Raw genomic sequence first — 576,716 nt, 5'->3', positions numbered from 1 at the left:
AACAACTTCCCAACCACTGATGTCAGGTTAACAGGTCTATAGTTTCCTTTCTGCTGCCTCCCACCCTTCTTAAATAGCAGAGTAACATTTGCAATTTTCCAGTCACCTGGTACAATGCCAGAATCCATCGATTCTTTAAAGATCATTGTTAATGCTTCCGCTATCTCTCCATCTACTTCCTTCAGAACCCGAAGGTGCATTCCATCAGGTCCAGGAGATTTATCCACCCTCAGACAATTAAGCTTCCTGAGCACCTTCTCAGTGGTAATTTTCACTGCACATACTCCACTTCCCTGACACTCTTGAATGTCCGGTATACTGCAGATGTCTTCCACTGTGAAGACTGATGCAAAATAGGTATTATTCAGTTTCTCTCTGCCATCTGTGTCTCTAATTACAATATCTCTAGCGTCATTTTCTATTCGTCCCATATCTACCCTCAACTCTCTTTTACCCTTTATATACTTAAAAAAGCTTTTAGTATCTTCTTTGATATTAGTCACCAGCTTCCTTTCATAATTCATTTTTTCCTTTCTAATGACCTTCTTAATTTCCTTCTGCAAGTTTTTAAAAGCTTCCCAATCCTCTATCTTCCCACTAATTTTGGCTTACTTGTATGCCCTCTCTTTTGATTTTACTTTGGCTCTGACTTCACTTGTCAGCCACGGTAGTGTCCTTCTTGCATTCGAAAATTTCGTCTTATTTGCAATATATATGTCTTGTACTTCCCTCATTTTTCACAGAAACTCCAGCTATTGCTGCTCTGCTGTCCTTCCTGCTAGTGTCCCTTTCCAGTCAACCTTGACCAATTTCCCTCTCATGCCACTGTAATTTCCTTTATTCCACTGAAATACAGACACACTGGAATTTAGTTTCTCCTTCTCAAATTTCAAAGTCAACTTGATCATATTGTGATCACTGTTCCCTAAGGGTTCCTCAACCTTAAGCTCTTTTATCACCTCTGGATCATTGCACAGCACTCAATCCAGACAGCCGATCCCCTAGTGGGCTCAACAACAAGTTGTTCTAAAAAGCTATCCCTTAGACATTCCACAAATTCTCTCTCTTGAGATCCAGTACTGGCCTGGTTTTCCCAATCCACGTTCATGTTAAAATTCCCAGCTATTATCATGACATTGCCCTTCTGACATGCCTTTTCTATCTCCTGCTGTAATTTGTAATCCATATCCTGGCTGCTGTTTGGAGGCCTGTATACAAGTGCCATTAGGGTAATTTTGTATAACCATATAACAATAACAGTACGGAAACAGGCCATCTCGGCCCTTCTAGTCCGTGCTGAACTCCTTTTACCCTTGCCATTTCTTAACTCAACCCATAGAGACTCTACACCTTCCGATTCTATGTCATCCTTTTCTAATGATTTAATATTATTTCTTATACACAGGGCTCCCCACCTCTCTGCCTACTAACCTATCTTTCACATTCACATCCTTGGACATTCAACTCCCAATGGCAGTCATCCTTTAGCCAAGTTTCAGAGATAGCCACAACGTCATACTTGCCAATCTGTAGCTGAATTTCAATATTGTCCATTTTATTCCTTATACTGCATGCATTCAGATATAATACTTTCAGTCCAGTGTCTGTTGCTTTCTGCTTTAACTGCACCACACCCTGTTACTCATCCCACTGGCTGTGATTATGCCTCATCTCCTCCCTGGCCTTTCTATCATCTCTGTTGCATGCTATCTTTGATTTATTTCTGTTTCCCCCATCCTCAGCCCTATCTCTCCGGTTCCTGTCCCCCGCCAAATTAGGTTAAACCCTCCCTAATGGCTCTATTAAACCTGCCTGCTAGGATATTGGACCCCTTTGGGTTCAGGTGTAACCCGTCCTTTTCGTACAGGTCGTACCTCCCCCAGAAGATGCCCCAATGATCCAGGGACCCCTACACCAGTCTCTCAGCCACACATTAATATGCCTGATCATGCTATTCTTGCACTTGTTAGCACGTGGCACAGGCAGCAATCCCGAGATTATTACCCTGGAGGTCCTGCTTTACAGCTTCCTACCCAACTCTCTGAATATCCATAAGACCGTAAGACTATAAGACAAAGGAGCAGAAGTCGGTCATTCGGCCCATCGAGTCTGCTCCGCCATTTTATCATGAGCTGATCCATTCTCCCATTTAGTCCCACTCCCCCGCCTTCTCACCATAACCTTTGATGCCCTGGCTACTCAGATACCTATCAATCTCTGCCTTAAATACACCCAACGACTTGGCCTCCACTGCTGCCCGTGGCAACAAATTCCATAGATTCACCACCCTCTGACTAAAAAAATTTCTTCACATTTCTGTTCTGAATGGGCGCCTTTCAATCCTTAAGTCATGCCCTCTCGTACTAGACTCCCCCATCATGGGAAACAACTTTGCCACATCCACTCTGTCCATGCCTTTCAACATTCAAAATGTTTCTATGAGGTCTCCCTTCATTCTTCTAAACTCCAAGGAATACAGTCCAAGAGTGGACAAACGTTCCTCATATGTTAACCCTCTCATTCCTGGAGTCATTCTAGTGAATCTTCTCTCTACCCTCTCCAACGTCAGCACATCCTTTCTTAAATAAGGAGACCAAAACTGCCCACAGTACTCCAAGTGAGGTCTCACCAGTGCCTTATAGAGCCTCAACATCACATCCCTGCTCCTATACTCTATTCTTCTAGAAATGAATGCCAACATTGCATTCGCCTTCTTCACCACCGACTCAACCTGGAGGTTAACCTTAAGGGTATCCTGCACAAGGACTCCCAAGTCCCGTTGCATCTCAGGACTTTGAATTCTTTCCCCATTTAAATAATAGTCTGCCTGTTTATTTCTTCTGCCAAAGTGCATAACCATACACTTTCCAACATTGTATTTCATTTGCCACTTCTTTGCCCATGCTTCCAATCTATCCAAGTCTCTCTGCAGACTCTCTGTTTCCTCAGCACTACCGGCCCCTCCACCTATCTTCATATCATCAGCAAATTTAGCCACAAAGCCATCTATTCCATAATCCAAATCATTGATGTACAATGTAAAAAGAAGCGGCCCCAACACGGACCCCTGTAGAACACTACTGGTAACCGGCAGCCAACCAGAATGGGATCCCTTTATTCCCACTCTCTGTTTCCTGCCAATCAGCCAACGCTCTATCCACGTATGTAACTTTCCCGTAATTCCATGGGCTCTTATCTTGTTATGTAGCTTCATGTGTGGCACCTTGTCAAAGACCTTCTGAAAGTGCAAATATACAACATCCACTGCATCTCCATTGTCTAGCCTACTGGTAATTTCCTCAAAAAATTGTAATAGGTTTGTCGGGCAGGATTTTCCTTCAAGGAATCCATGCTGAGTTCTGCCTATGTTGTCATATGCCCTCAGGTAATCTGTAACCTCATCCTTGACAATCGACTCCAACAACTTCCCAACCACCGATGTCAAACTAACAGGTCTATCATTTCCTTTTTGCCTCCTTGCCCCCTTCTTAAATAGCGGAGTGACATTTGCAATCTTCCAGTCCTCCGGAACCATGCCAGAAGCTATCGACTTTTGAAAGATCATCGCTAATGCCTCCGCAATCTCCACAGATACTTCCTTCAGAACACACGGATGCATTCCATCTGGTCCAGGGGATTTATCTACCTGTAGACTATTCAGCTTCCTGATTACTTTCTCTGTCGTAATTGTGACTGCGCACACTTCTCTTCCCTGCCACCCTTGAGTGTCCGGTATACTGCTGATGTCTTCCTCAATGAAGATTGATGCAAAATACTCGTTCAGTTCCTCAGCCATCTCCTTATCTCCCATTACAATTTCTCCAGCATAATTTTCTATTGGTCCTATATCTACTCTCACCTGTCTTTTACTCTTTATATACTTGAAAAAGCTGTTAGTATCCTCTTTGATATTATTTGCTAGCTTCCTTTCATAGTTTATCTTTTCCCTCTTAATGACCTTCTTAGTTTCCTTTTGTAAGCTTTTAAAAATTTCCCAATCCTCTGTCTTCCCACTAATTTTTGTTTCCTTGTATGCCCTCTCCTTTGCTTTAACTTTGGCTTTGACTTCTCTTGTCAACCACAGTTGCATCCTTTTTCCATTCTAAAATTTCTTCTTTTTTGGAATATACCTGTCTTGCACCTTCCTCACTTCTCGCATAAACTCCAGCCACTGCTGCTCTGCCATCCTTCCTGCCAGTGTCCCTTTCCAGTCAACTTTGGCCAGTTCCTCTCTCATGCCATATCATACTGCTCTGGCTTGTGAATTAACATGTAGACAACTAGGACGCATTATCCATGGTGGACCATAGAACTACTGAACGTAACTAAATGGGCCATAGAACTACTGAACGTAACTAAATGATGCAGAACCTATGGGGGGAGGTAGTGAACACAAAATGCTAGAGCGAGAAAAGTACTGTTACTGGGGGTTCTGCAGCTCTGAGACTTTTCGGAGATGGGTAGGGGTGAAGAAATCGGGGTTAGGAGGGGGAATGGGGATACTTTACATTTTGACAAACTGGATGGAGAGAATTTTTCCTGTAGTGGGGGTGTCTAGGATTAGAGGGCACATCCTCAGAATCAAAGGATGTCCTTTTAGAACAGACATAAACAGAAATTTTGTTAGCCAGAGTTGGTGCGGCTGTGGAGGCAAAGTCCTTGGGTATATTTAAAGTGGAGGTTGATAGGCTCTTGATTAGTCAGGGCGTCAAAATATTAAGGGGAGAAGGCAGGAGAATTGGGTTGAGAGATAATAAATCAGCCTTGATGTAATGGTGGAACAGACTTGATGGGCCAAATGGCCTAATTCTGCTCCTATGGCCTGTGGGCTTTTGAATTGCTGCAGGAAGACCCTCTAAACTATGAGTCCAGAGGCTTCCAAAGGTAACTTAGTTAACATTACATTTGCTCTATAATTTTATTTATTTATTAATATACAGCAGGGAACAGGCTCTTCCTGCCCTTTGAGCCACACTGCTCAGCAGCCCCCCACCATAATCCTAGTCTAATCACAGGACAATTTATAATGACTAACTAACCTACCAACCACTGTGGGAGGAAACTGGAGCACCCGGAGGAAACCCACGCAGTTAGGGGGAGAACGTACAAACTCCTTACAGATAGTGGTGGGAATTGAACCGGGGTATCTGGTACTATAAAGCATCATAACCACTATGCTATCGTTCTGCGAGCACTCTGGGATTTTGATCTGAAACACTGAAAAGTCCTTCCCCCTCCCCACACCACAGATGCTGCTTGACCTGTTGAGTGTTGTTGGATCTCCATTTAGTTTCTATCCTTAGGGCTCATCCGAGAGTCAAAAATAGGAGCAGTCTTAATTCCAAGATTTCAGTTTATTTTTGAGTACAAACAAACATGCAAATACTAAGCAAACTGAATAGAGGCTGAGAAGTGATGGTGAGGGAAAGAATGCTAAGTGGTGTAAGACCAAATAATAAAGAAATAAAAGACAGTTCTACTGAAAAATCTGTCACTTTTATAGATGAGATAAAATAAATTCCTTAGATAGGAATGAATGAATTAATAGGCTACATAGTTAGGACAGTTACATCACATGGGTAATGTGCCAATACTTAGCCAATGAAAAATGAGAAAAGTGAAATACTGTTAGTTTAGCTGCTATACCACTTTCTGCTAGGGAATGTGAAAGATACATTATCTTACAAAAAGTAAGATAGAAATCTTATAAAAAGTATTATTTTATAAAAACAGTAGTTTAGAAACATAGAAAATAGGTGCAGGAGTAGGCCATTCGGCCCCTCGAGCCTGCACCGCCATTTATTATGATCATGGCTGATCATCCAACTCAGAATCCAGCCTTCCCTCCATACCCCCTGACCCCTGTAGCCACAAGGGCCATATCTAACTCCCTCTTAAACATAGCCAATGAACTGGCCTCAACAGTTTGCTGTGGCAGAGAATTCCACAGATTCACCACTCTCTGTGTGAAGAAGTTTTTCCTAATCTCGGTCCTAAAAGGCTTCCCCTCTATCCTCAAACTGTGACCCCTCGTTCTGGACCTCCCCAACATCGGGAACAATCTTCCCGCATCTAGCCTGTCCAATCCCTTTCCAACAGTCTCCAGCAGATTGTTTCTTGCTGTAGGTTCCAGCATCTGCAATCCTTCGTGTTTCTGTCTTAATACTCACTTGGTCTGAAAACAGACCTATGAACATTGAAGGACATTACAGCTTTAACAATGGTGACAGATGCTGGAATCTGAAGGAACAGACGATCTGCCAGAGGAACACAGCAGGTCGAGCAGGGATGTTGCCTGGATTGGAGAGCATACCTTATGAGAATAGGTTGAGTGTACTTGGTCTTTTCTCCTTGGTGCGACAGAGGATGAGAGGTGACCTGATAGAGGTGTATAAAATGATGAGAGGCATTGATCGTGTAGGTAGCCAGAGGCTTTTTCCCGAGTTGAAATGGCTAATACAAGGGGGTATAGTTTTAAGGTGCTTGGAAATAGGCACGGAGGGGATGTCAGGGCAAGTTTTTCATGTAGAGAATGGGGGGGGTGGGTGAATGCACTGCTGGCGACGGTGGTGGAAGCGGATACAACAGGGTCTGTTAAGAGCCTCTTAGATAGGTACATGGATCTTAGAAAAATAGAGGGGTATGCAATAGGGAAATTCTAGGCAGTCTCTAGAGTAGGTTACATGGTCGGCACAACATTGTGGGCTGAAGGGCCTGTAATGTGCTGTAAGTTTCTATGCTCTATGTTCTATCTCTACCCCTGCTCCCTCCCCCAACATCTTAAACCCTCCTTAGTCCACCAGTCCCCTTGGACTCCTGTCTCCCCCACTTCCCATCATGCTGGCCACCTTCCATCTCCATCCTCAGTCCTAACGCAGGCCTTCAATCCGAGATGTTGACAATTCATTTCCCTCCAATCGATGCTGCTTGGCCTGCTGCGTTCCCCCACCTGATTGTTGGTTGCTACGCCTTTAACAAAGCTGCCACTTCGGCTGATCGCAAGTAAGGTGTTTAGTGGTAAAAGCCGACGTGTAGGTGGTGGAAAGAACGCACCTACTGATAGTCTATCCACCCGCACATCCCATCAGTCACCTCCTGGACCATCTCAGGAAGAGCCTGCTTTTCCCAGACTGGCTTCATCGGTCACCTCAAACTGGAAGGAGATCATAGAACATTGAACAGTCCAGCCCTTTGGTCCACAATGTCACACCAACCCTTTAACCTACCCCAAGATCAGTCTAACTCTTCCCTCCCACATAGCCCCCCGCTTTTCTTTCGTCCACATGCACATTACTGCATGGGACAAGCCCTTCTGCACATAATGTTCTGCTGACCTTTTAACCTACTCCAAGGTTAATCTAACTGTTTCCTCTCACATATTCCCCAAGTTTTCTTTCGTCCATGTGCCTACATAAGAGACTTTTAAATGTCCCTCATGTATCTGCCTTTACTACCACCCCTAGCAGCGTGTTCCATGCACCCAGCATTCTCAGTGTAAGAAAACTACCTTTGACATTCCACCTTCCACTTTCCTCCAATCACCTTGAAATTACGTCTCTTCATTTTTCCCACTTCCACCTGGAAAAATATCTCTGGGTGTCCACTCTATCAATGCCTCTTGTACCTCTCTATCAAGTCACCTCCTATTATTCCTGATCCTGAGCGTCGTCTTAACAAGAAGAAAGGGGTGCCACACCCCTCTTGTATTCCACCCCATGAACAAACCCGACACTAATGCTCTAGCTTCACCTTATCCCAAATTTTGCAGGCGTTGGAAATCTTGGAGTAACTCTGCCGCGTAGCGGTTACAGTAATACTTTACAGCACCAGCATCTTGGGTTCATTTCCCTCCACTGTCTGTAGGGAGTTTGTACATTCTCCCCATAACTGTGTGGGTTTTCTCTGGGTGCTATGGTCCCCCTCCCACCCCCCCGACACTCCAGAGATGTGTGGGTTAGTAGATTATTATTTAGCAGTACAGTGCAGAAAAGGCCCTTCCAGCCCTTTGAGTTGTGCCGCCCAGCAATCCCCCGATTTAACCCTGGCCTAGTCATGGGATAATTTACAAGGAACAATTAACCTACCTACTGGTAACACAGACAAAATGCTGGAGGAACTCAGCAGGCCAGGCAGCATCTATGGAAAAAAGTACGGTCGGTGTTTCGGGCTGAAACCCTTCGGCAACTGGTACGACTTTGGACTGTGGCAGAAAACCTGGGCACCCAGAGGGAACTTACCAACTGGTAACACACCCAAAATGCTGGAGGAACTCAGCAGGTCAGGCAGCATCTGGAGAGGAATGAATAGTTGATGTTTCAGACCAAGACCCCTTCATCGGGACTGTCAGATCTCAGATTAATAAACATAGAAACATAGAAACATAGAAAATAGGTGCAGGAGTAGGCCATTCGGCCCTTCGAGCCTGCACCGCCATTTATTATGATCATGGCTAATCATCCAACTCAGAACCCCGCCCCAGCCTTCCCTCCATACCCCCTGACCCCCGTAGCCACAAGGGCCATATCTAACTCCCTCTTAAACATAGCCAATGAACTGGCCTCAACAGTTTGCTGTGGCAGAGAATTCCACAGATTCACCACTCTCTGTGTGAAGAAGTTTTTCCTAATCTCGGTCCTAAAAGGCTTCCCCTCTATCCTCAAACTGTGACCCCTCATTCTGGACTTCCCCAACGTCGGGAACAATCTTCCTGCATCTAGCCTGTCCAATCCCTTTAGGATCTTATACGTTTCAATCAGATCCCCCCTCAATCTTCTAAATTCCAACGAGTACAAGCCCAGTTCATCCAGTCCATCCACAAGACAGTTGGCTGATGAAGGGTCTTAGTCAGAAACATCGACTGTTTACTCGTCTCCATAGATGCTGCCTGACCTGCTGAGCTCCTCTCAAATTAATATTTATTTTTACCCCTACCTGTTTTATTCTAGATACTTTTCTCCTGGTAATCCAAACTAGGATCTAATGCACAATCTTAGACAGCATTGTCAGCACATTCTCTGATAATTGAAGTGTTGTTTTTCTGTTGTTAGGTTTTGCTGCCTGTTCACACATTTCACTGTTTATATGTCATCATTTTCTCACTTGCAGAATGCAACTCACTTCATCGGAGTTAAACTTAATGAACTATGCTCAATTTTCCCTTGGGGAGCTGGTCTGTAAAAAGGGAGAAAGTTGGGCTTCACACTCGGTCGGACTCCCATCTGGAGGCATGGTTTCACATCCAGAGATTGCCACTCAGTGTGGGTGTATTGGGATTTGAGTGGGGATGGGGTGGGGGTGGAGGGGAAGCAAAGTGAGCCAGGGAGTAAAGGATCATACCCAGAGGATGAAGGGGAGATCAGATATTTAAATTTTTAGGAGCATTTGGCAGGAGTACAGTGAAACATTTTAATTGAACAATCAAAACTAGGGAATTAATCTTCAAATTAGAGCTCAGCCTTATAGGAGAAAATTAGGGAAGTATTTTTAAACAAAGTGGAATTCTGGGATTAATTTCTTCAGTGGATCCTAGAAGTTTTAAAAATTAACATTGACTTTTTTGTCACATGGACATCAAAATATTGAAACGTACAGTGAAATGTGATGTTTGTATCAATGATCGAATCAGTTTGAGGGAGTGGTGGCGGTAGCTCATGAATATCACCAGTATGACTGAGAACATACAAACACAGTACAGCACTGTACAAATAATTCAGCCCACGATGTGCTGACCTAGATGCCAGTTTATGCTAAATGCCCTCTTACCTGTGTATCATCCATATCCCTCCATATTCCTGTGTCTATCCTCTTTAAACTCCAGCAAACTGTCTGTTTCCTTTAATACCCCAGTAACTCATTCCAGCACCTACCATTTTTTATTTATTTATTGAAATACAGAGCAGAATAGGCTCTTCCAGCCCTTCAAGCCACACCACCCAGCACCGCCCCCCCGCAGTTAATCCTAGCCTAATTGTGGCACAACTGACAATGACCAATTAACCTACCAACCAGTATGTCTTTCAACTGTGGGAGGAAACTGGAGCACCCAGAGGAAACCCACACAGTCACGGGGAGAATTTACAACCCTTTACAGGCAGTAGCAAGAATCGAACCCCAGTCTGTGATTGCTGGTGCTCTGAAACGATTGCTCTAACCATTACTCTCCCATGCTACCTGCTACACTACCACCGACTCCTGGAAACTCCTGGGACATGCGTAAAAATCTTGCTCCTCGTGCCACCTTTAAGCTTCCCACCAACCCTAAAGCATGTCCTATTGTGCTTGACATTTTTACCCTGGGGAAAAGATACTCTCTATCTATATACACCAGCTCGTAATTTAAAACAACCGCTATCAGGTCTCCCCTTAGCCTCCATCACTCCAGGGAGAACAACCCAAGTCTGTCCAATCTTTCCTTGCAGCTCATATCCTCTAATCCAGGCAGCATTCTGGTAAACGTGGATTAGAAAGCATGTCTTATGAGGATAGATTGAGCAACCTAGGGCTTTTCTCTTTGGAGCAAAGAGGGATGAGAGGTGAGTTGACAGAGGGGTACAAGTTTATAAAAGGCATTTGTCCAGTGGATAGCCAGATATTTTAAGTATTCGGAGAACTTTCTGATCATGTTTCATATTTCCAGTAGCCATTTTGTTTTTCTTCTCCTTAGATGCAAACAGAGGGCTTCTGGAACATACTGTCCTTAACATTGTGACAACAGAAGAACAGCAAATAGTTAGTCAAATTGTACGATTCTTAAAGTAGCACTATCTGGCATTATACAAGCTACATCCTATGAATAGGTCACCAGCTTGATCCAATTTTCATGGAGCCTGGTCTAATCCATTTCCCAGTTTTGCCAATAGGAGGGGACATAATTTTCAGGTGATTGGAGGGAAGTTTAGGGGGTTTGTTTTTTAACACAGAGAATGGTGAATGAGTGGAACACTTGCAAGGGTAGTGGTAGATGCAGATACATTATAGATATTTGGGAGACTCTAAGGTAGCCACATGGATGATAGAATAATGGAGGGCTACGAAGGAGGGAAGGATTAGATTGATTTTAGAGTAGATTAAAAAGTTGGTACAACATCATGGGCTGAAGGCCCTGTACTGTGCTGTAATGTTTTATGTTCTAAACCTCACCTGCACCCTTTTCACAGTCACTGCAACCTTCCTATAATGGGACGACCAGAACGTCACACAATACCCCAAGTTCAAGTTCAGGTTGAACTTGAACTTGAATGCGAAGAAATTTATTTAGTCAGAGGGTGGTGAATCTATGGAATTTGTTGCCACGGGCAGCAGTGGAGGCCAAGTCATTGGGTGTATTTAAGGCAGAGATTGATAGGTATCTGAGTAGCCAGGGCATCAAAGGTTATGGTGAGAAGGCGGGGGAGTGGGACTAAATGGGAGAATGGATCAGCTCATGATAAAATGGCAGAGCAGACTCGATGGGCCGAATGGCCAACTTCTGCTCCTTTGTCTTGTGGTCTTGTGGGTTATATTGTCATTCAAACATACAGCTAAATCCATTGCTCCTCCAGGGCCAAAATGCAAAACGCAGCACATACAGCCGCACACAGCACATATAGTTACGATCCAGCACATACAGTCACTAAATAATATCAGCACAAGGTCCAGAGTGGCATGGCCTGAAGGTTGGCAGGTTGGCATAAAGTGCGAGGAGGACGAATAAAGCCAGTGTGGTCTGACTAAACATTTTGTTTTATTGGGTAACAGAATGAATTGGTACAAAACTGGGGAATAGATTAGATCAAGCTCAATGAATATTGGATCAAGCTGGTGACCCAAGCCTGTATAATGCCAAATGATCATACAAGGTGATGAACTATTTGCTCTGCTTCTATTATTACAATGTTAAGGACAGAACATTCCAAAAGCCCTCTGTCTACATCTGGGGAGAAGAGAAATAAAATGGGTACTGGAAAGCTGAAACATGATCAGAAAATGCTTGGAATACTTCAGAAGTTGGGCAGCATCTGTGGAGGGAGAAATGGGGTTAACATTTCAGATTGATAACTTTCTGATGAAGATTATTAACATGAAACATTGTCTACACATAGTGGCAGGCCTACTGAATATTTCCAGCGATTCCTGTTTTTATTTCTGAAAAGAAATAGCAGCTATACTGCCACGATGAGGCCACACTCATGTGTTAGAGGAACAACACCTCGTATTCTGTCTGGGTAGACTCCAACCAGGTAGCATCAGCATCGATTTCTCTAATTTCTCTCCCCTCCCCCTTCTGTCTTTTCCATTTCCCGTTCTGGTTACCTTCTCACTCTTTCTCTTCTTGTCAGTACCTCCAGATGAACTCTGAAGTTTTGTGTGTTTCCCCCTCGCTGTCAGGCTGTGGTCTACTCCGGTCCCTGTATTACTGAGTACTCTGTCTCTCATCTGTTTCTCATTATTACCTGTTTTGCTGCCACCTGTGTCTCATCGTGCTCCACCTATCATCTGCCTCTCCATTTATTGCTCAGTGTATTTCAGTCCTGTGTTTTCACTGGTTTGTTGCTAGATTGTGCCAGTGAACTTTCCTGAGTCTTTCTAGCATTTGTATCTGTACTCTGTCTACCTGAATATCGACTCTGCCTGTTTCTCGGTTCTGATTTTTGGATTTCCCTGGATGTTTTGATCTCTGCCTGAACGTTGACGCTGACTTTATTTGCACCTTGGGATGTGATATTCAATTAATATCACTGTGTGCACAGTACTGAGTCTGTGATTGGATGTCTGCTCCAGTGCCCTGACAGTTCTTGTCACCCACCCAAAACCTCCCTCTGAGGGCCCTCTCCCTTCCCTTTCTCCCAAGGGCCACTGTCCTCTCCAATCAGATTCTTTCTTCTTCAGCCCTTTGCCTCGTCCACCTATCATCTCCCAGATTCTTACTTCATCCTTCCTCTGCCACCTACCCACCTTCCTCCCTCATTTGCTCTCTCCTATCACCTGCCAGCTTGAAGTCCTTTCCCTCCCGTCACCCTCTTATGCTGACTTCTTCCTCTTTCCTTTCCAGTACTGATGAAGGGTCTCGGTCCGAAACATCAGCTGTCAAGTTCCTCCAGCAAGCTACAGTGCGTGATACAGAAAAGAAACACCTCTTATCTTTCTGTGTCCTTGAAGTTAACAAAGCATTTTGTTAGTTTAAATAACTGGCAAACCTCCAGCAGCCCTGTCTAGTTACTAATATTGTCATGGTATATCCTATATTTTAAGTGCTTTAATCTCTGGCAGGGGACTCGAAAACACCACTTCTTGTCTCAGAAACTATCCACTAAACCCCAACAGAGATTGGTATTAAATATCAGAAAGCCAAGTGCTTCAATCTGCTGGAGTTATAATTAATAGGAAGAAAATCTCAAGAATGGAAGACAGGGTTGTATCATTATTCTCAAAGTGGATCCACTTGGCTAAATATATGTTTGTGCTCCTCAGAATTGTATATTCCTGTGGGATGTGATTAGAACATCTGTCATCATGTGAGAGGTTCAGTGCACCACACATTTTGTCAGTGGGCTCTACGAACAGATGCTTGGAATGACTCCCACAAATCAAGGTGGCACAACCGAAACCTACATTTCTATAACGGCTCTGACCACTCTGGGCCCCTTCACCCAAACATTATTGGAAACACTGAATACTTGGGGGGGATCAAAGTATTACTTCATATCACTACTTAATGTTTATTCTGCTTTTATTATATGCCTGTGACCTTCATTTCTTGAGCCTTTGCTTTCCTCTAAGGCCAGACCTTTGCCGTTTTATCTAATTCCATCAAGTCTTCCCTCCTCTTTCTCCAAAGAAAACTCTCCCATTTTTTCTACCTTTGTAACTGTCTCAGGAATCATTGTTGGAAACCTCCTCAGGATCTTCTCTACTGCCTTCATAGCTTAACCAATAGTTTGTTAAGGACAAGTTTTATTTTTCGATAGGGAGCACGAGGTTCCTAAAACGTGCTGCCGGAAGTAGTGGTGGAGCAGATATCGTTGTGGTGTTTAAGCAGCCGTGAGGCCGAGGATGTTGTATCCTGCTGTCGGGATAAGCACGCCTGGGCAGTACAATATGGAGAGCAAGCTGTTGCCTGTGTAGCAAGCTCCTCCCCTCTATGCATCTGATGGGTCAGAATCAGGTTTATTATCACCGGCATGCGATGTGAAATTTGTTAACTTAGCACCAGCAGTTCAATGAAATACATAATTTAGCAGAGAAAAATAAATAAAAAATAATTTAAAAGCAAGTAAATCAATTATCTATATCGAATAGATTTTTAAAAAACGTGCAAAAACAGAAGTACCGTATATTTAAACAAAAAAGTGAGGTAGTGTCCAAAGACTCGATGTCCATTTAGGAATCGGATGGCAGAGGGGAAGAAGCTATTCCTGAATCACTGGGTGTGTACCTTCAGGCTTCTGTAGCCCCTACCTGATGATAACAGTGAGAAAAGGGCATGCCCTGGGTGCTGGAGGTCCTTAATAATGGACGCTACCTTTCTGAGACACTGCTCCCTAAAAATGTCCCGGGTATTTTGTAGGCAAGTACCCAAGATGGTGCTGACTAGATTTACAGCCTTCTGCAGCTTCTTTCGGTCCTGTGCAGTAGACCCTCCATACCAGACAGCGACACAGTCTGTCAGAATGCTCTCTATGGTACAACTATAGAAGTTTTTGAGTGTATTTGTTGACATGCCAAATCTCTTCAAACTCCTAATAAAGTATAGTTGCTGTCTTGCCTTCTTAATAACTCCATCGATATGTTGGGACCAGATTAGATCCTCAGAGATCCTGACACCCAGGAACTTCAAGCTGCTCACTCTCTCCACTTCTGATCCCTCTGTGAGAATTGGTATGTGTTCCTTCGTCTTACCCTTCCTGAAGTCCACAATCAGCTCTTTCGTCTTACTGATGTTGAGTGCCAGGTTGTTGCTGCAGCACCACTCCACTAGTTGGCATATCTCACTCCTGTACGCCCTCTCATCGTCACCTGAGATTCTACCAACAATGGTTGTATCATCAGCAAATTTATAGATGGTATTTGAGCTATGCCTAGCCACATAGTCATGTGTATATAGAGAGTAGAGCAGTGGGCTAAGCACATACCCCCGAGGTGCACCAGTGTTGATCGTCAGCGAGGAGGATATGTTATCACCAATCTGCACAGATTATGATCTTCCAGTTACAAAGTTGAGGATCCAATTGCATAGGGAGGTACAGAGGCCCAGGTTCTGCAACTTCTCAATCAGGATTGTGGGAATGATGGTATTAAATGCTGAGCTATAGTCGATGAACAGCATCCGGACGTAGGTGTTCCAGGTGGTCTAAAGCCATGTGGAGAGCCATTGAGATTGCATCTGCCATTGACCTATTGTGGCGACAGGCAAATTGCAATGGGTCCAGGTCCTTGCTGAGGCAGAAGTTCAGTCTAGTCATGACCAATCTCCGAAAGTTCCCAAGTTCTTCATCACTAGATGTGAGTGCTACTGGGCAACAGTCATTAAGGCAGGTCACATTATTCTTCTTAGGCACTGGTATCATTGTTGCCTTTTTGAAGCAAGTGGGAACTTCCATCCGTAGAAGTGAAAGGTTGAAAATAAGGATGGACCCAAAGGATCAGCAGAAACCAATACAGTTTGGCACCAACAGCATCACAGGAGTTGCCAGTAAGCATTGAACTCAGTGTAGCTCTGCCTTGTGGACTCCAGCTCCGAATTTTCCTTGGGGTTTTCTCCTGAAGCCTTCCACATTAGTGGGTAAAGCCACAAGGCAGAGGAGACTTGAGATCAGAGTTTTCCTTCTCCTAGATGAGCTGCCAACCATGGCTGATGAGACCCATCTGCCCAAAGTGACTGGTTTTAAAGTACCAGGACCCCACCTTTACCCCTTCTCTTGTCAGTAGAAATGGTTCTCCTAGGCTTAGTAACTAAGCCACACGTGAAGGCCAGGAGCTGGACTTGATTGTCTAGAGGCTATTTAAGGCACACGCCATTCGAACCATTTAATAGGTAGTGGGAGCTTGTCTCCATTACCAACCCCACCTATAACAACCTAAAGAGGCTGTTAGATGTATGAAAATTCAGCACTATGGATCTTGTACAGGTAGAAAAGTTTTAGTTTAACCTGCCATCACATTTGGTACAGAAATTATGGGCTGAAGGACCTATTTCTGTTCTGTAACTCCATGATTCCAGGACAGTATGTTACATCCTGGTTCTGAGGTCGAGGACATTAAGGAAAAACTGAAATCGTCCTGAACAGGGTTGCTGAAGAGTAAATGGCCATTGAATATATTGATACCAAGGCGATGTAAATAAGAAAAGCGAGAAGGTCCTGTGCAGCGAATTTAAAAAGTTAGGAGATAAACTATTACAGAGGAGCTCGAAAAAAAATCTCAAAGCTCAAATTTGAAAATAAAGTTTAAATTAAATTCATTATCGAAGTGCATATATGTTACCATATACCTCCTTGAGATTCATTTTCTTGCATGTACAGTAGAATTTTATGAAAAACTGACTACATAAAAACTGACAAACAGCCAAAGTGAAAAATAAGACAAACTGTGCAAGTAAAAAATAGTACTGAAAGCGTGGGTTGTAAAGAGTCCTTGAAAGTCCATAGGTCGGGGAATCAGTTCAGTGTTGAGGTGAGTGAAGTTATCTATGCTGGTTCAGGAGCCTAATGTTTGCAAGGTATTAACTGTTCCTGAGTTTCGTGGTGAATTACTCCAGTGTGAAGTGCTTTGGAGTAAAGGAACAGGAGAGCAGCCAGATAAATGCACGGCTGAAGACATTTCTGGCGCATTGGAACCAGCTCTGGGGAAGGTGGGACCTGTATATGCACCAGGCAAGACTGATGTCTCAGTGGGAGTGTTTGCTGGTGCTGTTTGAACTGGAATGACACAAAATGGGAACCTGATCTGAATGACAATGGAGAGAGAAACAAGTTCAGGAGTGATAGAAAGAATAACAGGATTCAAAAGCAAAGGAGCAGGAAATAAAGTGCAAAAAGCCAATACTGTAGGTCCAGAGTACAAAACTGGGCAAGTCTACCCTCTTATCTCCTCTCTTCTCCTGTTCTACTTATCTTCTCCCACTGGTGCCCCCCCCTTCCCTTTCTCCCAATGTCCACTCTCCTCTCCTATCAGATTCCTTCTTCTCCACCCTATTACATTTTCCACCTATCACCTTCCAATTTATTACTTCCTCCCTCTCACCTGGTCTCACCAATCTCCGGCCAGTTGTACTCCTTCCCCACCCCACCTTCTTATTCATGCCTCTTCCTTTCCAGTCCTGATGAAGGTTTCAGCCCATAAACATCAACTTTTTTTTTTCCTTTCCATAGATGCTGCCTAACCTGCTGAGTTCCTCCAGTTTTTCATGTGTGTTACCCTGGATTTCCAGCATCTGCTGAATCTCTTGTGCTTATAAAGTCTACAGGCTTAATGTATTAAGCCAGATGAACTAAGGACACAAATGGAGGTGAATGTATGCGATTAAGAGCCATTACAGAGATGTTTGCATAAAGATCAAGTCAGGATATTTAATATTCAGGGTTATTTGACTTTTAATAAGGACAGCAGGCAGGAAACGGTCAGGAGTGGGGGGAGTACTGTTAATGAGAGATGGGCGCAGTACAGTTGTAAAAGACTCAGAGATGCTGAATCCTTTTGCACATTGGTTGTTTGTCCATCTCTGTTTGATTCTATTGTGTTTCTTTCTATTTACTGTGAAAGCCCACAGGAAAATGAACCTCAGGGTAGTAAATGGTGACATACAGTATATGTACAGTACTTAGATAATAAATTTACTTTGAATTTTGGATGTAAAAGTAGCAAAAGAATCATTGGTAAGAGTAATGTACAGACATCCCACCTCTCCTGGAAGTTCCGGGAGTGTCCCGCATATTAATAGTGGCTCCCTGATGCCTGCAAATTATATACAATATCACGGAAATCAATTTTTTTGAGAGCGAGTGAGAGAAAGCAAGAGAGAGCGCGAGAGCGACTACGAGAGAGAGCGAGAGCAAGCGAGCGAGAGAGAAAGCAAGCGAGAGTACGCGAGCAAGAGAGAGCGCGCGAGAGAGAAAGCGAGAGTGCTTGAGAGCACGCGAGCGACCACGAGAGAGAGAGAGAGAGAGAGAGAGAGCACGAGCGAGAGCGCGCCATGGCAGAGTGTTCTAAAGAAAATATAAAGCGTATGTCACCCCAGACTGCACTAAAGTGTACCCCTGCCTAATAGGGGTCAAAAATAATGACAGTGTTGCTCGCTGCACTGTTTGCAACAGTGACTTTTCTATTGCCCATGGTGGGTTAAGACTGTAAAAGACATGTTGAGGTGAGTTTAACAGGTGTCATTTGTTCATTAGCATAGCTAACGTTATTTAAACTAGCTGGCCAGCTGCTAAGGAGCTACTCTATTGCAGACATCCCACCTCTCCCGGAAGTCTCCTGCAAATTGATGGTGCTACCTCCCTGAAATGAGTTTTTGCAGGGTGGGATGTCTGAATGTATGCACTCTCCCCTAAAGGCCGGAGGAAACATAAATAATGGGGTATAGAAATCGAGCAACACAATAAAGATGGGAAACTATTCATTACAAAGATTGGGTTAACTACATTCAAAGTTCAAAGTTCAAAGCAAATTTATTATCAAAGAACATATATGTCACTATATACAACCCTGAGATTCATTTCCTTGCGGGCAATCTCAATAAATCATATGATTGATGGAAGATCGCACCAACTTGAGGCATTCAACCTGTGCAAAAGATAACAAACTGATAAATGTGTATTTGTTTGAATTGATGAATAATTCTTCCAGCTCTGCCTTTCACTGCTTCTTCATGAATCTTCTCACAGCTGCCGTCAGGCTGGAGGTACAGAAGCCTGAAGTCCCACACCAGCAGGTTCAAGGAAAGTTACTTTAGTCCTGGAATCAATTGGCGCAACCCCAGTCATAATACTATGACAACTTTTGCACTACAATGGATTTTTTTGTTCTAATTGTGTTCTTTCCTGTAAAAGTGGTGTATCTTTGAGTTATGTATTTTTGTGATGCTACTCATATGACGTTATGTGCCTGTGACGCTGCTGTGTTTTTCAGTGTCTGTGCATTGATGTTCTTGTGCTTGTGATAATAAACGACTTTGGCTTTGTTTTTGACTCTTCCTTTGCATTTGTTCTCTCATCTTTTAATCAATCCCATTAATTTACCAACCAAATGGCTTCAATAACAAGTTTATCCCCAAGGCAATCGTGGCCTCACCCTATCAGAGATATTCCCTTTCTCTTATCCATCCCTTCTCCTTACTGCAATCTGAAACTAACTTCTTAATTTCCCATTGAAGTACCTTCAACCTGAAATTGGTATTGATTTCGTATTGTCACATGTACCAAGAATCAACGTTTATACAGAGCAAACCATTACACAAATGCACTGAGCACTGTGCTCAGGTAAAACAGTAACGATGCAGAATAAAATGTAATAGTTGCAGAAGGAGTACAGTGCAGGTAAATGACAAAGCGCAAGATCTTAACGAGGTAGATCGTGAGGCCAAAACTCCATCTTAGCTGCTTCGGGCGGGAGGAGAAGATGGCAACGTGATGCAGCGCGCACAGCTCTCCGGTGAAATGATATCGTATCTGTTAAATAGGGGCCGTGGACAACTCTGATTTGATGGAGACAGACGTGAAAGCACAGAGGAACATCTGGAGAAATTTCTGAAATGCTGGTTCGCTGCCGCTGTTACTGCGCGATCGAGAATCTTCCGGAGGGAAGGCCCTGGAAGGCCCCAAAATCCCTGGCTTTGCCTGCTGCTGGCGACCGAGGCTGAGGTCGAAGCGTTCGGATAGAGATGGTGCTCGGTGTCGGAGGGCTGATCAGAGGCTCAAAGTTTTCGGACGTCTCAGCGTCGGATTGTGGTCGGGCATGGCAGGGAGAGTTTCCTTCCTTCTCCCGTCTGCGTGAGATGTGGGACATTCGAGAGACTTTGAACTTTTTTACTGTGCCATGGCCTGTTCTTCATCAAGTTAATGTTTTGTTGCACTGTTGTAACTATATGTTATAATTATGTGGTTTTTGTTAGTTTTTCAGTCTTGGTCAGTCCTGTGTTTCTGTGATATCACACCGGAGGAATATTGTATCATTTCTTAATGCATGCATTACTAAATGACAATAAAAGAGGACTGCGTGTCCTCATAATCTAATCTAAATCTAAGAAGCTGTCTTTCAGCCTTGAGGTACTGTATGTGCTTGTAGGCTTTTCTATCTTCTGCCCAATGGGAGAAGGGAGAAGAGCAGATGTACGGGGGTGGTGGGGGAGGGTGGCTGGATTCTTTGATAATGCTGGCTGCTTTACAGAATCCATGGAGGGGAGGTTGGTTTCTGTGATGCATTCTGTGATCCGGAGGTCACGAGCAGAGAAGTCGGAATGGACGAGATGAGCTGGAGGGCCCTTCTCTGTGCTGTACTTTTCTATGGCTCTATGGCATGCCAAGCCATCATTCATCCAGACAGAATGTTTATCGATGGTTCATCCAGAAAAATTGGTAAGGGCTGGCAAGGACATGCCAAATTTCTTTAGCCTCCTGAGGAAGTAGAGGTGCTGGAGAACCTTCTTGGCTGGTTGCTCCCCTTTCCACAGATATTGTCTGACCTGTCACATGTTTCCATCATTTTCTGTCTTTAATCTAAATCTCCTCTCTTGGGTTTATGAAAGTAATAAGCTAAACTACTTCAAAGGCGTTCCTGCAGGTATCCTGTCAATAACAAAAATCAGTAATAAGCCACAAATCCTTGCTGTTATTTCATTGCTATTTGTGGAGCCTCACTGTGTGCAAATTGCTATGATTCCTAATTAAAACACTGACTAACTTCAAAGGGTATTTGGTAGCCTATAAAATGCTTGGGGCAAAAGGAGGTCATGAAATATAATTGGAATAGAAGTCTATCCTTATTCCATGCATCTGAAGTTATCTACAGTCCTTCAGCCTTCCATGATCTTGTCCATCCATTCCTGGCATCTTGTACCTCCTCTATTAAAGATTTGATTGATCTTTGAAGAGGTTATAAGTTTGGTATATTCTAAGACCTTAAAAACACAAAGTGAAATATGAGCTCGTCATCTGAACACTCAAATGAGTCTCTCTCTCTCTCTCTCTCTCTCTCTCTCTCTTTCTCTGTCTCTCACCCTCTCTCCCTCCCTCTCCCTCTCCTTCGAATCTTAATCTGACTGGGTCCCAGGATCGGATGTCAGTCTGAGCAGGCGGCATGAAGGGGAACAAGGGCCAATCAGTCAGTGAGTCCAGAGTTGAGCCTGGAGTTTGGGTCCTATCAACGGCTAGTCTGGGGCTCAATACCGAACTCCATATCCATGTCCAAGTCCCCTGGTTGCAGATTCCCTGTGAAGTCAAAGTCAAAGGTCAAAAATCAAAGTAAATTTATTATCAAAGTGGATAATTAGACAGAGAGAGATAGATGGTGAATACTTGATGCACAAAGCCCCTCAATCTCTTTGCTTCCTGCGTTTCTCCTTCATTACATAGTGCCCTGTTCTTTTATTCTTCTGTCTGAAAAACTTAGATGTGTGGTCTCCTTTAAATTTCTCCTCTCTCACCTTAAACCTCTGTCCTTTAGTTCCAAACTCTCCAACTCTGTGAAACAGCCTCTGATTATCTGTCCTATCTAAGTTGCTCATAATTTTATAAACTTACGTTCCAAAAAAAAACCCCAAAACTCTCCAGTTTCTCCTTATCACAATAGTGCTCCATTCCAGACAATACCCTGTCAAAACTCTTCTGTACCCTATTCCTTCCTGTGGTATGGTGATCAGAACTGTATGCAATACTCCAAATATGGTAAAACCAATGTTTTGTACAACTGCAACCTATCATCCCAACTCTTATATTTGGCTCATTATTCACTTCCCTGTCCACCTGTGAAAGTCCTTCCAGCAAACTCTGCACTTGACATCAATGCTGCTCTTTCTCTCTGACACACTTTGACTTTGCATTACTTTTACTCGTCCAATTACCACAACTCCATCAAACTTTCCAGCTGATTTTTCTTCCTCTGCATCCTTAGATAGCCTTCTTGGTTATCTAAAACTCCTCCAATTTTCTTGTTGTCTGCAAACTTACGAACCAGACCACCTACATTCTGATCCAAGTCATTTATCTACAACGATTCAAAACCTGGATTCCTGCAATATACCACTGGTTATAGTCTTCCAATCTTCCACGGTAGCACCTCTGCTTCCTTAGGAGTTGTGAAGATTCAGCATGACAACTAAAAATGTGAAAAACTTCTCTAGATGTGTAGAGGAAAGTACACATATTGACTGGCTGCATCATAGCCTGGTATGGTAACAGCAATGCCCTTGAAGCTCTTGTACCAAAGGGGATACATCACTCAACAATATTTGTCCCATCATTGAAATGTTCTCACAAACAATGGACTACCTTTCAAGGACACTTTGTCTCAAGTTCTCAATATTTATTCCTATTTATTTATTATTCATTTATTTTTGTATTGGAAGGAAAAATTTATCAAGCCCCCTCTCTCTGTTGTCAATGGAATCCCTCCTCTCTGCTGTCAATGGAACCTCTCTCACTCTGCTGTCAATGGAACCTCTCTCTCTCTGCTGTCAATGGAACCCTCTCTCTCTGCTGTCAATGGAACCCCTCTCTCTCTGCTGTCAATGGAACCTCTCTCTCTCTACTGTCAATGGAACCCTCTCTCTCTACTGTCAATGGAACCCTCTCTCTCTGCTGTCAATGGAACCTCTCTCACTCTGCTGTCAATGGAACCCTCTCTCTCTGCTGTCAATGGAACCCCTTCCTTATGCTGTCAATGGAACCCTCTCTCTCTCTACTGTCAATGGAACCCTCTCTCTCTGCTGTCAATGGAACCCTCTCTCTCTACTGTCAATGGAACCCCTCTCTCTCTGCTGTCAATGGAACCCCTCTATCTCTCTGCTGTCAATGGAACCCTCTCTCTCTGCTGTCAATGGAACCCTCTCTCTCTCTGCTGTCAATGGAACCCTCTCTCTCTGCTGTCAATGGAACCCTCTCTCTCTCTGCTGTCAATGGAACCCCTCTCTCTCTGCTGTCAATGGAACCCTCTCTCTCTCTGCTGTCAATGGAACCCTCTCTCTCTCTGCTGTCAATGGAACCCTCTCTCTCTACTGTCAATGGAACCCTCTCTCTCTCTGCTGTCAATGGAACCCTCTCTCTCTCTGCTGTCAATGGAACCCTCTCTCTCTCTGCTGTCAATGGAACCCTCTCTCTCTCTCTGCTGTCAATGCAACCTCTCTCTCTGCTGTCAATGGAAACCCTCTCTCTCTGCTGTCAATGGAACCCTCTCCCTCTGCTGTCAATGGAACCCTCTCTCTCTGCTGTCAATGGAACCCTCTCCCTCTGCTGTCAATGGAACCTTCTCTCTCTGCTGTCAATGGAACCCTCTCCCTCTGCTGTCAATGGAACCCTCTCTCTCTCTGCTGTCAATGCAACCTCTCTCTCTGCTGTCAATGGAACCCTCTCTCTCTGCTGTCAATGGAACCTCTCTCTCTCCCTCTGCTGTCAATGGAACCCTCTCTCTCTCTGCTGTCAATGGAACCCTCTCCCTCTGCTGTCAATGGAACCCTCTCTCTCTGCTGTCAATGGAACCCTCTCTCTCTGCTGTCAATGCAACCTCTCTCTCTGCTGTCAATGGAACCCTCTCTCTCTGCTGTCAATGGAACCTCTCTCTCTCCCTCTGCTGTCAATGGAACCCTCTCTCTCTCTGCTGTCAATTGAACCCTCTCTCTCTCTGCTGTCAATGGAACCCTCTCTCTCTCTCTGCTGTCAATGGAACCTCTCTCTCTCTCTGCTGTCAATGGAACCCTCTCTCTCTCTGCTGTCAATGGAACCCTCTCTCTCTGCTGTCAATGGAACCTCTCTCTCTGCTGTCAATGGAACCCTCTCTCTCTCTGCTGTCAATGGAACCTCTCTCTCTCTGCTGTCAATGGAACCCTCTCTCTCTCTGCTGTCAATGGAACCCTCTCTCTCTGCTGTCAATGGAACCTCTCTCTCTCTCTCTGCTGTCAATGGAACCTCTCTCTCTCTGCTTTCAATGGAACTCTCTCTCTCTCTGCAGTCAATGGAACCTCTCTCTCTCTCTCTGCTGTCAATGGAACCCCTCTCTCTCTGCTTTCAATGGAACTCTCTCTCTCTCTGCTGTCAATGGAACCCTCTCCCTCTGCTGTCAATGGAACCCTGTCTCTTTCTGCTGTCAATGGAACCCTCTATCTCTCTGCTGTCAATGGAACCCTCTCTCTCTGCTGTCAATGGAACCCTCTCTCTCTCTCTGCTGTCAATGCAACCTCTCTCTCTGCTGTCAATGGAACCCTCTCTCTCTGCTGTCAATGGAACCTCTCTCTCTCCCTGTGCTGTCAATGGAACCCTCTCTCTCTCTGCTGTCAATGGAACCCTCTCTCTCTCTGCTGTCAATGGAACCCTCTCTCTCTCTCTGCTGTCAATGGAACCTCTCTCTCTCTCTCTCTGCTGTCAATGGAACCCTCTCTCTCTCTCTGCTGTCAATGGAACCCCTCTCTCTCTGCTTTCAATGGAACTCTCTCTCTCTTGGCTGTCAATGGAACTTCCTCTTTCTCTGCTTTCAATGGAACTCTCTCTCTCTCTGCTGTCAATGGAATCCTCTCCCTCTGCTGTCAATGGAACCCTGTCTCTTTCTGCTGTCAATGGAAACCTCGCTCTCTGCTGTCAATGGAACCCTCTATCTCTCTGCTGTCAATGGAACCCTCTCTCTCTGCTGTCAATGGAACCCTCTCTCTCTCTGCTGTCAATGGAACCCTCTCTCTCTCTGCTGTCAATGGAACCTCTCTCTCTGCTGTCAATGGAACCCTCTCTCTCTCTACTGTCAATGGAACCCTCTCCCTCTGCTGTCAATGGAACCCTCTCTCTCTGGTCAATGGAACCCTCTCTCTCTCTCTGCTGTCAATGCAACCTCTCTCTCTGCTGTCAATGGAACCCTCTCTCTCTGCTGTCAATGGAACCTCTCTCTCTCCCTCTGCTGTCAATGGAACCCTCTCTCTCTCTCTCTGCTGTCAATGGAACCCTCTCTCTCTCTGCTGTCAATGGAACCCTCTCTCTCTCTCTGCTGTCAATGGAACCTCTCTCTCTCTCTCTCTGCTGTCAATGGAACCCTCTCTCTCTCTGCTGTCAATGGAACCCTCTCTCTCTCTGCTGTCAATGGAACCCTCTCTCTCTGCTGTCAATGGAACCTCTCTCTCTGCTGTCAATGGAACCCTCTCTCTCTCTGCTGTCAATGGAACCTCTCTCTCTCTGCTGTCAATGGAACCCTCTCTCTCTCTGCTGTCAATGGAACCCTCTCTCTCTCTGCTGTCAATGGAACCTCTCTCTCTGCTGTCAATGGAACCCTCTCTCTCTCTACTGTCAATGGAACCCTCTCTCTCTGCTGTCAATGGAACCCTCTCTCTCTACTGTCAATGGAACCCCTCTCTCTCTGTTGTCAATGGAACCCCTCTATCTCTGCTGTCAATGGAACCCCTCTCTCTCTGCTGTCAATGGAACCCCTCTCTCTCTGCTGTCAATGGAACCCCTCTCTCTCTGCTGTCAATGGAACCCTCTCTCTCTCTGCTGTCAATGGAACCCTCTCTCTCTCTGCTGTCAATGGAACCCTCTCTCTCTCTGCTGTCAATGGAACCCTCTATCTCTCTGCTGTCAATGGAACCTCTCTCTCTGCTGTCAATGGAACCCTCTCTCTCTCTGCTGTCAATGGAACCCCCTCTCTCTCTGCTGTCAATGGAACCTCTCTCTCTGCTGTCAATGGAACCCTCTCTCTCTCTGCTGTCAATGGAACCCTCTCTCTCTCTGCTGTCAATGGAACCCTCTATCTCTGCTGTCAATGGAACCCTCTCTCTCTGCTGTCAATGGAACCCTCTCTCTCTCTGCTGTCAATGGAACCTCTCTCTCTGCTGTCAATGGAACCCTCTCTATCTCTGCTGTCAATGGAACCCTCTCCCTCTCTGCTGTCAATGGAACCCTCTCTCTCTCTGCTGTCAATGGAACCTCTCTCTCTGCTGTCAATGGAACCCTCTCTCTCTCTGCTGTCAATGGAACCTCTATCTCTGCTGTCAATGGAACCCTCTCCCTCTCTGCTGTCAATGGAACCCTCTCTCTCTCTGCTGTCAATGGAACCCTCTCTCTCTCTGCTGTCAATGGAACCTCTCTCTCTGCTGTCAATGGAACCCTCTCTCTCTCTACTGTCAATGGAACCCTCTCTCTCTGCTGTCAATGGAACCCTCTCTCTCTACTGTCAATGGAACCCCTCTCTCTCTGCTGTCAATGGAACCCCTCGATCTCTGCTGTCAATGGAACCCCTCTCTCTCTGCTGTCAATGGAACCCCTCTCTCTCTGCTGTCAATGGAACCTCTCTCTCTGCTGTCAATGGAACCCCCTCTCTCTCTGCTGTCAATGGAACCCTCTCTCTCTCTGCTGTCAATGGAACCCTCTCTCTCTCTGCTGTCAATGGAACCCTCTCTCTCTGCTGTCAATGGAACCCTCTCTCTCTCTGCTGTCAATGCAACCTCTCTCTCTGCTGTCAATGGAAACCCTCTCTCTCTGCTGTCAATGGAACCCTCTCCCTCTGCTGTCAATGGAACCCTCTCTCTCTGCTGTCAATGGAACCCTCTCTCTCTCTGCTGTCAATGGGACCCTCTCTCTCTCTGCTGTCAATGGAACCTCTCTCTCTCTGCTGTCAATGGAACCCTCTCTCTCTGCTGTCAATGGAACCCTCTCTCTCTCTGCTGTCAATGGAACCCTCTCTCTCTCTGCTGTCAATGGAACCTCTCTCTCTGCTGTCAATGGAACCCTCTCTCTCTCTGCTGTCAATGGAACCCTCTCTCTCTCTGCTGTCAATGGAACCCTCTATCTCTGCTGTCAATGGAACCCTCTCTCTCTGCTGTCAATGGAACCCTCTCTCTCTCTGCTGTCAATGGAACCCTCTCTATCTCTGCTGTCAATGGAACCCTCTCCCTCTCTGCTGTCAATGGAACCCTCTCTCTCTCTGCTGTCAATGGAACCTCTCTCTCTGCTGTCAATGGAACCCTCTCTATCTCTGCTGTCAATGGAACCCTCTCCCTCTCTGCTGTCAATGGAACCCTCTCTCTCTCTGCTGTCAATGGAACCTCTCTCTCTGCTGTCAATGGAACCCTCTCTCTCTCTGCTGTCAATGGAACCCTCTCTCTCTGCTGTCAATGGAACCCTCTCTCTCTCTGCTGTCAATGGAACCCTCTCTCTCTCTGCTGTCAATGGAACCTCTCTCTCTGCTGTCAATGGAACCCTCTCTCTCTCTGCTGTCAATGGAACCTCTCTCTCTGCTGTCAATGGAACCCTCTCTCTCTCTGCTGTCAATGGAACCCCTCTCTCTCTGCTGTCAATGGAACCCCTCTCTCTCTGCTGTCAATGGAACCCTCTCTCTCTCTGCTGTCAATGGAACCCTCTCTCTCTCTGCTGTCAATGGAACCCTCTCTCTCTCTGCTGTCAATGGAACCCTCTATCTCTGCTGTCAATGGAACCCTCTCTCTCTCTGCTGTCAATGGAACCCTCTCTCTCTCTGCTGTCAATGGAACCTCTCTCTCTGCTGTCAATGGAACCCTCTCTCTCTCTGCTGTCAATGGAACCCTCTCTCTCTCTGCTGTCAATGGAACCTCTCTCTCTGCTGTCAATGGAACCCTCTCTCTCTCTGCTGTCAATGGAACCCTCTCTTCTCTGCTGTCAATGGAACCCTCTCTCTCTGCTGTCAATGGAACCCTCTCTCTCTGCTGTCAATGGAACCCTCTCTCTCTCTGCTGTCAATGGAACCTCTCTCTCTGCTGTCAATGGAACCCTCTCTATCTCTGCTGTCAATGGAACCCTCTCCCTCTCTGCTGTCAATGGAACCCTCTCTCTCTCTGCTGTCAATGGAACCTCTCTCTCTGCTGTCAATGGAACCCTCTCTCTCTCTGCTGTCAATGGAACCTCTCTCTCTGCTGTCAATGGAACCCTCTCTCTCTGCTGTCAATGGAACCCTCTCTCTCTCTGCTGTCAATGGAACCCTCTCTCTCTCTGCTGTCAATGGAACCTCTCTCTCTGCTGTCAATGGAACCCTCTCTCTCTCTGCTGTCAATGGAACCCTCTCTCTCTCTGTCAATGGAACCCTCTCTCTGCTGTCAATGGAACCCCTCTATCTCTGCTGTCAATGGAACCCCTCTCTCTCTGCTGTCAATGGAACCCTCTCTCTCTCTGCTGTCAATGGAACCTCTCTCTCTGCTGTCAATGGAACCCTCTCTCTCTCTGCTGTCAATGGAACCCTCTCTCTCTGCTGTCAATGGAACCCTCTCTCTCTGCTGTCAATGGAACCCTCTCTCTCTCTGCTGTCAATGGAACCCTCTCTCTCTCTGCTGTCAATGAACCTCTCTCTCTGCTGTCAATGGAACCCTCTCTCTCTGCTGTCAATGGAACCCTCTCTCTCTGCTGTCAATGGAACCCTCTCTCTCTGCTGTCAATGGAACCCTCTCTCTCTCTGCTGTCAATGGAACCCTCTCTCTCTCTGCTGTCAATGGAACCCTCTCTCTCTCTGCTGTCAATGGAACCTCTCTCTCTGCTGTCAATGGAACCCTCTCTCTCTCTGCTGTCAATGGAACCCTCTCTCTCTCTGCTGTCAATGGAACCTCTCTCTCTGCTGTCAATGGAACCCTCTCTCTCTCTGCTGTCAATGGAACCCTCTCTCTCTCTGCTGTCAATGGAACCCTCTATCTCTGCTGTCAATGGAACCCTCTCTCTCTGCTGTCAATGGAACCCTCTCTCTCTCTGCTGTCAATGGAACCCTCTCTATCTCTGCTGTCAATGGAACCCTCTCCCTCTCTGCTGTCAATGGAACCCTCTCTCTCTCTGCTGTCAATGGAACCTCTCTCTCTGCTGTCAATGGAACCCTCTCTATCTCTGCTGTCAATGGAACCCTCTCCCTCTCTGCTGTCAATGGAACCCTCTCTCTCTCTGCTGTCAATGGAACCTCTCTCTCTGCTGTCAATGGAACCCTCTCTCTCTCTGCTGTCAATGGAACCTCTCTCTCTCTCTCTCTGCTGTCAATGGAACCCTCTCTCTCTCTGCTGTCAATGGAACCCTCTCTCTCTGCTGTCAATGGAACCTCTCTCTCTGCTGTCAATGGAACCCTCTCTCTCTCTGCTGTCAATGGAACCTCTCTCTCTGCTGTCAATGGAACCCTCTCTCTCTCTGCTGTCAATGGAACCCTCTCTCTCTCTGCTGTCAATGGAACCTCTCTCTCTGCTGTCAATGGAACCCTCTCTCTCTCTACTGTCAATGGAACCCTCTCTCTCTGCTGTCAATGGAACCCTCTCTCTCTACTGTCAATGGAACCCCTCTCTCTCTGCTGTCAATGGAACCCCTCTATCTCTGCTGTCAATGGAACCCCTCTCTCTCTGCTGTCAATGGAACCCTCTCCCTCTCTGCTGTCAATGGAACCTCTCTCTCTCTGCTGTCAATGGAACCTCTATCTCTCTCTCTGCTGTCAATGGAACCCTCTCTCTCTCTGCTGTCAATGGAACCCTCTCTCTCTGCTGTCAATGGAACCCTCTCTCTCTGCTGTCAATGGAACCCTCTCTCTCTCTGCTGTCAATGGAACCCTCTCTCTCTCTGCTGTCAATGGAACCCTCTCTCTCTGCTGTCAATGGAACCCTCTCTCTCTGCTGTCAATGGAACCCTCTCTCTCTCTGCTGTCAATGGAACCCTCTCTCTCTGCTGTCAATGGAACCCTCTCTCTCTCTGCTGTCAATGGAACCCTCTCTCTCTCTGCTGTCAATGGAACCCTCTCTCTCTGCTGTCAATGGAACCCTCTCTCTCTCTGCTGTCAATGGAACCCTCTCTCTCTCTGCTGTCAATGGAACCTCTCTCTCTGCTGTCAATGGAACCCTCTCTTCTCTGCTGTCAATGGAACCCTCTCCCTCTCTGCTGTCAATGGAACCCTCTCTCTCTCTGCTGTCAATGGAACCTCTCTCTCTGCTGTCAATGGAACCCTCTCTCTCTCTGCTGTCAATGGAACCTCTCTCTCTGCTGTCAATGGAACCCTCTCTCTCTCTGCTGTCAATGGAACCCTCTCTCTCTCTGCTGTCAATGGAACCTCTCTCTCTGCTGTCAATGGAACCCTCTCTCTCTCTGCTGTCAATGGAACCCTCTCTCTGCTGTCAATGGAACCCTCTCTCTCTGCTGTCAATGGAACCCTCTCTCTCTGCTGTCAATGGAACCCTCTCTCTCTGCTGTCAATGGAACCCCTCTCTCTCTGCTGTCAATGGAACCCTCTCTCTCTCTGCTGTCAATGGAACCCTCTCTCTCTGCTGTCAATGGAACCCTCTCTCTCTCTCTGTCAATGGAACCCTCTCTCTCTCTGCTGTCAATGGAACCCTCTCTCTCTGCTGTCAATGGAACCCTCTCTCTCTGCTGTCAATGGAACCCTCTCTCTCTCTGCTGTCAATGGAACCCTCTCTCTCTGCTGTCAATGGAACCCTCTCTCTCTGCTGTCAATGGAACCCTCTCTCTCTCTGCTGTCAATGGAACCCTCTCTCTCTCTGCTGTCAATGGAACCCTCTCTCTCTCTGCTGTCAATGGAACCCTCTCTCTCTCTGCTGTCAATGGAACCCTCTCTCTGCTGTCAATGGAACCTGTCAATGGAACCCTCTCTCTCTCTGCTGTCAATGGAACCCTCTCTCTCTCTCTGCTGTCAATGGAACCTCTCTCTCTGCTGTCAATGGAACCCTCTCTCTCTCTGCTGTCAATGGAACCCTCTCTCTCTCTGCTGTCAATGGAACCCTCTCTCTCTGCTGTCAATGGAACCCTCTCTCTCAATGGAACTCTCTCCTCTGCTGTCAATGGAACCCTCTCTCTCTCTGCTGTCAATGGAACCCTCTCTCTCTGCTGTCAATGGAACCCTCTCTCTCTCTGCTGTCAATGGAACCCTCTCTCTCTCTGCTGTCAATGGAACCACTCTCTCTCTGCTGTCAATGGAACCCTCTCTCTCTCTGCTGTCAATGGAACCTCTCTCTCTGCTGTCAATGGAACCCTCTCTCTCTCTGCTGTCAATGGAACCCTCTCTCTCTCTGCTGTCAATGGAACCCTCTCTCTCTGCTGTCAATGGAACCCTCTCTCTCTGCTGTCAATGGAACCCTCTCTCTCTCTGCTGTCAATGGAACCCTCTCTCTCTGCTGTCAATGGAACCCTCTCTCTCTCTGCTGTCAATGGAACCCTCTCTCTCTCTGCTGTCAATGGAACCTCTCTCTCTGCTGTCAATGGAACCCTCTCTCTCTCTGCTGTCAATGGAACCCTCTCTCTCTGCTGTCAATGGAACCCTCTCTCTCTGCTGTCAATGGAACCCTCTCTCTCTGCTGTCAATGGAACCCTCTCTCTCTCTGCTGTCAATGGAACCTCTCTCTCTCTGCTGTCAATGGAACCCTCTCTCTCTCTGCTGTCAATGGAACCCTCTCTCTCTCTGTCAATGGAACCCTCTCTCTCTCTCTGCTGTCAATGGAACCCTCTCTCTCTGCTGTCAATGGAACCCTCTCCTCTCTGCTGTCAATGGAACCTCTCTCTCTCTGCTGTCAATGGAACCCTCTCTCTCTCGCTGTCAATGGAACCCTCTCTCTCTGCTGTCAATGGAACCCTCTCTCTCTCGCTGTCAATGGAACCCTCTCTCTCTGCTGTCAATGGAACCCTCTCTCTCTCTGCTGTCAATGGAACCCTCTCTCTGCTGTCAATGGAACCCTCTCTCTCTCTGCTGTCAATGGAACCCTCTCTCTCTGCTGTCAATGGAACCCTCTCTCTCTTGCTGTCAATGGAACCCTCTCTCTCTCTGCTGTCAATGGAACCCTCTCTCTCTGCTGTCAATGGAACCCTCTCTCTCTCTGCTGTCAATGGAACCCTCTCTCTCTGCTGTCAATGGAACCCTCTCTCTCTGCTGTCAATGGAACCCTCTCTCTCTCTGCTGTCAATGGAACCCTCTCTCTCTCTGCTGTCAATGGAACCCTCTCTCTCTGCTGTCTGGAACCCTCTCTCTCTGCTGTCAATGGAACCCTCTCTCTCTCTGCTGTCAATGGAACCCTCTCTCTCTCTGCTGTCAATGGAACCCTCTCTCTCTGCTGTCAATGGAACCCTCTCCTCTCTGCTGTCAATGGAACCCTCTCTCTCTCTGCTGTCAATGGAACCCTCTCTCTCTCTCTGCTGTCAATGGAACCCTCTCTCTCTGCTGTCAATGGAACCTCTCTCTCTGCTGTCAATGGAACCCTCTCTCTCTCTGCTGTCAATGGAACCTCTCTCTCTCTGCTGTCAATGGAACCCTCTCTCTCTCTGCTGTCAATGGAACCCTCTCTCTCTGCTGTCAATGGAACCTCTCTCTCTCTGCTGTCAATGGAACCCTCTCTCTCTCTGCTGTCAATGGAACCCTCTCTCTCTGCTGTCAATGGAACCTCTCTCTCTGCTGTCAATGGAACCCTCTCTCTCTCTGCTGTCAATGGAACCCTCTCTCTCTCTGCTGTCAATGGAACCCTCTCTCTCTGCTGTCAATGGAACCCTCTCTCTCTCTGCTGTCAATGGAACCTCTCTCTCTGCTGTCAATGGAACCCTCTCTCTCTCTGCTGTCAATGGAACCCTCTCTCTCTGCTGTCAATGGAACTGTCAATGGAACCCTCTCTCTCTCTGCTGTCAATGGAACCCTCTCTCTCTCTGCTGTCAATGGAACCTCTCTCTCTGCTGTCAATGGAACCCTCTCTCTCTCTGCTGTCAATGGAACCCTCTCTCTCTGCTGTCAATGGAACCCTCTCTCTCTGCTGTCAATGGAACCCTCTCTCTCTGCTGTCAATGGAACCCTCTCTCTCTGCTGTCAATGGAACCCTCTCTCTCTGCTGTCAATGGAACCCTCTCTCTCTCTGCTGTCAATGGAACCCTCTCTCTCTCTCTGCTGTCAATGGAACCTCTCTCTCTGCTGTCAATGGAACCCTCTCTCTCTGCTGTCAATGGAACCCTCTCTCTCTCTGCTGTCAATGGAACCCTCTCTCTCTGCTGTCAATGGAACCCTCTCTCTCTGCTGTCAATGGAACCCTCTCTCTCTCTGCTGTCAATGGAACCCTCTCTCTCTGCTGTCAATGGAACCTCTCTCTCTGCTGTCAATGGAACCCTCTCTCTCTCTGCTGTCAATGGAACCCTCTCTCTCTGCTGTCAATGGAACCCTCTCTCTCTGCTGTCAATGGAACCCTCTCTCTCTCTGCTGTCAATGGAACCCTCTCTCTCTCTGCTGTCAATGGAACCCTCTCTCTCTGCTGTCAATGGAACCCTCTCTCTCTGCTGTCAATGGAACCCTCTCTCTCTCTGCTGTCAATGGAACCCTCTCTCTCTGCTGTCAATGGAACCCTCTCTCTCTCTGCTGTCAATGGAACCCTCTCTCTCTCTGTCTGGAACCCTCTCTCTGCTGTCAATGGAACCCTCTCTCTCTCTGCTGTCAATGGAACCCTCTCTCTCTGCTGTCAATGGAACCCTCTCTCTCTCTGCTGTCAATGGAACCCTCTCTCTCTCTGCTGTCAATGGAACCCTCTCTCTCTCTGCTGTCAATGGAACCCTCTCTCTCTCTGCTGTCAATGGAACCCTCTCTCTCTCTGCTGTCAATGGAACCCTCTCTCTCTCTGCTGTCAATGGAACCCTCTCTCTCTCTGCTGTCAATGGAACCCTCTCTCTCTCTGCTGTCAATGGAACCCTCTCTCTCTCTGCTGTCAATGGAACCCTCTCTCTCTCTGCTGTCAATGGAACCCTCTCTCTCTGCTGTCAATGGAACCCTCTCTCTCTGCTGTCAATGGAACCCTCTCTCTCTGCTGTCAATGGAACCCTCTCTCTCTCTGCTGTCAATGGAACCCTCTCTCTCTGCTGTCAATGGAACCCTCTCTCTCTCTGCTGTCAATGGAACCTCTCTCTCTGCTGTCAATGGAACCCTCTCTCTCTCTGCTGTCAATGGAACCTCTCTCTCTCTGCTGTCAATGGAACCCTCTCTCTCTCTGCTGTCAATGGAACCACTCTCTCTCTGCTGTCAATGGAACCCTCTCTCTCTCTGCTGTCAATGGAACCCTCTCTCTCTCTGCTGTCAATGGAACCTCTCTCTCTCTGCTGTCAATGGAACCTCTCTCTCTGCTGTCAATGGAACCCTCTCTCTCTCTGCTGTCAATGGAACCCTCTCTCTCTCTGCTGTCAATGGAACCTCTCTCTCTGCTGTCAATGGAACCCTCTCTCTCTCTGCTGTCAATGGAACCCTCTCTCTCTCTGCTGTCAATGGAACCCTCTCTCTCTCTGCTGTCAATGGAACCCTCTATCTCTGCTGTAAATGGAACCCTCTCTCTCTGCTGTCAATGGAACCCTCTCTCTCTCTGCTGTCAATGGAACCCTCTCTCTCTCTGCTGTCAATGGAACCCTCTCTCTCTCTGCTGTCAATGGAACCCTCTCTCTCTCTCTGCTGTCAATGGAACCTCTCTCTCTGCTGTCAATGGAACCCTCTCTCTCTCTGCTGTCAATGGAACCTCTCTCTCTGCTGTCAATGGAACCCTCTCTCTCTCTGCTGTCAATGGAACCCTCTCTCTCTGCTGTCAATGGAACCCTCTCTCTCTCTGCTGTCAATGGAACCCTCTCTCTCTGCTGTCAATGGAACCTCTCTCTCTGCTGTCAATGGAACCCTCTCTCTCTCTGCTGTCAATGGAACCCTCTCTCTCTCTGCTGTCAATGGAACCCTCTCTCTCTGCTGTCAATGGAACCCTCTCTCTCTCTGCTGTCAATGGAACCCTCTCTCTCTCTGCTGTCAATGGAACCCTCTCTCTCTGCTGTCAATGGAACCCTCTCTCTCTCTGCTGTCAATGGAACCCTCTCTCTCTGCTGTCAATGGAACCCTCACTCTCTCTGCTGTCAATGGAACCTCTCTCTCTGCTGTCAATGGAACCCTCTCTCTCTGCTGTCAATGGAACCCTCTCTCTCTGCTGTCAATGGAACCCTCTCCCTCTCTGCTGTCAATGGAACCTCTCTCTCTCTGCTGTCAATGGAACCTCTCTCTCTCTCTCTGCTGTCAATGGAACCCTCTCTCTCTCTGCTGTCAATGGAACCTCTCTCTCTGCTGTCAATGGAACCCTCTCTCTCTCTGCTGTCAATGGAACCTCTCTCTCTCTGCTGTCAATGGAACCCTCTCTCTCTCTGCTGTCAATGGAACCCTCTCTCTCTGCTGTCAATGGAACCTCTCTCTCTGCTGTCAATGGAACCCTCTCTCTCTCTGCTGTCAATGGAACCCTCTCTCTCTCTGTCAATGGAACTGTCAATGGAACCCTCTCTCTCTCTGCTGTCAATGGAACCCTCTCTCTCTCTGCTGTCAATGGAACCCTCTCTGCTGTCAATGGAACCCTCTCTCTCTCTGCTGTCAATGGAACCCTCTCTCTCTGCTGTCAATGGAACCCTCTCTCTCTCTGCTGTCAATGGAACCCTCTCTCTCTCTGCTGTCAATGGAACCCTCTCTCTCTCTGCTGTCAATGGAACCCTCTCTCTCTCTGCTGTCAATGGAACCCTCTCTCTCTCTGCTGTCAATGGAACCCTCTCTCTCTGCTGTCAATGGAACCCTCTCTCTGCTGTCAATGGAACCCTCTCTCTCTGTCTGCTGTCAATGGAACCCTCTCTCTCTCTGCTGTCAATGGAACCCTCTCTCTGCTGTCAATCCCTCTGCTGTCAATGGAACCCTCTCTCTCTCTGCTGTCAATGGAACCCTCTCTCTCTCTGCTGTCAATGGAACCCTCTCTCTCTGCTGTCAATGGAACCCTCTCTCTCTCTGCTGTCAATGGAACCCTCTCTCTCTCTGCTGTCAATGGAACCCTCTCTCTCTCTGCTCTCAATGGAACCTCTCTCTCTGCTCAATGGAACCCTCTCTCTGCTGTCAATGGAACCCTCTCTCTCTCTGCTGTCAATGGAACCTCTCTCTCTCTGCTGTCAATGGAACCCTCTCTCTCTGCTGTCAATGGAACCCTCTCTCTCTCTGCTGTCAATGGAACCCTCTCTCTCTCTGCTGTCAATGGAACCCTCTCTCTCTGCTGTCAATGGAACCTCTCTCTCTGCTGTCAATGGAACCCTCTCTCTCTCTGCTGTCAATGGAACCCTCTCTCTCTCGCTGTCAATGGAACCCTCTCTCTCTCTGCTGTCAATGGAACCCTCTCTCTCTGCTGTCAATGGAACCCTCTCTCCTCTGTCAATGGAACCCTCTCTTCTCTGCTGTCAATGGAACCCTCTCTCTCTCTGCTGTCAATGGAACCCTCTCTCTCTCTCTGCTGTCAATGGAACCCTCTCTCTCTGCTGTCAATGGAACCCTCTCTCTCTCTGCTGTCAATGGAACCCTCTCTCTCTCTGCTGTCAATGGAACCCTCTCCTCTCTGCTGTCAATGGAACCCTCTCTCTCTGCTGTCAATGGAACCCTCTCTCTCTGCTGTCAATGGAACCCTCTCTCTCTCTGCTGTCAATGGAACCCTCTCTCTCTGCTGTCAATGGAACCCTCTCTCTCTGCTGTCAATGGAACCTCTCTCTCTCTGCTGTCAATGGAACCCTCTCTCTCTGCTGTCAATGGAACCTCTCTCTCTGCTGTCAATGGAACCCTCTCTCTCTCTGCTGTCAATGGAACCTCTCTCTCTCTGCTGTCAATGGAACCTCTCTCTCTCTGCTGTCAATGGAACCCTCTCTCTCTGCTGTCAATGGAACCCTCTCCTGCTGTCAATGGAACCCTCTCTCTCTCTGCTGTCAATGGAACCTCTCTCTCTCTCTGCTGTCAATGGAACCCTCTCTCTCTCTGCTGTCAATGGAACCCTCTCTCTCTCTGCTGTCAATGGAACCCTCTCTCTCTGCTGTCAATGGAACCCTCTCTCTCTCTGCTGTCAATGGAACCCTCTCTCTCTCTGCTGTCAATGGAACCCTCTCTCTCTGCTGTCAATGGAACCCTCTCTCTCTGCTGTCAATGGAACCCTCTCTCTCTGCTGTCAATGGAACCCTCTCTCTCTCTGCTGTCAATGGAACCTCTCTCTCTGCTGTCAATGGAACCCTCTCTCTCTCTGCTGTCAATGGAACCCTCTCTCTCTCTGCTGTCAATGGAACCCTCTATCTCTGCTGTCAATGGAACCCTCTCTCTCTGCTGTCAATGGAACCCTCTCTCTCTCTGCTGTCAATGGAACCCTCTCTATCTCTGCTGTCAATGGAACCCTCTCCCTCTCTGCTGTCAATGGAACCCTCTCTCTCTCTGCTGTCAATGGAACCTCTCTCTCTGCTGTCAATGGAACCCTCTCTCTCTCTGCTGTCAATGGAACCTCTCTCTCTGCTGTCAATGGAACCCTCTCTCTCTCTGCTGTCAATGGAACCCTCTCTCTCTCTGCTGTCAATGGAACCTCTCTCTCTGCTGTCAATGGAACCCTCTCTCTCTCTGCTGTCAATGGAACCCTCTCTCTCTGCTGTCAATGGAACCCTCTCTCTCTACTGTCAATGGAACCCCTCTCTCTCTGCTGTCAATGGAACCCCTCTATCTCTGCTGTCAATGGAACCCCTCTCTCTCTGCTGTCAATGGAACCCCTCTCTCTCTGCTGTCAATGGAACCCCTCTTTCTCTGCTGTCAATGGAACCTCTCTCTCTGCTGTCAATGGAACCCCCTCTCTCTCTGCTGTCAATGGAACCCTCTCTCTCTGCTGTCAATGGAACCCTCTCTCTCTACTGTCAATGGAACCCTCTCTCTCTCTGCTGTCAATGGAACCCTCTCTCTCTCTCTGCTGTCAATGCAACCTCTCTCTCTGCTGTCAATGGAAACCCTCTCTCTCTGCTGTCAATGGAACCCTCTCCCTCTGCTGTCAATGGAACCCTCTCTCTCTGCTGTCAATGGAACCCTCTCTCTCTCTGCTGTCAATGGGACCCTCTCTCTCTCTGCTGTCAATGGAACCCTCTCTCTCTCTCTGCTGTCAATGGAACCTCTCTCTCTGCTGTCAATGGAACCCTCTCTCTCTCTGCTGTCAATGGAACCCTCTCTCTCTCTGCTGTCAATGGAACCCTCTATCTCTGCTGTCAATGGAACCCTCTCTCTCTCTGCTGTCAATGGAACCTCTCTCTCTCTCTCTGCTGTCAATGGAACCCTCTCTCTCTCTGCTGTCAATGGAACCCTCTCTCTCTCTGCTGTCAATGGAACCCTCTCTCTCTCTGCTGTCAATGGAACCCTCTATCTCTGCTGTCAATGGAACCCTCTCTCTCTGCTGTCAATGGAACCCTCTCTCTCTGCTGTCAATGGAACCCTCTCTCTCTCTCTCTGCTGTCAATGGAACCCTCTCTCTCTCTGCTGTCAATGGAACCTCTCTCTCTGCTGTCAATGGAACCCTCTCCCTCTCTGCTGTCAATGGAACCCTCTCTCTCTGCTGTCAATGGAACCCTCTCTCTCTCTGTCAATGGAACCCTCAATGGAACCCTCTCTCTCTGCTGTCAATGGAACCCTCTCTCTCTGCTGTCAATGGAACCCTCTCTCTCTACTGTCAATGGAACCCTCTCTCTCTGCTGTCAATGGAACCCTCTCTCTCTGCTGTCAATGGAACCCCTCTCTCTCTGCTGTCAATGGAACCCTCTCTCTCTCTGCTGTCAATGGAACCCTCTCTCTCTCTGCTGTCAATGGAACCCTCTCTCTCTGCTGTCAATGGAACCCTCTCTCTCTCTGCTGTCAATGGAACCTCTCTCTCTGCTGTCAATGGAACCCTCTCTCTCTGCTGTCAATGGAACCCTCTCTCTCTCTGCTGTCAATGGAACCCTCTCTCTCTCTGTCAATGGAACCCTCTCTCTCTCTCTGTCAATGGAACCCTCTCTCTCTCTGCTGTCAATGGAACCTCTCTCTCTGCTGTCAATGGAACCTCTCTCTGCTGTCAATGGAACCCTCTCCCTCTGCTGTCAATGGAACCCTCTCTCTCTGCTGTCAATGGAACCCTCTCTCTCTCTGCTGTCAATGGACCCTCTCTCTCTGCTGTCAATGGAACCTCTCTCTCTCTGCTGTCAATGGAACCTCTCTCTCTGCTGTCAATGGAACCCTCTCTCTCTCTGCTGTCAATGGAACCCTCTCCCTCTGCTGTCAATGGAACCTCTCTCTCTGCTGTCAATGGAACCCTCTCTCTCTCTGCTGTCAATGGAACCCTCTCTCTCTGCTGTCAATGGAACCCTCTCTCTCTGCTGTCAATGGAACCCTCTCTCTCTCTGCTGTCAATGGAACCCTCTCTATCTCTGCTGTCAATGGAACCCTCTCCCTCTCTGCTGTCAATGGAACCCTCTCTCTCTCTCTGCTGTCAATGGAACCCTCTCTCTCTCTGCTGTCAATGGAACCTCTATCTCTGCTGTCAATGGAACCCTCTCCCTCTCTGCTGTCAATGGAACCCTCTCTCTCTGCTGTCAATGGAACCCTCTCTCTCTCTGCTGTCAATTGAACCCTCTCTCTCTCTGCTGTCAATGGAACCCTCTCCCTCTCTGCTGTCAATGGAACCCTCTCTCTCTACTGTCAATGGAACCCTCTCCCTCTCTGCTGTCAATGGAACCTCTCTCTCTCTGCTGTCAATGGAACCTCTCTCTCTCTCTGCTGTCAATGGAACCTCTCTCTCTCTGCTGTCAATGGAACCCTCTCTCTCTCTGCTGTCAATGGAACCACTCTCTCTCTGCTGTCAATGGAACCCTCTCTCTCTCTGCTGTCAATGGAACCTTCTCTCTCTCTGCTGTCAATGGAACCTCTCTCTCTCTGCTGTCAATGGAACCTCTCTCTCTGCTGTCAATGGAACCCTCTCTCTCTCTGCTGTCAATGGAACCCTCTCTCTCTCTGCTGTCAATGGAACCTCTCTCTCTGCTGTCAATGGAACCCTCTCTCTCTCTGCTGTCAATCTAACCCTCTCTCTCTCTGCTGTCAATGGAACCCTCTATCTCTGCTGTCAATGGAACCCTCTCTCTCTGCTGTCAATGGAACCCTCTCTCTCTCTGCTGTCAATGGAACCCTCTCTATCTCTGCTGTCAATGGAACCCTCTCCCTCTCTGCTGTCAATGGAACCCTCTCTCTCTCTCTGCTGTCAATGGAACCTCTCTCTCTGCTGTCAATGGAACCCTCTCTCTCTCTGCTGTCAATGGAACCTCTATCTCTGCTGTCAATGGAACCCTCTCCCTCTCTGCTGTCAATGGAACCCTCTCTCTCTGCTGTCAATGGAACCCTCTCTCTCTCTGCTGTCAATGGAACCCTCTCTCTCTGCTGTCAATGGAACCTCTCTCTCTGCTGTCAATGGAACCCTCTCTCTCTCTGCTGTCAATGGAACCCCCTCTCTCTCTGCTGTCAATGGAACCTCTCTCTCTGCTGTCAATGGAACCCTCTCTCTCTCTGCTGTCAATGGAACCCTCTCTCTCTCTGCTGTCAATGGAACCCTCTATCTCTGCTGTCAATGGAACCCTCTCTCTCTGCTGTCAATGGAACCCTCTCTCTCTCTGCTGTCAATGGAACCTCTCTCTCTGCTGTCAATGGAACCCTCTCTATCTCTGCTGTCAATGGAACCCTCTCCCTCTCTGCTGTCAATGGAACCCTCTCTCTCTCTGCTGTCAATGGAACCTCTCTCTCTGCTGTCAATGGAACCCTCTCTCTCTCTGCTGTCAATGGAACCTCCCTCTTTGCTGTCAATGGAACCCTCTCTCTCTCTGCTGTCAATGGAACCCTCTCTCTCTCTGCTGTCAATGGAACCCTCTCTCTCTCTGCTGTCAATGGAACCTCTCTCTCTGCTGTCAATGGAACCCTCTCTCTCTCTACTGTCAATGGAACCCTCTCTCTCTGCTGTCAATGGAACCCTCTCTCTCTACTGTCAATGGAACCCCTCTCTCTCTGCTGTCAATGGAACCCCTCTATCTCTGCTGTCAATGGAACCCCTCTCTCTCTGCTGTCAATGGAACCCCTCTCTCTCTGCTGTCAATGGAACCCCTCTTTCTCTGCTGTCAATGGAACCTCTCTCTCTGCTGTCAATGGAACCCCCTCTCTCTCTGCTGTCAATGGAACCCTCTCTCTCTCTGCTGTCAATGGAACCCTCTCTCTCTACTGTCAATGGAACCCTCTCTCTCTCTGCTGTCAATGGAACCCTCTCTCTCTCTGCTGTCAATGGGACCCTCTCTCTCTCTGCTGTCAATGGAACCTCTCTCTCTCTGCTGTCAATGGAACCTCTCTCTCTGCTGTCAATGGAACCCTCTCTCTCTCTGCTGTCAATGGAACCCTCTCTCTCTCTGCTGTCAATGGAACCTCTCTCTCTGCTGTCAATGGAACCCTCTCTCTCTCTGCTGTCAATGGAACCCTCTCTCTCTCTGCTGTCAATGGAACCCTCTATCTCTGCTGTCAATGGAACCCTCTCTCTCTGCTGTCAATGGAACCCTCTCTCTCTCTGCTGTCAATGGAACCCTCTCTATCTCTGCTGTCAATGGAACCCTCTCCCTCTCTGCTGTCAATGGAACCCTCTCTCTCTCTCTGCTGTCAATGGAACCCTCTCTCTCTCTGCTGTCAATGGAACCTCTATCTCTGCTGTCAATGGAACCCTCTCCCTCTCTGCTGTCAATGGAACCCTCTCTCTCTGCTGTCAATGGAACCCTCTCTCTCTCTGCTGTCAATGGAACCCTCTCTCTCTCTGCTGTCAATGGAACCCTCTCCCTCTCTGCTGTCAATGGAACCCTCTCTCTCTACTGTCAATGGAACCCTCTCCCTCTCTGCTGTCAATGGAACCTCTCTCTCTCTGCTGTCAATGGAACCTCTCTCTCTCTCTCTGCTGTCAATGGAACCCTCTCTCCCTCTGCTGTCAATGGAACCTCTCTCTCTGCTGTCAATGGAACCCTCTCTCTCTCTGCTGTCAATGGAACCTCTCTCTCTCTGCTGTCAATGGAACGCTCTCTCTCTCTGCTGTCAATGTAACCACTCTCTCTCTGCTGTCAATGGAACCCTCTCTCTCTCTGCTGTCAATGGAACCTTCTCTCTCTCTGCTGTTAATGGAACCCTCTCTCTCTGCTGTCAATGGAACCTCTCTCTGCTGTCAATGGAACCCTCTCTCTCTACTGTCAATGGAACCCTCTCCCTCTCTGCTGTCAATGGAACCTCTCTCTCTCTGCTGTCAATGGAACCTCTCTCTCTCTGCTGTCAATGGAACCTCTCTCTCTCTGCTGTCAATGGAACCTTCTCTCTCTCTGCTGTCAATGGAACCCTCTCTCTCTCTGCTGTCAATGGAACCCTCTCTCTCTCTGCTGTCAATGGAACCTTCTCTCTCTCTGCTGTCAATGGAACCCTCTCTCTCTCTGCTGTCAATGGAACCCTCTCTCTCTCTGCTGCCTCATCCTTGATTTTTACTCAAATCTCTGAAGTGGGATTTCAATCCTAACTTCCTAAATTTGAGATATGTGTACTACCCACAGAGACAAGCCAGAGATTGCAATAAATTTAATTATCACATTCTGAAGCTGTGAATTTATCATGTGAAGGCATGATTTTAATATATTTTACACGGTGGTTAATTGGTTCAGTTCTCAAATGTTGTGAGTAGTTCCTCCGTCAGTGTAATATTCATACAGTTACACAGCACAGAAACAGGCCCTTCAGCCCAGCTCATCTGTGCTCACTATTTTGCCCAGCCGAGCTCGTCTCATTCTCCTGCATTTGGCTCATATCCTGCCAAGCACTTCTTATCCCCTTACCTGTCCAAATGTCTAGAAAATGTCATAATTGTACCTTCCTCTCCCACTTCCTCTTGCAGGTTGTTCCAGAAATCCAATCTGTGTGTGGAAAAGTTGCCCCTCAGAACCCTTTTAATTATTCCCCCTCTTGCCTTAGAGATTTCCCCTTTGGTTTTAGATTGCCCCTTCTCTAGGAAAAAGACTGTGATCACCCACCTCGTCTATTCCTGTGTGTGGCTACTGGTAGGAATCAGAAAGGCTGGAGGCCTGGCCTAGGGTTAAATGACTGTGTACATGCATGGGTGGGGGCTTGTTTTTGCTGTTGCTGTGTTCTGTGTTGTTCTGGCGCCAGATGGCATGGTGACACTTGCAGGCTGTCCCTGGCACACCCCCATACTCACATTCCCATTCAGATTTATTTATCACAGGTACATTGAAACATACAGTGAAATGTGTTACAGCCAACACACCCAAAGGTGTAGGGAGCAGCCGGCAAGTGTCACCACACATTCTGGCACCCATATAGCATGCCCTCAGTGCTCAGCAGAACAACACGGAACACAAGTGACCAACCAGCAACAGCAAAGCAAGCCCCTTTCCTCCCTCCCAGCCACCCGCACACACACGGATACTCTTCCAATCCCAGGACAGGCTGAGTTCGGACTCCAGGAGACTCGAATTTGCAGACATTCTGCTTTCAACCTCCCTGGCAGAGAAGTGCAGAGATTCACAGTCTCAGGGCTCTGTCCATGGGGTCTTGACTTCTAGAATCCTGATCGAACTTCAGGCTTCGATCTTGGAACGTGAATCTCAATCTACACAAACAAATTTGAACAATTAAGAAAATCTAAAAATATGAAATGCAACAAATGATTAAAATCATTGAAGTAAAATGAGTCAAGTACTTGCCCACTCCTTTTTTAGACCATAAGACCAGAAGAGATAGGATCAGAATTAAGTCACTTGGCCCTTCGAGTCTGCGCCGCCACAGCCAGTACAGGCCCAGAGCCATCAAACGCTCCTCATGTGTAAGCCCTTTCATTTCTAGGATCATTCTCTGGACCCTCTCCAATACCAGCACATCCTCTCTTAGATATGGGGCCCAAACCTGCTCACAATACTCCAAGTGCAGTCTGACCAATGCCTTATAAAGATTCAGCATCACATCCTCGCTTTTATATTCTAGTCCTCTTGAAATGAATGCTCACATCACATTGGGCTTCCTCCCCACTGACTCAACCTGCAAGTTAACCCATAAGGGAATTCTTTTTTGACAGGATTCCTTGCAATGAGTGGTGTTGCCATTTGTACGAGTCATCCCTGGCGTGCAGTGTCTGCGACTGGCTGATGTACAGGTATGGAGGTTGTGCTCATTCAGGGGAAGCATCTTGCTGGGGTTACAGATGGAGCCTGGGGAATGCCAAACAGTTTCAGGGCAATTGCTTTCTTACAGCTTCCTGGGGAATAAGTAAACTATGATATGTGTTTACGGGGCACTTCGTGCCATAACAGAGAGCCTCAGTATGGTATGAACTGTGGGGAGAAACGGCGGTGCACAGCAAGGTCTCTGGACAGGAATCAGCAGCCAATCTGTTTCCCCGTTTCCAGTGCTGCGGTCTGAGGGACTAGTATGGGCAGCACAACCGGTAGGGCTGCTGCCTCACCTGTCTTGGCGCTGTCTGCGTGGAGTTTGCACGTTCTTCCTGTGACTGTGTGGGTTTCCTGTGGCTGTTCCCACTTTCTCCCGCATCTCAAAAAGTCAAAAGTCAAGTCAAATTTGTTTTCAAGGTGCCTATCTGTTACCATATACCACCTTCAGATTTATTTTCTTGCAGGCATTTACAGGGAAATAAAGATATACAATAAAATAGGTGGGAAGGGACTGAATCAATGGGGGGGGAGTGGGGGAGATAGAATGGTTTGCCGACAACAGTTCAGTGGGTAGGAGCAGGCAGAGACATGGGCTTACCCAGATACTCAGGTTTGTGGATCTTGGGTAGGGGGTAGAAATGAGCAGTGCCGGCTAAGAGAACTAGTAGTTTGGTGGCAGTGGGTGAGAATTCTCCAGAGTTGATAAGATGATTGATGGTGTTGGAGGCAGTTTTCTGATGGTCCAGAGTGGGGGTCCTTATGAAGAGGAGGTACTGTCTACCCTCGGCACGGTAGAGTTCAGTCCGCCAGACGGCAGCAGCACCTCCTTTGAATGCGGGTTTGATGTTAAGGTGGGAACCGGCGTGGAGAGAGAGGAGGGCAGTGCAGTCTGAGGGGGTAAGGTTTAAGGGGGAGAGAGGAATGCTGAAGTTGAGCTGGTTGATATCTGTTGCAACTAGGGATGAAAAGATCCAGAGCAAGCAGGGAAGCAGAGCAGGGTGTCCAAGAGGAAGAGGAGGGCTGGAGACGGGAGAAGGGATCATTGGTATGGGATAGGGAATTCTTGTCAAAGAAATGGGCTCAGAGACGGAGGTGACAGCAGAAGAACTCGGTGTCGCGGCGGGCACAGAAATCACTGAGGTGCAGGTGAAGGGGGCAAAGATAAGGCTCTCGCTGAGGGCAGAACATCCCAACTTAGAGAGGGGAAAGTTGGACAAGGCAGGGATTATTGATAGATTCAGAGGAGGGAGGAGGGTTGGGGTGCTCAGGGAAGGTAGGGTTGGAGGAAGATAGAGGCTCTGAGGACCCAAGAGATGACAGGGGTGTGGTTGCAGAGTGGTGATGGGGGAAGGGGAGCCCAGGGACCCAGTGGCAGTGAGGAAGGTCTTCACCAAAGTCTGGGATGGAGCCAGAGCTAGGGGCTGCGTAATTCACGGTCTAAAGGGTGAATAATGTGGGTTGAGTTAGGATTTGTGTAATACAGTTTCTTGATGGTCAGTGCAGACTCGAAAGGTCGAAAGGGTTGCTTCCATTCTATATCTCCCTTATCAGTATTGTCTGAGAGAGCAGTGCTGTCAGAGTACCTTCAAAGGAGAACTGAAACTGTTCAGGAAGGCAATTCACCATCTTGTCAAAGACAATTAGGTACAGGTTTTAAATGTCAGCTTTGACAGCGATGTCCGGAACCCAATAATGAATTATAAAAGCTGCCTGGACTAGAAGGCCTGTCTTATGAGGATAGGTTGAGCGAGTCAGGGCTTTTCTCCTACGAGTGAAGGTGAATGAGAGGTGAAGAAGAATAATGGAGGTGCACAAGATGATAAGAGGCTTTGACAGAGTCAATGCCTTTCTTCCCAGGGCTAAACTTACTAATACAAGGGGGCATAATAGGAATCATAGCAGTGTAGTGATTAGTGCAATGTTATTACAGCTAAGAGCGTTGGAGTCCAGAGATTAATTCCAATGTCAACTGTAAGGAGTTTACAGTATATGTTCCTCCCCATGAATGTGTTGGTTTCCTCTGAATGCTCTGGTTTTCTCCCACGTTCCAAAATGTACTGGTTAGTAGGTTAATTGGTCATTGTAAAATTGTCCGGTGATCAGGCTAGGGTTAAATTGGTGGGTTGCTCATCTGGAACAGCCTGTTATGAGCTGTATCTCTAAATGAAATAAAAACAAATGAAAGTAAAGTAAGGTGATGAGGAAATGGGGGTGCTTTCTCTTTTCATAGAGGATGGTTGGTGTAAGGAACCTGTGAGTCAATGGGACTAGGCACAATAATAGTTTGTCATGGACTAGTTGAGCCAAAAGGCCTGTGCCTGTGCTGTAATGATCGATGACTCTCTGACACTCCCACAGCTACCTTGATGACCTGCTTCCTCTCTACTTCCTACCAGCAGCCCACACACAAGCATAGACAAGGTGAATGGTCATGGAAGGGACCCTTAGGTAGGCACAAGGATGATAGAAAAATGGAGGCTTTGTAGGAGGGAAGAGTTAGAGAGGGTGAAAAGGTTGCCACAATATTACTGACTGAAGGGCTTGTGCTGTGCTGAAATAAGACCATTAGACCATAAGACATAGGAGGAGAATTAGGCCCTTCAGCCCTTTGTCTACTCTGCCATCCCATCATGGCTGATTTATTATCTCTCTCAACCCCGTTCTTCTGCCTTCCTGTAACCTTTCACACCCTGATTAATCAAAAACCTATCAACCTCCACCTCATATAAAGCCAATGAATTCTGCAGATTCACCACCATCTGGCTAAAGAATGTTTTCCCCATCTCTGTCCTAAATAGATGTCCCTCAGTTCTGAGGCGGTGCCCTCTGGTCCTAGGCTCCCCTACCATAGGAAACATCTTCTGCACATTCACTTTATCCAGACCTTTCAATATTCGATAGGCTGCAATGAGATTCTCTCCTCATTCTTCTAAACTCCAGTAAATGCAAGCCCAGAGCTATCAAACACTCCTCATATGTTAATTCTTTCATTCCTAGGATTATTCTTGTGAACCTCCTCTGGACCCTCTCCAATGCCTCCTGTGTCTTAAATAATGAAGAAAATGCTCTTGGGTCTCTTGCATCTGTGTGACATAGAAGGCAGGATCTAAGTTTAGTACAAGAGTCCCCAACCTTTTTTATGCCATGGACTAATGCAAGGGGTCCATGGACCTCAGTCTGGGAATTCCTGGTTTAACATAACATCTGAGACAGTACAACTCAGAACTGTACCCTCAGCTGAGGTTGTGTGTGCAATTCTTTGGGGTGGGATTTACCGTGTCTTACCGTGGCCCATGTGAGGAAAACTCTATGCAGGGTCAACCCACGGAAGGCTGCTGGACCAGACAATATTCCTGGCAGAGTGCTCAGGGGATGTGCAGACCAGCTGGCAGATGTTCTCACTGACATCTTCAACATCTCCCTGAGCAGCGCCATCTTTCCAATGTGCTTCAAGGCCGCCACCATTATCCCCGTGCCGAAGAAGTCTTCAGTGTCTTGCCTCAACGACTACTGTCCCATTGCACTCACATCCATCATCATGAAGTGTTTCGAGAGGCTTGTCATGAGGCACATCAAGACCCTGCTGCCCCCCTCACTGGACCCCCTGCAGTTCGCGTATCGTCCCAACCATTCAACAGACGACGCCATTGCCACCACCCTCCACCTGGTCCTAACCCACCTGGACAAAAATGACACGTACATTCGAATGCTGTTCATCGACTTCAGTTCAGCATTCAACACAATCATTGCTCAGCACCTGGTTGGAAAGCTGAAACTGCTGGGCCTGAACTCCTCCCTCTGCAACTGGATCCTAGACTTCCTGACTGGGAGACCTCGATCAGTCCGGATCGGAAGCAACATCTCCAACACCAGGGCTGTGTGCTCAGTCCACTGCTGTTCACTCTGCTGACCCACGACTGTGCTGCAACACACAGCTCGAACCACATCATCAAGTTCGCCGATGACACGACTGTGGTAGGTCTCATCAGCAAGAATGATGACTCAGCATACAGAGAGGAGGTGCAGCGGCTAACAGACTGGTGCAGAGCCAACAACCTGTCTCTGAATGTGAACAAAACAAAAGAGATGGTTGTTGACTTCAGGAGGACACGGAGCGACCACTCTCCGCTGAACATTGACAGCTCCTCTGTTGAGATCGTTAAGAGCACCAAATTTCTTGGTGTTCACCTGGCGGAGAATCTCACCTGGTCCCTCAACACCAGCTCCATAGCAAAGAAAGCCCAGCAGCGTCTCTAATTTCTGTGAAGGCTGAGAAAAGTACATCTCCCACCCCCCATCCTCACCACATTCTACAGAGGTTGTATTGAGAGCATCCTGAGCAGCTGATATCACTGCCTGGTTCGGGAATTGCACCGTCTTGGATTGCGACACCCTGCAGCAGATAGTGAGGTCAGCTGAGAAGATCATCGGGGTCACTCTTCCCACTATTACAGACATTTACACCACACACTGCACCTGCAAAGCTAACAATATTGTGAAGGACCCCACACATCCCTCATACAAACTCTTCTCCCTCCTGCCATCTGGCAAAAGGTACCGAAGCATTCGGGCTCTCACGACCAGACTATGTAACAGTTTCTTCTTCCAAGCCATCAGAGTCTGGACTGACATCTACATCATTTATTATTATATTGTAATTTGTCCTCTACTGTGCCTATTGTCTAGTTTATTAATTATTGTACTGCCCTGCACTGTTTTGTGCACTTTATGTAGTCCTGTGCAGGTCTGTAGTCTAGTGTAGTTTTTTTGTTGTTTTACATAGTCTAGTGTAGCCTTGTGCTGTCTCACGTAGTCTCGTGCAGTTTTGTGTTGTTTCATGTAGCACCAGGGACCTGGAGGAACGTTGTTTCATTTTTACTGTGTACTGTACCAGCAGTTTATGGTCGAAATGACAATAAACTTGACTTGACTTGAAAAACCCATGATCTACATCAGAAATGAGAGCTGATGTCATCATTGATGTCATCAGCATCTCAATAGGAATGCTATTGAGATGCTGATAACGTCAGTGATGAATGTCTAACTCACAGAAGACAATCTAAATAAAGACACAGACCAACTCCTCTCAAAGCAGTGACGTTAGTCAGTAATTAGGCTGTGTATGTGTTGTGGGATTGTATAAATCCATTCACAGTGCATGGTGAGATTAGCTTCACGGAGTTAAGATGGTGCCAAGTGGCTGCCTCTTCAAGCTCACCTGTAGAAAAAGCTTGAATCCTTTTCTGTAATGTCTCCTTTTCCCTTTTCAAGATGGCTGGGCTTCGTCCAAGGTCCCTGATCTGCAACAGCACTCAAACCGCATTCTTTTTCGGCTATGAGTTCTCGATCTTGGAGTTCACTGACCAACCGGCTATTTTCCGACATTCTCCAGGCACGTGTTGGAAGACGCTGAGGTGCGATCCTGCGTGGCCCTGTGGACAACTGACTCCAGGCCGGTGTCGCCGATGAGGTGTTGCAGGAGAAGGAACATCAGGATTTTGTGGCGACAGATGCTGTGGACTGAGCTCTCTGCAGTTGAGCGATCACTCTCTCTCTCGCTCTCCCTCTCTTGCTCTGTCATTGGTGGGGAGAATTTGCTGCTGATTCTCGAGTCAGAGAATTTCAGAATAAAACACGACATGGCAGACTAACATCACAACAACGACTGTTTGTTGGTCTTCCCTTTTGCTGTGAAATGGGAGATACCTCTCTGTCCTTTGTTAGTGTGTGAGAGAAAAAGAGAGGGAGAGAGAGAGAGAGAGAGGGAGAGAGAGAGAGAGAGAGAGAGAGGGAGGGAGGGAGAAAGACAGAGAGCACACGCCTGTGGCATGTTGAACTGTCAGTTAAACAGTAGTTTCTGTTGACTGCAAATCATGGTCTCTCTTTGGGTGTTTTGTTGTTGCTTATTGGGTTGTGGGCACCGATGCTCTCTGCTGAAATGGGGGGGGGAGGGAGGAGGTTGATGATTTGCGGCTGCTTGTTGGGGGAGGAGGGAGAGGGGGCTTGGGGGTTCTAATGTTTTTCTGTCATTCATTCTTGTGGGGTTCTTCTGTTTTTTTCATGGATGTCTGCGAAGAGTAAGAATTTCAGGCTGTATATTGTAGACAACCTCTGATCATAAATGGAATCAGTTATTGTCTGCCTTCTTTCTATTATATAAAACCACAAACACTGTACAGTCTGTGGTACACGTTTTTGAGCTGTGTTTCATCATATTCTTCTCAACTTACCTCGGCTTGTGTGTTCCCTCGTTTTGGTCCCTCTAGTCTTTCAGTTTAGTTGTTTTACCGTATGCACACACGTCTCTCTTACTGTCTCCCCCTTCCTCTTTCTTTTGTCCTCTCACAATCACTCGTGCACACGCACCACACACACATATGCAAGCACACGCTTGCATATGCACAGCACGAACACACACTTATGCATGCGTATACACACACACACACACACACACACACTGATCTAATATTCCCCCCCCTACTGGATCCACCTATCAACCACCATCTCTTGCTCCATCCCTTCTTCCACCTATTCATACTGTTTCTTTCCAGCCCTGGTAAAAGTTCTCCTCAAGAACCATTGACTCTCCATTTCCCTCCTCAGATGCTGCCTGATCCATTGGGTTCCTCCAGCTCTTTGTGTGGCGTTTCAGATTTTCAGGATCTGCATCCTCTTGTGTCCCCCAAGTGTCTTCGTATCACTCTGGTCTCCATATCAACCAGCTCAAGTGTGCATCTAAACATTTAGCTACTAGTAATGGTTTCTCCTTATTTATTTCAGCAAAGCTATTCACTATCTTCAATACCTCTGCCAAGTCTCCTTTTAACTGAACTGCGAGATGACTATTGGCCCAGGCTCTTCACAGTTTCTCTTGTCAGGTGTTATTGTAGTAAATCTCCTCTCCAACTTCTCGAAGACCTTGAAAGCTTATCCATTGTTTGGCAAAACTTCCTTGCTTTTGTACAATGCAATATACCCTCAGTGGCCACTTTATTAGGTACACCTGTACACCTGCTCGTTAATGCAAATATTTAGTCAGCCAATCATATGGCAGCAACTTAATGCATCAAAAGTATGCAGACATTATCAAGAGGTTCAGTTGTTGTTCAGAACAAACATCAGAATGGAGAAGAAACATAATTTGAATGACATTGACTGTGGAATGATTGTTTGTGCCAGACAGGGTGGTTTGAGTATCTCAGAAATTGCTGGTCTCCTGGGATTTTCATGCACAATGGTCTCTAGAGTTTACAGAGAATGGTGCGAAAAACAAAAAAACTCCAGTGAGCAGCAGTACTGTCAATGAAAATGCCGTGTAACAAGAGAGCTTAGAGGAAAATGGCCAAACTGGTTCAAGCTGACAGGAGGGCACCAGTAACTCAAATGACCACACATTACAACAGTGGTGTGCAGAAGAGCATCTCTGAATGCACAACACATCAAGCCTCTAAGTGGTTGGGCTACAGCAGCAGAAGACTCCAAACATACACTCAGAGGCCACTTTATTAGGTACATCCCTAAAGGTCAGGAACCATCTATAGTAAGAAAAGCAGGGCTAACATTTCAGGTCAATAACACAAGAGATTCTGCAGATACTGGAATCCAGAGTAACACACACAAAATGCTGAGGGTGCTGAGGGTACTGAGCAGGCCAGCAGTATCTATGGAGGGGAATAAACAGATGACGTTTCAGCCTGTGACACTGTTATAGGAATTCGACTTCGCATTCACAATTTGACATGTCTATCTATAGCCTCCTCTACTGCCATGATGAGTCCAAACTCAAGCTGGGGTCCATGTTCCATAGACCCTCAAAGTTGCCATGAAGTTGATAGGATAGTCAAGAAGGCATACCTTTGCTCAGTGTTAGTTGGGGGATTGAGTGTAAGGGTTGTGAGGTAATGAGCATCTCTGTCAATCTCTGGTTAGAGAGGGTGCAGAGGAGATTTACGAGGATGCTGCCTGGATTAGAGAGTATGTCTCATGAGCAAAGGTTGAACAAGCTTTGGAGCGAAGGAAGATGAGAAGAGACTTGACAGAAATATAAAAGATGACAAGAAACATAAAGTGGACAGCCAGCACCTGTTTCCCAAGGCAGCAATGGGCAATACCAGAGGACATCTGTTTAAGTGGAGTAGGGGAGAGATCAGGAGTGGTTTTTCTTTTACACAGAGAGTTGTGGTTGCCTGAAGTGAACCATTGGGAGTGGTGATAGGTCTTCTAGCATACTTCTGCAGACGTGCAGTGGAAAGCATTCTGACTGGTTGCATCACTACGTGTTGTGGAGTCTTGAATGCACAGGATCGAAAGAGGCTGCAGACAGCTGGAGATTCTGCCAGCTCTTTCACTGGCACCAAGCTCCCAGCCATTGAGGATGTCTTCGAAAGGCTTTGCCTTAAGAAGACAGCATCCATCAGTAAGGACTCTCACCACCTGGGACATGTCAGATTACCGCTCAACCATCAGGCTCTTGAACCAAAGGGGATAACTTCACTTAACTTCACTTGCCTCATCACTGAAATGCTCCCACAACCAATAGACTCACTTTTATCTCATATTCTCGATATTTATTGTTTATTTATTTATTATTATTTCTTCCTTTTTGCATTTGCACATTTTGTTGTCTTTTGCCCACTGGCTGAATGCTTAAGTTGGTACAGTCTTTCATTGATGCTGTCATGGTTATTATTCTATGGATTTATGAAGTACGTCCACAAGAAAAAGAATCTCAGGGTTGTATATTGTGACATATTATGTAGTTCAATAATAAATTTACTTTGAAATTTGAACTTTAAATTCTGATTCTCATTACTACTATTGGGGAGGAGGTAAAGGACCCTGAAGACCTACATTCATCTTCTTCCCCTCTGCAACCAGATTTGTGACCGGTCCATGAACCCAGGAGCATAACCTCACCATTTCTCTTTTGGCATTATTTATTTATTTTAATTGTAACTTATAGTAATTTTTTTTATGTCTCGTAGTGTACTGCTGCCACAAAATAACAAATTTCAGAAATTCAACATTTGTCAGCCTGATTCTGATTCTGTTAAAATAAGGATATTTAAAAGACTCTTAGGCACAATGATGTAAGAAAGTTGGAAGGTTGTGGGCTGTGTAGTAGGGAAAGGTTAGATTGATTGTGGAGTAGGTTTACTTTGGTCACGGCAACACAATGGGCAAAGGGGGCTGTACTGTACTGTACTGTTCTATGTTTTATGGAGCCATAGAGTCATAGAAAAATACAGCACAGAAGCAGGCCCTTCAGCCCATCTAGTTAATGCTAAGCTATTTAAGTTGCCTACTCCCATCAACCTACATTGGGACAATAGCCCTCCATGCCCCTACCATCCATGTATCTATCTAAACGTCTATTAAACGTTGAAATCAAGTTTGCATAAACCACTTACACTGGCAGCTCATTCCACATGTTCTATTTTTTGTTTTATGTTCTATGTTCTGTCCTTAATTTTACCTCAATTATATTTCACTCAACTTACACATAATGTGCAAGAAGGCACAGACGTATAGCAGTTGGTGCCAATGATTGGAAAATCAGGATACAAGTCCCATCTGTAAGGAGCTTGCATGTTCTTCCAATGACCGCAACGGTTTCCTCCAGGTGCTCTGGTTTCCTTCCACATCCCAGCAACGTGTGGGTTAGGTGTGGGCTTGCTATGTTAGTGCGAGAAGCATTGGAACACTTGCGGGCTGCCCCCAGCACAAGCTTGGACTCTGTTGTTGATGTAAACAATGCATTTCACTGTATGTTTCGATTTTTCAATGTACATGTGACAAATAAAGCTAATCTTTAATCTTAATTTTTAATCACAAGGATGATCGCAGGAATTATAGTGTTAATGTATGAGGAGAATTTGAGGTCTGGATAGATTGGATGTGGGGGTGGGGATGTTTCCTATAGCGGGGGAAGCTAGGACCAAAGGGCACAAGTTCGGAATAGAGGGACGTCCATTTAGAACAGAGATGAGGAGGGATTTCTTTTGCCAGAGGGTGGTGAATCTGTGGAATTTATTACCGCAGGCAGCTGTGGAGGCCAAGTCTTTGAGTATATTTAATTTAATGTTATTATGTTATTATTGTGCCAAGTAAGTTATGCATAATTTATGTTAATTTAAGTTCATGTATTCAATGTTTATCATGTTTATAATGTACGGTGCTGCTGCTGCAAAGAAACTAATTTTCATACTATTTATACCACGGGTATGTGTGCCCATGACAATAAATTTTATCCTTGAACTTTATTCTTCAACTTGAAGATGACAGCTATAAAGGAAAGCAAGTATTTCCTCAGCTTTAGCATCTCTTCATGGTTAGTTCATTGCCAATTCAAAACGTCACTCCATAGACTAATGTGCAACATCTAGGCTGAGGCTTCAAAGCTGGACAGATGGCTTGTGGTATTGTTGGAGAAGCTGTTCCTTTGATGGTATTTGTTAAACTGAGATTTTGCTCCTTTAGTTGGCTTTAATGAATCCCAAGACACTATTTGGGAGAATCAGGAGTTCAATACTTGCTTCTCAGTCAATGTCAATAAAATAGATTACCTTGTTAATATTGCATTGATGTTTGTGTTCAAGAGGGTGCTAGAATGACTGAGGTGTAGAACGCCTTAGAAATCGCTGGTGCATTGAGAGGTGCTGTTGGGCACCACGGTCACGTAGTGGTTAGCGCAATGTTGTTACAGATCACAGCACTGGGGTTCAGAGTTCAAAACTGGTGTCCTCTGTAAGGAGTTGACATCTTCTCTGTGGAATGAGTGGGTTTTCTCCGGGTGCTCTGGTTTCCTCCCACAGTGCAAAGATATACCAGTTAGTAGGTTAATTGGTCAGTGTGGCTTGTCACATGGTGAGGCTAGCAGTAGATCGGGGTTGCCAGGTGGTGTGTCTCGAATGGCTAGAAGGGCCTATTCCACGCGGTATCTCCAAATAAGCAAATAAATAAATACAGCCCACTCTTAGGAATGCCATTACAGATCCAGATTCAGATTTATTTATCAAAACATACTGTCAAATGCGTTGTTTGCGTAAACAAACATCACACCTAAGGGGCAACCCGCGGGTGTTACCACACTTCCCAGAACTAACATAGCATGCTCTCCATGCTTGGCAGGGCAGCTCAGGGCACAAAATAGAACATACCAAGTGACAAAACAACAGCAGCAAAACCAACCCCTCCACCCACTCAATCACATACACAGCCCTCTAACCCCAGCACAGGCCGTCTTCTTCGGCCTCCAGCGGACTTGTGACTGAGTTCCACCATCTTTCTTGCCTTCCTCAGTCTCTTCATATAGTGTTATATTACCACATCAGCACAGCGACACAGCCAGTAATACGGTTATCTCCGATGCTCTCTGTGTGGAGTTTGCATGTTATCCCTGTGACGACATGGGGCTCCCCAAGGTGTTCTGATTTCCTCCCATATCCAAAAGGTAGGCGTGTGTGTATGTGTCTGCTGCTAAATTGATTGGCTACTGTAAGTTGCCTTTAGACTGGGGGGGGGGTGGCAGATGAGAAAATAGAACATAGAATACGGAACAGGAATGGAACCTATTGCACATGAAGTTGTGCAGAACTAATTAGACTGGGAATTAAATGCCTAACAGAACTAATCCCTATTGCCTACACGATGTCCATAGCCCTCCATTGTCTGCTGTCCAACAGCCCAGTGGTTCTCAATCTTTTTTCTCTTCATGGCCCACTAGTGACTTTGATTTACCTCTGTAGCTCCCACCCTCCAAAGTCTCTGTTGGTTGCTAAAGGTTTTTCTGGTGAACTGTACTAATTATCCGAATGTAAAGTCAATATTTATCTTTTAATAGGTTGTAGGCATTACTGAATGTTAAATATAATTTAAATATATATATTTATATATAAATATATATAAAATATATATTTACAGGAGTACAGTATATGAAAAATAAAACTAGGCAGTTTAAATGGTTTAGCTCAGACTAGATGAGCCAAAAGGCCTGTTTCTGTGCTGTACTTTTCTATTATGATTCTGAGGCTCTTATTATAACACGTATGGGTCAGTGGAAGGCAAACAGAGCCAGCCTCCTGCTGCATACTTACAGATTGGCCTTGCTGCAGACAGCCCCACCCAGTCTGCAGTTTGTGATTTGGGGGTGGATGTGGAACAGAGCTCAACGGGCTGCCCTGCTGGGAGTGAATGGTAATTTGTGTACGGTCAAGCAGCAACAGAGATCGCAACTGAAATGCTGCACCCACCCGCCCCCCCCCAACACACACAGACTAAGCTATATTCTGCCTCATTTGCATCATCTAGCCTATTTTCCTATTCATTTCATTCAGTGCTCCAATTAAATTACCATATTTATTTTCCTTTTATTTCTATATTTTGGTAATTCTGGCTGCATAGACTTGAGGCTCCCAGTCTAATGCAAACACGAGGAATTCTGCAGATGCTGGAATTTCAAGCAACACACATAAAAGTTGCTGGTGAACGCAGCAGGTCAGGCAGCATCTCTAAGAAGAGGTACAGTCGACGTTTCAGGCAGAGACCCTTCGCCAGGACTAACTGAAAGAAGAGCTAGTAAGAGATTTGGAAGTGGGAGGGGGAGGGGGAGATCCAAAACGTTAGGAGAAGACAGGAGGGGGAGGGATGAGGGATGAGGCCAAGAGCTGGACAGTTGATTGGCAAAAGGGATATGAGAGGATCATGGAATGGGAGGCCTAGGGAGAAAAAAAGGGCAGGGGGGAAGCCTGGAGGATGGACAAGGAGTATAGTGAGAGGGACAGAGGGAGAAAAAGGAGAGAGAGAAAAAGAATCTTCCTAGAGATGCTGCCTGGCCCGTTGTGTTCACCAGCAACTTTTATGTGTGTTGCTCCCAGTCTAAGCCCACTTTAGTGAGTCATGGGTCAGTGATTTCTAGGAGTCAGTGGGGGTGCTGCATTTTTCCCAAGGAGGCTCAAGCCTATCCTTCCTGTTAAAGAACTCGGAACAGAGCACCCGTTTCAGAGTCCACGGTCAGAAGTGACAACATGATGTCTGCTGACTGAGGGTAGTTAGGACCACGTGCCAGGGATGGGAGAGGTCAATTTCCTCTTCTAGGAGACATGTGACAATAATAAACCAATTCCAATCATGATGGACATGAATAAAAAGTTGATGTTTTGGGTCAAGACCCTTACGTTTTTGCTACGTCTAATAACAAAACTCAGACTGGATCAATCATAAGTGCACTTATTTTGCTTGCAGCAAGGGTAGACTAGCACTGCACAAGAACTCATGATAGCTTCAAAAAAGACAGTATAGTCATTCCTTTATACACACATACAGCCACAGTGCATCAGTTCAAGAACAGGGTGCATTCCATTCACCTGCTTAATTAATGTGCTTGACATTCTTCCAGTAATCAACTCCGCTGGTCTGCAGTTTGTCAAGGACTCAGGTTTCACTGGCATAATGTTGCACAAACACTATTAGCAAATCACTCTGGTACAACACAGGTTCCATTTTGTTACAGACAAAAGTACCATTTTGTTACTCTAAGTAAAGAACTTTTCCACAAGACTTCATCAAAGTCTTGGCCCAAAATGCCGACTCTTTGTTCCACTCCAAACATGCTGCCTGATCTGCTGAATTCCTCCAGCATTTTGTGTGTGTTACTCTGGATTTCCAGCATCTGCAGAATCATCCACAAGTGGCATCTACCTCAGCTTTTGATCACTTGTTCCATTCCGACTAAAGAGTTCTGCAACACACATTTGCTCTTCACTGGCTAGAAAACTATTTGAAATGGGGGTGGGGGGGGGGGACAGAGACAACAGTTTCTTGAAGATACTCAAACCCTTTGCAACATCTCTAGGTAATAAAATATATCATTTACACCCCTCCTCTATCTCATTTTCAGCCGGTTCACAAAAACACCAAGAACTTGAGAAAGAGCTTGGCTCCCTGAGGCTGCTTTGCTCTTTGAAAAGATCAGGGTCGAACTTCCACCTCAGCTCCATTTCTCTGCCCTTATCCCATTTCCATTGTTTCCCTTAATACTTAAAATTCTTTCAAAGTCTTTCTTAAATGAGACTTGTGACTGAGCCTCCTCACTTTCTCATCAAGAACCACTCCATTCTCCCCTGACACTCATGCTATGCCCTACCCTTCCCCTACATGCAATCTACAGTGACCATTTAACCCGCCACCTTGGGATGTGGAAAGATGCCAGAACACTAGGAGGTTCACTGGAAGAACTAACTAAATTCACACAGGGAGCACTGGAGCTCAGGATTGAATTGGTGCAGCTGGGACTATGAAAAGTTGATCTAAAAATTAGCTTCATTTTTTAGATTATGTAACATGCTGTAAGGATTCACTGCTAATGTAATGGTCTCTCTGTAATGTTCCACTGCTAGGGTAATGGTTTCACTGTAGCAGCAATGTTTGGGTTGTGACTACAGATAACAGGGCATGTTAGCCAGTGAGCGGGATGTTGTTCTTTCTTGCATGTCTGGGAGCCGGGAATTCGCAGTCTTTTGCCAAGGAGAGATGAGGAGAGAAGACATGAATGGAGAGAGTTGGTAGGCCGCTAGACGGAGTGGACTTGGAGCGAGGGTCCAAAGGTCAGTGACGATCGGAGGAGGTCAATGATGGACGTATGACCTTATCAGTGAGCTCCAACTGTCTCATGAGAATGGGCCCTTTTTCTTTTTTTTTCGTTTTCTTTACTAACCGTATAGTCAAATTAAGAATTATAAGGCTCAATTGTTTAATCGCATATTGTGTACTGTTTGTTATTTCGGGGTACTGATTTTTAACAGGGGACAGATTGTGCAACATCCACCCAAACGAGATTACTTAAGTTTGGCTGGGCTGGGGGTGTTATTATTCCCTATACTAAGCCGCCAACCGAAGCGAGAGTTACAATTAGATTAGCTGTTCATTCATTATTTGCCATCTCGTATGACATGGGCGATCATATTCTTACCATGACCATAATTGTTCCTGGCAAATTTTTTGACAGAACTGGTTTGCTATTGCCTTCTTCTGGGCAGAATCTTTACAAAATGGGTGTTGCCAGCCATTATCAATATTCTTCAGATTGCTTGCTTGGTCACATAACCAGGACTTGCGGTACGCACCGGCTGCTCATATGACCATCCACCACCTGCTTCCACGGTTTCAACTGACCCTGAATTGGTGGGGAGGTGTGTTAAGCAGGTGCTCCACCTTGCCCAAGGGTGACCTGCAGACTAGCAGAGGGAAGGAGCAACTTATACCTCCTTTGGTAGAGACATATCTCCACTCCACCACCCATAGATTAGAAACATAGAACATAGAAAACCTACAGCACAATACAGGTCCTTTGGCCCACAAAGATGTGCTGAACATGTCCTTACCTTAGAAATTACCTAAGGTTACCCATAGCCCTTTATTTTTCTAAGCTCCATGTACTTATCCAGGAGTCTCTTAAAAGACCCTATCATATCTGCCTCCACCACTGTTGCCGGCAGCCCATTCCACGCACTCACCACTCTCTGCATAAAAAAACTTACCCCTGACATCTCCTCTCTACCTACTTCCAAGCACCTTAAAACCGTGCCCTCTCATGCTAGCCATTTCAGCCCTGGGAAAAAGCCTCTGACTATCCACACGATCAATGCCTCTCATCATCTTATACACCTCTATCAGGTCACCTCTTATCCTCCGTCACTCCAAGGAAAAAAGGCCGAGTTCACTCAACCTATTCTCATAATTCATGCTCCCCAATCCGGGCAACATCCTTGTAAATCTCCTCTGCATCCTTTCTATGGCTTCCACATCCTTCCTGTAGTGAGGCGACCAGAACTGAGCACAGTACTCCAAGTGGGGTCTGACCAGGTTCCTACATAGCTGCAACGTTACCCCTCAGCTCCTAAACTCAATGCCACGATTGATGAAGGCCAATGCACCGTATGTTTTCTTAAGCACGGAGTCAATCTGCACAGCAGCTTTGAATGTCCTATGGACTTGGACCCCAAGATCCCTCTGATCCTCCACACTGCCAAGAGTCTTACCATTAATACTATATTCTGCCATCATATTTGACCTACCAAAATGAACCACCTCACACTTATCTGAGTTGAACTCCATCTGCCACTTGTCAGCCCAGTTTTACATCCTATCAATACCCGCTGTAACCTCTGACAGCCCTCCACACTATCCACAACACCCTCAACCTTTGTGTCATCAGAAAATTTACCAACCCATCCCTCCACTTCCTCATCCAGATCATTTATAAAAATCACAAAGAGTAGGGGTCCCAGAACAGATCCTTATGGCACACCACTGGTCACCAACCTCCATGCAGAATATGACCCATCTACAACCACACTTTGCCTTCTGTGGGCAAGCTAGTTCTGGATCCACAAAGAAATGTCCCCTTGGATCCCATGCCTCCTTACTTTAGATGAGATTTTTTTTTATTTGTGACATGTACAGTACTATGCAAAAGTCTTCGGCACATGTATATAGCTGGGGTGTCTAAGACTTCTACAATTAAATAAAAACAAATTTCTTGACATATGTGAGTGATGATAAATCTGATTGCGATATGAGTCTCAATTGTGGACTGAGTGTGGGAAGGGGGCAGGAAGAGGGGCATCGTGGTTGGGAAAACAAGAGGGAGCGGGAAGCACCGGAGCAACATGCTGTTATATTCAATGAACCAATTGTTTAGAATCAAATGGTCTTGCCTGATGTCTCAGGGCTGGCTGTGTCTGCTCCCCTGCTGTCTCTCTCCTGCCCAAGGCACTTCTTCTCTGCCACCTGTCCCACAGCCTCCCACGATGCTCCACCCTTGCCATTCCCAACAGGACTGTGTAGAAGTCATGCTCCATATATATATATGTGTACCTAACACTTTTGCACAGTACTGCACATTGAAATAATAAAGCATACAGTAAAATACATTGTTTATGTCAATGATCGATACAGTCCGGGGATGTGCCTGTGGCAGCCCACAAGTGGCTCCAACATAGCATGCCCACAACTCACTAATTCCAACTATACATCTTTGGAATGTTGGAGGAAACTGGAGCATCTGGAGGAAACCCATGTAGTCACAGGAGGATAGCATACAATCTCACTGCAACAGGGACGGGAATTGAAGCTCGATCTTATAGCTGGTTGTGTAAAGTTTTGCACTAATTGCTCCACTACCATGTCACCTAATATCTAATAACTTGAACTAGACTAGTCCAGGATCCCTCTGCCCCTTTCTTCATAGAACATAGAACATAGAACCAAGAGCAGTACAGCACAGTACAGGCCCTTTGGCCCACAGTGTTGTGCCGACACTTAAACCCTGCCTCCCATATAAGCCCCCACCTTAAATTCCTCCATATACCTGTATAGTAGTCTCTTAAATTTCACTAGTGTATCTGCCTCCACCACTGACGCAGGCAGTGCATTCCACACACCAACCACTCTCTGAGTAAAAAACCTTCCTCTAATATCCTCCTTGAACTTCCCACCCCTTACCTTAAAGCCATGTCCTCTTGTATTGAGCAGTGGTGCCCTGGGGGCAGAGGCGCTGGCTGTCCACTCTATCTATTCCTCTTAATATGTCTCAGGCCTCCCGAGTTTGTCAGCCGGACTATCACCAGCGTAAAGAAACTCCTGCATGCTATATATACCTGCACACCAGGGATATAAAATTGAGGGGTACAGATAGAGTAAATGTAAGCAAGCTTTTTCCACTGAGGTTTGGTGAGAGTAGAACTAGAGGTCATAGGTTAAGGATGAAGGGCAAAATGTTTAAGGGGAACGCAAGGGGAAACATCTTCATTCAGAGGGTGGTGAGAGCGTGGAATGAGCTGGCAATGGAAGTGATAATAGATAATAATAGATAATAGGTGCAGGAGTAGGCCATTCAGCCCTTCGAGCCAGCACCACCATTCACTGTGATCATGGCTGATCATCCACAATCTGTAAGTGGTGGATGCAGGTTCGATTTCAACTTAGTTCACAGTAAATTTATTATCAAAGTACATATATGTCACAATATTCAACCCTGAGATTCATTTTCTTGTGGGCATACTCAGTAATAGAATCAATGAAAGACTGCATCAGCTTGGGCATTCAATCAGTGTGCAAAAGACAACACACAGTGTAAAAAAAAGAAATAATAATAAATAAATTAGGAATAACATTGAGAACATGAGATGAAGAATCTTTGAAAGTGTGTTCAACATTTTTAGAGAAATTTGTGTAGAAACATTCTGGGAGGGGTATGGTGGGATATTGCCCAGGTGCTGGTTGATGAGAGTTGGCAGATTAGTAGTTCGATACGCAACCAGAGGAGCTAAAGGGCTTGTTTTTATGCTGCAGTGTTCTACGACTTTATGACTGAAATGCCAAATCAATTCATTTCAGTACCAAAGAAGACATCAACACTTCAGCTTCAACGGGACAGGAATTGTCCTCAGTGCCCCAGTGACATAGTGGTTAATGAAATGTCTCCCTAATCTGCTCATCAAGGATAGAGATCACTCCTCACTTAGTTAATTTCACCGGTAGAATAATTCGTCATATAAATTATAATGTTGACGGATCTATTCATAGTGAGGCAGATTGAGTAATTATCTGGATTAATTTATTATTCCTGACCTTTCTACTAATCCTTATGACTTCAGTTCCTGTTATGAACCGGCAGCTCATTTATTATCAGTGATAGTTGTATTTTACTGGTGTGAAGCCTTAGTTCTGACAATCACCAGGTTCAGGAACAGTTATTACCCTTCAACCACAAGGCTCCTGGAACCTTCACTTACCTCAACACTGAACTGATTCTATAATTTATGGACTAACTTTCAAGAATTCTACAACTCATGTTTTCAGTATTATTTATTTACTATTAATTTATGATATTTATTTTTTGTATTCGCAGAGTTTGCCTCATTTTGCACATTGGTTGTGTGTTAGTCTTGCATGTAGTTGTTCATTGATTCTATTGTTTTGTTCTACTGTGAATGCCTGCAAGAAAAAGCATCTCAGGGTAGTATATAATGACATATTGTGACAAAGTACGTATGGCATACTGTGGTAAACCATATATATATGTTGTAACTCGGTTACCTGTCTGGACACACCCCTCTGCTGACTGCCCCTGTGGCTCCTCCCACAGAATCCTGTATAAAGGTGTTCGCCTTGCCCCCCTCGCCCCCCTCAGTCCGGGGGCAGACACTCACTGTGGAGGTCATATTGTACAGCGAATAAAAGCCTTTCAGTATTTTACCAAGCCTCAGTCTTTTGGAGTAATTGAAGGTGCTTCAATTTTATTCGCTGTACGTTTTAAAACATGGAACAGGCCCTGAGACCAGAAAAATTAGACCTCGATCCGCAAATGCCTGACGCTGGAAATGCTTTCGAACTCTGGCTGGCCTGCTTCGAAGCGTATCTAGAGGAGATTAAAGCGACCGATCCCGTAGCGAAGCGCAGAGTTCTACTCTCCAGGGTCAGTCCACGGGTTTATTCGCTGATCAGAGACCAGCCGAACTACGACGGCGCGATGAATGCACTCAAAAGACAATACCTGCGGCCGATAAACAGCGTCTATGCTCAGCATCGCTTAGCGACACGGCATCAACGGTCCGGGGAATCGAGTGCTGAATTTGTCCGGGCCCTACAGACACTCGTGCGGGCCTGCAGTTGCCAGGAGCTGACGGCGGTGCAGCATGCAGAACTCCTAGTGAGAGACGCCTTCGTTACGGGGACCAGGTCAGTGTACGTACGCCAGCAGCTGCTGGAAAAAGCTGATCTTACCCTAAGTTCGGCGATCGAGCTGGCTGATACGTTAGAGGCCGCTCTGCATAACTCCGAGGCTCTCCAGGCACGCGATCCCCCGATGGCCTCATGGGCACCGCAGACCCCGCAACCTGCCGGCGAATTGACCTCGGCTGCAGCCAGTCGTGAGTCCACGAAGTGCTACTTCTGCGGACTGGAGAAGCACCCCCGGAAACGCTGCGCGGCCCGACAAGCTACCTGTTCCAGCTGCGGAAAGAAGGGCCATTTCGCCAAGGTCTGTAAGTCAAAACCGCGAGCGGGATTGATCAGCGCCGCGTGTGAGACATGGGGGCCGCCATCTTCCCTGCCGCCATCTTCCCTGCACGCCGCCACCATGTGCGAGACATGGGGGCGGCCATCTTGGTCGGCACCACCTCCCACCGCCTACGACCAACGGGTGCTCACGGGCCACCCCACCGCGCCGGACCAAGATAGCGACCCCACCCTGGCTTCCGTGACCCTCGACCAAAGCGCTCCCCACCAGCTCGCAAGGTCAATGATGGACATCCTGGTGGAGGGGCACAGGACAAGCTGCCTGTTTGACACAGGCAGCACGGAGAGTTTTATCCACCCGGCTACGGTGCAGCATTGTGGACTCAGGATATGGCCGGTAAGTCAGAGGGTCACCATGGCCTCCGGGTCGCATACAACAGACATCCGGGGGGTTGTGTAGCGATGCTAGTGGTGCAGGGCACAGAATATCGGGACTTTAAGTTACTGGTCTAGCCTCAACTGTGTGCCCCTGTGCTGTTGGGGTTGGACTTCCAGAGCCACCTGTAAAGTGTGACAATGAAGTATGATGGGCCCCTCCCGCCAATCACTGTCATAAATCCCCTGTTTTGTAGAGATATGTCACATACCCCGCTACTGACCACACACACACACCGACCCGCGCATCCCACCCAACATCATGTCAACTGCCACACCACCGACACCACTTGCGGCCTCTCGACCCTCAGGATCCCTCCCCCACCGCTGTTCACCAACCTGACCCCCGACTGTAAACTCGTGGCAACTAAAAGCAGGAGGTACAGCGCGGGGGACAGAGCTTTCACTAAGTCGGAGGTGCAGCGGCTGCTCAGGGAGGGGGTCATTGAGGCAAGCACAAGTCCTTGGAGGGCGCAGGTGGTGGTTGTTCGGGACGGGGAGAAGAATAGGATGGTCGTGGACTATAGCCAGACCATCAATAGGTTCACGCAAGCTCGACGCGTACCCTCTACCCCGCATCGTGGATATGGTCAATCAGATAGCACAGTACAAGGTGTACTCGACCATAGACCTAAAATCCGCTTACCATCAGCTCCCCATCCGCCGGGAGGACCGCCCTTACACTGCCTTCGAGGCGGACGGCAGGCTTTATCAATTCCTGCGCGTCCCCTTTGGTGTCACAAATGGTGTATCTGTCTTCCAGAGGGCAATGGACCGGATTGTGGACCAGTGCCAACTGAAGGCCACGTTCCCATATCTGGATAATATCACCATCTGTGGTCACGACCAGCAGGATCACGACAACAACATCCAAAAATTTCTCCAAGCGGCCAAATCTTTCAACCTCACCTATAACAAGGACAAGTGTGTATTAGGGACCACCCGACTTGCTATCCTTGGATGTGTCGTGGAGAATGGAGTCATTGGCCCTGACCCCGACCGTATGCGCCCCTTGTTGGAACTCCCTCTTCCCAACACCCTCAGAGCCCTCAAAAGGTGCCTGGGCTTCTTTTCATATTACGCCCAATGGGTCTCTAACTATGCAGACAAGGCCCGCCCCCTGGTCAAGTCCACCACATTCCCCCTCTCTGCCGAGGCCCACGCGGCCTTCAACCGCATAAAAGGGGACATTGCCAAGGCAGCAATGCATGCGGTGGATGAGGCCATTCCCTTCCAAGTAGAGAGTGACACCTCCGACTTTGCGCTGGCTGCTACCCTCAACCAGGCAGGAAGACCAGTGGCGTTCTTCTCCCGTACCCTTCAAGGCCCTGAAATTCGGCACTCTGCGGTAGAGAAAGAGGCCCAGGCCATAGTGGAAGCTATAAGGCACTGGAGGCACTATCCTGCCGGCAAAAGGTTCACCCTGCTAACTGACCAGCGCTCAGTCGCATTCATGTTTAATAACCAACAGCGGAGCAAAATCAAAAATGATAAAATTCTGAGGTGGAGAATCGAACTCTCCACCTACAACTATGACATCATGTACAGGCCTGGGAAGCTCAACGAGCCCTCCGATGCCCTATCCCGGGGAACATGTGCCAGCGCGCAGATCGACTGGCTAAACGCCCTACATGTAGATCTTTGCCACCCGGGAGTCACCCGGCTTTTCCACTTCGTGAAAGCCCGGAACTTGCCTTACTCCGTTGAGGAGATCAGGATGATGACCAGGGACTGCCAAGTCTGCGCAGAGTGCAAACCGCACTTCTACCGACCCGAAAAGGCACCACTCATCAAGGCCACCCGCCCCTTTGAGCGACTGAGTGTTGACTTTAAGGGCCCCTTCCCTCCACCGACCGCAATGTGTACTTTCTTAACGTAATTGATGAGTACTCGCGGTTCCCCTTTGCCATCCCCTGCCCCGACACCACTACCACGTCAGTTATAAAAGCCCTGCGCAAGCTCTTCACTCTGTTCGGATACCCATGCTATATCCACAGTGACAGAGGGTCCTCGTTTATGAGTGACGAGCTGCGCCAATATCTACTGGCTAGGGGAATTGCAACCAGTAGGACCACGAGCTATAATCCCCGGGGGAATGGACAGGTAGAGAAGGAGAATGGCACGGTGTGGAAAGCCACACTCTTAGCCCTCAGGTCAAAGGGACTGCCGGTCTCCCGCTGGCAGGAGGTCCTTCCCGAGGCACTCCACTCCATCCGCTCCCTGTTATGCACAGCCACCAATGCCACCCCTCATGAGTGGCTCTTTTCTTTTCCCAGAAAATCGACCACTGGAACCACCCTACCATCTTGGCTGACGTCCCCGGGGCCAGTGCTGCTTCGGAAACATGTGAGGAGCAATAAATACTCCCCGATGGTCGAGAGGGTTTACTTACTTCATGCAAACCCCCAGTATGCCTACGTGGTTTTACCTGATGGGCGGGAGGACACAGTCTCCATCCGCGACCTGGCGCCCGCAGGAGCTCCGGGCCCCTACCCTGAACACTCCGTGGTGACTGTTGACCCCGTACCCACCAATGTATGTACCTACGAGACACCATGCACCCCAAACCCTATACAGACACCACACGACACTCCCATACTGGGCACGACGCACACGCACGAGGGATTACCGACGCCTAACGTGCTGGCACCTGAAGTCAGGCCGGAACCAGCACAACCGCCATCGCCGGTGCTACGTAGATCACAGCGACGGACTCGACCGCCTGACAGACTTGACCTGTAAATATACTTGTTTTAGATATTGTCAGTCACTTCACCCCGTGGGACTCTTTTAAAAAAAATGAGGGGTGAATGTGGTAAACCATGTATATATGTTGTAACTGGGTTACCTGTCTGGACACACCCCTCTGCTGACTGCCCCTGTGGCTCCTCCCACAGAGTCCTGTATAAAGGTGTTCGCCTTGCCCCTCCCCCTCAGTCCGGGGGCAGACACTCACTGTGGAGGTCGTATTGTACAGCGAATAAAAGCCTTTCAGTATTTTACCAAACCTCAGTCTTTTGGAGTAATTGAAGGTGCTTCACATACATAGTTTGATAATAAATTTACTTTGAGCTTTGAACTGCTGGTGTTCAAAGACAATAGGAAAGTTGACTCATTATGTGGAATGATTTTAACTTTAGTGCAGGGTTCCCTAAATTAACCAGATTCATATTCAGGTTTATTTATCATATGTACATCAAATGCATACAGTGAAATGCATCATTTGTGTTCACACAACCAAGGGACGTGCAGAGGGCAGTCCCCAAGTGTTGCCACACATTCTGGTGCCAACACAGCATGCCCACAATTCTCAGCAAAGCAACACAGAACACAACAAGCAACAGAACAGCAGCAAGACAAATTCAAGCTCCTCCCTCCCACCTGCTCACACACATAGAATATCCTCTAACCACAAGACACGTGTCTGGGCCTTCAGCCTCCAGTGGGCTCAGCCACTCGCTGACAACGGGCCTCTGACCTGCCTAGTGGATGTTGAACTCGTAGGCCGAGGGATTCATCCTGTGGGCTTCAACTTCCAACATCCGATTAACCTTCAAGCTTCAGTCTTCAGTATCGACCCTAGGACTAGCCGATGATGTAATCCCAAATGTATGGATCTATTTCTTTTACAGCAATGACTCCCCTTAGCACTATGTATGATCTGTTGTCTTATCTCCCATTGCATGCTTTTACCTAATTGACATGTTGTTTCACAGACACAACAAATTGGCGATGAGTACGGACCTGAATGTCAGAGAGTATCACCAACTGCCACACATCTTACAGGTGTATAAGATGATGAGGGGCACTGATGGTGTGGATAGCTTATGGGGTGTTAGCTTTCATAAGTCGATGGGTAGAGTTTATGAGTCGCGATATAATGATGCAGCTCTATAAAACTCTGGTTAGGCCACACTTGGAGTACTGTGTCCAGTTCTGGTCGCCTCACTATAGGAAGGATGTAGAAGCATTGGAAAGAGTACAGAGGAGATTTACAGGATGCTGCCTGGTTTAGAGAGTATGGATTATGATCAGAGAATAAGGGAGCTAGGGCTTTACTCTTCGGAGAGGAGAAGGATGAGAGGAGACATGATAGAGGTGTACAAGATAATAAGAGGAATAGATAGAGTGGATAGCCAGCGCCTCTTCCCCAGGGCACCACTGCTCAATACAACGGGACATGGCTTTAAGGTAAGGGGTGGGAAGTTCAAGGGGGATATTAGAAGAAGGTTTTTTACTCAGAGAGTGGTTGGTGCGTGGGATGCACTGCCTGAGTCAGTGGTGGAGGCAGATGCACTAGTGAAATTTAAGCGACTACTAGACAGGTATATGGAGGGATTTAAGGTGTGGGGGTCATATGGGAGGCAGGGTTTGAGGGTTGGCACAACAATGTGGGTCAAAGGGCCTGTACTGTTCTATGTTCTATAGTCAGAGGCTTTTTCCCAGGGCTGAAATGGCTACCACGAGAGGGCACAGTTTTAAGGTGCTTGGAAGTAGGTACAGAGGAGATGTCAGGGGTAAGTTTTTACGCAGAGAGTGGTGAGTGTGTGGAATGGGCTGCCAGCGATGGTGCTGGAGGCAGATACGATAGGGTCTTTTAAGAGACTCTTGGATAGGTACATGGAGCTTAGAAAAATAGAGGGTTATGGGTTGGTAATTTCTGAAGTAAGTACATGTTTGGTATGGTATTGTGGGCCGAAGAGCCTGTATTGTGCTGTAGGTTTTCTATGTTTCTATGTTAACTGTACCGTGAATTACGGGGCAAAACAGTGAGAGTTAAACAGTGTTGAGAAGGCCATCATGGACGCTAACAAAGGGACATGTGAGTACACTGCATAGAATACAGTGCAAGATGTGATTCCAGCCTGGTTAAAGTGAAAATAAAGTGGCAATGGCTCCATTCAGGAAAGTTGATGAATTTGATAGTGCTTATGAAGACTGGGAGTCATATATCGAGGGGGTGGAACTGTTATGTTATGAAGCAATGTGGAGGAACAGAAGAAAGCCCCCACACTTCTTAGCCAGGACCTATAGTCTCTTACACAACTTCGTAACCCCTGAAAACCCAGCAAGGAAGTCTTTCAACAAATTGTTACTATTTTACAGAATCACTTGAGCCCCAAACTGCTGGTAATAGCTGAGAGATTTAGATTTTACAAACAGAACCAGTCAAAGGATAAAAGCATTTCTGAATACATTGCAGAGCTGTGCAAACTTTTCCAGTACTGTGACTTTAGAGATGGACTCTGATGCATTAAGGGACAGGCTTGTACGTGGCATGCATAGTCAAAGCACTCAAAAGAGGCTACCATTCGAAAGAGACCTAACCTTAGACCAGGCACTGGCGATTGCAATACTGTTAGGGACTGCAGTAAAGGATGCAGCAGAACTACAGAAAAGGAGATTAGAGTGTGAAATGCACAATATGACCCTGGGTGGTGCAAAAAGCCAAAGATATTACTGATGTGGCAAATCCTCCCATGACGTAAACGACTGTTGCTTCAAGGAAAAGTTTGTAGAAAGTGTCACGTTGAGAGAGTGTGCGAGGCAGACAAAAAGCACAACAAAGTGAAATATTTCAAATACAACATTAAGCAAATGCATAAAGTAACAAAATATGAAACAGAGCCAGACAACATAGAGTCTGACAAATGTGAGCTGTCAAGTCCAGAACTGCATAGTATTACTGAAACAGAACACAAAATCATAATAGATGCTTCTGGTGTAAAACTGAAAATGGATCTAGATACAGGGCCAGCTTTGCCTATAATTTTAGAGATTGACTACAATAGATACCATTAGAAAAAACTTCAGTGATGCTAAAGACTTACACAGGTGAAAAAGTGTCTCCCAAAGGCAAACTGAAGTTGAATGTGACATATGGAAGCTGAACACAACAGTTCAACATGCGTGCATAGACAACAGGTCATATGTAGTGCTAAGGGGAGTCATTGCTCCAAAAGAAATAGATCCATACTTTAAGTTTTCTCTTCCTTTAGCTTAATATAATGTAAAGCTCTATATGTACAAAACATTCTATTTCCCTTTCCTGAAAGAAACAGAGTGTCACCCAAAAGACTGAACCTTTAGTATAGTAAGTTACTTAATTGTGAAAGCATGTTTATTTGGAATATGTTTGTGAAAGGGAAATTGAATGCTTTGTACTTATACAGTTTTATATTACAGTAATCTAAAGGAGGAAGGAAGTGTAATGTATGGATCTATTTCTTTTAGAGCGATGATCTGTTGTCTATGCATATGCATTGTTCCCTCTCTCTCTTGCTCTCTGCAATGTGCATGCGCCAGTTAAAGCCATCTCCTGGGTGTGTGCTTTTATTTAATTGATATGTAGTTGCACAGGCACAACACCGAAATCCAAAACCTCGAATTCCGGACTCACCAGCTCAGTTACCTAGGAGGTCACAAGAGGGTCACTTGCCTCTTCATTATCTTTGGAAGAGTGGGCAGTTAGTTCAGATCCACCTTCAGCTCTTTGTGAAGATAGAACATAGAATATTACAGCACAGTACAGGCCTAATGGCCCACAATGCTGTGCTGACCTTTTAACCTACTCTAAGATCGATATCACCCTTCCCTCTGACATAACCCTCCATTTTTCTACCATCCATGTGCCTGTCTAAAAACGTCTTAAATGTCCCTGATGTGTTGACTTCTGCCACCATCCCTTCCGCCACCATCCCTTCCACCAATCTCTGTGTGAAAAAATGATCTCTGGCATCCCCCCTATACTTCCCTCCAACCGCTTCCAAATTATACCCCCTTGCATTATCGATTTCTGCCCTTGGAAAATGCCTCTGCCTGTCCACTCAATCAATGCCTCTTTTTACCTTGTACACTTCTATCAAGTCACCTCTCATCCTCCTTGCTCAATCTATCTTCTGTGAACTATCTTTCTTAAACCATATCTTTCTACACTGTTTAGAGCTGAAGAGTCAAAGGGTCTCAGCCCAAAACGTTGACTCTTTATTCCTTTCCACAGATGCTGCCTGACCTGCTGAGTTCCTTCAGCATTTTGGGTGTTTTGCTCTGGATTTCCAGCATCTGCATCTGTTTAGAGATAACTTGTCCCTCCTTGCCTCTGGTTCCTCCTTCACCGTACTTCCTAGCTCCACTGCTAACTCTTATTCAAAACCATTTACACAAGTAAAGGTACAATACAGTGGTTGCTGTCCTATTTCCATTAGTAACACATCCATTTAAAGTTAACCATCAACATCATCATTATTATGTGCCATGTTGTATGATGTGAGTGATCATGGTCTTCATGACCATGATTATTCTTGGCAAATTTTTCTACAGAAGTGGTTTGCCATTGCCTTCTTCCAGCCAGTGCCTTTACAAGAAGGGTGGCCGCAGACATTATCAATACTCTTCAGAGATTGGCTGCCTGGCATCAGTGGATGCATAACCAGGATTTGTGATATGTACCAGCTGCTCATACGACCATCCACTACCTGCTTCCATGGCTTCATGTGACCCTGATCGGAGGACTAAGCAGGTGCTACACCTTGCCCAAGGGTGACCTGCAGGCTTGCGAGGGAAGAAGCGCCTTACACCTCCTTTGGTAGAGAGGTATCTCTGTCCTCCCACCCAAAGTTAAAGGAATTAAAATTAAAATATACATTTTACTATTGAGAGTTGCCTTGAACAAATCTTTAAAATCTCACTGTTCTGACAACCCTGACTCTGTTTATAGAGACAAGAGATCCTGCAGATGCTGGAAATCCAGAGGAACACACACAAGATGCTGGAGGTACTCAGCAGGTATGGCAGCACCAAGAGAGGAATAAACAGTTGGTATTTATTAACGTCTATTTGATAGAAAGCCTCATTGAAACATAGGGATGAACTCTAAAATATTGTGGCTTACTTGTGGACAAGATGAACAATATTGAAAAGTTCAGACTTCAAATTAAAAGTAAATTTATTATCAAATTACATATACAGTATGTCACCATTTTCTACCCTGAGATTCATTTTCTTACAGGCGTTCTCAGCAGAACAAAAAAATTGTAATAGACTCCATGAAAAACTACACACAAAGGATGACATAAAACCAATTTGCAAAAGAAGACAAATTTTGCAAATACCAATAACCCTCCAAATAAATAGATAGATAGATAGATACATACATACATACATAAATAATATTGAGAACAAGTTGTAGAAACCTTGAAAGTTAGTCCAGCGGTTATGGAATCAGCTCAGAGTTGAGGTGAGTGATATATGTTTCAATGTATATGTGGCAAACAGAAACTAATCAGATCAGCTTTATTTGTCATGTGTCTATCGAAACACAAAGAAGAATGTATTGTTTGCATCAAATCAAATCAGCGAAGATTTGCTGGGAAGCCCACAAGTGTTGTCACGATTCCAGTGTCAATATCACATGCCCGCGACTGACTAACCTTAACCTTAACATCTTTAGAATGTGGGAGGAAACCAGAGCACTCAAAGGAAACCCACATGGTCACAGGGAGAATGTACAAACTCCTTACAGACAGCATTATGCTAACTGTTACAGTACTGTGCTGCCATTCAGTAATTGGCTATCGTTTCTTTTTGTTGACCGTTACACAGCAAGGCTCAGAGTTTCAGAGTGTTATACTTTGGTTCTCAGGCAATGAAATGATCAGAAATAGATGAGTTACTTATGGCTGAGATGTCAGAATGAATTATAGGAAGAGTGTTCAAGGAGGTGGATTATGAAGAGATATGTTGCTGTATAGAGACTTCAATGTATCTGTGTTGCAACAGAGACAAGAGATTCTACAGATGCTGGAAATCTTGAACAACATACACAAAGTGTTGGAGGAACTCAGCAGCATCTATGGAGGGAAATGGACAGTCTGTGTCACGTTATTTCCCTTCATAGATGCTGTCTGACCTGCATTTGGTGTGTGTTGCAACTGGATGGCTTTGGCGAGCTGAATCCCTCCTGATTTCTGCAGTCTCTTCTGGATGCATGTCCAACAATTTGCACTATTTTAAAGGCCCCACCTAACACACTCTTTGAACTTTAAATGACTGTGAGAGTTTTATGGAAATTTGTGGACTAGTTTAAAGCCCCACCTAAGATACAGGATGAATTTTAAATGCCTATGGCTGACTTGTGAGCTTAGCGTGACACTTTACAATGGCAGCGATCACTGATTGGGGCTCAGTTCTTGCCACACATCCTCAGACTGTGTTGGCTGTTGATGCAAATGACATATCTGTATGTATTTTACTGTGCATATTTTGATGTTTCAATGTACGTGTGACAAATAAAAGCGAAACGCAAGAGATTCTGCAGATGCTGGAAATCTTGAGCAACACACACAAAGTGTTGGAGGAACTCAGCAGATCAGGCACAATCAATGGAGGGGAATGGACAGTCAATGTCTCAAGCTGAGACACTTCATTTCCCTCCATAGATGCTGCCTGATCTGCTGAGCTCCTTCAGCATATTATGTGCAACTCTCTCACTGGCCATTGACGACCTAACCACCAGTGACTCAGTGGTGAAAAGGTCACCTTCCGTTAGTAACACATCAAAGGTCGGTATAATTCAGATTTAACCAAATGGGAAAGTTAGGATGCTCCAATTAAGGAACACTGATAGAGGATGCTGTGTAAGTACTGCCCCATACACAATTATCAGTTGCCAAGAAATAACAGATTGTTCTTCATAAAATTATGAAGAAGGTGTATTTACCAAATTTTCAACTTTATCAAACAGTTAACAGGAAAAGAAAAGAAAGATTAAGAAGGGCCCATTACAGTTAATCCAGTCCATATGTGCACATTGGAGCTTGTTTCTGTAGTAGTTGGGTGTATCACTTTACTCACGGTGCTGAACTCACATCACCAAACACAAGCAGAACTTCCCTTCTTTGAATCCTTCATCTCACAAAGCACTCCTTGCAATAGGGACTCCCCTTTAGGTGGGATCTTCCTTAGTGCTCTTCTCTCCACACCACCCGCCAAAAGATCCCAAACCAGACAACTGTCTTTCAAAAATCTGATCCCACCCAGCTTTCTCGAATCTTCCCTAGCATCCCACTGGGCAGAAATTTACAAAACGTACCAAGACAACCCTGGATAGCTCACACAATGTTCCCAAGTTGGACAACATGGCTCCTTATCTTTCGCCGAAGACAAAGCACTCTTACTGGCAGGACACACTGCGTTTGCAGAAATCTGCTAAAATAAAATTACCTCGCAGCATAGCAGTAGAAATCTTAACCAGGGCATTACATTCTTCCCCCACCAAAAATAGTCATGCCCTCATGACTTTGGAACTTATTAAACCATTATTAATAACACAGTATTCAGATGAATTTTATGATTTCAGGACCCTCAATCCATATGTAAATGGAAGTAACATATCTCACTATGGGGATGGATGCATCCCTCTGTTTCCCTAGCTAGCCTATCTGGGGGTTTTCTGACTCTCTAAGACCATCTTATCTCATCTTCAGCTTCTCTTTGAGGCCATTCCTGTCTACTAAGGGACGTCTCCCTCGTCTATCACTCATATTTTCCAGCGACTCAGGTGCCCCTACCACCTGACTGAACTTAGCTTCATCCCCTATTTATATTGGAGCCCAGTTTCCCCTCACTGTCTATTATCACATCCGACTGTCCATTGGTAGCCTTTCTTGCTATATCTAATTTGGAGCTGGGAGTTTCAGAAATCTCTTCATCAATTCTTGGGGAGTTTGCATAAGGTAAAGCATACCACACTCCCATTTCCTCATCCTCTGAGGCTGTACAGTATTCAGTGGTCAGTTCCTCTTCGAGTCTGATTATAATCACATTATATTCAGCTTGTTGCCTTTCTGTTCTTCTTCTTCTACACAGAGCTCTTCTAGTAGGTGTCTTCACCATGGATTGTCACCTTGTCGTGGTGGAGAAGCTTGTGTGGTCCTGTGATCCCGAGAGCAATGCCTCCTGGAGCTATGCTCCTGGTAGGGTTACCCATGGCGGTAAGGTCGAGGGTGAAGTCCCTGACAAAGTACAGTCCAACCAAGACCTCAACGATGGAACAGGCGGACGAAGTTACTTCAAACTCAATGGCTGTGAAGGCAGATGAAGGCTGCAACAAATCCATCAGCTCCAATCGTCGTGGTTTCCATGCCATTGGAATCAGTTGGTTGATTTGTGAAGTATCGAGTGCTTCTTGGAGTGCAACATCAAGTACACGTTAAACAAATACACGCACAGGCGTCTTCACTCTGTGGGCCACTTCTTCAGAACGAAGACCATCATCCTCGACCTCCAGGGATAGCCACGACGATGACGACGACTAGGTGTAGGCTTTGGGTCAACAAGTACTTCCTGCCCTCGAGGTAAAAGATGGTTCCAATGGAGAATTTTGACAGGACTATTTCATCCCTCAGGCTTCATCCAGAAAACTAGGGTAGAAACACAGAGACTGGCCACCTTATGCTTCCTGGATGAACTCTGGATCATTCGGGAGGCTGAAGGGGTGATAGATAGGACACAGAGAAAGGTTGTTACAGCCAAGGTGCAGGACACAAGAAACTGGGTGTAGTCAGGAACGGCAAAGGGGTTAAGGAACCAGTGTAGACCAGGGGTCCCCAACCTATTTTGCACTGTGGACCAGTTTAATATTGACAATATTCTTGCGGACCGGCCGACTGGGAGGGGAGGGCGTGCTCAAGTAGGGTTAAACTCACCTCAATATGTCTTTTACAGTTAGGATTGCCAACTTTCTCACTCCCAAATAAGGGACAAAAGTAGCAGTCAAATCCCGGGACACTTACGTTTACCTGAGAAAGACTACCATGACCATGAAGCCTTGTGCAGGCACCTGCGTGCGCATGTGTGACGTGCGCATATGGACGCGCAAATCGGTTTTGCTTTAATCTTTCCGACTATACTGTACATACATTATTTCTACTTTATATAGGCTGTGTATTTACCATATCATTCCTGCTTTTACTATATGTTAATGTTACTTCAGGTTTTATGTGTTATTTGGTATGATTTGTTAGGTTATTTTTTGGGTCTGGGAACGTTCAAAAATTTTTCCCATATAAATTAATGGTAATTGCTTCTTTGCTTCATGCCATTTCAGCACGAAAGGCTTCACAGGAACGCTCTACCTTAACAGAGGAAATACAGGAGAAGGGCGGTCCCATATGGGACAAATCAATTTAGCCCAATATATGGGATGTCCCAGCAAATATGGGACAGTTGGCAACCCTATGTTCAAGTTCAACAGTGCGTGACAGGGAATGAGGAAAAGGTGCAGCTGACTCATATCGTTTCCTTGCGGCCCGGTAGCACATGCTTTGCGGCCTGGTGGTTGGGGACCACTGGTGTAGAGTACCCCTGTGTTCACTCCCCTCAACAACAGGAATATCACTTTGGATACAGTTGGGGGAATTACCTAAGAGAGGAAAGTCACAGTGGTTGGGTCTCGGGCACTGAGTCTGCCTCTGTGACTCAGAAGGGAAGGGGAGAAGAGGCACACTGTGGTGATGGGGTATTTGTTAGTTAGGGGAAAGGACAAGAGGTTCTGTGGGTGAGAACGAGATTCCTGGATGGTATGTTGCATCCCGAGTGCCAGAGTCCGGGATATCTCGGATCGAGTCCACAGCATTCTTCAGTGAGAGAGTGAACAACCAAAAGTTGTGGCCCTTGTAGGTACCAATGACATGGGCAGGACAAGTGTTGAGGTTCTACATAGAGAATTCAGGGAGTTAGGTGCTAAGTTAAAAGGCAGGAACTCCAGGGTTGTTAAAAGGCAGGAACTCCAGGGTTGTGAACTCAGGATTGTTACCCGTGCCCACATGGTAGTGAGGTCAGAACTAGGAAGATTACACAGTTTAATACATGGCAAAGGAATTAGTGTAGGAGGGAGGACATAAGATTTTTGGAACATTGTCCTTCTTCCAGGGAAGGTGGGTCCTGTACAGAAGGGACAGTTTGTACCTGAACTGGAGGGGGACTAATATCCGAGTGGGAAGATTTGTTAATGCTGCATGGTGGGGTTCGAACAAGAGTTACAGAGGGATGAGAAACAGAATGCCAGAGCAGTTAGTGGAGAGGTAGTGGAGGCAGATGCTGGTTAAGGCCTCAGACAAAGTCGGGAATCAGAAAGCTGAGCAAAGTGCAACAAAATCAAAAGGGCGAATACCGGTCTGAAAGTGTTGTATCTGAATGTGCACGGTATATGGAATAAAATAGATGAATTTGCAGCACTGTTGCAGATTGACAGGTATGATGTTGTAGGCCTCACTGAATCACAGCTGAAAGGTTATAGCTGGGAGCTTAATGTCCAGGGATACACATTGTATCGAAAGGATAGGTAGGAAGGCAGAGAGGGTGCCGTTGCTCTGTTGGTAAAAAAAATGAAATCAAATCATTAGAAAGAGGTGATGTAGGGTCGGAAGGTGTTGAATCATTGTGGATAGAGCTAAGTAAGAAAAACCCTAACGAGAGTTGTATACAAACCCCCAAACAGTACAAGGGGGATTGCAAATGCATGCCAAAAGGACAATGTTATAATAGTCATGGGGGACTTCAACATTCAGGCAGATTGGGAAAATCGTGTTGGTGCTGGATTACAGGAGGGGGAATGTGTAGGGTGCTGACGAGATGGCTTTTAGAGCAGCTCATGGTTGAACCCACCTACAGGATCACTTACTCTGGATCAGGTTCTGTGCAAGAACCAGAATTGATTAGAGAGCTTCAGGTAAAAGTACCCTGAGGGGCAAGTGATCATTCACCCTGAAATTTGAGTAGGAGAAGCTGAAGTCAGATGTATCGATATTACAGTGGAGTGAAGGGGATTACAGAGGCACAAAAGAGGGGTTGGGCAGAACTGATTGGAAAAGAATACTAGCAGGGATGATGACCGAGCAGCAATGGCTGGAATTTTTGGAAGGAATTCAGAAGGCACAGGATATATACATCCCAAAGGGGAAGAAGTACTCTAAAGGAAAGATAACACAACCGTGGCTAATAAGAGAAGACAAAGCCAACACAAAAGCCAAAGAGAGGGCATATAATAGAGCAAAAATTAGAAGGAAGTTAAAGGATTGGGAAGCTTTTAGGTACCAACAAAAGGCAACTAAAAAGTCATTAAGAAGGTAAAGATGGAATACACAAGTAAATTGGGCAATAACATTAAAGAGGATATCAAAAGTTTTTTCTGGTACATAAGTGTAAAAGAGAGGCGAGAGTGATTATCAGACTACTGAAATATGATGCTGGAGAGGTAGTAATGGGGAACAAGGAAATGGCGGATGACCTGAATAAGTATTTTGCATCAGTCTTCACAGTGGAAGACACTAGCAGTATGTTGTAAGTTTCAGGTGTCAGGGGTCATGAAGTATGTGAAGTTGCCATAACAAGAGAGAAGGTTCTTGGAAACTGAAAGGTCTGAAGGTAGATAAATCACCTGGACCAGATGGTGTACACCCCAGGGTTTTGAAAGAGGTGGCTGAAGAGATTGTGGGGGCATTAGTAATAATCTTTCAAGAATCAGTAGATGCTGGATTGCTTCTGTAAGAGTGGAAAATTGCAAATGTCACTCCACTCTTCAAGAAAGGAGAGAAGTAGAAGAAAGGAAACTATAAGCCAGTTAGTCTGACCTTAGTGGTTGGGAAGATGCTGGAGTCGTCTATTAAGGATGAGGTCTCAGGCTACTTGGAGGCATATGATAAAATAGGCCATTGTCAGCATGGTTTCCTCAAGGGAAAATCTTGCCTGACAAATCCTTTAGAATTCCTTGATGATATAATAAGCAAGATAGACAAAGGAGAGTCGGTTGATGTTGTGTACATGGATTTTCAGAAGGCCTTTGACAATGTGCCACACATGAGGCTGCTTAACAAGTTATGAGCCCCTTGGTATTACAGGGAAGATTCTAGCATGGATAAAACAATGGTTGATTGGGAAGAGGGAAAGAGTGGGAATAAAAAGAGCATTTTCTGGCTGGCTTACCGATGTGTGTTGCAACTACCACCAAGCACATCTTTACTGCGCCCCATATCTCTGCTCTGCACTGGCATCGCTTACTCCATGATTCCTTTGTCCCTTCATCCCTCCCCACTAATACCCCTCCCGGTACTTATTCCTGCAAGTGTGCAAAGTGCTACACCTGCCCATTTACCTCCCCCCTCAACCCCATTCAGGGTCCCAAACAGTCCTTCCAGGTAAGGCGACACTTCACCTGTGAATCTGCTGGGGTCATTTACTGTATCTGGTGCTCCTGATATGGCCTCCTCTACAATGCTGAGACATGTTATAAATTAGGAGAGCCACTTTGTCAAGCACTTCCGCTCCATCTGCCGAAAGGGGAACTTTCTGGTGGCCAAACATTTTAATTCCAATTCCTATTTCCATTTCGACATGTCAATCCATGGCCACCTCTTGTGCCAAGATGAGGCCACCCTCAGGGTGGAGGAGCAACACGTTATATTCTGTCTGGGTAGCCTCCAACCTGATGGCATGAATATTGATTTCTCCTTCCGGTAAAAAAAAAATTCCCTCCCCTCTTCAATTCCCCACTCTGGCCCCTTAACTCTTCTCACTTGCCTACCAACTCCCCTCGGGTCCCCTCCTCCTTCCCTTTCTCCTATGGTCCACTCTTCTCTCCTATCAGATTCCTTTCTTACCAGCCTTTTACCTTTCCTACCCACCTGGCTTTACCTGTCACCTTCCAACTGGTCCTCCTTCCACTCCCCCCATCTTTTTATTCTTCCCCCTTCTTTTCCAGTCTAGAAGAAGGATCTCAAATGTCAAAATTGTTTCCCTTTCCTTAGTTGCTGCCTGACCTGCTGAATTCCTCCAGCATTTTGTGTGTGTTGTCTGGGAATAAACAGTTAATGTTTTGGGCCAAGACCCTTCATCAGGACTGTAAAGGAAATGGGAAGAATCCACAGTGAGAAGTTGGGGCGAAGGGAATCAGTACAAACTGGCAGGTGATAGTTGAAATCAGGTGAGGGGGTAAGTGGGTGGGTGGGGGATGGAGACAGAGTAAGGAGTTAGGAGGGGATGGACATTACGGAGAAGTAACTTTCAAAAAGTTGTCATCTGCAAAATTCAGTTGGCATATTGTTTCTTGGGGGAGTGGAGAACAGTCTTTTCAGACGCATTTTGTTTTATCTGCCCATGTCTGGTGGTTCCTGTTGAGAACCAATGGTTGATCTCTCTCAGCAGTCAGCATTATCCTTCAAATCTGATCTTCCACTATCAGAAAGAATTTTTTACAGCTGGATGTCTGAAAATCAGAAGAGAAACACTTACACATTATGCAGACGCAAAAGGACTGCAGATCCTGGAATCAGGAGCAATAAATTTGATGCAGAATATCAGAGAGTTGTTGAAAACATCAACAGTTCCTTTCCTCCTACAGATGATGCACGACCCACTGAGATCCCTCAGCAGATCTCTGTCACTTTAAGTGTTAGGCAACTTCAGTAGAGAGAGCAACACACACACAAACACAAGAAATTCTGCAGATGCTGGAAATTCAGGGAGGAACTCAACAGGTCAGGCAGCATCTATGGAGGGGTCAATGTTTTGGGCCGAGGGCCTTCAAAATTCAAAGTTCAAAGTGAATTTTATTATCATTTACAACCCTGAGATTCATTTCCTTGTGGGCATACACAATAAATCTATAGAATAATTATATAGGCATCTGTTAGTCTTCTGAGACCATGGATTTGCACCTTGGAAGGTTTCCAGGGTGCAGGCCTGGGCAAGATTGTATGGAAGACCAGCAGTTGCCCATGCTGCAAGTCTCCCCTCTCCACGCCACTGATGTTGTCCAAGGGAAGGGCATTAGGACCCATACAGCTTGGCTCCGGTTCATCGCAGAGCAATGTGTGGTTAAGTGCCTTGCTCAAGGACACACAAGCTGCCTCAGCCAAGGCTCAAACTAGTGACCTTCAGATCACTAGACGAACACCTTAACCACTTGGCCACGCACCAACACGCCAACAGAATAATAACCATAACATAATCAATGAAAGACCACCCAGCTAAGGTAATTAACCGGAATGCAGAAGACAACAAACTCTGAATTTCTTTTCCACTGGTTGGAAGATGTTCGAGATGAAGAGCTTTGAAAAGATAAGAAGTCAAAGGAAACAAGGTGGTGGGAGGGGGTGGGGTTGGAGGCAGCCAAATGGTAAGGATCAAAAGCTATTAAACTCAAGCTGGCAGGTTGTCAAGAGGTTTGCTGCTTTGAACTTAATGTTCCATGCTTGGATTTGTGGAGATGCAGCAACAAATCTGCTCAGGAAATGATTTGGACAAGGCTCTGGCCATTCCCCCTACAAGTGCTTCCAGGCAATTAAATCAGAAAAAAACCAAGCCATTTTCCTTCTCAGCAGGAAGCCAGTGGACCGCTGAGCACAGCACAAAATCCGACGGCAGCTTCTTATTATGAGTCCTCAGTCAGCTGTGGTTCTGTGCACAGATTTGATAAGCAGAATTATCAATGCATCCTTAACATTGTCCTTTCTTGTAATAGTGTGGTTCCATTGGTACCGTTTTGCGAAATCACTGCTGCTATGGGAAAGAGGTACAGGAGCCTTAGGTCCCACACCACCAGGTTCAGGCACAGTTATTACTCTTCAACCATCAGGCTCCTGAACCAGTGTGGATAACTTCACTCACCTCGACACTGAACTAATTCCACAACCAATTGACTCACCTGGCAGGCTGCTGATGAAGGCTCCAAGACAATGCTTGAATGGTAGAGAAATATTCCCGGTCTTCTGATTAGAGGGTTGCCTGTGAAAATTCAGATTTGCCAGCTTTTGGAGGGATGTATGCATATTTACTGTTATAAAATGATAAAGACTACTGGTGTCTTAATCTGATACTTAGATTTAGATTAGATTATGAGGACACTCAGTCCTTGTTTATTGTCATTTAGAAATGCATGCATTAAAAAATGATACAATGTTCCTCCAGTATGATATCACAGAAACACAGGACAGACCAAGACTAGAAGTGACAAAAAACACATAATTATAACATATAGTTACAACAGTGCAAAGCAATACCATAACTTGATAAGAGCAGATCATGGGCACAGTAAAAAAAAAGTCTCAAAGTCCCGATAGCCCCAACATCTCACGCAGACAGTAGAAGGGAGAAATGCTCCCTGCCACGAGCCTCCAGCGCCGCAAACTTGCCGATGCAGCATCCTGGAAGCACCCGACCACAGCTGACTCTGAGTCCGTCTGAAAACTTCAAGCCTCCAACATCCCTCCGACACCGAGCACCGAGCACCATCTCTGCCGAGCGCTTCGACCCCACCCCAGCCGCCGAGCAACAAGCAAAGCCGAGGATTCGGGGCCTTTCCCTCCGGAGATTTTGGATTACCCAGTAGCAGCGGCAGCGAAACACGCATTTCAGAAGTTTCACCAGATCTTCCTGTGCTCTTATGTTTGCCTCCATCAAATCAGAATTGTGCACGGCACTCTACTTGACAAATAACAGATACTCATCACCAGAGTGGCCGCGCGTGCTGCGTTGCTCCACCATCTTCTCCTCTCCTTTAAAATCAAAGTTGAGTTTATTGCCTTATGCACAGGGACATGGAATTGCAGATGCAGTAAAAAACTTACAGCAGCATCACAGGCACATAAGCATCAGAGACACAACGTTGAAGAAAGCCGTTGGAAGGAGGAGGCTGGTTCTCCTTTTCAGATCCAGCCGTCTTCACACCATTGCTAATCAGGATTTCAGATTCAGCTTATTTATCATATGCACATGGAAGCATATGTGTCGTTTGAGTTAAACAACCAACACATCTAAGGATGTACTAAGGGTTCATTTATTTCTTAGCCAACATAACCAGAGGCACAAGAGACTGCTGGAATCTGAAGCTACTAACAAGAGGCTGGATGGGTGAAGGGAAATGGACAGTTAGAATCAAAATCAGAATCAGGTTTAATATCACTGACATATGTCACGATATTTAGACCATAATAAGATATAGGAGCAGAATTAGGCTATTTGGCCCATCAAGCCTGCTCGGCCATTTCATCATGGCTGATTCAATTTTCCTCTCAGCCCCAAACTCCTGCATTCTCCTTGTATCCCTTTATGCCCTGACCAATCAAGAATCTAACAACCTCTGCCTTGTATACATAAAAGCTTGGCCTCCACTTCTGCCTGTGAAAAAGAACCCCACAGATTCACCACTCCCTGTCTAAAGAAATTCTTCCTCATCACCATTCTAAAAGGATGTCCTCTATTCTGAGGCTGTATCCTCTGGTCTTAAACTCTGCCACCATAGGAAACATCCTCTCCATATCTACTCTATCGAGGCCTTTCACCATTCGATGGGTTTCAATGAGGCCACCATTCATTCTTCTAAATTCCGGTGAATACAGGCCCAGAGCCATCAAGCACTCTTCATAAGACAAGCCTTTCAATACTGGAATCATTTTTGTGACCCTCCTTTGAACTCTCTCCAGTTTCAGCATATCCTTTCTAAGAAGAGGGGTCCAAAATGGCTCACAATGCTCCAAGTGAGTCCTCACCAGTGCTTTATAAAGTCTCAACATTACGTCCTTGCTTCAATATTCTCGTCCTCTTGAAATGAATGCTAACATTGCAATTTTCCTTTCTCACCACGGACTCAACCTGCAAACTAACCTTCAGGGGATCTTGCACAAAGACTCCAAAGTCCCTTTGCACCTCAGGGTTTTTGTATTTTCTCTCCATTTAGAAAATAATCACCCTTTCTTCTACCAAAATGCATGACCATACACTTCCTGACATTGTATTCCATCTGTCATTTCTTTGCCCACTCTCCTAATCTGTCCAAGTCATTCGGCAGCCTCTCTACTTCCTCAAAGATACCTGCCCTTCCACCTTCACATCATCTTCAAACTTTGCAACAAAGCCATCGATTCCATCATCCAAATTATTGACATAATGTAAAAAGAACCAGTCCCAACTCTGACCCCTGTGGAACTCCACTAGTTTCTGGCAGCCTGTCGGAAAAGGTACCCTTTATTCCCACTCTTTGCTTCCTGCCAATCGGCCACTGCTTTATCCATGTTAGACTATTTCCTGTAGTACCATGGGGACGTAGCCTGATAAACAGCCTTAAATGTAACACCTTGTCAAACCTGCTTGTTATTTCTTCAAAGAATTCCAACAAATTTGTCACGCAAGCTTTTCCCTTGAAGAACCCATGCTGACTAATACCTATTTTTTCATGTGCCTCCAAGTATCCTGAGACCCCATTCTTAATAATTGACTCCAACATCTTCCCAACCACCTCAATCAGACTAACTGACCATTAGTTTCCTTTCTTCTGCCTATCTCCCTTCATGAAGAATGGAATGACATTTGCAATCTTCCAGTCTTCTGGAACAAATCCAGAATCCAGTGATTCTTGAAAGATCATTACAAATCCCTCCACACTCTTTTCAGCTACCCTTTTCAGAACCCTGGGGTGTACACCATCTGGTCCAGGTGATTTATCTGCCTTCAGACCTTTCAGTTTTCCAAGAACCTTCTGTCTAGTTATGGTACAGTAATTTGTGGTAGCAGTGCAATAAATAAAAATCGTTACAATTTTATATATATAATTTCCCTAGTGCATAACTCTCTATTTTTCTAAGCTCCATAAGAGACTCTTAAAAGACCCTCACAACACGGTGGTCGGGCAGCATCCGTGGAAATGATCAGTCAACGTTTCGGGCCAGAACCTTTCGTCAGGAACCCTTCGGGCAGGTTCCGGCCCGAAACATTGACTGATCGTTTCCACAGATGCTGCCCGACCTCCTGAGTTCCTCCAGCGTGTTGTGAGTGTTGCTTTGACCCCAGCATCTGCAGATTATTTTGTTCTTAAAAGACCCTGTTATATCCACTTCCACCACCACTGCTGGAAGTGCATTCCATGCACCCACCACACTGTGTGAAAAACTTACCCCCGACATCACCTCTATACCTATTTCCAAGCACCTTAAAACTATGCCCCCTCACGTTAGCCATTTCTGCCCATGTAAAACGCCTCTGACTATCCATACAATCAATGCCCCTCATCATCTTATACACCTCTATCAGGTCGCCCCTCATCCTCAGTCGCTCCAAGGAAAAAAGGCTAAGTTCACTCAACCTAATCTCATAAGGCATGCTCTCCAATCCAGGCAACATCCTTGTAAATCTCCTTTGCACTCTCTCTATAGTCTCCACATCCTTCCTGTGGTGAGGTCACCAGAACTGAACACAGTACTCCAAGTGGGGTCTGACCAGGGTCCTATATAGCTGTAACAGTACCTCATGGGTCTTGAGCTCAATCCCATGGTTGATGAAGGCCAATACACCATACGCCTTAACAACCTGTCAACCTGCACTGCAGCTTTGAGCATCCTATTGATACGGACCTCAAGGTCTCTCAGATCCTCCACACTGCCAATAGTCTTACTTAATATTATATTCTGTCTTCAAATTGGACCTATCAAAATGAACCACTTCACACTTATCTGGGTTGAAGTCCATCTGCTACCTCCCAGCCCAGTTCTGCATCCTATCGATATCCCGCTGTAACCTCTGACAACCCTCCAGACTATCCATAACACCCCCAACCTTTGTGTCATCAGCAAACTTACTAACCCACCCTTTTATTTCTTCATCCAGGACATTTATAAAAATCACGAAGAGGAGGGGTTCCAGAACAGATCCCTGTGGAACACAACTGGTCACTGACCTCCATGCAGAATATAAACCATCAACAACCACACTTTGCCTTCTGTAGGCAAACCAATTCTGGATCCACAAAGCCTTGGATCCCATGCCTTACTTTCTGAAGGAGCCTTGCATGGGGAACCTTACCAAATATGAAATCTATCCACACTACATCCACTGCTCTAACTTCATCAATGTGTTTTGTTACATCCTCAAAGAATTCAATCAGACTCGTAAGGCATGACCTGGCCTTGAGAAAGCCATGTTGACTATCCCTAATCAGATTATCTCTCCAAATGCTCATAAATCCTGCCTCTCAGGATCTTCGCCAACAATTTGCCCACCACTGAAGTCAGACTCACTGGTCTATAATCTCCTGGGTTATCTCTACTCCTTTTCTTGAACAAGGGAACAACATTTGCAACTCTCCAATCCTCCGGTACTTCTCCCGTCCCTATTGGTGATGCAAAGATCATTGTAAGAGCCTGAGCAATCTCCTCCCTCGCTTCCCACAGTAGCCTGGTGTGTATCTTATCCAATCCCAGTGACTTATCTAACTTAATACTTTTCAAAAGCTCCAGCACATTCTCTTTCTTAATGTCTATATGCTCAAGCATTTCAGTCCGCTGTAAGTCATCCCCACAATTGCCAAGGTCTTTTTCCCTGGTGAATACTGAAGCAAAGTATTCATTAAGTACCTCCGCTACCTCCTCCGACTCCATGCACATGTTTCCACTATCACACCTGATTGGTCCTATTCTCACACAGCTCATCCTCTTGCTCTTCACATACTTGTAGAATGCCTTGGGGTTTTCCTTAATCCTGCTCATCAAGGCCTTGTCATGGCCCCTTCTGGCTCTCTTAATTATTCTTAAGCTCTTTCCTAGCAGCCTTGTAGTTTTCTAGAGCTCTAACAGTACCCAGTTTCTTGAACCTTTCATAAACTTTTCTTTTCTTCTTAACTAGATTTTCTACATCCTTTCCACACCATCGTTCTTTAACCCTACCATCCTTTCTCTTCCTCAACGGAACTCTATGCAGAACTCCATGCAAAAGTTCTCGGAACATTTGTCACATTTCTGCTGAGCATTTCCCTGAGTACATCTGCTCCCAATTTATGCTCCCAAGTTCCTGACTAATCGCCCGATTAAATGTTTTCCTAAATTGTCTGCTCCTATCCCTCTCCAATGCTATGGTAAAGGAGATAGAATTGCAATCGCTATCTCCAAAATGGTCTCCCACTGAGAGACCTGACACCCGACCAGGTTCATTTCCCACTACCAGATCAAGTACTGCTTCTCCTCTAGTTGGCTTATCTACATATTGTGTCAGGAAACCTTCGTGAACACACCTAACAAACTCCACTCTATCTAAACCCCTTGCTCTAAGGAGATGTCAGTCAATATTAGGAAAGTTAAAATCTCCCATCACAACAAACCTATTGTTACTGCACCGTTCCACAATCTGCCTCCCTATCTGCTCCTCGATATCTCTGTTACTATTGGGGTATCTATAAAAAACACCCAGTAGAGTTATTGCTCCTTTCCTGTTTCTGACTTCCACCCACACAGACTCAGTGGACCATCCCTCTGTGACTTCCTCCTTTTCTGCAGCTATGACACTATCCCTAATTAACAATTCCACACCCCCAGCTCTTTTGCCTCCCACTTTGTTCTTTTTGAAACATCTAAAGCCTGGCGCACTCAGCAGCCATTGCTGCTCCTGAGACATCCAAGTCTCTGTAATGGCCACAACATCACAGTTCCACATATTGATCCACGCTCTAAGTTCACCCGTCTTGTTTAAGATACTCCTTGCATTAAAATAGACACATCTCAAAGCATCAGGCTGAGTGCATCTTTGCTCAGTATATGGTAGCGACGACCTTAATAAACCGATGGTAGTATGATGCCAGCCCCAGAAAGCTGCGAACTGGGAGCCATCACATGGGGATGGGCCTTTCTCTGACCACCGCCACCTTCTCAGGATCCATCACCACTCCTTCCACACTCACTACGTACCCCAGGAATTTAATCTGGCAGTTCGGCAGGCAGCGTTTTACAGGGTTGAGGTGCAGATTCACCTGGTGGATGGTGACCAAGACCTCTTCCAGGATCCACAAGGCATCACTGAAAACAGCGGTGCACACGGGGAGGCTGTCCAAATAGATGATACAGTGACTCTGTGGAATGTGAGCCAGCACTCTCTCTGTCGGGCTCTCAAAGGTGGTCGGGACGTTACACAGGCCAAGTGGCATTACTGGGAAGTGCCACAGCCCTTGACCAATGGTGAAGGCAGTCTTGGGCCGGGCCTCTGGGATCAGTTCGGCCTGCCAGTAGCCACTGTGCAAGTCGAGAGCTGAACCGGGTCGAACCCATGAAGTAGCCTGGGGCATCATCAGTTCAGGGCAGTGGTTAGGAGTCCTTCCGGGCCACAGAACCGCCATGATCCGTCTTTCTTCCTGACCCACACTGCTGGAGCTGCCCACAGGCTATTGGAGGGCTCGATGAGGCCAGCTGCTGCCAACTCTTCGATCCAGAGCCCTGCATTTGGGGAGGGCCAGGCAATGGGGATACAGGTGGAAGGATCAGGCGTCCCCGGTGTTCACGTGGTGTTGGACCAGCCCTGTGCATCTGCAATCCTCATCCCTGGTGGCGAAGATGTTGAGGTACTGGTCCAGGAGGTCCTTCAGCTGCTGCTACTAGTCCCGATCCAATCCGTTGCTGCTCTGCCACAGCTCCTGCACTGCCTGGACAGTGTCACTAGAGGGCGCTGCAGTAGTGCTGCCAATGCCGTTGTGCTGCGCCAATGCAATTGCATAAGACGGGCATAGCAAGCAGTGCGAGGGTGGCTGATGATGGTGCGTGTCACCCTGTCACAGGTGTTGGCATGGTGCTCTGCTGTGTGGTGTGCGGCACTGCTGCGGGACGCTGTGAGACCGGTCGCTGCGCCCACCTGAGTCCGCTTCTTGGCGCTGTCCTGCAGAGAGCCACAGCCTCAGCACCGAGGTAGGCATTGCCCCTGGCACATCCACGCAGACCACCCAGTCAGCGAGCTACACCTCGTGCTCCACAATGTTTCTCCCCAATGCGATGAGCAGCTGCCTCTTCCGTAGCATTGCTGCACGGTCACCAGTGATTGTAGCCAACTGGACCGCCGCCATTGTCCACCCAGGAAGCGACGGCTGGTCCGTGTTGGAGAGGACACTCAGACGGATGATGATGGTGATGGTCGACTCCGCGTCCACCAACGCACGGCATCTGATGCCCTCCACCGTGCAGGCCACGTATAAGCCTTGCTCTTCATCCAAACGGCCCACTCGATGGGGTGACAACGGAGGGATTCTGCAGGAGGTCTCGGAGGGCTGCACTGGGCTGTGGCACGGTGCCAGTGCGGGCAACGCTGAAAAGCCAGGGGGGACTAAAATTGCTCCTGTCCTCTCCGCCTTTGCCAGCACCTTGGCTGGCGATGATGGTGATGTCTTTACGAAGGTGTGGTGGGCAAGCTCTTCCTGGGCCATGGGAGGGAACTGGGAGGAGCCGTGCTGAGCACAGTGCTGGAGATCTGCTGCAAAAACCCCCAGGCTTTCTCCCATATGGCGCTGCCTGCTGTGCAGTTCTCCCTCATTGCTTCCTGCAATGGCCTCTGCTCGAAACACCGCTAGGAGGGCCCTGTAGTCATGGTACTTGGCTGGCATTAGGTCGGGGAGCGGGTCAAAAGGCATCCCCTCCTGCACCAGTACAAAGTTCACCACTGCCTTGGTGGGGCTCGACCCGTTGTGCCGTGTGGCAAGTTTGATGTGCTAAATAAGGCTCCAGGTGGCCGGTACCGTTGCATCTGGGGAGCTTCAGGGTGGACCTTGTGGCGTTAATTTCTGGGGACTGTTGGTCCTCCTCTTCCTCTGGTAGTGTTGGTGGCTCCTGCTGCATTGCCCATCCTCTCACGGCCGTGGTGTCTTAGGTTCCCCGGCGCGGGCTGCGAGGGAGGCGGGTGATGCACACTTCTGTGTACCCGGGTTGGGAAGCCTGGGTACGCTCAGCCGTCTGGGTCAGCGTCCCGGCTTCAGGAGCCTGGCCTGGGGGTGCAGGGGAGGCATACCACTCGGTCCCTCGACTTATTCTCCAGGTCTTAAGGTGCTCCAAAGATGTTGTAGCTCTTCAGTTTCACTGTCAACTTCTAATATCACTCCTGACACCAACGTGAAGAGCATTTGGTCCAAGATGACAGACGAGAAGAGCTCATTTATCTCAACGGCCTTTTTTATTGCGACAAGCCAATAACAGAAAGAGTGCAACAGCTTGGTGAAAACTAACTCAGTCCCATATAGACGGGGGAGGTGACTATTACACATCTTGGTTACAGTCAGGGTGACACACAATCACACAAGCGAGCAACCATACAACCCGAGCTAAAATAAATGAACTTGAACATCTTACCTTAATTCTACTGAACGCGCATTTTAAAACGAGAACAGTAAGTTCAGAAGTCTTTTGGCAGAGGTGAAGAACCTGTTCCTAAACCGTTTGAGTGTGTGTCTTCAGGCTCCTGTACCTCTTCCCTGATGGCGGCATGGAGAAGAGAGCATTGCGAAGAGAACCTTCATCTGGTCTGAAAGATAGAGGCGAGGTAATCATTATAAAGGGGTGAAAGGCAGGGGTGGTGTAACAGTTGGTGAGAAGCACTGATCATGTGGATAGCCAGAAGCTTTTTTCCCCAGGGCTGAAATGGCTAACATGAAGGGGCATAGTTTGATGGTGCTTGGAAGTAGGTACGGGGTGGGGGGGGATGTCAGGGGTAAGTTTTTCATACAGAGTAGTGGGTGCGTGGAATGCACTGCCAGCGATGGTGGTGGAGGCGGATACAATAGGGTCTTTTAAGAATCTCTTAGATAGGTACATGGAGCTTAGAAAAATAGAGGGCTATGCGGTAGGGAAATTCTAGGCTGTTCCTAGAGTAGGTTACATGGTCGGCATAACATTGTGGGCCAAAGGGCCTGTAGATTTCTAACTTTCTATGCTTCACCCAGGTGAGGTGGGATGGTAAGCAGATGGGAAGAGTGGAAATAGTGACCTAGGTTGGGATGTGAGAGGTGGAAGTGACAAACATCTGTCGAAGATGGAAGTAGATTATCCAGCTGTTATAAACGTTGTTTATTTATTTATTTAGCGATACAGCGCAGAGCAGGCTCTTCTGCCCTTTCAATCCACACCACCCCAGCAACCCCACAGCACCGATTAAACCTAACCTAATCATGGACAATTCACAACGACCAGTTACCTGATTTGGTAGGCCTTTGGTCTGTTGGAGGAAACTGGAGCACCCGGGGAAAAGCCACACAATCCACAGGGAGGACGTACAGAGACTTCTCACAGCACGGCGCCGGAATTGAACTCTGAACTCCGGAACGCCCTGAGCTGAAATGGTGCTGCTCTAACCACTACGCTACAACGGTACCCGGAGCTGTTGGGAAGACTTTTCTGTCATAAGTGAGTTACTGCATTACCTTGTCTCCTAATGAAAAAAAAAGGAGGGCATATTGGCACATCAAGCCCATGCAAGCTCCTGGATCAATCCCAATCCCAATAATTCACACCAATTTCTCCTAGATTCCATCACTCAGTTTGAGGGAAGCTCTCAACCTCGGCACCATTGCTGTAGACAGGAGCATGTGCACGGCCCCACTTTCCTGACATAGAGGGCAAGGCTGTTGTCATGACAACGTGTCACTAAGCTCTCCATCTCCTTCCTGTACCCTGACTCACCTTTACTTTGAGATGCAGCTCACTATAGAGGAGAAATGGTGAGAAAGGATTCCAAGGTGGAGTGAGGAGGAGAGCAGGATGACGGGCAGGGAGATTAACAGAAAGAAAGAAAAAGGAGTGAAAAAGAGATGGAAGAAGGTGGGGGGAGGGGTGTTACGGTAGGAGGCAGCTACGGCAGAGGCATCTGCAGTTGACGTTTCAACAGAACTGGATCGCGCCCCCCCCCCCACTACAGCACGGTAGTGTAGCGGTTAGCACAATGCTTCACAGCACCAGCAATCACCACTCACAGTTCAAATCCCACTGCTGCCTGGAAAGAGTCTACACGTTCTCCCTCTCGATGAGTACGACACACTTGTAACATCACGAAAGACCCGTCCCACCCCAGACACTGTCTGTTCGATCTCCTGCCGTCCGATAGGAGAAACAAAAACACCTTAGCCAAGGCAGTAAAACTGAAAACCAGCTGCTGTGCGGCTGAATAATGTTACACCCCAGCTAGCCAATGGCCTTTGAGGGTTATGGACTACTGAAGTCACTTACCATATGTAAATACGGGTATTTTTAAAAATATAATTAAGCCATACTGCCTGAATTGTAAATATCTGTTTTGCATGGACTGGGGTATCTCCAGAATCTCGTTGTTTTGAGCAATGACAATGAAGTTCTATTCTATTGTCCGACTGTCTGGGTTTCCTGTAGTGCTCTGATTTCCTCCCACATACAAAAGATGTGTGGGTTAGAGTTATTCAGTTGTGAGCATGAATGTTGGTGCCAGAAGCACGGTGACATCTTTGGACTGTGATGTTGAAAAGGTGCACTTCAATGTATATTGACAAATAAGGCTAATCTATATAAAACTATTCTAATCTATCCAAACTACACGGAAAAATCCACGCGGTGCAAAGTGTGATGAGAATGCTATTTCTCAACAGCATTATTTTTATCTTAACTTGAGATGAAACCACTTGTCACCCATTTCAGACAAAGATAAGGTGCTTATTATCATCTCCCAGAAGGTCATGATTGTTCATAACTTTTCCTCAAATGACAGTGGAATCAGTCCTTTGAATATTTTAAAAACAGAAACAAAGGGAATGATAGATCACTGTTTCAAAATACAAAATTTAAAAATTAATGAATGTTAAGTTGAAAAGCCTGGAAATTAATTGCTTAGAAATGCTTAGAAATCTATGAAGAAAAATGCTTATAAATTAAAATACTCGGAAATCCTTAGAAAATCCTTAGAAATGCTTGGAATGCAGAGAACAGGAAATGCTGAGAAATTAATGAATTTTGCTTCCACTGGAATTTCTCCTCATGTTATTGGGAATACTCCCAGAACAAATCCATGTTAAGTAAATTATGTTCTTGAACACAAGAGATTCTGCAGATAGAAACATAGAAACATAGAAAACCTACAGCACAATACAGGCCCTTTGGCCCACAAAGCTGTGTCGAAAACATGTCCTTTCTTTAGAACTACCTCGGCTTACCCATAGCCCTCTATTTTTCTAAGCTCCATATATCCATCCAAGAGTCTCTTAAAACACCCTATCGTATCCGCCTCCACCACCGCCGCCGGCAGCCCATTCCACGCGCTCACCACTTTCTGTGTAAAAAAACTTACCCCTGACATCTCCTCTGTACCTGCTTCCAAGTACCTTAAAACTATGCCCTCTCGTGCTAGCCATCTCAGCCCTGGGAAAAAGCCTCTGACTACCCACACGATCAATGCCTCTCATTATCTTGTACACCTCTATCAGGTCACCTCTCATCCTCCGCTGCTCTAAGGAGAAAAGGCCAAGTTCACTCAACCTATTCTCATAAGGCATACTCCCCAATCCGGGCAACAAAATCCAGAGCAACCCTCACAAAGTGCTGAAGGAACTCAACAGGTCAGGCAGCATCTGTGGAAGAGAATAAATAGTCAGCATTTCAGGCCAAGACCCTTCATTACTGATGCAGTAAAAATTATGCTAATGAGTTTTTTATTGATTCAAGGGATGTGGGTTTGCATGCTGAGCCATCATTTAATTACTCATCCTTAGTTGTCCTTGGGAAGATGGTGCTGAGCTGCCTTCTTGAGACACTACAGTCCTTGAGCTGTCAGTGTGCCCACAAAGCTGTTAGGAAAAGAGTTAGAAACCACAGAAATCATAGAAAAACTACAGCACAGAAACAGGCCTTTTGGCCCTTCTTGGCTGTGCCGAACCATTTTCTGCCTAGTCCCACTGACCTGTATACGGACCATATCCCTCCATACACCTCCCATCCATGTGTCTGTCCAATTTATTCTTAAATGTTAAAAAAGAACCCGCATTTACCACCTCCTCTGGCAGCTCATTCCACACTCCCACCACTCTGTGTGTGAAGAAGCCCCCCCCAATGTTCCCTTTAAACCTTTCCCCCCTCACCCTTAACCCATGTGCTCTGGTTTTTTTCTCCCCTTGCCTCAGTGGAAAAAGACTGCTTGCATTCACTCTATCTATACCCATCATAATTTTATATACCTCTATCAAATCTCCCCTCATTCTTCTACGCTTCAGGGAATAAAGTCCTAACTTATTCAACCTTTCTCTGTAACTGTGTTTCTCAAGTCCCGGCAAGTTCCAGAGTGTTGGCCCGGTGATGGCGGAGAAATATATTTTCAAGTCAGGATGCTGTGAGGTTTAGAGGGCAAAGTCCTGGTGGTTGATTTCCCTAAGCTTCCCTGTCACTGATTAATCTGTTCCATACCTTGCAATATTTAATTTATGCACTTTAGTTTGTTATTTATGTATGATTCATTTGTAGATTTTATCCTTACCTTAGTAAGTTATTGTGGGTAATGAGTGTTATGTGTATTACTGTGCTTTACACCCTGATCTGGAGAAACATTGCCTCTTTTCTATATACATTACATGGTTATATACATGTATGTTGTTGTTCGTCCATCGTTGACGTCGATGAGGACCTCGACACCATTATGATGGTGTCGAGACTAGCGTGTGATTTGGATTTAAGTGAGGGAGAGTTGCACAGCGTCAGCCTCACTTTCTCTTCCTAATTCCCATCTGGGTCCAGTTGCAAGACAGAGTCTAGACGGCTGGAGATGGGACTAGGCGCAGTGCATGACCAGGACGTCTTCTGTGTTTTGTCCTGCTCTACATGTTCCATGACGCTTGCAGAGACCGCCTTCTTGACCGTTGGACCTTCCATTGGTCTCGTCCGCTCAATCCACTGGAGTCTGTCTTCACATGCTGGGATAGACAACTCCCTATCTCACCGAGGGTTTGAGACCCGTCGGCTACCCTCACCTAGTTTAGCCGGCTTGTCGAAGCCGTTGCCCGGGGTGTGGCCGCTGTCACATGCAAACAGCTACGGGGAGCCACAGGTGAGAGCTGAGTGCCAGGTGGGGACCAAAGGTGGACTAACCGCCTTGAAAAGGACGCGACATGTTACCCCACCAGAAGTGCTACCCCTCCCTGACACCCCATATACCCCATATATACATGTATACTGTATAGTTAAATAACAATAAACTTGACTTGACTTTTTCTTCCAGCTGGTAGATTGGTAGGTGCTGTGTGAGGTGTCCTGGAGAGTTACTGCTAGGTATCCTGTAGATGCATTGTATTTTGAACTCTTCCACAAATAAACAGGAGAGGTTAGCACATTGGAACATCCCTTGAATGACTGAAACAAAACTCAAGAACATAATTTCACTGTCTTAGTGGTGAAGGTTTTTGGCCAGAAACATCAAATGCTTATTCCCTTCCATAGATGCTGCTGCCCTGCCTGACCTGCTGAGTTTCTCCAGTGCTTTGTGTGTGTTGCTCCGGATTTCCAGCATCTGCAGAATCTCGTGTTCAAGAATATAATTTACTTGACATGGATTTGTTCTGGGAATATTCCAAATAATCGCAAGGAGAAATCCTAGTGAAAACAAAAGTCATTAATTGCAAAACATTTTAAATTTAATTTCTAAGCATTTTCTGATATTTCAATTTATAAGCATTTTTCATTTCATTAATTTCTAAGCATTTCAAGCATTTCAAATTAGCACTCATTAATTTTTAAATATTGTATTTTGAATCAGTGACCCTGTACTATATCACTGTAATGGATCGCATCAACATGCAGACATAACACTTCAGGCTGCACATGGACGGTGGAGCAGTACAGCTCAGGAACAGACCTTCAGCCCACTATGTTGTGCCGATCCAATTAAATTAGTGATCAGAAGGGTAACCTATGCAGTGTCCATATCTTTTCATTTCCCTCACATTCGCGTGACTTATCTAAACGTCTCTCAAAAGTCTCTAGTGTAACTGCCTCCACCAGTGCATTCCAGATACCCACCACAATGTGTAAAAAACTCGTCCCTTACAGTTCCTTTGAAATTACCCCCTCTCACCTTAAATGCTTGCTCTCTGCTATTAGACATTCCAACCCTGGGAGAAAGATACCGTCTGTCTACTCTGTTTATGCCTCGCATAATCTTATAAACTTTTGTCAGCCTCTATTGCTCCAGAGAAAGCATTGTGGTGGAGTCTAAATCCTGGAAATTCATCTAACAGCTCTGTGGGATGTCTTTACCAGAAAGAATACAACTGTTCCAGAAGATGCCTTACAAGCCGTCTTTTCCCAAAGCCACAGGGCTATTGTAACAAAAACATCACGCCATCTTAAAAATTTCTTCTCCCAAGCAGTTCATCTGATCAGCCATTCTAGTTAGCCCATCCCCACCCCCTTTATTGATGACCCCCATCAGCAATGCAATGCAGATGCTTTAAATCACTTTTTATGACATTGTTTTACAGTGGAAATACTGTACATGCTGGATTTATGTACTTATGCACACTTTATTCCATATCCATATTTTCAAAGGTTCATTTATTATCAAATGTTGTATCCAACTCTGAGATTCTTCTTCTCCAGATAGCCATGAAACAAAGAAAGAACATGAAAGTCTTTCAGAGAGAAGCATCAAACCCACGCCCCTCCCCACATAAAAAAGAATGGCATCACGGCCATCAACTCCCAACCCCCCCACCCCCCGGAACAAGAAATTCGACCCCCAAGCCCCCTCACCCCGCACAAAAAACTAACAGAATGCAATAACAACTTCAAATACCTCCCCAACCCCTCCCCTCATACAACAAAACGGGCATGAATGGGTGAAAATCACATAATATAAATAAACCATGAATCTGAGGAAGTCCATGGTCCATAAACGGAATGGTCCAGTCCATAACATAGAACCACGGCAACATCCTTCTGCACCATCGAAAGAGAGGGACAACACAGGAGAGGCCCACCCACCTGCCACAGTGAGCTGCACAGTGATAGGCCACTCACAGGTTCCTTCTCCAGAAGCGATCAGAAGGAAGGCAGTTGGCGCTGAATGTTCGCTCGCCTTCCACATCTGCCTTGATGTCTCAGACTGCCTCAATGCTTTACTAGGCGGCCGATGGATGCCTTAATCAGCGAAGCCTATGGAATGGTGAAAGGCCTTGACAGAGTGAATGTGGAGAGGATGTTTCCTATGATGGGAGCATCGAAGACCAGAGGACACAGCCTCAGAACAGAGGGACATCCTTTTAGAATGAGGATAGTAAAAACATAGAAAACCTACAGCACAATACAGGCCCTTCGGCCCACAAGGTTGTGCCGAACATGTCCTTACCTTAGAAATTACTAGACTTCCCCATAGCCCTCTATTTTTCTAAGCTCCGTGTACTTATCCAAAAGTCTCTTAAAAGACCCTGTTGTATCAGCCTTTACCACCCTTGCCGGCAGCCCATTCCATGCACTCACCACTCTCTGAGTAAAAAACTTACCCCTGACATCTCCTCTGTACCTACTCCCCAGCACCTTAAATCTGTGTCCTCTTGCGGCAACCATTTCAGCCCTGGGAAAAAGCCTCTGACTATCCACACGATCAGTGCCTCTCATCATCTTATACAGGTCACCTCTCATCCTCCGTCGCTCCAAGGAGAAAAGCCCGAATTCACTCAACCTGTTTTCATAAGGCAGGCTCCCCAATCCAGGCAACATCCTTGTAAATCTCCTCTGCACCCTTTCTATGGCTTCCACATCCTTTCTGTAGTGAGGCAACCAGAACTGAGCACAGTACTCCACGTGGGGTCTGACCAGGGTCCTATATAGCTGCAACATTACCTCTCCGCTCCTAAATTCAATTCCACGATTAATGAAGGCCAATACACCATATCCCTTCTTAACCACAGAGTCAACCTGTGCAGTTGCTTTGAGCATCCTATGGACTTGGACCCCAAGATCCTTCTGATCCTCCACACTGCCAAGAATCTTACCATTAATACTATATTCTTCTATCACACTTGACCTACCAAAATGAACAATTTCACACTTATCTGGGTTGAACTCCATCTTCCAATTCTCAGCGCAGTTTTGCATCCTATCAATGTCCTGTTGTAACCTCTGACAGCCCCCCCACACTATCCACAACATTTCCAACCTTTGTGTCATCAGCAAATTTACTAACCCATCCCTCCACTTCCTCATCCAGGTCACTTATAAAAATCACGAAGAGTAGGGGTCCCAGAACAGATCCCTGCGGCACACCACTAGTCACCGACCTCCATGCAGAATATGACCCATCTACAACCATCCTTTGTCTTCTGTGGGCAAGCCAGTTCTGGGTCCACAAAGCAATGTCCCTTTGGATCTCATGCCTCCGTACTTTCTCAATAACCCTTGCAAGGGGTACCTTATCAAATGCCTTGCTGAAATCCTTATACACTACATCTACTGCTCTTCCTTCATCAATTAGTCACATCCTCAAAAAATTCAATCAGCCTCGTAAGGCACGACCTGCCCTTGACAAAGCCATGCTGACTATTCTTAATCATATTATACCTCTCCAAATGTTCATAAATCCTGCCTCTCAGGATCTTCTCCATCAACGTACCAACCACTGAAGTTAGACTCACTAGTCGATAATTTCCTGGGCTATCCCTACTCCCTTTCTTGAATAAAGGAACAACACCTGCAACCTTCCAATCCTCTGGAACCTCTCCCATCCCCATTGATGATTCAAAGATCATCGCCAGAGGCTCAACAATCTTCTCCCTTGCCTTCCACAGTAGCCTGGGGTACATCTCATCCGATCCCAGCGACTTATCCAACTTGATGCTTTCCAAAAGCACCAGCATATCCTCTTTCTTAATATCTACATGCTCAAGCTTTTCAGTCTGCATTACAATCACTAAGATCATTTTCCATAGTGAATACTGAAGCAAAATATTCATTAAATACCCCTGCTATTTCCTCTGGTTCCATACACACTTTCCCACTGTCACACTTGATAGGTCCTATTCTTTCATGTGTTATCCTCTTGCTCTTCACGTACTTGTAGAATGCCTCGGGGTTTTCCTTAATTCTGTCTGCCAAGGCCTTCTCATGGCCCCTTCTGGCTCTCCTAATTTCCTTTTTAAACTCCTTCTTTTTAGCCTTATAATCTTCTCGATCCTTAACATTACCTAACTCTCTGAACCTTTTGTAAGCTTTTCTTTTCTTCTTGACTAGATCTATTACAGCCTTTGTACACCACGACTCCTGTACCCTACCATAACTTCCCTGTCTCATTGGAATGTACCTATGCAGAACTCCACACAAGTATCCCCTGAACGTTTGCATTCACTCTATCTATATCCATCATAATTTTATATACCTCTATCAAATCTCCCCTCATTCTTCTATGCTCCAGGCAATAAAGTCCTAACCTATTCAACCTTTCTCTGTAACTGAGTTTCTCAAGTCCCGGCAACATCCTTGTAAACCTTCTCTGCACTCTTTCAACCTTATTAATATCCTTCCTGTAATTTGGTGACCAAAACTGAACACAATACTCCAGGTTCGGCCTCACCAATGCCTTAAACAACCTCATCATAACATTCCAGCTCTTATACTCAATACTTTGATTAATTAAGGCCAATGTACCAAAAGCTCTCTTTACAACCCTATCTACCTGTGACAAGGTAGAGGTAAGAGTCCTAGAATGTGGGAGCACCACTGGGAAGGGATGTAAAAGAACTGATTGGTTCAGAAGCCCTTTGGCAATGGGGAAGAAGCTCTTCTTGAGTCTCAGTGTCTAGGGTTTCAGGCTCCAGTATCTTCTTCCAGAAGGTAGAAGATAGAAAAAAGAAATGGAACAACTCCATCCTCTTCATCAATAAATTTCTGAAAAGTCCATGAATCCATGAACTTTGCACTTTGGAAGGACAAACCAAGGTAGATCATACATGGTAAATGGTAGGGCACTGAGGAGTGCAGTATAACAGAGGGATTTGGGAATACAGATACAAAATTCCCTAAAAGTGGCGTCACAGGTAGAGAGGGTCATAAAGAGAGCTTTTGGTACATTGGCCTTTATAAATCAAAGTATTGATTATAAGAGTTGGAATGTTATGGTGAGGTTGTTTAAGGCATTGGTGAGGCTGAATTTGGAGTATTGTGTGCAGTTTTGGTCACCAAATTACAGGAAGGATATTAATAAGGTTGAAAGAGTGCAGAGAAGGTTTACAAGGATGTTGCCGGGACTTGAGAAACTCAGTTACAGAGAAAGGTTGAATAGGTTAGGACTTTATTCCCTGGAGTGTAGAAGAATGAGGGGAGATTTGATAGAGGTATATAAAATTATGATGGGTGTGGATAGAGTGAATGCAAGCAGGCTTTTTCCACTGAGGCTGGGGGAGGAAAAAACCAGAGGACATGGGTTAAGGGTGAAGGGGGAAATGTTTAAGGGAACATTGGGGTGGGCTTCTTCACACAGAGGGTAGTGGGAGTGTGGAATGAGCTGCCAGATGAGGTGGTAAATAAGGGTTCACTTTTACCATTTAAGAAAAACTTGGACGTACATGGATGAGAAGTGTATGGAGGGATATGGTCCAGGTGCAGGTCAGTGGGACTAGGCAGAAAAATGGTTCGGCACAGCCAAGAAGGGCCAAAAGGCCTGTTTCTGTGCTGTAATGTTCTATGGTTCTCTGGAACACTGCTTCACTAGTTTGATCTCTTTTTTTGTACTCCTTGTTGCAACTTATAGTAGTTTTTTATGTATTGCGCTGTACTGCTGCCACAAAACAACAAATTTCATGATGTGCATCGGTGATGCTAAACCTCTTGTTCTTGGTGTGAGGCTCTGAGTTCAAAGTTTTGTAATCAGTGAGTTGATACTCTAGGTCAAAGCACAAAGGTCGAAGACCAAAGTGGATGAGGCTGGATGTTGACGTCTGATGGTCGAAGCCCCTGGCTTGCCTTGACCCGGAATCGGATGCCCAATGCCTGCAAATCTACAAGTCTAGAGCCAAGGACTCCAGAGGCAGCCTGTTGTGGGGTTGGATGCTTGTCTGTGTGTGTGATTGGGTAGGTGGTTGGGAGGGAGGAAGGGAGCTTGTTTTGCTATTGTTGTTGTTGATGCTTGTGTTGTTCTGTTAAACACTGTGAGCATGCCATGATGGTGCCAGAATGCGTGGTGACACTTGTGGGCTACCCCAGCACACCCTTAAGTGGTCATGGTTGATAATGCATGATTTGACATACTTGTGATAAACAAATGAATGTGAATCTGACAGTGCTACTCGAGAGGGGGATATGACTACCAGATCTGGTAGCATGAAGGTAGGGATTGGTGGATCCAAGATGGTGCTGAGCTACAACCTTCTTTGAGTTGTGGCTCATATTATTTTTTTTTCGGTTTGTGAAGAGGATTGTGGGGACAGAGAAGGGAGTTAGGTGTCAGGTTAGGATTTAGTGACAGGGATGTGGTAGAATTAGAGTTCAGGCCTGATTCTAAGTTTTGCATTGAAAGACCATGGATGTGGATGTGGGATATCCGTAGTCTGATGTTGGAAGTCGGACAAACAGAAAATGGAGGAGGCCCGCCCCCCCCCCACCCACCAAGGTAAGCAAATTGTCATTGGGTTCTACAGTTGGCGTTCCAAGTGGGCAGGAGGAACTAGTTGCAATGGGCCACTGGGTTCATGAATCGGCAAGACTGAAGTTTGAGGCCTCATGTTCAGTATCCCATCATTGGCAAGTCTAGAGTTTGAGGCCGAGTATTCAGCGATCGGCATGTCCTGGGACTGATGCTGAGGACTGAATTGGAAGCCCAGAATTCAAGGCCCGTTGGCTGGAGCCAAGTCTGCTAGAGGCTGGAGGCCTGCTCTCGCGTTAAGGAACTGTGTATCTGAATGAGTGGGGAGGAGGAATGGGGCTTGGTTTGTTATTGTTGTTTTGTTGCTTGTTGTGTTCTGCGTTGTTCTGTTGAGAATTGTGGGCATGCTATGTTGGCACTGGAATACGTGGTGACATTTGCAGGCTGCCCCCAGCTCACCCTCAGGTCTATGGATTGTTAAAGCAAACAATGCATTTCACTGTATGTTTTGACGTACACGTGATAAATAGACTCAAATATTGAATCTTGAATCTAAGAATCCGGAGGATTACTTACGTCTGAAGAAAATTATAGACACTGAACGTACCTGAATTTGAAGAGACCAGAGATTCTGGAGAGAGGCAGGGCTGAGGGAGTTTACTGAATTCATGTTGGTTGTTGTTTTGAGGGAATTCAATATAAGAATGAGAACTTGTGTATTTGATGCATAGTGAGCTGGGAACCAAAGAGGGTAATTGTGAATGGAACTTGAAATCACCACTACAGAGGAGCAGTTGTCTTGGACCTGAGGCCACGCTTAACACACATTGGTTCTGAATGTTAAATCAGAAACAGTTAGCACATAAAACCACTCACTACTGACCATGTTCAAAAGTTCAAAGTGCAAAGTACATTTATTATCAAAGTACATATATGTCACCATATACTACCCTGAGATTCATTTTCTTGAGGGCACACACAGTAAATCCAAGCAACACAATAGAATCAATAAAGGACTGCACCGAGCAGGACAGATAGCAATATGCAAAAAGCAACAAACTGTGTAAATACAAGTGAAAAAAAATTAAGAAATAAGCAATAAGTATTGAGAACATGAGATGAAGAGTCTTTGAAAGTAAGTCTATAGGTTGTGGGAACTGTTCAGTGAAGGGGGTGAGTGAAGCTAAGTGAAATTGTCCCCTCTGAGCCTAATGGTTGAGGGGTAATAACAGTTCCTAAACCTGGTGGTGTGGGTCCTGAGACTCCTGTACCTCCTTTATGATGGCAGCAGTGACAGCAGAGCATAGTGTGGGTGGTGGGGTGGCCTTGATGATGGATACTGCTTTCCTGTGGCAGCACTCCATATAGATGTGCTCAAGGGTGGGGAGGACTTTACCTGTGATGTGCTTATATCCCACGGCCAGGAATGCCTGCCAACGCCTCTACTTTCTCAAGAGGCTGAAGAAATGTGGCGCTTCCCTGTTGACCCTCACCAGTTTTTATCAATGCACCAAAGAATGCATTCTATCTGGATGGTATGGCAACTTCTCTACCTGTAACCTCAACAATCTACAGAGAGATGTGGACATAGCTGAGCACATCACTGAAGCCACTTTCCCTCCTGTGGACTCTGTCTATGCTTCTTACTGCCTCAGTGAGGCAGCCAGCATAATCAAAGACCCCACCCAAGCTTGACATTCTCTCTTCTCCCCTTTTCCATTGTGCAGAAGATACAAAAGCCTGAACGCATGTACCACGTAGCTCAAGGACAGGTTCTGTTCCATGTTATAAAACTCTTAAGTGATTCCTTAGTATGATAAGATCCTCCAAGAGGACCACAACCTTGTTGTAGGGTTTGGAGGCTTGTGTGCCTCATTGACTCGGAGAGCTATGTTGGCTGGAGTCAGGGCTTTATGCTTTGGCTCTTGGTAGGGTCACCCAAACCAAACAGGGAAAAGGGTAGAGGCCAGACTAAGAGGGGTCCACTGGTCCTCCAGGTTCTGGAGTTTAGGTCAGGGCTAACAACTATGACTGGCAAAAAAAATTGTTACAGAAACAGCAATGATGAATCATTCCATAACTGTGTGTGACTGTATGGACAGACAGAGATGGAAGACTTTCAGTGTAGCCCTAAATACCAGTGGCATAATGAGCAGTAAGTAAAATAAGGAAGTACAATAAGATGGACTGTTGACCTCACAGTCTTCCTTGCTATGATCTTGCACTTTATTGTTTACCTGCACTGTACTCTCTCTGTAGCTGTCACGCTTTATTCCGCATTCTGTTATTGTTTTATCTCGTTCTATCCCAAAGCACTATGTAATCATCTATATGAATATTGTGCAAGGGAAGGTTTTCACTGCATGTCAGTACATGTGACAATAATAAACCAATATCAATTCCATTGACCAGGGAAGTGTTTGCATGATCCTGACAATATAACACTTTTAATCAAGTCAAGTGCATTTTATCCAGCCTTTATGCTTAAAATATTCAGTTCTGTTACACATAATTGTATGTTTAGAATATGCATCATCATTTGACTCAGGGAAATTCTTGCAGAGTGCACTGGCTGTTATAAGTGAATTAGTCCAATGCAGAGTAAGACCTGAATGGCGATTGTGTAGATATAGATAAATATCACAGATTACATATATGTGTGGTCTATCTGCAGTCCCTTTAATATCTCTAAAACTCCCACAGCTTGGAATTGAGTACATTTCAAAAGAGGAACTAATTACCTTTCTATTATTTATAATGAAATCATTGCCAGCAATTAAATCTGTGTGGCAGAATGACAAAGCCTTGCGGAAAGAAAGGCCAAGAGTATTTCACTAAAGAGTACTTTCTGTTGGGCGGTAATGCAGATTAGAATTACACATGCAGTGCTCTGAGCTTATTGGCAATGCTACTGAGGTTCAGTCACACCAGAGCACAATGGAAGTTGGAGGCGACTCAAAATTCTGTGAATATCAGAAATCTAGAATAAAAGTGGGTTTATTTGCAGAAATATGTTCTGAATTTTGACCATCTTCTGCAAGCAGAACTATTTTCTATTTTAGATTGACTGAAAACATTAACTGTATTTCTCTTTTAGATTAAGACTCATATTTATTTATTACATGTTCTCTGTCCTAGGCTTCATTCTCATGTTTGCTAATCAGGGCTTTCTAAATACAGCAGTTGCCACATGTAAGATCAAACAGTTGTAAGTAAACTTACAATTTCTTTGGCTTCTGATCGTAAATGGAAGTTCATCTTCAGTTCTTAAAATGTAAATGGAAAGTAGTAATCAGCTTAAAGTTTAAAACACAGCTTTGCAAACATCTCTGTTTATACCATAGAATCTCCGTCTGCGAGAAGTAAGATGCTAATTCATAACATCCTCCCTTGCTGCTGGAGAGATACAGTATAAGACAACGGGTTGTTGAATTTGGATTGCTTCAAACAGACAAACTGATTAAATTGCTTAGCTCAAGGAAGCTTGCTGAACAGATAGATAATATTATTTAGCATAATTATAACCGATGTGTTTATAGTTGTGAGTTTTATGTACTCAAGGGATTTAGCTTCACAGCAATAATTGTGAACTGTGTACATTAAGTTGAGACTTAAAGGATGCTTTTAGACTGTGTTAAAAGGATATCTGAGGAAATATCAATGCTTGTGAAATAGCACAAGTGGTAAAGAAGGGCAGAAATGTAGAGACCAACTTAGAGTTATTAGAAATGGGGAGGGATCTCTTTAGCCAGAGAATGGTAAATTCATTGCCACAGGCCAAGTCATTGGGTATATTTAAAATGCAGGTTGATAGGTTTTTGATTAGTAAGGGCATTAAAGGTTTGGAGAGAAGGCAGGAAAATAGGGTTGAGAGGGATAAAAAATCAGCCATGATGACTTATTATCACGGAGAGCAGACTCAATAGGCTGAATGGCTGAATTCTGCTCCTATGTCTTATGGTCTTAGAAAGTTAAGTATTTCCACTTTCAAAGGTGCTGCCTGATCTTCTGAGTTTTACAGTGTTCTCCATTTTTTTGTTGGATTCCAGCATCTGGAATTTTTTAGAATTCAAACCTCTGTTTTATGTTGGATTATTGAGTGCTTTATGTTTAGGGTTGATCCCAGTACAGATCCAATGCATTTTATATAACCCTTTAGGGTTCCAGGCCTCAGAACACCTCCATTACAGCACATCTGGTGATGTGGTCTGATTATTAGAAATATTTCAGCATCCAGCAGTTGATAAAAGTTACTGAACTGCAACTTGAATGGAAGCATGGCTGATCGATGTGGTGAGAACTTAGCTTGCGAGCTGTAGACCTCATATTGCATCTCCCTAGGCATTGAGTTTGAAGGAATGGATAAGAAGCAAAGTCGTTACAGTGGACAGCACAGTGGTGTAGCTTGTAGGGTTTCTACCGCAGAGCACCAGAGACTCCAGTTCGGTCCTGACCTCTGCTACTGACTGTGTGGAGCTTGCATGTTCTCCCTGTGACTATGTGGATTTTCTCCGCATACCCCATTTGTTCTCCCCCATCCTGGGTTGGCTTTTATTTAGAGGAATAGCATGGGACAGGCCCTTCTAGCCCAATAAGCCGTGCGTCCCAACAACCCAATGACTTAACCTTAGCCTAATCACAGGACAATTTACAATGACTGATTAACCTACTAACCAGACCCTTCTGGGCCCGAAACATCGACCCTGCTCTTTTCCATAGATGATGTCTGGCCTGCTGAGTTCCTCCACCATTTTGTGTGCATAGCTTGGATTTCCAGCATCTGCAGATTTTCTCTTGCTTGTGAAACTACTAACCGGTATGTCTTTGGAATATGGGAGGAAACTCATGTGGTCACGAGGAGAATGTACAAACACCTTACAGATGACATGGGAATTGAACGCAGAACTCTGATGCTGAGTTGTAATAGTGTCGTGCTAACTGTTGTGTTACCGTGGTGCTCAGGTTGGTTTTGTAGCTACTAGGTTTAGTTACTATTTACTTTGGTTATTAACTCCTAAGCCCGGCAGAAATGTTTCTACTGACAGGAGAAGGGGCAAAGTTACTGGCGCCTTAAAACCAGTCACTTCGGGCAGATGGGGGTTGTCAAGCCGTGATTGGCAGCTCATCCAGGAGAAGGATAACTCTGACCTGAAACCTCTACTGCTTTATGGCTGTTAACCACTCATGGAGGAAGCATCAGAAGTAAGCCCCAAGGACAAAATCTGGTGCTGGAGTCTCTAAGGCAGTTCTATGTTGGGTTCAGCATTGACTGGCAACTCCTGCGATGCTGCTGGTGCCAAACTGTGTTAGTCTCTGCCGTGCTTTTGGGTTCATCAGATGCATGGAGGGGTTGAGGTTGCTACAATGGGCAACAGCTTGCTCTCCATATCGTACTACCTAGGTTTTGCGTTACTAGAGAGCTATGGTCAACCCCGATCAACAAAGGCCTACATCAAGCTGGTGAGTGGTGGAATCTGGAGGGAATTCATGAAAATGTGGGGAGAATTATGAAAATTGGGATTAATGTAAAGGCGGATGGTCAGTGCAGACTGGTGTTTCTGTGATGTTTCACTCTGTGGACTTTGAAGAAGGGTGAACTAGAAGCAGGGGAAGATATAAAAGATTGGACTAAGAGAAACCGCAAAGAAAAATAAAATTTATTTAAACAATTAATATTATTCAGTGGTCACTTTATTAGGTACACCTGCACACCTGCTCTTTAATGTAAATATCTAATCAACCATTCATCTGGCAGCAACTCATTGCAAAAAAATCAAGCAGACATGGTCAAGAAGTTCAGTTGTTGTTCAGATTTCAGATCAACCATCAGAAACACCCATCTGCACTGACCATGTTATTTAAGTGATTCTGGCTGTGGTTGGTGCCAGAGGGGGTGGTTTGAGTACCTCAGAAATGGCTGATCACTTGGGATTTTCACGCACAAGATAAAACCATAGGACATAGGGGCAGAATTAGGCTATTCAGCCCATCGAGTCTGCTCCACCATTCCATCATGGCTGATTCTGGATCCCACTCAACCCCATTCACCTGCCTTCTCGCCATATCCTTTGATGCCCTGACCGATCAGGAAATGATTAACTTCCACCATAAATATACGCACGGACTTGGCCTCCACCGCAGTCTGTGGCACAGCATTCCACAGATTTATTACTCACTGGCTAAAAAGAACATTTCTCCTTATCTCTGTTCTAAAAGGTCGCACCTGAATTTTGGGCTGTGTCCTTTAGTTCTGGACACCCCCACCATAGGAAGTATCATCGTCACATCCACCTGATATAGTCCTTTCAACATTCTCTGGAGATTACGGAGAATGGTGCAAGAAACAAAAGAACATCCAGCGAGTGGCAGTTTGGTGGGTGAAGACACCTTGCTAATGAGAGAGATGAGAGGAGAAGAGCCAGACAGTTTCAAGCCGACAGGAAGTTGACAGTAGCTCAGATACAGTGGTGTGCAGAAGAGCATCTCTGAATGCACAGCATGGTAAGCCTTGAAGTGGTTGGGCTACAGCAAGAGAAGATCACAATGGCACAGTCAGAGGCCAGGTACAGGAGGCGTGCCTCTGAGTGTATAAATACTTCAAGGAAAAATCGCTCACTTCTAGAATGAGATTGAGCTGCTTAAATCTCTCAACCAGTTTTGCACCGCTTTCTGGTTAGAGGAGGCACTTGCGAGGCTAATACCTGATTTAGCATACTGCAGCATGCTTTAATGGGCAATCAATATGCAAATCCAGCAAGCTGTTAAGAATGACAGGGAAGCTGAGGGAACTATACAGTCAGCGCAAAGCAAGTGTCCAGGTGGCATAAATCGACCAGCAAATGGTGGTCATGCTTCTCTTGAACAGAATCTCCTAATCCTTTCTGCTTGTTAGTTGGCTTGTTAGGCGTGTATCACTAACACCCCGTTACGTCTGCAGAAAGATTGAGCCCAATACATTTCTGCAGATTCCTTTTCATTCCTGTAAAACATCGACTTTCATAGCAAAAGTGAGGTGGTTTAATTCCTCTCTTTCAAAGACGAGTGCATTTTAAATTTATAGAATAAAAGACATCTTGTATTTCTGTGTGTTTTTAAGATAATTGATTATGAGAGTTATTAAGTATTTTAGCTTTATCTTCCACTGCTCTGCTCAGCCATAGGCTTGCCTTAGGTCATTCTTATTAATATGCAAAGCTATGCAAATTAAGTAAAACGGAAGTCAAATATTGTGGATATAGGGGAATCTGGGAAACAAGCAGAAACCACTGGGATCACTAAGTGGATTGGGCAATATCTCTGGAGATGTAAATCAAATGTAATGTTTCAGGCTACAAGGAATTTGAAGATACACTCAGTGGTGACTTTATTAGGTACTTCTGCTCTTTAACGCAAATATCACCATTCAGGATACGATTCCCTCCACTGTCTGTAAGAAGTTTGCACATGCTTCCCGTTAATATCTGGGTTTCTTCCTGGTGCTCTGGTTTCTTCTCACCTTCCAAAAATGTATAGTTACGGTCAGTGAGTTGTGGGCATGTTACATTCTTACTGGAAGCATGCCCAGCACAATCCTGGCTGATTTAATTTGATTTGACCCAAACAACACATTTCACTGTATTTTTTTGATGCACATGTGACAAATAAAGCTAATCTTTCTTTCTATCCTTCTTTCATTCCTACTTTCCTAGCTGAAAGTATCTCCTTGGTTGGGAGAGGGTCTGACTGCTTGATTACTGATACCTAATCTCTTTACAGAAAAGAGATTAAGGTAGTTAAGTAAGTTAGCCTTTGAAATATAAATTGATATAGAAACATAGAAACATAGAAAATAGGTGCAGGAGTAGGCCATTCGGCCCTTCGAGCCTGCACCGCCATTTATTATGATCATGGCTGATCATCCAACTCAGAACCCCGCCCCAGCCTTCCCTCCATACCCCCTGACCCCTGTAGCCACAAGGGCCATATCTAACTCCCTCTTAAACATAGCCAATGAACTGGCCTCAACAGTTTGCTGTGGCAGAGAATTCCACAGATTCACCACTGTCTGTGTGAAGAAGTTTTTCCTAATCTCGGTCCTAAAAGGCTTCCCCTCTATCCTCAAACTGTGACCCCTCGTTCTGGACTTCCCCAACATCGGGAACAATCTTCCTGCATCTAGCCTGTCCAATCCCTTTAGGATCTTATACGTTTCAATCAGATCCCCCCTCAATCTTCTAAATTCCAACGAGTACAAGCCCAGTTCATCCAGTCTTTCTTTATATGAAAGTCCTGCCATCCCAGGAATCAATCTGGTGAACCTTCTTTGTACTCCCTCTATGGCAAAGATGTCTTTCCTCAGATTAGGGGACCAAAACTGCACACAATACTCCAGGTGTGGTCTCACCAAGGCCTTGTACAACTGCAGTAGTACCTCCCTGCTCCTGTACTCGAATCCTCTCGCTATAAATGCCAGCATACCATTCGCCTTTTTCACCGCCTGCTGTACCTGCATGCCCACTTTCAATGACTGGTGTATAATGACACCCAGGTCTCGTTGCACCTCCCCTTTTCCTAATCGGCCACCATTCAGATAATAATCTGTTTTCCTATTTTTGCCACCAAAGTGGATAACTTCACATTTATCCACATTAAATTGCATCTGCCATGAGTTTGCCCACTCACCCAACCTATCCAAGTCACCCTGCATCCTCTTAGCATCCTCCTCACTGCTAACACTGCCGCCCAGCTTCGTGTCATCCGCAAACTTGGAGATGCTGCATTTAATTCCCTCATCCAAGTCATTAATATATATTGTAAACAACTGGGGTCCCAGCACTGAGCCTTGCGGTACCCCACTAGTCACCGCCTGCCATTCTGAAAAGGTCCCGTTTATTCCCACTCTTTGCTTCCTGTCTGCTAACCAATTCTCCACCCACACCAATACCTTACCCCCAATACCGTGTGCTTTAAGTTTGCACACTAATCTCCTGTGTGGGACCTTGTCAAAAGCCTTTTGAAAATCCAAATATACCACATCCACTGGTTCTCCCCTATCCACTCTACTAGTTACATCCTCAAAATATGGTATAATCTCTCTAAAGTGAGGGTACTAGAGACATATAATTGATAAGACTTAAGGTCTTGAGTTAAGATTAGGACTCTAGACCTGTGTTCATCAACTGGCTGGAATGTTCACTGAGATCTTTACCCTTTTGTTTCAGTAGTCTGAGGTACCCGCCTGCTTCAAGCAGGCTTCAATTATACCAGTGCCTAAAAAGAACGTGGTAACTTGACACAATGGTTGTCCAGTAGCACTTACATCCACTGTGATGAAGTGTATTGAGAGGTTGGTGATGAGATGTATCAACTCTTGCCTGAGAAGCAATTTGCTTCTGCTCCAATTTGCCCACCATTAACAGCAAATGCATTTCATTCGCTCTTCACTCAATCCTGGAACACCTAGACAGTGAAGGTGCATACATCACCTTGAAGTATGCATCTTCATTGACTACAGCTCGGCATTCAATACTATCATCCCCTCAAAACGAATCAATTAGCTTCGAGATCTTGGCCTCAGTACCTCCTTGTGCAATTGGATCCTCGATTTCCTCATTTGCAGACCCCAGTCAGCTTGGATTGGCAACAACATCTTCTCCACAATCACCATGACCATGTACACCACAAGGATGTGTGCTTAGTCCTCTGCTCTACTTGCTTTGCACTTGAGATTGTGAGGCTAAGTACAGCCTCAATGCCATATTCAAGTTTGCTGATGACACCACTGTCATTGGCATAACCAAAGATGGTGCTCTATCAGCATATAGGCTGGAGACTGAAAACCTGGCTGAGTGGTGGCTCGACAACAACCTCTTACTCAATGCCAGCAAGACCAGTGAGCTGATTATTGACTGCAGGAGGAAACTAGAGGTCCATGAGCCAGTACTCATCGAGGGATCGGAGGTGAGGCCAAATTTGGAGTATTGCATACAGTTTTGGTCACCGAATTATAGGAAGGTTGTCAACAAAATAGAGAGAGTACAGAGAAGATTTACTAGAATGTACCTGGGTTTCATCATCTAAGTTACAGAGAAAGGTTGAACAAGTTGGGTCTTTATTCTTTGGAACGTAGAAGGTTGAGGGGGGACTTGATAGAGGTATTTAAAATTATGATGGGGATAGATAGAGTTGGCGTGGATAGGCTTTTTCCATTGAGTGTGGGAGAGATTCAAACAAGAGGACATGAGTTGAGAATTAAAGGGCAAAAGCTTAGGGGTAACATGAGGGGGAACTTCTTTACTCAGAGAGTGGTAGCTGTGTGGAACGAGCTTCCAGCAGAAGTGGTTGAGGCAGGTTCGATGTTGTCATTTAAAGTTAAATTGGACAGCTATATGGACAGGAAAGGAATGGAGGGTTATGGGGTGAGTGCAGGTCGGTGGGACTAGGAGAGAGTAAGAGTTTGGCATGGACTAGAAGGGCCAAGATGGCCTGTTTCTGTTCTGTAATTGTTATATAGGTTGAGAGAGTCAGCAACTTTAAATTCCTCAACGTTATCATTTCAGAGGACCTGTCATGATCAAGCACGTAAGTGTCATTACAAAGAAAGTATGGCAGTGCCCTTACTTTCTTAGAAGTTTGTGAAGATCCAGCATGACATCTAACACTTTAATAAACTTCTATAGGTGTGCGATGGAGAGTATATTGACTGGTTGCAACACAGCCTGGTATGGAAACACCAATGCTCTTGAATGGAAAAGCCTACAAAAAGTAGTGGATACAGCCCAGTCCATCATGAGTAAAGCCCTCCCCACTGTTGAGTACATCTACAAGGAGACTGTCAGTAGAAAGCAGCATCCGTCATCAAGATCCCCCACAATCCTGATCATGTTCATATCTTGCTGCTGCCACCAGGAGGAAGGTACAGGAGCCTCAGGACTCACATCACCAGGTTCAGGAACACTTATTACCTCTCAACCATCAGGCTCTTGAACCAGAGGGGATAACTTCACTCATCCCAACACCGCACTGTCCTCCACAACCTATGCACTCACTTTCATCTCATGTTTTCAATACTTATTGCTTCTTTAACAGTATTATTATTATATTTTTGTGTTCACATTGTTCGTCATCCTTTGCACATTGGTTGTTTGTTCATCCTGTTGGGGAGAGTCTTTCTTTTTTTATGGCGTGTGCCTGCATGCGTGAGTTTGTGCGTGTGCATGCGTCCATGATGATGTCCTTTTCATGACTTTTACAAGGCGCGGAGCGAGAGAGAGACAGACTGTGTGGTGCGCCACTCCTCACTTTATTTTATGAGGTCGAGTTGCGATCTCGACACTCAACCCGGCACGGATGGAAAGCGTACTCGGGAGAGGACTCGACTGGTTTCGAACCCGGGAACCTCCGTTCTTGGGTCCGACGGCGATGCCGTTGCACCACCAGCTGGCCCCGGGGAGAGTTTTTCATTGACTCGATTGTGTTTCTTTCCATTTACTGTCAATGCCCAGAAGAAAATGAATCTCAGGGCTGCAAATGGTGACATACAGTATATGTACTTTGATAATAAATTTACTTTGAACTTTGAACATTGAATGGGTAACAGTGTGATCCCTCGAGTGGAGTATGATGCTTTCCTAAGGGGTTCTCCTCAGGTGGCTGGAGAGGACAATCATGGACAGACCTCACAATTCTGCCCCCTTCACCAGTTGATGATCGCCATGGGACTTAATCTGGGATGACAGGATGGATTCCCTTAATTGAAAATGCCCATGCATGGTTTTGTTAATGTGGGAAGCTGATGTACAGGCAGCCACCACATGGTCCTTGACAGATCAGAGTCAGGATCCAGTGGCCTGGCTTGCAAAATGACTGAGGCCCCTTCATTACCTACAGTATGCGTCATCATATTCTGCCAGCTCTAATGTTTCAGGAGCCATCACTGAATTATTTGAGATATTCATTGAATACGAAATCACTGAAAGAAGCCTTATCCATCATACGATGGACACATTGCTAGTGCTGGAAGCTGGAGCAACAAACAAGCTGCAGGAGGAACTCAGCGGGTCTGTGGGATGAAAGGAATTGTCGAAATTTTGCGTACAATCCTGATGCCATCTTTTGACCTGCAAGGTCAACAATTCCTCCCCCCACTCCACAACAAATTCTGCTTGATCCACTGAGTTCCTCTATCAGATTGTGGCTTGCAAGATGCAGCACCTCCAGAATCAAAATACATTTTCAGAATGTCTGTAACATGGAGGAGGGCAGGAGAGTGGTGATACTGATAATAAATGTAGATGGATGCGGAAGAGTTCTGAGTGGGGACAGACACTCCAATTGAGATACTGAGTGATGATTGTGATCCTAAATTGTTCTTACTGTTAAACCCAAGAGGCTGTAAAGTGCCTTCTGCAATTTCAGTTAAGTTACTAACCCAGCTGTGAGCCTCTCAGTCTACAAGTACAATAATATGTGATATCATATTACAGCTCGAAAACCACAGCGATACATGAACAAAAGGCTGGAGAATATAGAAGCAAGAAGTATGAAAGCTAAAGAATCCAAAACCAAAGATGTGATGCTGAGGCTCTATACGGCATTGGTCAGATTGCACTGTGCAATAAGGTGGTGGCTGGGAACGGACCCAAGTGCAAGACACAGACACTGAAGTACTAGGGACAGGACTAGTATACAGGGTGAGGGCTAGGACAGGGACACGAAAACCGGGAACCCGGAACAGGACTGGACCAGAGAGCTAGGAGCCAGGGCTTGGACTCCGAGCCAGAGACTGGACAAGGACCCAGAACCTGGGTCTTGCCTTTGGCTCAGACCCCAGAACTGGACAAGGACGTGACTTGGCTGGCAGGCAGGATGAGGCTGGAGTCTTCAGGCTTGGGGCTCGGCTCGGCTAGAGGCTTGGGGTCTTGAAGCTCCTCCTGGGCAGGGCGCGGTACTCCACCCGACGGTGGCAAGGGACAGGAAGGGACAGAACCCACCGCAGGGTAACGGCAATCTGGCTTGATTTACCTGACGGAGGCAAGGGACAGGAAGGGACAGGACCCACCGCAGGATAATGGCAATCTGGCCTGGCTTACCCGACGGAGGCAAAGGACAGGAAGGGATAGGAAGGGACAGGACCCACCGCAGGATAACGGCAATCTGGCCTGGCTTACCCGACGGAGGCAAAGGACAGGAAGGGAGCTAGGTACAGGGTGGCTCCAGGCCAAGAACTTCAGGTGAGGCAAGAGTTACTGGCAAGACAAGGCAAGGCTTCAGGCGAGGAAACAGAAGGCAGGGGAAGGGATACAAGGAGTAAGGACAAGAACAATCCAGCAGCCACACCCTGGTCTCTGGAGGTATTTATGCAGCCAGCCCCAACGAGAATCAGCTGCCCCAATTAGCGCTCAACAGGAACAGAAACAGGATAGACAGGAAAACCTTGAGCAAGGGTTGATGGACCGGACTGTGAACCGGAATGCGGATTTCACAGACTGGACCATGACACTTGGAGTGTTGTGAGCAGTTTTGACCCATTATCTGAGAGAGGATGTGCTGGCTTTGGAGGGTTTCCAGAGAAGGTTCACGAGAATGATTCTGGGAATTAAAGAGTGAAAGTATGAGGAGCGTTTGATGGCTCTGGGCCTGTGCTCGCTGGAGTTTAAAAGAACAAGGGTGGATCTCATTGAAACCTATTGAATAGTGAAAGGCCTAGATAGAGTGGATGTGGAGAGGATATTTCCTATAGTCAGGGAGTCTAGGACCAGAAGGCATATCCTCAGAATACAGGGATGATCTTTTCGACCAGGGATGAGGAGGAATTTCATTAGTCAGAGGAACCAGTAGAATTCGTTGCAACAGATGACTGTGGAGTCTAAGTTATTGGGTATACTTAAAGCAGAAGTTTATAGGTCTTTGATTAGTAAGGCTTCAAATGTTACAGGGAGAAGGCACAGTGGCGAAATGGTTAGTACAACACTTTACCGTATCAGGAACCCAGGTTCAATTCCCACCACTGTCTGTAAGGAGTTTGTATGTTCTTCCTGTGACCACGTGGGTTCCTTATAGATGCTCTGGCTCTGGTTTCCACCCACAGTCCAAAGACCTACCGCTTGGTAGGTTAATTGGTCATTGTAAATTGTCCTGTGATTAGGCGAGGATTGGATTGCTGGGCAGTGTGGCTGAAGGGCCTATTTCATGCTGTATCTCAACAAATAAATAAAATATTGCAGAAGAATAGGATTGAGAGGGATAATAAATCCGAGATGGAATGGCAGAGTAGGTAGATGGGCTGAATAGCCTAATACCACTCCTATGTCATGGTTTTATGGTCTTATGGTCTAAAGCTAGAAATATTCAGCAAGCCAATTGGGATCCGTGGAAGGAAAAGCAGAGGGAATCTTTTGGCAAGTGGCCTTTTGTCAGAACTGGAGACTGTTGGGGTAGGGAGGTAACAGATTGTAACAACTCTCAAGGAGTGGAAAGTGGGAGAAAAATGAACAAAAGGACATGTCCTGTGATAGGATAGAGGGCAGAATAGCGTAGGTGGACAGCAGAAATGTCACTATCGCCTGGTGTCCAGATTAACAGGAGCAGAGATCGAAGTCTAATGTTACTGAAGCACAGTTTAGCAGACACTTTAACAATTCATATGTTTTTGATTTTTTGGTTTCCCTGATTTCCCATGAGAAGTTAGTGGTAGCCACCTTCTTGAGTCTCTGTAGTCCTTTGAGTCATACAGCATAGAAACAGGCCCTTTTGCCCAACCAGTCTATGCCAAAGAAGACCCCCATTTAAACTAGTCCCAAATGACTGCATTTGGCCAATATCCCTCTAAACCAAGGGTCCCCAACCTTTTTTATGCCATGAACCAATACTATTAAGCAAGGTGTCTGTGGACCACAGGTTGGGAACCACTGCTCTAAACCTTTCCTATCCATGTACCTGTCTCAATCAAATCCTCTGGTAGCTCTTGTTCCATATACTGATGAAAAAGTTAAGCCTTAGGTTCTTTTTAAGTTAATTAAAGCATATTAATATATTAATATTATTTAACTGCTATAAAGCCACAGTAATATCATATAAGAAGCTGGAGAATATAGAAACATGAAAAATTATGCATTTACTGTTTGAGTAATCTTGTGTACATATGTTTTATATATATTATATATATATATATATATATATACACACACACACACAGGTTGATTAAGCATTCTTGTTTGTTTAAATAATTAATTATAGGTTATATGTATAAATACATCAATTGCATACGTCATCACTATACCACATGATGCATACGTGCCTCTCTTAAAGTAAAACACAAAGTCAGACCTGCATTCCCAGACTCAGGCAGTGGGGCATTCAAGTTAAAAAACAGTGTGGAATGGCGAGTAAAAATAAAACAGAGCTCAACACATGCAGAGATGGTCTTCAGAAGGGAAGACATGATCGAGTTTTTAAAAAAAAAGTCAGTAAAAGAAAGAATTCATGAGCTCATGAGGAGTGAGTATTGGGTGATAATAAAGAAAAGAGCAGAAATGACCGGCTATATCAGAGAAAATGATGAGTTTGATTGCTCAACAGTAACTGGCTCATGTATACTGGGCAACTTGAACAGTATATTGAAACAAATGAAATAGCCAATAAGAAACTAGTACAAATTTTGCTGAGTACATTGGGTTTAAAGACATACAGTTTGCTTCGAAGTTTAACTGCTCCAACCAAACCATCAGAAATGAGCTTTGCTGCTATTATTAAAGTAATGCAGGAATACTTAGAACAAAAACCATTGTTGATTGCAGAACACTTTAGGTTTCATCAATGGAATCAAAAAGAAGGAAAGACCATTTCAGCAGATACGGCTGAATTGAAGAAATTGTCTGAGCAGTTCAGTGATGATCTTAATGATGCATTGAGAGATTGTTTAGTTTGTAGAATCTTAAAACAACACATTCAAAAATGGCTCCTAACTGAAGCACAACTTACATTTAAAAGGACAGTTGAAATTACTATTTCAATGGAAACTGCAGACAGAGACAGTAATTGAGTTACAGTCTGGAAGGAAAGTCAGCATGAGCAAAATTGCACTATCTAAACAGAAAACAATCAGTCGAATAAATTGTGTTACCACTGTGGCTCACATACACCAGACCGATGCAGAATTAAGGGCAAAACCTGCAGAAAATTCAACAAAGTAGGTCACATACAAAGAGCATATCGAGCACACAAAAATAAATGGACTGCAAAGGGAAGAGAAAAAGCTAAAAAGTCAGTTGCAGCTTCATAAAAAGTACCAATCTGCATGCTTTCAATGAAAAATCTGACTATGATAAGACTGACACAGGACTGTATAGCCTTGAGATTTACAATGTGAAAACTAACAATAGACAAGCTATGTGGCTTACACCAGAAGTGTACGCAAATTAATTAAAATGGAATTAGACACTACTTCAGCTGTTTCAGTCATTCCACAAAATGAGTTTGAACAGCATTTCATAGATACTAAACTGAAGCCAGTAGGTATCCAACTAAGAACTTGTACTGGAGAAAAGATATCTCCTGTGGAAATGACATTTATAACACTGAAATACAAGCAAAGATCATCAAATGCTCTTCACATGTGGTAAAAACAGAAGGAACAGCATTGTGGAGGTCTGAATGGCTAAGACAAATACAACTTGATTGGAAATCCATTCTCTTGCTTGGTACATCCCCTGCAACAAGGTCATAAGTTCATAAGACCGTAAGATACAGGAGCAGAATGAGGTCATTGGAACTATTGAGACTGATCTGCCATTTCAGCATGGTTGATCCATTTCCCAGTCAGCCCAAATCTCATGCCTTCTCCTCGTATCCCTTCATGCCCTGACTAATCAAGAAACTATCAAACTCTGCCTTAAATATACCCAATGATTTGGGCTCCATAGTTGCCTGTGACAATGAATTCTACAGATTCACTACTCTGGCTAAAGAAATTCCTCTTCATTTCTATTCTAAATGGATGTCCCTCTATTCAGAAGCTGTGTCCTCTGGTCTTAGACTAACCACCATAGGAAATATCTTCTCCACGTCCACGCTATAGAGCCCCTTCTACATTCGATAGGTTTCAATGAGATCCCCCATCATCTTCTGAATTCTAGTGAGTATAAGCCAGAGCATTAAACGCTCCTCATATGATAAACTTTTCAAGCCTGGAATTGTGAAACACATTTGAATCCTCTCCAATGTCAACACATCCATTCTTAGATAAGGGGACTAAAACTACTCACAATACTCTAAATGAGGCCTCACTAGTGACTTATAACGCCTCAACATTACATCCTTGCCTCTCAAAATGAATGCTAACATAGCATTTGCCTTCCTCACCACCGACACAACCTACAAATGAACCTTTCGAGAATCCTGCACAAGGCCTCCTAAGCCCCCTTACACCTTATGGTGGTGGAGTTAAGATGGCTCTAAACGGCCACTCCTTTGCTTGCATCGTTGGAAACAGCTCGATTTCCGTCTTTAATATCTTTATTTTTCCCTTTCGGGGCTCTTTTGAAGACCCTGACCTGGAGTTACATGCAAACTTCGGTTCTTTGTGGGAATGGGACCCGTTCTCGGGTTTTCAGGACCGGCTGTTGTTGTTCGGCATACCAAGGGTTTGGCCTCAGAGTCAGCCTAGTGTTTACAAGCCTAAGATCACGGGGCTCTGGAGATGGGCGGATTGAGGGTCAGTGTTACGGCAGGAAACTCGTGTGTCATCGGGGAGGTCGGAACATCTTTTGCTGGGGGCCCAAAGACCCGAGATCTTTGCGATCTTTGAGCACAGAGCTCGTAAAAAGCGATGAAACAGACTTTTTAAACATCGTAAACCAGCAGGTTGATGTTATGTCTCTTGCTCGCTGGGAAAATGGGGGACACCTCCCTCTTTCTTATTAGGGAGAGAGAGAACCTGTGGATTGTCGAATGCCAAACGAAATGTGATGGTTTTTGGGGTAACTGCGTGTCTGTGTCTTTGCTACCGCCTAGCTCACGCTTGTGCTCGGTAGAGGGTGCGTTTTTTGCCGTGGGGGGGTTGGAGAGGAGGGTATCATTGCCTTGCTGCCACTTACGTGTGGGAGGGGGCAGCTGGGGGGACTTTGGGGTTCTCACGTTGAACTGTTGTTTATTCTTTGGGGCACTTCCCTGTTTTCATGGATGTTTGTGAAGAAAAAGCATTTCAGGATGTATATTGTATACATTTCTCTAACATTAAATAGAACCTTTGATTTTTAAACTTTCTCTCTATTTAGAAAATAGTCTATGGCGTTATTTATTCTTCCAAAGTGCATGACCATACACTTCCCAACACTGTATTCCATCTGCCACTTCTTTGCCCATTTTCCTAATCTGTCTCTGTGTTTTCTAGTCTTTCTGCTTCCTCATCACAACCTGCCCTTTCACCTATCTTTGTATCGTCTGCAAACAGTGAAGACTGATGCAAAATACTTTATAAATCCATCAACCATTTCTTTGAACCCATTACTATCTCCTTAGCGTCGCTTTCCAAATTCCCTTTCTTTCCCAATCTACCTGCATATTGAAATCCCCCATATTTATCACAACATTGCCCTTTTGACGTGACTTTTCTATCTCCCTTTGTAATTTGTACCCCACATCTTGGCTACTGTTTGGAAGCCTGTATATAACTCCCATCAGGGCCTTTTTACTCTTGCAGCTTCTTAACTTGATCTGTAAGGATTCTACATCTTCTAATCCTATGTCCTTCTTTCTAAGGATTTGATTTACTACTTTACCAACAGGCCATCCCCACCCCCACTGCATACCCATCTGTCCTTTCGATACAATGTGTATCCTTGGATATGAAGCTTCCAACAATGATCTTTTTTCAGCCTTGATTCAGTGATGCCCACAGTGTCGCAACCTGCCAATCTCTAACTGTGCCACAAATTCATTTACCTTATTCCGTATACTGCATGCGTTCAAATATAGCACCTTCAGTCCTGTGTTCATCACTGTTTTTGATTTTGACCCCGTTACATTCATCCCACTAACTGCAATTTTTCACTATCATCTACCTGTCCTTCCTGACAGTCTCAGTGAACACTGCCTCTAGCTGTATACCAACAGCTCCATCTTCATCCATATCATATCGTTGTCCAACCCCTTGTGAAACTAGGTTAAACTCTTCCCGACAGTTTTGGCAAACCTGCTGACAAGAATATTGGTCCCCCTTGGTTCAGATATAACCTGTCCCTTTTGTACAGGTTGTGTCTCCTCTGGAAGTGACCCCAATAAATCTGAAGCCCTGCCCTCTGAACCAGTTCCTCAAGCACCTTCAGTTATCTGCCAAATTAGATTATGAGGACACGCAGTCCTCTTTTATTGTCATTTAGTAATGCATGCATTAAGAAATAATATAATGTTCCTCTGGTGTGATATCACAGAAACAAGACAGACCAAGACTGAAAAACTGACAAATCCACATAATTATAACATATAGTTACAACAGTGCAAGCAATACTGTAACGATGAAGAACAGGCTATGGCCACAGTAAAAAAAGTTCAAAGTCTCTCAAAAGTCCCATCATCTCACACAGACGGGAGAATGGAGAAAACTCTCCCTGCCATGAGCTTCCAGCGCTGCAAACTTGCCGATGCAGCATCCTGGAAGCATCCAACCACAGTTCGACTCTGAGTTGTCCGAAAACTTTGAGCCTCCGACCAGCCCTCCAACACCGAGCACAATCTCTGCCAAGCACTTCGACCCCATCCCCGGCCGCCAGCAACAGGCAAAGCCGAGGATTTGGGGCCTTCCCTCTGGAGATTCTCGATCGCACAGTAGCAGCAGCAGTGAACCGGGCATTTCAGAAGTTTCTGCAGCTGTTCCTCCGTGCTTCTCACATCTGTCTCCATCAAATCAGAATTGGGCATGGCCCCTATTTAACAAATACGATATCATTTCACCGGAGAGGCCGCACGCGCTGTGTCATGCCACCATCTTCTCCTCCCGCCATGATCTGATTCTTACCCTCACTCACACGTGGCACAGGCAGTAATCCAGAGATAACTGCCAAAAGGTCTGTCTATCCAATCTTATCATTGACATCCCCACTTCTGGCCTTATCAATGGATTTTAGTTTTCTTATGATTTCAGACAATTCCTGCTCCCACTGTATTACAAAATGGCAATCAAGGATCAACTTTATTCACCATATACATTTACATGGATTTGGAATTTGCTGTGGTATGTTCATCTGGGCAGAACATGCAACAAAAACAATTCAACATTTATAAAGAATAAAGAACATAGAATAGTACAGCACAGTACAGGCCCTTCAGCCCACAATGTTGTGCCAACCCTCAAACCCTGCCTCCCATATAAGCCCCCACCTTAAATTCCTCCATATACCTGTCTAAAGAATTACCTAAGTTAGAATTTAAAGTACAGACATGTGCATAAATACCAGCATGTATTTACAATGTAAGTAGCATTATAAAATGTGGTTTGAAGTGTTTACTGTACATTAGTGACTGAGGTAATGGAAGAGGTGCGGGGATGGCCAGCTAGAATGATTGATCAGATTAACCTGGGGGAAGAAACTTTTAAGACAGTGTGAACTTTTTGTTTTAGTAGCTCTGTAGCACTTTCCAGAATGGAGCTTTTGGAAAAGGCAGTTTGGCAGGTTGCAGTGACCAAAATGATTTTTCCTGCCTGCTTTTTGTCCTGGACACACACAAGCTCCATAGTGACAGTGCCTGCTGAAGGGTTTTGGCCCAAAATATTGACTGTACTCTTTTCCTTGATGCTGCCTGTGTCACATGGGGGCACTGGGAGCAGACCCAAGTGCAAGACACAAACATGTCTTGTAAGGTTAACTAAATTGAGTTTATTGCTCATTACTAGGAGAGCAAATCAGAAGTGGGAATAACATAATGGACAAGGGCTCAGGCCCTGGACTAGGCTGGGACTAAAGGTCTGGGCCAGGACTCAGAACACAGACCTCCAGAACCAGGGCTTGATACTTGAAACCTTCAGAGCCAGGGACTCTTCTTATTCATTGGACAGTCTCAGACACAGGACATAAAACACTGAGCCAGGAATTCTCCTTTGACATAGGACAGAGTCGGGATTCTTCCTGACACAGGGTCAGGACCCTTCCAGGGTACAGGGCCAGGACCCCTTTTAGATGCAGGACATGGATGCGGAGACCACACAACGATGGACAGTACTATAACTGGGCACAAGTACACTCTAAGCAGCGGCGAGCTCTTGACTCACCCCGGCGGGTTAACTTTGACTGACCCGCTCTGGCAAGGGAAGGCGGCTGGCTGGCACTTGCTTCGGGAGGAGACTAGGCTTTTAGCTCGCAGTGACTTCGTTAACGCTCTCACGTCAAGCAGCTGAAAGCCGGATACTTATAAACTGCCGGTTCAGCCAGGAGTAAATTGCCTCTAATCACCAAGCCTGAGGGACACGGGAAAACAGGGAACCAAAGGGAAATAGGGAGTCAATGGTCCGGATCGTAACACAAACAAAGTAAATTTAAAGGGAACCCGATCCGGACCATGACAGCCTGTCCTGCTGAGTTCCTCTAGTGTTTTGTGTGCGTTGCTTGGATTTCTAGCATCTGCAGATTTTCTCTTGTTTGTCGGTAGACTGCAGCCATTGACGTTTTCTGCAGAGTTGACAGTTCACTTATAGTTTTTATATATTGTGAGAGGATGCTGCAACAAGCCAGACAGTAATGGCTGATGTGAGGATGCTCTCTATGATGGCAGTGTAGAATTGCACCAGTTTCATCATCACCTTGAAGCATTAATTTTCTTTCCCTTTTCATAGGTGCTCTCTGAGTATTTCCAGCGTTCACGATTATAACTTGCTGCACTGTCAGGGTCAATGTCAGTCTTTGGAGATTACTTGGATTGGATTGTGAAGGGGGGAACATGTGAAATTCGAGGCAAGGAGTGCTGTACTTACGTATCTGACAGTTCTGAAGACATAACTGACTTGGCTGATCACATTCATGAAGATGCAGCTAAGCCACATCAATCCGATGGATGGGATTTCTTTGAGTGGATTAAATAGAAGCTGGGAAGATGGAGTTATTCAATATTATGAGTTATAACATTTGCCCTGCTGTGCCTTATCACAATTTACATCGTAATTACTTGTATAAGGACCATCATTAATAGAGCTGCTCAATTGTATGTGAGGGTACCTACTCAGGGAATACCTACTCATAGTATGCTTACTCATAAGATTATTAGACATAGGATAGAATTAGGCCACTTGGCCCATCAAGTCTGCTCCGTCTTTTTATCAGGGCTGATCTATTACCTCTTTCAACCGCATTCTCCTGCCTTCTCTCTGTTACCTCTGACGCCCTGACTAACAACGAAACTATCAACCTCTGCTTTAAATATACTCAATAACCTGCTTCCACTGCCTTCTGTGGCAATGAATTTCACAGGTTCACCACCCTCTTGCTAAAGATAGTCCTCCTCATCTCTGTTCTAAATGGGCGCCCTTCTATTTTGAGACTGTGGCCTCTGGTCCTTGAATGACCCTCTATAGGAAGCATCTTTTCTAAATCCACTCTGTCTAATCCTTTCAATATGCAATAGATTTCATTGAGATCCCTCTCATTCTTCTAATCTTCAGTGAGGCATCAAGTGGTCCTCATAAGTTAACTCTTTCAGTCCTGAAATCATTCTCTTGAACCTCCTCTGGGCCCTCTCCAATACCTGCACATCTTTTCTTAGATAAGGGGCCCCAAACTGCTCACAATACTCCAAGTGCAGTCTGACTAATGGCTTAATGCAATGTTGGCATTCATTTCAAGAGGACTAGAATACAAAAGCAAGGGTGTAATGCTGAGGCTTTTTAGGGAATACCCTTTGATGTTTTCACAACTCGGGATGAATTTTACTCGACACGGGTACAGCAACTTTTCAGAAGAAATGATTCTAGATGTGTGAGTTAAAGGATGGTGCAGTTGTATTAGATTATGAGAACACTCAGTCCTCTTTTATTGTCATTTAGAAATGCATACATGCATTAAGAAATGATACAATGTTTCTCCGGAGTGATATCACAGAAAACAGGAAAAACCAAAGACTAACACTGACAGAACCACATAATTATAACATATAGTTACACTAGTGCAAAGCAATACCATAATTTGATGAAGAACAAACCATAGGCATGGTAAAAAGAAGTCTCAAAGTCCCCAAGTCGATCGACTCCTGAGTCCCCGATAGCAGGTGGCAAAAGGGAGAAACTCCCTGCCATAAACCTCCAGGCACCGTCAACTTGCCGATGCCTTGGAAGCAGCCGACCACAGCCAACATGGGTCCTAGCTATGCCTGCCTTTTTGTTGGCTTTGTGGAACAATCTATGTTCCGTGCCTATTCTGGTATCTGTCCCCCACTTTTCCTTCGCTACATCGACAACTGCATTGGCGCTGCTTCCTGCACACATGCTGAGCTCGTTGACTTTATTAACTTTGCCTCCAACTTTCACCCTGCCCTCAAGTTTACCTGGTCCATTTCCGACACCTCCCTCCCCTTTCTAGATCTTTCTGTCTCTATCTCTGGAGACAGCTTATCCACTGATGTCTACTATAAGCCTACTGACTCTCACAGCTGTCTGGACTATTCCTCTTCTCACCCTATCTCTTGCAAAAATGCTATCCCCTTCTCATAATTCCTCTATCTCCGCCGCATCTGCTCTCAGGATGAGGCTTTTCATTCCAGGACGAAGGAGATGTCCTCCTTTTTTAAAGAAAGGGGCTTCCCTTCCTCCACTATCAACTCTGCTCTCAACCGCATCTCCCCCATTTCACGCACATCTGCTCTCACTCCATCCTCCCGCTGCCCCACTAACAATAGGGTTCCCCTGGTCCTCACCTACCATCCCACCAGCCTCCGGGTCCAACATATTATTCTCCGCAACTTCCGCCATCTCCAACGGGATCCCACCACTAAGCACATCTTTCCCTCCCCCTCCCCGCTTTCCACAGGGATCACTCCCTACGCGACTCCCTTGTCCATTCGTCCCCCCCATCCCTCCCCACTGATCTCCCTCCTGGCACTTATCCTTGTAAGCGGAACAAGTGCTACACATGCCCTTACACTTCCTCCCTTACCACCATTCAGGGCCCCAGACAGTCCTTGCAGGTGAGGCGACACTTCACCTGTGAGTCGACTGGGGTGATATACTGCGTCCGGTGCTCCCGATGTGGCCTTCTATATATTGGTAAGACCCGACGCAGACTGGGAGGCCACTTTGCTGAACACCTACGCTCTGTCCGCCAGAGAAAGCAGGATCTCCCAGTGGCCACACATTTTAATTCCACGTCCCATTCCCATTCTGACATGTCCATCCACGGCCTCCTCTACTGTAAAGATGAAGCCACACTCAGGTTGGAGGAACAACATCTTATATTCCGTCTGGGTAGCCTCCAACCTCATGGCATGAACATCGACTTCTCTAACTTCCGCTAGTGCCCCACCTCCCCCAGTACCCTATCCGTTATTTATTTTTATACATACATTCTTTCTCTCACTCTCCTTTTTCTCCCTCTGTCCCTCTGACTATACCCCTTGCCCATCTTCTGTTCCCCCCACCCCCCCCCGTCTTTCTCCCCGGATCTCCTGTCCCATGATCCTCTCACATCCCCTTTGCCAATCACCTGTCCAGCTCTTGGCTCCATCCCTCCCCCTCCTGTCTTCTCCTATCATTTTGGATCTCCCCCTCCCCCTCCCACTTTCAAATCTCTTACTAGCTCTTCCTTCAGTTAGTCCTGACGAAGGATCTCGGCCTGAAACGTCGACTACACCTCTTCCTAGAGATGCTGCCTGGCCTGCTGCATTCACCAGCAACTGTGATGTGTGTTGCTTGAATTTCCAGCATCTGCAGAATTCCTGTTGTGATCACAGCCAACACTTATTCCATCTGTCTGAAAACTTCGAGCCTCCGACCAGCCCATCCGATACAGCCTCCCGAGCGCCATCCTCTGCCGAGCGCCTTCGACCTATCCCTGGTCTCTGAAACAAGCAAAGCCGAGGATTTGGGGCCTTCTGCTCCGGAGATTCTGGTTACCACACAGTAGCAGCGGCAGCAAAGTGGGCATTTCAGAAGTTTTCCAGATGTTCCTCCGTACTCTCACATCCATCTCCATCAAATCAGAATTGTGCACAGTCCCCTACTTGACAGATAACAGATATTCATCCACGGAGAGGCCGCGCGTGCTGCCGTCGCGCCGCCATCTTCTCCTCCTCTTGCACTATTAGAGTGTAAAATTGTTATTTTTCTCATAGTTTAACTTTTCCTATGCTTGCTTATATTTTTATATAATCACTTATATATGTGTAATTGTTCAGTGAATTTTCAGTAAATGTAGTATAGCTGATGCACTTGACTGGGAAGTCCTACAAAAAGTCATGGGTAGGGCCCAGTCCATCACAGGTAAAGCCCTCTCCACCACTGAGCGCATCTACACGCTGTCGCAGGAAAACAGCATCTATCATCGGCGACCCCCACCATCCAGATCATTCTCTCCTCTCATTTCTGCTATCAGGTAGAAGGTATAGGAGCCCCAGGACTCACACCACCAAGTTCAGGAACAGTTGTTACCTCTCACCCATCAGGCTCTTTCAACAAAGGGGATAACATCGCTCAACTTCACTAGCCCCCATCACTTAAATATTCCCACCACCTATGAACTCTATTTCAAGGACTCTTTATCTCATGTTTACGATATTTATTGCTTATTTATTTATTATTGTTATTCTTATTTCTTTCTCTTTGTATTTGCACAGATTGCTGTCATTTGCAGACTGGTTGAACATTCAGTTGCTGTGGTCTTTCACTGATTCTATTAAATGAAATGCAGAGGTGTATATGGTGACATATGTGTACTTTGATAATAAATTTTTCTTTGAACTTTGAACTTCGATTCTCTATTTTTCTCGAAGTTTCCTTATAGCCAGTATCAGGCTACTGAACCTGACTATTTCAAGGGCTGCCACTTATCACAGGGATGTGCTTTATTTCTCTAGACAGCAAATTTTTGGTATAGGATGACCTCAATTATTTGATTCTTTGTCTTTGTACTCCTCCTTCACTTTCTGTCTGCGCCCCCCCCCCCCCCCCCCACCGACAGTAGAGTGTGTTGATTACCATTATATTCTATTTAGGAGCAGAACAATGCCTGTGATGGGGTGAAGGACTGGAGATCAAAGACAAAGGAAATGAATACAGGCCAGGGCGAGAATGGTAATTGCAAGAGTATGCTATAATTACAAGATCTGCATCTCATTCCTGTTTTTTGAATAACCTCTGGATTGATGTCACCAGATTCGACAACAGCGCATGTATACAGTGAACATAGAGTGTGTGATGGAGGGATGGGTGAGTTGGGGGACACTTGATCTCATTCACAGTGGGAAGTGGATCAAAAGGTGGACAAGAGAAGAAGAAAATCTTCTCAATTTAAAAGAAAATGTTTTCATTTCCAACCAATTTGCTTACCATGTATGCAGGCTGGTTGCCTACTGTTTCTCATAAATGCTGGAACAAAAAAACACGATCACAATATGCATCTTCTTTGGCATGTCAATATTTTAAAAAAAGCTTGTTTTTCAATTGCAGCTTCTAACTGAGTCTATCAGCCTGCCAATGACGCCACTGTTGCCGGTACAATCTCGGGTGGCAACAAGGAGGTGTACAGGTGTGATTGTCTGGTTAAGAGGTGTCATAATTTAAAGTCAGTAAGTCAAAGGAACTTATTGTGGACTTCAGAAAGGGGAAGTTGAGAGAACGCAAGCCAGTCACCATTGAGAGGTCAGCTGTGGAAAGGGTGAGTAGCTTCAAATTTCTGGGCATCAATACCTCAGAGGATTTGTCTGAGATTAACGTAGTGATGCAATCACCAAGAAGGCACTCCAGTGGTAGATCACCAAAGACTCTTGCAAATTTCCACAGATGGATGGAGGAGAGCATTCTGACTGGTTGCATCACAGCCCGGTACGGAATCTTCAATGCACAGGATCACAAGAGGCAGCAAAGGGCTGAGAGCTCAGCCAGGTCTATCAAGGGCACTAGCCTATCCATCATAGTTATAGAAAACTACAGCACAGAAACAGGCCGTTCCACCCACCTAGTCCATGCTGAACCATTTAAACAGCCTAGTCCCATCAACATGCACCTGGACATAACCCTCCATACCATGTACCTATCTAAACTTCTCTTAAATGTTGAAGTTGAAATTGCATCCACCACTCGTGCTGGCAGCTCATTCCACACTCTCACCACCTTCTGAGTGAAGAAGTTTCCTCTCATGTTCCCCTTAAACATTTCACCTTTCACCTTTAACCCATGACCTCTAGTTGTAGCCTCAGAGGAAAAAACCTGTTTGCATTTACCTTATCTATACACCTCATAATTTTCTATACTTCTATCACCTCTCCCCTCAATCTTCCACATTGTAGGAAATAAAGTTCTAACCTTATCAATCTTTTCTTCTAACTCAAGTTCTCCAGTACCATCAACATTCTTGTGAAGTTTCTCTCCACTCTTTCAATCTTATTTACCTCTTTCCTGTAGATAGGTGACCAAGACTGTACACAATTAGCCTCACCAACATCTGATACAACTTCAACATAATATCCCAATAGTCAGTGCCTCAAGAAGTTAACATCTATCATTAAGGACCTCCACCATCTGGGACATGCCCTCTTCTCATTATTACCATCAGGGAGGAGGTACAGGAGCCTGAATATCCACACTCACGATTTTAGCAACCGCTTCCTTCCCTTCGCTGTCAGATTTCTGAATGACTCATGAACCTGTAGCCCCCCTGGCCACCCTCAGGGTCGCTTGGCTCACTGTCGTCTAGGGAAACAGCCCCGGCCCCGCCAAACTGGGTAATTAGTTTGTGTGGACGCTGTGTGAGGTACCCCACCCCGCCCAAATAACAGACAATGCACCAGATGCAATTAAATGATATACAGTTTATAGATATTACTAGAACTATATAATTAAAAGAGAATAAAATATAAAAGGAAAATAAAAGGCGCCACACTTATCAAAGTTCAATCTCTTCGTGCACAAAAAAAACCTGTTGGAATTCAAGGACCTTCTTCTTCACCCTGTGACCCCGTCGGACCACCTCGACCGGCCGCCTGGGACCAACAACGGTGGTCGACCAGACGCTCCACACGAATCCGTCTCCGTCTCCTTGCCGAAAGTCCCGCTCGGGGTCCGACCCCGTTAGCGGACTCACAGCACCTTGTCCATCCTCTGTCTCGCTCTCCCGCCTTCTGCCCCCAGAACCCCTCGCAAACAGTATCTTCAAATACACCAAAACCATAACAACTATCCCAATTGGTTAATAACGTATTTCTTATCACCCTCTAAACCACAACAAGCTGCTAGCGCAAACTTTCTCAGCGCTTAAGACAACAAAGCCGCATTCCCCAGATTAACATAACAAAGACGCCATTTTAATTAGCCTCCGCTGTAACATAAAAGTCGAAACCCCCTTACACTCTCCCCCCACCAAATAAAGTCATGTCCTCATGACTTCTAAATAACTCGCCAACCAGTCCTGCAGACACACAACACACACATACACAGATACACACAGTGACAGTGCTCCCCAAACAGTGGACCTTACTCCCATCCCACGGGCGCTGCATAGGCCAACCTATCTGGGAGCTTCTTAACCCTCCGAGACCTTCGTACCCCCTCACCTAAACCCAAAAGGCTCAGACACTACTAGGGATACCTCGGGCCTGCTTGCCAGCTCCTCTCTCACTCAGGCCGCCACTACAGCTCAGAGCCCCCTGTCCTGTGTCCGGGGCCCCGCCTCTCCTCCTTCCTGATCCTGCCGTAACTCAGACTGCCCACAGCTAGCCCTCCCCACTACACCTGACTCAGTGGGAGAAGGGCCAAAGGTCTCTTCCTCAATCACGGGGAAGTTAGCGAAAGGCAGCATGTTCCACATGTGCAGCACATCATCCTTCGAATCTGTATCCTTCCTCATTCCCTCGATCGATAGCTGCTGGTTAAGTTTCTCCAAACTGAAACATTTAGCCGGAGCTACCCCTTCAGCCTCCTGCAGTCGAGACGTCAGCTTCTTCGGGGACTCCTTCAACTCTCGCCACAGCCTCAGCAGTTCTGACTCAGGGTTCCTGGCCATCTCAATCTGGGACGCAGTTACCCCACCAGCTTCTTCCTCCCTGACCTGAAAAGCAGCAGTTAAAGGGTGTTCAGCCTCTGGTTGTTTCTTCCTGAGGGCGTCTTCCAGGTCAACTTTCAGTTTTTCCACTTCATTTAAACTCGCGATAGTCATCTTCAGATTCCTTTCAAGCATCCGCCTCCCATTTCCGAGATCTGTCCTCCATTTCTTTACCTCCTCGGGAGTGTAGTCAAACTCCCCTCCCTGGGCTCTCGGTTTTCTGTTGACCTTACTCAGAACACTTTCTTGATCTTCCCCAACTTGCAAGTCTTCCAATCTGTTCTGAATCGACATCTTGAGTTTCTGCTGATCCCTTCGAAGGTGGGTCATTGTTTCTTCTCGCTGGATTAATTCGTCAGTATATGACCGTAGTGCGGTGCAAATCCCCTCTCTTCCCTATGTCTCATTCAGATTGACGACCTGGGTTTCCATCCCCCGGTCCACCACCGTCTGTCCCAACACCAGGAAGTTCAACTGGTATGTCGGGTCATTTTCCTCACATTGCACCAAACTCCTCCGGCCAAAAACTCCTCCACATTTGACACCTCGCTTCGGTCGCCCGGGCTCAGCCACTCGCCTTGCCTCATAGTCCCCCCAGGCGAATCCAAGCTCTAGGCGGTCATCCACATACGTCAAAACTCCACACACTTTCACTTCCCCCATGGTTTTCCTCATGCCCCGCGGGAAGGATGCAGGGGCTCCGGATATGCCCTTGGGCATCTTTTCGGATCGGAAGTATCCTAGGGAACTAGTAAAGGCCATCTTCAGCTCAACAGCCGCACTCCTCAGGATCTGGCAACATCCACCCCTCAGATGCAGCACATCAAACCACATCGCATAATCCACACACACGCTGCCTTCATCTCCCACGCCGCTAGGGTCCAGTTGCCGCGACCTCTCTCTCACTGAGGTGTCTTCAGCGGTCAACTCCCCTCCCTCGTGGTAGTTCGGAGCGTCTACTAAGAGGGTCTCACCCTCAGCTACTTTCCCCAAGCCGTACCACCACTGGGTCTCATTTAAATTCGGTACCGGCTCAAGGCTGCTACACACGTCCTCAGAAGCAACTCGACACGCTGGGTGCCCAGAAGATGCCTCCATGAACTCCAGGGTCATTTACCAATCATCGTCTTCTGGATAACTACTGCCACTAGTACCCAAAGTCTCCGGTGCCCTTGTGGTTGTCAAGGGTAAATGCTTCAGACACCGGTTGTAAAACGAACTGTACAACGACTTGATCTGTGCCCCGGGGTCGAGGATAGCTTTAGCATCGCTTCCCTCTATTCATAACGACACCCTGGGGCGTGGTCCCTCTAAGCCTTCAGGAATAGGGTCTTTTCCTTGCGGAAGTTCAGTGGTACATTGCTGGGAACGTGCTTCCCCAGAGACCCCAAGCCTTTCCCCCACTGGGCCTCCACTAAGTTTCTCGATCCCTCTCTGATCAGCTGAACAACTGAGGGAGGGGCTGATCCCCTGAAATGATCCCCCTGGCACTGCAAGCAATTTAGCCGCCCTCCTAGCCAGAGAAGACACACTGAAAACTTTCCCCCCTCTTTCAAATAACTGACAGCTGTCACTACGGTGTAAGTGAACCTGACAGCTCTAACACCGTCACCAGCCCGCCTACTCAAACTTTCAACCAATCCCTGTCGCTCTCCTTCAACCGAGCACTGCCACTCATCTAACAACTGAGAGATCCGCTTTGCCCACGTCTCACACGCCTCCGCCCCTCCTGGGGTGGACACTATCCCAAGTGCCAGGCGGAGCCTGCCAGAGCTAGAACATTTATTCGCAGACTCTACCTCCAAATCAGACCACTCTTTCCTCTCTCTCCCAACCGCATGGATAGCCCCTAGTGCCACCTCCAACTCGTCAATGCTAGTCTGAACTCGAACAAAGACCGCACCCACAACGCATACAGCAATAACCAGCAAATAACCCACAGAGACACACATTACAGATTTAAACAGGGCACCCACACAGCATACCAGCAGACTCAAGCATCCCGGACGAGCCCCCACAATGTAGCCCCCCCTGGCCACCCTCAGGGTCGCTTGGCTCGCTGTCGTCTAGGGAAACAGCCTCGGCCCCGCCAAACTGGGTAATTAGTTTGTGTGGATGCTGTGTGAGGTACCCCACCCCGCCCAAATAACAGACAATACACCAGATGCAATTAAATGATATACAGTTTATAGATATTACTGGAACTATATAATTAAAAGAGAATAAAATATAAAAGGAAAATAAAAGGCGCCACACTTATCAAAGTTCAATCTTTTCGTGCTCAAAAAAAACCCGTTGGAACTCAAGGACCTTCTTCTTCACCCTGCGACCCCCTCGGACCACCTCGACCGGCCACCTGGGACCAACAACGGTGGTCGACCAGACGCTCCACACGAATCCGTCTCCGTCTCCTTGCCGAAAGTCCCGCTCGGGGTCCGACTCCGTTAGCGGACTCACAGCACCTCGTCCATCCTCTGTCTCGCTCTCCCGCCTTCTGCCCCCAAAACCCCCTCGCAAACAGTATCTTCAAATACACCAAAACCATAACAACTATCCCAATTGGTTAATAACGTATTTCTTATCACCCTCTAAACCACAACAAGCTGCTAGCGCAAACTTTCTCAGCGTTTAAGACAACAAATTGGTCCCCTAATCTGAGGAAAGACATCTTTGCCATAGAGGGAGTACAAAGAAGGTTCACCAGATTGATTCCTGGGATGGCAGGTCTTTCATATGAAGAAAGACTGGATGAACTGGGCTTGTACTCGTTGGAATTTAGAAGATTGAGGGGGGATCTGATTGAAACGTATAAGATCCTAAAGGGATTGGACAGGCTAGATGCGGGAAGATTGTTCCCGATGTTGGGGAGGTCTAGAACGAGGGGTCACAGTTTGAGGATAGAGGGGAAGCCTTTTAGGACCGAGGTTAGGAAAAACTTCTTCACACAGAGAGTGGTGAATCTGTGGAATTCTCTGCCACAGCAAACTGTTGAGGCCAGTTCATTAGCTATGTTTAAAAGGAAGTTAGATATGGCCCTTGTGGCTACAGGGGTCAGGGGGTATGGAGGGAAGGCTGGGTTCTGAGTTGGATGATCAGCCATGATCATAATAAATGGCGGTGCAGGCTCGAAGGGCCGAATGGCCTACTCCTGCACCTATTTTCTATGTTTCTATGTTTCTATGTTTCTAAAGCCGCATTCCCCAGATTAACATAATAAAGACGCTATTTTAATTAGCCTCTGCAGTAACATAAAAATCGAAACCCCCTTACAAACCTATGAACACTACCTCTTTTTTTCTTTTTTTTTGCACATTTTGTACCAGGATGCTGCCTGGTTTAGAAAGTATGCATTATGATCAGAGATTAAGGGAGCTAGGGCTTTACTCTTTGGAGAGAAGGAGGATGAGAGGAGACATGATAAAGGTGTACAAGATAATAAGAGGAATAGATAGAGTGGATAGCCAGCGCCTCTTCCCCAGGGCACAACTGCTCAATACAAGAGGACATGACTTTAAGGTAAGGGGTGGGAAGTTCAAGGGGGATATTAGAGGAAGGTTTTTTTACTCAGAGAGTGGTTGGTGCGTGGAATGCACTGCCTGAGTCAGTGGTGGAGGCAGACACACTAGTGAAGTTTAAGAGACTACTAGACAGGTATACGGAGGAATTTAAGGTGCGGGCTTATATGGGAGGCAGGGTTTGAGGTCGGCACTACATTGTGGGCTGAAAGGCCTGTACTGTGCTGTACTATTCTATGTTCTATGTTCTATGTAACTTGTAAGAGTTTTATATCTTTGTATTGTACTGCTGCCACCGAACACAAATTTCACGTCATGTAAGTCAGTGGTAATGCATCTGATTCTGGTCACCCAAGCTAATGGAATGCTTCTTGTTTAGAGTACTCCATTATTGTAATGTATAGTGGACACGTCAATCACAATAAGATCCTCAAAATGGCAGTGAGAGTGATCATTTTGTTGGTTGAGGATTAATTCTGAGCTGGGACCTCAAGCAGATCTCTATTCTTTCAGATGTAGTAAAGGAATCTCCTCAGAGAACAGATGAGACTTTGGCTTGACACTTCATCTCGAGGATGCAGTGGGATGCTTCCCAAGTACTTGATAGACTATTCTCCAGAATTTTGCCTTCAAGTCTCCAGAGTTGGGTTAATTACATTAGCTTCTAGTTTAGAGGCAAGTCTGCTCCCAATTAAACCACAGTTGACACCTAGATTGCAGGTTAATTAAATGATTACATTTACAGTTTTTTGATAGAGAACTTTTATCAGTGTTGATTGCTGGCTCATTGCATGCCTATCATTTCATTCTGTGCTCAGATTTACTATTCGCATCCTTGTTCTCAAATGCCACATTTCATCTTTATAACATCTGCCCTACAAAAATATAGCCTTTTCTCCTTTCCAGTCTTCTTTTGCCCCATCAATGAAGCTCCTATCTTCAAAAGTCTTAGTTATATAGAGTCATAGAGGACTATAGCATAGAAACAGGTTTTTTGGCCCATCTAGTCCATTCCAAACTATTATTCTGTCTGGTCCCATGAACCTATACCTGGACAATACATATGCTATGTTATGGAATTACCTTCCTGAACCTCTCGTCTCTAAATCCTTCCTTCACTCACATCTCTAGATTTCAAGTTCATGTTTAGTTATCATTCAACCACACACGTTTTAAGCCAAACAAAACTGTGTTCTTCCAGGGCCAAGTTGCAAAACGCAGTACCAGCAGGTGCACACAGCACATAGCACATAATGCACATTGTATGCATAGTTATGGTAGCAGAAAAACATACATACAAACATACATCACAGACAAAATGTTGCCCAAGTCCCCAAGTGGCATGGCCTGAAGATTGGTGGTGCATGGGATGCCGTTGTGGAGCCACGCTTCTCCAAGAGCAAGCACGCAGCAGATCCTCTTCATGCACTAGTGCAGCTGCAGACAAGCGCAATTCAGCCTGACTTCTACTGAGCGAACACTGAAGGGCAGCATCGAAGGGAGAGGCCAGTCCCCAGCCCGGCATGACTCCAGCGTGCCCACTTGTCTCTGCTCTCTCACACACAACCTCAGTGTCTTACCTCCTAGATGGCTGCAGCAGGGCCTGGTGTATGCAACAACTAGGATACACAGATAACCCGCCGGCAGACTTGCCAATGAAACAGACTTGCGGGATACCATATTACTTTTTTAACTAAGTCTTCAAATGTGCACTCTCGTCCTCCCTGTTTTTTGAGTAGGTGCCAAATATTGCCTGATTTATGGTGCAATATAAATGCAAATTCTTTTCCTTTTTCTTTCGGTTCAAGCTTGACAAAAAAATTTCTGTGTATGGTATTTGAAATCGTCTAGGATGTTCAGCAGTGATTACACAGCTTCAGTCAATCTGTCTGCATCTATCCGAGTATGATCAGTACTCAGGTCTCAGCATTGAATTATTGTTGTCCTGAATTTATGTTTTATTCTTTCAGAGTGATTTTTTACATATGCCAATGGCAGTCATGTATTTTTTGTTTGCTGCCATACAGTCCCTCAAAGTCAATGCTGTAAATACCAGCAACTAAGAGACTATTGATGAGAAGTGCTCCATCTGGGTAGCCTCCAACCTGATGGCAGGAGCATCGATATTTGTAACTTTCTAACTGGTGCATCCTCCTTCCTTTTTTCCATGATCTGCTGCTTCTCTCCTATCAGATTCCTTCTTTTTCAGCCCTTTATCTCTTCTACCTATCACCTCTCAGCTTCTTACTTCAAACCTCTCTTCCCCACTCCACCCCCCCACCATACTTTTTCTCCTTCACCTGGTTTCATCCATCATCTGCTGGCTTGTAGTCATTCCCCTCCCCTCACCTTGTCTTCTTCCCCTACCCTTTCCAGTCCTGATGAAGGTTGGCCCAAAACATTGACTGTTCATTCCCCTCCATAGATGCTGCTTGAGCTGATGAATTCCCTCAGCACTTTGTGTGTGTTCTCCCAGATACCCAGCATCTGCAAAATCTATCAGGCTTATGATTGGAGGTTTGCTGTGACTGTGTTGGTATTCAAAGGAGAAAGTCGCGAGATCAAAAGTCCAAATTATAATTCGGGAAGAACTGTATTTTTAAAATTAATGTTAGATCCAAGTGAAAGATCCTGTAATAATACACGAAGAAGAGGAAAAGAGATCTCAGTGTTAGACCATAAGACCACGCGACCCAGGAGCAGAATTGGGCCAGACATCCTATTGAGTCTACTCTGCTATTCCATCATGGCTGATTTATTATACCACTCAATCCCCTTCTCCTGCCTTCTCCCTGTAACCTCTGACACCTTGATTAATCAAGAACCTGTCAACTTCCGCCTTAAAAATACCTAATGACCTGGCCTCCATAGCTGCCTATGGCAATGATTCCACAGATTCACCACACACTGACAAAATAGAATTATCCTCATCTCTGTTCTAATTGGATGTCCCTCAATTCTGAGGCTGTGCCCTCTGGTCTTAGAATCCCCTACTATAGGAAACAACCTCCCCACATCCACTCTATCCAGACCTTTCAATATTTGATAGGTTTCAACAAGATCCTTCTCTCATTCTTCTAAACTCTAGTGAGTACAGGCCCAGACCCATCAAATGTTAACCCTTGCATTCCTGGGATAATTCCCATGAACCCTCTCTGAACTCTCTTCAATGTCAGCACATTTTTTCTTAGATAAGGGGCCCAAAGCTGCTCACAATACTACAAATGTGGTCTGACTGATGTCTTCTAAAAACTCAGCATTACATCCTTGCTTTGGTATTTTTGTCCTCTTGAAATAAATGCTAACATTGTATTTTCCTTCCTTATCACTGACTCAACCTGCAAGTTAGCCTTTACGGAAACCTGCACAAGGACGCCCAAGTCCCTTTGCATCTCTGATTTCTGAATTTTCTCCCTATTTAGAAAATACTCCATATCTTTATTCCTTCTGCCAAAGTGAATGGCCACAGACTTCCTTACATTATACTCCATCTGCCACTCCAATGCCCATTGACCCTGCCCCTCCACCTATCTTTGTATTATCTCTTGTCCTGGCCAATATTTATGCCTCAATCTTTAAAGCTAAAAAAAACAGATCTTTCATATTGTTGATTGTGAAGAGCTTGCTTTGTATCATTTTAGCTGTTGCGTTTCCTGTATCACAATAGCGACTACATTTCAAATTCTAATCAATGGATTAGAATTTTCTGAAGTAATCTATAAATACAAAGTATTGAATAAAATAATAAACACAAGAGATTCTGCAAATGTTGGAAATCCACAGCCACACATACAAAATGCAGGAGGAACTCTGCAGGTCAGGCAGCATCACAAGGGTGTCTGGGGGATATGAGGTCTTCAGTTGTATGGAAAGGTTTAATAGGTTAGGACATTTGGTCTTGGAGCACAGGAGAATGAGGGGAGATTTGATCGTGATATACAACATTATTGGGGTATAAATACTTGAAGGCATTTCCACTGAGGTTGGATAGGACTAGAACTAAAGGACATAGGTTATGGGTGAAAGGTGAAATATTTAAGAGGAGGCTGAGGGGGAATTCCTTCACTCAGAGGTAGGCCTAAGTATGGAATAAGCTGCCAGCGGAAGTGTTGGATGCAGGTTCAATTCCAATATTTAATAGAAGTTTAGATAATTACATGCATGGGAAGGGTAGGGACAAGCTAGAATTTCTGCCTTCTTCTTTTCCAGTCCTGATGAAGGGTCTTGGCCTGAAACCTGCTAGTTCCTCCAGCATTTGTGTGTGTGTGTGTTGAGTAAAATAATGGAGTTTTACACTGCTGATGTGGAGCTGAGTGATGGCTTCAAGTTTCTAGGTGTAAATCTTACTATGATTTGTTCTGGTCCAGACAAACAAGTAAGCTCACCAACGCCTCTACTTCCTCAGAAGACTAAAAAAAAACTCGGCATGTACCCGATGACTTTCACCAATTCCTACAGAGACACGATGGAAAGCATCCTACCTGGGTGCATCACGGCTTGGTATGGCAACAGCTCTGCCCAAGGCTGCAACACTCTGGAAAGTTGTGGATACAGATCAGCATATCACACTTCCTCTCTCTTGACTCTGTCTATAGTTCCAGCTGCTATGGAAAAGCAGGCAGTGTAATCAAAGATACCTTCCACCCTGGTCATTCTTTATTCTCCCCCTCCCATCGGGCAGAAGATAGAAAGCTTGAGAACATATATCACTGGGCTCATTGTCAGCCGCTGTCCTGCTGTTATCAGAATCTTGAGATGACCTCTTATCTGCCAAAGATGAACATAATCTCTCAGTCTATCTTGTGATGGCCCTTGCACTGAATTTGTCTATCTGGACTGCTCTTTCCTTGTAACCCGAACTCTATATTCTACATTATGTCTTTCCTTTTTGCACGACTTAAATGTACTAATGTACGGATGATCTGACAGGATGGTTTTTCTCCGCATCATATTACATACGACAATAATAAACCAATACTTTAAGGAAAGATAAAGATTAAAGATTTTTCAAGACAGTGGGCATCAATTTTTTCCGAAAGTGCTGCTTCCTTAGAATTTTTCTTTGTTTATGATGGATTGCTTGAAGCTGAATACAAATATAATTTCAGACTACTTGTATCACATAGGAATTTGGAGAAACAAGAAATTTACTGTTATTGAATATAATGGTTTTAATTTCATAACTATACTGATGCTTTGTAACAGCTCAACTAAGCTAAAAATGTTTTGTTAATGATTTTCATTCGTATTCAGTGTCTGAGGCTTCTTGCTTAAGCCAGCATCGATGTATCCCAGTTAGACCATACGACCATAAGACAAAGGAGCAGAAGTCAGCCATTCGGCCCATCGAGTCTGCTCCACCATTTTATCATGAGCTGATCCCATTTAGTCCCACTCCCCCGCCTTCTCACCATAACCATTGATGCCCTGGCTACTCAGATACCTATCAATCTCTACCCTAAGTACACCCAATGACTTGGCCTCCACTGCCGCCCCGGCAACAAATTCCATAGATTCACCACCCTCTGGCTAAAAAAATTTCTTCGCATTTCTGTTCTGAATGGGCGCCCTTCAATCCTTAAGTCATGCCCTCTCGTACTAGACTCCCCCATCATGGGAAACAACTTTGCCACATCCACTCTGTCCATGCCTTTCAACATTCAAAATGTTTCTGAGGTCTCCCTCCATATTGGACAGCCCACAAGTATTGCCACACTTCTTGGATAACTTGCTCACAACTTACTTTTACCGTGCCCAAGGTCTGTTCTTATCAAATTACGGTATTGCTTTACACTGTTGTAACTATATGTTATAATTATGTGGTTTTTGTCAGTTTTTAAGTTGGTTTGTCATGTATTTCTGTGATATCATTCTGGAAAAACATTGTATCATTTCTTAATGCATGCATAACTAAATGACAATAAAAGAGGACTGTGTGTCCTCATAACCTAATCTAATCTAATTAAGGACTCTTTGAGGCTTCTGCTGTTGTTTGCATGATGGGGTGGGGGGGTCGGTACTTATGGTAGCATGGGTGGGGGTTCTTTTTCTGCTGCTTGCGTTAAGGGGAGGGGAGTGGGCCGTCAGGGCTTCACTGTTTCTGTTGTTCTATGATGTTTCTTTGTTTCGTGGATGTCTGTGAAGAGGATGAATTTCGGGTTGCATACTGTATACTGTATACATACTTTGATGTTAAATATACCTTTGAACCTTTGAATGAAAATCTGCCATTTTTTTGGTTACACACAACAGGGCTAATAGTCAACCAGGCTTTTATATTTTTTATTTATTTAGTGATGCAGGGCGGAATGGATCCTTCTGGCCCAACGAGCCATGCCCTCCTGCAACCCACCCATTTAACATGCCTCATCACAGGACAATTAACCTACTAACTGGTACATCTTTGGACAGTGGGAGACAACTGGAACATCCGGAGGAAACCATGTGGTTCACAAGGAGAAGATACAAACTCCTTACAGACGGCGCCAGAAATGAACTCTGAACTCTGGAATGCTTGACCTGTAATAGAGTTGCGCTAACCGCTATGCTCTTGGCACCCATAACGGTTTATTATTGCCAGCTGTACCAAAATACAGTGAAAATATTTTGTTTCGTGTGTCATCCAGACAGATCATCATCATCATGTGCCGTGTCATATGACATGGACAATCATGGTCTATCCATGACCTAGATTGTTCTTGACAAATTTTTCTACTGAAGTGGTTTGCCATTACCTTCTTCTGGGCTGTGTCTTTATCAGTACTCTTCAGAGATTGTCTGCCTGATGTCAATGGTTGCATAACCAGGACTTGGGATATGCACCAGCTGCTCATACGACCATCCACCACCTGCTCCTGTGGCTTCACGTGACCCTGATCGAAGTGGGGTGCCTAAGGCTGACCTGCAGGCTTGCGGAGGGAAGGTGCACATTACACCTCCTTTGGTAGAGACGTATCTCCACCCTGCCACCCAAAGATCATGCCATATCTAATTACATCAAGATTCAAGATTCAAGATTCAAAAAACTTTATTGTCATTCTAACCAAACATCAGCTCTGCAGGGCACAATGAGACAGCGTTCCTCAGGGGCAGTACAATCATTACATAACAAATGCAACACTAAATAATAAACATAACAATAAATAGTAAAACACAACAGCCACATGTCAGTTAAATCAGTTATAAGTGTCCAGTGCAAGTTAAAAGTGTCCAAAGCAGAGTCAGGTAGAGCAGCTATTTAGCAGTCTGACTGCCTGTGGGAGGAAGCTGTTTAGTAGCCTTGTGGTTTTAGTTTTGATGCTCCTGTAACGTTTGCCTGATGGCAGAAGAACAAACAGTTCATGGAGAGGGTGTGAGGGGTCTTTAATGATGTACCGTGTCAAGGTAGTAGAAAGAAAACATAATGCGGTATATAATATTCCCGGTGCAGAGAAAGTGTAGTGCAGATAGACAAATAAAGTGCAAGGGCTATGGCAAAGTAGATTGGGAGATCAAGCTTTCAAGAGCTAACCTGTAGCATATGGGAAGTCTATTCAGGAACTTAATGACAGTGGGTGGGATAGAAGCTGTCCTTGAATCATGCTTTCAGGCTTTTGCATGTTTTGCTCAATGGAATTTGGGGTGTGTAGGTTGGGGAAGAGAGAATATCTGGAATTGGAGGACTCCTTGATAAAACTGGCTGCTTTTCGGAGACAGTGGGAAGTGTAGGCAGAGTCAATAGAGGGGAGGTTAGTCTGCATGATGGACTGGGCTGTGATCACAACTCTGCAACTTCTTCCAGATTTGGGGCAAAAAAAAGAAACATCCAAACCTTGATGAGATTTCAATACATAAACAGAAGAGTTTTGTGTTCCTGTGGAGACTGGAAAGTATCAGAAGTAAGGATAGAACTTATGTACCACCAATATGAGAAATTTTGCAGAACCTGGAAATCCAAAGCAACACACACAAAATGCTGGAGGAACTCAGCAGGTCAGGCAGCAAAAGAGTACATAGTTGACATTTTGGGTTACTCTTTTCTGTAGAAATTTCAGTATTTTTCAAGAGCTGCTCTATTGTATTGTAGGAGTAATAAAAGTGAGTTTGCACACAGCAGACTTCCAACAATAGCTAACAAAATTTTTGACCATATGACATAGGAGCAGATCTAGGCCATTCTGCCCATCGAGTTTGCTCCACCATTTGATCATAGCTGTTTTACTTTCTCTCTCAACACCATTCTCCTGCATTCTTCCTATAAGGTTTGACATTCTTACTAATCCAAAACATACCAATCTCTATTTTAAATATACCCAATGGTTTGGCCTTCACAGTTATCTGTGATAATGAATTCTACAGATTTACCGCCCTCTGACTAAAGAAGTTCCTCCGGATCTCTGTTCTAAAGTGAAATTATTGTACTCAGAGGCTGCACCATCTGGTCCTAGCTTCCCCCACTATAGGAAACATCCTCTCCACTTCCACTCTATCTAGGTCTTTTAATATTCAATGAGATTCCCCCCCCACCCCGCCACCCCATTCTTCTAAACTCCAGTGTATACAGGTCCAGAGCTGCCAAAGCTTCCTCATACATTAACCCTTTCATTCCCAAGATCATTCCTGTGAACCTCCTCTGGACTCTCTCCAACACCAGCACATTTTCTCTCTAAGATAAGGGGTCTAAAACTGCTTAAAATACTTGAAGTGCGACCGATACTTTATTAAGCCTCAGCATTTTTTGAAGGTTAAAACAAAATGTCTTGGACGGCAGAATCTGAATCAGGTTTATCATCACAGACAAATGTCATGAAATTTGTATTTTTGCAGCAGTACTGCAGTGTATTGGCCTTTCTCAAAGTGTACCCTGGCATCTTTTGTGAGCAGGTCTGGACTCTGTGTGGCATGTCCCAGCCAGAAGGTGGCATTTCTAACATCACTGTAATACCTGAGTATCACACTGTGTGACAATCTTCTGTCTCCGTAGGTGAGAACGGTACAAATTGACCTTAGTTTTAAATTGTTTAAAATGCATTACAGTCTAGTCACGGTATTATTGAATGCAAGAACTCCTCACAGACTGCAGCCTCTGGAATCAAAGATTAAAATGGGTTGAAATGCACAGAGATGACATTTTATACTAACACAACAAATTAACCACTGCCGGTCTTTCCAGCTTAATACAATACGTCAAAATATAGTATTTTGCATGTTGGTCACAAATACGATCAGCAATGAAGCTCATAGTATTACATAAGGGAAAGTAACAGATGAATGTGAAAAGGCTGATCACGCTCAAAGCTGTTAGAAGTTAAGGCTTGGTTAGTTCACCACGGAGTTTGTCCCCTTCACTCTCAGCAGCGCAATGCTAAGCAAATACACTGGGGCCAAGTTGGCAGCCATTCCACTTAGTCACTAATGAGGCCATTCTCATCGGAGAACCTTGTGTTCTAGCTTTAAGATGCAGGCTGTGATGGGATGTTTTCCAGCAAGTGCCAGCCTTCAGGTGTGATTCTAAACTGCTCCAGGTTCGATGAACCAGTTAAACCTCTGGCTGGCGAGATAGTTCCGTCTCTTTCCAAGAGAGGTGGAACAGATATTGGCTGGACCAGAGATCTGAACATTTGTCTCTTTAGAACTTACACATGCAGATAAGTGTGTTGGCTTGAAGTTTGGAGGACAAACCAGGGTAGGACTTACACAGTGAGTGACAGAACACTGAGGAGTGTGGTAGTCTTCGGAATACTGATCCATAATTCATTGTAAGTGGCGTTACAGGTAGAGAGGGTTGTAAAAAGAGCTTCTTGCCCTTCATAAAGTACAGGAATTAGGATGCTATGTTGAAATCGTATAAGACGTTGGTGAGGCCTAATTTGGAGTATTGTGTCCAGTTTTGGAAGATCTTGTAGAGGTATATAAAATGATGACAGGTAGAGACAGGGTGAATGCATGTACTCTCTTTCCCCTCAGGTTGAGTGAGGCTAGAACAAGAGGTCATAGGTTTAGGGGGAAAGGTGAAGTATTCAAGGGGAATCTGAGGGGGAGCTTCTTCACTCCGATGGTGGTGAGAGTATGGAACAAGCTGCCAACAGAAGTGGTGGATGTGGGTGTAATTGCAGCATTTAAGAGAAGCTTGGATAAGTACCTGGATTGGTGGAATATGGAAAACTATGGTCCAGGTGAGGGTTGATGGGACTAGAATAACAGTTTGGTATGGACAGATGGGCAAAAGATCCTTTTTCTGTGCAGTTCTGATGTAATGAAGTGATCTATATCAATGGCATGCAAAACAAAGCTTTTCAGTGTACCTCAATACGTGTGATAATAATGAACCAATTTACTAATTTAATGGTCTTCGCTTCACACTCATGGGAATCTGTTCTATCTCATCCACTCTTGAGAAATAACAATATAAGACATAGCAGTAGAATTAATCCATTCGGCCCATTGAGTCTGATCTGCCATTCCATCATGGATGATTTATTAACCCTCTCAACCCCATTCTCCTGCCTTCTCCCAGTAAACTTTGACGTCCTGACTAATCAAGAAACTATCAACTTCCACCTGAAATATATACAATAACTTAGCCTCCACAGACTGTGTGCCAATGAATTCCATAGATTCAGCATCCTCTGGCTAAAGAAATTCATCCTCATTTCTGTCCTAAATGGTTATCCCTCTATTCTGAGGCTGTGCCCTTTGGTTCTAGACTTTCTCACTACAGGAAACATGCTCTCCACATCCCCTCTCTCTAGGTCTTTCAATATTCAATAGGTTTCAATGAGATCCCCCATTATTGGAGGGAGGAGAAGATGGCGGCATGACGCAGCACGTGCGGCCGTTCCGAATGATATCGTATCTGTGAAGTAGGATGCCGTGCACAATCCTGATTTGATGGAGACAGATGTGAAGAAGCGCAGAGGAACATCTGGAGAAACTTCTGAAATGCCCGCTTCACTGCCGCTGCTACTGTGCGATCGAGAATCTCCGGAGGGGAAGGCCCCAAATCCTCGGCTTTGCCTATTGCCTGTTGCCGGGGCTGGGGTCGAAGTGCTCGGCAGAGATGGTGCTCGGTGCTCGGTGTCCAAGAGCTGGTCGGAGGCTCGGAGTTTTCGGACTGACTCGAAGTTGGACTGTGGTCGGATGCTTCCAGGATGCTGCATCGGCAAGTTTGCGGCGCTGGAGGTTTACCGTCTGGGTGAGATGATGGGACTTTCGAGAGACTTTGAGACTTTTACCGTGCCCATGGTCTGTTCTTGTCAAATTATGGTATTGCTTTGCACTGTTGTAACTATATGTTATAATTATGTGGTTTTTGTCAGTTTTTAAGTCGGTTTGTCATGTGTTTCTGTGATATCATTCTGGAAAAGCATTGTATCATTTCTTAATGCATATGAACCTCCTGTGAACCCTTCCAAATGCCAGCACATCCTTTCTTTGATAAGGGGCCCAAATCTGCTTACAATTCTCTAGGTGTAATTTGATCAATGTCTTATAAAGACTTAGAAATATATCCTTACTCTTATGCTCCAGTCCTCTCAAAATGAATGCTAACATTGCTTTTGCCTTTCCCACCACTTGACTCAACTTGCAAGTTAACCTGCAGGGAATCTAGCACAAGGTCTCCTCAGTATGTTTGCATCTCTGATTGTTGAATTTTGAATTTTCTCCCCACTTACGTCCTTATTCCTTCTACCAAATTGCATGACCATCTGTCTAAGTCCTTCTGCAGACTCCCTGGTTCCTCAACACTACCTCCCCCTCCACTTATCCTTGTATCGCCCACAAACTTGGCCACAAACATATCAATTTCGTCATCTATATCATTGACATGTGTGGCGCGTGGTCAAGTGGTTAAGGCTTTGGACTAGCGATCTGAAGGTCGTAAGTTTGAGCCCCAGCCGAGGCAGTGTGTTGTGTCCTTGAGCAAGGCACTTAAACATCACTGCTCCAGTCCGCCTGGCTGAAAAAGGGTACTGGCAAAATTCTGGGGGTTAACCTTGCGATAGACTAGCGTCCTTTCCGGGGGCGGGGCGGGGGGGGAGTCTTGTACTCTCAGTTGTTTCACGCCACGGGCACCGGCCTGATGAACCTATAAGGCTTGAGACAGACTTTAACTTTAACTATCATTGACATACAATGTGAAAAGAAGTGGTCCCAATACCAACTCCTGCAGAAAACCACTAGTCAATGGCCAACCAGAATAGGCCCCCTTTACTCCCGTTCTTTGCCTCCTGCCATTCAGCCAATCTTCTATCCACACTAGTATCTTTCCTGTATCACCATGGGGTCTTATCTTGTTAAGCAGCCTCATGTGCAGCAACTAGTCAAAGGCCTTCGGAAAATATTGGTAAACAACATCCACTGATTCACCTTTTTCTACCCTGTCTATTACTTCCTTAAAGAATTCCAACAGATTTGTCAGGCAAGGTTTCCCCTGAAAGAAGCCATGGTGATTTTGGCCTACTTTTACATGTGCCTCCAAGTACCATGATACCTCATTCTTAATAATGGACTCCAACATCTTCCCAACAATTTAGGTCAGACTAACTGGCCTATAATTTATTTTCTCCTGCTTCCCTCCCTTCTTGAAAGTGGAGTGACATTTGCAATTTTCCAGTTCTTGAGAACCATTCCAAAATCTAAAGGTTCTTGAAAGAACATTACTAATGACTTTGCAATCTCTTCAGCTACCTCTCTCAGAGCCTCGGGATGTAGTCTACCTTATCCACGTGACTATCTACATTCAGACCTCTCGGCTTTGCAAAGCACCTCTCCTTAGTAATTGCAACAACACCACTTCTATCCCATTGCTCTTGATTTTCTGGCATACTGCTAGTATCTTCCACAGTGCAGACTGACACTAAATACTTATAAAGATCAACGGCATATCTTTGTCCTCCATTACTACCTCTCCGGCATCATTTTCCAGCAGTCCGATATCAACCCTCACCTCTCTTTTACACTTTATATATCTGAAAAATCTTTTAAACATAGAAACATAGAAAATAGGTGCAGGAGTAGGCCATTCGGCCCTTCGAGCCTGCACCGCCATTTATTATGATCATGGCTGATCATCCAACTCAGAACCCTGCCCCAGCCTTCCCTCCATACCCCCTGATCCCCGTAGCCACAAGGGCCATATCTAACTCCCTCTTAAATATAGCCAATGAACTGGCCTCAATTGTTTCCTGTGGCAGAGAATTCCACAGATTCACCACTCTCTGTGTGAAGAAGTTTTTCCTAATCTCGGTCCTAAAAGGCTTCCCCTTTATCCTCAAACTGTGACCCCTCGTTCTGGACTTCCCCAACATCGGGAACAATCTTCCTGCATCTAGCCTGTCCAATCCCTTTAGGATTTTATACGTTTCAATCAGATCCCCCCTCAATCTTCTAAATTCCAACGAGTACAAGCCTAGTTCATCCAGTCTTTCAACATATGAAAGTCCTGCCATCCCAGGAATCAATCTGGTGAACCTTCTTTGTACTCCCTCTATGGCAAGGATGTCTTTCCTCAGATTAGGGGACCAAAACTGCACACAATACTCCAGGTGTGGTCTCACCAAGGCCTTGTACAACTGCAGTAGTACCTCCCTGCTCCTGTACTTGAATCCTCTCGCTATAAGTGCCAGCATACCATTCGCCTTTTTCACCGCCTGCTGTACCTGCATGCCCACTTTCAATGACTGGTGTATAATGACACCCAGGTCTAGTTGCACCTCCCCTTTTCCTAATCGGCCACCATTCAGATAATAATCTGTTTTCCTATTTTTGCCACCAAAGTGGATAACTTCACATTTATCCACATTAAATTGCATCTGCCATGAATTTGCCCACTCACCCAACCTATCCAAGTCACCCTGCATCCTCTTAGCATCCTCCACACAGCTAACACTGCCGCCCAGCTTCGTGTCATTCGCAAACTTGGAGATGCTGCATTTAATTCCCTCATCCAAGTCATTAATATATATTGTAAACAACTGGGGTCCCAGCACTGAGCCTTGCGGTACCCCACTAGTCACTGCCTGCCATTCTGAAAAGGTCCCGTTTATTCCCACTCTTTGCTTCCTGTCTGCTAACCAATTCTCTATCCACATCAATACTTTACCCCCAATACCGTGTGCTTTAAGTTTGCACACTAATCTCCTGTGTGGGACCTTGTCAAAAGCCTTTTGAAAATCCAAATATACCACAACCACTGGTTCTCCCCTATCCACTCTACTAGTTACATCCTCAAAAAATTCTATGAGATTCGTCAGACATGATTTTCCTTTCACAAATCCATGCTGACTTTGTCCGATGATTTCACCACTTTCTAAATGTGCTGTTATCACATCTTTGATAACTGACTCCAGCAGTTTCCCCACCACCGACGTTAGGCTAACCGGTCTATAATTCCCCGGATTCTCTCTCCCTCCTTTTTTAAAAAGAGGGGTAACATTAGCCACTCTCCAATCCTCAGGAACTAGTTCAGAATCTAAGGAGTTTTGAAAAATTATCACTAATGCATCCACTATTTCTTGGGCTACTTCCTTAAGCACTCTAGGATGCAGACCATCTGGCCCTGGGGATTTATCTGCCGTTAATCCCTTCAATTTACCTAACACCACTTCCCTACTAACATGTATTTCGTTCAGTTCCTCCATCTCACTGGACCCTCTGTCCCCTACTATTTCTGGAAGATTATTTATGTCCTCCTTAGTGAAGACAGAACCAAAGTAATTATTCAATTGGTCTGCCATGTCCTGCTCCCCATAATCAATTCACCTGTTTCTGTCTGTAGGGGACCTACATTTGTCTTTACCAGTCTTTTCCTTTTTACATATCTATAAAAGCTTTTACAGTCCGTTTTTATGTTCCCTGTCAGTTTTCTCTCATAATCTTTCTTCCCCTTCCTAATTAAGCCCTTTGTCCTCCTCTGCTGAACTCTGAATTTCTCCCAGTCCTCAGGTGAGCCACTTTTTCTGGCTAATTTGTATGCTTCTTCTTTGGAATTGATACTATCCCTAATTTCTCTTGTCAGCCACGGGTGCACTACCTTCCTTGATTTATTCTTTTGCCAAACTGGGATGAACAATTGTTGTAGTTCATCCATGCAATCTTTAAATGCTTGCCATTGCATATCCACCGTCAATCCTTTAAGTGTCATTTGCCAGTCTATCTTAGCTAATTCACGTCTCATACCTTCAAAGTTACCCCTCTTTAAGTTCAGAACCTTTGTATCCTCTTTTATTTTATTGGCTAGCTAACCTTCATATTTCTTCATATTGTGTCGCAGCAACAACCTGGCACTGAACATCTGTAAGATGAAAGAGCTGATTGTGGACTTCAGGAAGGGTAAGACAAGGGAACATGAACCAATTCTCATTGAGAGATCAGATATGGAGAGGGAGAGCAGTTTCAAGTTTCTGGGTATCAAGATCTCCGAGGATCTAATCTGGTCCCAACATTTTGATGCAGTTATAAAGAAGACAGAACTGCAGCTATATTTCATGAGGGGTTTGAAGAGATCTGGCTTGTCACCTAAGACACTTGAAAACTTCTATAAATGTATAGCGAGTATTCTAACAGGCTGCATCACTGTCTGATATGCGGGGAGGGGCTACTGCACAGGGCTGAAAGAAGCTACAGAAATTTGTAAAATTAGTTAGTTCCATCTTGGGTACTAGCCTCCATAGTATCCAAGATATCTTCATGGAGTGGTACCTCAGAAAAGTAGCATCCATTATTAAGGAACCCCAAAACCCAGGGCACGCCCTTTTCTCACTGTTACTGTCAGGAAGGAGGTACAGAAGTCTGAACGCACAGACTCAGTGATTCAGGAACAGCTTCTTCCCCTCTGCCATCCGATTTCTGAATGGACATTGAACCCATGAACACTATTCACTTTTTGTTAATATATGTTATTTCTGTTCTGCACTATTTTTAATCTAACTATTTAATATACGCATATATACTTACTGTAATTGATCTACTTATTAATATTTTTCTTTCTATATAATGTATTGTATTGAACTGCTGCTGCTAAGTTAACAAATTTCACGACACATGCCGGTGATAATAAACCCGATTCTGATTCTGATTTATTTATTTAGATACAGCACAGAATAGGCCCTTCTGGCCCTTCGAGCAGCGTCACCCAGCAACACCTAATTTCACCCAGTCAATCATAGAACAATTTACAATGACCAATTCCTCTCTTTGGACTGTGGTAGGAAACTGTAGCACCAGAGAAAACCCACATATTCCACCGAGAGGACATAGAGCCTCCTTATTTGTAGCCCCTGTCCTAGCTACTGTGCAGAGGCCTGTATGTTACTCCCATCAGGGTCTTTTTATCTTTGCAATTTCTTAACTCTTCCCATAGTCCCACGTCACCTCTTTTGAAAGATCTGATTTCATTTTAAACCAACGGAGCCCCGCCACTCCCTCTGCCTACCTGCCTGTCCTTTTGATACAATGTGTATCCATGGATGTTTTCTCTTATTTCTTATTTCTTGGAGATACAGTGGAGAACAGGCTCTTCCAGCCTAACAACCCACCAATTTAACACTAGCCTAATCACAGCACAATTTACAATGATCAATTAACCTACTAACCGGTATGTCTTTGGACTGTGGAGGGAACTGGATCACCTGGATGAAACTCATGTGGTCACGGTGAGAACGTACAAACAGCAGTGGGATTGAATTGCAAATGCCAGAATGCCTCGAGCTGTAATAGTGTTGCACTAACCGCTACGCTACCATAGCTCCTGACTACGATCTTCTTTCAGCCTTGACTCAGTGATGTCCACAACATCATACCTGCCCATCTCTAAATGCACTTCACGATCATCTACCTTATTCCGTATACTGTGTGCATTCATATATAACACCTTCAGTCCTGTATTTATCACCCTTTTTTGTTTTTCCCCAGATGTTACATTCTTACTGACTGCAATTTTGTCCTGTCATCTGCCTGTCCTTCCTCACAGTGTCACTACACACTGCATCTAGTTGTATATCATCGGTCCCATCCTTAGCCCTATGACTTTGGTTCCCATCTCCCTGTTAAATTCACTTAAATCCTCGCTAACAGCTCCAGAAAACCAACCTGCAAGGTTATTAGTCCCCTCTGGTTGAGGTGCGACTTATCCTTTTAGTACAGGTCATACCTTCCCCAGAAGAGATCTCAATGATCCAGAAATCTGAAACCCTGCCCTCTGCAGCAGATCCTCAGTCACTCATTCGTCTGTACTATCATCCTATTCCTGCCCTAACTAGCATGTGGCACTGGGAGTAATCTGGAGATTACTTCCTTGGAGGTCTTGCTCTACATTTTCTTCCCTAAATCCCTATCCTCACTGTACAGGACCGCTTCCCCTTTTCCAGTGGGTACATTGGAACCATATTTCAGTACTCCAAGCCTGAAGTTCTGAAATCTCCCTACCACAATACCTCTCCTTCCACTAAAATTTTCTTTAAAAGTTATTGCTTTGGATAAATTGTTGACCATCTGCATTACTATCTCCATATGCAGCTTGGAAATAATATTTTTTTTCACACGGCTCCTGGACTTATTTGGACCAATCCTTTTCTGCTCATCTTCAGAAGAATGTTGAAGAATGTCAGATAATGTAGGAAACCATAATGTTGGCGAGTGCCATTTAAATAATTCCACATACCCCCTTCATGATCCTACTCCACCAATTCTTTCTTCTGGTTCTGCAATATTTTAGTTCTCTTTATGAATTAAAATCCCTTTCAATTGATATATTTCTACCATCCTTGCAAGAAATGTATTCCAGATCACGAAAGATTGGAAAAAAGCCATAATTGCAGTGAGAAGCTCCATTAAACAAATCAGATTGTGATTATTTGTCTTATTTCACTTTAGCACCTGAGACCTGCCTCCATAAATTACTGCACTTGAAGGTAGCTCAATGAACAGGACACACTTTGAGGTATATGGGAGGTATGACAGATTATTTATCTGCTTGATGGGAGTGGGGAGAAGACAGAATGTCTGGAGTGAGTGGGATCTTTGATCATGCTGGCTGCTTTACTGAGGTCGTGAGAAGTGCGCACAGAGTGCACAGAAGAGAGGAATCACTCCTGATCCGACAAGCGAGGCTTTGGGTCTCCTCCGGGCCGTTCTGGGGTTCAGGTCTGAAAACTCAACTTTGGTTCCAAATGGCTCAACTTTGAACTCAACTTTAGCTTGCTTTAATTGTTTGCATGATTTTTTTCTTCTTTCTCTTGAACATCCAGTGTTGGTCTTTTATTTTTAATTATATTCTTTTTTTTCTTTAATTGGGTTCGTTTGGGTTTATTGCTTTGTGGCTACCTATGAGCAAGCAAATCTCAAGATTGTGTAATCTATACATTCTTTGATAATAAATGTACTTAAGTACTTGATTATGCAACAATAGGTCCTCATTGACACCGCACGTGGAGTACTATGTACAAACCTATTGGCATGGTCGTACTGCACAGTGGCTAGCAGAATGCTTTACAGCACAGTGACCTGGGTTCAATTGAGAAGTTTGCATGTTCTCACCGTGACTGCATGGGTTTCCCCCTGCATTCCTAAGACCTACAGGTTAGTAGCAGTAAGTTGTGGAGCTGGAAGCATGGCGGCACTTGCAGACTGCCCCAGGACATCCTCAGATTATGTAAATCATTGACACAAACAATTAATTTCATTGTATGCTTTGATGTATGTGTGACAAATAAAGCTGATCTTTGATCTTTGATCTCTAACCCTTAAAATGCAAAGTAAATGTAACTTAAAAATCCATTGCTGTTTCTATCTATACTTGAAGGTGCTCTATCCACTTTTAAATGGAGAGGAGTAAGGAGTCGATGTTTAGGGCCAAGACACCTCATCGGGACTTGGCCAGAACATCGACTTCTCCGTTGATACTGTCTGACCTGCTGAGTTTCCCCAGCACTTTTTGCGTGTTACTGCGGATTTCCAGCATCTGCAGAATCTCTTGTGTTTATTGTATACTATTCACTAGGCATTCTCCAAACCTTCTCTTTCAATATAACTCTCACTTGCCCTTTTGACAGTGCAGTCAGAACTGTCTTCTGCCTTCTCCAACATTCAATGAACCCTTCGTAGCTTCTCAGAGAGGTCACTGGCTGACAGTTTGAGGATGAGGATAAGGAGGTTAAAGTTAATTATTCATTGGACATGAAACTATTCAGCCCTTCAAGTCCCTTCTGACCCTTCAAGACACATTGTAGGAGAAGGCAAGAAGTAATGGAGTAAGGATGGGTTAAGGTAAGGAGGGCTTTAAGAGAAGTTTAATTTTAACTCTAATATGTTTAATAACTTTCTCTTACCATCATTGAGCATACTGTACCTGCGAAGAGCACAGCCACAAGAGCGCAACACCCATCATCACGGACTCCCTCCATTCGGGCCATGCTCTCATCTTGCTGCTGCCATCAAGAAGGAGGTACAGGAGTCTTAGGTCCCACACCACCAGTTTCAGTCACGGTTATTATCTTAAAACATCAGGCTTCTGAACCAGTGCTGATAACTTCACTCACCTCAACTCCAAAGTGATTCCACGAACTATGGGCTCACTTTCAAGGACTCTACAACTCATGTTCTCAATATTTTTTGTATATATTTACACAGTTTGTCTTCTTAAGCAAATTGGTTGTTGCCAGTCTTTGTGTGTAGTTTTTCATTGATTCTATTGTATTTCTTTGTTCTATTGTGAATGCCTGCAAGAAAATGAACCTCTCAGTAGTATGTTGGGGAGCATGCCTTATAAGAATAGGTTGAGTGAACTTGGCCTTTTCTCCTTGGAGTTGCGGAGGATGAGAGGTGACCTGATAGAGGTGTATAAGATGATGAGAGGAATTGATCGTGTGGATAGTGAGAGGCGTTTTCTCAGGGCTGAAGTAGCTGACATGAGAGGGCACAGTTTTAAGGTGCTTGGAATTAGGTACAGAGGAGATGTCAGGGGTAAGCTTTTTACGCAGAGAGTGGTGAGTGCGTGGAATGGGCTGCCGGCGGCGGTGGTGGAGGCGGAAACGATGGGGTCTTTTAAGAGACTCCTGGATAGGTACATGGACCTTAGAAAAATAGAGGGCTATGGGTAATCCTGGGTAATTTCTAAAGTCAGGACATGTTCAGCACAGCATTGTGGGCCGAAGGGCCTGTATTGTGTTGTAGGTTTTCTATGGTGACATATACGTACTTTGATAATAAATTTACTTTGAAACTTTGATGCATTGACAATGTGTTCAAGATTTAAGACTCCAGTTTATTTATCCCACGTACATTGAAACATACAGTGAACAACAACACACCTGAGGATGGGCTGGGGTCAGTCCGCAAGTGTTGCCACACATTCCAGTGCCAACATATGACGCGTAAAATGTTTGGCAGAACAGCACATAACACAACAAACCAGAACACAACAAGCAACAAACCAACAACAGCAAAATAAGCCCATTTCTTCTCTCCCAGCCACCCTACACACACACACACACACACACACACACACACACACACACAGCCCTCTAACCCCAGGACAGGCCGCTTTCTGCAGTCTCCAGCCTCCAGCGGACTTACGTTCACACACAATTTTGACAGAACTATCACAGAAAGCATCCTTTTGAAATGCATCACAGCTTGGTACATCAGTGGCTCTGCCCAAGACTGCAAGAAATTACAGGAGAGTTTAAAATGCAGCTCAGTCCATCATGCAAGCCGGCCTCTCCTCCAGTGACTCCGTCTACACTTCCCACTGACTCAGGAAAGCAGCCAACGTAATCAAGTGCCCCCTCCCACTCTGCTCATCCTCTCATCTACCCTCTCCTATTGGGCAGATGATATAAAAGTTTAATACCACAAAACAACCAGATTCAAGAACAGCTTCAATTCTGCTATTATCATACTCCTGAATGGACATCTCCTACGATAAAGATGAACTCTTGTTCTCCCAATCTACCACATGCCTGAAACGTTGACGGTTCCTTTCCCACCACTGATGCTAACTGACCCACTGAGAGTTGCTGCAGCAGTTTGCTTTTCACTTATTTCAGCACCTGTCTGAATGCCTCTTGATCATAATATCTGCATCTGGTTCCACCACCTTCTCTGGCAACATGTTCCATGTTTGGGAAAAGCAGCAGAGTGTAGATTGCTGTTGTGTCAGACTTAATCCAATTGCTAACATGCTCATCACTAAATTCATGAAAGCACACACAAGCTCCTTCACACCAACAACCACTGCCTATCCCTTTTCCTACACCACCCTTTCTGATACTTGAATGCATTGTCCTAGAGCAGGAATTCCCAACCTGGGGTCCACAGACTCCTTGCTTCTTGGTATTGGTCCATGGCATAAAAAAATTTGGGAACCTAGATGCTTGAAGGTTGCAATGTTATTTGTCAGTAGTTCGACTTCCCTCGACTGAAATTCTCATTATCGTTTTCTATGGTTCCTGATGAGGCGTGTTACATCTGAGTTATTCAGAATCCTTTGAGGTACTTGACGTCCCTCTTGGGAACACCCTTTGACCTGGAAGTGCTTGATGCTCATAACTGCTGCATTACCAGCCCAGCCTATCACAAGCAAAGCCCTCCCCCCCATGCAGTACATCTACAAGGAGTGCTGCCACGAGAAGGCAGCGTCCATCATCAAGGAGTCCCACCATCCAGGCTGATACCATCCAGAAGGCAGTACAGGAGCCTAAAGTCCCACACCACTAGCTTCAGGAACAGTTACTACCCTTCAACCATCAGGCTCCTGAATCAGTATGGATAACTTCACTCACCGCAACTCTGAATCGATTCCACAACCTATGCGCTCAAGGACTCTACAGCTCATGTTCTCAGTATTATTTATTTGTTTGTTTGTTTATTATTATTTTTTTTTTGTATTTGCTCAGTTTGTTAACTGTTGTATATTGGTTGTTTGTCTGACTTTGTGCGTTTAGATTCTACTGTATTTTCTTATTTCTACTCTGAATGCCTGCAAGAAAATGAATCTCAGATAGGAGAAATATGTGTACTTTGATAATAAATTTACTTTGAACTTTGAACTTTTACAGGATTCCAGTGAATGCCCATTTTCTGCCTAAATGTTTTTTTCACTTTCTCTATTTTTTTGATTGATCTGATATTCTTCGTTCTATATTGAACTAGAGGAAAAGCACCTCATATTCCACCTGGGCAGTCTACACTATGGCAGTGTGAACACTGAATTCTCCACCTTTTGGCAGCTGCTCCCCCTCTATCCCTTTCCTCTCTCCTGATCTGCCCAGTTCCTCCTACACCCAGCCACATCACACCATCTCTTTCCGCTCCCCTATTCTCTCCACTTGCCTATCATCCATAAACTGCACCCCCCACTGTGTCCCTACCACCCCCACTATTCCCACCTATCCCACCTCTCTCGCTTTATTCCATGCTCCATATTCCTATCAGATTCCATCATCTTCCACCCTTTGCCTCTTCCGCCAATCACTTCCCGGCCTCTGGCACTATTCCCACTCTCTCCTCTTCCATCTGCATACGACTCCTTCCTCACTTCCACCTATCGCTTGATAGCTCATGCTCCAACCCTTCCCTCTACCATTTTATACTGGCTCTCTTCCCTCCATCTATCACTCCACACCTAGGGTCTGTTATGTAAGCCGCAACAATGAATATATCATTGAGTCAGGTTTTATAAACAAACAAACATTTATTAAACTCTGCTCAACAATAGCAGAAAAATATTCAAACGACTAACTTAACCGGAAGTTAACTGCTATACAGCAACTCTGGAACAGTTCTTAAAGTGGTAAATTCAAACACAGTTCTTAAAGTGGTAAATTTGAAAGTCCAAGTGGTTCACACAGTTAATGAGGAGAGACTTTTCTGGAAATGGATTTCTTCGAAGACATGACGTTACTGCTGATTCTCCAAAGGATTCACGACAAAGGAAATAAAACGGCTTAAAGGAACTGACCTTTTCCTGGCGAGTGAACACTGCACAAACTTCCCTGCTCTTGCAGGAGTTATCTCAAATGCATGTCACTATTTCTGAACGAAGACTCAGTAAGGTCGATCCTTTATAAAGCCGCCGAACGACTCCAACTTTATTCACTTTTTCTTCACTCTCCAATCCTGGACTGTAAAGGAAAAATTATAGATGCAACACACAAAACTGGCAGCGATTGGCGAAACTGCCAGCACCAATCTTTGCACCTTAAAATAGAAAATAAAACTCCGTTTTAAAATGTAACTGCGTCATTAGACAAATACGCAGCATAACGGAGTAACTGTCGAATTAACTGACGAACTAAACTGAAACTAACTGTGTCACAACAGGGTTTCCCTTTATATACTTGTTGAGAACATGTCATCATGTGACCTCACACTGGTGGGAAAATTACATCATGTGACCTCCACAAGACCATTACATCATGCTCATAAGACGGTCACAAGATACCCACGGGGTATGTAACAGGTCTCAAAAAGTCAACTGTCCATTTCCCTCATCAGATGCTGCCTGACCCGTTGATTTCCTCCAGCACCTTGTGTGTTGCTCCAGATTCCAACATCTGCAGCCTCATATCTCCATTCTACCATCCTTATCTTGTACTTTCATGTGCTTTTTGTAATAGTTCATCCCAAACCTTTGTATTACGGTTACAAAATACAACTTGGATCCATAATGATTTTTCAATACAACTTTAGCTACTGTACAACTGTGACCTCGTTTCATAACAACAAGCTGTCTCCAATCTTCTGCTAATGAAGTTGACCTCTCAGTAATCCTTCCCTGCCCTGACATGCGGTGTGGTTAGGATTATATTTCTGCTGATGCTCGGCACTCAATTTCTGAACAAGATTTACATCATCATTTGCCCCCACGGCCGTCAAGGAATAATTCGTTTCCTGAGCCAAACAATTAAAATGTAATTTGTTCAAAATATGTCGTCCAAGTGCGGCTGCTTTTGAGGACAACTTGAAAAAAATGGGATCAGTATTTGAAATGGCTTTGTGGAGTTTTTTTCCAAGATAATGTTCTCTTGCATAAGTGTAACATTATGCAGTATTTTATTAGAGCTTTTCCGACCTAATACCATTTTCTCCTCTTCTGCCTCTTCCTATTAGTGGATCAAAAGCAATTGCAAGCAATCAGCTAAACCAAGATGATTGCATATCCAGTCTGGCTTGACCCCAGGCTGACCCTTCATCCCTGTATTCGCTGCATGAGCTGGCGATAAATCTCTCTCTGCAGCAGTAGACACACTCTTGTGTAGCTCATTTCTCTAGCTATAACATGTTGTATAAGAAAAGCAATACTTAAAACATCAGTCTTCCTTTCAGTTATAGATATTTGGATAAAGTAAAAGGTGAAAGGAATTCTGATAGGCAACCTTGTGTGTTTTCCAGACTGAGTCTTTAGGCTGCGATGGGATACAATGCACAGTTTGTGAAAACCAGATTCAAAGTTCAAAGAAAATTTATTATCAAAGCACACATATGTTCACATTTGCAACTGTGAGATTCATTTTCCTGTGGGCATACTCAGCAAACCTATAAGATAGTGACTATAACAGCATCAATGAAAGATCAGCCAGAGCGCAGAAGACAACAAACTGTGCCATTGGAAGTATAAATAAATAGCAATAAATAACAGGAACATGAGATAATGAGATTCCGTAACATGAGATTATTGGTTGTGGGAACATTTCAATGACGGGGCTAGTGAGTGAAGTTATCCCCCTGTGTTCAAGAGCCTGATTGTTGAGGGGTAGTAACTGGTCTTGAACCTGGTGGTGTGCGAGTCCTGAGGTTCTTGTACCTTCTACCTGATGGCAGCAGCGAGAGGAGACCATGACCAGGGTGGTGGGGAATCTCTGATGATGGATGTTGCTTTCCTATGACAGCTTTTTGTGTTGCTCAGCGATTGGGAGGGCCTTACTCATGATGTGCTGGGCTGAATCCATTACCTTTTGCAGGATTTTCCATTCAAAGGCATTGGTGTTTCCAGACCAGGCTGTGATGCAGCCAGTCAAAATACTCTCCACTACAGATCTATAGAAGTTTATCAAAGTATTAGATGTCATGCCAAATCTCTGCAGTAGCAAGTAGTGGCAAAGCCATGCTTTCTTCACAACTTTGGTCCCCTTTAAATTTTTCCCTTCTGACTTTAGACTCTCCTGGGGAAAAGACTGACCAGTCACATTATCTATTACCCTTATGATTTTATAAACAGGTATAAGATATGGGTTGGCAGGTTAGAGATATGTCTCTACCAAAGGAGGTGTAAGGCGCTCCTTCTCTCTGCTCACCTGCAGGTCACCCTTGGGCAAGGTGTAGCACCTGCTTAGCCTCCCGATCAGGGTCATGTGAAGCCATGGGAGCAGGTGGTGGATGGTTGTATGAGCAGCTGGTGCATATCACAAGTCCTGGTTATGTGACCATTGACGCCAGGCAGACAATCTCTGAAGAGACCACCCATCTTGTAAAGACATGCCCCTAAGAAGGCAATGGCAAACCACCTCTGTAAAAAAAAATTGCCAAGAGGTTTGTCATGAGACCATGAATGCCTACGTCATATGACACGGCACACGATGATGATGATAAGATCTCCCCTAGATTTCAAGACGTCTATCCAGTGACTCCTTATATCTCAAGCTTTCCAGCTCCCGTAACATTCCACAGGCCCACATTGCTGACGAGCACAGGGCATTATAGCACAGTACAGGCCCTTCAGCCCACGATGTTGTGCCGACCTTTTAACCCACTCCAAGATCAATTTAACCCTTTCCTTTTACATCATCTTCCATTTCTCTATCATCCATCTGTCTATCTAAGAATTTCTTAAATGTCCCTAATATATATGCCTCTACCACCACCCCATGCAATTACCACTCTGTGTTAAGAACTTACCTCTGACATTCGCCCTGCACTTTCCTCCAATCACTTTCAAATTATGCCCCCTGGTATAAGCCATTTCCGCCCTAGGAAACATTATTTGGCTATCCACTCAATCAATGCCTCTTATCATCTTATACACTTCTATCAAATCACACCTCATCCTCGCTCAACTTATCCTCATATGATAACTTGGTTGCCCTTAGAATTACACTGCCCACGACTGTCTTGAGCCCTGCAGGCCTCTGCATTTGCCATAGAGCGATGGGCGGCCAGGTTCCTTGAGCACCTGTATTCACTAATTGTTGTCTTAACTAGAGTTGTTTAGCTCTTGAACTTTCTGTTTAATCTTCTCAAGTTAATTGTTTACTGGTATGGATTTACCACTTTCTATGATTATTTAACTCAGACTCCCAATTAGCACTGTTGCAGAATCCTTGGGTGTTTAGAATGATTTGTCTCATGGTGTTATTTGGTCGTGTCCCTGATGCTCTGTTGGAATTCCAAAGAATAACCTTTTATTCCCTTCTCTGCATGGGGAGCCTGCAGTTCCTCCGCGCCTGGTTTGAGTTCTTGTCAGTACTCACCGTGACGGAGCCTGCCATTCCTCCACAATTCTACAGGGTTGAGTAATTGATGGCCCTCACTGCGACCGAGTCTGCTGTTCCTCTGCATTCGGGCTCAGCTGTTGCCAGTGCTCACCATGGCAGAGTCCGCCATTCCTGTGCATATGGGTTCAGTTGTTGCCAGCAAGTACTGTGACAACAACGTCCATCATTTCCTTTGTGTTCCTGTTTGCTGCAGCAAATAACAAGCGGATTCAGCCTACCTTTGATGACTCTTACTAATTTTCATGGATGCACCATAACAGGCATCCTACCCACATGGGTCACAGATCTCAAGAAAGGAGAGTTGTAAATGCAGCCCAGTTACGTCACACAAACCAGTGACTCCATCTATACTTCACGCTGCCTCAGGAAAGCAGCCAACACAATCAAGGACCTCCTCCAACCCCAGTCATTCCCTCTTCTCCCCACTTGCCCTGAGCAGAAGATACAAAAGCTTGAGACTCATAGAACCTAGAATATTACAGCACAGTACAGGCCCTTTGGCCCACAATATTATGCCAGTCTTGTACTCTACTCTAAGATCAATCTAACCTTTCTCTCCAACATAACCTTCCATTTTCCTATCATCCATGTATCTATCTAAGAGTTCCTTCAATGTCCTTAACATGTCTGCCTCTATCACCATCCCTGGCAGGGCGTTCCATGCACCCACCACTTTCTGCGTGAAAAACCTACTTCTGACATCCCCCCCTATACTTTCTTCCAACCACTTTCAAATTATGCCCCTCATATTAGCCATTTCTGCACTGGGAAAAGCCTCTGTCTGTCCACTCGATCTATGTCTCTTATCATCCTGTACACCTTTATCGTCCCCTCTCATCCTCCTTCTCTCCAAGGAGAAAAACCCAGCTTGCTCAACCTATCCTCATAAAACATGCCCTCTAAGCCAGGCAGCATCCTGGTAAATCTCCTCTGTGCCCTCCCTAAAGCTTCCACATCTTTCCTCTAAATAAGGGTCCCTATATCCCACTGTTATTAAATGTTTGAAGGGGCCTCTCATATATGAAAAAATGAATTCTTTGATTTTTTTGATCTTTCAGTTTACATCAACGTAGCCCTTGTACCTTAGTTGTCCACAAGCTCTGCACCTCCTCTGGAACAACAGTGTTATATTCTGCATTCTATTTCCTTTTACTACTGAAATATACTTGCATTCTTATTTATTTTATTTAGAGATACAGCTCAGTAACAGGCCCTTCTGGCCCATGAGTCTGTGCTGCCCAGTTAGACTCATGTGACCAGTTACCTACTAACCTGTACGTCTTTAGAATGTGGGAGGAAACCGGAGCAAAGATCGCTGAAATTCATACGCAGCCGATGTTACTGAGAAGGGTTTATTTGATGCAATAGCTATGTAAAGGTCAGAATCGGCAGGATGGTTTCTGTATATGCACAACATGTACTCACTGTGCCCTGGGGACAAGGCCTCTGCGTTCGAGCGGTGTCTCTCTTTTGATGGTGTTGGAGGATGTTACCAAGGTTCTGCGTTTATAGATTTGGACTACGGACTATGGACTTTTTCAGTCTTACGGTTTTGATATTCTGTGTTTTTTCCCATTCTTTCTCAATTTTTTTTGTGCAGGTGGGACGGGCATTTTGGGGACGATGTTCTTGTCATATTTTTTATGGGGGGAGGAAGGAGGAGGTTTGGGGATTGTGTTGCTGTGTTTTTTTGTGTGGGGTGGTGCTGGGTTTGCTGTTTCTCTTTGAACTGACTTCCATGCTTGAATTTTTGAACTATATATACATATAATTTTATGTTATTTAGAGATACAGCATAATAACAGGCTCTTCTGGCCCAATGAGCTCATGTAGCCCAATTACACCCATGTAACCAATTACCTACTAACTTTTACGTCTTTGGAATGTGGGAGGAAACTGGAGCACCCGGAGGAAACCCTTGTGGTCACGGGGAGAACGCACAAACTTTTTCACAGACAGTGACAGGAAGTGAACCCAGGTCCCTAGTGTTGTAATAGCATTACACTAACTGCTATGCTATCATGTTATGTATGGCATGATCATGTAAAACAAAACCTTTTCACTCTATCTTGGTACATGTGACAATAATAAACAATTAGGCAAAACATCTGGGAAGAGGTTAAAACAACAGTGACAGAAGTTGTGGAAAGACTTTGGGTTATCAGAAAAAGTGCAAAAGACATAACCCTTGGTTCACCGATGAGCTGAGAAAGTTGACTGAAGAAAGAAGAAAGGTAAAACATCGGGATAATGAATGATACAAAGCCCTGCACCACTTGATTCAAAGAAAATGCAAGGAAGTGAAAGAGAATTGGATGAATGAACAGTGTGAAGAAATTGAGCAGTATGAACGAAGTTATGATTATAGAGGCCTTCACCAAAAGGTAAAGGGTTTAACAAAATTAAAGAGGACCATGCCATCAACTGGGTGTATCAAAGACGGTAGTGATAATCCATGCTATGAAAAAGAAGAGATCATGGACAGATGGGTTGAGTACATCTCGGAATTATTTGAAGATAGCAGGATTGAGGATTTACCAGAATTAAATCAAATGACTAATCAACCTAAAATACTGATGTCAGAGATGGAAAGTGCAATATGGAGTCTAAAAGTCAGAAAGGCGGCCCATGAAGATAAGATTTCCACTGAAGTTCTGAAATCACTTGGTCTGAAGGGAAAAATGAACCTTTTAGCGATATTAAACAACAGTTATATGACAAGAAATCTTCCGGAGGACCTTCTCAAATGGGTATTTAACGCCTTACCAAAAAAGCCAAGGACAATAATAAGTAACAAACACAGGATGATAAGCATAATGTCTCACTGCGTCAAGCTACTGTTGAAAATAGTGTTCGGCAGAATGTAAGGTACAATCAGCGATGAAATTGGAGAAATGCGGTTTGGTTTTTGTAAAAGCTCAGGAACAAGGGAAGGAATATTTGCGATGAGAAACATCATGGAGAGATGCATTGAGGCACAAAAGACCATCTACTTATGCTTTATTGACTATGAAAAGGCTTTTGATAAAGTAAGACATGAGAAAGTAATAGAGATGCTGAACAAGTATGATATGGGATGGGAGAATGTGCAGATAATAAGGAACTTGTATTGGAAGCAGAAAGCGGCAGTCAGGGTAGAAAATGAGCTATCACCATGGGCATGTATTAAACGAGGCGTAAGGCAAGGCTGTGTTGGATTGCAGAATTTGTTCAACCTCTATGGAGAATGGATTTTTCGGGAATGCGACCATCAGGAGACAGGTATTCCAATCGGAGGCCGGAAGGTGGATAACTTCAGGTATGCGGACAACACCGAGTTGTTAGCTGACAGCGAATGTGAACTGCAAATTATGCTGAATAAAGTGAATGAGAAAAGCCTTGACTATGGACTTAAAATCAACCCTAAGAAAACAAAATTGATGGTGGTAAGCAAAACAAACACTAAAGACTCATTCATAATGGTATCGTTACAAGTGAATGGACAAGACATTGAACAGGTGTGATAGTTTGAATATCTTGGCAGTTGTCTGACAGATGACAGGAGATGTGAAGATGAGATCAGAAGGAAAATAGGTAGGGCTAAGACCCAGTTCATGAAGCTAAAAGATCTACTATGCAACTGGAAGGTAGGCATCCAAAGTAGAATCCGCTTCCTCGACTGTTACGTATGGTCAGTACTGAGGTATGGATCAGAAACAGGGACCCTGAAGAAGGATGACATGAAACGAATTAATGCTTTTGAAATCTGGTGCTATCAACGAATGTTGAAGATCAGCTGGGTAGAGAAAGTTTCAAATGAGAGGGTTTTGTCCAAAGTTGATAGACCACGGATATTGCTGGAGAAGATTATGAAGCCAGAAGTTGCTTATTGTGGACACATTACATGGAGAGATAACATCTTGTCGGACTTGCTATATGGAAAGGTGGAGGGAAAGAAAGGAAGAGGAAGGCAAAGAACAACGTGGCTGGATAACATCAAGGATTGGACCAAGCTGGACAAGACTAGGGATGTTGTGGACAAGTGTCAGGACAGAGCGGCATGGAGGGAAATCATCCGCCAACTGGAGATTCCAGATGCGATCTAACGACGACGAAACCTGCTTCAGGACTCCACTCGTACTCCAGTATCACAGTCCAGATGACGTTGCCTCACATTCCTCAATATTATTTCCACAGCAAATTTCCAATTCTGAAGTCATTGGAACACTAGTCAAAATGGTCTTATAATTGTACTTCTTTGCTAATGCTTTTAAGCTGACCACATGGCACAATAGCATTGCACAATGCTTTAGAGCACCAGAAATTCAGGTTCAAGTCTGCTACTGTCTGTAAGGAGTTTGTATATTTTCCCTGTGAATGCATGTGTTTCTTCTGGATGCTCCAGTTTCCTTCCACATTCCAAAGATGTACAGGTTAGGGTTAGTGAGTTTTGGGTGTGCTTTGTTGGCACTGTAATATATTAGCATTGCTCTGTAGTTAGGTCTTGATTTCACTCCAGTCTACACAAATTCGCTCCACTTCCCTGAATGAATTCAGTTCCAACAGCAAGGACAACACAACCTATTAAATGGCATCTCATCAATCAGATTTTATTTACTTCATCCTCCACTGATGTATGATGGTTGCAGTATATATCATTAGCAAAGTGCACTGTAGAACTCATTACATAGTATATTCCGACAGCATCTCCCAAACCCTTCCCAGAGGAAGGTGTCTGCGTGTGACTGTCTTGCCCTCCCCCTCACTTGCTGCTGCTGAAGGAAGGTTCCTGCGTTTGAATGGTCTCTCCCTCTCCCTTGAAGCTGTCGGAGGAAGGTGCTGGAGTCCTTGTGCAACGTTTAATTGCCACGGTTTGTGGATTGGACTCTGTAGTTCACGGTATGATGTGTTTCTGGTTTCAGGTCGCAACTTTTTTTTGTTCCTGTTTTGGGCAACTTTGAATCAGGGATGCCTGCAGATAATGAGCACTGAGCTGAACAGAATATGCCTGGACTCTCTCGATATTGTGCTTAATATTCTGTGTTTTTCGGTCATTTTCTTTTGGTTGCTGGTTGCGTGATTTGTTTTTTTTTTGCGCTTCTGGAGTTGTTGTTTCTCTTCTATCAGGTTCCATGGTTTTCTTTCATGCATGTCTAGGGGACGACGAATTTCAGGGTTGTATACTTCATACATACTATGGTAATAAATATTCTTGAATCTTTGAACCCTCAACCTCTATCAACTACAATAGCCAGGGCAGTAGGTGCATGGAAAACCATCATTTTCGAATTTTCATCCAAGTCAAAAGTTCCTCAAGGGACTCAACAGATTTGGATTCAGGTTCAGGTTTATTTATTACACATACATCAGAAGATACAGTGAAATGTGTTATTTGCGTTAACAGCCAACACACCCAATGATGTGCTGGGGGCAGCCCTCAAGGGTCGCCACACATTCCTGCGCTAACATAACATGCCACCGTGCAACACACAGCACACCAAAACAGAACTCAACACACAAAAGGACAACAACAGCAAAACAAACCCCGTTCCTCCCTCGCACCCACACATCCATGCACATGCACGTCCTCTAAACCTACAACAGGCAACCTTCTTCAGCCTTCAGCCTCCTGCAGACTCAGGGATTTGCAGACATTGGGCCTTCAACTTCCCCAGACTTAGAGCCATCAGGTCTTGATTTCTGGACTTCTGATTGACCTTCGGGCTTTGGTTCGATCTTCATTATTGACTCAGGTCCTTTTGTACCTGGGGATCCTTGACTTTTGACCAATCATTAAGGATAGGCAGCAACAAATCTGCAACAAATATCCTCATCACTGTTGCCCCACATGATATTCACATTATCTACACATCTCAGCTTCGAGAAATGTTGTCATTGACAAGAACCTTTCCCTTGATGTCAACAAAACAAAGGCGCTGGTCATTGACTTCAGGAAGGGGTCAGTGCACATGCTCCTGTCTTCATCAACAGTGCTTAGGTCGAGAGGGTGGAGCTTCAAACTCAGAGGAGTAAACATCACGAGTAGCCCATCCTGGTCCAATGATGTTGACACCCCGGCCAAGAAAGATCACCTCCACGTCTACTTCCTCAGGAGGATAAATAAGTTCAGCAAGTCCCCTTCGGGCTTCACCAGCTTTGATCGATGCACCATAGAAATCATTGTGACTTGGTATGACAACTGCTCTGCCTGTGATTGCAAGAAACTCTGTGGACACAGCTCAGTACACACGGAAACCGATCTTCCCTCCATGGACTATGTTGTGTATGTGGCCTGGTTACACAACAATGCTATTAATGAAAACGCTGGAGATGGGAGCTAAGTTTCATGGTTCTTTACTGGCAGAATCCGAACGTGGCACACACGTACAGATCAATACGCGCCTACTAGCGCATACTCAATACGCGCCTAATAGAGCATGCAATGACGTGTTACTAAAACATAAAGTAGTCCATTATTATAATATAGGCTATATGGCACACTCCTCCCCTTTTATTTTAATAGTGTATCAACTGTTTTTTTTTATTTTTGGTCTAAGACCCATTTATAACTCAAGTCTCTGTTGGGGGGGCGGGGGGTCTTCTCTGCCTCTCCAGGTAACGTCTGTCCTGAAACGTTTGCTTTGGCGAATTAGTTTCCACAGGTACATCAGGTGGGTTCTCAGCACTGATGACAGGCTTATCTGTGGGCAAGGCTGATGTGGTCACATCAGGAGTGTTTGCTTCTATGTCTGGGGAGTCCGGGCAAGGTATTGTTGTGTTTTTCACCTGAGCATCCAGGATTTGGTCCACATAACGTCTCTATATGTTCTCTCCCACCTGTACTCTATACATCAGTGGCCTGTCTATGGCGGAAATTGTAGCCGGCTGCCACTTTTCAGTACGATAATCACGTGCAAGAACTGACTGTCCCACACTGAAGCTCCGTGTTGACTTAGCATTCAAGTGTTTGAACTGTCTGTTCTCCACATCACGCTGTACATCTGGTTTGAGAAGATCCATGTGGGACCTCAGGTTCCTGTTCAGAAACATCATTGCTGGAGTCTGATTAATGGCTGCATGTACTGCATTACGATAGGCAAGGAGGAAGTTGTCTATGTTGCGTTGCAGTGGTCGATTTTCACCATCCATTGCCTTGATGGCTTTCTTGAATGTCTGCACAGATCTTTCTGCCAAGCCATTTGTGGATCGATGGTAAGGGGCAGATGTAAAATGCTTGATTCCATTGTTCTTCATAAAACTTTGGAATTCTTCAGAGACAAATTGTCGTCCATTGTGTGTGCAGATTCGTTCTGGGAAGCCATTCCTGGCGAACATGGTCCTCAGAACTGTAATGGTCTTTTCTGATGTGGTTGTCTCCATTTTGATGACCTCTGGCCATTTGGAATGTGCATCGACGGTGATTAAAAAGATAGAGTCCATGAATGGTCCAGCAAAGTCGATGTGCACTCGCTGCCATGGTGATGAGGGCCACTCCCATGGATGGAGGGGGTGTGGTGGTGTGTTCTGGATCTTTTGACATCCAGAGCAGTTCTTGGTTAAGTCCTCAATCTGCTTATCGATTCCTGGCCACCACACATAGGCACGGGCAAGACTTTTCATTTTCATGGTACCCAGGTGCCCCTTGTGCAGTTCCTCCAGCATTCTGGTATGTAGCTTGGGAGGAATCACAAATTGTGAGCCACACATTAGTGTTCCTCAACATACTGACAACTGCTCCTTCCTCGTTGAGAAGGCTGGAAACAGTGTGTTACCCCATGCTGGCCATCCCTTTACCGTGATGTCATACACTTTTGACAACATAAGGTCATTGCATGTTTCCCTTTCAATGAGGCTGTTTGTCACTGGTAATTGTTCAACTATTGTTGTGTGAAAGACCTCTCTGAATCCATTTGCGTAGTTATCTCAGAAGTCGGCAGTGGTAACTGCGACAAACCATCTGCATTGCCATGTTGCTTGGTCCCCTTGTGTTCAATGTCATACCTGTGACCTCCAAAGAAAAGAGACCATCACTGCAGCCTTTGTGCTGTCATCACTGGAACACCTTTCCTTGGGTTGAAGATCGACATGAGAGGCTGATGGTCAGTCAACAGGGTAAACTTTTGACCATACTGGTAGTAACTGAATTTCTTGACTCCCCACATGAGGCTTAGGGCCTCTCTGTCAATCTGTGCGTGGTTGTGTTCAGCTGAAGTTAGCGTTCCTGAAGCAAAGGCTATTGGTCTTTCGGAGTCATCTGGAAACTTGGGTGATAACACAGCAGCTATCCCATGGGGCGAGGCATCACAAGCTAGTCAGATTGGTAAGGAGGGGTCAAAGTGTGCGAGCACCCCTTCTGAAGTTATGAGTCTTTTAGTTTCTTGAAACGCTTTCTCACAGCTCTCAATCCACTTCCATTGTGTCTCTGTCTGTAATAATGCATTTAATGGGTGTAGGACTGTTGATAGGTTAGGCAAGAGCTTGTGGTAATAGTTCACTAGTCCAAGATATGCTCTCAGCTGAGACACATTTTCAGGTGGTTGTGCCTTAAGCACCACTTCTATCTTGTCTTGAGACATCCTTGTTGATCACATGCCCACAGTATGAGATTTCCTTTTTGAAAAACTCACATTTCTGTCGATTAGCTCTGAGCCCATATTCTCGTGATCTGGTGAGCGCTTGTTCAAGGTTAGAAAGATGTTCGTCGTCATCTTTGCTGGTGACAATGATGTCATCCAGGTAACACTGAGTCCCTGGAATCCCCTGCAGGACCTGGTCCATTGCCCTTTGCCAGATTGCAGGAGCTGATGCTATCCCAAACATCAACCTGTTGTACTGGTAAAGTCCTTTATGTGTATTTATTGTCAGGTATTTCTTGGATGCTTCATCGATTTCCATTTGGAGATAAGCCTGGGTCAAATCGATTTTTGTGAAATGTTCCCCTCCTGACAGGCAACGATGTCCTCAATGCGAGGTAGAGGATACTGTACTGTGCGGAGAACTGGGTTGACAGTCACTTTAAAGTCACCACATATGCGCACCTTGCTTGGTTTTCCTGGTTTTGTGCTGGAGGTTTTCTTCATCACTGGAACAATGGGCGTGGCCCATTCACTCCAATCCACCTTTGACAGGACCCCAGTCTGCTCTAGATTTTCCAGCTTGGCCTCTACTGTTGGACAGATTACATATGGCACTGGTCTGGCTTTGTGAAATTTTGGACATGCATTTTCCCCAATCTCAATCCTTGGCTTCATGCCCTGAAGTGTTCCTATTCCTTTCATGAACTCTTCCTCAGAGTCAGCAAGTATTTGTGACAGTCTCTTAGATGTAGCCTTACTGCCCTCCTTTGCTGACACATCTAGTGTCTTGATGGTGTGCCAATCCAACTAGATTTTCCTGAGCATTCACATCCCACCAAAGGTGGTCCTCCATTTTTCAGTACATAGAGGTTCAGCTGCTGTGTTTTGTCTCCGTAGGTCACTGTCACTTTAATTTTGCCTTTGGGACGCACTTTCTGTCCTGTGTAAGTCTTTAGCAGTAGTTTAGTTCATTTCAGAGGTATGTGAGAAAACAGTCGTTTGTAGTCATGTACAGAGATCACTGCTAAAGCTGAACCTGTGTCCAACTCCATTTTCAGTCTCATGCCTGCCACTTGTGGAGTGATCCATATTACTCTTCGATCATCTGTCTCTTTCATGCGGTGAAGTTGCAGACAAGACATTTCACTTTTGTCTGAGTCATTTTCATCAGAACTGCTTTCTTTCATTTTGTGTACGTTGTTGTATTTTCCTTTCTGGGATTTCTTGTTTCTTTGTATTTTGTCCTTTTTCTGGTGTTTACTAGTTTTGCATACTCTGCCAATGTGGCCCTGTTTGCCACAGTTTCTGCATTCTTTGTCTTTAAACCAACAGTCATTAGAGTCATGTGACCTGTTCCCACAACAGTAACATTTCCTTCCCTCATTTCTGTTCAGTGACATTTTATTTGTTGCATTTTCCAGAGATTTTTGTCGTATCTCTGAAGCACTCCGTGCTACTGTTTCTATTGATATGGTAATGTTCAGCGCCTTCTCGAATGTAAGGTCTCTTTCACACACAAGCTTCTGCTGTGTGGTTTCACAGTGCATGCCACACACTAACCTGTCCTTCAATGCATCTGATAGACCAGCTCCAAATTGACAATGTTCTGATAATTTGCTCAATTCAGCATGATATTCAGAAATGCTTTCATTTTTGCTCTGATTCCATTTGTGAAATTTAAATCTTTCAGCAATGACCAGTGGTTTGGGGTTTAAATGCTGTTGGAGCGTGTCTACTGTTTGCTTGAATGTTTTGTCAGCTGGCTTTTCAGGGGTTAACAAGCTCCACAGCAGCCCGTATGTTTTTGCTCCCATAATACTGAGTAAGACGCTGGCTTTCTTTTCATCATTAATACTGTTAGCCTGATCATGGCCATCTTTGTTATGTTAATTTAGCCCTGTTCTCCCCTTGTTTTCTTTTTGACTCACGTGTCCTTTTTGCTAGCACAGCGAGCACACTCTGTCTAGATGAGTCTAGATTCTCTCTCTTCTCCTCCGAGTGTTGTTATCAGCTAAAACATGGCGTTCCGATAAGATGTAGGTTCATAATTCTTGTCGCCAATTTGTTGTGTATGTGGCCTTGTTACACAACAATGCTATTAGTAAAAACACTGGAGATGGGAGCTAAGTTTCATGGTTCTTTACTGGCAGAATCTGAACTCAGCACACACGTACAGATCAATACGTGCCTAATAGCGCATGCAATGATGTGTTACTAAAACATAAAGTAGTCCCTTATCATAATGTAGGCTATATGGTACAGACTGTGTTATGTCTTGTAACTCCAAAATGCTAAACTAATTGAAAGCAAAAACATGGGAGCCCAGGAGAAGTTGTCTTAGTTTTGTTTTTACTTTTAGCGAAATGTGCAAATAGGACGTTGTGGTATGCCATTCATGTACTTCGTACATATAACCACAATGAATTATTTAAATAAACAAAGAATACTGAATCAAACAATTTATTTATAATATTACTCAAATATTATAGATAAATTAAATATGCAACATTCCTCCCTGCTTAGCTATAAGCTCCAAAAATATAGAGGGCATCTCAACTTATATACTGTACACATACTATATAAACAGTATATTACATAATACAACTACTATATAGACATCCACAGCATAGTAAATTTTAAATTGTCCCATTCAGGTCTAAAGATTTAATCGCTGTGGAAGATTTCTTACTCTTGTTGGATAATGTCTTTCCTGACAAGGGAGGTCACTCTGCTCAGCAGGTGAGAATTGGGGCTGTAGATACATTCTCAGGTTCCGAGGCCTCCTCCATGGTGGTTGTAGGAGTTGATTCTGAGACTGCAGGAAGTGGCTCTGACAGCTCTGGACACCTTTCTTCCCCTTTTCTCTCTCTGGATCTACTTTGATCCTTGCTTCTCTCCTGGTTCAGGCTTCTTTCTCTCTCTTAATCCCACTCTTTCTTTCTCACATTCCTTCTCTCTTTCATGCCTTTCTCACTCATGTTCTTTCTCTCTTTCTCTTCTCTCCTTTTCAAATTCTTATCTTTCTTTTTCCTGCCTTCCATTCTCTTCTTTCCAGTTTGTGCATCTTGATCTTGGGAGGGTGCATTTAGTTCACTGGAGTATTCTCTTATTAATCTTTCTATTGCTGCCTTTGTGATCTGATCTCTTCTCTTGGTTTCCACATCCACAACATCATCTGATGAATCACCTGTTTTTGTATCTCCGTTGACTCCTTTCTTTTTGGCCTTCCATTCATCCATCTGGGTTTTGGTCTTTGCATCTACTTTCACAAGCAGTTTTTTGACACCCACCTGAAGTTCATGCAATAACCTTAGTGCATGCAGAGTTATTCTGGTTCTTTATACTCGCAAAAGATGAATTCTTGCAACTTTCCCGAAGCTCCTTGAACTCTCTTCCAGCTTAAAACCAAAGCACATTTTGCAAGTAACTGCCTGCTTAACATATCAGAAGCTTTCTCAGAAATGTTGCCTACAAAAACTGTTGGAGTTAGACCTCTGTTTTGATCATTTTCACAATTCCTCTGGGCGGTATGGTCCTTCCAGCAATAGTTCATGGTCTACAGCATGGAGACAGTTGTGGCATCACTCAGTACCTTTCTTAACTCATTTTCAGTTGATTATGTTGTAGATGATGTGGCATGCATATGGAGGATGGATTTCCAATCAAGTTGTTGATGCCTCAACTAATCACGTCCTCACAATGCTGGCCCTCCTGCTTTTACCGCATACAAGCCTGATGTAGCTTGTTGGTTGATATATTTCACTGATACAAATGTCATTCTTACAAGAATTTTTTTCAGAATAAATTCTTGGCTGGTTATCTGCAGGCTTCAATTTAGTATCTTTGAAATGCCATTCAAATTAATTTTGTGGAATGATTAAAACAACCGAGCAGAGTCCAATTCTATTTTAATTAATATATTGTACAGTTCTGGTGTAAGCTATATTGCTTGTCTATTGTCAGTTTTCACAGAGTAAATCTCAAGACTCCACAATCCTGTGTCACTCTCATCATAATCAGATTTTTCATCAACAGCTTGCAGATTAGTGCTCTTTTAGAAACTGCAATTTGACTTTTTATCTTTTTCTCTTCCCTTTGCTATTGATTTACTTTTGTCTTCCTGACATGTTCTTTGTATGTATCCTACTTTGTTGCCTTTTCTGCAAGTACTGGTCGCCTCACTATAGGAAGGATGTGGAAGCATTGGAAAGGGTGCAGAGGAGATTTACCAGGATGCTGCCTGGTTTAGAGAGTATGCATTATGATCAGAGATTAAAGGAGCTAGGGCTTTACTCTTTGGAGAGAAGGAGGATGAGAGGAGACATGATAGAGGGATACAAGATATTAAGAGGAATAGATAGAGTGGTCAGCCAGTGCCTCTTCCCCAGGGCACCACTGCTCAATACAAGAGGACATGGCTTTAAGGTAAGGGGTGGGAAGTTCAAGGGGAATATTAGAGGAAGGTTTTTTACTCAGATTGCATCGCCTCTGATCTGGGCCGATAATTATGTGTCGAGCGGCACCTTATTAATTAGCATGTTCATTTCTGTTTTTTTCTTCAAAATGTGCTGTGTGCTTCCCGGCTACCGCTACATTCTCCGCGAATCGGTATCTGTCCGCGGCCTGGGGGTTGGGGTGGTGGGACACTGGGGTGTCATCTCGTCGTTGTCTGTTTCCATTAGGGCAGGAAGCTCATCTTCTCCTACAACTGCCCGCCTCGATGTCGAAGGTCGAGGTTCGTCGTCTGCTGTGGCTGATGTGGAAGGCTTGCTTGACTGTTGAGCCTCGCGCATTTTTCTATCATACAGTTCTTTGTAAGCACTCAAACCACCCTGCAAATATCCCCTAAACCAACGTACCCTTTCAAAATTAAAGTCGTACTTTATCGTTGCAGCGAAAATCTCACGCAGTTGCTTCACGTTCAGTTTGCTACTGCATTCGGTTTCGATTGTTATCCTTTCCTCTACCAATTGCATCAGCTCTTCATCTATCAGTTCTTGGTCATGGGATGCCAAAACCTCTTTAACATCAACTTCATCAGCTTCCACAAGCCAAACTCACGTTGTCCTTACTTTTTTCACCATGATCAAAACGCTTAATTATCTCTAGTTTTACGTTGTGTAACACCCTTACGAGCTCTTTCAGGCTTTTCTGACACCTTAGAACTCATCTTGCTAATGGCTGCTCACAGGCATGTGTTTAAGAAATGCCGGCGAGAATGCAGTTCCGAATCCGGGGGAGAGTGGCTGCGCAGTGCACATGCTGCCTTTTATCACGTGCTGACTTTTTCATAACAGTGAAAACACCTTCTGTTAGCGAAAACAGGGAACTAATGTAGGTCTTTCGTAACAGTGAGGTTTCGTAAAACGAACATTCGAAAAGTGGGGAACACCTGTACCTTTAAATTCAATGCACTCAGCAAAATTAGCACTCTCTTCTCATTGGCTATTTCATTTGCTTCAAAATACTGCTCAATTCTCTCAGTATACAAAATCCAGTTATCTTTTGTACAATCAAACGCAACAACCTTTTGGATGTAGCCAGCCATTTCCGCTCTTTTTTAAATTTATGGTTATTACCACACAGTACTCACTGTTTATGAACCCATGAACTTGTCCATTTTCTGCCTTTTTTTAAACTTGACCGTGTCTGTCCTTTCAGAAAAACATATGCTGCACTGTTTCTTTTACTCAACCATTTCTCGCTATACTTTTAGAGACTGAAGCATCTCTCTGTGCTTTAGCAGATAGGTAGTCATCTCAGGTTTGCTGAGAAGTTACTCGAAGCCACTGTCATGTTTTGTAACTCCAAAACATTAAATGAATTGAAACCAAAAAGATGGGAGCCCAGGAGAACTTCTTAGTTTCTTTTTAACTTTTAGCGAGACGCGCATGTATGACACAGCGGTGTAATGACATATGCCATTCACGTACTTTGTGCATATAACCATAATGAATTATTTAAACAAAGAATCCTTAATCAAACAATATATTTGCAATATTACTCAAATATTACTGATATATTAAATACACAACAGACTGCCTACTTTTCATTGCCTCGATAAAGCCACCAGCATAATCCCATCCATCCCAAACTTTTTCCCTTCTTCCCTCTCCTATTGGGCAGATGATACAAAAGTCTGAAAGCACTTACCACCAGGCTCCAGAACATCTCCTTTCCTGCTGTTCTAAGACTATTGAATATCTCTCTAATATGAAAAGACGGACTCTTGATCTCACAATCAAGAGTGACCTTGCGCCTTACTGTCAACCTTTACAGCACTTTCTCCATAGCTGTTACACTTTATTCTGCATTCTGTCATTGTTTTACCTTGTACTGCCTCGATGCACTGTGTAATGAATCAATCTATATGGATGGCAAGCAAGACAAGTTTTTCACAGTACAAATTAATTGAGTAATTAAATTGAAAAGCATCTGACATGGAAATGTAAAGCCGTTTCTCCATCTCCATACAGTCGAAATCCTGGGATGTCCTACGAGCGACAATGTAGGTTCACCAACACCTGGAGGACAGCACCTACACCATTTTTCTGAGTAGGAATACAAAGGAGGCGGGAGGGGGAGAAGTACATGTTCTGTGATCTCTGCTGCCAACTTGTACTCCTTCCTCTCCTCCCACTATCTTATTCTGGCTTCTGCCCTCTTCCTTTCCAGTCCCGTTTTCAGCCCACAACGTTGACTGTCTATTTCCCTCCACAGATGATGCCTGAGCTGCTGAGTTCCTCCAGCACTCTGTGTGTTTGCTGCTCTGGATTTCCAACGCCTGCAGAATCTCTTGTGTGCCCGATAATTAAGGACATCTGCAGAAGCAAAAACTGAATCATTGCTTCAGGTTAATGATTTTTTCACTGGAATTATGTTACATGCTAACAACGAGGGATGCAGATTGTGTTAATGTGGTAACAGAGAATTGCAGATAAAGCAACACACACAAAGTGCTGGAGGAACTCAGCAGGTCAGGCCGCATCTATGAAAATGAATAAACAAAGGGTCTCAGCCTGAAATGTCGACTGTTTATTCATTTCCATAGATGCTACCTGACTTGCTGAGTTCCTCCAATATTTTGTATGTGGAATCAGAATCAGATTTAATATCACTGGCATACGTTGCGAAATCTGTTGACTTTGTGGCAGCAGTAAAATTCAATACATAACAATAGAGAAAGAAACTGCATATTGCAGTAAATCTGAATCTGAGGCCTCTGTCAGTCAGAGTCGACCATAGATATTGCATCCCAGCTGTCCAGATACGCAAGCCTGGAGAGTACAATATGGAGATCAAGCTGTTGCCCATGTAGCAGGCTCCGGCTCCCCCTCTCCACACAACTGATGAACTCAAAGAAACAGCAGAGACTGATACAGGTTGGTACCAGCAGCATCACAGGAGTTGCCAGTCAGTGTTGAACTCAACGTAGGACAGCCTTTGGGACTCTAGCACCAGTAAGTACATATATACGAGGGGATTAATACGTGGGTGGCCTAAGGTAGAAGGAGATGAGTTATTAACTTCAAACTTTCTGCATAATCACTCAAAGAGTTGAACTGCACGTGCATGTAACAAGAGCTGTATAACCCATCTCTGTCTACCTTAGGCCACGAACTTATCAATCACCCTTGCTGTGGACACTTTCTGGAGGTCCAAGATCCGAATGCTCCACGACTGCTGGACTAAGTGTGTAAATGTAGGAGGGGACTGTGTTGGAAAATAAATTTGCTAAGTTTTCTAGAATTGACTCCTTCTACCTCAGGACACAAACTCATCAATCACCCCTCATATATGAGATAGCTAAACTAAGTAAGCAGTGCAACATTTTTTAAAAAAAAGGTAGAGATAGTGTTCACGGGTTCAATGTCCATTCAGAAATCGGATGGCAGAGGGGAAGAAGTTGATTGTGAAACACTGAGTGTGTGCCTTCAGACTCCTGTACCTCCTTCCTGATGAGAACAGGGCATGTCCTGGGAGACTGGGTCCTTAATGATGGATGATGCCTTTTTGAGACACCACTTCATGAAGATGTCCTGGATACTATGTAGGCTAGTGCCCATGATGAAGCTGTCTAAATTTACAACTCTGTAGCTTGTTTCAGTCCTGTGCAGGAGCCCCCAGACAGTGATACAGCCAGTTAGAATGCTCACCACAGTATATCTGTAGAAATTTGCATTAGTCTTTGGTGTCATATCAGATCTCCTCAGACTCCTAATGAAATAGAACTGCTGCTGTACGTTCTTTGTAGCTGTATCAATATGTTGGGCCCAGGATAGATCTTCAAAGATGTTGACATCCAGGTCTTGAAACTGCTCATTTCTGATCCCTCTGCGAGGACTCGTGTGTGTTCCCTCGTCTTACTCTTTCTGAAATCCACAGTTAGTGTTTTGGTCTTACTCATGTTGTGTGCAAGGTTGTTGCTGTGACACTACTCAACTAGCTGATAAATCTCACTCCTGTACGCCCTCTCATCACCATTTGAAATTCTGCCAACAATAGTTGTGTCATCAGCAAATTTATAGATGGTGTTTGAATTGTGCCTAGCCGCACAGTCATGGGTACAGACAGAGTAGAGCAGTAGGCTAAGCACACATCCCTGAGGTGCACCAGTGTTGATTGCCAGTGAGGTGGAGATGTTATTTCTGATCTGCACAGAATTCCAGCATTTGCAGACTCTCTCATGTTTGTGATTAACTGTAGATAAAGCCTAGAAGTAGAGACACTGACTGCGGCAGTAAGGACAGTTAAGTTTCAGAAACTTCATTAATTATGTTATAGTGTGCACCCATTGTGGGAAATAGGAAATTGGATTGACTCTTAACGAAGTTAGATTTGTGGATAATCATTTTATTCCATTATTAAAAGCTAGTTACACTGTTAATCAAGTTTCTGTGTAAACTCGTCCGGTGAGGATGTAAAAGCTGTACCAAATTCATGCACAGGTAGATCAGCAACGTCTGGTCTCCTGTTGTGCACCAGTTTTAACAATACCATAAGACCATAGTTTCAAATAACAACTCCGCTATTTCTTCTGACATATTCCAAACACAGGCCATGTTTAGTAGAAAAGTGTTCAAAGTTATGAGATATTTTGTTCTGGTAAATAGTGGAAAGCTCTTCCTTTTGGCTGGTTATGGAAATCACGACTGGAAGGATGCATTAATGGTGATTTACAAATTATTTTTATATCATTTGTGTTTCACAAGCAGTGATTGATCTTGAATACTGATGGATGGATCAGATAATCACATAAAAAACGAAAGTTTGAAATACACGGGGATAGGTCTGGTAGCATCTATGGAGAGGAATAAACATTCAATGTTTCGGGCTGAGTCCATTCATTAGAACTTGAGGGGTTCTGGCCCGAAACAATGACTGTTTATTCCTCTCTACAGATGCTGACTGACCTGCTGAGTTCCTCCAGTTGTGTGTGTTGTTCTGGATTTTGAGCATCTGCAGAATCTACTGGTTTATGATCTATAGGGACACGACAGGGAAATAGCTCTAAGAATTTAATTTGCTTGCAGAGCCAACGTCATCACGAAGAGCGGAATGGCCTCATTCCACTCTGTGTGATTATGTGAAATCTGTTTAAATCAAACATTGCTGAATCCCTCTATTTCTCATAACAACATCAAGCCTTTTATAGATTTCAATGGACAAATTTTCCTCCTGATACTTAGCAGTCTATCAGTATATTTTAATTATTGTTCGGCTAAAACTTATCTATATTTAATGGCAATAATTTTGTTAATGATATAGCTAAAATGTGCTCATATTTGGAATCAAATTGTAAATTAGAATTTAGCCGCTTGGGATATGTCTAAAGCACACTTCAGTTCCCTCATACCATCTTTGTTTAATGAACTCATGGGATCTGACTTAAATATTAAATGAACTGCTTTTGTGACCACTGGGTTCATTCAGTCTAAAGTCATTAATCTGAAATTGGAGAAGGCCATCAACAGGCAGGGAGTACTTTGAAAAAGCATCTTAGAAGAAATAAAAAAATGTAAACATAGTCTATGACTGCCTGAAATATTCATGTTTGTATTATGACTGACCTTCAATGTCAGCCACTGTGATATGGCTCCCAAAAGGCTTCATTACAGAAACTGCACATAAAACAGGAAACTGAACCATTTCAGCAGTTCCTTTGCAGAGCTACTGAAGTCCTCTTAATTCTCTAAACTGAGATTCAGATTGACCAATCGCTGATCTGCATACTATTGTGGCCTGACAATTGCATGCTTTTTTAATAACGTGGACCCTGTTTAAATAACATCACCAAAAATTAAGCAGAATGGGACTGATAGAATCATAGGAGCAGGAGTTGGCCAACTAGCCCTTGAATTCTTCTATTGTTTGATGAGATCGTGGTTGAACTTTGATCCAGCAGCCATTACTTCATTTGATTATTAAAAATCTTTTAGTCTTGGACTTAAGCTAACTAACAGATTTAGCATCAATTGTTATTAATAGAAAGGTTTCAAAAAAGTTTTATGTGAAGGATGTAATTGTATGCAAAATTATGAGTGGAGTATAGATAGGGTAAATGGGTGACAGGGTGAAGATACGTCTCTACCAAAGGAGGAGTAAGGTGCTCCTTTCCTCCACTAGCCTGCAGGTCACCCTTAGGCAAGGTGCAGCACTTGCTTAGACCCCCGATCAGGGTCACGTGAAGCCATGGGAACAGGTGGTGGATGGTCGTATGAGCAGCCGATGCGTATCACAAGTCCTGGTTATGTGATCACTGGCACCAGGCAGGCAATCTCTGAAGAGTATTGATAATAGCTGGGGTCACTCGTCTTGTAAAGTCACTGCCTTGAAGAAGGCAATGGCAAACCACTTATCTAGAAACATTTGCAAAGGACAATCATGGTCTAGAGACCATCATCGCCCATATCATACAACACAGCACATAATGATGACCTAGGGCTTTTCCCACTAAAGTTGGGTGAGACAAGAACTAGAGGTCATAGGTTAAGGGCGAAAGGTGAAATATTCAAGGAGAAACTTCACTCAATGAGGAACGAGCTGGCGGCAGACGTGGTGGATGCAGGTTCAATTGCATTGTCATATAAGACAAAGAGAAGTTTGGATAAGTGCATGATGCAAGTATGGTGGGCTATGGTAGAGGTTTGAGTTGGTATTCGGTAGAATAACAGTTTGGCATAGACTAGATGGGCTGATGGATCTATTTCTTTGTGGTCGTACTCTAAAAACTCTATGATTACATTGTAACTTCACTGTAGAAAAACCTGGCTGTACAAATCTGAAAGGCCTGTTCCTCTGTTTTGTGTTTTATTTCTAAGTACGCAAGGACAGCTCTGTCCCACTGTTATAAGGCTCTTGAATGGACATCTTGTATATAGTTATAGAGTCATACAGTGCAGAAATAGGCCCTTCTGTGATAACCACAGCATTCTCCCTAGCAGTGCCATTTGCTTGCATTCAGCCCATAGCACTCCAAGCACTTCCCTCTATGTACATACCCACATGTCTCTTTAATATTGTAAATGTACTTGCCTCAACCCACATCCTCTAGTAGCTCAGTCCAATTACTCACTATGTTCAATGTAAAGAAGTTAGCTCTTAGATCTCCCCTCCTACCTCATAACTGTGTCCTCTAGTTTTGGGCTCCTCAACACTTGGGAAAAGACTACCATATTCATGCTCCTCATAATTTTATAAACCTCTATGAAGTCATCTCTCATTCTTCTATGCTCCAAGGAATAAAGATCCAGTGTGGCCAATCTCTCCCCATAAATTAGACCTTCTACCCATACAGCATCCTTGAAAAACTGTGCTCGCTCTCCAGCTTGACAATGACTTTCCTATAAGAAGGTGTACACAATACTCCAAGTACAGTATCAAAGATGACAAAGATGAACCCTAAATCTACTTCATCATGGCTTTTGCATTTCATAGCTCTACCAGCACTGCACTTTCTCTGTAACTGCAGCACAATGTCTTGTATTATGTTTTCACGGTTCCATTTGTACTACTTTAATGTTTAAAGTTCAAAGTAAATTTATTATCTAAGTGCAGACAGTGCCTAGAAAAGGTATTCACCCCCTTGATAGTTTTCATGTTTTATTGTTTTGCAACATTGTATCACAATGGATTTAATTTGGCTTCTTTAAACATTGATCAACAGAAAACGACTCTTTCGTATCGAAGCGAAAACAGATCTCTACACAATGATCTAAATTAATTACAAATATAAACTCCAAAATAATTGATTGCTTAAGTATCCACCCCTTTCAAGTCAATATTTTGTAGATGCACCTTTGGCAGTAATTACAGCCTTGAGTCTGTGTGGATAGGTCTCTATCAGCTTTGCACATCTGGACACTGCAATTTTTCCCCATTCTTCTTTACAAAACTGCTCAAGCTCTATCAGATTGCATGGGGATCGTGAGTGAACAGCCGTTTCAAGTCCAGCCACAAATTTTCAATTGGATTGAGGTCTGGACTCTGACTTGGCCACTCCAGGACATTAACTTTGTTGTTTTTAAGCCATTCCTGTGTAGCTTTGGCTTTATGCTTGGGGTTATTGTCTTGCTGGAAAACAAATCTTCTCCCAAGTCTCCAAGTCGCAGTTCTCTTGAAGACTGCATCGGGATTTTCCTGTATTTTGCTGCATTCATTTTACCCTCTGCCTTCACAAGCTTTCCAGGGCCTGGTGCAGTGAAGCTTCCCCACAACATGATGCAGCCACCACCATGCTTCAGGGTTGGAATGGTGTGTTTTTGATGATATGCGGTGTTTGGCTTATGCCAAACATAGCATTTAGTCTGATGGCCAAAGAGCTCAATTTTGGTTTCATCAGACCATAGAACCTTCTTCTAGCTGACTTCAGTCTCCCACATGCCTTCTAGCAAACTCTAGCTGAGATTTCATGTCAGTTTTTATACAGCAGTGGCTTTGTCTTTCCACTCTCCCATAGAGCTGTGACTGCTGAAGCACCTGGACAACAGTTGTTGTATACGCAGTTTCTCCCATCTCAACCAGTGAAGCTTGTAACAAATCCAGAGTTGTCATAGGTCTCCTACTGGCCTTCCTCACTAGTCCCCTTCTTGCATGGTCACTCAGTTTTTGAGGACAACCTGCTCTAGGCAGATTTACAGTTGTGTGCCATATTCTTTCCATTTCTTGATGATTGACTTAACTGTACTCCAAGGGATATTCAGTGACTTGGAAATTTTCTGGTATCCATCTCCAGACTTGTGCTTTTCAATAACCTTTTCACAGAGATGCTTAGAGTGTTCTTTTGTCTTCATGCTGTAGTTTTTGCCAGGATACTGACTCACCAGTAGTTGGACCTTCCAGATACAGGTGCATTTTTACCATAATCAATTGAAACAACTTGACTACACACAGGTCTCCAGAAACAGATCTCCATTTAACCATTTAAATTACTTCTAAAACCAATTGGCAGCACCAGTGATAATTTGGTGTGTCATGTTAAAGGGGGTGAATACTTATGCAATCAATTATTTTGTGTTTTATATTTGTAATTAATTTAGATCACTTTGTAGGGATCTGTTTTCACTTTGACACAAAGGAGTCTTTTTCTGTTGATCAGAGTCAAAAAAAAACAAATTAAATCCACTGTGATTCAATGTTGTAAAACAATAAAACATGAAAACTTCTGGGGGGGGAGGGTGAATACTTTTTATAGGCATTTTATACAGTATGTCACTATTTATGACCCTGAGATTCATTTTCTTGCGGGTACAATGTGTTGGGCCAAGGCACTGAGCACCTCCCTGCTGTTACCATCAACAACTACGAGCTGGAGGTAGTTCACAAGTTTATATACCTTGGCTCCACCATCACAGACAGTCTCTCCCTAGACCCTGAGATCAACAGACGGATCGGACGAGCAGCCTCAACATTCGCCAGGCTGACAAAGAGAGTCTGGGAGAACAGAAAACTGACGACGCACACCAAAGTTGCAGTCTACAGGGCCTGCATCCTCAGCACACTGCTTTACGGCAGCGAGACCTGAAGCCTCTACTACAGACAAGAGCGGCGTCTTAACGCCTTCCACCTTCGCAGCCTGAGACGCATCCTGGACATCATGTGGACTGACCGAGTCACCAACAATGAGGTTCTGGCCCGAGCCCAGATACCCAGCCTCTTCACCCTGCTCCAACAACGCTGTCTCCGCCGGCTGGGCCACATACACCACATGTCAGATGGGAGGATCCCGAAAGACCTGCTGTATGGGGAACTGGCCTCCGGCAAGAGAGCACAGGGGCGGCCCCATCTTCGTTTCAAAGATGTTTGCAAGAGAGACATGAAGTGACTGAAAATGAACGTCGAGAGGTGGGAGGACATCGCAAGCGATCGCTCTCACTGAAGGCTGGAACTACGCAGAGGTCTGAAAAGAGGAGAAGAGAAGCTGAGGCTTGCTGCTGAAGAAAAGCGCACTCGTCAGAAAAACAGCACCAAGACAACACTGGAGGACAGTGCCTTCAAGTGCAGTCACTGCAGCCGAGACTGTCACTCCCGTGTGGACCTCTACAGCCACAACAGACGCTGCTCTAACACAGACTGAAGCAAGACTTTCCAGGCGCAGATCCATGGTCTCGCGAAACTAACGGATGCCACCAACAGTAGGTAAATCTATAATAGAATAATAACCATGACAGTATCAATGAAAGACCACATCAACTTGGATGTTCATCCATTGTGCAAAAGACACAAACTGTGCAAATAGAAAGAGAAAGAAGTAACAATAATAAACAAATAAGCAATAAATACTGAGAACATGAGATGAAGAGTCCTTGAAAGTGAGTCCAAAGGTGATGAGGCAAGTGAGGATGCATGAAGTTATCCCCACTAGTTCAAAAGCCTGATTGTAGAGGGTCAATAATTATTCCTGAACCTGGTGGTGTGAGTCCTGAGGCTCCTGTATCTTCTTCCTGATGGCAGTTGTGAGAAGAGAGCATGGCCTGGCTGGTGGGTGTCCCTGATAATGGATGCAGCTTTCCTGTGACAGTGTTCTGTGTAGATGTGCTCAGTGCTGGGGAGGGCTTTACCTGTGATGGACTGGGCTGTATCTACTACTTTTAGTAGGATTTTTCATTCAAGGGCAGTGGTGTTTCCATAATGCAGCCAGTCAATATATTCTCCATCACACATCTGTAGATGTTTATCAAAGTTGTAGATGACATGTAGAATCTTAGCAGACTCCTGAGGAAGCAGGTGTGTGCCGTCGTGCTTTCTTCATAATTGCACTTAAGTATTGGGCCCAGGGCAGGTCCTCCAAAATAGTAACACCAAGGAATTTAAAGTTGATGACCCTCTCCACCTCTGATCCTTTGACGAGGACTGGCTCATGGACCTCAGGCTTCCTTCTCCTGAAGTCAGTAACCTTGGCCTTGTCGACATTGAGTAAGAGGTTGTTGTTGTGGCACCACTCAACCAGATTTTCAATCTCCCTCCTATGTACTGATTCATTACCACTTTTGATTCAGCCTACGACAGTGGTGTTGTCAGCATATTTAAATATTGCATTGGAGCTGTGCTTAGCCACACAGTCATAAGTGTAAAGTGAATAGAACAGGGGGCTAAGCACACAGCTTGTGGTGCACCTGTGCTGGTGGAGGTCCTTATGTCCTTATCTTCTGAATGATTTGTCTGGATGGCATGCAAAACAAAGTTTTTCTCTATACTTTGGTACATGTGCCAATAGTAGATACCAGATGAGGCAAAATTTCTTCAGCAGAGGGTGGTGAATCTCTGGAATTCATTGTCACAGATGACCGTGGAGACCAAGTCATTGGGTATATTTAAAGTGGAGATTGATAAATTGTTGATTAATAAGGGCATCAAAGGTTACAGGGAGAAGGCAGGAGGATGGCATTAAGAGGGGAAATAAATCAGCTATGTTAAATAGCAGTGCAGACTCAATGGGCCAAATGGCCTAATTCTGCTCTTATGTTTTATGATCTTACCAATTATTCTTTTATCTACATCAACCAGATTTCCTTGGCAGGTCTCGACCTGAGGGGTTGACTGTCCATTTCCTTCCGTAAACACTGTCTGATTTGCTGAAGCCCTCCAGCATCTTGTTTTTGTTTGGGCTCCAGATTCCAGCATCAGCAGTCCCTCCTGTCAGCAGTAATAATTTAGTGATGTACTTCATTGATTCCTCTTGATATATTAAAATCTACAAAGAATAAAGAATGTCAGTTTCTACATGGCAGGGAAATGGCATTAGTTTCTGTAATCTTTTTTTCTAATTTAATCCTTGGAGCCTGTGCATTATTCCGCTAATCTGCACTTCCTTCAAGAATGGCCTTTCAGAATCTGAATCACAATCAGAGGCAGATTTATTTATTTATTAGGTGATGCAAAGGCTGTTGTTTTGCAGCTGCAGTGCACCACAAAGACCTAAAGTTACTACTTATGTACAGGAATAAGTTCATTCGTTCGTTATATGCCTGTCCGATGACGTGGGCGATCATGGTTTTTCTATGACCATGATTGTCCTTGGCAAATTTTTCTACAGAAGTGGTTTGCCATTGCCTTCTTCTGGGCAGTGTCTTTACAAGACAGGTGACCCCAGCCATTATCAATACTCTCCAGAGCTTGTCTGCCGGGCGTCAGTGGTCGCATAACCAGGACTTGTGACACGCACTGGCTGCTCATATGACCATCCACCACCTGCTCCCATGGCTTCATGTGACCCTGATCAGGGAGCCAATTAGGTGCTACACCTTGTCCAAGGCTAAGCAGAGGGAAAGAGTACATTACACCTCCTTTGGTAGAGACTTATCTCCACCATGGTGCCACACAAGAATAAGTAAAGAGTTTAAAAAAGGGAATAACAAGGTAGTGTACATGGGTTCATAGATCTGATGGCAGAGGGGAAGAAGCTGTTTCTGAATCACTGAATGTGGGTGCTCAGGCTCCTATAGCTCCTCCTGGACAGTGGTAACAAGAATAGAGTATGTCCTGGTTGGCGGGAGACCTTAATGATGGATGTCTTGTCCTTGAGCCACCACCTCTTGAAGAAGTCTTCGATGGTGGGGAGGGTCATACCTGTATTGGAGCTAGCTGAGTCCACAACATTCTGCAGACTCTAATAATCTAAAGTTCAAAGTTTCAAGTACATATATGTCACCACATACTTACCCTGAGGTTGTGTTAAGGCTGTGTTATGGCTGGGGGAGTTGCAATGGGGACAAGCACCCACTACCTGTTAAATGCTTCCAAAGGCATGTGCTTCAAATAGCCTCTGACAACCAAGTCCAGCTCCTGGCCTTCATGTGTAGCTTAGCTACTAAGTTCAGTGGAACCATTCCTACTGATAGGAGAAGGGGAAAAGGCCGATTTCTGGCACCTTAAGACTAGTTGCTTCAGGCAGATGGGGCTCGTCAGCCATGGTTGGCAGCTAATTAAGGAGTAGGAAAATTCTGATCTAACACCTCTGCTGCCTTGCAGCTATACCCACTCATGAGGAAGGCTTCAGGAGTAAATCCTGAGGGAAAATTCCTGAGCTGGAGTCCCTAAGGCAGACCTACATTGAGCTCAATGCTGACTAACAACTCCTATGATGCAGCTGGTGCCAAACTGTATCAGTGTCTGCCGTTCCTTTGGGTTCATTAGATGTGTGGCGAGGGGGAGCTTGTTAGATGGGCAGCAGCTTGCTCTCCATATTGTACTGGCCAGGCTTGTGTATCTAGATAGCCAGGACTCAATATCCATGGTTGACCCTGACCCACAGAGGCCTCACTCACTCATATGTCCCTGAGATTCATTTTCTTTCAGTATTCACAGCTGAACAAAGAAATACAATAGATCTAATTCTATTCATAGAATAGATTAGTTCCAATTCTGTGGAGGCTCCAATGATCCTGTGCAATTGGAGCCTCCATGCCAAGTCAGAATGCTCTCCACTGAATATCTATTGTTATGAACCAGCAGCAACAGAGATGATTTTGAGTCTAGTTTTTATAAAATAAACAATGACATTTATTAACCTCTACTCAAAAAAATCATGGAACAGTAAACGAACAATTAACTTCAATGGATGTTAACAGCGGTATGCTTCTATAGTTATCAAACAGTCGAACTTAAAGACAATTCTTAACAGATCTTATTTAAGCACAGTCTTAAGGTGGTAATTTAATAAGTCCAAATGATTCCTGAAATATTCGAGAGCAGCGACTTCCCAAACCAGCTTTGGACTAGTCCCCAGAGTAAAGACATCACTGCTGACGCAGCTCCCAGCCGAAATGTCTTGTCCGAAGTTATGACACAGAATACAATTTCTCAAAGTAACTGGCCTTTCGACAAAGTGCTCATCGCACAATACCCAAATGGTGTCAGGGTTAACAAAATGTGTGTGCCACGTATGGACAGTTTCAAATGTCAGTCACACCTGTAATGCGTCAAACGCCGCTGGTTAACCCCAATCCTTTTGGGGTTCGTTAGGAGCTGGGGATTCTTTACTCTCACTCTTTCTTCTTCTCTGATGGCGTAACTACCAATGGTGAACTCTCAACAAAACGAACTACACAACAACTGAGGTTTCCCCTTTTATACCAGTTGGAACATGCCATCACATAACATCACATCACCCCACTATCACAAGACAATTACATCATTGAAATGGCATGAGACCATTACATCATTCCAATAGCATAAGACAATTACATCATATTCACGAGATACTCACAGGACAGGGAACACTATAGAAATGTGGTGGTACACAGAATCTCCTGAAACTTTGAACAAAGTTGACCCTTCCTAAGGTTCTGTGACTGAACTGTGCACATCATTCCTGTTGTGATCTAATCAGGATTTCATATGCCTGCCTTTTTTTTCTATCCCTTGAGATCTCAAGATATATAAAATAATGTCTGTTCTCCTTCTTGTTTATTTTCCGCACCTGTGCATGAAATCCGACTGACGGATGTATGTGAGCTCCTGAGTCTCTTTGAACTCTTTGAAAAGTCAGCTGACAACTTTTTGTCAGGACCTATGTTGATGAGAGGCTGCAAAATCGACATCAAAGGGAGAACAATCTTGTGTCTGTATAACATAGGGACATCCTTCCAGACAGTCAATTACATGTAAAGTGTAGACGGTGTTGTAATGTGGGGGATGTAGCAGCCAATTTGTGCACTGTTAATCTCCTCAAATAAAAAGGAGGTAATTGGCAGGAGTTCAGAGTAGAGCCGCACTGTTCTTTAATGATCACTTCAGAGGACAGGACGCTGCTTTGGTTAGCAACATGTTCAGAAGATGGCACCTCCAACTGAGATCACTCCACAGAGAAGCTGGACAAACTAGAATCATACTTAAATAAGCCCTTTGAAGGTAAGTACATTGAGACAGAGAGGCACATAAAGAAGACCCAGCCAATTAGGCCAGCAAGGTATCCCAGCCCTTAGCATAATGCTATTATAATGCCAGTGACCTGGCTTCATTTCCATCGCTGCCTATAAGTAGTTTATACAATTTTGCACTACTTATTTAATTTATATATATATATTTCTTACTGTAAGTTATAGTATATTTTATGTATTGTACTGCTGCCCTACAACAGCAAATATGCTATATGCCACATTGCGTCCAGATGTAATCCTATGGTCTGACACCAGTAGAGAAGTGGTTATTGGTGAACTCACATTCCCCTGGGAAGACAACATTGATGAAGCCCATGAGCGCAAGTTAACCAAGTATGCAGAATTAAGATCAGAGTGCAGAGACGGAGGGTGGAAGGTCTCACGCTATCCATTCGAAGTAGGCTGCCGTGGGTTTATTGCGTTCACTCTCCAGAAGTGGTTGCGTGACCTTGGCTTCACTAGAAGAGAGATCAAGTCAACCAGCAGGGCTGTAGCTGAGGCAGCAGAGAAAGGATCAGCGTGGGTGTGGACCAAGTATGTCCAGAGGGGCAGATAGTCAGACAGTGTATACGTCTTTTGCAAACCCTTCAGTAGTTGCATAGACACCTGAAGAGCAGACTATCTGTTGGATGGAAGTGACCAACAACTCTGACAGAGGCAGATGCCAAGTTTTTAAGCTCACCAGTGGGAGGTGGTGCTTTAGCACTGCTGGCCCACCACCCCGAGGGAGTCTTGATCATAAGCGGGCCGAAACTCCTGAAGACAGGTGGCAGATCAACTGATGATCCCACTGGTGATAGCACAGGACAGTTAATGTCTTCGTCCACGTGTATTTTCAATACAATTCTACGTCAATGATAATAAACCGGATACTGATGCTTCCTGTGACTGTGTGGCTTTCCTCTGGGTTTTCTGGTTTCCTCCCACATTCCAAATGCACACAGGTTAGTAGCCTAATTGATCTACAGGTGTAACTGAGTGGCACAGGCTTGTTGGGCCAGAATGGCCTGTTATCATGCTGTACCTGTAAATCAAAAATAAAAATAAATCAGTTCAGTTACACCTGAGCAGACCGACCTTTGACCTGACTCCATAGAACAGATCTGCTTTTGAATGAATGAAAACCTCTTATCTTAGTAATGGACCTAGTGTTGAATGTCATTTATGACAGCAAGTTCCAAAGACCTTCATAGGAAAACCAAGCAGCTTGTCCTAATCTCAACCATGACAGGTCTCATTCTCACTTTCTCTTGGTGCTTTGGTCTCAGATTTCTCCACCACTGAAGATAGTTTGTGTGTGGCAGAGTGGAGATACATTTCTACCAAAGGATGTACAGGGCACGTCTTCACTCTACTAGAATGCAAGCCGCCCCTGGGCAAGGTAAAGTACCTGTTTAGCCCTACCCCCCGCACCGATCAGGATCACATGAAGCCATAGGAGCAAGTGATGAGGTATATTACAAGTGCATAAGGCTATAAGACATAAGTGCATGTGGCCAAGTGGTTAAGGCGTTCGTCTAGTGATTTGAAGGTCGCTAGTTCAAGCCTTAGCTGAGGCAGCGTGTGTATCCTTGAGCAAGGCACTTAACCACACTTTGCTCTGCAACAACACCAGTGCCAAGCTGTATGGGTCCTAATGCTCTTCCTTTGGACAACATCAGTAGCATGGAGAGGGGAGACTTGCAGCATGGGCAACAACTGGTTTTCCATACAACCCTGCTTAGGCCTGCGCCCTGGAAACCTTCCAAGGTGCAAATCCATGGTCTCATGAGACTAATGGATGCCTATATAAAGAAGACCTTAGGAGCAGAATTAGGCCATTCAGCCCATTAAGTCTGCTCCATCATTCCATCATGGCTGATCCTGGATCCCACTGAATTCCATACACCTGCCTTCCTGCCATATCCTTTCACGCTCTGTCCGATGTTGAAGATGTCAGTGAGAATTTCAGCTAGCTAGTCTACACATCCTCTAAGCACTCTGCCAGGAATATTGTCTGGTCCAGCAGCCTTCCATGGGTTGACCCTGCACAGGGTTCTCTTCACATCGGCCACAGTAAGATACAGCATCTGGTCGTTTGGAGGAGGGGTGGTCTTCCTCGCCGCCACGTCATTTTCCGCCTCAAAACGAACGTAGAAGTTATTCAACGCATCCGGGAGGGAGGCATCACCAGCACAGGCAAGTGGTGTTGTCTTGTAGTTGGTGATGTCCTGAATGCCCTTCCACATGCGCTGCGTGTCACTGCTGGCCTGGAAGTGGCTGTGGATTCTCTGGGCGTGTGCATGCTTTGCCTCTCTGATGGCCCGGGACAGTTTGGCCCTCGCTGTTGTTAGGGCTGCCTTGTTGCCTGCTCTGAAGGCGGAGTCACGGGTCCTCAGCAGTGCACGCACCTCCACGGTCATCCATGGCTTCTGGTTAGAGCGTGTAGCGATGGTCTTGGATACAGTGCACTTGCTGATGTAGCTAGTCACTGATGTCATGTACTCCTCTAAGTTGGTAGAGTCACCATCGGTTGCAGCCTCCCTGAACATGTGCCAGTCAGTGTGCTCAAAGCAGTCTTAAAGAGCAGAGATGGCTCCTGCTGGCCAGGTTTTCACCTGCTTCTGAACTGGTCTGGAGTGTCCTAAGTCCCTCAGCACCGCTGATGTTTGAACCTTCTCTCCATTTCAATACTAGTCCTCATTATTGTTCCTTTTACCAAAATGCATTATCATACATTTCCCAACATTGTATTCCATCTGCCACTTTTTGCCTGTTCTTCCAATTTATCTAAGTCCTGCTGCAATTGCATTGCTTCCTCAGCACTACCTACCCCTCCATCTATCTTCGTATCATCCACAAGCTTTGCCACAAAACCATTAATTCGATTATCCAAATCATTGCAAATAATGTGAAAAGTAACGGTCCCAGAAATGACCCCTGAGGAACACCACCAGTCACCGGCAACCAACCAGGCCCTTTTAGTCCCACGTGCTGCCTGTTGCCTGTCAGCCATTCTTCTACCCATGCCAGTATCTTTCCTGTAACACGATAGGATTTTATCTTGATAAGCAGCTTCATGTGTGGCACCTTATCAAATGCCTTCTGAAAATCCAAGTAAATGACATCCACTGCCTCTCCTTTGTCCACCCTGCTTGTTACTTCCTTGAAGAACTCTAACAGATTTTTCAGGCAAGATTTCCCTTTACAGAAACCATGCTGACTTTGACTTACTTTATCATTAGTCTCCAAGTATCCCAAAACCTCATCCTTAATAATGGACTCCAAAACTTTCCCAACCACTGAGGTTAGGCTAACTGGCCTATAATTCCCTTACTTTTGCCTTCCTCTCTTTTTAAAGAGTGGAGTGACATTTGTAATCTTCCAGTCCTCCAGGATCATGCCAGAATCAAGTGATTCTTGAACAATCGCATCCAATGCGTCCATTATCTCTTCACCAACCTTTCTCAGCACTCTGGGATATAGTCCATCTGGTCCAGGAGAATTATCCATCCTAAGAATTTCAAGTTTGTCTAGCACTTTTTTCCTTTGTAATAGCAATGGCACTCACTTTTGCTCTCTGACACCCACGGACCTCTGGTAGAGTCTTTCACAATGAAGACAGATGCAAAGTACCCATTAGGTTCATCTGCCATTTCTTTGTCCCCCATTACTACCTCACCAGCAGCATTTTCCAATGGTCCAATATGAGCTCTCACCTCCTTTTCACTCTTTACATAACTGAAAAAACTTCTGGTATTCTGCTTTATATAATTGGCTAGTTTGCCCTCATATTTCATCTTTTTCCTTCTTACAGTTTTTTTTTGGTTGCCAACATTGCCTGCCCCTGCCATTTGAGAACTTCTTCTTCTGTGGGACATATCTATCCTATGCCTTGTGAACTATTCCCAGAAGCTTCAGCCATCTCTGCTTTGCCCTCATCCCCACCAGTGTCCTCCTCCAATCCACCTGGTCAAGCTCCTCTCTCATGCCTCTGTAATTCCCTTTATTCCATTGCAATACTGATACATGTGAGTTATGCTTCTCCCTCTGAAAATGCAGTAGGAATTCAATCATATTATGATCACTGGCTCCTAAGGGTTCCTTTACATTAAGCTCTCTAATAAGATCTGGGTTATTATACAACACACAATCTACGGATGCTGAAGGGTCTTAGCCCAAAACTTCGACTGTACTCTTTTCCACAGGTGCTGCTTGGCCTGCTGAGTTCCTCCAGCATTTTGTGTGTGTTACCCAATCTAAGATTGCTTTTACCTGAGTAGGCTCAAGCACAAGATGCTCTACAAAGCCATCTCGTAGGCATTCAATAAATGCCCTCTCTTGCAACCCAACACCAATCTGATTTTCCCAATCCCCTTGCATATTGAAGCCCCCATTACAATTGTGTCATTACCCTTATTACATGCTTTTTCCAGGTCCCTTTGCAATCTCAACCCCACATCTTGGCTACTATTTGAAGGCCTATATATGATTCCTATAATGGATTTTTTAACCCTTGCTCTATCCACAAAGATTCAACGTTTTCTGACCCAATGCCACCTCTTTCTAAAGATGTAATTCCATCTCTTACCACTAGAGCCACACCACTGCCTATGCCTTCCTGCCTGTCCTTTGGATACAAAGTATATCCTTTGATGTTAAGCTCCCAACTTCTTTCAGCCATGACTCAGTGATGCATGGTTATGCATCCATTGATGTCAGGCAGACAGTGTCTGAAGAGTGTTGATAATGGCTGGGGTCACCCACCTTGTAATATCTGCTGAGAAGAAGGCAATAGCAAACCACTTCAATAGAAAAATTTGTTAAGTATAATCATGGTTGTAGGCCATGATCAGCTGCGTCAAATGATGCGGCACATAATCATGATGACGATGATGTCTATCCTCTCAGTTTCATTGACACAAAATGGTAGAACAGATGCTTGTGCTCAGACCTCTGGATGGATCTTCAACCCACGACATTTTGATTCAGAGGCCAGTTTGCTACACTGATAAGGAGCATTTTTTACCATAGATTTTATAGAACAGTACAGGCCCTTTGGCCTATAATGTTCAGCCGACCCTTAACCTATCCAAGACCTATCTAACTCTTCCCTCCCATATAGCCCTTCTTTCTTTTTTCATCTAGGCGTCTCTTAAATGTCTCTAACACCACGCTTACAGTGCGTTCCATGCACCTACAGTAGCACTCTGTGTAAAAAATCTACCCATGATATCATCCCTATACTTTCCTTCCAACCCCTTAAAGTTGTGCTCCTTTATTAGCCATTTCCAGCCTGGGGAGAAGCTTCTGGCTGTCCTCTTGATCCATGTCTCTTATCATGCTTCTAATCTTCCTTCTCTCCAAAGAGAAAAGCCCTAGCACATACAACCTATCATCATAGGGCATCCTTTCTAATCCATGCATCATCACGGCAAATGCCTGCACCCTCTCTAAAGATTCCACATCCTGCCTGTAATGAGGTGACCGGAACTGAACCCTCTGAGTACCATTGAGGAAGGTCTGGCAAATCTAATAACTCAATGTCATGCGACTGACTAAGATGTGAGCACACACATCTCCTCTGGCCCTAACACCGTTCCATCTGTCACAGATTGCACCTTCCTTCAGGCCAGATCTTGACATGAAATCTGTGAGTAAATCTTATTACATTTCAGAGAGAGTAATGTCTCTCTTACAACCTGTTATTAACTTTGAGCCAATGCCTCCAATATCAGGGCGCAGTAACTTAATTTCAGAAGTAACTTGTACATCATTGCTAGATTAATGTGATTTTTAGGGAAAAATATTTGAGGAGGAAAAATGAATTACAGTGGCATCAATCATTTCTGAAATCAGTATTTGAATTCATTGAAAAGCAATGCCAGAAACCACTCAGGGAAGAGAGTTGGCTGTCCAAAGCTTTCAACTCATCTGCTCAGTGAACACCATCAGCTTCTTGATGGAGCAAGAGAGTAAATGTCAAAGCAAGAAAAGAGAGGAGATGGCTTAATGTTTGATTGAAAAGTTAGGTTTCAAAATTCAAACTGCCAAGAGGACCACAACCTTGTCTTTGGGTTTGGAGGCCATGCCTGAAAGACCTGGAGAGCTATGTTGGCTGGAATCAGGGCTTTATGCTTTGGCTCTTGGTAGGGTCACCCATGTCAAACAGGGTTGAGGCCAGACTAAGAGTGGTTCTCTGGCGCTCCAGGTTTTGGGGGTTCATCTCAGAGCTAACAACCCTGACTGGTAAAACAAAATTGTTACAGAAACAGCAATGAAGAATCCTTCTACATCTATGTGTGGCAGTATGGGCAGACAGAGATGGAGGACGTTCAATGTTGCCCTAAATGCCAACAGTGTAACAGGCAATAAGTAAGCTTCCAATGTTCAAAAGTTCAAAGTAAATTTGTTATTGAACTACATATATGGCACTGTAGACTACCCTGAGATTCCTTTTCTGGCAGGCGTTCACAGGGGATTAAATAAATGTAATAGAGTTACTGAAAAACTACACACAACAAGATTGATAAACAACCAATGTGCAAAAGAAAACATAATCTGAAAATACCCCAGTGTGTGTGTGTGTGTGTGAGTGTATGTGTGTGTGAGAGAGAGAGAGAGAGAGAGAGAGAGAGAGATGTAAAGGTAAAGCTACATCTCATATTACATTAACCGTTGATGTTACAGGTTCCATGTTGTATAGGATAGAAACAGCATCAAATGTCCATTTTTATCTTTGCAGCACGTAGTTAATACACAACGGAGGAATAACAATCAGCACAGCATCGAGAATAATGAGAAATGGGAAGTTAAAGAGGGGAAGCTACTTATTTTCAATTTATTGTGATGCAATTGTCAAGTGAATCAGGACTGTTTAATGTCGTTTCCTGTATACAAGTGTAAAGGAGAACAAAATAATTGTAACTTCAGATCTCATGCAGCACAAAAAAAACACAATAAGATAAAGAACACAATAATAATTAAAAACACAAGAACTAGAGGGCACGGCATCAAAATTGAAGGGCAACCTTTTAGAAGAAAGATGAGGAGGATCTTTTTTTAGCCTGACGGTAGTGGATCTGAGGAGTGCTTTGCCACAGACTGTGGTGGAGGCCAAGTCTGTGGGTATATTTAAAGTGGGTTGCTAGTTTCCTGATTAGTCATTGCATCAAAGGATATGGCGAGATGGCAGGTATATGGGGTTGAGTGGGATCTGAGATCAACCATGATGGAGTGGCAGAGCAGACTCGATGGGCTGAATGGCTTAATTCTGCTCCTATGTCTTATGGTCTTATCTGTGAAGGCAAAAGATGTGTGTTGATATTTTGGGTGAAGGTCTTGCATCAGGACTGGGTGGAAGGTCATAGAATTATAGAGTTACAGCACAGAAACAGGCCTTTCAGCCCAGCTCATCCATGCTAACTGTTGCCCAGCGAGCTAGACCTATCTGCTCACATTTAGCCCATAGCCTTCTACACCTCTCCTATGCATGGACTTATCTAGACATCTTTAAATGTTGCTAATGTGCCCACCTGAACAACTATTCCTGGCAGCTCATTCTTAATACACACCACCCTCTGCATGAAAAAGTTGCCCAAATCATTATGCTGACTATCCCTATGACTCCAGCACCCGCAGTCTCTCTTGTGTCTGCAGTTAAGTCCTTTTGTAGTACCTGGACAACATGATAGCTTTTCCACGTAGCCAAGTCCCCCACAAAGCATGACATGAGTGAGCAGATAATCTAGCTTTAGTGGCATTGGATCTGCCACTGTTTTTCAGAAACATACCATGGATTCTTTCATGCATGACATCTTTTGGAGTCTAACCTGGAGCACCTGTTGATTTTTGTAACCCATTCAGCCTCACAGGACTTCCTGTTGTTCTCACACCTTTGTGGCCACAGTTGATAGGCCCTAGCTAGTAAACGTGATGTTTGTGTGCATGTAAATAGAAGCTCATATTTGAATTGAATTGACTTTATTTCTTACATCCTTCACATATATGAGGAGTAAAAATCTTTATGTTACATCTCCAACTAGACAGTTAATGTAATATAGAGTACACTCAAATCAGTGTGAGTTCATCAGTCTGATGACCTGGTGGAAGAGGCTGTCCTGGAGCCTGTTGGTCCTGGTTTTTATGCTACAGTACCACCTCCAAGATGGTACCAGCTGGAATAGATTGTGGTTGGGATGGTTTGGGTCCCCAATGATCCTACAGGCCCTTTTTACACACCTGTCCTTGTAAATGTCCTGAACCATGGGAAGTTCACAACTACAGATGTGCTGGGATGTCCGCACCACTGTCTGCAGAATCCTGCGATTAAGGGAGATACAGCCAGTCAGGGTGCTCTCAATTGTGCCCCTGTAGAAAGTTCTTAGGATTTGGGGGCCCATACCAAACTTCCTCAACTGTCTGAGGTGAAAGAGGCACTGTTGTGCCTTTTACACCACACAGCTGGTGTGTACAGACCATGTGAGGTCCTCGGTGATGTGTATGCTGAGGAACTTGAAGCTGTTTACCCTCTCAACCCCAGATCCATTGATGTCAATTGGGGTTAGCCCATTTCCATTCCTCCTGGAATCCACAACCAGCTCCTTTGTTTTTGCGACATTGACGGGGAGGTTTCATATCTCAAGGTATGGGCTGCGAGGGAAGGGAAGTGTTAAATCATAGAGTAAGTTTATATAGCCTGCATGTGTTGGACCAAAATGCCTGTACTGCGTCTTACTGTTTTATGTTCTATTCTATAACCCTGTCCCGTGTTTACATTCCTGTGATCTCATAAAAGTCCATTAACACCCTCACCAATTTTCCCACCAGCTGCTGACATTAGGGATAATTTATTTCCAAATAAACTGGTAACCAGCACGTCTTTGAGAGTGCGAAGAAATCAGTCCCAGAGGGTCATGGGGAGAACATGCAGTAGCCATCATCACCTTACCGTAGTAGAGAGGCTAGTGAGGTTCTGAGATCTTGGGACAGATGCTGTCTAGAGATTAAGCTATCTGACTCTTTGCTCCTGGTAAGGTCTCCCACAGCAGTAAGGTCAAGAGGGAGGTTCCGAACAAAGAGAAACCCATCTAAGACCGCAACAGTGGAGTTGGCGGAAGATGATGACACATCACAACGGCGATGAAGGTGGAGGAAGGCAGCAGGAGTGAAGGGTCCCCAGTCAGCTTGCATTCTATGTCACTGGACCCTAACTTCAGTCTGTCAAGGACCATGTGGTGGATGCCCATGTATCAGCCTCCCCACGTTAAGCAAAGACGCACGCAGGCGTTCTTCGTTGAGGGAATCCACCCTACAATCCCGGTTACGTGGGTTCCAAATTTTTCTCTTCAGCCACCAATAGACAACCCCTTCGGAGAATATCACTCTCGAGTGTTCACACTATTACTACCGGAGCGACACCGAGAATATCCGGCCATTTGGAGTGCTGCCTTGAAAAATTCCCACTGTCTTTCACATGCACCTGGCAGGGTCTCAAATCATGCATCTTATCTGCGAAAAACTTCTGGCAGTGCAGCACTCCCAACTCACAACACTAGAGCCAACACAGGTTATGTGCTTGAGTTTCTCTCACCTTTCATCCCCCTTGTGTTTTACCTTCACCTTTCTGATAATCATTCATGTCATTTAGTTGCAATCTATTAAGCAATTTGCAGGTCATACAACACATTAACTCTCTCTCTCTCTCTCTCTCTTTCTGGCAGTGCATTTTAAACCTTATCGTGGCCATTTATAATTAATTTTCTCCAATCAACAATTTGGACAGAGCCTTCTGAAATGATGTGTTCTGCATATTGCAAGGATATGTAAATTTGTTGTAGACTGAACAAATATTCATGGGATGTTGGAGCAAAGACGAAACAATGCATTAGATGACATATATTTTTTTAAATATTTAATTCATTTTATGCATATATTACCTGAGGGCAAATACATTACAAATGTTCCAGTGCCTTATCTTGAAGTGAAGTGAAGTGATAAAAAAAGGTTAATGGAATGGTCGAAAGTAGAATACAAATCATGCTGTTAGTATTTAAAGCAGAAATTTCAGACAGAAATGAGCAGGCATTTGTATCGATTGTCCCTGCAGTGAACTAGGGCTCCTCTTGATTCATATGCTCTTCTCAGACTAATCTCTCTTCCTCTCCTCACTTATGGCTTTGAGTGAATATCCAGTATCCCTTGTTATGACAGTGTTTCTATGCCTCCTGCTTCCCCTCTGTTAGTTATCTGATGGTCAACATCAGATCATAGCATTCTTTTGGATTAGTCCTCTGGTGGATGAGTTGATATTATCAATCAACCAATAGGCTGTTGGAATACAGTGCCCAACTCTTGGCATCGCATTTAAGGATATCAAAAGCTTGGAGAGGATGCAAAGGAGAGATGTTATTATTCATTTATGTGTTACTGGCAAGGCTAGACTTGGCAATTTCTATCATACTGGAATTCAGCAGAATAAATGGGGATTGCATTAAAACATATTGAATGTTGAAAGGCCTCAACAGAGTAGATTTAGAGAGGATGTTTCCTATGGTGGGGGAGTCTAACACCAGAGGGCACAGCCTCAGAGTAGAGGGATGTCCATTTCAAATGGAGGTAATACAGACATCCCACCCTGCAAAAACTCATTTCAGGGAGATAGCAGCCCTACCTCCCTGCAACCCCATATACCACCCCCCCCCCAACCTCCAAGGGCGCATGTATACGGGACATTTGATTATGAAAGAACACAACAATTTATTTGACACATATTGAAACTATTTACACACACACACACACACACATATATATTCCTTGCTGAGTATTTTGTTGGCAATCTCAATGCTAATGCTAATGCAAATAGCTTTTCTATTTCTTTTGCAAACTTTCCTTGTACTGTGATGTGGCTCTGCTGAAAAGAACTGTGAAATACTTGAGCAGCCTTCCCTGCGATTAGCCTCCCTAATATGTTGTGGTCCCTAAAAGAAATAAAAGCATAAGGTGTATCCTTATTATATTGTCTTATGTAATACTTTGTTTAGTGATTTGTCTAATCTGTAAACCAATGTGTAATCTGTAAACTGAGTATATGCAGAAAATTTGACATTAAAATACAATATGTACTTATATGTTATCATGGAGTCGTTTTTAATCCTATTACAACTTTAAGCACGTCTACAGGGAGTTTGGCCTCATCACGTAGGACATCAATAGAGTAGCTCCTTAGCAGCTGGCCAGCTAGTTTAAATAACGTTAGCTATGCTAATGAACGAATGACACCTGTTAAACTCACCTCAACTCGTCTTTTACAGTCTTAACCCACCATGGGCAATAGAAAAGTCACTGTTGCAAACAGTGCAGCCAGCAACACTGTCATTATTTTTGACCCCTATTAGGCAGGTTGTAGTCGGGAGCTGAATATCCAAGGTTACACGTTATATTGGAGGGATAGGAAGGTAGGCAGAGGGGGTGGTGTGGCTCTGCTGGTAAAGAATGGCTTCAAATCAGTAGAAGGATGTGACATAGGATTGGGAGATGTTGAATCCTTGTGGGTTGAGTTAAGAAACTGCAAGGGTAAAGGGACATTGATGGCGGTTATATACAGGCCTCCCATCAGTGGCCTCCCAAGAGGTGGACCACAGGTTACAACAGGAAATAAAAAGGGAGAGTCAAAAGGGCAATGTTATGGTAGTCATGGGAGATTTTAACATGCAGGTCAATTTGGAAAATCAGGTTGGTAATGGATCTCAAGAGAGTGAGTTTGTTGAATGCCCAAGAGATACCTTTTTAGAGCAGTTTGTCATTGAGCCTACTAGCGAATCGGCTATACTGGATTGGGTGTTATGTAATGAACTGGAGGCAATTAGGGAGCTAAAAGAACCCTTCAGAACCAGTGATCACAATATGATTGTGTTCAGCTTGAAATTTGATAGGGAGAAAGTAAAGTCTGATGTAGCAGTATTTCAGTGGAGTAAGGGAAATTACAGTGGTATGAGAGAGGAATTGGCCAAAGTAAATTAGGAGGAGCTGCTGGCAGGGATGTCAGCAGAGTAGTGATGATGTAGGCTTCTGGGAAAAATGAGGAAGGTGCAGGACGTGTGTATTCCAAAAATGTAGAAATACTCAAATGGCAAAATAGTACAACCGTAGCTGACAAGGGAAGTCAAAGCTATTGTAAAAGCAAAAGAAAAGCTTACAACAAAGCAAAAATTAGTGGGAAGATAGAGGATTGGGAAGTTTTTAAAAACCTACAAAAATATTTAGAAAGGAAAAGGTGAAATATGAAAGCAAGCTAGCAAATAATATCAAAGTGGATAGTCAAAGTTTTTTCAAGTATGTTAAAAATAAAAGAGAAATGAGAGTGGATATAGGACCGCTAGAAAATGAGGCAGGAGAAATAATAACGGGGGACAAAGAGATGGCTTATGAACTAAATGAGTATTTTGCGTCAGTCTTCGCTGTGGAAGATACTAGCAGTATGCCTGAAGTTGTAGTGTGTGAAGGAAGAGAAGTGGGAGTTAGAGTGTTCCAAGAGAGAAGGTGCTCAAAAAGCTGAAAGATCTAAAGGTACGTAAGTCACCCGGACCAGATGAACTGCACCCTAGGATTCTGAAAGAGGCAGCATTAGAGATTGTGGTGGCATTAGAAATGATCTTTCAAAAATCATTGGACTCTGGCATGTTGCTAGAGGACTGGAAAATTGCAAACGTTATCCCACTCTTTAAGCAAGGAGGAAGGCAGCAGAAAGGAAATTATAGACCAGTTAGCCTGACCTCAGTGGTTGTGAACTTGTTGGAGTCAATTGTTAAGGATGAGGTGATGGAGTACTTGGTGACACAGGACAAGATAGGACAAAGTCAGCATGGTTCCCTTCAGGGAAAATCCTGCCTGACGAATTCTTTGGAATTCTTTGAGGAGATTATAAGTAGCGTGGATAAAGAGGATGCAGTGGATGTTGTATATTTGTTCTTTCAGAAGACCTTTGACAAGGTGCCACACATGAGGCTGCTGACCAAGTTAAGAGCCCATGGTATTATAGGAAAGTTACTAACATGGTTAAAGCATTGGCTGATTGGTAGGAGGCGGGGAGTGGGAGTAAAAGGATCCTTTTCTGGTTGGCTGCCAGTGACTAGTGATGTGCCACAGGGGTCGGTGCAAAATGAATTTTGAATCTTGAATTTTACAGTGCCAGTGACCGGCATTCATTTCCTGTTGCTGTCAGTAAGAAGATTGTGTATTCTCCGCATGACCATGTTGGTTTCCTACAGGTGCTTTGGTCTCCTGCCACATTCCAAAGACATATGGGTTTGTAGGTTTTAATTATTATTAAATTAATTGCCCGTTATGCTGCTGGTGTTTAGGGCAGCAATGAAGGTCCTCCATCTTTCTCTGTCCTTGGCCACATGGAAGGAATCTTCATTGCTGTTTCCATAGCAACTTTTCTTGCCCATTCGGAATTGTTAGCCCTGATCTGAACACCCAAACCTGGAGGACCAGTGGACCATTCTTTGTCTGGGCTCTATCCTTTGACTTGTTTGGCATGTGTGACCCGACCAAAAGCCAAAGTGCAAGGCCCTAACTCCAGCCAAAATAGCTCTCCGGATCATCGAGGCATGCAAGCCTCCAAACCATGACAAGGCTGTTGTCCTCTTGGAGGTGGATAATTGGTCATATGGGAGTAATTGGGGGGTGCAAGGTCCTTTGGCTGCAAGGACCAGTTGCAAAGCTGTACTTCCAAATCTATATCTAAAATCAAACTGCTGAGTATTTTCAAGAGTGTATACATTTTTTTTGCCCTCAGTAACCCACTAAACAGCTAGCTTCATCAATAGCTTAACACCACGGAAATCCTGCCAGAGATTTCATCCTTATACTACCTGGGAAAGAAACTGCAGAGTTGTGAACAAAGATCAGCACAGCAAGAAAACCAAGCTCCCCTCTGTAGACTCTGTCTACACTTCTCTCTGCCTTGGTAAAGCAGCCAACATAATTAAATACCCACACACCCCAGACATTTTCTCTTCTCCTCCTCCCATCGGGCAGAAGATATAAAAGCCTGAAGGCACATACCACCAAGCTTAAGGACAGCTCCTATCCTGCCATTATAAGATGGTTGAATGCCTCCTAGTGTGGTAATTTGGACTCTTGACCTCACAATCTTACCTCATTGTGGCTCTTGCCCCTGTTTCCTGCACTGCATATTGTTTGTAACTGCAATGCTTTATTCTGCAGTCTGAATTTGCTTTTGCCTTCTACTACCTCATTGTACTGATCTGATGAAATGATCTGTGTGGATGGTATCCCAAGCAAAGCTTTCCACAGTACCTCAGCACATGTGGCAAATCATAAATCATTCTATTGTGACACCTCCACACTCTTTGCAAGATAAGACAAGTTTGCTTTCCTTCTTTCCCAGTTTGGATGAAAAGTCTGTGACTAAAAGCATTAAGTTTATTTCTTCTTCTGCAGACTGTACCTGGCCTGCTAATCTTTTCTTGATTTTCTATCAATCTTTCTCTGAGGTTCCAGCAAACTTCCAGTTCTACTCCAATGTTTTTCCTCATAATCTTCCTGATTATGATTCATGGCTCTGCTGTCAAGAGCCAGTTCTCTGCCTAAATCTCCCAAACTCCCTTTTTATCTTTTAAGATGTTACCCTCCACTAGCCTGCAGGTCACCTTTGGGCAAATTGTAGCACATGCTTAGCACTATTGTGCCCCTCTCCTCTGATCAGGGTCATGTGAAGCCATGGGAGCAGGCGCTGGATGATCGTATGAGCAGCTGCTGCATATCACAGTCCTGGTTATGCAACTATAGATGCCAGGCAGACCATCTTTGAACAGTGTTGATAATGGCTGGGGTCACCCGTCTTGTAAAGACACTGCCCAGAAGAAGGCAATGGCAAACTACTTCTGTAGAAAAATTTGCCAAGCACAATCATGGAAAGACCATGATCATTCACGTCATATGACGTGGCACATAATGAATGAAGCTAAAAAAAGTGCTCTTTTTTTGTTGCGGTTTGCGCAATTTTATGTGCGCATGGGGGTGGGGAGGAAGGGAGCTCGATGTTTGATGTTTTTCTTTGAACAGGTTAGTTCCATGGTTCTTCTATGTTTGGTGGTTGTCTGTGGGGAAGACAAATTTCAGGGTTGCATACTGCATACATACTTGGATAATAAATGTACTTAGAATCTTTAAACCAAGTTCTTTAACCAGTCTTCTCCCGTTTCCCCAAAGATCTCTTTATTTAGCTTAGTGTGAAATCTTGGCCGGTTGTGAACTAACTTTGAATGTTTGACTGCTTGAGAAGGAGGGTTGCTCTTGCTTGAGGATCAGACACTGATTGGCATGCTTTATGATCTCCGTACTGTAATTGCTGCTTTAGCAACAAGGCATCCGTGACAGATAATGTGGAAAAAATAGATAAATAGAGGAGGCTCATAACGTCTAGCTTAAAGAGTTACTGGATAATATCCTTCCATGATGATACAGTATTTCAATCAAAAATGAGATATAAGAGAGGAAATTTGTTCCTTGTGGCAATTACGCTTTAGCCAACCCATCTCAAAAGTGCTCCTTTGAATTATAGCCTGTCTGCTTACAGAGCATCAACTCAAAGCCAAGCCATTCTCATTACTTTATGAAGTGACTATCGTACAGATATCGCGGTTGTACAGAACAGAACCTGGCACTGAGGTTCCAGTATGTTCACTCATCAAAGATCAGCAATCGCAGGCAACACACACAAAATAATGGAACTTTTCAGCTTGTAATCTTTCCCTTGCTTCCCACCATCTTCTTATTATGGCTTCTTTTCCAATCCTGATGAAGGGTCTTATTGTTTGCTCCTCTTCATAGATGCTGTCGGACCGGATGAGTTCCTTTAGCATTTTGTGTGTGTTGCTCCGGATTTCCAGCATCCGAAGAATCTCTTGTGTCAACAGTGGGAGATGCTGCAAATCTGATGTAACATCCGAAAATGCTGGAAGCACTCAGAACCTGGCAGAGAGAAAAACAGTGTAAAAATTCAAGGATCCTTGCCGGAATTAGAAGCAAATGTGCTTTAAAGAGAGGAGAGGGATGGAGAGGACAGAGGGCATGACTGTGATTGAGCGATTGTGCTTTCCTCCCACTCCCCAAAGATATGTTCGTTAAATGCTGTAAATTACCCATGCTGTGTAGGTGGTTGACAGGAGAATTGGCGTGGGCTTTTAATGGGTATGTGAGAGTAAATGGTAAACATAGAAATAAGTGGAGGAAAGGGATTTGTATATTTATTTATTTGTTGAGATGCAGTGCAGCATAGGCTTTTTTGGCCACATTGCCCATCCACCCCTGATTTAACCCTAACCTAATCACGGGACAATTTACAATGACCAGCTAACCTCCCAGCCGGTACATCTTTGGGCTGTGAGAGGAAACGGGAGCACGTGAAGGAAACCCATGTGGTCACGGGGAGAGCATACAAACTCCTTACTGACAACGGCGGGAATTGAACCTGGGTCACTGTTACTATAAAGCATTGCGCTAACCACTACGCTATCTTATAGTGGGGGCGGAATTGATGGTTGGTTCTCTGGTATGGACTAAGTGGGCTAAATATCCTCCAGTATAGAACATGGAACAGTATAACACAGAATGGATCTTCAGCTTATGATGCTGAAACCCACACCACAGTCAATTGAACCCTTCCCTCCTATGTGACCCATAACACCTCATTTTTCTATCACTGTTTTGTGCACTTTATGTAGTCCTGTGTAGGTCTGTAGTCTAGTGTAGTTTTTGTGTTGTTTTACGTAGTCTAGTGTAGCCTTGTGTTGTCTTACTTAGTCTAGTGTAGTTTTGTGTTGTTTCATGTAGCGCCATGGTCCTGGAGGAACATTGATTCGTTTTTACTGTGTACTGTACCAGCAGTTTATGGTCAAAGTGACTTGACTTGACTTGACTTGATCTACAGTGCATGGGCCTCTCTAAGAGTGTCTTAAATGTCCACAATGTATTTGCTTCAACCTTCCACCCTTGGCAGTTTTTTTCCACACACCAACCACTCTCTATGTAAAAAAAAACTAACTCTCACATTTTCCCTAAACATTCTTGCACTCATGTTAAAGGGATGTCCTCTGGTATTGGCTATTGCCTCCCTGAGGAGAAAGGTGCTGGTTGGTCACTCTATTTATGCCTCTTATCATCTTATGCATCTCCATCAAGCTACTTCTCATCCTCTAGATGACAGAATTTGAAGAAACCCTTTTGTGGTTGCCACTCTTGGACATACACTAAGAGGCCAATTTATTAAGTGCACCTGCACATCAGTTTCTTAATGCAAATACCTAATCATCCAGCTATGTGGCAGCAACTCAATGCATAAAAGCATGCAGACATGGTCAAGAGGTTCAGTTGTTGTTCAGTCCAACCATCAGAATGGGGAATAATATATGATGCAAGTAACTGGTGCCAGTAGGGGTGATTTAAGTATCTCAGAAACTGCTGATCTCTAGAGGGAGAATTCTAGAGGTTACAGAGAATGGTGCAAAAAACCAAAAAAAAAAAAAAATCCATAGTTCTGTGGGTGAAAATGCCTTGTTAATGGGAGAGGTCAGAGGAGAATGACTGGGCTGGTTCAAGCTGACAGGAAGCAACAGCAACTCAAATAATCATGCAGTGATGTGAAGAGCATCTCTGAATGTGTAACACGTTGAACCTTGAAGTGGATGGGCTACAGCAGCAGAAGAGCACGAAGAGACACTTAGTGAACACTTTATTAGGTACAGGAGGTACCTAATAAAGTTGCCACTGAGTGTAGCAAACACAACTAACACACAGAGGGTTCCCACAAATAGCATTCTGTCATTAACCTGTGAGTCAGGTTCAGAAAAATCATCTTCACCAATGACCACCAAATTTCTACAAATGTGTGGTGAAGAACATTCTGATAGGTTGCATTGCATCTTGTAATGGAGACTTCAATGTGGAGGATTGAAAGAGGCCGCAGAGGGTTGTAGACTCAGACCAACTCCATCATGGGAACAACCCTCCCCGCCATTGAGGACATCTTCAAGAGCTAGTGCTGTAAGAAGGTGACATCCATCACTAGGGATTCTCACCATACAGGACTTGCCCTGATCACTACTATCACTGTGAGCCTGAAGACACACACTCAATGTTTTGGGAACCTGCCTTCAGATTTCTGAATGATCCATCAACCCACGAACGTGACTATCAAGTTCAAGTTTAATTATCATTCATATATTACCATACATGAATCAGAATCAGATTCCGGCTTAATATCAGGTTTAATTGCAGCAATATGTTGGCCCCGGGATAGATCCTCAGAGTTGTTGACACCCAGGGACCTGAAACTGGTCACCCTTTCCTCTGCTGATCCCTCGATGAGAACTGCTGTGTGTTCCCTCAATTTAACCCTTCCTGAAGTCCACAATCAATTACTTGGTCTTACTGACATTGAGTGTAAGGTTGTTGCTGTGACACCGCTCAACCAACTGATCTATCTCACTCCCGTAAGCCTCCTCATCACCATCTGAAATTCTGCCAACAATTGCTGTGTCGTTGGCAAATTTATGGATGGTGTTTGAGCTGGGACTAGCCACACAGTCACAGGTGTAGAGAGAGTAGAGCAGTGGGCTAAGCACGTATCCTTAAGGTGTGTCAATGTTGATTGTCAGTGAGGAGGAGATGCTATTTCTGATCTGCACAGACTGTGGCCTCCTGGTGAGGAAGTCAAGGATCCAGTTGCAGAGTGAGGTACAGAGGCCCAAGTTTTGGAAATTGTTGATTAGAACTGAGGGTATGTTTGTGTTGACTGCTGACCAACAGCCTGAAGTAGGTATTGCCATTGTCCAGGTCATCCAAGGCCGAGTGGAGAGCCAATGAGATTACATCCACTGTAGACATATTGTGGCGAAAGGCAAATTGCAATGGGGCCAGGTTCTTGCTTAAGTAGGAATCGATTTTGGCCATGACCAATCTCTCAAAACACTTCATCACAGTAAATTTGAATTCCACTGGGTGATAGTCATTGAGGCAACTCACTCTCCTCTTCTTGAGCACTGATATGATTGTTGCCCTTTTGAAGTAGGTGGGAACCTCCGATAGCAACAGTGAGAAATTCAGTATGTCTTTGAACACTCCTGCCAGTTGGTTTTTACAGCCCTACCAGGCACACCATCAGGGCCTGATGTTTGCGAGAGTTCACCCTCTTATAACCATATAACCATATAACAATTAGATTATGAAGACATGTAGTCCTCTTTTATTGTCATTTAGTAACGCATGCATTAAGAAATGATACAATATTTCCTCCGGTGTGATATCACAAAACACAGGACAGACCAAGACTGAAAAAACTTACAAAACCACATAATTATAATATATAGTTGCAACAGTGCAACAATACCATAACTTGATGAAGAAGTCCATGAGCACAGTAAAGTTCAAAGTCTCTCAAATGTCCCACATCTCATGCAGACGGGAGATGGAAGAAAAACTCACCCTGCCATGCCGACCACAATCCGACTCTGAGTCATCCGAAAACTTCGAGCTCTGATCAGCTCTCCGACACCGAGTACCGAGCGCCATCTCTGTCCGAGCAATTCAACTGCCTTCTCAGTCGCCAAAAGCAGGCAAGGCCGGGGATTTTGAGGCCTACCCTCCGAAAGATTCCCAACCACGCGGTAACAACAGCAGCGAACGAGCGTTTCAGAAATTTCTCCAGATGTTTCTCTGTGCTTTCACGTCCATTCTCCATCAGATCAGAATTGTCCACGGCCCCTACTTAACAGATACAATATCATTTTTCACCGGAGGGCTGCGCACACGCAGGCGCGCTGCCATCTTCTCCTTCTGCCAGTTACATCATGGAAACAGGCCATCTCGGCCCTTCTAGTCTATGCCGAACTCTTACTCTCACTTAGGCCCACCGACCTGCATTCAGCCCATAACCCTCCATTCCTTTCCTGTCCATATGGTTGTCCAATTTAACTTTAAATGACAACATCAAACCTGCCTCAACCACTTCTGCTGGAAGCTCGTTCCACACAGCTACCACTCTCTGAGTAAAGAAGTTCCCCCTCATGTTACCCCTAAACTTTTGTCCTTTAACTCTCAACTCATGTCCTCTTGTTTGAATCTGCCCCACTCTCCATGGAAAAAGCCTATCCAAATCAACTCTATCTATACCCCTCATAATTTTAAATACCACTATTAAGTCCCCCCTCAACCTTCTACGCTCCAAAGAATAAAGACCCAACTTGTTCAACCTTTCTCTGTAACTTAGGAGATGAAACCCAGGTAACATTATAGTAAATCTTCTCTGTACTCGCTCAATTTTGTTGACATCTTTCCTATAATTCGGTGGCAGAACTGTACACAATACTCCAAATTTGGCCTTACCAATGCCTTGTACAATTTCAACATTACATCCCAACTCCTGTACTCAATGCTCTGATTTATAAAGGCCAGCATACCAAAAGCCTTCTTCACCACCCTATCCACATGAGATTCCACCTTCAGGGAACTATGCACCATTATTCCTAGATCTCTCTGTTCTGCTGCACTCTTCAATGCCCTACCGTTTACCATGTATGTCCTATTTTGATTAGTCGTACCAAAATGTAGCACCTCACATTTATCAGCATTAAACTTCATCTGCCATCTTTCAGCCCACTCTTCTAACTGGCCTAAATCTCTCTGCAGGCTTTGAAAACCTACTTCATTATCCACAACTCCACCTATCTTAGTATCATCTGCATACTTACTCATCCAATTTACCACCCCATAATCCAGATCATTAATGTATATGACAAACAACATTGGACCCAGTACAGATCCCTGAGACACACCACTAGTCACTGGCCTCCAATCTGACAAACAGTTTTCCACCACTACTCTCTGGCGTCTCCCATCCAGCCACTAATGAATCCATTTTACTACTTGGATATTAATACCTAACGATTGAACCTTCCTAACCAACCTTCCGTGTGGAACCTTGTCAAAGGCCTTACTGAAGTCCATATGGACACCATCTACCGCTTTACCCTCGTCAACTTTCCTAGTAACCTCTTCAAAAAATTCTATGTTTTGTCAAACATGACTTTTGAAAGATGTTCTGATGAAACAACTCTCCTCCAGGACTAAGGTGCAAATCACAATACCAGCAGCACATAGCACACTGCAAATAGCACATAGGGTTCTGATTTCAGAAAAAAAACATACGGTTACAAAGAGAAAAAATAATATAGCCCAAATCCCTGAGGTGTACAAGGTGATAAGATCATAAGACATAGGAGCAGAATTAGGCCATTTGGACCATCAAGTCTGCTCTGTCATTCAATCATGGCTGATCCTTTTTACCCCTCATCAGCCCCATTCCTGGTCCTGTTTGTACCTCCACCGAGTGAACACTGGAGGGCAGCACCGATGGGAGGTGTCAGTCCCCAGCCTACTACAAAATCCAGTGGTACACAGCCAGCTCTGGCATATCCTTCACCAGCGACCACCAGCAGGCGACTCTGAAGTATGTGGGCCTTATCTGCACAACGACCTTTGAAACCTTTGAACAGAGGCAACACAACTCCCCTGCTATTGGTCTTTCCATAGAACCAGTGAACCGGGCTTGCATTATTCTATATTACTAATATCCGACAGGGTCTTACAATCACAATAAGAACATCCAAGATAATTGTTCTTCCTTTTAGTTTGCATTATTTATTTAGCTCTGTAATTTATAGTAAATTTTATGTCTATGATAACACGAAACAAATTATGCATCATATAAGTCAGTGATAATAAAAACTGACTCTGATAATTTTTGGAATAATTTACACTCTGTGATCTCTGTGTACCTACATGCCTGTGATGCTGCTGTAAACAAATTTTCCATTGTACCTGTACCTCACCGTACTCACATGACAATAAGCTCAGCATGACTTGTCATGGTGACCACCTTGTTCAGTGTGCCAGATTGAAAAATACCGAAATGTATTCGTATTTCCCCTGGAAAAATTGTTTGAGTCCCTGAACGGTGGGAGAAGATGAGGCAAAAGTGCAGGAATCCTACATTTTCATATTTACTAGGGCTCATTAAAAAGGCATATGAAAGAGCCTTTATTAGACAGTGGATTGAGTTCAAGAGCCATCACATAATGCTGCAGCTCTATAAAATACCTGTTTAGACCACATTTGGAATATTTTGTTCAGTTCTGGTTGTTTCATTATAGGAAGGATGTAAAAGCTTTAGAGAGATTTACCAGGATGCTACCTGGATTAGAGAGTATGTTTTCGGAGGAAATATTGAGCGAGCTAGAGCTTTTATCTTTGGAGTGAAAGGGATGAGAGGTGCCTTGATACAGGTGTACAAGATGCTGAGATTATAAGACACAGGAGCAGAATTAGACCATTTGGTCGGTCGAGTCTGCTCTGTCATTCATCACGGCTTATTGATCCTTTTTGCCCCTCCTCAGCTCCATTCCTTGGCCTTCTCCCCGTCACCTTTGATGCCGTGTCCAGTCAAGAACCTATCAAGCTCTGCCTTAAATACACCCAATAACTTGGCCTACACAGCTGCCTGTGGCAACAAATTCCACAAATTCACCATCCTCTGGCTGAAGAAATTTCCCCACATCTCTGTTTTAAATGGACGCCCCTCTATCCTGAGGCTGTGCCCTCTTGTCCTAGACTCTCCCACCATGGGAAACATCCTTTCCACAACTACTCCGTCCAGGCCTTTAAACATTCAAAAGGTTTTAATGAGATCCCCCTCATCCTTCTAAATTCCAGCGAATACAGACCCAGTTCCTCATATGATAACTCCTTCATTCCCAGAATCATCCTTGTGAACGTCCTCTGAACCCTCTCCAATGCCAGCACATCTTTTCTAAGATGAGGACCCAAAACTGTTCACAATACTCAAGGTGAGGCCTCACCAGTGCCTTATAAAGCACATCCCTGCTTTTGTATTCTAGACCTTTTGAAATGAATGCTAACATTATATCTGCCTTCCTCTCCACCGACTTTATCTGCAAGTTAACCTTTAGGTTGCTCTGAACAAGAACTCCAAGTCCATTGGCTTCTTAGAATTTTGGATTTTCTCCCCATTTAGAAAATAGTCTGCACATTTATTTCTACTACCAAAGTGCATGACCATGCATTTTCCAACATTGTATTTGATTTACCACTCTCTTGCCCGTTCTCCTAATCTGTCTAAGTCCTCCTGCTGCCTTCCTGTTTCCTCAACACTACCTGGCCCTCCACCAATCTTCGTATCATCTGCAAACTTGGCAGCAAAGTCAAGATAAGAGGCATAGATTGAGTGGACAGGCAGAAGCTTTCTCCCAGCGTGGAAATGGCTGATACCAGGGGGCATAATTTTAAGGTAATTGGGAGAAAGTATAGGGAGATATTATGGGTAAGTTCTCTGTGACACCAGAAATGCATGTGGCTAGAAAATGATGTTCATTGACTTCACCTCAATGTTTAGTCATAGTCATAGTCATACTTTATTGATCCCGGGGGAAACTGGTTTTTGTTACAGTTGCACCATAAATAATAGATAGTAATAGAACCATAAATAGTTAAATAATAATATGTAAATTATGCCAGTAAATTATGAAATAAGTCCAGGACCAGCCTATTTGCTCAGAGTGTCTGACCCTCCAAGGGAGGAGTTGTAAAGTTTGATGGCCACAGGCAGGAATGACTTCCTATGATGCTCTGTGCTGCATCTCGGTGGAATGAGTCTCTGGCTGAATGTACTCCTGTGCCCACCCAGTACATTATGTAGTGGATGGGAGACATTGACCAAGATGGCATGCAACTTGGACAGCATCCTCTTTTCAGACACCACTGTGAGAGAGTTCAGTTTAACGCAATCGTTCCTCAGAGTTTGGATGGTAAACCGTCTTCGTTAGGCCTCAACACCCCTCTTAGTAACTAGATCTTGGACTTCTTGGTGGAAAAACCTCAGTCAGTCTGAGTTGACAGCAACATTTTGAGCTCACATGTGCCACTCAGAGCTGTGCGCTCAGCTTGCTGTTGTTCATGCAGCTGCCTCACGACTGCACCACCAGATCCAACTGCATCAAGTTCGCTGATGATACAACAGTAGTTGGCTTCATTAGCAACAATGGTAAGTTGGCAAACAGAGAGGAAATAGAGAGGCTTGTCAAATGATGTGAGAACAACAACCTGAATCTCACATGGACAAGACAAGAGAGATGATTGTGGAACTCTGGAAGGTGCAGGTTGACCACTCTCCATTGCACATCAAGGCTCCTTGTTGTGCACATAACGAATGAGTCAATCTGGACCCACAGCACTTCCTTGTTAGTCAAGAAGGAACAGCAGTATCTTCACTTTCTGAGGAGAATGAGGCATGCAAGGCACCCCTCCCCATTCTAACAACTTTCTACAGGAGCGCCATTGAGAGTGTCCTACCTGGCTGATCATTGCATGCTATGGAAGCTGGAAGGCATTGGACCTCAAGGCCCTACAGAGGGTAGTAAAAACCACTGTCATAGATGAAGGGCCTGAAATATTGTTCAAAGTTCAAAGTAAATTTACTATCAAAGTACATTCTGTATATGTCACCATATACATGAGTATAATTTTCTTGCAGACATTCACAGTAAATACAAAGAAACACAATAGAATCAATGAAACACTGTACCGAATACAAATTTGCAAAGGACAAAAAACTGCGTAAATACAAAAAGAGAAAAAAAAGATAATAAATAAGCAATAAATGTTAAGAACTTGAGATCAAGAGTCCTTGAAAGTGAGTCCATAGGTTGTGGGAACAGTTCAGTGATGGGGTGAGTGAAGTTGAATGAGGTTATCCCCTCTGGTTCAAGAGACTGTTGAGAGGTAATAGCTGTTCCTGAACCTGTTGGTGTGGGGCTTGCAACTCCTGTACCTCCATCCCGATTGCAGCAGCGAGAAGAGAGCATGGCCTGGATGGTGAGGGTCATTGATGATGGATGCTACTTTCCTGTGAAAGCACCCCACGTAGATGCGCTCAATGGTGGGGAGGGCTTTACCTGCGATGCACTGGGCTGTATCCATTACTTTTTGTAGGCTTTTTCATTCAAAGGCAGTGGTGGAACTAGTTAATATACTCTCCACCACACATCTATAGAAGTTTGTCGAAGTTTTAGATGACATGCTGAATCTTCGCAATCTTCTAAGAAAGTAGAGGATCTGCCATGGTTCCTTTGTAATAGCAGTTATGTATTGGACCCAGGACAGGTTCTCTGAAATGATAACACCGAAGGATCTAAACTTGCTGGACCTTCTCCACCTCTGATGCCCGATGAGGACCGGGGCATGAAACTTGAGTTTCCTCCTCCTGTGGTCAACAATCAGCTCCCTGGTCTTGCTGACATTGAGTGAGAGGTTGTTGTTGTGGCAGCACTCAGCCAGATTTTCAATCTCCCTCCTATATGCTGATTCATCACCACCTTTCATTTGGCTGACAACAGGGGTGTTGTCAGAAAACCTAAGTATGGCATTGGAGCTGTGCTTATCCTCACAGTCATAAGTGTAAAGTGAGTAGAGCAGGGGGCTAAGCACACAGCCTTGTGATGCACCTGTGCTAATGGACTGTGTAATTGACTGGGATCTGCAAATGAGGCAATCAAGGATCCAGTTGCATAAGGAGCTACTGGGGCCTGGGTCTTTGAAGTTTATTGATTAGGTTTGAGGGGATGATAGTATTGAATGTCCAGCTGTAGAAGAATGAAGAGCATCCTGATGTATGCATCTGCACTGTCTAGATGTTCTAGGGTTGAGTGAAGAGCCCATGAAATGGTATCTGCTGTTGACCCGTTGTGACAGTAGGCAAATTGGAGTGGATCCACATCGCTTCTCAGGTAGGAGTTGATGTTTCATCACCAGCTTCTCAAAGAATTTCATCACAGTGGGCACTAAGGATCCCTGCCACCCGTCCCACAATCTCGTTAGCACACTACTGTCAGGAAGGAGGTACTGGAGCACCAGGACCAGGGCTGCCTGACTGGGTAATGGCTTCCTCCCTCAAGCCCTGCCACCTCTGAGGTTTCGTCACTAGGACAGCAGGCTGTTTACTGTTTACCGGTGCTGTGCACGACATGCATTTTGCATTGTATTGTATTAACTTATTTATGGTAATACTTTGTTTTATGTGCTGTGTGTGATATACATTTTGTGGATGCACGATGGCCCAGAGAAGTGTTGTTTCATTTGGTTGTATATACAGTATGTACAGTCGGATGACAATAAACTTGAACTTTACACAGAGAGTGGTGGGTACATGGGATGCCCTGCCAGGGATGGTGGCAGGGACAGATACATTAGGGAAATCTAAGAGACCCTTAGATAGGTGCTTGGATGATAGAAATATGAGGGCTATGTAGGAGGGAAGGGTTACATTGAACTTAGATTAGGTTGGCACAACTTTGTGCGCTGAAGGGCAAGTACTGCGCTGTATCCTATGTTCATCCCTGGCCTTGGCCGTACATCTACAGTACTACTGATCTATCGTTACACATCAGCACAAGACATCAAGAGTAATCCCTCTCGTGGAACGAAGGATTCTCAGACACCGCCAGAGGCAGCTCTGGAGAAGTGGAGAACTCGCCAAGTTACGCACAGCTGACCTCAGGTATTGACCGTAAGACAAAGAGCAGAATAAGGCCATTTGGTCTATGAAGTCTGCTGCGCCATTTCATCTTGGCTGATCCAGTTTTCCTCTCAGCCCCAGTATGTTTCTACAGATGGTAAGTCAGTGGACCGCAAAGCCTAGGTGCACTGAAAAGATGAAGTGTAGCTAGGTTCAGCAACCTTTGATATTTTCAACTCAAGGTGAACCTGAAGTAACTGCAAGAATGCACGTGAAGAAATTATGCCTTTATGACTCATTTTATTAATTCAATGGAAATAGTCAAGTACAGATTTTAGCACCCAGTCACAAAATAATGAACATGGATTAGAATGGAATATATGGAGTGTGAAAACAGAATTCAATTATGTACAAAATTAAAGATATATCAACATGAATGCTGTTATGTTGAAATTCAAACACTTATCTTTTGGTTACTCTGCAAAGGAAAGCTGCAGGTTTAAGGCAGCAGAGAATTGCCAAGCGGCGTAATGTAGATAATATATCTAAAGGTACGGTGTGTAAAGTTTACATTAACAAAGTGCAGCTTATAATAGAATGTGAATTCCAGAAAAAGATGTGATTTTATATGGGCCTTTCTGGAGACAATTATCGGGCTTGGTTATTGTTGTAAGGCAGAGCGAATGGACATTGATCCCAGGAACACTACCTCGCTACATAATTTCTATTTTTGCACTACTTACTTAATATAAGTATTTTATATATATATTATCATATGTTGCATTGTACTGCTGCCACAGGGTTAACAAATTGAATGACATATGTAGGTGATATTAAACCTGATTTCGATTAATGGTATATATTGTGATATCAGGTCCAGGCATAAGTGACGATTGCTACGCTTCTGCAGTGTTGAAAGCTTCAACATACACACTGCAGGCAGAATGTTGTCCTTGGCAGTAACAGCTACTGTATGTCCTAAAAATTTGGTTTTATTAAAAGTAGGCCATTCAGTCCTTGAAGGCTAGTCCGCTCTGATATTTGTAATAAGATATAGGAACAGAATAAGGTCATTGGCCCATTGAGTCTGTTCCGTCGTTCCTTTATGGGTGATTTATTATCCTCCTTAACCCCATTCTCCTATCTCCTTCTTGCGACCTTTGATGCCCTTACTAATTAAGAACTTATCAAACTTTGCTTTATTATTATTATTATTTTACTTTGTGTTTTTTTTTCATATTATGTATTGCATTGAATTATTGCTGCTAAGTTATATAACCATATAACAATTACAGCATGGAAACAGGCCATCTTGGCCCTTCTAGTCCGTACCGAACTCTTACTCTCACCTAGTCCCACCGACCTGCACTCGGCCCATAACCATCCATTCCTTTCCTGTCCATATATCTATCCAATTTAACTTTAAACGACAACATCGAATCTGCCTCAACCACTTCAGCTGGAAGCTCGTTCCACACAGCTACCACTCTCTGAGTAAAGAAGTTCCCCCTCATGTTACCCCTAAACTTTTGCTCTTTAACTCTCAGCTCATGTTCTCTTGTTTGAACCTCCCCCATTCTCAATGGAAAAAGCCTATCCACGCCAACTCTATCAATCCCCCTCATAATTTTAAACACCTCTATCAAGTCCCCCCTCAACCTTCTATGCTCCAAAGAATAAAGACCTAACTTGTTCAACCTTTCTCTGTAACTTAGGAGATGATACCCAGGCAACATTTTAGTAAATCTCCTCTGTACTCTCTCAATTTAATTGACATCTTTCCTATAATTCGGTGACCAGAACTGTACACAATACTCCAAATTTGGCCTTACCAATGCCTTATACAATTTCAACATTACATCCCAACTCCTATCCTCAATGCTCTGATTAATAAAGGCCAGCATGCCAAAAGCTTTCTTCACCACCCTATCCACATGAGATTCCACCTTCAGGGAACTATGCACCATTATTTCTAGATCCCTCTGTTCTACAGCATTCTTCATTGCCCTACCATTTACCATGTATGTCCTATTTTGATTAGTTCTACAAAAATGTAGCACCTCACATTTTTCAGCATTAAACTCCATCTGCCAACTTTCAGCCCACTCTTGTAACTGTCCTAAATCTCTCTGCAAGTTTTGAAAACCTACTTCATTATCCACAACACCACCTATCTTAGTATCATCTGCATGCTGACTAATCCAATTTACCACCCCATCATCCAGATCATTAATATATATGACAAACTACATTGGACCCAGTACAGATCCCTGAGGCACACTGCTACACACCGTCCTCCAATCTGACACACAAATTTCATGCCACATGCCGGGGATAATAAACCCGATTCCGATTCTGATTCTGACTCTGACAATGAGTTGGCCTCCACTGCTGTCTGTGCCAATGAATTCCACAGATTCACCTCCCTCTGGCTAAAGAAATTCCTCTTCATCTCTGTTGTGAAAGAATGCCCTTGTATTCTGAGGCTGTGCCCTCTGGTCTGAGATATCCCCACTTTAGGAAACATCCTCTCCATTTCCACTCTATCTCGGTCTTTCAGTGTTTGATAGGTTTCAATGAGATTTCCTCTCATTCTTCTAAACTTCAGAGAGTACAGGCCCAGAACCATCAAACAGGCCTCATATATTCCCAGGATAATTCTTGTGAACCTCCTCTGGACACTGTCCAATGCCAGCACAATCTTTCTTAGAAAAGGTGCCCAAAACTGCTAACCATCTTCCAATTGCAGTTGACCAATTATATTTCGGTATCCTTGCTCTGTGTTCTCCCCTTGCCTCCCCCAAAGCACTCACTGTTATTAGTCATTTAAATAGTTGAGCTGGTCCTGGAGCCAAGGTTGTGGTTCATTCCACAAACTTCAAACTTCAATTAAGGACACATTACCTTCATTTGCTTTTTCATTTCAACTGCACTCTCCTTACGTGGATTTCCCACAAGAAACAACATCCCCCACAGTGACTCACTTTGTATGTTAGACACTAATCACAGCCCCAGCCTCCTCCTCCCTAGAGAACAAAATGGTATTTATCGTGAGGCTGGGAAGCAGTAACTTCTTTGGCTGTCACATTGTTCAAATGTTGTACAATTGTAGCAGAGAACAAGGAAACTAACCATCACCACCCCTCACCATCCAGGACATGGCCTCTTCTTATTGTTACTGTCAGGGGGGTGGTACACGAATTTGAAGGTGCACACTCTGTTTTAGGAACATGCTGTATGACTAAATTCTTTTTATACTGAAAGGCTGTGGAAGCTAAGATGATCTGTATATTTAAAACAGAGACAGATAATTTTATCTTTTATTTTAATTTATTGCGATACAACGAGGAATAGGCCCTTCCAGCTGTGCCATCCAGCAACCCCTAATTTAACCCTAGCCTTATCACGGGATAATTTACAATGACCAGTTAACCTTTGGATGGTGGGAGGAAACCGGAGCATCCGGAGAAAACCCACGTGGTTAAACTCCTCACGGGCAGCAGTGGGATGCTGGTACTGTAAAGCACTGTGTTAACCATTACGCCATTGTGTCACCCTAACACATTTAAAAGTTAAAATACTTTTATTATCTATCTATCTTGGAATATACTGATCAACTGAGTATACTTGACTGAAGTATATTGTTAAAATCAGAATCAGGTTTATTGTCCCTGACATATACTCAGTGGCCACTTTATTAGGTACACTTGTGCAGCTCCTCGTTAATGCAAATATCTAATCAACCAATTATCTGGCAGCAACTCAATATATAAAAGCATGCAGACGTGGTCAAGAGGTTCAGTTGTTGTTTAGAACTAACGTCATAATGGTGAAAAAATATGATCTAAGTGACTTTGACTGTGGAATGATTGATGGTGCCAGACAGGATCGGTTTGAGTATCTCACAAACTGCCGATTTCCTGGGATTTTCACGTATAACAGTCTCTAGAGTTTATAGAGAATGGGACAAAAAATTAACAACAAAAAAAAGTCCAGTGAGCAGCAATTCTGTGGGCGAAAATGCCTTGTTAATGAGAGTTCAGCGGAGAATGGCCAGACTGGTTCAAGCTGACAGGAGGGCGACGATAACTCAATAACCGCTTGTTACAACAGTGGTGTGCAACAGAGCATCGCTGAAAGCACGACATGTTGAACCTCAAACTGGATGGGCTACAGCAGCAGAAGACCAGACCGGGTACTACACCTGTACCTAATAAAGTGGCCACTGAGTGTATGTTTTGAGTTATATATTGTATTATCTATTAAAATACCTTTCCGCATGCACCATCAGATTTCTGAATGGTCCATGAACCGCTGAACACTCACGCACTGTATTTCTATATTGGTGTTGGGACTGGAAGCGAGGGACGGGTTAGTGCAGGTGGCTGCTCTGTGAGGTTTCATTATCTCTGCGCTGAACCGAGGCTGTGACCTGCAACTAATTTGCTCCTAGGTCGGCTGCAGTTGTTTCCACAGATTGTTGTTTTTTCTGCACATTGGGTGTTTGACGGTCTTTTTTTAAAATGGGTATCTTTGTTCTGTGGCTGCCTGTAAGGACATGAATCTCAAGGTTATATAATGTATACATACTTTGATAATAAATGTACTTTGAACTTTCAACTCTTTTTGCACGACTTATTTATTCATTTTCATGTATCTTGTTTTAAACTGAATAATACATCTTGTGATGCGCTCAGACACATGATGTAACACGGGGTCACAGGGTATTTTGGGCCTATTAACATCAGACACCCTCACCTGGGTGACACAGCCGGAGTTGATCAGGCCCTGACTTGTGTCTGAGTAGCACTCTGCCACGGACCAGCCCTCCTGATCCACAGCCATCTCGAAGCTCGCTCTGCTGCCTCTACGGCGTTCCTAATGGCTTTCCTGTTCTGGGCTCCTGAGATGCCCATCTGGAGGGTGATACAGTGTGCCCGCCAGCACTACTGCAGCACTTTGTCTTTTTCCTTTCATAGGCTTCTCCCATCTGGTCTTCCCAGGGAATGGCCAGCTCCAACATGACCACCTGTCATCTAGCTTGTAATCTATAGTAATTATTCATGCCTTGCACAAAAAAAAATGCTGCTGCTAAAATAATTTTCATGACTATGTTGGTTATTACAGACCTGATTCTGATTCTGGTTTATATACAGCAAGATTCCACGAAGAGCCATGCCAATTTGTGTTGTATGGAGGTGTCACAACAGTAGCATAGCTGTTAGTACAATACTTTACAGTGCCTGCAAGCACCGATCAGGGTTCGATTCCCACCACTGTCATTAAAGAGTCCGTGCGTTCTCACCATGATTTCCCTGTGGGGTTTCTCTAGATGCTCCGGTTTCCTCCTACATTCCAAAGACAGTTATGTTCATATAGTTAAGAGTTAGGGTTAGTGAGTTGTGGGCATTCTATAGTGGTGCTGAAAGATTGGTGATGTTTGTGGGCTGTCCCCAGCACAATCCTCAGACTGTGACGGTTCTTGAATCAAACGATGCAGTTCACTGTATGTTTCGATATTTTGATGTACAAAGTTCAAAGTAAACGTATTACCTAAGTACATACATGTCACCATTTACAACTCTGAGTTTCATTTTCTTGTGGGCAGACTCAATAAATGCAGTAACCATAATAGAGTCACTGAGAGACCTCATCGACGTGAAAAACAGAGGTAATATCTTCATCCCCCTCTCTCTATATGACAAGTTAGAATGTTAAAAGTTTCCATTAATAATGTACAGCTTACAATAGAACATGAATTTTTAAGTAGAGTGCAACAACCCAGTCTGGATACAATTATTAGAAGCCAAGTTAATGTTCAGCTGTGAAGCTGGGTGGTTAATATTTGCAAGGTGATTAATAGAATGAATGAGCTGTTATTTTATTGATCTGAAAGAAAACTCCCCCAAGAGGTGCACATTGGGTTTGGAGGCCTGTGTGCCTCAGTGACCCAGAGAGCTATGTTAGCTGGAGTCAGGGCTTTATGTTTTGGCTCGTGGTAGGTCACCCATGTCACACAGGTCAAAGGGTAGAGACCAGACTAAGAGCAGTCCACTGGTCCACTGGTCCTCCAGATTCAGCGATTCACCTCAGGGCTGACAACCCTGACTGGTAAAACAAAATTGTTACTGAAACAGCAATGAAAAATCCTTCTCCTTCTGAGTGTGGCAGTATTCCCGAGTCTCCACCTGGGACTTGCATGACTGACAGTAGTGAAAACCAAGAGGAAGCTACTGACACGATGAAAGAATCCCTGAACACTGCCAGAGATGGTAGACCTTCATTGCTGACCTAAACACCAGCAGTGTAACTGGCAGTAAGTAAGTAAAGACAAACTGCTGGAGGTGCTCAGTGAGTCAGGCAGCATCAATGGAGGCAGAGGGATGTTTGTTTCAGGTCGAGATCATCTCCCTGCCTCCACAGATGCTGCTCAACCTGCTGAATAACACTAGCAGTTTGTCTTTGACTCCAACTTTCAGCGTCTGCTGTCTTTGAACGGAAAATCCTACAATAGGTAGTGGATTCAACCCAGGATCTCACGGGTAAAGGCCTCCCAACCATTGAGCACGTCTACAAGAGAAGCTGTCATAGAAAAGCAACATCCATCATCAAAGATCCTCAGCCCCCAGGCCATGCTATTCTCTCTGCTGCCATCAGGTAGAAGGTACAAGAGTCTCAGGACTCACATCACCAGGTTCAAGAACAGTTACTACCCCTCAACCATCAGGCTCTTGAACAAAAGGGGTTAACTATATTCACTTACCCCATCTTGAAATGTTCCCACAACCAATGATCTCACTTTAAGGACTCTTTACCTTGTTATTTCATGTCCTCTTTATTTATTGCAATTTATTTATGTTTGCATTTGCATAATTTGTTGTCTTCTGCACTATAGTTTTCGTTGATCCTGTTACAGTTACTATACTATAGATTTGCTGAGTTGCCTGCTGGAAAATGAACCTCAGAGTTGGATGTGGTGACATATATGTACTTTGTTAATAAAATTTACTTTGAACATTGAACTTTGAACTCCTGTGTCTCCAGTTTGTTTGTCGCTATTTGGTTGAATTAGGAGCACAGATGGGATGTTATTGCAATTGGCTGGAAGTTCCATCACATAGAGTTCTATTAGCAGAAGGAGGAGTGAGCAGGAGGGAATGTATGATGTGATAAGATGGAAGGCCAAAGAAATTAAATGACAAAAAGAATTGTAGGAGCCTTGTATCTGTTCTCTATCTGCTTTGTATTCTGTGTTGTGCATTCATTATATTTATCATGGTAACTAGTCACATGAGTGGGAACATGGTAAAGGTGAAGGAAATAAGTTATGTATTCTTGCTTATTTCATAGCAATTTGTTGTTTGGGACTGGTGGATGTCGTATATTTTGCTGACTGCTGAATAGTGCTTATCTTACACTTGAGTATGCTTAAGTTTCATCGCCACAAGATTAGATGTTTGCTAATTGCATAAGAGGATGGAAGAAAGGATTCGACCTTTAGAGCAATCTTTGGAGCTGGGGGCGCATCATGCAAGCTAGTGGCAATTGTTTTGTTTTAGTTATGGTTTAGATTTACCGCTGCAGAAATCCTTATACAATGTACAGCCCTTTTTGTCACCAAACTTTCTCCCTCTTTGGCCCTGTAGTCTTAACCCTTTATAAAAATAAAAGAGATTCTGCGGATGCTGAAAATCTAGAGCAAAACAAAAATGTCTGAGAAACTCATCAGGTCAGGCAACATCTATGGCAAGGGTTCCCAACCTTTTTTTATGCCACGGACCCTGACCATTAACCTAGAGATCTGTGGACCCCAGGTTGGGAACCTCTGATCTATAGAAAGGAATAAACAGTTGACGTTTTGGATCTGAGATCCTTCATCAGGACTGCCCTTTCCAGTCCTGCTGATGAGTTTCAACCTGAAATGTGGATTGTTTATTCCTCTCCATAGATGCTGCCTGACCTGCTGAGTTCCTCCAGCATTTTGTGCGTCTTATCACTTAAGTTTTTTTTTCCTGCACATTTGTTTCTCTGTGTCTTACCACTTGTCAGAATCCGAATCAGGTTTATTATCACCGGCATGTGTTGTGAAATTTGTTAACTTAGCAGCAGCAGTTCAATGCAATACATAATATAGAAGAGAGAAAAAAAAAATAATAATAATAAATAAAGAAGTAAATCAATTACAGTATACGTATATTGAATAGATTAAAAATAGTGCAAAAAACAGAAATAATATATGTTAAAAAGGTGAGGTAGTGTCCAAGAGTTCAATGTCCGTTTAGGAATCGTTTGGCAGAGGGGAAGAAGCTGTTCCTGAATCACTGAGTGTGTGCCTTCAGGCTTCTGTACCTCCTACCTGATGGTAACAGTGAGAGAAAGGCATGTCCTGGGTGCTGGAGGTCCTTAGTAATGGACGCTGCCTTTCTGCTCCCTGAAGATGTCCTGGGTACTTTGTAGGCTAGTACCCAAGATGGAGCTGACTAAGTTTACAACTCTCTGCAGCTTCTTTCGGTCTTGTGTAGTTGGGCCCCTATACCAGACAGTGATTCAGCCTGTCAGAATGTTTTCCATGGTACATCTATAGAAGTTTTTGAGTGTATTTGTTGACATACCAAATCTCTTCAAACTGCTACTGAGTACAGTCGCTGTCTTGCCTTCTTTATAATTGCATTGATATGTTGGGACCAGGTTAGGTCTTCAGAGATCCTGGCATCCAGGAAGTGAAACTGCTCACTCTCTCCACTTCTGATCCCTCTATGGGGATTGGTATGTGTTCCTTCGTCTTACCCTTCCTTAAGTCCACAGTCAGCTCTTTTGTCTTACTGACGTTGAGTGCCAGGCTGTTGCTGCAACACCACTCCACTAGTTGGCATATCTCACTCGCGTACACCCCCTCGTCCCCATCTGTGATTCTACCAGCAATGGTTGTATCATCAGCAAATTTATAGATGGAATTTGAGCTATGCCTCGCCATACAGTCATGGGTATAGAGAGAGTAGAGCAGTGGGCTAAGCACATACCCCTGAGATGCATCAGTGTTGATCGTCAGTGAGGAGGAGATGTTATCACCAATCCACACAAATTGTGGTCGAGGATCCAATTGCAGAGGGAGGTACAGAGGCCCAGGTTCTGCAACTTCTCAATCAGGATTGTGGGAATGATGGTATTAAATGCTGAGCTATAGCTGATGAACAGCATCCTAGCGTAGGTGTTGGTGTTCAGGTGGTCTAATGCTGTGTGAAGAGCTATTGACCTATTGTTATATAGTATTGGCTTATTATTGTTCCATGTACTGAGATACATTAAAAAAAAATTTGTTTTGCATTGTAGTCAGCTGTCGATCCCAGGGGATCATGGGTTTGCGCCACTGGTGTGTCCTCTCCAGAGCGCAAGCTTGAGTGGGAAGATTTGAAGAACCGGCTGTGGCCCATGTAGTGGGTTCCCCTCAGCACGTTACTGATGTAGTCCAAGCAAAAGGCAAGCGCCGATACAGCTTGGCACCAGTGTCGTCACAGAGGTTGCCAGAGTGAAGTTGTAAACAACATCAAACTGCCTTAGGGACCCCGGCTCCAGATTTCTTCCTCGGGGTTTACTCCCGAAGCCCTTCCCATGAGTGGGTATGGCCGCAAGGCAGCGGAGGTTTAAAATCAGAGTTTTCCTTCTCCTAGGTGGGCTGCTGTCCAAGGCCGATGAGCCCCACCTGCCCGAAGCAACTGGTTTTGAGGTGTCAGTGGTCTGGCTTTGCCCCTTCTCTTGTCAGTAGAAACAGTTCCGCTGGGCCTAGAAGCTAAGCCACACGTGAAGGCCAAGAGTTTGATTTGGTTGTCAGAGGCTGTTAGTGACGCACACAATTTGGAGCACTTTATAGGTGGTGGGAGATTATCGCCACTACCACCCCCCTATGACAACCTTAGAAACCTTGCTTTGCATAAACACGAGAGATTCTACAGACGCTGGAAATCCAGAGCAATACCTACAAAATGCTGGAGAAGCTCAACCGGTCAAGCAGGGGGTCTATGGAGGGGAATAAACGGTCAGCATTCTGAGCCGAGACCATTCTTCAGGATGGTTCACAGACAATACACTGATAAACTCCTGCAGTGATTCCCCTGGAGCTGGGATAACTGAATCACATCAAGTCTTGATGAATGATGCCGGCTTGAAACATTGACTATTTATTCCCCTCCATAGATGCCGCCTGATTGCTGAGTTCCTCCAGCATTTTGCATGTGTTGCTCAAGATTTCCAGCATTTGCAGAATCTTTTGTGTTAATGGTATATTGTATTGCAGTTATGGAGGAAAGATTGCAGAAGGCAGTGTTGTATTTACAGAGGATATCACTATTGCTGACCCACAAAGGCAAGCGAAGCTGCAGATGCTGGAATCTGGAATGAAAAGCATAATATTGTAAGAATTCAGAGGATCAGATAGCATCTGTGGAGACCAAATATGTAAGTCAACATTTTGGGTCAGGACCCTTCATCAGGACTGATGCAGGGTCTCGGTTTGGAGCATCAACATACACCTTCTGCTTCCACTGATGCTGTGTGACCTGCTGAGTTCTTCTGGTGTTCAGTTTTTCATTGCTACACATATGTACATCTGATAGTAACTTGCCGGACAATGCAGCAACCTTGTAACTGAACTGTCTGTTTCTTCACAATGTGGCCAGATTTGGGGTGGTGTGGGTAACTCTAACATTTGGTGAACACAGCAGGCCAGGCAGCATCTCTAGGAAGAGATACAGTCGACGTTTCGGGCTGAGACTCTCGGTCCGAAACATCGACTGTACCTCTTCCTAGAGATGTTGCCTAGCCTGCTGCGTTCACCAGCAACTTTTTTGTGTGTTGCTTGAAATTCCAGCATCTGCAGGTTTCCTCGTGTTCAAACTCTAACATTTTCTGTTTTTATTTTGGCTTTCAATTATCTGCAGGACTTTGATTTTGTCCAGGAACAGCCATGGGATCGGGGGTATCTATGCAGGCGCCTATGTGCACCAGAGCAAATGAGTGTGTAAGGGGGAGAAATGAACCTCATTAATTCCACCTACAAAGCCTTTTGTATCGCACTTACCCACATTTCGCCAGGTCTAAGATGGTTTTTATAGCCAGCCAAATGGTTCCAGTGACCTTTACCCCTTCTATTTTGGAAATGATCTGGCAGAGGAGGTGGTGGAAACAGAAACAGTAACCACATTTAAGAGGTATCTTGACAGGCACTTGAATGAGCAAGACGCGCAGGGAAATGGAATTAATGCAGGCAAATAGGATTGAAAAGGTAGGCATTACAGTCAGCATAGACACAACAGACTTAAGGGCCGATTTCAGCACTGTGCAACTTTAGGAAGAAATTCAATATTGCATGTAAAAACTAGGAGGAACATTGCACTTAGCAGATATACCTGGAAGAATTTGTTCAAGAGGGCACATGAGAACAACCTCTTCTGTGCCACAAAGAACAAATGGCAGCTGAGAAAGGAAAGATTGAACAACCAAAAGACCCAACCACTAACCATAGCCACGACTTGCTCTTGCCCACACTGCACCAGAATATGTGGATCCTGGATCATCCTCTACAGCCTCTTGAGGAACCACCAATAGACAACTCCTTAGGAGAACATCATACTCGACTCCAGTGATCACATGACTACAACTCTTATGATTTTAATCTCTATCTCTTTAAACTATTCCTGTTCTTCCACCACCAAAGTTCCCTCTAATTTTTTTTACAGCTGCATGGACCAACCATTGATCTGAGCAGGACACTTTTACATGGCCTTAAAACTGCGCAGCACTTTAAATGCTTCCTTGTAATATGCACTGTGAATATTTAGAATGAAAAGTTAAATAAAAACACATACTTTAGATTACTCACCAAAAAAGTCAGAATATAGAATTTTTTACATCAAACAAACACAAACCGTAACTCATAACACAAGTAAGCAATGTCAAGCAGTCAAACAACTGACAAGCACAATGGCAAAAGTAAACAGTTTTGAATAGATGGCATCAGCGATCAATGGCCAGGGATTTATTAGCAATGAGCTGACTTCCATTCTGTGTCTATTGTTACAATTTGTAACAGTGCTCTAACTTGAAACGCTGACAATGTAGATACATTGGAGACACAAAATACAAAGATTGGGGTAAGTTTATTATTTAGAAAGTTTATGGATTATATTCTTTAACATAATTAATTATAGGGTACTTCACAACAATATTAACATAGATTTTAAAGTTATATTAACATTATACAAAAGAAAATTCTAGCTGCATGGTAACAAAGACTATGAGTGCAAGAGCATTTCAGTTACTGCGCGGCCACAAACCTACGCAGCTGAGAGGGAACAGTGTCCACCACACACCTACTCTCCAATGGCAATGGAGATTTCCTTCCATTATGAACATGAACTCCACAGCCATTTCCCTGTGGGATTCCAATTCCAGTAAAGTTTTCCCCTCTCTGCCAATTCCTCCATCTATAGCATCACAGAAGTCGCTGAGCTTACAGCACAGAAATGGCTCCCCATGACCGTATTGACACTGCAACCATTTAACCAGTCCTACTGACATTCACTATTCAGTCACTTGTAAAATCTGGCTGAGTGAAGGAGGCATCATGGTGTAACTTGCAAAGCATCCTAGTTAATAAACATCTTTCATAATGGTTTTTACGGTTGGCATGTTAAGAAAGGAAGAAAGATCAGCTTTATTTGTCTCTTATGCTTCAACATCGTGAAACATACAGTGAAATGCATTGTTTTGCATCAATGGCCAACAGTGCAGGGATTGTACTGGAAAGCCCATGAGTGTTGCCTTGCTTCTAGCACCAACATAGCATGCCCACAACTTACTCTCCCTAACCCTAGCCATGCATCTTTGGAATGTGGGAGGAAAGACATATGGAAAGCAAAGCAAAATGCAGATACTGACACCCAAACCTCCCTTCCCCTCAGACATCAACCGTCTCAACTTCACCACTCCTTTCTCCAATTCCAACCTCACTCCTTCCGAACGTTCTGCTCGCCACTCCCTCAGTACCAATCCCAACCTCACCATCAAGCCCGTAGACATGGGGGGGTGCTGTAGTAGTCTGGTGTACTGAACTCTACCTTGCAGAGGCCCAGCGACAACTGTTAGGCACCTCCTCTTACTTACACCTTGAACAGGACCCCACTAAGGACAACCAGGCCATTGTCTCCCATCACTGACCTTATCAAATCTGAGGATCTCCCAGCCACTGCCACCAACATCATAGTTCCTGCACCTCCTGTTTCTACCTCCTACCCAAGATCCACAAGCCCATTTGTCCAGGTAGACCTAATGTTTCAGCTTTTTCCTGCCCCACTGAACTCATTTCTGCATACCCTGACTCAGTTTTTCCCCCCTAGTTCAGTCCCTTTCTACCTACACCTGTGACACATCACACGCTCTGGATCTTTTCATTGATTTCAAATTCCCTGGCCCCCATCATCTTATTTTTATTATGGATGCTCAGTCCTTATACACCTCCATCCTCCATCAGGAAGGCCTCAAAGCTTTCCATTTCTTTCTGGACACCAGACAAAACCAGTTCTCCTCCACCACCACTCTACTCTTTCTAGCAGAAGTTGTCTTCACTGTTAGAAATTTCTCCTTTGGCTCCTCTCACTTCCTTCAAACAAAAGGCGTCCTCACTTACCACCCCACCAGCCTCTGCGTCCAGTGCATAATTCTCTACAACTTCTGCCATCTCCAACAGGATCCCACTACCAAGCACATCTTTCCCTCTCCCCCCCACCCCACTTTCTGCTTTCCAAAGGATCTCTGTCTACATGACTCCCTTGTTCATTTGGCCCTCCTGGCACTTACCCTTGCAAGTGGAACAAGTCCTATACCTGTTCCTACACCTCCTCCCTCAGTACCATTCAGGGCCACAAACAGTCCTTCTAGGTGAGGTGACAATTCGGCTTTGCGTCTGTTAGGGTCATATACTGTGTAGGGTGCTTCAGCGTAGCCTCTTGTATACAGATGAGACCTGATGCAGATCGGGAGACTGCTTTGCCGAGCACCTACGCTCCATCCACTAGAAAAAGCGGGATCTCCCAGTGGCCATCCATTTTAATTCCATTTCCCATTCTCATTCCGATATGTTAATCCATGGCCTCGTCCACTGTCATGATGAGGCCACACTCAGGTTGGAGCTTATATTCCGTCTGTGCAGCCTCCAAAGGGATGGAATGAATGTCAATTTCTCAAACTTCAGGTTAGCCCCCCCCCCACCCCTCCTTCACCATTCCCCATCTCCTCTTCCCTCTCTCACTTTATCTCCTTGCCTGCCCATTACCTCCCTCTGGTGCTCCTTCCTCCGTTTCCCTCTTTCATCTTCTTTCATGGCCTTCTATCCTCACCTATCAGACTCCCCCTTCTCCAGCCCTGCATCTTTTCCACCAATCAATTTCCCAGCTCTTTACTTCACCCCTCCCACTCCCAGTTTCACCTATCACCTTGTGTTTCTCCTCCACTCCCCACCCCTACATTTTAACTCTACTCCATATTTTTTTCTCCAGTCCTGCTGAAGGGCCTTGGCTTGAAACGTCGACTGTACTCTTTTCTATAGATGTTGCCTGGCCTGTTGAGTTCCTGCAGCATTTTGTGCGTGTTGCTTGGATTTCCAGCATCTGCAGATTTTCCCTTGTTTGCAGACACTGGAAACAGCTTATAATTTGATTTCTTTCCGGACACCAGCTTTCTGGTTCTCTCCTACCCCCTCCGCAACTTAAAGCCAATTTTTCACTCTCTCCCAGTTCTGGTGAAGAGAGACATCAACACTTTTTTTCTCACTACAGATGCTGCCTGACCTACTGAGTATTTCCAGTATTTTGTTTACATATCACACCATATGTTGTACAACTTAAAATTCTCTGGTGGAAAACAAAACAGTTTTGTTTAACAGTACTTTCTATAACATTCAATTCTGGCAAGACAGCAAAGGGTTTGTGTTGTAAAAGACTGAAAATAATGGGAATATGATTTGGTCAACACAACATGAACTTCAAAAATTCATCTTGGGATATATTGGCAGGCCAGCATTTATTGCTAAACCCGAATACAGGGGTTCCCAACTTTTTTTTATGCCATTTCCTTCCTAGCGTGTCGCACCAGACAGGCAGCCATCCTTGTCTGGCACGTAGTGTCAGGATTGGTCTCCTTTCGGATTAACTGGGTCACGATATGAACGTCCCTGACTTGACCTTTGTTTTTTACGAGGCCAAGTGGCTAGCTCGACGCTCAACCCGGCACGGATGGAAAGCGTGCCCGGGGTGATGGCCCGACTTGGATTCGAACTCGGGAGCCTTCACTCCGAAGTGCGGCGCTGATGTCACTGCGCCACCAGCCGGCACAGACCCCTACCATTTTATGCCATGGACCCCTACCATTAACTGAGGGAACCTTTGCCCTAATAGCTTTTGAAGTCGTGATTTGCCTTAAGCTGATCCAATGAACACAGTGAAAGTGCCCCCACAGAGCTGCCAGAAAGACCCAGGTTCAATTCCTGCAGCTGCCCATAAGGAATGTTGTATTTTCGCCCCATGACTGCGTGGGTTTCCTTTAGGCTTTCTTCCACATTCCAAAGGTGCATGGGTTAATAGGTTAATTGGTCACATGAGTTATTGAGCTGGAAGGGTCTGTTACTGTGCTGTATCTCTAAATAAAATATATACCATGGATTCTAAGATTTTAACCTGTAGCAATGAAGGACCAGTGAGAATTGGCCAAGTTGGGACAGTGCATGATTTCCCCAGTGCCTGTGGCTTTGAGAGAGCTGGTGATTTGCTGCTGTGTACTCAGCAGAAGATGCACACTACCATTATCACGGGCTGATGGAATGAGTAGTTTTCTAAAGTGCTGGAGTGTCACTCAAGTTGGCTCGCCTTATGCTGCATGTTGCTGAGCTTGTTAAGTGTTGTCGGAACTTCATTTATCTAAAATGTGGTGTGAAGTGTATTCTGTCAGATGCTTGTGCATTTTAGATGGTGAAGAGGCTTTAGGGAGTCGGAAATTGAGACACTGCAAGATAACCTACTCTGGACCACATTTCATCCAAACTCTTCTGTAACCAAATACGCTGATGGACTCAAGAGCTTATCATGGTGCCTGTGAATATCCCCATTTAATAAATGAGTCATCATGGTTGTGAAGAGTCAAATTGCAGGACATGGTGTCTGGAAAGAGTACAAGGAGAGATTATCTGAATTCATGGATGCTTAAGATTCAGTTTGCTTTGCCAGAGGAATGTTTTGAGTTTAACTAAAAAAAAGTGAATAAACACATTAACATAATAAGCCAAATATAAAAAAAAGTCAACTTGAATATCACAAAACTTATTGCTTAAAATATTCTCCATCATTCTGTTGGAGGTGTACTGTCAACATTTGAGATCTGGTTTGGAATCCCATGTTTAATGAGACCCGTCAATCAACAGCACTTACAAGGGAAATGACCAGCATATCAAAATGTTAAGTGGGTTTAAAAAAATTCATATGCTTGTCAAATTAATCCCTAAATCGAATGTGTTCTGCAGTAAGGAGCTAACCTGAATTTCTATGATACCACCCACGAGCTTCTCACAGTATCAGAAAGAACCTTTTCACTAAACAAACCTAGTCGCTGTGGAAACGTGAGCAAATTTTTGTACTAGAATCCACGTGATAATGGTTTGACTTGTTTTGGTTGTGGATTCAGGTAATAATTTTGATCAGAACCCCTCATACTATTCAACAAAGTATTTTTAATAGAGAGCACAGAAACAAGTCCTTAAGCAATCTAATCCATTCCAGCCTGGTCTTCTATCAGTCCCCTCTACTTGTACGCAGACCATAAGACATAGGAGCAGAATTAGGCCATTCAGCCCATCAAGTCTGCTCCGCCATTCCATCATGGCTGATCCCAGATCCAACTCAACCCCTTACATCTGCTTTATTGCCATATCCTTTGATTCCAAGACTGATCAAGTAACTATCAGCTTCTGCCTCAAATATATCCACGGACCTGGCCTCCACCGCAGTCTGTGGCAGAGCATTCCACAGATTCACTACTCTCTGGCTAAAAAAATTCCTCCTTACCTCTGTTCTGAAAGGTTGCCCTTCAGTTTTGAGGCTGTGCCCTCTTGTTCCGGATACCCCCACCATAATAAACATCCCCTCCACACCCACCCAATAAACAACAGACAATAGACAATAGGTGCAGGATTAGGCCATTCGGCTCTTCGAGCCAGCACCGCCATTCACTATGATCATGGCTGATCATCCACAATCAGTATCCAGTTCCTGCCTTATCCCCATAACCTTTGATTCCGCTATCTTTAAGAGCTCTATCCATCTCTTTTTTGAAAGCATCCAGAGACTTGGCCTCCACAGCCTTCTGGGGCAGAGCATTCCATATATCCACCACTCTCTGGGTGAAAAAGTTTTTCCTCAGCTCCGTTCTAAATGGCCTACCCCTTATTCTTAAACTGTGGCCTCTGGTTCTGGACTCACCCATCAGCGGGAACATGCTTTCTGCCACCAGCGTGTCCAATCCCTTAATAATCTTATATGTTTCAATAAGATCCCCTCTCAGCCTTCTAAATTCCAGAGTATAAAAGCCCAGTCGCTCCAATCTTTCGACATATGACAGTCCCACCATCCTGGGAATTAACCTTGTGAACCTACGCTGCACTCCCTCAATAGCAAGAATGTCCTTCCTCAAATTTGGAGACCAAAACTGCACACAGTACTCCAGGTGTGGTCTCACCAGGGCCCTATACAGCTGCAGAAGGACCTCTTTGCTCTTATACTCAATTCCCCTTGTTACCCTATCTAGTCCTTTCAACATTTGGTAGGTTTCAATGAGAACCCCACCCATTCTTCTAAATTCCAGTGAGTACAGGTCCAAAGCTGCCGAACAGCCCTTATATGTTAACCCCTTCATTCCCAGAATCATCTTGTGAATCTGCTTTGGGCTCTCTCCAATGACCATAGCTTTCCATACACCTCTGATCCATGTACATATCCATCAAAACTTCTCTTAAGTGTTGCAATTCAAACTGCACCTATCTGCTAGCAGCTCGATTCACACTCACGTTGCCTTCAGACTCAGTGTCCCTACACACACACACACACGCACACGTTACCTTCCGATTCAGTGTCCACACATACACACAAGTTACCTTCTGACTTAGTGTCCTTACACCTCAATGGCCCTATATGCACGTGCACGCGCACACAAACACACACACACACAAACACACACACACACACACACACACCTATCCACTTCAATGTTCAATGTTTAACATGTTGTGTGCTCAGAGATGTCTTTCTGCACACCACTGTTGTAACGCATGGTTATTTGAATTACTGTTGCCTTCCATCAGTGTGAACCTGTCAGGCCATTCTCCTCTGACCCCCCCCCCATAACAAAGTGCTTTCACCCACAGAGCTGCTGCTCACTGGGTGTTCTTTTTGTTTATTGCACCATTCGCTGTAAACTCTAGAGGCTGTTGTGCATGAAAATTCCACGATATCAGCAGTTTCTGAGAAACTCAAACCACCACGACTGGCACCAACAATCATTCCACAGTGAAAGTCACTACGACCACATTTCTCTCCTATTCTGATGTTTGGTTGAACAATGACTGAACCTCTTGACCATACCTGTATGCTCTTATGCATTGAGTTGTTACTACTGAGTTGCTGATTACACGTAGATAGGGACCTAGGCATTGCCTACAAGGCAGGAATTGGCTATGTCTAGTTCCCCTTGAACAGGTTGCTTTGCCAGGCTATTTCAGAGGGCATTTAAAATTCAACCACCAGGGTTGGATCTGGAGTCACTTATAGACCAGAGTGGGTGAAAGTGGCAGATTTGCTTCTTTGAAAGACCTTAATGGACTAGGTTGGTGGCAAAGTGGTGCAGCAGTTTTTGTTGCTGCCACACGGCTCCAGGGACGGGCTTTAATGCTGACCTTGGGTTTTATCTCTATGGAGTTTGCATGTTCTCCCTATTATTCATGAGTTTTGCTTGTGTGCTCTTGCTTCTTACCACATGCCAAAATCATGTCGATAAGTTAAGTGACTGCTGTAAGTCAGTTCTAGTGTAAATGGGTAGCAGAGGAAACAGTGTGGAGTTCATGGACATGTGAGTGAGAATAGTTTACTGAAGGGTATTGGGACTTGTGGGAGTGCTTTGAGTGCTGGCAAAGATTTCATGGGACAAATGGACCCAAAAAATGGGGTGTGTACAAAAATCTGGTAGGTTTTGCATTCCTCGTTGCTATTGGATCTTTTACATCCGAGGCAGGAAAGGGAGATGGAGTCTCGGTTTAACTTCACATCAAAAAGATAAGCACCTGGGGTAGTGCAGCATTCCTTCCGCACTTAGTCACATTCCCATAACACACAAAATGCTGGAGGAGCTCAGCAGCTCAGGCAGCATCAATGTAGGGGAATGAAGAGCCCATGTTTTGGGTCTCAGTCAAAACATCAGCTGTTCATTTCCCTCCATAAATGCTGCCTGAGCTAATGAGTGCCTCCAGCCGTTTGTGTGTGCGTGTGTGTTGCTCAAGATTTCCAGCATCTGCAGAATCTCTTGCCTTAATCACATTCCCAACATGGATTTTATATCCAAACTTTTGCACTGCCATGGCAAACCATAACCACCTGAGGCAGAGGTGAGAAAGACACCCCAGATTTAGATTCAGATTTAGTTATCACATGTATATTGAAGCATACTGACCTGCTGAGTTCCTCCAGCATTTTGTGTGAGTTGCTCCAGTATCTGCAGAATTTCTTGTGTTTATGAAATGTGTTGTTTATTTTAATTGCTAACAAACCCAAAGATGTGGTGGGGGCATCCCACAAGTAATGCCACACATTCCGGCACCAAGATAGCACGCCCACAGTGTTCAGCAGAACATAAAGGCATCTTAGTCTTGAGAGACCATGGATCTGCACCTGGAAAGTCTTCAGGGCGCAGGCCTGGGCAAGGTTGTATGGAAGACCAGCAGTTGCCCATGCTGCAAGTCTCCCCTCTCCACACCAATGTTGTGCAAGGGAAGGGCATTAGGACCCATACAGCTTGGCACCAGTGTCATCGCAGAGCAATGTGTGATTAAGTGCCTTGCTAAAGGACACAACACGTTCCCTCAGCTGGGGCTCGAACTCACGACCTTCAGGTCGCTAGTCCAATGCCTTAACCACTTGGCCACGTGCCCACACAAGCAGAACATCACACACAACAACAGAACAACAATCGCAAATCAAGCCCCTTTATCACCCCCCTCCACACCGTGCGCACGCACACACACACACACACACACACACACAGACACATCTCCAACTCCAGGACTGGCGACCTTCGGGCCTCCAGTCCTGGTCTCCAGACTCAGACTCAGAGACAATGGGCCTTCAAATTTGGGACACACAGGTCATTTACTGGGATGACCTTATTTTGCATGCTTGGGAGTTTTTGCCGCTTTGTCAAAGGTTATGGATACTTTGCAGAAACTTGAAATTTGTCTCCTTACCGACAGCCACAAAACAAAGAAGCCCAATGGAATCCATTAAAGCAAAAGAAAGACTGTCAAACAGCCAATGTGCAGAGCAAAAAAATACAAATTGTGCAAGCAATGAAAGTGAGCAAATAGCATTCAGAGCTGAAGGTCAGGAAAGGGAGTCCACAGAAGCCCCTCAGTGGCGGGTCACAGCCTCAGTTCAGTGCAGAGACAGCATTTTCAGAGAGGTTTAAATTGCTGATACAAAACTGGCTAAATGCTGATGTGGCGGGCATGGATCCTTTGACACCCCCCCCCCCCACACACCCAAGACCTCCAATTCATGAGCAGAAGTTGATAACTGTTAAATACAGCACACCCATGAGAAGCCCCTAATCCTGAGTGTTTGGCAAGGGCAGTCCGGTATAATCCCTCTCACGGGAGGAGAGAAACATCAGGAACGAAAATACTGCCTGGCATTTAGATTCTGCTACGAAAGCAGGTTTAGGAATACAGAATGCTGGAGAGTGCTTCAAAGTTACTTTGTTAAAGTCAAATGGTTTTGTGGGATACCTGCCAGTCACATTGCGCTGATTGGTCTCAGTTCAGTCAGTCTCAAGTGCATTCATTAGCATGTTGATTTGTGCATTAAGTCAGTTTTAACTGTTCATTCATAGCTTAAGTCTTTTGGCCTTCCTTTGGAAATGTTGAAAAGGTGATCTGGTTATGTGGTTATATAGTTATATCTGCACAGCATGTAGAGTTCCTACCATCGTAGCCATACTTGCTGCACCTCCATATATGACTGTTTGGGTACATGTATGATCACTCTGTTACAGAGTGAATGCCACCAAGAGAGTATCTAAGGCAAAACCTAAATTAATGACACATTTGTAGAAGAACATGAGTGATCATAAGACAAAGGAGTGGAATTAGGCCATTCAGCCCATTGACTCTGTTGCACTATTCCATCATGGCTTGTTTATTGTCACTCTTAACCTCATTCTCCTGCCTTCTCCCCATAACCTTTGCCATCTTGAGTAATCAAGAACCTATCACCTCTACTTTAAATACACCCAATGATCTGGCCTCCTCTATGGCCGTCTGTGGCAATGAATTTCACAGATTTACCACCCTCTGGCTAAAGAAATCCCTCCTCATCTCTGTTCTAAAGGGACGTCCTTCTATCCTATTCATTAAAAGTATTCTTTTATCACTGACAGAATTAATTATCTGATTATTCATCCTCACTAGCAAGTTAATTAGACTTTTTGAAAACTTCAGTGATTACATATAATGCAACAGATTAAGGAAGTGAGAGGTTCTGCTCCACTAAAGACATTAAATGGTTTTGTTAATTGCCACTTGATATTGATTGTAAACTTGGAGAAGGATTGATTGAAGACATTACTTTCAGTATCTGTTAGTTCTGATTTTCCCCTTAAAGAATTGTGGTTTTATGCTTATCAAGTTAGAAACTGTCGATACAGGAGAATGATACACTTTCCACTGAAGACAGTCAATCCCAAAATAATGGTGCCTCTTCCCGTACCAAGGTTGAAGGAGGGGTAAAGATCCCTCCATTCTACCACCAGGTAAAGCAGTCTGGGCTTAACCTGAACACAAGAGATTCTCCAGGTGAGGCAACAATTCACCTGTGAGTGTTGGGGTCATCCTGATGTGACCTCCAGTATCTTGATGAGACCGGACATTGATTGGGACACAGCTTCCTCGAGCATCTACATTCCGTCTGCCACAAAAAGTGGGATTTCCTGGTGGTTACCCATCTCAATTCTACTTCCTATTCCCATTGCGACATGTCAGTTCATGGCCTCCTCTACTGCCATGATGAGGCCACATTCAGGTTGGCGGAGCAACACCTTATATTTCGTCTGGGCAGCCTCCAACCTGATGGCATGAACACTGCCTTCCTGAAATTACCGCCCCCCCCCCACTCCTCTCCTTCACCATTTTCCATTCCTGTTTCCCACTCACACCTTCCCTCTGGTGTTCTACCCCCTTCCCTCTCATCCATGGTCCTCTGTCCTCTCCTATCAGATTTCCACTTCTCCAGCCCTTTACCTCTTTCACCAACTAAATACCCAGCTCTTTATCTCACCCCTCCCACTCTCCCGGTTTCACCTATCACCTGCCACCTTGTACTTCTTCCTGTCTTCCCCCTGACCTTAGTCTGACTCCTTCCCCTTTCCTATCCAGTCCTGATGAAGGGTCTCAGCATGAAATGTCGACTGTTTATCCTTTGTTCATAGATGCTGCCAGGCCTGCTGAGTTCCTTTGGCATTTTGTACGCGTTGCTTTGGATTTCCAGCATCTGCTGATTTTCTCATGTTTGAGATTCTGCAGTTGCTGGAAATCTTCAGCAACACACATAAAATGTTAGAGGGACTCAGCAGGTCAGGCAGCATCTCTCAGGCCAAGACCTTTCATCATCAGGACTTAGGGCTTAACCTAAACCCTTTACACTTTGCTGGGATATTACTCCATTTCCCACAGTGGTCCCTTTTCAAGATTCATTATAGAATTAATTAGGAGGGGTATAGATAGGGGCGGGTGGTGAAGGGGAGATGCATCTCTACCAAAGGAGGTGTAAGGTGCTCCTTCCCTCCACTAGCCTGCAGATCACCCTTGGGCAAGGTGTAGCACCTGCTTATCCCTCCCCGCCCCCCAAATCAGGGTTATGTGAAGCCATGGGAACAGGTAGTGGGCTCAATTCCCTCAGCTGCTCTAAGGAGTTTGTATGTTCTCCCCTCTGACTGTGTGGTTTTCCTCCGGCTGCCCTGGTTTCCTCCTACAGCCCCAAGACATACCTGCCTGTAGGTTAATTGGTCCCATGATTTGGCTAGGGTTGCTAGGCAACATGGTTTGAAGGGCTGGAAGGGCCTATTCTGCGCTGTATCTGAATAAATAATAAATAAAATCTACGTTCCTATTTAAGAGTCTCTTCAACATCCCGAATCTATCTGCCTCCACCACTAGCCCTGGTAGCTCATTCAAATCAAAGTAGCAATGATACTGTGAAGAATGAACTCTTGTGGTGTGTATGAAAGTACATTTGTACATTAAGGAGCCAGCTGGGAATATGCTGTCCTAGAGTGGGTACTGAACACGGAGAATGGGTGAGTTAATAATCTTATTATGCAAATCCTTTAGGGAAGAGAGACTACAACATGTTGGAAGTGAAAATGAAGTAGTTTAAACCTAAACAAAGGTCCTAGATTTAGTCAAAAGAGTGTGTTGGCAACGACAGATTGGAAAAATTAATTAAAATACATGAACATTGATCAAAATAGTTCTTACCCTTCAACCATCAGGCTCCTGAACCAGCATGGATAATTTCACTCACCTCGACACTGAACTGATCATTGATCACAGCCTATGCACTGACATTCAAGGACTCCACAACTCACGTTCTCAGTATGCTTTATTTATTGCTTTGATTTGTTTGTTCATTTATTTTTGTATTTGCACAATTTGACTAGCACATTGGTTGTTTGCCAGTGTGTAGCTTTTCATCGATTCTATTGTATTTCTTTGTTCTACCGAGAATGCTTCTGAGGAAATGAAACTCATGGCAGCAAATGGTGACATATACATACTTAGGTGATAAATTTACTTTTAATTTTTAGACTGCTTGGTCAGCATTGAGTTGGACAGGTGACGAAGGACACGAAGGACGTTTGTCCCAGGAAAGGACATCTGTGTGAGAATGAGGCATTGGAGCCAGTGAGCCCAGAGTTCAGGGTCCAAACTTGCAGGCTGCCCCCAACACATCCTTGGGAGTGTTGGTTGTTAATGTAACTGGTGCATTTCACTGTGTGTTAACGTGGACATATGATAAATAAATCTGAATTTGCGTGGGGATGAGGGGCCTGTTTCCACGATGTACAATTAGAATCAGAACCTTTTGATGCCAAAGAATAAACACCAGAACTGTAACATTTAAATATACTTTTCTGATGCAAAAATACAAAAGATGAAGCAAGGCAGTCATAGTTTCTAAAACTGTTGATTATATTAGATATAAAGAGGCATCATACAAATGGGCCAGAAAACAATAGCTGGTTGGAGCATTGAGATCAGTTTAAACTTCAATAAAAAAAAAGGTCCAAGAGGTTGATTAAGTGAGGAGAAACTGAGCATGAAAGGAAACTTACAAGGCACATGAAAATGGTTTGTCAAAGCTTCTAGAGGGAAGTAAAAAGGAAAAGATTTGTGAAGACAAATGTCAGTCCCTTACAGTTAGAAAAACGAAAAGTTCCACTGGGGAACAAAGAAAAATCAGAGCAATTAAACACTAGTTCTGTCTTCAATGGAAGGGAACACAAATGCATCTCAGAAATGCGGGGAATGCAGGGATCTAATGGAAAGGGAGATTTAAAGGAAATTAGTATTAGTTTAAAAACAGTGCTAAAAAAGTTAATGGCACTGAACATTCCCAGGGCCTGATAATCCGTACCCTTGATGAATACAAGAAGTAGCCATCGAAATCATGGAATAGTGAATAGGAATAGTGAATGCATTTGTCATCATCTACTGCACAGAATATGGGATCATTCCTGCAAATTAGGTGGTGGCAAGTGTAAAAGGAGGGAAAGAGAGAACAGGGAACTACAGATCTATTTGCCTAACAACAGCTGTAGGGAAAATGCTTGGTCTATTAATAAAAGATATGATAATAGGATAGTTAGAAAATATCAGTCCTGATAAAGGGTCTTGGCCCAAAACGTCGGCAGTTTATTCCTCTTCATATATGCTGCCTGACTTGCTGTGTTCTTCCAGCACTTTGTGTGTGTTGCTCTGGAATTCCAGCATCTGTAGAATCACTTGTGTTTATGAAAGGAATACTCTGTTTAATATAACTGGTGGAGTTTTCTAAAGAGGTAACTTGTAGAATAGCTCTGGAAGGCTTTGGATAAAATCCCACAAAATGAGGTTAGTGCACAAAATTAAAACATAAGGTATTGGATGTAATACGGATTGAACATAGGTTGACCAGCAGCAAGGTGTGAACGAGGTCATTCTTTGGTAACCAGTGCGGTAACACAGGGATCAGTGTTTGGGAGCCAGCTGGAAAACAATATAAAAGACCAGAGACAAGGCATGGGATCATGAATGACTCCTTCTTGGAGCAGCAAAGGAGATTGAAGCATTGAGGTGAATGTGGATGGGGTCAGCGATAGCTCCCAACAGAGGCAGTCAGCAGCTGGATTGGTGCATGTGGCCCTGGGTCGGCAGCATTAGGAACCGGGTTGGCAATTACTCTTCACGGAAGGACTGAGTCCGTGCAGCTGCTCTCCTCGTATGCAGGTGAAAAGACGTTTCCCGTATTCTCAGATTTGTGTGATTGTTGGACTGTATATTGGTTTCACTCGCTCTTTTGGTGTTTTCTTTCTTTTGGACAATTGGCAGGTGGGTGATGTGTTAATTATTGTGTGTCAGAGGGGGTTGGGGGTTTGGTGTTACGGTTGCTGTTCTTTGCTGCAAGTGAGGGGGTTGGGGATTGTTTTGTGTGGGGGGTTGGGGATTGTTATTATGGCTCTTTTTTGCTGCGGGTGAGGGTGGGATTTTTGGGTCTGCACATTTTGTTTCTTTTCGTTTTCATGCCGGTTGCGGGGGGTGCGGGGAGTTAATGTCTTTTTTTTTCATCAGCACCCATGGTCTTTCTGGATTTAATGGTTATCTGGAGAAGACAAATATCAAGAGTTGTATTGTACATGCATATTTTGACAATAAAATGAACCTATGAAATATATCTTAATGTTCTCAGTGAGGGAACCAAATAAAACAATTCTAAAATAGCAGATGGGCATAAATCTGGATGGGATTGCATGTGAGGAGAGGTTTCAAGATGAATGAGTTGCCAATTCTATGGCAGAAGCAGTATAACACAGAGAAATGTGAAGTTCCACTTTGGTAGAAAAACACTGAAAGGCAGGTGTATTATTTAAATAGTGAGAGATTGGGAAATGTTGATGTAAACAAAAGGATTTCTGGGTCTTCGTATACCCATTACCAAAAGTAAATTTGACCAAAAGATCATAAGACACAGAGGCAGAATTGGGACATTCAGATGATCAAGTAATCTCCACCATTCAATCATGGCTGATTTATTATCCTTCTCAATCCATTCTCCTGCCTTGTCCTTGCAACCTTTGATGGTAAACGGTGTGTTGGATTTATTGCAAGCTCTGAGTACAGGAACAAGGATGTCCTTCTACATTAATAGAGGGTCATAGTGAGAATGCACCTGGAGTATTGTGTGCTGCTTTACCCAAGGAAAGGAGTGAATGGGGTGTCCAGGAAGGGGTGGCACCTCTGGTGAGGGGGCTTGTGTTCATTCTGGGGCAGCTCACTCACCTTTGGTTCCCACGGGACACTCAGCTCTCACCTGTGGCTCCAAGTAGCTGCTTACATGCAAAAGGGGCCACACCCCAGCAGAGGCAGGCTAAAGCAGCCGAGGGTAGTCAGCAGGCCTCATACCCCAGTGAGATGGGGGCTGAGCTGTCCCAGCATGTGTAGTCAGCTCTGGTGGACTGGGCAGATAAGATCAAAAGATAGATCCAATGTCCAGGAAGATGGTTCCGCACTGCCTCATGGAGGGAGAAGGGCATGATGAGGCACATGGTCATCCACTGCAGCCAAGTCAGACACAGTTACGGGGCCATTGGACCTAGACTTCCAATGTCAAGAGAGTGAAGCTGCCCCAGTGCAATGGTTTTCCCACTTTATTTCTCCTGCACAGTTTTCTTCACTGTCACCAACACGACGGACGACCAACCAACCACTTAATGAGGGTAGAAAGCTGAGTGGAGTTTCACCAGAGGGATTGCTGGAGGGATTATTGTATAAAGAGACATTGAGTTCACCAGAGTGTAGAAGAGTAAGAGGAACCCTCAGTGAAATGTTACATTGATTAGACAAGAGTGGATACAAGGAGAATGTTTCTCCGGCTGTGTGGTGCGGTGGTGAATAGTGGTTCTGAAATGAGATGGCAGTGTCTCAGAATAATTTGGATGGAGATGAGGTGAGATTCCTTCATTCAGCAGATGGTGAACCTGTGGTGTAGGAAAAGACACTGAATATATTTAAGAAGTAGATCGTAAGACCATAAAACATCAGAGAAGTATTAGGCCATTTGGCCCATCGAGTCTGCTCTGCCACTCGATCATGGCTGACTTAACGTCTGTTTCAACTCCATTCTCTTGCCTTCTCCCCATAATCACTGACACCCTTATTAATCAAGAACCTATCAACCTCTGCTTTAAATATACCCAATGACTTGACCTCTACAGCTGTCCATGGCAATGAATTTCAGAGTAGGTAGATTTCTCAACAAAAAAAGCAGCAAGGGGTATTGGGAAAGAGTGTGAGCATGTTATTGAGATAGGTGATTGGGCACTGATAGCTTCGAATAGCAGTGCAGATTCATAGGCTGATTGGCCTACTCCGCTCTTATTTTCTACATTTTAGACGGTAGATGGATTGTCAATCAAGCTTCTTCCTGAGAGCTCGAGTACTTCTTGAATGTTGATAATGATACATACATTTTCCTAACTCGTGACTTGTCAGTGCTGGAGAGGGGTTTTAGCACTTCAGGAAGTGAGCAACTTTCCATTGTCGACATTATCAATGGCCTGTTACATGAAGATGTTGCCAGATTAACTGCTGTTTCCTTTCTGATTTTGATGCTATGATTGAACTCCAACAAATCTTTCGGTATTTCTTGTCAGACCACCTGATCTTCCTGAATGAGCAGTGGATGAGGGGGTGGAGTCACAAGGCCTGGTAACACTCCACTTAAAATCCAGAGCACTGGTTAAAAATTGTTGAGTCTTCCATTGCCAAAGTGTTAAAGTGCTACTTTTCAACACACAGTGCCAGATTAATATGTGTCCATTAAATGTACACTAGTACATTTGTGAAACACTTAATGCTTTAAATACTTAACTACTTGCTCTTTCTTCCTTCTGGGATGGTGCAGAAGTTTGTGTTAAAATCCATATGCATTCACTGCACAATCAAAGAGTGGAGGAGCAATGTTTTCCACAGTAAACAGATTAGTGGCAATGTCTTCCTTCTAAACGCATCTTGGAATATTCAGTCCTCCTTCCGAGTTTGTGCGCCTGTGTCAGAGAGTTCACTAGATGGGTGTGAGAAGGTTATATTATGATGTTTGGCCCACTTGGCGAAGATGGCTTTCTCGGTAATGAATCTGTGACCTCCACGGAGGGCTTTTTCGTGCCTGACATACTCTGCGCATTCGTCTTGACTCCCAGGTTCATAGTAATGATAAGGAATTTTTTTGCGTCCACTGGCCCTGTGAAGACTGAAAGAAAAGCATCAATGACATTTTATCCTTGGCACATCCAGACTAGATACTACATCTAAAAAGTATAAAGAAACAAACTTTCTAAGGTGGGTTCTGGGTGTCCATTTTCTGGATAGTTAATTGTGATATCAATGTTCATAGGGAAATCAATAACAGGACAGCAATATCATGAAGGGTCACATCCACACGGCTCATGAACTGTTTGTTCCTCTCCCTTCAGGAGAGAGGCTATGCAGCATCCACACCAGTACCATTAGACTCTAAAACAGTTCCCTCCTACAAGCCCTCTGGCTGATCAACACCTCCACCTGTTAACCCACCCCACCACCATAAGAGGTAGGAATAGAACTAAGCCATTCAGCCTATCGACTCTTCTCCATCATGGCTGATTTACTATCCCTCTCAACCCCATTCGCCTACCTTCTTCTGAACCCTTTGATACCCTTACCAATCAAGATCCCATTAATTGCTACTTTAGATATACCTAATGATTTGGCCTCCACAGCCATCTGAGGCAACGAATTTGACAGATTCACCACCCTCTGGCTAAACAAATTCCTCCTCAGCTCCATCCTAAACGGACATTCATCTATTCAGAGGGTGTGGCCTCTAATCCTAGACTCCCCCACTATATCAGAATCAGTATCAGGTTTAATATCACTGACATATGTCATGAAATTTTTGAACTTTATTTGTTAATTATATGAAACATCCTCTCCACGTTCACTGTATGCCTTTGAATATTCAATAGGTTTCAACGAGATCCCCCCTCTTTCTTCTAAAATCCAGCAGGTACTATCAAATGCTCCTCATATGTTAACCCTTTCATTCCTGGGATCATTCTCGAAAACCTCCTCAGACTGTTCAGTGCCAGGGCATCCTTCCCGAGATAAGAGGTTCAAAACTTCTCACAATTATCCAAGTGATGTGACCAATACCTTACAAAGCTTCAGCCCTAAGAAACAACTCTATAAGGTGGATTCTGGCTGTCCATTATCCAGATGGAATGGTTACCTATTTGTGAGATCAATACTCACAGGAAAATCCACATTAATATTATATTTTTCTCAGCCTTATGATATGTCTTTTCTAATAATGATGTTGTCATGGCAGTAACATAGAAATTGCACCAGTCACTTGGTGTGTGACAAGATGGCACAACCAGCAATGGGGGACCTGATCGGATCATCTGTTTAGTTGAGGCAAAAGAGATGGCAAATGATGGAATCCGGAGCAACAAATAATCTGCTGGAGGAGCTGGCTGGCCGAGATGCATCTCTGGGGCTAAAGGAATAGTTGATGCCTTGCATCAGAACTGAAAGAATGAAATGTGAAAGTGGATAGATTTTTGCATAGTAGGGGAATTAAGGGTTATGGGGAAAAGGCAGGTAGGTGGAGATGAGTCCATGGCCAGATCAGCCATGATCTTATTGAATGGCAGATCAGGCCCGATGGCCAGGTGGCTGACTCCTGCTCTTATTTCTTATGTAGATGTCAATTAAATACCCCGAAGTGCTCTGTATTAACAGCGCAAACCTGGTTAATGATGGGATCTTCACAGCCACGGTGTACTCCAGACACTTTTTTTTAGAAAGGTGTTGGGTTCAAAGTTCAACTCCAATGATATCAGTATAAAATGTTAACCTAAAATGTTAAAGTCATTCTAATACAACAGCTGCTCTGCCAAGGTAATACCTCTTTGATAAAAATTTCACAGGGCAGCAAACTATGAAATGGTGTTAGAAAGATAAACACAAAAGATTCCGCAGATGCTGGAGATCAAGAACAACACACACAGAGGGATGGACAAGAAGAAGAGAAGGGGTAAGAGGAGAACCAGAATGAGGAATGGAGAAAGAGAGAAAGGGGAGGGGAAGAAATGACCATAAGTTAGAGAAATTGATGTTCATGCCACCAGGTTGGAGGCATCGGAACCTAATAACTTTTCAACAAAGCAGCAGGATTGCCTTTACAGAAGCCTGTCTTCTCATCTTTGGTTAATATAAAATTTTGGAAAGTTATGTTGTAACTTCACAAAATATTGATTAGGCTGCACTTTAAGTATTTTTGTGCAGTTCTGATCGCCACACGATAGGAATGACGCAATTGCACTGGAGAGAGTTCAGAGGATTAAGGTAAGAGGGAAAAAATTTAAAGATCTGAGGGATGAGTCCTTCACACAGAGGGAGGTAGTTATCTGGAATGAGACCATAGGACCGAGGAGTAGAATTAAGCTGTTTAGCCCTTTGAGTCTGTTCCACCATTCAATCATGGCTGATTTATTTTCTCCCTTAACCCCATTGTCCTGCCTTCTCCCTGTTGCCTTTGAGGCTCTTACTAATCAAGAATGTATCAAACACCGCTTTAAATACAAAAGAGCTAGCAGACGAGGTAGTGGAGGCAGATATGATCACATTGTTTGAAAGGCATTTGGACAGGAAGTACGGTAGGAAAGGCGTGGTGGGGGAAGTAAAGACATTACTTGTTTATTTATTTATGTAGCGATACAGCACGGAATAGGCCCATCTGGCTCTCAAGCCATGCTGTCTCAGTAAAACCACTGCTCCACTTAACCCCAACTTAACCATGCGACAATTTACAATGACCAATTAACCTAGCTGGTGTGTCTTTGAACTCTGGAAGGAAACCGAAGCATCCGGGGAAAACCCAAGCATTCCACGGGGAGGACGTACAGAGATTCCTCACAGAACAGCGCTGGAATTGAACTCTGAACTCTGGAGCATCCTGAGCTGTAAAGGTGTCGCACAAACCACAATGCTATTGTGGCACCCTTTGACAATTAAATATGCTGGGCATTGAAAGATTGTTTAATTACTGATAATGGATGTGGAGAGGATGACTTCATCAGAGTCATAAAGCACTACAGCACAGAAACAAGCCCCTGGTCCACCTAACCAGGTCGACCTGTTTTTCTGCCTAGTCCCATCACTAGGAATTTGAGGAGATTTCGTTTGTCACCAAAGACTCTAGCAAATTTTCAGAAAAGTTACGTAGACAGCAATCTGACTGGTTGCATCACCATTTCGCATGGAAGTACCTATACACAGATCAGCAAAAACTGCACAGGGTTGCAAACTCAGCCAGTTCTATCATGGGCCTCCCCACCATCGAGGACAACTTCCAAAGGCAATTCCTTGAAAAGGTGGCATCCATCATTAACAGCCCCCACCACCCAGAACATGCTCACTACTACCATCAGGGAGAAGATCCAGGAGCCTAAAGACACACACTCAACGTTTTAGGAACAGCTTTTCCCCCGCCACCGTCAGATTTCTGAATGGACCATGAACCCATGCACACTGTCTCACTTTTTCTTTCTTTCTTTTTAAATCTTTTTATTGAGTAAGTATACAAAAAAGGTAAGCCATATAAACATTAATACAATGTTAAAGTACAATAAAATTCCAAAAGATAACAATACCAAAAAGAAAATACTACAAACAATGTAATTTAAGCATAAGAAACCAAGATAACATAATAGTATACTAGATTTTATATATATCAATGGAAAAAAAAAGAAAAAAGAAAAAAAAACCCCCCAAAAAAAAACCCACCGTGCAACTACCTAAAAGCAAAGCAAAGCAATGGGCTATGAAAATATCAATCATTCTACGGGCTGAAGGGGAAAGATTACTAGAAATTTTAGGTAATCCAAAGATAGCAGTAATAGGGTGAGGAGAGATATCTATATTTAATACCTTAGAAATAATATTGAAAATATCTCTCCAAAAAGTTTCCAAAGTAGGGCAAGACCAAAACATATGAGTTAAAGAGGCTATCTGCCCCGAACATCTATCACAGAAAGGATTAATATGCGAGTAAAAACGCGCTAACTTATCTTTGGACATATGTGCTCTATGAACCACTTTAAATTGAATTAGGGAATGTTTAGCACAAATAGAGGAAGTATTAACTAATTGTAAAATCTGCCCCCAATCATCCACAGAAATGGTAAGCCCCAATTCCTGTTCCCAATCTACCCTAATCTTATCAAATGGAGCTTTCCTAAGTTTCATAATAATATTATAAATCATAGCCGATGTCTCACTTTTTGATCTCTTTTTGCACTGTTTATTTTTTATATTTGGGCAGAACTACGATAGCGCTCGACAGCGACCTCTTCGAGCTCCTCTGTGGAAGCAACTTAATTTCTACCTCCAATGTCTCTCTTTTCCCTTTTCAAGGTGGATGGGGTTCTGTCGAAGACCCTGACCAAGAGCTACACTCAAACTTTAGTTCTTTGCGGCAATAAGATCCACTGCCGGGGCTGATTGTCTGGCCATTTTTCAATATCCCAAGGACGCGGCCTAGAAGACAAGTGTGCCTTCAAGGTTTCGCGATTTCACGGCCCTGGGTTACGAGCTGATTCTATGCTGGTGACACCGAATGAAGCATCACAGGAGAAAGTGGAACATCCGGAACAGTGGATCCGCTGTCAGGGGCTCTGTACTCGGCAAATGGCACTCTCCCTTTCTTCCTCTTGTTGGTGGGGGAGAGTTTGTTGCTGATTCGCAAGTTGGGAGTACTCAGGAAAAAAAGTGACACAGCAGACTTTTAATCATCAAGTTGTTTGTTTTTGTTGGTCTCCCTTCTCGCTGTGAAAGGGTAACATCTCTCTGTCCCTTTATTAGGGAAGGAGAGAGAGAGCCTGTGGCATGTTGAATTGTCGGGTGAACGATTAGTTTTTGTTGTACAGCAGATCACGGTCTTTATTGGGAGCTTTGCTATTGCTTGCTTGGTGGGTGGAGGATGCTGATTTTTTTTTGCTGAAGTAAGTGGGGGAGGGGGAGCGCTGTTGCCTTGCTGCTACTTGTGTGTGGGAGAGGGGAGTAGGGGGTGCTTTGGGGTTGTAATGTTTCTACTGTCACTCATTGTTTGGGGCACCAATCTGTTTTTGTGGATGTCTGCAAAGAACAAGGATTTCAGGTTGTACGTTTATCATATACATTCTCTGATATTTTATTAAACTATTGAACTATTTCTTATTGTAACTTATAGCACTTTTTATGTATTGCACTGTACTGCTGCCACAAAACAAGACATTTTGCATAACGTATTAGTGATAATAAACTGATTCGGGTATCTTCTGCTCTTATGAATATGGTCCAAAGGTAGAAAAAGGAGATTAGCGAGGACAGGAGGAAAAGGTCAGCCTGGACATGTAGGTACAAAGGCCCTGTTTCTGTTCTGCGCAACTCTATAACTCTAATTGAAAAATGTTCATATTAATTCATATCGTCACAGGACTAAGCTCTGCCAGTGCCTTTTTGCTGATCTCAAGAACAAATAAGTGTGACAGATAGTTTCATTAAGTACTGTACATAATGTTCTTCAGAGTCAAGAGGCTCTACATTTCAAAGTAATATCCTAACTAATAATAAAATTGATTAGAATGAGCAGTTTAATTACCACAATTCAATTCAAAGCGCAAAAAATGTATTTCTGAGGTTCACAATCTGTTTCTGCAATAATGCAGCTGACAATAACAATAGTTTGCATTTATATAGAGACTTTAACTTTACAACTTTGCACAAAAGAACGATGAGACAAAATCTGGTGGTGAGCTAAATAAGAAGATATGGGACGGTAAGCTAAAGTGTGAACTTTTCATTAGAAATTAGAATTTCTAATAGAAAAGCAAAAAAAAACTTATATATATGGTTTAGCACAATGTGGAAATCAGGAATGAAAAGCTCAGCAGGTCAGGCAGCATCTGTGAAGAAATATCAGTTAAAGCTTCCGGCTGAGGACTTTTTAAAGCTTAATGTATATCTTAAAAGCGAAATGAGAGAGACAAGAATAGACTGTTATTTGAAATGAATTCCAAGCTTTGGACCCAAGAGTGCAGAAATGGAGCCCAGCAGGCATTGTGAAGAGTGCTTAAAGTGCCAGAGCTGATTATAGAATAAACAAGAGCTCTGAAATAAAACAAAATCACGCATAGAAATGCTAAGTAGATCAGGCAGTAACTTTGGAGAGGATTGCATCAGCACAAAGTATTTTGGATGAGAATAATGAGGTTTAAAAATGAGGATGACCATTTTCAGGTTCACTTTCATTTTAGGTTCAAATAATATCAGAAAATGTGTACAGTGTACAACCTGAAATTCTTACTCTTCACAGATATCCGTGAAACAAAAGACCTCATAGAATGAATGAGAGAACATCGAAGGCTCAAAACCGCCCCCAGCCTTTGCAGAAACAGCAGCAGAAGCACCAAGCCCACCCCCACCCCGTGGCAAGCAATAACAAAAGCCCCCCGAAAGAGACCTTGATCCAGAGTGCAGCAAAATTACAGTCTATAACCAGCACAAGCTCTATCCTTCCAACAAGGGAGATAGAACTTGTGAGTCAAGATGCATAACTGGGCAGTGGAACTTCAGAATCCGAATCAGAATCAGGTTTATTATCACCAGCATGTGCTGTGAAATTTGTTAACTTAGCAGCAGCAGTTCAACACAATACATAATGTAGAAGAAATAAAGTAAAAATAAATCAATTACAGTATTTGTATATTGAATAGATTAAAAATTGTGCAAAAACAGAAATACTGTATATTTAAAAAATGAGGTAGTGTTCATGGGTTCAATGTCCATTTAGGAATCGGATGGCAGAGGGGAAGAAGTTGTTCCTGAATAGCTGAGTGTGTGCCTTCAGGCTTCTGTATCTCCTACCTGATGGTAACAGTGAGAAAAGGGCACGTCCTGGGTGCTGGAGGTCCTTAATAATAGATGCTGCCTTTCTGCGACACGGCTCCTTGAAGATGTCCTGCATACTTAGTAAGTTAGTACCCAAGATGGAGCTGACTAAATTTACGACCCTCTGCAGCTTCTTTTGGTCCTGTGCAGTAGCCCCCCCCCCCTCCGCCCCATACCAGACAGTGATGCAGCCTGTCAGAATGCTCTCCACGGCACATCTATAGAATTTTTGAGTGTTTTTGTTGACATACCAAATCTCCTTAAACTCCTAATGATGTATAGTTGCTCCCTTGCCTTCTTTATAGCTGCATCAATATGTTGGGACCAGGTTAGATCCTCAGAGACCTTGACACCCAGGAACTTGAAACTTTGTGTGAGTTGAAGCTTCTGAAGGAAGGCAAGTCAGTGAAAAATCAAGTCCAGAGATAACAAAAGTTTTAATGGGGTTTTCCGAAGATAATTTCAGTCAGAATCATTTAATGCAGTAATATACTTCAGCTCGTTACACAAAAGAGTAATCAGACAATTTCTGATTGAATTGCACAAGGTAACATTAAATCAAAAGCCCAGACAAAGAACTAGATGAAAGGGAGTGCTTTAAAGAACAGATGTGGAAATGGGGAAGCTTAGATTGTTGTGTCTGTGCACAATTACCTATCAATTAAATGAAAGCATGCACACGGGAGATGGTGTATTGACTTGTAGCGAGACAGAGAAAGAGAGAGAGAGAGAGAAAGAGAGAGAGGGAGAGAGAGAGAGAGAGAGAGAGAGAACAATGCCCATGAACAGACAACAGGTCAGAACGTAATGCTAAGGTGGGGGTCATTGCTCTAAAAGAAATAGATCCATACATTACACTTTCTCCTCCTTTAGATTAATGCAATATAAAATGGTATATGTACAAAACAATCAATTTCCCTTTCATAAACCCATATTCAAAATAAACTTGGTTTCACAACAACAGTCCATATCTAACTTCACAGTTCTAAAGATTCAGTCTTTTGGGTGTCGCTCTGTTTCTTTCGGGATAGGACCTCTGGACCTGTGACGTGGCATCAGCTTTGGTAGGTGTCTTGTCTAAGACAATGTTCTTGGTTTCCGGTGTCACGTTGCTGTCAGTGACATCGTTATTGGTAGGTAAGTCTGGTGACTGTAACGTGTCCATCTTATTGGATGCAGTCAACTCAGGTGTGTTCTTCAGTTGAGCATCCAGGGTCTGGTCCACATGATGTCTACATGTCTGATCTCCAACATCCACTGTGTACATCAATGGTCCAGTTGTTGTAGCTATCCTGTAGGGTGTCCATTTGTCTTCTTGGTAATCAAGTGCTAGGACTCCCTGTTCAATCTTGAAGCTCCTTGCTGCCTCTCTTGGCAACTGGCTGAACTGTTTATTCTGCACTTTCCTGCGTAGGTCTAGTTTCAGATCTCAGATTCCTGTTCATGGACAACATTGCAGTTGTTTGATTTGTTGTTGCATGAACAGAGTTCCGATACACAAAAAGGAAGTTGTTCACATGCTGTAGAGAAATGTCCTCCTTGTCCATCACTTTAATAGACTTCTTGAATGCTTGGATAAACCTTTCAGATAGCCAATTTGTTGGCGAGGAGCTGACTTGAAATGTCTGATGCCATTTTTCTTCATGAACAGTCAGAATTCTTCTGACATGTATTGTGGTCCATTGTCACTCACTCTTGTTCTGCTAAGCCATTTCTGGCGAAGATAGTCCTCAGAGCGAAGACAGTCTTTGCTGAGGTGGTTGATGTCATTGGTCACTTCGAATGAGCATCCACAGCAATCAGAAACGTGGAGTCCATGAATAGCCCAGCTAAGTCAATATGTACTCTTTGCCACGGTGACGACGGCCACTCCCACGGGTGTAATAGTGCCTGTGGGGGTGCATTTTGTATTTTTTGGCATCCCGAACAGCTTTTGGCCAAGTCTGTTTACCTATTCTCTTCTCAAACACCTTCTCATTGGCATTAGGCAGCTGTGCCAGTCTCTGGGCAGTGCTACCATTTGGGCTGCCGTTGCCTGTTGATGCCACACTAAGAGCTTTGATTGAGTGCCAGTCTAATTGGATTTTTCTCAACCATTCATGTCTGAAAAGTGCTGGCCCTCCACTTTTCAACACGTAAAGCTCTAATCACTGTGTTTGGCCTCTATATGTCACATTCACTTTCAGTTTGCCTTTGGGAGACACTTTTCAACTGTGTAGGTCTTTAGTATCATTGAGGTCTTCTCTCATGGTATCTCAGAAAAGTCTGTTGTAGTCAACTTCCAAAATTATAGTCAAAGTTGATCCATTTTCAGTTTTACACCAGACACATCTATTGTGATCCAGATTATTTTGTGATCTGCTTCAGTTATACTATGCAGTTCCAGGCATGACAGTTCACCTTTGACAGACTCTATGTTGTCTGATTCTGTTTTACATTCAGTAACTGTATGCAATTGTTTAGTTTTGTGTTTGAGACTTCTCACTCGGTTGTGCTTTTTGTCTGATTTGCACACACTCTCTATGTGACCTTGTCTGTGACACTTCTGCAGATTTTTTTCTTTGAACCAACAGCCATTTTCATCATGGGAGGATTTGCCACATCGATAATGTTTTTGCTTTTAGCAACAATCAGGGATAGTTTGTGCATTTCACATTCTAACCTCTTTTTCCGTAGTTTTGTTGCATCCTTTGCTGCAGTCTCTAATGATATTGTAATGATCAATGCCTGTTATAAGGTTAGGTCTCTTTCTCACAGTAGTCTCTTTTGAGTGCATGTCACATACAAGCCTGTCCCTTAATGCAGCAGAAAGTCCATCTCTAAAGTCACAGTACTGGGAAAGTTTGCGCAGTTCTGCAATGTATTCAGAAAAGCTTTCATTTTTGACCGGTTCCTTTTGTAAAATCTAAATCTTCCAACTATTGTCAGCAGTTTAGGGCTCCAGTGATTTTGTAAAATTGTAACAATTTTGTCAAATGCCTTGCTTGCTGGCCTTTCAGGAGTTACTCGGTGGCATAAGAGACTGTATGTTCTTAGGCCCATTAAGCTAAGAAGTGTAAGGGCTTTCTTCTGCTATTCCACATTGTTTGACCCTCTAGATACATGTCTCGCTATCTACTTCGTCAACATTCCCAATTGAAGCCATCATCACATTATTTTCACTTTAAATTCAGCACGTCTTACACTGTTATGTATTTGTTGGTGTCTGTGACTGCTATCTCGTGCTATTTAACTATCACTGTTTCGTCTCGTAACTGTCGGTGCAGTGCGAGATATACTCTGACATTCAGATGCCATCATCATCACCAATTTGTTCTAACTGTGCACAACTACATATCAATTAAATAAAAGCACGCACGCTTTAACTGGTGCATACACATTGTGATGAGAGAGGGAGAGAGAACAGTGTGCGTATGTAGTCAACAGCACATGCACAAACAGATCAATATATAGTGCTAAGGGGCAGGGTGTAATTGCTCTAAAAGAAATGGCTCCAAATACATTAATAGAGAACCAACTACAGGGTCTGGCCAGCAGATGTGAAACAAATAAAATTGGGAGTGAACTGTTCCAGGAGGAAATTATGGAGGTAGAGAGAGGTGAGAAAATGGAGTTAAAAATAATAAGCTGAAGCTCATTTATCACTAGAGTTGCATCTCTGTTCCTGAGTTACCAAGGTAGGTTCAAAACTCCCCAGGCAAGAACAGAAACTCGACTGAATTCTTTTCCTGCATTGAAACAACACTTCAAAAGTACTGGGAATGTCTCAGAACACGCAGAAAATCCTCTCACTGAGGCAAAATTTCCCACATTTCCCAGTACAGACCACATAATCAAAAGAGGTCTTTACTTAATTGGATATTGTTACAGATTCTGCTTTACTACCCATCAAAACATTACACTTAGTTCCTCATTAAGGTTTTTATATCTTGGGGGGGGGGGTGGCATGTAGCATAGTGGTTAGTGTAACAGTATTACAGTGCCAGTGATCAGAGTTCAAATCCACTGCTGGCCGTAACGAGTTTGCATGTTCTCCCTGTGACCATGTGGGTTTCCTCCGGGTGCTCCAATTTCCTCCCACATTCTAAAGACGTACAGGTTAGTAAAGATTAGTTTTATTTGTCATGTGTACATCCAAGCACAGAGGGCGTACAAGAGCGAGATATGCCAACTAGTGGAGTGGTGGCCGCAGCAATGACCTGGCACTCAACGTCAGTAAGATGAAAGAGCTGATTGTGGACTTCAGGGAGGGTAAGATGAAGGAACACATACCAATCCTCATAGAGGGATCAGAGGTGGAGAGAATGAGCAGCTTCAAGTTCCTGGGTGTCAAGATCTCTGGGGATCTAACCTGGTCCCAAAATTTCGATGTAGTTATAAAGAAGGCAAGACAGTGGCTATACTTTATTAGGCGTTTGAAGAGATTTGGCATGTCAACAAATACACTCAAAAACTTCTATAGTTGTACTGTGGAGAGCATTCTGACAGGCTACATCACTGTCTGGTATGGAGGGGCTACTGCACAGGACCGAAAGAAGCTTCAGAATGTTGTAAATCTAGTCAGCTCCATCTTGGGTACTAGCCTACAAAGTACCCAGGACATCTTTAGGGAGCCGTGTCTCAGAAAGGCAGCGTCCATTATTAAGGACCTCCAGTACCTAGGGCATGCCCTTTTCTCACTGTTACCATCAGGTAGGAGGTACAGAAGCCTGAAGGCAAACACTCAGTGATTCAGGAACAGCTTCTTCCCCTCTGCCATCCTAAATGGACATTGAATCTTTGGACACAACCTCACTTTTTTTTAATATACAGTATTTCTGCTTTTGCACATTTTTAAAATCTATTCAATATACGTAATTGATTTACTTGTTTGTTTATTATTTTAATTTTATTTATTATTATTATTATTTTCTCTCTGCTAGATTATGTATTGCATTGAACTGCTGCTGCTAAGTTAACAAATTTCACGTCACATGCCGGTGATAATAAACCTGATTGTGATTCTGATTCTGATTTATTGGCTAGCTAACCTTCATTGTTCATCATATTGTGTCGCAGCAACAACCTGGCACTCAATGTCAGTAAGATGAAAGAGCTGATTATGGACTTCAGGAAGCGTGAGACAAGGGAACATGAACCAATCCTCATAGAGGGATCAGATATGGAGAGAGTGAGCAGTTTCAAGTTTTTGGGTATCAAGATCTCTGAGGATCTAACCTGGTCCCAACATATTGATGCAGCTATAAAGAAGACAGAACAGCAGCTACATTTCATGAGGGGTTCGAAAAGATCAGGCTTGTCACCTAAGACATTCAAAAACTTCTATAGATGTACCGTGGAGAGCATTCTGACAGTCTGGTTCAGTGTCTGGTAATGGCGGCGGGGGGGGGAGGGGGGGAGGGGCTACTGTACAGGACTGAAAGAAGCTACAGAAAGTTGTAAAATTAGTCAGTTCCATCTTGGGTACTAGCCTCCATAGTATCGAAGATATCTTCATGGAGCGGTACCTCAGAAAGGCAACATCCATTATTAATTTACAGCTGCACAGAGTCTTGACATCTTCAGAAGTTTTCGGATGACTCTGCCATAGTTGGATGCATCAGCAAGGGAGATGAGGCTGAGTACAGGGCTACGGTAGGAAACTTTGTCACATGGTGTGAGCAGAATTATCTGAAGTTTAATGTGAAAAAGACTAAGGAGCTGGTGGTAGACCTGAGGAGAGCTAGGGTACCGGTGACCCCTGTTTCCATCCAGGGGGTCAGTGTGGATATGGTGGATAATTACAAATACCTGGGGATATGAATTGACAATAAACTGGACTGGTCAAAGACCACTGAGGCTGTCTACGAGATGGGTCAGAGCCATCTCTATTTCCTGAGGAGACTGAGGTCCTTTAACATCTGCCGGACGATACTGAGGATGTTCTATGAGTCTGTGGTGGCCAGTGCGATCATGTTTGCCATTGTGTGCTGGGGCAGCAGGCTGAGGGTAGCAGACACCAACAGAATCAACAAACTCATCCGTAAAGCCAGTGATGTTGTGGGGATGGAACTGGACTCTCTGACTGTGGTGTCTGAAAAGAGGATGCTGTCCAAGTTGTACGCCATCTTGGTCAATGTCTCCCATCCACTATATAATGTACTGGTTGGGCACAGGAGTACATTCAGCCAGAAACTCATTCCACCGAGATGCAACACAGAGCGTCATAGGAAGTCATTCCTGCCTGTGGCCATCAAACTTTACAACTCCTCCCTTGGAGGGTCAGACACCCTGAGCAAATAGGCTGGTCCTAGACTTATTTCCTGGCATAATTTACATATTACTATTTAACTATTTATGGTTCTATTACTATTTATTACTTATAGTGCAACTGTAACGAAAACCGATTTCCCCCCGGATCAATAAAGTATGTCTATGACTATGACTATGACTATGAAGTAACCCCGACACCCAATGCTCTCCGATGCTGCTCACAGGCCCAAACTGCTCATTACACCTTTACATCACATAGATAGAAATCGCAACAATGGTTGGTCAGCAAGCACTAGGTTTTATTGTACCTTCTGAGCATCAAGTGATACGTTGACATCCTAGGGAAAAATCAGCACCTCAGTGAAAGGGGTAAATAGAGATTTTCTCTCTTTGCAGAAAAGTAGGAAGTTCACACCTGTGGAGGTTAAGATTGATTGCCTTGGCAGACATCCCACCCTGCAAAAACTCATTTCAGGGAGGTAGCACCATCAGTTTGCAGGAGACTCCCAGAACTTCCGGGAGAGGTGGGATGTCTGCAATAGGGTAGCTCCTTCGCAGCTGGCCAGCTAGTTTAAATAAAGTTAGCTATGCTAATGAACGAATGACACCTGTTAAACTCACCTCAACATGTCTTTTACAGTCTTAACCCACCATGGGCAATAGAAAAGTCACTGTTGCAAACAGTGCAGTGAGCAACACTGTCATTATTTTTTACCCCTGTTAGGCAGGGGTGCACTTTAGTGTAGTCTGGGGTGAAGTACGTTTTATATTTTCTTTTTTTGGAACACTCTGCCATGGCTCTCTCGCTCTCTCTCTCCCCCGCTCTCTCTCTCTCACTCTCTCACGCTCTCAAAAAAATCGATTTCCGGGATATTGTATATAATTTGTGGGCATCAGGGAGCTGTTATCAATATGCGGGAGACTCCCGGAACTTCCGGGAGAGGTGGGATGTCTGCCTTGGGCTTATGAGAAACCAGATTTTTGGCTTGATTACCAAGGCCAGTATATATTGTGTTTGATGGCTCTGGGCCTGTACTCACTGGAGTTTAGAAGAATGAAGGGTATCTTATTGAAACCTACTGAATACTGAAAGGCCTGGATAGAATTGAAATGGAGGGCATTTCCATAGACTCGAAATAAAGGGATGTCCCTTTAAAACTGAGTTGAGGAGCAATTTCTTCAGCCTGGAAGTGGTGAATCTGCAGAATCTATTGCCACAGAGGGCTGTGGAGGCCAGCTCATTGGGTATACTTAAAGCCAAAGCTTGATGGGTTCTTAATTGGTAAAGGTATTAAGGGTTATGGGGAAAAGACAGAAGAATGGTGCTGAAAAACTCAGCAATGATTGAATGGCAGAGCAGATACAAGGGGCAGAATGTCCAAATTCTTCTCTATATCTTATGGTTTTATGTTCGTCCCTGCTGCCCTTGAAAGATGCTGATAAGCTACCTTCTTAAAACACTGTAATCTTTCTTGTGAAAGCACTCCCACTGGGTTGCAGAGTATAACATTCTAGGATTTGGGCCCTGTGCTGATGAAGGACCAGTGACATATTACCAAGTCAGGATGATGTCAGGATGAGGAACTGGCCGGTGCTGGTGGTCCCATGTACCGGCTGCCTTTGTCCTACATGGTGTAAGCTCTTTGCTAAAAAAAGAATACCTCTCATTATGCTTCCCACTTGTGTCTGATACATCACATGATAGTGCCATCAGGGAAGCCTAGGTGGGTAATTGCAGTGCATTTTGCAGAGATATACACTGCGACCATCTTGCATCAGTTGCAGGGTATGGTCTATGGGTGTGATCAATTAAGTAGTCTGCTCTGTCAATAACTTATTCTGATTAAGTAGTCTGTTGTGCAGGCCACACATCACAGTGAAAGATGAGAGAGTGTCCTTGGTGAGAAAGTAGCCTTAGTTCACTGTACAACAATAGAAATATTTGAAGGGAACATGAGGAGTAAGTTCTTCACTCAGAGCGGAGTGCAAGTGTGAAAGGAACTGCCAGTGTAAGTGGTGGTTGCAGATTCAATTTCAATATTTAAGAGAAGCCCGGATAAGTACATGGATGGGAAGGGTATGGAGGCCTGAGGTCTGGTGTGGGTCAATAGGATTGGGCAGAATAACGGTACAGTACAGACTGGATGAAGCGAATGACCACTTCTGAGCTGTGGTGCTTGATGATGCTATAACACCTAATCTTTTATTGAGTTTGTGTAATAAACTTGCAGTTGGACAAAAACCTGAACCATGAGAAACAACTTTATAATGTGAAAAGACAATATCTTAAAATTACATTGACAGTGACACAAGCCTTCCAACATCTTGCAACACCTCACCCTTTCATTATAACCGTCTATACCTTTCATCCTTCAATGCAGCTTTGAAATTTGCCTCGAATACTCCCTGTGGTAGTGAATTCTACATTCAAACCATCCTCTTGAAATTTCCTGTGCATTTATTTGTCACTAACCAATCAAGACATCCTCCTAGTTTTGAGGAGGCACATAGAGACATTGTCTATCCAACTGAACCCTTTCAGATTTTCAGGGTCGCTCAGTGAAGTGTGAAAGAAAATCCCATCAGTGACCTTACCTGCAATAAGCATCATTAATCATTCCAAAGATATGGATTTTAGGGCAGACTTCCATTGCAAGCACGAGTGTGAACCAGCCAGTACTCAGGTATGTACCTGACAATAACCTGCCAGAAAGAAAACAGAAAACATTGTAAGATGATCGAGTATTAGCACTTTGTCAAAACCACATCACAAGGCAGGGAGACGAAAAATGCCACAGCTGGTGTCAGACAGTATGAATTATTTATCTCAAGCTTGCGATTCATGTCAGTTTGCAGCCTGCAGTATCTGTGGAAAGCAATTCACAAAGCAAGGTGCAAAATGCTTTTCAAACTAAATGACAAATAGGATATATTGAGCTTGGAGCCGTGCAAGTTGCTTTTCAGCTGTTCACAGATCTGGCTAGACTTCATCTGCAGTACTATCATTAGTCCTATGCACCATGTCTTGTGAAGGAGATATTGAACCAAACTTTCCACAGAGGTGGCCTGGAGCTCACAAGCCTGGGTAAAGCCAAGAGCCCACAAGCAAACACACACACGTCCAAAATTTCCTTAGTGTCCCAGCCACTCCCCTTGGAGTTTATCGGTGAAGTGCAAATTTCCCCAGTAACCCAGCTATTACTTTGGAAAATCTGTCTTCTAAACCTGCAGCAGTCTTGGCAACACTATTCATTTTGGTGGAGAACAAGAGGGGTAAGTTTCAAGTAATTTACATAAAGCATACTTGCATCATACACCAGGGTGCTCTCTTCAGTTACCTGATGAGGTAACTGTAGCCTTTGGTCAGGTGCAGATGTTGTCAGGTGGTGCCCAACCTTCACAGAGTGTTTTAACCCTTAACCACGACACTCTCCAGTTGGTGGGTCAGCAGTAGTGGCCAAGTCACTGCCCTTCTGCTCCTGACTTCCAGCTCAACTCCTGCACCATTACTGCTACACACATGGGGGCAACAGAGGACCAACAAGAGTTCTTTCCGCTTCCTCTCCCATCCCCTGAGCTTCTTGCTTCTTGCTTCTCTCATCAAGGCCCAGTGCAGACAGTAACCTCCACACAGACCTTGCCGGGAACTCTCTAAAGCCACCTCCATAGGGAATAGCTTCATCTGCCATCCTTTGTCCCTGCACTCCTGGACGAAGGACTGGTACTTCAGGGCGTTCTTCCCATGATCCTCCTCACATCCTTCCTCCAATGGTACTGTGAGCTCCACCAGGATGATTTTCTTGTCTTTGGTGGACCACTGTATGATGTCTGGTCAAAGTATGTTTTGCACCACCTTCAGGAACTGCAGCTTCCTCCCCACATCAGCCCTCATCTCCCACGATTTGGCAGTTTGCATCAGATTGGATTTGGGCCTCTTTGATATGACTGGCGTGGCCCTCTCCTTGATGAAAATGACTGTCCTGTCTGCCTCTCTGCCAGCTGGTCTCTTTTTACCCCTCTCCCACTCCAGTGTGTCAGCAAGGGACAGCAGGACCTTGTGGTGGCACCACCTATACCATCCTTCTGTTAAAGCTGTTTTGTATCCTAACAGTATGTGTCCCACTGAACTCTGCTGACCACAAAGCTTGCAGTTAGGGTCTTCTCTTGCCCCCATGTGTGTAGCAGTAATGGTGTAGGGAGAGTGTCATACTCTCAGGGCAGGAGAAACGAAATGCAGAAGGGCTTGAGTCTTCAAAGCTCTGCCCAAGTGATTTTGCGCTTGGGAAGATCCTAGTTCATACAGGAACCCTGTGACCCTCACTGCCTTCGATACCTGCCTTTCATCCTCGCAGTTCTGTACCTCTACCTGGACCATGTCAGTATAACATAGAACAATACAGCACTGCAGCCCATGTTGTTGTAACATTTTAATCTACTCTCACCATTCCCTCCGATACTATCCTCTATTTTCAATCATAAAATGTGCCGATCTAAGAGTTTCTTAAATACCCACTGTGCATCTGCCTCTACCACCACTCCTGGTAGTGCATTCCACAAACCACCACTCTCTGTGTAAAGGACTCTGACATCCCCACTATACTTTTCTCCAATCACCTTAATATTTTGCCTTCTTGTATTAGCCATTTTCGCCCTGGGAAAAAGGCTTTGACTGTCTACTTTATCTTTGTCTCCTTTCATCTTGTATACCTCTATCAGGTCACTTCTCATCCTCGTTGCTCCAAAGAGAAAAGCCCTAGCTCGTTCAATCTATCCTCATAAGACAACCTTTCCAGTCCAGGCAGCATCCAGGTAAATATCCTCTCCACCTTTTCTAAAGCTTCCATATCCTTCCTTCAGTGAGGTGACCGGAAATTATCACAAAATTCCTTGTGCTGTCTAACCAGGGTTATACAGAGCTGCATCATTACCTTGAGGTTCTTGAACTCAGTTTCCTAACTAATGAAGGTCAACATACCATAGACCTTCTTAACAACCCTATCAACTTGTTAAATATTAAACTTATTACATATTAAAATTAAATCAGAATCAGAGGCAGGATTAATAGCACTGACATTCGTCATGAAATTTGTTGTTTTGCAACAGCAGTACATTGCATACTGAAAAAATTACTGTAAGTTACAATAAGAATTATTAAATAAATGCATACATAAACTTCCAAGAGGACCACAACCTTGTTGTGGTTTGGAGGCTTGTGTGCCTCAGTGACCTGGAGAGCCATGCCGGCTGGAGTCGGGGTTTTATGCTTTGGCTCTTGGTAGGGGCACCCATACCAAACAGGTGAAAGGGTAGAGGCCAGACTTAGAGTGATCCACTGATCCTCAAGGTTTGGGGGTTCAGCTCAGGGCCAACAACCCTGACTGGTAAAGCAAAATTGTTACGGAAGCAGCAATGAAGGATCCTTCTATACCTGAGTGCGATGGCATTCCCAGGACTTGCATGACTGACATTAGTGAAAACTGAGAGGAAGCTACTGACACGATAAAGGAAGTTGTAACCACTGTCTGACATGGACAACTTTCACTGGTGCCCTAAACGCCAGCGGCATAATGGGCAAGGGAGAGATAAATAAACAAACAAGTAAATAAGTAAGACAAAATGAGAACAAAATACTGAGGTATTGCTCAAAGATTGAACAATTTAAAACATTAACCACTTTTAAAATGATTTGAATGCATCAATGTTACTTCTGTTTGAAAAATAATGAATACAATATATAAGTTTTATTCACGTCTGAATGTTGTTTTATGTGAGTGACATTTAAGATATTTGACAATTTTGTCTGTCGGTTCAGCACAGGGACAAAAGTTTCACCAGGTGGTAATGTATCTCTTCCTCAAGCCGTGCATTGGTTAGAATATGGCGATCAGCTTGGAGGAAGTTCAGATAAGCAAATCTGCATGGGAGAGGAGGGGGGGATTGCCTCTGTTGTCAGAGTCGACCATGGATATTGTGGCCTTTTGTCTAGATACACAAGCCAGGGCAGTACGATATGGAAGAGCAAGCTGTTGCCCATGTAGCAAGCTCCCCCTCTGCACACAACTGATGAACCCAAAGGAACGGCAGAGACTGACACAATCTGGCACCAGCCAAGTTGCAGGAGTTGCTAGTCAGCATTGAACTCAATGTAGGATTGCCTTAGGGACTTCAGCTCCAGATTTTTCCCTTAGGGTTTTACTACCAAAGCCTTTCCCATGAGTGGGTATAGCTGCGAGGCAGCAGAGATTTGAGATCAGAGTCATCCTTCTCTTAAATGAGCTGCCAACCGCAACTGGTGAGCTCCATCTGTCCGGAGCTCAGGGTGGGTTTTACAGTAAGGTTAAAGGCATGTGTGGTTACCCAAGTTCAGCGTAGATAATTATGCAGTGATCCAGTTGAGGCATATAAGATGTCCTTACATACTTATCCTTGTACGGTGTCTGTGGTTCAGTGTTTCTGCTGGAGGCCAAAGAAGATGACCTATCCTGGGGTTAGAGGGATGTGTATGTGGGTGGGAGGGAGTGAGCAACTGGAGTTCTTTTCCTCATGTTGCTTGGTATTTTCTGATTTGTTGTGTTCAGTTCTGTTCTGCTGAACATTGAGGCACTGGAATATGAAGTGACACTTGTGAACATCCCCCTGCACATCTTGGTTGTGTTGGTGGTTAACGCAAGTGACACATTTCACTGTTAGTTTCTATGTGCACATGACAAATAAATCCAAATTTAAATCTGAATCTGAGTAAGAGAATGAATAGGATAGATAGAGGAGAGAAAGGAAAGAAAGAGAAAGGGAAAGAGAGAGAGAAAATAGCTGACTTTCAAAATGAATGTTAACATTGCATTCACCTTCCTCACCACTGACTCAACTTGCAAATTAATCTTTAGGGAATCCTGCACGGTACCTCGGATTTTTGAATTTTCTCGCCATTTAGAAAAATGTCTTGCCTTTATATCTTTAGCTATTGGTAGTCATATGAGATTTTAACATGCAGGTCGATTGGGAAAATCAGGTTGGAAATGGACCTCAAGAGAGTGAGTTTGTTGAATGCCTAAGAGATGGCTTTTTAGAGCAGGACTGCTTCGTCGAGCACCTCCGCTCCATCCGCCAAAACAGACAGGATCTCCCAGTAGCCACCCACCAACTCTGCTTCCCACTCCCATTCAGATATGTCCATACATGGCCTCCCCTACTGCCATGATGAGGCTAAACTCAGGTTGGAGGAGCAACACTTCATATACCGTCTAGGTAGTCTCCAGTCCCTTGGTATGAACATAGCATTCTCCAACTTCCGGAAGTGCCCTCCCCCTTCCTTCCCCTATCCCTATGTCACTCTGCCCCCTCCCCCAGCTGCCTATCACCTCCCTCATGGTTCCCCCTCCTTCTACTACCCATTGTGTTTTCCCCTATTCCTTCTTCACCTTTCCTGCCTATCACCTCCCTGCTTCCCCTCCCCCACCCCTTTATCTTTCCCCTCACTGGTTTTTCACCTGGAACCTCCCAGCCTTCTCCTTCCCACCCTCCCCCCACCTTCTTTTTAGGGCCTCTGCCCCTTCCCTCTACAGTCCTGACGAAGGGTTCCAGACCGAAACGTCGATCGATCTTTTCCACGGATGCTGCCCGACCTGCTGAGTTCCTCCAGCATGTTGTGAGAGTTGTCGTTAAGCCTACTAGGGGATCAACTATACTGGATTAGGTGTTATGTAATGAACCAGAGGTGATAAGGTAAAAGAACCCTTAGGAACCAGTGATCACAATATGATTGTACTCAACTTGAAATTTGATAGGGAGAAAGTAAAGTCTGAGGTAGCAGTATTTCAGTGGAGTAAGGGAAATTACACTGGTATGAGAGAGGAGTTGGTCAAAGTAAATTGGAAGGAGCTGCTGGCAGGGATGTCAGCAGAGCAGCAATGACGTGCGTTTCTGGGAAAAACGAGGAAGGTGCAGGACATGTGTATTCCAAAAATGAAGAAATACTCAAATGGCAAAATAGTACAACCATGGATGACAAGGGAAGTCAAAGCTATTGTAAAAGCAAAAGAAAGGGCATAAAACAAAGGAAAAATTAGTGGGAAGGTAGAGGATTAGGTAGTATTTAAAAACCTACAGAGAGCAACTAAAAAAATCATTAGAAGGGAAAAGATGAAATATGAAAGCAAGCTAGCAAATAATATCAAAGTGGATGGTGAAAGTTTTTTCAGATATGTTAAAAATAATATAGAAATGAGAGTGGATATAGGACCGCTAGTAAATGAGTCAGGAGAAATAATAATGGGGGACAAGGAGATGGCTGATGAATTAAATGAGTAATTTGCATCATTCTTCACTGTGGATGACAATAGCAGTATTCTTGATGTCGTAGTGTGTGAAGGAAGAGAAGTGGGTGCAGTTACTATTACAAGAGAGAAGGTGCTCAAAATGCTGAAAGACCTAGAGGTACATTGGTCACCCAGATCAGATGAACTGCACACTACAGTTCTGAAAGAGGTAGCACTGGAGATTATGGTGGCATTAGAAATGATGTTTCAAACATCAGTGGACTCTGGCATGGTGCCAGAGGACTGGAAAACTGCAGATGTTACTCCACTCTTTAAGAAAGGAGGAAGGCAGCAGAAAGAAAATTATAGACCAGTTAGCCTGACCTCAGTGGTTGGGAGGATGTTAGAGTCAATTGTTAAGGATGAGGTGATGGTGACACAGGACAAGATAGTACAAAGTCAGCATGGTTTCCTTCAGGGAAAATCCTGCCTGATGAACCTGTTGGAATTCTTTGAGGAGATTACAAGTAGGATAGATAAAGGGGATGCAGTGGACGTTGTATATTTGGACTTTCAGAAGACCTTTGACAAGGTGCCACACATGAGGTGGCTTACCAAGGTAAGAGCCCATGGTATTACAGAAAAATTACTAACATGTTAGAGCATTGACTGATTGGTAGGAGGCAGTGAGTAGGAATAAAAGGATCCCTTGCTGGTTGGCTGCCAGTGACTTCTTTTTATACTGTATATACAAACATCTGTAAATGATTTAGATGATGGAACAGATAGCTTTGTTGCCAAGTTTGCAAATGATATGTAGATTGGTGGAGGAGCAGGTAGTGCTGAGGAAACAGGTAGAATGCAGAAGGACTTAGACAGATTAGGAGAATGAGAAAGAAAGTGGAAACTAAAATACAACGTTGGAAAATGCATGGTTATGCACTTTAGTAGTAGAAATACATGTGCGGACTATTTTATAAATCGGGAGAAAATCCAAAAATCTGAGATGCAAAGGGACTTGGAAGTCCTTGTGCAGAACACCCTAAAGTTAACTTGCAGGTTGAGGTGGTGGTGAGGAAGGCAAATGCCACGTTAGCATTCATTCATTAGCATGCCCTGGCAGGCACTCTGTGAGCCACATGGAGAGGATATTGATGGGCTCACAGAGTGCATCACTGATTACATCAACTTCTGTGTGGACTGCAATGTTCCGACAAGGACTGTCCTTCGTTATTCAAATAACAAGCCATGGGTGACAAAGGACATTAAGGACATCCTGAATGCTAAAAAGAGGGCGTTTAGAGATGAAAATAGGGAGGAGCTGAGGCCAATACAGAGGGACCTGAAAGCCAGGATCAGGGAGGCTAAAGACAGGTACAGAAGGAAGCTTGAGTGGAAACTCCAGCAGAACAACATGAGAGAGGTCTGGAGGGGGATGAGGACCATCACTGGGTTTTGGCAAACTAGCAACAGAGGAGCTAAGGCAGTGTGGACAGGGCCAATGAACTTAACCTGTTCTTTAACAGATTTGACATTGTGGCCCCTGCCCATCCCCCACATGAGCCACCTGTTGTCGGCCCCCAACCAACACATATTCCACTCTCCCCTCCTACCCCTCCTCATAGTCCCCCACACTGCTCTCATGACTATACCCCTTCCCCACATGAAACCACCACGATGGGCTTCACAGCAGAACAGGTGAGAAGACAGCTGAAACGTCAAAACCCAAGCAAGGCTGCAGGACCGGATGGTGTCAGTACCAGGGTGCTCAAAGCCTGTGCCCCTCAGCAATGTGGAGTACTTCGCCATGTATTCAACCTGAGCCTGAGGCTCCGGAGGGTTCCTGTACTGTGGAAGATGTCCTGCCTCGTCCCTGTGCCGAAGACGCCGCGCCCCAGCAGCCTCAATGACTACAGACCAGTGGCATTGACCTCCCACATCATGAAGACCCTGGAGAGACTTGTTCTGGAGCTGCTCCGGCCTATGGTCAGGGCACACTTAGATCCCCTCCAGTTCGCCTACCAGCCCCGACTAGGAGTTGAGGATGCCATCGTCTACCTGCTGAACCGTGTCTACGCCCAGCTGGACAAGCCAGCGAGCACTGTGAGGGTCATGTTTTTTGACTTCTCCAGTTGTTCAACACCATCCGCCCTGCTCTGCTGGGGGAGAAGCTGACAGCGATGCAGGTGGATGCTTCCCTGGTATCATGGATTCTTGATTACCTGACTGGCAGACCACAGTACGTGTGCTTGCAACACTGTGTGTCCGACAGAGTATCAGCAGCACTGGGGCTCCACAGGGGACTGTCTTGTCTCCCTTTCTCTTCACCATTTACACATCGGACTTCAACTACTGCACAGAGTCTTGTCATCTTCAGAAATTTTCGGATGACTCTGCCATAGTTGGATGCATCAGCAAGGGAGATGAGGCTGAGTACAGGGCTACGGTAGGAAACTTTGTCACATGGTGTGAGCAGAATTATCTGCAGCTTAATGTGAAAAAGACTAGGGAGCTGGTGGTAGACCTGAGGAGAGCTAAGGTACCGGTGACCCCTGTTTCCATCCAGGGGGTCAGTGTGGACATGGTGGAGGATTACAAATACCTGGGGATACGAATTGACAATAGACTGGACTGGTCAAAGAACACTGAGGCTGTCTACAAGAAGAGACAGAGCCGTCTCTATTTCCTGAGGAGACTGAAGTCCTTTAACATCTGCTGGACGATGCTGAGGATGTTCTACGAGTCTGTGGTGGCCAGTGCGATCATGTTTGCTGTTGTGTGCTGGGGTAGCAGGCTGAGGGTAGCAGACACCAACAGAATCAACAAACTCATTCGTAAGGCCAGTGATGTTGTGGGGATGGAACTGGACTCTCTGACGGTGGTGTCTGAAAAGAGGATGCTGTCCAAGTTGCATGCCATCTTGGACAATGTCTCCCATCCACTACATAATGTACTGGGTGGGCAGAGGAGTACATTCAGCCAGAGACTCATTCCACTGAGATGCAACACAGAGCGTCATAGGAAGTCATTCCTGCCTGTGGCCATCAAACTTTACAACTCCTTCCTTGGAGGGTCAGACACCCTGAGCCAATAGGCTGGTCCTGGACTTATTTCATAATTTACTGGGATAATTTACATAATACTATTTAACTATTTATGGTTCTATTACTATTTATTATTTATGGTGCAACTGTAACGAAAACCAATTCCCCCCCCACCCCCAGGATCAATAAAGTATGACTATGACTATTTCAATAAGTCTAGAATACAAGAGCAAGGATGTGATGCTGAGGCTTTATAAGGCACTGGTGAGGCCTCACCTTGAGTATTGTGAACAGTTTTGGGCCCCTCATCTTAGAAAAGATGTACTGGCATTGGAGAGAGTTCAGAGGAGGTTCACAAGGATGATTCCAGGAATGAAAGAATTATCATACGAGGAACATTTGATGGCTGTGGGCTTGTACTCACTGGAATTTAGAAGGATGAAGGGGGATCTCATTGAAATCTTTCAAATGTTGAAAGGCCTAGATGGGGTAGATGTGGAAAGGATGTTTCCCATGTTGGGAGAGTCTAGGACAAGAGGACACAGCCTCAGGATAGAGGGACACCCTTTCAAAATGGTCCTTTAGCCAAAGGGCGGTGAATTTGTGGAATTTGTGGAATTTGTTGCCACATGCAGCTGTGGAGGCCAGGTCTTTGGGTATATTTGAGGTAGAGATTGATAGGTTCTTGACTGGACATGGCATCAAAGGTTATGGGGAGAAGGCCAGGAACTGGGGTAGAGGAGGAGAAAAAAAGGATCAGCCATGATCGGAAGGCAGGGCAGACTCAATAGGCCAAATGGCCCAATTCTGCTCCTATGTCTAATGGTCTTATGTTTTTTATTTCTTCTACCAAAGTGCGTGACCACACACTTCGCGACACTGTATTCCATCTGCCACTTTGCCCATTCTTCTGATATCTATAAGTCCTCCTGTAGCCTCCCTGCTTCCTCAACACTACCTGCCCCTTCACCTATCTTTGTATCATCCCTGATGATAAAAACAGGAAGCTTACGTTCAGCTGAGCGTATTGCCATGTGCACAGTATAGTGAGTTACAGGTAGTGAAAAACTTATTTACAGCAGTATCTCAGATAGACCAATTCAGACAACACATAGAATATAAAATGCACATAAATTATACAATACTGTAAACCAAAATAAAAAAAAGAGTTCTGGAATTACTCAGTAGGTCAAACACAATCTATGCAGACAGAAAAGAAGCTGTTCATCAATCTGTAACATTCTCTCTCTCTCTCTCTCTCTCCTCTCTCTCTCTCTCTATACAGAAGTTGCCTGACCTGCTAAGGATTGCTGGTTCCTACACCAATTGCAGCAATCCCATTAGCCACATTCCCATAAAACCCATTCCCTCTCACATTCCACATATCCTCTTTATTCTCTATCACAAAGCTGAGGAAGCACCTCATAGAAGTTTATTAAATGAATAGAGGCACAGGTAATATTTGTTTGTTATGTGCCGTGTCATATGACATGACTTATCCACGACCATGGCAAATTTTTGTACAGAAATGGTTTGCCATTGCCTTCTTCTGGGCAGTATCTTCATAAGACGGGTGAACTCCCCCACCCCCAGCCATCATCAATACCCTTCAGAGATCATCTGCCTGACTTCAGTGGTCGCACAACCAGGACTTGTGATATGCAGCGGCAGCTCATATGACCATCCACCACCTGATCCCATGGCTTCACATGACCCTGATTGGGGTGGGTGGGGGAGATAAGCAGGTGCTACACCTTGCCTAAGGGTGATCTGCAGGATAGCAGAGGGTAAGAGCACCTTACACCTCCTTCGGTAGATATGTATCTCCACCCTGCCACCCAAACGGGTAATGTAGTTAGTAAGAATCTTTCTCCCAGGTAGATTATGAGAGGACAAAGATTTATGGTTTTGGATTTACTGAGTATGCCCAGAAGAAAATTAATCTCAGGGTTGAATGGTGACATACAGGGTATATGTACTTTGGTAATAAATTTACTTTGAACTTTGAACCTGAGGAACAACCTCTTCCCTTCCGCCAGCAGATAGCTGAATGGACAATGAACCAACTCATAAACACTACTTCACTATTTTTGCTTTCTTTTGAACTATTTATTAAATTTTTAAAATATATATTTCTTATTATAATTTATAGTATTTTTATGTATGGCATTGTCTTGCTACCGCAAAACAGCACATTTCACGACATATGTCAGTGATAATAAACATGATTCTGATATCCAACGTGGGCACGTGGCCAGGTGGTTAAGGCATTCGACTAGTGATCTGAAGGTCGTGAGTTCAAGCCCCAGCCGAGGCAGTGTGTTGTGTCCTTGAGCAAGGCACTTAATCACACAGTGCTCTGCGACGACACTGGTGCCAAGCTGTATGGGTCCTAATGCCCTTCCCTTGGACAACATTGGTGTCGTGGAGAGCGGAGACTTGCAGCATGGGCAACTGCTGGTCTTCCATACAACCTTGCCCAGGCCTGTGCCCTGGAGAGTGAAGACTTTCCAGGTGCAGATCCATGGTCTCGCAAGACTAATGGATGCCTTTTCTGATATCCAAAAAGTCAATTTGTCTTGGTATTGGGTGGCCATTTGTTCTGGTCCTATTCTGTTATCTACGTACACAACCTGGACTCACTCTCTCGTGTGTGGAGTGTTGCACAGTTGGAAAAACCATCTTTAGAACAGAGGCTCTGCTTGCCATCTCAGATTCATCCAAAACATCCTATATTGACAAAAAGCAGGAGTGTTTGCATAAAAGTTGATGCTTATCTTTCCTGATTTAAAAAAAATCCAGTTGTTATCCCATTGTTGTTTGTGGATGCTTGTCATGAACAAATTAGCTGTCATGTCTTCTAATTTACTGCAGCTTGCTGTCTGTGAAGTGTTTTAGGAAATCCTGAGGATGGACAAGGTGCTATTTAAATGCAAGTCACTTATTGCCTTTGAACTGAGCAACTTGTGCTGTCAGAGAAAATTGAGAGATTCTATGACGAGGTCGAGTTTGTTGCATCGATCAGTGCTAACTGTCACCGCCCTTCTCAGTGCAAACCATCAGGGTTATTACAAGGGTCCCATTATCACTCTTTGTGTCACTCCACAGAACATCTGTCAGCACAAATGCAGCACATACCTTACACCAGGGAAGCAGGATTGAAAACATTTTTATAAATGCTTCATACATGCTGTCTAGCATTACTTGATGTGTCACATTCACCGTGACCTAAATTGTGATTGAGTTGGAAATTCAATGTATAATTTTGATTTTATTTGAATCACTAAATGAACTGGAATTTTGCACAGTGAATTGAGCATTGAACTCACCACCTCCAACAGTGGCACATTTAACATTAACAAGGAACAGACTTTCAATGGAAGGGGATGGTCCAAGTAAACAATTAATCTGTTGAAGGCTCTTCAAACTTTTCTTTTATGAGTTGAATGCCCAACAAAGTGTGGGATAGTGTAGGCTCAATTGCCGTTTGTGCTCTAACAATTCTGTGATTCATTCTAACTGTAACCACAAGCCAATAGTGCCATGAGTGAATATGAAGACAATTCTTCAGCACTTAAGGTTAAAACCTACCCTATTCTCTCTGACATCTCCAAGACAGTTGAACTCATTGTTTCCTTCGGTCTATCTGCTCTAGTTAGAGTTATAGAACACTACAGAACTGTGTGCCAAACTATTAATCTTCCTAGTCAGAGAGTCATAGAAAAGTAGATCACAGAAACAGGCCTTTTGGTCCCTCTAATCTGTGCCTAGCCATTTAAACTGCCTATTCCCATTAACCTGCACGGGGACCAGAGCCCTCCATGTCCCTACCATCCAGGTACTGATCTAAACTTCTCGTAAATATTGAAACTGAGCTTGCATGCACCACTTGTGCTGGCAGCTTATTCTACACTCTCAGGAACCTCTGAGTGAAGAAGTTTCACCTTTCACCCTTAACCCATCTATATCCCTCACAATTTTATGTACCTCTATCAAATCTCCTCTCAGTCTTCTATGGGACTATGATCCTCACCTATTCAATCTTTCTATATAACTCAGGTCCCCCAGACTCAGCAACATTCTTGTAAGTTTTCTCTGTACTCTTTCAACCTTATTTACATCCTTCCTGTAGGTAGGTGACTAGAATTGCATATGGCCTCACCCAGACCACAGTCCTTCATACCCCTCCCACCCGCTCCCATCCATGTACTTTTCCAAATTTCTCTGATATGTTGAAATCAAACAATATCAATAACTTGCTACAACAGTGTCTTTGAACATCCAAATATGCACCATAGAAGAGTCATCTGCTGAAATGCATCAACACCAAGCGGCAGAAATACTGGACCGGACAATCAAAAGAACTCATTTGTTAAAGACAAATGATCTTTGTTTTAGCGGGTGAGTTTCGGATGGAGTGGTCGATGTTGTGTGTGTTCTTTAGGACAACGTCTGCACATAAAACCCAAAGAACAGTGACAGCATGAATACAAAGGTAGCCAGAAAGAGTGGAGTGCAGTGCAGATTGTCCCTAGCAATGAATAGGGTCCATTTTAAAGTTGGAAAATACACAAAAATCACTTTATACGCCATAGAGCTGCAGTAGATACTACCTAAGACTGGTAAGAACCATCACTAAAGGTGGAGAGCGAGCAAACTAACTGAGCTGTTTGTAGAAATTGTTATGTTTCGTAACTTCAAAACATTAAAGTAATACAAAGGAAGATGCGGGGAGTCCAAATATACAGGTGCACCTTTGAGTTTATTAAGTGAGTCATGCATGTATCCCGTGGTAGTGTGATGACATATTTAATTAACATATTTTTACTTACAACCCATAATTAACTATTTAAATGAACAAGAATGCTTAATCAACCAATATCTATACAAGATTACGCAAAGATAACTTAAATATTAAATACAGAACGGTAATGATCATATGTCTGTTGGACTTTTGAACGAGAATCTGGTTTATTATCATAGAAACATAGAAAGCCTACAGCACTATACAGGCCTTTCAGCCCACAGTGCTGTCATCATCATCAGGTGCCATGCCCAGTTTGAGCTTTGACTGCCATGGCCCACACACTCCTGTTTCGGGTCAAGTGGATCAATTCATTGGTATTCATTTCCAGTTCTCTGGCTGCTGTCTCCATCATCATTTGTCTTTGTCTTCCTGTTGCTTTCTTCCCTTCAATCTTTCCCATAATTACTGTGCACTCTAACTCCTCTTTCCTAATCACATGTCCAATGAAGTTACATTACATTTTCACGATCTCATACATTATTTCTCTTTTTGTCTTTGCTCTGTTCATGACATCCTCGTTAGATATTTGTTTCGCCCATGATATTCTTTGCATCCTCCTCAAAAACCACATCTCTGCTGCTACAATTCGTTTCCTCATGTTACTAGATATTGTCCAACATTCTGAGTCATATAACATAACATACAACACAGTGCTGTACCGAACATATACTTTCTTTAGAAATTACCTGAGGTTACCCATAGCCCTCTATTTTTCTAAGCTCCATGTACCTATCCAAGAGTCTCTTAAAGAAGAAGAAGAAGCCCTTAACTCTGAGTGGAGTCATTGGGCCGTCGTCATGATGGTGTTTTTTAAGCAGGCTTTCTTATTTTTATGAGGCTGAGTTGCTAGCTCGACGCTCAACCCAGCACGCATGGAATGCATGCAAGGGAGCCGGCTGGGTTTGAACCCTGGAGCCTTTGCTCTGAAGTTCAACGCTGATGCCACCACACCACCAGCCGGCAAGAGTCTCTTCAAAGACCCTATTAAATCCACCTCCACCACCGCCGCCGGCAGCCCATTCCACGCACCCACCACTCTCTGCGTAAAAAACTTACCCCTGACATCTACTCTGTACCTACTTCCAAGCACCTTAAAACTGTGCCCTCCTGTGTTAGCCATTTCAGCTCTGGGAAAAAGCCTCTGACTATCCACACAATCAATACCTCTCATTATCTTTTGGATAGCTGGATAGATAGATAGGTAGATAGGCAGTATATAGATAGATAGATAGATAGACAGACAGACAGACTGATGGCTGGATAGATAGGAAGCCCAAAAGAGGAATAGTGAGGTAGGTTTAATGGGTTCATGGACTATTCAGGTATCTGAGAGCCGAGGGGAAGAAACTATTCCTAAAACATTAAGTATAGGTCTTCAGGCTCCTGTACCTCCTCACTGATGGTAGTAATGAGAACAGGGCATGCCCCAGATTGTGAATGTCCTTAATGATGGATACAGCCTTCTTAAGGAACTATTAATATCATCGGAGCTCATATGTCTGTAAGTCGGATGTTCTTAACCTGTAGTAGATAGCCTATAGTGGATGTTCCTCTTAAACAGGTAAGTTCATAAATTGGTTTATTATTGGGACATGTACCAATGTACGATGAAGAACATTGTTTTGCATGCCATCCATACGGATCATTTCATCTTATCAGTTCACTGAGGTAGTACAAGGGAAAAGCAGTCACTGAATGCAGAATAAAGTGTTACAGTTACAGAGTGTGTGCAGTGCAGGCAGAAAAAAAATATCTAAGGCCAGAATGAGATAGATTGAGAGGTCCAGAGTGAATCCTATCATACTAGTGCTCTGTTCAATGGTCTTCTAACAGCTAGATAGAAGCTGTCCTTGAGCCTAGTGGTATGTGCTTTCAGGCTTTTGTACAATCGATTCGTACGAGCAAATTAGAGGACAGCAAAGGGAAGCGTAGTGGCCGTAGTCAGAGTGGGCAGAGTTAGGGTGGTGAAATTGAGGCTTTAGCTCTTCAAGGCTTCGGTCAGAGGAGGCAAAAAAGAAATTTCTAGGTTAAGATTTTTTTCCTTCCCTTCTTTATATCTGCTCAGCTGGGACAGTAGAGATACCAGACAGGATGGTTCGATGCTCCTCTTGCAGGATGCTGAAAGGCAGGGGGACCTCCAGAGTCCCTGACAACTACAAATGTGAGAAGCGCAACCAGCTGCAGCTCCTAACAATCCGCATTAAGGAGCTGGAGCTGGAACTGGATGAACTCCAAATCATTTGGGAGGCTGAGGGGGTGATAAGATAGGACATATAGAGAGGTAGTTACGCCCAAGGTTCAGGACACAGGAAACTAGGTGACAGTCAGGAAGGGAAAAGGGGTCATTAATGCTAGTGGAAAGTACCCCTGTGGCTGTCCCCCTCAACAACAGGTATATCACTTTGGATACTGTTCGTGGGGGGTGGGGGGAATAACCTAACAGAGGAAAGTCACAGCAGTTGCATCTCTGGCACAAGGTCTGTCTCTGTGACTCAGAAGGGAAGGTGGGGAGGTGGGGAAGAAGAGCCGCATTGTGGTGATAGGGGATTCATTAGTCAGGGGAACGGCGGGAGATTCTGTGGGCGAGAACGAGATTCCTGGATAGAATGTTGCCTCTTGGGTGCCAGGGTCCAGAACATCTCAGATCGAGTCCACAGAATTCTTAAGTGGGAGGGTGAACAGCCAGAGGTTGTGGTCCATGTAGGTACAAATGACTTGGGTAGGATGAGTAACGAGGTTCTGCATAGGGAGTTCAGCGAGTTAGGTGCTAAATTAAAGACCAGGACCTCCAGGATTGTGATCTCAGGATTACTACCTGTGCCATGTGCTAGTGAGGTCATAACTAGGAAGATTATGCAGCTTAATACGTGGCTAAGGAGTTGGTGATGGAGGAAGGGCATAGGATCTTTGGATCATTGGGCTCTCTTTCAGGGAAGGTGGGACCTGTACAGAAGGGACGGTTTGCAGCTGAACTGGAGGGGGGACTATTATCCTAGTGGGAAAGTTTGTTAGTGCTGCATGGTGGGGTTTAAATTAGAGTTGTAGGGGATGGGAACCAGAGTGCCAGGACAGTTAGTGGAGAGGTTGTGGAGACAGATGTTGGTAAGACTGTAGACAAAGTCAGGAATCAAAAGGGTGAACATGGTGCGACTATTGTCCTGAGCTATGTATATTTCAATGCAAGAAGTATTGTAGGTAAAGGCAGATGAGCTCAGGGTATGGATCAAGACCTGGAAATTATGATATTGTAGTCATTAGTGAGACTTGGTTGAGGGAGGAGCAGGACTGGCAGCTTGATATTCTGGGGTTCTGTTGTTTTAAACGTGACAGAGCGGGAGGGAATAAAGGAAGACGGGTGGCATTACTAATCAGGAAAAAATGTTATGGCAGTGCTCCGTCAGGCCAGACTGGTGAACTCGACTAGGAAGGCATTATGCATGGAACTGAAAAATAAGAAAGGTATAACCATGCCAATGGGGGTAGAAACTACCCAACAGTCCAAGGGATTTATAGGAACAAATTTGTAAGGAGATCAAACTGTTGTAAGAAACATAAGGTTGATATAGTCAGTAATTTTAACTTTCCACATATTGGCTGGGAATCCCATACTGTAAAAGGACTAGGTGGGAAAAAGTTTGTTGAATGTGTTCTGGAAAGTTTCCTTCATCACTATGTAGAAGTCCCAACGAGAGAGCATGCGATACTTATTCTGCTGCTGGCAGGACAGGCGACAGAAGTTTGTGTAGGGGAGCACTTTGCGTCCAGTGACCACAATGCCATTAGTTTCAAAGCAGATATGCAAAAAGATAGGTCTGCTCTGGGGGTTGAGATTCTAAATTGGAAGAAGGCCAATTTTGATGGTATCAGTAATGATGTGGCAAGTGTGGATTGAGAAAGCCTGTTTTCTGGCAAAGGTGTACTTGGTAAGTGGGAGGCCTCCAAGCATGAAATTTTGAGACTACAAAGCTTGTATGCACCTGTCAGTATAAAAGGTAAAGATAATAAGTGTAGGGAACCTTGGTTTTCAAGAGATATTGAGGTCCTGATTAAGAGAAAAAAGGAGGTGAATAGCAGATATAGACCAGCAGGAATAAATGAGACTCTTATGGAGTATGTAAAATGCAAGAGAACACTTAATAAAAAAATCAGAAAAGCTAAAAGAAAGCATGAAGTTGCATTAGCAAACAAGGTAATGCAGAATCTAAGGGATTATACAGGTATGTTTAGAGCAAAAGGATTGCATGGGACAAAATTGGTCCTCTGGAAGGCATCCGTTAGTCTTGCGAGACCATGGATCTGCGCCTGGAAAGTCTTCACTCTCCAAGGTTGTATGGAAGACTGGCAGTTGCCCATGCTGCAAGTCTCCCCTCTCCACAGCACCGATGTTGTCCAAGGGCATTAGGACCCATACAGCTTGGCACCAGTGTCGTCGCAGAGCACTGTGTGATTAAGTGCCTTGCTCAAGGTCACAACATGCTGCCTTGGCTGGGGCTCAAACTCACGATCTTCAGAAAGCTAGTTGAATGCCTTAACCACTTGGCCACATGCCCTCTGGAAGACCAGAATGGTAATCCATGTGTGAACCCAAGCCAGATGAGGGAGATCTTAAATGAATCCTTTGCTTCTGTATTTACTCGGGAGATGAACACTGAGTCTATAGAAGTGAGGCAAAGTGGCATCAACTTCATGGACCCCGTACAGATTACAGAGGAGGAGGTGTTTGCTACCCTGAGGCAAATCAGGGTGGATAAATCCCTAGGGCCTGGCAAAGTGTTCCCTTGGACACTACTGAGCAAGTGCAAAATTGTTGGGGCCCAAGCAGAGATATTTAAATCATCGTTAAAGGAGGTATCAGAAGATTTAATGTTGTTCCTCTTTTTAAAAAAGGCTCTAAACAGAAACCAGAAAATATAGGCTGGTGAGCCTAGCATCAATGTGGGAAAGTTATTAGAAGGTATTCTATGGGACTGGATATATAAGTATTTCGATAGTCATGGACTGATTAAGTATAGTCAGTATGGCTTCGTGCATGGTAGGTGCTGTCTAACCAATCTTAATAGTTTTTTGAGGAAGTTACCAGGAAAGTGGATGAAGGCAAGGCAGTGGATGTTGTCTACATGGACTTTAGCAAGGCATTTGACAAGGTCCCACATGGGAGGCTGGTCAAGAAGGTTCGGCTGCTTGCCATTCAGGATGAGGTAGTAAATTGGATTAGGCAATGGCAAGAGGGAGAAGCAAGAGAGTGGTAGTAGAGGGTTGGAAAATGGCAGATAGAATTTAATACAGACAAGTGTGATGTTTTGCACTTTGGTAGGACCAACCAGGCCAGGTCTGACACAGTGAACGGTAGGGCACTGAGGAATGTGGTAGAACAAAGGGATTTGGAAATACAGGTACATAATTCATTGAAAGTAGCATCAAAGGTAGATAGGGTTGTAAAGAAAGCTTTTGGCATATTGGCCTTCATAAATCAATGGATTGAGTACAGGAGATGGGATGTTATATAAAACGTTGTTGAGGCCTAATTTGGAGTATTGTGTGCAATTTTGGTTACCATACCTACAAGGAAGATGTAAACAAGATTGAAAGAGTACAGAGAAAAGTTACAAGGATGTTGCTGGGTCCGGAGGAACTGAGTTATAAGGAAAGATTGAATAGGTTAGAACTGAATTCTTTAAAACGTAGAAGATTGAGAGGAGATTTGACGGGAGTATATAAAATTATGAGGGGTATAGATAGAGTAAATGCAAGCAGGCTTTTTTCCACTGAGGTTGGGTGAGACTACAACCAGAGGTAAGGGTGAAAAGTGAAAAGTTTAAGGGGAACATGAGGAGAAATCTCTTCACTCAGAGGGTCATGACAGCGTGGAATGAGCTGCCAGTGCTTGATTTCAACATTTAAGGGAAGTCTGGATACGTACATGGATAATAGAGGTATGGAGGGCTATGCTTTCGCTGCAGGTCGATGGGAAGAAGCAGTTTAAATGGTTTTGGTATGGACTAGATGGACCTAAGGGCCTGTTCCTGTGCTGTGCTTCTCCATTACTCTATGACTCTAATCTGTTTGATAGGAACAGAAGAAGAAAACATCTGGCGTAGGAGGACTGCTGAATCTGGGTGCTTTGTTGAGGCAGTGGGAAGTGTAGGGAAGTCTATGGGAGGGAAGGTTGGTTTCTGCAGTATGCTAAGCTCTGTCCTCAACTCTCAACTTGAGAGAACAGAGACTGTCCAGGGTGTGTGGGATCTTTGATTATGTTACACCACCTCAATATACTGATGTGCTGAAATGATCTGGGTGGATCACATGCCAAAGATTTTTACTGATGGCATGAACATCAATTCCTCTGACTCCCAGTAGTTTTTCCCCTCCCCCTTTTCTCTTCTTCCATCCCCTACTCTGGCTCACCTCTTACCTCTCCTCCTCTCCACAAATGCCTATCACCGCCCCATGCCCCTCCTCCTTCCCTTTCTCCTGTGATCCCCTCTCCTGTTCTATCAGATTCCTTCTTTTCCAGCCCTTTGCCTCTTCCAATTATCACCTCCCTAATTCTTATCCACCCACCTAGCTTCACCTATCGCCTTCTAACTTGTACTCCTTTCCCCCTTCACCCCACCTTCTAATTCTGGTTTCTTCTCTCTTCCTGTCCAGTCCTGATGATGGATCTCGGCCTGAAACATTGACTGCTGCCTGACCTGCTGAGTTTCTCCAACATTTTGTGCATATTGCTCTGGATTTCCAGCATCTCTTGTATCTTTTGTTTTTCACTGTACCACAGCATACGTAATCATAATAAATGAATTTACTGGTACCTCTCAGCCCTGGCAATGGAGAATTGAGAATATCCTAAAGGGAGGATAAGGCAACTGTGGAAACCATAGAAAGGGTGCAGAGGAGATTTACAAGGATGTTGCCTGGATTGGGGAGTATGCCTCATGAAAACAGGTTCAGTGAACTTGGTCTTTTCTCCTTGGAGTGACGGAGGATGAGAGGTGACCTAATAGAGGTGTATCAGATGATGAGAGGCACTGATCGTGTGGATACAGTATGGTCTGCGTGCAAAGAGAGAGAAATGTGAGTTCTTCAAGAATGAAATCTCATATTGTGGACATATCATTGACAAGCATTGCTTCCATAAGTCACAAGTGAAGAATGAAGCAGTGCTACAGGCACCCAAACTGGAAAATGTGTTACAACTCAGGTCATACTTGAGCCTTGTAAACTAGTACCACCAATTTCTCCAAACCATCGCTACAGTGCTGCATCCATTGAATGCACTGCTATAGATAAGAGGAAAGTGGGAATGGTCAAAAAGATGTGAAAAAGCATTCAAGGAAACAAAGAGACTAATAACATCAGATGAACTGCTCACCTATTGTGACCCATCCCTGCCCATCAGACTGGCCATTGTCGCCATTTTGTGACACATTATGAAAGATGGATCTGAATGGCCAATTGTGTTTGCTTCAAGATCACTGACATGCACAGAAGGCAAGTATGGGGAATAAAGAAGTTCCACCTCTAGAGACAAAAATTTATGCCAGTGACAGATCACCAGCCCCTTGTGTCCATTTTTAATCCCAGGAAGGGAATTCCAGTGATGACCGCTACCTGGTTACAATGTTGGGTACTATTCCTAGGAGCCCACTCTTATGACATAACATTCAAGGGTTTCAAACAACACAGCAATACAGATGGCGTCTCATGTCTTCCACTGTTGGCAACTGAAGGAGAGAAGTCTTCATTCTGTGACACAGCAGAAGTGTTCCACACCACAATGGTGGACCAGTTGCTGGTAACAAATTCTGAAATACAAGGGAAACAAGGAATGACCCGACATTGTCAAAAGTCTATGACATCACCATGCAAAGATGGCCAGCTCATGGTAACCCTATGTTTCTAGAGTTCTCAGGAAGACAAAAGCAACTGTTGGTATATAAAAGAATGCTGATGTGTGGATCTTGTGTTGTGGTTCCCTCTAAACTGCACACCAGGGTGTTAGAAACTCTGTACGAAGGACACCTGGGTACAGTCAAGATGAAGAGTCTCACTCAAAGCTACGTGTGGTGGCCGGGAATAGATAAACAGATTGAAGACTTGGTCAAAAGCTGGTCAGGATGCCAAAAAGTTCAAAATGCTTTCCCACAGGCACTGTTACACCTATGGGAGCGGTCATCTTCACCATGGCAAAGAGTAAATATTGACTTTGCTAGGCATTTAATGGACTCCATGTTTCTGATTGCTGTGGATGCTCCTTCAAAGTGGCTGGTGGTTATACCAATGAAATCAACCACCTCAGCAAAGACTGTCTCCGCTCTGAGGACCATCTTAGCCAGAAATGGCTTACCAGAAAAATTGTGAGTGACAACGGACCACAACACATGTCAGAGGAATTCTGACTGTTTGTGAAGAAAAATAGCATCAGATATTTCAAGTCAGCACACCCCTCCTTAGCACTACGTATTGATATTTTGTCTGTGCATGTGCATTACTCTCTCTCTTTCTCTCTCGCTCTTGCTGCAATGTGAATACACCAGTTAAAGCCATCTCCTGCATGTGTGCTTTTATTTAATATATTTGTAGTTGTGCACAGACACAACAGTTTTTCATAAATTCTATTGTATTTCTTTTTCTTTGTAAATGCCTGTAGGAAAATGAATCTCGAGGTAGTATATGGTAAGATATATGTAGCTCGACAGTACATTTAATTTGAACTTTGAACTTTGACTCAACTATCGAAATGGTGATTATTGACAGTTACACGTATTCAAGAAAGAGACTAAATTAGTCTTTCAATTATAGATTGATATAGTATAAACTCTCTAAAGTGAGGGCATTTATGGACATCTATAACCATAGGACTTAAACCCTTGACTAAAGTTTGGGACTGTAGTATGGATCCAGTCAATATCAACTAAAAAAAATTGCAAATACAGAGGATTCTGGTTAATTGGGCTCTCGGTTAATTGGGGCAGCCATTTATTTGGGATAATGCTTAAAGAACAAATACTAATCGAGAAAATAGCCAGGATTTCATTTGTTTATTTGGGACACAATGCCACTTAATTGGTTCAGGAGACTGTTGCCAAACAGCTTCTAACTAGCATCAGTCAAATACACGTGTGTAGAGTTGGCGCGTGGCCAAGTGGTTAAGGTGTTCGTCTAGTGATCTGAAGGTCGCTTGTTCGAGCCTTGACTGAGGCAGCGTGTTGGGTCCTTGAGCAGGATACTTAACCACACATTGCTCTGCAACGACACCGGTGCCAAGCTGTATGGGTCCTAATGCCCTTCCCTCGGACAACATCGGTGGCATGGAGAGGGGAGACTTGCAGCATGGGCAACTACCGGTCTTCCATACAATCTTGCCCAGTCCTGCACCTTGGAAACCTTCCAAGGTGCAAATCCATGGTTTCACGAGACTAACGGATTATATCATAATCTTTAGACACGACACCATGCTTAGAGCAAAGATTTTAAATAGCGTCAGTTTCTTGTGTTAAGTTGTTCATTTGGGCCGATGAACGCTGAGTTAAAAAGCAGTGATTTTTGACTATACTTCATGCAGGAAGGCAGTGAAGGTACTCTGTTATCTGCAATAGGTGTCTGCTCTGATTTTGTTCATTTATAGTCAATCTAAAGAATATGGCAGCTTACACGGAATGGTCTTGAAAATTTCGCGATTATTACTTTTGTCAAGCTGTTGAGCTGAAGCCGGATTCAGGTGAATGTGTAAATTTAAACTGGGAGTTCAGATGGTGCCCTGGCATCATTCGTGAGAATGCAGGAAATTAGGATGAAAGGCAAAGGAAGCAACCAATGTTGGAATCTGGAGAAACATACAAAACACTGGAAGAATTCAATAGGTCAAGAAATATCTGTGGAGGTGTGAGCAGCATTTTGTTTGTCAATCTTTCTTTGTGTGTAGTTTTTCATTGATTCTATTCTATTTCTTTGTTCTACTGACAATGCCAGAAAGAAAAAGAATCTCAGGATATATGGTGACATACAAGTATATTGATAATAAATTTACTTCGAACTTTTGATCTTTGAGATATTACTATTATGTACCAGTACAAGAAGGGTGGAATAGAAGCTGATAGGTGATAGGTGCAGTAAGATGAGGAGAGCAACGTGTGTGGGAAAGAGGGATGGTAAGTGCTGGATGGAACTAAATGATAGGCAGATGGAACCAGATGGAGAGGGGATGATTGGCGGATGGAGTCAGATGGAGAGGGGATGATTGGCAGATGGAACCAAATGGAGAGGGGATGATTGGCGGATGGAGTCAGATGGAGAGGGGATGATTGGCGGATGGAGTCAGATGGAGAGGGGATGATTGGCGGATGGAGTCAGATGGAGAGGGGATGATTGGCGGATGGAGTCAGATGAGGGAGGACTGGATATATAGGATGGGGCATTGAGGTAATAGGTGGAACTAAAAAAGAGACTGAATAAATGGCAGGTGAAACCAGATGGAGGATGGAGAGGGGAGATGGAGGAAGGAGGAGGGGAGATGGAGGATGGAGGAGGAGAGATGAAGGATGGAGGATAGGAGATGGGAGACGGGAGATAAAGGATGGCAAATGGGCTGACAGGTGAATGTGTGTGGAGGAGAGCACGGAGGGCTTGATAACCTGAAATTGGAATGCTCAATTGGGTTATAAACTACCAAGATGAACATGAGATTTCCATCTTCCAACTTGTGCTTGGTTTCTCTGTAGCAACAGTGAAGGGGAGGACAGACACGTCAGTATGGAAATGGGAAGGAAAGCTGAAATGACATGTAAACGGAAGCTCAAGATTTCTTTTGGGGACAGAAACCGGATGCATTTCAAATGTATGCCAAGCTTATTAATGTAGGGGCCACATCGCAGGCACTGAATGTCTGACATCAAGTTGGAGGAGGAGCAAGTTAACCTCTGTCTCACCTGGAGTGGCTGTTTCGGTCCCTAGATGGTGGTGAGGAAGGAACTGGAGGTACAGCTGTTATACCCATTTCAGTTGGTATAAGGGGGAAGTCAATTGTAAATGCCAATAGGAGGAGGATTGATGTTAGGAGGATTGATGTGCAAGTCCTTATCTATCACCTGCCCATCTATCCACAACACGAGTGGGTGAGGTGGTAAAAAAAAGGCATATGGCTTCAATTCATTGATTTGGAATAGAAGTTGGAGAATTATGTTACAGCTGCATAAAACTTTGACTGGGCCACATTTGGAATATTGTGTGAATTTCTGGTCCATTACATTACAGGAAGGATGTGGGGCCTTTGAGAGGGTGCAGAAAAGAATCACCAGAATGGTGTCTGGATTAGAGAGTATTACCTATAAGTAGAATTTGAAAAGACATTGGTTGTTTTCTCTGGAGCATTGCGGGCTGAGAAGAGACTTGAGAGAAGTTTATAAAATTATGAAAGACACAGAAGGGTTGATAAAATCTTCTTCCCAACACGCAAAAGCCTAATACTAGAGATCAAAGATTCGAGGTGAGGCTGGAAATCTTCAAATAAGTGTGAGGTAATTTATTTTTAACACAGATAATGTTGGGGGCCTGGAAAGCAAGATCAGGGAAGGTGGTGAAAGCAGATTCAATAGTGATGTTCAAGATGCATTTAGGCAGATGTGTGAACAGGCAGAGAATGGAAGGATATGGATCACATGCAGGATGATATAAGACCATAAGATGAAAAAATAGTATATTAGTTTAATTTGGCATCATGGTTGACATTGCCTTTGTGTGGGCGGAAGGGCTTGTTCCTGTGCAATACTGATCTATGTTATACATGACAGAAATTTCACCGCCAATCCCTGTGCAGTACTATGTGACACGCACTCACAGAGTCCAGGTTGCAACTGGTCGGAGAGATTAGTGGTCACCATCCAGGGATACTAACACGTCAAGCAGCCCAGTTCAGAGGAGTTAGGGGTGGGCTGGGGAAGGATATTAATGAGTGGTCAGGGCACTGACTCAATGTGATGTGCAGCAATTAAGCTGCCTGGGGCCAGCCAATGCAGCAGTTTGGGTGGTAACCAGTGAGGTGCCCGCAGCCACTCTGAGCAAGTCAATGGTCTGTAGTGCAATAGAACGGAGCTGAGTAAAGGCCCAAGACAACCATCAGAAGCAAGATTTATGGCCGAAAGAATAATTTAGAACTCATAAGGCATGTCCTCGACACTCTATGAATATGCTGTTACTGGAAGCAGAGGCAGTGCTGTGTTAATAACAAGGAATAGTGTTTTTGCAGAATCTAAAGGTTGAACGGCGGCTCGGCCGACTGTGACAATCTAGCTATCACTTCTGCATTCATTTCATTCTCATTTCACTGTGCAGTGATTTACTCCACACTCGGCTGGCTTTATGATTCTGTTTTCCTTCATAAATGATCTAACTGGTCCATCTAACAAAAAGGACGTGATCCATTGACAAAAAGGAACTTCCCAGCTTTCGCTGTTCAGCAGAGCTGGGGAGAAACTGAGCAGGTCTTGTAAACGGATTTGCTGACTCTGCCTTGCTCGTGGCATGGGACACTGTGCTTGCTCTTTATGTAGTAGTGAGACCAGACATGGAGTAATTTATTTTACTAAATATGGTTTTGACTTTTAATTGCACCTGGGATAGCTTAAAGGAGGTTCACTACTTGATAAGGAAGGACTGAGGAGGTTGAGTTGGCTGTACCTCTACTTTCTTGGAAGCTTTACACAAGTGACCACTATATTAGGTGCTCCTGCTCATTAACGCAAACATCTAATCAGCCAATCATGTGGCAGCAACTCAATGCATAAAAGTATGCAGACATGGTCAAGAGGTTCAGTTACTGTTCAGACCAAACATCAGAATAAAGAAGGTATGTGATCAAAGTGACTTTGACTGTGGAATGATTGTTGGTGCTGGATGGAGTGATTTCAGTATTTCAGAAACTGCTGATTTCCTGCGATTTTCACACAACACTGCCTGTGGAGTTTACAAAGAATGGTGCAAAAAAACATTTAAAAAAATATCCAGTGAGCAGCAGTTTTGTGGGCAAAAACGCCTTCTTATTGAGAAGTCAGAGGAGAATGGCAGGACTGGTTCAACCTGACAGGAAGGTGACAGTAGCTCAAATAACCATGTATTTGCAACTGTAGTGTGAGTAGAGCATCTCTAAATGCAAAACATGCTGAACCTTGAAATGCTTAGGCTACGGTAGTAGAGGACCATGAACGTACACAAAGTGACTACTTTACTAGGTACAGGAGGCACCTAATAACGTGGCCACTGTGTGTAGATCTGTCATGACACAAAATACTCCAACAAGCACTGTTAAATGTATCCTGACCCATTGCATCACAGGCTGGCAGGCACATGACTGCAAGAATAGTGGAGGAAAGGCATTCCATCATTGGCACAGCCCTCCCCACAACTGACAGCATCTACAGGTGAAGGGTGACTTGGTAGACCTATTGCTCCCCATGCCTAGTTTCTTCCTTCACGGTTGAATGGCTTGCAAGGCATTTTTAGAGAACAACTGCAATTCAGTCATGCTTGGGATGTGGCTGAGAGATTACAAGTAGCTTAGTGTAACTGGTTTCCTATCTAAACAGGATTTAAACTCATTTTTTAAAATCACAGAAGGTTCATGGTGAATACAAGATCGTTGACAATTTAAAAATATTGGCCGGGTCGTGCAGCAGTTGGTGTAATGCCTTACAGTGTCGGCAATCAGGGTTCAAATCCTACTGCTGTCTGTAAGGACACAAACACGAGAAAATCTGCAGACACTGGAGATCCAAAGCAGTGCATGCAAAATGCTGGAGGAACTCGGCAGGCTAAGCAACATCAAATGGAAAAGAGTAAACAGTCAACATTTCGGACTGAGACCCTTCAGCAGAACTGATCCATTGTAGGCGGAGGAGCGAGAATCCTGGAGCTGTAACAGCGACTGGGACAGTCCTGATGAAGGATCTCGGCCCGAAATGTCGACTGTTTACTCTTTTCTGCAGATACTGCCTGGCCTGCTGAGTTCCTCCAGCATTTATTGCGGTCTGTAAGGAGTTTGTACATTCACCCTTTGGGCTTCCTTGGGCTGCTATGGTTTCTTACCACATTCCAAAGATGTACAAGTTAGGGTTAGGGTAAGTAAGTTGTGGACAAACTATGTTGGTGCTGGAAGTATGTTGACACTTGCAGGCTGCCCCCAGCACAATTCTTGGACTGTGTTGCTTGTTGATGCAAGCACTGCATTTCAATATAGATTATAATGTACATGGTGGGCACGTGGCCAAGTGGTTAAGGCATTGGACTAGCGACCTGAAGGTCGTGAGTTCGAGCCCCAGCCGAGGGAACGTGTTGTGTCCTTGAGCAAGGCACTTAATCACACATTGCTCTGCGACAACACTGGTGCCAAGCTGTATGGGTCCTAATGCCCTCCCCTTGGACAACACTGGTGTCGTGGAGAGGGGAGACTTGCAGCATGGGCAACTGCTGGTCTTCCATACAACCTTGCCCAGGCCTGCGCCCTGGAGAGTGAAGACTTTCCAGGCGCAGATCCATGGTCTCACAAGACTAACGGATGCGTTTACTATGATGTACATGTGACAAATAAAAGTAATATTTTTCCAGTTACTTTTATACTAGATTTAAGAAATTGAAATTCACAAATTGCTGCAGTGGGAGTAGAACTCATATTTTAACCAGATTACTGGCGCAATCATCTGGATTACTAGCCTGGTGTCATAACACAGCAGTCACGTGGACATGTTCTTTCTGTTTTAACTGAAGTCATTAAACAATCAAAGCTGGACTTCAGCAAAATTTATAACTCAGCTCTCACCATCAGGAGAGCTGTAGAGCGACCATTAATAATACAATCACATCTTATTAAGGAAATGTACAACCTACTAATACATCAATCCATTACAATCCATCTCACGTTCACCGCATAATTTTTGAAATGGAAATGTGACAAAACCTTCCAATACAGTTTGTGTTCAAGGAAGAAATGATTAATTGCAAGTAATGACCAGTAGTTAAAAACCTGCATTGGTGATTTCTGAGCCACATTAGCATTAACAAGACCAATGCATTCAAATAAATTAGATCATCCCAGAAAGTCAATGGACCCAATTGTATGGGTAAGAATGACTTTGGGCAAAAATCCAGGCTGATTTATTTGACTGAAGGAGATGAATGAGCCAATCTTTATTCAGCATTGGGAGGAAACTAGCTTTCATTGCTGGCAAGTAATATTGATTGTGCAGTATTTAAATTATTAGTTACTTTTCTAAATATGTCTATTTCATAATTCATTTATTTATTGAGATACAGCATGGAACAGGCCTTTCTAGCTTTTCGAGCCACGCCGCCCAGCAATCCCCTGATTTAATCCTAACCTAATCATGGGACAATTTACAAGACCAATCAACCAACCAACCAATACATCTTTAGAATGTGTGAGGAAACTGGAAACCGGATCACCTGCAGGATACCCATGCGGTCACAGGGAGAACGTACCAGACATCCCACCCCGAAAAAACTCATTTCAGGGAGGTAGCACCATCAATTTGCGGGAGACTTCCGGGAGTGGTGGGATGTCTGCAATAGAGTAGCTCCTAGCAGCTAGCCAGCTACAAACAGAGATTAAATAACGTTAGCTATGCTAATGAACGAATGACACCTGTTAAACTCACCTCAACATGTCTTTTACAGTCTTAACCCACCATGGGCAATAGAAAAGTCACTGTTGCAAACAGTGCAGCGAGCAACACTGTCATTATTTTGACCCCTATTAGGCAGGGGTACTCTTTAGTGTAGTCTGGGGTGACGTACGTTTTTTTTTGGAACACTCTGCCATGGCGCGCTCTCTCTCTTTCTCATGGTCGCTCGCGTGCTCTTGCTTTCTCTCTCGCTCACTTGCTCGCTCTCGCGTGTGCTCTCTCTTGCTTTCTCTCGCTCGCTCTCAAAAAAATTGATTTCCGTGATATTGTATATAACTTGCGGGCATCAGTGAGCCACTATTAATATGCGGGAGACTCCCTGAACTTTCGGGAGAGGGGGGATGTCTGACATACACACTCCTTACAGGTAGCGACGGGAATTGGATCCAGGTCGCCTGTAATGTAAAGTGCTACGTTAACCACTATGCTACTGTGCTGCTCCAACAAAATGTGTCAAAACATGAGTTCTAATCTCACTGCAGCAGTTTGAGAATAACGCAGCTAATCCAAGATGCAGGTATGAACAGCGACATGCTGAGCCAGGAGGTAGTGTTCAAACACCTGCTAAAAAGACTTGAGCCTAAACGTTCTAGCTTACAGTACAATGGAGACTTTCTGAGACGTTAACCTGAATCCTTATGTCTTCTATGGTGCTATGGTGGATGTGAAGGATTCCACGATATTATTGGAAAGACCAGTAGTGGAGTGATCTTAGGTTTTCTGGCTTATATCACAGCCAGCCTCCCCTCATCACTGGATCCTCTACAGTTTGCTTATCGTCCAAATCGCTCTACGGAGGACGCAATATCCACCACACTGCACACAGTTCTCTCTCACTTGGACAACAAAGACACTTATGCCAGAATCCTGTACATTGATTTCAGTTCAGCGTTCAATACTATCATCCCGCAGAGACGAGTGGAGAAACTGTCGCTGCTTGGCCTTAGCACTGCCATGTGTCGCTGGATTCTGGATTTCTTGACGGAGAGACCACAGTCAGTCCGTGTTGGCAGGAACATCTCTGACTCCATCACACTGAGCACTGGATCCCCACAAGGCTGTGTGCTTAGCCCATTGCTGTTTACACTGCTAACACATGACTGTGCAGCCAGATTCAAGGAGAACCTGATCATTAAATTTGCTGATGATACCACAGTGGTGGGGCTCTTCAGCCAAAATGATGAAACAAGGTACAGGGAGGAGGTCAAACACCTAGAGAGCTGGTGCAGGGATAACAACTTGATGTTTAATGTCACCAAAACCAAGGAGATGATCGTCGATTTCAGACGGTCTCAGCCTGAGCACACACCCCTCAGCAACAGCGGCTCCACAGTGAAGAGAGTGGAAAACATCAAGTTCCTTGGGGTGCAGATCTCGGACAATCTCACCTGGTCCAGGTACGCCACTGGGATTGTGAAACGGGCCCAGCAGAGATTGCACTTTCTGAGGAAGCTTAAACAAGCATCACTCCCCACTAACATCTTAACTACATTCTACAGAGGCATGGTTGAGAGTGTGCTGACCTTTTGCATCACAACCTGGTGCTCCAGCTGCAGTGCTGTCGACAGAAAAGTCTTGCAGAGGGTGGTTAGGGGAGCAGAGAAGGTTATTGGGGTCTCCCTACCTTCTGTCCAAGACCTCTTTCAGAGTCGATGCCTCCAGAAGACACGGTACATCATTAAAGACCCCTCACAACCTCTCCATGAACTGTTTGTTCTTCTGCTATCAGGCAAACGTTACAGGAGCATCAAAACTAAAACCACAAGGCTACTAAACAGCTTCCTCCCACAGGCAGTCAGACTGCTAAATAGCTGCTCTAGCTGACTCTGCTTTGGACACTTTTAACTTGCACTGGACACTTATAACTTGATTTTAACTGACATGTGGCTGTTGTGTTTTACTATTTATTATTATGTTTATTATTTAGTGTTGTGTTTGCTATGTTATGATTGCACTGCTCCTGAGAAACGCTGTCTCATTCTGCCCTGCAGAGCTGATGTACGGTTAGAATGACAATAAAGTTTTTTGAATCTTGAATCTTACATATAAGGCAGCACGGTAGCATAGTAGTTAACACAGTGCTTTACAGCACGAGTGATCACTAGTTGATTTCCCCCCACAGTCCAAAGACTTATGAGTTGGTAGATGAACTGGTCACTCTAAATTATCCCGTGATTAGGCTGGATGAAATTGGTGGTTGCTGGGTGGTGCAGCTCAAAGGCCCGGAAGGGACCATTCTGCAGTGTATCTCAATAAAGTAATTAAAATTCCTTTAAGGAATTTGTACGTTCTCCCTGTGACAGTCCGGGTTTCCTACCGGTGCTCTGTGCATTTCAAAGATGCACAGTTAGACTTAGCGTGAATGAATTGTGTGCAAGCTACATTGGCACCTGAAGCATGACAACATTTGCGGGCTGCCTACAACACAATCCTTGCACTGTGTTGGTATTGACACAAACGACACATTTCACTGCATGTTTCGATGTTTTAATGTACATGCAAGAAATGAAAAGATAACCTAATATAATCCAATCTAACCTTTATATTTATCCCTCTACCACCAGATAACCCTATCCTAGATAATCTTGCAACTCCATACTCATAGCGGTTCAAGAAGGCAGATCACTGCCACCTTCTTGCATCTTATTGTTTACCTGCACAGCACTTTCTCTATAGCTTCATTCTGCATTCTTATTGTTTTACCTTGTTCTGCCTCAATGCACTGTGTAATGATCTGATCTGTATGAACAGTCTGCAAGACAAGCTTTTCCCTGTATCTCAGTGCGTGTGACAATAATAAACCAATTTCAATTCCAATTAGAGATGGGCAATTAAGTTAATTTAATTTTATTTTGAGATGCAGCGTGGAATAGGCTTTACTGGCCCTTCAGTCTGTACGGCCCAACAATCCCCGATTTAACCCAACAATGAGACAGTTTACAATGACCAATTAACCTACTAACTAGTATGTCTTTGGACTATGGGGGAAACTGGAGGACCTGGAGAAAAACCATGCATTTACACAAACTCCATTAAGTTGACGTCGGACTAGTACTCCAAACTTTGACGCTGTGAGCTGCAAAAGTGTTGCACTAACCACTACATTACCATGCTGCCCAGATTAATTTGGCCAGAGGCACCTAGATCTGGAAAATAAATTAAAGAAATACTGCCTAAACTCTGGATTTCCTTCTGCAGTTATCTTTACTTTTCTTTAATCTTTTCTTAAAGCCAACCTCTAACCAATATTTTGGTTAACCTTCCTCATAGCATTTTACACAGCCAAGCATCAAACGATGTCTCATTATGTTGTGCAAGGTATCCCATAAAAAAGATTTTGTTATTATTGTGCAACACATGCAAAATGCTGGAGGAACTCAGCAAGCTAGGCAGCATCTATGGAAAAGAGTACAGTTGATGTTTCAGGCCGAGACCCTCTAGCATTTTGTGCGTGTTGCTTGGATTTTCAGCATCTTTAGATTTTCTCTCATTTGTTACTGTTGTGGGTTAGCTTGTGGAGTGGTGTCACAGCAACAACCTGGCACTCAGCGTCAGTAAGACGAAAGAGCTGATTGTGGACTTCAGGAAGGGTAAGACAAAGGAACACATACCAATCCTCATAGAGGGATCAGAAGTGGAGAGGGTGAGCAGTTTCAAGTTCCTGAGTGTCAAGATCTCTGAGGATCTAATGTGGTCCCCACATATCGATATAGTTATAAAGAAGGCAAAACAGTGGTTATACTTCATTAGGAGTTTGAAGAGATTTGGTATGTCAAAAAATACACTTGAAAACTTCTATAGATGTACCGTGGAGAGCATTCTGACAGGCTGCATCATTGGGGGGCTACTGCACAGGACTGAAAGAAGCTGCATCTTGAGTACCAGCCTACGAGGTACCCAGGCCATTTTCAAGGAGTGGTGTCTCAGAAAGGCAGCGTCCATTATTAAGGACCTCCAGCACCCAGGGCATGCCCTTTTCTCACTGTTACCATCGGGTAGGAGGTACAGAAGCCTGAAGGCACACACTCAGCGATTCAGGAACAGCTTCTTCCCCTCTGCCAAACGATTCCTATATGGACAATGAATTTGTGAACATCACCTCACATTTCAAATATATATTATTTTTGTTTTTTTGCACGATTTTAATCTATTCAACATATGTATACTGTAATTGGCTTGCTTGCTTGTTTATTTGTTTGTTTGTTTGTTTATTTATTTATTATTTTGTTTTGTTTTTTTCCCTCTATATTATGTACTGCATTGAACTGCTGCTGCTAAGTTAACAAATTTCATGACACATGATCAAGGCCTTGGTGAGACCACACCTGGAGTATTGTGTGCAGTTTTGGTCCCCTAATCTGAGGAAAGACATCCTTGCCATAGAGGGAGTACAAAGAAGGTTCACCAGATTGATTCCTGGGATGGCAGGACTTTCATATGAAGGAAGACTGGATGAACTAGGCTTGTACTCATTGGAATTTAGAAGATTGAGGGGGGATCTGATTGAAACGTATAAAATCCTAAAGGGATTGGACAGGCTAGATGCAGGAAGATTGTTCCCGATGTTGGGGAAGTCCAGAACGAGGGGTCACAGTTTGAGGATAAAGGCGAAGCCTTTTAGGACTGAGATTAGGAAAAACTTCTTCACACAGAGAGTGGTGAATCTGTGGAATTCTCTGCCACAGGAAACAGTTGAGGCCAGTTCATTGGCTATATTTAAGAGGGAGTTAGATATGGCGCTTGTGGCTAAAGGGATCAGAGGGTATGGAGGGAAGGCTGGTGCAGGGTTCTGAGTTGGATGATCAGCCATGATCATAATAAATGGCGGTGCAGGCTCGAAGGGCCGAATGGCCTACTCCTGCACCTATTTTCTATATTTTCTACGTTTTCTATGATAATAAACCTGATTCTGATCTGATTCTGACACTGAATCCCCAGCCTTGGCATAAATAGTGTAGCAAGTCAGAGTCCATTTCCCAGGGTAGAAATATCAAATATTGGGAGACATTAGCTTTAAGGTAAAATGCACTTTATGTGCCATGTTCTATGTCATGGGTGATCCTGGTCTTCGACCATGATTGTTGTTGGCAAATTTTTTTACAGAAGTGGTTTTCCATTATTTTCTTCTGGGCTGTGTCTTCAGACATTATCAATATTCTTCAGAGCTTGTCTGCCTGGTGTCAGTGGTCACATAACCAAAGAGTTCAAAGTTCAAAGTAAATTTTTATTATGAAAGTACTATTATTATAATTTAAGGTGGGGGCTTATATGGAAGGCAGGGTTTGAGGGTCGGCACAACATTGTGGGCCGAAGGGCCTGTACTGTGCTGTACTATTCTGTGTTCCATATTCTATATACTATATAAGTAATATTATTGTATTATTACATACAACCCTGAGATTAATTTTCCTGCGGGCCTATTCAGCAAAATATAGAATAGTAACCATAGCAAGATCAATGAAAGAGCAACCAGAGTGCAGAAGACAACAAATCAAATTGTGCAATAAATAATGAGTACATGACATAATGAGATAAAAGAGTCCTGAAAGTGAGTTCATTAGTTGTGGAAATATTCAGAACTTGAGATAGGCACCAGCTGCTTATACGACCATCCACCCCCTGTTTCCACGGCTTCACATCACCCTGATCGGGGGGGCGGGGGGGGTGGTTGGGGTGCTAAGCAGGTGCTCTGTCTTGCCCAAGGGTGACCTGTAGGCTAGCAGAAGGAAGTAGCGTCTTATACTTCCTTTGGCAGAGACTCCACCATCCTAAAAGGGGGTAAGAATAAAGAAGATATTTGAGGTAAGTTTTTTTACACAGTAAGTTGAATGTACCTGGAATCAGGGGAGATGGTGGAAGCTGGTACAATAGCAAAGTCTAAGAAGCATTTGGACAGACACATGAAAAGGCAGGGAATAGGGAGATGTAGACCATGTTCAGATAGATATGCAGTTTCAATTGCTGTAAAAGTCAGCAAAGATACAGTATTGTGGGCTGAATGGCCTGCTCCTGATCTGTACTGTTTTGATGTTCTCATATTCAAGAATCAGCCGCTCACAGTGAATCAATTCTGGCCATGCTGGTAACACCGACATCTCCAGAAAGAATTAAAATAAACTGAAATATGAACTTTATTAAATCCTTCAATGGTCCGTTAACTTCTTTGGATTCCCAGAGGAGTAATTTTCCACTTGATTTACCAACATTTCCGTGCCAAATTTTTATTATTGGTATTTTCATCACCTTTGACTTCACCAGATGTCCTTTAGATTCAAGATAAATCGAGGGGAATTGTGTTCAGACCTCAAATAAAATACTGAGCACTTCATTGTGAATAACTAATCTCTTGAAATAGTTTCCTGATGAGACTTTGAAAATACTTTTCAGAACCTTTTTTCATTTTTAATCAGATTGGAACAAAATTGTTCAATGTGCTTCTTTACTGATTGTGTGATTGTCCAAAGCTCAATCAAAGGATTTTTCATGAAATTCTGAAGGAACAGGAAATCTGAAATAAATTGCTGGAAGTACTTAGTTGATGAGGCAGTGATTTTAGAGGGAGAAACAAAATCAGAAGCTAGATCAGATGTCACTCAGCTTGCTGTCTGCTTCTGCTCCTCATACCAGGCTTCCTGCTGTAGACTTCTGTCACTCTCCATGGCTATCTCTCCAGCTGGATCAACATTTGAAGTTCAAGGTTTAAAGCCAATTTATGATCAGAGTTTACTTTATTTACTTAGTGATACAGCACAAAGTAGGCCCTTCTGGCCCTTCAAACCACATTGCCCAGCAAACCCTGATGACCTTGAATTAACCCCAATCCAACCATGGGACAATTAACAATGACCAATTAACCTACTGGCATGTCTTTGGACTGTGGGAGGAAACTGGAGCACCTGGGGAAAACTAACGCATTCCACGGGAAGGACGTACAAACTCCTTACAGAGGATGCCAGATTGAATTTTGAACTCTGACTCTAATGCTGTCGGAGTGTCACACTAACTACCACACTACTGGGGCGCCCGTATATTACTATATGCTACCTTGAGATTCTGTTTCTTGCAGGCACTCACAGTAGAACAAGAAAATCAATAAAAAACTACACAAAAAGACCGACAAGCAACCAATGTACAAAAGAAGCCAAATTGTGCAAATATCCCCCCCCCCGCCGAAAACACAAATAATACATAAACAAATAATGCTAAGAACGTGAGTTGTAGAATCTGTAGGTTGCAGAATCAGTAAGCCATTGAGGTGACTGAAGCTATCCGCATTGGTTCAGGAGCCTGATGTTTGACAGACCCCTGAACCTGGTGGTGTGGGACCAAAGGCTCCTGTACCTCCTTCTGCAAGGCAGCGGTGAGAAAAGAGCTTGGCCTGGATGGTGGGGGTCCCTGATGATGGATACTGCTTTCCTGCAGATGTGCTCAATGGTGGCGAGACTGAGGCAAGTGAGGCCCCCATCCTTACTTTAACTAATTTTTACATCAGCAAGATTGAGAATGTTCAAACTAGCTGCATCAACATCTGGTAGGGGAATTGTAAGGCATCTGACAGCAAGTCCCTACAAAGGATTGCGAGTACTGCTGAGAGGACTATCGAGGTCTCCCTTCCACCCATTGGAGATATTTATCAGGGCCCTTAGTACTGTCAGTGATCTCCTCCATCCTTCCAACAATCACTTTGACCCCCTACCATCAGGCAGAAGGTATTGAAGCATTGTTGTGGCATCCATTAGTCTCGCGAGACCACGGACCTGCGCCTGGAAAGTCTTGCTTCAGTCTGTGTTAGTAGAGCAGCATCTGTTGTGGCTGCAGAGGCCCACACGGGAGTGACAGTCTTGGCTGCAGCGACTGCATTGAAGGCGCTGTCCTCCAGTATTGTCTTGGTGCTGTTTTTCTGATGAGTACGCTTTTCTTCGGCAGCAAGCCTCAGTTTCTCTTCTCCGGTTTTTAGACCTCTGCGTAGTTCCAGCCTCCAGTGAGAGGAATCACTTGCGGTGTCCTCCCACCTCTCGACATTCATGTTCAGTGACTTCATGTCTCTCTTGCAGATGGGGCTGTCCTTGTACTCTTTTGCCGGAGGCCAGCTCCCCGTACAGCAGGTCTTTCGGGATCCTCCCATCTGACATGCGGTGTATGTGGCCCAGCCAGCGCAGACGGCATTGTTGGAGCAGGGTGAAGAGGCTGGGTATCTGGGCATGGGCCAGGACCCCATTGCTGGTGACTCGGTCAACCCACTTGATGTCTGGGAGAACAGAAAGCTGACGACGCACACCAAGGTTGCAATCTACAGGGCCTGCGTCCTCAGCACACTGCTTTACGGCAGCGAGACCTGGAGCCTCTACTCCAGACAACAGCGGCGTCTCAATGCCTTCTGCCTTTGCAGCCTGAGATGCATCCTGGATTGAAGCATTAGGACAAAAACCACTAGGATGGGAAACAACTTCTTCCCAGACGGAAGGCTACTGAACTCCCTGTTCAGACCGTAAGGCAACTGAACATCCACTGAAGAGCCGACGTTTTGGGCTGAGACCCTTCATTATTCCTTTCCATAGATGCTGCCTGACCTGCTGAGTTCCTCTAGCATCTTGTGTGTTACTCAATTTAACAATCCCTCCAAAGCCCAACACCTCCGGTAGTGTGGCACTCCCATAGCACTGGGCAAAGCAGCTTCAGCCTCAATCTGGCAATCAAGTGCCTGCAGTGTAACTTGGACCCAAAACTTCCCAAATCAGATCCACATACAGCCACAGGCTACACCTCTAATAAATGGACCTCCATACACAACCAGACTGAGGAATCAAGCTTGAGCAGCGTGCCTGGACAGCAGTGGAATTCCCTCTCAGTATGTTCAGCCACTAAGAGCTGTCTGGGAAGACAAATTACCTGTAATTTATGGCTGGCTAAATCAATTTCTCTTCAGATGTCTAGCAAATTAGTTCTGAATTCTCCTCCTGATTGTTATGGTTTGCCCAGGGGTACAACAGTCTAGCTGCTTAGTGTATATTTGTTCCTTATTAGTTGCAATAACGAGTCAAGAAATCCAGGCCAAAATGCATAGCTACTTGGTGTCACTTGCAATTCCGCGTCTGCGTAAAATGAAGTATAAAAATTGCCTTGTTCCTTGTTCCGAGCAAAGCAGTGGCAGGTGGAATACAGTGTTGGGAAATATGTGTTCATGCACTTTGGTAGAAGGAATAAAAACAGACTGTTTCCTAAATAGAGAGAAAATTCAAAAGAATCTGAGGTGCAAAAGGACTTGGGAGTCCTCATGTAGGATTCCCGAAGAGTTAATTTGCAGGTTGAGGCGGTGGTGAGGAATACAAATGCAATGTTAGCATTCATTTTGAGACGGCTAGAATATAAAAGTAAGGATGTAATGTTGAGGCTTTATAAGGCACTGGTGAGGCCTCACTTGGACTATTGTGAGCAGACTTTGGGCCCGTTATCTAGGAAGGGATGTGCTGACACTGGAGAGGGCTCAAAGGAGGCTCACAAAAATGATTCCAGGATTAAAAGGTTTATTGTCTGAAAAGCATTTGATGGCTCTGGGCCAGTATTTACTGAAATTTCAAAGTATGAGGTGGGACATTTTGAATGTTGAAAGGCCTTGATAGAGTGGATGTAGGGAGGTTAGTTTCTATGGCGGGGGAGCCTAAAACCAAAGGACACAGCTACAGAATGGAGGGACATCCATTTAGAACGGGGATGAGGAGGAATTTCTTTTGCCAGAAAGTGGTGAATCTGTGGAATTCGTTGCCACAGGTGGCTGCGGAGGCCAAGTCTTTGGGTATATATAAGGGAGAGTCGATGGATTCTTGATTAGTCAGGGAGCAGGCAGGAGATTGGGGATGAGAGGGAAATGGATCATCCATGATGAAATGGTACAGCAGACTCAATGGGCCAAATGGCCTAATTCTGCTCCTATAGCTTATGGTCTTATAAACTAAAATACACCTACATCGATACAAGAAAATGGAGCATACCTTTGCCTCCTTTTCTCCTCTATTTTAAACTGTTCCATAGCTTTTGATGGAAATGATTGAGGCTTCAGACAAGATACCAGAAGACAGAAGGACAGCTAATGTTGTTCCTTTATTCAAGAAGGACAGCAAGGATAAACCTGGTGACCTCAGGCCAGTGATCCCCTTCCTCACTGTTAGGAAAGCTATTAGAGAAAGATCCAAGCTACAGGATCTATGTACATTTTGAAAGGTTGTGTTTGATTAGGGACTGTCAGTATGGCTTTTTGAGGGGAAAGTCCTGTCTCACTAATTTATTGAAGGCTTGGAGGGGAAACAGAGTCTATAAGAAATTTCATATTTGACAAGTCCAAAATGGTAGGCTGGTCCAGAAGGTTAAAGCCAATAAAAAGCAACTGCATCCAAAACTGGTTTGGGGATAAGAGGCAAAGAGTAGTGGCGGAAGGCTGATTTCCTAATTAGCATCAGTTTCAGCATGCTAGTATAGCGGCGAGCATTACGCTTTACGAGGCAATTAAGGATGGCTGATGGCCTCCAGGGCCTGAAAAATGAAGAGATTAATTAAAAAACAAAACATGCTCAAGATAAATACAGGAGATTCTGCAGATGCTAGAAATCTTGAGCCACAAACATAGAATGTTAGAGAAACTCAACAAGTCAACAAGGAGGAGAATAAATAGTTGATGTTCGGGCCAAGACCCTTTTATCAGGACACAGGATGTCTGAATGCCCTTCACATTTAATGAAAAGATTTCAAAATGCAATCATTGTTGAATTCTAGGGGAGGACAGCAGGCAGATTGTTCACAGTATGCTCCCACAACCTGCAATGAGATATTAAGTTGACAAGCTATTGCTTTCCAATCCCCTTGTGGTAACTTAGTGCAGGAGCTAATTGCTTTTCATTTTGCTTCAGGTTAGTGCACATCCAGAAATCCTGAGAGGCTTTATTTAAATTCGAGCACTTTCCTTAGTGCACCTTCTGTGCCTTACGGCAAAGTCACAACAGAGTATTCCTGTTGTGGCTTGATGACAGTACTGAATGTCACACCCGGGCGGTCACACAAAGCAATGTGAAGATAACAGAGGTTAACTTGATTCTGAGAAGAAAACAAGCGTATTGATCTGGTTGTAAATCTTCATACATTCACCCCAAGCCTACTTTGATTTTTAGCTTGTAAAGTTACTGGCTTATTGAACTGTGTGGCATTTTAAAAAGAAATAAAGTTAAGGCCTTCATAAATAGCAAGCTATTACAGTATATTCCAACCTCCAAGAGGTCCACAACTTTGGTCACAGGGTTTGGAGGCTTGTGTGCCTCAAGGTCTCGGAGAGCTCTGTTGACTGGAGTCAGGGCCTTGGTAGGGTCACCCATGCCAAACAGATCAAAAGGTAGAGGCCAGACTAAGGATGGTCCACTGGTCCTACAGGTTCAGGGGTTCAGCTCTGAGCTAACAACCCTGACTGGTCTAAAAACAATTGTTATAGAAAGAGCAATGAAGAATCCTTCTATACAGACAGAGATGGAGGACCTTCATTGCTGCCCTAAACACCAGTGGCACAGTGGACAGTAAGTAAGCAATATGCCAAGATCACCCCTTCAGTTAAACCAACATAACAGAATCTCACACATCATAACTAATCATTACTCACTGTACTTCAAAAAGGGTGTGTTTTTAATCATATGCTGTGATGATGTGATTAATATAATTTTAATCAGTCAGAACAAGTGCTTGAAAATTAGATTAATTAATTAGTTATAGAGTAATTCCGCTTTCAATGCCTTTGCTGTCACTTTACATTCAAATCCATCCAGAGCTTATATTCCATTGTGGAACCTTACTGCACAAGATGAGGTCATTTGGCTGTTTGAGGGGGCTCTCTATTTATTAGAAATCAAGAAAAAAACAATGCAAATCTAAACTAAAAAATACTCAGTAGATTAGGCCACATCCATGGGAAGAGAGTTAGCATTATCAAATTAGGACTGACAAAACTGGGAATGTGGCATATTTCACACAAAATGCTGGAGGAACTCAGCAGGCCAGGCAACATCAATATGAAAGAGTAAACAGTCGACTTTTCAGGCCAAGACCCTTCATCTGTTTGGGGCCCTGAATGGTAGTCAGGGAGGAGGTGTAGGGGGCAGGTGTGGCACTTGTTCCGCTTGCAAGGATAAGTACCAGGAGGGAGATCACTGGGGGAAGGGATCAATGGACGAAAGAGTTCCAAGAGATCCCTGCGGAAAGCATAAAGTGGAGGAGGAGGGAAAGATGTGCTTGGTGGTGGGATCCCTTTGGAGATGGTGGAGGTTACAGAGAACTCCGTGCTGCAGTTGGAGGCTGGTGGGAGTGGTCCTTCTAGGTAAGGTGACACTGCAGCTGTGAGTCTGTTGGGGTTATCTACTGTATCCGGTGCTCCTGATGTGGTCTCCTGTATATCAGTGAGACAGCTTTGCTGAGCACCTAGAAAAAGCATGATAACCGGAAAGCCACCCATTTCAATTCTACTTCCCATTTCCGTTCCAACATGTCTATTTATTATTTATAGAGCAACTGTAACGAAAACCAATTTCCCCCAGGATTAATAAAGTATGACTATGACTATGACAGTCCATGACCTCTACTGCCATAATGAGGTCACACTCAGGTTGGAGGAACAACACCTTATATTCCATCTGGGTAGCCTCCAACCTGATGACATGTACATCGGTTTCTTGAACTTCTGGTAATTGCCGCTCCCCCTCCTCTCCTTCGCCATTCCCCACTCCTGTTTCCTTCTCTCACCTTATCTCCTTACTAGCCCATCACCTCCCTCTGGTGCTCCTCCTCTTTCCCTTTCTTTTGTGGTCTTCTATCCTCTCCCATCAGATTCCCCCTTTAACTCTTTCACCAATCAACTTCCCAGGTCTTCCTCACTCCCTCCCCCTCCTCCTGGTTTCACCTATCACCTACCACCTTATAATTCCTCTTCCCCTTCCATCCCCCACCTTCTTGCTCAGACTTCCCATATTTTTTCCAGTCCTGATGCAGGGTCTTGGCCCAAAACGTTGACTGTTTACTCTTTTCCATAGTTGCATTTTGTCTGTGTTGCTTTGGATTTCCAGCATCTGCAGATTTTCTTATTTGAGAACATGGAACACTTTATTCATATCTTTTCTACAGGAAATACATCAATAAGATTGGAAGAGTGCAGAGAAAATTTACGAGAAAGTTGCCGGGACTTGAAGGGAAAGGCTGAATAGGTCAGGAGTTTATTCCTAGGAGAATGAAGGGTGATTTGATTGAGCTATGCATAATTATGAGGGGTATAGATTGGGTTAATACAAACAGGCTTTTTCCACTGAGGCTGGGTGAGACTGGAACTAGAAGCCATGGGCTAAGGATGAAGTGTGACATGTTTAAGGGGAACCTGAGAAGGAACTTCTTCTTTCAGAGGGTGGTGAGAGTGTCGAGTGAGCTGCAATAGTAAGTGGTCGATGTGGGTTTGATTACAACATTTAACAGAAATATAGGTAAGTACTTAGATTGGAGGGGTAAGGAGGGCTATGGTCCAGATGGGGGTCAATGGGACTAAGTAAAATAATAGTTTAGCATGGGTTAGATGGGCCAAAGGGCCTGCTTCTGTGTGACTGAGATTCTATCACATAGAACAGTACCGTATTGGACAGGTTCTTCAGCCCATGATGCGTGATGAGCTTTTAATCTACACTAAGATCAGTTTAACCCTTCCACCCGCATTTAACCCTTAATTTTTCTTTCATCCATGTACTTGTCTAAGAGCCTCATAAATGTGGGAAGGAGTGAAAAAAAGAGCATTAGGTAATGGGGTGTGGGTGTGTGGGAAAAGGTGATGGTGTTGGCTGGGGGATTGTTTCTACTAGGGCAACACCAGGGTGAAGATGGGGATAGACTGTAAGCCTGTCTCCATGGTAACCCAGGTTTTACCCTGTCATTTATCCTATCCTCTCTGTAGCTTAACAGCCTTCTCTTCCCAGTTTGATGAAGGTCTTCCAGCTGAAAAGTTAGTTTAGTTTCTCTTCTCACAGAATCAGCCTGATCTGATGAGTATTTCCAGCACTTTCTAATAATATTACTTGTTTACTGGCACTCCCCTGTTCCTTCCTCAGAGCCCCACATGGTTTCCCCTTTCAAGGGCTTATCAAGTTTTCTTTTTGAAAGTTATGTTCAGCAATGCCCTTTCAGATAACTACAACTTCCTGGATTAAAAATAATTTCTCCACTTCTTGCCTCTGGCTCTCTCACTAATTATGTTAAACCTCTGTCCTCCAGTAGCAGACCCTTCTGTCCATAGGAACAGTTCTCTTCACTCAGATCCAACCTTTCATCACTCAGCATGCACAATGAAATCAGACTCTATTTGATACCAGTTTCTTCTGAGGTTGTTGGTTGGGGTACAACCTTGGGATTATGTTAAATTTGTATTCAAAGACAAAGATGATGAGCAGAATCTCAGAGTCTGGTTTCTGGGGTGGTATGCCTGAGGATGAGATTTATCTGATCCATTATGTTAGTCAAGCAGGCAAGCAAAGTTTGGAATTGGTATTGGTTTATTGTTGCCACATATACCAAGATACAATGAAAAGCTTGTCTTGCATCCTGTTCATACAGATCAGATCATTACACAATGCGTTGAGCAGGAGTAAGGTAAAACAATAACCATAAGACATAGGAACAGAATTAGGCCATTCAACCCATCAAGTCTGTTCCGCCATTCCATTATGGTTGATCCCGGATCCCACTCAACCCCATACACCTGCTTTCTCGCCATATCCTTTGATGCCCTGACCGATCGGGAAACAACCATCTTCTGCCTTAAATATACGCATGAACTTGGCTTCCAACACAGTCTGTGGCAGAGCATTCCACAGATTTACTACTCTCTGGCTAAAAAAAAAAACTTCCTCCTTACCTCTGTTCTAAAGGGTCTCCCCTCAATTTTGAGGCTGTGCCCTCAAATTCTGGATACTCTCACCATAGGGAACATCCTCCCCACATCCACCCTATCTAGTCCTTTCAACATTCGGTAGGTTTCAATGAGACCCCCCTTCTTCTAAATTCCAGTGAGTACAACCCCAAAGCTGCCAAATGCTCCTCATATGTTAATCCCTTCATTCCTGGAATCATCCTCGTGAACCTCCTCTGGACTTCCTCTAATGACAACACATTCTTTCCAAGATCTGGGGCCCAAAACTCCAAGTGTGGCCTGACTAGTGTCTTATAAAGGCTCAGCATTATGTCCTTGCTTTTATATTCTATTCCCCTTGAAATAAATGCCAACATTGCATTTGCCTTCTTTACCACAGACCCAACCTGTAAAATAACCTTCTAGGAGTCTTGCTTGAGGACTCCTAGGTCCCTTTGCAACTCCAGTGTTTGAACCTTGCAGAAAAACAATGCAGAATAAAGTGTAAAACCTACCACAAAGACTGCAATACAGGTAAACAATAAAATATAAAATTATATCAAGGTAGATTGTAAGGCCAAGAGATCATCTTACTGTAAAAGACATCCATTCAAGAGTCTAATAAAAGTGGAATAGAAGCTGTCCTTGAGCCTTGTGGTACAAGCTTTCAGGGTTTTATATCTTCTGCCCAATGGAAAAGGGGAGAAGAGAAAATGTCCAGGGTGGGTGACATCTTTGATTAGGCTGGCAGTGAGAAGTATAGACATAGTCAATAGAGGGAGGCTGCTTTCTGTGATGCGCTGAGATGTATCCATAACTCTCTCCGTTTCCTGCAGTCACATGCAGAGCAGTTGCCATACCAAACTGTTATGCGACCAGACAGAAGGCTTTCTATGGTGCACCGATAAAACTTGGTAAGGATTGACAGGGACATGCTGAATTTCTTAAACCACCTGAAGAAGTAGAGGAACTGGTGACATCAACATGGTTGGACCACGACGGGCTATTACTGATGTACTGTAGACACCTAGAAACTTCAAGCTCTCGACTCTCTCAAACTTAAAACCATTGATGTAGACAGGAGCATGTGCACCACCTCATTTCCTGGTCAAGAAGCCTTTTGGTTGTTTAACCATTTTTTTCAACACAATTTGGACACCACTGACAAAGCCAATCCTTCTTGTCCATTACTTAGTGCCATTGAAACATTGATGATGAACATCTGCAGTCTGTGTTGAAAGTACTCATGATTTTCCGTTGGATAGGAAGTTCTGGGACGTTAACAGTAGCAACACTGGAATGCAAACCTCAGAGTGGCGCCCGGCCTGGAGGAAAACGTACGGTACATACTGTATTGTACCTGCTGCTTTTGCCTTTACAGGTGGTACAGGTGGTGGCTTGAGAGGTGGTATCAAATTGAATATTAACATGTTGTCAGGAATTCAATCATGAAAAATGTGAGGAGATGCCTTTTGGGAGTCAAATAGGGAGAGGATATACATTATAAATAGCAGGGCACTAAAACATGTTGATGAACAGGGAGACCTTGGTATCTAAGTCCGTAATTCCTTGGAAGTAGCAACATGGGCCAAAAGCATAGTGAAGGAAGCATATGGCAGTACCCCCAGTGTGCAGGATTGAAAGGCTGCAAAGGGTTCTTGGCCCTGCAAACTCAATCATGGACCATCAAGGACATCTTTAAAAGGTTGCGCCTTAAGAGGGTGGCAGTCAGATAACACATATGGAGCTGGCTGAGTCTACAATGCTCCACAGCCTCTTTCAGTCCTACGCATTAGAGCCTCCATACCAAGTGGTGATGCAAACAGTCAGAGTGCTCACCTTCCCAGCTGTCTCTGCCTTCATCCTCCCTTCTTTTCTCCTAGTTCCAACTGATTTTTTCTTGGCTGCTTCCACCTATCATCCACTGTCTCTGTCTCCTAATTCCTAAATATCGAGGACATACCCTCTTCTCATTACTACCATCAGAGAGGAGATACAGAAGCCTGAAGACCCATACTCTAAGTTTTAGGAACAGCTTCTTCCCTCTCACCATCAGATTTGCCATAAACGGTACCCCCTTATTCCTCTTTTACACTATTTATTTTTAACTTAAGGTAATTTTTATTTCTTGCACTGTTTTGCTGCAACAAACACCAAATTTCAGTGATAATAAACCTGATTCTGATTCTGATAAAGGCTACCAGTGTTGAAATTTGTAGATAGAGGGGAAGAAGCTAAGGATAGTGGTGAATATTGGTAGCTTGGGTTGAGGCATTTGATGTTGGGGTGTTCGCCAAACTTGGCAATTAGCTTTATAAAGAAATAGATGGCATCTTTAAGCCCCTGAGAGCCAAAGAAACGCGAGCCAGTAGAATTCAAAGGTTAACTGAAGGGGTAGTCAGTCAGGGCTGAGGCAAGTGAATAGGGGGCCGATATAAACACAACTACTCCCAGAGAGAAACAGCATCAGCTGTGAACTGAAGATGTCACCTCGACTGGGGATGAAATGTCTGCAAGCTAATTGCCGAGCTCAGTGAATGCAGCAACATCAAACAGAGAAGCCCTCGATACTGTATCATTCTGTCAGTCTGGATTACATGCTCATGAGTCTGGAATGTGTGTAAGACTTGTACCTCTTTCATTCTCAAGGATATGTACTTAGCCCCCCCCCCCATTCTTCTACTCAGTCTATAGTCATGAATCAGTGCCTAGGCACAACTCAACTGGCAACTATAAATTCATCAGTGACACAGCTGTCGCTGACTGAATCCTCAGATGGCGGCGAGGAAATGTACAGGAGTCAGATGAATTGGCTGGTTGAGGGGTGTTGCAACAACAACCTTGTGCTCAACATTAACAAGACCAAAGGATTGACTGTGGACTTCAGGAAGGGGAAGCCGAGGGAACACACACCTGTGCTCATCGAGGGGTCAACAGTGGAAAGAGTGAGCAGTGTCAGGTTCCTGAGCGCCAATATCTCTGAAGATCTATCAGTGGTCCAACATATTGATGCAGTTACGAAGGAGGTACACTAGTGGCTCGTTTGAGGAGATCTGGTATGTCACCAAGCAAATTTCTACAGATAGACCATATAGAGCGTTCTGACTGCTTGCATCACCATCTGGTAGGGAAGTGCAAATGCATCCATCATTAAGGACCCTTATCATCCAGGACATGCCCTCTTCTCATTACTACCAACAGGAAGAAGGTGAAGGAGCCTGAAGACTCACACTGAACATTTCAGGAACAGCTTCTTCCTCTACACCATCATATTTCTGAACAATCCTTGAACCCATGAGCATTACCTCAATATTCACCTCTCTTTCTGCACTACTTATTTATTTTTTACATTTCTTATTGTAATTTATCGTAATTTTCATGCATTGCACGGCACTGCTGCATATGCCAGTGATAATAAGCTTTATTCTGATTGCAATTGTTGAGCGTGTCATCGGAAGCTAATGCAACACTGAGGGAGTGAGACGTTGTCAAGAGGCTCATTCAGCTGATGCACATCTCAATGTATACTAGGTGGTGATGACATTATAATGACATTAGAAAAAGATCAAGGGGAGGCTTTGTATAACACTCAGTTTAGCTTACTGTCAAAATGGGTTAACTAACTATGCATTATTAGGCAGGCATATGAATAACAGAAAAATTGAGGGCTATGTAGGAGGGAAGGGGCAGATTGATCTTAAAGTAGGTGTAAGGTCAGCACAACATTGTGAGCCAGACAGCCTGTTCTGTACCGTAATGTTCTGTGTCTTACTGACCTCTTAATGGCTGCATTCTTTCCCTGATGTGAACAATTATTTGTCCATAAGTCTCTGCTGTCTCCTTCTCAGGGTCTGAGAGGATGCTGTACTAATACAGATTATTCCTTCCTTTGGCAAGGTGCTGAGCTGATCAAAGGCTTTTCAACATAAATAAAACTGACAGCTTAAAAAATAAGGTACTTAATGAAGTTGTGCTTGTTTTGAAATAAGTATAACTAGAACAGATCGCTTTGGAGAGGCTAAGCCTTATTTGGATTAGTGAATCATTTTTGGAATGGGAACGGTGGGGGGAATGATTCTGTGAATGTCAAGGGGCGGTGTTGAGGTCCTCACATGTTAAAGATGGTCATTTCTAGGCACTGGCCTATATGTTGTCCAGGAATAGCTGTACTTCTCCAAAGGACATGACTGAACTGACTGAGTCTGGCACATCAGAACACCAGAAACGGAAAGAGGAGGAAGCCAATCAGCTAGTCTACTCAGTGTTCGCTGACTCAGCATCTGGGATCGCTGACCTTTGACCCATGGTCCACGCAGAGCGCTTCAATTTGGACTCTGAACACTGGCTCATGCAGCTGACCGTTCATTCTCCCTCACCCCTGTCCCTAAATCCTAATCTGTCCTCTAACTCCCAACACTGTCCCAAAAACTATCCCCATGAACTGAAAAATAAAACAACTAAGTCTAAACTATAACACCAACAGACATTGTAGCTCAGCACCAAACTGACCCAAACACAGTCTCCTGCCCCTGACTCTTCATTTATTACTCCTGACCTCTGACTCTTCCTCATCCATGCCCCTAAGCCTGAAACTGATTCCTAACTACCTGCGCTATCCATAAAACTATCCTTACAAACTGAAAACAATAACTAAGTCTGAGCTTTGACATCAACTGCCATTGCAGCTTGGCACCATGTTGATCTTAGTGTTTTAAAATTTTTATCCGGATTTTGTCAGCCATAAGACCATAAGATATAGGAGCAGAATTAAGCCATTTGCCCCATCAAGTCTGCTCTGCCATTTCTTCGTGGCATATTTATTATCCTTCTCAACCCAGCGATCTCCCATACCCTTTGACTTCCTTACTAATCAATAACTTATCAACCTCTGTTTTAAACACACCCAATGACTTGGCCTCCTTGGCCGTCTGTGGCAATGAATATCACAGATTCATCATTTGGACATGCATTTAACTGGAGAGGAAGTAATTTCAAAGGAGTTGTGAGAGGCAGGTTTTTAACACATCCAATTGGTGCAAGGAATACACAGCCTGGAGTGGTGGCAGAAGCAGATACATTAGTTAGGTTGCCAGTTTGTATATTAATTTAATTGGATTAGCACAACATAGTGGGCTGAAGGGCCTGTTCCTGTGCTGTACCGTACTGTTCTATGTTCAACCACCTACTGGCTAACAAAACTCCTCCTCATCTCTCTTCTAAAGGGAAGTCCTTCTATTCTAGAGCTGTGTCCTTTAGTCCTAGACTCCCCCAATATTGGAAACATGCTCTTAATGTCCACTCTACTGAGGCCTTTCAATATTCGATAGGTTTCAATAAGATTCCCCCCCCCATCCCATTCTTGTAAACTCCAGTGAGTACAGGCCCTGAGCAATTAAACTCTCCTCATACATTAATCTTTTAATTCCTGGGATCATTCTTGTCAGCGTCCTCTAGACCCTCTTTAATGCCAACACATCCTTTCTTTGATATGGTGCCCAAATCCTCTAAACAACTTATAAAGCCTCAGTATTACACCCTTGCTTTTACATTCCAGTCTTTTCAAAATGAAAGCTAATGTTGCATTTACCTTCCTTACCATTGACTCAACTTGCAAGTTAATCTTTAGGGAATCCTGCACGAGGACTCCCTTTGGACTTCTGATTTCTGAACTTTCTCCTCATTTAGAAAATGATCAACAGCTTTATACCTTCTACCAAAGTGCATGACCATACATTTCCCAACATTGTATTCTATCTGCCTTCTCTTTGCCCATTTTCCTAATCTAAGTCCTTCTACAGACTTCCTGCTTCCACCTATCTTTGTATCGTCTGCAAACCTGGTCCCAATGCCATCACTTCGATCATCAAAATCTTTGACATAGAACATTATAGCACAGTCCTGGCCCTTCAGCCCACAATGTTGTGCCACCTTTTAACCTACTCTGAGATCAATCTAACATATTAATCTTACGTATAATGTGAAAAGAAGCAATCCCGATATCAACCTTTGCAGAACACCCTGGTCACTGGCAGCCAACTAGAAAAGGCTCCCTTTATTCCCACTCTTTGCTTCCTGGCAGTCAGCCAATGTTCTATCCACGCTAGTATCTTTCCTGTAATACCATGGGATCTTATCTTGTTAAGCAGCCTCCTGTGCAGCAGCTTGTCAAGGGCCTTTTGAAAATCCAAGTAAACAACAGCTATTGACTCTCCTTTGTCTATCCTGTCTGTTTTTCCTCAAAGAATACCAACAGACTTGTCAAGTAAGATTTCCACTTAGGAAACCATGCTGACATTAGTCTACTTTATCATGTGCATCCAGTTAACCAAAAACTTATCATTTGTGATAGTACTGGGTTTGCTGACAGCGAAATTCTAAACTCAGGAGAAGACCTTAAGCCCTATCGGATGTAAATATCCACAAGTACTCTCACTAAAGGATGATTATTCTACAACTACCAAATCTTCAAAGGCTCATTCACTTCCCTATTTATTCTCCATGGCAAGTTTACCTGCCAATACCCACTATTCAAGCGATGTGACCCCTATCCCTACCAAGGAGAAGATACTTCCAGCTAACAAAGCAGTTTGAAACACATTTCATTTATTTTCAGTAAATCACATTTAAATCCTAACAACACTCCTAATACCTATATAAAACTCAGAGAATTTCTATCTTACACATTTCCAAATTACAAACCAATTCTAAAACACAAAGGATTTCTAAAAAAAGGTATAATTCCTATAAACTAAAAAGACATACCAAATATGCAGACTATTGAATCATCCATCGCTGAAATCAAAGCCAGGGGAATGGATCTAGTTCAAGTCATTTCTTTCATGCCTCTTGATGTTCTTTACCCATTCCCAATAAGCCTGAACTACATTATAAACTTTTTCTTTGACATTTGGGCGACTTCACACATATCTGATATTTCTTCAGGCACACCTTTTACACAAATGGTCTAAAAGCTTTTTGAAGATGCAGACCTCAGCTATCCAGCACTAATGCTGTGAATCTAACTTCCTTGAGTCCATAAAACTCTCAACACTAATAGATAATTTACTGATTTTGGGAGTGCTTGTGCATGAATCACAGAAGGTTGGTTTGCAAGTGCAGCAGGCTATCAAGAAGGCAAATGGAATGTTGCCCTTCGTGGCTAAAGGGATCGAATTTAAGAGCAGGGAGGTTAAGTTGCAACTGTACAGGGTACTGGTGAGGCCACACCAGGAGCATTGCGTGTAGTTCTGGTCCTCTTACTTGAGGAAGGATATACTGGCTTTGGAGGCAGTGCATTCACCAGGTTGATTCCAGAGATGAGGGGGTTAAACTATGATTAAGTCGCCTGGGACTGTACTCACTGGAATTCAGAAGAATGAGAGGAGATCTTATAGAAACATATAAAATTTTGAAAGGGACAGATAAGATAGAGGCAAGTAAGTTGTTTCCACTGATAAGTGAGACTAGAACTAGGGGGCATAGGCTCAAGATTTGAGGGAGTAGATTTAGGATGGAGATGAGGAGGAACTGCTTTTCCCAGGGAGAAGTGAATCTGTGGAATTCTCTGCCCAATGAAGCAGTGGAAGCTATCTCAGTAAATATAGTTAAGACAAGGTCGGATAGACTCTTGCACAGTAGGGGAATTAAGAGTAATGGAAAAAGGCAGGTAGAGGTGAGTCCATAGTCAGATCAGCCATGATCTTACTGAATGGCGGAGCAAGCTCAATGGGCCAGATGGCCTACTCCTGTTCCTATTTCTTATGCTCTTATGTATGATAAGTGATATTATCTATCTGGTGTGACGGCTTCCTTGAACTTAATCAATTATCCAGGATGCTATGAGACAGGAAGTCTGTGCTATGAACAGAACTTGTTTGTAAAGCTGTGCTTTTAACTTCAGATTACTGCTTGCCATTTATATTTTAAGAACTGAAGACTGGCTCCCATTTATGGCCGGAGCTAAACAATGTTATTAGTTGGAAGTTTACTTATATCTGTTTGACCTTACAAGAAGAAACTGCTGTGTTTAGAAAGAAAGCTTTGCAAAAAACCAAAACGCCCACTGGCCCAGGAAGTGTATATCTATCACACTTTAATAACAGACTCCAATATACTTCCACCACTGAATCAGGCTAACTGGCGTATAATTTCCTGTCTTTTACCTCCCTCCCTTCTTAAAGAGTGGAGTAACACTTGCAATTTTCCAGTCCTCCAGAACCATTCCAGAATCTGGTGATTCTTGAAGGATCACTACTAATGCCTCCAAAATATCTTCAGCTACCTTTTTCAGAACCTGGGGGGGGGGTAATTCCTCTGGTCTAGGTGATTTATCTACCTTCAGGTCCTTCAGCTTCCCAAGCACCTTCTCTTTAGTAATAGCAAGTACACTCACTTCGGCCCTCTGACACCCTTGAATTTCTGTCAGACTGCTGCTGTCTTCTACAGTGAAGACTGATGCAAAATAATTATTGAGTGTTTCTACCATTTCTTTGTCACCCATTACTACCTCTCCAGCGTCATTTTCCAGCATTCTGACATTCACCCTTACCTCTCTTTTACTCGGATGTTCCAAAGGCTTTACAAGCCATAATCGATTATGAGGAACCTCCCTATTGCATGGCCAGGTTACATACACAGAAAATTGGGTAAAGGACCAACTAAGCTTAGTCAATCTAAGGTTCTAAGGTCTGGCCAACTGATTGGTTAGGGGGTTAAGGGTTTCAGGGAAATGTGGTTGAGGAAAGAAAAATCAGCTATGATTGATACAGCAGACATGATGGGCCAATGCCCTGATTCTACTTCTTTATCCTGATGTCTTATGGTAACACTGTGTAGTTCCAGCCCTGACAATCAGGTAGAAGATACAAAAGACGCAAACACGAGGAATTCTGCAGATGCTGGAAATTCAAGCAACACACATCAAAGTTGCTGGTGAACGCAGCAGGCCAGGCAGCATCTCCAGGAAGAGGTACAGTCCACGTTTTGGGCCGAGATTCTTCGTCAGGACTAACTGAAGGAAGAGCTAGTAAGAGATTTGAAAGTGGGAGGGGGAGGGGGAGATCCGAAATGATAGGAGAAGACAGGAGGGGGAACGATGGAGCCAAGAGCTGGACAGTTGATTGACAAAAGGGATATGAGAGAATCATGGATCATGGTAAAAGTATGTATTACCAGGCTGAATAGTAGCTTCTACCCCACTGTCATAAGACTATTATATAGTTCTCTAGAACAATAAATTGAACTCTTGACCTCACAATCTGTCTCATTATGATATTGCACCTTATTGTTTACCTTCATTGCATCTTCTCTGTAACCGTTACACTTAATTTGCATTGTTATTGCTTTACCTTGTTCCACCTCAATGCACGATGTAAGGAATTGCATGAACAGTATGCAAGACAAGATGTTCACTGACTCTCAGTACATGTGACAATAACATACTAATTCCACTTCCACTTCCAATACCAATCCTCTGTGCAGTCGGAATAACCTGGGAATGAAAAGGTTGATGTATTAGGATAGTTGATTGCTCTGGGCCTGTACTCACTGGAGCTTAAAACAATGAGGAGGGAATCTCATTGAAACCTACTGAATATTAAAAGGACTAGACAGAGTGGATGAGGAGAGGATGTTTCCAATAGTGAGAGAGTCTTGGACTAGAGAGCACAGCCTCAGAATAGAAAGAGGTCCTGTTAGACAGAGATAGATGAGGAAGAATTTATTTAGGTAGAGGGTGGTGAATCTGTAGAACACATTATCACAGACAGCTGTGGAGGCCAAGTCATTAGACATACTTAAAGTGGAAATCAATAGGTTCTTGATTAGTAAGGGTGTCAAAAATTATTGGGAGAAGGCAAGAGAATGGGGCAGAGAGGGAAAATAAATCAGCCATGATCAAATAGTGGCACAGACTCGGTGGGCTGAATTGCCTAATTCTGCTCCTATACCTTCAGGACTTATGGTTTAAGACAAACCTCCTTTTCCCTGGGACAATGGCAAATAAGTGGTGTTTTTGTGCTGTGTTTTCTGCCTTCCTAATCATCATTATCGGACTTGGAAAAATGTAGAAACATAGAAAACATACAGCACAATACAGGCCTTTCGGCCCACAAAACTCTGCCGAACATGTCCTTACCAGAGAAATTACCTAGGGTTACCCATAGCCCTCTATTTTTCTGAGCTCCATATACCTGTCCAGGAGTCTCTTAAAAGACCCTATCGTATCCGCCTCCACCACCGTCTCTGGCAACCCATCCCGTGCACTCACCACTCTCTGCGTAAAAAACTTACCCCTGATATCTCCTCTGTACCTACTTCCAAGCACCTTAAAACTGTGCCCTCTCGTGATAGCCACTTCAGCCCTGGGAAAAAGCCTCTGACTATCCACACGATCAATGCCTCTCATCATCTTATACACCCTTAAAAGGTCACCTCTCATCCTCCCTCGCTCCAAGGAAAAAAGGCCGAGTTCACTCAACAACTCTAATCTTAAATCACTACGGTGCACTTTGAACTCATGCACCCAGATCATTCAGCAGGAAGTGAAAATTAACACATGCTGCTGATAATAAACCTGATTCTGAGGGCCAAGAATCACGTTTAGAAATACAGCTACTATATCACAGAATAGAGAGCTGGGCCTACTTGAAAATGGGCACCCATACAGCTCCTTTGTAGTGGTAGAATGTCTCAGGCGGATTCAAGTGAAATTTGACAGTGAAACTTCTATGAGAACAAACCTAGTTTTTAAAAAGCACCTAAAAAGACTGAGAAATGGAAAAAAGAAGCAGAGCTTTAAGGAGATAATTAAGGGTCTCAGGGACATGGCAGAACAACAGTGGAGCAATGGACAATGGGACAGCACAGGAGGTTGCAATCAGAAATGATGTGAGATATTGGAGAGTAGTGGGACTGCAGAAGGTACCTGAGTCAGAAAAGGGTGAACAAGGAAGAGAATTTAAACTCAAGATGGTGCCAGACCTGGAGTAAATGTGGGCTACCAATCTCAGGTACGACGGCCTTTCCACAGTATACCCGGTTCAGAATCAGAATCAGGTTTATTATCACTAACATAGGCCATAAAACATACTGTTTTGTGGCAGCAGTACAGTGCAAGACATAAAAAATTACTATGTTGCAATAAGAAATAAAATATAATTAAATAGTGCAAAAAGGAATTGTGAGGTACTGATTTGAGAGAGGTGTGCAAGATGATTAGAAGCATATATTGAAATGGATAGCCAGAAACTTTTCTCAGGGTAGAAATGGCATACATGAGGGGCCATAATTTTGTAGTGTTTGGTGGGAAGTATAGAGGGAAGGTCAGAGGTAGGTTTTTTACAGTGATAAGTGATGAATGCATAGAATGGTACTGCCAGGGATGATGGCAGAGGCAAATATATTAGGGGCATTTAAGAAACTCTTAAGTAGGCACATAGATGATAGAAAAATGGAGGGTTGTGTCGGAGGAAAGGGTCATATTGATCTTAGAGTAGTTTAAAAGGTCGGCAAATGTGGTGGGCTGAACAGCCTGTATTGTGCTGTAATGTTCTATGATCTAGTAGTTATGGGTTTATGGATTGTTCAGAATTCTGATGCTGGAGGGTAAAAAGCTTTTCCTGAAAAAGTTCGGGCTCCTGAACATTCTACCCGATGGTAATAATGAGACGAGGGCATGTTCCGGAATGTGAAGGTCTTTAATGATGCACTGTCTTTGGATAATGTCCTCTGTGGTAGGAGGGTTGTCTTCCTGATGGAGCTGGCTGAGTCGACAGCCCTCTACACACTCTTTAAATCCCGTGACTCAATTACTCAAGTCAGTATACCGCAGTATAAACCACAGTATATAGAGTGTGCCTCAGTGCATCACAATATATACTGCAGATAGCCACGGTAAGTAACAGTCTAACACATAAAGTATATCATGCCTTACTACTATATACAGCACAGTGAATTACAACACATACCATAGTATGTAGTCCAAAATGCACCTCAGTATACATCATGGTATATCATATTATTCCATTATATACACCGCAGTATACCATAATATATAACTGCAGTATACAATATACTATATTATATACACAGTATACAAGAATATATTCTGCAGTGTACCTCAGTATATACCACAAAATACTCTATGAGTGTACAATAGAATGCCTCAATATAATTCAGTAAATACTGCAGGATCTTGTAGTCTGTATGTTGTACCACAGTTTATGCAGCAGTATGGCATAGCATAACTCTCAGTATATCATAGTTTACCACAGGCAAATAGCGAGACCCTTCATCAGGCGAGACCAGGTAAGAGAGAAGGAAGGTGGTTGGGGGAGGGGGATGAAGTAAGTAGCCAATCGGAGACTGGGGGAGCACCTTTGCTCTGCCTGCCGTGAAAGGCAGAATTGCCCTGTGGCCACCCATTTCAATAAAACTTCCCATTCCCATTCTGTCATGTTTGTCCACAGCCTGATGAGGCCAAACTCAGGTTGGAAGAGCAATACTTCATTTTCTATCTGGGTAGCCTCCAATGTCATGGCATGAACATCGATTTCCCCAACTTCCAATACTTTCTTCCACCTCCCTCCTTCTATTTCCATTCCCCATTCTGCTCGCTCTCTCACTCTTTCTCTTCTCAGCTGCCTATTACCTCCCTCTGGTACTCCTCCTCCTTCATTTCTTCCATTGTCCTCTCCTAGCAGAACCTTTCTTCTCCAGCCCTTTGCCGCTTCCATCGATCCCCTCCCAGCTTCTCACTTCATCCCCCCTCTCCCACCCACCCACATTGCTTCTCACCTATCACCTGCCACCTTGCACTCCTCCCGACCCCCATCCCTCCCTTATTCTGGCTGCTGGCCCCTTTCTTTCCAGTCCTGATGAAGGGTCTCATCTGGAAACATCGACTATTTATTCTCCCCCATAGATGCTGCCTGACATACCACAGTATACCAGGGAAGATGGCAGGAATAATACATTTCCTGTGGTGTGTGACTGGCACTGAAGAGATCGCTAGTTATTTCAATGATACTTCATTGGGTGTGAAGCACTTTAGGGCATCACTGAGATTTGATCAGTATGCCTATTTCTCTTTACTTGACTGAACCAGCTGTGCATTTCCAGCAGTTTCCATATTCAACTGTGTAATTATGTTGTTTGTATGATTTCCCTCCTGCTCATGTGAAACAGGACTCGAAACACTTTAGAAAAGAACTGCAATATTGTTTACTGGGGCCACTGATCTCTCAGCAATTGCAGAACTTATAGCACAGACACAAGACGTTTGGCTCAATGGGAACCTCATTGTTATTCACTGCATCTCATCCTATGAGTGGATCTATTCATATCTCCATAGGATATTTACTCAGCCTTTCCTGAAGGACATCTACACTCATTGTCTCAAACACCAAGAAGCTCCATATGCCACAAGGAATTCTTCTTTGGACTTTTAATTTTAAGTTTTTTACTGAGATACAGCGTGGACGGAACAGGCCCTGATTTAATCCCAGCCTAATCATGAGATGACTTACAGTGACCAATTAACCTACCGACCGGTACACCTTTGGACTGTGGGAGGCAACCGGAGCACCCAGAGGAAACTACGTGGTCACGGGGAGACTGTACAATCTCCTTACAGGCAACAAGGGGAACTGAATCCGAGACAACTGCACTGTAAAGCGATGTGCTAACCACTACACTACTGTGCTTATCAGTGAATGGTTTAAATATATGCAGCCTAATCTGATCTTCTTTAGCAGTGGGGTCTAGGGAAAGGTTGTATAGGTTAAGGACTTCATTCCTTTGAGTACAGGAGAATGAGGGGATATTTGATACAGGTATACAAAATTACAAGAGGCTTAGACAGGGTAATGGCAAGAGGCTTTTTCTACTGAGATTGAGTGAGACCAGAACTGGAGGTCCTCGGTTAAGGGTGAAAGGTGAAATATTTAAGTGGAACGTGAGGGGGAGTTTCTTCACTCAATGGTCAGAGTGTGGAATGAGCTGCCAGAGGACATGAAGACCCACATATTGACATTATTGTCCAAACGACCTCTGCCCATGCTGCGTGACTCTGGGATGCTACGGTTCTCTGATTCCTCAATGTTCACCTTCAAAATGGGTCCACACAATGACCTAATAGGAATCAGAATCAGAGTCAGGTTTGTTGTCATTGACGCGTATTGTGAAAGCTGTTGTTTTGTTGCAGCAGTAGAGTGCAAGACAAATAAATAATAAATGAATAAATAGTACAAAAGAGGAATAGTGAGGCAGTGTTATGGGTTCACAGACCGTTCAGAAATCTGATGGTGGAGGGGAAGAAGCTGTTCCTAAAATGTTAAGAGCAGGTCTTCAGGCTACTGTACCTCCTCTCTGATGGTAGTAATAAGAAGAGGGCATGTTGTAGGTGATGAGAGTCCTTAATGATCGATGTCATCTTCTTAAGGCTCCACCTTACTTATTTATTGATTGATTAATTGACTCATTGAGATACAGCACAGAACAAGCCCTTCTGGTCCTTCGAGCTGTGCCACCAGCGAGCCCTCGATTTAACCCTAACCTATTCACAGGACAATTACAATGATCAATTAACCTACCAACCATTACATCTTTGGACTGTGGGAGGAAACAGGAGCACCCGGAGGAAACCCACACAGTCACGGGAAGAATGTACAAGCTTCTTACAGGCAGCGGCAGGAAATGTACCTGGGTCACCTGTACTGCAAAGCATCGTGCTAGCCACTATGCCACCATACCACACCCTCTTGAAAACGTCTTTGAGGGTGGGGAGGCTAGTGCCTATGATGGAGCTGGCTGGGTCTACAACCCCTCTGCGCTCTCTTTCAATCCTGCAAGTTTGAGCTCTCATACCAGGTGGTGATGCAGCTGGGTCAAAATGCCCTCGACAGTACCTCTGTAGAAGTTTGCTGGAGTCTTTGGTGATACACTCAGTCTCCTCCAACTCCGAATGAAAAGAAAACCCTGCGGGTCTTGGCTCAACCACACCGCAAAGCGTTTCACTTCTGCCAGCCCACTCATGCAGAGCGAGATTGAAAACCGAGGAATGTGGGAAAAATCCATTTGCAGGTTGAAGGACGGACTTTTACCAGGGAGAGGACTGAGAGTTGAATTCACAACCTTCTGACTTCAAGGTGAGAGAGCTTCCAGCTGAGATACAGAACAAATACTGGCAAGTAGCCACACACTGTATTAATGCAATGAGATCATTCACGGACATCAGAGAGGGCAGACAATCCTCAGTATAATACCTCATCTCAAAGACATTAAACTCTGTCAGTGCAGAACACTCTCCATTCTACTCTGATGTGTTGGCCTAGATTTTTGAGCTCAGGACTCAGGAGAGATGTTTGACATTAATAGCAATGATGTACTTAAGAGGCCGATGGATGCACGTTTATAGAGAAAATATGATCATGCCAGAAGGAAGTTATTGGGCTAAGAGGAAGAGCCCTTTAGAAATAACATCTGGGCCACTTGGACTGTCTCTGTGAAATATTCTACAATCATGTCAGAATGCAAAGCAAATAAATAGATGAACAGTTTGGGACCAGTTGTCTGGTATCATTCCAAGGCCACTCATTGCCTGTGTTCCTTTGTTCATCTATTTTTGAATCAAATCACCTTACATCCAATTATCATCTCATTAATGTGACCCCATCAGTGGAAATGTAGAGCATATTATAAAGCCTCTGGACCTTTGTATGATTTATAAACTGCCATAATTATTTAATGCCTTTCAAGAATTCTTGCCGTCTCTTTTTTTAAAGAAAGCATGTCTGCCAAGTATAATTGATGAGGTTGGTGCAGTTGTAATGGGGGTGGGGTGGGGTAGGGCGGGGTGGAGACAAGTTTGAGGTGGGCATCAGCTGCTCTGTCTCTCTCTCTCTCTCTCTCTCTCTCTCTCTCTCTCTCTCTTTCTAGTTCAATGTTGTTTGGAATATTGTGAATTTCTTATTCATCATGCTGCAATGCCCCATTTTCTGTTCCAGAGCACAGAAAGGCGAACAATCACAATCACCTCTGTGTTACATCCTGATTTAAAGTATCAGTAGATCAACCAACCTGTAATGCCTGTAAGCAAGGTTACATACACTCATGGCCAGTTTATTAGGAACACCTGCATACCTGCTTGTTAAAGCAAGTATCTAATCAGCCAATCATGTGGCACCAACTCAATGCATAAAAGCATGCAGACATGGTCAAGAGGTTCAATTGTTGCTCAGAGCAAACATGAGAATCGGGAAGTCTAAGTGACTTTGACCATTGGTGCCAGACTGGGTGGTTTGAATATGTTAGAAACCATTAATCTCCTAAGATTTTCAGCCACAAGTCTCTAGAGTTTATAGAGACCGATGCAAAAAATAACATCCAGTGAGCAGCAGTTCTGTGAACAAAAATGCCTTGTTAATGAGAGAGTTCAGGAAAGAATGACCAGACTGGTTCAAGCTGACAGGAAGGCAACAGTAACTCAAATAACCATGCGTTACAACAGTAGTATGCAGAAGAGCATCTCTGAATGTACAACATGTCGAACCTTGAAGTGGATGGGCTACAGCAGCAGAAGATCATGAACATACACTCAGTAACCACTTTGTAGGGCACAGGAGGTACCTACTAAAGTGGCCACTGAGTGTATATGCCAAATGTAATGCAAACCAATAGAACAAGGAAAAGGCTGGAGTCTTTACCTGTGGTTCATTTTAATAAGTCACCTGGACCTGATGGACTACCCCCAGCATTGTGAAGAGGTAACTGAAGAGATTGAAGAGGCATTAGTAATGATCCTTCACAAATCACTAGATCTGGACTGGTTCTGGAGGACTGGAAAATTGCAAATGTCACTCCACTCTTCAACTAGGGAGGGAGGCAAAAGACAAGACATTATAGGCCAGTTAGCCTGATCTCAGCGGTTGAGAAGATATTGGTCCATTAAAAAGGATGAGGTTTCAGGTTACTTAGAGTCACACGATAAAATAGGCCAAAGTCAGCCAGGTTTCCTCAAAGGGAAATCTTCCCTGACAAATCTGTTGGAATCCTTTGAGGAAATAACAAGCAGGATAGACAAAGGAGTCAGTTTGTTGTTTACTTGGATTTTCAGAAGGCTTTTGACAAGGTGCTGCACACGAGGCTGCTCAGCAAGATAACAGGCCGTGGTATTACAGAAAAGATGCTAACATGGAAGAAGATGGCTGACTGGCAGGAGGCAAGAGTGGGAATAAAGGGAGCCTTTTCTGGTTGGCTGCTGGTGACTAGTGGCATTCCACAGGAGTTAGTGTTGGGACCGTTTTTTTCCACATTATAAGCAAAGATTTGGATAGTGGAATTGATGGCTTTGCAGCTAAGCTTGTGGACAATACAAGGATAGATGAAGGGGCAGGTAGTGTTGAGGAAGCAGGGGTTTGCAGAAGGACTTGGACAGATTAGGAGAATGGTCTAGGAAGTGGCAGATGAAATACAAAGTAGGGACACCTACTTTGGTCATGCATATTGGTAGAAAGAATAAAGGCATAGACTATTTTCTAAATGGGGAGCAAATCCAGACATCTGAGGAGTCCTAGTCTAACTAAAGGTTATCTTGCAGGTTGTGTTGCAGCAAGGAAGGCAAATGCAATTTTGTATACATTTCGAAAGGACTAAAATATAGGAGAAAGGGTGTAATGCTGAGGCTTTATAAAGCGTTATGGAGGATAGTGTTGTGATGTGGGGAGGAAATCTCTGCTGATTGTCTGTGTCGTGAACGTCATGTGTTTGTGGTCTGGAATTTTTCCTGCATCAGCTCATAAACAGGATCGAGGTTGACGTGTTTGTAGACCTCGAAAGATTTCCTGCCACATCACAAAATGACAACAAATCAGCTGATTGAAAAGTATATAAAGGCCAAGTATTCGGAGGACACACCACATTCAATGGCACACTAATGATGTTTCCTTGCATGGTGACGAAACACTTGCAAGTAAATTGCCAAGATCGGAGAACAACTCAGCCCAACCATCAACCACCCGAGCTACACACCTTCCGAATTAGTTCCATTAAGACACATTTTTGTCAAATCACTATTCTCATGAAGCAGTCTGCTGACTTGAATTTAATCATTGTAATGAAAATTTCGGTTGTCAAATTATACTTTAAATGAGCTCTTGCACATTAATGGTTGCCGCCGTGACCTCCACCCTACCTTCTCTTCAGCATAAATCACACTAATTGAAGTATATGTGAAACATTAAAAATAGGCTATAGAATTAACTGCAATCTCCACTCAGTTCCACACATTATCCCTTCATTCCTTGGTCCAAACTGGATGGGAAAAGCTTATGCATGCAATGTACTCTTGGACTGACATCATAATTAAGGCACAAACTGTTAGCAAGGCATATTGCCTTATCCAGTTATGATGATGAATTACTGATGTGTCAGGGTTTTTTTTTGCAGGTCACATTAAAATACAATCAATCCTGAAATCAATACAATCTCTGTCAATCAGCAATAGTTTGTTCCATAAGTCATCCAGGCTTCAAGACAGACCAGGCCCTAACCCTTCTAAAGTTTCCAGACACATTTCGCAAACCTGGCTTATACATTTCTTGTTAACCCACAGGAGGAAGCCACCAGGCCCATTGAGTTAAGTTCTGACTTCTGAAACAATTCTGTTAATTTTACCTCAAACATGATGTCCTCTGCACCTTTTTGAAATCGTGCAATAGGATCTCTTACATTCACTTGTGCATGTTTCACCTGCAAAATGGCACCTTCAAATGTATATCCCCAGTACTGCACACCTATTAGTTCAAGTAGAGAGTCACTTTCTTCAAAGTTCAAAGTAAATTTATTGTCAAAATATGTGTACAGCATGTTACCAGATATTGCCATAAGATTCATTTTATTGCAGGCATTTACAGGGAAAAATACAATAGAATTTATGAAAAACTATACAAAAACAGACACAGCCAAATAATCACTATGCAAAAGAAGAAAATCTGTGCAAATAAAAACAAATACGGAGAAGAATTTCCCAACGAATCGTGCTCAGTGGACTGGTAACAGTTGCAAAAGGCAGCACTTCCCTTCCAAGGTCCAGAGTAAAATTATTATCAAGGTATGTACTGTACATCAAGTCAAGTCAAGTTTATTGTGAATTACTATATATATGTACACCACCAAACAAGACAATATTTCTCCAGACCAGGATGTAAAACACCGGTAATACACATAACACACAATAACTTAGGAAAGTAAGAATTAAATCTACAAATGAATATCGCACAATTAAACAAAGTAAAGTGCTTAAATTAAATATTGCAGGGTACAGAACAAATTAACCGGTGATACTTCGAAAGTGATGTGGCAGTGTGTTTAGAAGCTGACTGGCCTGAGGAAAGAAACTCTTTCCCATCCTGACAGTTCTTGTCTTTATGCATCGGAGTCTCCTTCCTGATGGTAGAAAGTTAAAGAGGATGCTGGATGGATGGGTAGGATACTTGATAATATTAAGAACCCTGCTCAGAGTAGTATATGTCACCATTTACTACCCTCAGATTCATTTTCTTGCAGGCATTCACAGTAGAACAAAGAAGTGCAATAGAATCAATGAAAACTAAAAATACAAGACTGCAAATATCTCTCTTCTAGGAAGATGGCAGCGTGCTCATACGTAGTAGCTTCCATGGGGTCAACCAATGGTATTATTGTCCTTTATAAAATATTTTTGTTATGATCCCAAGACCCCACTGGACATTAAGAACTTAAAGTACTGCAGGTCTGCCCCATCAACGAGTTGCTTGTTGCTAAAGAAACTGAAGGAGGAGGACTTGGTGTGGATCGTGCTGCTGTCTGCATTAGAGAGCAGTCAGTGTATAAAGGTGGTGTGCAGTCTAAAAACAAGTCTTATTTACTTTTTCACTTATTCGCCATGACGCTGAACTCTTCTTCTGTCGGCTCTGTCTTCAAGCCTACTTCTTTGGCAAGGACTCTCCCTCCCCCACAGATGACCCCTTCTCCCGTCATCAACACTCCTCCTCTTCATGGACACCCCGCTCTGGTCTTCTGCCTGCTCTGGATCTCTTTATTGCTAACTGCCGATGGGACATCAACCGTCTCGACTTCACCGCACCTTGTTCCCATTCCAACCTCACTCTTTCCGAACACTCTGCTCTCCACTCCCTCCGCACTAATCCTAACCTTACTATAATACCTGTTGATGAGGGGGGTGCTGTTATAATCTGGCGCACTGACCTCTACCTTGCCGAGGCACAGTAGACAACTTGCGGATACCTCCTCTTATTTACCCCTCGATCATGACCCCACTAAGGAGCACCAGGCCATTGTCTCCCACACCATCACCAACTTTATGCACTCAGGGGATCTCCCATCCACTGCTACCAACCTTATAGTTCCCACACCCCACACTTCCCATTTCTACCTCCTACCCAAGATCCACAAAACTGCCTGTCCAGGTAGACCCATTATCTCAGCTTGCTCCTGCCCCACCAAACTCATTTCTGCATACCTCAACACTGTTTTATCCCCCCTTGTTCAATCCCTTCCTACCTATGTTCGTGACACTTCTCAAGCTCTGAATTCTTTCGATGATTTTAAGTTCCCTGGCCCCCACTGCTTTATTTTCACCATGGATTTCCAGTCACTATATACTTCCATCCCCCACTAGGAAGGTCTCAAAGCTCTCCGCTTCTTTTTGGATTCCAGACCTAACCAGTTCCCCTCTACCATCACTCTGCTCCGTCTAGCGGAATTAGTCCATACTCTTAATAATTTCTCCTTTGGCTCCTCCCACTTCCTCCAAACTAAAGGTGTAGCCATGGGCACCCTTATGGGTCCCAGCTATGCCTGCCTTTTTGTTGGCTTTGTGGAACAATTCATGTTCCAAGCCTATACTGGTAACTGTCCCCCACTTTTCCTTTGCTACATCGACGACTGCATTAGCGCTGCTTCCTGCACGCATGCTGAGCTCGTTGACTTCATTAACTTTGCCTCCAACTTTCACCCTGCCCTCAAGTTTACCTGGTCCATTTCCGACACCTCCCTCCCCTTTCTTGGTCTTTCTGTCTCTGTCTCTGGAGACAGCTTATCTACTGATGTCTACTATAAGCCTATGGACTCTCACAGCTACCTGGACTATTCCTCTTCTCACCCTGTCTCTTGCAAAAATGCCATCCCCTTCTAGCAATCCTCCGTCTCCGCCGCATCTGCTCTCAGGATGAGGCTTTTCATTCCAGGACGAAGGAGATATCCTCCTTTTTTAAAGAAAGGGGCTTCCCTTCCTCCACCATCAACTCTGCTCTCAAATGCATCTCTCCCATTTCATGCACATCTGCTCTCACCCCATCCTCCTGCCACCCCAATAGGAATAGGGTTCCCCTGGTCCTCACCTACCACCCCACCAGCCTCCGGGTCCAACATATAATTCTCTGTAACTTCCCCCACCTCCAATAGGATCCCACCACTAAGCACATCTTTCCCTCCCCCCGCCCCCACTTTCCGCAGGGATCGCTCCCTACGTGACTCCCTTGTCCATTCGTCCCCCCCATCCCTTCCCACCGATCTCCCTCCCGGCACTTATCCTTGTAAGCGGAACAAGTGCTACACATGCCCTTACACTTCCTCCTTCACCACCATTCAGGGTCCCAGACAGTCCTTCCCGGTGAGGCGACACTTCACCTGTGAGTCGGCTGGGGTGATATACTGCGTCTGGTGCTCCTAATGCGGCCTTCTATATATTGGCGAGATCTGATGCAGGCTGGGAGACCGTTTCGCTGAACACCTACACTCTACCCACCAGAGAAAGCAGGATCTCCACCTCCCCCCCCACTTTCAAATCTCTTACTAGCTCTTCTTTCAGTTAGTCCTGACGAAGGTCTTGGCTCGAAACGTCGATTGTACCTCTTCCTATAGATGCTGCCTGACCTGCTGCGTTCACCAGCATTTTTTATGTGTGTTGCTTATTAATTTTTCCTATGATTGCAAAACCCTGTTGGACATTGGTAACATGGAATGCTACAAATCTAGTTCCATTTTAGATTATGAGGACACTCAGTCCTCGTTTATTGTCATTTCGAAATGCATGTATTAAAAAATGATACAACGTTTCTCCAGAATGATATCACAAGAAAACAGAGGACAATCCAAGACTAAAACTAACAAAACCACATAATTATAACATATAGTTACAACAGTGCAAAGCAATACCATAATTTGATAAAGAGCAGACCATGGGCACGGTTAAAGAAAAAGTCTCAAAGTCTCGATAAACTCATCATCCCACACCGGTGGCGGAAGGGAGGAACTCTCCCTGCCATTAACTTCCAAGTGCCGCCAACTCACCGATACAGCATCATTGGAAACACCTGACCACAGTGGACTCTGAGTCCATCTGAAAATTTCGAGTCTCCGACCAGCCCCTCCAACACAGCCTCCTTGAGCTCCATCTCAGCCGAGCGCTTTGACCCCGCCCCGACCGCCGAGCAACAAGCAAAGCCGAGGACTCGGGGCCTTCTCCTCCGGAGATTCTGGACCACACAGTAACAGCAGCAGCGAAACAGGCATTTCAGAAGTTTCACCAGATGTTCCTCCGTGCTCTCATATTCGTCTCCATCAAATCAGGATTGTGCACGGCACCCTACTTGACAAGTACAGACATCACCACCGGAGTGGCCGCTGTGAGCTGCATCGTGCCGCCATCTTCCCACCAAGGGATCCCACCATGCAATTCACTGCTTTATTGGCAAATGGCAGGGGTAGACAGCAGGAGACTTGCATGGCCTTGGCCATAGTAAGATATACACCTCAAACCACGGTGTAGTCTGTTTGCAGCCACCGAGCAGAGAGGTGTTGGAGACACTGCACTCCACCAGAGTGCCAGAGGTGTTGTGGTGCAGCATCCATGCTGGAGTTGGTGCTGCCCTCCAGTGTCAGCTCGGTAGAAGACAAGATGTATTGTGTTTGAGTGCAGCCTGCTGCAACTTCCATCTACTCAGGACTTTGACTATATTTTTGTGTGTGACTGTATTTTACTGTTGCCTTACATGTGGTATACGTGCCTTGTGCTATGAATGACTGATGATATTATGTTTTGTATCTTAGCCCTGGAGTAATGCTGTATTTGTGGGTATTCATGTATGGTTGAATGACAATTAAACTTGACCTTGAATGAAAACTGACAAACCATCAATGTGCAAAAGAAGACAAACAGTGCAAGTACAATATTAAAAAAAAACAAACAAATAAATAAATAGATAGATAGATACTGAGAACATCAGTTGTAGAGTCCTTGAGAGTGAGTCCATAGGTTGAGGAATCAGTTCAATACAGAAATTATCAATGTTGATTCAGGAGCCTGATGATCGTAGGGCAATAACTTCCTGAACCTGGTGGTATGTCTCATTTTTGCTTACTCTGACCTCATCTTTTTTTCTCCAGTACTGATGAAGGGTCTTGGTCTGAAGCATTGACTGTTTACTCGTTTCCATAGATGCTGCCTGGCCTGCTGAGTTCCTCCAGCATTTGGTGTGTGTTCCCATGTCTGATGGTCTTTTCAGTTCACGTTTCTTACCGGGGTGCTAATGGGCCATTCGGGTCATCATTCCTGACATTTGTTCCAACCTGATCAAGCGAGAGTTTTACCAACTCTTTTCCCCATTCTCTCATCCCTCAAGCTCTGTCTTAATTTACCAAGCTAAGTAAAACCTACTGACCTAACTGATAATGACAGGAGATTCTGCAGATGCTGGAAATCCAGAGTAACACACACACACACAAAATGCTTGAGGAAATCAGCAGGACAAGCAGCACCTATGGAAAGGAATATACAGTTAATGTTTCAGACCAACACCATGATTATATATTAGCCAGTCCAATGAAGGATCTCAGCCTGAAACATTGTCTGCACATTTCTTTCTACAGATGCTGCCTGATCCGCTGAGTTCCTCCAGCATTTTGTGTGTATTGTCCTGAAAGACTCTTATCTGGAAAGTATGATACCATACCGTTGAAGGATATATCACACTTTACGTTAATACAATAACCTGACTGCATCAATATACAAAGGTCCAATTCTGATCCAGTAAGCTATCAATCAAATGCAGGCATGGGCTCATGTGAGAAAACCTATTTGTTGAATTTATTTTTGATGTCCTTGAAAGCTAATGTGTCAACTTTGTTGTCCATTATTAATGGCTGTGCCTCTAGGCTTCATTACTCCATGGATCAGAACTCAGCACACTGTTGGGATGTAAAGCAAGGGCCCATGTTGCCAGGTGGGTGTAAAATTTCCCATGACCATATTTCAAAAACAGGGAAGGAGAATTCTGCCAAGAATTGTGTGCTATTTATTCCTCAAATAATGCTAAGTAGACAAACTTTCTGGTTGTTCACCACTTTCCTGTGCAGGAGACCGGCCTGAGTGCAAATGAGGATTGTATTTCCTATCTTACTGTGCCAATGTGTTTATATAGGGAAGCACAGTAGCACAGTGGTTAGTGTGATGCTTTATAGCATCACTGGTAAAATGAGCTTTCTGCAGTAACAGCACAGTACATTATAAAATATATTCAAATAACATAAATGACACGTGCACAAAAATAACCAAGAAAATAAATATGACACTAGTGTAACTGAGACCTCCAAGAGGACCAGATCCTTGTTGTGGTTTGGATGCTTGTGTGTCTCAGTGACCTGGAGAGCTATGCTGGCTGGAGTCAGGGCTTTATCCTTTGGCCCTTGGTAGGGTCACCCATGTCAAACAGTTCAAATGGTAGAGGTCAGACTAAGAGTGGTCCACTAGTTCTCCAGGTTTGGGGGTTACAGCTCAGGGCTAACAACCCTGACTGGTAAACCAAAACTGTTGAGGAAACAGCAATGAAGAATCCTTCTATATCTGAGTGTGACGGCATTTCCTGAGTCTCCACCCGACAGACAGTAGTGAAAGCCAAGCTACTGACATAATGAAGGAAGCCCTGAACACCGCCTGAGATGGAGGACCGTCATCGCTATCCTAAATGCCGATGGCGTAATGGGCAGTAGAGTATAACTGAGAGAGAAAAAAAAGAAATAGGGTCCGAGATAATGGGTGGAACAGCAATGTAGCAGTTAGTACAGTGCTTTACAACACCCGCTGTAGGATCCAGGCTCAATCCCATTGCTGTCTGTAAGGAGTTTGTACCTTCTCCCTGTGGGTTTCCTCCGGGTGGTCCAGTTTCCTCCCACAATCCAAAGACATGCAGGTTAGTGTTAGTGAGTTGTTGGCATGCTATGTTAGCGCTGGAAGCATGGTGAAACTTGTGGGCTGCCCAGCACATTTCCCGCTGATTGGATTAGAAGGAAACGATGTATTTCACTGTCTGTTTTGATGTGCATGTGACAAATAAAGCTTTTTTTAATCTTTATCTTTAACATTGATCAATAACAGATGTTAGGAAATGTGTATTGGGAAAATCCCTGTGTCTAATGTACATGAGAAAGTATGATTAAATATTTAAGCTTTATCAAGAAAGAAAACTAGTATCAATCTATAAAATATGTTAAGAGATGTGTATCTGGGAAATCCCTCTACTGGTGTGAATCACAGCCTCACTCCAAAGAGATCGATCTTGTTGGGATTCAGTTATCCCAATGCCAGGGGTATCACTGGAATCACTGGATGAGTTTATCAGAGCATTGTCTGTGATCCAAGCATCTCCATCACCGTGTTCTCACCATGAGGTGAGAGATGGAGGATGTTTGCTCTTGATGGCGTAGTGATCAGATTCACACCCAGTTCCTCAGATTAGAGCCAGTCCATGTCTGTATGCAGCAACATTTGACAAGATAAGAGCCAGCCAACATTCAGGAAAGCAGCATCCATCATCAAGGACCCCCACCATCCAGGCCACGTTCTGTCCTCACTGCTGCCATCAGGAAGAAGGTACAAGAGCCTCAGGACTCAGATCACCATCTTCAGGGACATTTATTACCCCTCAACCATCAGGCTCTCGAACCAGAGGGGATAACTTCACTCAACTTCACTTGCTCCATCACTGAATTATTTCCACACCCTATGGACTCACCTCAAGGACTTTTCATCTCATGTTCTTGATATTTATTGCTTATTTATTATTATTATTTCATTTTTTATTCTTGTTGTACTTGCAGAGTTTGGTGTCTTTTGCATATTGGTTGCTTGTCTGTCCTTGTTGGGTGCGTGTTTTTTTTTTGAATCCATTGTATTTCTTGAGTTTACTGTGAATTCCCATAAGAAAATGAATCTCAGGTTTGTATATGGTCACATATATGTACTTTGATAATAAATTTACTTTGGACTGTGAATGTAAGCAGTGTTCATGCCAACTAAGCGCTGGTAAAGAATTTTTTTGCCAAGAGGTCATCTATCAGGATCTCAGCATGCAAGGAGGACTTGCAGACCATAAAGCTGATGCCAGCTCTATGCAAACATTGTCCAGCAAGTACAACTCCCTTGCCCTTTCCCAATAGCCAAACAAATTTTTGTTTCTTTAATCTCTTTTTGGCAATCAATGAATTCTCCATTTGATATTCTGAAGGCCATTCTGCACTAGAACGAACAATGACCCAGACACATATACTCAGGGACACTTTACTTATTTCATTTAGCGATACAGTGTGGAGTAGGCCTTTCTGGCCCTTTGAGCCACGGCACCCCAGCAACCCCCCAAAAATCCCGATTAAGCCTAACCTAAAGTTGGGACAATTTACAATGACCAATTAACCTACCTGCTATGTCTTTGGACTGTGGGAGGAAACCAGAGAACCCGGAGAAAACCCACGCTTTCCACGGGAACGACTTCCAGAGACTCCTTACAAAATGGTGCCGGAATTGAACTTTGAACTCCAGAATGCTCCAGTCTGTAATAATGTCACGCTACAGGAGTGGAACCCAGTGTGGGTCTTCTGCTGCTGTAACCCATCCACTCCGTGCATTCAGAGATGCTCTTCTGCACACCATTGTCATAAGGCGTGGTTACTTGAGTTACGGTCCCCTTTCCTGTCAGTTGAATCAGTCTGGCCGTTCTCCTCTGACCTCTCACATTAACAAGAATCAGAATCAAGTATAATATATACACTGCATATATAATTAAATTAAATAAGAAGCGCAGAAAGACGGGAAAAATAGTGAGGTAGTATTTATGGGTTCGTTGTCCATTCAGAAATCTGATGGCAGGGAGAGGAAGAAGTTGCTGCTGAAATGTGTCCCTGTGGCTCCTGTACCTCCTCTTTGAGAGTTACAATGAGAAGAGGCATGTTCTGGGTGACGGGATCCTTAACGATGGACACCACCTTTTTGAGGCGTCGCTTTTGAAGGTGTTCTAAATGCTGGGGAGGTTAGTGCTCATGATGGAGCTGACTGAGTTTACTACTTTCTGCAGTTTTTTCTGATCCTGTGCAATGGCCCCTCCATACCAGATGGTGATGTGATCAGTTAGAATGTTTTCCATGGTACACTTGCACAAATTTGTGATTGCTTTGGTGACATACCAATTCTTCTTAAACTCCTAATGAAATTTAGCCACTTACTGAATGTTTTTTGTTTTTCACACCATTCTCTGTAAACATCAGAGACAGTGGCGTGTGACAATTCCAAGAGATCAACAGTTTTTGAGTACTCAAACCACCCTGTCTGGCACCAACAATTACTCCATGGTCAAAGTCACATGGATCACATTTTTTCTCCATTCTGATGTTTGGTCTGAACAGCAACTGAACCTCTTGACCATGTCTGCATGCTTTTATGCATTGAGTTGCTGTCACATAATTGGCTGATTAGATATTTGTAATAGTAAACAGTGGTATAGGTTTATCTAATAAAGTGGCCACTGTGTCGATACAGTGTGGTTACAAGAGCAGGAAAGAAGCTGAGGAAAATATTCATCTCCAAGCTCCCAATGTTCTGAAGCACCCGCAAGGCAGAGGTGAGGTGTGATGGATACTCTACCACATTAAAGAGGCTCATCAGCATCCAGTGTCATGTTTATCACCTTGATTATACACTCATTCCATTGTTGATGCATCTCATACCAACCACTAATTATTCTGCAGAAACAATAAGAGACATCAACAGCTGAACCTGTCAAACCTGCTGAACCGGCTATCTCCATTGCCTGGCAGGACAAGGTATAAAAAATGTAAAAGTATAAGAAAAAATGCAAGACTATAAGGCTAAGACCTTGGAGCAGAATTAAGCCATTCCACCCATTGAATCTACCCCACCATTTAATCATGGCTGATTCATTTTCCTTTTCAACACCATTCTCCTGCCTTCTCCCCACAATCTTTGACACCCATACTAATAACTTCTGCTTTAAATATACCCAATGACCTGGCCACCGCAGCTGTCTATGGCAATGAATTCCACAGACTCATTGTCCTCTGGCCAAAGAAATTCCTTCTCATCCCTGTTCTAAAGGGACATCTTTCTATTCCGAGGCTGTGCCATCTGGTCCTAGACTGTCCCATATTTGCAAACATCTTCTCCATGTCCAATAGGCCTTTCCATATTTAGTAGGTTTTCAGTGAGATCCTTCTTCATTCTTCCAAACTCCTATGAATAGAGGCCCAGAGTCATCAAATGGTCCTCATGCATTAACCTTTTTATTGCAGGGATCATTCTCATAAACCTCCTCTGGGCATTTCTCTAGATCAGACTTTTCCAACCCGGGGGGCCATTGTCCCCTTGTCATAAGGGCACGGCTGGGAACAGACCCAAGTGCAAGACACAGACACTGAAGTACTAGGGACAGGACTAGGATACAGGGTGAGGGCAAGGACATGGACAGGAAAACCAGAAACCTGGAACAGGACTGAACAAGAGAGCTAGGAGCCTGGGCTTGGACTCCGAGCCAGAGACTGGACAAGGACCCAGTACCTGGGTCTTGCCTCTGGCTCAGACCCCAGAACTAGGCAAGGACGAGGTTTGGCAGGCAGGCAGGACGAGGCTGGAGTCTTCAGGGTAGAAGCTAGAGGCTAGAGACTTGGCTTGGCTTGGCAAGATGCTCGAGGCTAGAGACTTGGCTTGGCTTGGCAAGAAGCTAGAGGCAAGAGACTTGGCTTGGCTTGGCAAGAGGCTAGAGGCTAGAGGCTAGAGTCTACAGGCTCGAGACGAGGCGAGAGACGAGGCGAGGCGAGGCTTGGCAGGAGGCTGGAGACTTGAGACTAGAGGCGAAGCTGGAGGCTGGAGACTAGAGGCAAGGCTGGAGGCTGGAGACTAGAGGCGAGGCTGGAGGCTGGAGACTTGAGGCGAGGCTGGAGGCTGGAGACTTGAGGCGAGGCTGGAGGCTGGAGACTTGAGGCGAGGTGAGGCTGGAGGCTGGAGGCTGGAGACTTGAGGCGAGGCTGGAGGCTTGGCTCCTCCTGGGCAGGGCGTGGTACTCCTGGGCAGGGCGCGGATCACCACCCGACAGAGGCAAGGGACAGGAAGGGACAGAATCAACCCCAGGTAACAGCAAGACGGCCTGGCTTACCTGAGCGAAGGCAAGGGACAGGAAGGGACAGAACCAACCCCAGGTAATGGCAAGATGGCCTGGCTTACCTGGGCAAAGGCAAGGGACAGAACCAACCCCAGGTAATGGCAAGACGGCCTAGCTTACCTGGGCAGAGGCAAGGGACAGGAAGGGAGCTAGGTACAGGGTGGCTCCAGGACCAGACAGCAAGGCAAGGCAAGGCTACAGGCAAAGCAAGGCAAGACAAGAACTTCAGGCGAGGTGAAAGTAACCGGCAAGACAAGGCAGGGCTTCAGGCAAAGCAAGGCGAGACAGAACTTCGGGCGAGGCGAGAGTTACCGGCAAGACAAGACAGGGCTTCAGACGAGGAAACAGAAGGCAGAGGAAGGGATCCAAGGAGTAAGGACAAGAACAATCCAGCAACCACGCCCTGGTCTCTGAAGGTATTTATGCAGCCAGCCCCAACGAGCATCAGCTACCTCAATTAACTCAACAAGGACAGAAATAGGGTAGATAGGAAAACCTGGAGCAAGGGTCGATGGACCAGACCGTGAACCGGAATACGGACTTCACGGACCGGACTATGACACCCCTTAGTTAATGGTAGGGGTCCATGGCATAAAAAAGGTTGGTAATCCCTGATCGAGACAGAGGCCGCCCTGTGATTGATTAAGATTGTGGCTTGTTTGATCTTGGTTACATTTTTGCTTCTTCCCCACATTATTTCACTTCCCTCAAGTCCAATAATTCATCTGTCGCAGTAGCGTAGTGGTTGGCGCGATCACTTTGAAGCGCCACCTATCACTGATTGGAGTTTGATTACCATCAGTGTCTGTGAGTTCATCCTGTGACCATGTGGGTTTCCTCCAAAGCACTCCGATTTTCCCTTAAATTCCAAAGATGTACCGTTAGGGTTGGGAAGTTGATGGCATGCTATGTTGGTGCTGGATCTGTGGTCACACTTGCAGGTTGTCCCCTGCACAATCCTCACTGATTTGATCTGACGCAAAACAACACATTTCACTGTATCTTTCAATGTTTCAACATACATATGGCAAATAAAACTAATCTCTCTCACAATATCTCTCTGGGGTACAGAATTCCAATAATTAATTATTCTCTGCGAGAAGAAATTCCTTCTTGTCGCCATGTTAAATGGGCAACTTCATCATGAAGGAAACCATCCCCTCAGATTCTATTGAGCTAAGTCTCTTCATCATCTTATACATTTCAATTACTTCACCTCTCATCTTCCGAATTCCAGTGAGTATGGGCCATACCTTTTTCACTAGCCAGGCACAGCATCCTATGGACCAACTTTGTGAAGCTTCTCTGACCTGCTCCACTACAGGTAAATATTCTGTAAATAAGGATACCAATCCTGAACACAGTACTCAGACATAGTTACTCCACTGAGGTAACCATCAGGGCAGGGTCCAGGCACCAGAGCTTATTGCAGTGACAGAACCTGATGCTTGGATGACAACTTAAGCACTGGGCCAGATTGAAAAGGTCAGGGTGTTAAGGGCCCGAGGCAAGGGACAGTCTGGTTCATCTTGCTGCTCTGTGCTGAACTGAGGGTCTATGGCTTCATGCCTGGGAACAGACTTTTTATCTTAGGCTCCAGTTCTGAACGCTATTTGCTTGCACTTATTGTATGCACACTCTGTTCTTTTCTCCCTTTGCACATTGGGTGTTTGAAGGTCTTTTCTTTATTGGGTTATTTTGGGTTCTGTTGTTTTGTGGCTGTCTGTAAGGAAGTGACTGTCAAGATTGTATACTGTATACGTACATGGTTAATAAACGTACTTTGAACTTTGACCTGTACAGATGTAGCAAGGCACAGATTCCATCCTCTTTGTAATAAAGGCAAACATAAGGAAAGCACCTTGTGGAGCGTATTTGTATAAGGTGCCACATATATAGTTACTGACAAGGTAACAGTGCATGGGATTGGGAGTAATATATTGGGATGAATAGTGCAAAGGGTTATAAGCAGATCCCACCTGGGATAAATGAGTCATTTTTGTGCTGGCAGACAATGTTTGTGTCTCAACTATTTATAATCTATATTAATGATTTGGATGAAGGAACCAACTACCCTACTGCCAAATTTAATGATGGTAATGCTGAACATCTGGACATGCTATGTAGGCACCAGAATGTGTGGCAATGCTTGTGAGCTGTCACCACCCACCACATAGAGTCATCGAGTTATAGTCATAGAAAAGTACTTCACAGAAACAGGCTCTTCAGCTCATCTAAATGTGCTGAACCATTTACAGAACCATTGGATGGAAAATCCTACAAAAGGTAGTGGATTCAGCCTCGTCCATCACGGGTAAAGCCCTCCCAACCATAGAGCACATCTACATGAGACGCTGTCACAGGAAAGCAGTATCCATCATCAGAGATGCCCAACACACAGGCAATGTTTTTTTTTTCTCGCTGCTGGCATCAAGTAGAAGATACAAGAGCCTCTGGACTTGCACCACCAGGTTCAAGAACAGTTACTACCCCTCAACCATAAGGCTCTTGAACAAAAGGGGATAACTACACTCACTTGCCCAAACATTGAGATGTTTCCACAACCAATGATCTCAATTTAAGGACTCTTTATCTCATTATCTCATGTCCTCATTATTTATTGCTATGTATTTATATTTACACTTGCACCATTTGTTGTCTTCTGCACTCTGGTTGATCTTTCATTGATCCTTCTATGGTTTCTATTCTACAGATTTGCTGAGTATGCCCACAGGAAAATGAATCTCAGAGTTGTATATGGTGGCATATGTGTACTCTAATAATGAAATTTACTTTGAACTCTAAACTGTCTAGTCCCATCGACCTTAGGTTGTGCTGGTTATTAATACAAATGATACATTTCACTGTACGTTTTGATGTCCAAGCAATAAATAATCTGCTACAAAGGGAAGTGAGTTGGTACTTGGAGTATAATGTGGGAAGATGTGAAGTTATCCACATGGGAAGGAAGAATTATTATTAAAATGGAGAGAGACTACAAATTGTTGCAGTGCAAAGAGATCTGGAAGCCCCAGAACATGAAACACAAAGGTTGTTAGGCAAATACAGTAAGCACTTAGGAAGCTAAGGCAATCATCGTAATTTCTGCAAGGGTATGGAGTATAAAAGGAGGGACACTTTGATGCACTGTTACAGGGTGTTGGTGAGACCACATCTGGAGAACTGAGTACAGTTTTTGCCCACTTATTTAAGAAATGATATATTTGTATTTAAAGCAGTTCAGTGAAGGTTTTCTAGGGAAAGAAAAGATGAAGAGTATTTGAGAAAGATGGGACTGTACAAACCGGAAGTTAGAAGAATGAGAAGTGATCTTATTGAAAGATAAAAAAAAACTCTGAGGGCATTACACATAAAATCTTGGAGGAACTCAGCAGGTCAGGCAGCATCTATGGAGGGAAATAAGCACTCGACGTTTTAGGCTGAGACCCTTTATCACCCGTCCTGATGAAGGGTCTTGGCCTAAAACATCAACTGTTCATGAGACCAAGTGTGTACAGGCACCAGATCAAAATAAAAATCACCAAAAAGGAACAAAGATCAGTTAAATTATTAAATTTGACAAGATCATTTTGGCTTATTTTGTCCAGAGTGTAAATGATTCATTGCTGTGCTGAAGATGAATGATAAGTGGAGCATGTGTCATATTGGTCAGTAGCACTCTAAGAACTGTACCATAGTACAAAATGATCTCTACAATTACAAGAAAATAGAAGGTAGAATGTTCCAGAATCTACTTCTGGAGAGTGGCTGGCAGCCTGTAAGAAAGTGGTTGCATCATAGAGAAATGCTGCTTGCCTCCCTGTAGGTTTTGTGGTTTAAGAAAGCATGTGCTTAATAGGTTGACAGATTGAGCAAACTAGGGCTTTTTTCTCTGGAGCAAAGGAGGAGAGGTGACTTGATAGAGGTGTATAAGGTGATAAGGGGTATAGATCGAGTGGATAGGCAGATAAGATGGAAATGAAAGGGCATAATTTTAAGGTGATTGATGGGAGGTATAGGGGGCATGTCAGAGTAAAGTTTTTTACATAGAAAGTGGCAGGTGCATGGAACATCCTGTCAGGGATGATGGTAGAGACATATACATTAGGGGCATTTAAGAGACTCTTAGATAGGGACCCGAATGATAGAAAATGGGGGGTATGTAAAAGGGAAGGGTTAGATTGATCTTACAAACACAAAAACATTTTGATTAACAGTTCAGCACAATGTTGTGGGCCAAAGGGACAATACTGTGTCGTAATGTTCTATGTTCTATGATCACTTAGTTAGTTTCATTAACCAAATACCTTCTAATATTTTAGGGTGTGAATGAGAGACCAATACAGAGATAGGCATTTGGCCTGAAGTCTAGGACCAGATGGGAGGTGATAATCTTAAGATCAGAGCCAAGTTATCTAGGGAGACATCAGGAAACATCTCATCACAGCACAAATGGTGGACATCTGGAATACTGCCTCTATCATTCACCCACCCTCCATACCTCCCATCTTCTTCCTTCCTACCCCACCTTCCCTACCAAATGTTATTAAAGCTAGGGGTCCCACTGGGTTTCAAAACTGTGGTTGATAAGAGTTTGCTAACATTCATAGTAAGGAATTGAATCATAATTGTAATAATCATGGAGGAATACAGCACAGAAACAAACCATTCAGTCCAACTCATCTATGCTAACTAAGGTGCCCGCCTAAGGAAATGATTAGTTTTATTTGTCATATATAGATGAAACCATACAGTGAAATGTGTCATTTTTGTCTATTCAAATTAGTGAGGGTTGAGCAAGTGTCCGTCACACTTCCAGTGCCAAAACAGCATGCGCAAAACTCACTAATCCTAACCATACATCTTTGGATTGTGGGAGGAAACTGGAGCACCAGGAGGAAACTCACACAGTCATGGGATGAGCATACGAACTCCATATAGACAGCAGTGGGAATCAAACCTGAATCTTACAGCTTGCGCTGTAGAGAGTTGTGCTAACCGCTACACCACTCAGCCGCCCAACTAATCCCAGCTTAATAATGCATTTGGCACTTATCCCTCGAATATGGGACAAAGGTGGGTAAAGGGGATTAATATATGGATCATGCGTGGACAGCTCCATGGATTACGTTGTCTACCACTGTGTTCCTCACTTTGTCTTTCTTTTTCCACATAATACCATTCAGTGATGATTCTGGGAATCAAGCCAAGGTTTGGAATAAGTGACTAATTGTCTTTGATGACTATATCTGTAAATTATTACCCAATGACTTATAATAGAGGACAAGAGTTTATTATTTTTGTACAAATTAAGTTATAATGGGGAAATTACTGGAGGAGGACAAGTAAAACCCAAGATTTTTTCCTGGAATGAGGAAGAGGAATAGGGTTAAGGGGCCAATGATGAAGCTAGTCAGGGAAACAAAAGTTTCTGATGAGATAATTATTTCCAAAGACCTGTCAGCCAACAACTGTCAGATATGAAGACACGCAAAGAGAAATTTCAATGGGTGAACAAAGGTTTTGTTAAAGAGCTTAGTTGCAAGGATCATCTTAATGGAAGAGAGAGATGTGGAGGAAGCATTTAGTGTCATGAGCCCTGTGGGTCTCTGCGGCTTGCCGTACAGCGTTGAGCTCTGGCTTTCTCGAGTACCTGTATTTACTAATTGTTGTTTTAACTAGAATTGTTAAACCCTTGTGCTTTCTGTTTAACCTTGTTTAAATTAATTGTGACTAGCACAGGTTTTCAGCTTACTGAAGGTTGAAAGGACTAGATAGGGTGGATGTGGAGAGGATGTTTCCTATGGGTGGGATATCCAGAACTAAAGGGCACAACCTCAAAATTGAAGGATGCCCTTTCAGAACAGAAGTAGGGAGAAATTTTTTGAGCCAGAGAGTAGTGAATCTGTGGAATGCTCTGACACAGACTACGGTGGAAGCTAAGTCTGTGGGTATATATAAGGCAGAAGTTGATTGTTTCCTGATCGGTCAGGGCATCAAAGGATATGGTGAGAAGGCAGGTGTATGGGGTTGAGTAGGATCCGGGATCAGCCATGATGGAATGGCAGAGCAGATTTGATGGGCTGAACAGCCTAATTCTGCTCCTATGCCTTATAGTCTTTCTGTGATTATTTAGAGTGAGACCACAATTAGAACTTATCTTGGTGTGTGTGTGTGTGTGTGTGTGTGTGTGTGTGTGTGCGCATGCGTGTGAGCGTGTACATGTGTGTGTGTGTTTGAGAAGATTTGAGAAGAAGTGATGCTCAGTCAAGCCACAAAAGCTCTTTTGAAACTCCAATGAATAAACTCTTGTGTCTATCTCATCATGGGAGTTTGTTGTTCCTCTGCACCCAGGTTCAGTTGCCAGTCAGCACTCACTGTGACAATTTAGCATTTTGAACTTCAAGTAGCTTCTGGAAAGTTAAAGGAGATGATTTTGATGGAGCAGAGAGAGGCCTGAAAGGGATCTGAAAACAAGCACGTGGGAGAACATGTGGGAGAAAAGGAGAATGAGTGCGTGTGTGATTCTTTCTTGGATTAGGGGATAGTATAGTTCAGCAAATATAGGAGTCACTGGAACTCGTCAAGGAGGTTCATTGGTGAACATTTCCACTACTGATATTTGTGGGGAATTCATCTGTGCATCAAGATGTTCCATGAATCCATGAACACTAACTACCTTGTTATTCACTCTTTTTACACCTTTTATTTATGTTCACAATTTATGGTAAGATTTTTGTCTTTGCACTATCATCAGAATCCAAATCAGAATCAGGTTTAACCCAGTGTTTTCATGGGTGTTGCAAGTATGACTGCTGAGACCCCGAGGTGGGCTGAACCCATAACCATTTCCCACAGACAGCAAATGCAATGAACCAGGCTGATCTGTCACTCCTTATTAGCATATGTTCTTAAGGAAGAAGAACCATAAACAAATAGAGCAAAGGAAGGCCACTCAGCCCATTGGCTTATCTTGGGCTCTCCTGGAAAGCAATTCAGTTACTCCCCCTCCTTTCTGAAATCCTTAGTGTTTCACCTCCATCCCCTCTTAAACTCCATTCTTCAGTCTGTGACCATTCCCAAGCTTAATGACTCTTTATAAAAATCTGATCCTCATGTCGTCTCCGCTTCTTTTGCCAATCACCCTCAAGTCCTCTTCCCTGGTTCAAAGATACAGGATTCAAAGTACATTTATTAGCAAAGTATGTATAATTTATACAACCTTGAAATTTGTCTGCTTACAGGCAGTTGCAAAGCAAGAAACCAGAAAGCTGAAAGAACCCAATTAAAAATAAAGACCAACGCCCAATGTGCAGAGAAAGAGAAAGGTCTCCGTTCATTATATTAGAGAGACAAATCGCTGCGGAGCTCGCAGACACAAAGCGTGAAGCACTTTCTACTTATGGAAACAGGTTTTCCTCTACTTTCTAGATTTAAAACCATCAATGTTTTCCATCACCTCTCTTGGATTTTCCAGTCTGTCATAATCCCTCACCTCTGGAATTGTTTGACTGCATCTCCTTTGTACCCTCTCCAAAGCTTCCAAGATCTCTAATGCATCTGATCAGAATTAGATTTAAACTCCTGCCAGAGCCAAACCAAGATTTTATACAGGATTAGCAAAACTCACATCCTTTTGTATTCTCTGTCCTTATTAAGAAAGCACAGCATCCCATATTTTTTATTAATTGCCTTGATACGCAGTCATACCATGTTCAAGGACTTATTACAAACAACCTGAGGTCTCTAGGTTCATGTACTCCCTCAAATTCACATGAAAACAATTTTCTGCAAGCTATTAACAATTCATATGTACTTAGCAACACACACAGAATGCCGAAGGAATTTAGCAGGTCAGGCAGCATCTATGGAAAGGAGTAAACAGTCAATATTTCTTCAGGCTGAGAAGAAAGGGGAGAAGGTGCCTGAATAAAAAGGAGGGAGGAGGGAAAGATGATAGGTGAAACCAAGTGGGTGGGAAAGGTCAAGGGCTGGAGAAGAAAGAATCTGATAGGAGAGAAGAATGGACAATAGGAGAAAGGGAAGGAGGAGGGAGCACAGGGAGAAATGATAGGCATGTGAAAAAAAGTGAAAGGTCAGAGTGGGGAATAGATGAAGTGGGGAGGAATTTTGTTCAATGTTAGCATTCATTTCAAAAGGTCTAGAATATAAGGGCAGGGATGTGGTGCTGAGGCTTTATAAGGCACTAGTGATGCCTCGCCTTGAGTATTGTGAACAGTTTTGGGTTCCTCAGCTAAGAAAAGATGTGCTGGCATTGGAGTGGGTTCAGAGGAGGTTCACAAGGATGATTCTGAGAATGAAAGGGTTACATACGAGGAACGCTTGATAACTCTGGATCTGTACTCACTTGAATTTAGAACAATAAGGGCGATATCATTGAAACCTTTTGAATGTCAAAAGGCCTAGACATGGTAGCTATGGACAGGATGTTTCCTATGCTGGGGGAGTCGAGGACAAGAGGGCATAGCCTCAGGATAGAAGGACATCCATTTAAAACAGAGATGCGGAGAAATTTCTTTAGCTAGAGGGTGGTGAATTTGTGGAATATGTTAGCACGGGCAGCTGTGGAGGCCAGGTTGTTGGGTGTATTTAAGGCAGAGCATGCTAGGTTCTTGATTGGACATGGCATCAAAGGTTACATGGAGAAGGCCGGGGAGTGGGGCTGAGGAGGGGGAAAAAAAGGATCAGCAATGATTGAATGATCAAATTCTGCTCCTATGTCTTATGGTCTAATCATGTGGCAGCAACTCAGCACATAAAGCATGCAGAAGTGGTCAAGGGTTTCAGTTGTTGTTCAGACCAAACATCAGAACGGGGAAGAAATGTGTGATAAGTGACTTTGACCGTGGAATGATTGTTGGTGCCAGACAGGGTGGTATGAGTATCTCAGAAACTGCCGATCTCCTGGGATTTTCACGTACAACAGTCTCTACACAGAATGATGCAATAAGCAAACAACATCAAGTGGACAGCCATTCTGTGGGTGAAGACACTTTGTTAGTAACAGAGGTCAGAGGAGAATGGCTAGACCGGTTCAAGCTGATGGGAAGGTGACAGTAACTCAAATAACCATGTGTTACAATAGTGGTGTGCAGAAGAGCATCTCTGAATGCACAACACATCAAATCTTGAAGCGGTTGGGCTATAGCGGCAGAAGACCACAAACTTACATGCAGTGGCCACTTTATCAGCTGCAGCAGGTACCTAATAATGCGGCTACTATGTAGATTCACATGCATTTGGAAATTGCTGTGGTGTGTTGACCGGGGAAGATATGTAACAAAATGCAACAACATTCAACAATTATAAATGACAAAGAATTAACAAAAAGCTAAGATGGAGGTTAAATGATGGATAAGGAACAAAATGTGCATAAACAATTAAATGCCAACATTTAAGATGGTGGTGAATATTGGAAGCTTTGGTTGAAGTGTTCGATGTTGCAGCGTTTGCCAAGCCTGGCAATTAGCTTGACAAAAAAAGACAAGCCAACAGAATTCAAAGGTCAACTGAAGGGGTAGTCAGTCAGGACCAAGGCAAGCGAATGGTGGGCAAGTAGTCCCAGAGAGAAACACCAGCAACTGCGCACTGAGGATGTCACCTCGACTGGTGATGACACACTTGCAAGCTAAATGCCAAGCTATGTGAACGCTGTAGCGTCAAACAGCAGCATTATATACAACGTAAACAGCTTTATAAATAGGGGTTAAAAGTGTCTACAGTGCAGTGCAGTGAGGGGGTGATAGAAGGAGATGAGTGGGTGGGGGGGTGGGGGAGAGAACTGTGCCAAGGCCACGTTGTGGTGAATCTACCACAATATTCAGCCCAGCTCCCAAAACATTGCACATTTGTGTAGTGTCTTTGAATTACCTCAAGATGCTTTAATGGGAACTGAATCAGCCTGTTGGGAAGATGTTAGAATGTGTCAGCAAAAAACATGGTCAATAAGGCATGCAGTTAGGTGCAGCTTTGAGGAGGAAAGAGAGAGATGGGGAAAGACAGAAAGAGAGAGATGGGGCAGTGACAGAAAGAGAGAGATGGGGGAGTGACAGAAAGAGAGAGATGGAGTGACAGAAAGAGATGGGGGAGTGACAGAAAGAGAGAGACGGAGGAGTGACAGAAAGAGAGAGACGGAGGAACGACAGAAAGAGAGAGATGGAGGAGTGACAGAAAGAGAGAGACGGAGGAGTGACAGAAAGAGAGAGACGATAGAGTGAAAGAGAGAGATGGGGGAGTGACAGAAAGAGAGAGATGGGGGAGTGACAGAAAGGGAAAGACGGAGGCGTGACAGAAAGAGATGGGGGAGTGACAGAAAGAGAGAGACAGAGGAGTGACAGAAAGAGAGAGACGGGGGAGTGACAGAAAGAGATGGGGGAGTGACAGAAAGGGAAAGACGGGGGAGTGACAGAAAGAGATGGGGGAGTGACAGAAAGGGAAAGATGGGGGAGAGACAGAAAGAGAGAGACGGGGGAGTGACAGAAAGGGAAAGATGGGGGAGAGACAGAAAGAGAGAGACGGAGGAGTGACAGAAAGAGAGAGACGGAGGAGTGACAGAAAGAGAGAGACCGGGAGTGACAGAAAGAGAGAGACCGGGAGTGACAGAAAGGGAGAGACGGGGGAGAGACAGAAAGAGAGAGATGAAGGAGTGACAGAAAGGGAGAGATGGGAGTGTGACAGAAAGAGAGAGACGGGGGAGTGACAGAAAGGGAAAGACGGAGGAGTGACAGAAAAGGAGAGATGGGGGGGTGACAGAAAGGGAAAGACGGAGGAGTGACAGAAAGAGAGAGACGGGGGAGTGACAGAAAGTGAGAGACGGGGGGAGTGACAGAAAGAGAGAGACGGGGGAGTGACAGAAAGTGAGAGACGGGGGGAGTGACAGAAAGAGAGAGACGGGGGAGTGACAGAAAGAGAGAGATGGGGGAGTGACAGAAAGAGAGAGACGGGGAGTGACAGAAAGGGAGAGACAGAGGAGTGACAGAATGAGAGAGATGGGTGAGTGACAGAAAGAGAGAGATGGGGGAGTGACAGAAAGAGAGAGATGGGGGAGTGACAGAAAGAGAGCGACGGGGAGACAGAAAGGGAGAGATGGGGGAGAGACAGAAAGAGAGAGATGGGGGAGTGACAGAAAGAGAGAGATGGGAGAGACAGAAAGAGATGGGGGAGTGACAGAAAGAGAGATGGGGAATGACAGAAAGAGAGAGACGGAGGAGTGACAGAAACAGAGAGACGGAGGAGTGACAGAAAGAGAGAGACGGGGGAGTGACAGAAAGGGAAAGACGGAGGAGTGACAGAAAGAGAGAGACGGGGGAGTGACAGAAAGGGAAAGACGGAGGAGTGACAGAAAAGGAGAGATGGGGGGGTGACAGAAAGGGAAAGACGGAGGAGTGACAGAAAGAGAGAGACGGGGGAGTGACAGAAAGTGAGAGATGGGGGGAGTGACAGAAAGAGAGAGACGGGGAGTGACAGAAAGGGAGAGACAGAGGAGTGACAGAATGAGAGAGATGGGTGAGTGACAGAAAGAGAGAGATGGGGGAGTGACAGAAAGAGAGAGATGGGGGAGTGACAGAAAGAGAGCGACGGGGAGACAGAAAGGGAGAGATGGGGGAGAGACAGAAAGAGAGAGATGGGGGAGTGACAGAAAGAGAGAGATGGGGGAGAGACAGAAAGAGAGCGACGGGGAGACAGAAAGGGAGAGATGGGGGAGTGACAGAAAGAGAGAGATGGGGGAGTGACAGAAAGAGAGAGATGGGGGAGAGACAGAAAGAGATGGGGGAGTGACAGAAAGAGAGAGACGGGGGAGTGACAGAAAGGGAGAGACGGGGGAGTGATAGAAAGGGAGAGACGGAGGAGTGACAGAAAGAGAGAGACGGGGGAGTGACAGAAAGAGAGAGATGGGAGAGACAGAAAGAGATGGGGGAGTGACAGAAAGAGAGATGGGGGAATGACAGAAAGAGAGAGACGGGGGAGTGACAGAAAGGGAGAGACGGGGGAGTGATAGAAAGGGAGAGACGGAGGAGTGACAGAAAGAGAGAGACGGGGGAGTGACAGAAAGGGAGAGACAGAGGAGTGACAGAAAGGGAGAGACGGAGGAGTGACAGAAAGAGAGAGACGGGGGAGTGACAGAAAGTGAGAGATGGGGGAGTGACAGAAAGAGAGAGACGGGGGAGTGACAGAAAGGGAGAGACAGAGGAGTGACAGAAAGGGAGAGACGGGGGAATGACAGAAAGTGAGAGATGGGGGAGTGACAGAAAGGGAGAGACGGAGGAGTGACAGAAAGAGAGAGACGGGGGAGTGACAGAAAGTGAGAGATGGGGGAGTGACAGAAAGGGAGAGACGGAGGAGTGACAGAAAGAGAGAGACGGGGAGTGACAGAAAGAGAGAGATGGGGGAGTGACAGAAAGAGAGAGACGGGGAGTGACAGAAAGGGAGAGACAGAGGAGTGACAGAATGAGAGAGATGGGTGAGTGACAGAAAGAGAGAGATGGGGGAGTGACAGAAAGAGAGAGATGGGGGAGTGACAGAAAGAGAGCGACGGGGAGACAGAAAGGGAGAGATGGGGGAGAGACAGAAAGAGAGAGATGGGGGAGTGACAGAAAGAGAGAGATGGGAGAGACAGAAAGAGATGGGGGAGTGACAGAAAGAGAGATGGGGAATGACAGAAAGAGAGAGACGGGGGAGTGACAGAAAGGGAGAGACAGAGGAGTGACAGAAAGGGAGAGACGGAGGAGTGACAGAAAGAGAGAGACGGGGGAGTGACAGAAAGTGAGAGATGGGGGAGTGACAGAAAGGGAGAGACGGAGGAGTGACAGAAAGAGAGAGACGGGGGAGTGACAGAAAGGGAGAGATGGGGAGTGACAGAAAGAGAGAGATGGAGGAGAGACAGAAAGAGAGAGATGTGAGAGACAGAAAGAGAGAGATGGGGAGTGACAGAAAGAGACGGGGGAGTGACAGAAAGAGAGATGGGGGAGTGACAGAAAGAGAGAGATGGGAAAGACAGAAAGAGAGATGGGAGAGACAGAAAGTGAGAGATGGGGAGTGACAGAAAGAGACGGGGGAGTGACAGAAAGAGAGATGGGGGAGTGACAGAAAGAGAGATGGAGGAGTGACAGAAAGGGAGAGACGGAGGAGTGACAGAAAGGGAGGACAATCTGGAGTTTGCAGTCGATATAATTAAAACCCGTTTGCTAGTGATGGAACAACTAAACCTGGAGATTGGCAAGATTTGGAAGAACGTGAGCTTATGGATGTCTGTGGGGTTGTCTTCACAGGGCAAGGAACGGTGTGCATGTTGCAACAAGGCAAGGTTAAAATTGTGTGATGACAGAGAAGAGTGCAAACACTCTGTCCAGCCTTTTCTGAGTGTGGAAGTTCAGTAAGGCAAGAGTCAAGATGATAAGATGCGAGAGGCAAGATGCAGTCATGGTGCAATCACCCAGGCTGAACAAGACTCTTGAGAGTTTAGCTTTCCGTTCTACAGCCTTTCTGTTCCAGCCTGGGAACCAAGACCATTTGGCGTACCAGTACAAGATAAGGATACAAACGAAGGATGCAAGGCGGGCACTATTGGACAACTAGGTTACTAACGATGGGGTACTATCTGTCTGTCTGTATCTTGTTTTATGGTGGTTGGCACCCAGCTTAATGGTGCATTACCGCCACTGATGGGGTACTATTGTCCATTAAACTGTATTTGAATTGGTTATTAACACCTGAAGTATGCATTATAATTGGCACTTAAATATGCAAATAAAGGGATTCAGAAGTGCATAAAATTTCTATAGGATCAATATTTTAAGTCAACTAATCAATTTCTATATAATAATGACACTTCTTTTTTTTATCTTCAGAGCAGTTCAGTGACGGGTTGAACTGTTCTTGTGCGCAAGTAAATAAATGAGTGTGAATTGTCAGAATCTGATTAATCAGTAATGATAATGGAACAATAGAGATTTGAGCTGGAGGATGAGCTACTGAAATTTAATGCATTGCTAAACTGGGTGGGTTATAAGACTATTGAACGGTCCTCTTGGATGATAAAATGGACTCTTGGCCTCTCAATTTACTTCACCATGGCCTTATGCCTTATTGTCTGACTGTATGCCATCTTTTTCTGCAACTGTGACACTTCACACTGCATTCTATTCTGGTATCAGGAAGAGGGTGCAGGAGCCTCAGGATTCACACCACCAGCAACAGTTATAACCCCTCAAACATTCGGCTCTTGAACCAAAGGGGATAAATTCACTGAACTGTTCCCACAACCTATGGACTCACTTTCAAGGACTCTTCATCTCATGTTCTCAATATTTGTTGCTTATTTAATATTATTATTTTCTTTATGCATTTGCACAGCTTTTTGTCTTTTGCACACTGGTTGAATGCCCAGTTGGTGTGGTCTTCCTTTGATTCTATTAAGGTTGTTATTCTTTTGAGGAATTATTAAGTCTGCCCACTGGAAAACAAATCTCAGGGTTGTACAGACATCCCACATCTCCTGGAAGTTCCGGGAGTCTCCCGTATATTGATAGTGGCTCCCTAATGCCCACAAATTATGTACAATATCCTGGAAATCGATTTTTTTTTAGAGCGAGCGAATGAGTGAGAGCGAGAGCGAGAGAGAGAGAGAGAGAGCAAGAGGGAGCACAGAGAGAGAGCGAGCGCGAGAGCGAGTGAGAGAGAGAGAGAGAGGGAGAGAGAGAGAGAGAGAGAGTGCACCATGGCAGAGTGTTCCAAAAAAATAACATATAAAACATATGTCACCCCAGACTACACTAAAGTGTACCCCTGCCTAATAGGGGTCAAAAATATTTAAACTAGCTGGCTAGCTGCTAAGGAGCTACTCTATTGCGACATCCCACCTCTCCTGGAAGTTCCGGAAGTCTCCTGCAAATTGATGGTGCTACCTCCCTGAAATGAGTTTTTGCAGGGTGGGATGTCTGGTTATATATGGTATCTTACATGTACTTTGATAATAAATTTACTTTGAACTTTGAACTGTTACTGCTTTTGCTTGTACCACCTCAATATCCATACTGCACTGCAATTTACTTTGTGTTTTATGTTCTAATCCTTGTAAAAAGTTTGTATCTTTTTATTGTGCCTGTTGTGTCTCCAGTGCCATGTGCCTGTGATGCTGCAGCAAATATGTTTTTCATTGCACTTGTGCATATGTTTATTTGTGCATATGACAATAACTTTGATGTGATGAAATAAGCTGTATGCATAGCATGCAAAATAAAGCTTTGCATGCTATATGTACAGCTCATTTCATCTCAGTACGTGTGACAATCAGTGGACAACAATCCTTTTTCAAAAGTGTTGCTTCTTCAGAATTTTGTTTTCTTGATGATAGAACGCTTGAAGCTTAACACAAATATAATTTCAGACTTCTTGTATCACATAGGAATTTGGAGAAACAGAAATTAACATTTATTAAATATAATGCATTTAATTGCATAACAATGCTGGTGCTTTGCACTAGTTCAACTAAGCTAAAAATGTTTCGTTGATAATTTTCATTTGTACTCAGTGTCTGAGGCTTCTTGCTTAATTGTTCAACACTAATCAGCCAGTGTTCATGCCATCAGGTTGGAGGCTACCCAGATGGAATATAAGGTGTTGTTCCTCCAACCTGAGTGTGGCTTCATCTTTAAAGTAGAGGAGGCCGTGGATAGACATATCAGAATGGGAATGGGATGTGGAACTAAAATGTGTGGCCACTGGGAGATCCTGCTTTCTCTGGCGGACAGAGCGTAGGTGTTCAGCGAAACGATCTCCCAGTCTGCGTCGGGATTCGCCAATATATAGAAGGCCACATCGGGAGCACCGGACGCAGTATATCACCCCAGCCAACTCACAGTGATCTTCTCATATCCCTTTTGCCAATCAACTGTCCATCTCTTGGCTCCATCCCTCCCCCTCCTGTCTTCTCCTATCATTTCGGATCTCCCCCTCCCCCTCCCACTTTCAAATCTCTTACTAACTCTTCTTTCAGTTAATCCTGACGAAGGGTATCAGCCTGAAACGTCGACTGTACCTCTTCCTAGAGATGCTGCCTGCCCTGCTGCATTCACCAGCAACTTTTATGTGTGTTGCTTGAAATTCCAGCATCTGCAGATTTCCTCATGTGAACAACGCAGTAGGCAAGTTCTCCAACCATGATCAGTACCTGTCTGTTAACCTTCCAGCACATAGTTGAGGCCAGGTGTGCCTCACTCTGTTGGAGTAAACCAGAGTACTGGAGAAAATGCACATGGTCACAGGGCAAACATCCAACCTCCACATAGAGGTCAGGAGGTCAGGATCAACCTCAGATCACTGGAGTCACGAGACAGCTATGCTATGCTACCCTTATTTATTTTATAAGGTGTGCATCACCAGGGTGTTACTGCAGAAACTTACAATCACAAAAATACATCAGTCCATCAGAAACTTAGGCCAATTTGTTGAGGAAAATCCAGTTTATCTCCTGCTGCTTCCCTAGAGTTTTGCACATTATTCTGCCTCACATATCTATCTAGTTCCTTTCATAAAGTCTTGATTGAATGCTTCTATAATCTTTACAGGCAGCCAGTATGATGTCATCATCAATCTCTGGGTAAAAACCATTAAGAGGTTTTCATTGGAGTTCTAAGGGCTAAATTATGAAGAGTGATTGCATACACTAAACTGATACTCCCTGCATAGAAAGTTTTTCCAAGCAGGCATTTTCCACTGAGGTGGGGTGAAACTAAAACTAACGGTCACGGGTTAAGAATGAAAGGTGAAATATTTAAAGGGAACTTCTTCACTCAGAAGACGGAATGAGCTGCCAGCAGAAGACGTGGAGCAGGTTCAATTGCAACATTTCAGGGAGGTTTGGACAAGTACACAGATGGGAGGAGTACGGTAGGCTATGGTCTAGGTGCAGGTCGATGGGACTAGGCAGAATAATAGTTCAGCACGGGTGAGATGGGCTGAGGGGCCTGTTACTGTGCCATAGTGTTCCATCACTGAATGACTCTAAAGTTAAATGGTAATGTAAATGACAGGTTCATTAGCGAGACCGATGGCAGGGGAAACGTGTGGCCTTGGTTGCTGTGCAAACTAGGTCGCCATGCCGCGGGGTTGCCTGTTGCAGCTGCAAGGAGAGGAGAAGCCGGAGGTGGTGTGGGAGAGAACAGAGGCACGATGGGCATTCTGGTGTCTGCACTGGGCTAGGGGCTGGATCCTCCCATTGGTGCTGCCCTCCAGTTTACACTCCATGGAAAACAAGATGGATTGTATTCATATTCAACTGTACTAACACATCATGAGGACTGCTGTGTGCTCGTTCTTGCAGAAACCTGACTCCAAGGCAATATCCCATGCACCATCAATCTATAAGCCATGACATTCAAAGACTTGGGCTACATTATTTTTGCTTGTAAGTTTATGTTTTCCTGCTGTCATAATTGCATGTGGTTTATGTGCCTTGTGCTGTGTGTGACTGTTGCTACTGTGGTTTGAACAAGACATTCTGCAGATGCTGGAAATCCAGGGCAACACATAGAAAATGCTGGAGGAACTCAGCAGCCCAGGCAGTATCGATGAAATTGAATAAACTGTCAACATTTTGGGCTGAGACTCTTCATCAGGACTGGAAAGGAAGGGCGGGGGATGGGATAGAGGACAAGCTAGAAGGCGATAGGTGAAGCCAGATGGGTGGGAAAGGCATAGGGTTGGAGAAGATGGAATCTGATAGGACAGGAGAGTGGATCATGAGAGAAAGGGAAGAAGGAGGGGCACCAGAGGGAGGTGATAAAGGACAAGAGTGAGGAACAGAAGAAAAAGGAAGGGGAGGGAAAAAGAAAAGAAAAGAAATTACGGGAAGGAGAAATCAGGAGGCCAGGCAGCAACTATGGAAAAAAGTACAGTTAACATTTTGGGCTGAAACCCTTTGGAAAGCCCGAAACATCGACTGTACTTTTTCCATAGATGTTGCCTAGCCTGCCGAGTTCCTCCAGCATTTAGTGTGTGTTGCTCTGATTTCCAGAATCTGCAGATTTTCTGTTGTTACGGGAAGGAGAAATCACTGAAAAACTTTAGCCACCAAGGAATACTGTTTCATTTGGCTCTATTCATATGTAAGGTTGAATGACAATTAAACTTGAACTTGATTTTTTATTGTATCTTGAAAATAGCATGGATAAATAAATAAGTAAGCAGATAAGTAAAAAAAATAGGGTGTATAAAGATAACAACTGATCGGAAATATAGGACATGAAACATAACAAAAAGTCAGACACAGGCCATTCAGGAAAGATACTGGGAAAAACCAAGGGTGGTAATGCTTAATGGATGAAATGAAATAGCTGTTGCATCAAGTAATAGTTTAAAACCTGAAGTCAATAGGCTTTGGCCTGAAAAGGTCAAAGGAGATTGGACATAGATTCACAAGATCCATTTGAGGGGCTAAATGGCCTTTCCTGTGCCCCATTTCCAAATGTCAAGACACCTCAAGAGCAAATCAGATAAATTGCTGGATAATCTATTTTGCTTGATGCAGGTTGAGGAATAAATGATGAACAGGGTGCTGGAAAATCTGCTCGTTGACTAGAACATAGAACAGTTCAACACAGGAACGGGCCCTTCATCTCTCCATGTCTGTATTACCATGATGCCAAACTAAATCTACAACTAGAAACTAGATCTATATCATAAAACAGTACAATTGTTCCATGTTCTATGGGGTATAGGCATCCTTTAAGCCTCGTGAGACCATGGATTTGCGCCTTGGAAGGTTTCCAGGGCGCAGGCCTGGGCAAGGTTGTATGGAAGACCAGCAGTTGCCCATGCAGCAAGTATCCCCTCTCCACGCCCCAATGTTGTTCAAGGGAAGGGCATTAGGACCCATACAGCTTGGCACTGGTGTTGTCGCACAGCAATGTGTGTTAAGTGCCCTGCTCAAGGACACACACACTGCCTCAGCCAAGGCTCGAACTAGCAACCTTCAAATCACTAGACGAACACCTTAACCGCTTGGCCATGCACCAACTCTATGGGGTATAGATAGGGTAAAAGGAAGCACACTTGTTCCTCTGAGGTTGGCTGGGACTGTAATTACAGGTAATGGGTTAAGGGTGAAAGATGAAAAGTTTAAGGGGAACATGAGTGGAAACTGCTTCACTCGGAGAGCCGTGAGTGTGTGGAATGAGCTGCCAGCGTAAGTGGTGCATACAAACTCGATTTCAACATTGAAGAGAAGTTTGGATAGGTACATGGATGGAAGGGGTATGGAAGGCTATGATCCCTGTGCAGGTCAATGGGAATAGGCAGCTTAAATGGTTTTGGCACAGGCTAGATGGGCCAAAGGGCCTGTTTCTGTGCTGCACACAAGAACAGGTCCTTCAGCCCACTATTTCTGTGCCGACCATGATGCCAGATTAAACTAAAGCAAGAACATAGACCACCAGTACAACACAGAAACAGGCCTGTCAACATACGATATCTGCACCAATCATGACACCAGGGAAAACTAAACCTATCTGCTTGCTCATCATCCATATCCTTTCGTTCCCCGCTCATGCTCATGCACCTGTCTAAATACCACTTAAACAGCACCATCATACAATGGAATTTAGATAGCAGTTTAAATTAATTGAAAATGGAACCATAAAGAGTGAAGTTAAACATAAGCCTCAAAGGACAAGATGGTTCAATGCAGTATGTATTACAAGCAGAATTATTCATTTGATTCCGGGTTCCCTCTGTTTAAGTAGCATGTTCACACCATAGTGTTACAGAAGCCACATCCCTTGATACAGGAGGTGGAAACGGGCTGAACTAAACATTATGAAATGGCAGCAAGCCACGTGTGAAAGAATCACAGGCTGTGCAACTCACCCGCACCCCCCCAACACTTAACTCTACTGAAGTCCTCAGTACGGAACACGAGGGAGGTGAGTATAATTTGCCACCGATACTCAGATTTAACATTATTGGTCAAAAGTAAAGTTCTTCCCCCTGCCACCCCCCCAGTATGGAACCTTTAATTTATTTACTAGATAAACATGACGGCAAAATGATCAGTTGGTACCAAAGAGATTGTACAGTTTAACAGTGAGTTCTAAGGATGCCTTAGTCTCCCTGCTGTAATAATATGATTTTCTGCTTTGGTTATACAGCCATTCATTCTGCATAAAAGCTTGATGACAACGTGCTTGGCAGATTGCAGCAGGATGACTAATAAAAGAAGAAAGAAGGGACACGTGTGCCCAGTCTAGCTATCAAGCTGTCTCAAATCACTTCGCCCACGATGTGTTGCGTGTTGCTGTCCCATTTAATGGTCTAGCAATATCTTACAAATCGTACTCAGATGAATTACTTTTTTTATTCAACACTGCAGGGAGATACTGCTTCACGGCAGCATAGTGGTTAGCACATCGCCTTCTAGTGGCAGCAACCCGGGTTCATTTCCTGCCGCTGCCTATGAGGGGCTTGTACGTTCTCCCGTGACGGTGTGGCTTTCCTCTGGGTGCTGCGTTTCCCTCCCACACTCTATAGACGTACAGGTGAACTAGTCACTTGAGTGAAATTGGGCAGCGTGGGGTCGCTGGGAAAGAAGGGCCTGTTACTGCGCTGTACCTCTAAAAATATGTTGGCACATGGCCAAGTGGTTAAGGAGTTCGTCTAGTGATTTGAAGGTCGCTAGTTCGAGCCTTGGCTGAGGCAGCATGTGTGTCCTTGAGCAAGGCACTTAATCACACATTGCTCCGCAATGATACTGGTGCCAAGCTGTATGGGTCCTAATGCCCTTCCCTTGGACAACATCGGTGTCGTGGAGAGGGGAGACTTGCAGCATGGGCAACTGCCGGTCTTCCATACAATCTTGCCCAGGCCTGCGCCCTGGAAACCTTCCAAGGCGCAAATACATGGTCTCATGAGACTAACGGATGCCTATATCTCTAAAAATATAATAAAAATCTACAACCCAGCATCCTGAGGGAACTCTCCCTTCCTTTCATCAGTGTTCTACAGACAGGTCCATCCAAGAAAACTTTTTGACCTGATGTGGCAGGGCTAGTTTCCAGATAATCTGAATGTCTAGCACAGTGCATGTCCTTTGGCCCATGGCGTTATGCTGATTTTTTTTACCTACTCGAAGATCAACTTAATCCTTACCTCCCTAATAACCCACCAGTTTTCTTTCATTCAAGAGCTTATCTGAGATTCTCTTAAATGTCTCTAATGTATCTGTCCCTACCACCACCCCTGACAGTGCGTTCCATGCACTCACCACTCTCTGTGTAAAAAAAACCTGCTTCTGACACCCCCCTCCCCCTCCAATAAACTATCCTCAAAACAACTTGAAGTTATGCCCCCTTGTAACAGCCATTTCTGCCCTGGCAAAAACTCTCTGACTGAGAACTCAATCTATGCCTCTTATCATCTTATACACGTCTATCAAGTCACCTCTCATCCCCCTTCGCTCCAAAGAGAAAAACTCTAGATTGCTCAATCTATCCAATTTACATAGAACATAGACCGTAACAGCACAGTACAGGCCTTTTGGCCCATGATGTTCTGCTGATCTTTTAACCTTCTCTAAAATCAATCGAATTCTTTCCTCTTACAAAATCTCAACTTTTCTATTATCCACATACCTCTCTAAGAGTTTCTTAAATGTATTTCAACTTAATATTTGTTACTTCCAAATGCAGAAGCCTATGATTGGCAACTCAACACTCTTGGCTTTAGCCCAATGTAAGCTTACTCGTTGTAGCCTACTGGGGTTGGAATGCTGACCTGAGCTCGGAGTGACTATTGAGTAGCTGGTGCCAGGGAAAGGCAGGCTTTTATCAGGTGATTCAATGCACTGCAAGGTTTTATCACAAAGTTCCCAAAACTGCATCATATCTAGGTTCCAAACAAGAGGAAGTCTGCAGATGCTGGAAATCTGAGCAGCACACACGAAATGCTGGAGGAACTCAGCAGGTCAGGCAGCATCTATGGAAAAGAGTACAGTCGACATTGCGGGCCTGCATCTGCAAAGAGTACGTTTCGTCAACTGTACTCTTTTCCATAGATGCTGCCTGACCTGCTGAGTTCCTTTAGCATTTTGTGTGTGTTGCTCATATGTAGGTTTGAATCTTTTCCAAGTGACTTGCAGGTTGAGTTGATAGTAAGTAAGGAAAATGCAATGTTAGCTTTCATTTTGAGAGGATTGGTACATAACAGCGAGGATGTACTGCTTAAGGCTTCGCAAGGTATTGGTCAGACCACACTTGGAATATTGTAAGCAATTTTTGCCCAGTAACTAAGGAAAGATGCACTGGCCCAAAAGAAGGTCCAGCAGAGTTTCACAGGAATTATCCAGGAATGAAAAGCATATGTATGAGAAGCATTTGAACACTCTGGACCTGTACTTGTTGGAATCCAGAAATTTGAATGCTGAAATGCCTGGTTAGAATGTACGTGGACAGGATATTTGCAAGAGTAGGAGAACAAAGGTTCTTAGAGCATATCCTCAGTACAGAGGGATGTCTATTTAAAACTGAAATGAGGAAGAACTTTTTCAACGGAAAGGTTGTAAATCTGTAGTATTCATAGGCCACAGAGGGTTGTGGAGGCTAAGTCATTACATGTATTTAAGGCAGAAAAATTGAATTGAATGATAAATGGGGTTAAGGATTATGGGGAAAAGATGGGAGAATAGGTTTGAAAATAAAAACAGCGATGATTGAAAGGCAAAGTGAACTCGATGGGCCAAATGGCATCATCTTGCATATATCTCTTATGGACTTATGGTTTTGAAGAAAAAATGTTCATGCTGAAGGAATGAATCACTATAGGCAAGATGTTGTAGGCAATCATGAAGGTGTTTGATGAAGGTAGAGCTGTGGATGTTGTCTACATGGATTTTAGCGAAGTGTTTGACAAAGCCCCTCATAATATGCTCATCTAGAAGATTAAGTGTGGGCATGTGGCCAAATGGTTAAGGCATTTGACTACCGATCTGAAGGTCGTGAGTTCGAGCCCCAGCCGAGGCAGCGTGTTGGCACTTAACCACACATTGCTCTGCGACGACACTGGTGCCAAGCTGTATGGGTCCTAATGCCCTTCTCCTGGACAACATCAGTGTCATGGAGAGGGGAGACTTGCAGCATGGGCAACTGCTGGTCTTCCATACAACCTTGCCCAGGCCTGCACCCCGGAGAGTGAAGACTTTCCAGGCGCAGATCCCTGGTCTCGCAAGACTAACGGAAGAAGATTAAGATGCATGAGTTGGCTGTTTGAATTCAGAAATAGCTTGCCAACAGAGGACAGAAGGGAGTGGTCGATAGGATTTATCTTGGCTGGAGTTTCCCACCTATTAGTGTTCTGTAGGGATCCACACTAGGGCCACTGCTGTTGTAATATATAGAAATGACCTGAATTAAAATGTGGATAGGTGGGTTAGGAAGTTCACAGATGCAAAGAGTGTAGAAACCTGCCAAAGAATACAGTAGAATTGGTTGCAGATATGGGCAGAGAAATGGCAGATGTAATGTAATCTGCCCACGTACAAGGTATTGCACTTTGGGGCATCGAATATAAGGGGAAATTACACTGTTAATGACAAGACCTTTAACAGTGTTGATGAGGAGAGGGATTTTGGGCTCCAGGTCCATAGCTCTTTGAAAGTGGCTGCACAAGTTGATAGGGTGGTAAAGAAGCCATATGGCATGTTGCCTTAGCTAATTGATGCATCTAGTGCAAGAATCAAGAAGTTATAAGGCAGCTTTGCAAAACTTTAATTAGACCACATCTGGAGTACAGATTTCAATCCTGATCACCCCATTATAGGAAGGATTTGGAGGTTATGGAGAAGATGCAGATGGGTTTACCAGGATGCTGCTTGTATTGGAGTTATGAGGAGAATTTGGACAGACTTGTATTGTTTTTTCTGCAGTGGCAGAAGTCCATGGGAGATCGGATAGAAGATTATAAGATTATGAAGGTCAGTATCTATTTCAGAGTTGAAATAACTAATATTGGAAGGCATACATTTAAGGTGAGAGGGGGTAAGTTCAGAGGAAATGTACAGGGCAAAGATTTTACACAGAAAGTGGTGGGTGCCTGGAATGAGCTGCCAGGGGTGGTGGAGGCCAGTAAGATAGAGGCATTTAAGAGTCTCTTAGATAGGCACATGAATATGCAGGAAATGGAAGGCTATCAACAAGGGTATAATAGAAATGATTACTTTAGTTAGGCATTTAATTAGTTCAGCACAACATTGTGGTCCGAAGGGTTCCTGTGCTGTATTGTTCTGTGTATGTTAAAGCAAAGTTCCATCTTCCATTTCAGATCGATGCAAAAGGTTCCATGGAGATTTTCCAAATAGATTACACTGCCCTGGCCAACATTACCTAACTGCAAAGTATATATTCTAGCCATTATCAAAGAAAGAATCTGCCAACATCAGAAATTGGCATAAATAGACCTGATAGAATTCTTTTGCTCAGAGCAGTGTAGAACGAGAGGGAACAAGTTTAAAAACGCAAACACTATGTTGCGGGAACAAGTTAAGGTGGGAGAGGAGAAATTTAAATGTTAACTGCTTCTTGAGAGTGGCTGCAGAAGTCAATAGGGTGGTAAAGAAGATGTATGGTATGTGTGTGTTAAATTGTAGTAGCACTCAGTTCAAGAGCCAGGAAGTTATGATGCAGCTGTATAAAACTCTGGTTAGGCTGCTTCAGGAGTATTGCATTCAATTTTGCTTGCCCAATTATAGGAAACGTGAAAGATATGGAGAGGGTGCAGAAGAGGTTTATCAAGATGAGATGCATTGACAAAGTAGATAACCAGTATCTTTTACCCAGGATCGAAATGCTAGAAGACCATGCATTTAAGGTGAGAGTGAGAACGTTTTAAGGTGAGATAAGTGGGGCAGTTTTTTACTCAAAGAGTAGTGGATGTCTGGAATACACTGGCAGGCACGGCACTGGAGAGAGATATGATAGAAACATTTAAGAGGCTCTTAGATAGCCAAATGAATATGCAGAGATGCGAGGGATATGGACCATTGCAGGCAGAAGGAATTAGGAGCAATTAGCTTAATTAGTTTGGCAGAACATCGTCAGCTGAAGAGCCTGTTTCTGTGCTGTACTGTTCTACACTAAATTGATCACTTTATTAGGTACATCTGCTCGTTAATGCAAATATCTAATCAGCCAATCATGTGACAGCAATTCAATGCATAAAAGCATGCCGACATGGTCAAGAGGTTCAGTTGTTGTTTGTACCAAATATCAGACTGGGGAAGCAATGTGATCTAAGTGACTTTGACCTTGGAGTAATTGTTGGTGCCATATGGGATAGCTTGGCTGTCTCAAAAACTGCTGATCTCCTGGGATTTTCACGTACAACAGTCTCTAGTGTTTACAGAGAGTGGTGTGAAAAACAAAATACATCCTCTGAGTTGTAGTTCTGTAGGTGAAAACACCTTATTAATGAGAGAGGTCAGAGGAGAATAGCCAGACGGGGTCAAGCTGAGAGAAAGGTGACAATAACCCAAATAACCACAAGTTACAACAGTGTATACCCAGAGTTCTGAAAGAGGTGGCTGAAGAGGTCGTGGAGGCATTAGTAATGATCTTTCAAGAATTACTGGATTCTGGAATGGTTCTGGAAGACTATAAAATTGCACATGTCACTTCACTCTTTAAGAAGGGAGGGAGGCAGAAGAAAGGGACCAATTGGCCAGTTAGTCTGACCTCAGTGGTTGGGAAGATGTTGGAGTCGATTATTAAGGATGAGGTCTCAGAGTATCTGTCATAGTCTGACAGATGCCATTAGATATTGCTTTGACTGTCACTTGCCTGGGGCAATAAAATGATGCAAAGAGAGGAGGCAAACTGTCTCTATTAAAAGCCTTGACTGTGGCTTACTCTTGTCAGCTCTGATGATGGGAATAACTAAACAGCTCCCATGTCAGTATTTTGAAGACAGATGGGTGGTATTGGATAAGTGTAGCAAGGGGTATGAAAACAAAATGGTAATTTGAAGTCAGGTGCATTGTGGCTCAGTTCTGTTTGAAAGGCAATGTAAAAACAGTTTGCTCTTGGGAATATCTGCATTTTAACCATCTTCAGCACTGTGCCAATGTTCAAATGTGTGTGCAGTACTGAACCATGTTCCAGTGATTTGGCTCAGGGCCAATACAATTAATAGATTATTCAACATTCGTTGATTAGAACAGTGAACCAATTAATCATGAAGAACTCTCCCGACTCTCTAACAGCAGGGCCATGCTAACAGCTAAGGAGTTGGAATCTATCAGCTTTCTGGATGGATTTTCCCCTCATGCAGTCGGGCGAAATAGTGAAAATAAAAGACAATGAAGTTTATTCTAAGGAAAAGAGATTCTGCAGAAGCAGGAAATCTTCAGCAACACAAAGTGCTGGAGGAATTCAGCAAGTCAAGCAGCATCTATAGAGGGGAGGAAAAGTCGACATTTTGGGCCGAGACAATTAATCAGCTACTTAGTTTCTTATGAAAGGTTCAAAGTTCAAGTAAAATTTATTATCAGAGTATATACATGTCACCACACACAACCCTGAAATTCTTTTCCTGCGGGCATACTTAGCAAATCTATAGAACAGTAACTGTAAACAGGATTAATGGACAACGAACTGTGCGAATGCAAATATAAATAAATAGCAATAAATAATGAGCATGAAATAATAAGATAAAGAATCCTTAAAGTGAGACTATTGGTTGTGGGAACACCAGAAGTAGAATGAGTGTAGTTATCCCCTGGGTGGTGAGGACTTTTGATGGTGGATGTTGCTTTTCTATGGCAATGTTTCATGTAGATGTGCCCAATGGTTGGGAGGGTTTTAACCCGAGATGTACTGGGCTAAATCCACTGTCTTTTGTACAATTTTCCACTCAAAGGCATTGGTGTTCAGGCAATGCACTTTCCACCACACATCTATAGAGATTTGCCAAGCTTTCTGATGACAGCCAAATCTCTACAGACTCCTGAGGAGGTAGAGGCGCCATCAAGCTTTCTTTGCAATTATATTTATATGATGGGTCCAGGACAGGTCCTCTGAGATAGTGACACCCTGGAATGTAAAGTTACTGACCCTCTCGACCTCTGATCCTCCAATGATCCTGATTGAGAAGTTGCAGAACCTGGGCCTCTGTACCTCCCTCTGCAACTGGATCCTCAACTTCCTAACCGGAAGACCACAATCTGTGCAGATTGGTGATAACATATCCTCCTCGCTGACGATCAACACTGGTGCACCTCAGGGGTGTGTGCTTAGCCCACTGCTCTACTCTCTGTATACACATGACTGTGTGGCTAGGCATAGCTCAAATACCATCTATAAATTTGCTGATGATACAGCCATTGTTGGTAGAATCACAGGTGGTGACGAGAGGGCGTATGGGAATGAGATATGCCAACTAGTGGAGTGGTGCCACAGCAACGACCTGGTCCTCAACATCAGTAAGATGAAAGAGCTGATTGTGGACTTCAGGAAGGGTAAGACGAAGGAACACATACCAATCCTCATAGAGGGATGAGGAGTGGAGTGAGCAGTTTCAAGTTCCTGGGTGTCAAGATCTCTGAGGATCTAACCTGTTCCCAACATATTGATGTAGTTATAAAGAAGGCAAGACAGCGGCTATACTTCATTAGGAATTTGAAGAGATTTGGCAAGTCAACAAGTACACTCAGAAACTTCTATAGATATACGATGGAGAGCATTCTGACAGGCTGCATCTCTGTCTGGTCTGGAGGGGCTACTGCACAGGACTGAAAGAAGCTGCAGAGGGTTGTAAATCAGTCAGCTCCATCTTGGGCACTAGCCTACAAAGTATCCAGGACATCTTCAGGGAGCGGTGTCTCAGAAAGGTAGCATCCATTATTAATGTCACAATGGCGGGGGCATTGGGAGCAAGGGTGGACCCAAATGCAAGACACAACTTGTGAGGTTACTTAGATTTAGTTTATTGTTTGATACCAGGAGAGCAAGGCAGGAGCAGGAATAGCCAACTGGACAAGGACTCAGGACTATGACTAGGCTGGGACCAAGGGTCTGGGCTTGGACTCGGAATCGGCTCCCAGAACTAGAGGAGACATGAAGAGGCTAGGGTATGGACTCCAAGCCAGAGACTGGGCAAGGACCCAGTACCTGGGTCTTGCCTTGGGCTCGGACCCCAGAACCAGGCAAGGACATGACATGGGCTAGGGAGAGGAGGAACATGGGAATACAAGCCTCTGTCTCGGGAGAGCAGGTACATGGAACCATGGACACACACACAGAACAGAGAGCTGGGACCCCTCTTTGGGTACAGGACATAGGTCCGGGACCCATGACCCTCCGCAGGGCAACAGCAAGACGGCCTGACTTACCCCACGGAGGCGAGGACAAGACAAGACAGAACATGACCCCCCGTGGGGCAACGGCAAGATGGCCTGACTTACCCCACGGAGGCAAGGACAAGACAAAACAAGACATGACTCCCCGCAGGGCAACAGCAAGATGGCCTGACTTACCCCATGGAGGCGAGGACAAGACAAGACAGAACATGACCCCCCGTGGGGCAACGGCAAGATGGCCTGACTTACCCCACGGAGGCAAGGACAAAACAAAACAAGACATGACTCCCCGCGGGGCAACAGCAAGACGGCCAGACTTACCCCCACGGAGGCGAGGACCAGACAAGACAAGACATGACCCCCCCCCCCCGCAGAGCAATGGCAAGACGGCCTGACTTACCCCACGGAGGCGAGGACAAGACAAGACAAAACCAACATGAATGAACACCAGACAGTACCTATCTAGCTCTGGCGACGGAACTAGACTGAAGTGCAGGTGGGGGCTGCAGATGAGGGCGAGAGGGGCAGAGAAGGGATTCAGACAAGGGGGTAGGGCAGGAATCACAGACCGCCAGGGCCAGGACTTGACTCAGAACTGGGAAGCCGCCAGGGTCGGGTCTTGACTTGGTACTTGAATGCTGGCAGGGACAGGACTTGACTTGGTGCTTGAATGCCGCCAGGGCCAGGACGTGACTTGTTGCTTGAATGCCGCCAGGACCAGGACTTGACTTGGTGCTTGAATGCCGGCAGGGCCAGGACTTGACTTGGTGCTTGAATGCCGGCAGGGCCAGGACTTGACTTGTTGCTTGAATGCCACCGGAGCCAGGACTTGACTTGGAGCTTGAATGCCGCCGGAGCCAGGACTTGACTTGGTACTAGAATGCCGCCAGGGCCAGGACTTGACTTAGAACTTGAATGCCGCCGGAGCCAGGACTTGACTTGGAGCCTCCGGGTAGTGCCGAGCTCTCGACTCGACCCGGGAACAGTAGACAGCGGTTCTTGATTCCCTCTGGCGGGTTAACTGACGGACTCACCTTGGTGAGGGAACTTTGCAGGTTCGCTTTGGCAAGGTAACTGGACAGGGTTGCTCCGGTGAGGAAAGGTGAATTACCGGCACACGGTTCGGCAGAGACTAGGCTTGCTCCAGCCAGATGACATCAGCACACCATGCCTTTGATGACTTTGCAGACGCTCCCGTGCCGAACGGCTGAAAGCCGGAGACTATAAACTACCGGTTCAGCTGAGCGTTAATTGCCTCTAATCACCAAAGCTGAGGGACACGGGAAAACAGGGAATCAATGGTCCGGATCGTAACATAAACAAGGTAAACTTAAAGGGACCCTGATCCGGACCATGACAATTAAGGACCTCCAGCATCCAGGGCATGCCCTTTTCTCACTGTTACCATCAGGTAGGAGGTACAGACGCCTGGAGGCCACACTCAGTGATTCAGGAACAGCTTCTTCCCCTCTGCTATCCGATTCCTGAATGGACATTGAACCCCTTGGACACTACCTCACTTCTTTAAATATACAGTATTTCTATTTTTTGCACATTTTTTAGTCTATTCAATATACATATACAGTAATTTATTTATTTATTTATTTATTATTTTAATTTTATTTATTATTATTTTTTTTTTCTCTTCTGTATTTTGTATTGCATTGAGCTGCTGGTGCTAAGTTAACAAATTTCACAACACGTGCCAGTGATAACAAACCTGATTCAGATTCTGATTATTCCAGCTCATTATAGGGTGCCACATGTGCCAAGAAAGGCTAGAATTTATAGACTATGCCTCCTGTCTGAAAATGGCCAGTCAGATGTTAGAGTTCAGCCATAGGATGAAAATTCAAAAGAGGAGAGCTCTTCCCCTCTGCCATCCAATTTCTGAAAGGACATTGAACCCATGAAAACTACCTCACTGATTTTTTATTTCTATTTTGGCACTACATATTTAATATATATATTGTATATACTTACCATGATTCACAGTATTTTTTCTTTATTATTATGTTTATTGCATTGTACTGCTGCCTCAAAGTCTACAAATTTCACGACATGTGCCATTAATATAAAACCTGATTGTGATTCTGATTCTGAAATTAGACCCACTGAACCACATATCATTTCCATCCTATACTTACACAATTAGATTTTATGGCAATTTGACAACCTTGTGTTTACTTCAACATGGATCACAACTTTTTATACACAGATTTCCATAAAATAAAAGCTTATGAGAACTATGCACCTACTGGAATAGTCTAGGTTTTTAGCTTATTGGTGGGGTACTACAGCAAATACTATTGTTAAAGATGGGCATTAAAATTACTATAGTGTTGCCTTTTCTGTAGACAAAGAACCATTCAAAACAGATCTCTTCTTTTACAGAAGATCTGTGTACAAAATGGCTGTTCTATTTTCCTACTAATCTCGGCAGTCACTGCAGCCAAGGTAAATAGTTGAACAGTGTATTAAGACATAAATGCAAATCTTTTGATGAATATTAATAACTGCAGTACTGATATTGGGTTTGACTGCAATTACAGGAACTGTTCCATACCATTCAAGAAAGATCACATGTAACGTCACAGTTATTTTTATTCCCTAATCAATGTGATAAATGAAATGGAAAGACTAAAGATTAGCATCACGGGAATTCATGAAGTTCGTTGGATAGGTGCTTAAACATGTCAGATTAGAAATAAAACACTAGTTTATTCTCGTGGAACATCCCATACTAATAGAGTAGGAATTCTAATGGATGAAAACATGGCAAAAAAGTGTTTTAGGATATTGGGCAATATCGGAAAGAGTGCTCCTTGTTAGATTCAGAGGACAACAATTTGATTTAGCAATTATACAGCTATATGCACCAACAACAGATGGAACAAATAAAGATATAGATAAATTCTATGAAGAGCTTGAACAAGCAAAGAATGGATGCAAATCTCAAGACATTGTTACTGTCACGGGAAATCTGAATGCTAAAGTACAACAAGGTGCTGATGGAAATACCATAGGAAAATTTGGACTATGGGAAAGAAATGAAAGAGGTGAGAAATGGGTAGAATAGTGCAAGATGAATAATCAGGTCAATACGAATACGGTGCCTACTTTAAAAACCATCCAAGACGCTTGTGGACCTGGAAAAGTCCAGGTGATAACACTAGAAATCAAATTGACTTTATTACTATAAACCAAAGATTTAGAAACTCAGTGACTCAATGCAAAACATATCCAGGTGCAGACTGTAATAGTGACCATAACCCAGTAGTATGTCATGTAAAAGTAAAACTTAAAAAACTAAAGAAGCAAAAACCTGAACAATCTCTTGACTACTTGAAATTAATTAAAGAAGAAAACTTAAGAGAAAAACTTACAATTGAAGTAAGGAATAGATTTCAAAGTCTAGAAATAGAATTTGTTGAAGTTGATAGCAATCACAAAGAAATGAAATTTAACTCTCTAAAGGATGCCTTGGTAGAATCAGCAAAGTCAGTGATTCCTAAAAAAGAAGAATAAATGGATGACAGATGAAATCAAGAATCTAATGGAAGAAAGCAGACAGAAGAAAGCAAATCCTATAGAATATAAGTCCTTAGATAAAAAAGTTAAAAGCTTTTGTCAAAAAGTCAAAGAAGAACGGTTAAACCGGGAATGTGAGCAAATATAAAGAATCCTTATTACTGATCCAAAAAGGTTACATCAACAAATCAAGAATATCATTGGTAAAAAGCTCCTCTGTTCTTCAGGTGGATGTTTGAAAGCAAAGGATGGTACCATTATTATGGAAAAAGATGAGATTATAAACAGATGGACTGAGTATAGTCAGGAATTGTTTGAAGACGATCAAGGTGACAAACCAGAAATTAAGAAAAACATTGAAGGTCCAAGTATTTTAAAATCTGAAGTTCGTAATGCAATAAATAAGATGAAGAAAGGAAAGGCAGCAGGCCCTGATGAATTAGTAATAGAACAAATTATCACCCTTGAAGATTATGGAATTGAAAAACTTACTGATTTAATCAATGAAATTTATGAGACTGGAATAATACCAGGAGAGATGAAAAAATCGGTATTTATCACTCTTCCTATGAAAGCTGGAGCAATAGAATGTGAATTACATAGGACCATAAGTTTAATGAGTCATATCACCAAGATACATCTAAGAATTTTGATGGCAAGAGGTAAAAGTAAGATACAAGCTGAAATAGGCAAAGAACAATGTGGTTTTGTGAAAGACAAAGGTACAAGAAACGCAATATTGATGTTAAGGATACTATCAGAACGAGCCATTCAAATGCAAAAAGATTTGTTTGTTTGTTTGTTTTATCGACTACACAAAAGCATTTGATAAAGTGAACCACAATAAGTTATTTGAAATATTACAGGAAACTCTAGATCTAGATTCTCCGCCTAATCAGAAATCTGTACTGGAAGCAAACTGCTGCTGTAAGAATAGATGGAGAAGTGAGTCAGTTTATGAAAATCAAGAGAGGTGTTAGACAAGGGTGCGTTTTCTCACCTGATTTATTTAATGTGTACATTGAAACAATATTACAAAAAATAAGAGACATCTTGGGAATCAAAGTTGGCAGTGAAAACATCAATAATTTCAGATATGCAGATGACACTGTGTTAATTGCAAGTACGGAGGAAGAACTACAAAACTAAATTGATATAATTGTTGAAGAAAGTGCAAAAATGGGTCTATCTGTCAATTGCAAAAAGACAGAATGTATGGTGATATCCAAAAAGAAGGAGAATCCGATATGCAGGCTGAGAGTAAATGGGTAAGATATAAAACAAGTACAGAACTTTTGCTACTTAGGAAGCTGGGTGACATCAGATGGCAGGTGCGACATGGACTTCAAAAGAAGAATAGGGATGGCAAAAGGCACCTTTGTGAGAATGAAGAGTATACTGACCAATACTAAACTAGGCATGACAACCCCCTCAGAGTACTGAAATGTTACATTTATCCAGTTATGTTATATGGCTCAGAATGTTGGACAATATCTAGTAACATGAGGAAGCAAATCGTAGCAGCAGAGATATGGTTTTTGAGGAGGATGCAAAGAATATCATGGACAAAACAAATATCTAACGAGGATGTCATGAACAGAGCAAACACAAAAAGAGAAATAATGTATGAAATCATGAAAAGGCAACATAATTTCATTGGACATGTGATTAGGAAAAAGGAGTTAGAATGCATGGTAATTATGGGAAAGATTGAAGGGAAGAAAGCAAGAGGAAGACAAAGACAAATGATGATGGAGACAGAGCCAGAGAACTGGAATTGAATACCAATGAATTGATCCACTTGACCCGAAACAGGATTGTGTGGGCCATGGCAGTCAAAGCTCAAACTGGGCACGGGACCTGATGATGATGATGAATCAACGAGGATATTTCACAGTAATTGAAGCTCTCCCATAGATAAAGGATTCTATAAAGGTTATCAGCTCCAAATTCCAAACGAAGAAATGCTGCAATGATTTCTTATAACAGTATTGTCTAAAAATTCACATTTCCTTGTAAGTTGACAAGACACTCCATCAAAGACAGTCAGTGACCTCCTGTACCCAATTGCCACAACCATGGATTCAGCTGCGCAGCAGATACAGCAATTGCACTTGTGAATATGCACATGTGAGCTAATTATTATTTCATTGTGATGGTACTTAACTCCATTCTTTTCACCGTAGGTGCTTGTTGAGACTTGGACACAGCACAGCAACGTTTCGCTGCCTGCTTGCATTTGACCTTGCCTGAGAAATTGGACTGTCGAGCCAACTGACTCTGAAATCTAGCGGTATTCGTTTTATAGTTATTCCTTCCAGCCACAGTGTTGGCTTTGTTTTCCCTTTGAGAATTTTAGTTAATGGCCCTGTTTGGTACAGCACTTATTGTTTTCTTTTCCCTCTAACCCCGTTCACAATAAGGTCTGTGAACTATCGACCCACTTTAGTGTCTCTTGCTCCGCACTTGGACCATATCTGAACGTCATGACACCAATAAAGTGACCACCGAGTGTATGTTCATGGTCTGCTGCTGTAGCCCATCTATTTCAAAGTTCAACGTGCTGTGCTTTCAGAGATGCACTACTGCACACCGCTGCTGTAATGCATGCTTACTTGAGCTAGGGCACATTCTTGTCAGGTTGAACCGGTCTGGCCATTCTCCTCTGATCTTTCTCCTTAACAGGCATTTTTACCCACAGAACTACCGCTCACTAGATGATTTTAATTTTTTTTTTACTATTCTCTATAAACTGAAGAGACTGTTATGTGTAAAAATCCCTGGAGATCAGCAGTTTTTGAAACACTCAAACCCATACACAGTGTTGGTCTGGCACCAACAATCATTCCATGGTCAATTTCACTTAGATCACTTTTTTTCTCCATTCTGATATTTGGTCTGAACAACAACTGAACCTCTTGACCATGTCTGCATGCTTTTATGCATTGAGTTGCTGCCACATGATTGGCTGATTAGATATTTGCACTAATGAGCAGGTGTACAAGTGTACCTAATAAAATGACCACTGAGTGTACAGGAAAATGTGCCCTGTAATCTGTCTGTGACCCACGATAAGAAAGAATAGGAAAGTATTGTCAGAGAATCACACAGTACTGATGAACGACCTTCAGCCTATCGTGCCTCTTCTGGACATTTGAGAGTTCTGTTCAGCTATGGTGAAAAGTTATTGCCCTGCAAGGTCGAGGCTTCGTTTTCAGGGTCCTGTCATCAATTGACCTGTTGTTTGTAGCCTGGTGTTCGGGCCTTCATCCAGGGTCCTCATTCATTACTATCTGCAAGTCCTGGTGCCATACCAAAGATCAAAGCCTGAATGTTGATTGGAAGTCTGGAAGTCCAGAAGTCAAGGTCCAATGTGTTGTGTAGTTAATATTTCGGTAATATCAGAATCAAAATTGGAATCAGGTTTACTGTCATCAGTCTATGTCATGAAATTTGTTAACTTTGCAGCAGCAGTACAATGCAATACATAATAATAGAGAAGTAAATATACAGTATATATTAAATAAATAGTGCAAAAAAAAGAAATAAAAAAGTAGTGAGGTTCATAGCATCGATTTGGAAATTGGATGTCAGAAGGGAAGAAGCCGTTCCTGAATCATTGAGTGTGTGCCTTCAGGCTTCTGTACCTCCTTCCTGATGGTAGCAATGAGAAGAGGGCATGTCCTGGGTGGTGTGGGGTCTTTAATGACGGACGCTGCCTTTTTTGAGGCTCCGCTTCTTGAAGTTGTTTAAGTGATATTGTAAATATATGGTTAGATTAAGCATTCTTTGTTGTTTACATAATGCATTGCAGGTTTAAGTAAAAATGCTTTAAGTAAAAATGAATGTACGTACACACGTTTATGATGGTTAGAGCCTGGGTCTGTGAATCCCTGTGAGTCCACTGGGGAAGCTGGGACCCAGCGTCTGTGAATTCATGCGTCTGCTGGAGGCTGGAGGCTGAAAGAGATGGCCTGTTCTAGTTTAGAGGACTGTGTATTTGATTTGGAAAGAAGGTACAACAGGGCCTGTTTCGCTGCTGTTGCAATGTTGCATGGTGTATTCTCCGCTATTCTGCTGAACATTGAGGGAATGCTGTATTGGCACTGGAATGTGTGACGATAATTGTGGGCTGCCCTTGGCACATTCTTGGGTGTGTTGGTTGTTAACGCAAATGGCGAATTTCATTATATGTTTTGATGGACATGTGATAAATAAATCAGAACCTGATCCTAAATCTAACTCCTCCTCAGGTTAACACCGCTTGTTTCTGGCCACAGACGCTGGCAGAACCACTGACTAGCTACAGCATCTTCTTTTATTTTGGATTTCTGGATCCTGTCATGTTTTGTTCTTCTTCAGTTCTGCTCTTTCACCTTAAGAGGATTTGGACAGATTAGGATAATGGGCAAAGGAGTGGCAGATGGAATACAGTGTAGAGAAGTGTATGGTTATGCAGCTTGGTAAGAGGAATAAAGGCATAGACTAGTTTCTATATAGGGAGTGAATTCAAAAATTGGAGGTGCAAAAGGACTTGGCAGTCCCAGTAGAGGATTTCCTAAAGGTTAACTTGCGGGTTGAGTCAGGAATGGATATGCAATGTTTGTATTCATTTCCAGAGGCCTAGAATATAAAAGCAAGAATGTAATGCTGAAGGCTTATAAAGCATTGATCAAACCACATTTGGAGTATTCAAATCCCTTACTCACTCTTCCTTCGGTTAGTCCTGACGAAGGGTCTCGGCCTGAAACGTCGACTGCGCCTCTTCCTATAGATGCTGCTTGGCCTGCTGCGTTCACCAGCAACTTTGATGTTTGGAGTATTCTGGGCACTTTTGGACCCTGATGTGCTTGCAGAACCATTTCTACTGACAGGAGAAGGGGCAAAGGTGGATTTCTGGCACCTTAAAACCAGTCGCCTCGGGCAGATGGGGCTTGTCAGCCGTGGTTGGCAGCTCATCTAGGAGAAGGAAAACTCTGATCTCAAATCTTCACTGCCTAGCGGCTATACTCTCTCATGGGAAGGCTTCGGGAGTAAACCCCAAGGGAAAATCTGGTGCTGGAGTCCTTAAAGTAGTTCCAGATTGAGTTCAATGTTGACTGGCAACTCCTGCGATGCTGCTGGTACCAAACTGTATCAGAATCTGCCTTTCCTTTGGGTTCATCAGATGTGCTGAGACGGGGAGCTTGCTACATGGGCAACAACTTGCTCTTCCATATTGTACTGTCCAGGCTTGTGTATCTAGACAGCTAGGATGCAAAATGCATGGTCAACTCTGACTGACGAAGGCCCTCACCGCAGATTGAGTGGACATGGTGAGGATGCTTCCAACAGTGGGAGAGTCTAGAACCAGAGAGCACAGCCTCAGAATACAATAATGTCCCTTTAGAACAGACATGAGGAGAAACTTCTATAGCTAGAGGGTGGTGAATCTGTGGAATTCATTGATATCGATGGCTGTAGAGGCCGAGTCATTGGATGTATTTAAAGTGGCAGTTGATAAATTCTTGATTAGTATAGGTGTCAAAGGTTATGGGGAGAAGGCATAAGAATGGGGTTGAGAGGGAAAATAAATCAGCTATATCGGAATGACGGAGCAGTCTCGATGGGCTGAATGACATAATTCTGCTTATGATCTTACTGCTGCTACAGCTTAAGTCAAGATTCAATTTATCATGTGTACATCGTAACATACAGTGAAATGTGTCATTGGTGTTAACAACCAAAACACTCATGTTGCATGTGTCTGAATGACCTTTGAAAGCTTCCAATTGATCAGCTTCAGTGAACCACACAGGTAATGCATTACAGATCAAAACAGTACACAGCTCACAAAATTTCTCACCTTCCCCTCCAGTTCTTTTTCAGATAATATACGATGGTGTTCTTTGGTTCCTGACCCATGTAACAGTGAAAGCGTTTCCTATTTATTCTAATAAATCCTCTCTATTGACACCTTCATTTACCTCCATCCTAAGGTGATACTTCTCCAGCCTCCTTCCATATTATTAATCCCCTAGAAAAATACTGTAGCTTTTCAACAAGCATCCTCTCCAAATCCTAGATACCGCCCCTCTCCCTACCAATGGCACAGAACTTCTATTAAAGTTGGACAGATACAAAGGTGAAGAGCCGTGCAGCTATAGAAGATTGTCAAAGTTTTAGATGGCATGTCGAATCTGTATAAAGTTCAAAGAAAGTAAAGGCACTGCTGTGTCTTCTTCATAATGGCACTTAACAGCTGGCCCCAGGACATACCTTCCAAAATGACACCACCAAGGAAGTTTTAAGGCCAATAAAAGACAGAAAATAAAGTTGTCTTGTGAGACTTTTAAAAAATTTATAACTATTATTTTATTTTATTAACTTTATTAAGGATGAATGATGAAGTATTTAAGGAGAACCTAAGGAGGAACTTCACTAAGAGAATGGTGAAAATATGGAATGAGCTGCCAGCAGAAATCTTTCAATTTCAACATTTAAAGGAAATTTGGATAAGTTGATGGATTAATGAGAGGGTTATGCTCCATGTATGGGTTCATGGTTGTAGGCAGAATAATAGTTAGCACAGACTGGATGGACCGAAGGGATTGCTTCTGTGCTTCAGAGCTCTAGCAGAGGTGAGGGAATAGTGTGTGTTTTCATAAATAAAATGGTGGAGATGTTTTAAGCTTAAGAAAAACCATAACGACTTTATTGTACTCTTAAACACAGAACATAAAGCACAGTAAAAACCTTCACATAATTACGTTATCACTCTTAAAGTGAACTCCAACCCCAGCTCCTAGAGGAGAAGATGGCGACGCGACACAACGTGCAGCGGCCACTCCGGTGAAATGATATTTGTTATCTGTCAAGTAGAGGAACATCTGGAGAAACTTCTGAAATGCCTTCTTCGCTGCTGCTGCTACTGTGTGATCCAGAATCTCCGGAGGAGAAGGCCCCGAGTCCTTGGCTTTGCTTGTTGCTCGGCGGCCGGGGCGGGGTCGAAGCGCTCGGCAGAAGGATGGTGCTCGGGAGGCTGTATCGGAGGGGCTGGTCGGAGGTTCGAAGCTTTCGGACAGACTCAGAGTCCGCTGTGGTCGGGTGCTTCCAATGCATCGGCAGTTGTCGGCGCCTGGAAGTTTATGGCAGGGAGAGTTTCTCCCTTTTGCCGCCTGCTCTCGAGACTATTGGGAGTCAATCGGAACTCTGAGACTTGCTTTTTACCATGCCCATGGTCTGCTCTTTATCAAATTATGGTATTGCTTTGCACTGCTGTAACTATATGTTATAATTATGTGGTCTTGTCAGTGTTAGTCTTTGGTTTGTCCTGTTTTTTTGTGATATCACTCTGGAGGAACATTGTATCATTTCTTAATGCATGCATTTCTAAATGACAATAAACGAGGACTCGGTGTCCTCATAATCTAATCTAATCTAATGTTGGTGGTTGTGAATTAGACATTTCCACCCATTAGAACACAAAACACGACAGGCCCTTTGGCCCACAACGTTGTGCTGATCACATAACCTACTCTAGAAACTGCCTAGAATTTCCCTACGGCCCAGCCCTCTATTTTTCTAAGCTCCATGTACTTATCTAAGAGGCTCTTAAAAGACCCTATTGTATCTGCCCCACCAACATCGCTGGCAGCGCATTCCATGCACCCACCACACTGTCTGAAAAACTTACCTCTGACATCCCCCTTGTACCTACATCCAAGCACCTTAAAACTATGCGCCCTCGTGTTAGCCATTTCAGCCCTGGAAAAAGCCTCTGACTATCGACATGATCAATGTCTCTCATTGTCTTATACACCTCTATCAGATCACCTCTCATTCTCTTGCTCCAAGGAGAAAAGGCCAAGTTCACTCAACCTATTCTCATAAGGCATGCTCTCCAATCCAGGCAACATCCTTGCAAATCTCCTCTGCACTCTCTCTATAGTATCCACATCTTTCCTGTAGTGAGCTGACCAGAACTGCCATGAAGTTCCAATTAAAGAAACCTCGATTTGAGTGAATGCTGTGTAATTACTGCCCATACACAGTGAAACCAGTCCAATGTGCACATAAAGTTACAGCTCAACCTGAAGTTGTCTTTACTCACGTGCTGGACCCATGGCTTGCGTGAAAGCACACACTACATCACAAACTTTGCTCAAAATCCATCTCCAATGAACAGGCTCTCTCTCAGGAGTATTGGCCCTTTCCCCTTGGAGCCATTCATCTGCACAAAGCACTTTGTGCAATGGGACTTGCCTTCCAACAGCATTCTGCAGCATCTTCCCTGCTTAGCCACTCCCGCCAAAGTCCCGAACCAGACTATTGTCCGTCACAAGTCTCTCTCGGCCCTGCTCTGTCTAGAACTTTCTCCTGATTCCACCATTCTGATTGGCTGACACAGCTTTCCCAAGTTGAACAGCAGGGCTTCTTACCTTTAGCTGAAACCAAAACATTCCAACAGCGGGATGCACGACTTTTGCAGAAACTGCTAAAATATAGTAGAAATCTTAACCAGGGCATTAAATAGGTTTTAAATGTAAAACGCTACACACATAACAAAAGTAAAATATATGTTATAAATGTAAAATAGCGCAGATGTCAGAAACATGCAACAAGAGAAAATGTTGGAAATACTCAATGAGTTAGGCAGCATCTGTAGACGGAGAAATAGTTTCAGTGTTTCTGGTTAACAACTGACTGGTCATGTTTATTTTACCTTAATGTTTATAGAAGAGAATGACAGCAAATTTAACAGGGAACACGAAGAATGAGTGGATAACACACATCAATAGCAAGAAGGATCTACAGCAGGTAGTTAAAAGTGCCCAATGCATCACCAGCACCAGCCAACCCACCATCAAAGACATATATATACAGAAAAGTATCAGAATCAGAATCAGGTTTATTATCTCCGGCATGTGATATGAAATTTGTTAACTTAGCACCAGCAGCTCAATGCAATACATAATATAGAAGAGAAATGAATAAATAAATAAAATAAAAAAATAATAATAATAAATAATAAGTAAATCAATTACGGTATATGTACAAATGTATATTGAATTTAAAAATATTGAATTTAAACACCAGAAATTATGAAAAGCATTGAAGGTCCAAGTATTTTAAAATCTGAAGTTCATAATGCAATAAATAAGATGAAGAAAGGAAAGGCAGCAGGCCCTGCTGAATTAGTAATAGAACAAAGGATCACCCTTGAAGATTATGGAATTGAAAAACTTACTGATTTAATCAATTACATTTATGAAACTGGAATAATACTAGAAGAGATGAAAAAATCAGTATTTATCACTCTTCCTAAGAAACCTGGAGCAATAGAATGTGAATTACATAGGACCATAAGTTTAATGAGTCATATCATCAAGATACTTCTAAGAATTTTGATGACAAGAGCTAAAGGTAAGATACAAGCTGAAATAGGTAAAGAACAATGTGGTTTTGTGAAAGACAAAGATACAAGAAACACAATATTGATGTTAAGGATACTATCAGAACAAGCTATTCAAGTGCAAAAAGATTTGTTTGTTTGTTTTATTGACTACACAAAAGCATTTGATAAAGTGAACCACAACAAGTTATTTGAAATATTACAGGAAACTCTAGATCTAGTTTCGAAAGACCTCTGCCTAATCAGAAATCTGTACTGGGAACATACTGCCGCTGTAAGAATAGATGGAGAAGTGAGTCAGTTTACGAAAATCAAGAGAGGCGTTAGACAAGGGTGTGTCTTCTCCCCTGATTTATTTAATGTGTACAGTGAAACAATATTACAAAAAATAAGAGACATCTTGGGAATCAAAGTTGGCAGTGAAAACATCAATAATTTCAGATATGCAGATGACACTGTGTTAATTGCAAGTACAGAGGAAGAACTACAAAACTTACTTGATAAAATTGTTGAAGAAAGGACAAAAATGGGTCTATCTATCAATTGCAAAAAGACAGAATGTATGGTGATATCCAAAAAGAAGGAGAATCCTATCTGTAGGCTGAGGATAAATGGGGAAGACATAACACAAGTACAGAACTTTTGTTACTTAGGAAGCTGGGTGACATCAGATGGCAGGTGCGACATGGACTTCAAAAGAAGAATAAGGATGGCAAAAGACACCTTTACGAGAATGAAGAGTATACTGACGAACACTAAACTAGTCATGACAACATGCCTTAGAGTACTGAAATGTTACGTTTATCCAGTTATGTTATATGGCTCAGAATGTTGGATAATATCTAGTAACATGAAGAAATGAATTCATGCAGCAGAGATGTGGTTTTTGAGGAGGATGCAAAGAATATCATGGACAAAATGAATATCTAACGAGGATGTCATGAACAGAGCAAACACAAAAAGAGAAATAATGTATGAGATCATGAAAAGACAATGTAACTTCATTGGACATGTGATTAGGAAAGAGAAATTAGAATGCACGGTAATTATGGGAAAGATTGAAGGGAAGAAAGCAAGAGGAAGACAAAGACAAATGATGATGGAGACAGCAGCCAGAGAACTGGAAATGAATACCAATGAATTGATCCACTTGACCCGAAACAGGAGTGTGTGGGCCATGGCAGTCAAAGCTTAATCTGGGCATGGCACCTGATGATGATGATGATGATGATATTGAATAGATTTTTTAAAACATGCAAAAAACAGAAATACTGTATATTAAAAAAGTGAGGTAGTGTCCAAGGGTTCAATGTCCATTTAGGAATCGGATGGCAGAGGGGAAGAAGCTGTTCCTGAATCGCTGAGTGTGTGCCTTCAGGATCTGTACTTCCTACCTGATGGTAACAGTGAGAAAAGAGCATGCCCTGGGTGCTGGAGGTCCTTAACAATAGACACTGCCTTCCTGAGACACTGCTCTCAGAAGATGTCCTGAGTACTTTGTAGGCTAGTACCCAAGATGGAGCTGACTGATTTACAACCCTCTGCAGCTTCTTTCCGTCCTGTGCAGTAGCCACTCCCCGCCCCCAATACCAGAGAGTGATTCAGCCTGTCAGAATGCTCTCCACGGTACTCTATAGAAGTTTTTGAATGTATTTGTTGACATGCCAAGTCTCTTCAAACTCCTAATGAAGTATAGCCACTGTCTTGCCGTCTTTATAACTAAATCGATATGTTACGACCAGGTTAGATCCTCAGAGATCTTGACACCCAGGAACTTGAAACTGCTCACTCTCTCCACTTCTGATCCCTCTATGAGGATTGGTATGTGTTCCTTCATCTTACCCTTCCTGAAGTCCATAATCAGCTCTTTTGTCTTACTGACACAGAGAACACAAAACGACCACTCTCTGCTGAACATCGACGACTCCTCTGTAGAGATCGTTAACAGCACCAAATTTTTTGCTGTTCACCTGGCGGAGAATCTCACCTAGTCCCTCAACACCAGCTCCATAGCAAAGAAAGCCCAGCAGTGTCTCTACTTTCTGCGAAGGCTGAGAAAAGTCCACCTCCCACCCCCCATCCTCACCACATTCTACAGAGGTTGTATTGAGAGCATCCTGAGCAGCTGCATCATGGCCTGGTTTGGAAATCGTACCATCTCGGATTTCAAGACCCTGCAGCAGATAGTGAGGTCAGCTGAGAAGATCACTGGGGTCTCTCTTCCCGCCATCACAGATATTTACACCACACTCTGCATCCACAAAGCAAACAGCATTATGAAGGAGCCAATGCACCCCTCATATAAACTCTTCTCCCTCCTGCCACCTGGAAAAAGGCACCGAAGCATTCGGGCTCTCACGACCAGACTATGTAATAATTTCTTCCCCCAAGCCATCAGACTCCTCAATACCCAGAGCCTGGACTGACACCAACCTACTATACCCTCTACTGTGCCTACTGTCTTGTTTATTATTTATTGTAATGCCTGCACTGTTTTGTGCACTTTATGCAGTCCTGGATAGGTCTGTAGTCTAGTGTAATTTTTTGTGTTTTTTCTTACGTAGTTCAGTGTAGTTTTTGTATTGTTTCATATAGCACCATGGTCCTGGAAAACGTCTCATTTTTACTATGTTCTGTACCAGCAATTATGGTTGAAGTGACAATAAAAAGTGACTTGAGTTGACTTGACTTGACTGACGTTGAGTACCAGGTTGTTGCTGCAGCACCACTCCACTAGTTGGCACATCTCACTCCTGTACGCCTTCTTGTCACCACCTGAGATTCTACCAACAATAGTTGTATTATCAGCAAATTTATAGATGGTATTTGAGCTATGCCTAACCATACAGTCATGTGTAGATAGAGAGTAGAGCAGTGGGCTAAGCACACACCCCTGAGGTGTGCCAGAGTTGATCGTTAGCGGGAGGATATGTTATTAGCAATCTGCAGAGATTGTCATCTTACGGTTAGGAAGTCGAGGGTCCAATTGCAGATGGAGGTACAGAGGCCCAGGTTCTGCAACTTCTCAGTCAGGATTGTGGAAATGATGGCATTAAATGCTGAGCTATAGTTGAGGAACAGCATTCTGACATAGGTGTTTGTATTGTCCAGGTGGTCTAAAGCCATGTGGAGAGCCATTGAGATTGCATCTGCCATTGACCTATTGTGGTAATAGGCAAATTGAAATGGGTCCAGGTCCTTGCTGAGGCTGGAGCTCAGTCTAGTCATGGCCATCCTCTGAAAGCATTTCATCACTGTAGATGTGAGTGCTATCGGGCAATAGTCATTAAGGCAGCCCACATTATTCTTCTTAGGCACTGGTATAATTGTCGCTTTTTTGAAGCAAGTGGGGACTTCCGCCCTTCGAGTGGAAAAGGGCCAATAACATCACAAAGAATCCCACTTACTCTATTCATGGACTGTTGGACCCACTCCCATCAGGGAGGAGGCAATGCAGCAACCACACTAGGACCACCAGACACAAGAATAGAATCAGATCAGGTTTAATATCACCGGCATATGTTGTTAAATTTGTTAACAGAGCAGCAGCAGTATATTGCAATACATGATAATATGGGGGGGGGGGGGGGAATAAGTAAATCAATAACAGTAAGTATATATGCATATTAAATAGTTAAATTAAAAATAGTTCAAAACAGAAATAATAAAAGTGATGTAGTGTTCACTGGTTCAATGTCTATTTAGGAATCAGATGGCAGAGGGAAGAAACTGTTCCTGAATTGCTGAGTATGTACCATCAGGTTTCTGTATCTCCTTTCTGACAGTAATAAAAAGAAGAGGGCATGTCCTGGGTGATGGGTGTCCTTAATGACGGATGCCACCTTTCTGAGATACCACTCCTTGGAGATGTCTTGGATACTATGGAGACTAGTACCCAAGATGGAGCTGGCTAATTCTGTAGCCTCTTTCGATTCTGTACATTAGCACCACCCCCCCCCCATACTAGACAGTGATGCAACCTGTCAGTATGTTATCCATGGCACATCCATAATAGTTTTCAACTGTCTTGGATGACAAACCAAACCTCCTCAAACTCCTGTTGAAACATAACTGCTGCCTTGCCTTCTTTATAGCTGCATTGATATGTTGGGACCAGTTTATATCCTCAGAGATCGTGGCACTCAGGAATCTGAAATTGCTCACTCTCTCCACTTCTGATCCCTCCATGAGAATTGGTTCTTAATCACTCATATGACCCTTTCTGAAGTCCACACCCAACTCTTTGGACTTACTGATGTTGAGTGCAAGGTTGTTGCTGTTACACCACTCAACTAGCTGCTATATCTCGCTCCTGTACGCCCTCTCTTCTCCATTTGAGATTCTGCCTACAATGGTTGTACCGTCAGTAAATTTATAGATAGTATTTGAGCTTTGCTTAGCCACACAGTCATGGGTATAGAGGGAGGAGAGCAGTGGGCTGAGCACACACCCCTGAGGTGTGCCAGTGTTGATCGTCAGCGAGGAGGAGGTATTATCACCAATACACACAGATTGTGGTCTTCCAGTTAGGAAGTCGAGGATCCAATTTACAGAAGCCCAGGTTCCGTAGCTTATTGATCAGGAGCAGTTACTTTCGAATAGCTACTTTCCTCAAGTAGTAAGGCTGATCAACACCTCCACCCATTAACCCATTCCTTCACCGCTCCAGCCCCTGCCACTACTTTATCATTTCCTGTCAGTCACCTTATGTACAGACACTCCTGTGCCTAGCATCTTTTTATGGACATACAATCAGTCTATGTATCAGTCTATATCTCAAGTATTTATATTTATTGTGATTTTTTTTATTGCTATGTTCTTTATTTTATTGTTGTTTTTTTTTGTGCTGCATTGGCGCCAGAGTAACAATCACTTTATTCTCCTTTACACTTTTGTACTGGAAATGATATTAAACAATCTTGAATCTTTTAATAATTTTGAAAATTAAATAAAGAAAGGAAATAGTGTAAGTCAGATGGCAGAGATGGCCTTTGATGTATGAATCTGTGTTTGGCAACTCGAACTGGATGGGCACCTGAAAGTTCATCACCCTTGGCAACCTATTGACTCCATGACACCTCCGTTCTTGTGATGATATTGGCTTTGCACGGTAGGGTTAAGTAACACTTCATCTGATTGACAGATTCTTCACCATCATTCAAGCATCCCATTGCCCCTCTGTTTCGATGGAATTATATGTTTCCGAAAACAAAACGGAAGAAACAACACAACTTTGTTATATAATTCCCGCGTGACTTCACCACCAGAGTTGCTGGCAGCAGTGTCCTGAAGATTAAGCTTTAATTCTAGCCAAGTCCTGACAATCTGAGAGGTTTCACAATATTGAAGAGATCAGGTAAAAGAAATGCTTCACTGCTTGAGCCAACCCACAAAATATTCCTAGTATTGAATGACTCAGGCTTCTTCAGTCTATACAGATAATTGATTTTTTTAAGTTCCCGCCCCCACCCCCGAGTCATTCCAATAAATCAGCCTCTCCAAGGCTGGTAAATAGCTAAATCAGCTGTACAAAAACATGAATATACTAGATGGTAAATTAAAGATAGGATAGGTGCCTTTTTATAGAAGGTGAAGGAATACTGTAGACTGCTTCATTATTTACAGGAAAAGAATAGCAGCATAGATTTAAGCAACGTCCTCAGAGAAGTCTGATAATTGAGTAGGTCCCCTGGTGTGCTATAGGAGCAGGTAATGGAAAACCTCCTTTGCCCAAAGGAGAATAATTGCAGAAGCTCCTTCTGTCCGCATTTCCCAGCCTGGTTTCCATCACAGGAAAAGCCCTCCTCACCAGTGAGCACATCTACAAGGAGTGCTGCCACAAGGAAGGAGCATCCATCATCAAGGACCTCCACCATCCAGGTGTCATGTTCTCTTCTTGCTGCTACCATTGGGAAGGAGGTACACGATCCTTCGCCCCACACCACCAAGTTCAGGAACAGTTATTACTCTTCAAGCATCAGGATCCTGAACCAGAGTGGATAACCACACTAATTTCAACACTGAACTGATTCCACAATTTTTAAACTGGACTAACTTTAAAGATTCTGCAACTCATGCACTTAGTTTAATTTATCCATCCATCTATCTATATTTATTTATTTATTTACATTTGCACAGTTTGCCTTCTTTTGCAAATTGGTTGTCTGTCAGTGCTGCTTCAAGCACCCATGCTGAGCTCATCAGTTTCATCAACTTCCAGCCTGCCTTTAAATTCACTTGGTCCATTTCTCTCTCTTTTCTTGATCTCTCTGTTTCCATCTCTGGGGACAGACTGTCTACCGCTATCTTTAGTAAAACCACTGATTCCCAGGGGTATCTTGACTATACCTGTTTACACACTGTTTCCTACAGAAATGTTATTCCCTTTTCTCAGTTCCTTTGTCTCCGATGCATCTATTCTCAACCTGAGGCTTTCCTATGTCCTCCTTCTTCAAAGAATGGGGTTTCCCTTCTTCCACTATTAATGCTGCCTTCACCTGGCATCTCTACTATTTCCAGGACACCTGTGCTCACTCCATCTTCCTGCTGCCTTAACAGGGATAGAGTTCCACTTGTCCTCACCTACCAACCCATGAACCTCCGCATCCAACAAATCATTCTCCACAACCTCCACCATCTTCAAAGAGATCCCATCACCAAACAGATCTTTACTTCACCCCCCCCATTCTCTGTTTTCCGCAGGGATTGTACCCTCCATGATTCCCTTGTCCATTCACCTCCTCCCTAACCTCCATTCAGTGCCCCAAATAGTCCTATCAGGTGAGGCACCACTTCAACTGTATGAACCTGCTGGGGTTGTCTATTGTATCTGTGGCCTCCTCTGTACTGGGGAGACCTGACGTAAATTGGGGGGGGGGGGGACATGTTGTCGAGAACCTCCTCTCCATCTTCCAAAAGTGGAATTTCCTGGTGGCCAACCATTTTAATTCCTATCCCCATTCCCAGTCTGACATGGCGGTCCATGGCCTCCTCTTTTGCCATAATGAGGCTACTCTCAGCGTCGAGGAGCAACAACTCATATTCCGTCTAGGTAGCCTCCAACATGATGGCAAGAACATCGATTTTTCCTCCTTCCCTCTTCTTTTATTCCCCACTATGGTCTCTTAACTCTTCTTCTCGCCTACCTATCACCTCCCTGGTACCCCTCCTTCTTCCCTTTTTCCCATGGTCCACCTTCCTCCCCTACAAGGTTCTTTCTTCTCTAACCCTTTACCTTTACTACCCACCTGGCTTCACCTATCATCTTTTAGCCAGTCCTCCTTCTCTTCCCCCCACTATTTTATTCGGGCTTCTTCTCCCTTCCTTCCCACTCCCAAGGAAGGGTCTTGGCCCAAAATGGCAACTGTTTATTAATTTCCATAGATCCTGCCTGACCTGTTGAGTTCTTGCAGCATTTTGTGTGTATTACTCTGGACTTCCAGCATCTGCAAAATCTCTTGTATTTTCACTTGTGTATAGTTTTTCATTGACTCTATTGTATTTCTTTGTTCTACTGTGAACGTCTGCAAGAAATTGAATCTCAGGGTTGTATACGGTGATGTATATGTATTTTGATAATGAATTTAATTTGAACTTTGAATCTTGGTACCCATTTAGGAAGATGGGACTGAACCCTCTGCAATGCTTTAACAATTAATCGAAGCTTTGTAAACCAGAGGTATGACCACAATAAAAACAAGAGGTTTTGCAGAGGCTGTAAAGACTACCATGCCGTTTCCCTGATTAAACATGTATTGGCCATTACTGGTGGCAGTGCTGGCTATTTATTTGTTTGTTTGTTTGTTTATTTATTTACTCATTGAGATACAGTACGGAATAGGCCCTTCTGGCTCATTGAGCCATGCCACCTCGGAATACTCTGATTTAATCCTAGCCTGATCACAGGACAGTTCACAATGACCAATTAACCTACCAACCGATATGCCTTTGGACTGTGGGAAGGAATCAGAGCATCCAAAAAAAACCCATGCAGTCACGGGGAGAACGTACAAACTCCTTACAGGCAGTGGTGGGAATTCAACCCGGGTTGCTGATACTGTAAAGCATTGTGCATCAAGAGGTAATGTTGCAGCTATATAGGACCCTGGTCAGACACCATTTGGAATACTGTGCTCAATTCTGCTCGCCTCACTATAGCAAGGATGTGGAAACCATAGAAAGGGTGCAGAGGAGATTTACAAGGATGTTGCCTGCATTGGGGAGCATGCCTTATGAGAATAGGTTGTGTGAACTCAGCCTTTTCTCCTTGCAGCGACAGAGGATGAGAGGTGACCTGATTGAGGAATACAAGATAATGAGAGGCATTGATCGTGTGGATAGTCAGAGGCTTTTCCCCAGGGCTGAAATGGCTAGCATGAGAGGGCATAGTTTTAAGGTGCTTGGAAGTAGTTTCAGAGGAGATATCAGGGGTAAGTTTTTTACGCAGAGAGTGGTGAGTGTGTGTAATGGGCTGCTGGTGGTGGTGGTAGAGGTGGAAATGGTAGCGTCTTAAGAGACTCCTGGATGGCTACATGGTGCTTAGAAAAATTGAGGGCTATGGGTAAAGCCTAGGTAGTTCTAAGGTAGGGACATGTTTGGCACAGCTTTGTGGGCTGAAGGGCCTGTATTGTGCTGTATGTTTTCTATGTTTCTATGTAACTACTATACTCTAGTCTGTTCTAGCTATTTTACAAAGAGACCTGGGGTTCTCTGGATGAAGCAACAAGAATGCCTACCTGTCCTTTCCTGTTTCCTGCTCGAAGATCCTGTCGCAGTACTTCATTCGTTCCTGTGTGGTCATGTAGATCTTGGCGTGGGGGAACTTTCTGGCCAGCTTCTGTAACTCGTTGTATGTGGGCCCTTGTCCATCTTGCCGCATCTTCCGATAGGGACCCCAGATAACGTAGATGGTCTCATTGGCTTCTACGAAGTAATACTGCTGCTTCTGTATTAGGAGTGGTAAGCTGGTGTGGGACACCACCCTGACAGTTGTCCTGGTGCCAACGTCGGACTCAAACCCCAGCGTGGGTGCATTGTTCATTCTCCACACGCAGGGCGACTGGTCAATCAGCTTGCCGGCCTTCTGGCCAAGAATCTGTCCGGAGCTGGACACAATGCTGCAAAGGTCACAGTGCAGGCGGAGAGGCTGTGAGAGGAAAAAATACCTAAATTAATACAAAACATTCCACAATCTCGCATTGCCCCAAAGTGCTTCACAGACAATAAAAGTAGATTTTGTTCTCTGTTATAAAGCAGCAGTCAATTTGTGCAATGCAAGGTTTTGCAAAGAGTAATGTAATTAGAAGCAGATAAGCTATTTCAGAATTTTTGATGAGATTGGATTAGTTTACTGTCATTTACACCGAGCTGCAATGAAATTCCCTATTCACATGAAGCACAATGTAATAATAAATACAGTAAAACGAGCACAAAACTACAGAATGGTGCAAAGACTAGTGCAGATTGGCTTTGAGATAAATAACGGTGTGGAGAATTCTCCTGCTCTTCATCAAGAGTGCCATGGAATCCTTTATATCCACCTTCGAGAATTCAGTTTAGTACCTCATTCGAAAGATGAACAATCTTTTCCCTTAACATCTGCCCCAAGGAGAACAATTCAAGCTTCTCTCATCTCCCTCAATGCCTATCATATCTATACAACACAATGAACAGAAACAGAAACAGAAGCCACCCACCTTGTCCCCTGTGCCTTCCCCACTATTCAGTAAGATTGACAGTTTAACACTGTGCTTCTGGATTCACATCACTCGATTCCCTTTAGAGCCATGCGGCACGGAAACATCACAGTTGCTGGCAAACACAGCAGGCCAGGCAGCATCTCTAGGAAGAGGTACAGTTGACGTTTCGGGGGTCTCGGCCCAAAAACGTCGACTGTACCTCTTCCTAGAGATGCTGCCTGGCCTGCTGCGTTCACCAGCAACTTTAATGTGTGTTGCTTGAATTTCCAGCATCTGCAGAATTCCTCGTGTTTACAGCATGGAAACAGATCTTCGGCCATACTTGTTTATGCTGATCATGAGCTAATCCCACTTGCCTTTGTTTGGCCAGTTAGGAATGATAGCAGGAATAACTTCTTTCACATAAAGTGAAATGAAAATTTGAAGCATTCTCACTTAAAAGCTGGGAGCCATTTTACCTGCATTTAGACCCTCATGCGGCAATGAAGCCAATCATACAAATCACAGGCCACAACATATGGATTAGGAGCAGGATAGGCCACTGAGTCTGTGCTGCCATACTAAAAGATAATGGGAGATCTTTAGCCTTGGATCTGATTTCTTGACCTGTGATTCTCTACTGTTGGCACGTGGCCAAGTGGTTAAGGCAGCATGTGTGTCCTTGAGCAAGGCACTTAACCACACATTGCTTTGCGATGACACCGGTGCCAAGCTGCATGGTCCTAATGCCCTTCCCTTGGATGACATCGGTGTCGTGGAGAGGGGAGACTTGCAGCATGGACAATTACTGGTCTTCCATACAACCTTGCCCAGGCCTGCGCCCTAGAAACCTTCCAAGGCGCAAATCCATGGTCTCATGAGACTAACGGATGCCTATATATAAGATTCTCTACTTATCTAAGAAACTATTGATTTAATTCTGTGGGTTTCTGAGATAGAAAGCTCAGGAAGGGGGAAGAAGCCAAAATAAGAAGTTAAAGAGAGGGGAAGCTATACAAGCTGACAGGTGATAGGTGAAACCAGATGAGGGGAAAGCTGGATGGGTCAGTGGGGGGAGAAGTAAGAAGTTGGGAATGTATAGGTGGTGAAGGGCTGAAGATATGGGAGGAGAGTGGACCAAGGGAGGAAGAGAAGGAGGAAGTGCATCAGTGGAAGGTGATAGAAAGGTGAGGAGGAGAGAAGGGGTAAGATGGGAGAAGGAATAGGGAATGGAAAATGAGACAGGAGGGATAGGGGAGAAGTTTATAATCACCATCATTATGTACCTTGCCATATGATGTGGGCGATCATGGTCTATGATTGTTCTTGGCAAATTCTACAGAACTGGTTTGCCATTGCCTTCTTCTGGAAGTGTCTTTACAAGATGTGTGACCCCAGCCATTATCAATACTCTTCAGAGATTGTCTGCGTCAGAGGTCGCATAACCGGGACTTGTGATATGCACCAGCTGCTCATATGACCATCCACCAGCTGGTCTCATGTGACCCATATCCGGAGGGGTGGGGGAGGATGGGTGTAAGCAGGTACTACATCTTGCCCAAGGGCGACCTGCAGGCTGGCGGAAGGAAAATGTATCTCCACACTGCCACCAATAATTAGATGTTAGGATCAGTGATATTCATGCAGTCAGGTTGGAAGCTACCCAGATGGGACATGAGGCATTGCTCTTCCATCCTAACCATGGCCTCACTTCAAAGTTCGTGTTACCTCCTCAACAGAAATGGTCACTTTAATCCCAATCCCTATTTTCATTTTTTAAATCCTTATGTTTCTTAGATGGTGTTACAATCTAAGGCACTATTTGACAGCACTTCCCAAACCTGCAGATTCTATCATCCAGAAGCTCAAGTGTTTGAGAATACCACCACCAACTGGTTCCTCTCCAGTGTGCATAACATTCCAATTTAGTAATATGCTGCGTGTCCTTCATCACCACTAAGTCCTGGAAAGTGCTCCCTGTTACCTAGAGGGGCTTCTATCCCACTGTGATATGGAAAAATCCTTGAGTATGATAAGAACAGACGCTTTGTCTCACTATTTACCACTCATTACCTTGCACTTTATTTTCTGCCTGCACCGCCCTTTCTCTATAACTTATAACACTTTATACTTGAACTGTGTCAATCAATTGCAAAAATATGGCAAGTGCACATGCAGTAAACTGATTGTGCAGTGGATCAATTGAGTACCTTACGCACAGAAGACTCTCTTTCCACACAGGCTTTTGATTGCACATGTTTCATCCATCATGAGGGTCCCCCACCACCCAGGATGTACTCTCTTCTCGCTGCTGCCATCAGGAAGAAGGTACAGGAACCACAGGACTCACACCACCAGGTTCAGGAACAGTTATTACCCCTCAACCATCAGGGGATAATTTCACTCATCTTCACTTGCCCCACTATTGAACTGTTCCCCCAATCTACGGACTCATGTTCAAGGACTTTTCATGTCCATGTGTTGATATTTATTGCTTATTTATTATTATTATTATTTCTTTCTTTTTGTATTTGCACAGTTTGTGTCTTTTGCCCGTTGGGTGAATGCCCAAGTTGGTGTGGTCTTTCATTGATTCTATTATGGTTGTTACTTTTGGAACTCCATTGGAATTCTTTGAAGAAATAACAAGCAGGATAGTCAAAGGATAATCAGTTGATGTTGTGCACTTGGATTTTCAGGTGGTCTTTGACAAGGTGAGACACATGAGTCAGCTTAACAAGCTACAAGCCCATGGTATTACAGAAAAGAGTCTAACATGGATAAAGTAGTGGCTGATTGGCAGAAGGCAAAGAGTGGGAATGAAGGGAGTCTTTTCTAGCTGGCTGCTGGTGTTCCACAAGGGTCTGTGTTGGGACTGATTCTTCTTACCTTATGATGGAATTGATGGTTTTGTTGCAAAGTTTGCAGATTATATGAAAATAGGTGGGGTCAGGTAGTTTTGAGGAAGTAGAGAGGCTACAGACGGACTTAGACAGATCAGGAGAATGGGCAAAGAAATGGCGTTTGGAATACAATGTTGGGAAGTGTATGGTCATACACTTTGGTGAAGAAATGAGAGGGTTGACTATTTTCTAAATGGAGAGAAAATAGAAAAAAAAACTAAAGTGCAGTTGGATTTGTGAATCCTCATGCATGATTCCTTAAAGGTTAATTTGCAGACTGAGTCTGTGATGATAAAGGCAAATGCAATGTTAGCATACACTTCAAGAGGACTAACAGCAAGGACGTACTGTTGAAACTTTATAAAGCACTGGTGAGGCCTCACGGAGTATTCTGAGCAGGATGTGGGGGCCCCCTTTCGGGTCCCACAGGATGTGCTGAAACTGAAGAGGATTCAAAGGAGGTTTCCAACAATGATTCCAGGATTGCAAGGCTTATCATATGAAGAGCATTTGATGGCTCCAGGCTTGTATTTGCTGGAATTCAGAAAGAGAGTGGTGACCTCATTGAAACTATTGAATAATAAATGGCCTTGGTAGAGTGAATGTGGAGAGTATGTTTCCTGTGGTGGGAGAGTCTAAGACCAGAGGACACAGCCTCAGAATAGAGGGGCATCCTTTTAAAATGGAGATGAGGAGGAATCTCTTTAGCCAGGGATTAGTGAATCTGTGGAATTCTATACCACAGGCAGCTGTGGAGGCCACCTTTATGTATATTTAGGGCAGAGGTTGATAAGATTCTTGATTGGTCAGGGCATGAAGGGATATGGGGAGAAGGCAGGAGATTGGGGCTGAGAGGAAAATTGGATCAACCATGATGAAATGGCGGAGCAGACTTGATGGGCCAAGTCGTCTAATTCTGCTCCTATATCTTATGGTCTTATTCTATTATGGATTTATTGAGAATGCCCACAAGAAAATGAATCTCAGGGCTGTATATGGTGACATATATGTACTTTGATAATAAGTTTACTTTGAACAGAACTTTTTTGTCTCAGTGGGCCCAGTTTGTCATCTCTCATGCATTTCATGGCTAACATGACTCAGTAAAAGCATTTCATCTGACTTCTACCCATTGTCATTCTTGCTCCCACATACGTAACAATTCCATATTCTCTTATTGTTTTGTCTAGGTACTAGCTCAATGCATTGCTGTAATGCAATGATTATGATGGACGACATGCAAAACCAAGTTTTTCACCCTACCTTGATACACGGGACAATAATAACCCAATTTACCAATTTACTATTAGCACTGTGAGAGGACTTTTCCCAGAAGAAGTATGGAATTATGGAATAAGCATGAGTGATCATCTTAGTTGCTTTTCCTGTGATCAGAAGACCCTGTTGGATATTGTTAGGGTGGTTTGCTACAAGTCTGATTCATTGATTTATTGGTGGGGGGCCAGGGGAGCTCGTGGCCACACTCTTCGTGAGGACTTGGTCTCAAGCCATGGTGTCACGTGTTTACAGTCTCTCAGGAGAGAGGCATCAAAGTCAGTGCACTCCACTGGAGCACGGGAGGTGTTGTGGTGCAGTGTCCAAGCTGGAGTCGATGCTGCTCCCCAGTGCTAGCTTGTAGAATATAAGTGTATCGTGTTCAACTGCAGACCACTGCAGCGTTCATGGATTCAGGGTCTTGGCCTATATTTTTTTGTGAGTGTGACTATATTTTACTGATATCTTATATGTGCTTGCTATCTTATGTGCATGATACACGCTGTATGCTGTGTGTGGCTGTTGGTACTGTGTTTTGAACCTTGGCCCTGGAGTAATACTATTCTGTTTAGCTTTGTTTGTGGTATTCATGTATCATTGAATGACAATTAAGCTTGAAGCTGAACCTGAATTTTAAGAAGGCAGCACACCACCACCCTCTCAATGGCAATTAAGCCTTGTAGATTTAGAAAATGAATAAAGTTTTTAAAAATTTGCTGCAGGAAATAAGTTCTTTCAACTTTTTCCTTTGAACTTTCTGAGGACATTCCTTGGTCTGCACTCTCTTGCTCATATTTTAATGTACAATTAGAAGCAATCATTCACTTCTACCCTCATGAATTTATTTTAACAATTTCAGTCAAATCTACTATTTAAATACAGAAAGCTACAGAAAAGGTTTGAAGAAAGAGTAAAGATGACAGGTAAATATTTGAGGATGACACAATATGCTGCCTTAGGCCTCCAGAAACCCAGGTTCGATTCTGACCTCGGTGCTGTCTAGGTGGAGCTTGCAGGTTCTCCCTGTGTTCCTATGGTAAATGAATGTTCTCTCTATGACCCTCTGGCTTTCCAAATGGTGTTCCAATTCCTTCCCACACCCAAAAATGTGCTGGTTACAAGTTTATTTGGAAATAAGTAATTCCCAGTGTCAGTAAACGATGGGAGAACTGGAGAGGGTCTTAATGGACATTGTGGGAACACAGGATTGTAAATGTGGGGACAAGGTTATAGAATAGAACATAGAGTAATACAACACAGTACAGGCTCTTCGACCCATCAGACTCAGATTTAATATCTCCGGCATATATTGTGAAATTTGTTAACTTTGGCAGCAGTACATAATAATCGAAAAAACCCTCTGAATTACCGTAAGCATGTATACATTAAATAGTGAAATTAAATAAGTAGTGCGAAAAATAGCAATAAAAGAAGTAGAGGCAGTGTTCATGGGTTCATCGTCCACTCAGGAATTGGATGGCAGAGGGGAAGAAGCGGCTCCTGAATCGTTCAGTGTGTGCCTTCGGGCTCCTGTACCTCTTTCCTGATGGTAGCAATGAGAACAAGGCCATGCCTTGATGATGGATGCTGCCTTTTTGAGGCATCGCTCCTTGCAGATGTCCTGGATAATATGGAAGCTAGTACTCATGATGGAGCTGACTAAATTTACAAATCTCTGGAGCCTGTGCAGTAGACCTACCCCACATACCAGATGTGATTCAGCCACAAACAAGTGGGTTTATAGGTGAATTGGCCTTTATTATCCTTTGTGGCAGAATTTGAGAGGGAGTTGATGGGAAATTAGGGGTAGAGTAAAATAGGTTAGGATAGGATTGGTGTTCCTAAATCATTGAGTGTGGATTTTAAGGGCCTTGTACAAACGTTTGTACATCTTCCCGGATGGGAGTAGCAAGAAGAGGACACGTCCTGGATAGTGAGGATCCTTAATGATGGATGCCACCTCCTTGAGGCACAGCCTCTTGAAGATGTTCTCGATGGTGGGGATGATTGTGCCTGTGATGGAACTGGCTACATCTACAACCTTTAGCAGCCTCTTGGGATCCTGTGCATTGGAGCCTCTACACCAGTATGTCAAGCAACCAGTCAGAATGATGATGAGAAGGTATATTACAGGGTGGAGATAGATGAGCTAGTTGAGTGGTGCTGCTACAGCAGCTTCACACTCAACACTAGCACGACTAGTTAAATGTGGACTTCAGGAAGGGGAAGTTTGGAGAACACACATCAGTCCACTTTGAGGGGATCAGTGGTGGATAGGATCAGCACCGTAAGGTACCTGGTTGTCAACATCTTAGAGAATTTATTCTGGGCCCGACACATTGATGCAATCATGAAGGAATGGATGGCTGTACTTGGTAACCTGCTTCAATGACTATTGTTCAGTAGTACCTACATCCACGATGATGAAGTGCTTTGAGAGGTTGGCGATGAAACATATCAACTCCTGCCTAAGGAGTGACTTGGATCCACTCCTGTTTGTCTACAGATACAATAGGTCAATAGCAGATGCCATTTTGTTAGCTCCTCACTCAACCCTGAAACATCTGCACAGCAAAGATGCATACGTTAAGATATTCTTCATTGACTACAGCTTGGCATTTGGTACTATAATTTCCTCAAAACTAATCAATGCCTCCAAGACCTAGGCCTCAATACCTCCTTGTGCACTGGATCCTTGACTTCCTCACTTGCAGACCCCAGATAGTTCGTATTGGCAACAACATCTCCTATACAATCTCCATCAGCACAGGTGCACCACAGGGCAATGTGCTTAGTCTCCTGCTCTACTCGCTTTACACTTCTGACTGTGAGGCTAAGCACAACTCCAATCGCCTATTTAAGCTTGCTGACAACACCAGTGTTGCTGGCTGAATCAAAGATGGTGATTGAAAACCTGGCTGAGTGATCAGCAAGATCAAGGATCTGATTATTGATTAAACTCCTCAGTATTGTCATTTCAGAAGATCAGCCCTAGGTCCAGGACTAAGCGTTATTATGAAGAAAGCACGGCAGAGCCTCTACTTCCTTAGAAATTTGTGAAGATTTAGCAAGACATGTAAAACTTTGACAAAATTCTATTGATTTGCATTGGATAGTATACCGACTGCTTACATCACGGCCTGGTATGTAAACACCAATGCCCTTGAACAGAAAAGCTTACAAAAAGTAGTAGATATGGCCCAGTGCATCACGGGTAAAGCCCTTCCCACCAGTGCACATATCTACACAGAGCACTCGTGCAGGAAAACAGCATTCATCATCAAGGAACTCCAGCCTCTAGGCCGTGCTCTCTGCCATCAGGAAGGAGTTACGGAAGACTCAGGACGCACACCGCCACGTTCAGGAACAATTATTTCTCCTCAACCATCAGGTTCTTGAACCAAAGGAGATAACTCAATTTCACTTGCCCCAATCACTGCGCTGTTCCCACAACTTATGGATTCACTTTGAAGGACCTTTCATCTAATTTTCTCGATATATATTGCTTATTTAATTATTATTATTATTTATTTTTTCTCTCTTTTTCTATTTGCACAGTTTGTTGTCTTTTGCAATTGGCTGTTTGTCCTGTTGTGTGTGGTCTTTCATTGATATTGTGTTTCTTGTATTTACTGTGAATGCCCGCCAGAAAATGAAGCTGTATGTATCAACGTGCACGTGATAAATCTAAACCTGAATAAATCTGAATCTTTGAATTAAAGGTGAGTGACCTACTTCTTGTTTTTCTTTTAAACATGCTTCTTCTCCTGAACTGCAATCGATTGCAATCTGTAATTTCCATTTTGATGCATCTTTGGGCCGACTAAGTGATCTGGTGCTTTTGTTGTCTCCTGGGGAATTCAGCGAGGTGGAGAGTGGAGTATGCCGCCATTCTTTCCTAATGCTGGAACATGAACCCATGGCCAGCTCCATTACTTCTTGCCAATTAAAGTGTCATGTAAGGCTGAAATTAACGAGGACGAGACTGGAAGACGAGTGGGTGCTCAGCACCTTCTGCCTTTGTTTGATTAAGTTCCCTCTCACTCCTGCTGGAGGAAGGCGCGGGTTTGATCAGTTTGGTGCCACTTGGGACTCTGCAGTTTGAAGTTTGATGTCCCCAGCGCTGAACCTGCTCCGTGGCTGTGGGCTTGTTGCTAGAGGATGTTGCGGTTCATGTTCCATATGTTTCTAGTTACTCTCCTTTTGCTATTTGCGTGATTTGATCGAGGTACCTTCGTGTGGAACTGGCTCTGTGGCTGAGGCCTGCAGCCATCGACACAGCACTGAACTGAACTGCCTCGATGGCTGTGGCTCCTGGGCTGCCTTGGTGACTCTGTAGTTTTAATGTTTAATATTCTATGTGTTATTTGCACAATTTGTACTGTTTTCACATGTTGGGTGTTCGATGTGTTCTTTAAATGCGTTCTATGGTGTTTCTTTGTTTCATGGCTGCCTGTGGGAAGATGAATCTCAGGGTTGTGTACTGTGTACATACTTCAATCATAAATGCACTTTGAAACTTTGACACTGAGCACATTGACAGCTTATGACAGGGTTGCCTCCAACCTGATGGCATGAAAAATTTCTTCAACTTTTGGTAATTACCTCCCTCCTCTCCTTCGCCATTCCCCATTCGTGTTTCCCTCTCACACCCTCTCTTCTTACCAGCCCATAATCTCCCTCTGGTGCACCACACCCTTCCCTTTTTCCATGGACTTCTGTCCACTCCTATTAGATTATCCTTTCTTCAGTCCTTTATCTCTTTCACCAATCAACTTCCCAGCTCTTTACTTCACCCCCACCCCCTCTCCCGGTTTCACCTATCACCTGCCACCTTGTACTTCTTCCTCTCCTCCCCCCACCTTCTTATTCTGACTTCCTCCCCCTCTCTTTCCAATCCTGATGAAAGGTCTCAGCTTGTAACAATGACCGTCTACTCTCTTTCATGAATGCTACCTGACCTGCTGAGTTCCTACGTTTTGTTTGTGTTGCTTTGGATTTCCAGCATCTGCAGATTTTCTTGTGTTTGAGCTTATGACAGAATTATATCATATGTTACACAAATAGGTCAAGTATTCTTCATTGTTATATCACAGTTGTGTTATGTCTGGGTAAGGTACTTCATATTCAGGGCATTGAGTACATGATTTGGGATGCTATGATGCAGGTGGACATGATGTTGACCTGGAATATTACATACATTTTTGGTAGAAAGACATTATTAGTCTGGAAAGAGTGTTGAAGATTCATGAGGATGCTGCTAGGACTCGAGAGCCTGAGTTATAGGGAGAGGTTGGGCAGGCTAGGACTGTATCCCTTGAAATGTAGGACATCAAGGAGTCTACTCTTAAAGAGTTAAAAAATCATGACAGGTTTAGATAGGAAGGATGTACACAGCCTTTTTCCCAGGGAGGGGGAATTAAAAAAAACTAGAGAGCATAAGTTTAAGGTGATAGGTGAAAGATATTAAAAAGGGCCGGGGGGGGCAACTTCTTCGCACAGAGGGTGGTGAGTATATGGATTGAACTGCCAAAGAAAGTGGCTGAGGTGGGTACAATAAAAGCATTTCAAAGACACTTGGGATGGTTATGGATAATAAGGGATTCCCAACCTGTGGTCCATTGACTTCTTGTTAATGTTAGGGGTCTGTGGCATAAAGAAGGTTGGGAACCCATGGTTTAGAGGGACATGGGCCCAATGGGCTAGCTTGGTAAGTACTACATTTGCCCTGGAAGAGTTGGGCCAAGAGGGCCTGCTTCCATGCTGTATAACTCTATAACTCAAAACTAATATGGTCTGTCCCAGGCTGCCTACTGGTCTTTGCAGTTCGGTTAGCATCCAATTACAGATTCAATACTTTGTTCTCCATCCTTTGATCTCAATTCACAGGTTTCAGTTATTTCTGAAGGTTGCACAGCCGCTCTTCCTCACCAGACATCAATGTTCATTTGTTTGGAATGAAATGGATTCATTTCAGTATAATCTTAAACTGTTCATCCTCATCTTCAACCCCTTATATTATGTTATTCTGCAGATGAAGCTATTTAGTTGCCAAGATTTTTCCAGGTTATTGCCAGAACTGGAAAGCTTTTATCTCTGAAGGAACATCAGATAGGCTAAGGTTATTTTCTTTGTATTCGAAGAGGTTCAGAATGACTTAACTGAAGTGTATAATATTATAAAAAGACCAGATACAGTCAAAGTAAACACAAGGGATTCTGCAGATACTTGATATCCAAAGCAACACATATAAAATGCTGGAGGAATTCAGCAGGTTAAGCAGCATCTATTGGGGAGTATAAATTGTTTACATTTTGGTCTGAGACCCTTCATCAAGCAGGCTTTTTCCACTGAGGTTGAGAGAGTGTTGCTTTGACCCCAGCATCTGCAGAGTATTTTGTGTGAGTGAGACTAGAACTAGAGGTCAAGGGTTAAGGGTGAAAGCTGAAATGTCTAAAGGGAACATGAGGAGGGTCTTCTTCACTCAGGGTGGAGAGAATGTGCTTGAATTGCCAGTGGAAGTGGTGGATGCAGGTTTAATTTCAACATCTAAGAGAGAAAATGGATAGGTACATGGATGGAAGGGCTATGGTCCTAGTGCAAGGGTCCTGCCCAGTGAGACTAGGCAGAATAATAGTTTGGCACAGTCTAGGTCTTATCATAAGAGCAGCCTTTAATGGTTCAGGGTCTTTACTCACTTGAGCTTAGGAGAATGAGTGGGAGATATCATTGAATCCTATTGAATGTTAAAAGGCCTCTACAGAGTTGATGTGGAGAGGATGTTTTTGATAGTGGGGGAGTCTAGGACTGGAGGAAATAGCCTCAGAATACAAGGACATCCCGGAGGAAATAGCCTCAGAATACAAGGACACCCCGGAGAAAATAGCCTCAGAATACAAGGACATCCCTTTAGAATAGAGATGATGAGGAATTTCTTCATCCAGAGAATGGTGAATCTGTGGAATTCGTTACCACAGGTGGCTGTGGAAGCCAAGTCATTGGGTATATTTAAGGCAGAGGTCGATAGATACTTGATTAGTCAGGGCATGAAGGGAGGAGATTGGGGCTGAGAGAGAAAAGGGATCAGCCATGAAGAAATGGCAGAGCAGATTCAATGGGCCAAATGGCCCAATTCTGCCTCTATGTCTTATGGTCCTAGATGAGTTGAAGTACCTGCTTCTGTGCTGTAGTGCTCTATGACTATATCAGGACAAAGAAGTGAAAAGGAAGGTCTCATTTCCTTTAGCATATGGGGAGCTAAGGTTTATTATCCCTGTTCTGCGGCAGAGTAACAGTGTAAAGCCATAATATTACTATAAATTCCAAAATAAATAAATAGTGCAAAAAAGAAATAATGAAGTAGGATTCATGGGTTCATGAACCATTCAAAAATCTGATGTTGCTCAGGTTCCTGTATCTCCTTGTTGATGGATGCCACCTTCTTGAGGTACCACCTCTTGAAAATGCACTCGGTGGTAGGGAGGGCTGTGCCCGTGATAGAGCTCACTGAGTCTACAACCGTTAGCAGCCTCTTGTGATCCTGCGCATTAGAGCCTCCACAGCAGGCTGTGATGCAAACTGTTAGAATGATCTCTGCCATACGTCTGTAGAAATGAGGATGAGGCTTTGGTGACATACCAAATCTTCCCAAATGCTGAATGGAGCAGAGCAGGGGTCCCCAACCTTTTATGCACCACGGACCGGTTTAATACTGACAATATTCTTGCGGACCGGCCGAATGGGGGAGGGGGTGTTCACGTAGGGTTAAACTCACCTGAACATGTCTTTTACAGTTAGGGTTGCCAACTTTCTCACTCCCAAATAAGGGACAAAAGTAGCAGTCAAATATCCCGGCAACACACATAAAAATTACTGGTGAACGCAGCAGGCCAGGCAGCATCTATAGGAAGAGGTACAGTCGACGTTTCGGGCCGAGACCCTTCTTCGGGACACTTTACCCCAGAAAAGACTACCATGACCATGAAGCCTTGCTCGGGCACCTGTGTGTGCATGCGCGTACATGCCGATTTTTTTCCCCACAAATCGCTTTTGCCTTCATCTTCCCAACTATACTGTACGTACATTATTTCTACTTTATATAGGCTGTGTATTTATCATTTCATTCCTGCTTTTACAATATGTTAGTGTTATTTTCAGTTTTATGTGTGATTTGGTAGGGTTTTTTTGGGTCTGGGAACGCTCAAAAATTTTTCCCATATAAATTAATGGTAATTGCTTCTTCGCTTCACGCCATTTTGGCACGAAAGGTTTCACAGGAATGCTCTACCTTAGCGGGGGAAATACGGGACAAGCCAATTTAGCCCAATATACGGGATGTCCCGGCTAACATGGGACAGTTGGCAACCCTATGTTCAAGTTCAACAGTGCATGCCAGGGAATGAGGAAAGGTGCAGCTGACTCATATCGTTTCCTCGCGGCCCGGTACCGGTCTGCGGCCTGGTGTTTGGGGACCGCTGGAGTAGAGCCACTGGCATACATTCTTCATGATTGAATCAATGTGTTGGGCTCAGGTTAGACCCTCTGAGATACTGGTGACCAGGAACTTGAAGCCGTTCACCCAGAGGACATGGCACGTATCCACGAGCACGTGAATGACTGGGAGTTATTTTAGGTTTCCAGTATTTCCCATGATGGCTTTCCAACTGTACCTGGACTTCTTGTAGAATTCTGGATTGCCAGTCTTGAATGCCACAGATCTAACGCTCAGCAGACTGTCAGTCTCCTAACTTCTGGCTTGGTAAAACTTGGTATGCTCTCAAAGGCATACTCTCATCCATGCAGGTTTAAATAAAGTCCAAAAGGTGGAGGTTTAAGGTAATTGATAGAAGAATAAGAGGTAGATATTGTCACCCAACGATGATGGGTCTGGATCTCAGTCTGGGGAGGTGAGGAACTATGATTTGACTGGCAAATGGTTCAAATGTACTGCAATTACTCCCACAGTTAGATCAGGAGTTGCAGGATTGACTTAGTGATGAAGAGAAGGTGTGGCAGAATGCAGAACACAGAACTGAACATTAAAGAATAGTACAGGCCCTTCAGCCTACTATATTGTGCTGACCTTTTAACCTACTCAATCTCTCCCTTCCCTCCTGCATATTCTTCCATTTTTCTATCATCCATGTCGTATCTAAGAAGGTAGAACATAGAACAGCACAGAACGAGAACAGGCTCTTTGGCCCATAATGTGGTGTCAAACTTGTTTTAAAAAAAATCATATGGTCAACTAAACTAATCCTCTCTGCCTACACATTGCCGATATCCCTCCATTTTCCTCACATTCATGTGTCTATTGAAACATCTCTGAAAAGTCCCTTATGCTTCTGCTTCCACCACCAGCCTACACAACATGTTCCAGTTATCCACCACCCTCTGTGTAAAAAAACCTGCCCCTCACATCTCCTTAGAAATGACCTCCTCGCACCTTAAATGCATGCCCTCTGGTCATTATCAGGATGAGAGGCTGTCGCTGGTCGGTGGCCACAGGCTTGTCCCTACTCCAGATAAATTGATATAAAAACAGCTACCCCAGCTTCAAGAGAATTCTGATTCCCAAAAATACTAACCCCATCTTCTCCAAGAGCCATTGATAACCAGCCCCATGAAACAACGATTAGCTTTATTTGTCACATGTCCACCAAAACATCGAAACATTTGATCAAGTGTGTTGTTTGCGAAAATGACCAACATCGTAAGAGGAACATGCTGTTGTTTCACATCAAATCAAATCTGCCAGGATTGTGCTGATTTTGTGTGTGTTGCTTGGATTTTCAGCATCTGCAGATTTTCCCTTGTTTAGGATTGTGCAGAGCAGCTCACAAGTGTCGTCACGCTTCCGGCGTCACATAGCATGGTTACAACTCACTAACTCTGACCCGTATGTCTTTGGAACATGGGGTAAAACCAAGGCTCTTGGAGAAAACCCACAGCGAGGACATACAAACTCCTTATGGACACCGACGGGAATCGAACCACAGTCTTACAGAGGGAACTGCTGCACCGCTGTACCACCCTATCTGATCTCAACTTGACCTGGATATCACCCATACCTGTGTCTACTTCCCCACTATGACCTCATCTAAATCTAGACCGTGAGCTAATCCAAATCTCCCTGATCTCATTGCTTTTCAATCCCTCCACACTCCCAACCACCACTACTTTATCATTTCCTGTCAGTCATCTTATATACAGACGCTCCTGTGCCTAGCATCACTTCATGGACATGCACTCAATCTATGTATATAAGCTAGCTTATGTGTTTATATTTTATTGTCTTTTTATTATTATTGTGTTCTTTATCTTATTTTGTGTTTTTTGTGCTATATAGCGGCACAGTAACAATGATTTTGTTCTCCTTTGTGCTGCGTACACTGTGGTCTCTCTCTGTCTCTCTCACTCAATGCTGCCGGAGGATGGTGCCAGAGTCTTGGGTCTTGGGCAAGGTTTAGTCGATGCAGTTTGTGGATTGGACTTTGAGGTTCATGTTATATGTGTTTCTGATTTCTGGTTCCTCCTTGTTCGCTGCTATTTTGTGTGATTTTGACCGGGGCGGACTGACTCTACAGCCTGCTGTAAACAAATGACACAACACTAAATTGAACTGAACTGAACATTGCCAGACTGTTTCAATAACTCTGTGGTTGGACATATTATATTCTGTGGTTTCTCATTTGTTTTTTGACCTTTGTACAATTTGTTCTTTCTTTTGTGAACTGGGTTTTTGGTGTTTTCTTTGAACGGATTCCACGGTGTTTCTTTGTTCTGTGGCTCTCTGTGGGAAGACAAATCTCAGAGCTGTATACTGCATGCATACTTCAAAGTACTTTGACTTTGATTTTGTGTACTGGAAATAACACTAAATAACCTTGAATCTTGCATCTTGAATTATCTTTTCTGAAATGACTTGCCCCCGCTCTCACATTGAGCCTCAAGCTTCTTTCCCCTGTCTGCAGCTTGCAACCTTGTATTTATCTGATTGATGGGTAAGAGCCAACAAATAGTCTGGCATGGATCACCAGTCTCGGTAAGAAAAGTTAAGGATGGCTGGCTGTTAATTTCTGGGACTTCAAATCCAGAACTCCCTGTTCCCTCTCTATCTGCCTAGAAACATTGCTGGCTTCCAATCAATGGGAACAACTTCTAATGTTTCTGTGAAAATTGGTTTTAATTCCAAATCAATCAAGTATGAATGCACGGTCATTAATTTTCAAAGTGTGCAAATTATTTGGTTTCCTCATTGAAGTGAAATGCCAAGGAAAAGCAGATGTTCAATGTAAGCAGTTCAATAGGGTTATGCAGTTAAAGCATTTACACATTAATGACAACTGTAAAAATACCATTTGAGAAAGTTCAGACAACTGCAAGCAGGACAAGTGCTACACATGCCCCTTCAGCAAATCCCCCACCACTTTTCAGGGCGCCAAACAGTCTTTCCTTGTGAGGCAATACATCGCCTACAAGTCTGTTGCAGTCGTTTTCTGTATCCGGTGCTCCCGGTGAGCCTCCTCTACATCACCAAGATTTGATGTAGTTAGAGTGGTTGCTTCTTCGAGTACATTCGCTCCAGCCACTACAATGGGCAGGATTCCCTGGTGGCATTCAATAAATTCACTCTCTTGAGATCCATTACCAAACTGATTTTCCCAGTCTAACATGTTAAAATCTCCCATAACATTGCCCTTTTGACACACCTTTTCTATTTCCCATTGTAATCTGTAATCCACATCCCACCTACTGTTGGGAGGCCTGTATATAACTGCTATCAGGATCCTTTAACCCTTCCAGTTTCTTTCCTCAGCTCACAAAGATTCAACATCTTCCAATATTATGTCACATCTTCCTAATGATTTGATGCCACTCTTTACCAGCAGGGCCATGCCACCCCCTCTGCCTACCTTCCTATCCCTCCGATATAACGTGTAACCTTGGACATTAAGCTCCAAACTACAAACATCCTTCAACCATGATTCAGCGATGGCCACAACATCATACCCAACAATCTGTATTAGTGCAACAAAATCATCCACCTTATTGCTTATAGTCCATGCACTGAGATATAACACTTTGACTACTGTATTTGCTACTCTTTTTGGTTCTATATCCATGTCAAGCACAACACCACTGTCATAAGCCAAATCAGAGGTGGTGACGAATCAGCACATAGGAGGGAAATTGAAAATCTGGCTGAGTGGTGCCATAACTTCTTACCCAATCAGCCAGCCCAAGCAGCTAATTATTGATTTCAGGAGGAGGAAACTAGAGGTCCATGAGCCAGTCCTCACTGGGAGATCAGAGCCGGAGAGGGTGAGCAAACTTTAATTCCTCCGTGTTATCACTTCTGAGGACCCGTCCTGGGCCCAGCAGTTAAGTGCAATTATGAGGAAAACACACCACTGCCTATACTTTCTTAAGGGTTTGTAAAGATTCGGCATGACTTCTAAAACTTTCACAAACTTCTATAGATGCGCGCTGGAAAGTATATTGATTGCCTGGCATGGAAACGCCAATGCCTTTGAATGGAAAACCCTGCAGAAAGTAGGGGATACAGCCCAGTCCATCACAGGTAAAGCTCTCCTCACAATTGAGCATATCTACACAGACCACTGTCACATGAAGGCAGCATCCATCATCCCAGACCTCTACCACCCAGGCATGCTCTCTTTTCACTGCAGCCATCAGGAAGAAGGTACAGGAGCCTCAGAACTCACAATACCAGTTTCAGGAACAGTTATTAGCCTTCATCAGGCTCTTGAACCAGAGGGGTTGACTTTATTTGCCCCATCACTGAATTATTCCCACAACCTATGGACTCACTCTCAAATACTTTTCATCTTGTGTTCTGGATATTTATTGCTTATTTATTATTATTATTATTTCTTCTTTCTTTTTGTGCTTCCACAGTTTGCTACCTTTTGCACACTGGTTGTTTATCTTGTTGGTGCGGTCTTCATTGTTTCTATTATGGCTATTGGATTTGTGAGTATGTCTACAAGAAAATGAATCTTTTTCGGGGTTGTATATGGTGACAAATGTATACTGTGATAATAAATTTACTTTGAACTTTGAACTTAATGAATTTCCCCTTGCTTTGGATTCCTACACTGGAGCAAATCTTTCTCCTGTACCTCGCCTATCAAACCCTTTCACTGTGTGGTATTTTATTTTCCCTTCTGCTAATAGTCAGCTGTGTAAAAAGTGCAGAAACACAGAAGCTTCATCAGCATGGAGTGATGTTTCACGTAGGGTTCTTTGGCAGAAAGAGAAATTTTAACCTGTCTTTCTCTGATTGACCAGAATTTTGGCAGTAATAAATATGAAATTTCCAAGGGTATGCTCTAAGCTCATTGTAAAGTACTGTTTGAAATTGTATTTTACAGTGAGATTTCTCTCCATCCCCAGACTAATACATGAAAAACTTCTCTCAGAGCACAGATCCACGCAGAATGTGACATGTCATACATCATTCCATTTACCTTCAGCTCTTCCATGGTCCCCGATGTGTGAGTGCAAATATCTCTATGCTTAATGAAAATCCTGATGGAAATAAGTATTACAGTACATCGTGTCTTCCTGCAGCTGTGGGAAAGCTTAGTTCCTGTGTTCAATTATGATGAATGACTAACCAAAATTAAAATCCAATGAGATCAACTCTCTGACCTTGTTGTTACAGATGTACTGCATTGATTAACAATCTGGCTCAACTTTGAATATTGCTATGGCTGGAAATATATACATAACTGTGTGAAATACCACTCCACAATTTCCTGCTCACCTGAACAGGGCAAATCCAATCAGTCTACTTACCACTCAGTGTCCCATTATTAGGTACCTCCTGTACCTAATAAAGTGGCCACCTAGTGTATGTTTGTGGTCTTCTGCTGTTGTAGACCATCCACTTCAAGGTCTGACGTGTTGTACATTCAGAGATGCTCTTGTGCACACCACTGTTTTAACACGTGGTTATTTGAGTTACTGTTGCCTTCCTGTCAGCTTGAACCAGTCTGGTCATTCTCCTCAGACCTCTGCCATTAGCAAGACATTTTTGCCAACAGAACTGCCACTCACACCATTCTCCGTGAATTCTAGAGACTGTTGTGTGTGAAAATATCAGGAAATCAGCAGTTTCTGAGATACTCAAACCACCCCGTCTGGCACTAATAATTATTCCATAGTTAAAATCCCATTCTGATATTTGCCCTGAACAACACCTGAGCCTCTTGACTATGTCTGCATGCTTTTATGCATTGAGTTGAACAGAAATTTACATTAATGAGCTGTTGTCCTTGTGAGGAATACCTTGGCAGTTTGCTGCTCTCATGAACAGGCCAAATTCAATCAGGCTAACAAGTCTGCTTGCAAACACTGGCAAAAGGAGTCCTTCCAGGTGAGGCAAAGCTTTACCTAAAAGTGTTGGGGTCATCTACTGTATCTCTTCTACGTCAGTGAGACCCAGCACAATTAGAGGGCTGCTTCATCAAGCAACTTTGCTCTGATGACAGGCAGGTGCCTAGCTCACTGGGGTATGAGGCCACTGGTTTAGTCCGCCTGTCGAAGCGGTGTATCTGGTGTGGCCACTGTCACGTGTATACAGCTACTTGGAGCCACAGGTGAGTGCTGAGTGTCCAGTGGGGACCAGAAGTGAGTCAGCTGCCCCAGAATAGACACAACAAGCCCCTTCACCAGAGATACTACCACTCCCTGGGCACTAATTGTAATAATGCAAAAAATTATGCTGACGTTGGGATTGGAATTGGCTATGTTGACAGCATATGTTATTATCCACAAGGATCAAGGATCAAGGAACAACTTTATTCCCTGTGTACGTTTACATGTATTAGGAATTATTAGGAAGAGTATTATAAAAAGTGGATTAAGGTATTTACAGTGCAGTGACTGAGGCAACAGATAGTGGGGATGGGTGGTAAATAGAATGGTTGATCAGATTAACTGCCTGGGGAAAGAAGCTTTTAAGATGGCATGGTATTTGCTTTAATAGCCCCATAATATGTTGCAGTTTGCACAGTGGATAGTGTCTGCAATTTTTCCTATCCGCTTCTTTGTCGTGGACCAATACAAATCCTGTAGTGATGGTAGACTGCAGCCAATAATCTTTCCTGCTGACATGACAGTTCGCTGTAGTTTTCTTCTTTGAGAAAATGATGTAAAAACTTACTAGCAGAATGAGGAGTCAACTGCAGTGGTACGTGACTGGAATCCCTGAATCAACAAGCTGATGAGGGCATGGCTGGGTTCTATTTCCAGGTGCAGAAATTCTTTGTCACTTTAGTTCAGAATGACTACCATCTTATTTTCCTCTACTTTCCTCAGTTCTGCATGTTTCTGTACACTCAAGTGCCATATCAGACAATGGTGTAACCAGTCAGGATACTTTCAACAGAAGACATATGTAGAATTTTGTTAAAGTGTTCAGTGACAACTGAAATTCCTTAAACTTCTAATAAAGATGCTGGCACGTCTTACTTGTGGTTGCATCTATTGCTGGACCCAGGGCATTTCATCCAGCTGGTAATGCCCAGGAATTTAAAACTGCTGATTCTCTGTATCATTGAATCCCTGATATAGACTGGCACACGTTTGCCCTCCTTCTTCTCCTAAAGTCAATAGTCATCTCTTTAGTTTTACTGCTGTGGTGTGGGAGGTTGTTGTTGTGGCACCACTTAACCAGGGGTCCTAACTTGCTCCTGTATGCTGCCTCACCTGTGATTTGTCCAAGAACAATGATGTCCCAAGCTCAACTGCAAAAGGAGGTGGGTTGGGCATGGGGCTAGAAATCCCATCCCATAAAAGCCCAGAGCTACAGAAATGCCAACAGAAGCTCCAAAGACCTCATCCCAGGGAGAGGAAGGATCTTCACCTAGACTGGCCCGGACAGAGCACTCTAGCAAGCCTCTACTGGCAGCCTATATCCCAATAGAGGTGATGGGCTTAAGAATAAGTGGTGTCCTCGGCAAAGTAGAATTGGATTTGTGCTTAGGTACACTGTTGTGTGTATTGAGCAATAAACAGAAAGCTAAGCATGCAGCCTGAAGGTATACATGTGTTGATGGTCAGTGAGGGGGAGATGTTGTCACCAGTCTTCACTGATTGAGGTCTGCAATGAGGAAGTCAAATATCCAGTTGCAGAACGAGGTAGAGAGGCACAGGTCTTGAAGCTTGATGTTGAGTTTGGATGGGATGATTGTGCTGAACGCTGAGCTGTAAGCAGTGAACACCAGCATGATGTATGAGTCCCTACTGAGCAGGTGGTCAAAGAAATTGCATCTGCTGTTGACCCATTGTGGTGATAGGTGAAATGAAGCAGATGCAGGTCATCTCTGAGCCAAGAGTTGAGATGTGCCATCACCAACCTTTCAAACACTTCATTATGGCTGATATAAGTGCCAACTGACGGTGGTCATGAGGCAAGTCACCATATTCTTCCGGGGCATCAGTAAAATAGATACTTTTCTGAATTATTCCTAATCTCTCCTTCACATATGTGAAGCCATTTCTCCCCTAAATGGTCATGCTCCACAATGAGGCTTTGTTCTTAATTCCCTTGTCAAAGGAAATAGTTCTGCTGTATCTAAAGTCTTAACTCCTTTTACCAGCTTAAGTACCTTGATCAGACTATTCAATCGTCCATACTCACAACTGCAGCTGCGTGAAGTTCAAAATGCATATCACATCTTTGCTTGTAGGTTTATAGAAAACTTTGTGAAGATGTGTTTGCTTTCATGCTTTTAAAATAATGCAAGCGATTGCTTTGATGGGGCACCAATATTACTGCAGGGAAAAGCCAGCGTGGTTGAAAGTTGGGAACTATAGACTGGGTGTAGTCAATGGGTGATAATCGAGAATAGCCCATTTTTGTCCACTTATCCAAACACTGAAACACTAAAGTGGTATTGAGGGTGCACTGCATTCCTTCAACTCTCTGATGGCTTCAAATACACCAGTGATCTCAGTAAATCAGTAAGATGAAAAGTAGATTGCAACTGTAGATGGGAAAGTCACCTATAAAATGAGGTTTTGAAGGATCACAGAAACTCTCTGTAGAATGAAATACGCCAATACTGCTGTCATCTCTGGCTGAGGAATACATTAAGCTGGATAGTAAAGCAAATCACAAACTTTGAAATGACAAGCTGCAGAATTTCCCTGCAGAGAAGAGGCCATTTAGCCTAACAGATTCATGCCAGCATATCTACATCGTCACTAACTCTGTGACCTGTCCCTGCCACACCCAGACAGACTCTATGAAAGACTTTCCCACTTAATCCCATTACCTGTTCTGTTAAATATTTCAAATGGTATTTTCCTTTCAAGAGCATCTAGTGGATTCTGTTTCCAATGCAGGAGTCAGGAAAGAGCAGGAGGATAGGCCCAATGGGGTTGCTCTACAAGGAGCCAGCAGGTGTTTGATGGACTGAGTAGTTCCCTTCTGGCCACAAAAGTAACTTTGTGATTCAATTACATCAAAATGTGTCACAACCACAGTACGTTTTGTGCTGCCACTGATGTTCAGTTTCATTGGCTTCAATTAAACTGAATTTCAGTGTAGAAGAAGAAAGAAAGATTAGCTTTGTCACATGTACATCAAAATATTGAAACATACAGTGAAATGTGTCACTTGTGTCAAATCAAATTAGTAGGGATTATGCTAGGCAGCTCAAAAGTATCACCACGTTTCCGGCACCAACATAGCAGGTCAATAGCTTACTAAGCCTAATTTTATGTCTTTGGACTGTAGGAAGAAACCAGAGCACCCAGTGGAGACCCAGACGGTCATGGGGAGAACGTACAAACTCCTTACAGGCAGCAGTGGGAACTGAACCTGCATCGGTGATCGCCTGCTCCAGCGTATAATGCACTGTCCTTAATACATGCAGCAAACGGTTTATCTGGTATTTATGCTTCTGGAATTCTCATGCATGAAAATAACAAAAAAAATTACACAAATCCATCAGATTTTTGTCCCAAGAAGACTCACTTGAATTTGTCATGCCTGGTTCAAGTGATTTTGTTTGGGTATCAAGTCCTATCGTCCTACAGCCAGCAGCCCAGACTCTGCCTCTCCTAGTAGCTGGTTCCATTGTATTTCATGAGACGAGTGTATTTCTTCCATCTATCCAAAACGTTGGATAAGACTATTTCTGGTAAGGGTGCAAGGGCACTGTGTTGTTATAACATTGAAACAGAAAGTGGAAAAATTTTAAAACTGGAAATGGCAAAATTTATAATATTCGCTTCTTAAATAATTCAACATAGGTTCCTTAATGATTTATCACATTAAGTTACAAAGCTTAAAGAGCTTTTAAAAGCATCATACAACAGACAGTGACGCTTGATGATCTTAATTCTGCTTTATATATCTGGTTTTCTTAAAGGAGATCAGGACATGCATGTATCTCAGGACCAATGCTGGTGGAGAAAGCTAAGGAAATTTATTTCAAGTGCTCTGCAAATTAAGTGTAAAAAGACATTTTTAGTTAATTACGTTTACATTAAAGATCAGTGCAACATGCTCGGTGAAGATCTAGAATTTCATGTGATGAATACAATTGCTCATTTGATTAATTTTGATGTATTTTGCATTAATACCATTTAGCCTTAAATATAGAATTGTAGATAAAATGTTATTTAAAATGAGATAGCATATAGTTCAGCAATTATTTAAAGGCCTATACATGGGATGCTACTGTGCAACGTACAATAATATTTTTATGAGCAATTCTCATGCAACTGGAGCCACATTCCCCAAGGATGCTGGATGACTGAGTGTGTACCGTACTGTGTTTAATGTTACTCTTTGCAGTGAATTTATAGGCACCTGTGTTTTAAGAAGTCTGCTTTAAAACAAAAACACACAACTTCCCTGGCTGTTGGTTTTAAATATGTGGCTGACATTCTGAAATATTTTGTCTTCATTAAAGCCATTCGTAATTTGGAAGAATTCAATGAGATATCCTTTTAATCCTGTCATGTGTGATGTTGCTGAAAAACCTGTAAAATCATTATTCACATTCATTCTAAAGGGATGTCCTTCTATTCTGAGGCAGTGTCCTCTGGTCCTAGGCTCCCCCACTATCGGAAACATCTTATCAACGCCCACTCGATCTAGGCCTTTCGATATTCGATAACCTTGAATGAGATCCTCCCTCATTCTTCTAAACTCCAGTGAGTACAGGCCCAAAGCCATCAAACACTCCTCATACATTAACCCTTTCATGCCTGGGATCATTCTTGTAAACCACTTCTGGACCTCTCCAACGGCAGCATATCCCTTTGTTAGATAAGGGGCCCCAAACTGCTCATAGTATTCCAAGTGTGGTCTGACCAATGCCTTATAAAATCTCAGCATTATATCCATGTTTTTATATTGTAGTCCGCTCGAAAAGAATCTTAGCGTTGCATTTGACTTCCTTACCTTGCTTCCTTACTCAACTTGCAAGTTAACCTTTAGGGATTCCTGCACAAGGACTCCTAAGTCCCTTTGCACCATTGATTTCTGAAATATGCTACCCACTTAGAAAACAGTTGTATATGATGTTGCTGAAAAATATTTATAATTATTACTCTCGTTCAGCTTTTTCTTCTCCCACCCTGCATCTTCATTGGGCTTTCTTATCATCACCATGAATTTTCTTCCCTTCCTTATTCTCTCTTCAAGCTCTTGAAAATCTGTACTTAGTGGCATCTAACCAATACTCCCTTATTAACATTGTATTAAGCTTTACTACTTACTGTGCTTGTAATTGAGAATGCATCCTGACACTCTTCCCATCATAGCTCATTTGGTTCCTACCTTTGCCTCCAGTTCAGGAGTTTCGCCTCTTTAAGTCTTCCTCTGTAAAATGGAGCATCAAACCTCCTAGACTAACACTCATTAACACATGCACCCATATTCCAATTCAAAGGAGATTAGATAAAAGTATACAAAATTATGAAGGGTTTAGATAGGTAAATTCAAGCAGGCTTTTTCCACTGAGTTTGGCTGGGACTACAAGCAGAGGTCGTGGTTTAATGGTGAAAGGTGAAAAGTTTAAGGCAAACATTAGGGGGAAACTTCTTATCTCAGAGCGTTGCAAGTTTGTGGAAGTGGTGCATCTGAGCTCAATTTCAGCAATTAAGAGAAGTTTGGACAGGTACATGGATAGTAGGGGTATGGAGGGCGATGGCCCTGGTGTAGGTTGATAGGGGTAGACAATTTAAAAGGTTTTGCACAGACTGGATGGGCTGAAGGGCTGTTTCTGTGCTGGACTTTTCTATGACTCTATAACATAAGCACACAAGTATGGAGCAAGCAGGGAGACACTGGAGGAATGGGAGCTTACATAGAACATAGAACATGGAACATCGAACACGATGACAACAAAGTGTTGTATGTTCTCTGTCTTTGGCCAGCAATGTTGTGCCAACCTTTTAACCTACTCTAAGGTCAATCTAACACTTCTCTCCTACATAGCTCTCCACCTTTCTATCATCCATGTGACTAACAAAGAGTGTGGCAGGCCATTCCATGCACTCACCATTCTGTGTACAAAACCTACCTCTGAAATCCCAACCCAGTATACTTTCCTCCAATCACCTTAAAATTATGTCCCCTCAATATTAGTCATTTCTGCCCTGGGAAAAAGTCTCTGGCTTAATCTATGCCTCTTATCATCTTATACACCACTATGAAGTCGCCTCTCATCCTCCTTTGCTCCAAACAGAAAAGCCCAAGATCACTCGACCTATCCTCATAAGTCTATTCTCTCTAGTCCAAGCAGCATCCTGGTAAATCTCCTCTGCACCCTCTCAATAGCTTCCACATCCTTCCTATAATGAGGTGACCAGAAATTAACACAATATAACAAGGGTTTTATAGAGCTGCAATATTATCTTATGGCTCTTGAACTCAATCCCCTGGCTAGTGAAGGCCAACACACCGTATGCCTTTTTAACCATCCTACCAACTTGCATAGCATGTTGATCATCATTGCTGATGGCAGATCAATGCACTGCAACATGCACGTACACAAATACATGCACAACTGTACACACGCGCACACCCAAACACAAAGGCACATACTTATAGTTTCATTGATGGAGAGAACAATGTTGGCCAGCATATTGTGAAAAAACTATTTGACGCTAGTATCTTAGGATTCTCTGATTTTTAAAAATTGCATCCAACAGCTCAGCACACTCACTACACTGTACTAAGCTATCTCTCAACAGGGCATCTAGTCAGCACATTACTGTTTGTGGGATCTTTCTGTATCTCATTTCTTACATTCAACATGACCATCTTTACAGATATTATTCTGTGCACCATGAGCTGTGTTAGGGCATATTCTGGAGTTGGGGTATATAGCAAATACCAATTTCAACAGAAGCCATTCTTCAGATTTGAATGTGAATTGCAGATGGAATTTCTAACGTAGCTCAGACCAATGGGCTTTCTGGAACAGCAGACTGGGGTAAGTTGCAAAGAAACACTCCACTCCAACCTCAGTTGCCTGCATATGCATGAATGCAGCCTATATTCGGTTAGGATTAACATTCATTTGTGGGTGCAAATATGGAGGTGTTTGAAAACTATATGTAATTCAAAGGAAGCATTGTAGATACATTGTAACTATAGAATTGTCCTGACCTTTAATATATAAAAAAGTCACGTAATATTGGGTCAAACCGGCCTCTTCTGCCAAGTGTCTCGAATGCTGAATAAAGACTTCTATATCCACTAGCTTTGTTGTCTCTCCGGTGACTTGGTCCCAGTTACAAGCTGTACAGAACTTTAGAACATCTTGCACTGTGAAAGTACATTGTATGTGTGATTTCTTTCACTGATTCTTTAATTAACATGAGCTGCTAAATTTTTCATTCAGGGTTTACGGCTGTCATTGGAGAGGCTAATGTTTCGTATTTGCAAATTGACTTTGAGCTGAATGGCTTATTCAACTGTTTCTGAGAGCAATTAGGAGTCAGCCACTGTGAGTTGGAAGTAACAAACAGTGCAGGGGTGGCAGAGTAACACACACCAAATGCTGGGAGAACTCAGCAGGTCAGGCAGCATCTATGGAGCAGAATAAACAGTCAAAGTTTTGGGCTGAGACATTTCCCCAGGACTGGAGAGAAAAAGGGAAGAAACTAGAATAAGAAGGTGGGGCAGGATGGGGATGGAGTACAAGCTGGCAGGTGATAGGTGAGACCAGGTGAGGCTGAACATGGGTGGGGAGGGTGTGATGAAGTGAGAAGCTGGGAGGTGGGTAGGTGGAAGCGGTAAAGGGTTGAAGAAGAAGGAATCTGATAGGGACAGGAGAGTGGACCATGAGAGGAAGGGAAGGAGGGGCACCAAAGGAAGGTAATGGGTAGGTGTGGGTAAGAGAAGGGACCCAGAATGCAGTCTAGAAAAAAATAGAGAAGGGGTAGGGAGATAAATTACAGAAAATTAGAGATAACGATGTTCATGCCGTCAGGTTGGAGGCTACCCAGAAAGAATCAGATATTGATAAGCTTTTTCTCATCGTACTGGTACCTAAAGGGATGGTTAAAGGCAGAGAGCAATATACTTGTATCAATTTCCAAAACTGACACTTCAGAACATCATTAACAACCGGCTGCAGCTTCAGATCCCAGTTACAAGTGAGTGGGATTTCAGTTACTGGAAAGTCAGGAGAGGAGGAAGGTGAGTGGGTGGGGGGGGGGGCAAATGAAGTGATAAGCTGCAACGTGATAGGTGGAAAAGGGCTGAAGAAAGAGGAACCTGATAGGAGAGGAGAGATGGTCGAAATTTTGGATTGCGACCTCGTATTAGAGCTGAGAGTGTAGAGGGGAGAAAGCCAGTATAAAAAGTGAAAGAGAGCAGTGAGACAGGGGCTGGCAGGCTCACCATTTCTTACCTTTTTATACTCAGTCCTGATGCAGGATCACAGCTAGAAATGTTGACCATTCCCTCTGCCTCCACAGATGCCGACTGACCTGCTGAGTTCCTTCAGTAATTAGCTTTTTAGACCATAAGACCATAAGGCAAAGGAGCAAAAGTCGGCCATTCAGCCCATGCTCCGCCATTTTATCATGAGCTGATCCATTCTCCCATTTAGTCCCACTCCCCCGCCTTCTCACTATAACCTTTGATGCCCTGACTACTCAGATACCTATCAATCTCTGCCTTAAATACACCCAATGACTTGACCTCCACTGCCGCCCATGGCAACAAATTCCACAGATTCACCACCCTCTGGCTAAAAATATTTCTTCGCATCTCTGTTCTGAATGGGTGCCCTTCAATCCTTAAGTCATGCCCTCTCATACTTGAGTCCCCCACCATGGGAAACAACTTTGCCACATCCATTCTGTCCATGCCTTTCAACATTCGAAATGTTTCTATGAGGTCCCCCCTCATTCTTCTAAACTCCAAGGAGTACAGTCCAAGAGCAGTCAAACGTTCCTCATATGTTAACCCTCTCATTCCCGGAATCATTCCAGTGAATCTTCTCTGAACCCTCTCCAATGTCAGCACATCCTTTCTTCAATAAGGAGCCCAAAACTGCCCACAGTACTCCAAGTGAGGTCTCACCAGCGCCTTATAGAGCATCAACATCACATCCCTGCTCCTATACTCTATTCCCCTAGAAATGCATGCCAACATTGCATTCGCCTTCTTCACCACTGACTCAACCTGGAGGTTAACCTTAAGGGTATCCTGTACGAGGACTCCCAAGTCCCGTTGCATCTCAGAACTTTGAATTCTTTCCCCATTTAAATAATAGTGTGCCTGTTTATTTCTTCTACCAAAGTGCAAGACCATACACTTTCCAACATTGTATTTCATTTGCCACTTCTCTGCCCATTCTCCCAATCTATCCAAGTCTCTCTGCAGACTCTGTTTCCTCAGCACTACCGGTCCCTCCACCTATCTTTGTATCATCAGCAAACTTAGCCACAAAGCCAGCTATTCCATAATCCAAATCGTTGATGTACAATGTAAAAAGAAGCGGCCCCAACGCTGATCCCTGTGGAGCACCACTGGTAACCGGCAGGTAACCAGAATGGGATCCCTTTATTCCCACTCTCTGTTTCCTGCCAATCAGCCAACGCTCTATCCACGTATGTAACTTTCTCATAATTCCATAGGCTGTTACCTTGTTTAGCAGCCTCATGTGCGGCACCCTGTCAAAGGCCTTCTGAAAATCCAAATACACAACATCCACTGCATCTCCCTTGTCTAGCCTACTTGTAATTTCCTCAAAAAATTGCAATAGGTTTGTCAGGCAGGATTTTCCTTTATGGAAACCACGCTGAGTTCTGCCTATCTTGTCATATCCCTCCACGTACTCCGTAACCTCATCGTTGAAAATCAACTCCAACAACTTCCCAATCACTGATGTCAAGCTAACAGGTCTATAATTTCCTTTTTGCTTCCTCGCCCCCTTCTTAAATAGCGGAGTGACATTTGTAATCTTCCAGTCCTCCGTAACCATGACAGAATCTATTGAATTTTGAAAGATCATTGCTATTGCTTCCGCAATCTCCACAGCTACTTCCTTCAGAACACGAGGGTGCATTCCATCCGGTCCGGGAGATTTATCTACCTTTAGCCTATTCAGCTTCCTGAATACTTTCTCTGTCGTAATTGTGACTGCGCACACTTCTCTTCCCTGACACCCTTGAGTGTCTGGTATACTGCTGATGTCTTCCTCAGTGAAGACTGATGCAAAATACTCGTTCATTTCCTCCATCATCTCCTTATCTCCCATTACAATTTCTCCAGCATCATTATGTATCAGGCCTATATCTACTCTCACCTGTCTTTTACTCTTTATATACTTGAAAAAGCTTTTAGTATCCTCTTTGATATTATTTGCTAGCTTCCTTTCATAGTTTATCTTTTCGCTCTTAATGACCTTCTTAGTTTCCTTTTGTAAGCTTTTAAAAACTTCCCAGTTCTCTGTCTTCCCACTAATTTTTGCTTCCTTGTATGCCCTCTCCTTTGCTTTAACTTTGGCTTTGACTTCTCGTCAGCCACGGTTGCATCCTTTTTCCATTCAAAAATTTCTTCTTTATTGGAATATATCTGTCTTGCACCTTCCTCACTTCTCGCATAAACTCCAGCCACTGCTGCTCTGCCGTCCTTCCCACTAGTGTCCCTTTCCAGTCAACTTTGGCCTGTTCCTCTCTCGTGCCACTGTAATTTCCTTTACTCCACTGAAATACCGACATTGGATTTCGGCTTCTCTTTCTCAAATTTCACAGTGAACTCAGTCATGTTATGATCATTGCCTCCTAACGGTTCCTTCACTTCAATCTCTCTAATCACCTCCGGTTCATTACACAATACCCAATCCAGTACAGCCGATCCCCTAGTGGGCTCAACAACAAGATGTTCTAAAAAGCCATCTTGTAGACATTCTACAAATTCTCTCTCTTGAGATCCAGTGCCGGCCTGATTTTCCCAATCCACTCACATGTTAAAATCCCCCACAATTATCATAACACTTCCCTTCTGACAAGCCTTTTCTATTTCCTGTTGTAATTTGTAGTCCACATCAGTGCAGCTGTTAGGAGGCCTGTATATAACTGCCATCAGGATCCTTTTACCCCTGCGATTTCTTAGCTCAACCCATAAAGATTCTGCGCCTTCCAATCCTATGTCACCCTTAATATAATTTCTCACCAATAAAGCCACGCCACCCCCTCTGCCTACCTGCCTATCCTTCCGATACACCGTGCATCCTTGGATGTTCAGCTCCCAGAGACATGCATCCACAGTCTCTCATGGCTCCAGAGGTTTAACTGAAAAGGTCGCAGCCAAAAACATTGACACTTTATTGCTCTCCACAGATGCTGCTTGACCTGCTGAGTTCCTCAGGCATTTTATGTGCGCTACTCTGTATTTCCAGCATCTGCAGAATCTCTTGTGTCAGGGATTTACGATTCAATGGTTCATTTTATTGTCAAAGTAAGCATCTGATATTTGTCTTTTAACTTGCTCTGCTGGGTGTGAAGTCATTTACCTCAGTCAGTGGAATGCTGTTTTCATGTTAAAGCTCATCGACCATTGTTTTCTAGATAAGAACTATAAAATTAGAACTCATGGCAATATATGGAATCTGGGCAGTGCAGTAGCGTAACTGTGATGGAGATCACTCAGTAACACACATACACACACACACACACACACACACAGAGAAACGTTGCCCTGTCATTCTGCTGTTGTTGCACTGAGTGTGCACACTTCAAACATCTTCCCCAGCGTTTTCTCATAATGGGCCCCAAACTGAGCTGGTGTGCTCGGGTTGGCTTTACGGTGCCTTTCCCGCCATACACGGTGAATATTCCATTTCTTTAGTGATGCAGATGTGTAAATGTATATTTTCTGATTCACGTGTAATCTTAAATTCAATTTGTGGGTAATTAAAGATAGTATGTTCTGTTGCCTAATAAACAGGGCTCTTCACTCTCAGTGGGAGAGAGAGAGAGAATGGGGTTGCCAGGAATTCACACTGGCCAAATGTAAATGCATTACTATTATTGTGCTTTCTGATAGATATATTTTTGTAATATTCGCTGTTTTTTTTTCTATTTTTGCTAACTTTTGTAAGTTTGATTTTTGCCCATTTTATTTTTCCTTTGGTCATAACCCACGTATCTAACACTAACAGTTCACATAATCACTTTACAGCGCCAACTGTAACATTGCAATTCAATTCCAATCCCCCACTGTCTCTAAGAAGCTTGTATGTTCTCCATGTAACCTTGAGGGTTTCCTCCAGGTTCTCCTCTTTCCTCCCAATTCCAAACATGTACAGGTTGAGGATGGTCAGTTGTGGACATAACAAGTAGTGACAAAGCTTGGCCACATTGGCGGGCTGTCCCCAGCATATTTTCAATGCAGGTGATGTATTTCAGTGTATTTTTCGATGTAAAACGTGACAAATAAGGCTAATCTTTAACTCCTTTCATCCTTAATCCAGCAACATCTGTGAATGCACCACGAGGTAAACTGGCATCTGCTTCTACCAATATTCTGCTTCTCTGATATTCAATTTCATTGAAATCAGTTGGCTTGATGACATATTTTCATTTCTGAGTCAGAAGATTGTGGGTTTCAACCCACCTCATCTTTCTGATGCAATTTTCATATCTCTCTGTTCTAAAAGAACATAGAAAAGTGCAACATGGGAACAGGCCCTTTGGTCCTCAATGTCTATCCTACCACGATGCTAAATTAAACCAAATAAAAAAGGCAAATGCAATGTTAGCATTCATTTTCAGAGGACCAGAATATATAAGCAAGGATGTAATTCTGAGGTTTTAAGAGTGGCATGGTAACGTAATGACTAGCACAGTGCTTTACAGTACAGGTGACAAGGGTACAATTCCCACTGCTGCCTATAAGGAGTTTGTATGTTCTCCCCATGACCACGTGGGTTTCATCCGGGTGCTCCAGTTTCCTCACACAGTCAAAAGATGTACCAGTTGGTAGGTTAATTGGTCATTGTAAATTGTCCGAGGATTTGGCTAGGATTAAGTCGAGGAATGGGACCAATATCCTGGCAGGGAGATTAGCGGGGGCTACTGAGGTGACTTTAAACTAGAATGGTTGGGGGGTGGGAATCAAATTAAAGCGGCTAGGTGTGAGGAGGTTAGTTCACAACAGAGGGATGGGAACCAGTGCAGAGAGACAGAGGGGTGTAAAGTGAGCGTAGAAGCAAAAAGTACAAAGGGGAAAAGTAAAAGTGGCAGGCCGACAAATCCAGGGCAAGCATTAAAAAGGGCTAAGAGAGTTGTAAAAGAGTGCCTGAAGGCTTTATGTGTCAATGCAAGGAGCATTCGTAATAAGGTGGATGAATTGAAAGTGCAGATTGTTATTAATGATTATGATATAGTTGGGATCACAGAGACATGGCTCCAGGGTGACCAGGGATGGGAGCTCAACGTTCAGGGATATTCAATATTCAGGAGGGATAGACACGAAGGAAGGGGAGGTGGGGTGGCGTTGCTGGTTAAAAAAGAGATTAACGCAATAGAAAGGAAGGACATAAGCCGGGAAGATGTGGAATCGATATGGGTAGAGCTGCGTAACACTAAGGGGCAGAAGACGCTGGTGGGAGTTGTGTACAGGCCACCTAACAGTAGTAGTGAGGTCGGAGATGGTATTAAACAGGAAATTAGAAATGTGTGCAATAAAGGAACAGCAGTTATAATGGGTGACTTCAATCTACATGTAGACTGGGTGAACCAAATTGGTAAAGGTGCTGAGGAAGAGGATTTCTTGGAATGTATGCGGGATGGTTTTTTGAACCAACATGTCGAGGAACCGACTAGAGAGCAGGCTATTCTGGACTGGGTTTTGAGCAATGAGGAAGGGTTAATTAGCGATCTTGTCGTGAGAGGCCCCTTGGGTAAGAGTGACCATAATATGGTGGAATTCTTCATTAACATGGAGAGTGACGTAGTTAATTCAGAAACAAAGGTTCTGAACTTAAAGAGGGGTAACTTTGAAGGTATGAGACATGAATTAGCTAAGATAGACTGGCAAATGACACTTCAAGGATTGACGGTGGATATGCAATGGCAGGCATTTAAAGGTTGCATGGATGAACTACAACAATTGTTCATCCCAGTTTGGCAAAAGAATAAATCAAGGAAGGTAGTGCACCCGTGGCTGACAAGAGAAATTAGGGATAGTATCAATTCCAAAGAAGTAGCATACAAATTAGCCAGAGAAAGTGGCTCACCTGAGGACTGGGAGAAATTCAGAGTTCAGCAGAGGAGGACAAAGGGCTTAATTAGGAAGGGGAAAAAAGATTATGAGAGAAAACTGGCAGAGAACATAAAAACGGACTGTAAAAGCTTTTATAGATATGTAAAAAGGAAAAGACTGATAAAGACAAATGTAGGTCCCCTGCAAACAGAAACAGGTGAATTGATTATGGGGAGCAAGGACATGGCAGACCAATTGAATAATTACTTTGGTTCTGTCTTCACTAAGGAGGACATAAATAATCTTCCAGAAATAGTAAGGGACAGAGGGTCCAGTGAGATGGAGGAACTGAGCGAAATACATGTTAGTAGGGAAGTGGTGTTAGGTAAATTGAAGGGATTGAAGGCAGATAAATCCCCAGGGCCAGATGGTCTGCATCCCAGAGTGCTTAAGGAAGTGGCCCAAGAAATAGTGGATGCATTAGTGATAATTTTTCAAAACTCGTTAGATTCTGGACTAGTTCCTGAGGATTGGAGGGTGGCTAATGTAACCCCACTTTTTAAAAAAGGAGGGAGAGAGAAACCGGGGAATTATAGGCCGGTTAGCCTAACGTCGGTGGTGGGGAAACTGCTGGAGTCAGTTATCAAGGATGTGATAACAGCACATTTGGAAAGCGGTGAAATGATCGGACAAAGTCAGCATGGATTTGTGAAAGGAAAATCATGTCTGACGAATCTCATAGAATTTTTTGAGGATGTAACTAGTAGAGTGGATAGGGGAGAACCAGTGGATGTGGTATATTTGGATTTTCAAAAGGCTTTTGACAAGGTCCCACATAGGAGATTAGTGTGCAAACTTAAAGCACACGGTATTGGGGGTAAGGTATTGGTGTGGGTGGAGAATTGGTTAGCAGACAGGAAGCAAAGAGTGGGAATAAACGGGACCTTTTCAGAATGGCAGGCGGTGACTAGTGGGGTACCGCAAGGCTCAGTGCTGGGACCCCAGTTGTTTACAATATATATTAATGACTTGGATGAGGGAATTAAATGCAGCATCTCCAAGTTTGCGGATGACACGAAGCTGGGTGGCAGTGTTAGCAGTGAGGAGGATGCTAAGAGGATGCAGGGTGACTTGGATAGGTTGGGTGAGTGGGCAAACTCATGGCAGATGCAATTTAATGTGGATAAATGTGAAGTTATCCACTTTGGTGGCAAAAATAGGAAAACAGATTATTATCTGAATGGTGGCCGATTAGGAAAAGGGGAGGTGCAACGAGACCTGGGTGTCATTATACACCAGTCATTGAAAGTGGGCATGCAGGTACAGCAGGCGGTGAAAAAGGCGAACGGTATGCTGGCATTTATAGCGAGAGGATTCGAGTACAGGAGCAGGGAGGTACTACTGCAGTTGTACAAGGCCTTGGTGAGACCACACCTGGAGTATTGTGTGCAGTTTTGGTCCCCTAATCTGAGGAAAGACATCTTTGCCATAGAGGGAGTACAAAGAAGGTTCACCAGATTGATTCCTGGGATGGCAGGTCTTTCATATGAAGAAAGACTGGATGAACTGGGCTTGTACTCGTTGGAATTTAGAAGATTGAGGGGGGATCTGATTGAAACGTATAAGATCCTAAAGGGATTGGACAGGCTAGATGCAGGAAAATTGTTCCCGATGTTGGGGAGGTCTAGAACGAGGGGTCACAGTTTGAGGATAGAGGGGAAGCCTTTTAGGACCGAGGTTAGGAAAAACTTCTTCACACAGAGAGTGGTGAATCTGTGGAATTCTCTGCCACAGCAAACTGTTGAGGCCAGTTCATTAGCTATGTTTAAAAGGAAGTTAGATATGGCCCTTGTGGCTACAGGGGTCAGGGGGTATGGAGGGAAGGCTGGGTTCTGAGTTGGATGATCAGCCATGATCATAATAAATGGCGGTGCAGGCTCGAAGGGCCGAATGGCCTACTCCTGCACCTATTTTCTATGTTTCTATGTTTCTATGAATTGCTGAGTCATGAGGCTTGAAGGAACCAAAAGGGTCTGTTCAACACTGTATCTCAATAAATAAAAAAAAAAGGCATTGGTCAGATTGCACTTCATCTAATAAAGGATGTGCTGGCATTGGAGAGAGCCAGATGAGATTCATGAGAATGATTCCAGGAGCGGAAGGGTTTACATATGAGAAGTGTTTTGATGGCTCTGGGCCTGTGTACTAGCTGGAGTTAAGAAGAATGGGGTGGAGTAGCAGTGTAGGTCATATTGAAACCTATCAAATATTGAAAGGCCTAGATGGAGCAGTTGTTTCTATTGTGGGAGAGTCTAGGACCTGAGGGCACAGACTCAGAATAGAGGGATGTCCATTTAGAACAGAGATGATGAGGATTTTCTTTAATCAGAGGATCAAAAATCTGTTGAATACATTGCCACAGATGGCTTTAGAGGTCCAGTTGTTGGGCATTTCTAAAGTGAAGGTTAATAGCTTTTTGATCTGTCAAGGCATTAAAGGTTACGGGGAGATGAAAGGCGAATGGAGTTGAGAGGAACAATAGATCAGCCATGATGGAATGGGGAAGCAGACTCAATGGGCCAATAGTCCTGATTCTGCTCCTATGCCTTATGGTCTAAGTCTTTTCTGCCTGTACATGATCTGTATCCCTCCATTCTCTGCATAGTCATGTGTCTATTTAACGGCTTCTGAGGTGCCACTTTCAGATCTGCTTTCACCAGTCTGTTCCCCACACCCACCTCTCTTAGTGTAAAGAACTGTCTCACACATCTCCTTCAATTGTGGTGTATATATTCTGTCCTCTCAGGAAGATCACCTGACACCATTTAATGGAAGAAGAGGTATAACAAACAGAATTCTGGAGGAAGACAGTGAGCCAGGCAGTATCACGGTAACGTAGTGGTTAGCACAATGCTCTACAGCACCAGCCATCAGAAATTGGGGTTCATTTTCTGCCACTTTCCATAAGGAATCTGTACATTCTGACTGTGACCACATGGGTTTCCTCCTGACGAAGGGTCTCGGCCTGAAGCGCCGACTGTACCTCTTCCTAGAGATGCTGCCTGGCCTGCTGCGTTCACCAGCAACTTTGATGTGTGTTCCTCCGGGTGCTCTGGTTTCCTCTCACTGGGTAGAAGCCTGTCTGTGTTTGTGACGGGTGGGTGGGAGGGTGAGAAAGGGACTTGTTTTGCTGTTGTTGTCTTGTTTTGTTCTGTTGTCACGGCTGCTTGTGTTGCTCTGCTGAACACTGTGGCATGCTATGTTGGTGCCGGAATGTATGGTGATACTTACAGGTTGCCCCCAGCACATCCTGGTTGTGTTGGTTATTGATGCAAACAACATATTAAATTTTGTTTTGATAAACGTGTGATGAATAAATTGGAATCTGAAGGCGACTTTTCAACCTCCATTACCTCAGACTCCAGCTTCAGTGATCGAGCTACAATATGCTTAGAGGGCTTGTCCAAACCAACTAAATCAGCAAAGCTTTGGAGAGAAAGGGCATCAGTGGCAACCTGCCCCCTGGTTCTCAACTTCACCCCTGAAGACCCACGATGAGACCCGTACGTAAGACAAGACCATAAGACAAAGGAGCAGAAGTCGGACATTTGGCCCATCAAGTCTGCTCCACCATTTTATCATGAGCTGATCCATTCTCCCATTTAGTCCCACTCCCCCGCCTTCTCACCATAACCTTTGATGCCCTGGCTACTCAGATACCTATCAATCTCTGCCTTAAATACACCCAATGACTTGGCCTCCACTGCTGCCCGTGGCAACAAATTCCATAGATTCACCACCTCTTAGGTCTAACAGTAACATTTTAGGTGAGGGCACATATCGATGCCAAGATTCAGTGCCAGCTCTGACGTGCCAACACTCCCATCAGTTCTGACGTATGGTCCTCGACTTGAAACATTAACTGTGCTGGTGCGGTATGTCCCGCTGAGCATTTCCAGTGTTTCTGTCAGCTCACAAGTTTATTCTCAACTGCCACATTGTCAATTAGATGTCCTTAATAACGCTGGCAATATTTTTTTCGAATGTTTCAAATAAATGCCGAGTTTACAGTGTTTCAATTTGCATATTAAGATGGGGTTGATTTCCATTGGGTTCAGATTTCTGACGTTACTGTTTTCCAAGCTCGCGTTATGTATATTTTATTAGAAGTCTCCGAATCGCAGAGAAACTGTAAGGTTTCCAGCTAAGCTTTTTGAAATAACTAGAACAATGTGAAAGGGAGTCACAGGATCACTGAAGTGAAGAAGGCCATTCTGCCCCTTCAGTCTATCCAGAGTTTTATACTTCAATCCAATCATTTCTTCTTGCTGATCCCCCATGGGTTCTGCAAATACTTTACTTTCAAATACTTATAAAATTTTCTTTTGAAAGCCACAAAGGAATCTACTTTCAGTGCAATTCTTTCCAGATCATTACTCCTTGTTATGTGAAAAACTGTTTTCCTTTCATTCATCGCTTGCTGATTACTTTGAATCAGAGTCTCTGGTTCTTGGCCCTGCTGCGAATGGAAATGGTTTCTCTGTTTATCCTACCTTACCTACAGCTCCAGATTGTAATTCCTCTCATCCTTCTCTGCTCGAAAGAAAGCTGGCCCAGTTTCTCCATTCCATCTTCGTAACTAAAATTCCTCTTGGAGCCATTCTAGTAATCAGGCTTTCCTCAGGCTGCATACAACAAAATTAACTTATTCATCTACAGTGCATTGCTTAATATTTCAGTAGCATGCAACATGCAAGCTTCTCATTGAATTACAGTTCTTGAGGCTGCTCTGCCCATCCCAATGCTGTACTGTGTTTTATGTATGTGTTTTCTCCCGTGTGTTTGTGGTGACCTTGCAAATGTTCCCTCCTTCATGTTCATCTGATTTTCGTTTGGAAAATTGTGATTGATTTTCATTCCACTGTTCCTTCAGACACTACATTTTACATCATGGCAATTTACTGTTAAATAAAATTCATCTTTCAATAGACAATAGGTGCAAGGGTATGCCATTTGGCCCTTCGAGCCAGCACCACCATTCAATGTGATTATGGCTGATCATCCATAATCAGTACCCAGTTCCTGCCTTCTCCCCATATCGCTTGACTCCGCTATCATTAACAGCTCTATCTAACCCTTTCTTGAAAGCATTCAGAGAATTGACCTCCAATGCCTTCTGAGACAGAGCATTCCACAGATCCACAACTCTGTGGGTGAAAAAGTTTTTCCTCAACTCAGTTCTAAATGGCCTACCCCTTATTCTGAAACTGTGGCCTCTGGTTCTGGACTCCCCCAACATCAGGAACATGTTTTCTGCTTCTAGCGTGTCCAATCCCTTAATAATCTTATATGTTTCAATTCGATCCCCTCTCATCCTTCTAAATTCCAGTGTATACAAGCCCAGTAGCTCCAATCTTTCAACATATGACAGTCCCGCCATCCTGGGAATTAACCTCATGAACCTGCGCTGTACTCCCTCAATAGCAAGAATGTCCTTCCTCAAATTTGGAGACCAAAACTGCAGGTGTGGTCTCACCAGGGCCCTGTACAACTGCAGAAGGGCCTCTTTGCTCCTATATTCAACTCCCCTTGTTATGAAGGCCAACATGCCATTAGCTTTCTTCAGCGCCTGCTGTACCTGCATGCTTACTTTCAGTGACTGATGAACAAGGACACTTAGATCTCGTTGTACTTCCCCTTTTCCTAATTTGACATCATTCAGGTTGTAATCTGCTTTCTTGTTCTCGCCACCAAAGTGGATAACCTCACATTTATCCACAATAAACTGCATCTGCCATGCATCTGCCATGCATCTGCCCACTCACCCAACCTGTCCAAGTCATCCTGCATTCCCACAACATTCTCCTCAGATTTCACACTGCCACCCAGCTTTGTGTCATCTGCAAATTTGCTAATGTTTCAGATTCATCTAAATCATTAATGTATATTGTAAATAGCTGCTGTCCCAGCACTGAGCCTTGTGGTACCCCACTAGTCACTGCCAACCATTCCGAAAGGGACCCGTTAATCCCTACTCTTTGTTTCCTGTCTGCCAACCAATTTTCTATCCATGTCAGTACCCTACTCCCAATACCATGTTCTCCAATTTTGCCCACTAATCTCCTATGTGGGACCTTATCAAAGGCTTTCTGAAAGTCCAGGTACACTACATCCACTGGCTCTCCCTTGTCCATTTTCATAGTCACATCCTCAAAATAGTCCAGAAGATTAGTCAAGCATGATTTCCCCTTCATAAACCCATGCTGACTCAGACCGATCCTGTTACTGCTATCCAAATGTGCAGCTATTTCATCTTTTATAATTGACTCCAGCATCTTCCCCACCACTGATGTCAAGCTAACTGGTCTATAATTCCCTGTTTTCTCTCTCACTCCTTTCTTAAAAAGTGGGATAACATTAGCCACACTCCAATCCACAGGAACTGATCCTGAATCTATAGAACATTGGAAAATGATTACCAATGTGTCCACGATTTCTAGAGCCACCTCCTTAAGTCCCCTGGGATGCAGACCATCAGGCCCTGGGGATTTATCAGCCTTCAGTCCCATCAGTCTATCCAACACCATTTTCTGCCTAAAGTGAATTTCCTTCAGATCCTCCGTTACCCTAGGTCCTCTGGCCACTATTACATCTGGGAGATTGTTTGTGTCTTTCCTAGTGAAGACAGATCCAAATTCACTTATAAATTCACTTTCCTCCAATTCACTCAATTATCTCAATTCTCTAGTTGCTAATGCTTTTGCCAGTGGAAACAATCTCTCTCTCTATCTGCTCATTTAAAGTGCTCTCATTATTTGGAGCAGCTCCTTCAGAATTCTCTTTAACCTCTGTCACATGGAAAACAATCCCAGTCTATCACCTCCATTCTTACTTGTACGTGAATGCCAACCCTTCGTCTTTTCAACAGGAAAACCTCCAGATCACTTTGTACCTCATTATTTTGTAATTTCACTCCATTGAAATAGTAGTTTGCTTTTTCATTCTTCCTTCCAGAGTAGATAGCCTCACATATCAGATCGTTTAGACCATAAGACGCAGGAGCAGAGTTTGACCATTTGGTGCATTAAGTCTGTTCCACTATTACATCATGGCTGATTTATTATCCCTCCCAACCCCATTCTCCCGCCTTTTCCCTGTATCCTTTGACACCCTTACTAATCAAGAACCTATCAACCACTAAGTATACTCATTGACTTGGTCTCCATAGCCAGCTGTGTGAATGAATTCTACAGATTCATTACCCTCTGCTCAGAGAAATTCCTTCCTATCTCTGTTATAAAGGAAAACACATCAAAGTTGCTGGTGAACGCAGCAGGCCAGGCAGCATCTCGACGAAGGGTCTCGGCCTGAAACGTCGACTGCACCTCTTCCTAGAGGTGCTGCCTGGCCTGCTGCGTTCACCAGCAACTTTGATGTCTGTTGCTTGAATTTCCAGCATCTGCAGAATTCCTGTTGTTTCTGTTATAAAGGGATGTCTTTGTATTCTGAGGCTGTTTTTTCTGGTCCTAGATTATTTTTTTAGATTATGAGGACACGCAGTCCTCTTTTATTGTCATTTAGTAATGCATGCATTAAGAAATGATACAATTTGTCCCTCCAGAATGATATCACAGAAACACAAGACAAACCAAGACTCAGAAAAATCGACAAAAACTACATAATTATAGCATATAGTGACAACAGCGCAAGCAATACCATAATTTGATAGAAGAACAGACCATGGGCACGGTAAAAAAAAATCTCAAAGTCTCTCGAAAGTCCCATCATCTCACGCAGATGGTTGAAGGAAGAAAACTCTTCCTGCCATGAGCTTCCAGCGCCGCAAACTTGCCGATGCAGCATCCTGGAAGCACCCGACCACAGTCCAACTCCGAGTTCGTCCCAAAACTTCGAGCCTCCGAACAGCTCTCCGACACCGGGCAATGAGCACCATCTCTGCCAAGCGCTTCAAACCCAGCCCCGGCAACAGGCAATAGACAAAGCTGAGGATTTGGGGCCTTCCACTCCGGAGATTCTCGATCGCACAGTAGCAGCGGCAGTGAAGCAGGCATTTCAGAAGTTTCTCCAGATGTTCCTCCATGCTTCTCACGGCTGTCTCCATCAAATCAGGATTGTGCATGGCCCCTACTTACAAATACAGTATCAATTCGGAGCGGCCGCGCGCACTGCGTCGCACTGCCATCTCCTCCTCCTCTCCGAGTTATCCCACTGTTGGAAACATCTGCTTCACATCCTTTCTAAATATTCAGTAAATTTCAATGAGACATTCCTCATGTGTTAACTTTTTCATTCTTGTAAACCTCCTCTGGACCGTCTCCATCCTTTCTTGGATATAGGGCCTAAACTACTCATCATACACCAAATGCTGACTTGTTAGCACTTCAGTTAGAGAAGCATGACATTAACTACAGATATACTGCACCTCAGTGGTAAATACTCAGTAACTCACCAGCTTCCCATCAGCAGATCAGCAATATTTCACAATGTCAGCTGGACTTTTTGATAGCACTCTCACATTAGATCTTGAGCATAAAGATCAGCAAGGACTAATATACAGGTATGGGGGGGGGGTGGCACTGGACAGGAACAAAATAAACTGCAGGAAGTTGTAAACTCAGTCAGCTCCATCATGGGCACTAGCCTCCCCAGCATCCAGAACATCATCAAGGAGCAATGCCTCAAAAAGGCAGCATCCATCATTAAGGATCCCCATTACCCAGGACATACCCTCTTCTCATTACTACCTACCAACAGGAAGGAGGTACAAAACTCTGAAGGCACACACTCAACAATTCAGGAACAGCTTCTTCCCCCCGCCATCAGATTTTTGAATGGACATTCAAACCCATGAACACTACCTCACCACTTTCTTTGCAGTACTTATTTAATTTTGTTTTACATATATTGCAACGTACTGCTGCCACATAACAACAAATTTCACAACATATAAAACTTGATTCAGATACAGCCCGGCATTGTGCGGAGAGAAAATCCTTTAGGTGAGACTTTGAGGATCCATTTCCCTTTCTCAAGTGAAAGTAGGAGACTCCCTGACACTATTTCGAAGCAACATCACTCTTGTGCTCCTGTCAGCATTCATCTTTCGACTAACACAACTGAAAAAAAATCATTTCATAATGATTTGTTGTTTAATTCTGTGTGTGGGAAACACATGTAGTCTCCTAAGATTAGAAAGAAAGACAAGATGGTGATTGACAACTGATCCATTACAATGTTTAACCCACATGAATTCTCATCCCAGCTCATTGTGAATGCCTTTTTCCCCAGGATGGCAATGGCTAATACTGCAGGGCATCCCTTTAAGATGCCCCATGCCACATCAATCAGATTACAGCCAAAGCAAATAAAATGCTGGGTATCCTGAGAAGAACCCTCCACTCATGTAGTAACTCTGTCAAGGATATGGCATATAAGCCACTCGTCCATCCAACGCTTGAGTATTGCGCGGCCATACAGGATCCCCATCAAGCTAACAATAAGAAGTCCATCCAAAAAATTCAACGCCGTGCTGCTCGCTTTGTGTTAAACGATTACAGCAGGAAATCCAGTGTCACCAACATGCTCTCTAACTTTCACTGGGAACCACTTGAAAACCGACGTATTAAACTACAGTTAATTTTCATTTTCAAAGAAGTTCACATCATCACTCCATCAAACATCCAAATTCGTCGCAGGGTCAGTTCAACTCGACAGCAAACTGGACCTCACATATTGGAAACTCCTTCATTCAATAAGATTTGCTACCAGTACTCCCTCTATCCAGGATCAACAAGAGAGTGGAATCTTCTGCCGCCAGACCGCGCAGTATTTCTGACATTAATATTTTTAAAGATAGACTCAATCAAATCAATTTAGGGGATCTAGTCAAAAAAGCTTACTTTACAATTTAACTCCCGCGCCATTCACCCCGACTGCGCGTTATAACAGACGTCCCGCAGTGCTTGCACAGTACCAAGCAGAAGCAGAAGATGAGTGGAGGATAACTTAGGAGAGATATCGGAGGATTTTTTTTTTAAACAGCAAATAATAAGTACCTGGAATACACTGCTGGGGTAGCAGTCAAGGCAGATACATCAAGAGATTCTTAGATAGGCATATGGATGAAAGAGAAATGGAGGGGTATGGTCTATGTAGAAGGGAGGCAAGGTGTAGATACATCTCTACTAAAGGAGGTGTAAGGTGCTCCTTCCCTCCACTAGCCTGCAGGTCACCATTGGGAAAAGGTGTAGCACCTGCTTAACTCCACCCCACAAGCAGAATCACGTGAATCCATGGGAGCAGGTGGTGGGTGGTCGTATGAGCAGCTGGTGCATATCACAAGACCTATATATGCAACCACTGACACCAGGCAGTCAATCTCTGAAGAGTATTGAGAATGGCTGGGGGGACTCATCTTGTGCCAATAGGCTGGTCCTGGACTTATTTCCATCTGGCATAGTTTGCATATTGTTGTTTGATTGTTTGTGGTTTTTGTATTTCTATATTTATGCTCTATTCTTGGTTGGCGCAGCTGTAACGAAATTCAATTTCCCTCGGAATCAATAAGGTATGTCTATGTCTATGTAAAGACACTAACCAGAAGAAGGCAATGGCAAATTACTTTGGTTGAAAAATTTGCCCAGAACAATCATGGTCGTGGAAGGACCATGATCACCCACGTCATACGATATAACACATAATAAGCGAACGAATGAGAAGGGAGGAGTCCAATTGATAATGGAATAAGTTTAAATGGATTGGCATGACAACATGGGCCAAAGGGACTGTACTACACTGTAATGTTCTATGTTCTATGATAGAGGGACTAGGCTTGCATCTACTGGTGATTAGAAGAGCGTACTTGACTGAAACACATACAGTATAATCCCAAAGGGCCTTGATAGGTTGGACATGGAGAGGATGATTCCTCTTGTTCAGGAATCTGGAAATTACTGATTAAAAGTAAGAGATTGCCCATTTAATAGCAAGGTGAGGTGAATTTTTCTTTCACTTAAGAAGGTCATGAGTATTTGGAACTCTCTTAACAAAGAACTGTACAGCACAGGACCTGGCCCTTCATCCCATGATGTTGTGTCAGACTAACTGAGCCAATGGCACCTCATTACAATAATCCCTTCTGTCTGCACAATCATGTGCCTATCTAAGAGCATTTGGAACAGCTCCATCATATATGCCAGTGCCACCATCTTTGGCAGTGCATTCTAGCCACCCACCACTCTCTACAAAAAAAAACTTGCCCTGTACATCTCCTCTGAACTTATCCCCTCACACCTTAACTGCATGCCCTCTAGTATTACACATAAAGAAACCAGCTATCTACCCTGTCTAGTAATTTTACAAGCTTCTAAAATTAAAGATTAAAGATCAGCTTTAATTGTCACATATGCAGCATATTAAAACATACAATAAAAAGCATTGTTTGTGTCAAATCATATCAGTGAGAATTGAGTTAGGCAGCCCATCAGTGTTGCACAAATTTGGTGCCGACATAGCATGCTCAAACCCTCACTAATCCTAACCCGTTTGTCTTTGGAACATGGGAGGAAAACACCCAGAAACCCATGAAGTCACAGGAAGAATGTTCAAATGCTTTGTAGACAGTGGTGGGAATTGAACCGGTGATTGCTGGCACTATAATAGTGTTATGCTAACCACGACACCACTGTGCCACCCTATCAAGTTTGCCTATGCCTTTGCTGCTCCAAAGAAAAGAACCCTAGTTTCCCTAACTTCTCCTTAGAGCAATGCCCTCCAATTCAAGCAGCATCGTAGTAAACCCCGACTGCACCCTCTCCAGTGGCCCCAAGTCCTTCCTATAATGGGGTGATCAGAATTGAATGCGATACTCCAGATGTGGCCTAACTAGCGTTTTATTAAGCAGTGACATAACTTCCTGACTCTTGAACTCAGTGCCTCAGTTAATAAGGACAAGTACGCAATACACCTTCTTTGCCACCTTGTCAACTCATGTGGCCTCTTTCATGGAGCCCAAGATCTCTCTGTATATCTTCTTCAAAAAGGACTGAACCAGAGTCTTCAGATATTTTTAATGTAAGGATCAATACTTAATCAATAAGACAGTGAAGACTTATCAGAAGCTGATGGCAAGGCACAATTAAGGTTATGATCAGATTGATCATAATCTTATAAAATGGTGGAACAAGCTTAAAAGGGCCATGTGGCGTACTCCTGCATTTTCTGTGAAGCTTTTACTTATTCCTCACTTTCCAAGAGCAACACCTTGCATAACTACTTACCTAGATATAATATGCTTTGGGACATCCACTGTACTTCATTTTTAGTATGTCAAATGTTCGATGGAGAGCGTTCTGACCGTTTGCATCACCAACCAGTGAAGACTTCAATGACAGAGCCTGTAAAGGGCTGTAGATATCTTTAAAGCCTGGTGCCTCAAGAAGGTGGCATCCATAATATATGATCCTCACCAACCAGAACATGCCTTTGTTTCATTATTACGACTGGCGAGAGGGTCAGGAAGACCTCAATATTTTAGGAACAGCTTCTTCCCCTCCACCATCAAATTTCTGAATGGTGCATGAACCCATAAAACAATACCTCACTACTCCTCTTTTGCATTATTTATTCATTTATTTCTCTAACTTACAGTAATTTATTATGTATTGAACTGTACTACTGCCACAAAACAACAAATTTCAAGATATATGAAAGTGATAAGAAACCCGATTCTGATTCTGAGGTTACGAAAGGTAGGGCAAGCAGGGTGGTTATCACAATGCTTTACAGTAGCAGCGACCCAGGTTCAATTCCCAGCACTGCCTGTAATGAGTTGTACGTTCTCCCTGTTACCATGTGTGTTTCCTCCGGGTGCTCAGGTTTCCTCCCTCAGTCCAAAGATGTACCAGCTGGTTATTTAACTGGGCATTGTAGATTGTCCTGTGATTAGACTCAGATTAAATATGGGGATTGCTGGGCGGCGTGGCTCAAAGGCTTGGAAGAGCCTATACCACACTGATCTCAATAAATAGATATAAAAATATATAAATGTAAGGCTCTCTTTCCTCTCTGCTCTGTCCTGATACAGGGTTTTGGCCCAAAACGTCAACAATTCCTTTCCCCCTGCAGCTACTGCTCAACCCTGAGTACTTCCAGCAGATTGTGAGTTGCTCCAGGTTCTAAAAATGCAGTCTTTCATGTCCCCATTTAAATGCAAGTCCTTCTTTCATGCAAAGCACTGACTATCTTGTGAAAGTTAAAGTGGAAAAGTGGAGGAATTTAAATAATAAAGCTGTCCTGCTGTGTGGGTACAGCATGAGTTATTTTAACTACATCCTGAATCTCTCATATGCAGGTCCATATATAATGATATCCAGAAAGCTTCTAACATCTTGACTTGCGCAATATGTCTGTAATTATGGTATCACAAGCTGTCCCTCCTCACCTCCACTGAACTGGGGCTGCACCTTCCCTGGTCGGTAACAGCACTCTGGATAATTGCCAGTATTTAGTGGCTGTGAATGCTTGCATCAAACTATCATTCACAGTCTTTACTGGAGTGATCAGATCAGCGTTAATTATTTCTGTGCATCAGGCGATGCAGTTTTGTGAAGGCACATTTTGATTTCATAATACGGAATTTCTCCTCAAATGAATGGAACTGCTCCAAATGGATCATTAGTGTTCTGAGCTGTATAACTGATTTCTTTCAGTGTTGCAGTTTTCATAACTATAAAATTTTAAATGATACCATCCATCAACATGGTTAATTATATTTCGCTTGCCATGCTGTCGATGAAGATACCCTGTAGGCTCTCTTCGCTAATGTCATTTAGAAATGAATGTTGAGAAGGGTGGTGTCATGTTCTCAGCAAGCAATGTGCTCTCACATTCCTCTCACTGCTGGTGGTCCATTATGAGTTGACACATGTTACGGTTTGTGCACAGGGTTCGGATCAATGGCCTGGGAGGGAAGGTAATTCAGCTCGTCAGAAGAGATGTAGCAACTCGATAACCAGACAGCAATCCCACAAGGCAAAATGAAGAATCAAGACAGCTTCTACAGCCACTGGGTATCTACAATGCAACCTATCATTTGGGCTGGTCATTGTTGTTATCACTTTGGCACCTAAAACTGTTCTGCACAAATCGTGAGCATCACGCACACAAGATGCTGAAAGAACTCAGGCAGGTCAGGAAGCATCTATAGAGGGGAATGAACAGTCAATCTTTTATCAGGACAAGCAAGGGAGGGAGAAGAAGCTATGAATATGCTGATGATACAACTATTGTTGGTCTATTCTCAGATGGTGACGAGAGGGAGTACAGGAGTGAGATATCAGCTAGTTGAGTGGTGTTGCACTGACAAACTTGCATTCAATGTTAGTAGTACTAAAGAACAGATTGTGGACTTTAGAAAGGTGAAGACGAGGGAACACGCACCAGTCTTTCAGGAAGGATATACTGGTTTTGGAGGTGGTGCAGAGGAGGTTCACAAGGTTGATTCCAGAGATGAAGGGGTTAGACTATGAGAAGAGATTGAGTTGTCTGGGCCTGTACTCGCCGGAATTCAGAAGAATGACAGGAGATCTTACAGAAACATATAAAATTATGAAAAGGATAGATAAAATAGAGAGAGGAAAGTTGTTTCCACTGGTCGGTGAAACTAGAACTAAGGGACATAGCCTCAGGATTCAGGGGAGTAGATTTAGGATGGAGGTGAGGAGGAACAGGTCTTCCCTGAGAGTGGTGAATCTGTGGAATTCTCTGCCCAGTGAAGCAGCAGAGGCTACCTCAGTAAATATATTTAAGACAACGCTGGATAGATTTTTGCATAGTACGGGAATTAAGGGTTATGGCGAAAAGACAGGTAGGTGGAGATGAGTACATGGCCTGATCAAATGATCTGATTGAATGGTGGAGCAGGCTCGATGGGCCAGATGGCCAACTCCTGCTCCTATTTCTTATATTCTTATGTAGTCTTCTTAGAGGGATCAGATGTGGAAAAAGGGAGCAATTTCAAGTTCCTGGGTGACAATATCTCTGAGAATCTAACCTGAATCCACATCGATGCAGCTACAAAGAAGGCACGGCAGTGGCTATATTTCATTAGGTCTTTTAGGAAATTTGGTATGTCACCAAACACATTCACAAATTTCTACAGATGTACTGTGGAGAGCATTCTAACTGCCTGTATCACTGTCTGGTATGGGGGGAGGGGGGTCTACTGCACAGGATCCAAATAAGCTGCAGAGACTAGTAAACTTCCATCCGTCATGAGCACTAGCCTCCATAGTATCCAGGAATCTCAGAGGAGCAATGCCCCAAAAAGTCAGCATCCATCATTAATGACCCCCGTCATGCCTTGTTCTCTTTGCTACACCAGGAAGGAGGTACAGAAGCTTGAAGGCACACACTCAATGATTCAAGAACAGTTTCCTTCCTCTCTATCATCTGATTTCTGAATAGACATTGAACCCATGAACACTACCTCATCACTTATTTTATTTCAATTTTTGCACTAATTTAGCTATTTAATTGATTCTTTTTATGTAATTCACTTTTTTCTCTTTTATTATGTATTGCATTGTACTGCTGTCACAAAGACAACAAATTTCATGACATATGCCATTAACATTAAACCTGATTCTGATTCCAAATAAGCAGGATCTCAGCCCAAAACGTCAGCTGTTTATTCCTCTTCATAAATGCTGCCTGATCTGCTAAGTTCTTCCAACATGTTGTGTGTGTTGCTCTGGATTTCCAGCATCTGCAGAATCTCTTGTATTTATGATCTACACAAATGGTGACATTCTCTGCCCAGTCCTTGCATTTCAAAACTGCTTTCTTGTGTGCAAAGTACTTTAGAATGTCCTGTGGTTGAGAGACACAAAATCAGTGCTTTTAATGCTTTCCAGAGATTCATACCCTGAAGAAGTTTAAATCTTCCTCTTCTAGGAATGCTTTCTTTTGTCTGGCGGGGGGAACCATGACTTTTTTCCCCCTTCAAAAGGCAACACAAATGGTCTTTGGGGATCTCCTCCAGTCCCCAACTTCCATCAACTCCCCAGTCATCATGGACTCACCTTCACTGCTGAGCAGGTGAGAAGGGCTCTGGGGAAACACAGACATGGCAAAGCAATGGGACTGGATGGTGTGAACCCCAAGGTCCTGACGGAGCGTGCTGAGCAGCTGTGTGGAGTTCTCCAGCGCACTTCCAATCTGAGTCTCAGCCTGGAATGAGTCTCGACTGTGTGGAAAACATCATGTGTGGTTCCAGTATCCAAGATGGGCCAACTGAAAGTCTTGAATGACTACTGTCCAGTGGTCCTGACCTCACCTCTGACCCCTGGTCAGATCAGCCCTTGATTCTCTGCAGTTTGCCTACCACGAGCACATTGGAGTCGACGATGCTGTCATCTAGCTGCTGAACAGAGCCTACTCCCATTTGGATAAGCAGGGCAGCACTGTGAGGATAATTTTTTTTGATTTCTCAATTGCCTTCAATACCATATAGCCCTCATTGCTGGGGGAAAAGCTCTGTTCAATGAAGGTTTTCACTTCCACTGTATCCTGGATAAAGGACTACCTGACTGGCAAACGACAGCTGAGTGACTTCAGAGCTGTGTTAGACATGGCTATAAGCAGCACTGGGGCCCACACTTCCTGTTTACCCTGTATACCTCAGACTTTAGATACAACACAGAGTCATGCCATCTGCAGAAATTCTCTGATGACTCAGCAATAGTTGGGTGTATAAAGGGAGAACAGGAGGATGGATACAGGGCCTTGGTGGAGGATTTTGTCGAATGCTACAAGCTGTATCATCTGCAGTTCAACATCAGGAAGACAAAGGAGATGGCAATGGACTTTAGGAAGACCAAGTCTGTAGTACCCCTTGTTACTATTGATGGTGAGGATGTGGATGTGGTGAGGACCCCCAAGTACCTGGAGGTGTACCTGGATGACAGACTTGAGTGGAGCACCAACCCAGAGGACGTGTACAAGAAGGACCAGAGTCACCTCTACTTCCTGAGGAGACTGAGGTCCTTTGGAATATGCAAGCCTCTCCTTCACATATTCTACCAATCAGTTGTTGCTAGTACAATCTTCTATATGGTGGTGTGCTGGGTCAATAGCTGGGTGATGCCAACAGGCTCAATAAACTGATTAGAAAAGTTGGTTCTGTTATAGGAGTCAAACTAGACACATTAGAGGCTGTGGTAGAATGAAGCATCTTATGGAAAATCCTGGCAATTCTGGACAATATTCCTCACCCTCTGCATTCCACCTTGGCTGAACAGAGGAGCACTTTTAGTCATAGACTAAGGCAACTGTGCTGCTCCAAAGAGCACTTAATGAGGTCATTCCTACCCTCAGCCATCAGGCTCTATAATGATCAACCTGTAGCTGGGGAAGTGATGATCCCCTCCTGCTCGACTGTTTGTGGTAATTTATTTTTTATTCTTTCTGCTTCTATTCTAATATTTATATCTGTGCACTTGTAATGCTACTGTGACACTGTAATTTCTTTTGGGATCAATAAAGAATCTATCTATCTATCTAATTGTGACCCCAACACACAATAGATATGGCTTTCATTGCTAGAGGGCTGAATTTAAGAGCGGGGAGAGGTGTTAAGCTGCAAATGTACAGGTACTAGTGAGGTTGCACCTGGAGTACTGCATGCAATTCTGGTCTCCTTACTTGAGGAAAGACACCCTAGTGTTGGAAGTGGTCCAGATGATGTTCACGAGGTTGAATGTGGAGTTGGTGTGGTTAATCTGTGAGTACAGAGAGAACGACCTGGGATTATACTCCCCGGAATTCAGAAGAATGACAGGGGGTCACATAGAAACATATAAAATTATGAAAGTGTTAGATAATTTATAGACAGGAAAGTTATTTCCACTGGTAAGGGAGACTAAAGCTAGGAGGCATAGCCTCAGGTTTGTGGGAAAAGATTTCGAATGAAGATGAGAGGAGAAACTGCTTTTCCAGAGTAGTGAATTCTCTGCCCAGGGAAGAATCTCATTAAATATTTTTAAGACAGAGTGAGATATATTTTTACATAGCAGGGAAATTAAGAGTTATGGGGAAAAGTAAGGTAAGTGGAGCGGAGTCCACGGACAGATCAGCCATGATCTTATTAAATGGCAGAGCAGGCTGAATGGGCCAGACAGCAAACTCCTGCTCCTATTTCTTATGTTCTTATTTAAGAGATTCATCCGCAATGGTGAAAAATATCTAAGCATTACATGCTTCTTTCTCCTGGCTGACATTGGAGATACACTCAGTGGCCACTTTATTAGGTACTCCTGTAAGTCTGTGGTCTGCTGCTGTAGCCCATTCACTTCAAGTTACCGACAAGAGAAAACCTGGAGATGCTGGAAATCCGAGCAACATGCCCGCCGACTGTACTTTTTTCCATGGAGCTGCCTGGGCTGCTGAGCTCCCCAGCATTCTGCGTGTGCCACTTCAAGTTTCGACGTGTTGTGCATTCAGAGAGAATCTTCTGCTCACTGCTGTTGTTATGTGTGGTTATTTGAGTAATGTTGCCTTCCTGCCAAATTGAACCAGCTTGCCATTCTCCTCTTCTCTCATTAACAAGGCATTTTTGCTCACAACTGCCGGACACTTGATGTTTTTGTTTTTTTTGCACCATGCTCTGTAAATTCTAAAAAATATTTTGCATGAAAATCCCAGTAGATCAGCAGCTTCTGAGATACTCAAACCATCTCACCTGGAATCAACTATCATTCCACAGTCAAAGTCACTTAGATCACATTTTTCCCCATTGTGATGGTTGGTGTGAACAACAACAACTGAACCTCTTGAGCTTGTCAGCATGCTTTTATGCATTGTGTTGCTACCACATGATTGGCTGATATTTGCATTAAAGAGCATGTGTACAGGTATACCTAATAAAGTGGCCACTGAGTAAATGGTGTATGGAATCAGTCGGATTTGACACAGAACAGGAATGAACTGTTTTTGATTTCTGGAGAACATTTCTGTTGAAGTGCATTTCAGATTCTATCTCCTCCTGTCCTCTCTATATCGTGTTGAGAAAGAAACAACCCTTTACTATGAATTTCTTCAACCTGACGTCATGTCACTGTTTCGTTCCCCCGGTGTTATCTCATCATTGTCCTCTCCCTCTGTTTCTTTTATTGGTGTACAATCCCAGTAGTAGGGCATTTTTTTGCATTTTTTTGACATCTTCTGTGTCTAGTCGTGCTCTACGCATTCAACGATGCTTGCAGTTACCGCCTTCTTGACCTTTGGACCTTCCATTAGTCTCGTCCGCTCAATCCGCTGGAGTCTGTCTTCATAATCCCGATTAACGTTAACCTAATCACAGGACAATTTACAATGACCAACTCACCTACCTGGTATGTCTTTGGACTGTGGGAGGAAACTGGAGCACTTGGGGAAAATCCACACATTCCAAGGGGAGGAAGGACAGAGTCTATGTACAGAATGGCACCGGAATTGAACTCTGAACTCTGGAATGCCCCGAGTCGTAATGGCGTCATGCTAACCTCTACTCTACCCTGGTGCCCATTGCTACTTCTTTTCAAATGACGCAGCTCACGCCTGCACGTGGCAAGGACTAGAATCAGGTTTATTATACCACAAGACATAGGAGCAGAATTAGGCCATCTGGCTCATCGACTCTGCTCCGTCATTCAATCATGGCTGATCCTTTCTCTATCTCCTCCTCAACCCCAGTTCCCGGCCGTCTCCCCGTAATCTTTGGCGCTGTGTGCAATCAAGAACCTATCAATCTCTGCCTTAAATACACCAAATGACCCAGACTCCACAGCTTTATGTGGCAACAAATTCCACAAATTCACCACCCTTTGGCTAAAGAAATTTCTCCGCACCTCTGTTCTGAAAGGGCGCCCCTCTATCCTGAGGCTGTGCCCTCTTGACCTAGACTCTCCCACCATGGGAAACATCCTTTCCCCATCTACTCTGTCTCGGGCTTTCAATGTTCAAAAGGTTTCAATAAGATCCCCTCTCATCCTTCTGAATTCCAGCGAGTACAGACCCAGAGCCATCAAATGTTCCTCGTATGACAACCCTTTCACTCCTGGAATTATACGTCGTGAAATTTGTTGTTTTACAGCAGCAGTACAGTGCAAAACATAATTCTTTTTAAATATAAATTTAAAATAAGAACTAAATATATAAAAATTATATTAAATAAGTAGCGCAAAGAGCAAAATAAAGAAAAAATGCTGAGGTAGTGTTCATTGTCCCTTCAGAAATCTGAAGGCAGAGGAAAAGAAGCTGTACATAAGACATTGAGTGTACGTCTTCAGGCTCTCGTACTGCCTCCTTGAAGGGAGCAATGAGAATCAGGCATGCCCTGAGCGATGGTGGTCCTAATGATGGATGCCACCTTTTTGAGGCATCACCTTGTGAAGTTATCCTCAATACTGGGGAAGCTAGTGCCTATGATGGAACTGACGGAGTTTGCAACTCTCTGCAGCTTTTTCCAATCTTGTGCAGCGGCCTCCTCATACCAGGCAGTGTTACAACCAGTTAGAATGCTCTGTCCAGTACATCTATAAAAACGTTTGCTCGAGTCTTGGATGACATACCAAATCTCCTCCAACTCCTAAAGAAACATAGCCACTGGTGTGCCTTCTCTGTAATTATATCAATATGTTGGGCCCAGGATAGATCTTTAGAAATGTTGACACCCGGGAACTTGTATCTGCTCACCCTTGCCTCCTCTGATCCCTCGATGAGTATTGGTGTGTGTTCCCTCAACCTCTCCTTCCTGAAGTCCACAATCAATTCCTTGCCCTTACCGATATTTTGTACGCGAGGTTGCTTGCGACACTACTCAACCAGCTGATCTATCTCACTCCTGCATGCCTCCTTGTCACCACCTGAGACTCTGCCAACAACAGTTGTGCGTTTGCACAAAATCAGCATCAGAACCCATGGGGCAGCATGGTAGCCTAGTGGTTAGCACAATGCTTTAAAGTACCAGCGACCCAGGTTCAATTTCCGCTGCTGCCCGTAAGGGGTTTGTACGGTGTGGGTTTCCTCCGGGTGCTTTAGTTTCCTCCCACTGTCTAAAGACGTGCTGATTAGTCGGGTAATTGGTCATTGTAAATTGTCCCGTGATTAGGCTAGGATTAAATTGGAGGATTGCTGGGTAGCATGGCTCGAAGGGCTAGATGGCCCTATTCCATGTTGAGTCTCAATAAATAAAAAAAATAATCATTTTACCACAGGTTTATTACCGGCAAGCAACATTCTTGCAAAAAAAATGTGCTATATACTGACCATCTCCAACAAGAGAGAGTCCAGCCACCTAACCATCATATAGAACATAGAACAATACAGCACAGTGCATATCCTTTAACCTAATATTGACTCTTTAACCTATCACAAGATCAATCTAATCCTTCCCTCCCATATAGCCTTCCATTTTTCTTTCATCCATGTGCTTATCTAAGAATCTCTTAAATGTCCTTAATGTATCTGCCTGTACCACCATTGTGGCAGCGTACTCCACACACTCTGTCACCTTTAGCAGATGAGTAGTGGAGAGTGTATTGACTGGCTGCATCATGGCCTTTTATGGGAACACCACTGCCTTTGAATGAAAAATCCTACAAAAAGTAGTGGATTCAGCTCAGTACATCAAAGGAAAGCCCTACCGACCATTGTGCATATCTACATGACACGCTGTTGCAGGAAAGCAGCAGAGCTCACCACCAACCAGGCCATACTCTTTTCTCACTACTCCCATCTAGTAGAAGGTACAAATGCCTCAGGACTCACACCACCAGGTTCAAGAACGGTTACTATCCCTCAACCATCGGGCTCCTGAACAGAAGGGGATAAATACACTCATTCTACTTCTGGTGTTCCAACAATAGATGGTCTCACTTTAAGGACTCTTTATTTTGCTATCTCAGGTTCTTGTTATTTATTGCTATTTACTTATATTTGCAATTGCACAGTTTGTTGTCTTCTGCACTCTGGTTGAACTTTCATTGATCGTGTTATAGTTACTATCCTATAGATTTGCTAATTATGCCTGCAGGAAAATGAATCTCAGGGTTGGATATGGTGACATATATGTACTTTGATAATAAAACTTACTTTGAACTTTGATCTTTGAAGTGCAGTAGAGATACTCGCCTAGACTATCCTGACAGGCCCTCCCACTCCTATGACCTCCATCAGCAAAGAGGACGGGGTAACAGGTGGATAGCAATTCCACCTCACACAGACTGCCTCCAAGTTGTGCATCATCATGACTAGGAAACATTTCACCAGTCTTTCATCATCACTGGGTCAAAACCTTGGAACTCTCTCCCCATCATCACTATGCAAGTATTTTCACCAGAACCTCCATTATTGTGGGAATACATTCAAGCTTGTTGCCGGGACCCGAGAACCTGAGTTACAGGGAAAGGTTGAATAGGTTCGGACTTTATTCAGTGGACTGTAGAAGGCAGAGGGGAGATTTGAGAGAGGAATACAAAATTTTGAAAGGTATGGACAGGGTAAATAAAAACACATTTTTCCACCAAGGCTGGGTGAGACCAGAACTAGAGGTCACAAGTTAAGTTTGAATGGTAAAATATTTAAAGGGAATCTGAGGGAGATCTTGTTCACTCAGGCATGATGCCAGTGTGGATTGAACTGACAGTGGAAGTGGTAGATGCCAGTTCAGTTGTAGCATTTAAGAGAAGTTTGAATAAGTTCATTGATGGGATCAATATGAATGCTATGGTCCAGGGAATGGGTCGATGGGATTAGGCAGGATAATATTTTGGCGAGGCTACTTGGACGAAAGACATTGTTTCTGTGCTGAAGTTCTCTAAGACTATGTATTTTCACAGCACTGTTCTGGCCATTCCTAAGATATGATTTGAAAGTGAAGTCAATATTGTAATGCAGCACAAGCAGCAATCAATTTACACCAGGATCCTCCCAAAAGCAGCATAAGACCAAGATGCAGAAGGAGAGTTAAGCCATTTGACCCATCAAATGTGCTCCACATTTCAATCTTGGTTAATTTTCTTTAAACCCATTCTCCTGCCTTCTCCCTATAAATGTTAATTCACTTGCTAATTAAGTACCATTCTCTGCTGTAAATTCACCCAATTACTTGGCCTCCACAACTGTCTGTGACAACAAATTCCACAGATCCACCTGCTAGCTGAAGTAATTCCTCCTCATTTCACTTTTAAAGGAATGTCCCTTTATTTTGAGGCTGCGTTCTTGGGCCCCAGACCCTGCAACTAAGGGAAACAATCACAGTAACAGTCAGTTCATTCTCCTATGCACCCGCATACTCACGAATGACAATAAACAATCTTGAATCTTGATTCTTAAATCTTTTCCATGCCCACTCCATCCAGATTTTTCAATATCCGATATTCTGTAAGGAGGTCTCTCCTCTCTTTCTGAACTTCACTGAGCACAGGCCCAGAGTCACCAAATATTCTAGCAGTGTTCAAGTTCAACTTTATCATTCAACCATACATGAATATAGCCAAATGAAACAGTGTTCCTCCAGATCTAAAGTGCAAAATGCATTAGCATGGAGCACAAAGAGCACATATTTATTTATTGGGATACAGTGCAGAATAGGCCCTTCTGACCCTTTGAGCTGCACCGCCCAGCAACCCCCAATTTAACCGCAGCCTAATCACGGGTCAATTTACGATGACTAATTAACTTATCACACAGTACACCTTTGGGAGAAAACCAGAGCACCTGGAGGAAACCCACATGGTCACATGGACAGACAAACTCCTTACAGGTAGTGGTGGCAATTGAACCTGGTAGCTGGTACTGTGTAGCATTGTGCAATCCACTGCACTATTGTGCTGCCATGGTTACAATCTCAGAAAAACAGAGTCACAAAGGGGAAATAACAGCCCGGGTCCGGGTCCAGCTTGTTCTTTCACTGAATGAACACCGGAGGGCAGCACTGATGGGAGGAGCCAGCTTCCAGGCCCAGTATGAATTCCAGCATCCCCCACAGAAGCTTTCTCACACCATGTCAACATCTACTCTCCAGGCTGACTGCAAAAGGCAAGCCTGCAGTCCATGCCACAACCAAGGCAATGAAGCTCCCCTGCCGCTGGTCTCGCCAATGAACCAGTAAACCAAACTTGTAGTATTCTGTGTTACCAATGTCCAATAAGGTCAAGCAAACTCAAGAAAAAAGTCCAAGATAATCACTTGCACAGCACACCTCAGCACAGTGGTATGCAACAAGTCCAGGCGACAACACAACAACAGTACGCAATAAGTCCAACTCCATCGTTATCGAGCAACTCGCCAATGAGATAATCCTGCGGTACTTGACGTTCTTAGTACCCAGCAGTAACTTGCAATCATAAAAGAGGCAAACAGGATGAACAAATACTCTTTTGACCGGACCCAGAGTGGCCAATGCATGCAAGCATGCTGCCATTTTACCTCCTAGCAGCCAAACTTTCTTATAGAGAACGCTGGTATTGAACACCGAACTTCAATGCCCCGAGCTGTAATAGTGTCACACTAATGCAATGCTCCCAGGGCAGTGAGATAGTGATGGGATAATTTGATTCAGATATGGACTGATATTGATCAGGACAATTGAGTTCAAAGTTCAAACTACAAGTCAAAGTGTGAAAAAGAACTCTTATACACTTTGACGTACTATAGGATCTTATATATTCATATGATAGGACAGGAAAGGTCTCAGTTTAACATTTCATCTGAGTGACAGCACATCAGCCATTCCCCCAGAGTGTCAGATTGGATTATGTACTCTCTTTCAGATGGGTCTCCTGAAGCCAAAGTCTTCTGACTCAGAAAGCACTGTGCCAGCACCCTAGTGTCTCTAAATTTCCATCTTAAACTCAGACAGAAGCACTTCCAAGTGCATCATCCAAAAAGGAAGTCCTAATATATCTTTCACCTGAAGTGGAGGTTGGGGAAGGAATAAACAGCAGGTTTGCTGCAGTAATTGAGATTGATGGGAGAAAGCTTGTATAGAGTATAAATGCCAGCAATGATTAGCTGGGCCGGAAATCTATTCCCATGCTATACTGTAGGCTCTGAATCTAGATTCAATGGGCACTTTATTATGTACCTCCCATGCCTAATAAAGTGACCACTCTGTGTACGTTTGTGGTCTTCTGCTGTTGTGGCCCATCCACGTCAAGGTTTGACGTGCTGTGTGTTCACTGATGCTCTCCTGCGCACCACTGTTGTAACACATGGTTGTTTAAGTTACTGTTGCCTTCCACTCTGGCCTTCTCCTTTGACCCCTCTCATTAACAAGGCGCTTTCACTCACAGATCTGCTGCTCACTGCATGTCTTGTGTTATCTCTAGAGACATGAAGATCCCAGGAGATCAGCAGTTTCAAAACACTCTGTTTGGCACCAACAGTCATTCCACAGTCAAAGTCACTTAGATCACACTTCTTCTCCATTCTGATGTTTGGTCTGAGCAACAACGGAACCTCTTGACCATGCCTGCATGCCTTCATGCATTGAGTTGCTGCCACGTGATTGGCTGATTAGATACTTGCATTAACGAGCAGGTACAGGTATACAGATGTACGTAATAAAGTGGCCACTGAGTGTATATGAAACTGCTCAGCAAAATACTGTGTCAGCATTGTTCCGGTTGTCTTGTGCAATATCATTGCAAACATAGCGCAAAAGAAAGAGCAAACTTGTTTACCCACACACAACTCTGACATGAACAAATATGTTTACTACCCACACACAACATGCTCAGGTCTCACATGAACAAACATGTTTACCCACACACAACATGCTCAGGTCTCACATGAACAAACATGTTTACCCACACACAACATGCACAGCTCTAACATAATCAAAAGTGTTTACTCACACACAAAATGCACAGCTCTCACATTCTCTACTTGTGCTGAGCTGGTGATCATGTGGTTCAGTAGTCCAAACTAACTCCCAATTATCTGCTTGGAGGTACCATGGTCCCCTGAACTGGGAATTGGAACATTGCCTGAGACTCTCTCCCGCTCTCGCTCTCTCTCTCTGATTTGCTTCTCATTATTTCCACACAGATTACATCAGTTCTCACACTAAAGCATTTTTGTCTTTGCAGAATAGTGACGCACAATTGACAGACACCACACAACATCAGACAAAAAGCAGCAGCTGATAAAAAAAAATGCAATATAACTTCTCTCTTTTCACATAATTGAAATTCTTTTTCTCTTCTATCAGGAACTGCGGCAGTTCTTCTTGAAGAAACAATAATGAGTGCGACAACATTACCAGCTGAATGAATACAGTGGTGCTAGAAATTTTGTGAACTCAGTAGAATTTTCTCTTATTTCTGTATAAATATGTCCTAAAATGTGATTAGATCTTCACACAAGTCCTAAAACTAAATAAAGAGAACCGAATTAAATAAATAACACAAAAAAATTATACTTGTTCATTTATTTATGGAGAAAAATGATCCAATATGACGAGTATTTGTTGGAAAAAGTATGTAAACCTTTGTTTTCAGTAACTGGCATGAACCCCTCGTACAGCAGTAACTTCAACCAAACCTTTCTGGTAACTGTTGATCAGTCCTGCACATCAGCTTTGATGAAATTTATGCTATTCCTCCTTACAAAACATTTTCAACTCTGAGATGTTGGTGTGTTTCCTTGCACAAACTACTTGCTTCAGGTCCTTCCACAACATTTCTATAGGATTAAGGTAGGACTTTGACTTGACCATTCCAAAACATGACTGTTCTTTTAAACCTTTCTGTTGTTGATTTACTCTTGCCTTCTGGATCGTTGTCCTGTTGCATTATCCAACTTCTATTAAGCTTCAGGTGACAGACTGCTACCCTGACATTCTCCTGTAAAATGCTTTGAAACAATTTTGAATTCATTGTTCCCTCAATGATTGCAAGCTGCCCAGGCCCTGAGGCAGCAAAACAGCCCCAAGCCATGATGCTCCTTCCACCGTGCTGCACAGTTAGGATGAGGTTTTGGTGTTGGTGTGCGATGCCCTTTTTCCTCCAAACATAGCAATGTACATTTCTGCCAAAAAGTTCAACTTCTGTCTCATCTATCCACAGATCATTGTTCCAGAAACATTGTAGAACATCCAGGTGGTCTTTTACAAACTTGAGACCTGCAGCAATGTTTTTTTTTTGGAGAGCAGTGGTTGCTTCCATGGTGTCCTTTCATGAATACCATTCTTGTTCAGTATTTTTCTTACGGTGGACACATAAACAGAGACTTTAGCAGTTCCAGAGATTTCTGCAGGTCTTTTGATGTTACCCTTGGGTTCTTTTTCACCTCCTTCAGCATTACACATTGTGCTCTTGGTGTAATCTTTGCGGGATTCCCACTCCTAGGAGAATAGCAACAATATTGAGTTTCCTCCATTTGTAGACAATTTCTCTTACTGTGGACTGATTAACACTTGGGTTCTTGGAAATGGTTTTGTAGCCTTTTCCTGCTTCATGAATTTTACAATCCTTCTTCTAAGGTCTTCTGAAAGTTGTTTTGATCGAGGCATGGTGCACATAAACAGATCTTTCTTGAGGAGAGCAGGCTCTGTTAGTAACCTGACTTTGTGTGTCTTTTTCATAGGGCAGGGCACCTCTACAACCCACACCTCCAATCTCTTTCTTTTCAAATCTTTTTATTGTTATATTATACAAAAGAAATAACACAAGCACATTGAAGTAACAACACTTACAAGGTCTCAAAAAAGATATTATCTTAAGATTGAAAAAAAATTTGTGATAAAAAAAACCTACTAACCCACACCTCCAATCTCATCTCATTGATTGGATCACTTGATTCCACATAGCTTTTGGAGAAGCTATTATCCCAGAGGTTCACATACTTTTTCCAGCAAATACATGCAATATTGGATCATTTTTCTCAATAACTAAATAAATGAACAAGTATAACGGTCTTGTGTAATTTATTTCACTGGGTTCTCTTTATCTAGTTTTAGAGACAACTTGAAGATCTGATCATATTTTAGGTCATATTTATGCAGAAACAGAGAAAATTCTACGGGGTTCACAAGCTTTCTAGCACCACTATAAGTAAGTTCAATGCAAATGTCAAGTTCAGAGGAACTAAAAACAAACAGGCATGGAGCTTTGAACCTTTTAAAGTGATTAGTATAGTGCATTTTAGTAGAATGCATGTCTTACAGTGTGGAATTTCTGCCTTTGAACTATAAAATAACAAACAATATCCTCTTCTCATTTTAACTTAATTCAACTTAAAATTCTTCAATTCTCGAATAGCCTTCAAGAAAGGCCCACAATAGTGAATGAGTTTAGTATGTGGTTTATTTGACCACTGAAATATAAAACTCATGCCTCAGTGTACCTTCTGACCTAGTGGCCATGGTTAATAATAAGCCCAGAGGAAATACATCTCTGTGCTGCTGCTCACCACAGTGACCGTACTTGGGATTCCTACCTTAAAGCAGCATTACAGTAATATCTCACCTCTCTATCTGACACTTAAAGGGAAAACACTGGCTCTCAGCTCAGTTGGTCTGCCAGCACATTGAGTTCTCCATGCAGGAAATGTGCATTCCAGGCTACAGGGGTAGTAGTAGTAGTGAGATCACTCGAGTTGAGTATGATGTTTTCCTCAGGGATTGTCTCAGGTGGGTGGTGAGGCCGATCCGAGAACCACTTATTCTGGTACAGTGTGAGCTCTGGTTAGTGGTTGGGTCCTTTGGTTGTTCAGTTTCTCGTTTCGCAGTTGCCATTTGGTCTCTGCTGCACTGCGGAGGTTGTTCTCATGTAGCACATATCCCTCCTCAACAGATTTCCTCCAGGCGCATGTATTGAGTGTAACGCTGAATTTCTTCAGGCTGTTCTGATGTTACATCTTTGAAACACTTCCTTTGCCCACTGACCTTCCTTCAACTGGGAGTAAAGGATCTGTTTGGGGAGACAAGAGCTAGGCATCCAGATGACATGACCTATCCATCGGAGCTGGTGTTGATTTACCGTGGTGGAGATGCTATTCACGTTGGCCTCCTCTAGTACGCTGGTGCTAGTGCGCCTGAACTTCCAGCTGACCCTCACAATCTTTCAGAAAGGATCTTTGGTGGTATTGTTCCAGAGAATACGTGCCCAGGTCTCAGTGGGGAAGGACCTCGGCATAGGGTTCTTCCACTACTGGAGACTGAGTGGGCAGCTTGAGGGAGGGAGCTCCTCAATTATTGAAGTCGTGTACGACCATAGGGTGCCACATGTGTGGCAGCAATCCTAATGGGAATGTAACAGATTAACATTGAAAGCATTGATGATGAATGTAAGAATGGAAAGGCATGGTATGGTTTATTCTTGTAAATACTTATTTATTATAAATAATATTTATTTTTATATTTTAAAAAGCCATAGTGCTTTACTCACTTTTACTGCTAAACGCATACTTTCTCTCTTGCATTCTTTGTCCTCGTGCTCTACATAAATAGGAAAGGAGGTGCACTTATACAGCAGAGAATGAAAAGAAACATCAATGTTGCCATTGGTGCAACATCCACAATCCTACGACCCTCTGAGATCAGAATCAGAATTATGTTCGTCATCACTGACATATGTCGTGAAATTGTTTGTTTAGTGGCAGCAGTACAGTGCAATACATAAAAATTATTATGAGTTACAAAATAAATAAATAGTGCAAAAGATGAATAAGGAGGAAGTTTTCATGGGTTCATACACTGTTCAGAAATCAGAAAGCAGAGGGGAGGAATCTATTCTTAAAATGCTGACTATGGTCTTCAGGCTCCCATACTTTCTTCCTGATGATAGTAATGAGAAGAGGGCATGTCCCAGATGGTAAGGGTCTTTAACGATGGATGCCGCCTTTTTGAAACTCCACACCTTGAAGATGTCCTCGATGGCAGGGAGTGTTATACCCATGATGGAGCTTGCTGAGTGTAAAACCCTCTTAGCTACTTGCAATCCTGTGCAGTGGAGGCTCCACGCCAACTAGTCAGAACGCTCTGCATGTCCGTAGCAATTTGAAAGTCTGTGGTGACATATCAAATCTCCACAAACTCCTAACGAACTGGAGCTGCTGGCGTGCCTTCATCAAGAAGATGGCATTCATCATTAAGCACACTCACCATCTGGTACATGCCTTCTTCATTACAGCCACTGAGGACGAGGTACAGGATCCTAAAGACCCACATTCAATGTTTTAGGAGCAGCTTCTAACGATCTGAAATCAGATTTCTGAGCAGTCCACAAACACTAACTCTTTTGCACTAATATTTATCTACCATCTATTTGTTATTCTAAGTTATAGTGATTTTTTATGTCTTTCACTGTACTACTGCACAAAACAACAAATTTCATGAAATATGTCAGTGAAAATAAACTCGATTCTGTTATGACAATTCAATTACCTTCGTCATGACGACCTGGTTTGACAACAAAAATATCCTTGAACAGAAGTAAAGGATCTGGCCCAACCCATCATGTGTAAAGCCCTCTCCACCATTGAGCACATCTTCATGGAAAGCTGTCGCAGGAAAGCAGTGTCCGTTACCAAGGAACCCCATCATCCAGACCATGCTCTCTTCTCACTGCTGCCATCAGGAAAGAGGTACAGAATCATCAGGATCCATGCCACCAGGTTCAGGAACTGTTATTACCACTCAACCATCAGGGTCTTGAACCAAAGCGGGTAACTTCACTCAACCTCACTCACACCATCACTGAATTGTTCCCACAACCTGTGGATTCACTTTCAAGGACTCTCCATCTCATATTCGCGATAGTTAGTGCATACTTATTTATTGTTATTATTTTTTCTTTTTCTTTTTGTATTTGCACAGTTCATTGTCTTTTGCACATTGACTATTTGATGCACAGAACAAAATGCTCGCGAGGAAGACCCCCCCCCCCCACCCCCGGGGGAGCAGACACTCCATCTAGCAGAAGCTGAGGTGAGGATTACTCTGGCCAGAATCAACACATGCAAAACTACGGGCCCAATAATATGCCAGGTCGAGTTCTGAAAGACCGCACAGCCCCGCTATCAGTGCTGCTGATGTTCTGTGTGTATTCAATATCTCACTGGATTGTGCCCTCGGTATTCAAGGGGGCAACCATCATTCCAGTGCCAAAGAAGGTGACAGTAACCTGCTTAAATGACCATCGTCCGGTGGCATTAATATCAACCATGATGAAATGCTTTGAGTGGCTGGTCATGGAGCACATTAAAGCCTTTCACCCGACTACAGTGGACACTTTCCAGTTCATTTATCGCTCGAATTGATCCACTAATGATACAATAGCCTCTCCCCTCCACTCTGACCTGTCCCACCCCGAAAATGGGGTATGATATGCCAGACTGCTGTTTATAGACTTTAGTTCAGTGTTCAACACCATCATACCTCAGAAATTGGTGGGGAAACAGTCCTCGCTGAGTCTTGATACCTCCCTCTGCAATTGGATAGTGGACTTCTTAACAGAAAGGCCACAGTCAGTCCCTGTGGGCAGAAGTGTCTCTAGTCCCATTGCGCCAAGGACTGGCACTCCCCAGGGCTGTGTGCTCAGCCCACTGCATTTCACACTGCTGACAATTGACTGCATCGCAGGATCCAGCTCAAACTGTGTCATCAGGTTTATGGATGACACAAGTGGATGGCTCTCAAAATGAATGCTAACATTGCATTTGCCTTCCTCACCACTGACTCATCCAGCAAATTAGTCTTTAGGGAATCCTGCATGAGGACTAGTCCCTTTGTACATTGTATTTTTAAATTTTCTCCCCATTTAGAAAATAGATCCACTTTTATTCCTACTACCCAAGTGCACGACCATACATTTCTGAGACTGTATTTTATTTGCCACTTCTTTGCCCATTCTCCTAATCTGTCCAAGTCCTTCTACAGCCTCTTAGCTTCCTTACTCCTATCTTCATATTGTCCACAAACTTGGCGACAAAACCATCAATTCCATCATCCGAATCATTGACAGGTAACATAAAAAGAAGCGGTTCCAACACAGAATCTGCAGAACGCCACTAGTCACTGGCAGCCAACCAGAAAAAGCTCCCTTTATTCCCACTGTTTGCCTCCTGCCAATCAGCCAATTCTGTATCCATGCTAGAATCTTACCTGTAATACCATGGGTTCTTATGTTGCTACGCCGCCTCACGTGTGGCAGCTTCTGAAAATCCAAGTACACAACATCCACCAATATTCTTCAAAGAATTCCAACAGATTTGTCAGGCAAGATTTTCCCTTAAGGAAACATGCTGACTTTGGCCTATTTTATCATGTGCCTACAAGCACCCTGAGACCTCATCCTTAATTATCAGCTCCAGCATTTTCCCAATCACTGAGGTCAGGCTAACTGGCTGATAATCTCCTTTCTTCTTTGAAGAGTGGAGTGACATTTGCAATTATCCAGTCCTCTGGAACCATGCCAGGATTTATTGATTTTATTAAGATAATTTCTAATGGCACCACAATCTTTTCAGCTACCTCTTTCAGAACCCTGGGGTTAAGTCCTTCTGATTCAGGTGACTTACCTATCTTCAGACCTTTCAACTTCCCAGACATCTTCTCCCTAGTAACAGCAACTGCACTCACTTCTGACCTCTAACATTCTCGAACAGCTGACATAATGCTGTTATCTTCCACAGTGAACATTGATGTAAATTACTTATTCAGCTTTTCCACCATTTCCTTGTCCCTCATTACTACCTCTCCAGAATCATTTTCCAGTGGTCTGATATCTCCTCTTGCCTCTCTTTTACTCTTTATAAATATTGGCCAGTACTCAGTTACATGGGATCTTTTACACACCCTCTTTAGATGACAAACGATGCATAAGTTCACATCGGCACCAGAAGAGCAACAATCCATTCAGATTATTATCTTTTGTACACAATTACTTTGTGAAGTGTTAATTGGACAAGATGATATTTCAATGAGAACAGAGGAACAGATGAGATCTACCACCAGGTGAAATACAGATGATTTACAAATGTCACATAGGTTCAGGGCAGGTAGTAACAGAAGACATTGGAACTGGTTCAATTCAGACCTGTCATTGTGTCCTTAAACCGGCCTGTCAGTGGGTCCAGTACAGTCAGTAACCGGTCTGTCACGAGGTCCAGTGCACACAATAACAGGCTTGTCATTTGGTTCAGTGCAGATGGTAATCAGGTTGTCAATGACTTCAGTAAAGGAATTAACTGGCCTAAAATGAAAAGGAGGATTGGGATTGCTAAATGAATGTTCAAGTGTTTGAGCAACATTCTAAACAAATAACATAATCTCTACAGGTGCAAAGCTCAGAGTGTTGTGGAGCTATTTTCATTGCATCCTTACACATGGAAGCAAATGTTGAACATTATCAAAGCAAAAAGGGGGAAGACTCGAAGCTGCAGAAGTGTGGTTTTTGAGAAGGATGATGAAAATATCCTAAACAGAGAAACAAATGAAGAAGTGTTGTGAAAAGCTGGAATAAGAAGGCATTACAGGAAAGATTCCAGCGTGGAAAAAGCAGTGGCTGATTGGCAGGAGGCAAAGGGTGGGAATAAAAAGAGCCTTTTCTGGCAGGCTGCCAGTGAATAGTGGTGTTCCACAGGGGTCTGTGTTAGGACCAATTCTTTTCACATTATATGTCAATGATTTGAATTATGGAATTGATGGCTTTGTTGCAAAGTTTGCAGATAATATGAAGATAGGTGGAGGGGCAGGTAGTTTTGACAAGTAGAGAGGCTATAGAAGGACTTAGACAAATTAGGGGAATAGGGAAAGAAATGGCAGATAGAGAGCAAAAAATGGAATATAAACGCAAGAATGTAACGTTGAAATTTTATAAAGCACTAGTAAGGCCTCACTTAGAGTACTGTGAGCTGGTTTGCGCCGCTTATCTTAGAAAGGATGTGCTGAAACTCGAGAGGGTCAAAGGAGGTTCACAAAAATGATTCCAGGATTGAATGGCTTGTCACATGAAGAGTGCTTGATGGCTCTGGGCCTGTATTTACTGGAATTCAGAAGAATGAGGGGTGACCTCATTGAAATCAATCGAATGGTGAAAATCCTTGATAGAGTGGATGTGGAGAGGATGTTTCCTATGGTGGGAGAGTCTAATACCAGAGGACACAGCCTCAGAATAGAGGACATCCTTTTAGAACGGAGATGTGGAGGAATTTCTTTAGCCAGAGAGTGGTGAATCTGTGGAATTCTTTGCCATAGACAACTGTGGAGGCCAAGTCTTTTTGTATATTTAAGGCAGAGGTTGATAGATTCTTGATTGGTCAGGGCACGAAGGGATACAGGGAGAAGGCAGGAGATTGGGGCTCAGAGAAAAATTGGATCAGCCATGATGAAATGGCGTAGCAGACTCACTGGGCCAAATGGCCTCACTCTGCTTCTATATATTATGGTCTTTATTCCTTCTACCAAAAAGACATGACCATACACTTCCGTACACTGCGTTCCATCTGGCACTTCTTTACCCATTCTTCAGATCTGTCCAAATCCTCCAATAGGCTGAGGATTAAGAACTAATCAAGAACAAAACACAACAGGTACAAGAAATCTAAAATAAAAGGAGATGCCGGAGATATTCAATGGTTCTGTCAGCCTCTGTGGCCAGTGATAAGCAGTTTCAACCTTTAGAGGAAATAACCTTTCAAGGTCTTGACGTTTCATCATCGCTGGACATAACTTTCAAATGGCCAGAAGAAGCACATTCGGCCAAAGGCCTTCCTTCTGTGCTGTGCGATTCCCCGGCATTCACCTTCCAAAGCACTCCCAGAAACTCCAGCCATTGCTACTCTACCATCAGCCCAGCTGGTGTCCCTTCCAATCAACTTTGGCCTGCTTTTTTCCCTCCGGTCTTCTGGTTACCTTTGGTGAGCTCTGGTGAATTATATCATGTTATGATCTCTGCTTTCTAAGGGATCAAATCTGGTTCATTACACAATACCCCGATCCAGAACTGCCTTTTCTCTAGTGAGTTCAAACAAAGGCTGGTTTAAAAAGCTATTTCATAGGCATTCTATAAATTTCTTCTCTTGGGACCGAACACCAACCTGATTTTCCTAATTTACCTGCATATTGAAATACCCCATGTGCATCATAACATCACCCTTTTCACACACCTTTTCAATCTCCCACTGTAATTTGTACCCCACATCCTGGCTACTGCTCAGAGGCCTGTCTATATCTCCAATGATGGCCTTCTTACCCTTGCAGCTTCATAACTTGGATTCTACATCTTCAGATCCTACATCTCTTCTTTCTAAGGATCATCTATCTGCAAGATGATCTACCTTATTACATATACTTTGTTTATTCAAATAAGACACCTTCAGTCCAGTATTCACTACCTTTCTGTTCAATTCTGTCTCCCTTTTGTCGAATTTAAATGTTTTATCCTATTCTTTATCTTGGAGACTTCAGTAAAATCTCCTGCACTCGCCTTCCCTTCACTTTATCCCTACTTCTCCAAGCTGTTGAACCCATCTCCCTAGTATTTAGTTTAAAGTCCTGTCCATGGTCCTAGTTATGCAATTTGCCAGGACTCTGGTCCCAGCATTGTTCAGCTGGAGCCCGTCGTGGCCCATCAGAACAGGCCCCTCCTTCCCCAACACTGGTGCCAATGTCCTACGAATTCAGACCCACTTCTCCCACACCAAACTTGAGTCACGTGGTTAGCTCCCTGATCATATTTATCCCTGTGCCAATCTATATGTGGCTGAGGCGTCAATCCAGAGATTATTACTTCCTTAGTTTTGCATTTCAATTTAGTCCCCAGCTAAACCACTTTCCTTGTTCTTCCTACAACATTGGGACCCACGTGGACCAGGTCAACTGAATCTTGCCCCCACTCCACTCCAAATTCCTCTGCATGTCAGATGAGATGTCCCAAACCCGGGCCTCGGGAAGACAACACAGCCTTCAGGACTCATAAAAGAGAATTGTGTTTATTCTGGAGATAATTCAGAAGATATATAACTTGGGTGCTTGATGATTGGGTTAAGCTGTCCTCCGATCTTGACAACTTACTTGCAAATGTTTCAACATATGGTAAGCACAGAAGCGTCTACAGGACTGCTTTGAATCGCTGGACTGGACTGTATTCAAGGATTCATCTTTGAATCTGGACGAGTAAGCTGCAGTTGTTACCAACTTCTTTAAAACCTGCGTGGATGAGTGTGTGCCTACAAAATCTTACTGTACATTCCCAAACCAAAATCCGTGGATGAACCAGGAGGTAGGTCGTCTGCTGAAGGCTAGATCTATGGCATTCAAGTCTGGTGACCCAGGCCTGTACCAGAAAACCAGGTATGATTTGTGGAGGGCTATTTCAAGGGCGAAAAGACAATTTCGAACAAGGTTGGAGGCGACATCGGATGCATGGCAACTCTGGCAGGGTCTGTAAGACACTACTTCCTACAAAGCAAAACCCAATAGCATGAATGGCAGCAATGCTTCATTACCAGACGAACTCAACGCCTTCTATGCATGCTTTGAAAGACAGAATGCAACTACAGCTGTGAAGATCCTTGCTGCACCTGATGACCCTGTGATTTCCGTCTCAGAGGCCGATGATAGGCTGTCTTTAAAAAGAGTGAACTCTCACAAGGCGGAAGATCCCAATGGAGTACCTGGTAAGGATCTGAAAACCTGTGCCAACCAAACACCAGGAGTATTCAAGGACATTTTCAACCTCTCACTGCTACAGGCGGAAGTTCCCACTTGTTTCAAAAAGGCAACAATTATATCAGTGCCTAAGAAGAATAACGTGGGTTGCCTTAATGACTATCACCCAGTAGCACTCACATCTACAGTGGTGAAATGCTTTGAGAGGTTGGTCATGACTAGACTGAACTCCTGCCTCAGCAAAGACCTCAACCCATTGCAATTTGCCTATAGCCACAATAGGTCAATGGCAGACGCAATCTCAATGGCTCTCCACATGGCTTTAGACCACCTGGAACACCTACGTCTGGATGCTGTTCATTGACTATAGCTCAGCATTTAATACCATCATTCCCACAATCCTGATTGAGAAGACGCAGAACCTGGGCCTCTGTACCTCCCTATGCAATTGAATCCTCAACTTCCTAACCGGAAGACCACAATCTGTGCAGATTGGTGATAACATATCCTCCTCGCTGACGATCAACACTGGTGCACCTCAGGGGTATGTGCTTAGCCCACTGCTCTACTCTCTATATACACATGACTGTGTGGCTAGGCATAGCTCAAATACCATCTATAAATTTGCTGACAATACAATCATTGTTGGTGGAATCTCAGGTGGTGACGAGAGGGCGCACAGGAGTGAGATATGCCAGCTAGTGGAATGGTGTCGCAGCAACAACCTGGCACTCAACATCAGTAAGACGAAAGAGCTGATTGTGGACTTCAGGGAGAGTAAGATGAAAGAACAGATGCCAATCCTTATAGAGGGATCAGAAGTGGAGAGAGTGAGCAGCTTCAAGTTCCTGGGTGTCAAGATCTCTGAGGATCTAACCTGGTCCCAACATATTAATGTAGCTATAAAGAAGGCAAGACAGCGGCTATACTTCATTAGGAGTTTGAAGAGACTTGGCATGTCAACAAGTACACTCAAAAACTTCTATAGATGTACCACGCAGAGCATTCTGACAGGCTGCATCACTGTCTGGTATGGTGGGGGGTTGGGGGGGGCGGGTGCCGCTACCGCACGGGACTGAAAGAAACTGTAGGTTGTAACTCTGGTACTAGCCTACAAACCTAGAAGGTTGTAAATCTTGGGTACTAGCCTACAAAGTACCCAGGACATCTTCAGGGAGTGGTGTCTCAGAAAGGCAGCATCCATTATTACGGATCTCTAGCACCCAGGGCATGCCCTTTTCTCACTGTTACCATCAGGTAGGAGGTACAGAAGCCTGAAGGCACACACTCAGTGATTCAGGAACAGCTTCCTCCCCTCTGCCATCCGATTCCTAAATGGACATTGAATCTTTGGACACTACCTCACTTTTTTTTAAATATACAGTATTTCTGTTTTTGTATGTTTTTTAAAAAATTCTATTCAATATATGTAATTTATTTACTTGCTTATTTATTATTTTTTTTTCTCTCTCTGCTAGATTATGTATTGCATTGGACTGCTGTTGCTAAGTTAACAAATTTCACATCACATGCCGGTGATAATAAACCTGATTCTGATTCTGAACACGATGCGAGGAGACATCGTCAATGCGCTGTTGATTGAGATGTGTCCTCTGAATGTTTGGCTTGTATATACTTTTCTATCAGCTGATTGGGCATCACTTCAGCTGTGATGTGGGGAGTAAATCTCATCGCTGCTTGGCTGTGTGGCAAACTTCATGCATTATGGTCTGGAATTATGTCTATTCTCCTGACTAAACTATTCCCCAATTACGACTACTCTTCTCTTCTCTAACCTTTCTAGAATGGCTCCCTGAACCAGGGTCCCATTCAGTTGTTTATCCTTCCTAAAACCCTCACACCTATCCTCACAGAGTCCAAGAACCTTAACCTGACGGGCAAGCTGAAGGGTGGAGGCTCCTCCAGCACAACCTCTTGGAGTTCCTGACTGTCATTAGGTCCAATACAAGCTGTCACGAGACTGTCACTGGATTCAGTTCACCAGGTAAAGGACTCGTAACTGTGTTTGGTTAGTAACAGGCCTTCATGGGAAAAGCGCAGTTGCTTACAACCCTATTATAGAATGAAGATAAAGGCTACAAGTTTACCAATTGGTTGATCTCTGATGCTTGGAAACTATTGATTAGCGAAGTACTGGCAAAGGAACAACATGAGATTATGGAGTAAAAATCAATCGTCGTTATAGTAGAAGCAACAACCTCATTGGTTGCTTTTGCATGCTCCTGACAGTACAGCACTTACATGTCAAGAACTCATACAATTAACCCAATGAAACTGAAGGGAAAATTATGCTCTGAGGAGTTAAATGACTATCACAACATAAAATTTTAATGAAAAATCAAAGCCAAATTCTTTAACTGCAGTAGGAAATCAATAACAAAAGCAGAACTTTTTTTTTGCTGAACTCTCACATGCAATTTGATGCAATCACTTAGAAGGCACACCAGTGGCTCTATTTTGTTTGGAGTTTGAGGAGATTTGGTATGTCACCAAAGACTTAAGAAAATATATATAGATGTGTGTGGAAGTGTACAGGATTGAGATAGATCAGCTGATTGACTGGTGATGCCACAACAATCTTGCATTCAACATCAGCAAGACCAAGGAATGGATTGTGGACTACAGGAAGGTGGGAGAAGATACACCAACCTTCACTGAGGGGTCAGTGGTGGAAATGGAGACCAGCTTTAAGTTCAACAGTTTCAACATCTCCAATGAGCTATACAGGGCTCAACACACTGATGCAATCAAGGATTTTGAGGAGATTTGATGTCACCAGAAACTCTAGCAAATTTCTACAGATGTACCTTGGAGAGCATTATGATTGGTTGCATTACAGTCTGGCACAGAGGCACCAATACTCAGGATTGCAAGAGGCAGCAGAGGGTTGTACACTCAGCCAGCTTCATCATGGGCACAACCTTCCTCACTATCGAGGACATCCTCAAGAGGTGGTTCCTCAAGAGGCGCCATCCATCACCAAGGACCATCACCATCCAGGACATGCCCTCTTCCCATTTCTACTATCAGGAAAGAGGTACAGGAGCCTGAAGACCCACACTCAGTGATTTAGAAACATCTTCTTCACAACAAATTTCTCAACGGTCCATGGTTTTTTTAAACAGCAAAATTAGTTCCATTCCCCTGAAGCACATCTGACATTGGGTGGCATGGTGGAGATATGTCTCTACCAAAGGGGGTGTAAGGTGCTCCTTCCCTCCACTAGCCTGCAAGTCACCCTTGGGCAATGCGTAGCACCTGCTTAGCCCCCCTCAGGGTTGCATGAAGCCATGGGAGCAGGCGGTGGATGCTCTTGTGAGCAGCTGGTGCATATCACAAGTCCTGGTTATGCCAGGCAGACACTCTCTGAAGAGGTTTGATCATGGATGGAGTCAGCCACCTTTAAAATTACAGCCTAGAAGAAAGCAATGGCAAATCACTTCTGTTGAAAAAATTTCCAAGAACAATCACGGTCATGGGACCATGATCCCCTATATCAAACAACACAGCACAAAATGATGACGATGACGATGATGTATGTCGAAACGTATGGTCAAATGCATTGTCTGCATCAAATCAAATCAGCAGGGCTTATGCTGGGGGGTAGCCCACAAGTGTCACTATGCTTCCGGCACCAACATAGCATGCTCGCAACTCACTGACTCTAACCTGAATGCCTTTGGACTGGGGGAGGAAACCAGAGCACCTGGAGGAAACCCAAGCAGTCATGGGGAGAACAAACAAACTCCTTAAAGAGAGCAGAGGGAATCAAAACCCTTGTGGTGATCGCTGGTGCAGTATAGCGATACACTAATCACTTTGTTGCTGTGTTGCCTATTTAGTTGCACTATTCACTTTTTTTTGTAATTTATAGAATTGTTATGTCTTTGAGCTGTACAGTTGCTGCAAAAGAAATCATGATATATAAGTCAGTGATAATAAAGATAATTCTGATTCAAGATCAGTTGTTAATTACATGTAAATCTGGAAGGTGCAGTCTTGAATATTAAAACTCTTTGCATGCAAAATCATTTCCAGTTTGGTCCTATAGGTCCTCGTGCACCTCCATCCACCACTGACACCGGACGTAATGAGGAGAAAGTACAAGAGGAGGTATAATCAGCTATAAAAAATCAGCAGTCATCTTTGGACAAGGCTGGCTAATAGGCCATTCTTGTCAGCTCCCAGACAACTGTCCGGAGCTCTACGTGCAGAATGAGTTCAGACAGATCCTAATGGATGTCAGCCTGCAGAAGGAAGTATCCTACAATTTAGCATCAATTAGTGCTAATTGGTCAGTCTCCCAGGGCGAGCCTGTCAAGACAAAGGAAGACAGGATTTAGATTGAAGTGGTCAGTGTCTTGCTGAGGTTAATGCATGCTGCCAGGCAGGATGGAAAAAGACTGATCCTGTGTCTGATGTGTGGTCTACCTAACAGCGTATCACTTGCAGAACTGGAAGCAGAAGAAAAACTTTCATTTCCCCAGCTTCAGAGCTTGAGGGCAGCGCTGTAGCATAGAGCTTAGTGCCAGCTGTAAGACTGGGGCTTAATTCCTGCCGTTGTCTGTAAAGAGTTTGTACTTCCTCCATGTGACCATGTGGGTTTCTTCCGGGTGCTCCAGTTTTAGAATCTGAATCAGAATCAGAACCAGGTTTAATATTACTGGCATACATCGAGAAATTCGTTGTCTTTGGGCAGTAGTACATTGAAATATGTAATAGAGAAATATGTTAATTATGGTAAGTAATTACATTAAGTTAATTACTGTAAGTAATTACATTGATCCCATGAACACTACCTCACTACTTTTTATTTTTATACTACAAATTTAATTCAACTAATAGTTAAATTAAATGTAGTGGAAAAATAAAAATATAGTGAGGTAGTGTTCATGGGTTCCATTTCTATTCAGAATAGATGGCAGAGGGGAAGATGCTGTTCCTGAATCATTGAATGTGTGTCTTCAGGCTTCTGTACCTTCTTCCTGAAGGTAGCAGTGAGAACAGGGCATGTCCTGGATGATGGGGTCCTTAATGATGGATGCCACCTTTTTTGAAGCATCACTCCTTCAACATGTGGATACTACAGAGGCTAGTGCCCATGATGGAGCTGACTAAGTTTACAAGTCTCTGCAGCTTATTTCTATCCTGTGTAGTAGCCCTCCCAAACCAGACAGTGATGTGGCCAGTTAGAATGCTCTCTACGGTACATCTGTAGAAATTAGCAAGTACCTTTAGTGACATCCCAAATGAAATATAGCTGCTATCATGTCTTCTTTGTAGCTACATTGATATATTGGGCCCAGGATAAATCAAAAGTTTCAAAGGTTCATTTTATTGTCAAGGTATACATGTACAATAGAACTCTGATATTTGTCCTCTCCAGATAGTCACGAAATACAGAAAGACCATGGGTGTTGTTGAAAGAAGATGTCAACTTCCCCCGCCCCGGCACAATAAACAAAAAAGAAACAAAACTCGCAAACCCCAAAATCCCCCACTCCCTCCCCCACCGAAAAAAGTGACAATAGCAACAAATCCAAAGCCTCCCCAGAGGAAAAAAAACCCAGCAACAATAGCAAACAAATCGTCAACTCCTCCCCCACAGAAAAAACAACAATAATAATCCCCGACCTCGTCACATGCAGAAAAAGAGTGACAATAACAATCCCCGACCCCCTCGTTCACAGAAAAGAACAGCGACAGTAACATCAAAACTCCCAACTCCACCCCCCACACACAAAAAACTAACAGATCACCCATCCGCCAATCAGCTACAAGAAAGAAAATGCCGAAAACCTGAAGGAGACCAGTATAAAGTAGAGTCCAATAATCACATAAATCTCAGAACATCAAAAACATCTTTCTGTCAGCATCTGAGGAGAGTGGCCAAATGAACTCATCCCTTCCGTGAAGAGTGACCGCCATGCTGATTCCAAGTGCCACCAACGGTCGTCACCCTGATTGCCTCTGTTGGGAGCAATCGCTGACCCCCTCCATATACACCCCGACAATTCAATCTTCCTCACTGCTTCGAAATATTGACACTCCAAGAACTTGAAATTATTCACTCTTTCCACTTCTGATCACTCCATGAAGACTGGTGTGCGTTCTCTCTGTTTCTGAAGTCCACAATCAGTTCTTTGGTCATTCTGACATTGAGTGCAAGGTTATTGCTGTGACACCTCTAAACTACCTGATATATCTCGCTCTTATATGCCCTCATGTCACCATCTGAAATTCCGCTAACGTTAGTTGTGCCTTCAGTAAATTTATAGATGGCGTTCAACCCCCATTTCAAAAGACACTTGGGATGGAGTCAGTGAGTTATGCTGGAAGTACGGCTATAATTGCGGGCTGCCCCTAGCATAATCCTTGCCGACTTGATTTGATGCAAACAATGCATTTCACTGCTTTGATGTACATGTAACAAATGAAGCTAATCTCTCTTTCTTCAACTCACCCTCTATTCTACTATTACAGGACTGCACCAAGTAGGAGGAGGACATTCAGCCCTGTCTCCTCATGCTGGCTCAGTGTCGGACTGACCCAATTGGTACCATGTCCTTGCTCTTTCTTTATACCCGGCAAATTCAATTCAATTCAATTCAATTCAACTCAAATTTAATTGACATTCAACCATACATGAATACCCACGGATACAGCGAAACGAGACACCATTACTCCAGGGCCAAGGTGCAAAATACAGCACCAACAGTCACACAGCACAAAGCACATACAAGATTGTATGGCTCGAGGCCTAGTCCTTGCTACGATGGAGGCTACGCTGCTCCCCCACTGTCCACCAAAAAAGTAATGAACTGGACTTGCAAAGAATTGGAAGAGGAAATACTTCCTCTTCATTCAGTACTACACTGAGTGTTACAATTGAAATCACTTCCACTATCCTTTCAGATAATGTATTCCAGGCCACAACCTGGTGAATAAAAAACTTCTTGCTTATTCCTCCCAAACTCTGCTGACAATAACCTTGAATTCTGTGTGTTCTTTATTCACAAGGTGTGGGCATCATTGGCAAGCCCAACATTTACACTACAGGCAAAATTCCCCGTGAACTGAGTTGACACCTCAAGGGTTAGTCAAGGGATGACCAGAGTGGTGAATGTGAAATCATAGACTAGGTAAGGGATCGACAGCAGATTCCTCTCCCTGATGTTCATCAACAGAGTCATAGTATCTTAGAGTAACATAGAATAGAAACAGGCCCTTCAGCCCAACTTGTCCATGCTTACCTAGATGCCCATCGAAGTTGGTCCCATTTCCCTGAACTTGGTCCACATCCCTCTAAATCTTTCCGATCCATCTACCTGTAAAAATATCTTTTATATTTTTTTAATGTGCCTGCCTCAACTACTTCCTTTGGCAGCTCATTCAATATACACACCCTCTCTGTATGAATAAGATCCCCCCCCACCCAAATTCCTTTTAAATCTTTCTTTCCCTTCTAAATCTTTCTTTCAAAATATTTTTCTTACTGCATTACAACTAGGGCACATGGCTTCACAAAACTAGAACTAGGAGATAGAGCCTCAAGATTTGGCGGATTTGATTTAGAACTGAAATGAGGTGAAACTGCTTATTCCAGAGAGTAGTGAATCTGTGGAATTCTCCACCCAGGGAAGCAGTGGAGGCTCCTTCATTAAATATATTTAAGACACAGTTAGGTAGATTTTTGCATAGCATGGTAATTAAGGGTTATGGGTCAAGGTAGGCAGGTGGAACTAAGTCCAGAGCCAGATCATAAGACCACAAGATATAGGAGCAGAATTGGGCCTTTTAGTGCATCAAATCTGCTCTGCCATTTCATCACGGCTGCTGCATTTTCCCTTTCAGCCTAATCTCCTGCCTTTTCCCATATCCCTTGAGGGAGAATATGAGGGAGTGACATAGGGATAGGGGAAGGGAGGGCGTATATCACTCTGCCCCCTCCCCCAGCTGCCTATCACCTCCCTCATGGTTCCGTCTCCTTCCACTACCCATTGTATTTTCCCCTATTCTTTCTTCACCTTTCCTGCCCATCACCTCCCTGCCTCCCTTCCCCCACCCCTATATCTTTCCTCTTACTGGTTTTTCACCTGGAACCTACCAGCCTTCTCCTTCCCACCCTCCCCCCACCTTCTTTATAGGGCCTCTGCCCCTTCCCTCTACAGTCCTGACGAAGGATTCCGGCCCGAAACGTCGACCTCTCTTTTCCACGGATGCTGCCCGACCTGCTGATTTCCTCCAGCGTGTTGTGAGTGCATACGCCCTATCTGTGCCCCTGATGATTTTATGCTCCTCTATAACTAGGGCTCTATGTCATGGACCCATACCATTAATCAAGAGGTAAGCAGACCCAAAGCTGGGAATCCTTGCCGTAAAAGGTCTCATGCACACTGTACTCTGTGGCAATATTAAACTAATCTAACAGTTTGCCCAACCCCTGTCTATAACTCAGCTCTCTGTGTCTAGACAACATCCCCTTAAATCTGCTTTGTGGATTTAGTGTACCAGAAAGCCCAATAGTTTCAAGGCCACCCTTACTGAGCCTAGAATTTTAATTCCAAATTTTATTACATTACTTGAATTTAATTTACTCAGCCACTGTGTTGGAATTCAAAAATATTCCCATTGATTAAGCCCAGGCCTCTGAATATTGATCTAGAAAATGAACAACTATGTCAGCACATCTCATTGTCCTCTCGGTGCAAACAGTGTTTTGCTTCATCATGGGCACCAGCCTCCCCACCATCGAGAACATCTTCAATAGGTGGTACCTCAAGAAGGCGGCATCCATCATTAAGGCCTCTCACTACCCAGGACATTCCCTCTTGTCTTTACTACCATCAAAGAAGAGGCTTGAAGACTCACAATCAATGTTTTAAGGACAGCTTCCTCCCCTCCATCAGATTTCTGAACAAACCACGATCCCATGAATACTACCTCACTTTCTGCTCTCTTTTTGCACAACTCATTTAGATTTTACCTTTCAAATTGTGACATAGTAATTTTTTATGTATTGTACTGTTTTGCTGTCGCAAAGCAACACACTTCAAGACATAGTAAACCTGATTCTGATCGCAAAATACAAGAACTCAAGGACATAGGAGCAGAAGTAGGCCACTCAGCCTCTCAAACCAACCCTACCTTTGAATGTCAAACCAGCCCTCAACTCCACCTCTGCACCAGTTCCCCGTAATCCTCATTTCCTTCATCTTTCATATATAGTACTGCCTTAGGCACATATATATAGCTAGGTGCCTAACACTTTTGCACAGTACTGCTGTGGCAAAAAAAAACAATTTTCATGACATATGTGAGTAATGAAAAGCCTCATCTTGCAGCTGTGTCCTTTAATTCCTGACTCTCCCACTAGTAAAAGCATCTGAAAATCTCCCATCAAGGCCCTTTCGGATATTAAATAAGATACCGGTCATTCTATCAAATTCCAGTGAATATAAACCCAAAAAATTCAATCTCACATTAACCTTCTCCATCTGAAGAGAACCATTCTGAGATTCAGGTGGGATGGAGAATGGAAACAGGTTTCTAGTTTCTTAGAAATTTGTGTAGACTTGGTATGTTACCAAAAACTTTGACAAACTTCCATGGATGCACACTGAACGCATAACGGTCTGATACAGAATGCACAGGAACAGAAAAACACTAGAAAACCTAGTCCCACCCACAATCAAAGACCCCACCATCCAGGCCATGATCGTCAGGAGGGAGAGAAGCCTTAGGTCCCACACTACAAGGTTCAGGAACAGTTACAACCATCAGGCTCTTGAACCTGCATGAATAACTTCATTCACCACTACTCTGATCTACAGAGTCATGTTTAAAGACTCATGTTCTCAGTATTATTTTACTTGCACAGTTTGCCTTTTTCTGCACATTGGTGTTTGTCAGACTTTGTCTATTTATGTACAGTTTTTATAAAATTCTATTTATTTTCTTTTTTTCCTTGTAAATGCCTACAAGAAAATTGAATCTCAAGGTATGAGGCCTCCGTCCATCAGTGTAGACCATGGGTGTTGTATCCTAGCTATCTAGATACGCAAGCCAGGGCAGTACAACATGGAGAGCTAGCTGTTGCCCATGTAGCAAGCTCCCCCTCTCCATGCATCTGATGGACCCAAAGGAATGGCAAAGGCTGACACAGTTTGGTACCAGCAGCATTGCAGGAGTCGCCAGTCAACATTGAACTCAATGTAGGACTGCCTTAGGGACTCCAGTTCTGGATTTTCCCCTCAGAGTTTACTCCTGAAGCCTTCCCTATGAGTGGGTATAGCTGGAAGGCAGTGGAGGTTTGAGATCAGAGTTTTCCTTCTCCTAGATGAACAGCCAATCACAGCTGATGAGCCCATTTGCCCGAAGTGACTGGTTTTAAGGTACTAGTAACCTGTCTTTTCCCCTTCTCCTATCAGTAGAAACGGTTCTGCTGGGCTTAGCAGCTAAGCCACACGTGAAGGCCAGGACCTGGACTTGGTTGTTAGAGGCTATTTGAGGCATATGCCATTGGGAGCATCTGATAGATAGTGGGAGCATGTCTCCATTACCACCCCTGGCTATAACAACCTATAAGAACTTTAAGGTCACTTTCCTCAGGTAGGCTGCTGATTCAAAGAGGTTATTGAAATTCTGAGATTTATGGATTGGACTGTAGTTCAAACTAACTATAGTTCATATTGACCTCTTTCAGTTTTTTGTGTTCTCTCACCCATTCTTTCATGTTGCAGACTGGCTGTTTAGGGGTTTGCGTGATCTTTTAGTTTGTATGCGAGGGATGGGTTAGTGGCATTTGGGATTTGCAAGTTTTTATTTCTGTTTCTGCGTATTGATGTCTTTCTTTTAACTACTTATGGTTTTCTGTATTCTGTGGCTATTTGGAGAAGTGACAAACTTCAGAGTTGTATTTTGCATACATACTTTGATGGTAAAATGAATCTTTGAACCTTTAGTATATCGTAATATAAAGGTACTTTGATAACAAATTTACTTTGAACTTTGAAACACCACAAATATTCACAAAAGCTGAATCTGTCTTGTCTGTATAGAATGGTTGCAACCCCTCTGATAAAACAAGATTCCACAAATAACAACTGAGACAAAGACAAACAAGAGCAATTCTGCAGATGCTGAAAATTCAAGCAACACACATCAAAGTTACTGGAGAACGCAGCAGGCCAGGCAGCATCTCTAGGAAGAGGTACAGTCAAATACAAAGTGTATTCTATCAATATAGTGGTGGTACAATTTTTGAATAAACTCACTACAGGTAGTAACCCAGATCAAAAACACAAGAGATTCTACAGATCTGGAATTCTACATTCTGGCTCCCCTCTTACCTCTTCTCCTCACCTACCATTCACCTCCTTGTGGTACCCCTCCTCCTTCCTTTTCTTCCATGGTCCACTCTCCCATCCAATCAGATTCCTTCTGCTTCAGTCCTTTACCTTTTCCACCTATCACCTCCCAGCTTCTTACTTCACCCATGCACCCCCCCACCCACCTAATTTCCACCTCACCTGGTTTCACCTATCACCTGCCAGATTACACTCCTCCCCCTCTCTTATTCTGACTTTTTCCTCCTTTCTTTCCAGTCCCAATGAAGGGACTTGGCCTAAAACCTCTCCATACATGCTTCCCGACCTGCTGAGTTCCACTAATTACACAGAGACTGGCTTAATGATCCAGAGATCCATATTCAAATCCCACCATGGTATTTGAAGAAATTAAATTCAGTTAATTGCCTGGAAATTAAAAATGATAAAAATATCACCTAGCTTTCAGTTGTGACAATGAAACTGCCAGATTATCATAAAAATCCATCTGGTTGACAAATGCTGTCAAGTCTGCCATCCTTACACCTAGTCTGTATCTGATTCTGTCATGCCACTTGACAAAAACATGCAGATTGGTAGGCTAATTAACCACTGTAATTTGCCATTAGTGAGTAGATGAGTGGGGCATTTATGAGAATGTGGGGAATGGGATTAATGTAATGTAATGTTCATAGTAAATTTATTATTAAAGTACGTATTGTAGGCCTCGGTTGGTCTCGTGAGACCATGGACTTGCGCCTTGGAAGGTTCCAGGGCGTAGGCCTGGGCAAGGTTGTATGGAAGACCAGCAGTTGCCCATGCTGCAAGTCTTCCCTCTCCACGACACCAATGTTGTCCAAGGGAAGGGCATTAGGACCCATACAGCTTGGCACCAGTGTCGTTGCAGAGCAATGTGTGATTAAGTGCCTTGCTCAAGGACACAACACAGCCTCAGCCAAGGTTCAAACTAGCGGCCTTCAGATCACTAGATGAACGCCTTAACCACTTGGCCACACGCCACACACAGTATGTATACGTCACCATATCCTACTCTGAGATTCATTTCCTCGCAGGTATTCACAATAGAAAAAGTAAGTACAATAGAATCACTGAAAAACATCCAAAAGAAGTTTGGATAAATACATGGATCCGAGGGCTATGGTCTGGTTGAAGGTCACTGTAACCAGGCAGTTTAAATGGTTTGGTTTGGATTAGATGGGCTGAACAGCCTGTTGCCGTGCTGTAGCTTTCTATGATTCAAGAACTATACACAAAGACTGACATGGAACCCATGTGGAAAACAAGTCAAAATGTCCAAGTACAAATAAACAAACAAACAAATAAATAAATCTGAAAACATGAGTTGCAGAGTCCTTGCAAGTGAGTTCATAGGTTGTGGAATCAGTTCAGTGTTGAGGTGAGTGAAGTTATCCTCGCTGGTTCAGGAGACTGATAGTTGAGCAGTAATAACTGTTCCTGTACCTGGTAGCGTGGGACCTCAGGCTCTTTACCTTCTTCCTGATGGCAGCAGTGAGAAGAGAGCATGGTGTGGATGGTAGGGGTCCTTGATGATGGATGTTGCTTTCTTTGATGGTTGGTATGAACTCGTTGGACCCAAGGGCCAGTTCCTATGCTGTATCTGGCTCCATGAATGGAACTAACAGAACTGTGTTTCCAACAATGAAACACACAGTCTCGGTGACCTGATTCTATCCAGTGCAGGTTGCTGGGAATTGCCATTGAATTGAATTGACTTTATTTCTTACATCCTTCACATACATGAGGAGTAAAAATCTTTATGTCATGTCTCCATCTAAATGTGCCATGTACAATCATAGTAATTTATCATAAATAGACCAGTCTATGTAATATAGAGTACACTCAAATCAGTGCGATTTCATCAGTCTGATCACCTGGTGGAAGAAGCTGTCCCATTGTAATGGTTTGGCTTGGACTATATGAGCTAAAGGGCCTTTTGCTGTGCTATACTTTTCTACGACTCTATAACTCCCTCTCAGTATTGATCCAGGCTGTGGTACCTTCATATCCTATGTCTGAATATAAAAGCTTGTTTGACTTTTTGGGGATTTCTGCAGTTAATGTCATTAATTAGTGAAGCCATTGTTCAACACAACACAAAGCAATGGAAAGTGAAAAAGATTTAATATACAGCTCATCTACTCGGGTGAGAGCCAGTTTTCTTACTGAATGAATAGTCAGTACAGCTTTGATTATCACACACAGCTTCTGACATTTCAGTCCAGTCAATCTTCTGAACAAAAGTGTCACAAGAAGAGTTAAAGCTGTATAAAAAGAAGGCTGAAAGGACCAGAATATGTTGGTTTTAATCCAGTGTGCTCTGAATTGCTCTTTTTCTGTAGCTTAATGAAACAGTGAACACCTACTCTCAGTGCATGGGTTGATATGATTTCCAGTTTTGAACCTTAATCCGCTACACTTGGGTAGTTTCAGCTACAATGCTGATCATTTCTGGCTATCAAACGAAGATAAAAGAAATTGCGTTTAAAGCACATCTTCCCTGCTTTTCCTTTCTGTGTCTAGTTCCTCTCCTCTAATTTCAGTCTTTTCCCCCCTCTTTATATATCCCTTTCTGTAGCCAGTATGACTTTAAACCCTTTGTTGAGATGGACGATTGGTCCTGTCACTCACCAAGGTCCCAGATGCCTTGTTATCAAGTTAGACTCCTGGCAATTCATGGTGTGAAAGAGTTTTGAGCTTTGAAGTGCAGGAAGGTAATAGGGTACACTGCTAGTTATTTCCCCTCCAGCAAGATCTGGCCTATTTATCTTCACACTTTGTTCAGTGAGTACAGCACTAATGATGCTGAGCTGTCTGCCAGGCTTGGCGAAGTTATAATATGAACGGGCTGGACAGCTAAAAAGGAAGTTGGAATTTGATACCTTTGTACCAAAGCTAAAACTATTAGGCCTGCTGCTTGCCTAGAGTCAATACTTCTTTCAATTCACTGTGCTGCTCACCATTGTCAAATACAGCATTGCTTTCTGCACTAGACTGATTTGGCTGCAGAAAAAAAAGCAACACAAGAGTTATTAAATTCCATTTTAGAAGCAGTTTTCTCTCTATCAAATGACTGTGTAGGGCAGGACCCTCTGCTGAGCCTTTTTGTTAATGAAGGAGATAAATTGTAATAAACTGTAAACTGGAACTAACCCAAGGGCCAAATGGCCTTCTCCCGGCAGCATAGAATTCCTCCCTCCCTGTAACATGTGGGATTGGAAGGAAAATCCGATACATCTTCAAGGAGCGGTGCCTCAGAAAGGCAGCATCTATTATTAAGAACCCACATCCTCCAGGACATGCCCTCTTCTCATTGTTGCCATCAGGTGGGAGGTACAGAAGCCTGCAGGCACACGTTCAACAATTCAGGACCGGCTTCTACCCCTCTGCTATCCGGTTCCTAAATGGACATTGAATCCTTGGACACCACCTCACTTTTTTTATTTCTGTTTATGTAAAAAGTGTGTGTATATATATTAAATAGTTAAATTAAGAATAGTAGTGTAAAACCTGATTCTGAAAGGTGAAAGTAGCCAACATTAAGGAATCAGAGGGCACTACTCTCTGTCATAGGCAGCTGGTGAAGTTGCCCAATCCAGGGTGACTGTGAGCTCTCAGCCACTTGTCCAGAACAGACTGGACCAACCCACAGAGCACACTCAGAAAGCTGACATGATGGGTTATTGCGTTACCATGGTAGGGTGGGGAAAGGAAGCCTGGAAGTGATTTCAGCTGTTTCTGTGTCAAAGGAACTGCAGTGATTTTGCAGCAGCGATAGTGATGATTTAATACATGGTGAGATCTCTCTGCGTCCAAATGGAATGCTGCGTTTCTTACATTGCAACAGTAAAATGCTGTAAAGTGCTTCAATGATTGCAAAGTGATTGTTGATGTCCCATGGCGGGCACTATATAAATGCCCGTCTTTCTTTCTTGTACAGGTTCATCACTATTTCCAATTTTCATTAGAGTAACTCATTTCTTTCTCTAATCAGTGGGCACTCAAAGCAATATCTAATTTCCTCAGACTGGTTTTCGAAAGAGAAATGCAAATTTCCCCCAGTGTTTTCTTTGTGAATATAAATATTAATATGTATAAAGGGCCATTAAATGTTTCATTCACACCATTTGGCTTTGGTGAAAATAGGAGCTTATCATTTTCTGCTCAATCAATGAACATTAATGAACACACACATCCTATGCTGGCAAAGCAGGAATATATCACTTAGGTTCAAGTCCCACCAGCAAAGACTGACTCCCATCTATCACTTCAAACATGTCAGATAATCAATTCACGCCAAGTCTATTCATGGGGAAATAAGCCAGTATTTACTACCACATGAGATAGTACAAAGAGTATAATGATGACCCTTTCGGAGACTTTATAACACATGTTCCAGAGACCCATTTTTCCTCACTTAATACCTGCCAATATACTTGATGCTGATGATCTCGGTCACCCTGGTGATGAATCCTGCAAGTTACTGGGATAGTTTATTTTAAAGAATCAAGACTTAGCTATACATCAATTCAATCCAGTTAATTGGACATGTTAGCTTCAAATTGTTTTGATAAAAACACAATCCATGGGATATAATCTATAAATCACAATGCAGCCTCAGATGAAGAAGGCTTTTGTTTATTTGTTCACATCTACACAGCACTTCAAACCATTTTGTAAAGATGTTGAATGAATTGCCCTTGTCTCTGCGTGGCCTGGCTCTTTCTATTCTTGCTTTTACCCTGTTCAACCTCTATTATTATTAACGATTTAATAACTACTTAATGACTTTTTAGTAACTATTTAATAACTATTAACTTAACTATTTAATACACATATATATGTGTATGGATTTGCACCTTGGAAGGTTTCCAGGGCACAGGCCTGGGCGAGGTTGTATGGAAGACAGGCAGTTGCCCATGCTGCAAATCTCCCCTCTCCACGCCACCGATGTTGTCCAAGGGAAGGGCACTAGGGCTGATACAGCTTGGCACCGGTGTTGTCGCAGAGCAATGTGTGGTTAAGTGCCTTGCTCAAGGACACAACACGCTGCCTCAGCCAAGGCTCGAACTAGCGACCTTCAGACGACCAGACCAACACCTTAACCACCTTAACCCTATGCGCCAACACACACACACACACACACATATATATATATTCTTACTGCAATTCAATTTTGTTCTCTCTTATTTATCATGTATTGCATTGTACTGCTGCTGTAAAGATAAAAATTTTCAAGAATTATGCTGGTGATATTAAACCTGATTCTGATTCTTTTGCCCCCATCACTCACATTTTCTGCCCTCAATAAATCCCACCACCTATCTTGCCCCTCTCACTCACCTCTCTCCAAGACACATCCACCCTTCTTTGACTCAATCGCTTTGGGATCTAATCAGAATCTGTACAGGAAAGCTTTTCAAAATCCGCTTTAATGTCACTGGCATATGTTGTGAAATTGGTTAACCTTGTAGCAGCAGTACAATGCAATATACGATAATAGAGAGAAAAAATGAATTACAGTAAATACTATATATAAAATAGTTAAATTAAATAAGTAGTGCCAAAAAATAGAAATAAAAAAGTGGTCAGGTAATGCTCATAGGTTCAATGACCATTCAGAAATCGGATGGCAGAGGGGAAGAAGCTGTTCCTGAATTGCTGACTGTTTGCCTTTTGGTTTCTGTATCTCCTTCCTGATGGTAACAATGAGAAGAGGACACGTCCTGGGTGGTGGGGGTCTTTAATGATGGACACCACTTTTACGCTCCAACACTGAGCCCCTGAGGAGAGAGCTGCCAGACAGACCTGCACCTTGGTCATCTTTGAGGCTGAAGTACACCAGTGTTTCCAACAAGTGGACAGTCACAAGTCTGTGGGACCGGATGGCCTCCCAGGGCGGGTACGCAGAGTGTGCACGGCACAACTGGCAGGTGTGTTTACAGATATTTTTCAACTCTCTCTCTCCCAGTGTAGAGTGCCCTCCTGCTTCAAAACATCCACCATTGTTCCTGTACCTAAAAAGACCAAGGTAACATGTCTGAACAACTGGCGTCCTGTCGCACTCACCTCAATAATAAATGCTTGCGAGGCTGGGTAAGGATTACATCCGCAGCTTGTTACCACCCAATCTGGACCCCTTACAATTTGCTTACTGACACAACCGATCGACAGATGACGCAATAACCACAACTCACACACTGTCCTCACACATCTGGAGAAGAAGCATGCTGAGGTGAGACTACAGTTCAGCATTCAACACCATAATTCCCTCCAGGCTCGACAAGAAGCTCAGAGACCTCGGCCTTGACTCTGCCTTGTGTAGCTGGATCCTGGACTTGCTGTCAGATTGCCGACAGGTGGTAAGAGTGGGCTCCCTCACCTCTGCCCCTCTGACCCTCAACACTTTTATGCTGTGGTACTGTTTCTCAGATGGTAGCAGCTGGAACAGTTTGTGGTTAGGGTGATTCAGGTCCCCAGTGATCCTTTGGGCCCTTTTTACACACCTGTCATTGTGAATGTCCTGAATAGTGGGAAATTCATAAAAGCCAGGACCAACAGGCTCCGGTACAACTTCTTCCACCAGGCCATCAGACTGATTAATTCACACCGATACTATTGCATTTCTATGTTATATTGACTGTGTTACTGTACATACTGTTTATTATAAATTACTATAAATTGCGCATTGCACATTTAGACAATGACGTAATGTAAAGGTTTTAATTCCTCATGTATATGAAGGATGTAAGTAATAAAGTCAATTCAATTTAGATGATGGAATAGATGGCTTTGTTGCCAAGTTTGCAGGTAATACAAAGATTGGTGGAGAGGCAGGTAGTGTTGAGGAAATGGATAGGCTGCGGAAGGATTTAGACAGTTTAGGAGAATGGGCAAGAAAGTGGCAAATGAAATACAATGTTGGAAAATGCATGGTCATGCACTTTGGTAGTAGAAATAAATGTGCAGACTATTTTCTAAATGGGGAGAAAATCCAAAAATCTGAGATGCAAAGGGACTTCGGAGTCCTTGTGCAGAACAAACTAAAGGTTAACTTGCCGGTACAGTCAGTGGTAAGGAAGGCAAATGCAACGTTAGCATTTCTTTCAAGAGGTCTAGAATACAAGAGCAGGGATGTGAATCTGAGGCTTTATAAGGCATTGGTGAGGCTTCACCTAGAGTATTGTGAACAGTTTTGGGCTCCTCATCGAAGAAAAGATGTGCTGACATTGGAGAGGGATCAGAGGAGGTTCACAAGGATGATTCCGGGAATGAAAGGGTTATCGTATGAGGAACATTTGATGGCTCTGGGTCTGTACGCACTGGAATTTAGAAAGAAGAGAGGGGGATCTCATTGAAATCTTACTAATGTTGAAAGGACAAGACAGAGTAGATGAGGAAAGGATGTTTCCCATGGTGGGAGAGTCTAGGACAAGAGGGCACAGCCTCAGGATAGAGGAATGTCCATTTAAAACAGAGATCGGAGAAATTTCTTTAGCCAGAGGGTGGTGAATTTGTGGAATTTGTTACCACAGGCAGCTGTGAAGGCCAAGTCGTTGGGTGTACTTAAGGTAGAGATTAATAGGTTCTTGACTGGACACGGCATCAAAGGTTACAGGAAGAATGCTGGGGAGTATGCTGAGGAGGAGACAAAAGGATCAGCCATGATTGAATAGTGGAGCAGACTTGATGGGCCAAATAGCCTAATTCTGCTCCTATGTTGTATGGTCTTATGATTTACTCTGGATGCTCTTCTTTCATCCCATATTCCGATGACATATGGTTAGAATTAATGAATTGCGGGCATGCTGGAAACATTGCAGGCTACCCCCAGCACAATCACCAGGCTGTATTCGCCATTGGTGCAAACAACACTTTTTACTGTACGTCTCAGTGTTTCAACGTACATGTGACAAATAAAGCTAATCTCTTTCACTTTCATCTTCATTGGCATCAGTAATGTTGAGTGAGGACATTTTAAGATTCCTGATGGAGAGCTGGACTCAATAGCTGTTGCCGGGAAGATACATAATTTCCTGTGATGCAAACAGATTTTATTTTTAACACTAAAACATTAGGCCACTTAGTCTACTCAATTTTCAAGAGTTGACACAAAGGTAAAAAAGAAAGTCATAGTTATGCAATAACCTTTCCACACTCTTTGGACAAAGTCAAATTTATTGGCCATTCTTTATAATTCTTGCATTTCTGAGCCTCTGCAGAGGATACTAAACACCAGCAGATGAAAATAACATTGGCCAGACGGTTAATGGAGGCAGGTTTGTATGACATGGAGGGATGTTGGCTTTCCTTTGGTGAACTAGCTGAAATTTAACCACATCTTCATTGTCACCATGATTCAGTGAATTTAGTTCAATAACTCTCTGTTATTGAGAGAGATTCAAATTCAGGATAATATGGCTGCTTATCGTGTGCCCACTATCACACCATCAGCTCTGCTTAAGCACGATTATAAGATACACACACAAAATACTGGAGGAACTCAGCAGGTCTGGCAGCAGCTATGGAGATAAACTAACAGTCACCGTTTCGGGTCCAGAAGGAGGGACTTGGCCCGAAATGTCGACTGTTCGTTCACTTCCATAGACGTTGGCCTGCTGAGTTCTTCCAGCACTTTCTGTGCATTCCTCTGGATTTCCAACATCAGCATACTTTCTCATGCTTACTGTTACAAGATTGTCACGTCTAATTTACGGCAAAATCAGGCATTTGACTGTTCAGTTACTCCGAGGTCCTTCATAAATCTGCAATGTCACAATTGTAATGGGGGACTTAAATATGCAAGGGGATTGGGAAAATTAGATTGGTGTTGGATTGCAAGAGAGGAGATTTCTTGAATGCTACGAGATGGCTTTTTAGAGCAGCTTGTGCTTGAGCCTACTTGGGGAATGGCTATCTTAGATTGGGTGTTGTGTAATAACCCAGATCAAATTAGGGAGCTTAATGTGTAGAAACCCTTAGGAGGCAGTGATCATAACATGATTGAATTCATACTGCAATTTGAGAGGGAGAAGCATAAATTACAAGTATCTGTATCGCACTAGAATAAAGGGAATTAGAGGCATGAGAGAGAAGGTTGCCCAGGTGCATTGGAGGAGGGTGCTGGCAGGGATGACAGCAGAGCAAATGTGGCTAAAGTTTCTGGGAGTAGTTCACAAAGTGCAGGATAGATATGTCCCACAGAGGAAGTTCTCAAATGGCAGAAGGCGGCCACCATGGCTGACAAGAGAAGTTGAGGACTGCAAAGCCAGAATTAGCATGTAAGGTAGCAAAAGTGATTGGGAAGCTTTTAAAAGATGAAATATGAGGGCAAACTAGCCAATAATAAAGACACTAAAAGTATTTTTTCAGTTATATAAAGAGTAAAAGGGAGGTGAGAGTTGATATTGGACTACTGAAAAATGATGCTGGTGAGGTAGTAATGGGGGACAAAGAAATGGCAGATGAACTTAATGGGTACTTTGCATCACTCCTCACTGTGGTAGACATTAGCAGTGTGCCAGAGGTCCGTGAGTGCCAGGGAGCAGGAGTGAGTGCCATTGCTATTACAAAGGAAAAAGTGCTAGGCAAACTGAAAGGTCTTAAGGTGGATAAGTCACCTGGACCAGATGGACTACATCCCAGAGCCTGAGAGAGGTTGTTGAAGAGATAGCAGGTGCATTGGTCATGATCTTTCAAGAATCACTTGATTCTGGCATGATCCCAGAGGACTGGAAGATTGCAAAAGTCACTGCATTCTTTACGAAGGGAGGAAGGCAAAGGAAAGGAAATTATAGGTCAGTTAGCCTAACCTCAGTGGTTGGGAAAGTGTTGGAGTCCATTATTAAGGATGAGGTTTTGGGGTACTTGGAGACTAATGATAAAATAAGTCAAAGTCAGCATGGTTTCTGTTAAGGGACATCTTGCCTGAAAGATCTGTTAGAGTTCTTTGAGGAAGTAAAAAGGAGAGGCAGTGAATGTCATTTACTTGGATTTTCAGAAGGTGTTTGATAAGGTGTCACACATGAAACTGCTTAACAAGATAAAATCCTATGTTGTTACAGGAAAGGTACTGGCATGGATAGAGGAACGGCTGACAGGCAGCAGGCAGCACGTGGGACTAAGAGGTACCTTGTTGGTCGCTGGTGACTGGTGGTGTTCCTCAGGGGTCACTATTGGGACTGCTACTTTTGGCTTTGTGGCAAAGTTTGCGGATGATATGAAGTTAGGTGGAGGGATAGGTTGTGCTGGGGAAGCAATGCAATTGCAGCAGGACAAATTGGAAGAACAGGCAAAAAAGTGGCAGATGGAATACAGTGTTGGGAAATGTATGATAATGCTTTTTAGTAAAAGGAACAATAATGAGGAATAGCGTTGAAATGGGGAGAAAGTTCAAACATTAGAGGTGCAGAGGGACTTAGGAGTCCTCATGCAACACTCTCAGAAGGTTAATTTACAGTTTGAGTCTGGGGTAAAGAAGGCAAATACAATGTTGCCATTTATTTCAAAGGGAATAGAATATAAAAGCAAGGAGATAATGCTGAGCCTTTATAAGGCAGTAGTCAGGACATAATTCGAGTATTGTCAACAGTTTTGGGCCCCATATCTCAGAAAAGATGTGCTGTCATTGAAAATGGTCCAGAGGAGGTTCACGGGGATAATTCTGGGAATGAAGGGGTTAACATATGAGTAGCATTTGGCATGCTTTGGGCCTGTACTCCTCGGAATTTATAAGAATACGGGGGATCTCACTGAAGCCTACTGAATTTTGAAAGGACTAGATAGGGTGGATATGGAAAGGAGAGTGCCAACAGTGTTGGTATCCAGAACTAAAGGGTACAGCCTCAAAATTGAGGGACGACCTTTTAGAACAGAGGTAATGAAGAATTTTTTTAGCGAGAGAGTAGTGAATCTGTGGAATGCTCTGCCACAGACTGCGGAGGCCAAATCCGTGGGTATACTTAAGGCGGAAGGTGATTGTTTTCCGATCAGACAGATCATGAAAGTTTGGAGTTGCATGGAGTTGAGTGGGATCTGGGATCAACCATGATGGAATGTCGGATCAGACTTAATGGGCTGAATGGCCTAATTCTGCTCCTATGTCTCATGATCTTGTGGTCTCTTACCAACAGGGCCACAACTCTGCCTATACCTTCCTGCCTGTCTTTTCAATACAAAGTATCTCCTTTGATGTTAAGCTCCCAACTATGGTCTCCCAACTATCTTCTTTCAACCAGGACTCAGTGATGCCCACAACATCATACCAACCAATCTCTAATTGCGCTATGTCAGTCCACCTTATTCTGAATGCTATGCATATTTAAATACAGCACCTTCAGTCCTGCATTCTTCACCCTTTTGAATCTTGCCTCTGTGGTACAATTTAACTGTTTGTTCCAGGCAATCCAGGCAGCTTGTTGAATATATCCGCAAAAAAATGCGAAAAGTTGCTGTAAGTGCACAAATTCTTCTTTTTCTTTTTCTCTGCAATGTCCACATTGTTAGTTTCTTCAATTACTAATGGCCTTGAAGGGTCTCAGATTCAGATTATCAAACGTTCATTGAAAAATACAGTGAAATTTGTCATTTGTGTTAACAACCAACAACCCAAGGGATGTAAGGATGGTCTGGGGTTATCACACATTCCAGTGTCAACATAGCATGTCCCCTATGTCCAGCAGAGCACACAAGCAAAAACAACAACAGCAAAATGTGCCCCTTTACCTCCTTTGATATCGACCCTGGAATTGTTGATGATAACCAATGAAGATCCTAAATTCCAAGCCTCATACTCTGGACTTGTCAATGACCAGGACCCCGAACACTAGGCCTCAAACTCCGGTCTCACCATTAGAGTATCTAGGCGGGTCACTTGATCTCATGCCTCCTGCCCTCACGGAATTCCTTTCCCAGAATACACTTCACTGTCAACTCGCTGACCTGGTTGGTGGGTGGGTTGGTAGACCAACAACCCTCATCCTCACTGATCACCTGACCCGACTCCAACCACAAATGCCCTTTACCACATGTCCACGTCGTTGGCCTCTGAACATGGAAATGCAGAGCAGAGGACTGGACTCCGGCCTGATCTCTAATTCCCCACAATCCCTGTCTCTAAACCTTAACCTGACCCATAACCCACTCTCTGTCCCCAAACTCATCCTTCTGAATCTAAAAGAGATAACTAAATCTGAGGCACAATGCCGTTGGAGACCGTAGCTCAGCACCATCTTGACTTCAAAATATCAACTGTTTATTTCTCTCCGTAGATGCTGCCTGACCCTTTGAGTTTCTCCAGCACTTTTGTGCATAGCACCAAGGCCAGGGTGGATGCGTTCACTGATCCATGTTCTGCTCTTTATGATTCGATTTGATTGAGTTGAAAGCCTCCTTGTTTCTTTGATGCAATAATACCCTTTGAGAAGCATGTGTCACTCTAAATAAACTATAATTAGCCATCGCAAAATGCAGGAGGAACTCAGCAGGTCAGGCAGAATCTGTGGAGGGAAATAAATAGCTGACAAAAAGCCAACTATATAGTCCTCTCTATAGATGCTGCCTGACCTGTTGAGTTCCTCCAGCAGTTTGTGTGGTATGTGTGCTGCTCTGGATTTCCAGCATCTGCAGAACCTCCCATGTCTATAATTAACTATCGTCCTCTGATTTCCAGATTGGGCTAATGAACAATAAACTGTTAATGGCCAAGCCAATTCATTCCCTCCCCTTACCCCTTCCTTTTCAGTCATGAAGAAGAGCCTTGGTCTGAAACGTTGACCGTTTATTCATTTCCCTAGATTCTGTCTGACCTGCTGAGCTCCTCCAGCGTTTTGTGTGTGTTTCATTAATAAAGTGCCTGATATCCACTTTAAATATTAATCAGGGTTAATTTATCCTGTTTTGTCTTTAATTGTAGAAGTCACCTGAATGGAGACCATAAGCTTCTTTTGTCAGCAAACGGCTTCTGTTCTGTGCATTGTGGAGCTTGACTGAATTTATAGCGAATCGATAGTAAGGGGGTGGTAATCAGGAGAATAGCAAAGAATAGATCACAAGTCAACCTTTTATATCTCATTCTGTTCAATACAAAAATGCGTTATAGACCATAGCACTATTGGAAAAGAGCTTCAGGAGTTTGTATTGTGACAAAGCCAATAGCAATTTAGCTTCCTTTAATTTTTCAGTCATACCAGGAGCTCAAGCACAAAGATCCAGGCTGTTGCCTTGGTACAGTACTGAGGCAATGTCAGGGGGTGGGAGGAGGGGAAAGGAGTAGAAGTTCGATTGAATCTGAGTGAGCCCATGGTCACCCCCTTCATTCCTCCTTCCTGTCCAGCCCTGATGAAGGGGCTCGGCCTGAAACAGCAACTGATTAATCTTTTCTATAGATCGGGAACCCTTGCTTAATGGTATTGGTCCATGGCATAAGAAAGGTTGGGAACCCTTGCCATAGATGCTGCCTGACTTACTGAGTTCCTCTTACATTTTGTACGTGCTACTCTGGATTTCCAGCATCTGCAGAATCTCTTGTGTTTATTGTTAAACTGAGTCAGTGAGTAAGCTTTTCCAAGAAACATTAAGGTACTGTCTGCTTTCAACAGGATCCTTTGGAGATACTTTAACAAAGAGAAAGGAAGTTCCCCAGATGCCCTGCCAAAACAATACCTAAACACAAATTATCTGCTTTGTGAGAGTTCATTACACATCATTTATAACATAAATTATATTGCAGAGATGCCTGACCGAGCTGGTAAATGTACTCTATTATTGCAAGGCTTTCCTCTTATGAAAGGGGGCATCTGAGATAATAACCTGGTTTCATATGGCAGAGGTAAACGTGGAAAATTAAACTGTGAGTGGGGAAAAGAGACAGAGGTTTAATGTAACAATGAATCAATTTAAGACTGATCATCGCAAAGTTATTCATATAATGAACTGAGTCACATGGCACAGAAACAGGACCTAAAGTCCACCAAGTCCCAGAAAGGTGGACTGAAGGCTAGAATTGCCTGGGATATTATAAACTAGGAAATGCAAGCATGGCATGGAATAAAATGTGTGATTTCAATAAATATATATATCTGCATGGCTTTGTTATCAAAACACAAATTCTTAGAATTGCATAGCAATGTGATACAATGAGGAAAAGGCCACACTGCATGACAAGACAAGAAAGACAGAGAAATCTAGTAAGAGATTTATGATTAGATTTTAATTCAAATTCTGTGGACAGTTCTGGGCCGCAAGAAAGTTGTAAGGGCCTGAAAATGGTTGAAGGACATAGACCAGGATGTTACCAGAAGTGAGGGACTGTTACTAAGAGTATGTGATAATAGTGGGCTGGTTCTCTTTGGAACAGAGGAGGAGAAGATTTAATACAAGAGCTTTTATTAACAAAAAGGAAAAGCTGCTCACTTTGTAGAGTATGTTGATAAATTCTTTGGTAATAAATGTGCTTTGTTAATTCAAATTCAAAGGGGAAAAGCTGCTCCCTTTGTTGAGTGAATTAATAATCATAGGCTATACAAAATAATTAGAATGTGATCTTTAGAAGGATATATTTTTCACCCAGAGACTTTTTGGGATCTAGATCACTCAGGTCCAAGAGGTCTTGGAGCACACACACACACACATGATTTCAGTCTCCGCGGTGGTCCTATAGGTAGAGTGAGGTGAAGGGATAAAGATAAAACATTAGCTTTATTTGTCACATGCATATCAAAACATTGAAGTATACAGTGAAATGCATTGTTTTTGCTTCAACGACCACCACAGTCCAGATGTGCTGGAGGCAAGTGTTGCCATAGTTCCAGCACATAACTAGCATGCCCACAACTTACTAACTCTACCTTGATGTCTCTGGAACGTGGGAGGAAACCAGAGCACACAGAGGAAACCCATGCGGCCATGGTGGGAATGTACAATCCTCAGTTTACAGCTGGTGCTATCGAATTTTACACTAACCACTATGCTACCATGTGGGCAAGTGGCCAAGTGGTTAAGGCATTGGACTAGCGACCTGAAGGTCATGAGTTCAAGCCCCAGCCGAGGCAACATAACACTCACAACAAGGACACACATGTTGTGTCCTTGAGCAAGGCACTTAATCACACATTGCTCTGTGACGACACTGGTGCCAAGCTGTATGGGCCCTAATGCCCTTCCCTTGGACAACATTGGCGTCATGGAGAGGGGAGACTTGCAGCATGGGCAACTGCTGGTCTTCCATACAACCTTGCTCAGGCCTGTGCCCTGGAGAGTGAAGACTTTCCAGGCGCAGAGCCATGATTTCGCAAGACTAACGGATGCCATAATGCTACCATGCCGCCCTACGGACTGTGGCAGAGTTTTCTGCACTGAGCATCCCTCCGGACACTGAGAACATCCTGCCTCTCCATTCAAACACTGCTGTCATATGATGGTTTACACGCTCCTCCAAAGGTACCAACTTTCTTTAGTACTGCTTTGGAGTCTCAACCTACATCCGCTGCTCAAATCACTTTAGTGGGATGCCACTGTCTGACATTCTGACCGCCCCCCCCCCCCACCACCCCCAGAAAGGCTGTTGACAATGAGATATGGTGCACAGTAGAAATTTTTAAAAAACTTTTATTCTTTGGTTTTTGAACTTGGAATGTGGCATTGTCACCCTAGTAATTGTGTGGTAAGGTTATAAATAAGAATATTTTATCATTAGTGTGGAGAGTAAGAGGGAAGGAGAAAAAAATCTCTTTAAAATGCAGGCGGTAAAATTGGTTCAGGAACCTCTGCTTTGAGGATAAATTGGATGAACAAAGATGAGTCAAGGGACTGCTGTGTACCTGTCCTGAATTTTCTGCATATTAAGAAATATCACAACATATGCCAGTGATAATAAACCTGATTCTGATCAGTAACTCTATATTCTTAATTTTGCTTCTTTTCCTTTTGTACTACCTCATTGTACTTCTGTATGGGACGATCTGTCAGGCTGGCATGCAAACAAATGCTTTCCACTTTATCTTAAAACATGTGATAGTAATAAACCAAATACCATGAGACCAAAAAGAGATAGGAGCAAAATTAGACCATTCAGCTCATTCAGTCTGCTTCACCATTCAGTCATGGCTGAACTTTTTAAACTTCATTCACCCATCTATCCTTAACCCATTACCAATCAAGAACCTATCAATCGTTGCCTTAAAGAGACATGGTGACTTAGCCTCCATGAAACTCCATGGCAACAAATTCCACAGATTCACCACCCTCTGCCTAAAGAAATTTCATTTCATTGTTGATTCCCCTCCTCATCTCAGTTTTAATGGAACATCCTTTGTCCTGAGGCTGTGCCCTCAAATCCTAGACTTCCCTACCAATGGAAACATCTCAATATTGAGACCTTTCAGCATCCAGTAGGTTTCAATGAGATTCCCCCTCATTCTTCTGAATTCCATCAAGTACAGACCCACAGCCATCAAACACTCCTCATATGTTAAGCTTTTTGTTCCTTGGATCATTCTTGTGAACGTCCTCTGAACACTCTCCAGGCCCAGCATCTTTCCTTAGATATGGGCCCAGAAAATATTGTGCTTGTCAGAAGTAGTTCTTATGGCTAAACAGATTATCAATTACCAACCTTGTGCCTGAGCACAAACTAAGGGTAAATATGATATCCATGTTGATATGAAAGGATTGCGTCGCCATATTGATACAGTTACCTGCTGCGTTGTGACACTGATGTAGCCAAGGAGGTCGCGGGGCTGCTGGCTGATGGTGGTATGTGTGAACGCTCTTGCTGTGCTTAAAATCCCATCCTGGTCAGGGTAAGACTGAAGAAGCAGCGATGAGATGTGGTTTGTGTACCGGACCACGGCCCCAAAGAGCGAGGCCATCAGTATTGAACTCAGCACAAAAATCGATTTCTTCTGTAAGGTTGAATTGGTAGAAAAAAGGGGAAAAGAATTGTTAACCTGGCAAAAGAAACAAGTTTCACAGAGTGAAATAACTCATTTCTAATATCAGATGTAGACAACAAAAGGGTCCATTTAGACCTTAATCTGTTTCTGGTCTTCAATTAAATCTTATTAATCTCCCCTTCAACTCCATTAACTACCATGCCCCAGTGATTAATACCTTGAGGTAACAAATATCATTTACTAATTAAAACAAAACTGCAGGTGCTGGAAATCTAAAATATATTAAAAGACGCTGGAAACAACAGGCCAGGAAGCCATGGGAAAGAAAAAACAAAGCTAACTTTGCAAGTCTGAATGATTTCCTTTGCTCATTGTGTGAAATGGTTTCACCTGAACAGCTGAAAAGTTACACCCTTTTGTTCTTGACATTTTTTTGAAGGAAATAACTTACTGCATATTTATTTACCTATCTTGCTTTTTTAGTCATTATCAAATTCAACAATAGAGTCAGACAGCACTGCAGCAGAGAAACAGGCCCTTTGGCCCAACTAGTTCATACTGCCTCAGTTCATTCTACCTGCACCTGGACTATAGACCTTCATATATGTACCTATGAAAACTTCTCTTAAGTGTTAGTGTAGAACCCACATCTACCATATCTGCTGGCAGCTCATTCCACACTTGCATCACGGTCTAAGTTCCCATCGGATTTCCCTTAAATATTTCACCATTCATCCTAAATACATGGCCTCTAGTTAGTCTCACCCAACCTGAGGGGGAAAAACCTGCATGCATCCTATCTATACCCCTCATAATTTTGTATATCTATATAAGATCTCCCCTCGTTCTCCTGTGCTCCAGGAAGCAAAGTCCTAATCTATTTAACCTTTCCCTATAACTCGGAACCTCAAGCCCCGACAACATCCTTGTAAATTTTCTCTGCATGCTTTGGTAGCCTTCCTCACTGTCCACTACACCCCCAATCTTGGTGTCATTTGCAAATTCACTGATCCAGTTTACCACATTATCATCTAAATCATTAATATAGATAAAAATAAATCATAATAAAACATTCCGTACTACAGGGAATACTGGCTAGTCAATTCACGGTTTATAAGACCATAAGACCATAAGATATAGGAGCAGAAGTAGGCCATTCGGCCCATCAAGTCTGCTCTGTCATTCAATCATGGGCTGATCCAAGTCTTTCAGTCATCCCCACTCCCCTGCTTTCTCCCTATACCCTTTGATGCACTGGCTAATCAAGAACCTATCTATCTCTGCCTTAAATGCACCCAATGATTTGGCTTCCACAGCCGCTGGTGGCGGCAAAGTTCACAGACTTACCACCCTCTGACTAAAGTAATTTCTCCGCATCTCTGTTCTAAATGGATGTCCTTCAATCCTGAAGTTGTGCCCTCTTGTCCTAGACTCCCCTACCACGGGAAATAACTTTTCTTCCATCTCGTGCTACACTCAAGTGATCACTTTATCAGGTATAGAAGTGTACTTAATAAAGTGGCCACAGGAGTGGAACCCAACGTGGTCTTCCTTCATTATAGCCCATTTACTTCATAGCTGTGCATTCAGAGATGTTCTTGTACACACCACTGTTTTAACACATGGTTATTTCAGTTACTGTTGCCTTCCTGTCAGTTCAACCAGTCTGGCTGTTCTCCTCTAGCCTCTGTCATTGACAAAGCATTTTGCCCACAAAACTGCCGCACACTGGATTTTTTGTTTTGTTTTTCACATCATTCTCTGTAAACTCTAGAGACTGTTATGTGTGAAAATCCCAGGAGATCAGCAGTTTCTCGATATGCAAACCACCCCATCTGGCACCAGCAATCATTCCACGGTCGAAGTCACTTATATCATAATTCTTCTCCATTCTGATGTTTGGTCTGAACAACGACTGAACCTCTTGACCATGCTTTTATCCTTCATGCTTTTATCCATTGAGTTGCTGCCGCATGATTGGCTGATTGGATATTTGCATTAATAAGCATGTGTACATAATAAAGTGGCCACTGAGTGTATATTACTATGTCACAATGAAGACTCTCGCATTCTATTGAATAACTCAGTCCCTGCATCTGGCTGACCTGGTGCTTTATCCTCAACTTTGTCTCTGTCATCACTAACTATGATTTGCACTCTTGTTTGACACCCCTGAACCCAAGGCCCTCCAAAGTTCTCCTATCCGCGTTATAACTGACACTGAATACTGTTCATCCATTGTCACTGAGCTCACTGATCCACAATAGCTAAGCATTCGTTTCAGATCTTTCCATTGTCTTAAGAGTCATACACCAGGAAAACAGGCCCTTCAACAGAATTCGCTCACGCTGACCAAGATGTCTATCCAAGCTAGTCCCATTTGCCTCTATTTGGCCTAGATCTCTTTAGACCTTTTCTCTTTGACCCACAGCAGGAAGGAGGAACAGAAGCATCAGGATTTGGACTGCCAGACTGGGTAACAGCTTCTTTCCTCAGGCTGTAAAGCTAATGAATACCCTGCTACCACTGAGGCCTCGTCACTACGACAGTGAGCTGCTTACCTGTGTTGTGCACTACATGCATTTTGAATTCTACTTTATTATACAGAATCAGGTTTAATATCACTGGCATATGTTATGAAATCTGTTGTCTTTGCAGTACAATACATATTAGAATAAGAATGTGAATTACACTAGGTATAAAAAATAGTTAAATTAAGTAAGTAGGGCAAAAATAGAAATAAAAAATAGTGTAGTGTTTATGGGTTCAACATATTTATGGTAATATTTTGTTTTATGTGTTATATGTGATATAGGTTTTGTGAGTGCACCGTGGTCCGGAGTTACAAAGTTTCATTTGGTCGTATGTATGGGCAGTCAGATGACAATAAATTTGAACTATTCTATCCACAAACCTGTCTAAATGTCCTTTAAACATGTTTTTATACCTGCCTCCTCTGACAGCTCGTTCCAATTTAGCTACCGCCCTTTGTCCGAAAAGGTTTCCCTTTAAGACCCTTTTAACTCTTTCCATTCTCACCTCAAATCCCTAGTTTTAGACTCCCCTACCCTGGGAAAAAGAGATTAAAGATTAGCTTTATTTATCACATGTACATCAAAACATCCAGTGAAATCCGTCGTTTGGTTTGTGTCAAATCAAATCAGTGAGGATTGGACAGAGCAGGCTGCAAGTGTTGCCACACTTCCAGCGCAAACATAGAATGCCTACAACTCACTAGCCCTAACCGTACATCTTTGGAAAGTGGGCAGAAACCCATGCATTCATGGGGAGAATGTACAAACTCCTTACAGGAAATATCAGGAATTGAACCAATCTTACAGCTAGTGCTGTAAAGTGATGCGCTACCATGCCACCCAAAAGAGACTGCTTTTCCACCTTATCTATAACCCTCTTGATTTTATAAACTTCTATAAGGTCTTGCCCTTCTTTATCTTTGTAATCTCATCCAACTCCATAGAACGCCAAAAAGATCTCTAATTCCATAATTCTGGACTTCTTTTGATTCCAGATTTAATCCCTCCACTGTTGGTCTCCCGATCTTCAGCTGTCAAAATCCTAAACTCTGGAATTTTGTCTGAATCACTCTGCACCTCTACCTCTCCATCCTTCTCTAAGGTGATCTTCTCTAGCCAATCACAAACGCATTGCCTTAAGATCTCTTTATGGGGTTCACTGTCAGTTGTTGGTAAATTAAGGTTGCGTTAAAGAAATTTTAAACTGGCAGGTTATATTTTGTTTAGGATACTGGAACCATTCAGGATTTCTGAGCAGTATCTCCTCATTTGTTAACTACAAACACAACTGCTGGAGGAACTCAGCAGTCAGGCAGCATCTGTGGAGGGAAATAAACAGGTGACACTTTTGGAAAGGAAGGGGGAAGAAGCCAGACTAAGAAGGTGGGGGGAGGGGAAGGAGTAAAGCTGGTAGATGATAGGTGAGACCAGGTAAAGGTGCATGAAGCTGGGAGGTAATAGGTTGTAGAAGTAAAGTGTTAAAGAATAAGAAATCTAATAGGAGAGGAGTAGATCATGGAATAAAGGAAAGGGTGTGTCTTGGCCCAAAACATAGACTGTTTATTCATTTCCATCGATGCTGCTCTATCTACTGAGTTCCTGCAGACTTTTATGTGTTGCTCAAGACTTCCAGCATCTGCAGAATCACTTGTGCCTCTGTTCCTCAAAACTTGTCTTTCCAATTGATGTACTGTATGCAATAGTGCGAAAATTTATCTCCTTAGGTCCTCTCTAAACTTCCAATCTAAAAATGTACCCTCTTAAAAATTAAAAATGTGCCCTCTTGGCTTAGACACACCCATTATGGGAAAAATAATTTTAATATTACCATTTCTCTCCCCAGCATAATTACATATAACCCAGTCAGGTTATCCTCACAGCCTCCTGCACTCCAGGGAAAGCACACACAAAATGCTGAAGGAAATTTGCAGGTTGAGTCAGTGGTAAGGAAGGCAAATGTAATGTTAGCATTCATCTCAAGACTAGAATATAAAAGCAAGGGTGAAATGCTGAGGCTTTATAAGGCTTTGACAAGAGCACACGTGAGCAGTTTTGGGCCCCTTATCTAAGAAAAGATATGCTGGCATTAAAGAGGGTCCAGAGAAGGTTCATAAGAATGATCCTGGGAATGAAAGGGTTAACATATGAGGAGCGTTTGAGGGCTCTGGGCCTCTACTTGCTGGGGATTAGAAGAAGGAGGGGAATCTCATTGAAACCTATCAAATATTGAAAGGCTGAGATAAAGTGCATGAAGAGAGGTTGTTTCATATAGTGGGGGAATCTTGAACCAGAGGGCCTTTAGAAATTTAGAATCGTCCCCTTAGAACGGAGATGAGGAGGAATTATTTTACTCAGCGGGCAGCGAATCTGTGGAATCCATTGCCACAGATGGCTTTGGAGGCCAAGTTATTAGGTATATTTAAAGCAGGGGTTCCCAACCTAGGGTCCATGGCATAAAAAAGGTTAGGAACCCCTGATTTAATGTGATTTAAAGCAGAAGTTGATAGATTCTTTATCTGTAAGGGTGTCAAATGCTATAGAGAAAAGGCAGGAGAATGGGGTTGAGAGGATTAATAAATCAGCAATGATAGAATGATGGAGCAGACTCAATGGGCCAAATGGCCTAAATCTGCTCCTATATCTTATGTTTGTATGGAATTCCACAAGATTGGCAGCATCTATGGAGAGGAATAACAAACCCAGCCCTTATTTACATACTTAGTTATGGTGTGATCTATATGCACGACATGTACACAATTTTTTTCACTGTATCTCGGGGCAGGTGACAATACTAAAGCAATTACCATACAAATACCACATTATGGACCATTCATATGCCTTTGTCTACATGTTAGTCAAATTTGAATTGGAATTTGTTTATTAATATCAGATGTCATGGCAGTCACGAGGTAAGGTGTTGGGCTCATATATGCAAAGTCAGTGCTTCAAGTACAATCCTTTTCTGTTAGAACTTGAGTCAGTTTCAAAGTATTTTCCTCGTCAAGACTGCAGCATTTAATGACGTGAAAAGCAAGATCTCATTTGGGTGCCACGATAGCACAGTGGTTAGCATGACACTATTGCAGCTCAGGGTGACCTGGAGTTCACAGTTCAATTCCAGCGCCATCTGTATGGAGTTTGTACGTTCTCCCCGTGACCATATGGGTTTCCTCCGGATGCTCTGGTTTCCACCCACAATCCAAAGGTGTACCCATAAGTTGGTTAATTGGTCGTTGTAAATTGTCCTATGATTAGGTTAGTGTTAAATAGGTGGGATGCTGGGGGGGTGGGGGGGATGGTGTGACTTGTTGGTGTTGTGTAATTAATATTTCAGTAATATTTGAGTAAAAATATTGTTTGATTAAGCATCTTTGTTATTTATGTAATTCCTTATGATTATATGTAAAAAATCTGTGAATTGCATATGTCATCATACTACCAAATGGTACGTGTGCATCTTGCTTAAAGTAAACGTGAAGTTAGACCTGCATTTGTGGAATTTGTTGCCACATGCAGCTGTGGAGGCCAGGTCTTTGGGTATATTTAAGGTAGAGATTGATAGGTTCTTGATTGGACATGGCATCAAAGGTGATGGGGAGAAGGCTGGAAAATGGGGTTGAGGAGGAGATCAGCCATGATTGAATGGCGGAGCAGACTCGATGGACCAGATGGCCTAATTCTGCTCCCCTATCTTATGGCCATTTCAGACTCCCGCTCTTCCTTTGAATTATGTTAATGTTTTGAAGTTACAAAACAAAACAGTGGGGTGTTCTGCGGTGTATCTCAAAATAAACAAAGATAGATAAAATGTACCAAGGTACAGTGAACAGCTTTTCTCTCTCACTGTTCATGCAGTTCAGACCATTACAAAGCTGGTGGCAGAGGATCTTTTGCCTGTTTCATAGATTCGCATAGAATCATACAGCACGCAAACGAGCCCTTCAACCCAACTGGTTCATGCCAAACAAGGTGCCCATCTAAGCTAGTCCCATTCGCCTGCATTTGCACCATATCCCTCTAAACTTTTCCTATCCATTCTCAAATGCAGACAAGAGCTAAAGGCAAGGATGGGAAACTGCTGTGTGATTGAGAGGGAGAATCAATGGGATTGACAAAGATCTGAGGAGTGAATTTAGAATAGAATTGATCTGGGAGTGGGAATGACATGGCATAGGGAAAGGAAAATGAAAGAGGTGAGGGCAGAGTTGATTGTGCCCTGGTTTAATCAAGGAAACAATCTGGGAATGGTTTCTTGCTGATATAATATTGCTTTGAGAGCTGTGCCTCAGTCTGGTACCCCAGTGACCGTTTGTTGATGTTCTGAATTGATGCTGAGTTATTTTCAGATCAGCAGAGAACACCGATGGTTACGTTTGCTTATCATTGCTTTTGATATCCCAGTGTATTTTTAACCACAAAGAATGATGGCCTCATCTACAAGAAGAGGCAATAGAACATTTATTTCAGTAACTATTACCAAGACAGTGCAATGCATCTTGTGAACAGTTGAAACTGCAGCTTCAATTCATTCTCGCAGCATGTTATTTGTGAAGTACAAGTTAAGTGGAACATAGAACCTAGAAAGTACAGCACCATAAGCAGGTCCTTCAGACCACGATGCTGTGCTGATCTAGTAACCTAATAATTGTATCAGCCAGTGTAACACTTCACAGTGCCAGCAACTAGGTGCAGTTCCTGCTGTTCCCTGTAAGGAGTTTATAGGTTCCCTTCGGGACCCTGTGGATGTCCTCCAGGTGCTCTGGTTTCTGGTTTCCTCTGGTATTCCAAGGGTGTATGGGTTAGGTTAGCAAGTTGTGGGCATGCTGCACTGGTACCAAAACCATGGCAACACATGCGGGCTGCCCCCAGCATATCCTCAGACTGAATTGGTGTTGATGCAAAGGAGGGCATTGATAGTTGAATAAATTATAAATCGGACTTTTATTTGGATATTAATAGTTGGATAGCCTTTACTTTCATCTGTATGGATTAGTCTTAATCTATGCCTAATCGGGAAAAGTATATGATGCACTTTTGAAGGCGGAGTATAAGGTTAATGATAGTACTCCTGGTTGTGTGGAGGAACAGAAGGACCTTAGGGTCCACATCCACAGATCCCTCAAAATTGCTGCCGAAGTTGATTGGGTGGGTAAGAAGGCTTATGGAGTACTGGTCTTCGTTAGTTAGGGGATTGAGTTCAAGAGCTGGGAGATAATGTTGCAGCTCTATACAACTCTGGTTAGACCACACTTGGGGTATTATGTTCAGTTCTGGTTGCCTCATTACAGGAAGGATATGGAGGCTTTAGAGAAGGTGTAGAAGAGTTTTACCAGGATGTTAACTGGATGAGAGAACATGTCTTAAGATGACCGTTTGAGTGAGCTGGGAACTTTTTGAATTGAAAGAGGATGACAGATTATTTGATAGAGGTGTACAAGACGATGAGAGGCATTGATAGAGGGATAGCTACAGATTTTTCCCCAGAGCAGAAATTGCTAATACAAGAGGGCATAATTTTAAGGTGTCTGGAGGAAAGTTTAGCAGTAGATTTTGAAAAATTATTTACACAGAGTGGTAGCTGCATGGAACACACTGGCAGAGGTAGTGGTGGAGGCAGATATATTGGGGACATTTAAGAGACTGGATGAATGGATGAAAGAAAAATGGAAGGCTATATGGGAGGGAAGGGTTGGATTAATCGGACAGTGGGGTAACAAGCCAGCACAACATCATGTGCCGAAGGCCCTGTACTGTGCTGTAGTGTTCTATGTTCTTTTACCTGTCAGACTTCCCAAATCTGAATTCATATCAAGGGAATCAAAGCAATTGACCCTTAGAGGTAGTGAGTCTATCAATGAATTACCAGCATAGACCACTGGGGACCACCAGTCCTGAACCATTTCCAGCTTTTAGCAAGTAGATCCCGTGAAAATGAGATTTGGGATTCCTTTGTATTTGTGATTAATGCTCAAACTGAGGAAAACGAAATACTTTGAAAGCCTCTGAGCACCTGTGCTCATACAAAATCTTCAGATAAATACTTTATTTAAAAAAAATACCAATGTAAGTAAGATTTACTCACATCTAAATTTTAAACTACAGCAAGATGACTATCTGCCTTTCAGTGAAGGAAATACATTTCAGAAGCTACAGGGGCCTTTACCCTTTGAGAATACCATTCATCCATTTCACCTTTCCACTCTAATTGTGTGGTTGCGTTTCCCTGACGACCGAGCTTCTGCAGCCTCAGGTAATTCCCTTGACCTTCTGCAAGCATTGTATTAGTTCTCCTCCTAACAATGAAGTCTTTATTTGTATCCCTGAGTTGAATTTCTTTTTTCTAAACTGTAGCTTCCCCTCTACCCCTGTCGACAGAGCCCTCTAAGAAGCCACAGAGAGTTGTGGACCCTGAACAGGCACATCCCTCCCCACCATTGTACTACCTGAAGAAGGTAACATCCATCATCAAAGGCCCCCATTATCTCGGCCATCATTTCACAGCTACTATTATTCCAGGGTCAAGGACGGAAGGCCCAGAGCCAGTCAGGCCTGGGGTTGAAGGCCTGTGTGTGTCAGGGGGAGGGAGGGTGGGAAAAGGGTTTGTTTTGTTGGTGTTGTCCTGTTTCGTTTGGTTGCTGTTGATGCTGCTGCTGCATGTGTTGTTCTCTGTGGAAAACTATGGACATGCTAATGTTGCTGGTGAAATATGTGGCGACACTTGCAGACTACCCCCATCACATCCTAGGGAGTGTTGTTTGTTTACACAAACAATGCATTCCCCACACTACTGGGTTCAAGAACGGGGTTATGTCCCTTCAACCATTCTGTTCCTGCAAAACCCTAATCGCTACAGTTTCCCAACAGAATGACCAATGAAGTCACACACCACCACGTTCTCGCTGTTGCGATTTGCCCACAGCCATCAGGTTCATGAACTGACCTGTCCAGCCTAACCCTCTCTTGCACTACCATGACTTGTCTTCGCACTAAGGTCTTGCATTGGCAGTTTTGTTTTCACTTTATAGTATTATTTTATATATAATTTCTATTCTGCGTGATGTCCACATGACTATAATGCTACTGCAAGCAGGATTTTCATTGTACCTGTCCATCACCATACTTCAGGAGAATGAAACCAGAGGTCCAAGAGCCAGTCCTCATCGGAGGATCAGAGGTGGACACGGTTTGTAGCTTTAAATTCCTCAGTGTTATTATTTCAAAGGACCTGTCGTGGGCCCAGCACGTAAATGCAATTACGGAGAAAGCCTGGCAGTGCCTCTACCTCCTTGGAAGTGTTTGGAGATTCAGCATGACATCTAAAACTTTGACAAACTTCTATAGTTTACAGACGGGCCGCAGCACAGCCTAGTATGGAAACACCAATGCCCTTGAACAGAAATCATAAAAAGTAGTGGATACGGGCCAGTCCTTCATGGCTAAAGCAGGGTAAAGCACTCTCATTAAGCACATCTGCATGAAATGCTGCTGCAGGAAAGCGACATCCAACATTAGGGCCCCATCACCCAGGACATGTTCTCTTTTCACTGCTGCCATCAGAAAGAAGGTACAGAAGTCTCAGGATTCACACCACCAGGTTCAGGAACAGTTACTAACTGAACCAAAGGGGATAACTTCATTCGCTCCATCAATGAAATGTTCCCACAACTTATGGAATCACTCTCAAGGACTTGATATCTCATGTTCTTGGTATTTATTGCTTATTTATTTATTATTATTTCTTCATTTTTTATTTGCACAGTGTGTTGCCTTCTGCACGCTGGTTGAACGCCCTAGTCGGGCAGTGTTTCATTGATTCTGTTATGGTTATTATTTTATAGATTTATTGAGTATGTCTCCATGAAAATGAATCTCAGGGTTGTATATGGTGACACATACGTACTCAGATAATAAAATTTACCTTCAATTTTTACTGTGCACATGGCAATAAAGTCAGATTGATTTACTCTTCATGAGCTCAACTTGATTTGCTGCAGTATACATTAACCGCACTTGCACAGCAAGATGTCTATGCGTTGAATGGCCACATAGGATCAGAGTCATTGAGTCGAGAACACTACAGCATAGAAGCAGGCCCTTTGACACATCTAGTTCAGGCCAAACTATTATTCTGCCTAGTCCCATCGACCTGCACCTGGACCATAGCTCTTCTTACTCCTCCCAGTCTCCTTTAGAGTTATAACAATTCTATGATCTTCACTCTGATTGAATTAGGCCTGGTGTTTTCAGGAACTGTCAAAGAACAGAGCAGCACAGTACAGACGCTTCAGCACACAATGTTGTGCCAGCCTTTTAACCTGCTCCATGATCAATTTAACCCTTCCCCCCCTACATTGCCCTCCATTTCTTTTCATCCATGTGTTTACCTAAAAGTCTCCTAAATGGGAGAAATGTCCCTCCTGGAAAGGGACCATAGCAGGAAGGACAGCAGAGCAGCATTGGCTGGAGTTTCTGCAAAAAATGAGGGAAGTGCAAGACAGATTCCAAATAAGAAGAAATTTTCAAAAGGAAGAAGGACACTACCATGGCTAACAAGTGAGGTCAGAGCCTAAGTAAAAGCAAAAGAGAGGGCATACAAGGAAGCCAGAGCTAGTGGGAAGATAGAGAATCAGGAAGCTTTTAAAAACTTGCAGAAGGAAACTAAGAAGGTCATAAGCAAGGAAAAGATGAATTATGAAAGGAAGCTGGCGACTAATATCAAAGAAGATACTAAAAGCTTTCTGAAGTATATAAAAGGTAAAAGAGAGCCGAGGGTAGATATAGGACCAATACAAAATGATGCTGGAGATATTGTAATGAGAGATGCAGAGATGGCCGAGGAACTGAATGCGTATTGTGCAACAGTCTTCCCAGTGGAAGATATCTGCAGTATACCGGACATTCAAGAGTGTCAGGGAAGTGAAGCTTGTGCAGTGAAAATTACGACCGAGAAGGAGCTCAGGAAGCTTGATGGTCTGAGGGTAGATAAATCTCCTGGACCTGATGGAATACACCCTCGGATTCTGAAGAAAGTAGCTGGAGAGATTGCGGAGGCATTAACGATGATCTTTCAAGAATCGATGGATTCTGGCATTATACCAGATGACTGGAAAATTGCAAATGTTACTCTGCTATTTAAGAAGGGTGGGAGGCAGCAGAAAGGAAACTATAGACCTGTTAGCCTGACATCAGTGGTTGGGAAGTTGTTGGAAGCGATTGTTAGGGATGAAATTATGGAGCACCTGGAGGCACATGACAAGATAGGCCGAGTGACGTCGGGCGCGAGCAGGCGGGGAGTTGGACTCTTGACTTCTCCAAAGGGCTGGCTGTGTTTTGCTTGATGCGTGAATGTGGTTTGGAACCTGTTGAGGGAAAGAGAGTGGGGAAGGAACGGAAATTGCTGGGAGGGGGTCGTGTAATGGCGGACAAGATAAGAGGTGGGGTTGAGGGAAAGAAAGTGGAGAAGGAGAGGGATAGAGACTTGGGACCAGAGCTAGGCAGCTGGGGAGAGGTGGATTATTGTGAAGGGAGAAATAAAGGGAATGAGGAGGTAGTGAGGGGTCGGATGAATAAAACCCAAGACAAAGAGAATAAAAGAATAAGAAATGATAGTGGAGAAAGCTCTGAAAGTGAGGAAGATGAATGAGCTCAGAGAGGAGGTGTTGTCATAATTAGGTTTAATGAGAAGGCTCAGGGACATATGAAGAAAATTAACCCGTTTGTGCTAACAACAACTCTGACAAATAAGATAGGGGAAATAGTACTTGCAAAAGTCCTTAATGATGGCAACTTATTGGTAAGATGTGCGAATGAGGAACAACTTGAGAAAGCACTCAAGCTAAAAGAGATAGGAAAATGCAAGGTGGAATACACTGGGAGGGTGGGAGCACAAAATAGTGGTTGTAAAGGAGTGATCACGGGGATACCAATGAGTATAAATATGGAGGAGATAAAGAGGAATATCAAAGGAGGGAAAGTAATGAATGTTCAAAGACTGAAAACAACAAAGGAGGGAGTGAAAAAGGAAAGTGAATCAGTATTGATTGAATTTGAAGAAGAAAGAGTGCCAAGGAAAGTGTTCCTGGGTTTCATGAGTTACCCAGTAAGGGTGTATGTGCCAAAACCACTGAGGTGCTATAATTGTCAAAGGTTTGGACACGTGGTTAAAAACTGTAAAAGGCAGAGGAGATGTGCTAGATGCGGGAGTGATCATGATTATGGAAAGTGCGGAACAGGAGTTCAACTAAAATGCTGCAATTGTGGAGGAGCTCATAGTGTTGCATATAGTGGGTGTGAGGTTGTGAGACGGGAGACTAAAATTCAAGAAATAAGAGTGAAAAGAAAGATCACTTATGCAGAAGCTGTAAGAATGTCAAGAGAACAGAATAATGCTCCTAATGAACAGGGAGCAATAGGGATACGAGAGATGCGACAAAAAACAAATGACAGGATTTATGTAGACAAAAAGGCTCTAGTAACATTCATTGCAGGAGTGATTAATAGTACGGCTGAGGTAAAGTCAAAAAGTGACAAAATTCAGCTGGTGGTCAAAGCAGCAGTAAACCATTTAGGGTTTGTAGGACTGTCATGGGAGGAAGTGAGGGAGAACCTCAGTAATCAGTCAAGCCAGGAAGTGTCATGTGTTGGTTAATACTAATTATGGTGATTCTTTTACAATGGAATGCAAGAGCTTACTGGCCAATAGCCAGGAATTCAAGCACTTTATTAAAGAAATGGTTGTAAAACTGGATGTAGTGTGTATTCAGGAAACTTGGTTGAAACCAACTTTAGACTTTGTGGTATATGGGTATACAATGATAAGGAAAGATAGAAATCTAGGGGGAGGAGGAGGTTGTGCTATGTTAATCGAGCAAGGTATACCATATAGGGTACTGGAAAAAGGAGATGATCAGGAATACATAGTGGTGGAAGTGTGGGAGAGAGGGGAGGGAGTGGTTATAATTAACTACTACAATCCATGTAAAAGTTTGGATTTGGACAGCCTATTAAAGATACAAGGACAAAACAGACATAAAGTAGTGTGGTGTGCAGATTTCAATGCTCATAGCACAATATGGGGGGATCAGATTACAGATCCAAATGGAAAGGCAATTGAAGATTTGATGGAAGAAAGGGATTTGGTGTGTATGAATGATGGTAGCGGCACAAGGATAGATATAACAACAGGAACTGAGTCAGTGTTAGATATTACGTTAGTGTCTAATACCTTGGCTGGCATTAGTAACTGGGGAGTTTGGACTGCTTCAACAGTAGGCAGTGATCACTACCCAGTTTTGTGTTCAGTGGGTGAAAGAGTTGAAGTAAGACCAGGTGGCGGAACCCCAAAGTGGGTGTTTGAAAAAGCTGATTGGGGTAAGTTCTAGAAATTGGGTGAAGAAGGGTTGACAAAGATTGATATTTCTGGAAATGTAGATGAATTAAACAGTCAGGTGACTTCAGCAATTATCATGGCAGCAGAAGGATCTAGGAGTATCTAGGAGGATCTAGGATACCTAGGAGTAAAAATAGGATGAATAGAAAACTGGTATCATGGTGGACAGAGGAATGTTGTCAGGCTGTAAAAAACAGAAATAGAGCATTCAGGCTAGTTAAAAGAACCCATAATATGCAGCATTTGGTTCAATATAAGAAAGCACAGGCAATGGTGAGAAGAACTATACGTCAAGCTAAAAGGGCAAGTTGGAGGAGTTTTTGCGACAAGGTAGGAAGAACAACACCTGTGGGAGAGATATGGGGAATGATTAAGAGGATGGGAGGAGATAGAAGGGCATAGGAATATCCAGTAATGATATCTGAGGAGGAAACTGCAGTCTCCAGTAGGGATAAGGCTGAGGTCATGGCCAAGTCATTTGTACTGATACACAGTTCAGAAAATTTGTCTGAAGAAGGGAGAAGAAGAAGGGAAAGAATAATGAGCCAACACTCAGGTGTGTTAAGCAGGAGGGAAGGAACAGATGATATAATTGATGATCCATTTACATTAGCAGAAATGGTGAGAGCAATAAAGAGATCGAGACCAATCTCCCCAGGGAAAGATCTGATATGCTCTGTGATGCTAAAAAATCTAGGAGAAGGAGCGCTCTTGAAGTTGCTGCATTTTTATAACAGAGTGTGAGAGGAGGGAAGATTACCAAGTGCATGGAAAGAAGCAGTAGTAGTTCCAATAAGGAAGCCTGGCAAGGATCTGTCAAAACCCACTAGCTACAGATCAATTGCATTAACATCAAGTACATGTAAGATAATGGAAAGGATGATAACAGAAAGGTTATCATATGAGCTTGAGAAAAGGGGAATGCTGGCAAGTTATCAGAGTGGTTTTAGAAAGGGAAGGAATTCCATGGACTCAGTGATTATGTTAGAGACTGAAATAAGGAAGGCCCAGGCAAATAAAGAGTCAGTAGTGGCAGTGTTCTTTGACATTGAAAAAGCCTATGATATGATGTGGAAAGAAGGATTATTAATTAAACTGCACAAGATGGGGGTTGGTGGGAGAGTTTTTAATTAGATTAAAGATTTTTTGTTTGGTAGAAAAATTCAAGTTCGGATTGGATCAGAATTATCAAAACAGTACATAGTGGAAAATGGCACACCTCAAGGTAGTGTGATTAGCCCATTACTTTCCATCATTATGATCAATGATGTCTTCACAAAGGTATCAGTGGATATAGGTAGGTCACTGTTTGTGGATGATGGGGCCTTGTGGAAATGAGGCAGGAACATGGACCATATAATCAGGAAACTACAAGAAGCAATTGATGAAGTGGTGGAGTGGGGTTATGATTGGGGATGTAGATTTTCAGTAGATAAAACTCAAACTGTATTTTTTTACCAGGAAAAGGGTTGAGGTAGGGAAGAAGTTAAGGATGTATGGGGTTGAATTAGAAAGGGTTGCATCATTTAAATTTCTGGGAGTTATATTTGATTCACGATTAACATGGGCAGACCATATCAGGAAAGTTGAGGAGAAATGTAAAAAAGTAATAAATGTGATGAGATGTTTGACTAGTAGAGAATGGGGAGCAAGTTATTCAGCTTTGAAGAGAATGTATGTGGCTTTAGTAAGATCTGTATTGGATTATGGAAATATAGTATATGGATCAGCAGTTAGGTCTCTTATAAAGAAACTGGATGTGATTCAGGCTCAGGCCTTGAGAGTGTGCAGTGGGGCTTTTAAAACGTCACCAGTGTCAGCCCTACAGGTAGAAATGGGAATAATGCCTTTGGAACTAAGAAGGATGCAACTGATGGCAAACTTCTGGGCTAACTTGCAGGGGCACAATGATTCCTTACCCTACTAAAGGAGTGTTGCAGGAGTGCTGGGAAAATGAGAGGTTTCAGAGGGATACCTTTAGTCAGGTAGGGAATGATATCGCGAAAGAATGTGGAGTATTTGATCTGAGGATAAGTCCTTCAGTAGTTTATCCGGTTGTAGCTCCATGGAAGCTTGTATGGCCTGACATAGACTGGCATTTGTTAGAGGTAAAAAGGAAAGAAAGATATAAAACAGATTTGGTGAATGCATTTAACTGTCATGCGATGGAAAAGTATAGTGATTATACTCACATTTATATGGATGGTGTGAAGGAACCTGAAACAGGAGTGACAGGGTTTGGGGTGGTAATACCAGCAAAAGAAATTGGAATCAGCAGAAGAACATCTAATAAGTTAGGGGTGTTTACAGTGGAGATGCTGGCAGTGTTGGTTGCGTTGCAATGGGTGCAGAAAGCCAGACAAGCCAAAGCATTGATATGTTCAGATTCATCCTCAGTTCTAGCAAGTTTAAGGTCTTTTCACACAAACAGTCGGCAAGATGTACTTTATGAAGTCCTTCAGTTAGTTACAAGAATTGCAAATCAGGGAGGTCAGGTAAAATTTCTGTGGGTTCCAGCACATGTAGAGGTGAAGGGGAATGAGAGGGTGGACGAGTTGGCAAAGAGGGCGTTAAAGAAAGAAAATGTGGAAATGCACATTAGTATCAGTAAAGCAGAGGTTAAGTGTGTAATCTGGGAAAAAGTCAACCGAATGTGGCAAGAAAGATGGGACAGGGAGGGGAAAGGGAGGCATTTATATCAAATACAAAAGAGTGTTGCAGTTACTAGGGTAGGTAATGGAAACAGAAGAGAGGAAATTGTGTGGACTAGGTTAAGGCTGGGGCATTGTGCATTAAACAAAACATTGAAAATGATAGGGAAACACCAGACAGGATTGTGTGAGAAATGTCAGGAAGAGGAGTCAGTAGAACATGTAGTTCTGAGTTGCAGGAAGTATGGGATACAGAGAGAGATGATGAGAAATAAATTAAGGGAGTTGGGGATGCAGGAATTCACATTAAAAGGGTTGCTGGGCATGGGTGAGAGAGCACAAGTCCAGGTATTTTTAGCGTTTTTAAGGGGTACAGGGGTTTTTTATAGAATATGATGAATAAACAGGAATAGGATACTAGGATGGTCAAAGATGGGAGGGTGAAGTGTAGGTTTGTATATGTATGTGTGTGTGTGTGTGTGTGTGTGTGTGTGTGTGCACGTGATTGGGTGAAGGGATTTAGATTGTATGTCTAGTGCACAGTATAGAGCAGAGGGTGCCGGTAATGCACCATTAAGCTGGATGCCAACCGCCGTAAAACAAGATACAGACAGACAGATAAGATAGGCCAAAGCCAGCATGGTTTCCTGAAAGGAAAATCCTGGCTGATAAACCTACTGCAATTCTTTGAGGAAATAATCTAAAAAAAAATCTAATCTAAAAAATTTAAATTACAAGCTGGATAGACAAAGGAGATGCAGTAGACATGGTGTACTTGGATTCTCAGAAGGCCTTTGACAAGGTGCTGCACATGAGGCCGCTTAGCAAGATAAGAGCCCATGGAATTACAGGGAAGTTACCAGCATGGGTGGAGCATTGACTGGTCGGCAGAAAACAGAGAGTGGGAATAAAGGGATCCTATTCTGGCTAGCTGCCGGTTACCAGTGGAGTTCCACAGGGGTTGGTGTTGGGACTGCTGCTTCTTATGATGTATGTCAATGATTTGGACTACGGTGTTAATGGATTTGTGGCTAAATTTGCTGATGATACAAAGATAGGTGGAGGAGCGGGTAGTATTGAGGAAACAAAAAGCCTGCAGAGAGACTTGGATAGTTTAAGAGAATGGGCAAAGAAGTGGCAAATTAAATACAATATTGGAAAGTGTATGGTCATGCACTCTGGTGAACGAGATAAATGGAAAGACTATTATTTAGATGAGTAGAAAATTCAAAGTACAGAGATGCAAAGGGACTTGGGAGTCCTTGTGCAGGATACCCTAAAGTTTAACTTCCAGGTTGAATTGGTTGTGAAGAAGGTGAATGCAATGTTGGCATTCGTTTCTAGAGGTATAGAATATAAAAGCAGGGATGTGATGTTGAGGATCTATAATGCACTCATGAGACCGCACTTGGAGTATTGTGTGCAGTTTTGGGCTCCTTATTTTAGAAAGGACATACTGACATTGGAGAGGGTTCAGAGAAGATTCACAAGAATGATTCCAGGAATGAAAGGGTTACCATATGAGGAATGTCTGGCAGCTCTTGGGCTGTATTCCCTGGAGTTCAGTAGAATGAGGGAGGATCTCATGGAAACATTCTGAATGATAAAAGGCCTGAACAGATTAGATAGGGCAAAGTTATTTCCCATGGTAGGGATTTCTAGAACAAGAGGTCATGACTTCAGGTTTCAAGGACATCCATTTAGAACTGAGATGCGGAGAAATTAATTTAGTCAGAGGGTGGTAAATCTGTGGAATTTGCTGCCACGATGGCTGTGGCGACCAAGTCATTGGGTATATTTAAGACAGAGACAGATAGGTTCTTAATTAGCCAGAGCATCAAAGGGTAAATTTAAGCCCTGTATTAGTCTTTGCCTCCTTGGGAAAATGGCACTGGCTGTCCACTCTACCAATGCCTCTTATCAGCTTGTATACCTCTAACATCTCACATTTCATCCTTCTTCACTCCCAAGATAAAAGCTCTAGCTCACTCAACCTTTCCTCTTAAGACATGCTCTCTAATCCAGGCTGCATCCTGTTAAATCACTTCTGCATCCTCTCTAAAGCCTCTATATCCTTCATGTAATAAGGCAACCAGAAATAAACACAATACTCCAAGTGTGGTCTAGCGGTGGAACATTATTACCTCACGGCTCTTGAACTCAATCCCCCAACTAATGAAGGCTAAAACACCACAGGCCTTCTTAACCACCCTAATAACTTAAGCTTTCAGTCCATCAGCATACTGAGATACTGCAGGGATGTATTTGAGAAGGTGCTTCAGATAGTGGAGATGCTGGCTGTAGCTCCAGTTCACACTAATTGACAATCATCAAATGGCAGTCTATGATCTCTAATCCAGAAATAACAATGGTTTTATCATGAACAATTGCCATCCATAGCAACTATGGAAAAGAGACATTAATCTCTGTCCCTACAACCAGTCTCCTAAAGGAACTCAAAAAATTTCAGCAGCATCTGTGGGAGGAACAGAACTGTTGATGCTTTGGGTTGTTTCTTTTTCTCTGAAATATGAACAGTTCCGTTAGCTCCATAGATGCTGCCTGAGTTCCTCCAGCAGATTGTTTGTTGCTCCAGCTTTCAGCATCTGCAGCCTCGTGTCTCATGGAACTCAGTCCCAATGGATTGAGTGGAGACAGTTCAAGCTGACCTGCTTTACCGGAAGAGATTCATCCACTACCTCAAACCTATTGGCCAAAAGCATAATGCAGAGGCGTCACTTAAAGACTCAAGATTGTTTAACATTATTTCCTGTACACGAGTGTAAAGGAGAACAAAATAATTGTTACTCCAGATCTGATGCAGTAAAAAAAAACACAAAAGATACAGAACACGATAATAAAAAACACAATAAATATAAATGTAGCCCCGCCCCCGGCCACCCACAGGGTCGCTCGGCTCGCTGTCTAGGGAAACAGCCTCGGCCCCGCCAAACTGGATAATTCGTTTGTGTGGATGCTGTGTGAGGTACCCCACCCGCCCAAATAACACACAATACACCAGATGCAATTAAATGATTTACAGTTTATAGATATTACTGGAACTATATAATTAAGAGAGAATAAAATATAAAAGGAAAATAAAAGGCGCCACACTTATCAAATTCAATCTCTTCGTGCACAAAACCATTGGAGCTCAAGGACCTTCTTCTTCACCCTGCGACCCCCTCGGACCACCTCGACCGGCCGCCTGGGACCAACAATGGTGGTCGACCAGACGCTTCACACGAGTCCGTCTCTGTCTTCTTGCCGAACGCCCTCCTCAGGGTCCGACCCCGTTAGCGGACATCACAGCACATCGTCCATTCTCTGTCTCGTTCTCCCGCCTTCTGCCCCAAAACCCCGCGCATACAGTATCTTCAAATACACCAAAACCATAACAACTATCCCAATTGGTTAATAACACTCTCTTATCACACTCTAAAACAAAACAAGCTGCTAGTGCAAACATCTCTCAGCGTTTAACACAACAAAGCCGCATTCCCCACATTAACATAACAAAGACGCCATTTTAATTAGCCTCCGCAGTAACATAAAAGTCGAAACCCCCTTACACTCTCCCCCCACCAAATAAAGTCATGTCCTCATGACTTCTAAATAACTTGCCAACCAGTCCTGCAGACACACAACACACACATACACAGATACACACAGTGACAGTGCTCCCCAAACAGTGGACCTTACTCCCATCCCACGGGCGCTGCATAGGCCAACCTATCTGGGAGCTTCTTAACCCTCTGAGACCTCCGTACCCCCTCACCTAAACCCAAAAGGCTCAGACACTACTAGGGATACCTCGGGCCTGCTTGCCAACTCCTCTCCCACTCAGGCCACCACTACAGCTCGGAGCCCCCAGTCCCGTGTCCGGGGCCCCACCTCTCCTCCTTCCCAATCCTGCCGCAACTCAGACTGCCCACAGCTAGCCCTCCCCACTACATCTGACTCAGTGGGAGAAGGGCCAAAGGTCTCTTCCTCAATCACAGGGAAGTTAGCGAAAGGCAGCATGTACCATATGTCCAGCACATCATCCTTCGAATCTGTATCTTTCCTCATTCCTTCGATCGGTAGCTGCTGTTTGAGTTTCTCCAAACTGAAACATTTAGCCGGGGCTACCCCTTCAGCCTCCTGCAGTCGAGACGGCAGCTTCTTCGGGGACTCCTTCAACTCTCGCCACAGCCTCTGCAGTTCTGACTCAGGGTTCCTGGCCATCTCAATCTGGGACGCAGTTACCCCACCAGCTTCTTCCTCCCTGACCTGAAAAGCAGCAGTTAAAGGGTGTTCAGCCTCCGGTTGTTTCTTCCTGAGGGCGTCTTCCAGGTCAACTTTCAGTTTTTCCACTTCATTTAAACTCGTGATAGTCATCTTCAGGTTCCTTTCAAGCATCCGCCTCCCTTTTCCGAGATCTGTCCTCCATTTCTTCACCTCCTCGGGAGCGTAGTCAAACTCCCCTCCCTGGGCTCTCGGTTTTCTGTTGACCTTACTCAGAACACTTCCTTGATCTTCCTCAACTTGCAAGTCTTCCAATCTGTTCTGAATCGACGTCTTGAGTTTCTGCTGATCCCTTCGAAGGTGGGTCATTGCTTCTTCTTGCTGGATTAATTCATCAGTGCATGACTGCAGTGTGGTGCAAATCCCCTCTCTTCTCTGTGTCTCATTCAGATTGACGACCTGGGTTTCCATTTCCCGGTCCACCACCGTCTGTCCCAACACCAGGAAGTTCAACTGGGTATGTCGGGTCATTTTCCTCACATTGCACCAAACTCCTCCGGCCAAAAACTCCTCCACATTTGACACTTCGCTTCGGTCGCCCGGGCTCAGCCACTCGCCTTGCCTCATAGTCCCCCCAGGCGAATCCAAGCTCTAGGCGGTCATCCACATATGTCAAAACTCCACACACCTTCACTTCCCCCATGGTCTTCCTCATGCCCCGCGGGAAGGATGCAGGGGCTCCGGTTGTGCCCCTGAGGCATCTTTTCGGATTGAAAGAATCCTAGGGAACTAGTAACAGCCATCTTCAGCTCAACAGCCGCACTCCTCAGGATCTGGCAACATCCACCCCTCAGATGCAGCACATCAAACCACATCGCATAATCCACACACACGCTGCCTTCATCTCCCACGCCGCTAGGGTCCAGTTGCCGCGACCTCTCTCTCACTGAGGTGTCTTCAGCGGTCAACTCCCCTCCCTCGTGGTAGTTCGGAGCATCTACTAAGAGGGTCTCATCCTCAGCTACTTTCCCCAAGCCGTACCACCGCTGGGTCTCGTTTAAATTCAGTACCGGCTCAAGGCTGCTACACACGTCCTCAGAAGCAACTCGACACGCTGGGTGCCCAGAAAATGCCTCCATGAACTCCAGGGTCATTAACCAATCATCGTCTTCTGGATAACTACTGCCACTAGTACCCAAAGTCTCCGGTGCCCTTGTGGTTGTCAAGGGTAAATGCTTCAGATACCAGTTGTAAAACGAACTGTACAACAACTTGACCTGCGCCCCGGGGTCGAGGATAGCTTTAGCATCGCTTCCCTCTATTCATAACGACACCCTGGGGCGTGGTCCCTCTAAGCCTTCAGGAATAGGGTCTTTTCCTTGCGGAAGTTCATTGGTACATTGCTGGGAATGTGCTTCCCCAGAGACCCCAAGCCATTCCCCCACTGGGCCTCCACTAAGTTTCCCGACACCTCTCTGATCAGCTGAACAACTGATCCCCTGAAATGATCCCCCTGGCACTACAAGCAATTTAGCCGCCCTCCTAGCCAGAGAAGACACACTGAAAACTTTCCCCCCTCTTTCAAATAACTGACATCTGTCACTACGGTGTAAGTGAACCTGACAGCTCTAACACCGTCACAGCCCGCCTACTTAAACTTTCAACCAACCCCTGTCACTCTCCCTCAACCGAGCACTGCCACTCATCTAACAACTGAGAGATCCGCTCCGCCCACGTCTCACACGCCTCCGCCCCTCCTGGGGTGGACACTATCCCAAATGCCAGGCGGAGCCTGCCAGAGCTAGAACATTTATTTGCAGACCCTACCTCCAAATCAGACCACTCTTTCCTCTCTCTTCCAACCGCATGGATAGCCCCTAGTGCCACCTCCAACTCGTCAATGCCAGCCCGACACATACAGCAATCACCAGCAAAAAACCCACAGAGACACACATTACAGATTTAAACAGGGCACCCACACAGCATACCAGCAGACTCAATCCCGGACAAATCCCACACAATGTAGCCCCCCCGGCCACCCTCAGGGTCGCTCGGCTCGCTGTCGTCTAGGGAAACAGCCTCGGCCCCGCCAAACTGGATAATTCATTTGTGTGGATGCTGTGTGATGCACCCCACCCCACCCAAATAGCACATAATACACCAGATGCAATTAAATGATTTACAGTTTATAGATATTACTGGAACTATATAATTAAGAGAGAATAAAATATAAAAGGAAAATAAAAGGCGCCACACTTATCAAAGTTCAATCTCTTCGTGCACAAAACCGTTGGAGCTCAAGGACCTTCTTCTTCACCCTGCGACCCCCTCGGACCACCTCGACTGGCCGCCTGGGACCAACAACAGTGGTCGACCAGACGCTCCACACGAGTCCGTCTCCGTCTCCTCGCCAAATGCCCTCCTCGGGGTCCGACCCCGTTAGCGGACATCACAGCACATTGTCTATCCTCTGTCTCGCTCTCCCGCCTTCTGCCCCAAAACCCCGCGCATACAGTATCTTCAAATACACCAAAACCATAACAACTATCCCAATTGGTTAATAACACTCTCTTATGACCCTCTAAACCAAAACAAGCTGCTAGTGCAAAATCTCTCAGCGTTTAACACAACAAAGCCGCATTCCCTACATTAACATAACAAAGACGCCATTTTAATTAGCCTCCGCAGTAACATAAAAGTCGAAACCCCCTTACATAAATATGTAAGATACCTTATGTACATCGATTCATTGTATGTTCATAAGGTGACAGTAGGCTGTACATAAGATGACTGCCAGGAAATAATAAAGTTATGGTGGAGTTAGTGGGTGGAGGTATTGATCAGCCTTACTGCTTGGGGAAATTAGCTGTTTTAGAGTCTGGTGGTCCTGATGTGAATGCTATGCAGCGCACGTGGACTCTCCGGTGAATGATATCTGTTATCTGTCAAGTAGGGATCCGTGCACAATCCTGATTTGATGGAGACAGATGTGAGAGTACGGAGAAACATCTGGAAAACTTCTGAAATGCCCGCTTCGCTGCCGCTGCTGCTGTGTGATAACCGGAATCTCCGGAGCTGAAGGCCCTGAAATCCTCGGCTTTGCGTGTTTCAGCAGCTGGGGCGAAGTGGAAGGCACTCGGCAGAGGATGGCGCTCGGAAGGTTGTATCAGAGAGGCTGGTCGGAATCTCGAAGTTTTCGGACGGATGGACTCAGTGTCAGCTGTGGTCAGGTGCTTCCAAGGCATCGGCAAGTTGACGATGCCTGGAGGTTTATGGCAGGGAGTTTCTCCCTTTTGCCGCCTGCTATCGGGGACTCGGGAGTTGATCGACTCGGGGACTTTTGAGACTTTATTTACCATGCCCATGGTTTGTTCTTCATCAAATTATGGTATTGCTTTGCACTGCTGTAACTATATGTTATAATTATGTGGTTCTGTCAGTGTTAGTCTTTGGTTTGTCCTGTTTTCTGTGATATCACTCCGGAGAAACATTGTATCATTTCTTAATGCATGTATGCATTTCTAAATGACAATAAAGGAGGACTGAGTGTTCTCATAATCTAAACTAATGTTGCTTCCTCCCTGATGGGAGCAGGACGAACAGTCCATTAGCAGGGTGGGAGGGAACTTCATGGTGTTACTGGCCCTTTTCCAGCACCATTCTGTATACATGTCCTTGACGGCAGATAGGCTGGTGTGGTTTTGACTACTCATCATAGTTTCCATACCAAGCAGTGATGCAGCTTGTCAGGGGCACTCTACTGCATATCTGTAGAACGACATGAGCACACATGTGCAAAGTCTAGTTCTCTTTAGCCTCCTCAGAAAGGAGAGATGTTGACAAGCTATAGTAACCGTGGGAGCAATTGAAAACTCTAGCTCTTTTCTACAGATATATGGTGGAGAACATTCTGACGGGTTGCATCATAGCCTGGTATGGAGGCTCCAATGCTCAGAGTTCAACGAGGCTGCAGAGGGTTGTAGACTTAGCCAGTTCATGTATGGGCAGAAGCATCCCCACCATCAATGACAGCTTCAAGAAGGCAGCGCCTCATTAACGACCCTCACCACCCTTTTCTCATTACTACCATCAATCAGGGAGGAGGTACAGGAGCCTGAAGAAGCACACTCAATGTTTTAGGAATAGGTTTTTCCCTTCTGCCATCAGATTTCTGAATTACCTCACTAATTCTCTAGCAATTTGTATGCCTTGCACTGTACCAATGCCATAAAACAAATTTCACGACATACAGTACACCAGTGATAATAAACCTGATTTTGATTCAGTTCAACCGTAATATTAGTGATTAAATGCCCACAGTGCTCCACAAAATAGAGGAGACTGGCCAAATCTTTACTGTCCTGCAATCTACCATACATACTCAACTACACACTGTTCTTCAATAGGGAAGCACTCACAGTGTTTCCATAAACAGAAAATTCTAAAAAAAGTGTTCACAGCGCAGTCCATCACAGACAAAGCTCTTGCCACAGATGAGAATATCTCCAGGTACAAGGAGCACCGACACAAGAAAGCAGCCTGCATCTCAAGGACCATTACCATCCAGGCCATGCTCTCTTCTCATCGCTGCCATGGGCAATGAGGTACAGGAGCTTTATGTTCCACACCACCAGATTCAGGAAGAGTTATGACTCTGCAGCCATCAGGCTCCCGATAGTGGTTAGCACAACGCTTTACAGTACCAGAAACCCAGGTTCAATTCCCACTGCTGCCTGTAAGGAGTTTGCACATTCTCCTTGTGATCGTGTGGATTTTCTCCAGGTACTCAGGTTTCCTACCATAGTCCAAAGACATACCGGTTAGTAGGTCAAATGGTCATTGTAAATTGTCCTAGGATTAAATTACGAGATTGCTGGGTAGCTCAGCTCAGAGTTTGAAGGGCAATCCCACACTGTATCTCAATAAATAAATAAAATGATTCTCAGGGTAGTACACAGTAACAAATACGTAGTTTGATAAATTTTTTTTGAACTTTGATAAAATAACAACTCGACTTGAACCCGACATTCATCCTAAGTGCTCCCTTCAATATCTTACAGTTTAACTGACTACCGCAAATTGCCCTTTATGTGGGTGGGTGATCTGTGAATCAGGGTTGAGTTAATGAGCATGTTAAGGAGTAAATGCTTGAAATACAGAAAAATAAGCTGGGTTTCAGAGGTGGGCAAACACATTCACAGCAGTAAGTGCAATTGGAATTACTTAGCACAAAATTAATCTCTGTATAATGAAATCTATTAAGTGCATCAACGTTGGAGGTTAGATTGCAGAGTTGGTAAAACAAGAACAGGATGGATAAACAAGTTGACTGTGTGGGATGGCAAACTCCCACCCAGAATGTTTACGACAAAATTGTGTCTCTGAGGTAACTCAGTAACAGAGTAGCAATCAATCAATAGGCAGCTCACTTCAACTGAAAAACTTCTCTCATAGAACTATGAAGCTTTGGAACTCTCATATCGCCACTGGGCACACAAGCATCCATTCAGCACATCAGGTGAGTCTCAGGTGCTGACTCTCAGAGCAATCCCACCAGTCCCAATCCCCTACTTATTATCTGTCTTCTTTCAAATGCCCATTATTCCAACTCTTATTGGCAGATCTCCAGAGCAGGGAAGCGAAATACTTGAGGACATGCACTTAAAGTCAGAGGGAGCACATGAGGGGTACGGAGGGGTAGGTGCTTGAAATGTGCTGCTAGGGGCCGATACGATAGCCTCATCTAATGGACATCTAATCAGTCACCTGAACAAGCATGAAAGGAAGGATATAAACAATGTGCAGGCCAATGGGATGAGTTTAGATTGGCAAAGTTGGTCAGGCCCAGATTGTCGTGGGCTAAAGGACTTGTCCTGTGCTGTGTTCTAATTGCGACAAGGAGTTAGTTATCAGAATCAGAATCAGGTTTATTATCACCAGCATGTGACGTGAAATTTGTTAACTTAGCAGCAGCAGTTCAATGTAATACATAATCCAACAGTGACAGAAAAAAAATAGTAATAGTAAATAAAACAAAACACAATAATAAATAAACAAGTAAATTACACATATTGAATATATTATTAAAGGGAGTCTATATTATTAAATATAGGGAGAATATATTATTAAAGGGAATTCTCCTTTTTTTCACATGTTCACCGTTCTTTTTCCCCGAATTGATTATTTTTTGATTGACTCCTGTTTGATTCCAGATGTACTTGATTGTAATTATGATAGTATTGTTATTTCAGATCATGCTCCACTGAAACTTTCCATCAAGTTAATGGACATCTCCTGCACTAGCCGACAATGGCGATTTAACCCTATTTTGCTTCAAGATCAAGATTTTGTCAAATTTATAAAGGAGCAGATCGATTTCTTTTTTTCAACTAATACTACGGACGAAGTTTCCAATGGAACTGTTTGGGATGCCTTTAAAGCTTATATCCGTGGTCAGCTCATTTCCTATTCGGCTGGTTTGAAAAAACGTGTTAACAATGAAATACTTTTGTTGGTTGATAAAATTAAAGAAGTCGATAAAAAATATGCTATTTCTCCCAGTAAGGAGCTGTACAAACATAGAGTTGAACTCCAATTGGAACATAGTTTATTATTAACATCCTCCATCGAAAATCAATTAATGAAAACTAGGAGTGATTTTTATATTCATAGTGATAAATCAGGTAAATTATTGGCTAACCATTTGAAATTCGATTCGGTTAAACGTCAAATTACTAAGATTCGTAAACAGGATGATACTTTCACGGTGGATCATGCTGGGATAAATCAAACCTTTCAAGAATTCTATACCTCTTTATATCACTCTGATTTTCCTCATGACTCTAATTTTATGCATGACTTTTTAAGTAAATTGAGTTTTCCGAAATTATCACCTGGAGAGTCCCTATCATTAGAAACTTCCATTTCAGAGGAAGAAATAATAACTGCAATTTCATCTTTGAATTCTGGTAAAGCACCCGGTCCGGATGGATTTACAGTGAAATTTTTAAAATTTTTTTCCTCCATTCTTTCTTCCAAGTTGTCTAGAATATTCAAGGAAGCAATCAGTTTAGGTAAATTACCACAATCGTTTTATGAAGCCTCTGTTTCCTTAATTCTTAAAAAGAATAAAGATCCTACTGATTGTACATCATACAGACCGCTATCTCTTCTGAATGTAGACTCTAAAATTTTTTCAAAAATTCTAGCAACTAGATTGGAGAAGGTGTTACCTCAAATTATTTCTATGGATCAAACCGGATTCATTAAGAATCGCTATTCATCCTTTAATATTAGGAGGTTAATGAATATTGTTTATACCCCTTCATTTACCACCCCGGAATGTATTATCTCTTTAGATGCTGAGAAAGCTTTTGACAGAGTCGAATGGCCTTATTTATTTAATGTTCTTGAGAAATTTAATTTTAATTTGACATTTATATCTTGGATTAAATTGTTATATTACTCCCCGGTAGCCTCGGTTTGTACAAATAATTATAGATCTCCCTCTTTTCGTCTTTTTCGTGGCACTAGGCAAGGTTGCCCCCTTAGTCCTTTGCTATTTAATATTGCTCTTGAACCTTTAGCAATTGCTATTCGTAACTCGCCAAATATTGTTGGTATTACCCGTGGGAACGAAATACATAAGTTATCATTATATGCAGATGATTTGCTGCTATATATCTCTAACCCAGAGAAGTCAATTCCTGCTATTCTAGATTTGTTAGCTCAATTTAGTAACTTCTCTGGTTATAAATTGAATCTTAATAAGAGTGAATTATTCCCTTTAAATAAGCATGTACCTATTTATCGATTTTTACCATTTAAACTGGTTAATGATTCATTTATATATTTAGGGATAACAATTACAAAAAAATATAAAGATTTATTTAAAGCTAATTTTTTACCTTTAATTGATCAGATTAAACTGTTATTTACCAAATGGTCGCCAATCTCTTTGTCTTTGATTGGTCGGATTAATGCTATTGAGATGATCATTTTGCCTAAATTTTTGTATATATTCCAATCAGTCCCAATTTTCATCCCAAAATCTTTTTTTGATAATGTAGACTCAAAAATTTCCTCATATATTTGGCAGAATAAAAATCCTAGGTTAGGTAAAAGGTATTTACAGAAGTCTAAAAAGGAGGGAGGGCTCGCCCTCCCAAATTTTAGATTCTATTATTGGGCAAGTAATATTCGATATTTAAAATTTTGGTTATGAGATCTGGATGTATCTTTAAACCCTTATTGGGTAAATCTTGAATCTAATTCATTACAAGGGCTTTCCTTGGGTTCGGTTTTAGGAACTTCACTTCCTTTTACTTCTTTTAAATTATATAAACAAATGAATAACCCAATAGTTAAGCATACTTTACGTATATGGTTTCAATTTCGAAGATTTTTTGGGTTTAATCAATTTATCCTAGCAAGCCCTATCTTGTCAAACTTTCTTTTTCAACCTTCCACGATGGATCAAGCCTACTCTGATTGGAAAATTAAAGGTATAATATCTTTTCGCGATTTATTTATGGATAATTGTTTTATGTCTTTTGATCAACTTTCTAATAAATATAACTTACCCAGATCTCATTTTTTCAGATATTTACAGATTAGGAACTTTTTAATTACTGTTTCCCCTAATTTCCCACATCCATATCCAACGGATATTTTGGAAAAAATTTTAGATTTAAATCTCTCTCAGAAAAGTGTTGTAGCAATTATATATAATATAATTATGAATTTATGTCCTGATGCTTCTAATAAAATTAAAGCTGACTGGGAAAGAGAACTTGAGATTACTATACTGACTGAAAAATGGGAAAAAATTCTTCAGTTGGTGAATTCATCCTCTGTATGTGCTAAGCAGAGGTTGATACAGTTTAAAGTAGTGCACAGGCCTCATATGTCCAAAGATAAACTATCTCGTTATTATTCTTATATTAATCCAATATGTGACAGATGTCATTTCGAGATAGCTTCTCTAACCCACATGTTTTGGTCATGTCCCCTGTTGCAGAAATATTGGAAAGATATTTTTGATATTATTTCAACGGTTTTAAATATAGACGTACAACTGCATCCAATTACTGCTATTTTTGGACTACCAATGATAGATTTAAATAATTTAACCTCTTCATCACGAAGAATGATTGCATTTCTTACTTAATGGCCAGAAGGTCTATTTTATTGAATTGGAAAGAGATTAATCCTCCTAAGGTATTTCATTGGTTTTCACAAACTATGCTGTGGTTGAATTTGGAGAAAATTAGAAGTGCAGTTTATGACCCTTCCATCAAGTTTGAAAAAACTTGGAGGCCATTCATTCAGCATTTTCACTTAATGTAATATCTTTATTTCCAAACCGATTCGATTTCTCTGTATTGTTGTTGGAGGGGAATGGAGTCGTTGGCACTGAGGTTTTCTTCTTTTTCATTTTTAAGTTCTTAGATTTGCCCAAGTCTTTTAGTTTAGTTGATTAATTTTGTCTTTCTTTTGGGTTGGGGTTTTCTTTTTGGTTTTGGTTTTTTTTTTCTTTTTCATGCTTTTTTTAAAAGTTTTTTTTGATCTGTTTTATCCGTTGTTAGTTTTACATGATTGGGAGCTTTGTCAAATTTCAATATTGGATTTTACAATTACTGTTTGTAAGTGTAACAATTTATCTACTATTATTTGTATCATTGCTATGTTTTGTTTATATATTCTAAAATCAATAAAGAGATTGAAAAAGAGTATATTATTAAAAAATGTGCAAAAACAGAAATACTGTATATTAAAAAAAGTGAAGTAGTGTCCAAAGCTTCAAAGTCCATTCAGGAATCGGATGGCAGAGGGGAAGAAGCTGTTCCTGAATCGCTGACTTTGTGCCTTCAGGCTTCTGTATCTCCTACCTGATGGTAACAATGAGAAAAGGGAATGCCCTGGGTGCTGGAAGTCCTTAACAATGGACGCTACCTTTCTGAGACACCACTCCCTGAAGATGTCCTGGGTGTGTGTGTGTGTGTTTATATATATCAGGACAAATATCCGGAACTGCCTCTCGGGTTTTTTGCACTACCTTACGTTCCATTTTTCTATTTTCTATTTATGATTTATAATTTAAATTTTTAATATTTACTAATTTTTACTATTTTTAATATTTAATATTTGTAATCCAGGAAGTGGGAAGCGCAGAAACAAATATCGCTGTGATGACTGTACATTCTAGTATCAATTGTTTAGCGACAATAAAGTATAAAGTAAAGTACTTCGTGGGCTAATGCCCAAGATGAAGTTGACTACATTTACAACCTTCTGCAGCTTCCTTTGGTCCTGCGTAGTAGCCTCTCCATACCAGACAGTGATTCAGCCTGTCAGAATGCTCTCCATGGTACAACTATAGAAGTTTTTGAGTGTATTTGTTGACATGCCAAATTGCTTCAAACTCAGAATAAAGTATAGCCGCTGTCTTGTCTTCTTTATGACTACATCATTGTTTTAGGACCAGGTTCGATCCTCAGAGATCTTGACACCCAGGAACTTGAAATTGCTCACTCTCTCCACTTCTGATCCCTCTATGGGGATTGGTATGTGTTCCTTTGTCTTACCCTTCCTGAAGTCCACAATCAGCTCTTTCGCCTTACTGACCTTGAGTGCCAGTTTGTTGCTGCAGCACCACTCCACTAGTTGGCATATCTCACTCCTGTACGCCCTCTCCTCACCACCTGAGATTCTACCAACAATGGTTGTATCATCAGCAAATTTGTAAATGGTATTTGAGCTACGCCTAGCCACACGGTCATGTGTATACAGAGAGTAGAGCAGTGGGCTAAGCACACACCCCTGAGGTGCACCAGTGTTGATTATCAGCGAAGATGTATGTTATCACCAATCCGCACTGACTGTGGTCTTCCGGTTAGGAAGTCAAGGATCCAATTGCAGAGGGAGGTACAGTGATTATTCAGGAAAGGAAGAATACTTCACCCAGAACATGGCCATCTTTAGAGTCCACCAATCACGAAAGCTCATTCAGTGAGCATGTCTACAACAGGGCCACAAAAGGCAACATCCATCGTCAAAGACCCTACCATGCAGCCATTCTCTCTTCCCATTACTACCATCAGGCAGGAGGTGTAGAAACCTTAGGTCCCACACCACCAGGTTCAGGAACAATTATTACCCTACACTATAAGGCTCCTGAATCAACATGAATAACTTAATTCACCTCAACACTGCACTCGTTACACAACCTACAGACTCACTTTCGAGAACCCTTTTACAACTCATGTTCTCGTTTTTTTTATTTGCACAGTTTTGTCTTCTTTTGCATGTTAGTTGCTTAACAGTCTTGTGTTCGTGTATGAATTTTTTCCTGGATTCTGTTGTGTTTCTTTATTTTACTGTAAATACCTGCAAGAAAGTGAATCGCAGGGTAGTAAATGGTGACGTGTGAACTTTGATAATACCTTTACTTGGGCTTCTACCAGAAATATACAGTAGTGTAGCGCTATGACAGCACCAGCAATAAGATCGGGGTTCAACTCCCACCATATTCCAAAGATGTACGGGTTAGGGTCAGTGCGAAGCACAGCCACACTTACTGTCCAGCACAATCCTTACTGATCTGATTTCACAGAAGCCACACATTTTCATTTATGTTTTGAAGTACATGTGACAAATAAAGCTAACCTTTTAAGTAATGGCTGAAAAGGACACATAACATTTACAAGGCATCTAGATACGTATGTACATGGATAGGAAAGGCTTAGAGGGCTGGTCCCTTACGGTTATTATAACAAACGGGGTGGTAATGAGGATAAGCTCACTCTACCTATTAAATGCTCCCAATGACGTGTGAGTCCAGCTCCTGAACTTCACATGTGGCTTAGTTACTAAGCCTGACAGAGCCATTTCTACTGACAGGAGAAGGGGCAGCTTATGTAGGAGAAGGAAATATCTCAAACATCCACTGCCTTGCAGCCATATCCACTTATTAGGAAGGCTTTGGGAGTAAACCCCGAGGGGAAAATCCCGTGCTGCAGTCCTAAAGGCAATCCTATGTTGAGTTCAATGCTGACTGGCAACTCCTGCGACGCTGCTGGTGCCAAACCGTATCGGTCTCGGCTGTTTCTCTGGGTTCATCAGGTGTGTGGAGAGTGGGAGCTTTCTGGACGGGCAACAGCTTGCTCTCCATGTTGCACTACTCAAGCTTGCGTATCTAGACAGCAAGGCCGAAACATCCTAGTTGACCTTGACCAATGAAGGCCTCAGTTCAGTTCAGAGGGCTATGGGCCAAATAAGGGCAGGTGGGACTAGCTCACTGGGCAACAGAGCCAACATGGACGAGTTGGACTGAAGGGCCAGTTTTAGTGATGCACGACTCTGTTTCTCTAGATCAGATGTCAACAGATTTTTAGATATTAAGAGAATCAAGAATTATAGGGTTAGTCCAGGTAATCAGAGTAAGAATCAGGTTTATTATCATAACACAGGTGGTGGAACTTGTTGTTTTGTGGCAGCAGTATAGTGCAATACATAAAAAAAATTAAGGAATTTAAAAAAGGTAAATAAGAAGTTCAAAAAGAGAACAAAATTGTGAGGCAGTGTTCATGGACCATCCAGAAATCTGATGGTGGAGGAGAGGAAGCTGTTCCTAGATCATTCAGTGTGTGTCTTCGGGCCTCTGAACCTCCTCCCTGATGGTAGTAATGAGAAGAGATCATGTCCAGAATGGTGAGGGTCCTTCACGATGGATGCCGCCTTCTTGAGGAATCGCCTTTTGAAAATGTTCTCTTCAAGTGAATAAAAGATTAGCCATGAGCTTAATGAAAGGTGGGTAGGTACAATGGACCTCCTCGTGTGTCATGATGAGGACACCCTCGGGGTGGCAGAGCAACACCTTATATCATCTGGGTATTCTCCAACCTGATGGCATGAATATTGATTTCTTTTGGTAAAAAAAAAATTCCTTCCCTCTCCCCTCTTCTATTCCCCACTCTAGCCTCTTACCTCTTCTCAGCTGCCTATCACTTTCCCTAGGCATCCCCCTCTTCCTCCCTTTCTCCTTTGATCCACTCTTCTCCCCTATCAGATTCCTTCCATTGAAGCCCTTTACCTTTCCCACCCACTTAGCTCACCTATCATCTTCAAGCTATCCTCCATTTCTTCCCTCCACTTTTTTATTCTGGCGTCTTCCCTCTTCTCTTTCAGTCCTGAAGAAGGGTCTCTCTCCGACACGTCATTTCCATAGATGTTGCCTGACCTGCTAAGTTCCTCCAGTATTTTGTGTGTGGTACAATTGACCAATTGTTACCCACTGCTTCTACATTTTATAGAAGGGGGCAAATGATGGGCCAAGCAAAAGTGTAATGGATCAGCAGACTGATTATCTGGAATAGCTGAATTAATAGTTGAGTTTGGAGGGTTGTAGCGTGCCTGGCCAGAGTATGAGGTGAGGTTCCTTAAGTTTATGGTGAGCAGCAGTACAAGAATGTGGGAGATTGGGGAAGAGGTTAGACTGAGAGCAAGTTGGTAACAAGCCACTGGAAACTCAGGACTGTGCTTATAGCTTGAACAGGAGTCTACTATAAAGCAGTCATCTGATCTGTTTAGTCACTGATTGAAGAAAAAAAAACACAGCATAATGTGTAATTTGAAGTGAAAGTTATCGATCATTACTTCTGTGGAGAGCATTCTAATGGACTGCATCACTGTCTGATTTGAGGGCTGGGGAGGCGAGGGAAGCTACTGCACAGGATCAAAGTAAGCTGCAGAGAGTTGTAAACTTAGTCAGCTCCATCATGGGCACGAGCATCCGTAGTATCCACGATATCTTTAAGGAGCAATGTCTATCATTAAGGACCCCCAACACCCAGGACATGCCTTGTTCTCATTGCAATCATCAGGAAAGAAGTACAGAAGCCTGAAGGCAGACACTCATCAATTCAGGAACAGCTTCTTTTTCACTGCCATACAATATCTGAAAAGACATTGAATCCATGAACACTACTTCACTACTTTTCTTCATTTCTGTTTTTTTGTACTACTTAATTAATTTAACTATTTAATACAAATATACGTACAGTAATTCAGTTTTTTCCTCTATTATGTATTGCATTGCTCTGCTGCCACAAAGACAACAAATTTCACGACATATGCCGGTAATATTAAACCTGATTCTAATTCTGATTCTGACAGTAAAGTCTCAGACTAGAATGTTGACTATTTATTCCCCTCCAAAGATGTTGCTTGATTTGCTAAGTTCCTCCAGCATTTTGTGTGTTGCTCTGGATTCCCACTGGAATCTCTTGTGCTTTCAATTTTCTGCTGTCATTTAACTGCTACCTTTTCAGTCCAGTGAACTCCATATCTGAGAAACCAAGATTTAACTGTAAGATTACGCCCTCTCATTCCTTCCCCCCAAGAGAAAATAATTTTGTATCCACTCTGTCAAGTACTTGGTTCGCGTTAAGCACTGATCAAATACCTGACATAATCTCTTCTTGCGAAGTCCACACCTTCTCTTTGCAAAAGGAAGCCTTGGAAATCACAAGTCACTCATCAACTGGCTGAACTGGCGGATAATAAGGTTCTGATCCACTGCACAGCAATCCCAGCACTTTTACTGAAAGCAGATCACAACCGTACTCGCTTTTTAAACATGAACATGACAATCCTTTTAATCTCTGCTTTGGTAAATTATATTTTATTGAAATAGAGTGCGGAATAAGCCTTCTGGCTGTTCAAGACACACCACCCAGCAACCCCTGACTTTACCCTAGCCTAATCATGGGGCAATTTACAATGACAAGTTAACCTATTGTTAGATACAAAACGCTGGAGAAACTCAGCAAGCCAGGCAGCATCCATGGAAATATTTACCTACTAACTGGTATGTCTTTGGCCTGTGGGAAGAAACCGAAGCACATGGAGAAACCCATGCATTCCACAGGGAGCACATAGAGACTCCTTTGAGACGATGTCGGAATTGAACTCTGAACTCCAAAGTCCTGTGATATAATAGCGCTGTGCTAACCGGTAGACTACCATGGTGTACACTGCTGGCAGTTATACAGAGAAATAAAATAATCAAGGAAGAATTTCTTCTATTTTTTTTTGCCATGGACCTGAGAGAGTTAGCAACAGTGGTTTATCATTCAACTGCAGAGGGCAGTCTTACCTACCTCGAGGGCCTACCATATTTAAGATCTTACAATAAAACACCAAAATGCCAATTATAGAATTATTAATTAATACCACTCAAGTACTGGGTTTTTAGCAGATTATTATTAGGCATCTGTGCTGAAATAGTAGATTAGGGTATTTCTCTCAAATATCAAGATGAAGTCTACTTTTGAATTTTTAATCACCACCTAAGGTGATCAATCATTCCTCAAATCACTGTTCTGCACAGCATCTATTACAATGAAGACAATAGTGGTGTTAAAGTTATATTCAATCATTCGAGGTCAGTATAAATCATTCATTCAAGACCTCTTTGGATTCTTATGCACATTTCTCCTGGATGGCAGTCCTCCCCAATGCACTTTTGACACTGAGGAACTAAAGATGCAAAAGATTAGCTTTACTTATCACGTGTACATCGAAACTTACAGTGAAACACGTCATTTGCTTCTAATCAAATCAGTGAGGATTGTACTGGGCAGCCCACAAGTGTCACCACGATTCTAGCGCCAGTGTAGCATGCCCACAACTCACTAACCCAACCCGTACGTCTTTGGACTGAGGGAGGAAACCCACGAGATCACAGGGTGAATGTACAAACTCCTGACAGACAGCGGCAGAAACTGAACCTGACCAGTGACCACTGGAACTGTAAACGATGCAGTAACTGTTACGTTAGGGTACCACCCCTGCTACCAATTGGCATTAAGCAGAAAGCACTACAGCAACATCCATTCTAAATGTTCCATCATCTTGTGTTGATGGTTAATTAATTTGCTTAAACTATCAATTACAGGAGTGCATTTGACCCATTGTGCTGTCCAGCTCTGCACGAGCTATCCATTTAAGAAATCTATTCACATAGTGCCTTTTACAAGTTCTGTACATTAATTACATACTTTCCTGGTGCACACAGTATTCTATATAAAAAAGTAGAGCTAACAGCTACATTGCAAGCTCTTGCAAACAGTGAAATCAGCTGGTTAATTGTTTCTAGGTGTTGCTGGAGGAATCAATATTGTTCAAGATACTGAGGGGAACACCCGCATTTTGCTTCAAAATAGGGAAGTTTTTGCTTCAAAATTGAAAAAGAGAGAAGTTGGATGGAGAAGAAACTACAGGAAGATAGAAAAATCAATGTTCATGCCATCATGTTATCCGCTACCCAAACAGAATATGAGGTGTTGCTCTTCCAACCTGAGGGTGACTTCATCCAATACTGGTTGTTTTAACTTCTAGTAATTACTCCTCCCCCCTACCATCTCTTTTTCAATTTACCCTTCCGGTTCCCCTCTTACCCCTTCCTTTTCTCTCATCTGCCCATCATCTCTCCCTCGTGCCGCTCCTCCTTCCTTTTCTCCCATGATCCGGTCTCCTGTCCTATCAGATTCCTTCTTCTCCAGCCCGTCATCTTTTCCACCGATCACCTCCCAGCTTCTCACATCATTCCCCCTCACCTAGTCTAACCTGTCACCTTCCAGCTTGCACTCCTTCTCCTACCCCCACCTTTTTAATCTGGCTTCTTCCCCCAGCCCCCTTCCTTTCCAGTCCTGATGAAGGATCTTCATCATAGCGTTGACTGTTTATTCCTCTCCATAGAAGCTGCCTCTTTTAAGAATATTCTTTTGCGAGCACAGATTACAAAATAACCAGAGTGTGGCTAGAAACAAACTTCCTGTTCACCCTGAGTCTCACCTGAGAACCTGCTATACAAAGCAGCATAAATGTGACTCTATTAACAGGTTGTGCAGACCATTGCCTTCCATCTAGTCCTGGTCAACCAGGAACATACTGAAAACATACACTAACTCAATAACATGAAACAGAAACCCCTACTTCTACTTTATAGGAATGTTTAAGAACATCTTCTTCTCCTCTGCTAACAGATTTCCAAACAGTCATTACTGAACCCATGATCACTACCTCAATATGAACACAAGGGATTCTGCAGATGCTGGAAATCCAGAGCAACAGTGCTGGAGGAACTCAGCAGGTCAGGCAACATCTAAGGAAGGGAATAAACAGTCGATGTTTCGGGCCAAGATAGTCCTGATGAAGGGTCTAAAGCAGGGGTTCCCAACCTAGGGTCTATGGACCCTTAGCTAATGCTATGGCATGAAACCGTTTGGGAACCCTTAGTCTAGAATCTAGATCCAAAACTTCGACTGTTTATTCCTCCTGATAGATGTTGCTAGACCTGCTGATTTCTTCCAGCATTTTGTGTGTCACTACCTACCTGTTCCCTTTTTTTTTTGCACTATTAATTAATTAATTAATTAATTTTTGTTGTAGCATAGTTTTTTTTATATTCCCACACTATACTGCTGCCATAAAACACCAAATTACACATCATGAATCAATGATAATAAACCTGATGCTGACAATCGTCAACCACTTAAATTTAATCCAGATCTCCTTCTGTTGTTTTCAATCCCATTCTGGTCTTGCACCTTCGACTCTCTGTTTGGTTAACCCCTTTTCTGCCTTCCCACATCACTGTCCACTTCCTCTTGATCTTTTGCTGGCCCTCTCTACCTCCCTTTTGTTAAAATCTCAAACTCTTCTAATCCAAGTGCAAGATCACCTCGCTGAGACATCGGCTCTACAGCAGCTGACTGTCTGTGGCTGGGAATCCAGATTTTTTCAAATTTTATTTTGCCGTTCCAACACTCGCAATATTTTACTTTAGGGAACACGGCAGACTCAAGTCTGATTGTGGCTGATTACTCATCCCCTATCCCCCAGTGCCTTAAAATCTATCAATGTCAGGTTTTAAACTGCCATTTGCAGAATGATTCAACCCTCTATCACCTTCTGTATGCCAGTCCTGCTTCGGAGAGATGGGCCAAAGGGCCAGATGTTGGTGGGCCCTGCCTTGTGACCACATCCCCTGATTACCTGTGCTTGGCTTTGCTGCAAGTGGAGGACTGTACAGGCCCCTTCTACTTTTGAATAAATCCCCACACATTTTAGAGACACCCCATGAGGTAGGGCAGGCTTAGAAGGCAAGCTGGTCTCATAGACTCATTTAATGCCCTGCACTAGGAGACCCTGTTGGCTGTTGCCCCACCGGCTCCCTATGACTCCCGCCTATCTTTGTTCCACCTTGAGCAAAGAGCAGAGGGACAGGGACAACATAATTAAAAACCCCACCCATCCCAGACATTCTCTCTTCTCCACTCCTCCCATCGGGGAGAAGATACAAAAGCGTGAGAACACGTACCACCAGGATCAAGGACAGCTTCAGGCCCATTGTTATCAGGCACCTGACCAAACCTCTTGCACACTGCGTCCGGTGCTCCCGATGTGGCCTTCTATATATTGGTGAGACCTGATGCAGACTGGGAGACTGGGTTGCTGAACACCTATGCTCTGTCCACCAGAGAAAGCAGGATCTCCCAGTGGCCACACATTTTAATTCCATTTCCCATTCCCATTCTGATATGTCTATCCACGGCCTCCTCTACTGTCAAGATGAAGCCACACTCAGGTTGGAGGAACAACACCTTATATTCCGTCTGGGTAGCCTCCAACCTGACGGCATGAACATCGACTTCTCCAACTTCCGCTAATGCCCCACCTCCCCTTCGTACCCCATCCCTTATTTATTTATTTATTTATTTATTATTAATTTTTCTCTCTCTCTCTCCTTTTTCTCCCTCTGTCCCTCTCACTATACTCCTTGCCCATCCTCTGGGCTTCTCCCCTCCCCCTTTCTTTCTCCCTAAGCCTCCCATCCCATGATCCTCTCCCTTCTCCAACCTTGTATCCCTTTTGCCGATCAACTGTCCAGCTTTTGGCTCCATCCCTCCCCCTCCTGTCTTCTCCTATCATTTCGGATCTCCCCCTCCCCCTCCCACTTTCAAATCTCTTACTAGCTCTTCTTTCAGTTAGTCCTGACAAAGGGTCTCGGCCTGAAACGTCGACTGTACCTCTTCCTAGAGATGCTGCCTGGCCTGCTGCGTTCACCAGCATTTTTTGTGTGTGTTGCTTGAAATTCCAGCATCTGCAGATTTCTTCATGTTTGTGAAGATAAGATTGACTCTTGATCTCACAATTTATTTACTTGCAGAGAAACAACTGACCCTTGGATTTGTGCCACACAGCAACCCGTTTTAATCCCAGCCTAATCACACAACAACTTACAAAGACCAACTAACCTACCAACTGTACATCTTTGGACTGTGGGAGGAAACCGGAGTACCCAGAGAAAACCCACACGGTCAGCAGGAGAACGTACAAACTCCCTACAGACGGGCGGGAATTGAACCCGGGTCACTGGTGTTGTAAAGTGTTGTGCCAACCACTACTATACCATGCCACCCCAATCTACATCGTTTCGATCTTGCCCCTTATAGTCTTCCTGTACTGCACTTTCTCTGTAGCTGCTACACTTTATTCTGCGTTGTTATCGTTTTACCTTGTTCTGGCTCAATGCACTGCGTAATGATCGATCCGTATGAACAATATGTAAGACAAACTTTTCACTTATGACAATAAAAAATACAATTCCAATATCAATACCTAATATTCCCCACTATAACAATCAATCTGAAAATGACCAATTTATTCCCATAGAAACACCAATACTCTTGAATGGAAAAGTCTACAAAATGTAGTGGATATGGCCCGGTCCATTATGGGTAAGGCCCTCCCCACCACTGAATACATCTACACAGAGTGCTGTTGCAGGCAAGCAGCATCCTCAATCAACAACCTGCACCATCCAAGCTATGGTCTCTCCTCGCTGCTGCCATCATGGAGGTACAGAAGCCTCAGGACCCATACCACCATGTTCAGGAACAGCTGCTACCCTTCCACATCAGGGCCATGAACAAAGCGGATAACTTCGCTTACCCCAACACTGAACTGTTCCCACAATCTAGGGTAAACACGAGGAATTCTGCAGATGCTGGAAATCCAAGCAACACACATCAAAGTTGCTGGTGAACGCAGCAGGCCAGGCAGCATCTCTAGGAAGAGGTACAGTCGACGTTTCGGGCCGAGATCCTTCGTCAGGACTAACTGAAGGAAGAGCTAGTAAGAGATTTGAAAGTGGGAGGGGGAGGGGGAGATCCAAAATGATAGGAGAAGACAGGAGGGGGAGGGATGGAGCCAAGAGCTGGACAGGTGATTGGCAAAGGGGATATGAGAGGATCAGGGGACAGGAGGCCCAGGGAGAAGGAAAAGGGGGGGGGGAAACCCAGAGGATGGGCAAGGGGTATAGTCAGAGGGACAGAGGGAGAAAAAGGAGAGTGAGAGAAAGAAGGTGTGTATATAAATAAATAACGGATGGGGTACAAGGGGGAGGTGGGGCATTAGTGGTAGCCCACAATCTAGGGACTCATTTTTAGGGACTCCCTATCTCATGTTCTCGATATTTATTGCTTAATTATATATATGTGTACTTTGATAACAAATTGACTTTGAACACTGTTGCATTTTATCAACCTTGGTGGGAAAGGAAAATCTTCTCCTCCGGATAACACACAGCATGACCTTCTTTACTCGCTCCCTTGAAAGATGGTTAAGGGTGGGCCAGCCAAACCTTGTCTCGGAACATCACACAGTCTGGATGGCTCCCTTATGATTGCCTGTTGTGCAAATAGGCACGAAACTGAGAGAGAGGCTTGTTAGTTTAAGGCAAGTCTCACAATGCACACTCTGCTGAGCTGGCAGTCCACTGCCACACATCCGTGATACACATCCTTCAGCTTCACCTTGTACACTACTGTGACAAACACAAGAGATTCTGCAGATGCTGGAAATCAAAGTTCTAACAGTTCAAAGTAAATTTATTATCGAGATACATATATGTCAGCATGTACAACCCTAAGATTCATTTTCTTGCAGGCCTACTCAGTAAATCCCAAAACTTTGGAAGAATCAATGAAAGACCACACCCAACAGGGTGGATAACCAATGTGCAACCGACAACGAACTGCAAATCCAAAAAGAAAGAAATAGTAATTATAAATAAATAAACAATAAAGTATTGAGAACAAGAGGTGGAGAGGACTTGAAAGTGAGACCCTAGGTTGTAGGGACATTTCAGTGATGGGGCAGGTGAGGTTGAATGAAATGATCCTCTCTGGCTCAAGAGTCTAATGGTTGAGGGGTTGTAACTGTTCCAGAACCAAGTGGCGCAAGTCCTGAGGCACTAAGTAGGTTTTGGTTCAAAGAACATAGAACAGTATAGCATGGTATGGGCCCTTTAGTGCACAATGTTGTGTCAACCTTTTAGCCTACTCCAAGATCAACCTAACACTTCCTTCCCAAATAGCCCTCCTTTATTCTTTCATCCATGTGTTTATCTAAAGATGTTCCTAATGCATCTGCCTCTACCAGCACCCTGGCACATCTACCACTCTCTGTGCAAAAAAACCTGCCTCTGACTCTATATTTTCCTCTAAACACCTTAAAATTATGACCCCTTGTATTAAGCTGGGAAAGAGTCTCCGACTGTCCACTTGATCTATACTTATCATCTTGCACACATCTATCAAGTCACCTCTCATCCTCCTTTGCATCAAAGAGAAGACCCCTTGTTTCCTTGACCTATCCTCATAAGAGATGCTCTCCAATTCAAGCAGCATCCTGGTAAACCTCCTCTGCACCCTCTCTAAAGCTTCCACATTGTTCTTATGAAGCAAACAGAATGGGACATAATACTCTAAGTGAACAGGTTTGTTGTCTGGATTGGACAGTATTCACTCCAGGGAGAAGCTGGACAAAGTTGGAATGATTTCTTTAGGGTGTCCATGGTTGAGGGACCAGCCAATAGAAGTCAATATAATTAATAATAATAATTTTATTTATTGAGCACTTTTCATACCAATTATGTAGCTCAAGGTGCTTTATAATGGGATAAAAGTACAAACATGAAAATAAAAGGCAACAATAAAAATAAACATGAAAATAAAAGACCAAAAAATGTTAGTTAAAAGCGTGGTTAAATAAATAGGTTTTGAGCTGGCGTTTAAGTGTCAAATGAGTCTGCATCCCTTATAGTTTTAGGTGTTCAGTTCCACAGTTTAGGCGTGTAGTTCAATGAAGCTAAAATTATGAGGTGCAGATAGGGTAGACAGTCAGAATCTTTTTTTCTCAGGGTGGAAATGTCAAGTAATGGAGGTCATTTGTTTAAGGAGAGCGGGGAAAAGTTTAAAGCCGGTTTACAAGGCATTTTTTTATACATAGAATGGTTGGCGCCTGCTGAAATAGTGAAAGCAGGTACAATAAGAACGTAAAGAGCATTTAGAACGGGTACACGAACAGACAAGGAATGGAAAGTTATGGATCATGGGCAGATGGGATTAGTTTGGATTGGCGTCACGGTCGGTACAGACACGGTGGGCCGAAGGGCCTGCTGTGTTGTGTGGAAACCCGTTACACGGCAGCTACAGGAACAATCCGTCAGAACTTCGGACTTCGGCGCAAAGGGAAAAGAAAAGTTAAAGAGCGGACGATTGAGCGGAAAAGTTAACTACTACCAGATGTTGACATATTAAAAAAAACTTCAGCAAGCGTCACAGCACCATATGATCTCTCCTTCTCGCCACCCCTCCTCCCCTTCACGGACATTCCAGCCACCCCAGCCCCCTTCTGTCTTTCTCTCCCTCACACACACACACACACCACCCCCACACAGAACTATTCTCTCTCTCTATCTCTCACACATACAACCACTCCCCATTGCAGAACTAACCCTCCTTCTCTCGCTCACATACACACACACGATTCTTTGAAAGAATTCAAACCGGGCAGAATAGGTCGAGGCCTCTCGTCTCCCGGTACCCGCTTTTCCTGATCTCTCGCTTGTTGCTGGCTCTGACAACAGCGAGAAGATCTAGCAACAGGCGCCGGAGAAGCAGCCGGGGAGTCGAGGCGAGCGCAAAGCGGGGACAGGCAGCGGAGAGAGAACCCGACAGCAGCGCCCTCGCTTCTTGCCAAGTGTGAGCGGTTCACAAGCTAGGTTACCTTGCCAACGCAGAACATTTCTCCTCTCCCTTGCACAGCACTCAGTAGCTTCTTCTCTCTCCCTCTTTGATGGCACAGTGGCAAGGAGATTCCGACCAAGCGGTCACGGGGGATAGCGGATGTTGGAGAACCAGAACACTTCAAGTGTTCTGGCTTGCTTTCTTTCTCTTTCTCTCCACTCGATCTGTTTCTGTGTGTGTGTCCTCCCCCCCCTCTCTCTACCCTACCACTCCTCTCTCAGATCCCTCCCCTCCCGTTAATAGCTGTTAGCCACTCTCGCTGCCAGTCGGATCAAATTCCGACTCCCATCACATGACTCACTAAATTATTCTGAGGACCCGCGGCACAACCCCCACTGCCTCCGAGTCAGATGAACTAGTCCTTCTCAATGCTTCCTTATACTCTTTCTGGAAGGTCTTACCCAGGTTTGCACCAAGTTCAGGCCTCTTCCAGTCTGGGATAGGGGAAGAAAAACCGCGCGCAACAAAGGGGACATCGGCTTTGCTGTTCTCACCTGGTATCTCGCTACTATCACCAAGACCCCACCGTCCCTGCTCGGGCTGCTTAATAAGATAAAAATCCAATGGCGATACTGGCATGGATAGAGGCCGACAGGCAGGACGCAGCGGATGGGAATTAAGGGGGTCTTTACTGGTTCGCTGCCGGTGACTAGTGATGTTCCTCAGGGGTCAGTATTGGGACCGCTACTTTTCACAATGTTTGTCAATGATCTGGATAATGGAATTGATGACTTTGTGGCAAAGTTTGCCATTGAAACGGAGATAGGTGGAGGGCTACATTCTGACAGGCTGCATCACTGTCTGGTATGGGAGGGGGGACTGGGGGTACTGCACAGGACCGAAAGAAGCTGCAAGCAAGCGTTGTAAAATTCTGGCGAGGATGAAGGTGTTGACGTATGAGGAGCGTTTGGCAGCTTTGGGTCTGTACTCACTGGAATTTAGAAGAATGCAGGGGGATCTCGTTGAAACCTATCTAATGTTGAAAGGACTAGATAAGGTGGATGTGGAGAGGATGTTTCCTCTGGCGGTGGGGGTGGGGGGGGGTAATCCAGAATGAGAGTGCATAGCCTCAAAATTGATAGTCATAGTCATACTTTATTGATCCGGGGGAAATACGTTTTCGTTACAGTTGCACCATAAATAATAAATAGTAATAGAAAAATAGTTAAATAGTAATATGTAAATTATGAAATAAGTCCAGGACCAGCCTATTGGCTCAAGGTGTCTGACCCTCCAAGGGAGGAGTTGTAAAGTTTGATGGCCACAGGCAGGAATGACTTCCTTTGACGCTCTGTGCTGCATCTCGGAGGAATGAGTCTCTGGCTGAATGTACTCCTGTGCCCACCCGGTACATTATGTAGTGGATGGGTGTGCTTTTAGAACAGAGGTAAGGAGGAATTCTTTTAGCCAGAGAGTGGTGAATCTGTGGAACTCCCTTCCACGGACTGCGTTCGATGCTAAGACTGTGCATATATTTAAGGCGGAAGTTAATCATTTCCTAATCGGTCAGGCCAGGGCATCAAAGGATATGGCGAGAGGGCAGGTGTATAGGGTTGACTGGGATCCGGGATCAGCTGTAATGGAATGGCGGAGCAGACTCAATGGGCTAAACGGTCAAATATTGCTCCAATGTTTTATGGTCTCTTATGGCGCACCCTCCAGACCTGACTTGCCGGGTTCAGCTTTATATATTTAGCGAAACCACGGGGAGAAAGCCCTTCTGGCCCTTCCAACCACCCCACCCCAACAAGCCCTCAACCTGGATTAACCCTAACCTCAAACACGAGGAAATCTGCAGATGCTGGAATTTCAAACAACGCACATAAAAGTTGCTGGTGAACGCAACAGGCCAGGCAGCATCTTTAGGAAGAGGTACAGTCGACGTTTCAGGCCGAGACCTTCATCAGGACTAACTGAAAGAAGAGCTAGTAAGAGATTTAAAAGTGCGAGGGGGAGATCCGAAATGATAGGAGAAGACAGGAAGGGGAGGGATGGAGCTAAGAGCTGGGCAGTTGATTGGCAAAATGGATATGAGAGGATCATGGGACAGGAGGCCCAGGGAGAAAGACGGGGGGGGGGGAACCCAGAGGGTGGGCAAGGGATATAGTGAGAAGGACAGAGGGAGAAAAAGGAGAGTGAGAAAAAGAATGTGTGTATATAAATAAATAAATGAATAACGGATGGGGTGCGAGGGGGAGGTGGGGTATTAATGGAAGTTTGAGAAGTCAATGTTCATGCCATCAGGTTGGAGGCTACCCAGACGGAATAACGGAATATAAGGTGTTGTTCCTCCAACCTGAGTGTGGCTTCATCTTTACAGTAGAGGAGGCTGTGTATAGACATATCAGAATGGGAATGGGATGTGGAATTAAAATGTGTGGCCACTGGGAGATCCTGCTTTCTCTGGCGGACAGAGCGTAGGTGTTCAGTGAAACGATCTCCCAGTCTGCGCCGGGTCTTGCCAATATATAGAAGGCCACACTGGGAGCACCGGACGCAGTATATCACCCCAGCCGACTCACAGGTGAAGTGTCACCTCACCTGGAAGGACTGTCTGGGGCCCTAAATGGTAGTGAGGGAGGAAGTGTAAGGGCATGTGTAGCACTTGTTCCGCTTACAAGGATAAGTACCAGGAGGGAGATCAGTGGGGAGGGATGGGGGGGGATGAATGGACAAGGGAGTCGTGTAGGGAGCAATCCCTGCGGAAAGCAGGGGGGGGAGGGAAAGATGCGCTTAGTTGGAGGTGGCAGAAGTTACGGAGAATTATATGTTGGACCCGGAGGCTGGTGGGGTGGTAGGTGAGGACCAGGGGAAAGATCGTTGGTTTTGCCTGTGTGGTGATTAACGTTTCCCGGCCGCTTAGAACCATGCGTTCTAAGTTTTGCTCCAGTTTCAGGGTTTACCTATGAAACCCCATCTCTCCGTCTCAAGGTCCCTCCTGTTTGCTGTCATGTTCACGTCCGTGTAAGCATCCTAACTCAATCTCCGTGCCTGTGTCCTGCACTTGGGTTTGTTTCATTCCCTCATTGCAACAGGACGATCTGGCCACAATGGACCCAGCGGTCACGAATACCCTGAAACAAGCCCTCGCCAGCCAGGGCTCCGTACTGGGTCTGCACGATCAACTTCTCCGGGATGTCATGGAGAATCTCCATTCCCTGTCTGCTAACGTAACAAAGATCGGTGACCGAGTGGACCGTGTATCCACTCATTTTACCCCATCCACTCCTGGAACTCTGTCTAACCACCCCAGACAGCCTGTAGTGGCAACCCCCGACGTGTCAGCAACACCCCCACCAAGAGAGCCGCACGTACTTGAACCAGAACACTACGCTGGGGATTTGGGGAAGTGCTGGGCCTTCCTTTTGCAATGCTCCTTGGTATTCCACCAGCCATCCATGTACTCCACAGTTAAGTCAAAGATAACTTATATCATGGGGTTATTGCAGGGAAGTTCCTTAGTGTGGGCTACAGCTGCCTGAGATAATCAACTGGATAGCTGCTCTTCTTTCCCCACCTTTATTGCGGAAATGAGAAAGATCTTTGACCACCCCATCCGCGGTAAAGATGCCGCTAAGCGTTTATTCACTCTCTGTCAAGGCTCACGCAGTGCTGCCGAATATTGCATGGAGTTCCGGACGTTAGCGGCCGACTCGGGGTGGAATGACAAGGCACTCCAAGGGGTATTTCGGAATGGTCTCAGCGACATGGTGAAAGACGAGTTGGCGGCAAGTGATTACACCGAGAGGCTGGATTCTTTGGTCTCCCTAGCCACCAGATTGGACAATCATCTTCGAGAATGCCATAGGGAAAGATCTGGTCGTCCACCACCTCTAGCCACTCCACGGCACTCATTACCATCTCCCACCAGCACAAGCCTCTCTTCTCCTCCTGCTCCTAGAATAGCTCCCAGCCCGGCCGTTTCTTTTTCAATATTTTTATTAATTACTTGCATAGACGAATACAAAATACATTATGATATTATGGAAACAGAAACAAGGTTGAAATGCCCCATATCTATGTATAGTAAATTAACCATAACATTGAAAAGGTATATTTTATTCTAGTGTAAAGCAAAATCAAAACCCCATAACAAAAAAAAAGAGAACCCCCCCCAAAAAAAACAGCTGGTTGTTTAAAAGAAAAGAAAAACATCTTGGACAAATAGTCGTAAATTCAAACATATAATAGCCATCATCATTGCTGAACAAGTTGAAGTTTGTGAAAGTAGTTCCAAAATTAGATTAGTTTATGAGGACACGCAGTCCTCTTTTATTGTCATTTAGTAATGCATGCATTAAGAAATTATACAATTTGTTCCTCCAGAATGATATCACAGAAACACAAGACAAACCAAGTGTGACGAGAATACACATAGATTAAGATGTTAGCTGGTCTGTGCTGGCACCAGTGGGATCAGCAGTTGGTCTGCCACCTGTCTTCAGGAGAAAGAGAGATAAGGAAAACAATGGAGCAGCATTTGGAGATGTTAATGAAAGGACGGGAGTGTTTAACGGAAGGAGAGCTGTCAAGATCGGCTCCCCCTTTGAACCCTGAACTGTTTGAAGTGATGGACAGGCGATACCCCAGCAGGGGAATAAAAAGGGACAGGTTCGCTAAGGCAAGACACACACGACACCACGAGGTAACGAGACCCTGGAAGCGGTGCGCCTCCCATAAGTCGGTGGGAAGTTTTGGAAGGCTGATCGTGGGACCAAGCCATAGACGCACAGGGTGGAAAGGCATGATCAGCGGGAACCTGGTGTGTGTCCGCCCTTGCCTGGGTGCCAGGTTCACCGCAGAGAAACAATCGTATCTGGAAACGGAGGGGTCACGGTCGGTGACCTCAGAAGACATCACAAAGGGCTCGCCTGAAAGCTGACTGCGAAGAATATCGAAGGTCTGTGTGGAAGCCGTTTGAATATTCATTCATTTTGCTCTCTCTCTCCTTCCCCCCACTGTCCATCTCCCACGGCAGTGATTACGGTGAACTGAACTTTGCGTCACTTTGAAACTGGTCATTTACCCCTAGACGACGATAGAGCTTGATTGATCCTGTTATCCTAATTCTGTGTACATGTGTGTTTATCATTGCGGAACTGTTGCATTTATTATTCTTTGATTAGAGTACTGTGTTGCTTGTTTCTTTAATAAAACTTTCTTAGTTCTAGTAATCCAGACTCCAACTGAGTGATCCATTCCTGCTGGTTTGGCAACCCAGTTACGGGGTACGTAACACAAGACTCGAAAAAACTGACAAAAACCACATAATTATAACATATAGTTACAACAGTGCAAGCAATACCGTAATTTGATAGAAGAACAGACCATGGGCATGGTAAAAAAAAGTCTCAAGGTCTCTCAAAAGACCTGTCATTTCACGCAGACAGTTGAAGGAAGAAAACTCTTCCTGCCATGAGCTTCCAGCGCCGCAAACCTGCCGATGCAGCATCCTGGAAGCACCCGACCACAGTCTGACTCTGAGCCTGTCCGAAAACTTCAAGCCTCCGACCAGCTCTCCAACACCGAGCACTGAGCACCATCTCTGCCGAGCGCTTCGACCCCGGCCCTGGCAACGGGCAATGGGCAAAGCCAAGGATTTGGGGCCTTCCCCTCCGGAGATTCTCGATCGCATAATGGTCCCCATAATGTGAAAAAATCTAGTTTCGGCATAGAAATAGAACACCTAATCTTCTCTGGATTTAAACATGACATAACATCAATCAACCAATGGGCATGAGTAGGCGGAGCGACATCTTTCCATTTAAGCAACAAAATTCTTCCGGCTAAAAGAGAAATAAAAGCCAAAATATACAAATCATTTGGCTTAAGAGTAAAATCATTTCCTCCAACAATGCCAGACAAGGCAGTCAGAGGGTTGGGTTTAAAGTTTACTTTAAAGAAGCCCGGCCATTTCCACCGCCCCGGGAGAGGAACCCATGCAGCTGGGACGGAACCGTCTTTCTCCCGCAGAGCGACTCCGGAGATTGAGAGTGGGGGAGTGTCGCTATTGCAGCCAGTCCAGCCACTTCCGTGCTACCTGTCCCCTTTGGCCAAAAGGGAAGGCTCACCAGTGGAAAGGGGGACCCTGGTGAGCCAGACAACATTCCCTTCCGTCCCCTGAACCTGGATGCAGATCCCAACTACTTTATGATACAACCTACAGTTCCTGCCTTTGTCAGCTCTAGTGGACTCCGGCGCCGAGGGGAACCTTTTGGATGAGAACATAGCTTCCCAGGCCGGAATTCCTCAAGAGCCGTTGAGTACCCCTCTGAAAGCCCGGGCACTGGACAGTAGACTTCTGGCCCAAGTCACACACTGCACACCACCCCTGTCTCTCATTCTCTCCAGGAACCATCGGGAGCAGGTACAATTTAACCTAACTTCCTCTCCTCATGCTCCTATAGTTCTTGGGTACCCTTGGTTAAGCTGCCAGACTGGTCCACCGGGAAGATAACTAGCTGTGGTCTGTTCTATCGCTTCACTTGTCTACAATCGGCCCTGTCCCCTGTGAAAGTCACCGCGACCTCGTCCGCCTCTGAAATCCCCGACTTATCCAAGGTTCCAGCAGAGTATCACGACCTGGGAGAAATGTTTAGTAAACAACGGGCTCTTTCCCTGCCTCCACATCGACCTTATGATTGCGCAATTGACCTTCTCCCCAGAGCTCCTCTACCCGCCAGTCGGCTGTATAACCTGTCCCGGCCAGAAAGGGAAGCAATGGAGGCTTACCTAAATGATTCTCTCATGGCAGGCATTATCCAACTCCCATCCTCCCCTGTAGGTGCAGGTTTCTTCTTTGTGGGGAAGAAAGACGGTTCACTGCACCCCTGCATTGACTACCGGGTCCAAAATAGCATAACCATAAACAATAAGTATCCACTGCCCCTTATCAACTCTGCTTTTGAACCAGTTCATGGAGCCACCATCTTCTCCAAGTTGAACCTGCAGAGTGCCCACCATCAGGTCAGGATAAGGGAGGGAGATGAGTGGAAAACAGCTTTTAACACCCCTCTTGGTCACTTCGAATACCTGGTCATGCCATTTGGTCTCACCCATGCTCCTGCCATCTTCCAAGCCCTGATAAACGATATCTTTAGGGACTTTATTAACCGTTTTGTTTTTGTTTACTTGGACGACATCTTAATCTTCTTCTGCAGTCTTCAGGAACCCACCCACTATGTCCGTCAGGTTCTACAGAGGCTTTTGGAGAACAAACTATTCATTAAGGCTGAGAAGTGTGAGTTTCATGTCCCTTTTGTCAGTTTCTTACGGTACTTCATCGAGAGCAGGCGAGTGATGGCGGATCCCGAAAAGATCCGGGAGGTGGTGGAGTGGCCAAAACCCACGACACTCAAACAACTCCAGCGATTTCTGGGGTTTGCTAATTTCTATCATCGCTTCATCAGGGATTACAGCTGGATGGCAGTGCCCCTTACTCCACTCACCTCGCCTATGCCCCCTTTTCACTGGGACCCCGAAGCGGACTCCGCCTTCTCGGAGCAGAAGAGATGTTTCACCTCTGTTCCCATCCTGGTCCAACCTGGCCCCTCTCGCCAATTCATTGTGGAAGTCGACGCCTCCGACTCCTCTCTCGCCCTGACCAAAAATTCCATCCCTGCGCCTTCTTTTCTTGCCGGCTATCCCCCGCCGAACAGAACTACAACGTAGGGAACTGGGAGTTACTGGCCGTCAAACTCACTTTGGAGGAGTGGAGGCACTGGCTGCAGGGAGCAGAACATTCATTTATTGTCTGGACAGATCACAAGAACTTCGCATACATCCAAACCGCCAAACGCCTTAATTCCCAGCAAGCCCGTTGGGCATTATTTTTTGGCTGTTTCAGATTCACTCACCTATCGTCCGGGGTGAAAGAACGGGAAGCCCGATACACTCTCCTGTCAATACGTCTCTGAGGAGGGCCTTCCCAACCCCGATACCATCCTTCCACCATCCTATGTAGTGGCTGTCCTCACCTGGGAGATCGAGTCCATAGTCGAAGAGGCCCGACGGACTCAACCTGACCCAGGCAATGGACCCCCCCCCAATCACCTCTTCGTGCCTGACTCTGTTCGGTCTCAGGTTCGCCAGTGGGGGCATAATTCTCGTTTCGCCTGCCATCCCAGAATCGATTGAACTCTGTCCCTTCTGAAGAGACATTTCTGGTGGGCCTCCATGGACACTGACACCTGTTCCTTCATCTCTGCCTGTTCCGTTTGTGCCCGCGGAAAAGCCTCCCACTGACCACCTGCTGGGTTGCTCCGTCCCCTGCCTGTCCCTAGCCGCCCTTGGTCCCACATTGCTCTGGATTTCGTTACTGGAGAACACATGGTAACACTGCTGTACTCACTGTGGTGGACCGCTTCTCCAAAGCTGTGCACTTCGTAGCCCTTCCCAAACTCCCCACAGCCCGTGAAACAGCCGACCTCCTTGTCCATCACGTCTTCCGCCTCCATGGAATTCCCTTTGACATTATTTCTGACCACGGTCCCCAATTCATCTCTCAAGTCTGGAGATCCTTTTGTCAAGCCCTTGGAGCCTCAGTAAACCTGTCTACCGGCTTCCACCTGCGGACTAATGGTCAAACAGAACGAGAAAACCAGGATTTGGAAGCAGCACTGCGCTGCATAACCATCAACAACCCGTCATTCTGGAGCACCCATCTCGTTTGGGTCGAGTACACCCACAACTCCCTGGTCAGCACGGCCACCGGAATGTCTCCCTTCGAATGCTCCCTTGGTTACCATCCCCCTCTGTTTCCCACACATGAAGATGACATTGCTGTGTCTTCTGTTCAGACCCATCTCCGCCGGTGCCGCAAGATCTGGAAGGATGCACGCACGGCCCTGCTTCGCTCAGCCGACAGCAACCAGAGGATTGCTGATCGCCACCCGTTGACTTGGACTGCACTATGGATGTCTGTGTAGAGCAGTCTGATCTAATTCCGGATTCCCTCCCCATATCCCATTTTGGAGAGCACATCTGCCATGTATGTGTGCGATATCCTGTCGAAGGCTTTCTCCTGGTCCCAGCTGACCAGGCAGGCGTTCACCCCCCTGTCCTGCACATAGGCAATGGTGTCGCTCAGCAGCGCGAGGCTGTCTGAGATCTTCCTGCCCGGTACACCGCAGGTTTGGTCCGGGTGGATCACCTGTCCCAGAGCAGACTTGACCCTGTTGGCGATAGCTTTGGACAGGATCTTGTAATCCACATTCAGGAGAGAGATGGGCCTCCAATTCCTAATGTCCTCCCTTTCCCCCTTCTGCTTGTAGATGAGGGTGATAATGCCCTTCCTCATGGACTCTGATATGCAGCCAGCCAGAAGCATAGCATTGTACACTTCCAGCAGGTCAGGGTCCATCCAGTTCCACAGAGCCGAATACAACTCAGCCGGTAAGCCGTCGCCTCTGAGAGTCTTACTCGACTCAAAGGAATGGATGGAGCCTGTCAGCTCGTTCAGGGTCAGTGGCTGATCCAGACTCTCCCTCCTGCCGTCGTCTAAGACCTGCGTGATAGACGACAGGAAGTTGCGGGAGGCTGTGGATGCTGTAGCATTTTCGTTGTACAGACCGGCATAGAAGGGCTTGCAGATCCTCAGTATATCAGTCTGTGAGGACACAACTGAGCCGTCCTGTTCCTTAAGGTTGTGGATCACAGAGCTCCCTCTGTGCACCTTCTGGAAGAAGAAGCGTGAGCGTGTCTCATCCTTCTCAAGTTTCCTCCCACAGATATTTTTCTAAAGCTTTTGAAGCACCGTGGGGGTGGCCACAGTTTATGACGCACCTCTTATTGCATACAATTGAGTTTAAAACCATATTATTCTAAATGGGCCTGTAATATGGCTAAGGTTAAATAGGTAAGTTTCTGGGTGGTTGAGCTGCAATCGCATATTTAAATAAAATAACACATCAGGCAAACAGAGCTTTCAGCCCATTGTATTGTAATTAAACCGGTAATTAAATATTTAATTAAACTAATCCCTTTTGTCCACACAAGGTTCATATCCGACCATTCAATGTATATCCATGTGCTTACGTAAGAGCCTCTAACACACCTCTGTCAAAATTTGATCACCTCAGGCAGATTTGCCTCCACCACCACCGGATCCCAGGCACTCACTGCTCCCTGTGTGAAAAAACTGGTCCCTTTTCAGCTTAAATGCATGAATCAGAATTGGAATCACAATCAGGTTTGTTGTCACTGGCATATGTCGTTAAATTTGTTGTTTTGTGGCAGACGTATGGTGCATTTCATAATAAAAAACTGTAAATTTAGATAAGAAGTGTATATAACAAAAGAAAATTTAATTAGATACATAGTGCAAAAAGAGAGGAAAAAATATTGAGGCAGTGTTCATTGGTTCAATATCCATTCAGAAGTCTGACAGCAGAGGGGAAGAAGCTGTTCCTGAAATGTTGACTGTGCGTCTTCAGCTCCTGTACCACATCCTTGATGGTAGCAATGAAAAGAGGGCATGTCTTCCAGACGTTGCCTCCAACCTCGTTTGAAATTGTCTCTGCATCCTTGAAATTGTCCTCTATAAGTCATACCTTGGTCGCCAGATTTGAGTGCCCCAGATCTCGACTTCAGCAGATGATGTACCTCCTGGTTCATTGACGGCTTTTGGTTTGGGAATGTACAGCAAGTCTTTGTGGGCACACACTCATGCACACAGGTTTTAATGAAGTCAGTAACAACTGCAGCATATTCATCCCAATTTGAAGATGAATCCCTGAATACAGTCCAGTCCATCAATTCAAAGCAGTCCTGAAAGTGCTCCTGTGCTTCCCTTGTCCAAACCTTCTTGGTCCTCACTACTGGTGCTGCAGTCTTCAGCCTCTGCCTATATTCAGGGAGTAGAAATATAGCCAGGTAATCAGACTTCCCGAAGTGAGGGCGTGGAATAGCATGGCAGGCATTCTTGATGGTGGTGTAGCAATGGTCCAGTGTGTTGTTTCCTCTGGTATTGCAAGTGATCTGTTGATGGTAATTGCTTAGTGATTTTTTTAGACTGGCCTGGTTAAAATCCCCCCAAACGATGGTGAAAGTGTTAGGGTCTGCTGTTTCGTACGTGTTGATCCCATTGCTCAGATCATCTAAAGCCCGATTGACATTGGCCTGAGGTGGAATGTATACTGCTACCAAAATGATCATGGAAATCTCCAGCCGTAGGTAAAATGGATGGCACTTAGCTGCGAGATATTCCAGGTCTGGTGAGCAGAATTGGGACGGCACTGATATATTTGAGCACCAAGAGGAGTTGATCATGAGGCAAACTCCCCCACCTCTGCTTTTTGGATTCCTTCATGATGCATCACAGGATTTACCTATCCAGGTATGGAGAAGGTTGTTTAGTTCTCTTATTCAAATTCAAATTCAACTTCAAGTTCATTGTCATCTGACTGTACGTATATACAAACAAATGAAACAAACTTCCTCCGGACCACTGTGCAACTACAAAACATATATCATATAAGACAAAATATTACCATCAATAAGTTAATAAAATACAATTCAAAATGCACGTGGTTCACAGTACAGGTAAACAGTAAATGGTAAAGAGTAAACAGTAAACAGCTCACTGTCCTCGTGACAAGACTTCAGTGGTGGCCTCAGCAGTTTCACAGCCAGAGGGATCAAGCTGTTACCCAGTCCTGCTGATCCTGCACCTCCTTCCTGATGATTTGGAGATTGTAGGATGGGTGGTAGGTAAATGTCACAAGTAGGGAGGAGGGAGACCCCAGTGATCCTCTCGGTAGTTTTTACTATGTTCTGTGGGGTCCTGTTGTTGCAATGAGTGAATGAAGAGAACCCAAGTCCAGGACACAGGCACGGAGATTGAGTTAGGATGTTTACACGAACGTGAACATTGGACAGCTAACAGGAGGGACCTTCACACGGAGCCTTGACACGGAGAGACGGGGAATCCAAAAAGCAGAGGTGGGGGAGTTTGCCTCATGATCAACTCCTCTTGGTGCTCAAATATATCAGTGCCGTCCCAATTCTGCTCACCAGACATGGAATATCTCGCAGCTAAGTGCCATCCATTTTACCTACTGCTGGAGATTTCAGTGATCATTTTGGGAGCAGTATACATTCCACCTCAGGTCAATGTCAATCGGGCTTTAGATGATCTGAGCAATGGGATCAACACGTACGAAACAGCAGACCCTAACACTTTCACCATCGTTTTGGGGGATGTTAACCAGGCCAGTCTAAAAAAAATCACTAAGCAATTACCATCAACAGATCACTTGCAATACCAGAGGAAACAACACACTGGACCATTGCTACACCACCATCAAGAATGCCTGCCATGCTATTCCACGCCCTCACTTCGGGAAGTCTGATTACCTGGCTATACTTCTACTCCCTGAGTATAGGCAGAGACTGAAGACTGCAACACCAGTAGTGAGGACCAAGAAGGTATGGACAAAGGAAGCGCAGGAGCACTTTCAGGACTGCTTTGAATTGATGGACTGGACTGTATTCAGGGATTCATCTTCAAATTGGGATGAATATGCTGCAGTTGTTACTGACTTCATTAAAACCTGTGTGCATGAGTGTGTGCTCACAAAGATTTGCTGTACATTCCCAAAACAAAAGCCGTCAATGAACCAGGAGGTACATTGTTTGCTGAAGTCGAGATCTCTGGCATTCAAGTCTGGCGAACCAGGTATGACTTGCAAAGGGCAACTTCAAGGATGCAGAGACAATTTCAAACGAGGTTGGAGGCAACATCTGGAAGACATGCGTCTTCAGCTCCTGTACCACATCCTTGATGGTAGCAATGAAAATAGTCATACTTTAATCAATTTCCCTCGGGATCAATAAAATATGACTATGACTATGACTGTGACTATTTTCATTGCTACCATCAAGGATGTGGTACAGGAGCTGAAGACGCACAATCAACATTTCAGGAGCAGATTCTTCCCCTCTGCCGTCAGATTTCTGAATGGATATTGAACCAATGAACACTGCCTCAGTATTTTTCCTCTCTTTTTGCACTATATATCTAATTAAATTTTCTTTTGTTATATATACTTCTTATCTAAATTTACAATTTTTATTATTATGAAATGCAACATACGTCTGCCACAAAACATCAAATTTAACGACATATGCCAGTGACAACAAACCTGATTGTGATTCCAATTCTGATTCATGCATTTAAGCTGAAAAGGGACCAGTTTTTTCACACAGGGAGCAGTGAGTGCCTGGGATCCGGTGGTGGTGGAGGCAAATCTGCCTGAGGTGATCAAATTTTGACAGAGGTGTGTTAGAGGCTCTTACATAAGCACATGGATATACATTGAATGGTCGGATATGGACCTTGTGTGGACAAAAGGGATTAGTTTAATTAAATATTTAATTACCGGTTTAATTACAATACAATGGGCTGAAAGCTCTGTTTGCCTGATGTGTTATTTTATTTAAACATGCCATTGCAGCTCAACCACCCAGAAACTACCTATTTAACCTTAGCCATATTACAGGCCCATTTAGAATAACATGGTTTTAAACTCAATTGTATGCAATAAGAGGTGTGTCAAAAACTGTGGCCACCCCCAAGGTGCTTCAAAAGTTTTAGAAAAATATCTGTAGGAGGAAATTGGAGAAATCCCACCTGGAGAGAATATGCAAACTCCTTGCAGACAGATCGGGACCATGGTGCTCGTCTCGGTAGTTTTTACTATCCTCAGCTCATCCATGGTTTCCAGCAACTGGTCAAATGGAAATTGTTTCAATCACAGTTCGCAAATGAATGACTCTCACCCTCCTTTCAACACTGCATCTATTACAGTCCTTATATCAACCATGTCCCTTAAAAAGAGCAACACAAACAAAAAATGCTGGTGAACGCATCAGGCCAGGCAGCATCTATAGGAAGAGGTACAGCTGACGTTTCGGGCTGAGACCCTTTGTCAGGACTAACTGAAAGGAGAGATAGTAAGAGATTTGAAGGTGGGAGGGGGAGGGGGAGGGGGAGATCTGAAATGATAGGAGAAGACAGGAGGGGGAGAGATGGAGCTAAGAGCTGGACAGTTGATTGGCAAAAGGGATATGAAAGGATCATGGGACAGGAGGCCTAGGGAGAAAGAAAGGGGGAGGGGGGAAGCCCAGAGGATGGGCAAGGAGTATAGTGAGAGGGACAGAGGGAGAAAAAGGAGAGAGAGAAAAAAATAATAATAATAATAAATAACGGATGTTATTTCCCAATATCTCCCAGTGGCCACACATTTTAATTTCACGTCCCATTCCCATTCTGATATGTCTATCCACGGCCTCCTCTACTGTAAAGATGAAGCCACACTCAGGTTGGAGGAACAACACCTTATATTCGGTCTGGGTAGCCTCCAACCTGATGGCATGAACACTGACTTCTCTGAACTTCTGTTAATGCCCCACCTCCCCTTCGTACCCCATCCATTATTTATTTATTTTATTTTATTTTATTTTATTTTTTTCTCTCTCTCCTTTTTCTCCCTCTGTCACTCTCACTATACCCCTTGCTAATCCTCCGGGCTTCCCCCCCCCTCTCTTTCTCCCCAGGCCTCCCGTTCCATGATCCTCTCATATCCCTTTTGCTAATCAACTGTCCAGCTCTTGGCTCCATCCCTCCCCCTCCTGTCTTCTCTTATCATTTCGGATCTCCTCCTCCCCCTCCCACCTTCAAATCTCTTACTATCTTTTCTTTCAGTTAGTCCTGACAAAGGGTCTCGGCCTGAAACATCGACTGTACCTCTCCCTATAGATGCTGCCTGGCCTGCTGCGTTCACCAGCATTTTTTATGTGTGTTGCTTGAAGTTCCAGCATCTGCAGGTTTCCTTGTGTTTGTGCCTTTAAAAAGACTCATGTCTCCAGCTTTCTTAGAAGCTTAAGGGGCTTTGCACATCATAGATCACTCAAATGAATTTCTGCTAAAGCACTGTTGAAAGTACCATGACTAGTTGCATCATGGTCTGGCACGGTAATATAAATTTAGATATAAGGTGCTAATTAGAGAACCATGTATCTAAATTTTGCCAAATGTGTGGAGTGAAGATCTATCTCTACCAAAGAAGGTACAAAGTGCTGCTTCCCTCTGCTAGCCTGTAGGTCACCCTTGGGCAAGGTATAGCATCTGCTTAGTACCCCCCCCCCCCCGATCAGGGTCATGTGAAGTCATGGGAGCAGGTGGTGGATGGTCGTACGAGCACTGGTGCATATCACAAGCCCTGGTTACGCGACCACTGACACCAGTCCGACAGTCTCTGAAGGGTATTGATAATGGCTGGGGTCAGCTGTTTTGTAAAGACACTGCCCAGAAGAAGGCAATGGCAAACGACGTCTGCATAAAAACTTTGCCAAGGACAATCATGGTAATGCAAAGACCATGACATCATATGACTCAGCACATAATGAATGAATGATCACTGATAAATTGAATAGCTGAGGCCATAGAACAAATTTTAAACAAATCATATACTGCCAACGTGAAGAGGCTTTTTTATTCCTACTTTCTGCCAATTTCAACCAATTTCCCGTGCCAAACAATCAGATCGGGAAGCATCTATGGAGAGAGACACAGTTAGTACTTTTGATCAATAACCTTTTATCATTTTTTTGATCCAGAGATGCAATTTGACCTACTGGCCATCTCCAAATTTTCCCTTTTGGTTTCAGATTTCCAGCATCTGCAGGATTTTATTTTTTGGTCCCTTTATTCAAGCCAAATATTTGCCTCAAATTCTATGCACCACAATTTGTTAACATTCGCTTGTGTGGAAATGTCTAAAATGGTCGATGGAAGTCCAGATAAATAATGTGCATAGATATTTCTTTATCAATCGCATGTTATCCCCTCAAAGACCGCAGTTAAAACTTGGAAAGAAAGATTAAATGATTTGTGGCTAATGTTACACAACGTGATTTTAACATTATTGTCTTTTCATCCAGAGATTAAATGTCTCACCCTTCATATTTTATGAGAATATCATCGAGGAAACAGAATATAGTAACAGGAATGTTGCAGATTTACATTCCTTGAGCTCATTGATACGGATGGCTCACATCTTAACTTGCCCTTTTGTCAACACTCCACCTCAGAGATGATGTAGAACCTACCCACAAAACATCGTTTGATGCACATACTGAACATATTCTCAGTCTTTCGTATTTTGTAAATACTTATATTTTCAGGATTCTTAAACAAGTTTTTCACACTTACCAGCATGCAGTCTACTCAAATAAAACTACTTTATGGTGGAATTATGCAAAACCAGTCACGAACAAATCAAAGAGTAGAGGCCAGGCTAATAATCATCCACCGTCCACCTGGTGTGGGGTTTCACCTCGGGGTTAACAGCCTTGATTAGTAAAACAAAATTGATGTGGATACAACAATGAAGATTCCTTCTACATCTGACTGCAAAGGTATTCATGAATCGGAGCTTGCATCACTGACAGTAATGAAAACCGAGAGAAAGCTGCCGACACAATGAAGGCTGTTCTAAACACGGCCAGAGATGGAGGACCTTCATTGCTGCCCTAAGCACCAGCAGTGTAACACTGGCCTTGGACAAGGTGAAGGGTTAGGTGAAGCCATGGGGGGCAGGTGGTGAGCAGCTGGTACACATCGCAAGACCTGATTATGTGACCGCTGATGCCAGGCAGACAAACTCCAAAGAGTATTGATAATGACTGAGGTCACCTGCCTTGCCCAGGAGAAGGCAACAGCAAATCATCTCTGTAGAAAAATTTGCCAAGACCAATCATGGTCACCAGACCATAATCGTCTATTAATATGACACAGCACATAATGATGATGAATATAGCCAATGGAATAATTTCACGGTGCCTTTTTTATTGGTTCATTGACGCCAGTTGGGATCACGGACAGGTTCATTATTTGTTTCCCATACCTAATTGATTTTGGAAATCAAAGGACTTGAACCATCTGTGTGGTGAAGGGCACTGATGGCAGAAATGGAGTCCTTGGATTTTGACACAGCAACAGTGAAAGACCCGTGTCCACGTCAGGATCAACCGTGGCTTTGAGGAGATCTTTGAGATGGTGATGATCCCATGTGCCTGCTGCCCAAGTCGTTCCAGCTGCTCAAGAATTGAAGGTGGAATTTTGCTTCTTGGGGATGGTACAGACTGTAGCCATGCTATATTGATGGAGGATGGAGAGTGTGTATAAGTTGGTGAAGGAAGTATCCTGGATGATGTTGGGCTTCTTGGCTATTACTGGAACTATACTCAGGCAGGTAAGAAGTATCCCATCACATCCTGGAGTGTTTAGTAGATGCTGGTAGGCACCCAGTTTCTGGCTGCTCCTGTAACTACAGTATTTACATGAATGGAAGGTTACAGTCTGGCCTAGTGTAATCCAGGGGATGTTGGCAGTTCCTGGAGTCATAGAACTGTACAGCATAGAAACAGGCTCTTCACCACAACTTGCCAATGCTGACCAAAAAAAATCCTAGTCTCATCTTCTTTCATCTGGATCATATCCCTCCTTCTCTCTTATCTGCGAACCTGTCCAGATATCTCGTAAATGTTGTAATAGTTCCCAAGGGGAACTCATTCCATGCACCCACCACCCTCTGAGTCAAAGAGTTATACAATGCCTAAAAAGGTGCTTCAGCCCAATTTATCCATGCTGACCAAGGTGTGAAACACTTGCCCCTCAAATCCCCTTTAAATCTTCTGTCTGTCAGTTGCCCTTTACCTGCTAACAGTCTTTCCCTATGAATCTTTACAAGTTCCCTTCTAATGCCTTATTAGCATTATTATTTAGTCTTGCCCCAATTTACGACATTACTTTGTGGACTGATCCTATCTTTTCTCACAACTATTTAAAAAAAACTAATAGAAACATGGTCACTGTACTGCCCCTGCCATGTTTGCCTTTCGGTCAGCCTCAATTCCCAAGAGGAATTTGAAAAGTTGCCCCCTTCTCTAGAAGGACCATCTACATACTGCTTGAAAATAACTTTCTTGGATTTTGACAAATTCTGCCTTATTGAATCTTTCAGCTGTATAGTAGTCCCAGCTCAGATATTCTTTAACTTCCTTGTATTGAATGAAAAGGGCAGTACCTGTTGATACCATTATTAAATGGTCCATGATGTGAATAATCTGGAGAGTCTTGCTACCACAGCAGCCTTGGAATTAGGGCAGAGAAAATATTATATCACCAACCATGTCACGTACACAGGGACCACTCACTACCTACACCTCCTTCTTTTCTAAAAATATCATTTAGGCACTACCATACAATAGCAGGAATGTTGCTATTTATATACAATGCATTCTTGACACATGATGATTTTACAATGATATTTTTGAGATGATTTCCGTTGATTTCATGTACAGTGGATTCCACTTATTTGTGTTATCAGTTAATCGGGGTAGCCACATATTTGGGACAACTCTTTAAGAACAAAACCTAATTGAGAAAATTGCTGAGATTCCTATCGTTTATTTGGGATGCTATGCCATATAATTGGGACAGGAAAAGGTTGCTGAACAGTTTCAAACTAGCATCATTCGCGCGCGCTTCAGAGGCCATTGGACACTGCAACATGTTTAGAGTTTTTAAATAGTGTCAGTTGTGTGTGTTTGTGTTCAAAAAGCAATGATCTTTGCCGCCGTTAATTGATGAGAAATAAGCATTAGAACAATTCAGTACTGCTTTGCTCACTGCGGTTTCAAGTATTCAGGCTCGAAGATGCCAGAAACGGCCAGGAGTGAAAATGAAATTATTTCACTACTTCAGTAAGTTAGAAACTATGAAGAATTTAAAGGCATCAACAATACAGTAATCTTGAATGTTACAATGAAAATGAAGATTTGGAGAACGCATTTGTCAAAAATGTTATATGAAGACAGCCCGTTATCGGCACAAGATGTCTGTGTTGATTTTACAGTCAGTCAAAAGAACGCAGCAATGACAGTGGATGAATTCATTTGTTGATAACTATTAGGAACTAATACATAATTTTATAGTACTGTAATGGTGTCGATAGTGTTCTAATTTGCTCTCAATTTCATTTCAATACATAATTTAGTACTTATTTAAATAGTATTTTGTCTTTTTTTATACCATTTAAAATATTTCCATGATACTTTGTCTGATTGGTGCAGGCACTTTACTGGGCCAAAATGTACTGGTCCCGATGGGTAAATTCAGTGGTATGCACTGTACCACTCCCTTGCTAACAAAGCCAGCAGGAGACACTTTATCTTGTTCTTCACCATTCCCCATCTCCTTTTCCCTTTCTCATCTCCTTGCCTGCCCATTGCCTCCCTCTGTTGGTCATTCCCCCTTTTCTTCCATAGCCTTCTGTTCTCTCCTGTCAGACTCCTCACTTTCACCAATCAACTTCCCAGCTCTTTACTTCATCCCTCTCCCCCCTGGTTTCAGCTGTCACCTTGTGTTTCTCACTCCTCTCCCCCCACCTTTTAAATCTACTCCTCAGTTTTCTATTACCAGTCCTAAATGTAGCAGAGACCCGACAGTTTGAGTTATAAGGATGGATGAGGAGATAGGCTGTTTAAAGAGAAAATTTAGGGCTGTGTACTAAGCCCCCTCCTTTACTCTCTGTATACCCATGATTGTGTTGCCACCCACAGCTCCAATCTGCTAATTAAATTCGCTAATGACATTATACTGATTGACTTAAAAATAATGAGGCAGCTTACAGAGAAGAAGTCATCACCCTGACACAGTGGTGTCAAGAAAGCAACCTCTTCCTCAATGTGGCAAAAACAAAGGAGCTGGTTGTGGATTACAGGAGGAATGGAGACAGACTAGCTCCTGTTGCCATCAATGGATCTGGGGTTGAGAGGGTAAACCGTTTTAAGTTCCTCAGCATAAACATCACTGAGGATCTCATGTGGTCTGTACCTACTGTTGCAATAAACGAATGAAGCACCCAAGTGCAGGACACAGGCACGGAGATTGAGTTGGGACGCTTACACGTATGTGAACGTTGAACAGCAAACAGGAGGGACCTTGGCACGGAGCCTTGACACAGAGAGATGGAGTTTCATAGGTAAACCTTGAAACTGGAGCAAAGTTTAGAACACAGGGCTCTAAGCGGCCAGGAAACTTTAATTACCACACAGGCAAAACCAACAATCTGGCAACTAGTGGTTGTAATGCCAGGGTTCTTATGCTGCAGGTCTTGATGGAAACCAGGTGTGTCATCATCAAAGAGAATTAGAAGCAAATGGGAAATTAGCGGTCGGATCCGTGGCACAATCAAAGGAAATTAGGAGAAAGATAGGGAATTAACGATCGGGACCGTGACAGTATCCTCCCCTCAACAGGAGTCTCCAGGTGAACCACCAGGCTTTTCTGGATTGTCTCGATGGAAATCACGGAGGAGGGAAGGGTCAGGATGAAGGAGTGGGGAATCCAGGAGCGTTCCTCCAGGCCGTATCCCTCCCAGTCGACCAGGTACTGGAGGCCCCTGCCTTGGCGGTGCACATCCAGTATTGGCCGGATGGTGTACACTGGGTGGTCGTCGATGACCTGGGCGGGTGGAGGCGGTTCGGCAGGAGGCACAAAGGGCTGACAGACACAGGTTTCAATAGAGAGACGTGGAACGTCAGATGAATGTGCATGGATCTGGGCAATTGGAGTCTGACTACCGAGGGGTTGATGACACTCTCAATCTCGAATGGTCCCAGGTAGCGAGGGGTGAGTTTCTTGGGTTCATTCTTGAGGGGGATGTCTTTGACGAAAGCCAAACCTTCTGCTCAGGCTGATAACTTGTTGCGGGAATCCGATGACGATCGGCAATCCTCCAGTTGCTGTCGGTTGAGCAGAGCAGGGTCGTGCGTGCATCCTTCCAGATCTTGCGTCACCGGCGGAGATGGGTCTGAACAGAAGGCACAGCAATATCATCTTCATGTGCGGGAAACAGAGGGGGTTGGTAACCAAGGGAGCATTCGAAGGGAGACATTCTGGTGGCTGTGCTGACCAGGGAGTTGTGGGCATATCCCACCCAAACGAGATGGGCGCTCCAGGATGACGGGTTGTTGGCAGATATGCTGCACAGTGCTGCTTCCAAATCCTGGTTTGCTCGTTCCGTTTGACCATTAGTTTGCAGATAGAAGCCGGAAGACAGGTTTACTGAGGCTCCAAGGGCTTGACAAAAGGATCTCCAGACTTGAGAGATGAATTGGGAGCCCCGGTCAGAAATAATGTCAGAAGGAATTCCATGGAGGCAGAAGACGTGATGGACAAGGAGGTCGGCTGTTTCACGGGCTGTGGGGAGTTTGGGAAGGGCTACGAAGTGCACAGCTTTGGAGAAGTGGTCCACCACAGTGAGTACAGCAGTGTTACCATGTGTTCTCCAGTAACAAAATCCAGAGCAATGTGGGACCAAGAGCGGCCAGGGACAGGTAGGGGACGGAGCAACCCAGCAGGTGGTCGATGGGAGGCTTTTCCACGGGCACAAACGGAACAGGCAGAGTCGAAGGAACAGGTGTCAGTATCCATGGAGGCCCACCAGAAATGTCTCTTCAGAAGGGACAGAGTTTGATCGATCCCGGGATGGCAGGCGAAACGAGAATTATGCCTCCACTGGAGAACCTGAGACTGGACCAAGTCAGGCATGAAGAGACAACTGGGGGGTCCACTGCCTGGGTCAGGTTGAGTCTGTTGGACCTTTTTTGCTATGGATTCGATCTCCCAGGTGAGGGCAGCCACTACACAGGATGGTGGAAGGATGGTATTGGGGTTGAGAAGGCCCTCCTCGGAGATGTATTGACAGGAGAGAGCATCGGGCTTCCCGTTCTTGGAACCAGGACGATAGGTGAGTGTGAATCTGAAACAGCCAAAAAATAATGCCCAACAGGCTTGCTGGGAATTAAGGCGTTCGGCAGTTTGGTTGTATGTGAGATTCTTGTGATCAGTCCAGACAATGTGGATGTTCTCTCCAGGAACAATGTTCTGCTCCCTCCAGCCAGTGCCTCCACTCCTCCAAAGCAAGTTTGATGGCCAGTAACTCCCAGTTCCCTACGTCGTAGTTCTGTTTGGTGGGGGATAGCCGGCGAGAAAAGAAGGCGCAGGGATGGAATTTTTGGTCAGGGCGAGAGAGGGAGGACCGTTCCCACTCCAGAGTCGGAGGCGTCGACTTCCACAATGAATTGGCGAGAGGGGCCAGGTTGGACCAGGATGGGAACAGAGGTGAAACGTCTCTTCAGCTCCGAGAAGGCGGAGTCCGCTTCGGGGTCCCAGTGAAAAGGGGTCGTAGGCGAGGTGAGTCGAGTAAGGGGTGCTGCCATCCAGCTGTAATCCCTGATGAAGCAATGATAGAAATTAGCAAACCCCAGAAATCGCTGGAGTTGTTTGAGTGTCGTGGGTTTTGGCCACTCCACCACCGCCCGGATCTTTTTGGGATCCGCCATCACTCGCCTGCTCTCGATGAAGTACCATAAGAAACTGACAGAATGGACATGAAACTCACACTTCTCAGCCTTAATGAATAGTTTGTTCTCCCAAAGCCTCTGTAGAACCTGACGGACATAGTGGGTGGGTTCCTGAAGACTGCGGAAGAAGATTAAGATGTCGTCCAAGTAAACAAAAACAAAACGGTTAATAAAGTCCCTAAAGATATGGTTTATCAGGGCTTGGAAGATGGCAGGAGCATGGGTGAGACCAAATGGCATGACCAGGTATTCGAAGTGACCAAGAGGGGTGTTAAAAGCTGTTTTCCACTCATCTCCCTCCCTTATCCTGACCTGATGGTGGGCACTCCGCAGGTTCAACTTGGAGAAGATGGTGGCTCCATGAACTGGTTCAAAAGCAGAGTTGATAAGGGGCAGTGGATACTTATTGTTTATGGTTATGCTATTTCAGACCCGGTAGTCAATGCAGGGGTGCAGTGAAGCGTCTTTCTTCCCCACAAAGAAGAAACCTGCACCTACAGGGGAGGATGGGAGTCGGATAATGCCTGCCATGAGAGAATCATTTAGGTAAGCCTCCATTGCTTCCCTTTCTGGCCGGGACAAGTTATACAGCCGACTGGCGGGTAGAGGAGCTCTGGGGAGAAGGTCAATTGCGCAATCATAAGGTCGATGTGGAGGCAGGGAAAGGGCCCGTTGTTTACTAAACATTTCTCCCAGGTCATGATACTCTGCTGGAACCTTGGATAAGTCGGGGGTTTCAGCGGCAGACGAAGTCGTGGTGACTTTTACTGGGGAAAGGGCTGATTATAGACAAGTGGAGTGACAGAACAGACTCCAGCTGACTATCCTCCCGGTGGACCAGTCAATGTGGGGATTATGATGACTTAATCAGGGGTAACCAAGAACTATAGGAGCATGAGGAGAGGAAATTAGGTTAAATTGTACCTGTCCCCAATGGTTCCTGGAGAGAATAACAGACAGGGGTGGTGTGAAGTGTGTAACTCGGGCCAGAAGTCTACCGTCCAGTGCCCGGGCTTCCAGAGGGGTTCTCAATGGCTCACAAGGAATTCCAGCCCGGGAAGCTATGTTCTCATCCAAAAGGTCTCCCTCAGCGCCAGAGTCCACTAGAGCTGACAGAGGCAGGGACTGTTGGTTGTAACGTAAAGTAGCTGGGATCTGCATCCAGGTTCGGGGGACGGAAGGGAATGTTGTCTGGCTCACCAGGGTCCCCCTTTCCACTGGTGAGCCTTCCCTTTTGGCCGAAGGGGACAGGTAGCATGGAAGTGGCCGGACTGGCCGCAATAGAGACACTCCCCCGCTCTCAGTCTCCGGAGTCGCTCTGCGGGAGAAAGACGGTTCCGTCCCAACTGCATGGGTTCCTCTCCCGGGGCGGTGGAAACGGCCAAGCTGGGAGCTACTTGGGGTGCAGAAGGAGGAGAGAGGCTTGTTCTGGCGGGAGGCAGTAATGAGTGCTGACGAGTGGCCAAAGGTGGTGGACGACCAGTTCTTCCTCTATGGCGTTCCCGGTGGCAATTGTCCAATCTGGTGGCTAGGGAGATCAGGGAATCCAGGCAGTCGGTGTCATCTCTTGCTGCCAACTCGTCTTTCACCATGTCGCTGAGACCATTCCGAAATACCCCTTGGAGTGCCTCGTCTTTCCACCCTGAGTCGGCTGCTAACATCCGGAACTCCATGGAATATTCATCATCACTGCGTGAGCCCTAGCGGAGAGTGAGTCGACGCTTAGTGGCGTTTTTACCGTGGACGAGGTGGTCAAAGATCTTCCTCATTTCTGCGATAAAGGTGGGGAAAGAAGAGCAGATCTCCAGTTGATTATCTCAGGCAGCTGTAGCCCACGCTAAGGCACTTCCCCGCAACAACCCCATGATATAAGTTATCTTTGACTTATCTGTGGAGTATGTGGGTGACTGCTGGTGGAATACCAAGGAGCATTGCAGAAGGAAGGCCCAGCACTTCCCCAAATCCCCAGCATAGTGCTCTGGTTCAGGTACGTGCGGGTCTCTTGGTGGGAGTGTTGCTGACACGTAGGGGGTTGCCACTACAGGCTGTCTGGGCTGGTTAGACAGAGTTCCAGGAGTGGATGGGGTAAAATGAGTGGATACACGGTCCACTCGGTCACCGATCTTTGTTACGTTAGCAGACAGGGAATGGAGGTTCTCCATGACATCCCAGAGAAGTTGATTGTGCGGACCCAGTACGGAGCCCTGGCTAGCGAGTGCTTGTTGCAGGGTATTCGTGACTGCTGGGTCCATTGTGGCCAGATCGTCCTGTTGCAATGAGTGAATGAAGCAAACCAAAGTGCAGGACACAGGCACGGAGCCTGAGTTAGGATGCTTACGCGGACGGGAACGTTGAACAGCAAACAGGAAGGACCTTGACACGTAGAGATGGGGTTTCATAGGTAAACCCTGAACTGGAGCAAAACTTAGAACACATGGTTCTAAGCGGCCGGGAAACGTTAATCACCACACAGGCAAAACCAACGATCTGGCGGCTAGTGGTTGTTATACCAGGGTTCTTATCCTGCAGGTCTTGATGGAAACCAGATGTGCCGTCATCAAAGAGAATTAGAAGCAAATGGGAAATTAGCGGTCGGAACCATGGCACAATCAAAGGAAATTAGGAGAAAGATAGGGAATTAACGATCGGGACCATGACGCATACTGGCTGTGTGGTGAAGAAAGCACAACAGCGCCTCTTTCACCTTAGACGGTTGAAGAAGTTTGGTGTGGGCCCTCAAATCCAGAGAACTTTCTCTAGGGGCACAATTGAGAGCATCCTGACTGGTTGCATTATTGTCTGGTATGGGAACTGTACTTCCCTCAATCGCAGGGCTCTGCAGAGAGTGGTGTGGACAGCCCAGCAAATCTGTAGATATGAAATTCCCACGATTCTGGACATTTACAAAGGCAGGTGTGTAAAAAGGGCCCAACTGATCATTGGGGATCTGAGTCACCCCAACCACAAACTGTTCAACCTGCTACCACTTCAGCATGAAAGCCAGAACCAACAGTCTCTGGGACAGCTTCTTCCAGCAGGCCATCAGACTGATTAGTTCATGCTGACACAACTGTATTTCTGTGTTATATTGACTATTCTGTTGTACATAATATTTATTATAAATTACTAGAAATTGCACATTTAAATGGAGATGTAACCACATTCTACAGAGGTTGTATTGAGAGCATCCTGAGCAGCTGCATCACTGCCTGGATCGGAAATTGCACCGTCTCGGATCGCAAGACCCTGCAGCAGATAGTGAGGTCAGCTGAGAAGATCATCGGGGTCTCTCTTCCCGCCATTACAGACATTTCCACCACTTACTGCACTCATAAAGCCAACAGCATTGTGAAGGACCCCACGCACCCCTCATACAAACTCTTCTCCCACCTGCCATCTGGCAAAAGGTACCGAAGCATTCGGGCTCTCACGACCAGACTATGTAACAGTTTCTTCCCCCAAGTCATCAGACTCCTTAATACCCAGAGACTAGACTGACATCTAGATCATTTATTATTATATTGTAATTTGTCCTCTATTGTGCCTATTGTCTTGTTTATTATTTATTGTACTGCCCTGCACTGTTTTGTGCATTTTATGTAGTCCTGTGTAGGTCTGTAGTCATGTAGTTTTTGTGCTGTTTTATATAGTCTAGTGTAGCCTTGTGTTGTTTCACTTGGTCTAGTGTAGTTTTGTGTTTCCTGGAGGAATGCTGTTTCATTTTTACTGTGTACTGTACCGGCAGTTTATGGTCGAAATGACAATAAAAAGCGATTTGACTTGACTTGACTTTGACTAAAGATTTTTCTCCTCATGTATATGTAGCGACTATGCCCCATTTGACTCCAGTTCGTCGAGGGTAAACTGGCATTGACCCTGCCAACTCCGTAATTGCATTGGTGTGGATACTGTGTGATTGCACCCTGGTACAAGCCCATGACATAAAATATCAGATGGTACACAATAGGCAAGTAAATGATTACGCTTTATAATTATTTCTCGGTGATGGGTTAGTAGAAACAAATAAAATAAAGGTGCCAAATCAGTAAATTTATCAGTTCTGTGCACAGATAATTCATTTGAGCTCACGAAATTCGGTATCCGTTCCTTCCATCGATCTCCTCTGAACTCGGTTGACCCTCAGCTGGAATCTCTCCCGGTGATCTACCAGAGCGCTCGACTCACTTCCGATCTCTTTTCTTCTCCTCCACCAAAAGCCCGCGCTTCTCCTCCGGTTCCTGCACATACAGATAGAGTAACAGGACTTCTATAATAACAGGGCTAAGTCCCGTTATCACTAATTATAACCCAAACACGCTGCTACAGAGAACCCCTTACTCAGCAGTTAACAGTACAGAGAAACCATTTTGTCAACCTTAACAATTAACATTACAATGAGTATTACTGAGAAGCCTACATATATGAAGGATGTAAGTAATAAAGTCAATTCAATTCAATTCAATATTGGTTGTCTCACATCTCGGAATGGAGGCTTCAGTTCATCGGATCACAAGAGGCTGCAGAGGGAGGGTTATAGACTCATCCAGCCCTATCACGGGAACAACCTCCCACCTTGAGGAAAGTACAGTTCCCATACCAGGCAGGGATACAGCCAGGCAGGATGCTCTCAATCGTGCCCCTGTAGAAAGTTCTTAGGATTTGGGGACCCATACCAAACTTCTTCAAACGTCTGAGGTGAAAGAGGTTCTGTTGTGCCTTTTTCACCACACAGCTGGTGTACAGACCACGTGAGGTCCTCATTGATGTGTATGCCAAGGAATTTAAAGCTGTTCACCCTCTCAACCCCAGATCCATTGATGTCAATAGGGGTTAGCCCATCTCCATTCCTCCTGTAGTTCACAACCTGCTCCTTTGTCTTTGCAACATTGAGGGAGAGGTTGTTTTCTTGACACCACTGTGTCAGAGAGATGACTTCTTCCCTGTAGGCCACCTCATTATTGTTTGAGATAAGGCCAATCAATGTAGTGTCATCGGCAAATTTAATTAGCAGATTGGAGTTGTGGGTGGCAATACAGTCATGGGTATACAGGGAGTAAAGGAGGGGACTCAATATGCAGCCCTGACGGGCTCCTGTATTGAGAGTCAGAGGGTTGGAGGTGAGGGAGCCCACTCTTACAACCTGCTTGTGATCTGACAGGAAGTCCAGGATCCAGCTGCTTCTTGTTGAGCCTGGATGGAACCTGCTCTGGATGCTTTTCATTCCAGGACGAAGGAGATGTCCTCCTTTTTTAAAGAAAGGGGCTTCCCTTCTTCCACCATCAACTCTGCCCTCAAACACATCTCTCCCATTTCACACACATCTGCTCTCACCCCATCCTCCCGCCACCCCACTAGGAATAGGGTTCCCCTTGTCCTCACCTACCACCCCACCAGCCTCCGGGTCCAACATATTATTCTCTGTAACTTACGCCACCTCCAATGGGATCCCACCACTAAACACATCTTTCCCTCCGCCCCCCCCCCGCTTTCCGCAGGGATTGCTCCCTACATGACTTCCTTGTCCATTTGTCACCCCCAACCCTTCCCACTAATCTCCCTCCCGGCACTTATCCTCGTAAGCAGAACAAGTGCTACACATGCCCTTACACTTCCTTCCTCACCACCATTCAGGGCCCCAGACAGTCCTTCCAGGTGAGGCGATACTTCACCTGTGAGTTGGCTGGGGTGATATACTGCGTCCGGTGCTCCCGGTGCGGCCTTCTATACATTGGCAAGACCCGATACAGACTGGGAGACCATTTCGCTGAACACCTACGCTCTGTCCGCCAGAGAAAGCAGGATCTCTCAGTGGCCACACATTTTAATTCCACATCCCATTCCCATTCTGATATGTCTATCCACAGCCTCCTCTACTGTAAAGATGAAGCCTCACTCAGGTTGGAGGAACAACACCTTATATTCTGTCTGGGTAGCCTCCAACCTGATGGCATGAACATTGACTTCTCAAACTTCCACTAATGCCCCACCTCCCCCTCGTACCCCATCCCCTATTTTATTTATTTATTCATTTATTATTTCCTCTCCTTTTTTTCTCTCTCTTTCCCTCTCACAATCACTCCTTGCCTGCTCTCCATCTTCCTCTGGTGCTCCCCTCCCCCTTTCTTTCTCCCGTGTCTCCAGCTTTGTTTCCCTTTAGCCAATCTACTATCCAGCTCTTAGCTTCATCCCTCCCCCTCCTGTCTTCTCCTATCATTTCGGATCTCCCCCTCCCCCTCCCTCTTTCAAATCTCTTACTAACTCTTCTTTCAATTAGTCCTGACAATAGACAATAGGTGCAGGAGTAGGCCATTCAGCCCATCGAGCCAGCACCACCATTCACTGTGATCATGGCTGATCATCCACAATCAGAACCCCGTTCCTGCCTCCTCCCCATATCCCTTCACTCTGATATCTTTAAGAGCTCTATCTAACTCTTTCTTGAAAGAATCCAGAGAATTGGCCTCCACTGCCTTCTGAGGCAGAGCATTCCACAGATCCACAACCCTCTGTGTGAAAGAGTTTTTCCTCAACTCCGTTCTAAATTGTCTACCCCTTATTCTTAAACTGTGGCCTCTGGTTCTGGACTCCCCCAACATCAGGAACATGTTTCCTCCCTCTAGCGTGTCCAATCCCTTAGTAATCTTATATGTTTCAATCGGATCCCCTCTCATCCTTCTAAATTCCAGTGTATACAACTCCAGTCGCTCCAATCTTTCAACATATGACAGTCCCACCATCCTGGGAATTAACCTTGTGAACCTACGCTGCACTCCCTCAATAGCTAGAATGTCCTTCCTCAAATTTGGAGACCGAAACTGTACACAGTACTCCAGGTGTGGTCTCACCAGGGCCCTGTACAACTGCAGAAGGACCTCTTTTCTCCTACACTCAATTCCCCTTGTTATGAAGGCCAGCATGCCATTAGCTTTCTTCACTGCCTGCTGTACTTGCATGCTTGCTTTCAGTGACTGATGAACAAGGACACCTAGATCGCATTGTACTTCCCCTTTTCCTAACTTGACACCATTCAGATAGTAATCTGCCTTCCTGTTCTTGCCACCAAAGTGGATAACCTCACATTTATCCACATTAAACTGCACCTGCCATGCATCTGCCCACTCACCCAATCTGTCCAAGTCATCCTGTATTCTCACAACATCCTCCTCACATTTCACACTGCCACCCAGCTTTGTGTCATCTGCAAATTTGCTAATGTTATTTTTAATCCCTTCATCTGAATCATTAATGTATATTGTAAATAGCTGCGGTCCCAGCACCGAGCCTTGCGGTACCCCACTAGTCACCACCTGCCATTCTGAAAGGGACCCATTAATCCCTACTCTTTGTTTCCTGTCTGACAACCAATTTTCTGTCCATGTCAGTACCCTACCCCCAATACCATTTGCTCAAATTTTGCACACTAACCTCCTATGTGGGACCGTATCAAAGGCTTTCTGAAAGTCCAGGTACACTACATCCACTGGCTTTCCCATGTCCATTTTCATAGTTACATCCTCAAAAAATTCCAGAAGATTAGTCAAGCATGATTTCCCCTTCGTAAATGCATGCTGACTCAGACCTATCCTGCCACTGCAATCCAAATATGCTGCTATTACATCTTTTATAATTGATTCCAGCATCTTCCCCACCACTGATGTCAGACTAACTGGTCTATAATTGCCTGTTTTCTCACTCCCTCCTTTCTTAAAAAGTGGGATAACATTAGCTACCCTCCAATCTGCAGGAAGTGATCCTGAATCTATAGAACATTGGAAAATGATTACCAATGCGTCCATGATTTCTAGAGCCACCTCCTTAAGTACCCTGGGATGCAGACCATCAGGCCCTGGGGATTTATCAACCTTCAGTCCCATCAGTTTACCCAACACCATTTTGTGCCTAATGTGAATTTCCTTCAGTTCCTCTGTTACCCTAGGCCCTCTGGCCACTATTACATCTGGGAGATTGTTTGTGTCTTCCCTAGTGAAGACAGATCCAAAGTACCTGTTCAGCTCGTCTGCTATTTCCTTGTTCCCCATAATTTCACCCTTTTCTGTCTTCAAGGGCCCAACTTTGGTCTTAACTAATTTTTTCCTCTTCACATACCTAAAGAAGCTTTTACTATCCTCCTTTATATTTTTGGCTAGCTTACCTTCGTACCTCATCTTTTTCTCCCATATTGCCTTTTTAGTTATCTTCTGTCGCTCCTTAAAAGTCTCCCAATCCTCTGGCTTCCCACTCATCCTTGCTATGTTATACTTTCTCTCTTTTATTTTTATACTGTCTTTGACTTCCCTTGTCATCCACGGTTGCCCCTTACTCCCCTTAGAACCTTTCTTCCTCTTTGGAATGAACTGATCTTGCACCTTCTGTATTATTCCCAGAAATATCTGCCATTGTCGTTCCACTGTCATCCCTGCTAGGGTATCTTTCCAGTCAACGTTTGCCAGCTCCTCCCTCATGTGTCCATAGTTCCCTTTGTTCAACTGTAATACTGATGAAGGGTCTTGGCCCGAAAAGTCGACTGTGCCTCTTCCTATAGATGCTGCCTGGCCTGCTGTGTTCATCAGCATTTTTATGTGTTTTGCTTGAATTTCCAGCATCTGCAGATTTTCTCATGTTTGCAGATACAGTACCATGTTATGGTGATTCAGAGAGACACCACCAGAGGGAGACAGATACCATGTGACTCACTGGTGATTCAGAGTGCCACCACCAGAGGGAGATAGATAGCATGTGACTGACTGGTGATTCAGAGAGACACCACCAGAGGGAGACAGATACCATGTGACTCACTGGTGATTCAGAGTGCCACCACCAGAGGGAGATAGATAGCATGTGACTGACTGGTGATTCAGAGAGACACCACCAGAGGGAGACAGATAGCATGAGGCAGACTGGTGATACAGAGAGCAGAGGGAGAGAGGACGTACGGGAGCGAGCTATGCCAACTAGTGGAGTGGTGTCGTAGCAAGAACCTGGCACTCAACGTCAGTAAGATGAAAGCTAATTGTGGACTTAAGGAAGGGTAAGATTCAAAGATCCAAAGATTCAAAAAACTTTATTGTCATTCTAACCATACATCAGCTCTGCAGGGCAGAATGAGACAGTGTTTCCCAGGAGCAGTGCAATCATAACATAACAAACGCAACACTAAATAATAAACATAACAATAAATAGTAAAACACAACAGCCACATGTCAGTTAAAATCAAGTTATAAGTGTCCAGTGCAAGTTAAAAGTGTCCAAAGCAGAGTCAGGTAGAGCAGCTATTTAGCAGTCTGACTGCCTGTGGGAGGAAGCTGTTCAGTAGCCTTGTGGTTTTAGTTTTGATGCTCCTGTAACGTTTGCCTGATGGCAGAAGAACAAACAGTTCATGGAGAGGATGTGAACACATGAAGGAACACATATCAATTCTCATAGAGGGATCAGAAGTGGAGAGAGTGAGCAGTTTAAAGTTCCTGGGTGTCAAGATCTCTGAGGATTGAACCTGGTCCCAACATATTGATGCAGTTATAAAGAAGGCAAGACAGTGACTATCCTTTATTAGGAGTTTGAAGAGATTTGGCATGTCATCAAATTCACTCAAAAACTTCTATAGATGTACGGTGCAGAGCATTCTGACAGGCTGCATCACTGTCTGGTATGGAGGGGCTACTGCACAGGACCGAAAGAAGCTGCAGAAGGTTGAAAATCTAGTCAGCTCCATCTTGGGCACTAGCCTACAAAGTACTCAGGACATCTTTAGGGAACCGTGTCTCAGAAAGGCAGCGTCCATTATTAAGGACCTCCAGCACCCAGGACATGCCCTTTTCTCACTGTTACCATCAGGTAGGAGGTACAGAAGCCTGAAGGCACACACTCAGTGATTCAGGAACAGCTTCTTCCCCTCTGTCATCCAATTCCTAAATGGACACTACCTCACTTTTTTAATATATATTGTTTTTTGCATGATTTTTAATCTATTCAATATACATATATTGTAATTGCTTTACTAACTTATTTACTATTATTATTATTTAGTTTGTTTTATTCTTCTATATTATGTATTGCATTGAACTGCTGCTGCTAAGTTTACAAATTTCACAACCCGTGCCAATGATAATAAACCTGAGCAACACTCACAACACGCTGGAGGAACTCAGCAGGTCGGGCAGCATCCGTGGAAACGATCAGTCGACGTTTAAGGCCGGAACCCTTCGTCAGGACTGTAGGGGGAAGGGGCAGAGGCCCTATAAAGAAGGTGGCGGGAGGGTGGGAAGGAGAAGGCTGGGAGGTTCCAGGTGAAAAACCAGTAAGGGGAAAGATAAAGGGGTGGGGAGGGGAGGCAGGGAGGTGATAGGCAGGAAAGGTGAAGAAGGAATAGGGGAAAACACAATGGGTAGTAGAAGGAGGTGGAACCATGAGGGAGGTGATAGGCAGCTGGGGGAGGGGGTAGAGTGACATACGGATAGGGGAAGGGAGGGGGAGGGAATTACCAGAAGTTGGAGAATTAAATGTTCATACCAAGGGGCTGGAGACTACCTAGACAGTATATGAGGTGTTGCTCCTCCAACCTGAGTTTAGCCTCATCATGGCAGTAGAGGAGGCCATGTATGGACATATCCGAATGGGAATGTGAAGCAGAGTTGAAGTGGGTGGCTGCTGGGAGATCCTGTCTGTTGTGACGGATGGAGTGGAGGTGCTTGACGAAGCGGTCCCCCAATCTGCGTCGGGTTTCACTGATGTAGAGGAGGCCGCACTGGGAGCACCGGATGCAATAGATGACCCCAACAGACTCACAAGTGAAGTGTTGCCTCACTTGGAAGGACTGTTTGGGGCCCTGAATGGTGGCAAGAGATGAGGTGTAGGGACAGGTGTAGCACTTACGCTTATAGGGATGAGTGCCGGGTGGGAGATCCGTGGGGAGGGACGTGTAGACCAGGGAATCGTGGAGGGACCGATCCTTGCAGAAAGCGGAGAGGGAAGGAGAGGGAAAGATGTGCTTAGTGGTGGGGTCCTGTTGAACGTGGCGGAAGTTGTGGAGTGTCACGTGACCTGCAACAATGAATATAGAACTGAATTGAGTCAGGTTTTATAAAAACAATCAAACATTTATTAAACTCTGCTCAATATAAAAGAAATAAACAAAAAAAATCTTAACCAGAAGTAAACTGCTGTGTGGCCATTTAACAAACCGCCACTCAGTACTAGTTCTTAAAGCGATAAATGCAAAAACAGTTCTTAAAGCGGTAAATTCCAACACAGTTCTTAGAATGGTAAATTCGCAAGTCTAAGAGATTTATACAGTTAATTAGGAGAGACTTTCCTGAAGTAAAGAATTCCTTGAAGACACGACGTCACTGCCTGTCCCAGCCGGATCCTGCCTTGTCTGCAGGATTCACGACGACGGAAATTAAACAGTTTAAAGGCACTGACCTTTTCCCTCTGTATCCTAGATCCTGCACAGCCCTTTCTGCTACTTTTAGCAGAGGCTATCTCATGCAGATCACTCTTTCTTGAACAAATTCAATAATGATCAATCCTTTTCAACCGTCGAACGACTCTTTTAGGTTCCTGTCTTCACTCTCCAATACTACTGAAAAGATACAGCAACAAACCTGGCAGTGATTGATTAAACTGCCAGTCCAGCACTTCTGTACCTTACAACAGAATGTAAAACTCTGTTTTAAATCGAAACTGTGTCATAAGGCAAATACGCAACGGAGCGGAGTCTATGGCTAATGTTCTAACTGGAAAACCAACTGCATCACCGGGGGTCTCCCTTTTATATACCTGTTGAGAACATGTCATCACGTGACCTCACATCGGGAAAATCACGTCATGTGACGTCCAAAAGACCCTTACATCATCCTCATAAGGCAGTCACAAGATATCCATGAGGAGGATAATGTGCTGGATCCGGAGGCTGGTGGGGTGGTAGGTGAGGACAAGAGGAACTCTGTCCCTGTTGTGGTGGTGGGAGATGGGGTGAGGGCCAAAGTGCAGGAAAAGGAGGAGATGCAGGTGAGGGCATCATTGATGACGACAGAAGGGAAACCATGATCCTTAAAGAAAAAGGACATTTGAGATGCCCTGGAACGTAAAGCCTCATCCCGGGAGCAGGTGTGGTGGAGACGGGAGAACTGGGAATAGGGAATGGCATTTTTGCATTTGGCGGGTTGGGAAGAGGTATAGTCGAGGTAGTTATGAGAGTCAGTGGGCTTGTAGAAGATATCAGTGGACAGTCTGTCTCCAGAGATGGAGACCGAGAGATCGAGAAAGGGAGAGAAGTGTTCGAAATAGACCAAGTGAATTTGAGGACTGGGTGGAAGTTTGAAGTAAAGTGGATGAAATTGACGAGCTCAGCATGGGTGCAGGAAGCAGCACCAATGTAGTCGTCAATGTAGTGAAGGAAAAGTTGGGGAGCAGTACCAGAATAGGTTTGGAGCACAGACTGTTCCACATAACCAACGAAGAGGCAGGCATAGCTGGGGCCCATGCAGGTGCCCAGAGCTACACCCTTAGTCTGAAGAAAGTGAGAAGAGCCAAAAGAGAAGTTCAATAAACCTGATACTGATTTTGATTTTGACCTGTGATTAAGAGAGAAATTGGCAGAGGGAGACAGATACCATGTGACTGACCCGTGATTCAGAGAGTCACCAGCAGAGGGAGACAGAGACCATGTGACTGACCTGTGATTCAGAGAGTCACCAGCAGAGGGAGACAGATACCATGTGAATGACCCGTGATTCTGAGAGTCACCAGCAGAGGGAGACAGAGACCATGACTGACCCTTGATTCAGAGAGACCATGTGACTGACCCGTGATTCAGAGAGTCACCAGCAGAGGGAGACAGATACCATGTGACTGACCCATGATTCTGAGCATCACCAGCAGAAGGAGACAGAGACCATGACTGACCCGTGATTCAGAGAGACCATGTGACTGACCCGTGATTCAGAGAGTCACCAGCAGAGGGAGACAGATACCATGTGAATGATCCGTGATGCTGAGATCACCAGCAGAGGGAGATAGAGACCATGTGACTGACCCATGATTCTGAGCATCACCAGCAGAGGGAGACAGAGACCATGTGACTGACCCGTGATTCAGAGAGTCACCAGCAGAGGGAGACAGATACCATGTGAATGACCCGTGATTCAGAGAGTCACCAGCAGAGGGAGACAGATACCATGTGAATGATCCGTGATGCTGAGAGTCACCAGCAGAGGGAGATAGAGACCATGTGACTGACCCATGATTCTGAGCATCACCAGCAGAGGGAGACAGAGACCATGACTGACCCGTGATTCAGAGAGACCATGTGACTGACCCGTGATTCAGAGAGTCACCAGCAGAGGGAGACAGATACCATGTGAATGATCCGTGATGCTGAGAGTCACCAGCAGAGGGAGATAGAGACCATGTGACTGACCCATGATTCTGAGCATCACCAGCAGAGGGAGACAGAGACCATGTGACTGACCCGTGATTCAGAGAGACCATGTGACTGACCCGTGATTCAGAGAGTCACCAGCAGAGGGAGACAGATACCATGTGAATGACCCGTGATTCAGAGAGTCACCAGCAGAGGGAGACAGATACCATGTGAATGATCCGTGATGCTGAGAGTCACCAGCAGAGGGAGACAGAGACCATGTGACTGACCCGTGATTCAGAGAGACCATGTGACTGACCCGTGATTCAGAGAATCACCAGCAGAGGGAGACAGATACCATGTGAATGACCCGTGATTCTGAGAGTCACCAGCAGAGGGAGACAGAGACCATGTGACTGAACAGAAGCCGAAGTGCTGGAGGAACTCACCCAGTCATGCAGCAACACCTTATATTCTGACTAGGTAGCCTCCAACTTGATGGCATAAATATCAATTTCTCTAACAGGTACTTTTTTCTCTTCTCTCTTTTGGCTTTTACCTCTTCTATGGTCCAGTCTCCTCTCCTGTTAGATTCCTTCTTCTCCAACCCTTTACCTGTTCCACGCACCTAGCTTCACCTGTCAGCTTTTAGCTACCCTCCTTCCCCTCCCTCCAACTTTTTATTCTTGTGTCTCCCCCCCTTCCTTTCCAGTCCTGAAAAAGGGTCTTGGCCTAAAATGTCAACTGTTTTTTCCCCTCTTGAGATGCTGCCTGACCTGTTGAATTCCTCCAGCATTTTGTGTGTCGTTCCAAAAATGTAAACCCGCTATGCTTCCCCAGTTTGGAGGATTAAAATTCCAAGACCTGAACTGTTAACTGGTTTCCCTTTCCCAAGATGCTGCCTGACCAGCTGAGTTCTTCCAGCTCATGTGTTTGTGTTTTCTTTTCTTTGTTAAGGAGTGTGGTGACACCTGAAGGCACCAGCAGAGTGGGGCAGGCTCCTCTGTGCAGATAGTCATGAGCACCAAGTTTCTGGGACTGCACATCATGGATGATCTCAGCTGGTCTCTCAACACCACCAAGACAGCACAGCAGCGCCTCCTCTTCCTGAGAGGATTGAGATGAGGGAGGCTCCCTGTCCCCATTCTGCCGGAGCACCATAAGGAGAGTTCTGACCAGCTGTGTGACTGTCTCGTATGGGAGGTTCGGTGGGTCATCTGGTATGGGAGTTTTGGCGGGTTGTCTGGTATGGGAGGTTTACAGGTTGGTTCCAGTGTAACCCTCAGGTTCTGATGGCTGTGTAAGTCTGGGGAGGACAATCTCCAGCCCTGCCAAACATCTGAAAATGAGGTGCAAAACCCCGTTTGTGTGTATGCTGTGTGATTTGTTACCCTGTTACAAATCAGTACCACAGAATAACAGATAGTACACTATATGCAATTAAACAATTTAGCTTTATAATTCTTAATTCGACTACAGGGTTAGTAAAGAAAACAAAGAAAAGACCCTATTTTAATAAAACAGTCTAACATGCACAAGTTGGAGCTCACACTTTCCCTTCTGCTGGTTTTCCATCGATTTCTCCCGGGCTTCATCGACTCCCGGCTCCATTCCAAGTCCGCTCCTTTCTGGTGTCTACGTCCTCTCCTTTCTGGCATCTTCTCTCTCCATCTCCTGCTGAACAAAGGACTCGGGTCACCTCGGTGTCAGGCACACACTCCCCTCATTGAATGGCTCACATTCCAAACCCATTATCTCTAACCATAACCCAAACACTGCTTCTACAGAAAAACCATTACGTCAGCAGTGAAACCGTTCCCAGGGTGCTACACCAGAGATGAAGGGGTTAGACTATGAGGAGAGACTGAGTCACCAGGGACTGTACTCGCTGGAATTCAGAAGATTGAAAGGAGATCCTATAGAAACATATAAAATTATGAAAGGGATAGATAAGATTGAGACAGGAAAGTTGTTTCCACTGATAGGTGAGACCAGAACTAGGGGACATAGCCTCAACATTTGGTGGAGTAGATTTAGGATGGAGATAAGGAGGAACTGCTTTTTTCCTGAATCTGTGGAATTCTCTGCCTAATGAAGCAGTGGAGGCTAACTTAGTAAATATATTTAAGACAAGGTTGGATAGACTTTTGCTTAGTAGGGGAATTAAGGGTTATAGGGAAAAGGCAGGTAGATGGAGATAAGTCCATGGCCAGATCAGCCATGATCTTATTGAATGGCAGGGCAGGCTGGATGGGCCAGATGGCGACTCCTGCTCCTATTTATTATGTTCTTATGTTCTTGTCCCAGTCTGTGAGACATCTGATCTCCCTGCTACCACCCAGTTCACATTCATTATTTATGACAGCATCGGTAACATTATACTGTTGTATATGTAACTATATGTCATAAATGACATGGCTTTAAGGTAAGGGGTGGGAAGTTCAAGGGGGATATTAGAGGAAGGTTTTTTACTCAGAGAGTAGTTGGTGTGTGGAATGCACTGCCTGAGTCAGTGGTGGAGGCAGATACACTAGTGAAGTTTAAGAGACTACTAGACAGGTATATGGAGGAATTTCAGTTCGGGGCTTATATGGGAGGCAGGATTTGAGGGTCAGCACAACATTGTGGGCCGAAGGGCTTGTGCTGTGCTGTATTATTCTATGTTCTATGTTTTATGTAAGAGAGGAGGTGATTCTCAGGTCTGTGAGAGAGAGTTAAAAAGGAGCATTCATGGACTTTCAGCATTTTCTGGTGGCTCAATCAAACTGCGATTCATTGTCAAGGGCAAATGAAAATAAAGCAGGGCTGAGATGAGCAGCTATTGCATGAGTGGGCGAGTGTTAGAGTGGGGAGACTTTGGCTCATCAGGCTTTGGTGAGAATATGTTTGGGCAAGGTGCATATCTTGTAAGTTTCTTCTTCATTTTCTATGTTTCTATGTTTTCATTCTTCATTCTTTGTTCATACGTAGTGCAGTGAGGATGGCTCCAGGGGCTGTGTTGTGTTCGTTGTGTGAGATGTGGGACGGGCAGATGTATAGCTTTGAGAGGGATCCAGGATCAGGCATAGAAACATAGAAAACCTACAGCACAATAGAAGCCCTTTGGCCCACAAAGCTGTGCTGAACATGTCCTTACCTTAGAACTACCTAGGCTTACCCATAGCCCTCTATTTTTCTAAGCTCCATGTACCTATCCAGGAGTCTCTTAAAATACCCTATTGATTCCGCCTCCACCACTATTGCCGGCAGCCCATTCCACGCACTCACCACTCTCTATGTAAAAAACTTACCTTGACATCTCCTCAGTACCTACCTCCAAATGCCTTAAAACTATGCCCTCGCATGCTAGCCATTTCAGCCCTGGAAAAAAGCCTCTGACTATCCACATGATCAATGTCCCTCATTATCTTGTACACCTCTACCAGGTCACCTCTCATCCTCCGTCGCTCGGAGAAAAGGTTGAGTTCACTCAACCTGTTTTCATAAGGCATGCTCCCTAATCCAGGCAACATCCTTGTAAATATCCTCTGCACCCTTTCTATGGTTTCCACGTCCTTCCTGTAGTGAGGCGACCAGAATTGAGCACAGTACTCCAAGTGGGGTCTGACGAGGGTCCTATATAGTTGCAACATTACCTCTCGGCTCTTAAACTCAATCCCACAGTTGATGAAGGCCAATGCACTGTATGCCCTCTTAACCACAGAGTCAACCTGCGTAGCAGCTTTGAGTGTCCTATAGACTCGGACCCCAAGATCCCTCTGATCCTCCACACTGCCAAGAGTCTTACCATTAATGGTACATTCTGCCATCATATTTGACCTACCAAAATGAACCACCTCACACTTATCTGGGTTGAACTCCATCTGCCACTTCTCAGCCCAGTTTTGCATCCTATCAATGCCCCACTGTGACCTCTGACAGCCCTCCACACTATCCACACCACCCCCAACCTTTGTGTCATTAGCAAATTTACTAACCCATCCCTCCACTTCCTCATCCAGGTCATTGATAAAAATCACAAAGAGTAGGGGTCCCAGAACAGATCCCTGAGGCACACCACTAGTCACCAACCTCCATGAAGAATAAGACATGCAGAAACATCTAAAGCCTGGCACTTGAAGTAGCCATTCCTACCCCTGCACCATCCAAGTCTCTGTAATGGCCACAACATCATAGCTCCAAGGGCTGATCTACGCTCTAAGCTCATTCGCTTTGCTCATAATACTCCTCACATTAAAATAGACCCATCTCAAACCATTGGTCTGAGCACGTCCCTTCTCTATCACCTGCCTATCCTCCCTCTCACACTGTCTACAAGCCTTCTCTATTTGTGAGCCAACCTCCCTTTCCTACGTCACTTCAGTTCGGTTCCTACCCCCCAGCAATTCTAGTTTAAACTCTTCCTGTCATGGCGGATCGACCCGATGCAAGAGTGCAGATACCACAAACTCAATAACACAAACAATACTTTCTCAAACTTTACTCTTTATTCATAGCATGCTATGGGGGAAGTTACAGACTGATCTCTCAAACAGCCAGTCCGGACGTTACCCTTCTTCCATAATCATAATTCTTCATAATTTATAATATTGATCATTACGTCCACAGAAAATCTTACAATTACGCGAGATAAGACAGTTTTAGAATAGTTTCGATCACAGGTTAATATACCATTAGATGTAAAATTATCTTTGGTTAGTTATAATTGTTTTCTGCCAAAGCTAGCCTGGATACAACATCAGTCTCTTATATTGACACCTTACCCTTTCTCTCGAACATTCTGTCCCCTACGCTATCCTTCTCATATTTAGTTTTACCTTGAGATGTCCCTCCAGTATGGCCAGATAGAGGACAATGTCTAAATACGTCACCTGTTGCCAGGTAGGGTTTCGTTCTGACTTGCCCAACAACAGTAAGCTAAGGTGCTCATAAGGTGATGGATCATTAGCTAATCATTGTTCTTAGTATTTGTTCTCTAATCATTGTTCTCTAATTTATCATTCCCCCCTTTTATCATATTATGCTAACTAATTAAATGGGGGTCGAGAAGGGCATCATTAGTCTTTTCCGTGAAAATTCTACAGCCAGCGTTTAGGCAAGTCATTATCACACAATGATTATAACAATGAGAACTATCAGCCCATGCGGTAAATAAGACCCCCAAGATCCTCCCAGCAACCACCCAAACCAGCCATCCCCTTTTTTCAGAGCCCTGCCTTAAGTCATCCAATTGTTTCTTAATAGACTGGATGGTGAGGGTTACATTGTATGATTCATTAGTAGCATGAGTGATGCATTTGTCTCCGACTATGGCGCATATCCCTGCGCCCCCCCCCCAACCCCGCTGGGCCAACTGATAGTCCACAGCATACCTGGTTTGTTGTGTGTAGAGTTGTAACTCCACCAATTCTCTGTTAACAGCCTCCAGAACTTCCACCGTACTGCTTCCCAATGCCGCCAGCCCACAAACGAGGTAGTTGCGGTTCTTTGCAGCTATGGTTCCTGCCGAACCCCCTGGAGACAGAGTGCTCAGAAACCCATAGCCCAGAGTAACAGGATTCCTCCAGTCAGCACAGAATTCCTGACTCACGGCTTGAGCTGTCAGTCATCGTCGAACGTGGGCATTCTGAGGGCAGGGAACAGAGAGTGGTCCAATTGTTCCTACTGCAAAGAGGGTAGGTAGAGGGGTGGTGGCCGTAGTATAAGGTACCATTAAACAAGAATACGTATCTGGTCTTAGCCCGGTAGCAAGAATTCTTACGAGTTACTATTTTATCATACCATAAGTACTCCTCAGGATACAGGGAGGAGTATTCAAAAGTCCCTGAACCAGCTGACACATGAGTCCCATTACAATATCCACATACATACGGAATTCCATTAGAGAGGGGCACGCATTGTTCTTGGACACATTTGCAAGAGAATATTCCCTTGTCTATCTTACATCAGTGGTCTAAACAATGTCTCTTCAGGCAAGGTATTTCCCGGTATCCTGGCGAAAACGCATCCCCATCCCTTTCCCGTGAAACAGAAGGGATAACCCCTGGTGCTTTGGTAGCGTGTACTAGGTACCCACTCTTCCCCGTCCCCCACTGCATGCCATTCACAGATCCCCAAACACTCAGGGTTCGCGGCATAGTTATCACCTATTCCCTCAAGCAACATACATAAAAGTTGTTGGTGAACGCAGCAGGCCAGGCAGCATCTCTAGGAAGAGGTACAGTCGACGTTTCAGGCCGAGACCCTTCGTCAGAACTAACTGAAAGAAGAGCTAGTAAGAGGTTTGAAAGTGGGGAGGGGGGAAGATCCATAATGATAGGAGAAGACAGGAGGGAGAAGGGATGGAGCCAAGAGCTGGGCAGTTACCTACACTCTGTCCGCCAGAGAAAGCAGGATCTCCCAGTGGCCACACATTTTAATTCCACGTCCCATTCCCATTCTGACATGTCTATCCACAGCCTCCTCCACTGTAAAGATGAAGCCACACTCAGGTTGGAGGAACAACACCTTATATTCCGTCTGGGTAGCCTCCAACCTGATGGCATGAACATTGATTTTTCAATCTTCTGCTAATGCCCCACCTCCCCCTCATACCCCATCCATTATTTATTTATTTATATACACACATATTCTTTTTCTCTCTCTCCTTTTTCTCCCTCTGTCCCTCTGACTATACCCCTTGCCCATCCTCTGGGTTTTTTTCCCCCCTCTCCCTTTTCTTTCTCCCTGGGCCTCCTGTCCCATGATCCTCTCATATCCCTTTTGCCAATCACCTGTCCAGCTCTTGGCTCCATCCCTCCCCCTCCTGTCTTCTCCTATCATTTTAGATCTCCCCGTCCCCCTCCAACTTTCAAATCTCTTACTAGCTCTTCTTTCAGTTAGGCCTGACAAAGGGTCTCGGCCCGAAACGTCAACTGTACCTCTTCCTAGAGATGCTGCCTGGCCTGTTGCGTTCACCAGCAACTTCTATGTGTGTTGCTTGAAATTCCAGCATTTGCAGATTTCCTCGTGTTGACCTATTCCCTCAATACATTTTCCCCTAGTCCCTCCTTGAAACTTTCCCTCTATCCCTTTACATTCTGTCCCTGATCTGTCCTCCACTATTAGGTCATGTTCTATCCAGAATAGCCCTGATGGGTTAGCTACAGACAGGGCTTCTACAGACTGTACCAAACGATAACATGCAGTACGGTTTCCATGCAGCCGTTGGTGTGCTCAATAAAGCAAGTTGTCCTCTAAAGAATCGTCTGCAACACACAACGAAGAAATAAGTCCACGAATGGTTAATTGCGGCCTGGGAGCCATGTTTTACAGTCACTGAGGTGTATCCAATGTTCCTGGCCTTGTACTTTAACTGCCGTCGGCATTTGCAGTAGTATCTGGAATGGACTCTTCCACCAGGGTCCAAGTTTGGGATGTTCCCTATCCCCGATCAGTACTGAATCTCCAATTTTCAACTCCAGCCACTCCGTTCCTTGCTCTCCGGAATCCTTAAGGGTATTCTTTACCTGGGAGTGGAGAAACTTTAGAGAGGATGTTAGTTGGTGAAAGTACTTCTGCAATTCATCCCCCATGACACTAAGACCAATTTGGGTGGGAGACTGCATGTCAGCGTCCCATGGGGTCCTTCCAGGACGCCCATAAACAATTTCAGCTGCAGATACCCCTGTAGTGGAATGTGGGGTAATTCTCAATGGTATAAAGCTAACGGAAGGACCTTCAGCCAGCTCAGTCCGGTTTCGGACATTAACTTTCTTAGACAGCGTATTTTTCGGGGTGCCGTTGGCCCGTTCCACTACTCCTGCAGCCTTCGGGTGGCAGGTACAATGAAACTGCTGTTCAATGTGCAGCACCTCGCATAGTTCCCACAAAATGAGGGCTATTGTCCGAACTTATCTGTCTGGGTACCCCGAATCTTGGTATAATCTCTCTAAATAACAACCTTACCACTGTGGAAGCTTTATTATTGGTGGTCGGAAAGACTTCAATCCATCTACTGAACACATCTACGATCACTAAACAACACTTATAACAGTGTACAGGCGGTAGTTCAATAAAATCAAGCTGAATACATTCAAAAGGACCACCTGACAAAGGTTTTTTTTCTTGGGGCACATTTTACTCCTTTTCCCGCGTTTGTCTTTTAGCAAATCAAACAGGCTTGTGGCAGCCTCCTCCAGCCTGGGGTGCCACCATGTGTGGAGCAAAATATTACTCATTCCCCCCTTGCCAAGATGGGTGTCCGTATGCAGGCAATCGAGCAACATAGGTAGCAAAGCATCAGGAATACAAACTTGGCCAACCGCGGTATGCCAGAGGCCTGTGGACACCAAATGTGTACATCTGTGTGTCTTCCAGAGTTGTTGTTCTGAATCAGGGGCGTCCCCCTGGAGTGTGTGAACTGTAGCCCTGTCTGGAGTGCCCGGTGCTCGTGGTGAATTGGTCGTGGTGGAGGCCAATCGCTCTGCAGTGCAAACTATAATGGTCGCCTCCTGCTTGCTGCCAAGTCGGCCCTGCTGTTTACCCTAGTCACTGCAGATTCGTCTTTTAGATGAGCCGAACATTTAATAATGACCAATTTTTCAGGGAGGAATATAGCCTGGAGGAGATTCTTTACATACATGGAATTCTGGATGGGGGTCCCGGAGGAGGTGAGAAACCCCCGCTGTGCCCAGAGTTGTCCAAAATCATGGGCCACTCCAAATGCGTAGCGAGAGTCTGTATAAACATTGGCCTTTTTGTCCTTGGCCAAAAAACAGTCGTGAGTGAGAGCAAAAAGTTCTGCTTTTTGGGTAGAGACTGGGGGCTGGAGAGCGCCACTTTCGAGCGTGTGATCATCGCCGACAACGGCGTTCCCCGGTCTCAGAGACGGTGAAACTGCCATCCATGTACACGGCAGGTTGTGCCCCTCGAATAGCTGCATCTGTGAGGTCGGGGCGTGCTGAGGTGAGAAAATGGTTCCGCAGCAGACAGTCATGAGGAGGTTCTGTCAACTCAATGGGGGCCGTCTCTAAAAATGTAGCGGGGTAGACGGTATCACAAAATGCAAAGGTGAGGAGTGGGTTATTAAGTAAAGCTATTTCATAGCGGCTAAGTCTGGCCTGAGTCAGATGTTGGGTTTGGTGGGTGGTCAGCAGGGCGACAATGGTGTGGGACAAATACACTGTAACTGGCTGTTGGAGAGTGATGTTGGAAGCAGCCATAACCAGGGATAAATGGCCGGGAGCATCTGCGAGCAGGGGGGTAATCCCTGCACTACGGGGTCTAACTTAGTGGAATAATAGGCAACAGGCCTACGTCTAACCCCATGAGTCTGAGTGAGCACTGCAGTGGTGCAGCCATCCAAAACATTCACAGAAAGCTGGAACGGACAGTCATAGAGCGGGCGGCCGAGAGAGTGATTTTTCAATTTCTCAAAGGCTTCTTTCTGTTGCTCAGTTAGTTCTAGAGGCCCCTTAAGCGTACTGGAAACCAGAGGGCTCAAATGTCTTGTATACAGAGCAACATTTGGAATCCACTGTCTACAAAAGTTTACTGGGCCAGGGAAAGCACGCATGGCTTTTGGCCTGGTGGGCGGGGGGTTGCAAGGATTGGGGTCTCCCTTTCAGGAGTGAGCTGCCTTTCGGTTGCACTCAGAAGGGGTCCCAGAAATCTAACTTGCCTTTGGGCTCTCTTTACTTTTTGGAATGGGATCACGTATCCCCACAAGTGCAGGGCATTCAGAAGTGTATTGGTGTCATGCACATTTGAGGTCTCTGACAGGCTTGTCAGTAGGAGGTCGTCTACGTACTGGATTACCATAGAGCCCCTGGGAAATTGTAAATCTCTAAACTGTCTATGCAAAATCTGCGAGAAAATGGTGGGAGAGTGCACGAAACCTTGGGGTAACCAAGTCCAAGTGTACTGCTGATCTTGAAAGGTAAATGCAAAAAGTTACTGCAATGCAGGAGCAAGGGGAATTGCAAAAAATGCATGCTGCAGATCTATTATGGTAAAAATTTTGGAGTCCGGTGGAATGCTGCATAAAATCATATAGGGATTAGGGACTACCGGATGTATAGGCTGCACAATTTCATTAATCTTATGGAGATCCTGCACTAACCGCCAATCTGGCCTTCCCGGCTTTGGAACTGGTAAGATAGGAGCATTGCAGGGGGACTGGCACGGGACTAGAATGCCCTACTTATAGAAGGATTCTATGAGATGGGTGATGCCGTCAACTGCCTCCTTCTTGAGAAGGTATTGGGTGGCATCTGAGCCCCTTCCCAAATGTCTATTATTACTTGTTCATGATTATACACATTTCTTGGGGCTTCCAAGGGGTATGAACCTGCATAGTAGCCTCTTGGCCCTGCTGTCCTGCATTAGGATTGGGAACGGTTCTGTTAGGAAATTGCCTTGGGATCCCTCTCCCTCTGGGCCTCATCAGATTCACTATTACCTTCTCTAGGACAGGTGGTGGACCAGGGTCTTCAGGATCATCATTATCAGTACCAGAGTCATAGATAGTATCGGTCTCAGGGTCCAGTCTCCTACAAAAAGGTTTCATCACCTCCTAGTCTGGCGCCTTTTTACCTTTCTTTTGCCGAGGTTGTCCCCTGGTTCGGGAGGCTGTTGGGCTTGAGGAGGGTGTATTCTGAGGTGGCTGGGGGTTGGGTAGCGGTAACGTCATATGGAGGTGGCGGCGCCGTGGGCCGGGGTCAGGTGCGCCAGATCTCCTCCTCTTCAGTCTCATTATCAAACAGCATGGGCAGTCCAGACAGATCAATAGGTACCTCAGTTTTACTTTTGCCGGCTTCGTCCTTACCTTTTCGCCTATCCTTAACCTGCCTATCTTTCGTCTCCCTATCCTGTTTTCCCTTATTCGTATCATAATCCTCACACACTCCTTTTAATGTCTCCCATGATTTCAAATTTCCTTCATTGTCACATACACTAATCTCTCTTCGACGTGCATTGTGCTCTCAATTACTTTGCTTAGATCTGTTATTTAATTCTTCAGCCGTTTTTCTCCAATTGGACATTAAAACCTTCCATTTTTGTCCGGCATTATGTTTCCAAATTGCTTCCTCTGCCTTCAGACATTTATCCAAGTCCCAGGTCCCACCCAAAGGCCAAATTTCACTACCCAATTTCTGATTTAGGCACGCCGATAACTTTCGGTAATCATTTTCTCTTTCGGGGTCAACTCTACATAGTTTAAATAATGGCGTGTTATTTACAGGCTTATCTAATGTTTTCCCCATACTTCCTAGTCGGGTGGGTCAGCCGCCTCCTTATCTCACATTAACTTCGGGGTCCTGACCTTCGCGTGGGGGATTTCCCCTTTTAACAACCAGTCTAAGGCTGGATGCTGACACTTCAGAGTGTGGTTTTACCACTATATAACCTATAACCCCTATTCCCTGTTAATCTTGTGCCGTGTCTCTCTGCACCCACTTCAGGGTCCTGTAAAAGTGAGCCTGAAGGCTTTGTGTGTCAATGCAAGGAGCATTCATAACAAGGTGGATGAATTAAAAGTACAGATTGTTATTAATGATTATGATATAGTTGGGATCACAGAGACATGGCTCCAGGGTGACCAAGGATGGGAGCTCAACATTCAGGGATATTCAATATTCAGGAGGGATAGACATGAAAGAAAAGGAGGTGGGGTAGCATTGCCAGTTAGAGAGGAGTTTAATGCAATAGAAAGGAAGGACATAAGCCGGGAGGATGTGGAATCGATATGGGTAGAGCTGCATAACACTAAGGGGCAGAAAACGCTGGTGGGAGTTGTGTACAGGCCACCTAACAGTAGTACTGAGGTTGGGGATGGTATTAAACAGGAAATTAGAAATGCGTGCAATAAAGGAACAGCAGTTATAATGGGTGACTTCAATCTACATGTAGATTGGGTGAACCAAATTGGTAAAGGTGCTGAGGAAGAGGATTTCTTGGAATGTATGCGGGATGGCTTTTTGAACCAACATGTCGAGGAACCAACTAGAGAGCAGGCTATTCTAGACTGGGTATTGAGCAATGAGGAAGGGTTAATTAGCAATCTTGTCGTGAGAGGCCCCTTGGGTAAGAGTGAACATAATATGGTGGAATTCTTCATTAAGATGGAGAGTGACGTAGTTAATTCAGAAACAAAGGTTCTGAACTTAAAGAAGGGTAACTTTGAAGGTATGAGACGTGAATTAGCTAAGATAGACTGGCAAATGACACTTAAAGGGTTGACGGTGGATATGCAATGGCAAGCATTTAAAGATTGCATGGATGAACTACAACAATTGTTCATCCCAGTTTGGCAAAAGAATAAATCAAGGAAGGTAGTGCACCCCTGGCTGACAAGGGAAATTAGGGATAGTATCAATTCCAAAGAAGAAGCATACAAATTAGCCAGAAAAAGTGGCTCACCTGAGGACTGGGAGAAATTCAGAGTCCAGCAGAGGAGGACAAAGGGCTTAATTAGGAAAGGGAAAAAAGATTATGAGAGAAAACTGGCAGGGAACATAAAAACTGACTATAAAAGCTTTTATAGATATGTGAAAAGAAAAAGATTGGTTAAGACAAATGTAGGTCCCCTACAGACAGAAACAGGTGAATTGATTATGGGGAGCAAAGACATGGCAGACCAATTGAATAACTACTTTGGTTCTGTCTTCACTAAGGAGGATATAAATAATCTTCCGGAAATAGTAAGGGACAGAGGGTCCAGTGAGATGGAGGAACTGGGGGAAATACATGTTAGTAGGGAAGTGGTGTTAGGTAAATTGAAGGGATTAAAGGCAGATAAATCCCCAGGGCCAGATGGTCTGCATCCCAGAGTGCTTAAGGAAGTAGCCCAAGAAATGGTGGATGCATTAGTGATAATCTTTCATAACTCTTTAGATTCTGGACTAGTTCCTGAGGATTGGAGGGTGGCTACTGTAACCCCACTTTTTAAAAAAGGAGGGAGGGAGAAACCAGGGAATTATAGACCGGTTAGCCTAACATTGGTGGTGGGGAAAATACTAGAGTCAGTTATCAAAGATGTGATAACAGCACATTTGGAAAGTGGTGAAATGATCGGACAAAGTCAGCATGGATTTGTGAAAGGAAAATCATGTCTGACGAATCTCATAGAATTTTTTGAGGATGTAACTAGTAGAGTGGATAGGGGAGAACCAGTGGATGTGGTATATTTGGATTTTCAAAAGGCTTTTGACAAAGTCCCTCACAGGAGATTAGTGTGCAAACTTAAAGCACATGGTATTGGGGGTAAGGTATTGATGTGGGTAGAGAATTGGTTGGCAGACAGGAAGCAAAGAGTGGGAATAAACGGGACCTTTTCAGAATGGCAGGCAGTGACTAGTGGGGTACCGCAAGGCTCAGTGCTGGGACCCCAGTTGTTTACAATGTATATTAATGACTTAGATGAGGGAATTAAATGCAGCATCTCCAAGTTTGCGGATGACACGAAGCTGGGCGGCAGTGTTAGCTGTGAGGAGGATGCTAAGAGGATGCAGGGTGACTTGGATAGGTTAGGTGAGTGGGCAAATTCATGGCAGATGCAATTTAATGTGGATAAATGTGAGGTTATCCACTTTGGTGGCAAAAACAGGAAAACAGATTATTATTTGAATGGTGGCCGATTAGGAAAAGGGGAGGTGCAACGAGACCTGGGTGTCATTATACACCAGTCATTGAAAGTGGGCATGCAGGTACAGCGGGCGGTGAAAAAGGCGAATGGTATGCTGGCATTCATAGCAAGAGGATTCGAGTACAGGAGCAGGGAGGTACTACTGCAGTTGTACAAGGCCTTGGTGAGACCACACCTGGAGTATTGCGTGCAGTTTTGGTCCCCTAATCTGAGGAAAGACATTCTTGCCATAGAGGGAGTACACAGAAGGTTCACCAGATTGATTCCTGGGATGGCAGGAATTTCATATGATGAAAGACTGGATCGACTAGGCTTATACTCGCTGGAATTTAGAAGATTGAGGGGGGATCTTATTGAAATGTATAAAATCCTCAAGGGATTGGGCAGGCTAGATGCAGGAAGATTGTTCCCGATGTTGGGGAAGTCCAGAACGAGGGGTCACAGTTTGAGGATAAAGGGGAAGCCTTTTAGGACTGAGATTAGGAAAAACTTCTTCACACAGAGAGTGGTGAATCTGTGGAATTCTCTGCCACAGGAAACAGTTGAGGCCAGTTCATTGGCCATATTTAAGAGGGAGTTAGATATGACCCTTGTGGCTAAAGGGATCAGGAGGTATGGAGGGAAGGCTGGTACAGGGTTCTGAGTTGGATGATCAGCCATGATCATACTGAATGGCGGTGCAGGCTCGAAGGGCCGAATGGCCTACTCCTGCACCTATTTTCTATGTTTCTATGTTTCTGACCTTAGCGTGGAGGATTTCTCCTCTTAAC

General features: G+C 44.0%; 1 protein-coding gene across 3 annotated transcripts; it reads right to left on the bottom strand.

Moving 5' to 3' along the window:
- Positions 1 to 204,415: 204,415 nt before the first annotated feature.
- On the bottom strand, positions 204,416 to 526,541 carry st6galnac3 (ST6 (alpha-N-acetyl-neuraminyl-2,3-beta-galactosyl-1,3)-N-acetylgalactosaminide alpha-2,6-sialyltransferase 3). 3 transcript variants are annotated; one of them, XM_063064719.1, is made up of 5 exons: positions 526,506 to 526,541; positions 482,368 to 482,574; positions 383,768 to 384,177; positions 260,139 to 260,246; positions 204,416 to 205,095 (listed from the first exon to the last, which is right to left on the bottom strand). In XM_063064719.1, the coding sequence occupies exons 1-5, from the start codon at positions 526,521 to 526,523 to the stop codon at positions 205,089 to 205,091; spliced, it is 750 nt and encodes a 249-aa protein (XP_062920789.1). In that variant the 5' UTR covers positions 526,524 to 526,541; the 3' UTR covers positions 204,416 to 205,088. The 3 variants fall into 3 exon arrangements, with proteins under 3 accessions (XP_062920789.1, XP_062920787.1, XP_062920788.1); XM_063064717.1 differs by lacking the exon at positions 204,416 to 205,095 and adding an exon at positions 239,289 to 244,569; XM_063064718.1 differs by lacking the exons at positions 204,416 to 205,095; positions 526,506 to 526,541 and adding exons at positions 239,289 to 244,569; positions 526,286 to 526,305.
- Positions 526,542 to 576,716: the final 50,175 nt, after the last annotated feature.

Source organism: Mobula hypostoma, chromosome 12 (genome assembly GCF_963921235.1).
Source record: "Mobula hypostoma chromosome 12, sMobHyp1.1, whole genome shotgun sequence".
Lineage (NCBI taxonomy): Eukaryota > Metazoa > Chordata > Chondrichthyes > Myliobatiformes > Myliobatidae > Mobula > Mobula hypostoma.
This window is presented reverse-complemented; position numbering and strand designations above follow the sequence as displayed.

What these genes read in the sequence shown, in the direction of transcription:
- st6galnac3 (XM_063064717.1), bottom strand. An exon ending in CAGGAAACAGGAAAGGACAG is followed by an intron (nt 260,247 to 383,767) that starts GTAGGCATTCTT and finishes TCTTTCTGGCAG; the next exon opens with GTTATTGTCAGGTACATACC. An exon ending in ATTAATGATGCTTATTGCAG is followed by an intron (nt 244,570 to 260,138) that starts GTAAGGTCACTG and finishes CTTTTCTTTCAG; the next exon opens with TCTTCACAGGGCCAGTGGAC.